Source organism: Mastigoproctus giganteus, chromosome 1 (genome assembly GCF_048544385.1).
Source record: "Mastigoproctus giganteus isolate SK-2022 chromosome 1, ASM4854438v1, whole genome shotgun sequence".
Lineage (NCBI taxonomy): Eukaryota > Metazoa > Arthropoda > Arachnida > Uropygi > Thelyphonidae > Mastigoproctus > Mastigoproctus giganteus.
In genome coordinates this window covers 164,720,004-165,214,754 of record NC_143575.1, presented here as the reverse complement: position 1 = coordinate 165,214,754, position 494,751 = coordinate 164,720,004, and the positions used below count along the sequence as shown (strand labels likewise).

General features: G+C 38.5%; 1 protein-coding gene across 2 annotated transcripts; it reads right to left on the bottom strand.

Moving 5' to 3' along the window:
• Positions 1-25,205: 25,205 nt before the first annotated feature.
• LOC150091238 (uncharacterized) lies at positions 25,206-407,949 on the bottom strand. Of its 2 annotated transcripts, none has more exons than XM_090374852.1 (9): positions 407,400-407,949; positions 323,607-323,830; positions 277,964-278,271; positions 235,367-235,422; positions 201,855-201,922; positions 145,853-145,989; positions 71,692-71,764; positions 31,986-32,253; positions 25,206-25,390 (listed from the first exon to the last, which is right to left on the bottom strand). In XM_090374852.1, the coding sequence occupies exons 1-8, from the start codon at positions 407,850-407,852 to the stop codon at positions 32,163-32,165; spliced, it is 1,410 nt and encodes a 469-aa protein (XP_090230978.1). In that variant the 5' UTR covers positions 407,853-407,949; the 3' UTR covers positions 25,206-25,390; positions 31,986-32,162. The 2 variants fall into 2 exon arrangements, with proteins under 2 accessions (XP_090230978.1, XP_090230972.1); XM_090374846.1 differs by lacking the exon at positions 25,206-25,390 and adding an exon at positions 25,468-25,492.
• Positions 407,950-494,751: the final 86,802 nt, after the last annotated feature.

The following is a 494,751-nucleotide window of genomic DNA, read 5'->3' as shown; positions in this document are numbered from 1 at the left end:
TGGGGTTTTTTTCAAAGATATACAGGAATTTTTTTTAGGAGGAATAAGGAGCCCATTTTCCCATTGTATAAAGCAATGGTTAGGCCACATCTTGAGTACTGCATACAGATCTGGAGGCCTCATTTTAGGAACAAGGTACAGCTGCTGAAAAGAGTTCAGAGAAGAGCAATGAGATTCGTGAGGAGAACGAAGGATGCTACTACAAAGAAAGATTTCAGTTCTGCAAATTACAGATTTGGAGACTAGACACCTGTGAGGTTTTGAATGGACTGAACACGCTCAATGCTGAAGGGATTCTTCCTCTTGCTCAGACTACACACAAGGGGACAAAAATTTAAACTAAGAAAGGATGTGTGTGGAAGTTTGCCTTTAGTCAGTGTGTGGTTGATTGCTAGAAGAAAGCTCCATCTGTTGTGGAAGTCGTTGGCTTAAGAAATTTAAAGGAGAACTAAATAAACTATTGGAGGGAAGAAAAAGTGAAATGGGAATTCTTTTTTGTTTTGTTTTTTTTTAGGATGGTGCTGTCTAAGCTTGCTTTCTTGCATCATTTGCCTCTACTAATGCTAATTTCCTCTTCAGAGATGGTAAGTAAGTCTCATTATGTGATGACATCTCAAAGTATCATGGGGAACATAGTGGCAACCCAAAGGTTGTTAATTTTAACAGCCACTCAGAATGTTTTGTAGTGGCTGTTAAATCAGGCATCCAAACTGAAGGTGCTTCACCATCTTTGGTGATTCAGTGACAAATTGCAAATATTTTTGAATCAAAAAGTGATGACTTTTTCCACAGGTTTGGTGGAAATCTATGAGGTTCCCGATAAAAACGTGGTAGCTCCTTTTTGCCCTGGAATTTCCTGAAGAATTTACCTTAACTACTTGCCAATACTGTGTTAAAATTTGGAGGGGGAGGTGCCCCTTTTATTGCCCAGGTTTCCAGCTCAGTTGGACAGTGGTTAGTACAATTAGCATAAAAAATTTTTCAAAAAATTTGTCGTCTTAGTGTTTTTAAGTAAGTAATTTTTCTGTTAAGTAGTGCTACTTAATACAAAAATGAATAACTGAGAGAAAATAAGGGAAACTCTGTCACAGGAGCAATAATGCTCTATAAGCACACAACAATTGCTTGGACATGGAAGTACCTGGGGCTAGGCAGAGTCAAAGTTGATGTAGTTCGGTACAGTGGTCAATATTTTCTTTTCAAACTGTTCACATAATCAGCAGATGTTGATAGCTGCATTTATCTCCAATACATATTCTATATATACTTCTGCTGTTCCAGGAAACTAATGTTCCTATCTTTCTAGATTTTTGAGAAGAAAATAACCATTATAAACAAGGCAGAAAAGTGAGAGAATTAATGTTAGCTAAAGGACCAAACTTAAATTTGACTCATTCCACATCGTAATGATGGGAAAATCATTCAGTTGTGCTAAAATTTATTTCTAATGAATGTCATTGAAATTTTTTAAAAAATATCCATTATTTGCATAAATAAATTTTGTTGCCCTTTTCTTATGTATATGAAAAGTAATTTCTATTAACTTAAGTATTGATTTCAAAATCAATAAAGAAGAAATGTGCACCACATCTTCAGAAATATGGTACAGTAGAGTACAATCTACCGTTAGTTCAATTGAAAATGTGGTCAGGAGTAACTGAATAGGATAATAACAGTAGGACATTTTAGGCATAGGGAGACTTTGAAGATCATTCATTATACTGAACTTTTCATTCAAACCACACTAACAAAAGCCCTAAATAATAAGGGAGATCAGCTGGAAAATATCTTCATATGATGAAATTATTTGTTAAAATACTTTTTAGCATAATGGGATTTTAGTGTAACTATGTTTCACTTTTAAAAACATAAATCACATAGGCCAGGCATTTAATTTACATTTTTAGTCATTTGTGATACAGTATAAAAAGATTGATGGATGAGGTGAAGCCCACTTTTGGTGCACTTTGTTTGACCTACAGTGCAGTTGCGATCTAATTAACACTATTGTGTACTTCTACTACAGAGCTACTGACATAGCATGACATGGCAGTGACTGCATTTAAGTAGGTTTAATTTCTTTAGACAGGTTGAATGTTGTAGAAAGACAGGCTTCTAGAACATTAAATATGTTCTAGAAAACAATTTTTTTTATTAAGTATTAGATCCATTATATTGTATTATCAACTTATATTTTTCTAATACTTTGTTAGTTGTAAATCTGGGTTGGGATGTATACTAAATTAATGGCAGAAATCAACTGCAGCCCTTTCATGCTTAGAGAGTTGATAGCCATTATTTTTGGTCAAAAAAAAAAGTGTTTGTGTGTGCTGAGCATGCATAGTGGAAGTTTAGTGTAACTTCTTTAGGCAAACATCTGTCACTTGACTGAGGATCCTGCATTGGCCATATGAAAGCCACAGGCAACAAATTTGCATGAATGGGAGCTTCTGAGACTGCTTTTTTTGGGATAGTATTGCGCACCTTTATTAACAGTGACGTGTTTGGATGCTGTTGTTGTTGTTATTTGGTTTTTAGGAGCATTAGCAACTAAGGCCATATTGCTCTGGGAATATGCCGTGGTCATTCCCTGACCTTTCCGCATCCTCCGTATTTGGTGGTGACGGGCTCAAACCCTGGGTTACACACTGCTGCTCCTTCCCACCTGGCTATGGAGGTACCGACATTTGGATGCAATGCACTTCAAAATTTGTAATATTCCGTAAATTTTTTTCACACGTTTACCCACTATTCAAATAAGCTTAAAATTATTTAACAAAATTTGCATATTTTACTAAGATATTTACTATATAAAACTGTATAACCATTTTTATAATTCTGAATTACTCAGTCGGACATCTGTTTAACGAAGTCATTTAATGTTGAATTATTTTGTTTCCCCTTGGAAGTTACATTTAAAATAGTTTCCGTTGAGCAAAGAAAATTTTCATATAGTGAAAGGATTAGAAGAGAATTAACTTGGTACACACCGTTTGCATTCATGCATCAGCACTAAAGGCCATTAGTGCTGCTGCATGAATTAAGAGAGCTAAAGGGATTACGATTCTACAACTTAGTGGTATCTGGTAAAACCTATCTGACCACCTGTCCCACATATGGGAGAAGTTGCGCTGGTCAAGGTGTATTTCCAATGGGCTCTGACCCACCTTCTACTGCAGTGGTGTCCAACCTTTTCCCATTCAGTGGCCATATGCAAAAAAGTCAAAGTTAGATTTCTTTAGTGTGTTACATTTTCCATATCTTGTTGCATGTAAAAGTAAAATTGAAAATATTCGAAACTTTTATTAAGTACAATACACAATTACATTTACTGAACAAACATTTATTGAGAAAATTTTTTTGATAATTAACAAAATTTAAAATGCTGTTTTAGTTCACTTTCCTCGTAGGCCATAGGTTGGACACCTGTGAATGAACTGTAAGTGCCTCGTTTGAGAATTAGAAAAGTGATTTTGTTTTGCAGACATGCATTATCCACATTTTTCCCTATCTCTGTTTACATGGTCACAGTACCTGAATGACAATCAGTTTGGTCAGTCTCAAAAAGAAAAAAAAAATCAAATTTAAGAACTAGTTACAATACCGATGACAACGAAGGTATTAATTCTAATAAACATGAATTGGTGGAATTTGGTGAAAATGAAGTTAGACAATTATCAGTTCGGGGATACCTAATTGATAAGGTTTTGGGAAGAATTGAAGCATTTAATGAATGCTCTGAGTACGATATAAATTTTGAGTGAATATGAACTAGGATTTTCACAAATCAATCTGATTGCCAACAAAACCAGCGCTTCGTTTGTTGGGTTGCGAAACACGAACAGTTTCTTAAAACTGTAGGCCCACCGCTAACCCGCTTCAATCCAGCAAAATATGCCGATTCATGGCTGCTTTGGAAATGTGACTCAGCAACTGACACACAAAGAGGAAGAAAAGAATCGGCATAGGGTGTCCAATGAGAACTTAATGAAAATTTGTAATATTCTAGAAAGATTTTATTATGAAATTATTTTTTACTTATTTTACTCGCATACTTGAATAATAAATTTATGGTTAATAAACGGTGTTAATATACTTAATTTGTTGTTTGTTGTTCTTATTCTAAAAACGTAACTATCAGGAAAAAAAAAATTACTGTACTCGTCAGAGTCATTAGGCCTATAACAAGCTCCTACTCTTAATTTTGCTTTGCTTTCCTTTATTTCGCTTATGTCACATCAAACTGACTCAAGGCTGCACTTCCTTAGATTTTGTGTGTTTCTTAACTTATAGCATAACCCCTCCTCCCTTCCCGTACACATTGTACTACCCAAATTCCAATTCGGCATTCTTTATATCCGTGTGACACCACCTCTCTGATATCCCCAGAATATTTGCCTTTGATGTTTTGACCAACACCTCAAATTCGTTTGAGCATTGGTCTACACTCAAGTATACATGCACCTATTCTTAGCTCCTTTAATGCAGCCTACACATTTACTTGTTCTGCAATACTCCCAGCAGAATCTTAAATCCCCTGCACCTTGTTTACCAGGCTCCTGCTCATTCCAATAGTAGCAGTGCAAGAATCATTTTCACCTCTGCCAGCAGCTACTGTTAATCTATTAGTCAGTGTTTCCCCCCCACCCCAAGGTAGCAGTTTTCCGACCCACCTGACACTGTTTCAATAGCATCAGCAAATACTCTTGCGTCCTTTCTATTTCAGTGTATCCAAGCTCTGCTGTTAACAAGTACAGACCAGGCTGAGAAAAATTTTGCCCCATGAGCCTCTCCAGGGCTGAATTGATTGACAAGGCTCTCATAATATACTGTCTCCTATTGTAGTTTTTCACCAACCTTATGTAGAAATAAAACACGACGAAAACTGGAATCCTGATAACTATGTATTTATAATAAATTATATTTAACTTTACAACTAAAATATATGAAATATACATATAAAATATACTAAATTAAAAGCGATAAAACCATAGCTTTCGAAGGCTCCTGCCTTCTTCAGCGGTATTTTCTTTGTTCTGCGGTGTGTCTTTAAATACCAGCAGGTTCACGGTACTATCACATGTCATATGGAACCGTTCATCCTTCTGAGGATAGTAGCCTCAAAGAGGGGATGGATCTGCGTTCCTCCATCTCTATTAATGTTCACTGTGGAACAGATCCGCAAACTCTCGAGCCACCGCAAGTGGCTCGAGAGTTTGCGGAGAGAATTATGCCTGATGACAATTAGATACCAAAATTATAAAAAGTAATATAAGTATATACACACAAGGCGCCTCCATAGCCAGGTGGGAAGGAGCAGCAGTGCGTAGCACACGCTTCTTGATTAGACCGGGGTTCGAGCCCGTCACCACCAAATACGGAGGATGCGGAAAGGTCAAGGGAATGACCACCGCATATCCCGGAGCAATATGGCCTTAGTTGCTAATGCTCCTAAAAACCAAATAACAAACATATACACACACACACACACACAGTAGGTTCTCGATTTAACAGACTTCAGATTTAACGGACAAAAAATTTGTCCTAAAGGAAAAAAAATAGAAAAAGTTAGAACCTTTTTGTATCTGATAGCACGCACATCTGTTTGATGTGCAACGCTATCAGACAGATATGCTGAAAATTCCTTTTCATGAAATAAAGCTACTGCTAGATAATGCACCTGCTCACCCTAATGCTGAGAGGTTAGCAGGGATGGGAGAATTAAATGTGTTTTTCTGTCTCCTAACACTACTTCACTGATACAGCCGATTATTATCTTGGCCAATGCTTGGAAGAAGTTTGTTATTTGGTTTTTAAGAGCATTGGCAACTAAGGTCATATTGCTGTGGGATGTGGTGGTCATTCCCTGACCTTTCCGTATTTGGTGGTCACGGGCTCGAACCCTGGTCTAATCAAGAAGCGTGTGCTACGCACTTGCTCCTGCCTACCTGGCTACGGAGGTGCCAGAAGTATGATGTAGAATCTGACAGGGAGTTGAGACGTCTAAGTTTTGGGGCACTCTTCTGAGGGCCGGCAACAAAAATGCAACTGAGAATGATGCGGAACAGTGGCTTGAAGATGATCCGGGTTATTAAATTTTTTCTGAGGGAGAGATTGTGGAAAATGTTCTGCGTGGAGAGCAAGAGGAGGACGACTATGATGACAAAGAATCAGTTGCACCTCATCCTAAATTGTCTGTTATAAGACAATGTGTGCACGACATCATACATTATTTATCATCATTAGACCCTGATGTCCTTCCTTATTATGAATATTTTAGAGAATTTCAATTTACAGTAATAAGGAAGCAGCACCAAGGTGAGGCAACTGAAGCTTGATTTCTTCAAGTCCATTTCATCAACTGGACCTGTTTCACCAGCAAGGAATTAACACCTCCATAATGACAGTTGAAAATTTCTGACTCTGAAAATTGTGATTCTTTCAATTAAGTAAATATTGAATATTATTATTATTTTTTTAATGTTTTTTTATTCAATGCAGTTTAAGAATTTTAAAGTAATTTTCTTCTCTAAAATGGATTTAAATGCAAAACTAATGTTCACATTGAAAACAACTTTGTGTGAGCTTTAAGGGGAAAAAAAAAAGTGGTGGAAACACTCCACTAGCTAGTTTCATTGAATTAAAGTTTGATTCCTGTCGTAAATTTATTTTTATATTTTTAACAATTTTAGTGGTGTGTATAAATTACTCAATGTACATTATAATGCATCCGGTGCATTTTAATATATGTTTTTAAAATACATTGGATTTAATGGACTTTTGGCAACTGTGGACATCCCACCCGTTACGTTATACGAATTTTGTATCTCCTATCAAGTTTAAATTGCATGTACTAAGTTACATTTGTAAAATCTAAGTAGTTATAACAGATAATGAATTTAACTGTCTATGGCCACCCAGATGGATCGAACTGTCACCCTAGCTATCTATGCCAAATCACCAATTCTAAAGCTCTACAAATATTACTGTTTTATGTTACAATCTACCTGACAAGATAAATTATTAAAACACATAAGTAGTGATATAAATAGCTTACTCAATGGAGGTGGTTTCAGTGTTGCACTGCACGTATACATGCTCCATATGCCTTAGCACTCGCTATTAGTCTTTGATATAAAATATAAATTTTTTTATTAAATACAGTGGAGAATGACGACAGAAATAAGATGCAATCAGTAGGGTACTGATTGGGTAATGGTGGAGGGTGGGATGAATCATTTCATGTCGCATTTTCTTGGCGATTTTTGTCAATCCATGAATGCATTTCACATGTACTATATGCCTTACAATGGTCACTACAGCTGATCCCCACTTTACAATGGATGCTGTGAAACAAAATATCATTCACTATACGATAAACGCTCGTCATTGTTATCATGGCTACGAATTTAATTTTAATTCTATTAATGGCAATTCTAATAAGCGAAAATAGGAGGAATATTATCCACAAGCTATAAAAGAATGCGTATACTTTATTTCCTTACCAATTAAAAAGAAAGGCAGGCAAGACTCAACTTCAATGGATATTACGCAGGTGGTCACCCTCCCAATTACTAACCAGTGATTCGACGATGACTGGTACGCTCAGCCTAGTATGATAGTTGGCTGTTCAGAGTGCCTGTAATGTGTTTATTTATGGCGTAGTTTGCTCTGTCAATTTTCGTTGTGTTTTTTGTCAATCCATGAACAGAAGTTGCTCCAATCTGAAAACTGCCAGGAGTGCACCTAAAGAAGTTTCACTTCTAAATATCACTTCTAAATACCGTTCACTATGCAATATGTAGTAAATGCCAATCATTGTGACGTTTATGAATTGAAATTTAATTCAGTTAATAGCGTTTCTAATAAGTTAAAATAGGAGTAAAGATAGCCTGTGGCTATCTTTACACTTTATTACCTTATCAATTAACAAAATTAAACAAAAATGGGAAGAATTTTTTCCACTGGTTAAAAGAAAGGAAGGCAAAAATTCAACTACACCATGTATTCCCAGGTGTTCACCCTCCCAATTACTAACAGGGCCTAACACTGCTTAAGTTTGATGATCGCACGAGAACTGGGGCATTTACCAGGGAGAACTGGGTACAAAAGTTGGCTGTTCAGAGTGCCTGTAATGCGTATACTTATGGCAACGGTTGCATTTTCATTGCATTTTTTGTCAATCTACAAACGCAAGTTACTCCCATCTTAAAACTGCCTGAAGAAGTTTCATTTCAAAATCTTTTTATGGCACCTTGAAGCTGTCTTTTCAGATGTACATTCCACAAATGGCAAGATTGTCAGCACAGGTATGTTTTAAATAGTCAATATACACTGAGTGGACAGAAATTATGGGATACCTACCTAGTACGGGTAGGCCCACCTTTCACCCAGATAAGGGCAGTCACACGGCAAGGCAGAGTCCACTAGTTCATGAAAGTGCTCCACAGGTGTTTCCATCCATGCTTGCTACACCACTGTCCATAATTCTGTAGAATTCCTGGGTGGTGGAACCAAAGCTCAAATTGACGTTTCCACAGCATCCAAAAGATGCTCCACAGGGTTCATGTCCATTGAATGAGGCGGCCATTCCATGGTGGTAAAACCTGCAGAATGCTCTTCGAACCATGTTCTAGTCACTATAGCTCTGTGGGGAGGTGCATTGTCCTGCTGGAAGAGTCCACTGCCATGTGGGTGCACAATGACCATGAAGGGTGCAGATGGTCTGCAAGGATGGACCCACCTGGTTCATTCAGAGGTCCCAATGTGTGCCAGTTGAACACTCGCCAGACCATTACTGACCGTTCACCTGCCCAAATAGTTCTTTGTTGACATGACAGGTGCATAGCTTCATGCAGTTTCTTTCAGATACGCACCCACCCACCCACCTGCTCGAAATAACTGGAAATGGGACTCATCAGACCAGGAGACTTATCTTCAGTCATCCAAGGTCCAGTGCTGTTCTTTTGCCCAGTTCAGGTGTAGTGTCATGGTGTTAGCAATGGGACTTTGGTGGGTCGGCGGCTCCCATAACCTACTGTGGCTAATGATCGCCTGATGGTCTTTGGTGGAGATGCTTCTTGCATCACCCTCATAGTCTGTGGTGATTTGTGCCACTGTCGCTCTCCAGTTGGGTGTAACAATGTGAGACAGATCGATGGCCATGTTCACCCACAGCACTGTCCACAATGAGATGTTATTCTGGAAATGACATTCCCAATACACTCTTGATATTTTCAAACAGGGATAGTGCAATTTCTGTACCACTTCTGTGATAGAGTGACCCATGTGTCAGGCACCCACTGTCATCCCTCTTTCAAAGTTGGTTAACTCACAATGTTTATCCATACTGACATCAAATTACTGTCTACGTGAATGCAGTGTACCTATATATATCTGCCAAGTGGTGGGTTCCTCTACTAGCAACAGGTGTAACAGCATTACATTGCCCAAGGAACCAGGTATCCCATGAATTCTGTCCTTTCATTGTACATTAATCACACAGCCCTAGTGTACTTTTCCTTCCTATACAAAGGGTACTAGGAAAGTTTTGCAATATGACGCAACAATGAATCACAGGAAGCTGCTTGTTGAGACATGTTCATACGTGCATAGTAGCCGCCGCGCCAAGTCGATGGGCTCGGTTATTCATTAGTAGTGAGAGTGTAAAGTGCTTGCGATGGCATCGCGGTCACGAAATGAGATAAGGACAGTTTTGCGATATAATTTCGTGCGTGGTTTAACCATAGACCAGTGCTTAGAAGAAATGACTCTTGCACTAGATGATGACTGTCCACGTCGTACAACGATATTCAGGTGGTATAGAGAATTCCAAAGGGGAAATTTCACTCTGGAGGATTCTGAGAGGCCGGGAAGGCCACGAACGTCAGTTACGGAGGAAAACATTACTGCTGTGAGGAAAATGCTTGACGAAAACAGGCGAGTGACCTACCAACAGATAGAGGATACTTTGGGCCTAAATGCACCAGCAATTCGTTCGATTCTGCAAGATCATTTGCACGTGAAGAAACTTTGTTCTCTCTGGGTGCCGCATCAACTGACTGAAGAGCAGATGACACGATATGTGACTTGGTGCCGGGAGATGTTAAAAAAGTTTGATAAGGGACAATCTCGGTATGTGAACAACATCGTGACAGGTGACGAGACTTGGCTGTACTATTACGATCTGCCGACCAAGGCTCAAAACAAAGTTTGGGTCTTTGATGATGACGACATACCCGTAATTGTCAGAAAATCCCGATCTGTAAAGAAGAAAATGATAGCTGTATTTTTCAAATCGAGTGGAATTGTGGAACGTGTCGTTTTGGACACGCAGAAGACAGTCACAGCTAAGTGGTATACTGAATAATGCCTGCCTAAAGTCATTGGATCTATGAAGAACCTGCGGCCAAAGTCAAGAATGGACACCTGGTACCTCCATCACGATAATGCTCCAGCTTACCGCGCCAAAGCCTGCACCGAATATTTGACCACGACAGGACTGAAACTTCTCGAGCACCCTCCCTACAGTTCAGACCTTGCTCCCTGCAACTTTGCACTGTTCCCGCATGTGAAAATGAAGCTAAAAGGGAGGCGGTTTTCCAGTGATGAGGACCTTCTACGGGCTTCGGACGAGTGTGCTTTACTCCCTAGTGAAACTTGGCAGAACTGGTTTAAAGATTGGTTTCGGAGGATGGAGAGGTGTATTGAATGTAGAGGAAATTACTTTGAAAAAATTAAATAAACAAAGCTGTATTGCAAAACATTCCTAGTACCCTTTGTACATATGTTTGGAAGAGGACAGAATGAAACATATTTGATGTATTATTCAGAAAGTTTCACCTGAATTCTGGAAAGAGGCTTCAAAGACAGGATTCATACAGATCTTGAAAATACCATGTTGCCAAGTTGTGTCAAAATCTTTTTTTGATATCAAGGTATATCTCAACTAAGTGTGCATTCCTAAGAAACACATTTCAAATGTTTGTTTCAGCTTTGCCCATTATACTTGTTGGCCTAGCTCTTTAAAAGCCAAAATGTTTTGGATTTGGAATGTTTTGAGTCTAGGAATCATGTCAGTTTGTCATCATTTTTTCAAGTGTTTTGCCCAAAAAAAAAAAAGAGTAATCATACTGACAAAACAGTAATTTGTCAGACCAGTGGCCTTTCCTTGGATTTGGGTTGACTAAAATAATAGAATGGGAGCAGTTAGCAGTCTTGGCAAAAATTCTGTTAAATAACTGCAAAAGAGAAATTAGGAAATCTTCATTCATTCAATTGTGGAATAATAAATTCTGTCAGGATATGCAGCACTATACCTTTGACTGTGTAAGTGCACTGCATAGCTCAGTCACAGTTTTCTGTTAGATATATTACATAGAAGTTGATATTGTATTTTATAATGAAGTATTAAAATTCATATTATGCTTTTCTACCTACACTTTATGTAACTGAAAGGCTGGCTTACACATGATCACAGCTGACAGTATTTCAACAATACAGCAAAAGCAATAGTTAGCACTAGAATTCCACTGTAAAAATTTGCATATCTAAATGTGCCATTACTTGGTATTTCCTCCACTTGGCTTTGTAAAATTTATAAATTGTCTTTGTGTATGTTCGATGTCAGGAGGGAAAGGATATTTGGCACCAACCCAGTGTTGTTATGGGGCCTTTATGACAGTGAAGAACAGAGTAGATGCCCTTCAAGGAATTAACTTGGGGCTCATCAAGCTCTCAGCTGCTCACACCAATGCCAGAATTGTATTTGATCATCAGGCAACACAGTGACAATCCCCAAAGCAGATTGCGCTAGTCCCACAGGAGCTAGTTGTCAGTGACTCTACTGTTAGGGAAACGGGAAATATATTGTGCAAAATGGATAGGCAGAATAGCACCGGATACATCTGTCAGGGAAAACAGTTAATGATGCTGTAGAGCAGATATCATCTTTTAAGGGCAGAAAAGGTTATATTGTTGTACACATTGGCACTAATAACAGGTCTGCAGACCTACTTAACAAGTACACGGAATGGAATCTATTATATTAGATTTAGGTAGGCAGCAAAGGAAGTAAGCAAAATCTTAACCAATAATTATGAGCATCCTTGGATTCAGGGGAAGTCTCTGCAGACTGGAGATTTGCAAATGTATCCTCAATTCACAAAGGGTGACACAAGTAATTACAGACCTATTAGTTTAACTTGTGTTCCAGAGAAAATGGAGACACTGGAAAAAGAAGTAATGTAGGATCATCTAGACCAGGCCACAATTATGTTTCAGACACAGCATGGGTTTTAAAGAAAAATCTTGTTTGACCAATTTGATTGGTTCCAATGATTTGGTCCAAGGGAACTGGATGCAAAAAATAATTTTTATATCACAGGAATAAGCAGCCTTTTCCTACTTTTCAAATTAAATAAAAGGCTGCTCATTCCAGTGATAAGAGCAGTCTTGAATTATTTTTTAAATATAATAAAAGACTGCTGTACAAATTGGAGCAGTGTTGCATTAAGGGCAAGTTGCTGCTATGGATAAAGGGATGGTTGAATGGGATAAGACAGAGAATAGTAATCAAAGGACATTGCTCCTCATGGACTAATGTTATTAGTGCAGTCCCCCAGGACTGCACAGATTAAATACATTTAAATTGAAAGGACGCAAGAATATTTGCTGATGCTCTCGAGGCAGTGTTTAGCATTTTGGAAAACTGATAGTTTGGGGGGGGTTACACAGACTAATACTTTAACTAGAGCTGCATGCAGAGGTGAAATACCAGGGAAAATCATGGAGACAATGATGAAGGATACTTAGCATGGTTTTGTAAAGGGAAAATCATGCTTAACTAATCTAATTGGTTATTTTGACAGGGTCACTCAAGAGCTGGACTTAGGGAATAATTTCAACATTGTTTATTTAGATTTCAGCAAAGCATTTGACTCAGTCCTACACAAGCAGTTACTTTATAAGCTGGAACAGGGTGGAATCACAGATAAAATCCTTAGATGGATAGCTGAATGGCTTCAGGGCGGATGGGTGTGACAAATGGGTATTCCTCAAATTGGGTTGATGTAAGAAGTGGGATTCTCCAAGGATCAGTATTAGAACCACTTGTTTTTGATTTTCATAAATGACATCAATGAAGGGATAGAGGGTTTGATGATTAAATTTGCAGATGATGTAAAGATTGGTAGAATAGTTAATGATCACCGCCAAGAAGAGCTTCTTCAGAATTATTGAGGTAGATTTGGATGGTCAGAAAAATGGCAGCTATGCTTTAATCCAGCACTTGGGAACAGTAATCCCAAAATAACTTAGACACTTGGTGAAGTTGACCTAAAGCCTGGTAGTGGAGGAAAGGGACTTTGGTATTAGGATACGGTCAGACACAAAGTTCTCTGAGCATCGTAGGCTAGTTGCAAGGAAGTCCCAGGGTGTCCTATCGATGATTTATCTAACAATTGCTAGTAGAGATAAGGACATCATAATCCCATTATATAAGGCTATGGTTAGACCACACTTTGAATACTGTGTTCAAGTATGGAGACTGCACCTAAAGAAAGACATTGTGCTTCTTGAAAGGGTCCAAAGACGGGTAGCTCACCCGGCGAGATTGGCAAAAGGGCATTTATATGAGGAAAGCTTGCAGAGCTTGGAAACTAGGGAGCTTAGAGGAGACTTGATTGAGGTGTTTAAGGCTCTAAGAGGCATAAGTAAAATGAATGAGGACAAAAATTTAACTTTTATGGTTCTAGAACAAGGGGCCATAATTTCGAGCTACAGGTGGGAGATGTTTAGACTGGATTGCAGGAAGTTTTATATTCGTCAGCAAGTTATAAATTACTGGAATAAGTTACCTACATGGGTGGTAGAGGCTGACAGTTTTGGGAAATTCTAAGGTCAGCTGGATCACCTTTCCTACGGGAAAGGTGATACATCACCTGACCTACGGGAGGAGGGAAATGCATAGGTAGTTTATTTCCTTTTCTCTTATTTTTTTTTTTTTTTCTTTTTCTTCTTGTTCTTCTTATTATTATTATTTATTTTCTTTTTGGCTGGTGCAGCATAAGCCATAGACTTCCTTGCACCATGTGGCCATTGCTAATACTAATTTGTTGTTGTGGGGGTTGATGTGTTAAATAAATTGAAGGAAGAATGAGACAAACTATTGGTGGGAATGGATAAGTGAAATAGGAAGTGTTTTTTTTTTTTTTTTTGCTGATGTTGTATAAGCTTGCTTTCTTGCATCATTTATCACTATATTATATTTATATTATATTTTATTGATAGTGATATATTACTTTTACTTTATAAAAGGAGCTGTATAGTTGACTAAATCATCAAATTCAACGAGATTGTGTGAATGATCAAGCAAGAGGTGTAAAGATACCTATTGCTATTTTTGTACTAACCATAACATGACGTTTGCAGATAGATGGTATAGAACAGGCATATCAAACTCATTTTATACCACAAGCCAAATAAAGAATTTTGCATTATATTGAGGGCCACATGTTTTCAACATTTAAAAAATAAATAACATAACACAATTTTTAGGATTGTTTAAAATACATAGTGCTGTCCAATACCCCATATGTTTACATAAGCAAACATACATAACATTCTTAAACTTAAAAATATTTCAAAACAAACATTTATTTATAAAAAGAAGTTAATCAAATCAAAATTAGAAAATATAAACAACAAACATAAGAAAATCATAATTTCTTTATGTATTATTTTTAGTGGACACTTAGCACCATTTTCCAGAATGGAAATCATCAAAATCTGGTGTAATGTCTTGAGCTGATGAAATCTTCGAAATTGAAGATAGATGCTGATTGGTTAATCTTGACCTTTCTGAAGTTTTGTTATTTTTCATTAAAGAAAACAATTGTTCACATAAATATGTGTCGCTGAACATTATTATTATTAATAGCCATAGGGTGCAAGGAAGCCTGAGGCTTATGCTGCACCAGGAAAAAAAAAGTTCCCGAATTACCCTGAGAGAGTCAACAGTAGAAGGGAATCACCAAGAAAGAGAAGAATTATGATATCCAGCTCAGGACCTTGGGTGTGCCAAGCCCATACTCACCATAGCTAGTATATGCTTGAAAGTAACGAAAGACAGCATTCTGGGAAACAAATCCAAATATAAATATGTGTAAAAAATCTGGAATACCAACTTCCATATATTTTTGCTTCAACAAAGAGTCATACTGGATTTCAATTAGTTACATTTGTAAGTTCTCATCAATAATTGTAATGTCAACAGATACAGGTGAAGTAAAGAGATGAAACTGAGATTCACAGTTTTTAAAATCAGAAAATCTTATTGAACTCTGTTTCTAACAATTTTATTTGATGGGTATAGTCTGCAAATTTCAATTCAAGTGATTTTAGCAACAGAGATTGGCAACTTTAAAAATGAGACAAGTTTTCCTTTTTTTTTTGTTTTTACCAAAGATATAACTTTTGTTTAAAAGCATTAATACTGTCAAACAATGTGGCAACAAAGTGATTTTTGTGTTCAAGTCTTGTCATGTCAACAGAGAAAGCCAGGTTTTTTATCCACTGTCCATCTTTTAATTCAGGACATTTATAATTTTTGTTCCTCAAAAAAAAAAACAACAAAAAAACCAATTTTCTCCAGCAATTTAAAAAATTGTTTTAAAAATGCATGACTCGAAAACCATCTAACTTCCGCATAATAAGGCAGATTGGTGTATTCACTTCTTAAATCTTGCAGCATTAAGCAAATTTGTGATAATTAAGTTCAAGTGCTCATATCAGTGACTTTTTTAGCATGTCTGATATTTAAAACTTTGGAACACAAAGCTTGCTGATGTGCTCCAAAGTGTGCCTGAATGCAATGAAAATGTTGAAATTATTACCCTGTTTGTGTGTTTCTTTTAATTTTGCAAAAACTCTTAGTAATACCCATCATGGCAGGGGCACCATCAGTTGCAAGATATATCAACTTTTTCAATGACAGGTCATATTTCTTTAGAAATTCCATAAGTGCACTGAAAATATCACCTCCAATGATTGTATCATGCATTGGAATTACTTCCAAAAGCTCTTCACTTACTTTCAGGTTCATATCACATCCACAAATAAAAACAGCCAGCTGAATGACATCTCAAATGTCTGCACTTTCATTGATTGCAATAGTAGGCCTCAAATTTTGATGTTGTTAAACTAATAAGGGTGTGTGTGTGTGTGAGAGTTTAATGGTGTACAAGCTACTGTGGCTATATTACACCTAAACATAGGAATGTTAAAAAAACAATTAATATGAAGCCAGTTCAATTTCATTTCAGCTCACACACTAATTATATTTATTCATACATTCCAATTTCTTTCAAAAAATAGAAAAGTTCATTGGTATTTGCTTCCTCTCCAATGATATGATTTAATGTTATTGGTTCTCAGAGATTAGCCAGAGAATGAAATATTGAAGTTTGATGTTGTTCATAATGTGGACAGTCAATCAAAATATGTTTGACTGTTAAATGTTCCAAGCAGTGTGAACACTGAGAGGGATCATTGCCTGTGAGTAGATGGAGGTGAGTCAGATGAGTATGCCCTATTCTAATCCATGCGAGTACTACTTCTTCTCGCCGAACTGTCTGAATTCTTGAGTGACAAAATTTTGGATCCTGTTTCAACTGGAAAAGTTAATATTTGTTTGGTTATGCCATAACTCTGTCCACCGCATGGTATGTTGCTTGAATTATAATATTACAGAGGCTGGGATAAAGACAGAGGTTGTCTAAATTTGATAGATTTTTAGCAGAAATATCAGCCAATTCATTTCCTTTAATGCCTGAGTGCTGGAATCCAGGAAAAGTTCACTAGTTGTTGATGATCTTCAATTTTCAACAGCAAATTCCTGATTTTATTTGAATAGGGTGATCCTTATGAGAGGGATTCTGCATTGCTCTAATTCAGTGTAAACTAAATTCAGTGTAAACTAAATAATTCAGTGTAAACTAAATATTTTGCACATGGGTGAAGAGCCAAATTTTCTAGAGCTAATAGGTATTGCATATAGTTCCACTGAAAAGTTGCTGTACTCAGGTGGAATAGAAGCTGATATGATAGCAGAGGGAAACACTGCTGCTCCAACAGTTGAAAGAGATTTGGAACCATCCGTATATATTGGTAAGAAGTCAACATAGTTCTGAATATGTTGCTGCATATACGCACAGAGTTGTTGCATATATAGTCGGTAGACAATTTTTTTTTTTTTATGAAAACCCCAAACACAAGAGGTATTAGAACTTTTAGTACTTAGTACCGTGCATGGGTTTGAGAAGACGAAAGAAGATATTTCTTGACATTAGACTTGAACTTCTGTAGTGGTAGATGACTTTCATCAACCGGTGAAATACCACCACTTTGCTTATTGGAGGCTTGAAGTGGTGAAACCCATGTTTAGTCTCTAGAGCAAAGTTTCCGCCCCCTGCCCCCCATACTTCTCCTTCAACCCATGCACGGTACTAAGTACTATAGGTTTTGATATGTTTCGTGTTTGGGGTTTTCATAAAAAAAAAAAAAAAAAAAAAGACTAATTTTCAGGAAATACATATGAAGGAAAGTTGTTCCAGAAAACGGCAGTTGAATGAATAAATGACGAAGATGAAAAGTTGGTTCTGTGAGTTTCAAGTGGGACAATAAATGGATGTTGGCAGCACGTGTTCGGACTGTTTTACAACAGAGAGCAGGAATTACATAAGTCAATTCAGAAGAAAGTGCCCATGGAAGTATCTGTAGAAAAGGCATGCAGCAGAAATAGTACATTTATGAGACAGCGAGTGGAGAGACTTTGTTAGAGAGGAGTCATTAATTAACCTAATTGCCCTCTTCTGAATGGAATCAAGAAGCCTGAAAGAGGTTTTGGGGACAACATCCCAGATGTGGGAACAATATTCCATGGTAGCGCGGATTTCCAATTTGTACAGAGTGAACAGCTGTTTGGAAGAAAAGTAATGCCGAGAGCAAAAGAGAAAACAGAGTTTTTTAGATGCAGAGGAAGCAATATTTGTAATGTGCTTGTGCCAAGAGAGAGATTAGAAGTCAGGGTAATCCCCAAAAGAGATATATCATTTTGCCTAGAAATCGGAGTGTCACCAAAGGTAAGCATAGAAGCAGAAGAATCCTTTTTCAGAGATATAAGACAAGACTGAGTTTTAGAAGGATTGAAATCAACTAAGTTGCCTTTCCCCCACTGGAGAATTACCTGAAGATCAGCATTTAAGGAATTGGTAGCAGATATTCGAGAAGTTGAAGCTGATTGAGCAGGGCAAGGTTTCTCAAATGGAAAGTGGAATGCAATGCACTATCCTCGGCAAAACTATGGATAGGATTTCCAGTCATGGAAGTAGGTCATTAATATACAAGCGGAAAAGAGTGGGGAAAGAACTGAACCTTGGAGACACCAGCATTATTGAAGAAGTTAGAAGACAGAGAGCCATCTACCATCACCCTCAGTGAACGATCAGAGAGAAAACTGGATAACCAATTACAAAAAACAGTTGGAAAACCATAAGATGGGAGCTTGTTTAAAAGACCTTTTTGCCAAACATGATTGAAAGCCTTTGAGATGTCAAGAGCAACTGCTTGCATTTCACCGAACTTTTTCATTGAATTTGTCCATAAATGGGTAACATAAGCCAGAATATCACCAGTGGATCGACACTGACGGAATCCATACTGGCGATCGTTGATCAGATGGAAAGGTTTCTAGGTAGTTTAAGAGTTGGCGGTTAATTGATTTCTCCATTACTTTAGAAAGAGTAGAAGTAATTGCAATAGGATGATAATTGGATGGGAGAGATTTGTCACCCTTTTTAGGAACTGGCTGGATATGAGCAAGTTTCCAAGCAGAGGAAAAAACACCTTTGGAATAAGAAAGTGAAAAAAAGGCAGCAAAGAACAGGAGTAAGTTCAGGAGCACAGGTTTTTAGAACAAGTGCAGAAATACCATCAGGACCTGGAGCTTTCTTAGCATCAAGATTCCTCAAAATCCTTCTGACATCCTTTTGATGGAAGACCACAAGAGGCATTAAATGAGGGTGTTGGGAATGGTCGGAGGTGTTTTACGAAGATCATTAATACACGAGTTGGAAGAAAAATGGGATGTTAGCAAGTCAGCTGAAGTGACAACAGAACCATCTGGTTTGGACAGAGGTGGGAGCAGAGATGGGCAAAAGTTGCGGCCAATAGCTTTGGCAAGAGACCAGAATGCTCGGCTACCATTAGGGCAAGAAGCAAGTTTTCTACTCTTAGCCTGTTCAAAATCTAGTTTGGACTAATTAATAACTGCTTAACAATTGTTGCAAGCTTTGGTGTAGGCAGAAAATGAAACGGAAGAATTGGAAACAAGCCAATTACAATATGCAATATTCTTCTCTTAAACACTCTGAGCACATTAGATAAAGATTTAAAAGTGGATTGAAGGATTCCATTCCTACAAGAATAATTTCACTGACACAATCTGAGAAAACGTCGACATCAGAAGTTTTGAAACAGTTATCAGACCAAGGAAAAGAAATCTCGCAGGTTATCCCATTTTGCATTCTTGTAATGCCAAACAATACGAGGTTGGGAATAGCCATAAGATAAAGGCTCCACTGAAGAAGAGACCATCACCAAGTTGTAATCTGAGATGTCTAAAGGACCACTCGCTTCGACCGTGTTCTTAGAAGGTTCGTGAGAAAAAGATCCAAGCGTGTTGGCTGTATGGTTAGGATTGTCCAGCATTCTTGTAGGTAAATGAACAATCTGTGCAAGGTCATTAGTAATTGCAAAAGCTCAGCATCTCGACCAGTTGGGTCGGTGTGACTAGAAAACGGAAGCCAGCTGGAGTTGTGAACAATAAAATCACCAAGGAAAATTACCTCACTGTTAAGAAAGTTGGACTGGAGAAAGGAAAGTTGCAGAGTGAGGAAGTCAAAGAGCTTCAAGTGATTAGTGGAGTTGGGAGAACGGTAGAGACAACAGATGAATTTGATACAATGAGGTAGAGAGATTTTAAGCCAGAGGATATTCCAAATTACCAAGTCTCTGACAAGGAATATCGGAACGGACATATGCACAAGTGCCACCTTTGAGGTGAAAGGAATCATACAGCGAATAGTTTGGGCAACTGAGATGAACAGTAGCCAAATCAACTGATAACTGAGTTTCTGTCAGAAAAGGTACATGGGGGTTTGGCAGACTGCAAGTGGAAATGGACAGCGTTGAGATTAGAATTGAGACCACATGTATTTGTGAAATGAACTAGGAAGTGTTTAGGAGGTTTAGATCTTTTTGCAGATAAGCTTACTCTATTAGTTTGACAATTCATGGTGTATTCAATAGTAAGAAAAAGTAGGGGGGAGACGTGTGAAGTAATTAAATTTTTGGTTATGGAGTACACATGGTAAGAATATACCCAGATCCTTGTCATAACGTGGCTTCGACAATGCCCCCCCCACATACAACTACTAGGACTCCCTCCAGTCACTATCTGGCAGAGTAGAGGTAGCAAGATTACACACTAGCTGATCCGGAAGCCTCATAGATTTACCAACACGTTCGGTCTGGTGTATTAACTATCGGCTGGCCTGCGAACACCGTTTTAGAGTTCGAAATGTAAGGAAGATTGGATCTCGCCACTATGTTCATTGTAACCTCAAAATGTAAAATGAACTAGGAAGTGTTTGGGAGGTTTAGATCTTTTTTGCAGATAGCTTACTCTATTAGTTTGATGACTGATGGTGTATTTAATAGTAAGAAAAAGTTGGGGGCAGACATGCTGTGTGAAGTAATGAAATTCTCCTCCATCATGCATTATGGCTGATGACTTTTGGGTCATCAGCCATAATGCATGATGGAAGAGATGGGGAAGGGTTGACCGGAACTTAGCTGTGGAGTCTAAACATGGGTCCCACCACTTCAAGCCTCCAATAAATAAAGTGCCAGTATTGCACCGGTTGATGAGAGTCATCTACCACGTAGTATTGTCTGGTAACACAGAGGGGTGCATTCCTCCATGTGGTGTAGGCACCAAACCTCAAACCCTGCTTACGTTTGTTCACACCTGGGTGGTCACCCACCGTGTACTTATGCATTGGGGTTAAACCCAGGATTACTAACAGTTCCACCATTGTGAAGGTGCAAGCAGAGGATTTGGCTGTCACAGAAAGGACTTCGCCGAAATTGGGTCCACTTGACTTGAATGTCACCCGAATTTCAGTTCCATCAGCGTTTTAGAGTCCCAGACAGCAAGTCTGGCATATCTGAAAGAATGTCTGTGACAACCTCAAGGACCAATTCTTTCCCCATTGGAGAAAGCAAGTATCACAGGTCGGCTGAGGATAATTCTTTATCTGCTGCCTATTGTGGAGAGGAACATTCCAATTCTGCGATATTTCATGGAATCATAGGCCTGCTGGTTGTATTTTTTTACTTGGTTTATTTCTACAGCAGGGGCTCTTGGGCTTCAATATATAGACTTGGAGATGTTCTATAAGCACCAAGAGCAATCTGCAGTGCATTGTGTTGTATAGGATCGAGCCAGCGTAATACACTCTTTGGGGCAGAATCATAAACTAGGGCACCCTAATCTAAATGGGATCTAATAATTGTTTTATATAAGAGCAGCAAAAGTAGGACGATCTGCTAAGACCTTTACTTAGCAGTCCAAGAATCTTTGTTGGCTTGCCTTTGAATGAAACGTGCTTTTGCCCTTAGCTTCTTGCAGCTAATTAGATTAGCTATGGTTAGGGCTCGACGGAATAAATGAAACGCTTTATTTTATTATTTTTTTTTCTTTTTCGCTTTTGTGCACTCTTCGTTCGACCAGTAGGTGAAGTGCCATCGGGTCAGGGAATTTGATAATGGAATTGAATATTTAGCTACAACTAAAAGACAGTATATGTGATATAATCAGTGACTTTTATCTATGGGCTGTAGTTGAATAGTTTTTTTATCCGGAGCAATTGCTGACTGAAATTTGGCCTAGTTGGCTTCAGAGAATTTCCATTTCCTGTAGGGTTGGTCTATTGGTGGTTGTGTAGTGAGCAGGTTACAAAGAATTGGAAAATGATCACTGCCCATGGGATCATTCAAAGCAAACCATTGAATGACTGGAAACAGTATCTAGGAGCAAATCAAGAGGTCCATTGCAGAAGTCTGTCCAGTAGGTAAGTGTATATTGGTGCACCACTATTAAGAATGGTGAGGTTTTGTTTAGCTAGTAGAGTTTCAATCAGTCGGCCATGTCTATCTAATTTAGAGAATCTCCAGAAAGGGTAGTGGGCATTCAAATCCCCTAGCAAGCACACAGGGGAGAGTAGCTGAATTAAAAGTTCAAGTTAAGAAGGTCTCTTAAATCATCAGCTAGTTTACTGATTCTGCTAGCTACAGTATTTCGATTTAAACTTATACTTTTAAAATTTTTTATTTGTTGTGGACACAATGCTTCTGCTGTTTCAATCAAGCATTTGCTAATAAATTCCCTTGAAATGGTTTTGATTTACTTGCAGTGAAGTGTGATATTATATAACTAGCTGTTACAGCAGCTGCATTATTTCTAACATGTTTAGTGAACACAGTTTTGATGAATTTGAGGTGCTGATCAAAACGTCAAAGGCAGATATTGTTGAGATATCAGAGACATGGCGTCTCACAGATATAAGGAATGCAGAATTGGAATTTGGGAAGCACAATGTATACAGGAAGGATAGACAGGGAGGAGGGGTTATGCTGTTAGTTAAGAAAACATTAAATCTAGGGAAGTGCATCCAGCTGACATGAGTGGACAGTGCAATATTGAGTCAGTCTGGTGTGACTAAACACTGGGAAAGTAGGAGTGTGTTATAGGCCTAATGACTCTGATGAGTATAATGAACACGTTTTGTTGTTTTTGAATTACTGATTTCAATTCTGACAACTTTTTTCATGAAGTTTTGCAACGTACTGGCCATAGTTCACTGTGTGATTTGTATCAGTACCGTTTAAGTTAATTTCTCTCCTTACAAATTGCAACAGAGTTGCTACATATCAGGCATAGCATTTTATTCTTCACTTGGATACAAAAATATTCTAGTTCCCATTTCTCTTGAAAGCTATGGCTTTCTTCTCAATGGATCTTTTTTTTATTCATACTGGTGCTCGGGTTTCACATAATGTTTAGCCAAACGGGCTAGTAAAGTGCCTGCCTGGCAACCCAAAGGTCGCGGGTTTGAATCCCGCCTCGGGGTGGGATTCAAATCAGAATCCAGGCGGGCTTGGATCAGAGTAGAAAATGCAAAAACCTTGGGAGGAGCAATATGGCCACAGAAGCCGATGTGCCAACAACTAACAAAAAAAAAAAAAAAAAAACCCATAACGTTTATTACATACCACTGTAACGAAAGATAAATAAAACACCAAATTCATGGCAGACCACTCCACACAGATAAAATCCTAACTTTAATGCCTAAAAATACAGTTTTCCAACGTATGACTGGGCAGATATCTACTTTGTTGCAGTAAGTAGCAAGACCGAACAAGATGGCTTTGCATGTACAAACGTGCTAAGTGAGTAATACAACACATAAAAGGCAACAATCTTCTCTGCCTTTTCGAGTGCTACATTTAAACAAATGTTAAATTCAGAGACTAAAGTGCATGCAAATAAAAAATTTATTTATTTAAAAATTACTAATTAATATTTATTATATAGAATAGGTAAAGTTTTATTTTATTTTTAAAGGTTGGCTGGCCACAGCCTTTTTGTTGGTGGGCTGCATGTGGCCCATGTGTTCGACATGCCTGATCTAAGAGTTCTGGAGTTTTCTAGAAATACTACTCCTCCAGAAGCTACACTAAGGCTGCTTCTATCCTTTCAATACATTAATTAGTGTTTTTGTTTTCTTGTCATTGATATTTGAGCAGTCAGGTTTGTTTTCTATGCACAAAGCAACAGATTTGTATTCATCGATTAGGTCCTATATCATCCAAGTTAAAATAAAAAAGGTTGTGAGAATTCCTTTCAACTAGTGTGTCTGTTCAAGTTTAGCAGGTGTGTCGCTCAGGAGCAATAATTTGTTTTTGTGTTTATTTTTGATTTTTACATTTTTGGAAAGTGGTCTGTCCAGCCTTCATGTCATCATATGCCATTTCATCAATATTCTGAATGTGATTATGGATACTGACAATGGATATTGTCTCCTTTAAAGCTTTTAGTCACAGGAATTTTTTGCCTAGAGGTTTGTTAGTGGTGTATTTACAGCATGAGTTACATGCTATTGGGTAGACTGTTCATTTAATAAGGAGAAGACTGATCTTGCCCAATCCTGAAGTATTTGGAGGAAGTGAACAGTCAGTCTATTGCTATGGAGCATTTCTTTTGGTTGTCTGACACACAAGTGTTTTTTGTAGATACGGTACACCGTTTCTCTGCTACCTGATATGACAACTTGTGCTCAACCTTGTATTTTTGAATTTTCTTTTCCCTCTTTCACTGGATGCATTCCTCTGAGTAAGCAGTATCATTTTCTTGATAGTCTGGACAGCACTGCATTTGGGTGGTACAGTCAGAATGAATGTTTCTTTCAAGCCACAGAAAGTCTGCAGGTGTAATTTCTGCAGACTGCCTATGAGTAACCAAACTTCTGGCACTTAAAGCTGAGAAATGTAAAGTTTAATTTGACATTTTAAGTAACTGACTTTCTCATTTGATAGTAGATTTGGTATCTTAAATGCGAAAATAATTGTATAAGTAGAATTAAGTACTCCATCATTCTTGATAACAATTCTACTGGTACATATCACACTTTGATTACTTAATTCTTGAATGATCTCTTCCCTGGTTATGTTAAAAAGATTCTACTCTACTATTACTCCTTTAGAGGAGTTCAAGGTGGCATGGAACTGTTCATTACCTTAATAAGAAAAGCTGTGAGAGGAAAGGAACATCAAGGAGTGCTAAAAACATCCAACTTCTTAAAAGTGCATACAACAATCAACAAGACAGTTCTCCAGAACATGGTCATAAGCATCTTAAATGGCATAAAAGTTCAAATTTTTCATATTTCAGCCATTGCATGCAGTTTAAGAAGTCAATCCTGATTGATGAGCACAATTTTTTTGAGTGGTAGTATGGTGAAGATGGTAATTTTCAGATATTATTATTGTCAAAGTGATTTTCAAATCAGCCAGGCCATTTGAACTGGCAAAAATGTGTTTATTCAGATGAGGGTGTTGTTCCTCGCCTAACTCTACAGAAAGATGCTAACCTGCCACAGATCAGTGGGTATACGGAATTCTCCTCTCGTGGGATAATTGGACTTCACAGATTCAATGATACTGTTAGTGGGCAGAGTTAACCTGAAATTTTTCATGAACGATGTAGTTCCTGCAAAAAGAAATGTTTATGACAATTTATATGTAAGTTGAAAACTTGCACACTTAATGTACTATACTTACTTTTTTGGCGCTTTCAACTTTTCTTTGCATGCTATTAAAAAGATTTTATAAAATTAAACTAAACATATCTTGAGTATTATAAACTTGATAAATGTAGTATCAAACATAATAATAATCATTAATGAAATTTATGACTATTACTGACACACACACACACACACACACTAATTATACGTATTCTAAAACTTTTCATTTAATAGTTCGTTACTTTTAAATTCCAAATAGAAAGAAATTGTAATTTAATTAAAATAAAAAATATGTTAATAAATGTATTATAATAAAGGTAATAAATGTTACCTTTATTATCCCTTTTCCAAAATTAGAAATAAAGAAGGAGGAGAACTATAATCAAATTTATTCATTCTTGGGACCTAATAAAAATAAAAATAAAAAAAAAAGGGAGTGACACTTCATAGGATTGAGCCAGAAGAGGAACAGGAATCTTATGAGTTTACTGTGTAAGTTGATCAGGCAATTAGAACACACACACACACACACACACACACACACATACACGCTCGCTTCAGTTAAAAGCTGAGGTCCGTTTTGCTTGTCTGGATTTTTTTTTGTCATGTTTGAAAATAAAATTTTTTGAATTCAATGTTAAAATTTAACTAAATATTACAGTTTAGATTTTACAATTTTTAAATTTTGCTAATCAATTTTTTTTTTTTTTTTTTAAATGGGATAGTTATTCCTCATCTTCAATTCAGTCTAAAAACATCATTGGTATACAGTGAGTTACACAACTCAATATTTAGATGTTTTCATTTTATCTGTGCATCTAATTTGTAGTTATCTTGGGCGAGAGCAAGCTGAGCAAGATAACTCATCCATCATGTGATATCTGCATAGGGTACTGTATTTTCCACTTTCAGAATCTTGATATTTTAGTTTGCTGAGTTTTGGTTTTGGTTTTTTTTTTTTTTTTTTTTAGGAGCATTAGCAACTAAGGCCATATTGCTCCGGGATATGCGGTGGTCATTCCTTGACCTTTCCGCATACTCCGTATTTGGTGGTGACGGGCTCGAACCCCGGTCTAATCAAGAAGCATGTGCTACGCACTGCTGCTCCTTCCCACCTGGCTACGGAGGCGCCCGAGTTTGCTGAGTAGACATAAATCAAAGCACTTTTTTCGTTTATTGTGACATTACTTTGCAAGTTTAATAAATTAATAATGCCTCTAAGCATGCAGCAAGTGATAATGCTTCTGGCAGTGCAGAAAAACGTGCAAGAATGTCTATACCATCAGATAAAAAACTGAATTGACAAAGTGCTATGAAAGCAATTGATCAATTGCCATGATAGCAAATGTGTTGAATATAAGTGAAAACCTTACGCACCATTAGAGGCAACATGAAAAAAAAAAAAAAAAAAAAAATCACAGAAAGCAATAAATCAGGCACATTAGCATTAGTAGAGGCATTTGATGCAAGAAAGCAAGCTTATGCAGCATCAGCCAAAAAAAAAAAAAAAAAACCACTTCCACTTCACCCCACTGTTCGTTCAAAATACCTGTCCAGCTGAGCCTTAAACTTATTTAGGCTATCAACTTCCACGACAAGGGATGGAAGTCTGTTCCACCACCCAACCACTCGCTGGCTAAAGGCAAATTTCCGCACGTCTATCCTACATCTGTCTTTCCTCAATTTGAATTTATGCCCTCTCAGGTGATTATTCTGAGCGAGAGGAAGAATCCCATCAGCATTGAGCATGCTCAAACCATTCAATGCTTTATACACCTCTATCAGATCACCTCACTGGTGCCTAGTCTCCAGACACTGTAATTTGCAAAACTTAAGCCTTTCTTTGTAAGAGCACCCCTTTGTTCCATTCACTAATCTTGTTGCCCTTCTCTGTACTCATTCCAGCAGCTCTACATCCTTCTTGAAATGAGGCCTCCAGACCTGTACACAGTACTCTAGGTGTGGCCTGACCATTGCCTTATACAAGGGAATAATCACCTCCTTATCCCTGCTAGAAAAATTCCTATATATCACTGACAATACACCATGAGCTACTCTTGCAGCCCGTCTGCACTGCTCAGAGAACTTCATATCTGTCTGCACAACCACCCCCCAGGTCCCTTTCATTCTCTACCACTGTCAGTGTAGTACCACAGAGTTGATACGTTGCTCTGGGGTTGATGTTTCCCATGTGTAGTACTTTACATTTGTCAATGTTAAACTTCATTTGCCACCTCTCAGCCCATCTGCTCAACCTTTCCAGATCCTGTTGCAGCAGCATAATGTCAGTAGTGTCCTTGACAACCCTGCCTACCTTTGTATCGTCTGCAACATCATTGTGTGTTGCTACTTCTTGCTTACACACAGAGAACATAATGGAAAAGCTGCTGGCAACATGACATACTGAGCCTTGGGCAATCAAGCAAAGACCAAAAGCTTCTATGAAAATTTAAGAAGAGAAGAAGGTGAAATAAAAGTTCTGAGTGGTTTAGGTTTTGATACGGCTTCAAGAATATGAAGCTTTCAAGAGAAGCTGCAGATAAATATTGAGAACTAAAAGCAACAACTAAAGAAAGCAGTTATGCAGCCAAAGAAATCTTCAATCTGGATGAAATTGGACTCTTTTGGAAATGAATGCCAAACCACAACTTACATTGCATTAGAAGAAACAAGCATGCTAGGTTTCAAAGCCTCTAGAGATTGCCTAACTCTACATTTGGTTGGCAATGCAAATTGATGTAAATTGAAGCCTTTGATGATTTACCACAGCAAAAATCCATGGGCACTCAAGGGCTACAGCAAAAGTTCCTTGCGAGTCTACTGGTATGCCGATAAAAAAGGGTGGAACGCAAGTGGCATCTTCAGTAAAGAGCATTCAGAATTGAAGTCCCATTGCCTGCATAAAGAAATTCCTTTTAAAATTCTCATCATCCTGGATAATGCTCTAAGTCATCCATCTACTATCAACATCAGTGGCAACATCAAAGCTGTTTTTCTGCCACCTAATACGACTTCACTCCTGTAAAAGAGTGAAGTCGTAATGTTCACTCCTTTTACAAGGTGTATTATGTGCGCTCTACAATGGCCAAAATTGTCAACCAGATGGACAATTTGAACATCTCTGTTAGAGAATTTTGGAAGGTGAATTTACGAATGGACATTTTTTATGATGAATATCATAAAAAATGTCCCTTCGTTAATCAAGTTTGCATGGATCGAAATTTCACAGCATCATCATAATCCTGGATGGCATGTGGAAGAAACCGTGCCCTCAATTCAGTCAAACTCTAAAAGTCTTCAATGTGGATGACATCATTAGCGCTGCTATTAACAATAGCACTAGGATGGCCTCAAGAGCTCACTTGGATGAAGTGGACAAAAATGAAATTGAAAATTTTCTTGAATCTCTGACAGTAGAACTGACTTCTGTCAATTGTTGTTGGAGGTGATAGCCACAAAAGAAGATGAAGCAGCAGCAGCATCAGCTTCCATTAGCCAGCAATAACCACCAGGCCACCTACTTATAGTGCAGTATTTCCAAAACTTTTTTAGTCATGGAACACTTTCCATCTCACAATATCTTTATGGAACACTTATGAAACACAAGTTTAGTGGGAGCCAAAGAACTATTTCCTAATATTTTATTATATATGACACATTGTGGATCAGGAACATTTTGATTTCCAACACATGTAAAGCCGAAATTCAAATAACTGTCATCATACTTTCATTTTGGTCTTTTATGAGTCGCTACTTGTTTTTTCACTTTGGATTTTTGGGAACAAAAGGCTGCAATTGTTCATCCTCACTTTGAAGTGTGACAATATTGTGTTTGTTTTCATCGACCACAAATCCATGGTAATGGATTTTAATAATAAATTTTAATAATATTTAATTATTTATTAATTTTTATTAAATTTTAATAGTAAATAATAAATGTTTAATAAATTTTAATAATAATATTTTGAAATGATAATTATCAAAAAAAATTTATACAAGGAAGTGTTTAGTTATGATATCAGTTTGCTTCCCCCTCTTCTTCAACCTGTGTACTCCAGGCTAAATCGCATACGAATGACATATTAGATCACTACATTGCTACTTTTTTGTAGATGTCATTATACCTTTACACATACTTCTCTATACAAATGCCCACTAAAATAAAGTGTTCTGCAGTCTATTTGGTTATTAATCTATGCCATTATATTAACTGAAAAAAAAATGATGTTAAAAATTTTAATGAAAGAAAAGTGGTGTACGTTACAAATATGCAAAATTTTTTTGTTTTATTATTTTTTTAAATTATTAATTACGATTTTTCTTGAAACACTTGTTCACATCTCATGGAACACAGTTTGGGAAATGCTGTTATAGTAAAACGCTTAAAGGAAGCCTTTCAATTTCTTAAGTAGACAATCTCAACATGGACAGGAGCTCTATGATTAGGAGAAAAATGTTGGAATGTACTGCTCCCTATCAGGAAATCCTCTCCAAGAAGAGAAAGTCATAAACTCAACCAACTCTGGAAACCTTGTCCAGGAAACCATTTTCTTCTGCACCTCCTGCTTCACCACACTAAACCTTCATCGAGTTCGAAGTTGAGGAAAGTGAAGAAGCTAATGATCGTGCCCCTGTGGAGAATCCCCAGCCCCAAACATTGAATAATTTGTATACGTTGTTTTTTGTACTTAATATTAATGGTATGTATTAATTGAATATGTTTATTACTTATTTTTTTATTGTTTTCAGCATTGTAGAATGTATCTTCCCTATTTTACACATATTTGAATGGGAATATCTTTTTGTTCAATTTACGTGATTTCTGTTTATTCAAAAGTCTTGGGAACACGTCTATCACGTGAACAGAGAACTCTTTGAAATGAACATAAACCGATCTTACTTGCAATAATAAACACAACAATTGTGTTTATTTCATTTTATTATTTTACATGTGATGCTCGCTCTTAGCTGTACAGGAGTAGTTATGCTGTGTCTCCTCACACTTACCATTGAATTTGTTTTTTCTTTTCTTGAAATAAAATCAGTTTACATTTCTTTCAGAAGTACACCGATGATGTTTTTAGACTAAACTGAGGATTGGGGGAACAACTTTTCCACTGGGGAAAATTTAGCAAATTTTAAATTTAGAAGCGTGTGTGTGCACACATTAACTATTACATTTTGTTATATTCAATATCATGAAGCAACCACAATCAACACCATAATGGCATATCCTCCATGATAGTATACTGGAGTCACAACTTGTTGCTCATTATGGTCCAGGCCTGAATCCTGTTGGATACTGGAGGAATTCTTAAATGCATCTTGAGTTAGGGCTTTACGCAAATGAAGAGAGAGTACAGCTCCTCCATGAGCTACTCCAAGTTTTTTAGACTGTACAATTTGCAAAATGGCCCATGACATACATCTGTACAGATACTAGCACAAATGGCCTAAGAATTTGATGCACTATGAAAATTGAGGAAAGACAGATGTAGGATAGACGTGCGGAAATTTGCCTTTAGCCAGCGGGTGGTTGGTTGGTGGAACAGACTTCCATCCCTTGTGGTGGAGGTTGATAGCCTAAATAAGTTTAAGGCTCAGCTGGACAGGTATTTTGAACGAACAGAGGGGTGAAGTGGAAGTGGTTTTTTTTTTTTTTTTTTTTTTTTTTTTTGGCTGATGCTGCATAAGCTTGCTTTCTTGCATCAAATGCCTCTACTAATGCTAATGCTAATGAAAACAATAACAATGAAACAAATTGCAGCTCATATAGAACAGCTTTTTATCACTATTTGTCTTGGCAGTAACTGAGACATTTACTATTGGATGAATGACCTGAAACAGGCTGTCATAACAATGGTCTCATTTTTTAAATAAATGGCAGACTAGCCTTTCAATGTTGTCACTTGTTTGAAAGTAGCATAATGACTAGGACTTGTGAAATTGGAGTTTACTATTCACGAGTACTTAAGACTATTGCAATATTTACTAGATTTTAAAATCTGCTGGCCAAAAAACATAAGTAGAGGAAGTAGATCAGGTATTTCCACAATACTGTATATTAACTAATCCACTATCTTTTGTCATAATTAATAATATAAAGTTAAACTTAAGGTTCATGAATTAATAAAAAAACATGTAAACCCATCTAAAATTGAGAACAATTACCACATTTTATGTATTTTAATCACATGTAATAATAATAATACCTCTCTTCATTTAAGATGAAATCAAACTCTGTGTAGAAAATGCACTTGTTTATTAAGAATTTTATTTAAACAATTTTATTCTTAAAATCACTGATAATTTACAAACTGAAACTGCAGGCCTTCAAACCTTGATTACAAAACTGGTATCTTTTATATATAAAACTATTTTTTTGGTTTAGATAATCTAGTAACATTTTGCCATAGTAATAAGAGTGGTGCATAAAGGCTTATGCAGTTTCACTAAAACTGTTCCCTGATTCTTAACCATAATTTTTAAACAAATGTTCACTTTTAACCAAATTTATCATCTCTAAATAATAGTCTCGTACTGTTAATAAGTACATACCACAATATAAGCTGCTAGAGACTTTACTTAACCACTTTGCAGGTACTTTTTTGCAGTAGCAGATTGAAACTGTACAATTAGGTTTTCTTCCCTAAAACTTTGTGTGTCTGTACAATGGGTTTTTAATTTTTTTCAGGCACTTCACAGAATTATTACTATCTCTAAAAAGACTGGCTATCAAGCTGGCTTGTCTTCAACATCAATTTCTTTCTCACTATCTTTTTCCTCTTTTCTGTCAGATGGATTAAACCACGGTAACTGAAAAGTACTGAAAGAAGACGAAAATTTAGAATGTTCCACAAGTTGTTATTTAATTATTTTAAAATCAAAGTCGTAATTATCATAAATCCAGTAATGTTTCTGCTGAAATTTTCTGACCACATCATGTTTTTTTAAACAGTTAAAAGATTTCTCTCCATAGGCATAAGTGCACAAGAATTTCAAAGTAGAAGAGTTAGAATTGAAGCACTACTTCGCAACATTGGTTAGATACAGGATATGGAAATTTCTTCTTTTAAAAATAATTTATTTTTTAGAAACAACTTTTGTATTCATTTTCCTCTCTCCCAATGCATCTCTTCATTTAGTTCAAAATACTCATTGTTAAAAAATAATAATAATAAATCCTATTATTTCTGCTTAACATTATGTTAAATATATTCTTTAAAAAAATATTTCATTTGCTTGGAGGCATTTTGAAGATACTAACAGAAGCTGAGCTTGTAATGGCAACTGATTTTGCTGTTGCATGCCACAGAAAGAAAGCTATCATTGATACACATTTACTATATGATGTCATCAACTATTTAGCATATAGGGTGATTATAAAGAAAGTCAACAGTTCAGATAAAAAAAAAATCTGATAGGATTTACACTGTACTTGACCCATGTTGCTGCAGTGAAGAAAAAAATTGGATTAAAATTCAGATCTTGGGTACCACTCCATACTTTGACTAAAAGTCAGAAAGAAGGCAGTGATTGGTAGGTACCACTCACACTTCCCTCCCCCCCTAGGATGATATGCCCAGCGTGTTTATCCTCCCACTTGCCACTGTTTTAAAATCGGGAACTCGCTTTCCTATTTTAAAACAGCAGGATGGGGAGATAAATACCCTACCTAAGCTAAGCATCCCCCCCTCCTCAATGACACAAAACAATGAGAAACAAAATGTCTTCACAATAATCACCCAATCACTCCATTCTACTACCACGGCCACTGCATAGAAACAACTGGTACCCGACGTAGTTGAGTGGCGAGTGGTCAGGAGCGAGAGTGCATAGCACGTGTTCCTTGAGTGGACTGGGTTTCAAGCCTGTGACTACTAAATACGATAAATATTTGTATTGACTATTTATTGTAAACTCTACTGACTTGGTTGTCGTGCCAGAGTATAAAAAGAAAATTTATTCATTTTAGCCAAAAATTGTCAAAGGGATGGTAAATGTTCGTACTGATTGCTGCGCATCGAAGCCAATGATTCTCAACATTTCTACTCAGATATTCTAATGCAAAACCAAAATTATATATGCCGACAGATCTGAAGAAGGTTCAATCACACATGAGAAACACATCAGGAATTATATAGGTTAATTATGAAACGATGCAAGTTTTAAAGCCTATAATTTTTTAATATTTCACTATGGCATTGGTGAGTTTCATAATTTTTTTCATGAAGCCTATAATTTTTTTATATATTCACTATAGCATTCGTGAGTTTCATAATTTTTTTCACGAAGCCTATAATTTTTTTATATTTCACTTTCCTTTAGGAGTTTTCCTTTAGTCGAAAGGACCACTCCTTTAGGAAAACTCTGCTCCCACCTATGTCCAGCGTCTCCGTAGCCAGGTGGGAAGGAGCAGCAGTGCGTAGCACACGCTTCTTGATTAGACCGGGGTTCGAGCCCGTCACCACCAAATACGGAGGATGCGGAAAGGTCAGGGAATGACCACCGCATATCCAGGAGCAATATGGCCTTAGTTGCTAATGCTCCTAAAAACCAAAAATAACAAATAACAAATAACCTATGTCCAAACCAGATGGTTCTGTTGCCACTTCAGCCAAGAACAAAGCTGACCTGTTAGCATCCCATTTTTCTTCCAACTCATGTATTAATGATCTTGGTAAAACACCTCCCACCATTCCCAACACGCTCCATTTAATGCCTACTGTGGTCTTCCATCAAAAAGATGTCAGAAGGATTTTGACGAATCTTGACGCTAAGAAAGCTCCGGGTCCTGATGGTATTTCTCCACTTGTTCTCAAAACCTGTACTCCTGTTCTCTGCCGCCTTATTTTCACTTTCTTATTCCAAAGGTGTTTTTCCTTCTGCTTGGAAACTTGCTCATATCCAGCCACTTCCTAAAAAGGGTGACAAATCCCTCCCATTCAATTATCATCCTATTGCAATACTTCTACTCTTTCTAAAGTAATGGAGAAATCAATTAACTGCCAACTCTTAAACTACCTGGAAACCTTCCATCTGATCAACAATCGATCACCAGTATGGATTCTGTCAGTGTTGATCCACTAGTGATATTCTGGCTTATGTTACCCATTTATGGACAAATTCAATGGAAAAGTTCGGTGAAACACAAGCAGTTCCTCTTGACATCTCAAAGGCTTTCAATCATGTTTGGCAAAAAGGTCTTTTAAACAAGCTCCCATCTTATGGTTTTCCAATTTTCTCTCTGATCGCTCACTGAGGGTGATGGTAGATGGCTCTCTGTCTTCTAATGCTGGTATCCTGCAAGGTTTCTCCACTAATGCTGGTATCCTGCAAGGTTTAGTTCTTTCCTCCCACTCTTTTTCTCTTGTATATTAATAACCTACTTCCATTGACTGGAAATCCCATCCATAGTTTTGCTGATGATAGCACATTGCATTCCACTTTCCATTTTGAGAAACCTTGCCCTGCTCAATCAGCTCCAACTTCTTGAATATCCGCTACCAATTCTTTAAATGCAGCAAAGACAACTTAGTTGATTTCAATCCTTCTAAAACTCAGTCTTGTCTTATATCTCGCATAAAAGGATTCTTCTGCTTCTATGCTTACCTTTGGTGACACTCCGATTTCTAGGCAAGATGATATATCTCTTTTGGGGATTACCCTGACTTCTAATCTCTCTTGGCACAAGCACATTACAAATATTGCTTCCTCTGCATCTAAAAAACTTGGTTTTCTCTTTCGCTTTCGGCATTACTTTTCTTCCAAACAGCTGTTCACTCTGTACAAATCGCAAATCCGCCTACAATGGAATAGTGTTCCATATATGGGGCAGTGCCCCCAAAACCCCCCTCTCAGGCTTCTAGATTCCATTCAGTAGAGGGCAGTTAGGTTAATTTAATGACTCATCTCTAACAGTCTCTCTACTTGCTGTTTCATAGATGTACTGTTTCTGCTGCATGTCTTTTCTACAGATACTTCCACAGGCACTGTTCTTCTGGCTTGGCTTCTATAATTCCCGCTCTCTCTTTCAAAACATTCTGAACACATGCCGCCAACATCCATTTACTGTCCAACTTCAAATTCACAGAACCAACTTTTCATCTTCCTCATTCATTCAACTACCATTGTCTAGAACAAACTTCCTTCATATGTATTTCCTGAAAATTACAGTCTACAGAAGTTCAAGTCCAATGTCAACAAATATCTTCTTTTGTCTTCTCAACCTCTAGCTTAAGGTGCTACCTCCACGGTACTAAGTACTATGGGTTTCATAAAAAAAAAAAATTAAAAAAATTAAAATATTCAGTTATGTGATCCCTGTGCATTTCAACATGTGACCATAAGCTTACCATAATAGCAGTCAGTATTTTAGTAATGCCCAACAATCGCTGTGATTTCACCATTTGATTCTTCAGCAGGAATTCCTTGGGATTATTTCCTACCGGGAATCTCAATAGGAAATAATCAGAAGAACTGAGGTCCATTTGTTTGATTTGTGGTGCATAACAGCAGTTAAGGTTGTAACATCTTTTGTATTTGACATGCTTGATGGTTCAGATAAGATATCTACTGATCAGTTTTAAAAAAAGGAAAAGATTGTAAATATCCTCTCCATCTCTTATATCTTAATTTTAGCTGATCACGACAAGAAGACAATGTTATTTGCCACTACTGTATACAATGGTTATTCTAAGACGATATGCTTTATTGTAGGTAGCGATTGACAGTTACTGCAGTGTGGAGAGTCTTTTTTTGTGACTAACTGGTGAATTAGATGAGTATGACCAGTGTATACTGGTCATTCTCATCTAATTCACCAGTTAGTCTGGAGAGTATGACTTTTTCCTTTCCATTTTTTTTTTTTTTTTCTCAGGCTTGATGATCATTGTCTGGGCTCAGTTTTGATCTCAAGTAGTTTACTATTTGTTTACTCTTGACAAAGAGGTAATGTTTTTTTACAGGTCCATTATATAATGAGTTTATAGTCAATGTAAGGTAATTTGAAATAAGATGAAGGTTGGAGGCACTGAAAGTTAGCAGCAGAGTTGGTCTGTTCATTTGCTGGGATTCAACAAAAAATTATGAGTTAATCACATGTGTAAGGCAGCAGTAACTAAGTAATTTTGTTCAAATTTACAGAGGATGACTGGGAGAAGATTTTCACTGAAGAGCACACACACACACACACACACACACACACACACACACACACACACACACACACACACACACACACACAGCAATTTAAAAGTCAGTATATATAACAGTTTGAGAATACAGTAACTGTTTAATAATTTCCAAGGCTAGTAAGATGGCATATAAATCCGCTGTGACAGCTGTATTTCAAAAGAAGAGCCCTGTGAGATGATTCTGTTTATTAGAACTATAAGCCACATCAAATTTGCTCAGAACCATGCATTACTAAAATGTGTTATAAAACACATCTTACAATCTTGAGTGAAACTGCTATGCTGAAAACAGTTAATTATGTCTAACTGCCTGATGAAAGAACCTGCAAGGAAATTCTTTCCCCAGCAATGGAGCAAGGAATTTCCTTGATTATCAATTACAGGGGCACTTTCCATGGCAGAGTTTAGAGATCATATGGCACAATTCAAGTTGTTCATTTTGCTGTGGTTTATTTTGATAGAAGTTATCTCATTTTGGTGTGTTTGTATGTTTGGTTTTTAGGGGCATTAGCAACTAAGGCCATATATTGCTCCGGGATATGCAGTGGTCATTTGTTAGACCGAGAGTTTCAGGATCTCTCAATAATCAGGCGGAATCTATTCTCTGATAAATAGCTAATGCAGTGTCTTGGGATATTTTAAACTTTATTAAAAACAACGCCTCTTTAAAACTCTTCGGTCTACCCAAAATAAACCATTCAATTGTTCCAAATTATATCTTGGGAATCTGTGGGATAAGATCATAAAACTATATTCATTCGAAGCCTATGTTGTACAAAGGAGAGTGAGTGTACAGACCAATAATGCTTTTCCCCATCGCCCTAGTTCAACAAAGCCAGAACATCTCCTCTTTCACGCCCACGATGGTACTAGAAGGGGATTTATTGCTACAGCGTAGGGGGGGGGGGATGTTCAATTGTCCCTGCGAAATGGACATTCCACGATGACTCTGTCACTGTGACGTAGAGCGAGATAATGTTAGTATATAAGAGATGGGAGGCACCAAGAAGGGGGAAGGAGACACCTTTTAGCTTTTCCAACAGAGAGACTGGCAGGGGAGTGGAACGTCTTGCCGTCGAAAGTCCAGGGTCCAAGCGATGTGAAGGGAAGGTTCTGCAGTCGTGTTTCGCTCCAGCTGAAAAGAACGGCCGAGGAGAAACAAAGACAAAAAGGAAGCATGGCGCAGAGGACCACACCCTAGTTTCTACCGGAGGAGAGGAGGTCCCACCGGCTGTCCTGAAGCAAGAGATTTAACTGGTAAGCCTTTATCTCATTTGTGCGAATGTAAGCTTAGAATATAACACAAACAGATACCATTTGAATGCTTCCTTCCTAAATATTTAACCTTTGCGAATTTGATAATAAAATGGGAATTTCTCCCAGAGTAGTTGGTACACAGAATCCTACAGCAAAGTGCTGGGGAGATAAGAACCAAGAGGGGATGAACCTGTTCACATTAGAACGGAAGTAAGACGGCCTAAAGGTGATGCACATCAAAAGTACTTTGCCCAAGGTTCTCCTGTTCCAACCGTTCTTGTTCTATGTTGAAGTGTTTTGTGAATTGAATTGTTGTAGCTTGTAAATCTAGAACCAAATAATAAGTCTATTGAAGGAATAGTTCCAGTGATACCAGAATCCAGTATGTTGTAAGCAAATACCAGATCCTTGTTCTGAACAGAAACCTAGAAGCTTATATACACACATAATTTTAACTTCTACACAAACCCACTAGATGGAATGTAAATCTGTATGCATGTTTTCTTTTGTGATAATAAATACTGTTATGTGTTACACAATGTCTCATTCTCTCTGCCGGTAATCAAATACACCAGTTCAAACCAGTTCGAACCCAGGAGGGGTCATTGCAGGAAGATCGAGTTTGACATCCTGTGTTCACTCGATCTTTTAAACACAACGCGAATTCGATGCTGCAGCGATTGGGTGCTAGAAAAGCATTTAATAGCCGAGAGCACGGATTTTGTCCTAACCCGACGATCATCTCATTTAGAACAATTATCATATGAAAAGTAATACGGCCGTAAGTCGAGGGGAATAAACACAGAAAGAGAGGAAGAAAGAGAGAGCCCCTGACACATTCACTGACATTTCCGCATCCTCCATATTTGGTGGTGACAGGCTCGAACCCCGGTCTAATCAAGAAGCGTGTGCTACGCACTGCTGCTCCTTCCCACCTGCCTACGGAGGCGCCTCATTCATTTTGGTGTGAAGATATATTATATGGCAATATCAAATGATCTGGCAAACTGCTGATTTTAGTTTCATCGTTCAGTAGCAGCTTCTTGCCATAGATGTAGTCGAGAGGCTTTGAGCAGATGCTGCACAAAAAACCTCTACGCATTCAGGGTGGTGTATGGAATCAAGATGCTTCAGTGTAGTTTGTCCAGATTCATATTGATCTTAAAGTATCCCACAATAAAGTATCAATGTTTAGATTGAAAAAGCTTTTAATGCAACATAGCAATATGGCAAGAATGATACATTATTCCTGCAGAAGGCATCTTGAATATTTAGCACTGCACTGATCATAAGATCAAGTGTTGATCTACTCTTTTGGCCACATTTCATTTGGACTTAATATATTTCAGTCACTAGGAACCATGTCAGTCTGGCATTGATTAGTTTTTCCAATATTTTCCTAAGCTAATTACGGCAATAATTTTTTGGATCATTGTGATCTTCAACTGGAAGGATAACACACAAGAATGGTACCAGCTGGTAGGATAATAATCCTCAAAAACATTCAATTATACAGTTGTAGAGATGAAGTTATAGGGAACCTCATTGAAATGTATAACGAAGGAATAAATTTCATCAGGGTTTGCAGCATTATTTTTCAAAGTGTACAAGCACATTGTGCAATTCAGCCATAGTAAGAGGAAGATTATATGGAATTTGGAAAGCAGTATCTTTCTATACATTAAAATAATTTTCTGTCTAGTGATATTTATTCTGCCAATGGGAGAAGAGAGATGAGGGTTACATGGTAATATGTAACAGAAGCTTTTGCTGTGGTAAAACAAGCTTCTGTTTAGTGTGATCATGCTAGATAAACCTTGTGCACGTGCTTTTTTATCTAGCCTGACTACGCAGTACCATTAATGATTTCCATATGTAATGTATTTATGTATTCATAGCTGAGGAACAGACACACACAGTGTCAAAACTAATTTAAGTAATTTATTTTATTTTATCCAAAGAAATGAGTGCAGCGAGTAGGGGGCAAAGCCCCCTATTTAACATTAAATTAAAACTTCTCTGCTTGGACTTTATGTAACTTAAAGGCTGGCTCAAAGCAGTCACTGCTGAAAATGATTCAAGTGATTTACCCAATGCACTGGTCGAGTATTACTCAACTTATGGAAATTTGACTTTGCATAAGTTTTTGCTGGCCGGTGCAAACTTAAAAAAATCGTGGAAACGTATTTTGCATCCCGTAGGAATAAATGGAGATATTGTGAAAATATCGTAATGTGAACCCAGTAACACATTGTTTTTTTTGGTTATTCGTTCCAAGGCCATTTTTATAATGGAAATTGCAATATACTTTCATTGTTATCATATGTTCCATTATAAGAATCAGTTTTGAATGCCTTTGTGATATTTTTCTAAAACATTTCTGGAGGTCGCAATAAAACAATTTGCACTTTCCAGTTTATTGGGCTTTTCTGTTAATGCAATCTATTATAAACAGGCAGTAAACTTGATCTTATTGCATTTGCAATGATACTGATAACTGGAATTCTGTGGGTTTTTACGTTACAGTATTATGGTGAAATGAGTTCCCCTTCACTGAAATCTTCAATCATAAAAGAAACATAAATAAATTTTCAGAATCTTCATTCCTAATTACTTATTACAATGAAGGGAAAGGGACCAATGGAAAGTGCAAGTGCTGGCAGTGCTAGGAAACAAAACAAAATTTATTTAGAAATGAAGATGAAAATGATTAAGAAGTAAGAAGCAGGACAAAGTTTGTCATCTATTACACGGAATTATGTCTCGCTGCTTCAACAGTGAATGCTATTTCAAAGGACAGTGTGAGTATAAAAGAACACATTAAAGGATCAATGCATTTAAGATCAACAGTAATCATCACAAAACAGCGTTCAGGTGCTATATTGAAGATGGAAAAGCTATTAATAATGTGGATGGAAAATCAGATTCAGAAGCGAGTGTCCCTGAGTCTAATGGCCATTCAAGCAAAAGCAAGAAGTATTTATGAAGATATTAAAGATAAGTACAGCGAACCCCAAGCAGTTTGTGGCAAGCAGCGGGTGGTTTAATAGGTTCAAGCATCGCGCTGGTTTCCACAATGTTAAAGTATGCGGTGAAGTCGCCAGTGTCTCCACAGCCCTCAACTTCCGCAACCATGTGCTTATCAGCTGGAGAGTTAATTCTGGCAATGATGCTCGAAAGGTAAAACTTGCTGACATTATGCCTGTCTCCTCTCTCTCTTTTTGTAATTTTTCCTGTGCATGAGATAAAAAAAATTGAATAAATAATTCTATTTACATGTTCATTGAACATTTATTTTTTGCTTCAATCAAATTCAGCATGCATAGGTGTAAGTGCTGCATAAGCATTTAGGGAAATTCTGACTTACGTAGAGTTCCGTGGAATGCAACCCTTACGTAAGTCGGGGAGTGGCTGTACTTATTAAGGTATTCTTTTATGTTGTTTTTTACATGGTATTTATGCCAACTGGGGTAGCCAGGTGGGTAAAGTGCCTGCCTGGCAACACAAAGGTTGTGGGTTCGAATCTCGCCTTGGACTTGAATCAGAGTAAAAAATGCAAAAACTTTGGGAGGTGCATTATGGCCACAGAAGCCGATGCGCCAACAGCAAACAAAAAAAAAAAATTAAATAAATAAACATTGTATTTATAATGCATGATAAAGATTAACCACCTTTGTAAAATTGAAGATATCCATCATATTATTTCTATCACCTAGTAGGGCTAAAACCAAGTTGATGTCTTCGGAACTGCAATTGCCACTGCCTGGAAAACATGGTCTGTAATGTACTTTACTGCATCATTAATTGGCTCCTTGTTGGCTGTGGTGGTATCAAATGATGCCAGATTGTTGAAGGCATTCTAGTCAGCGTGATCAATCTTCCACCGTAGTATCCTAGACAGGTAGCATGGTCTCCCATTGCAAAGGATGGACATCATGGAGAAGTGATCAGTACCATGTTTTCAACGTGGGAGGTTTTCTTCAACCTCCCAAGTTAAGATAACCTTTATGGTAGTAAAAACATGTTGTTATTTTTGGTTTTTAGGAGCATTAGCAACTAAGGCCATATTGCTCCAGGAATATGCCGTGGTCATTCCCTGACCTTTCTGCATCCTCCATATTTGGTGACGGGCTCGAACCCCAGTCTAATCAAGAAGCGTGTGCTACACACTGCTGCTCCTTTCCACCTGGCTACGGAGGAGCCCAGTAAAAACACGTACAAACAGGAAGGAGAGAAGGGGAGCATATAGAGAGATCAATTGCAGTAAATGTACGGTAGACATGTGGAAAATGCTGATATTAATGGAAAAGCATGCACTCTTCCATTAATATCAGCACTACCCCTACAGAGTATTGTGTCCATTGAAATCCTCTAGTAACAGAAAAGGGGTCGGAAATTGCCTAATGAGATCATCAAGGTCTGCCTTGAGGATGTCATTCCCAGGTGGCAAATAGAAGGAGCAAACAATTAAGAGGAACCCTACTGTAAAATGAACTGCTATAGCATCTAAGTGGTGGTCAGTGGTGTAGTTTGAAAAATTGGTTACCCACAAGGATGGCAACTTCTCCATGGGCAGATCCATCCCCAGCTCTGTCTTTCCGACAAATCGAACAGTTATGGGTCCTCATTTGCCTTTAAATACATTTCCTGTTAGCAAAAGCAAGATGGCTCAAGTAGGAGGGCCTTGATGTCATCACTATTTTGACGGAAACTACAGCAATTCCATTGCATGAATTTGAATGTGGCCATTATTAAGATTTGTTGGGTCTATCCGGTGGCTTCCGAAGGGCTGTGTTTTTTCAGTCCTCTCTCTCTCTCTCTCTCTCTCTCTCTCTCTCTCTCTCTCTCTCTGGAAAGAATGGGCATTGGCCTATATCCATTTCTTCTTCTTCTTTCACAAAGAGTTCCAGGGCAGATTCATCCAGCCTTTCTGGTTTTTTTGGAATTTCTTTACCATCTGTGTTTTTGTGAACTCAATAAATAGCATGCAATGGGAGTGAATGACTCTCTTGGTGAAATAGTCATATCAGTTTGATTGTTATGACTATTTTACCAAGAGAGTTTCTGGGAACAGAAACTCTCTTGGTGAAATAGAGTGAAATACAAAACATGCCGAAAAGTTTTTTCATAAAACTTTCATAAAAGTTTTATGAAAAAACTTTTCATAAAACTTTTATGAAAGTTTCTGCGAACAGTCCTGATGGCACTGTTCCCTGAAATTTTCTGGGTGTATGAGGGCTTGGCACTATTTATTGGTTGAATGCATTTTCTGGCCTCCTGAAAATAGATGCAACATACCAAACATATCTTCCAGAATGGTTACATGAATATGAACTGACATGCAAGACCTAACATCCTTCCAACTACAAATGTTCATGCATAGTTAAGAACAGATATGATATGCCCAAAACCATCTTGCAGAACATACTCCAAGTGTGGACTGTGACATACCAAAGTGAACTACAAAAGAATAAAACTGCCTTAAATATCATAAACTCTTAAGTTCCTCCTTTAAATAAAATAATCTTTGATAAGCTATGCATTAGTTATTATGCATTCATTAATAGGCGTAAATATATTCTTAATACAATGCATTTTATAAACCTTGTGCATTTAGTCTTTAAATATAATATAATGTATATATCTAAATGTGAAATATACATTTATTATAAATGTCTGTTATTTATTTTATTTTGGGATGAGCCTACGTGTGCAATATATGTAATCCATTGTCCCTGTACCTCATATCCTAAAATGCACATAACACCCTCCTGGTACTCGACTTTCAATGGGCAGTTCCTTTGTATAAATGAAAGGATATTAACAAAAATAATAATAAAAAATTGCTCATCATTTAGATATCCCAGGAATTCACAGACTATTTCAAGTACAACTGATCAAAAATCCTGCATCAGGTCACTGCACAATACATTCCAATCTTCAGAGGGTGTAAGGTTTTTTTTTTTTTTTTGAAGACTTTCATTCACTTCTTCCAGTAACCACTTGAGGCCATTAATCTTCATTAATGGCTTAATTTTCAACAGTGCATTGGCAAAAGTTGGTGCATGACATGCACTCTGTAGTGAAATAATTTTAATTTCATTGTCACTGCATGAACAGCTACCAGACATTTCGTAACTTGTGCTAAAAGTTCCTCAGTCATAACAGATGTGCAAACAGGATTCACAACATTCACATTCCCATTTAATGGAACATTATCACAAATTTTCATATCAAATATTTTGATAGTACCTTATAATACCATCAAAATCTGCAATATGATGGCATTCATCATAGAGGAGTGCATGTTCCCTAAACATACAAATAAGAGGTCTGGTTACCAGATCTTTACTGTGATTCACTTAGAAAACCAGAGTGATGTACATAACCATCTGCATGATCAACTATTGTTACTCTTTTGAAGATTTTTGGTACACTGATTAATCTGATCATCTGCATCAATATCTACGGTCTTTATTGTGTGTATTATGCCTGCATATCTGAATCAAGGTTTAGAGATGAATTATGAAACAGCAAACTTTCTGGCAGAATTTAGAAATTTCTGAATTTATAATCATGTAAATAACAGGATTCATAAATAACCTTTTACAAGGTTACATGACTATTTGCAAACAGCGGCAGCAAAATTATATTTTATTTTATTTATATAAGAAAAGAAGGTATGTATATAAAGTGCTTAGCATCATAATACACAGCCATTTCTGAATAAACAGAAAATTTTTAAGGTGGCATCGTTTTAGGTTATATCTCATATTGTGAATGCCTTCACAACGAGTTGCCATGATATTGCACTACTTCGAATAAGTAACACTTCACCTAAGGAGAAGACTAGTGTTACTTATTCTCAGATAGGTATCACCACCCAGACAGCACTGTTTCAGGGCTATTTGGCCCTTCGTCAGTGAGTGGGTAGGTACCCAAGTGATGCAATGATGGCAAAAACAGTTATGAAGTATAACTCCACAATATGAGAGATGCCTGATGGTGTATGATGTATTTAGACTAAGGCGCATTTAGGGCTAGAGCCTCAAGCTGCGAACAAATTTAGACTATGTATATAAAGTGCTTAGCATCATAATACACAGCCATTTCTGAATAAACAGAAAATTTTTAAGGTGGCATCGTTTTAGGTTATATCTCATATTGTGAATGCCTTCACAACGAGTTGCCATGATATTGCACTACTTCGAATAAGTAACGCTTCACCTAAGGAGAAGACTAGTGTTACTTATTCTCAGATAGGTACCACCACCCAGACAGCACTGTTTCAGGGCTATTTGGCCCTTCGTCAGTGAGTGGGTAGGTACCCAAGTGATGCAATGATGGCAAAAACAGTTATGAAGTATAACTCCACAATATGAGAGATGCAATCGAAGTAGTGCAATATCATGGCAACTCGTTGTGAAGGCATTCACAATATGAGATATAACCTAAAACGATGCCACCTTAAAAATTTTCTGTTTATTCAGAAATGGCTGTGTATTATGATGCTAAGCACTTTATATACATAGTCTAAATTTGTTCGCAGCTTGAGGCTCTAGCCCTAAATGCGCCTTAGTCTAAATACATCATACACCATCAGGCATCTCTCATATTGTGGAGTTATACTTCATAACTGTTTTTGCCATCATTGTATCACTTGGGTACCTACCCACTCACTGACGAAGGGCCAAATAGCCCTGAAACAGTGCTGTCTGGGTGGTGGTACCTATCTGAGAATAAGTAACACTAGTCTTCTCCTTAGGTGAAGCGTTACTTATTCGAAGTAGTGCAATATCATGGCAACTCGTTGTGAAGGCATTCACAATATGAGATATAACCTAAAACGATGCCACCTTAAAAATTTTCTGTTTATTCAGAAATGGCTGTGTATTATGATGCTAAGCACTTTATATACATAGTCTAAATTTGTTCGCAGCTTGAGGCTCTAGCCCTAAATGCGCCTTAGAAAAGAAGGTATATATGAGGAAGGGGAGGAAAAGTTGGTTCTGTGAAATTGTGGTTGGACAGTGAATGGATGCTGACTGGTTGTGGCACACGTTTGGACTGGTTTGGAGGAGAATAGGTAAATTACTGATGCTAATTCAGAAAGTAGAATAGTGTCCATCAGAGTATCTATAGAAAACCCTTGCAACAAAAACAAAACATCTATAAGACAGAAAGTGGAAAGACTGTAACTGATCTTTACATCACCACAAAGAACTAAACATCATAATTTTTAAAGTTTTCTACCCGATTACGTTTCTCAGGTGTGCACATACAAAATATTAATTTTAAAGTAAATATAATATATTTTATTATATCATATTCCTGACATATGCAAAAATGCTGTCCCAAATATAGGACTATATTGGTTCATGGTTCACTACATATGAATGGTCTAACTGTCTGTTGATGATCCTGCTCATACTGCAGACAAACTGAACAGGTATTTTGCATCTACATCCACACCTGAGGAATTTTTTAGGGATGGAGATGCCAAAACTCTATCAAGGAGCTAAATAATTTTGTGATAACAGAATGGTCAGGAGTGGGAGTGCAGCAGCATGCACTCTTTGAGTGGACTGGGAGTTCAAGCCTGTGACCACTAAATACAATTAATGTTTGTATGAATTGATTTATTGTAAACTCCACTGACCTGGTCGTCATGCCGGAGTTTAAAGAACAAGAGAGTGGAAGAGAAATTGTTGAAGCTAAACATAAAATTGGAACTTTGGTGAATGGGATCTATCCAATATATTAAGACAGGCAGCAAAAGAGGTAATAAAAGTAAACCTATAGCCATAATTATGAAAGAAGCCTTGGATTCAGAGCAGGTCCCTATGAACTGAGATCTGTAAATGTACTGCCGAGTCACAAAGGGGGATACAAGGAGTGACATGAGTAATTACAGACATGTTAGCATGACTTCTGTTCCAGGGAAAATAATGGAGTCATTGGTTAAAGTAATGCAGGACCACATGGTCAGGAAAGCAGTTATACTGCAGTCACAAAATGGATTTATTAAGCAATCTTGCCTGGTCAAACTGATTGGGTACTATGACACAAATAAAAAAAATAAAAAACGAAACTAAATACAAAAAATAATGTTGACATCATATACATAGATTTCAGAAAAGTTTTTGATACTGTTGTATAAATTGGTACAGTGTGTGCCATTGAGAGAAAGTTACTGCTATAGATAAAGGGACAGTTGAGTGGGAAAAGACAGAGTGGTTATCAATGGGCATGCCTCTTCTTAGATTAATCTTATTAGTGGATTCTCCCTTGGAGCCATTGCTCCAAGGCTCTGGGAGCAATGTTGTTTTCTATATTTATTAATGATAATGATGAAGGCATATCAGATTTAATGTCTAAGTTTTCAGTGACACGAAGATTGGCAGGATGGTTAATGAAACATTGACTTATTAGCATTAGTAGAGACATATGATGCAAGAAAGCAAGCTTATTCAGCATCAGCCAAAAAAGGGAAAAAAAACGCTCCCATTTCACCCCTCCGTTCATTCCAAATACTTGTCCAGCTCAGTCTTAAATTTATTTAGGCTATCAACTTCCACAACAAACGATGGAAGTCTGTTCCACCAACCAACTACTGCTGGCTAAAGGCAAACATCTATCCTACATCTGTCTTGCCTCAGTTTGAATTTATGCCCTCTCAGGTGATTATTCTGAGCAAGAGGAAGAATCCCATCAGCATTGAGCATGCTCAAACCATTCAAAGCTTTATACACCTCAATCAGATCACCTCACAGGTGTCTAGTCTCCAGACACTGTAATTTGCAAAATTTAAGCCTTTCTTTATAAGAGTAACCCTTTGTTCCATTCATTAATCTTGTTGCCCTTCACGGTACTCATTCCAACAGCTCTACATCCTTCTTAAAATGAGGCCTCCAGACCTGTATACAGTATTCAAGGTGTGGCCTGACCATTGCCTTATACAAGGGGATAATCACCTCCTTATCCCTGCTAGAAAAATTCCTGTATATCATTGACAAGACACTATGAACTACTCTTGCAGACCGTCTGCACTGCTCAGAAAACTTCATGTCTGCCTGCACAATTACACCCAGATCCTTTTCGTTCTCTACCACTGTTCAGTGTAGTACCACAGAGTTGATACGTCACTCTGTTTCCCATATGTAGTACTTTACTACATTTGTCAATGTTAATCTTCATTTGCCACCCTAGCCCATCTGCTCAACTTTTCGCGATCCTATTGCAGCAGCGTACTGTCATTAGTGTCCTTAACAACCCTGCCATCCTTCATATCGTCTGCAAACTTGGACATTAAGCTTGTTATACCATCATCAGTATAATTTATAAATACAGTAAACCCCCGCTATTCGCAGGGGTTACGTTCCTGTGAAATGTCGCGAATACCAAAAACGCGAATACTGAGTTATGGCTCCCATAGTAATAAAGGGGTTCCGTTCCAAGTATGAAATATATAAGAAAAACTAGTCTAAAATTTTGTCTATGTATGTACCTTCATAATATGACTATGTACATAAATAGTACATAGTGAAATGCAAGCATATAGCATCGAAATGAAAATAAGAAACAATTTAATATTAAATGTAATATTTATTAGAAATTTCAAACAAATCTTTCAAACCAGCACCATTGCTTGCTAGCAAAAAAAACTTATCCCGCCAGTGCTATCACCAGTTTCGCTAAAGTGTTGATAAAGGAGTTTTGCCTTTTCGCGAATGATGAGTGAACTTAACGGAATTTTATTTTGAGTTCAGTCTTCTATCCACAGATTTAAAGCCTTTTCCATTTTTTCTAATTTAACATCACGAGTTACAGAGCAAATTTTTGAAGCAATTAGCGCGTTTTCACGGACACTACGGCGGATTTTTTTCCGATTTCTTGATTGATTGTATCGTTGACTCATTGATTTTATAATGTTTTTCCACTGAGGAGACACTTTCACCATTAGAAATTTTGTCTAATAACTCAATTTTATTCGCCAATGTCATCACCTTCTTTGATCTTTTCACATTTCTCTTTTTATTCGTAGCCATATTTTTGTAGGGGTTAGAAAGAACTTGTCCACAATAAAGTCACTTTCTTCCGTTAACAAACTCGAAAAAGTCTGTTTTACACTGCAAAACGGTAGATTTATCATTTTTGTAAGCATATCAATTTATAAATTGATAAATTTATTCAATTTATAAACATATAAATTAAAAGCAAATGACGAAACCTTCCATGACAAACACATAACACATACTGAACAAGGATTAGCGAGAAACATCCACACTCGCAATTTTGTCACCCCTCTCCCCCCCACCCACTGAGCGCTGTTTTGACTGGGAAAGATAATTTTAGCCACGCCCATGTTTTTTATGGTGGAAAATATTCACGGCGTTTTAAAATTCACATTTTTTTAGGTTTCATTTTATATTAGATCGGCGATTGCGAATAGCGAGGGTTTACTGTACAGAAAACAACAATGGACCCAACACTCAAACCTGAGAGTCTCCACTAATAACATTAGTCCATGATGAACAGTGTCCATTGATTACCACTCTCTGTCTTCTCCCACTTTTTTTGGTAGTTGTGGGCGCTTCGGCTTCTGTGGGCATAATGCATCTCCCAAGGTTTTTTCGGTACTTTGATTCAAGCTTGAGGCGGGATTCGAACCCGCAACCTTTGGGTTGCCAGGCAGGCACTTTACAATTTGCCTCCAATGCTACACTGCTCCAATTTGTTTAGCAGTCTTCCATGTGCAACAGTATCAAAAGCCTTTCTAAGATCCAAATATATGATATCAAAGTAATTCCCTGCATCCAGTTCCTTTGTGACCACATCATAGTATCCAATCAAATTGGTCAGGCAAGACTTTCCCTTAACAAAACCATGCTGTGTCCGAGCTATAACTGAAGTCTTGTCTAGATGATCCTATAGTGCATCTTTAAGTTTCCTAGAACAGAAGTTAAACTAACAGGTCTATAATTACTTGTCGCCCTTTGATCCTCCTTTGTGAATTGGGGTCACATTTGCACATCTCCAGAGAGCTGTGCAAATGTGACCGAGTCCAAAGAAGCTCTCATAATTATGGCTAAGGATTTGCTTACTACCTTTGCTGCATTCTTTAATATAACTGGATAGATCCCATCCACCCCAGGTGCCTTTTTTATGTTTATCTTCAACAATTTCTCCTCCACTTTCCTCTCAGTTATTACAAAATCATCTAGCTCACTGCCAGAGTTTAATTCACCTCTGGCATTCCCCTCCCTGAATAACTCCTCATGTGTGAATGTAGATGCAAAATACTCATTTAGTTTGTTAGCCACTTGAGCAGGGTCATCAAAAGTTGAGCCATCAATATCCGGTGGACCAATCTGATTCTTCCCTTTCCTTCTAGAATTTACATAGGTAAAGAACTCTTTGCATCCTTTGTCAAAGATTTCTCATAATTTGCCTAATCTCCTTTGTGACTTGGTTACAGACCAGCTATGATATTATCTATCATAGGCTTCCATGTCACCCATTCATTTATATGTATCCCATGCATTTTTCTTCTCTGCCATATGTCTCATTAGTTCATCTGACATCCATTTAGGCCTAAACCTTGAACAACATTTCTTAGTTGGTATGTAAAGCCTAGTAGCTTCCAAGATAAATTCTTTGAATGCTTCCCATTTTGAATTTGCTGTTGGTAACATCATCAGTTGGTCCCACCATATAGAATTTAAATACTGTCTCAGACCACATTCCTTATGTCACCTTTACAAAAGCAAAAATCGTTCCATTTACCCCCGATGGTAGTTACCTCTTTGAGTAAATCCCACTTCAGCACACTGTGATCACTGCCGACTAGTGGTTCCTTTATCTGCAGATTCTTAATGCATGAAGAATCACTACTGATAATCAGATCAAGAGTATTACTCCCTCTAGTTGCCTCCCGAACATGCTGATGTAGAAACAATTATCCAATAAATCCACAAAAGTCTTGCTAGTGTGTAAGTGACGAACCCACAAATTCCAGTCAATATCTGAGAAATTAAAATCTCCCATTATAAGACTCTCTGATTTACTGGCCCACTCTATTTCCCTGTATAATTTCTTATTATACTCATCAGAGTCATTAGGCCTATAACACACTCCTACTCTCAATTTTGACCTCTCAATGCTTATGTCACACTAAACTGACTCAACACTGCACTGTCCAGCAATGTTGACTGGCTTTACTTCCTTGGATTTTATGTTTCTTAACTAATAGCATAACCCCTTCTCCCTTCCTATCCTGTCTATCTTTCCTGTACACATTGTACTCCCCAAATTCCAGTTCTGCATTCCTTATATCTGTGTGACACCACATCTCTGATATCCCAACAATATCTACCTTCGATGTTTTGAGCAATACCTCAAATTCATCAAATTTGTTTACCAAAACTCCTAGCATTGGTGTATACACAAGTATACATGCACCTGTTCCTATTCTTATTTACCCTAACACAACCCATGTGTTTACTTGTACCGCAATGACTCCCAGCAGTCTCTGAAACACCCTGATCTTGTTTTCAAGGCTGCTGCTCATTCCAATAGAAGCAGTGCAAGAATCACTTTGACTTCTGCCAGTGGCTACTGTTAATCTATTAGTCCTTGTATCACCCCAAGCTAGCAGTTTTCCGACTCACCTAACACTGCCTTGATAGCATCAGCAAATATTCTTGCATCCTTTCTATTTAAGTGTATCCCCTCCCTGTAAAAGCAGTCTCTCCTGTTAACAAGTACAGACCAAGCTGAAAAAAATTCTACCCCTTAAGCCCTTCACAATCTTTCCAGGGCTGAATTGATCGACAAGGCTCTCATTATATACTCCCTCCTATCGTGTCTGGGCAGAATTGCAGACACTTTCAAATTCAACCCTAATTCACGGCTTTTTTTCAATAGTGACCTGTACTTGTTAAGTAATTCCACCAGTCTCCTACTCTTAATATCATTAGTGCCAACATGTACAACAATATCACCTTTTGTGTCCTTAAAAGATGATATCCTACTTATCTACCATCGATGTGGGTACCACACATTCAGGGTAGTGGAGAATGAAAAAGACCTGGGGGTAATTGTGCAGTCAGATATGAAGTTCTCTGAGCAGTGCAGAAAGGCTGTCAGGATAGCTCACCTGTTTTTTTTCAGTGATATACAGGAATTTTGATAGCAGGGATAAGGAGGTGATTATACCATTGCATAAGGCAATGGTTAAGTCACATGTGAATGTACAACTATGGGAACAAAAGAGAGTGGTCTTTCCAAGTAGTTTGTCAGCTTTCAGCATCTGGAAACTAAGCACCTGCAAGGCGATTTGATTAAGGCGTTTAACGTTTGAGTGGATCAAGCAAGCTCAATGCTAATGACCTCTTGTTCAGACTATACACATGAGGGGACATAAATTCAAATTGAGGAAGGATGGTTGCAGGACAGATGTGTGGAAATTTGGCTTCTGCTAGCGGGTAGTTGATCATTGGAATAAACTTCCATCTGGTCAACAATAAAATTACAGTTGTCTTAAGTAATTTTTGTTTTTTTGTATAAAGCCAGTTTTTTACCATTAAAAACCTGCTTTACAACAATATTTTTATTAATATTTATTTTATCATAAACTAGTCAGTTATCTCAGGTAATTTTATTATTGATATGTTCTCTGACATGCAAGGCCTTTTCTCTACCTTCCCTTTGGTTGTAGAAGTGGTTACTTTGAATAAATTCAAGGATGAACAAGACAAGCTATCAGAAGGGATGGACAGGTGATATAGGAAGTGGGGGCTGTTTTTTTTTTTTTTCTCTGATGCTACTACTAATATGGGGTAAAGTGGTTTAAAGTAAACATTTATACAAATACCACTTTGTATCAATTAAAAAAATAACTCAAAAATGATAAATTTTTGAGATACTTCTCATCTTTGGGAAACACTTGGCCTATCTACCCTGTTTTCTTAAATGCAAGAGGACTAATGTGTGATTAACCACATACAGAGAGGAACAGTAACTGCTGTGCACCTTATAGTTGTTTTGTTTAATGCAATAAATGTGCATAAGCAAAAGATGGAAAGTGTATAAATACTGCAGATAGTTTCTGTAACATGTATGGCAAATTTACTACATAGCCATAATGGATGTTGATCTTCAAATTTATGAAAAGAGCTTACTCCTTGTACTTTGGTTACCTTATTGGAAACCAAGATAAAAGCCAACTTCCACATATATGCAGAAAACGTTTTGAAGTGAACCCTAGAACAAAAGCTCTATTCTCTGCCTTTTGCTTCCAATGGTATGGGAAAGCTAACAAACCATTATAAATACTACTTTTGTAAGATGAAAATTTGTCTTTTCAACCAAAAATGAGCAAGTATTGTATTATATCTTATTGTATTATATATCTTCATGTTCCCCCCTGCACTAAAATCAGTATTGCAAACAGAAGGATTTCCAGGTGCTTCTCCACAAGTGGGAGGAAGAAGAAGAAGAAGAAGAAAGCAATGAAGAAATAACTGCATCGATTTTAAATGATACCTTAGTCTTCTTTGAAAGAAATGATGAAAAAGCAGCTTATCTGATAGAAGATGAACTCAATGACCTGGTAAGAAATTTGAACTTGTTAGGGCATCATGCCCAACTCCTGGAATTGCAGTAGAAATGATGGAAGTTTCAAGATTGGAAAAAAAAAATAATTGTATTTAAGGCTCACAACCAAGTCCTTTCTGTGTTTTATGATATATGTGAGAATGTGCGTGTGGTTATCGATAGTTTTATCCAAAATTTGGGCTTTCAGCACTAGTCTGATGGGTGGCATTTACTCACAGGCACAGCTAAGGTTAGTTTAAAAGCAGCTTTATTGCACAATGGCAATAAAAAAACAAAAAGTCTACAATCCCAGTTGGCAGGTATGTGTGACTGAAATATTTAAGACCTTAAATAGACTGAGTAAATTAAATGCCAATGGCATCCTGACTCTTGCTCAAGTGACGTATATAAGGAGACAAATTTAAACTGAAAAAAGAATGGCAGCATGATAGAAGTGTAAAAAATTTGCTATCAGCAAGAAAGTAAATTATTGTTGTAAAAAAAAAAAACCTTCCATCTGATGCTGTGCATAGTTTCTATATAAATTCAAGAAATGACTAGGCAAATTATTAGAGGGGATGGATAGATGATGTGGGTACTTTTTTTTTTTTTTTTTGGTTGATGCTGCAGAAGCTAGCTTCCTTGGATCATTTGCCATTACTAATACTATAATAAAAAAGTGAATGGAGTGAAAAACTCTTGTGGGGGGGCTTAAGTAAAACCTACATATCTGACAAGGGTATAACTATTTAATTTTGCTTTAAAGTACATACTTTGCAAGCAAGTGACTTTTCACTTATTTCATTGCCATTTGCATGTAGTTTTTTTTTTTTTTTATGTAAACCCCAAACACGAGAGGTACTAGAACATATAGTACTTAATACCGTGCTTGGGTTGGAGGTTGAGAAGACAAAAGAAGATATTTGTTGACGTTGGACTTGAACTTCTGTAGACTGTAATTTTCAGGAAATACGCATGAAGGAAGGTTGCTCCAGAAAACGGCAGTTGAATGAATAAATGAGGAAGATGAAAATTTGGTTCTGTGAGTTTGAAGTTGGTCAGTAAATGAATGTTGGCTGGTGGCAGCACGTGTTCGGACTGTTTTTAAAGAGAGAGCGGGAATTATAGAAGCCAATTCAGAAGAACAGTGCCCATAGAAGTATCTGTAGAAGAGGCATGCAGCAGAAACAGTACGTCTATGAGACAGCGAGTGGAGAGACTCTGTTAGAGATGAATCATTAATTAACCTAACTGCCCTCTTCTGAATGGAATCAAGAAGCCTAAGAGAGGTTTTGGGGGCACCACCCCAGATGTGGAAACAATATTCCATGGCAGGGCAGATTTGCAATTTATACAGAGTGAGCAGCTGTTTGGAAGAAAAGTAACGCCGAGAGCGAAAGAGAAAACCAAGTTTTTTAGATGCAGAGGAAGCAATATTTGTAATGTGCTTGTGCCAAGAGAGATTAGAAGTCAGGGTAATCCCCAAAAGAGATATATCATTTTGCCTAGAAATCGGAGTGTCACTAAAGATAAGCATAGGAACAGAAGAATCCTTTTTGTGAGATAGAAGACAAGACTGAGTTTTAGAAGGGTTGAAATCAACTAAGTTGTCTTTGCCCCACTGGAGAATTACCTGAAAATCGGCATTTAAGGAATTGGTGGCAGATTTTCGAGAAGTTGAAGCTGATTGAGCAGGACAAGGTTTCTCAAAATGGAAACTGGAATGCAATGTGCTATAATCGGTAAAACTATGGATAGGATTTCCAGTCAATGGAAGAAGGTCATTAATATACAAGCGGAAAAGAGTGGAGAAAGAACTGAACCTTGGAGACACCAGCATTATTGAAGAAGTTAGAAGACAGAGAGCCATCTACCATCACCCTCAGTGAACGATCAGAGAGAAAACTGGATAACCAATTACTAAAAACAGTTGGCAAATCATAAGATGGAAGCTTGTTTAGAAGACCTTCATGCCAAACACGATCGAAAGCCTTTGAGATGTCAAGAGCAACTACTTGTGTTTCACCGAACCTTTCCATTGAATTTGTCCATAAATGGGTAACATAAGCCAGAATATCACTAGTGGATCGACACTGGCGGAATCCATACTGGTGATCGTTAATCAGACAGAAGGTTTCTAGGTAGTTTAAGAGTTGGCAGTTAATTGATTTCTCCATTACTTTAGAAAGAGTAGAAGTAATTGCAATAGGATGATAATTGAATGGGAGGGATTTGTCACCCTTTTTAGGAAGTGGCTGTATATGAGCAAGTTTCCAAGCAGAAGGAAAAACACCTTTGGAATAAGAAAGTGAAAAAAAAAAAAGGCGGCAAAGAACAGGAGTAAGTTCAGGAGCACAGGTGGAGAAATACCATCAGGACCTGGAGCTTTCTTAGCATCAAGATTCGTCAAAATCCTTCTGACATCCTTTTGATGGAAGACCACAGGAGGCATTGAATGGAGTGTGTTGACAATGGTGGGAGGTGTTTTACCAAGATCATCAATACAAGAGTTGGAAAAAAAATGGATGCTAGCAGGTCAGCTTTATCTTTGGCTGAAGTGACAACAGAACCATCTGGTTTGGACAGAGGTGGGAGCAGAGACTGGAAAAAGTTGTGGCCAATAGCTTTGACTAGAGACTGGGTTTGGGTTTGGGTTTTATTGGCGCATTAGCAACTTAGGCTATAATGCGCCAAGACCAGGTCATGTATAAAAGATTAAACTTTCAGTGACCTAATTAGTTAGGTCACTATGTCAAAAAATATAACAAATGTATAAAAGGTAAATCAAGAGAAAATCACAATAAAATATAAATTTTATATATAAGCAAAAACGTTTATTGATTTTAAAAAACTAAAAACAGCAGACACGTGGTCATTGTCAGATAAAATCTGGCTGAGTGTATATGGCTCAGCCAGATGACCAAAGGCGGTAAAATAAAAATCACGTTCAGGTCTAAAACGTGGACACACAGTTAAAATATGATGAATAGTTAAAATGGTGCCGCAGTTCTCGCACATAGGACAGTCATCTGCCCTCAGCAGAAAAGCATGTGTAAGATGACTGTGTCCTATGCGGAGACGAGCTAGAACAACTTCCTCCTTACGATTCCTGCGCAGACTAGACTGCCACGGTTCATTTACAGGCTTTATACGATATAATTTATTCACAGTCTGTCTATTCCACGAGTCCTGCCATTGGGAGTGTATGTTTTGATGTATTATTTGCGTGTAGTCTGTATAGGGGACTAACAGGCAACGGTTATTATTGGGAATTGCTGATTTGGCTGCGGCGTCAGCCAAATCATTTCCCCTAATCCCAATGTGGCTGGGAATCCAGCAGAAGCGGATGTCATATTCGCATTCATGGAGAACGTGAATCTTCTGCTGAATGCTAGACAGAACTGGATGAGGATTATATCTCACAGATATTAAAGCCTGTAACACACTGAGAGAGTCAGAATATAAAATGAACCGTTGGTATTGGCATTCACTAATGTGATCCAAGGCTAACTTTATAGCGTGCAGCTCTGCAGTAAATATGCTGCATTCAGAGGGAATCTGCTCCGATGTAGTGCTGTCTCTAAAGACAGCAGCAGATCCCACATATGATTCCGCCTTCGAGCCGTCTGTGTAGACTGGCGCGAAGTCAGAATGTTCAGCTCGGTGTGCTGAAAAAAGCTGCAGGTAGACAGAAGATGGAGTGTCCGACTTTCCCCAATTTCTAAGGGACAAGTCACATGCCGGGACACGAGCATGCCAGGGAGGAAGGGGTTGCTTGGGTGTTTGGGCAACCTTGTCTACCTTTATATTAAGTTCTTTGAGTAGCTCTTGGACACGAATACCAAAAGAACGATTGGCAGTCTTGCGGGTAGTACAAATTTTCCCATCTTGGCTTAAAAATGGTTAGCCACGTAGGGTCGTCTGGCAGGGATTTCAGTTTTAAAGCGTAGTTTAGAGACAACTGCTTACGTCGAAGCGATAACGGTGGTTCGTTTGCTTCGACGTATAAGCTCTGGACAGGAGATGTTTGAAATGCTCCAGTAGCCATACTAGAGCCTGATGATGGACAGGGTCCAGCCATCGAAGGGCACTGTCTCTGGCTGAAGAATATACTTGGGACCCATAATCTAATTTGGATCGCACAAGTGCACGGTAAAGCCGTAGAAGGGTGCATCGGTCTGCACCCCAAGATAAAGAGCAGAGCGAGTGGAGCATATTAAGGCCTCTTGTGCACTTTGTGCGGAGTTGACGAATATGATCCAAAAAGGTCAGTTTTTTATCAAATATGAGTCCCAAGAATTTTGTGTTCGCTGCTAATGGAATAGCATTAGGTCCGAGCCTTAATTCAGGTTCAGGATGAAGATTACGCTTGCGACAAAAGTGTACGCAAATGGTCTTCTCCAGCGAGAACCTGAAGCCATTAGCAAGTACCCAGGAATTCAGACTATCAATGGCTTTCTGCAGTTGTCCTTTCAATAACCCTCATGTTGCAGGACTGGCAAAAAATGCTAAAGTCATCAACATAGAGCGCACTGTGTACAGTTGGAGGAAGTTGTTCTGTGATGGAATTTATTTTGATGGCAAAAAGCGTGACACTTAATACTGATCCTTGTGGTACTCCCTCCTCTTGGCTAAAGGAGCAAGAGAGTGAGGATCCCACACGAACTTGGAACGATCGATTGGCTAAAAATTTTTGAATAAAAAAGGGAAGATGCCCTCTAAGGCCTAGGCTATGTAAATCTTTTAAAATGCCAAATCTCCAAGTTGTGTCATACGCTTTTTCCATGTCAAAGAACACCGACACCAAGTGTTCGCGTTTTAAGAAAGCATCCCGGATGGATGCTTCCAATCTAATAAGATGGTCCAAAGTGGACCGGTTCCTTCGGAAGCCGCACTGGATGTTGGAGAGAAGGTCATTTGATTCTAGATACCAAATTAAACGAGAATTAACCATTCTCTCCAGGATTTTGCACAGACAGCTAGTCAGAGCAATAGGACGATAATTGGTGGTGACTTTTGGATCCTTTCCTGGCTTAGGGAAGGCAAGAACGATTGCCTTTCGCCAGGAGTCCGGAAACTGCCCTTCAGTAAAGATTCTGTTATACAGAAGGAGCAGACAATCCATAGATTTTAGTGAAAGATGTTTAATCATTTCATAATGGATGCCATCTGGTCCAATGGCACTTGCTTTGGAAAGAGCAAGGGCTCTTTCCAGTTCCTGAATAGTGAAATCCCCGTTATAGGGATAAATGTTCTTAGATTTAAAGCTAAGTGCCTGTTTTTCGATTTTATATTTCAGGACCAGGAACTCTGGGGAGTACGAGGATGTTGCGGAGATGTTAGAGAATGTTTCCCCAAGAGCATTGGCTATTGCAGTTTGATCTGCAATAGCACATCCATTATAATCTAGGATTGAAGAAGGGTGGGATGTATATTTTCCCTTCATTTTCCGGATTTTATCCCAGACTACCTTAGAGTTGGTAGACTGGTTAATAGATGATGTAAAACGGATCCACGATTTCTTTTGACTCTGACGACGGATGTAGCGTGCTTTGGCTCGTGCACGTTTGAAGGCTATAAGGTTGTTTGTGGTAGGATATCGGCAAAATATCCCCCATGCTTTGTTTTGAGCCTTTTTGGCTGCTGTGCATTGTGAATTCCACCAAGGTTTGGGAAATGGTGGAAACCGGGCAGATGTTTTTGGAACAGCATTGGCAGCTGCTTGGACAATATTTTCTGTTATGTACTTAACTGCATCATTGATAGGTTCTTGACTGACCGTGCTAAGATCAAAAATTGCCTGATGTTGGAAGGCAGTCCAGTCAGCCTGATCAATCTTCCACTGTGGTAACCTGAAGGGAAGACATGGTCTCCCACTGTGTAACGAGGTTATCACAGGGAAGTGATCACTTCCGTATGGATTCTCCTCCACTTCCCAGGTGAATGAAGGGGAGCAGATAGAGAGATCAATGGCAGAAAAAGTACGGGTAGGCATGTGGAAGAAGGTGTTTGCATTTGCTTTTGTTATTTGTGGAGCGTTAGGAGGTACCGATATAGGAGTGGCAGCTGATTGGTCCTTCTGTGCAGGTTTTTGAGAACTTAAAAGATATCGCGCGATGGGAGTGAAAGACTCCTTTGGAGGAATGGTCATATCCGTCTGAGTTCCGACGGAACATCTCCCTGCTACCTTCTGGGCGTAGGTAGGTTTCTTGATATTCAGGGGTTTGACCGATTTCCTTGCCTCCTGGTACGATATATTTAGCTCTGCCTTCAGCCGTTGAATTTCTTTTTCTTCTTTCCACCTCTGGCATGCTCGTGAATAGGCCGGGTGTTCGCCTTCACAGTTAATACAGGTGGGTTTTGCGGCTGAACATGCTGTTGTTTCGTGGTCCTTTGCACCGCATCGAGCGCATGCAAGAACTCCACGGCAGGCCATTTGAGAATGTCCATACTTCTGGCATTTAAAACACCGTAAAGGGTTCGGAACGTATGGACACACTGAACAGTTGATGTATCCAGCTTTAATCTCGTCAGGAGGTTTAGGAGAGTTAAAAGTCAGGATAACGCTCCTGGTTTTAACAATTTTTCCATCCCTTCGCGCAGTAATTCTCTTGACGGCAATGACTCCCTGTGGTTTTAATTCGGAGCAGATTTCCTCCTTGGTTACGTCGAGAAGGTCCCACTCCGAAATGACACCTCTCGATGAATTGAGTGTTCTGTGTGGTGTCACTGTTATAGGGATTCCTCCGATTGATGTTGTTCAGAGGAGGTGTTCAGATTGCCTGTCATTTTTAGTTTCAATTAAGAGCCTCTTAACTGATTTGGGTGAACCTGCTAACCCATCTAACCCTTTTTGAATGAAAAAGGGCGACATTTTACCAATCGGTGTCTCATTGGTAGAATGCATGATTAAGAACCTTGGGACTGGCCCTGATGGTAATTCGGTTCGCTGCCTCTTTTTAGCAATAATGCTATCTGCTTCACTGTCTAAATTTTCAGATAGGGACCGGGTTGGGGCCCCTGAAGGAGTAAGTTTATCAGGATTCATAGAGGTTTTTTATTTGTTCAGTGCCCGGGATCCCCACCCACCACGGAGCCCAAAGGGACGCCCACTACCCAGCATGCAATAAATGCGCTCGGCAGTGGGATGCCAGGGCTACCCAGACATTATACCCGCACCGCCGCCAGCCTGAATCCTGTCCCTCGGACTATGAGGGTAGGGGCTGGCATTGACACGGTTGACCCTCGCAGGCGAGCCTAATAGCCAATTGATCCTAGCCGGGCCTTCCAGGACCACCCGTCTTGTCGAAGCAGGGGCCAAAGTGGTGTATTGAAGCTGGGCCCCTCAACCACCAGGATCCCCCTTTCCGAATTTCCACGGGTCGCAGCGCACGGCAAACACGCCGGATTCCATTGATGTAAGCCTGGAACCTGGGCTGTGGGCGTTGGATCCCAGTGATGCTAGTCTGGAAGTCCAGCAGCGTCACTGGGAGGTCCCCTCACCACGTACAGGTGCCCACATCAAGGGGTTTGACTAGAGACCAGAATGCTACCATTAGGGCAAGAAGCAAGTTTTCTACTCTTAGCCTGTTCAAACTCTAGTTTGGACTTATTAATAACTGCTTTACATTTGTTGCGAACTTTGGTGTAGGCAGAAAATGAAACTGAAGAATTAGAAACAAGCCAATTATGATATGCAACATTCTTCTCTTGAACAGCCTTAGCACATTTATTGGAAAACCAAGGTTTAGATAAAGGACGAGATTTTAAAGTGGAGTGTGGGATAAAGGATTCCATTCCTGTAAGAATAATTTCACTGACACAATCTGAGCAAACGTTGATATCAGAAGTTTTGAAACAGTAATCCGACCAAGGAAAAGAAATCTTGCAGGTCATCCCATTTTGCATTCTTGTAATGCCAAACAACACAAGGTTCAGAGTAGCCATGAGATAAAGGTTGCATTGGAGAAGAGACAATCTCCAAGTTGTGATCTGAAGTGCCTAAAGGACCTCTCACTTCAACCGTGTACTTAGAAGGGTTGTTTGTGAGAAAAAGATATCAAGCATATTGGTTGTATGATTAGGATTTTCCGGTATTCTTGTTGGTAAATGAACAATCTGTGCAAGGTCATTAGTAATTGCAAAAGTCTCAGCATCTCGACCAGCTGAGTCGGTGTGACTAGAAAACGGAAGCCAGCTGGAGTTGTGAACATTAAAATCACCAAGGAAAATTACCTCACTGGTTGGAAAGTTGGACTGGAGAAAGTCAGGTTGCAAAAAGAGGAAGTCAAAGAGCTCCAAGTGATTAGTGGAGTTGGGAGAACGGTAGAGACAACAGATGAATTTGACACAATGAGGTAGAGAGATTTTAAGCCAGAGAAGATCAAAAAGAGGAGATTCCAAATTGCCAAGTCTCTGACAGGGAATATCAAAATGGACATATGCACAAGTACCACCTTTGAGGCGAAAGGAATAAGATACAGCGAATAATTTGGGCATCTGAGATGAGCAGTAGTTGAATCAACCGATAACTGAGATTCTGTCAGAAAAAATACATGGGGTTTGGCAGACTGCAAGTGGAAATGGACATCGTTGAGATTAGAATTGAGACCACTTATATTTGTGAAATAAATTAGAAGGTGCTTGGGAGGTTTAGATCTTTTCGCAGATAAGCTTGCTCTATTAATTTGACAATTCATGGTGTATTCAACAGTATTATGAAGTAATGAAATTTTTGGATATGGCGAGATCTGGGTAAGAATATACCCAGATCCTTGACATAATGTGGCCTCGACAATGCTCCCCGCATACACACTACTCGGACTCCCTCCAGTCACTATCTGGCAGAGCAGAGGTAGCAAGATTATACACTAGCTGATCCGGAAGCCTCTTAGAGAGTTACCAATAGGTTTGGTCCGGTGTACTAACTAGCGGCCGGCCTGCGAACACCATTTTAGAGCTGTACCCTCGAAATGTAAGGAATACTGGATTTCGCCACGATGTTCATCATAACCTCATAAGTCATCAATCATACTGCATGATGGAAGAGATAGGGAAGGGTTGACCGGAACTTAGCTCTAGAGACTAAACATGGGTTCTACCACTTCAAGCCTCCAATAAGCAGAGTGGTAGTATTGCACCAGTTGATGAGAGTCATCTACCACCTAGTACTGCCTGGTAACATAGAGGGGCGGCGTTCCTCCATGTGGTGTGGTGTGGGCACCACACCTCGACCCCTGCTTATGTTGGTTCACACCTGGGTGGTCACCCACCATGTACTTGTGCATGGAGGTTATACCCAGGATTACTAACAGTCCCACCATCGTGAAGGTGCAAGCAGAGGATTTGGCTGTCACAGACTGTCCTTACTTTGCCGAAATTGGGTCCACTTGACTTGAGTGTTACCCGAATATCAGTTCCATCAGCGTTTTAGACTCTCAGGTAGCAAGTAGAGCTTGTCAGGCATATCTGAGAGAATGTCTGTGACAACCTCAAGGACCTCTCAGTAGTTCCACTGAGAAGCTGCTATACTCAGGCGGAAGGTATCTGAACTGACAATAGAGGGAAATACTGCCACTGCTCCAAAGGCTGATTGAGAATTGGAGCCATCAGTATATACTGGCAGGAAATCAGCACAGTTCTGAATATGGCTTGCATGGCATTGTCTCCCATTGAGTTTTTTCTTCATTTATGAAGATAAGTATCACAGGTTAGTTGAGGAGAGGAGTCCAAGGTGGTTGAGAATAATTCATTACTTGTTGCCTGTTGAAAATAGGTACATTCCAACTCTTGTTAGCTCAATAAGGCCTCCTTGAACTAACAAGAATTGGTCTTATTTTGTTGGGTTTATTTCTATAGAGATTTTGTGGTGGTGGATTAAAGAGGTATGGCTCAATAGGATGAGGGCAACAATATACAGACTATGGGTTGGGGATGTTCTGAAAGTACCAAATTTAATTCAGACTTCCACAATGCACTGTGCCATATAGGATCCAGCCAGCACAATATATTTCTTTGGGCAAAATCTTAGAGTAAAGCACCATAATCTAAATGGGATCTGATCAATGGCCTATACAAGAGCAGCAAAGATGTATGTATGGTCTGCTCCCCAAGAGGGGTCACAGTTAAGCCCTTAGTTTCATCTTTTTGACAGGGAGTATACCTAATTCTGTTTTTGCACTAACTTTTTTTACATGAATTTGAATTACCATGAATTCAAAATAAATATTTCATTCTCTTTTTACGCGAGTCATTTTGATTTAACACGATTTCTATGAATTTTTTTTTGCGTAAATTCTAAGAAAATTTTTTTTTTTATTTGTGGCATATTAGTATCATTTCTATATTACACACACCAACAGATTGGATAACAGCTAGTGTGTGTGCGTTTTGAAACGTGTACTTTTGTTTACCAATGTGTACGTCTAGGTATCTATGAATCATCAACATTTTTATTGAATTTGGTGCACATCTACGGTATTCGTGCATTGTATCTTCGAAAGGCATTTAGTAGTAAGCTCTATTTCAAAGTGAAAGAATCTTTAGTGAAATTTGTTCACATATAAATTTATAAATTTTGCTGATAGTCAATAAATTGTAAGTTTACAAATTTTTCATACTTTATTTATTAACTATAACTGAGATATTTTTCGGCAGCCCTTATATAATGTCGAATAATTCGCCTATTACCAAAATGAAAAGGAAAGCGAGTTCTTTGGAACTTCAAATTTTAGATCGTCTTGCAACTGGACAAGAGGCTACGTCTGTAGGAAAGCATTTTGGTGTACATGAAGCTACCGTAAGAACTATTAAGAAAAATGAAGCTGCAATTAGGAAGTCGGTATGTTCTGGAACAAAAGTAAGTGTTAATTCATCATCATATACAAGAGATATTGTCAAGGGAAAAATGGAAAAGGCTCTTGTAATATGGATAGAAGATCAGTCACAAAAAAAAGAGTACAAGTAGATGGAAATGCCATCAAGCAAACAGCACAAAGAATTTACAGACAGATTAAAGAAAAGGAGCCAAACACTTCATCTCAGTTAAACAGAAAGTATGAATTTTCTGCGAGTACAGGTTGGATGACAGGGTTTCTTAAAACGAATGCTCTTCGTAATATAAAAATTAAAGGTGAAACTGCATCTGCAGATGAATCGGCTGCTAAAGTATTCCCACAGGAACTTGCAAGAACTATTGAAGATGGAGGATACACTCCTGATCAAGTGTGGAATGCAGATTAAACTGGTTTCTTCTGGAAACGAATGCCAAACAGAACGTATGTAGCCAAATCACAGAAAACTGCTGGTGGCTTTAAGGTAGCTAAGGATCGTGTGACATTATTTTCCTCCAACGCCTCAGGAGATCGTATGTTGAAACTACTGCTGGTAAATCGAGCCCTAAACCCACGTTCAATGAAAGGTGTAGATATCAATAAACTGCCTGTTCACTGGATGGCAAACAAGAAGGCCTGTGTGACCACTGCTATCTTTACAGAATGGTTCAACAAATGTTTCGTCCCAGAAGTCAGACGTTATATGAATTTGAAAGGTCTCGAATTTAAAGTTCTTCTGATTCTTGACAATGCACCCGGCCATCCTGTCTTGGAACCCAAACGTACAAATTTTATTTCTGCCACCTAATACTACATCTTTGATACAACCGCTAGACCAAGGTATAATTGCGACAATTAAAACATACTATGTGAAACGAAGTATGTTTTAATTCCAACACGTTTTGGACAAACTGAATGATGAAACACTAACAGTCATTGATGTGTGGAAGAAATTCTCAATTATGGATTGTATCAATCAAGTTGGATTAGCGTTAACTGAATTAAAACCAGCAACTTTAAATGTGTGTTGGAAAGCGGTTTGGCCAAAATGTATAAAAAAGCAAAGATCCCATCATCCCTAATATGACCGAATTTCCCAACATCATTACAATGGCACACAAAATTGGTGGAGAAGGATTCGATGATCTATCATTTGAAGATATTGATGAGTTGTTAACCGACAAAGTCCTAAGCGAAGATGAAATATTAGAGGTTGTCCTTGGGACTCCTTATCCCACAGAACTTAGTGATAATGAAGAAAATGATCCTGTTCTAAATGCAGATTTAATAAAAGAAGGTCTGGAACTGGCCAGAAAATTAGGTAATCATTTTGTCAAACATGACCCTAATGAGGAACACGCTGGGAAGTTTCAACGTGAACTGAAGTTGTTGACAGCCTCTTACAGAGAATTATATAACGGCCTAACCAAAACACGAACACATCGATTAATAACTGAATTCGTTCGTAAAACCGGTGAAACATCAGCACCAGAGGAGACTCGTGCTGATTTTACTCAAGAGATCACAGAAAGAATTTCATTAATAGAGGAAGAAGACTATGTCCACAACATTTCTAGTGATAGCAGTGATATTCCAGTCATACGCAAACATATGCGCCGTTTATTACCAGAAAGTGAAAATGAATAAAATCTTGTTATGGGTAAAACAGATTTTTTTTGTTCATGATGAATTTTTTTCATTTCATATGCATACAAATTTACTTTAATACATTTTCATTACATATTATTATATGTGTATTTTGTTGAAATAAAATAATAAGCTTAAAACGAATATTTTTATGTGTTTTTTTTTAAATTATTTTTACTGATTTTTTTAGATCCGGAACCAATCTTCTTTTCTTCCATAAATACAATGTCTTTTTTTACACGTATTTTTCAGAAAAGTATCTATCGTGTAAAAACAGAATTAGGTGTATATACAAATTTAATGTGCTCACAGAAATTTAACTTGTTTTCAAGGATTAATCCCAAGAATCTGATGTTGTTAGTGATCGGAATGATAAAATTTGACATCTGACGTTCAGGATCAGTATGCAATTTATGTTAATTGCAAAAGTGGATTGCAACAGTTTTCTGCTGTGAAAGATGGTAGCCATTGGACACCGCCCACCTTTTGACTTTAATTCAGGGATATCTACAATTGCCATTGAATGAATCTCATGTCCTGAGAATGGCAAGAAATAGAGAGAGAGATTATCAGCATAAAGGTAGGTCTCAATAGTATTTGGAAGTTCTTTTGTTCAATTCTAAGGGCAAAAAAAAGGTTATGCTCATTAGAGATCCTTGTGGTACTCCTTCCTTCAAAAATGTTGTAGAAAGTGAGTTTTGATATCGAACTTGGAAAGAAAGATTCTGGAGGAAGTTCCCAATGAATACAGGCAGGGTGCCTTGTAGACCAAAACACAAAGATCACTGAGAATGCCATGATTCCAGGAAGTATCAAATGCCTTCTCTGTATCTATGGAAACCATAACAAGGTGTTCATTTTTAATAAAGGCATTGCAGACTCAGCCTTGATCATGAGATCTAAGGAGGATCTTCTGTTCTGGTGAAAGAAAAGGTGATTATTACTCATTAGATATTGTGTTTTAATGATCCAAACACATCAATTGTGTATCATTTTTTTCAAGTAATTTACTGAGGCATCTGGAAAGGGAGATTGGTCTGTAACTATAAGGACTGGTGGGATATTTTCCAAGTTTCAAAAAGGCCAGAACTGTGGCATGATGCCAAGAGGTGGGATAAATGTTTTTGAGAACAATTCAGTTATAAAAGACCAGCAGTAGTTGTAAATTTTTGTCATCAAAGTGTTGTAACACGATATAATATATTCTGTCTGGAATTGCTGCATGTTGTTTTAATGGTATGTAGAAGTTCAGAACATTGGAGAGGCTGGTTATATGGAAGGAATAGAGAGGTTCAAAAGTTGATGGATCGCTGTTCAGTGGTGGTCTTAATTATCTGGAATTCTGAAGAGTAAGTTAATGCCACTGAAACTTGGGCAAAGGTTTTGCCAAAGGCATTTGTTATGTCCTCAGAGCAGAGAGTTCTTGATTCTCAGAGAGATGCCTAATTTTCCTTCATATTAAACTGGAGTGACCAAGTGACAGTCAATGAGAATACACACTTCAAAACCTTTTTCATATCAGTGGCATGCTTTATTTGAAACTGTTTCAATTTTTCTTTCCTTTTTTGCACTTCCTTCTATATAGCAGTAAACATATATCCCCCCCCCCCCCAATATTCATTCACTTTGTGGCCTCCTTTTCAACACACAAATTAATTAGGCAACAAAGACAGCCTATTACTACTAAGCATTCAGTATCCTCTTAATATCCTTGCTACTCCAGTTTTTAAGCCTAGTTAATGGGAGCATTATCAACACTATGTGCCAGACAGTGTTTTAAAGGGATCAGCATGTTTTCAGGCTGTTCAGAAGATGTTCAACATTATACACTGTAGAATCACCTTCCAGTGACAGCACTGAAAGTAGAGCAAGCTGCTTTTGATTTGATGTTTTTTGTTGTTGTTGTTTTGGGAAAGGTTAGAACAATGGGATAGTTTGGAATCACTTTGCTTACTGCTCTGCAGCAATGTAAAATGGCACAGTTTTCAAAGCCACCACTACCTCTTCTTTCATTCTCTGTATAATTTCATTAACAATACCTGCTGGATTTGTACTTCCACACATGTTTTTTTTTTTTATTTCACTATCAGTAAAATTATTTCTCAAAACTCACTTGCACTGTTAGCACAACTCAGAGGGAGATACCTCCCATGATAAATTAGTACAGGTAAACCTCAATATATGCGTTTTCGATCAATGCAAGTTTCGGTTAATGCAGTCACAAACATTAATATCATTCCTCTTTATATGCTCTCTAAAACAGGGGTTCTCAACCAGGGGGGAATTGGGACCACAGATTGAGAGACTCAAACAGTTGGAATGTTGATCTTTCTACAAACTACAATTCTACAGATTGTACATAATCTACAGGACATCACACTTTATTGGATGTCACATATTAAATTAAAAATAAAGATAAATATTTAACTTTTTTATCTGTGGAAATATTCCATCTATAGTTATATTTGACCTTTCTTGTTTTTTATGCACAGATTTTGGAGCCTTTTGAGTCAGACAACCTTGTAAAGGGGGATGATATTCTGACATATGGTGAAAAGGGTGCATGGGACAAAAAAAGGTTGAGAACCACTGCTCTAAAATTTCGAATAGTGCAGCCGATTATGAAACAAAAATTTTTTAACACAAAAAAAAAAAAAAAAGAAAGAAAGCCCGAAAAATTGACACCATTATTGAAGAAATTAGCATCATTGGAAAGGACCTTGGCTTTGATGATGATTCCCCTAATGTCAGAGAATGCCTGAATTTGTATTCACAGCCACTCATTGACACAGATCTTATAGAATTGGAGCAACAGCATGCTTACAACGAGAAAAAAGAAATTGCGGCTGAAGGAGAGGCGTGTGTCTCTAAGGAAATTTCATTAAAGGAACTTGAGCAGATGTTTCGAAATTTGGAAACCGTTAAACAACAAATTATGGATTTAGATCTGAATTTGGAAAGAAGTATTCTAGTTCACCAAACCCTAGAAAATGGAATTAGCTGCTATCGTAAATTTTATGAAGAGAAAAAGAGAAAATATTTTTCTAGGAAGTACCATATCCATTTTTCACTCATTTTGTAGCTAATTTCTTTAATAAATGTTTTTTAGCTTACTTGATTTTCATTATTCTTTATATTTCTATGTACACAGTTAAAACGTATTTTAAAGGGCTAAATTAAGTCTTCTGACAAATGTTCCAAAACATCATGGATGAATTAGAATTTTTCCCATTGGTTTTTAACTTCGATATATGCAGTTTCGAGATTATGGTGCCCTCGTTGCACAAATTAACCGAATATATAGAGGTTTACCTGTATTCAAATAGGCTAAAAAAAAAAGGTGAATGCTACATGTAACACAGAAAACAAACAAGCTTTCACACATTCCATATATTTTTATTCAATGTAGAGTACAGAATATTAGCCAATTCAGTAACAAGAAAAAGCAGAAACTGGCAGAATTTTTTTAAATTAATTTTAAAGTTTTACAACTTTTTTTTCAAAATGCATGGGTAAGAACCGATATAACTGTTATGAGAGAGTGAGATGGGAGAGGGGGGGGTCAAAACAAGTCTTCATTGTAATCCAGAAGACATGCAATATTAGGCAAAATCACTTTTTTTTATTTTTTTTATTTTATTTCCTGGTGTGGTGCTATAAGGTGAGAATTTGGATGCCACAGAATGGCTGAACTTTGACAAAAATTCTTTTCTTTATGAGTTCAATAAACTGTTTGTTCATAGGTCTACAAGTTCAGGCATGATCCAAATATTAGCTCCATTGGAAACAGATGGTGTACTTGTAAACCAGCACAATGCAACCCCCCCCCCCCCTTCTGCAGGGGACATTTCACCAGTTTACAGTATGCCCCAAAATGTCATTCTTATATTTAACTAAAGAAAGTGTGAAGACAAAAGTGGAGCTGCCCATTATTCTGTTTGCTGGCCCAGCACTGTTTAAAAATGCCAATAAATGAGATTTCAGGAATTGCTTCAAACAGTTTTCCCAACATTATATTGCTATTTGTGTGCCCAAAAATCACTTTGAGAAATTCACTGTGACCATTTTTTTTTCCAAAGCTAAAAATTTTCCATTAGCAGCCCAACAAAGAATAATGAATTCTGGAGGCCACAAAATTAAATTTTACATCGAGGTCCCAGAAGTGTTTGTTATGCTACGGTGATTGAGGATTCACATTTATTTATTTCATTTATATACACCCATGAGCCAAAACATTATGACCACCTACCTAATATGATGTTGGTCCTCCACGTGCAGCCAAAACAGCTCGTACCTGGCAAGGCATGGATGCTACAAGATTTCTAAATGTGTCTTGTGGTATCTGGTACTAACTCCTGTAAGGTACGTGGTTGAGACGCCACAGATTGCAGTTGCTGTTCCAACACAAACTACAGATGCTCGATGGGATTGATGTCTGTGGAATTTGGATGCCAGGGCAATACCTGAAATGTCTTCCTCATGGTGACAAATGGGCCTGGAGTACTGGGGTCCATAGTTTAATAATTTCAAATAGATATTTACAGTATACCCAGTTATAAAATATAAGTACAAATTCAGTAGCTTTCGGAACACGTGTCCCTTTATCAACTGACAAATTTGAATACATTACAAATTTGAATACATTGTAATGTATTCAAATTTGTCAGTTGATAAAGGGACACGTGTTCCGAAAGCTACTGAATTTGTACTTATATTTTATAACTGGGTATACTGTAAATATCTATTTGAAGTCTTCCTCATGTTCTGTGAACCAGTCTTGAACAATCCAGGCGGTGTGGCATGGCGCATTATCTTGCTGAAAGACGGCACTTCCAGAGGGAAAGATCATTGCCATGAAAGGGTGTACCTTGTCAGCAATGATGTTTAGGTAGGTGGTAGACATCAGAGTGTACGGCACATGGATGACCGGACCCAGGGTATCCCAGCAGAACATCTCCCAAAAGCACGACACCACCACCATCGGTTTGTTTTTGTCCCACAGTGCATCCAGGCATCATCACTTCCCCAAGAAACAACGCACACTATCCAGCCGTCCACATGGTGCAACAGGAAACATGATTCATTGGACCAGACTACCATCTTCCAATCACTCAAGGTCCAGTTTTGATGCTTGCATGCCCATTGTAAGCACTGTCGCCGGTGATCCATGGTTAGCATGGGCACTCGGAGCAACCTGCGGCTATGCAGCCCCACTTTCAGAAGGGTTCGATGTACTGTGTGTTGTGACACATTACAATTTGGCCTTTGTCAAACTCGCTTAAGTCTGCTGCCTTTCCCATCTGAAGAACAAGAGTAACACTGATTAACGGAGCTCAGCATCAGGTGTTTTTTATACTGTCCCAACCCTGCACTTGCTTCGATTTGCATAACGATTCGCTGGTCATAATGTTTTGGCTCATCGGCGTGTGTGTGTTTTTTGCTTTTTATATATATATATATACACCGATGAGCCAAAACATTATGACCACCTACCTAATATGATGTTGGTCCTTCACGTGCAGTCAAAACAGCTCGTACCTGGCAAGGCATGGATGCTACAAGATGATTTGGCTCATCGGTGTGTGTGTGTGTGTGTGTGTGTGTGTGTGTGTGTGTGTGTGTGTGTGTGTGTGTGTGTGTGTGTGTTTTGCTTTTAAACAAAGACTAAAGAAAAATGTTTAAAACATCTTTTGCACATCAAAATTTTGTCCAACTACTTTTTGTAAACCTACTTACCATGGCTTTAGATAAGGTAGAGGATAACCAAAGGCAACAACGGGCAATGTATCCGAAACTTCTACACAGTGAACTAAAAAAAAAAAAAAAAAAAACAGGCAATTACATAAATAATCACAAAAATCATGCAAGTAAAAAAAATATATATATATATAAAAAATACCGTCTTAAACTGTAAGTGTCCCCACCTCTGAAGTTAAACCTGTGCTTTTACCTTTAACTACTATATCCAGTTATATTGAAGGAGGCAGTGAGGGAAGTTAGCAAAACCTTAGCCATAATTATGAGAGCATTCTTAGGGAGGTCCCCATGGGCTGGAGATGTGCAAATGTATCCCCAATTCACGAGAGGAAGTTCAAAGGGTGACACAAATAATTATAGATTCATTAGTTTAACTTCTGTTCCGGTGAAAATAATGGAGTCACTGGTTAAAGAGGTTATACAGGATCACATAGACAAGACTGCAGTAATAGTTCAGACACAGTATGGGTTTGTTAAGGGGAAGTCTTGTCTGACCAATTTTATTGGATACCATGATGTGGTCACAAAGGAACTGGATGCAAAAATAATTTTGATATCATATACTTGAATTTCAGGAAAGCTTTTGATAGTATTGCACATGGAACTCTGTTGTTCAAATTGGAGTGGTATGGCATTAAAGGCAAGTTGCTGCAATGGATAAAGGGATGGTTGAGTGGGTGATGGCAGAGAGTGGTAATAAATGGACATTCATGGACTAATGTTATTAGTGGAGTCCCCCAGGGTTCGGTGATGGACCCATTGTTATTTTGTGTATTTATCAAATGATATCGATGAAAGTATATCAGGTTTAATGTCAAAGTTTGCAGATGATACAAAGGTTGGTAGGGTTGTTAATGACACTAAAGACAGTATGCTACTGCAACAGGATCTAGAAAAGTTAGGCAGATGGTCTGAGAAGTGGAAACTGAAGTTTAACACTGACAAATGAAAAGTGACAAATGAACCGAAGGGAAACATACTAACTGTGTGGTATTACACTCAGGGAGGTGGAGAATGAAAAAAACCTGGGGGGAATTGTGCAGTCAGGCTGCCAGAGCAGGTCATGGAGTTTTGTCAATGATATATAGCAATTTTGCTAGCAGAGACAACGAGCGAGATGATTATCCCTTTGTATAAGGCAATGGTTAGGCCATACCTTGAGTACTGCATACAGGTCTGGAGGCCTCATTTTAGGAAGGATGTAGAGTTGCCAGAAAGAATACAGAGAAGGGCAACAAGATTGGTGAAAGGAGCAAAGGGTTGTGCTTACAAAGAAAGGCTTAAGTTCTGAAAGTTGCAGCATCTGGAGACTAGGCACCTGCGAGGTGATCTGATTGAGTTGTATAAGGGCTTGAAAGGTTTGAGTAGGCTCAATGTTGATGGGATACTTCCACTTGCTCAGATTAAGAACTTGAGGGGGCATATATTCAAATTGAGGAAAGACAGTTGTAGAATGGATGTGTGGAAGTTTGCATTTAGCCAGAGGGTATTTGATTGCTGGAACAGACTTCTATTTGTTATTGTGGAATTTGATAGCTTAAACAAATTTAAAGCCGAACTAGACAAACATTTGGAGTGACCGGATGGGCAAAATGGGAAGGTTTTTTTTTTTTTGGGTTAATATTTACGTTAAATTTATGATAAGTCTGTTTAGGCAGTTAGAGCATTCTTTGTTCTAACTGTCAATTCCAGCTGCCTATGCTTTAGCATAGCACTGGTATTTTAAAGTTTGAAGAGCTGTTTTTAAGTTGTACAAGTTATGGTTGCAGGGGGCTTTAATTAGGTGAGGGGTTTGTCACATTCATTAGTTATATCTAATTTTGGGACAAAATATCACCTTTTTGGAAAATATATAGATTTTCAAAGACTGAGTTTTAATTAGTAAAGGCCTATACAGCCATATAATAGCAACGCGGCTGGAGGAAGACATGGTGACCTACTTCAGTATTTTTCACCAGAAACTTTATGAATAAGCTTAAGAATAAATTGATAATGCTAGGAAAGGTCAGTGGAACAAGGAAAAGAGGTCGGCAAAGAACACGCTGGATCAACACCATCAAGAGCAACATTGGCGTGAGGGACTTGAAAGATGTGAAGGACTTGAAAGAAGCAGTTGAAGACAGGACAGCATAGAGGCAGCTCACTCGTAAAGTCTCCAAAAGTTGGCTGCAACTGAATGGATGAAAATAACAACAACAAAAAAATCAATTATTAAAAATTATAGTATCAACTTTTACTTATTTCTATGGCAGAATACACTGATCCCCTAGGAAGTAGCTATAGTTGCTCACCTTACTGTCCGGGAAATGGGAAATATATTTTGTAAAAAAGGTAGGTGGAATTGGACCAGCATATTATTTCTACCAGAGCCAAAAAGTGATGCCATTGTAGTGTAACTATTATCTTTTAGCACAAAAAGTGATACTGTTCTACATGTTAATATTACTGATATTAAGAGTAGGAGGGCTGGGGTATTACTTAACAAGTACAGGGCTTAACAGAGGGCATACATAATGAAAGCCTTGTCAATACACTTGACCCTGGTGAGACGTTTTCAGCATAGGCATAGTCTTGGTTGTTAACAGGAGAGAATGTTTTTACAGGGATTGTTTGTTATTTGGTTTTTAGGAGCATTAGCAACTAAGTGCATAGCACATGCTTCTTGATTAGACCGGGGTTTGAGCCCGTGACCACCAAATATGGAGGATGCAGAAAGGTCAGGGAATTACCACCGCATATCCCCAGAGCAATATGGCCTTAGTTGCTAATGCTCCTAAAAACCAAATAACAACAACAACAGGGTGCAGAGAAACTCTACCAATAAGCTTGAACAGGTGATAGACGGTACCAAACGAAACACTTTTTGTCAAGTCAACATAAGTCGTAAATGAGACGTTATAGCAGCAGAAGTATTAAAGAGCTGCAAAAATCAGAAAAACACATTCAGTAATTTAATGTTGTTTAATGCATACAAATCATTTGCTGCTGCACACGAAATAGAAAAAACAATCCATAACACAGTGCTCGAACGTACGACTACCATCAACACATGTATTGAGAGTTCCTCGGAGTGATACGTATCTGCCACTAATAGCATAAACATGTAATGTCATATTATGATCAGCACAGGTACAGACATGGGGCGTTTCACTGTTGCAGATATCCATTTAATGTACGGCACAGCAAATGGAAACAGAAGAGAGGCTCACAGGATTTATCAAGAACACTTCCCAAATTTTGTGTGGTTGCCTCACCACACAACATTTACTGTGATACTCCAAAGATTGAGGGATATTGGCTCTTTTGGTGTGAATATGCATGATACTGGACGTTGATGCACTGCTAGGACATTCCAGTTTGTGGAACAGGTTTTCACTAATACTCCTTCTACCAGCACAAGAGCCGTTGCACACCGATTGGGTGTGCAGCATCGTTTGGCATGGGATGTGGTGCACAAAGCGGGACTACATCCTTTCTGATGTATGCACTAGAACCTGCTGACTTTCTCCACCGTGTTGAGTACTCCCACTGGTTTTTAGAAGAAACCAACTTGCAGCCTGATTTTACAATAATGTGCTTTACACTGATGAGGAATGTTTCACCCAAGAGAGAGAGATTGTTCAACAGCCACAACAGTCATGTGTGGGCAGAAAATAATCCCCAAGCAATGATTGAACTACTAACACAGGTTTAGTGTCAATGTATGGGTTGACATTGTGGGAAACGTTTTAGTTGGACCATAAATGTTGCCTGCACGTTTAGATGGACAACTCTATTTGCGTTTTCCAGAGCAAACACTTCCCGAGTTGTTGGAGGATATTCCTCTGATTGTCCGAGCACAAATGTGATTCCAACATGATGGTGCACCACCACATTTTGACAGACGTGTACATTTACATACAGCCTTTCCAGGCAGATGGATTGGTCGAGGTGGACCTGTTGCCCAATCTGACTTGTTTGGACTTTTTCTTTTGGGGATACAGGAACTCTCTTGTGTATGAAACACCAGTTGACACAGTGGAGGAACTTTCAATGCCTACAACATTCAATGATGTGTCGGTGTGAGTTATGCACTGAACATCACGGTCACCAGTTCGAGCACTTCTTATGAATTGTTTTTTTCTGTTTTGTGTGCAACAGCAAATGATTTGTATGCATTAAACATTAAATTACTGAATGTGTTGTTCTGATTTTTACAACCCTTTAATAGCTTCTGTTGCTATAACAACTCATTTACGACTTATGTTTACTTGACAAAAAATGTTTCTTTTGGTACCATCTATCACCTGTTCAAGTTTGTCGATAGAGTTTCTCTGCAACCTGTGTAGCATCAGCAAAAAAAAATAGGGCCACCACTTCCCATTTCACTTTTCCATCCCATTTAACAGTTTATTTAGTTTTCCCTTGAATATTTTCAAACTGCCCACTTCCATAACACCAGATGGGAATTTGTTCCAAAAATCAACTGCCCTCTGGCTGAATGCAAATTTCCACATGTCTGACCTGCAAATATCCCTCCTCAATTTCTCAATCTGAATTTATGCCCCCTCTGAACAAGAAGAAGGATTCCATCATGACTGAGCTTACTCAATTCATTCAAAGCCTTAAACATCTCAAACAGATCTCCTAGGTACAGAGACACTGCAATTTGCAAAATTGAAGTCTTTCCTGGTAAGAGCACCCTTTTGCTCCCTCACCATTCTTGTTGCTCTTCTCTGCACCAGTTCCAATAGATCCACATCCTTTCTAAAATGAGGCTTCAAAACCTGTATGCAGTGTTCAAGATGTGTTCTATACAATGGGATAATCACCTCCTTATCCATGCTGGCAAAATTCCTGTATATCACTGAAAAAACCCCATGAGTTGTCCTGGCAGTTCGTCTGAATTGTTCAAAGAGCTTCTTATCTGACTGCACAATTACCTACATTTTATTTATTTATTTTTTTCATTCTCCAGTACCTTGAGTGTGATACCACACAGCTGGTACATTAATCTGGGATTTCTGCTCCCCCCTACAAAATACATAACTTCAACTGCCACTTCTCACCGCCCCTGCCTAATTTGTCTAGATCTTGTTGAAGTAGCATACCCTTATTACTGTGATTAACTACTCCCAATCTTTGTATCATCTGCATGCTTAGAAATTAAGCCTGATGCCTTTATTAATAAATATAGAAAACAATGGGCCCAGCAGTGACCCCTAGGGAATTCCCCTAATAACATTAGTCCAAGAAGAGCAGTGCCTGTTGATGCCCACTGTCTTCTCCCACTCAACCATCCCTTTATACATAGCAGCAATTTGCCCTTAAATGCCATACTGCTCCAATTTGTATAGCAGTCTTTTATGAAAAGCTTTTCTAAAATCTCACTATATGATGTCAAAATTATTTTTTGCATCCAGTTCCTTTGTTACTGTGTCAGCCTGACCAATATCCAATTATATTGGTCAGACAATATCACCCGTTAACAAATCTGTGCACTGACTGCAGTATAACTGCATGCCCATATAGCTGGCCCAGCATTACTTCTTTAACCAGTGATTCCATAATTTTCCCTGGAACAGAAATCAAACTAACTTGTCTCTACTTACCCATGTATTCCTTTATCCCCCTTTATGAATTGGGGATACATTTGCACATCTCTAGTCAATAGGGAGCTTACCATGAATCAACAAATGCTCTCATAATCATGATAAATGTTTGCTATGGTAAATGTTACCTCTTTTGCTGCCTCCCTTAATATAAGTGGATAGATCCCATCCACCCTGGATGCCACTTTTATGATCAGCTTCAACTTCTTGTCCACTTTGCTCTCAATTATCACAAAATCATTCAGCACTATGCTAGAATTTGACTCATTTGTGGCATCCACATCCCTAAAAAATTCTCATGTGTAAGTGTAGGTGCAAAATACTTATTTAGTTTCATTATTCAGGTTGTGTCAACAACCTGAGCAGAATCATCAACAGTTAATCCATTCATATCTAGTGAACCAAAGTGATTCAGCCCTTTCCTGCTACTGTTTACTTAAAAAAAAAGTCTTTGCTGCTTTTCTTTGAATTATTTGCAGTACTTATTATATGTACTTTAAGTTTATTTTTAAGTTCAATGAAAAATTTAAAATTTTAAAACATGCTGTGTTTTACAACTTTTATTTTATCAAAAAAACAGGCATAAAATAAAAACAACCTCTCACTATTTTCCATTTTTCAGTAAAGATTTTTGTGTGTGGAAAACTTCAGAAATGCACATGACCATATATTTCTGCATATTATGTATATACATATAAAAAAATTATATATATTTAATACTATTAGAGAGAGAGAGACAGAGAGAATATGGGTTTCATTTTCTCATCTTTACTATGTGTAAACAATAAAAAATCTTTCAAAAACTACTGGGACAAGATTATAAATGTGGGAAAATGTGAACTAGTGGGAGGAGAAAAACAAGTAACCTGAAACTATAAATAAACAGTGCTGGTGCTTGTTGGGTATCATGCCACCCTTCAATCAAAAAGCCAAATGGTTGCAAAGATGGCAGTGAGTCATCTGATTGGTTTTTATGTGCAATTCCTGCGTGAACGTTAAATAAAAAATTCACTCCAGAATCTATTGCAGTAGGATTTGGACTATATTTAGGAAGGCAAAAAAAATATTTAGATTTTTAATCAATTTGATTAATAGTTAATGAAGGAACATATTTTTGAGGGTCACCTGTCAAGTGACCTGTCATTACTGCTTGGTTAGGAAAAATTAGACAAATTAATAGAGGAGATGGAGAGGAGTGGAAAGGCGTGTGTTTTTTTTTTTTTTTTTGATAATAAAGTGCAAGCTTACTTCCTTGTATCACTTGTCAATACATACTTAACTACAATAAGAGAGTAATTATTTATTCACAGAAATAACACCATGCAGCAATTTAAAAATTGAGACTGGTGTTATGAGATGAGTGCTTCTGCTGCCATCTACTAGGAGTAAACATAAAATTAAAGAGTGATTGTTCCTTGAGCTGCAGTCAAGGTTAGCAGAAATTGCCACCGTTTCAGAACATAGTGTGAGCTGGACTGCATGTTTTTTTTTTTTTTTTTTTTGTAGTTGTTGGCGCATCGGCTTCTATGGCCATAATGCACCCCCCAAGGTTTTTGCAGTACTTTGATCCAAGCCCAAGGCGGGATTCAAACCCACAACCTTTGGGTTGCCAAACAGGCACTCTACTCACCCGGCTAGCCCGGTCAGCTACTGCATGTCTCTCCTGTGTTGTGTGGGGAGACAATGGAACAAAGAGTAAATATCAAGTTTCATGTTTGAGTGGGAAAAAGTGCCAGAGAAATGTTTCAAATAATGAAGCAAGTGTATGGAGAGAATTGTGTCTCGTGCACATGTGCTCAAGTGGCATAAACATTTTGCCCGTGGAAGAAAATCACTAGAAAGCAATAAACATCCAGGCCCAGCAAAAATGATTTGAATGTGCCAGAGCTGAATGGAAAGGTATGGGAAATCATTACCAATAACTGATGTGCATTGTTTCAAATGATTTCAGAAGATTTGTATGTTAATAAGGAAACCATTTGACAAATAATAACCCAGAATTTGAAGAAAATGGAGGTCTGTGTGCAGTTTGTTCCACATTTGTTAACCGATGGTCAATGAGAGGCGTGCGTTGAATACTTCAGAGAACTCACTGAAGCTGCTGACAGTAAACTCAACTTCCTGAATTCAATTGTTATGGGTGACGAGATGTGGTTTTTTTCAGTACAACCCCATAATGAAATGACAAAGAGCCGAGTGGAACGATCTCTTCAGAGTAGAGATCTTTACCCATGAAGACTGTGAAAAGCAATTAAGCTAGTATGGACCAATATACCTGTGGTATGCTTCATCACCACACTGAATCTAGGCTGTTCTGAGGGCTAAAGGGGGCCTATTCACTATTAGTTGGGTGTACCTAATGAAGTGTCTACTCAATACATATGAATGGTTGTACACATCTCATCAGCTTCATTATTCAGATTATTATTTGATATATTGAGCATTTAGTGTCAAAAAAAATTAACTACAAAATCATTTTGTAGTTAACGTTGTTTGACACTAAACCCTCAATATAATAATGGGAAGTTATATAACAGGAAAAAAAAAAAAAAAAAGAATAAGCCTTTGGTATCTGACTAACAGAATATAACTAAACTTAACAAGAAATAGATGTGAAAGATCACCAAAAGACAGTAATCTGCCTTGGAGATTGGATATAACCTTTTTTTTTGATTCATTTGTACATTGCTCTTTCACTAATGTACATACAATTGCATGCATATCATCATCATTATTCAGATTATCATCTGAGATAGATGAGATATATCTGATATATATATATATATATATATATATATATATATATATATATATATATATATATAAAATGGAACAAAGACATCCAAAACAGCAGTCTTCTCTAATACATTATTCACATTTTAATAGAATATAGTTTATTTAAGCAGAACTGATAGCAATTGAAATGGCATTAAAACAAATGCAGCTCATCTATACAGGTGAGCCATATTTATTTCTCTGCCATTAGTATAGTATTTCTCGACCTGTTTAGAATCATAAACCCCTTAGAAGAGTTGTTAATTTTGTGGATCCTTAGTAAAATTAAAAATTGGGAAGTGGGGTTATAAATCAATCCCTCCCATTTTATTTGAAATTTCCCTTAGATGCAATTTTATTTGAGAAAAATGAGCTTCCTCTTTTGGCAACTGACATACCAAAAGAGGAAACTTGTATACAAAAATAAAGCAATTAAATTTCCTTTATTGAAACAACAGTTCAATGCACAAATGGAAAAAAATACAAAAAAGTGAGAAACTAATGCTATTTATATCCTTAAATTTCTCTTGATAAGAAATCCAACTTGGGTTCAATGGAGTTTGCAGTTGTTTGCACATGAATTTAATTAATGAAACAAAATACAGGAAACCCTTGATTAGTGCGGTTAATGAATCCTTGAAATGTATTGCACATATTAAAACCACACTAATCAAACTTAAGAAACAATGGGAATAATTATAATGAATCCTTGAAAATTATAAATTTGTAAAAACATTTTTTCTTACTCAATACATACCTATAATAACGGCACCCCTAAGTAATTTATTTTGTTTTGCGCCCCCCCACTCAATTTTCTGCCTGTTTGATCCGATTCTCTCTCTGTGTATATATATATATATATATATATATATATATATATATACCACACACACACATGCAGGAAACCCTTGATTAGTGCGGTTAATGAACCCTTGAAATATACCTCACTAATCAAACTTAAGAAACAATGGGAATAATTATAATGAATCCTTGAAAATTATAAAATTGTAAAAGCATTTTTTCTTACTCAATATGTACCTATAATGCACTGCATAGTTCTTAAATTATTAAGGAATAAATTTTTAAAAAGCTAGTATGATTTAAATTTTATTTTTTGCAAAAAAACTTATCTAACTTCAAAAGAAAGTGGTAGCTTTCTTCCTTTCCTCCATGATTTTGCGATAACAATCAATTTGCTTATCTAACCCTCGACGAACGTTCATGCTTCTCTCTGCATCTGGATCAATCTCTAGTAAGAGTTGTTTTGCTTTTTCAAGTGTATTAAATAGTTCAAATTTTTTTAATGAAATTTCTTTGGGAGCAGTTCGCTTTTCTTCTGCTTAATTTTCGTCTTCTTCCTCGTATGCATGTTGATGCTCAATTTCAAGAAGATCGTCGTTTCTTAAAGTCTTTTGAATGAGATTCCAATAATTCTGTAACGTTTTCCAAATCTACTTCCTCAAAGCCGAGTTCTTTTCCAATTATAGTAATTTCATCGATAACTTTGTTGACAGGATTAATGAAACCACAAAAATCATTTGTGCATTCAGGCAAAAGATTCTGCCAGACTGCTCTCATGCAGCTGTTCGTCATTTCTTCCCACGATTTGTGTATGTTCTTTTCCAAAATTCATCGAGAGTGATTGCATCTTCTCCAGTTGTAGCTTGAATTGCCTGAGCAAAAGTTCATCTCAAATAATATGCTTTGAATGCAGAAATAACTCCTTGGTCCATTGGCTGGAGTAAAGAAGTCGTATTTGGTGGTAGAAATATAACCTTCACATTGTTATTTAAATCAGTGAGTGAGGTAGGATGCCCAGGGGCATTATCTAAAATTAAAAGAACTTTGAAATCTAAATTATTTACCTTGCAGTATTTTTCGACTGTGGAACAAAAATGCATAGTAAACCATTCTTTAAACAACTGCTTTGTCACCCAAGCCCTTTTACTTGATTTCCAAATTACTGGAAGGGATTGCTTGTTATAGTCTTTTAATGCTCTTGGGTTCATTGTACAATAAATTAGCATCAGTTTCAATTTGCAATCTCCTTCAGCGTTACCTCCAAGTAGAAGTGTTAATCTTTCTTGTGATGCTTTATGACCTGGTGCGGTTGCTTCTTTTCTTGCCAAAAATGTTCTAGTTGGCATTTTTTTCCATAAAAGGCCAGTTTCGTCGACACATTGAAAATCTGACGATAATCATGCCCATTTTCTTCAGTTCAACGGGATATTTGGCTGCTACATCTTTATCGGCACTGGCTGCTTCACCTATTAATTTAATATTTTTTATGCCAGATCGAGCTTTGAAATTTTCTAGCCAAGAATGTTGAAGTATCCCCTTGATATTTGTTTTCTTTTAATGAAGAAAAAAGGCTCAAAGCTTTAATCTTGATGTTATTTCCATCAATAGGAATGTGTTTCTGATTACACATTCCTATTGATGGAATGTGTTTCTGATTACAATCTTCTAACCAAATAAAAAGCAAATCTTCCAGTTCAATCATTAATGGACTTCTATTCTTAGTGCATTGCATACTTAAAGATGAAGATGCCATTTTGCCTTTTTCCTGGTACTCACCTGCTTTGTTCAAAACAGCATGTATGGTTGACTCACCAAAGACTAGTGTTTGTTTGCCTACCTACATTTGCTTTGCTTTCGCCATTATCAAATCTCTTAATGATGTCAAGTTTAGTATCCAAAGTGATAACTTTTCGTTTATTACCCTTTTTCCTGTCCATAGCTATGAAAGGTAATTTTAAAAAAAAATTGTTTTGTTAGCATGAGCGATAAGTTTGCTGCACTTCTACACTCGTCGAGGATTGCTGAGGAACTGCCCAGCGACTAGTGAGTAGTGAGAACTTTACGGAGCATTTTCATACAGCTTTCATACAAGATAAAATTAGCGCCAGATCCTCGCTAAACGCTACACAGGAATCACTAAAATTGAACAAATTGTGAAAAATCAGAGGGAAAATAATACAGAAGCAAACATACATCACGTACTTCTTAAACTACATTAATTCTACATTTAGCACGATGATGTAATATCTGCGTTAAGGCTAAAATTATACAAGAATATGAGTTACCAGAGCAAATTTCAATTTCAGAGTGGTATGGGGTGCTGCTGTTGAGTGTTCCGGAGTCGATTACCATGCATTTAAGTTGGAAGACCCTGGTGAGCGTGTCACGTATTTGACGCTTCAGGCGCCGTCGTGAGTTGCCAAGCACCGCAAGAAAAAAACAGCACACTAATCAAATTTTATAACGCATATATTAAGGGGATAGTATCAAAAAAATTTTGCGCACTAATTAAAACAACATTGTTCAAAACTGCACTAATCAAGGGTTTCCTGTAACCTGAACTGTCCTCAAAAATGGGATGAAAATGGAATGGCAAGCATAAATTGGAAGACAGGTTTCATGAGAAGACATTGTCAGTTATCAATGTGCTCAAGGGAAGCTATTAATTTTGGTTGAGATTTGAGCTTTATCTGAATAAATGTAGACAAATTTCTGAATTATTATGGAATGTCATAAATATGAGCCTCAAAACATACACATGAAGAAGACAAGAATCACTACTACAGCAAGCAAGTAAAATCATCAGTTTGAAGGGAAACAAAACAAGTTGGTAAAAGTAAAGTAAAGTAAATTGCAGGTATTATCAACCCACTGCAGGATGGAAGCCTCCTCAACAATTCATGCTGAGGGAAATGGACCATAATCTGCCATGCTGGTCCAGTGCGGGTTGGCAGATCGACCGTATTCAGCAGTCAGGGGCTTGAACCCCAGTCTACTCAAGGAGCGTGTACTACTGCACTCCCGCTCCTGACCACTTGGATGCATTAAATGATACTTTGTCTAAATTTTTATTAATTTACCCACATTAAAAATGAGAGAAATGCTTATTATAAAATAAATTCCAGTTGAATATCTATGTAAAATTAAATGTTAATAAAAAGTCTATTTACTAAAATCAGTATTTTTTTTTATATAAGATTACAGTACACATATGTCATTTATACAAATTCTATATCATAATACTGTATAAGGATTGTAAAATGTACATCTAAAAAATTTGTATGAATTTGAATATTGACCCATTAGCTGTAAATCCAGGATCAAATTGGCAAAAACAGATTAGCTATAAAAAAAGCACTGATGATCTCTGGTCTAGATAATCCCACGAAAGCTCTATTGGGTTCAAAATCAGGCAATTGGGTGGCTGCACCATAATTTGCAATACCCCTCTACTGTTGTTTAGTTGCTAGAAAGTCCCTACACAGCTTAGAGCTGTGTTTCGGTTCATTGCCTTGCTGTAACATAAAATTTCTTACACAGAGGATATTGCATTATGTTCAAGAATGTTTTTATAGCCTTCTTTTCTTAAAATTTCTTCAATTCTGACAATAGATTAAGATGGGATTCTTCCTCTTGCTCAGATTACGCACTTGAAGGGACATACTTCAAATTGAAGAAAGACAGTTGCAAAACAGATGTGCAGAAGTTTGCCTTTAGTCAGCGAGTGGTTGATTGCTGAAAAAAACTTCCATCTGTTGTAGTGGAAGTTGATAGCTTCAATAAATTTTAAGGAAGAACTGGACAGACTTCTGGAGTGAACTGATAGGTGAAATGGGATTTTTTTTTTTTTTTTTTTTTTTTTTTTTTTGCAGATACTGTATAAGCTTGCTTTCTTGCATCATATGCCACTACTAATGCTAACATGTCACCCACTCCAGAGAAACAGAAGCAACCCCAATCTTGATGGAATGACCGTAGCAATAAACAATGTGTACCATTTTTTTCTTCAGTTGATCATGCCACAGACTCTTGGCCTGGATAAAAATTTGAAATTTGGATTCAATCATCCAATGTGTTGATGACTTTTTGCCCAAGCCAACTACTGTATTTATTTCAATTTTCTAGTCTTAATAAGTTTTCAGACCATCACATAACCATGCGGTGGTTTGAAAACCCTGATTAAAGTTGCTTGTTTAAGATGAAGTTTTACAGTGGATGTAGACATGAGAGTTTCTTTGTTTCTACTGAACTCAGCTCAGATTTCGGGTGAAATAAGTTGTCAAATGCACTTAGAAATCAGTGTTATGGTCTTATGTTGTGTTTTTTTTGTTGTTACCTGCAGTTTTTCTGATTATGGTTTGTCCTTTAAACTGCCAGTCCCCTTGAATCATTACATGGTATGTTGTATTCCTTTAAATGAAGCATCATTTTTTGCAAATACTTCTCATGGAATAGCTTTCTTTATACATATTTAAAATAGCACCTCTCTACTCTTTCTGAATGAAGAGTGTACAATTTTATAAGTTACAGTTCTTACTCCTTAATTTTTATTATTGCAAAACACCCCAGAATCATCTACAACGTTCTAACCCATTCAGGAATCTTTTACACCTTTCCAGAATATTCTCAAATATTTTAGAAATTTCTTAAATATTATTTCAGTTTTTTTGATTTTTATACGTAATAGGAAATATTTTAATAAAAATTGGTAAACAAGTTCATAGGTAATTCCTAGGTAACATAGATGAGTGACAAAAGGATGCCTCAAGGGTTCAGCGTGGGTGCCTCTTTCTGGAACCTGGTACTGGATGAATTCCTGGGGATGAATGGCCCAACTGACAGGTCCATCTTTGCCGATGACCTTGTCTTGCTTGTAAAGGCCAACACCCAGGCTGTTTCAGAACAGCATGCCAATTTATCAATCAACACCCTCCAGCAATGGGCCGCTAAGTACTGTAACTAGAGTTTTTGCCGCCCCCTCTCAATACACACCAAAAATACTACAAAAAGTCAAAACAATATACAGGGAAATGAATTAAAACACTATGTTTATTTTTGAAGTAAAACTTTAATACCAACATTTTAAAATGTTATTTTTCTTGCTGTTCTGTTAGCAAAATCGTCGATGACATTGTCAAAGTCTATTTCATCACTCAGTTGCTGTTCTATAGACAGTATTGCAAGATTTCTTAAACTCAAGGTACTCATTGTAGATCTTAGGTAATTCTTACACAATTTTAATTTAGAAAAACTCCTCTCACAACTAGCAACACTTACAGCAATTGTGAGGAAAATTCGCAGTAGTATTACAATATTTTGAACTGAGTTCAAGAGACTGTATTTTAGAATAAACTGCAAAAGTTCAATGGCGCCATCATTCTACATCTGTTTCATCTTGCGTAGCAGCAACAGAAATAAAACTTTGAAGTCTTTTTCTCTCAATGAGGAACTCGTTGAGAGAAAAAGACATGGTTAGAGACATGGTGTCACACAGATATAAGCAGTGCAGAATTGGAATTTGGGGAGTACAATGTGTATACAAAGGATAGAAAGGGAGAAGGGGTAATGCTATTAGTTAACCAACACAAAATTTAAGGAAGTTCATCCAATTGACATGGGTGGACAGTGCAATGTTGAGTCAGTCTGGTGTGACAAGCAATAGGAAAGGGAAAATGAGAGTAGGAGTGTTATAGGCCTAATGACTCTGATGAGTACAAAGAACAATCGTGCAGAGAAATTGAGTGGGCCAGTAAATCAGAATGTCTTGTAATGTGAGATTTTAACTTTCCAGATATTGACTGGAACTTGTGGGTTGGTCACTCGCATGCTAGCAAGCCTTTTGTGGATTTATTGGAGGGTTGTTTTCTATAGCAACATGTTCGTGGGAGGCAACCAGAGGGAGTAATGGTAGTAGTAGAGGCATGTGATGGAAGAAAGCAAGCTTATGTAGAATCAGCCCAAAAAAAAAAAAAAAAAAAAATTCACACATCCATTCCATCTAAATGTTTGTCCAGTACCTCCTTGAATTTATTTAAGCTATCAACTTCCATAATAACAGACAGAAGTCTGTTCGAACAATCAACTACCCGCTGGCTAAAGGCAAATTTCCATACATCTATTCTATAACTGTCTTCCTCAATTTCAATTTATGCCCTTCAGCTTTGTAACCTGAGCAAGAGGAAGAATCCCATCAGAAATGAGCCTGCTCAATCAATCCATTCAAGGTCTTATACACCTCAATCAGATCACCTCAGAGGTGTCTAGTTTCCAGACACAGCAATTTGCAGAATTTAAGCATCTCTTCATAAGACCACCCTTTCGTACCCTCACCAACCTTATTGCCCATCCTCTGTAGTTGCTCAAGCAATTTTACATCCTTCCTAAAATGAGGCCTCCAGACCTGTACGCAGTACTCAAGACGTGACCTGACCATTGCTTTATACAAAGGGATAATCTCCTTTTCCCTACCAGCAAAATTCCTGTCAGAAAATTTCATATCTGACTGCACAATTACTCCCAGATCTTTTTCATTTTCTATCACCCTAAGTGTAGTACCACATAGTTCGTACATTTCTCTGGGGTTACTTCTACCCATTTGCAGTACTTTGCATTTGTCAATGTTAAACTTGAGTTGCTACTTCTCAGCCCATCTGCCCAAATTTTCTAGATCCTGTTGCAGTAACACACTGCCATTACTGTCATTAACAACCCTGCCAAACTTTGTATCATCTACAAAGTTCAACATTAAACCTGATATACCTTCATCAATATCATTGATAATTATACATTTGCAGTACTTCTACCCATTTGCAGTACTTTGCATTTGTCAATGTTAAACTTGAGTTGCTACTTCTCAGCCCATCTGCCCAAATTTTCTAGATCCTGTTGCAGTAACACACTGCCATTACTGTCATTAACAACCCTGCCAAACTTTGTATCATCTACAAAGTTCAACATTAAACCTGATATACCTTCATCAATATCATTGATAATTATACAAAACAACAACGGGCCAAGCACAAACCCTGGGGGACTCCACAAATAACATTAGTCCACGAAGAGCAGCATCCATTGAATATCACTCTCTCTTCTCCCACTCTTGATCTGATTATCAGCAGTGAATATTCATGCATTAAGAATTTTCAGATAAAGGAACCACTAGGTGACAGTGATCACAGTGTACTGATGTGGGATTTACTTAAAGAAGTAACTACCATGAAGAATAAAAGAAAGGCTTTCGTAACGGTGACTCCAGCAATCTCAGACAGTTTCTAAATTCTATACAATAGGATTAACTGATGAGGATAAAAACGGTAAATTCTAAATAGGAAGCCTCAAGGAATTAGTCAAAGGACTAGGCTTTTCATACTAACTAAGAAATACTGTTCAAGACTGAGACCTAAATGGATGTTATATGAATCAATGAGGCTCATGGCAGAGAAGAAAAATGCTTGGGATGCATATAAATTATCAAGTGACACAAAAGCTTATGGTACACATAAGCTGGCCTGTAATCAAGTCACAAAAGAGGTTAGGCAAGCGAAGGCTGATTACGAGAAATCCCTGGCAAAGGATGCAAAGAAAAACAAGACTTCTTTACTTATGTAAACTCTAGAAGGAAGGGGATGTATCAGATTGGTCCACTTGATATTGATGGTTCAACTGTTGATGATCCTGCTCAGATTTTGCATCGACATTCACACACAAGGAATTCTGTAAGGAAGGGGGAGGAAAGAAGTTTACTAAACTCTAACAGGAAGCTAAATGATTTTATAATAATGGATAGCAAAATGGAGGAGAAATTATCAAAGTTAAACATAAAAAGCATCTGTATATTGAATGAGGCAGTGAGGGAAGTAAACAAACCCTTAGCCATAATTATCAAAGCATCTTTAGATTCAGGGGAAGTTCCCATGGATTGGAGATGTGGAAATGTATCCCCAATGCACAAAGGGGGTTTAAAGGGTGACACAAATAATTATAGACCTGTTAGTTTAATTTCTGTTCCGAGAATAATAATGGAGTCACTGGTTTAAGAGGTGATACAGGATCACCTAGACAAGACTGCAGTAATAGTTCAGACACAGCATGGATTTGTTAACGGGAGGTCTTGTCTGACCCATTTCATTGGATACTACGATGTGTTCACAAAGGAACTGGATGCAAAAAATAATTTTGATATCATATACTTGGATTTCAGGAAAGCTTTTGATACTGTTGCACATGGAGGACTGCTTTACACATTCGAGCGGTATGGCATTAAGGGCAAGTTGCTGCAATGGATAAAGAATGGTTGAGTGGAAGACAACAGAGTGGTTATAAGTGGACACTGTTCTTCATGGACTAATGTTATTAGTAGTCCCCCAGGATTCGGTGGTAGGCCCATCGTTATTTTGTGTATTTATCAATAATATCAATTAAGTTCAGGCTTAGTGTCCAAGTTTGCAGATGATACAAAGGTTGATAGGGTTGTTAATGACAGTAAAGAGAGTGCTACTGCAACAGGATCTAGAAAAGTTAGGCAGATGGGACGAGAAGTGGCAACTGAAGTTTAACATTGAAAAATGCAAAGTACAGCATATCGGTAGCAGTAATCCAAGAGAAATGTAACTCTGTGTTAACACACTCGGGAAGTGGAGAATGAAAAAGACTTGGGGTAATTGCGCAGTTAGATATGAAGTTCTGTGAACAGTTCAGATGGGCTGCCAGAGAAAGTCATGGAGTCTTGTCAATGATATCTAGGAATTTTGCTAGCAGAGACAAGGAGGTGATTATCCCCTTATATAAGGTATTGGCCAGGCCTCACCTTGGGTATAGGCCTGGAGGCCTCATTTTAGGAAAGATGTAGAGTTGATAGAATGAGTACAAAGAAGGGCAACAAGATTGGTGAGAGGAACAAAATGGTGCTCTTACCAAGAAAGGCTAAAGTTCTGCAAGTTGCAACATTTGGAGACTAGGCACCTGTGAAGTGATCTGATTGAGGCATATAAGGCCTTGAATGGTTTGAGCAAGCTCAATGCTGATGGGATTCTTCCTTTTGCTTAGATTACGAACCTGAAGGGGCATATATTCAAATTAAGGAAAGAGTTTCGGAATAGATGTGTGGAAGTTTGCCATTAGCCAGGAGGTATTGATTGCTGGAATAGGCTTCTATCTATTGTTGTGGAAGTTGATAGCTTAAATAAATTTAAGGCTAAAATATGAAGGGTTTTTTTTTTTTTGGCTGATGCTGTATGAGCTTGCTTTCTTGCATCATATGCCTCAACTAATGCTAAGTCTTTTAAAGTCAATGAGAATACTAGGGAATTTGAATAAAATTCCTAACTATATTTTTCCTGTTTAGCATCTGTAAATTCCATCAATAATAGCTGTTTCACTTTTTGCATTTTCCTAACAAAGATTTTGATATTACAGTGATAGCATCTTGTAAAATCTGGTGTTTAATATGTTCAGTGATATTATCTATGAGCTTGGATGGGACTATATTACCATCATTTTATTATATGTGAGATATGTTGTAAACTTTTCTTTTTCAATAAATTAATAATAATTAGTTATGCCTTATTTTTGGGGCCACACATAGGGTCGCAGCAGCCCTGCCTACAGACTTTGGTGCTGGTCCTATTGTTGTTTTCTATATTTATTTAATGATATTGATGAAGATAAATCAGGCTTAATGTCTAAGTTGCAAATGATACAAAGCTTGGCCAAGTTAAGCCACTGTAACAGGATCTAGAAAAATTAGGCCAGTGGGCTGAGAATTGGCAGCTGAAGTTTAACACTGACAAATGCAAGGTACTGGATATGGGTAGCAGTAATCCCGGATTAACATACCAACTATGTGGTACTACACTCAGTTTAGTGGAAAATGAAAAAGACCTGGGGGTAATTAAGGTCAGATATGAAGTTCTCTGAAAAGTGCAGACAGGTTGCCGGAACACCTCATGAGTGTTCTGGCAGCCTGTGATGTATAGGAACTTTGCTTTCAGGGATATGGATGTGATTATCCCTTTGTACAAAGCCATGTGTAAACTGCATATCGAGGGTTTAGTGTCAGACAACATTAACTACAAAATCATTTTGTAGTAAACGTTTTTGTAGTTAACCAATAAAAAGTAATTTGACATTTTCTTGGTTTACCAGAAATGTGCTTATAGCCCAAGCTAACTTGTAAACTACTAGAGAAATACATTTCTGTGACATGATATGCATTATTATTTGTATAAAGTTAAACTAAAGTTCCCTGTTAGATCCGATTTTCTCCCTGTGTGTGTGTGTGTGTGTATATATATATATATATATATAATTGCCATATATAGATATGGCATATATGGCATCCATATATGGCCATTTGCCATATCCAGTTTATTTAACTCTCTGATGTTTTCTGTTTTTACTCTTTAATACAATATTTTATATATTATATATATATATATATATATATATACACAGTATAAAATATTAAAAAATATATGTTATATGATAGTTATTACATAATATAATTATAAAAATTACATTTCATAATAAAAAATAAATAAAAAAAAGTTTAAGTAACTTAAACCCAAATTACGTGGCACCCCAGTTAAAAACCACTGCACTAAGCCCTCGATATTGAGTACTGTATACAGGTGTGGAGGTCTCATTTTAGATAGGATGTCGATTTGCTGGAAGGCTTACATCTGATGAGTATGGGCTTAGCACACCCAGGGTCCCGAGCTGGATATCATCATTCTTCTCTTTCTTGGTGATTTCCTTCTACGTTTCTTTCTCTCTCTCTCTCTGGGTCCTAGGGTAAATCAATTTTTTTTTTTGGCTGGTGCAGCATAAGCCTCAGGCTTCCTTGCACCATATGGCTAATAATAATAATAATAATAATCAAACTGAATGCAGGAGATATATTCATTCCAATGTACCCTTCAAAATTTTTAAGTAGTGCTGCAATGCACTGGAGGCTAGTTTATTCATATTTGGGCTTGCAGATAATCAGTAAATGGACACTATTTAGCGGGTCATCATGAACTGACCACTCCTTATTTGTAAATATGGTAGGAGAAGAGATTGAAAGGATTGGCAGTCATGGATCCTACATTGATATGTATCAAGCAGTGGATTCTATTAGCTTACTTGTCCATTGTTGCAGATTGCCACAGTGGATGATGAGCATTGAAATCCTAAGTAATCAGAACAGAGGCTGAAGTTGATCTATTAGATTTTCTTGATTATCTGAGGAGAACAAGAAATTGTAAGAGTGACACTAATCACAGAGCACATTGCCATTACTTCTAAAGGAGTCTGAAGAGAAACATGTTTGGATGGAACAGTATTGGTTTGCCAGCCCTCTACGGGCTGGCGAACCAATACTGCCCACCTCATCTTAAGATAGTATAATTTTTAAATGGGGCACATTTGTAAATTTAAATAAGTTTCCTGCAAGGATATGACTGCTGTGGCACATCAATCAATAAGTTCATGTCAATCATCCTTTGCATTCTGAAAGTCTCTACAATTCCATTGAAGGATTATTTCCATTATGTGGTTTTATGAGTAGTTTTTGATTCTGATTGCTTTTTAGTTGAAGAGTGGTGCTTGTGCTGATCTATTTCTGTTTTGTCCTTTTTAGGAAACAAGGGACACAATTGTTATGTCCATCTCATCATTTGCATGAAGTTCTAAAATAATTCCATAATATGGATAATTCTGTTTGTCAAAATCCATTCCAATCTGTCATAACGTTCCTTTAAACTAACATACTAACTTTTATACTGCTTGGTCACTTTAGTGGCACTGCTCCTGCCTCCTGGGGCTAGAAACCTCAATTAGAAACCACCCTGTTGTCAAAAATTTCATACAAGAACTATAGGACAACTCTTGCCTTAACTCCTGACAACACTGCCAACCAAATCTCCAAACCTTTCTGTACAGAATAATGATGATGATGTTGGTACAAAAAACCTGAAGCATGCGAAACTGCAAAGAAAAGAAATAGTATGATGAATAAAAAAACACCCTCTATATGTGCATATTTGAAATGTCATTCACGTAACATTCCTTTAAACTGGAAAATGGAAGAGACTGATGTTTCTGTTTTATGTCTAAAACATTTTACTTTTTTTGTTAATTTTTACAGAACTTATATTTTGCAATAAAAGGTATGAAAAACATAGTGTATTAGAACCCATAAATTTGAATTACGTATGTAGTGTAAAAGGGATCGTTTTAATTGTATCTCATATTGTGGGTGTCTTCACAACGAGATAGCTGTATTGCTCTACTTCAAATAAATAACGCTTCTCTAGTAGAGAAGACTACTGTTATTTATTTTCAGAGGATACCACCACCCAGACAATCATTTCAAAGCTAGTGTGAATTTAATGTGGAAAAAAAAAAAAACTCATTGGACCAGATCTATTAAACCAAACAAATGAATTATAAAATCCAAACCTAAATCATGAAAAATCTTAATTCAGACAATCGTTTCAAAGCTATTTGTGAATTTAATGTGAAAAATAACCCATTGGACCAGATCTATTAAACCAAACAAATGAGTTATAAAATTCAAACCTATATCATGGAACTGGTTTGATGAGATAGGCTCTCATCAAAAGAGATCTAGATTTTTATCAAGAAAACTGAATTTTGTAATAAACGAAAAGAAAAAACCCAGGTGATTTCCCCCCCCCCTCCAAATAACTAAAACCAGTACTTAAGATGAACCTCATCTCCAACCAAACTGCACAGAAGAGGTGGCTCTCCCCACCTTTTCAGAAACTTATCAGACCCTAAACGCCATTTTTCCAACTGTAAAAACCTTTGCATGGAAGCAGACATTGTTTCAAGTCCCAAAGAGATCCCCTAAAGGTCCCAAACCTTTTCCGTTTTCAAAAAAAGCTTCCAAACATGATATTTTGCCTCTCTAATTAAAAATACCGTGAACATTTTTTTCTTGCCCAAGGGATGATCGAACTCCTCCTCCAGCGTGAACTGTCTTATCCTCAAAAATCTACAAATTCTCTTCCAAACTTCCTGCGTGAATCGACAGTAATAAAATAAATGGTACACTGTTTCAATTTCGGTACAAAATTCACATAATCTGTTGCCTGTCTGACTAAATCTATACGTGATATCGTTCACTGGTATGTTTCCGTAACCCCTTGAATGGAGTTTCCGTAACTCCATGAAAACTCAATACACGATGGGTAGTTTCCGCCAATTTTTAGATTTTTAAAAAACAACTGCACATTATGGTTTCCTAAATTTGTCTTTTCTGGATTTTCTGAGTTAAACAGTGCCCAGTAGAGTCGTTTTAAACCACCCTTAAAATGATCTATATCTTTCTCCCTTAACTGCGTGCACATATCCCGAATTTTTTTGTAATATATAGGAATTGTCTCTGCTTTTGGCCCTAGATAATTGCCGCCTTTAATTAAGGCTGTATTAAATCCCATAAAATATTTTATCGGTACCGCTACTAAATGGTTAGATTGCACCATATTAGCCAAGTCCAGCAGTCTCTTACAGCTACACCTCAAATTAATTTCTGGAATACTTATTCCCCATCTTCCCACGGTAAAAATAAAAATTTCTGCGCTATCTCTTGCCGTTTTCCTCCCCATAGAAACTGAAATGTTGGAATGTAAAATCATCTCATTGTCCTAGCTGTGATTCCTGTTATAACCGTGTATAAGATTTTAGGAACAATTATGGTTCTAACAATAATGGATTTGTTCTCAAAAGAAAATTGTCCCACTCTTTTAAACTTTCCCATATTTTAGTGGTGAGCCCTCCTACTTGTAGCATGGGACTCTCTCTAAACGGAACTCCCAATATTTGAATCGATTTATCCGACTCCACTTCTCGTTGTGGTAAAGGCCGATGTACCCATTCCCCTAACAATTTGATCCTAGTTTTATCTTCATTTAAGTTTAACCCCGACTTCTTACCAAAAGAAGTAATGAGTGACATAAATTCTTCCGCCGCATAACTCGTTGTGAGAGCGGCGGTAACATCATCCGCATAAACTAAACATTTACACTGCTCTGCCGGCTTTGGCAACGGTATCCCCTGAATGGCCTCAGTTCTGTCTATTCTTTCCAGTAGTGGTTCTAGTGCTAACGTAAATAACAAAGGACTAAGCGGTCATCCTTGTTTGACTCCCCTATCAATTTTAATGTTTTTCGAAATTTCTCCATTTATCAAAAGTCGTCTGCCACTACGTGTATATAGATTTCTCAGGACTGTAAACAACTGAGATCCTATGTTTGTATCTTTAATTATAGAGAAAAGGTAGTCGTGGTCGATTCTATCAAAAGCCTTTTCTAGGTCGATTGCCACTAATGCTAAATTGTACCTCTTTCGTTTCCGATATTCTAATATATCTTTTAATAGCCAAAGGTTATATTCTATCCGCCTCCCCGGTATACCGTAGCACTGTGTGTTTCTAACTACCTGGATTACGTTGCGTTTTAACTCAGCTGTCAAAATCTTTGCAAATATTTTGTAGTCACAATTAGCCAACGTTATAGGTCTCCAGTTACCAGTTTTCTTTAAATCCCGTCCATGCTTCAGAATGAAAGTAGTATAGGCATTTAAAAAGCCTTCAGGTACAACCCCTTCCTGGAAAAAATTTGTTAAAGACGGCCAGAAGAATAGGCGCTAACAAGTTCCAAAATTTCTTATAAAATTCAACGCTCAAACCATCCGGTCCCAGCACACGTCGTAATTTACATGATTTTAGAGCCACGGTTAGATCCCCCATAATTATTACCCTGTCCTGTAATGTTTTTTGCTCGGGTGTGAATTGTCCAATCGTCCAAATGGAGTTGTCTCTCTCACTTTTTTCTGCAAAGCAAGCTCTTTTTCATAGTAATTTACAAAACTATTTATAATAGTTAGCATTGTTGAATGTGTGTTATCATCGTCTTTAATTTCCTGAACCATTTTGGCTAAATTATTTAGCCTTAGTCTTCTTTGGTAAAACTCAGCTAAAATTATTTAGCCTTAGTCTTCTTTGGTAAAACTCAGCCTCCCTAAATTTCAGCTGTATTTTTCGTGCCTTTTCTTTCTCTTCTTCCAACATTATACCGTCAATAATCACTTGTACTTCTGCTGTTGCCCTTTCATCCTCACACCGCTGGTAAATTCTTTTTTCTTGTAAGAAATCTTTCAGTCTATTTCTGAATTGTTCGTTTCTTTCCTTAATTTTTGAGTAATAAAATGATTTAGCACTTTCTTTAATTTTCGTCCACATTTCCCACTCATTTCTACCTTGCTCTACTATCTTTTTAATAACTGTTGTAAAGTCCCAATCCTCTCTCTCCAGAACTGCTGGGTTGAGCTTCCAATAGCCTTTTCCCAGACTAATGATCGTAAATAAATCTCCCTTCCACATTACTGCCATGTGATCTGAAACTTGTCGACCTTCCGCAAATTTCACATGCTGTATCATTGTCATCGTATCCTTCAACTGACTTGTTGCATAAGTGCGATCTATCCTAGTTCCTATATTATTGGCTATTCTGGTGGCCGCTCGTTTCCCAGGATTTTTTTCCCTCCAGACGTCTGCCAAGTCCCATTTAGTACAAACCTCAATTAATTCACAAACTCCCCCTGTACCATGATGAGGGGTACCCCCCAGAATTTTGTCCATAATGGGGTCAGGAACGCAGTTCCAGTCCCCTGCCATTTCAACCCACTGCACCTTCCTCATATACTTGCCTAGTCCCTGAAACAGAGTTTTCCTTTCTAAAGTGGAATTTGGACTATAGACACAGATTAGTCTATAGTCCACTGCCACAACCCGACCTTCTGTATCCCTACCGCCAGTCATGCAGTCCCTAAAATTGGAGGAACCACTACTATTCCCACCCCTGCGCGGATCGATTTGTCCCAAAACTCCAAAATCCTAACAACCGGTATCTGTTTTGAAACTGCTGGATGTCTGCCATACTTGCGAAGTGGGTTTCTTGTAGAAACCAAATCTTCACCCCCATGTTCATCATAATTTGCCACATCATCCTTTGTTTGTTAACCGCTCTCAGACCCTGTACATTTAACGACATAAATGTTATTCTGGACATTATGAACAGAACTTTACTAGAACTTCTGCTAAGATATTCCTATGTTCAGCATTTAACTTAAATTTGTTATTGGTGAGCAACACAGTGAGATCTCCAACATTCTTGTTTCTAAAATTGGAAATAATGAAATCTCCCCAAGCGAACTATATATTTACTACTTCACCCTCCTCATTTTCATTCCAAAGAAAAATCGGTCGAGTTTTAACAATTTCCGCCAAGCTTCGCCTATATTCCCTGTATTCTTTTGTGTTTCCTACTACATTTAACCATTCTATTCCATCATATTCCCTCGTTTGTATGCCATCTGAATCCGAATCAGACCCCGAAAGTGTTTTGCAATCTTTCTTACCGCCTGACAAAATTGATACCTCTTTCCCCCACTATTTGTTTTGTTTCGGTCTCTTCTTGAATTTCCTCTGTTCCCCCATTGCTCTTTTAGTTTTACCGCTTATTTCTTCCTTCTCCCCCCCGCTTATGTACATTTTGTACTGTATTTTCCGCTTCCTCGGTTAGTTCCGCATGTTCCGATTGTGTTGCCGACATATCGTACGCTATTGTAAATGTTGGTGTGATTTCTTTAATCTGCGTCTCACCCCTCTGTGCTACTATAGTTTCCCTGCTCTCAGCGTTAGGCATATCTTTTGGCAGCTCGCTCACTTTCTGCTGTCCTCCCCCACCAGCAACTCTTTCGGCAAACGTGCGTTCCGGGCAATGAATGAATTTATGCGTGGAAGCTCCGCATTTTTTACAATTATTAAGGTAGTTGGCCGTAATATGACCTGTGCCATTACAATTAAAACGACGTGATTTTTGGCATTCTGCTCCCAAATGGCCTTTACCTCCACACCTCAAACAAACTTTCTGAACTCCTGGGTAATTTATTAATAACCTGTGACCCATCAAATCGATTATGTTTGGCACGGGCGTTTTCATGTCAATATGAATTTACACCGTACTTGTTGATACGCCTGGCCATTCCTCATATTCTTTCCTGTGAATCTTAACAACCTTACCAAACTTGTTAAAAAAAACTCTCGACAGGGCTATTAGGCATTTCTACCGGAAACCTGTCAATAGTAACCATTTTGCATATGTTACCAATTTGCACAGGTTTGATCATGACATTTCTAATAGAAAACCTTTCTCTTGCCTCTACTGTTTTCAAGACCAACTGATATTTCTGCCTCGGTAATGGAGTTAATCCTTTTATCTCGTGAACCGAAACAACCTGAGTCACTCCCTGCATTACCTCTCTAATTGGACAAACCTCTGTAGTCTGAAACTCCACTGTTCTTTCTCTAAAAAAGAACTGTGCCATAATTAATCTCTGTTCCTTAAAGAAAATGAATAGTTAAAAATCCCGTGTCGTGCCTGACACCAGAAAAACCTAACTTGGCAGAAATAAATTTCAAAGAAATGTAAAACAAAAGAAAATCAATCACTTACTACCCTCCTAAAGGAAGTTCCCCACAAGGGGGTTACCTCAGCTGAAAGGACCGCCGCCGCTAACCTCTTGATAAGATCGGACACTTTCCTCAACCTTCAGAACAAGTAGAACACATCTGAATGAAACAATTCACAAACTAACCTCTACACGATCATTTCAAAGCTAGTGGGCTTCATCATCAGTGGGCGGGCAGGTATCCTGGTAATGCAACATGCCATCACAGTTGTGAAGTTATTTCCACACTATGAGAGATGCCAAAGGGTGTTGGTAATAATATATTAGAAAACGAAATGCACAAGGCATAATTCCTTATGGGTTTAGGTAATTAACTATATAATATCGGTGTAGATACACCATAGTTAACCCATAAATTTGAACTAGGTATGTAGTGTAAAAGGCATCGTTTTAATTGTATCTCACATTGTGGGTGCCTTCACAACGAGATAGTTGGTATTGCACTACTTCAAATAAATAACGCTTCTCTAGTAGAGAAGACTATTATTATTTATTTTCAGAGCCATGTTGCATTACCAGGGTACCTGCCTGCCCACTGATGATGAAGCCCACTAGCTTCGAAACGATCGTCTGGGTGGTGGTGGTATCCTCTGAAAATAAATAACAGTAGTCTTCTCTACTAGAGAAGTGTTATTTATTTGAAGTAGTGCAATACCAGCTATATCATTGTGAAGGCACTCACAATATGAGATACAATTAAAACAATGCCTTTTACACTACATACATAGTTCAAATTTATAGGTTAACTATGATGTATCTACACCGATATTATATAGAAAAACATATTGCATGTTTTAAAATTTAATTTTTTTTTTTTAGTAAAACAAAAAGTTCATACAATAAGTATTGCAATCCATTAAGGAAAGATAAAATACTGGCACCACTGAGCAAGAATTCAAAATGCCCAAAACACTAAAAATTAAAAAGAAAGTTGGGCACCTGTCAGGTGACACGTCATCACCTTTTTTTTGTTACATTTTGGGATGCCACCACTCCTGGATTAATAAATTAACCTAATTTAAAGAAAGAATCTGATTTCATTTGCATACTTTGTAAGGATTCTTAACTACAGCACAGACAGGTCCTGGGTGCCAAGTGTTACAAGCAATTCTTTGAGGAATTTGTAGTTTTTCTCAAGGCTACAGTTCTTGTTCAGTTTTAAGTTTTTCTTATATTCACATTAATGAATAGTCAACTTAGTCTTATGAATGGCAAGTAAGTTTCAGAAAGGAAAACTACCTTTCCTTTTTCCCCTTTAAACTAACATACCAACTTTTATACTGCTTGATCACTCTAGTGGCACTGCTCCTGCCTCCCTCCCTCCCTACCTACCTGTGGTGGGGCTGGAAACCTGGGAGAAGAAATCCATTTTCTCAGGGCTGAAAGGACCAAAGATGGACAATAACATGTTTCCACCTTCAGAGCCATATTCAAGACCTGAGACAGGTGACACTGAAAATGCCTTTTCTCAAACGAAGAGGGTGAAAACAACCCCTCAAGTGATACCAGCATTATTAATTTTACACTTTCTTTCAGACCAGTTTCTGAATAAATTATCTCCCTTCCTTGTCAATTGTTGGGGATTGAGTCTACTGTGGGTTCATTGAAAACAGTAAGGCAACTCCAGTCTGGCAATCTCCTAGTAGAGACTACTACTTAATCCCAACATTCTGTAAAGCTATTAAAGCATAAACTTTTGATGTAAACCCAATAAAAGTTGAATGCTTATACACCATTAAAAAAACAATACTCCACGAGGAGGATTCCAAGTTGGATGAATAATGAAGCTGCCAAATTACTTGAGCAGAAAAAGATGGCATGGAAAAGTTACAGAGCAATAAAAAGTACTGAAGCCTATAACAGCTACAAATTGATCTGTAATAATGCCACTGAAAAGGTTAGGCTGAAAAAGGCAGATTATGAGAAATCACTGGCAAAGAGAGCAAAGAAGGGCAATAAGGAATTCTTCACATATATAAATGCAATGAAGATAAGGACAAACCAGATTGGACCCTTATGTAATGGATGTGGGATAGTATTAGATACCCCAGCTGAAGTTGGAGATGAACTCAACAGTTACTTTGCATCAATATTTACAGAAGAAAAACCCTTCATGTCAATGAGAAATTTTGGGAGTGAAGTTGAAAAAAATTTAATTAATGATGTTGAAATTTCACACATTTATTTAATGAAAAAAAACTTTCGAGCCTACAGGCCAGTAAGGCTCCTGGGGTTGATAGCATTTACCCTATAATCTTAAGGGAGGAGGCAAGTGAGTGCATTGAACCATTGAAGCTAATTATGAGAGCATCACTGGACTCGGGAGTGATTCCGTTGGATTGGAAAAGTGCCAATGTATTTCCAATACATAAGGGTGGTTCTAAGAGTGAAGTGGGAAAATACCAGTCAGTTAGTTAGTCTAACTTCAGTAGTAGGGAAAATCATGGAGACTATGATGAAGGGTGGAATTCAGGCTCACTTAGAAATGAAATTCTGAAGGATACTCAGCATGGTTTTGTAAAGGGAAAATCATGTTTAACTAATCTGGTTAGCTATTTTGACAGGGTCACTTAAGAGCTGGACTTAGGGAATAATTTCGACGTTGTTTATTTGGATTTCAGCAAAGCATTTGACTCCATCCCACATGAGCGGTTACTTTATAAGCTGGAACAGGTTGGAATCACAGGGAAAATCCTTAGATGGATAGCAGGGTGGTTTTGAGGGCAGGAGGCAGAGGGTTGTGATAAATGGTTATTCCTCAGATTGTGTTGAGGTAAGAAGTGGGATTCCCCAAGGATCAGTATTAGGACCATTGTTGTTTTTGATTTTCATAAATGATATCAATGAAGGGATAGAGGGTATGATGTCTAAATTTGCAGATGATGTAAAGATTGGTAGAGTAATTAATGATTTCTGCCAAGCAGAGCTTCTTCAGAATGACCTAGATATACTTCTGAGATGGTCAGAAAAATAGCAGCTATGCTTTAATCCAACAAAGTGTAAGGTATTGCACTTGGGAACAGTAACCCCAAAATAACTTAGACACTTCGGGGAGTTGAACTAAAGCCGATAGTGGAGGAAAGGGACTTGGGTATTATGATATTGGGTATACAGTCAGATATGAAGTTCTCCAAGCATTGTAGACTGGTTGCAAGGAGGGCCCATGGTGTCCTATCGATGATTTATTGAACAATTGCTAGTAGAGATAAGGATGTCATAATCCCATTATATTAGGCTATTGTTAGACCACACTTGGAATACTGTGTTCAAGTATGGAGACCGCACCTAAAGAAAGACATTGTTCTTCTTGAAAGGGTCCAAAGAGAGGGTAACTCACTTGGTGAGATCAGCAAAAGGGTGTCCATATGAGGAAACACTTCGAATATGTGGATTGCTTGGAAACTAGGCACCTTAGAGGCATAAGCAAAATGAATAAGGACGAAATTTTCACGGTTATAAATGATTCTAGAACTAAGGGGCCATAATTTCAAGTTACGGGGGAGTTGTTTAGACTGGATTGCAGGAAGTTATAAATTACTGGGATAAGTTACCTACATGGGTGGTAGAGGCTGACAGTCTGGGGAAATTCAAAAGCCAGCTGGATAATTACGATAATTAAGGGAGGAGGAAGATGCATAGGTTGTTTGTTTCCTTTTCTCTTATTATTATTATTTATTTATTTTTTTAATTTTCTTCTTATTATTATTAATTTGTTTTTATTCTTATTATTTTATTTTATGTATTTTTTGTTATTTTATTATTATTATTTTTTGGTTGGTGCAGCATAAGCCATAGGCTTCTTTGCAACATGTGGCAATTATTAATACTCTCTGTGCCACCCTAAACTCCTCAAAAGGAGTAATAACAGAATGGGATTTATTAACTATATCAGAAGAGGAAATTGTCTGTGAGCCATAGAAAAAAAGTCATAGAAGCAAGGAGAAGCATGACTCAAAAAGACAAGTCTTGTTCCAACAAGGAGCATTATCCTCACTTAGCTCTACAAACTTACCACCATCTATCTGTTAAAGCAGGCTATCTTCACTGCTGTGTGTGACCTTACATCCCAAACCCCATCGAATGCTGCAAGTGCTAAAAATACGGTCAGTCCAAACCTACATGTTGAGGTGAGGCAGGATTCTAATTGTGGATCCTAGGACTACGATCAATCTGATTGCACCATTACAACTCCTCCTTGCCCAAACTGTAAGGGTAAATACTTGGCATTGCCTAAAATGTGCATCCAAATATAAAGTGGAGAAGAAAGTCATATACTCAGAGGGAAAAGCCATAACCAAAACAGGGTCAAAGATGTATCAGTTCCTGCAGGGCACGTTCCTTATAACAAACAAGTTAACATGCCAGTAATACCCAAATTACTGGGGTATTATTGGACAAAGGACTAGCATGGCCTCTAACGTCACCTGATTTAGAGCTCTGTCACTTTTGTCTCTGCTTTATCTCAAAGATAGTGTTTCAGAGGAATTCATGAATCATTCCTGCACTACAGAAAGCGATTGAAGATGAAATTTTGGGACATATTCTTTGCAACTTTACATCCAATTGCAACACAGTATTAATAAACGAGGAGGATACACTAAACAAGTTGTGAGATGAATTTCCCAACATTGCTAAATATAGTTCAGGTGTTAATGTCTATTTCTAAACAATATTTTATGTTTTCAGATGAATAAAATGGTACGATGAATTAAAAATCATCCTGTATTTCAACTTATTATGTATGAATATACTAAAATATTTAAAAAAAAATTATATATTTAATTATTTAGTTCAATTTTCAGGTTTATTTAAAATTTGGTAATGTTTCACAAAGTTTGATACAGACAATACAAACTTTCAGGAAATTTGAAAAACACATATGTTGCTTCCCACAGAACAGTTATATCTTGAGAGTACTGAATTTTTTATTCTCATCTTTACTGCATGTAAACAATAACAAATATTTCAAAAACAGCTAGGGCTAAGACTGTAGTATTTACTCAATTAATGGAAGGAAAAAACAAGTAATACGAAACCATGAAAAAACACACAACTGGTGTTTGTCCAGTACATGCCATTCTTCAAAGTTAGCTTTTTTGACAGTTCCTTGAAATTTCTGTACAAAAATCATAAGAGAAATTACTACATAAACTACTGCAGTAAAAGTGTGACTACAATTTGAAGGAAAAAATAATCTCAAATTATTTTTAATCAATGATAAATGGTTAATGCTGGAATATTATTTCTGAAGTTTTTTTGACCCATTATTATCACTACTCACTTAAAGTTATAATGTTTGTATGTTTCTTCCTTTAATATTAAGATTGTAATTCTTCTTTTGTAATACAAATTACATATAAATATATACTATATTTTGATTTCAGTTATGTTGTTTCTTTTCTCAGTTTATTTTAGAAATAAAAGAAAATTTAAACAAAATGTGTATTATCACTTATTGCTGTTAATCAAGGCTTCTGTTATTTATTATTTTTTTAAAAATTTTTATTATTATTTTTTTTATTGTTATTTCTTTTTACTTTTATATATATATTTAGACTTAATAAAAGGTAAAAGTGGAAATGTTTGACTGTAATAGAAAGAAAAGTATGAAAAGAGTCCCAGATCAGATTAATGCCATCAAATTATTGATTAAACATTACATCAGTCTGTAAAATAATTACAATAGTATGTAAGATAAGGATTTAAGATAAAGGTTTTTGAACAGTATTAAAGTAAAATAATGTACAATAAAAGCTATACCATTGAGAGCCCTAAGGCCAAAAAGGAAGATAAAATTTGAGAATATACATTATAAAATGTATACTGGGAGAGCCATGTGACCAAAAGACTTGGATAGCCTGAGGTAGTTTATTTAGTTATAGCCTATATATACAAACAAATAATTAATATGCAAGTAAAGTAAAATAAAATAAAATGATGATAACGAGGCAAATTATTGATATTAGGATACATTGAATAGTATGTTTACGAGGGCTATCTGCCAATTTAGCTAGCTGAAATGATCCAAAATTATCCAAATGTTAAAATTTAGCAGCAAATTGGCAAAATAACAGCTAGCCCAACAGATAGCTTTGAAATAAATAATACAGAAAATGAGATCCAACAATGTATTTGATATATACCTGTGCAGAAGAAGGCTTAAGCTGATATAAGGGGAAAGGAAGTAAGAGTAAAGGAAGCCATAGTACCTCAATTTCCTTCAAATTACACTAATAGATCTTGAGGTATAAAATTTTGCTTTCTAACTCTAAATTTTATATCTCAAGATCTATTAGAGAAATTCGAGTGAAATTGAGGTACTATGGCTTTCTTTACTCTTCATTTCCCCTTATATCAACTTAAGCCTTCTTCTGCACAGGTATATATCAAATACAACACAACTCACATGAAATTTATTGTTGGCTCTCATTTTCTGTATTATTTAATTTCAAAGCTATCTGTCGGGCTAGCTGTTATTTTACCAGTTTGCTGCTAAATTTTAACATTTGGATAATTTTGGATCATTTGACAGAAACAGACAGCCTTCACCAATTATTGATTGGATGTATCGAATGATGCTAGCCCTCGAAAACATACCATTCAGTGTATCCTAATATCAATAATTTGCTTCAGTATCATCATTTAATTTTACTTTACTTGCATTTATTTTATTTTATTATTAATTATTTGTTTGTTTATAGGGTATAACTAAAACTAGCTTGGGATATCTAAGTCTTTTGGCCACATGGCTCTCTGGGTATACTTTTATAATGTATATTCTAAAATCTTATCTTCCTTTTTGGGCTTAGGGCTCTATGGTATAGCTTTTATTGTACATTATTGTACAATAAAAGCTATACCATAATGTTCAAATCCTTTATCTTAAATCCTTATCTTACATACTATTATATATATAGTGATATATTTAAAATGTAAAGGAGAAGGTTATTATATCACTATTTATACATCAGGGTCATTGGGTTTGTTTGCCTAAGCAGTGTCCATGGTTCATATTACCTAATATATATATATTTTTTTTCTTTATCACTCCAATCCTTTTCCATTCTTTATTTATTTATTTACAGTTATATATATATGTTATGTATCAAAAAAATAATTTTTTTTTATACTTCTAACAGACCTCATAACAAAATTGGAAAATTTTGATCCCTAAAATTTTATATATTAAAGAGATTCTACTACAGATGTGCAAAAATTTGCTTTTAGCCAGAGTAATTAAACAGTGTAATGATCTCCCAGATAGTCTCATAGTGTTGAGAAGTTAATGTAAATTTAAGGTGGGATAAATACTGAAGAAGTAGGTAAATAAAGTAATCGAAAGTGATGTTTGTTAATTGTTATTTATTTATTTTTTTTTTCACATGTGCTACCTAAGCTAAGGTCTTTGCAAATATCTTGCTAATATGTTGACTCCAGAAATGCACATGCCATTAGAGGATACAATAATTGCCATCATCGTCATCCAAAGAAGCTTTTAGATGATGACAACTGAGTATCTCTCAATGAAATAGAATGCATTCCCTTCTTTGTATGGAAGTTGCAAATCTACATTTGCACTGAATCCACAAGACCTTGATGGAATATCCAGTAACCCTCCACTTCTCTCTCAATTTTTTATTTTAATTTATCACTCAATTTCTGATATTTGACTAATATTTGCCTTATAGTATACTATGAATACCATTTTCCTCTCTTATACCACTTATTTTCATTTTAATGTTTCATTTTTATATAGTTTATCCTTATCAGTAAAATTTTTATTTTACCATTTTGGTTGTCTGTTTAATAATCAGATTTTTTCCCTGGTATTCATTTTTCAGTTTGTAATGAAAAATATTCAATAAAATATTTAACTCAATTATATTACTATTAGCAAAGGCAAATGAGACAAGAAAGCAAGCTTACATAGCATCAATAAAGAAAAAGAAAAGAAAAAAACCCACATCAACACATGAAAGTTTGTTCCAAGTATGAACTGCCCACTAGCTGAAGGAAAATTTCCATACAACTATCCTGCAACCATCTTTCCTTGATTAACAAGTCCCCTCATGTTTGTTGTCTGAGCCAGAGGAAGGATGCCATCAGCATTACTTACTCAATCCATTCAATGCCATAAACACCTCAATCAGACCGTCTTGCAGATGACTGGTTTACAGATGCTACAATTTGCAGAATTAAAGTCTTTCTTAGTCAGAGTACACTGCTGTTCTCCATCACCAATCTCACTGCACTTCTCTGCACCCATTGCAACAAATCCACATTCTACAATAAGACTCCTAGAGTACTCAAGGCAAGTACCTCTTTATCAAGATTGCTAAAATTCCTGATTATCATCGACAAACTCCTATGATTGTGTTAGCAACCTGTCTGCACTACTCAGAAAATAATGTCTGTCTGTCTTTACAGTTACTACCTGGTCATTTTCCTTCTTCACTATAGTGTGGTATAATATAGTTGGTATATTATTCTTGAATAACTGCTACCCATACGCAGCACATTGCATTTGACAATGTTGAACTTAACTGCTATTTCTCAGACCAATGACCCAATTTCCCTAAATCTTGTTGCAGTAGCTCATCCTGTTGTAAACCACCCTGACAAACTTTGTATCATCTGGAAACTTTGACATTAAGCCTGATCATTGATATTAATAAAAATTGAAAACAACAATGGGTCCAGCACTGAATCCTGGAGGATTCCACTGATAACATTGGCGCCTCCGTAGCCAGGAGCAGCAGCGTGTGCACACGCTTCTTGATTAGACCAGGATTCGAGCCCGTAACCACCAAATATGGAGGATGCGGAAAGGTCAGGGAATGACCACCGTATATCCCCAGAGCAATGTGGCCTTAGTTCCTAATACTCCTAAAAACCAAATAACAAACAAACTGATAACATTAGTCCACAAAGAGCAGTGCCCACCGATAACCACTCTCTGTCTTCTCCCACTTAAAAATCACTTTATCCAAAGCAGTATCTTGCCCCTAATGCCACATTGCTCCAGTTTATACAGCAGTCTTTTATTCGCAACAATATCAAAAGCCTGCCTCAAATCTAAGTGTATGATATGAAAATTATATTGTACATCTAGTTCCTTGGTCACTGCATCACAGTACCTATCAGATTGGTTAGACAAGATCGCCCCTTAACAAATCCATGCTGGACTGCAATATAATTGCATTCCTGTCCAGATGGTTATGTGTTACTTCTTTAACAAGTGGCTCCATTATTTTCCCTGGAACAGATGTTAAACTAACTGGTCTATAATTACTTGTGTCACCTTTTAAGATCCCTTTATGAACTGGGGATACAATCGCACATCTCCAGTCCACAGAGACCTCCCCTAAATCTAAGGATGCTCTTATAATTATGGCTAAAGGCTTTCTTATCTCCTGTGCTCCCTCTCTTAATATGAATGGATAGATCCCATATCCATGCCAGGTGCCTTTTTTATGTTCAGCTTCAATAATTTCTTTTCCACTCCCTATCAGTTATCACAAAGTCATTTAGCTCCTCATTGAACTTTGATACACATCTGGCATCCCCACCCCTAAAGAATTCCTCATGTGTGAATGTTGTTGTTGGTTTTTTTTTTAGGAGCATTAGCAACTAAGGCCATATTGCTCTGGGATATGCGGTGGTCATTCCTTGACCTTTCCGCATCCTCCGTATTTGGTGGTGACGGGCTCGAACCCCGGTCTAATCAAGAAGCATGTGCTGCGCACTGCTGCTCCTTCCCACCTGGCTACAGAGGCGCCTATGTGTGAATGTAGATGCAAAAAACCTATTCAATTTGTCGGCAACCTGAGCAGGGTCATCAAGAATTAACCCATTAACATCAAGTAGTCCAATGTGATCTAATCCTTTCCTTCCACTGTTAATATAAGCTTAGAAGTCTTTTGCTGCTTTTCTTTCCATTCTTTGCCAGAGATTTCTCATTATTATTACGTTATTATTAATAATATTATTATTTATCTGCTTTAGTTTACCAAAGCTCCTTTGTGACTTGATTACAGACTAATTTATAACTACTATAGGCTTCAGAATCACTTGATAATTTATATTCACCCCATGCACTTTTTTTTTCTCTGCCACTTGTCTCAATAGTTCGTCTGACATTCATTTAGATCTAAGACATGAACAGTATTTATTTGTTGGTATGAAAAGCCTGGTAGCTTCCCTGAATGCTTTCTATTTAGAATTTGCTGTTGGTAACATCATCAGTTGGACTCACTGTAGAGAATTTAAAAACTGGGTGGGACCACTGTAATTACCCTTATGAAAGCAAACGCCTTTACCTTGACAGTAGCTATATTGTTGTTATTGTTATTTGGTTTTCAGGAGCATTAGCAACTAAGGCCATATTGCTCCGGGGAGATATCAGGTGGTCATTCCCTGACCTTTCCGCATCCTCCGTATTTGGTGGTGACGGGCTCGAACCCCGGTCTAATCAAGAAGCGTGTGCTATGCACTGCTGCTCCTTCCCACCTGGAGTAGCTATATCTTTAATTAAATTCCACATTAGTACACTGTAATCACAGCTCACTCAGTGGGTCTTTTACTTGCAGAATCACTGCTGATAAGGTCCATAGTATTGTTTCCTCTTGACATGCTGCTGTATAAAACAGTCTCATCCAAGAAATCTACAAAAGTCTTGCTAGCATGTGTATGAGTGATCAACCTCAAATTCCAGTCAACATCTGAAAAGTTAACCTCCCATTATAACACATTCTGATTTACTGGTATTCTCATCACAGGCATTAGGCCAATAACATACTCTTACTCTCAATCTTGTTTTCCCAGTGTTATATTACACCAAACTGACTCAACATTGCACTGGTCACCAATTTTGACTGGATGCACTGCTTTAGACTTAATATGCTTCTTAACTAACAGCATAACCCCTCCACCCCTCTTGTCTTCTCTGTCCTTGTGTATACATTGTACTCTCCATATTCAAATTCAGAATCACTCCTCCACTATCCCTACATTGTCTGCATTTGATGACTTAATCAGTACTTCAGATTCATAAAGTTTATTTACAATGCTCCTGGCATTAGTGTACATGCAAGTATATATGAACATGTTCTTACTTTTAGTTACCCTTACACAGCCCATGTATTCACTTATTCCATGATGACCCACAGCAAGGCTTGAAATGCCTGACACCTCTTTTCCAAACTGCTGCATTTTCCAATAAAAGCAGTGCAAGGATCACCTTCACGTTGTCCGCCTATGGCTCTGGTTGTTTGTTTGTTATTTGGTTTTTAGGAGCATTAGCAACTAAGGCCATGTTGCTCCGGGAATATGCGGTGGTCATTCCCTTGACCTTTCCGCATCCTCCGTATTTGCTGGTGACGGGTTCGAACCCCGGTCTAATCAAGGAGCGTGTGCTACGCACTGCTGCTCCTTCCCACCTGGCTACGAAGGCGCCTGTGGCTCTGGTGAAACTATCAATCTGTGTATTACCCCGCCCCCAAGGTAGCCATTTTCCAACCCACCTATCACTGCCTCTATAGCATCAGCAAATATTCTTGCATCCCTTCTATTTAAGTGTATCCCATTCCTATAAAAACACCCATTCATTTTTCTTCTCCGCCACAGTCTCATCAGTTCATCTGACATCCATTTAGGCTTATACCTTGAAGAGTATTTCTTAGTTGGTATGAAAAGCCTAGTAGCTTCTATGATTAATTCCTTGACTGTTTCCCATTTAGAATGGGAAGTGGGAACATCATCAGTTGGTCCCACTAATAGAATTTAAAAACGGTCTGAGGCCACTGTAGTCAGCTTTACGAAAGCAAACACCCTTCCCTTTACCTGTAATGGTAGTTACATCCGAAATCAATGCACTGTGATCACTGCCACCTAGTGATTGTTTTATCTGCAGATTCTAAATGCATGGATAATCACCGTTCTGATAATTAGATCAAGACCCTCTTTTGCCTGTCTAACATGCTGCTATAGAAAACAGTCATCCAAAAAAATCCACAGAAGTCTTAATAGTCTGTGAGTGACAAACCCACAAGTTCCAGTCAGTATACGGAAAGTTAAAATCCCCCATTATATAACATTCTGATTTACTTGCCCACTGTATTTCTCTGTACAGTTGTTCTTTGTACTCATCAGAGTCATTAACACACACCTATCCTAATTTTTGTTTTCCCAGTCCTTATGTTACACCAAACTGGCTCATCATTGTGCTAGCCACTCATGTCAACTGAATGTACTACCTTAGATTTTATGTACCTCTTAACTAAGATCATAATCCCCCCCATAGCCTGTCTGTCCTTTTTTGCATTCATTATACTCCCCGTATTAAAATTCTGATTTGCTTAACATTGAGTTTTTCTTTTTTTTCCTACAGGGCAATGTTAAAGAAAAAGTCGCAAGTTAGGATTAAATTTGAAAATCTGCAATTCTGTCCAGACATGATAGAAGGAAGTACATGATCAGACTCTTTTCGATGAGTTTGGCACTGGAGAGACTGTGCAAGCTTCAGCATAGAATTTTTCTCAGAATGGTGGTGTGCTTGTTAACAGGAGAAATTGTTTATACAAGGATGGAATACACTGAAATAGGACTGGTGCAAGGATATTTGCTGATCCTATTGAAGCAGTGTTAGGTGGATCAAAAAACTGTTTGCACTGTTTCTATTGGCTGTGTTAGAATTGCTAAGAGTAAAAACAGGTGTATATATACTTGAGTTTACACTATTGCTAGGAAATATAGTAAAAAGATTTGAAATACTGGTTAAGTCATCAAATGCAGACATTGTAGGAATAATGGAGACTAGTGTCACTCAGACATAAGGGATGCAGAATTTGAATATTGGGAGTACAATGTGTACTGAAAGGTCACTGGGGGGAGAGAGGGAGAGGGGGAGTTCTTGGTTAAGAAGAATGAAGAAACTAAGGCAGTACACCCAGTTTACTTGGATGGCTAGTAGAATATTAAGTTGGTTTTCTGTGGCTTACGCACTGGGAAAACAAAAATGAGAGTAGGAGTGTGTTTAGGATAATAAGTATAATGAATGATTATACAAACAAATGAAGCGGGGCCAGCAGTTAGAATGTCTTAAAATTACTTAAAAAGTAACATCTTAAAACTGGAGGATTTTAACTTTCCGGGTATTGAATGGAATCATTGGTTGTTTAAGGCTGAATTGGATGTAAGATGAAGCGATGAGACTTGAAAGATAAGAAAAATGCATGGGCTGATTATAAATTATCAGGAAATATAAAAACATACAGAGGCTAAAAATTAGTCTGCAATCCAGTCACAAAAGAGATTAGACAAGCTAATGCAGATTATGAGAAATTTCTAGCAAAAAATACAAACAAGAGTAGCAAAGAATTTTTATTTATGTAAAACACTAGGATGAAGAGAATAACTTATATTGGCCCACTAGATATGAAGTGCATAACTTAATGATCCTGCTCAGGTTGCTGACAAACTGAATAAATATTTTGCATCTATATTCACACTTATGAATTTTTTAGTGAAAGCAGAAGTGTATCAAATTATAACAGGATGCTTCTCATTTATTTGCGATAAATGAGAAGAAAGTGGAAGAGAAACTGTTGAAACTTAATTTTGAACAAGGCAACTTGAGCTAAGGGGATCTACCCAGTTATAGTAATAGAAGCAGCAAAATAGATAAAGCCTTTGGCTATGATTATGATGAATGCATCCTTGGATTCTGGGAAGGCCCCAATAGATTGGAGATGTGCAAATGTCTCTCCTGTTCACAAAGAGAGGGGGGATCAAAGGATGAAGTGAGTAATTACAGATTAAGTTTCACTTTTGTTACAGGAAATAATGGAGTCACTGGTTAAAAAAGTAATGTAGGACCATCTAGACCAGTGGTGTCCAACCTACGGCCCCCGGGCTGTATCCAGCCCGTGAATAATTTTTATAAGGCCCACACGTGGAAAAGGAACTAAAACAGCATTTTAAAGAATTGGGCCACCACGTGTACAGAGGCATGCAAACATCAACCTCGACTGTACCAAACATGTACATGGAGTTCAGTGCAGTCATATGTACACTAAATACGTATCAATCTTTTTGCATTGTGAAATTCTACTATTTTGATATAACTTGTTCATTGTATTGAATTATTATTAATTTGCATTGAATTAAAAAATCATTTTTAAAAATGTTTGAAAGAGGGGGAGTCGATTTGGAGTGTCCTGTTTTTAATCAAAGTGGACTGAAGAAAAAGCAGTGTGTTTGGTGTGTAAGGACACTGTGTCAGTCTTTAAAGAATATAATTTAAAACGACACTATGATTTGAAGCATAAATCATGTCCTAAACTAGAGCAGCAAAGCAACAGGCACAAAGTGGCAGGAGTGCTGTGGCTCAGGGGGGGGGGACTGAAGGGGCAATTCTCCTATGAATCACGGCCTAAAGAAATGTGCAACATGTGAAATGCTTGCCGATCTTTCTGGAAACTGCCTTTGTGTGTTCGGTGCAGCATGTGTGAAGAAATTAGACATTAACTCACTGTTCTCATGAGCGTTTATGACAGTTTGAAGAGTAGGGTAAATGCCCTCAAAAGAATTAAAATGGAAGCCCTCATCAATCTGTTGGCTGCCAAACTCAAAGCTAGAGTTCACACTTGTGCATCAAGCAACGCAGTGGCAATCTCCAAGACAGAGAATGCCGGTCTCACAGCCAGTGGTAATTGTCAGTGACTCTATTGTCAGGGAAATGGGAAATATGTGCAAGAAGGTTAGTTGAAATGGGACCAGGTATGTCTTCCAGGGACAAAAGTGGATGTTGTTGTAGAGCAGATATCATCTTTTAAGGGCACAAAAGATGATATTGTTGTACACACTGGCACTAATGATATTAAGAGTAGATCTGAGGACTTACTTAACAAGTAATGTTAGAATTGAATTTGAAAGTGTCTGCAATTCTGCCCAGACCGATAGGAGGGTGTACATGTTGAGAGCCTTGTCAGCCAATTTGGCCATGAAGGGAATGTGCAAGGCTCATGGGATAGAATTTTTCTTGAGGTGGTTTATGCATATAAATTATCAGGTGATATTGAAGCCTATAGATATAAACTAGTCTGTAATCAAGTCACAAAGGAGGTTAGACAAGTAAAGGCAGATTACGAGAAATCTTTGGCAAAGAAGACAAAGAAAAAAAGCAAGACTTCTTTAATTATGTAAACGCTTAAAGGAAGAGGATGAATCACATTGGTCTATTTGCTGTCAATGATGCCGAAAAATCATGTCGATGACAAACTGAATGAATATTTTGCATCTACATTCTTATATGAGGAATTCTTTAAAGAAGGAGATGCCAGCAGTTTATCAAACTCTAACAGATTAAAGTTTATCATAACTTTAACATTGATAAATGCATGGTACAGCATGGGTAGCAGTAACCCCAGAGTAACTTATCAACTGTGTGGTACTACACTGCGGATAGCAGAAAATGAAAAACACTGGAAATATTTGCACAGATACAAAGTTCTCTGAGCAGTGCAGACAGGCTACTAGGCCAGCTAATGGGGTTTTGTCAATGATGTACAGAAACTTTGCTAGCAAGGATAAGGAGGTTATTAATCCATTGTACAAGACAATGGTGAAGCTACATCTTGAGTACTGCATACAGGTCTCTGGAGGCCTCACATAGATCTCAGGCATGAGTGTAGAAAAAGTCAGCAAGATTAATGAAAGGAACAAAAGGTGGTCTTACCTAGAAAGGTTTCAGATCATCTGATTGGTGTGTTTAAGACTTTGAATGGATTTTGCAAGCTTGATACTGATGGCATTCTTCCTCAGATTACCTACAGGGGACGAAGATGTGCTGAAGTTTGCCTTCAGCCAACGGGTGACTGATTGTTGGAACAAACTTCTATCTCTTGTTGTGGAAGTGGGTAGTGTGAATAAATTCAAGGGGAACTAGATAAATTATTAGAGAAGTTGGACAGGCAATGTGGGAATTTTTTTTATTATTTTTTTTGTCTGATTCTTTATAACCTTGCTTTCTTGCATCATTTGTTGCTACTAATATACTGTTTATTGTAACTGAAGTGCTGAATATTATGTATGTTGCCATAAACTGGTTGGAGGAATGAATGGGCAATTTGGCACACATGCAGAAATGAAATTTTCTCAGTTCACACATAAATGTCATTGCTTTTTGCTCTTTTTGTAATCACAATGAGTTATTACTATCAGTTAATGTGCCTGAAATATAATGCACTCTGTACATCATTTAATTTGTTAATATTGACACACAATAAATAATAAAACACTTGAATTAATCAGCACTGTAAAGACTACTAGCTGTTAATACATGTGACACTGAGCTAAGTGTTATGCACTTAACTCAATTTGTGATGTGTAAATAACTACTTCACACTTTCACTGCTGTCTTTTCCGAAGACATTTTTTGACCAGAAAGTGAAAACCACTAGATTGGAGAGAGAGAGAGAGAGAGAGAGAGAGAGAGAGAGAGAGAGAGAGAGAGAGAGAAGCGATTTTGAGCTTTCTTTTCACTATTACTGAATTAGTTAACCTCTGATGAAAGCAGCCTGAGAAAAATATCTGGTTTTATTTCTGTCAAATTGGAAGAAAAAGTTCTAAAAATAGGGTGGTTTCCCTTCTAGTGGATTAAAAAACTAATGCCACATATTTGTGTATTGAAACAGTGAATGTGTTAATCTTTGTAATTTACTCTTTATTAAATTAGTTTCCCTTTCTAAACTTATATCCCCTTTCAAGTGTGATAACAGTAATTGGAAAGAATATGAACTTGTTGATATTCTTTCCTTGTTAAAGAGATATAAGTATCAATAAAAACCTATTTTGTTTTTTCGATTTACGTAGTATAAGAATGTCTTAATAAATAAAAAATAAATACACCGTAGACCTGACATAATGCGAGCAATGTGGTCCAAAATTTTGGACAGCATCGTGAGTCTGCATTTTATCAAATTTACATATTTGGACGTAAACTTACCGATGTTTGACCATTAGAAACCACCAACCTAAAGGACGTAACTACAAATAACGATCATTACATGTGAATGAATGAAAATAGGTAAAAAAAAGATGATTCATTTTGACAATGAAAGAGTGTCTGATATGAGTACTTGATGGAGTTAACATAATACCTGATTACATTGTGGTTTTTAAATAAATATATCTAGAGTTAACTGCTTCATTGTCATCCATTTCTTCTTTTTTGCAATTTCAATAGTTGATTTAAAATGAAAGATATGAATTCTATCTATAGTCACTGATTCTAGCCATTGCAGTGCACTTTCCAGAGCATTTGTTGCAATCATCTGATCACATAAGCATTCATAAGTAGGACAATCATCATCAACAGATCTACTCATAAATGAAATGACTGCCAGACTGCATAACCAGTTCCTGATAGTTTACATTTGCCTTGCCAAAGTCTCTTGATTAAACCCCACAAACTCTTTCTCCGAGTCAGGGGCAATTGAAAATGCTTCATTCAAACCTCACTCCCAATGTTTCTCAATTGTAGATCGTGATATGGTTCCCCATGCCTTCTCTGCCAAGTCAAAAACACTAGCCAGTGTGAGCTTCTTCAGGCATTCAGTTATGGATACTTTCTCATCAATTATTGATTTGATTAAATTTTTCCTGTAGTGCATCTTGAAGATCGATATAATATCTTGATCCAAAAGTTGGATCTTTGAGGTTGTATTCTTTGGTAAATTGCTTGCCTTTATTTTACCATCCTGGCTTATGAGGTTTTCTGCAGGAGAGTGGGCAAGACAGTTGTCCAGCAGCAAAAATGCTTTAGCTTCCATATTTTTTCTTTCTTGAATGAGCACCCACAGATGGCACAAAAAGTTTATGGAACCATTTCTCGAAAATCTGCTGTCATCTGGCAATAGGAAAACACTAATGACTGCATGGTGCAAACATCTTGGCACTCTCAATTTTCCTACACACAGAAGACCACAGTCACCCTGTCCTTTGTCACTTTAAAGCCCTGTGCCTTTTGTTCATCGGATTTACAAGCTAGTGTCTTATCAGGAAGCATGCGATAAAGTCCTGTTTCATTGCAATTATAAATTTGTTCTGAAATATAGCCTCCTTCTTGTATGATAACTTTTAATTGTGATGGATAGTCATCAGCAGCCTTGGTGTCTGCTGATGACTATCTAAAAAGAGGCACAGAATTTGCAACTTGCCAAATTCCATGCCTCTCTTCCCACTTGTTGAAACTTGTTATTTGGTTTTTAGGACCATTAGCAACTAAGGTCATATTGCTCCGGGAATATGCGGTGGTCACTCCTTGACCTTCCCGCATCCTCCGTAATTTGGTGGTGATGGGCTCGAACCCCGGTCTAATCAAGAAGCATATGCTACGCACTGTTGCTCCTTCCCACCTGGCTACGGAGGCGCCTCTTTTCCCACTGGCTGAGCCCTTGTTCAATTTTAATTCTTTCTCATACGCTTTTACTCTATGCTGGTTATCTAAGTCTTTCTTCAGTTTTTCAGCTTGACCACGATAACTTCACCAATTATAAGCATTCCTTCTGCATGTTCCTGCATGAACCATTTGAACATGGCCTTATCCAGTCGGCTGTGGCTTGTTGTCATAAGTTGCTTTTTCCGAAGACCTTTACTAGCATCAAAGTGCCGTAGGCTATCTTAATTTTTTATTTCTCCCCTGAGAGTGGATCCCTCCCCCATACCTGTTTGTTGAGACACCTCTGGTTGAGTTTTTCCCCATTTTGATATGTCCAGGTGCAGCTAGCTTTTCTTGAACTAATCATGCCTTTCTATATTCTTTTGAGAACTTTCCATAGACATTAATTTTTTTTTTATTAAAAAGGAAAGAAGAGAAATCAAAAATTTGAAAACATGCACTAACGTTATGCAGAGTAAGCTTACATCCAATTTCCAAACAGCACATGCAAACTTTACCACTGTTGCCTCTCTCCAGGATAGCTTTGAGTTTATTTGCATCAGTGAACTTATCTTCTAAAGCCATAGTTCAATCAATAAAGTAAAATAAAATAAAGAAATCATTATTTTACCATCTTTGTAAATTATTCATGAGTGCCACTGACCTGAACTATATTTGCCTAATACAAAGCATTAAGATGACTAAAACAACAAAAGAAATTAAGTGGTATTATAAAGTTTATTCGTAGGACATCATGTTTAAAGATAGTAAATTTTTTTTTTTTTATGAAAACCACAAACACGAGAGGTATTAGAACCTATAGTACTTAAGTACGGAGCTTGGAGGTTGAGAAGATGAAAGAAGATATTTTCTGACATTAGACTTGAACTTCTTCTACCATCAGGAAATATGTATGAAGGAAGGTTGTTCCAGAAAGCGGCAGTTGAATGAATAAACAAGGAAGATGAAAAGTTGGTTCTGTGAGTTTGAAGTTGGACAGTAAATGGATGTTGGCTGGTGGTGGCACGTGTTCGGACTGTTTTACAACAGAGAGTGGGAATTATAGAAGCCAATTCAGAAGAACAGTGCCCATGGAAGTATCTGTAGAAAAGATATGCAGCAGAAACAGTACATCTATGAGACAGCGATTGGAGAGACTCTGTTAGAGAGGAGTCATTAATTAACCTAACTGCCTTCTTCTGAATGGAATCTAGAAGCCTGAGAGAGGTTTTGGGGGCACCCTAGATGTGGGAACAATATTCCATGGTAGGGCAGATTTGCGATTTATACAGAGTGAACAGCTGTTTGGAAGAAAAGTAACACCGAGAGCGAAAGAGAAAACCGAGTTTTTCAGATACAAAGCAAGCAATATTTGGAATGTGCTTGTGCCAAGAGAGATTAGAAGTCAGGGTAATCCCCAAAAGAGATATATAATTTTGCCTAGAAATTGGAGTGTCACCAAAGTTATTGTTTGTTTGTTATTTGGTGTTTAGGAGCATTAGCAACTTTGGTGTTTAGGAGCATTAGCAACATCTTGCTCCGAGGACATGCGGTGGTCAGGGTTCAAACCCTGGTCTAATCAAGAAGCATGTGCTACGCACTGCTGCTTCTGCCCACCTGGCTACGGAGGCAGCGTGTCATGCCGTGTCCCAGTGTCACAAAGATAAGCACAGAAGAATCCTTTTTACGAGATATAAGACAAGACTGAGTTTTAGAAGGGTTGAAATCAACTAAGCTGTCTTTGCCCCATTGGAGAATTACCTGAAAATCGGCATTTAAGGAACTGGTGGCAGATTTTCGAGAAATTGAAGCTGATTGAGCAGGACAAGGTTTCTCAAAATGGAAAGTGGAATGCAATGTGTATAATTGGTAAAACTATGGATAGGATTTCCAGTCAATGGAAGGTCATTAATATACAAGAGGAAAGGAGTGGGGGGAAAGAACTGAACCTTGGGGGACACCAACATTAGTGGAAAAGTTATAAGACAGAGAGCCATCTACCATCACTCTCAGTGAGCGATCAGAGAGAAAACTGGATAAGCAATTACAAAAAACAGTTGGCAAACCATAAGATGGAAGTTTGTTTAGGAGATCTTTATGCAAAACATGATCGAAAGCCTTTGAGATGTCAAGAGCAACTGCTTGTGTTTCACCGAACTTTTCCATTGAATTTGTCCATAAATGGGTAACATAAGCCAGAATATCACCAGTGGATCGACACTGGCGGAATCCATACTGGCGATCGTTGATCAGACGGAAGGTTTCTAGGTAGTTTAAGGGTTGGCGGTTAATTGATTTCTCCATTATTTTAGAAAGAGTAGAAGTAATTGCAATGGGATTATAATTGGACGGGAGGGATTTGTCACCCTTTTAAGGAACTGGCTGGATATGAGAAAATTTCCAAGCGGAAGGAAAAACACCTTTCGAATAAGAAAGTGAAAAAGGTGGCAAAGAACAGGAGTAAGTTCAGGAGTACAGGTTTTGAGAACAAGTGGAGAAATACCATCAGGACCTGGAGCTTTCTTAGCATCAAGATTCGTCAAAATTCTTCTCACATCATTTTAGCATTAGTGTAGAGGCATATGATGCAAGAAAGCAAGCTTATGCAGAATCAGCAAAAAAAAAAAAGAAAAAAAAAAAAAAACACACAACCCACTCCCATTTCACCCTTCCGTTCGTTTGAAATACCAGTCCAGCCGAGCCTTAAAATTTATTTAGGCTATCAACTTCCACAACAAGGGATGGAAGCCTGTTCCACCAACTAACTACCTGCTGGCTAAAGGCAAATTTCCGCACATCACTCCTACATCTGTTTCCTCAATTTGAATTTATGCCCTCTCAGGTGATTAGTCTGAGCAAGAGGAAGAATTCCATCAGCATTGAGCATGCTCAAACCATACAAGGCTTTATACACCTCTATCAGATCACCTCACTGGTGCCTACTCTCCAGACACTGTAATTTGCATAACTTAAGCCTTTCTTCATAAGAGCAACCCTTTGTTCCATTCACTAATCTTGTTGCCCTTCTCTGTATTCGTTCCAGCAGCTCTACATCCTTCTTGAAATGAGGCCTCCAGACCTGTATTCAGTACTCAAGGTGTGGCTTGACCATTGCCTTATACAAGGGAATAATCACCTGCTTATCCCTGCTAGAAAAATTCCTGTATATCATTGATAAGACACCATAAGCTACTTGCAGACTGTCTGCACTACTCAGAAAACTTCATATCTGCCTGCACAATTACCCCAAGGTCCTTTTCATTCTCTACCACTGTCAATGTAGTACCACAGAGTTGATATGTTTCTCTGGGGTTACTGTTTCCCATATGTAGTACTTTACATTTGTTAATGTTAAACTTCATTTGCCACCTCTCAGGCCATCTTCTCAATATTTCCAGATCCTGCTGCAGCAGCATACTGTCAGTAGTGTCCTTAACAACCCTGCCAACCTTTGTATCATCTGCAAACTTGGACATTAAGCTTGATATACCATCATCAATATCATTTATAAATACAGAAAACAACAATGGACCCAACACTGAATCCTGAGGGACTCCACTAATAACATTAGTCCACGATGAGCAGTGTCCATTGATTACCACTCTTTGTCTTCTCCCCCTCAACCATCACTTTATCCATAGCAGCAATTTGCCTCCTTTTGACGTAAGACCACAGAAGGCATTGAATGGAGTGTGTTGAGAATGGTGAGAGATGTTTTACCAAGATCATTAATATATGAGTTGGAAGAAAAATGGGATGCTAGCAGGTCAGCTTTATCCTTGGCTGAAGTGACAACAGAACCAACTGGTTCTGACAGAGGTGGAAGCAGAGATGGGAAAAAGTTGCGGCCAATAGCTTTGGCAAAAGACCAGAATGCTCGGCTACCATTAGGACAAGAAGCAAATTTTCTACCCTTATCCTGTTCGAAATCTAGTTTGGACTGATTAATAATTGCTTTACAATTGTTGTGAGCTTTGGTGTAGATTTGGAAACAAGCCAATTACAATATGCAATGTTCTTTTCTTGAATAACCTTAGCACATTTATTGGAAAACCAAGGTTTAGAGATTATGGAATAAAGGATTCCATTCCTACAAGAATAATTTCACTGACATGATCTGAGCAAACCTTGACATCAGCAGTTTGGAAACAGCAATCCGACCAAGAAAAAGAAATCTCGCTAGTCATCCCATTTTGCATTGTTGTAATGCCAAACAATATGAGGTTGGGAACAACCATGAGATAAAGGCTCCACTGGAGAAGAGACAATCGCCCAAGTTGTCACCTGAGGTGCCTAAAGGACCACTCACTTCGACCATGTACTTAGAAGGGCTGTTTGTGATAAAAAGACCAAGCGTGTTGGCTGTATGGTTAGGATTGTTCAGTATTCTTGTAGGTAAATGAACAATCTGTGCAAGGTCATCAATAATTGCAAAAGCCTCAGCATCTCAACCAGTTGGGTCGGTGTGACTAGAAAACGGAAGCCAGCTGGAGTTGTGAACATTAAAATCACCAAGGAAAATTACCTCACTGTTAGGAAAGTTGAACTGGGTCAAGTTGCAAAGAGAAGAAGTCAATAGCTCCAAGTGATTAGTGGATTTGGGAGAACAGTAGAGACAACAATTGAATTTTACAAAATGAGGCAGATTTTAAGCCAGAGAAGATCGAAAAAGAGGAGATTCCAAATTACAAAGTCTCTGACAGGGAATATTGGAATGGACATATGCACAAGCAGAGGTATAGCTAGGTTTTCGGCATCCTTGGCAAATTTGTGGCTATGCGCCTTTTTTCGATAATTGGTAAAATCATAATAAATAATAAGTACAGTAGGACCTCTGTTTAACAAACTTCTTTTATTGCAAATTTTTCTATTTAGAGATAAATGTTTTCTTTTTACCGATTTTTTTTTAGAATTCACTAAGTAGAATTTTATTCTTATTTGAATTTTTAAAAAATTTTTTTATTTCTTCATTTTATGGAAACGAAAATTTTCCATATAACAACTGCATTACGAGACTTAACTGGGTATACATCGTTCACACCCATGGCTTTCAAGCAAGCAATAGTGCTGTTGTTACCCCCAAATTAAAAGATAAAGAGATTACCATCTGCAACTCAGTGGAACCCATAACAAGAAGTCGAGCTAGTCAACTACTTTCTGTGTATCCATAGCCAGTGGGCAGACCAAGGTGTATTAACCATTCGGACAATGGTCTCTGGTCAACCTTCTGTTGTAAGCACCCTGTTAGAGATTTAGAAGAGAGTGATTTTCCTTTATCACGACAAGCGGTCATCTGTTGTTTTGTGAAAGTGAAACGGCACCGTTTCAAAGCTATTGGCCTATCATCGAGCACAATATGAGATACAGAGGAAATGAAGCCTTCCATGCTACTATAGTCGTTTGTTCTAAAGAGTTATCTATAGTGTATTCACACCGATATTATATAGATATGAAACTCTTACTCTTAACATATTATGCCTTGTTGCATTTAGTTATTTTAAATTATTTCACTTTGTACTTTTGTTGTTAACAAATTAATAAATTTGTTAATAAATTTATGTTAATGAATTAATAAATTCATTCTGAATTTCTGGAGATAAATAATTAGCATGATGTTTAATATGCGATTCTCGAACATTTCTCATACCAACGTCAAATTGGCTGACAAATTTTATCAAGTTTAAAAATACACCACAATTTTTTTTCTTTGGTATCGATATTACTAGCATGTCCATGAAATGCCAAATTATTTTCAGCACAGAACAATATACATTTCAATATTAGTTTCAATATATGACACCATTTCAAAATTTCACTTCTTAATGCTGCTTGTGCAGCGTCGTCAATTAGTCCACCTTTTTGAAAACCCTTTTCTAATAATTTCCATTTTGTGAAATTGTTTGTGTGTTGTAATGAATTCTCATGAAAAAGAACGTTTGAATTTAGATGTTACCAATCCTTAAATCCATCTGAGCTGCAAAATGGAACATTATTTGTGCCAGATACAAATAAGAGGCATGGAAAAACAATATATTGCATCTTTGTTTTTGGAATAAAATAACTATTTCCTCTTTTTTTTTTTTTCAAAACCTTCATTTTTGTATTTCCATGAATTATTGAAACATCAGCCATTAGTGACAGGATACGTATTTAAGACTATGTTCGGAACCATGTTGTTCCATGTTAATATTATTGCTGCCATCATTTTCTTCTGCCAACTGTTGTTGGTTTTTGTCCACACTTTCTAATTCTTTTAAAGTAACTTCAACTGTTTGGGCTTTTTCTTGGACTTCCATTTCAGTGGCATCATCATTTGTTTCATCTTCATTCGAATCATTTGTTTTCTTTGTTACTTTCAGGTTTGGAGTTGCTTATTGTAAGCCAGTTTTGTAAACTAGCGGAATGTTTTTTTCTCATTTTCTCTTTATGCAGTCTTTCTACGTGGTACTGATGTCCACTTTTTTCCTTTGATGGCATGTCTAAAATTAATTTGGCCTTTATTGTTTTATTTAAATTATAAATCACAATATTCACGATTACTTGTTTATATAGCAATCACAAAAACACTATAACTTAGAACTTATTCAGTCTGTATACAGTGCGTGAATTGCGAACTATTATGCATATGAGCATGCGCTGATGAAGCAATTGCCTGATTGGTCCCTTCAAAGTTACATTCAGGACAGCAAATAGATCTATGATGCTATGCAGTATGTACTCAGATGTAAGGATGCATGCAGGCTTGAATCACCGTGTGAAAATTAATTTTCACCCTCCCTGTGCTGTCATCTTGATTTGACATCGTCAAGGGGCACCATTTCAGCAGCTATCCTCGGGTGTCGAAATAGCTTGACACTGTACTGATGTGGTCTGTCAGTGGTGCCCTTCTCCTGCCGGCTACTGCCCCAATGTCAAGGCGTTCCTAGGCCACTGTGCACAAGTACCACCGAGGCAAAAGTAATCATGCAGCGAATAATTTGGGCAACTGAGATGAGCAGTTGTTGAATCAACCGATAACTGGGATTCTGTCAGAAAAAGTACTTTGTCAGACTGCAAGTGGAAATGGATATTGCTGAGATTAGAATTTAGACTACGTATATTTGTGAAATGAACTAGGAAGTGTTTGGGAGGTTGAGATCTTTTTGCAGATAAGCTTACTGTATTAGTTTGACAATTCATGGTGTATTCAATAGTAGGAAATTTCATTACTGTAGGAAGTAATCAAATTTTTGGATATGGCGTACAGATGGTAAGAATACACCCAGATCCTTGACATAACGTGGCCTCGAAAATGACCCCCTGCATACACACTACTCGGACACCCCCCCCCCCAGTCACTATCTTGCAGAGTAGAGGTAGCAAGATTATACACTAGCTGATCCGGAATCCTCCTAAAGAGTTAAAACGCAGCATATCTGAGAGAATGTATGTGACAATCTCAAGGACTCAATTGCACCAACTGCCTCAATAGGTTCAGTCCAGTGTACTAACTAGCGGCTGGTCTGCGAATACCATTTTAGAGCTGTGCCCTCAAAATGTAAGGAAGATTGGATCTCACCAAGATGTTCATCATAACCTCAAAAGTCATCAGTCATACTGCATGATGGAAGAGATGGGGAAGGGTTCACTGGAACTTAGCTATGGAGACTAAACATAGGTTCCACAACTTCAAGCCTCCAATAAGCAAAGTGGTGGTATTGCACCGGTTGATGAGAGTCACTACCACCTAGTATTGCCTCGTAACACAGAGGTGTGGCATTCCTCTATGTGGTGTGGGCACCACACCTCGACCACTGCTTACGTTTGTTCACACCTGGGTGGTAACCCACAGTGTGCATGTACATGGAGGTTATATTCAGGGTTACTAACAGTCCCACCATCCTGAAGGTGCAAGCAGAGGATTTGGCTGTCACAGACCGTCCGGACTTTGCCGAAATTGGGTTCACATGACTTGAATGTCACCCAAATATCAGTTCCATCAGCATTTTAGACTCCCAGGTAGAAAGTAGCTTGTCTGGCATATCTGAGAGAATGTCTGTGCCAATCTCAAGGACTCAATTGCACTAACTGCCTCAACCTCAATTGTACTAATTGCTTCATGAGGGCTGAAAAAAAAATCAGCAACTATAAATGTTCACTGAACCAATAAATATGCTGGAACAAATCACGAATCTATCAAATTTGAAGCACGTAAAAAAGAGGGGGAGGATAATGGAATAGGGGTCCAACCTTTGATGCATTATAAGCGATTCTGTGTTATATCGGGTCTACAGTGTATATACAGTGGCAGCCACATAAATTGCATTCACTTTCAATTTTCTCCTAAAACAAGCATTATGGTTGAAATAACTGCCCCTATGGTTCCCAATTTGTTATACACTTATGTAATATTATTATGCATTTTACTGATTTAGGCATATTTATTTACAAATAATCAGAGAAATACACTGCAGGCCATATGAATACCTTTTCATTGTTACCAATATTTGAAAGTAACATTAGCATTAGTAGAGACATATGATGCAAGAAAGCAAGCTTATACAGCATCAGCCAAAAAAAAAAAAATCAAATCTTCATTTCACCCATCTATTTTCTCCAAAAGTTTGTCCACTTCTGCCTTGAATTTATTTAAGCTATCAACTTCCACGACAGATGGAAGTTTGTTCCAGCAATCAACTACATGCTGGCTAAAAGCAAATTTCCACAAATCTATTCAACAACTGTCTTTCCTCAATTTCGGTTTATGCCCCTCAAGGTTTGTAATCTGAGCAAGAGGAAGAATCCCATCAGCACTGAGCCTGCTAGATCCATTCATGGTCTTATACACCTCAATAAGATCACCTGACAGGTGCCTAGTCTCCAGATGCTGCAATTTGCAACACTTAAGCCTTTGTAAGAGCACCCCTTTGTTCCCCTTCTCTGTACTTGTTCTAGCAACTCTACATCCTTCCCAAAATCAGGCTTCCAGACCTGTACGCAGTACTCAAGGTATGGCCTGACCATTGCCTTATACAAGGGGGATAATCACCTCCTTGTCCCTGCTAGCAAAATTCCTGTATATCATTGACAAGACCCCCATGACCTACTCTGGCAGCCTGCCTGCACCGCTCAGAAAATGTCATATCTAACTGCACAATTACCCTCAAGGTCCTTTTCATTCTCCACTATCCTGAGTGCAGCACAATCCAGTTGGTACATTTATCTGGGGTCATTGACAAATGCAGTACCTTGCATTTGTCAATGTTAAACTTCACCTGCACTTTTCAGCCCATCTGCCCAACTTTTCCAGATCCTGTTGCAGAAGCATACTGTCATTACTGTTATCAACAATGCTGCCAGCCTTTGTATCATCTGCAAACTTTGACATTAAGCTTGATATACCTTCATTAATATCATTGATAAATATACAAAACAACAATGGGCCCAACAACGAACCCTGGGGGACACTACTAATAACATTAGTCCATTGATAACCACTCTGTCTCAGTGTCCATTGATAACCACTCTCAGTCTTTTCCCACTCAATGATCCTTTTAGACATTATGTAATAAGATGGAAAGAATATACCAGCAGCAAGCAAAATATGGCCATTATACCTTTAGTTCTTCTATAACAGATATCAGTATTTTTTTAGCCCAAAAAGCTTTGATAATTGCTGCTGTTGTTGTTGTTGTTGGGATTGACTATATAAGGGCTACCTGGGATTTGCCTGGGATTAACGACATAAGGGCTACCGAGGCCAAATTATGTCTGTTCACAGTTTATTTACAGGCAACATATCATTACAGATGTTAAATTATATGCTCCTGTACAGGCCAATATGTTTTAAATACATGAAAAGTTCTTTTATATCAGCTTCATTTCCTAAGAAATGAGATAAAATATATAAGATGGTCAACATCAAAAGTGACCGGAAAGTGTTTGATCGGATGGTTGAATGTAAGGGACAATCAACAAGAAAATGATGGGCGGAAAGTAAGTTGTGTCTGACAGGATAAGAACTGAGGTAGGTTTCTCCCAATAATAGGAAAAGATGAGTATGATGAGTGTGTCCAATTTGGAGTCTTGCCAGTACCACTTCCTCTCATCTGTTTCGTCGGAAACCAGACAGCCATAGCTTTGGATCTTCTTTTATCTGATAAAGTTTATTGTTGGTGTTACTTTTCCAGATTTGAGCTGATATATCTAGCAATCTTTGCACATGACAGACAGCCATGTGCACAGACAATCATTATAGTCAGTGTAAGGAACTTGAGGATGTTGTGTGTGAGAGTGGGTTGAGGATGTTTAGTGGCAAATTCAGTACTTTCATTTTCCAGAATGGCCAGGGATCCAGCAAAAGCTGATTGACTGATTGGACATGGTGCAGAAGATTAGCTGGGAATGAATGTACTTTAATGTAGGATGAGAAGAGGAGAAATTCTTCCTTGTGGCAGAAACAGCACTGATGGGGGTCGGTGTAAATTATGGCGGGTGAGATGGAAAGCTTAATAATCTTACTAAGAGCTAACTTTATAGCGTATAATTCAGCAATGAAAATGCTGCATGCTACAGGGTAGTGTTGCTGTGATTTTAAATGATGGAAAAACTGGGGCAGCCCCTACCATATTGACAGTTTTCAATCCATCAGTATAGATTTGACAGGCACAAGAGTTCAGAGTAGCGAGAGCTGAATGCAACTGCCTGATATTGCAAGGTGGTATGACATTCTTCCCCCATTGAAGAAAGTGAACATCATAAGAGGTAGAAATGTACGTCCAAGGTGGAACAGGTGCAGTTGTGCCCTGAAAAATATCATTTAAATCAGTATTCCAACTCTGAAAAAGCTCTTTAATCCCGAGTGAAGCAGGTCTATTTTCATTTGGCTTGCTTTCATAGAACAAATCCCACCGAGTGTTATAAATATACTCCCAACTAGGGTGCAATGGAAGACTCTGGATCTTAGCAGCGTAGTGGAGCAGTAATATTTTCCTATGGAGATGTAATGGAGGATCATGTGCTTCAATATAAAGACTTTGGACTGGAGAAGTCCTGAAAGCCCCAATGCAGTTCTCAGTGCATTGTGCTAGATCACATTTAGTCATTGTAAAGCAGTGCTCCTGGCAGAGTCATATAATGGACAACTATAATCTAGACATGAATGGATTAAAGTTTTGTAAAGGTGCAGTAGAGTACAGCGATCAGCTCCCGATGACATGGACGAGACTGATTGAAGTACATTCAAATGCTTTACACAAGTAGTTCTTAAATGAGAGATATAAGCTTGGGAATTTAGCTTGCTGTCTAATAACAGTCCAAGAAATCGAATGGTATTAACAAGTGGGATTTGAGTTTTGTTTATTTCTAGTTCAGGTTCAGGATAGAGAGCTCGTAACTTGTAGAAGTGAGTGGCAGCGCATTTCTTTTCTGGTAGATGATAACCATTGCATGTAGTCCAGGATTCTATTTTGGTTATGGCTAGTTGGAACTGCTGTTTGATGGTGTTCATACTTTTGGACTGACATGAAATGGTAAGGTTGTCCGCATACATGTAAGCTCCAACGGTTTTGTGGATGTCCCGTGTCATGTTGATAACCCGAATTGCGAATAGTGTTGAACTAAGAATCGAACCCTGAGGCACGCCTTCCTGCTGAATGTGAGATGTAGAGAGTATGTTTTTATAACGGACCTGAAATGAACGTAGGTGCAAGAAATTTTGAATTATTTCTGGCAACTGTCCCCTAAGCCCCAGATGATGCCAGGTAGTGTCAAATGCCTTTTCAACATCTAAGTTGACCATGAATAGATGTTGTTTCATGACAAAGGCATTTTTCCTACACAGCTCGTGAGCGATATGGGACTATAATTTTGAACCAGGAAGGGTCTTTTTGTTTTTGGTAAGGCGATAATGAAAGAATGGCACCAGGAAGGACAGGCATTTTCAGAAAAGATCAGATTATACAAAATCAACAAGGTACAAAGGTCTTATTGAAGTAAGTGCTTCAACATAATGCAATGAACACCATCTGGGCCTGCAGCACTACTGGAAGATCTATTTAAAGATTCTTTAAGTTCTATTCATGTAAAAGGTTGATTGACAGAAAGGAACAGTATGTGGAGAATTTGATTTTATACCATTCTGCACCTGCTTTGATGTTTTGGAAGGAGGATGCATAAGAGGCAGAAGCTGAGATTGTGGCAAACGACTCTGCAAGTGCATTAGCAATTTCTTTAGAAGTAGACACGTCTTTCCCTTTCCAATGACATATCGGAGATGGCAGCCGAACAAATTTGCCATTTAGTGGCTGTATCCTTCTCCAGACGATCCACGTGTCAGTGTCTTTTGTGATGGTTGAGGCAAAAGTAATCCAAGAATCATGTTTCGCTTTTCATCTAATTTTTCGGGCTTTAGCTTTAAGTCTTTTACAAGCAATTAAGTTACTGGTGGTAGGATACTTGCAGAAATTATTCCAAGCACGATTTTTTCTCCTGTTTGGCCTGAAGGCATTCTGTATTCCACCAGAGATTTCGGTGAATGCGATTTTTCTTGGATTTTGGAATAGAAATTTCAGCTGCAGTCAGAATTTGATTGGTTATATATGTAGTTACCTCATCAATTGGTGGATTTTGAACATAAAGTCTGTCTAGACATATCTGAGCAGAATAGCAATCCCAGTTCACCTTTTTAAACTTCCAAGTGGATCTTTGATCAGGATTTGGAGTTATCCCTGTTTGAAAGAGCAAATAATCGGAAAATGATCACTATTAAAGGGATCGGTTAATACCGATAGTGTCATGATTGGAAAGATGGATGGAGAACAAATGGACATGTCAATTACAGAAGTAGATCATGTAGATAGGTGAATATAGGTGAGAGAGATCCAGAGTTTAACAAATTAAGATTATTACTGTTCAAAAATTCTTCAATCAATCTGCCTCTTGCGTCCATTGCAGTAGATCCCCACAATGGATGGTGGCCATTACAGTCACCCCAGAAGACAAATTGGTGTTGGGAATTAAGTAATGAGGTTGTCCAATTCTGAATGGGGAAATGGTATTGAAGGTGGAATATAAATAGAAACAAGAGTAACTGAAATACCCACTGCAATATGAACTGCCACTGCTTCTAGGCTGGTTCATAATTGGATGTGCTTGGATGGTGTGTTAGAATTGATAAGAATAGCTACCCCTCCATGGGCAGGATACTCTGAGCTTCCATCTCATCTGTACACAGTATAATTTGATAATTTTGGTGAGACTTTGGTTGACAAGAACGTTTCCTGCAAGCATATACCTATGGGATTGAATTGAGCAATTAAATCCCTTAAATCATCAAAATGACTGCTTAGTCCTCTGCAGTTCCACTGTATAATGTTAGGCATTATCTGGATTTAGCTGAGAATGATTCATCTGACTGTTTTTTTTGTGAGCGGGTCATTTTTTACGGTATTTTTTTTGGGAATGTGGGATGTCCAGTATCAATACAATCATCGGCTGTTGTTGTTGTTTTGGTGTTTATTGGCGCATCGACAACGGAGATCATAGTGCGCCAGTTCATTTGTTATACAATGTTCTCTTTATATAAATCTTGTTCAAATGTACAAGGTTAACTGTTTCTGTGGTATTATACTATAATTTACAGCAGATGGTATATGTTGATTGTTTGTATGAATCTAAAAATATCTGACACGTGTTCCTTGTCACCTAAAAGATCTTTAAGGGTGATGTTTTGGTTTCCTTTATATAATGATGAAAAAATTGGGTGTCGATCACTTTCATATGTTGGGCATTCTATAAGTATATGTTTAACTGTTTGGATAGTATTACATATTTGGCATCTTGGGGGTTCTTCTGCACGTAATAGATAACCATTTGTGTAATGTGTATGGCCTATCCTCAATCTGGTCAGAACAACTTCTTCTCTCCTTGATTTCCTTATGCTCGTTTTCCAGTGCTCAACTTTTGGTTTTATTTCATATAATTTATTCCATGTTTGTTTTTGCCAGTGTTCTTGCCATTGGGTTAGACAGCGATTTTTAATGATTGGCTTGTAGTCCTTATGTGGAACTGTGAAATATTGTTCTTGAAGGTTAGTGGTTGATTTTGCAATTCTATCCGCTTCTTCATTTCCTTTTATCCCTTTATGTCCTGGTATCCAGCAGAAAAGTATCTCTCGTTTTTTATTTGTGAAGCATGCTAGTATCTGTTTAATTTTCCAGAGTACTGGATGGGTTATATTGCTTGTGTTTTGTATGGCTTGGATTACACTTAATGAATCACAGTATATTACTGTTCTCAGGTGGTAGGTGGTTCTGAAATGCTCCAGGGCTATCTGAACTGCTACTAATTCTGCAGTGTAGACACTGCATTCTTTTGGGAGTTGGCATGACAATGTAACATCTGGGAATACTGCTGCTGCTCCTACATGGTTCTCTGATTTTGATCCGTCTGTATATATTGGTATGTGATTGGGATATTGCATTCTATGTGCTGCATGCAGTTGTTGAAAGTTGCTGTCTGATAAAGTATTTTTATTCCAGTTTGGTGTGAGGAGTTCATAAGCTGTGGTATGGTTTATCCATGGTGGATCTATATGTCCTTCTTGGTTTGCAACGTTATCTATTTTGAGATCATGTGTTATCAGTAGCTCCTATAGTCTGATGCCTAGGGGCTGGTTTGCTCTTTTGCGGTTCCTATCAGGGCTCCCACTCCTGGGTTTTTCCACCCAGATCTGGGTTTTTTGATTGTCATCTGGGTTGATAGGTTTTTTTCACAAAAATATCTCATTATCTGGGTTTTTTCGGTAATTTTTAATTTTAACTCAAAATTTATTTTTATTTCTTGTAAATACAATAAAATTTAATACATTTAATAACAGTTTACAATTTTCTTAATTTTATATTCTAACAATACTGATCATAATTTGTAATATCTCGAGTACTTGTACAAAATACTACAAATGTAAAAGGATTTCAAAGTTTTCGCAGGGTTCTACACTATGAAATTACGCTTACATGTTCATACATGTTCGTGTTACTAATGTATGCACAGCCTATTGAGTAGGCGGAAGGCGGTCTTTACTGCACAGTCTTTCGTGATCGTTTGTGGTATTATTGCATTATTTGGTGTGATTTTTATATTTATGCGTGTACTACATACAGTGACATAATAAATTTAAATTGTAGTGACTATTTCTATTTTATGTTAATGGATTAGTGATTTATTTTTTATTTTATAGAACATTTTAAATAAGATAATTGCTAATTAGGCATGCCCACAATGTCTGAAACTTTCTCTGTGTTCCCCACAGAGAAAGATGAGTAAACGGTGGTATACTCAAAATTTTAGAAATGAATGGTTAGAAGATCCGGAATTAAAGGATTGGTTGAAAGAAGACAGTAATGAAAAAGGTGCGTCTTACTGTATTTGTTGTGAAATGAAATTAAAGAATGCCAATAAATCGATGCTACTAGTGCATAAAAATACAGTTAAAAAAAAAAAGTGCAGATATTGCTAAGACAAGTTCAACGTTAGACACGTCTTCACAAAACGTAAACCTACGGAGAATGAAGAAGTAGCAAAGGCAGAGTTAACAATTGCTGCTCTCATTTCTGAGCATAATATTCCATTTGCGCAATGTGATCACCTTATAGAAGCATGTGAGAAAGCATTTCATGATAGCAATATTGCAAAACAAGTTCAGATGAAGGCGACTAAAGTCTTATCTTATACAAGATGGCATAGCCTATCATGAAAATATATACATTTCTAACATATGCAGAAACAATAAGTTTTCAATGATAATAGATGAAAGTACAGATTTATCTTTATCGCAAGTTCTAGCCGTTGTTTGTTAGATATTTAGATATTCAAAAACTTGATGTTGTAGATGTGTTACTTGACACTGTTTGTGTCGAAAATGGTACTTCAGAAGGGCTTTATCAAGCTGTAAAAGATCTTTTCATAGAAAAAAACATTCAAATAAGTAATCTCGTTGGCTCTGGAAGTGATAATTGTGCCACTATGATGGGTAATAAGAGTGGGTTCCAGTCATTGCTAAAAAAGCATGTACCATCAGTATTTATAATGGCATGTGTTTGCCATTCTTTTGCATTATGTGCTAGTCATTCAGTCAAGGTACTGCCATCATATCTAGAAATATTTATAAAAGATATCTCTTGTTATTTTTCCCGTAGTAGTAAATGATTAAACGAGTTCAAAATGATTCAAGATGTTGTAGATACTGCTAAGCATAAAATCCCTAAATTAGCACAAACACGTTGGTTATCCCGTGGCAATGTAATAAAAATTATTATTGAGCAGTGGGATGCGTTAGTTCTTTATTTTCAGTCTCAATCAAAAATTGACAAAATCGATGGTGCAGGAAATATTTACAATACTATGATCACCAAAGGAACTAAGCATATGTTGTTGTTTTTAGGATATGTACTGGAGAAAATAAACTGCCTGAATATTGAATTTCAATCTGAGCATTTCAGATTGTACTTACTTCATTCAATGGTTTCAATTGAGTATAAAAATATTCTTAGTTTTTTCATAAAAGAAGAAGTCATTACTTCGTGCAAGCTGGTTGAAACTGATCCAAGCAATGCAATAAATCATAAGCCTCTGAATAAAATATATTTGGGAGGCTGTTGTGTGGCCTTATTAAATTCAACACCACTTGGTGACAGTGAAAGCAGGTTTAAAAATGATTATTTAAAATTTCTTGTTGAACTTTGTATGGAAATCAGAAAAAGATTTCCTCTAAATGATGATGGAATTATCGCCAGTCTCAATATTCTTGACCCACCAGTGATACATTATCGTGCCAATTCGCCATCCTCAATTTTCCATTTAGCAATGCAGTTCCCTCACCTTGTTTCTGAAGACAAACTAGATCTTCTAGATGATGAATGGAGATCATTTCGTTTAAATCAAGATTTAGATTTCTCTTACAAAACCATCCCTGAGTTATGGTATCTGTTACATAATGTAAAAGATGGCTTTAATAATTCTAAATATGAGATTTTATCCAACTTTATGACCAGTCTAGCTATTTTACCTCACTCTTCGGCAAGAGTAGAAAGAATCTTCTCCCAAGTAAACCATATAAAAACAAAAGCCACAAATTCCCTTAAACCAGAAACTGTGAAAAATCGACTAATGGCAAAACAGGCTATAAATAGATCTAATCAAAATTGCTATACATGGAAACCTAAATCAGAATTGGTAAAAGAAGTCATACAAGGAACTTGTCATAAAAGATACGAAGAACGTTTGAAAAAAATGAAAGAACTTCAAAAAATAAATGTGGAGGGAACTGAATGGGATGAAAATTCTGATTACAATTAAATAAAAGATATTTTTGCATGGTAAGTTTTATCTTATTTGTGTTGCTATACTATATGATGAAAACTAGGTTTTTTTTGGGTTTATTTAAGTTGCAATCTAAGTTTTTTTAAAATTTGTGAGTGGGAGCCCTGGTTCCTATATATGTTTTCCCATTTTGGCAAGAATAAAGTTGTCCAAGTCGGATGGTCTCTTATGGGTCTTATCCTGTAAGCATACAGCAGTGACAACTGTTCTCTCCTGAGGAACAGTGGTGATTCATTAGCCTCTGTATAGAGACTGTATATAGGTGATGTGCGGAAAGCTCCTGTTGCTATTCGTATTGCACTATGGTGAATCGGATCTAGCCATTTGAGGGTGCTCTTTCTTGCTGATGCATAAACCGGTGCTCCATAATCTATTTTTGACCTTACTAGTGCTTTATACAAGTTGAGTAGGGTATAACGGTCTGCCCCCCCCAAGATGTTGTTGTTAAGACTTTAAGAATATTGAGTTGTTTCATACATTTTATTCGTAGTTCTTTTATATGTTCTACAAAGGTCACCTTGTTGTCTAGAATAAGTCCAAGAAATTTTACACTTTGTTTAACTGGTATTGTGTTTCCTTGCAATATTAGTTCAGGTTCAGGGTGTAAATTTCGTTTTCTACAGAAATGTACGCAGACTGTTTTTTCTTTTGATATTCTAAACCCGTTTTTCTGGGCCCAATGACTGACGTTGTTAATTGCACATTGTAGTTGTCTTTCTATTGTTCCCATGTTCTGTGCTTGATACGAAACACTGAAGTCATCTACATATAGTGCATATGACACTGTGGGTGGTAGTTGTTTTGTGATGCTATTTATTTTTATGGAGAATAGTATGGCACTCAGGACAGACCCTTGGGGAACTCCTTCTTCTTGTTTATATGATTTTGACATGGTGTTTTGTACTCTAACTTGAAATGTTCTATTTTTCATGAAATTTTGAATGAATAGTGGTAAATGTCCTCTGAGTCCTGCATCGTGAATATCTTGTAATATACCATGTCTCCATGCTGTGTCATAGGCCTTTTCTATGTCAAAAAATACAGTAACCATATGCTTTGAGGTTATAAATGCATCTCTTATATCTGCTTCTATTCGTACAAGGTGATCTAATGTGGATCGATTGTGTCTAAACCCACACTGCATATTGGTGAACCACTTAGTTGTCTCAAAAAAAAAAAGACTAATCTTTTGTTGATGATCTTCTCTAGTACTTTGCTTAAGCAGCTTGTGAGGGCTATCGGACGATAGTTGTTTGGGTCCTTCTGATCTTTATTGGGTTTTTGGAAAGCTAATACTATTGCATGATGCCACACTTCGGGATATTGGTTTTCTAGAAATATGCGGTTGTACAGTTGAAGGAGGTTTTCTATCTCTTTCTGCTTTAGGTGTTTAAGCATATCATAGTGTATGTTGTCTGGTCCAACTGCACTTGGTTTTGTTTGTGATACTGCTTGACATAATTCATGTATTGTAATTGGTTGGTTGTAGGGTTCAATCCTTTTAGTATTAAAATTAATTCTGTTTTTTTCCGTTTTCTCCTTATAGGTCAAAAATTCAGTAGTGTAGGATTGTTTTGACGATACTTTAGCAAACGTTTCACCTAATATATTAGCTATCTCTGATGGTTCGGTAATGCTTTCTCCATTCCAATGTAATACTAGGGATGGTTGGTTTTTATACTTCCCATTCATTTTTCCTATTTTATTCCATATTATTTTTGTGTTTGTTGTTCTATTTATAGAAGAAGTAAACTGGATCCAGGAAGTTTTTCTGGCTTGTTTCCGTGTATACCTAGCTAGTGCTCATGCTTGCTTAAATTTTATCAGATTATCGGTTGTAGGATATCTCCGGAACTTATTCCAAGCTTTGTTTTGTTGTCTTCTTGTTTTCATGCAATCTTCGTCCCACCAGGATTTTTGGTGCAACGGAAAACGGGTTGAGGTTGTGGGTATTGTTTGTTCGGCTGCTTGTATTAAGGTATCTGTGACGTGCTTCAGAGCGTCATCGACAGATGTTTCTTGGATGATTTGTGGATTAAATATTGCCTGTTCTCTAAATTTTTCCCAGTTACCTTTTTCTATTTTCCAGCGGGGTGGTCTGTTTGGATGGCAAGGAGGGTTTCTGGTCAGTATGGTGATTACTGGATAGTGGTCACTGCTGTATGGATTTTCTATTACCTCCCACTTTAATTCTGGTAGAAGGGAAGGCGTGCATATAGTTAGATCTACTGCTGAGGTTATACGACTAGGAAAGTGAAAATACGTATGTTTGCCATTATTGAGTAGAGAAAGGTTATGATGGTCTATTATTCTTTCTATTATCCGTCCTCGTCTGTTGATATCAGTGTTTCCCCACAGTTGACTATGCCCATTCATGTCTCCCATTATACAGAAAGGTGATGGGAGTTGGGAGATTAGTTGGTCTATTTCCTCAAATGGTATATCTGGTCTTGGTGGAAGGTACACTGAACAGATGGTTACCCTAAATTTCAGTGTTATTCTTACCGCTATCGCTTCTATATTGCTATTTAAAGGTATGTGTTCGGTTGGGATGTGGTTATGGACTAAGATGGCTACTCCTCCATGTGTTGACCTTTCTCTTAATCCATCTTTCCTATACATTCTATAATTTTTCACTGAAAGGGTGTCTTGTTGTCTAAGGTATGTCTCTTGTAGACAAAAGCATATTGGCGTATGTTGTGTTATTAAATACTGGACATCGTCATAATTGGCACGTAGTCCTCTACAGTTCCACTGGATGAACTGATCCATTATTTGGTTTTTCTAGGGCTTCCGAAAGGGAGCATTCTTCTGCTTTGTCTTATCTTTTTTAGGATAGTTTGGCCGGTCCATGTCCATATCTTCTTCTGTGAAAATTTCTAATACTGGTTCTTCCGTTGTGTTTATTTTTCCTATTTCCATCTGTTCGGTTTCTTTGGTGTTTATAAGTTTAGGTCTGTTTTCGTTGTGATGCTGATTTGTGGATATCTTTTCTGTGTGAAGAGAAATTGAGATATTCACTGTTTTCTCCTGTTTCTGAGCCTTCAATCCAGTAGATGATTCTTTTGGCATCATGGAAATTTCGGTTTGAACTTCTACTGATTTATATTGGATTACTGCTTGTGCATATGTTGGCTTGTTTGTAGGTTGTGGCTGTATTATTCTCCTTGCTTCTTGGTACGTTGTGTTGTGTTCTGTTTTATATTTCTGAATTAGTTTCTCTTGTTTCCATTTTTCACACATTTTTGAGTAGGCTGGGTGTTTCCCCTTTACAGTTTGTACATTTCAAGATGTTGGCAGAGCAAACTGTAGTCTCATGTTCTTTAGAATCACATTTTGCACAGGTTGCTGAGTTTCTGCATGCCATTTGTGAATGTCCAAATTTCTGACATTTGTAACAACGCAGTGGATTTGGTATATATTGTCGTAATTGGCAGTTCAGATATCCTGCTTTGATTGTTGCTGGAGGTTTTGGAGTATTAAATGTTATGATAAGGGTTCTTGTTGGAATTATATTTCCATCCCTTCGGATATTAATTCTCTTCACTCCTGTAACTCCTTGGCTTCTTAATTCTTCTGTGAGCTCTTCCTCTGACACATTTAAGAGGTCCCACTCTGAGATCACCCCTCTGGAAGAATTCAGTGTGTTGTGTGGTGTTACAACTACTGGCATTCTTCCAAAATTTGTTGTTGAAAGTAACTTCTGGGAGTGTTTGGGATTTTCTGTTTCCACTAGTATGTCTCCAGATCTCAGCCGTCGAACTGACTTGGGAGATCCTACTAGACCCTCTAATGTTTTCGGAGACATACGTCCTAATGTCTGATGTTAATGACATACGTCCTAAACGGAGACATACGTCCTAATGTCTGATCTCCTGTCGCATGTATGACAATGAATGTTGGTATTTTTGGTGGGTCCATATCTGTCTTCTGTCTCTTTGATTTGGTGTTTTCTGTTTCACTACTTGGTAGAGCTTTCTCTTGAAGCCCTATAGTACTAGTAGTTATTTACTACTCATGTTTGCTCTTTTGGCCCTGGGAGTGTTACTTTCCTCTCCCAGGTTACCAGCCCCGCCACGTGGAGGCAAGAGCAGTGCCTCTTAGTGACCAAGCGGCTGTGTAAGTTAGATTAGTAAAAGTGAGTATAAGAGAAAAAATAAGAAAGGTGAGTTTCCTTTCTGTGTCTTCACTTACTGATTGTAAGATAAAGAGCTGTTTCACAAAAAATAAAGGGAATTTAACGATGAAAATTAAAGAAACTTGTTTATTTTTTAGAACGCTCTATATATCGCTGGGAATCGCTTAGTCACTAATAAATCGCTTGGCATCTGGGGCCACAATCATTGGCATGAAGTTCTATGAAGGACTCCTCATAATCTGGGCATTCATCTACTTCCATACTGTTGGTGGGTTGTTCACTTTTTTTGCATTCCTTAGTAGTTGAAGTATCAGTTGGTATACTAATTGGGGTGTTAGTGCTTTGATGATTTTAGTTTTGGCAGTATCTTTTCCAGTGGTTGATTTAACCCAGTTAGTTGTTTTAACCTAGTTAGCTGGAGAGGTGTTGAGCAGTGACACATCTATTTGAACTGCAATTGAATGATAACTTGGGATGCGAGAGGCATAAGATGGACTAGGCATGGTCAACATAATTTGTCTGTGTGCCTCGGGATATGTGACTTTATGTTCAATTTTGTACTTTTGGATTTTTTCCCAGTTTTCCACATTTCACAAGATTTAGAGAAGGCAGGGTGGCTTCCTTTGCAGTTGGGAGTTTGAGGCTGAACAACCCTGGGGGCTCATATCTGGTGAGTATGGGCTGGCGCACCCAGGGTCCTGAGCTGGATATCATCATTCTTCTTGGTGATTCCTTTCTACTCTTTCTCTCTCTCTCTCTCTGAGGGTGACTTGGGAATTTATTTTGGCTGGTGCAGCATAAGCCTCAGGCTTCCTTGCACCATATGGCTGCTAATAATAATAAAATAATAATAATAATAATAATCTGCATGTGTACGATCCTTTGATCCACAAATAGGACAGATGGCATCACCTCTGCATGCCACCCCACTTTCTCCTCTGGTGGGGCATGGGCATGCCCCACTATTTCAACAGGGGTCATCTTCCCTATAGACCCCTTACTTCCAATTTCCAACCCCCTAGTCTTCCACCTCCCCTCCCATCTCTTTCTCTTTACAACAGCGCCTGCCCCACACGTCCAAATTTAAAACACCAAAATTCATGCCCGACCTATTAGGAAATATTATTACCTCCAGCGCTTATCCCTTATAGCCCTTCTAAGTTGCGTGTAATGTACCATCTATCTGTGCCCAAAAGAAAAGAATTTTTATTTTAATGATTTTTTTTTTTTAATTTATTTATTTATTTTACTTTATTATATCTATATCTATATATATATATATATATATATATATATATCTGATAATTAAAATAAATATGATATTTAAATAAAATCATCAGCCAGTAGTACGGCAATAATGCAGAGCGAAATGAAACGCAAAATAATATAAAATAAACAAACAGGGAAGGGAAAGTAGAGATAATAGGACAAAAAGGTAGTCGATAATCCCCTGTATAATTTAGTCAATTAAGTCATTAAACCCAATTAATAAAAAACGATATAAATTTAAATAATGCCAATTGTAAATAATTTAGCGGTACCGCCCTTGAAGGTACCAGTTCCAAAAGACATGAAATATCACCAAAAAAGGGTTAAAGAAACTACCAAAAAACTAAAATATCAAAATAATAGATAAATAATTCTAAATAAATAAATAATAGATAAATAATAGATAAATAAAAAATAATTCTTTTCCTTTCTATTATATAAGCTGGTTAAGCTTGCATTATGTCAGTGGTGTGGCTCTGATCAAGAGTGCTTTCTGTTCTATAGATTATTTTTCGCTGCATAAGGACCACCGCCATGCAAATCCTCTGCATTGGTTGATCTATCGGAGAATGGAGGGGAGGTTTGGTTCTTCGATATTTCTGCCTTTGCGATGATTTGTATGACGATTGAAATGCAGCGATTCCATGACCATTATTGGCCTCGTGGTCCTCTGTCGATATGGGGCATGATGGTCAGTCTATTATTTTGATATTTTAGTTTTTTGGTAGTTTCTTTAACCCTTTTTTGGTGATATTTCACGTCTTTTGGAACTGGTACCTTCAAGGGCGGTACCGCTAAATTATTTACAATTGGCATTATTTAAATTTATATCGTTTTTTATTAATTGGGTTTAATGACTTAATTGACTAAATTATACAGGGGATTATCGACTACCTTTTTGTCCTATTATCTCTACTTTCCCTTCCCTGTTTGTTTATTTTATATTATTTTGCGTTTCATTTCGCTCTGCATTATTGCCGTACTACTGGCTGATGATTTTATTTAAATATCATATTTATTTTAATTATCAGATATAATTAGGCATCATGTGGAGGATGTGCATTTGCTGCCTCTAATGATAGCTACATAGCCATATTTATTTATTTTTATTACTTTTACCTAACTTTTACCTCACATAATATAAATTAGTGGTAGTAGTGGGTTGATATGCTAAATAAGCAGCACCTGTGCCGCCATCTATTCTTTTCCTTTCTATTATATAAGCTGGTTAAGCTTGCATTATGTCAGTGGTGTGGCTCTGATCAAGAGTGCTTTCTGTTCTATAGATTATTTTTCGCTGCATAAGGACCACCGCCATGCAAATCCTCTGCATTGGTTGATCTATCGGAGAATGGAGGGGAGGTTTGGTTCTTCGATATTTCTGCCTTTGCGATGATTTGTATGACGATTGAAATGCAGCGATTCCATGACCATTATTGGCCTCGTGGTCCTCTGTCGATATGGGGCATGATGGTCAGTCTATTATTTTGATATTTTAGTTTTTTGGTAGTTTCTTTAACCCTTTTTTGGTGATATTTCACGTCTTTTGGAACTGGTACCTTCAAGGGCGGTACCGCTAAATTATTTACAATTGGCATTATTTAAATTTATATCGTTTTTTATTAATTGGGTTTAATGACTTAATTGACTAAATTATACAGGGGATTATCGACTACCTTTTTGTCCTATTATCTCTACTTTCCCTTCCCTGTTTGTTTATTTTATATTATTTTGCGTTTCATTTCGCTCTGCATTATTGCCGTACTACTGGCTGATGATTTTATTTAAATATCATATTTATTTTAATTATCAGATATAATTAGGCATCATGTGGAGGATGTGCATTTGCTGCCTCTAATGATAGCTACATAGCCATATTTATTTATTTTTATTACTTTTACCTAACTTTTACCTCACATAATATATATATATATATATATATATTTTTTTTTTTTTTTAAGGTCCTAGCCACTGAAATCTCAGGAAAATAGGTGGTAGGACCTGCCAGAGCAAACTTTAAGGGAACACCTGGCTGGCCTCCACGTGGCGGAGTACGTAAACGACAGGTCCCATCTGGGGCCTGGCGGCTAACAAGCCAGAGGAACAAGGGGCACAACATATTACACAATACATGATCCACACACTTTTAAACCTCTGGCCTTGACAGCGTACTGTCCTCGATACAAAGAATATACGCGGAGATGGGGTAAATTCCTGGTGCCGTTAGACCCAAAAAATACTCTGTACCTCTGCATGCCTGCTTTGAGTGGCCATATTTCTGGCATTTAAAACAGCGAAGAGGATTTGGGATGTATGGGCGAATTCAGCAGTTTAAATAGCCAGCTTTTACTGCGGATGGCAAATCAGGAGTGCTGAAAGTTAAAATGATGGATTGTGTTGGTGTAAGATTTCCATCTTTTTTAGTCATTATTCATCTCGCACTAATTACCTTTTGATTCCTAAGTTCTTTAACTAATTCATCCTCAGAGACTGTAAGAAGGTCCTATTCTGTGATGATGCCTTTTTACAAATTTAAGGTGGGGAGTAACAGATACTGGCAATCCACCAAATGTCGTTGTCTTTAATAGCCACTCAGAATGCTTGGAGGTGGCTGTTTCAATGAGGTCGTCTCCGGATTGCATTTTCTTCAGCATTTTTGGTGACTCAGCAATAGTTTCCAAATGTTTTTGGATCATAAATGACAATAACTTGCCTACAGGCTGGGTGGAGAGTGTAGAACCAGAAAGTTAGGTATGTCAGAAGACTGTGCTTCTCTTTGAAGCCTTTTAGGGTGACTGGATTCATTATCATGAGATTCTGGTCTTAAGCTTGAAGGCTCTAAGGGTGGAAAAATGTTAAAATCCATGATGGCCCCTTTTGGCTCTGGGGGTCTGTCTTTACCACACAGGTTACTGGCCCTGCCACGTGGAGGCAGGATTGATAACTGTCTTTCACCTATCTGACAGAGTGTATCAGACAGGTGCAAGAGTGTATCAGAAGTGTTTCTTACAATGTTATCTTTCTTCTTTTACCAATAGTTTTCAACATTGAAAACTATTGGTAAAAGAAGGATATCGCAGTTTTGCATGAAATCCTCCACCTAGAGGTTTAAAAAAAAAAAAGTCAGTGTCTGAAAAAGCTAAAATTAGAATACTATAAATTATATTAAATCATTGTTTAATGTAACCTTACGTGGAATGTGGAAAGGCACTGAGTAATGTTGGAAAACAATTTTCTGTTTCTTGAAAGAGGTCTCTGATTGTTTGTGTTTTATTGGCGCATCAGCAACTGAGGCTATAATGCGCGAGAGGTCTCTGATAATAGGCATAAAAGTCATCTTTAAAATTTTTGTGTAGTAGTCACCATTAATAATACCATTTAAAAAATGTATTCTTCTCATTCCTTTGCTTGTTACGCGTTGTCAAACCATCTGGCCCAATGGAAACTTTACTGTTGATTGAATACAGTCAGGGTGATATGTTTCATTAGACCTACACCAAATGTAGCATTTACCATCCTATCCGTGGAGGTTATATTTATATTCATCAGAATATATTATAAATTCCTTTGATCCAATTAGCATGCTCTTTAGCTAAGGTTAGTTGTTTTTCCCTCATAGATTTCATGTCAGTAAGGGCTTTTTACAAGATTTATGCTTTCAGGCCACTCATTACAGTTCTATCACTTGCAGTTATCCCAGTATGTTCCTTCTATATGGATTTTAAGTTTGTGGAACTCATATAGTAATCATGGAAGTATATAATTAAAACTCTGTCCTATGTTGCAGTACTTTTCCATTTCAAGTCAGTTACAGATTTTCTTTTGACATTCCTGGTCTCATGTTTCTTTTTAAGTAACTGCGAGTTATGTATATGTTGAGCAGAAAAGTCCTCCCTGCCAAGAGCAATAATTACACTTTTTTCCCCTTGAAATTAACTAAGTGTATGCCAACTGCTGCTGAAAAGGAAGTTATGATAGACAGCAGGTGGATGCTTTTATAAACAAAGATAATGCAATTCATACTAGTTTTACAGGATGATGTAATAGTGTTTGAGATGACATAATATCACCTATAGAAGAAGTTATTAAGGAAATATTAAACTTTAAGAGGGCGATGCAATTTATGTGTCCACCACTGTTTGTGCGTTCCTAATGAATAGTAACCATGTACTGTCGTGCCTTTCCTGTTCAGCTGTCTTTATAGTCACTGAAATGGCACAGAAAGTATAACAAAAAGTCCGAAAATTATCTATGAGCCTTTTAAAAAATTTAAAGAAAAATTTTAGTCTATACAGTCTCAAATGTCTCCAATTTATTCAGCTGCATGCTGTGCCACCAAAAGAACATCCTAGCAATGCATATACTCCACTGACTATCAATTATGATTCAGCTTATTGTGTAACAATGGTAGCCATTCTACAAAATTATTTTCTGATGGTTGTTGATGGTTTTTATTTTATTTATTTATTATTTTTTATGTTCTGTTTATACTCTGCCATGAGAAATAGGTCAGAGGAGTTTACAGATAATCATTTTGCCAATGAATACAATCATTGGGCCATTTTTAGCAGTCATATGGACTTCAACCATCATCAACTCAAATACATGTACTATGGCACTCCTATGATTAACCACTCAATTATGTTGATTTATTAGTTTTATCAAATGTCTCTCACACTGACTCATTAAAGCTGCATTTGTGACTCCCTCTCACTACTCATTTCAACTGCTAACATGCTCTAGGTCATTAATGGTGGTATTTCTGGACTGGGACAAATGATTATATTACCACCTGTCTACCACTGGCATATGACGTTTCCAACAACTGATTTGGGTGTGTCAGTTTTTCTGCTATCTGAAAAAAAAAACCTAGGTCCCTTTCTTGTCCTATTCTGTTGTGTCTATTTTCATGAGTGTGCGAGACATTTGATACAACTACTACCTATATACACTGAGTGATCACTGAATTATGACCACCTACTTAATACTTCATAGGTCCTCCTTTTGCCCTCAGTACAGCAGCTGTCTGATGTGGCATTGATTCAACAAGATGTCGGAATCATTCGGGAGGTATGGCCAACCAAGCTGTGTGTAATGCGGTTAGCAATGCAGGTATGGAGGTGATTGGTGTATTCAAACGCGTGATATGCCTTTCCATAGTGTCCCACAAGTGCTCTGTGAGATTGATATCGGGGAGTTCGGAGGCCAATCAATATGCTGGAAGTCAGAACTGTGTTCCTCAAACCATTCCTGCACAACAAGTGTCCAATGGCTCGGCACATTGTCATCTTGGAAGACACCATCGCCATTTGGGAAAAGGCGTAACATACCGGGGTACACAGTCAGCAAGCAGTTGACAATAGCGGAGACCACTGATACATTGTTCCACATGCACCAGGGGTCCAAGTTCCTGCCAGTACAACATGCCCCACACCATACAACTGCCTCCACCGGCCTGCACTTTTGATACCATGCATGATGGATCAAGAGCCCCATGCTGTTGACGCCAAATCTGTACATGACTATCCACGGTGTGGAGTAAATAACGTGACTAATCCAACCAGTACACCTTCTAACGTCCAACTTGCATGCTCTTTACACCAGGCGAGTCTTTTAGCTAATGAACCTTGGATAGGAGAGGATGCCTTAGGGGTTGTCTGCGGGTATAGCCCATGCGTGCAACGCATGGTCATGCACAATATTGTTCCGGGTTGGCCCATGTTGTATTTGGGTAGTCCACTTTTCAACAGTGCTGTGCCTGTTTACCTGTACGAGTTGTCGGACCCAGCGCTCACCTCTAACATCAACCTTTCGCTGACCTTTGCAGTTTTGCAATGGGGCCATTGTTTGACCATTGTGACGCCAGTCCTGGTACACTTTAACTACGGCGGCTCTCGAACACCCCACTAGTTCAGCCATTTGTGAAATTGAGACACCAACTCGAAGAGCACCCACAATCTGTCCTTTATCAAAGTCCGATAAATCCTTCCTTTTACCCATCACGCTCGGAATTTTACTACCTACTGAACTACTGACATTTTATCTATGCTACGTAGGTCAACTAATTCCGCACTCTCGTACTTCATGTGGTCAACAGATTGCATTCAGTTTTCATAGGGTTGGTCATAATTCAGTGATCACTTTGTATATAAACAGTACTGATTTAATGTCCGTTCATGAGAGAGAGAGAGAGAGAGAGAGAGAGAGAAAGGAATTCTTAATTATAGTTACCATCTTCTATGTTAGGAAAAAAACTTGACAACTTATTCTTCTGGCCTCTTCTTTTTCCTTTAAGTTCCTCACCATCTTCATATCGCTTTCGTAATTTTTCTGTCATTCGAAGTTCACGAATTCGCTGTATATCCCACCTATTAAAATTAAATGAATTGTTGGGAATCCTGAATGAAAAATTTACTGAACACTTTTCATTCTCTAAATTATTAAAAGAGCATAAATTATTATTATTATGCAAATCTTTAAAAGTTGAAATATTATTTTATCTATACTATTTAATCTTACAATACCATTTCCTGTAGTCAGTTTTTGAATTTGACAACAGGAAATTCTCACTGATTTCAATTTCAAGGAACCTTAAATTGTCACCTCCAAATTAAGTGAATCTGAATTATATGTACTTTCCAAAATTATACTCACAAAGTTAATATTCTTACAGAATATTAACTTTGTGAGTTGGAAATTATATATCGTTCATTGTAAAGATAAAAATGGAACAAAATTTTGTACTGATAATTATAATGATAATAATGGAAATAATAACAATACATAATCTGTAAATAGCAAAAATTATAATATTTTATATTCTAAATATGTCAAAAAGTAACATAAATAAACATAGAAACGCTACAAATAAAGGTCATTCAAATGAAACTGCAAAAGTTAAATAAGAGATATATTTCACAAAACACAAGGAAACTATAAATGTCAATCTTCGGTATAGTAGCCATTACATTTGACACACTTCTTCCAACATTGCACTTAAGAATTTGCAGATATAGGAACCACTAGGTGGCAGTGATCACAGTATACCGATGTGGGATTTACTCAAAGATGTAACTACCATCAGGGGTTAAGGGAAGGATTTTTGCTTTCATAAAAGGTGACTACAGTGGTCTCAGACAGTTTTTAAATTCTATAAAGTGGGACCAAGTGATAATGTTACCAACAAAAAATTCTAAATAGGAAGCATTCAAGGAATTAATCTTGAAAGCTACTAAGCTTTTCATACCAACTAAGAAATACTGTTCAAGATTTAGGCCTAAATGAGTATCAGATGAACAAATTAGACTCGTGGTACATAAGAAAAGTGCATGGGATGCATATAAACACAGAAGCCTATGATAGATATCACAAGTCACAAAGGAGGTTTGTCAGGCAAGCAAAGGCAGATTATGAGAAATCATTGGCAGAGAATGCAAAGAGGAACAGCAAAGAAACCAAAGTGGAGGAGAAATTGTTAAAGTTAAATGTAAGAAAGGCATCTGGGATGGATGGGATCTTTCCGGTTATATTAGAGGAGGCAGCAAAGGAAGTAAGCAAACTCTTAGCCATAATTAAGAGAGCATCCTTGGACTCGGGGGAAGTCCCTACAGACTGCAGATGTGCAAATGTATCTCCAATTCATAAAGGAGGATCAAAGGGTGACACAAGTAATTACATACTATGTTAGTTTGACTTCTGTTCCAGGGAAAATATTGGAGTTACTGGTTAAAGAAGCATTGCAGGATCATTTAGACAATACAGTAGTAATAATTCAGACACGGCATGGGTTTGTCAAGGGGAAGCCTTGTCTGACCAATTTGATTGGATACTATTATGTGGTCACAAAGGAACTGGAAGCAAAAAATAATTTTGATATCATATACTTGGATTTCAGGAAAACTTTTGATACTGTTGCACATGGAAGACTGCTGTACAAATTGGAGAGCTATGGCATTAAGGGTAGGTTGCTACAATGGATAAAGGGATGGTTGAGTGGGAGACAACAACAGAGAATGGTAATCAATGGACACTGCTCTAGTGGACTAATGTTATCAGTGGTGTCCCTCAAGGTTCAGTGTTGGACCCATTGTTGTTTGGTATATTTATCAGTGATACTGATGAAGGTATATCAAGCTTAATGTCAAAGTTTGCAGATGATACAAAGGTTGGTAGGGTTGTTAATAACAGTAATGACAGTATGCAGCTGCAACAGGATCTGAAAAAGTTGGGTAGATGGACTGAGAAGTGGCAACTGAAGTTTAACATTGACAATTGTTATTTGGTTTTTTTTTAGGAGCATTATTAACTAAGGCCATATTGCTCTGGAGATATGCGGTGGTCATTCCCCGACCTTTCCATATCCTTCGCATTTGGGGGTCACGGGCTCGAACTCCAGTCTAATCAAGAAGCGCGTGCTGCACACTGCTGCTCCTGCCCACCTGGCTACAGAGGCATCATTGACAATTGCAAAGTACTGCATATGGGGAGCAGTAACCCCAGAGAAAGGTACCAACTATGTGGTGTTACACTCAGGGTAGTGGAGAATGAAAGAAACCTGGTGTTAATTGTGCAGTCAGATATGAAGTTTTCTGAACAGTGCAGACAGGCTGCCAGAGTAGATCATAGGACCTTGTCAATGATATACAGGAATTTTGCGAGCAGGGATAAGGAGATAATTATCCCCTTGTATAAGGCAATGGTCAGGCCACACCTCGAGTACGAGTACAGATCTGGAAGCCTCATTTTAGGAAGGATGTAGAGTTGCTAGGGGCAACAAGACTGGTGAAGGAAACAAAGGGGGTACTCTTATGAAGAAGGGCTGAAGTTGTGCAAATTGAAGTTTCAGGAGACTAGGCACCTGCAAAGTGATCTGATCGAGGTGTATAAGGCCTTGAATGGATTGAGCAGGCTCAAGGCTGATGGGATTCTTCCCCTTGCTCAGATTACAAACCTGAGGGGGCATAGAGGAAAGACAGTTGTAGAATATATGTGCAGAATATTGTTTTAACCAGCGGGTAGTTGATTGCTGGAACAAACTTCCATCTGTTGTTGTGGAAGTTGAGAGCTTAAATAAATTCAAGGCAGAACTAGACAAACATTTGGAATGAATGGATCAGTGAAGTGGGAAAGTTTTTTTTTTTTTTTTTTTTTTCTTGGCTAATGCTATAAGCATTAACCAATTTTTTCTTGGCAAGCTATAAGCTTGCTTTCTTGCATCATGTGCCTCTACTAATGCTAATGCTGAACTTCTTTAATTATGTAAAATCTAGAAAGGGGATGAATCAGATTGGTCTGCTTGATATCGATGGTTGAACCGCTGATGATCCTGCTAAGGTAGCTGACAAATTGAACGAGTATTATGCATATAGATTCACACATGAGGAATTATTTAGGACGGAGAATGTCAGAAGTTTATCAAACTGTAACAGGGAGCTCAAGGATTTTGTAATAACTGAGAGTAATAGTTAGAAGTAATCGCTTCCCTATAATATCCACAAAGGGTGGATATTATGGGGTAGCGATTACTTCAACCTCCAATGTACAAACAGAGAAGAAGAGTAGATACAGATATCAATGGCAGTAAATGAATGAGAAGGCATGTGGCAAAATGTATTAGTATATTTAAAATGACGAGATCGTTATTTTTGAGCATATGCTTTATAACACTACATTTCCCATTGACATCCACTATCCCACAGAGTATGATTTCCATTAAGATTCTTAAGATGAAGGAAGGGGTGAGGCAACTGCTTAAGAGATCAAGATCTGCTTGGTGGACATCTGGTGGTAATAGCTTTATATTCCCAGTTACGATACTTAGTTTAATTTGAACTTCGATAGAGATTTTGTAGGTTATTACTTAGTATCGGTAAGGATATCCAATCCACATGTTTTACAAGTTTTTGCAGCTCTAGTGAATGCTAAGTTTTTATTTATATTCAGCCGTTTTATTGACTTAATTGTTATATTAAATTATTTTCTGTAAGTAGCTTATAGACTTAGTCAAACTCCTTGGTTTATTTTGAATTTAGATAGCACGATTTTGAAAGTTAATTAATACTTTGTGTCCATAGATTTACTGATCATAACTTTCCGCCATTGTTATACAATACAACGTATATCCCAAACTAGATAGCATAAGGTTTAAGGTAAAACTAGATAGCAAAACACATATGTTTGGTAGTTTGTTATTTGGTTTTTAGGAGCATTGGCAACTAAGGCCATATTGCTCTGGGAATATGGGGTGGTCATTCCCTGACCTTTCCGCATGCTCCGTTTTTGGTGGTCACAAGCTGAAACCCCAGTCTAATCAAGAAGCGTGTGTTACGCACTGCTGCTCCTGCCCCGCCTGGCTACAGAGGTGCCGCAAAACACATAGCATGGTATTAGAAATCTGTTAGCTTAAGTATAGTATTATCAATTAATCAGTAAATTTATTAATCTTGTTAAATTTCATTTTCAATTAAATTGTACTTTTTTAACTAAATACATATGACTTAGATTGTACAAATCTAACATTATTAATTAATACATATAATTTGAAACGAGATACGGAGGTTATACAATGAAATTCCGAGATAATACTTGATACTGAAAAAAAACATAATAAATAACAATATATATATATATATATAGTGTTATAGCTGCACTGGGATATAAGTTCAGGTTTGTAATTTTGTATTAAAATCTTATTTGAAATTGAATCGAAATCATGACAGACCAGAGCAGCAAAGCAAAAGGCTAAAGTTAATGGGAGTGCTGTGGCTCGGGAAAACTGAGGGGGGAACAGTTGTCCTCTGAATCACAGCCTTTTAAAATGTACTGCCTGTTTGATGTTTGTGGAGTAAACAGGAACGGGACATGATATTGCCAAAAGGAATGTCTTTGTGTCAGCCTTTGATCCTCCTTTGTGAATTGGGGTCACATTTGCACATCTCCAGTCTATGGGTACCTCCCCTGAGTCCAAAGAAGCTCTCATAATTATGGCTAAGGGTTTGCTTACTTCCTTTGCTGCCTCCTTTAATATAACTAGATAGATTCCATTCACCCCAGGTGCCTTTTTTATGTTTATCTTCAACAATTTCTCCTCCACATTCCTTTCAGTTATTACAAATTCATCTAGCTCACTGCCAGAGCTTACTTCACCTCTGGCATTCCCCTTCCTGAATAACTCCATGTGTGAATGTAGATGCAAATACTCGTTTAGTTTGTTAGCCACCTGAGCAGGATCATCAATATCCAGTGGACCAATCTGATTCATCCCCTTCCTTCTAGAGTTTATATAGGTAAAGAACTTTTTCTGTTTTTCTTTGTATCCTTTGCCAAGGATTTTTCATAATATGCCTTTGCCTGCCTAATCTCCTTTGTGACTTGGTTACAGACCAGCTTATATCTATCATAGGCTTCCATGTCACCCATTAATTTATATGTATCCCATGAATTTTTCTTCTCTGCCATATGTCTCATTACTTCATCTGACATCCATTTAGGCCTAAACCTTGAACAATATTTCTTAATTGGTATGTAAAGCCTAGTAGTTTCCAAGATAAATTCTTGCTCAATATAAAGAGTGTGAAGAAATCAGGTGACAACTGAGTGTTGTTATGGGCCTATATGAGAGCTTGATGGACAGGGTGGATGCCCTTGAAGGATCTAAATTGAGGGGCTCATCAAGCTCCTACCTGCCCACAACAACGCAAGAGCTTGCACTTGAACATCATGCATGGCATGATGTTGAAGTGCAAGGTCCCACAGTCACCGATAGCTACTAGGTCCCACAGGAACTAGTAGTTATCGGTGACTCTACTGTCAGAGAAACAGGGAACACATTGTGCAAAAAGGATAGGTGGAACAGGACCAAGGTATGTCTGCCAGGGACAAAGATTGATGATGTTGTGGAGCAGATATCATCTTTTAAGGGCACAAAAGGTTATATTGTGTTACATGTTGGAACTAATGATATTAAGAGTAGGAGACCGGCAGAATTACTTAACAAGTACAGGTCAATGATGAAAAAAGGCCATGAATTAGGGTTGAATTTGAAAGTGTCTACAATTTTGGCCAGACACCATAGGAGGGAGTATATGGTGAGAGCCTTGTTGATCAATTCGGCCCTGGGGAGATAGTACAAGGCTCAAGGATGTAGAATTTTTTTTTCAGCCTGGACTGTGCTTGTTTAAAGGAGAGACTGCTTCTACAGGAATACACTTAAATAGAAAGGGTGCAAGAATATTTGCTGATGCTATCGAGGCAGTGTTAGGTGGGTCGGAAAACTGCTAGCTTGGGGGGGGGGATACACAGACTAATAGATTAACAGTAACCACTGGCAGAGGTGAAAGTGATTCTTGTACTGCTTCTACTGGAATGAGCAGCAGCCTGGAAAACAAGGTGCGGGGATTTCAGAGACTGCTGAGGGTCATTGCGGTACAAGTAAACACATGGGCTGTGTTAGGGAAGCTAAGAATAGAATCAGGTGTATGTACACCAATGCTAGGAGTTTGATAAATAAATTTGTCAATTTGAGGTGTTGGTGAAAACATCAAAGGCAAATATTTCAGATATCAGATACATATGCATCTGTATCTGATATCAAAGACATGGTGTCACACAGATATATATCTGTGTGATACACAGATAGGAATGCAGAAATGGAATTTGGGAGTACAATGTGTACAGGAAAGATAGACAGGGTAGGAAGGGAGAAGAGGTTATGCTATTAGTTAATAAACACATAAAATACAAGGAAGTGAAGCCAGTCGACATTGCTGGACAGTGCAGTGTTGAGTCAGTTTGGTGTGACATAAGCACTGGGAGATCAAAATTGAGAGTAGGAGTGTGCTATAGGCCAAATGGCTCTGATGAGTATAATAAGAAACTGTACAGGGAAATAGAGTGGTTCGGTAAATCAGAGAGTCTTATAATGGGGGATTTTAATTTTCCAGATATTGACTGGAATTTGTGGGTTGGTCACTCACACACTAGCAAGGGTTTTGTGGATTTATTGGATGATTGTTTTCTACATCAGCATGTTCAGGAGGCAACTAGAGGCAGTAATACTCTTGATCTGATTATCAGTAGTGATTCTTCATGCATTAAGAATCTGCAGATAAAGGAACCACTACGTGGCAGTGATCACAGTGTGCTGAATTGGGATTCACTCAGAGAGGTAACTACCATTGGGGGTAAAGGGAAGGGTTTTTGCTTTCACAAAGGCGACTGCGGTGGTCTGAGACAGTATTTAAATTCTATATGGTGGGACCAAATGATGATGTTACCAACAGCAAATTCAAAAAGGGAAGCATTCAAAGAATTTATCTTGTAAGCTACTAGGCTTTACATACCAACTAAGAAATATTGTTCAAGGTTTAGGCCTAAATGGATGTCAGATGAAGTAATGAGACATATGGCAGAGAAGAAAAATTCATGGGATACATATAAATTAATGGGTGACATGGAAGCCTATGATAGATATAAGCTGGTCTGTAACCATGTCACAAAGGAGATTAGGCAGGCAAAGGTATATTATGAAAAATCCTTGGCAAAGGATACAAAGAAAAACAGAAAAAGTTCTTTACCTATATTAAGAGTAGGAGACCGGCAGAATTACTTAACAAGTAGAGGTCAATGATGAAAAAAGGCCATGAAGCTTACCTGAAGTTTACCTGTGTAAACTCTAGAAGGAAAGGGATGAATCAGATTGGTCCACTGGATATTGATGATCCTGCTCAGGTGGCTAACAAACTAAACGAGTATTTTGCATCTATGTTCACACATGAGGAGTTATTCAGGAAGGGGAATGCCAGAGGTGAAGTAAACTCTGGCAGTGAGCTAGATGAATTTGTAATAACTTAGAGGAAAGTGGAGGAGAAATTGTTGAGGATAAATATAAAAAAGGCACTCAGGGTGAATGGGATCTATCCAGTTATATTAAAGGAGGCAGCAAAGGAAGTAAACAAACCCTTAGCCATAATTATGAGAGCTTCTTTGGTCTCAGGAGAGGTACGCATAGACTGGCGATGTGCAAATGTGACCACACTTCACAAAGGAGGATCAAAGGCTAAAACAAGTAATTATAGATCTGTGTGTTTAACTTCTGTTTCAGGAAAATTAATGGAGGCACTGGTTATAGAAGCACTGAAGGATCATCTAGACAAGACTTCAGTTATAGCTCAGACACAGCATGGTTTTGTTAAGGGAAAGTCTTGCCTGACCAATTTGATTGGATATTATGATGCAGTCACAAAAGAACTGGATGCAGGGAATAACTTTGATATTATATATTTGGATCTTAGAAAGGCTTTTGATACTGTTGCACATGGAAGACTGCTGCACAAATTGGAGCAGAGTGGCATTTGAGGCAAATTGCTGCTATTGATAAAGGGGGTGGTTGAGGGGAAGAAGACAGAGAGTGGTAATCAATGGACACTGCTCATCATGGACTAATGTTATTAGTGGAGTCCCTCAGGGTTCAGTGTTGGGTCCATTGTTCTATTCTGTATTTATAAATGATACTGATGATGGTATATCAGGCTTAATGTCCAAGTTTGCAGATGATACAAAGGTTGGCAGGGTTGTTAATGACACTAACGACAGTACACTGCTGCAACAGGATCTAGAAAAGATGAGCAGATGGGCTGAGAGATGGCAAATGAAATTTAACATTGACAAATATAAAGTACTATACATGGGAAACAGTAACCCCAGAGTAATGTATTAACTCTGTGGTACTACACTGACAGTGGTAGAGAATGAAAAGGACCTGGGGGTAATTGTGCAAGCAGTTTGAAATTTTGAAGTTTTCTGAGCCGTGCAGACAGACTGCAAGAGTAGTAGTTGATGGTGTCTTGTCAATGATATACAGGAATTTTTCTAGCAGGGATAAGGAGGTGATTATTCCCTTGTATAAGGCAATGGTCAGGCCACGCCTTGAGTACTGTATACAGATCTGGAGGCCACATTTCAAGAAGGATGTAGAGATGCTGGAATGAGTACAGAGAAGGGCAACAAGATTAGTGAATGGAACAAAGGGTTGCTCTTATGAAGAAAGGCTTAAGTTTTGCAAATTACAGTGTCTGGAGAGTAGGCACCAGCAAGGTAATCTGAAAGAGGTGTATAAAGCATTGAATGGGAGCATGCTCAATCCTCTTGCTCAGAATAATCGCCTGAGATGGCATAAATTCAAAATGAGGAAAGACAAATGTAGGATAGGTGTGCAGAAATTTGTCTTTAGCCAGCGGGTAGTTGGTTTGTGGAACAGCCTTCATTCCTTGTTATGGATGTTGATAGTCTAAATAAATTTTAGGCTCAGCTGGACAGATATTTCGAATGAACGGAGGGGTGAAATTTGAGTGGTTTTTTTTTTTTTTTTTTTCCCCTTCTTGCTGATGCTGCATAAGCTTGCTTTCTTGCATCAGATGCCTCTACTAATGCTAATGTCTGTGATAACCTCAAGGAACACTTGATCATTTCCATGTCTAATATTCTATCATCATTAAAAACCTGCAAACCATTGGCAGAACACAACACACAATGAAAAATAATTTGTTTGGAAGGCTTGTTGTTGTTATTTGGTTTTTAGGAGCATTAGCAACTAAAGCCATATTGCTCCGAGAATATGCGTTGGTCATTCCTTGACCTTTCCGCATCTTCCATATTTGGTGGTGACGGGCTCGAACCCCGGTCTAATCAAGAAGTGTGTGCTACGCACTGCTGCTCCTTCCCACCTGGCTACGGAAGCGCCTTTTGGAAGGCTAGAACCTGCTGTAGATGAGCACATAGGTGTTGCCTGTGAAGACTCCTCTAACTATTGCTTATGAAATGCTAATCTCAGCTGTGAACTTTCTTGTGATCATTGCAGGAATCTCTTAAGTAAAAATGATTACTTGTCCCCATTCATTGGCGCCTCCGTAGCCAGGTGGGCAGGAGCAGCAGTGCATAGCACACACTTCTTGATTTAGACCGGGGTTTGAGCCCGTGACCACCAAATATGGAGGATGCGGAAAGGTCAGGGAATGACCACTGCATATCCCGGAGCAATATGGCCTTAGTTGCTAATGCTTCTAAAAACCAAAACAACAACAATAACCAGACATTAACTACATGTCTGCTACTTTGGCATTTGAACAATAATTCATATTCATACAGATCTGTAATGAGATGAAATAAAAATCATTAACAATGCCTGTATTATTTATAAATATACTAGGTGTTTCAATATTCATTATCATTATAAAAGTTTAAATATAAAGATTAAACAATGAATATACAAGATTACTAATGCTCAATTAAATTCCAGGAAGGAATACATTTCATACATGTCAAAGAACTCTGGTGAATATGGGCTTGGGACACCCAGGGTCCTGAGCTGGATATCATCATTCTTCTCTTTCTTGGTGATTCCATTCATTCTCTCTCTCTCTCTCTCTCTCTCTCTCTCTCTCTCTCTCTCTCTCTCTCTCTCTCTCTCTCTCAGGGTAACTTGGGAATTTTTTTTTTTTGGTGGTGCAGCATAAGCCTCAGGCTTCCCTGCGCCATATGGTTAATAATAATAATAAAATATCATATCACCATGTTGTAGAAACAAATCATGGAAGCGATCTGCATGATTGCTTCCCTCTACAAGGTAATTTGCATATAATAAGAGTTTCACATACTGTCATGATAGAGATGTTTTGTTCAAGGCATTGTCATTGTGTTAAGTGACAGAGCAAAGAGTGAAAAATACATTTTATTTCAAGTTTTGAAAAGTGCAACTGAGATAATACTTTATCTTGTTCATATAGTTTCCTTTTACCCCAAATAAATTTGTTGATTTGGCATCCTGTACTTTAAGACCATACCCCATTGGCAGAACACAACATGTGATAGAAAATCATTTGGTCAAGGGGATAATACTTGCTGTAGATGGCAGAAGTAGGTGCTGTTCTTGAAGAATCCTCCACATTATTGCCTGTGAAACAGTAAACTCAGCTGCTAATGAAAAACTAACCTTAACTAATAACAGTCAAGGTTATCCTGAAACCTTCACAAGATTTCTGGATAGACATGACTACAATTTGAAAGACAGGGGGTGTGGATGCCCCAAAACACTTCAAACTAGGTTTTACCTGGCAGTAGTGACACTAACCATCCGATGCACTAGTGACACACTGCTTATTGGAGGCTACAAGTGGTGAAACCCATGTTTAGTCTCCAGGGCAACCCCCCCCCCCCCCCCAACCCATCTCTTCCATCATGCAGTATGAGTTATATCTTTTGAAGTTATGCTAAATAGTCCATAAAACATCTTGTTCAGTTAGTATATAATCTTATGCCTCGATCCTGCTAACTAGTGAGTGGAAGGAGTCTGAGTGGCATATATGCAGGAAGCATTGTTGAGGTTATATTACATTAAGGAGTTGGGCATATTCTTGCTGTGTGTATGCCATATCTAAAATTTCATTAATTCATACCTGTCACCCCGTACTTTTACTTCACTACCAAATGCATGTCGAATAGAAAGTAATCAGACTTCAACCTGCCAAGCCCCACTTACTTTTTATGACAGAATACCAATTACCAGTTGCCTCAGCAACTTACTTGTCTCAGTTATCCTAATTATTCATTCTATGATTCCTTTTTTTTCAAAAGGTGGTACTTTCCATATGTTCACTCTGATATTCCCTGTCAAATACTAAGTAAGTTGGAATTCCCTATTTTCAAGCTTCTCTGGCTTAAAATCAATTTATCCCATTCTCTGAATTCATTTGTTGCCTCTATCATTTTCTCAACTTCACTAATCACTTGGAGCTCTCTGACTTCCTTTCTTTGAAACTGAACCTTCTGCAGTCTGACTTTCCTGACAGTGAGGTAATTTTCACTGGTGATTTTAATATTTACAACTGCAACTGGCTTCAGTTTTCTAGTTACACAGACTTAGCTGGTTGAGACGCTGCGGCTTTTGCAATTACTAATGACCTTACACAGTCATTAGTAATTGCAATTATTGTCTGGTATTCTGGTAGTTCTTTAACTACCAGAATACCAGACAATAAAAATCACACACCCTTGATCTTTTTTTCTCATCAAAAATCCCTCAATGTACATTCTCAATGTTAGTAGTCCTGTAGGCACTATTCATCACAACTTGGTGAAAGTCTCTTCTCCAATGGAGGATCTCTCTTTCTTATGGCCAATCTCAGCCTCGTGTCATTTGGCATTACAGGAATGAGAAATGGGATGACATGCATGATTTATATTCTAGTTTTCCTTGGTGGAATACTGTTTTCAATCTCCTAGTCCAAATTTTTGTTTGGATTATGTCAGTGATATCATTCTTGTAGGGATGGAATCCTATATTCTACACTCTCACCCTAAAATCTTGCCCTTCATCTAAACCATTTGCCAATAAATGTGCTAACGCAGTCCAAGATGAGGATGTAGCGTATCACAATTTATCCAGGCGCCTCTGTAGCCAGGTGGGAAGGAGCAGCAGTGCGTAGCACACGCTTCTTGATTAGACCGGGGTTCGAGCGCGGTCTAATCAAAAAGTCACCACCAAATACGGAGGATGTGGAAAGGTCAGGGAATGACCACCGCATATTCCCGGAGCAATATGGCCTTAGCTGCTAATGCTCCTAAAAACCAAAAATAACTAACTAACTAACAATTTATCCAAATCTTAGCATCATTTCCTGGCTACAATAAAGCTCACAACATTTGTAAAATTATATCTAGGAAATTAACTCATACACCGACCATTGAACAAAATTTACTGTAACTAAAATTTTTACAAATAGTATAAAAATATAAAACAAATTATTTACAATAAACTAATGACTGTACATTACGGAATACTAAAAACTGTAATAAAAGATCGTTTACAATAAAATAAGCTAAAATATAAAATTAAAAGCACTAAAAACCTGGAGCTTTCGAGAGCGTCAGCTTCTTCTGTTGAAGAAGAGAGCTGATGCTCTCGAAAGCTCCAGGTTTTTAGCGCTTTTATATTTTATATTTTAGCTTATTTTATTGTAAACGATCTTTTATTACAATTTTTAGTATTCCGTAATGTACAGTCATTAGTTTATTGTAAATAATTTGTTTTATATTTTTATACTATTTGTAAAAATTTTAGTTACAGTAAATTTTGTTCAATGGTTGGTGTATGAGTTAATTTCCTAGATATGAGTTTTCCCGACCTCAGAGGCCTCTTTCAGGATATTTGTAAAATTGTTATTAATCAATGAAGCAATCTACAAAAAAAAAAAAAAAAAAATACAGTAATATTTGAGTAGTGTCATATAAGATAAATTCCTATGATTTGATGTGGCCATTCCCGAGTACAAAAATCCCTGTTCAAAGAAAATTATTTTATTTATGCAGCCCTTAAAATTCTTGCACAATTAAAAGTTAATTTAATGTGTGATTTTTCATACACTGAACAAGATATTCTTTAGATAAATTTCAGACAATGTACCTTTTTTTTGTGGTCTTATCAGAAGCTGGACCAACAAAAATTTTTTTACTTATAACAATTTAGCCAAAATACATCATAGCTAACTGTTTAGGTATGCCAGATTCAATTACATTAAATAACAAAAAAAAAAAGTTTATATTGAACTGTTTCTTATATGTACTTTGCTTGCTGAATATGATGGCATCTGTTTTTTTCCCCCAGCAATACAGTAGACTGTCAAAATAACGGTACCCCAAATAAGGGAACATTCGAGCTAACGACACATTGAGATTGGATGTTTACATATAGCACAGATGTCTTGCAGTGCCGAAAAAAGAAAATTGCAAGTCACATGATTACTGAATTTATTTACGTTTGCCATTTTAAAAGTGAATTCTGTACTGATATCAAGGATTTACAATAACTGAGAGGAAAGTGAAAGACAAATTGCTAAAGTTAAACATAAGAAAGGCATTCAGGGTGGACTAATGTTATCAGTGAAGTCCCCCAGGGTTTGGTGCTAGGCCCATTATTGTATTCTGGATTTATTAATGATAATGATGAAGGTATATCAGGCTTAATGTCTAAGGTTGGTAGGGTTGTTACCGTCAGTAATAATGGTATGCTACTGTATCAGGATCTATAAAAATTAGGCAGCTGGACTGAGAAATGGCAATTCAGGTTTAACATTAACATATGCAAAGTACTGCATATAGGTAGCATTAGCCCCTAGATTATCATACCAACTGTGTGATACTACACTCATGGTAGAGGAGAGGAAAATGAAGAAAGATCTGGGGTAATTGTGCAGTCAAATATGAAATTCACTGAGCAATGCAGACAGGCTACCAGGACTGCTAATGGGGTTTTGTCAATGATCTACGGGAATTTTGCTAGCAGGGATAAGGAACAAGGAGGTAATTATGACATTCTTTAAGGCAGTCACTGATATCTTAGGAAACTAGGTGGCAGGGCCTGCCAGGGTACTATTAAAAATCACTGGGTGCCTGACCTGTCTCGCCGTGGCAAAGTGGGGACAATGCTGAGTCCCACTAGGGGCTAAATGGTCAGAGATACAAAGGTACACAACACTACACCATATTCCACTCCCCATACACTTTAAATCTCTAGCGTTCACAGAGTTCTCTGTCACATGTACAAAGAATATAATGTGGAGATGGGGGAACCCCTGGTGTTGTCAGACAACTAACACACTTTACACTTGTATAAGGCAATGGTGTCCAATCTATGTCCGGCGGGTATGGATATGGCCTGCACGGAATAAGGCAATCGGCAGGCCTCACCTTGAATATTGCAGACAAGTCTGTTGTTCTCATTTTACGATGTAGAGCTGCTGGAGTGGGTACTGATAAGAGCAACGAGATTGCTGAGGGGGAACAAAGGGGGGCTCTTACAAAGAAAGGCTTTAGTTCTGCAAATTGCTGTATCTAGACACTAGGCAACCATGAGGCGATCTGATTGTGGTATTTAAGCTTTGAATGGATAGAGCAAGCTCAATTCTGACAAGCTCAATTCTGATAAGATTCTTCCTCTTGCCAGGATTACACACACAAGGGGACATAAATTCAAATTGTGGAAGAATGGTTACAGAACAGATGTGCAGAAGTTTGCTTTTAGTCAAAGGGGGTGCATGATTGCTGGAACAAACTTCCACCTGATGTTTTGGTAGTGGATAGCTTGAATAAATTCAAGGAAGAACTAGATAAACTGGTAGAGAGGATGGATAGGTGAAATGGGATTTTTTTTTTTTGGCTGATGCAGTATAAGCTTGCTTTTTTGCAGCATTTTCCACTATTAATACAGTCAGTCCTCGTATAGCGCGATAGTTGTGTTCCTAGAAACCCCCGTGCAATATAAACATGCAATCATGCAATATAAACAACAGGCCCTATGGGAAAAATAGGGTTGCCAGCCACCCAAGATTGAACACACATTTGTAACCAAAACATTACCAAACACAATAAATAATCGTAATAAAATATTTACGTATTTTATTACGACTATTATGTAATAAAATATTGCTAATGCTTTTGGTTCTATAGTAAGCAAACTTGTACTTTGTTTGATTTTCTATCCAAACAGGTGACAGCCGTTCCATCTCTTCCAATTCTTTGTGTCTTAATCTAATGGATTTTAATTACACTTTGAGTTGTTCCTGCTATGAAAGTTGTTTTTATTTTCTCTGCATTCTTTGTAATTCTCGGCATTGCCTCATTTAGGTCTGTAGCACGTGCAATATCACATGCTCTTTCATTTCGCTCAAAGCGTTTCACTTCATATTTTTTCTCTATTGACAGAGGCAGACTGGCCATAAGCCTTACCGGGAAAACCCCTGTGGGCCGGAGGCCAGTATGATTTTGGCCATAAACACTAGTATGAGGCCACTACAGATTTTCCCGGGTAAGAATTTTTGACCCAGTCCGCCTCTGTTTATCAATATTGCTTTTCTTTTTCTCTCTGAATCTGCAGTGCCCAGGACGCTTCCTTTTCACACCTTTCAAGTATTTTACTCATTTTTAGGGAATAAAGCACAATTACAAAACGAGGAGGCACGCTTGATACACATAAACAAAGCTGCGCGCGCGTGTAGCAACTGAATAAACAACACAGTGATACACTATTAACACCTCACATTTTACTAAAGCACATTTCTAGGGGTTACTACCATAAAATAATAAAAACAATTTTCAATTGCGTTTCTGCTAGTGGAATCTGTTATAAACTGGTAGTAAACTCGATCTAATTGCATTTGCGATTATACCGATAGCTGGAATTGTGTTGGTTTTTACGTTATTATGGTGAAATGTGTTTCCCCTTCACTGAAATAAAAAACAAATACATTTTCAGAATCTTCTCTTCATTCCTATCGTGTTGCATTCAATTGGGGTGATTCTGCGTTCGACTGGCATTTCTTGTAAACACAAAGGCGAATCATGTATAAACGAATTCGGTTCGTGTTATATAAGATATCGTTCCCCTATTTATAAATCGTGTATGATCGAATTCGTGTAGTGTAAACACGTGTTATACGAGGACTGACTGTACTCCTCTCGTGCTACACAATGAAGATCTGCCAATTTCAAGTTCACCCTTCAGAGAATAGCCTTCAAAACTAGATGATGAATCTGGTGAACAGGATAACTGAGATTATATTTCCAAAGCCTGTCTAAGTAAAGTGGTACATTTCTCTAATTTTCAAATAATTGGATGACTTAGTGATAGAATTGGATTTGGCCTAACCAAATCATTGGGTTTGGTTAGACCAAATGCAGAGCTGCTGACATCTTATTAAAAGATGTGAAATCTAATGGATCGCAGTGCAAGACTTCCACATACATTAAAACACATCACTTATGTGATTTTTATGCTGCAGCAGAATTCCCAACTAATGTTTTGATTTGTTTTCTCTTCATGAAGAAACTGGTATTAGTTACAATCCAGATGAGTGTGCAAGTTGGTTTCATTAAATCTGCTGCCTTTCTTTACCACCATGACAGCAGGCCAGTACTTGAGAACCACAGGAGAAGAGGATGGGTTGCCAGAATTGAGTGGCAACCTGTTGCACACAATATAATGAATAATCCCTTGCCAACAAGAAACAAGTCTTGCTTTAAAAATTACACATCAGGTTGAGACTGGCCAAACAATTTGTTAAAGCACTGTATCCTCAAGATGACACTTTGAAGCATATACAATCTATGTTTCCAAAATATGAATTTGATGTTATAAACCACAGCTTTGGTGCTCAATACATTCTACGTAAAATTCAATATTTGTAAAAGAATAAGAGAAATTTACCTCAATATGATACATAACAGAAGTGTTCTACGTATCATATTGAGGTAAATTTCTCTTATTCTTCTACAAATCTGTTTCCAAATTATCTCATGCAAAAGCGAAAAGTGGCACATTTATTGGTTCACAAGTTAAAAATGTTGGCTGTACAAGAACTGGAAGAAAAATGACTGATTCTAGGTGAAATTAGTATTAGTAGTGGCAAATGATGCAAGGAAGCAAGCTTATAAAGCATCAGACAAAAAAAAAATCCCCCATCACCTGTCTATACCCTACAAATTATTGTAGGGTATTAAATTGTGCAAGCTTGATGCTGAGCTTGCTCAATCCATTCAAATTGCAGTGGTCTCACGTTGTAGCAAGTTAGTTGACAATTACAGAGAAATGTCAATAGAGCTGTTATTTTTACTCTCATCAGGGTTTCTTTCAGAAAGAGAGAGAAATTCCATCTAGACAAAGTCAATGAAGAAGAGGTATCAAGGAAGATTCCTGGGTCAATAAGTACTCTGCTTTTACTTTGTCAGCAACCTTGCCATATCTTTCCCTGTAGTGTTTAGCGAATTTTGGGTACAATGCCGTCGAAAAATATGCAACCCTGCTCGAGCTGCAAAAAACTTTCTGACTGCCTAATAAAATGTTCTTCATTATCATGCCAACTTCTTTTTTGCAATTTTTATAGTGGCATTAAAGATCTAAAACGGACAGCACAACTTAGGAAATCAAAATGGAGATGTGTACTCTGCCACAAGCAAAATAGGGATTCATCAGATACAGGTGACATATTGGCTGCTCACTTAGTGCATCTGCCTCCCTCCCCCACAGTCTCTCCCTCTAGAATGCTGAATGTTCTTAATGACGTCACCACACATATCAATTCCACTCTCAGTGAACCGGCTATGAATAGCATCTTTTTGCCTGGGGTTACTGATAATTATTCTCAAACGGAATCACAGGCTCAAGTCAGCTGCGCTTTTTGCGGGTGCATTCTAAGAAAACTGTACTCAGAAAATAGCTCGCTAAGAGAACGTCTGAGCCAGCTTGAAGATTATCAACGAAAGTCTTTGAGCGTACTACAAGGTCTCTTGCCCGTGAACACTAGACTCCCTTGTCCTGGCCCACTGGAACGCCCATCTCCCACACCTGAGTCATCGCTACTACCCGAAACGGATACAGTTACACTTTCTAAAGACAGCGCCTATAGCGCCATGCTAATATCAACGAAACGGAACTCTGACATTGCAGGCATGAATGGAGCACAGCAAAGCCAGATGCCTGGACCTCAACCGACTCAAGCATCCCCACGCCAACGGTATTCCAGAAACAGCAAAACCACCTTGATTGGCACAAGAGTAGTTAACACTAGAATCAGAATACGAGATCGCCAAGCCACCAGCAATGCTCATGCCAATATCTTCATTAGCAGGCTGGATCCATTGACAAAAGTTGAAGAAATTCAGGCACTATTGATGGAACTAGGCATACCCGGTAAGCCTTTCAAAATCAATACCAAGCATCCGTCTTATGCTTCCTTTAGGATTCAGATTGATGGGCCTAATTACCAACAATACCTCAATGCAGAATACTGGCCCAGAGGTCTGTTGGTAATGCCATACTATGGGACACCAAAGAACAAGAACTTATCAAGCCCGAACCCCATTCCACAACAATGTATAACTACACCAGCATAGCTACCTGGCCTCTCCAGCGGAGTCTCCCAAATTATATCTGAGAGCGGGTGCAACTTATGGATGTCTATCGTGGAGATGACGAGCGAACATCGGACCGATCGCATTCCAGTTAGAATATCCAGAATGAGAGCACATCGAAGCAACATCGATCCCGGGACGAGATTTCAGATCATTATGTGAAAAGCAAATACTGTTCCAAGAGTAATCTCATCATAGTACAACCTTCTGTCGAAGTAAAAATTCGATGTTTCCTACAAAACATCAGGAGTGTCAAAAACAAGCTAGATGGTCTACTTGATTTGCTTTCCTGCTCAGAGTACGACTTCGTCATTCTGATTGAAACCTGGCTCAGAGATGAAATGGAAATTGCTGCCTTCACCTCAAATCTTGGCTATCACACGCTGGCTGCTAATAGAATTGGGAGACGAGGTGGCGGTGTAGCAATCTGTCAAAGGAGTTCACTACTGCTGATTAAGGCATCCACTTATCCAGGAGGTGACATAGAAGCTGTTCTTGGAATCTACCGAATTGCTGGTTTGTCGATCTCTGTGTGTGCCATTTATTTACCTCCACCAGTTTCTGAGGATTCTGTCCTTAATCTGACAGCATGGCTGTCATCCACAATCAATCATCGGCAAAAGCTCATCATCCTCGGAGACTTTAACCTTCCACTGCCAGCCACAAAGAAGCTCCTAGATACCCTGTCATTGAACATGTCGGAAATGGGCATTGGTCTTATTCATGTTCCTCCCTCACACAGCGATGCCACCCTGCAGAGCATCTTCACAAACTGTTTAGTAGAGGAAACCCTGACCATAACTGAGAACTTCCTCCCATCCGATGATGTTCCGATTGCTGCGATGATATCTCTGCAGGCACCTAAGGAGAAACGTACACAAGTACAAACTACGAACACTGTCAGGAGAGTATACAATCCAAAATACATCAACATTGGAAAAGTTACTATCCTCTTCCAACTTTACCCATGGAACATACTGGCTGAGCTTAACATAAATGAGGCTGCCTACTGGCTTTTGAGATGGATGGAATTCATTGCAAGGTCTGCAATGTCCAAAACTTGCATCCTTAGTCCCCACTCAAAGCCACGGAGGAATGACCTCCTGACCAAGGTCTTTAGGAAAAAACAAGCAGCCCATGCCTCTTACAAGAAGTCGCCTTCACAAGAGTCATATGCCAGATTTTCCAAAGCAAGGATGGATTTTCAGAAGAGGAAACAATTTTCTATTGACAATTTCATGAACCGCCGTCTATCCAGGGGAAAACGTGTGTGGTCCACAAGTCATACTTGCACCCCTCTGTCTTTAGATGTCCAGGAATGGTGCCAGCATGTGCTGCGTTTTAAGCGAGATCACTGTGTGTCCGAAGCATATCCTTGGAACGAAGCGTTTAACATGTCTTCATCTACTAGTAATACAGAAATTTCCGAAGGACAACTAATAAAAATAATAAATTCACTACCTGACAAGTCCACCATAGGAACTGACGCAATACCTCTGTTTAGTCTAAAAATTGCTTCTCATTTCATCAGCAAAGAGCTCACTCAACTCTACAACAAAGTACTCAAATTTGCACAGGTGCCTTCAAGCTGGTTATCATACAGAGTCGTGGCAGTTCCTAAAAAGCCTCATGCGAAAAGACCGGCTGACTTCAGACCAATATCAATTGCCTCTCCCTTCCTCAAATGCCTCGAGAAGTGCATCTATAATGATGTAGCACTCGCAATCTTTGCGCATAGGCCAGAACACACCCATTATGCCATGCCTAATAGATCTACGGTAACCTGCCTACAGTCATTATCACAGAAAATACTTCAGGCCTGGAATGACAACGAAGATCTTCAGACCATTTTTCTCGACATGAAATCTGCTTTCGACTCAGTCCAAATAACACCCCTTCTTGCCTTACTTGAGAGATTCTACGGGATATCCGGAAAGATGCTCGAGATCCTCAATAGTTTGCTATCTAGGAGAATGCTTCACTTCGAAGGCGATGGCGTTAAAGTCACTAAAAGCGTCGAAGTAGGGATCCCACAAGGTGGTTGTCTCTCAGCCTTGTTATTTGCAGCAATATTCGTTCCACTAATGGATCAAATTCCAGCGTTCCTATCGTATGCTGATGATATTGTTTGCTACTTGCCATGCAAACGCCATGTTGGTCCTTCACAAGAAAGACAAACCGCCTCTGAATCTGTAAACAGCTACCTAAATGCATTCTATAAGTATGCTAAATTTTTTGGCCTATCAGTCAATCCAGAGAAGTCAAACTATCTCATCTTTACGCCAAGTCGGATGACTTCTACTGATGCTGCATCTTCTCTACTTCCGGTATTGGCAGGAAATGTCCTGACTCCCACAGATAGTGTCAATTTCCTAGGAGTAATCCTTGATGCCAATCTCACCTATAAAAAACAAATCCAAGCTCAGTATTCCAAAGCCCTGAGAGCATTCTGGGGAATGAAAATTGATCTGTGCAAAACGCACAATAAGAAAATAATCAAGAAGTACCTCACAATTTACTTCTGTAGTGTACTCTCCTATGCCGTGGAAATTTGGTCGGCGGCACCACCCACCAGCCTCAGGAAACTATGGGGCCTCGAATTCTGGGTGCTGAAGTGGGCCAACTTGTGGTCGCACCAGATCTACACAACATCTAAATCTACTCTCTGCTGCAACCTGCAATATACCCATAGTCCACAGAGCCCATGTGCTAAAAATAAAGTCATTCCTTCAACGGTGCTTAGCTAAGCAGGATCACATCAACATCTGGAACACGGTTGGTTGGCATTTGCCAGGCAGACATCTCCGTAGTACCCCCTCCTTATGCTCAAGGCTCCAGCGGTTACAGAATTTCAAAAGACACTTCCCAAATGTGACTCTGGACACTCTCAACTCGCTCAACATCGACATCGACCTGTGGAATATAGACAAGGCATATCGAGATGGCATCTTGTCCCATCTTGCGGTTTGTAAAGGACATTTATTAGCATTAGCATTAGAAGAGGCATATATTGCAAGAAAGCAAGCTTATTCAGCATCAGCCAAAAAAAAAAAAAAAAACACACACACCACTCCCATTTCACCCCTCCGTTCGTTCGAAATACCTGTCCAGTTGAGCTTTAAATTTGTTTAGGCTATCAACTTCAACAACAAGTGATGGAAGTCGGTTCCACCAACCAACCACCCGCTGGCCAAAGGCAAATTTCCGCACATCTATCCGACATCCGTCCTTCCTCAATTTGAATTTATGCCCTCTCAGGTGATTATTCTGAGCAAGATGAAGAATCCCATTGGCATTGAGCATGCTCAAACCATTCAAAGCCTTATACACCTCTATCAGATCACCTCGCCGGTGCCTAGTCTCCAGACTCTGTAATTTGCAAAACTTAAGCCTTTCTTCGTAAGAGCAACCCTTTGTTCCATTCACTAATCTTGTTGCCCTTCTCTGTACCCGTTCCAGCAGCTCTACATCCTTCTTGAAATGAGGCCTCCAGACCTGTATACAGTACTCAAGATGTGGCCTAACCATTGCCTTATACAAGGGAATAATCACCTCCTTATCCCTGCTAGGAAAATTCCTGTATATCATTGACAAGACACATGAGCTACTCTTGCAGCTCGTCTGCACTGCTCAGAGAACTACATATCTGCCTGCACAATTACCCCCAGGTCCTTTTCATTCTCTACCACTGTCAGTGTAGTACCGCAGAGTTGATACGTTGCTCTGGGGTTACTGTTTCCCATATGTAGTACTTTACATTTGTCAATGTTAAACTTCATTTGCCACCTCTCAGCCCATCTGTTCAACCTTTCCAGATCCTGTTGCAGCAGCATAGCGTCAGTAGTGTCCTTAACAACCCTGCCAACCTTTGTATCATCTGCAAACTTGGACATTAAACTTGATATCCCATCATCAATATCATTCATAAACACCGAAAACAACAACGGACCCAACACTGAACCCTGAGGAACTCCACTAATAACATTAGTCCACGTTGAGCAGTGTCCATTGATTACCACTCTCTGTCTTCTGCCACTCAACCATCCCCTTATCCATAGCAGCAATTTGCCTCCAATGCCACACTGCTCCAATTTGTGCAGCAGTCTTCCATGTGCAACAGTATCAAAAGCCTTTCTAAGATCCAAATATATAATATCAAAGTTATTCCCTGCATCCAGTTCTTTTGTGACTACATCATAGTATCCAATCAAATTGGTCAGGCAAGACCTGCCCTTAACAAAACCATGCTGCGTCTGAGCTATAACTGAATTCTTGTCTAGATGATCCTGCAGTGCTTCTTTAACCAGTGCCTCCATTAATTTACCTGGAACAGAATTAAACTAACAGGTCTATAATTACTTGTGTCAGCCTTTGATCCTCCTTTGTGAATTGGGGTTACATTTGCACATCTCCAGTCTATGGGTACCTCCCCTGAGTCCAAAGAAGCTCTCATAATTATGGCTAAGGGTTTGCTTACTTCCTTTGCTGCCTCCTTTAATATAACTGGATAGATCCCATCCACCCCGGGTGCCTTTCTTGTGTTTATCTTCAACAGTTTCTCCTCCACTTTACTCCCAGTTATTTCAAGATTCTGTAGCTTACTGCTAGAGTTGAATACACCTCTGGCATTCCCCTCGCTGAATAACTCCTCATGTGTGAATGTCGATGCAAAATATTCATTTAGTTTGTTAGCTACCTGAGCAGGATCATCAACACTTGACCCATCAATATCAAGTGGACCAATCTGATTCATCCCCTTCCTTCTAGAGTTTACATAAGTAAAGAACTCTTTGCTGTTTTTTTTTTGCATCCCTTGCCAAGGATTTCTCGTAATCTGCCTTCGCCTGCCTAACCTCCTTTGTAACTTGGTTGCATATCAACTTGTATCTATCATAGGCTTCTGTGTCATGTGTTAATTTGTATGTATCCCATGCATTTTTCTTCTCTGCCATATGCCTCATTAGTTCATCTGACATCCACTTTGGCCTAAACCTTGAACAATATTTCTTAGTTGGTATGTAAAGCCTAGTAGCTTCCAAGATAAGTTCTTTCAATGCTTCCCATTTTGAATTTGCTGTTGGTAACATCATCAGTTGGTCCCACTAATTTAAATACTGTCTCAGTCCATCGTAGTTGCCTTTACGGAAGCAATAACCCTTCCCTTTACCCCTAATGGTAGTTACCTCTTTGAGTAAATCCCACTTCAGCACACTGTGATCACTGCCACCTAGTGGTTCATTTATCTGCAGATTCTTAATGCATGAAGAATCACTGCTGATAATCAAATCAAGAGTATTACTCCCTCTAGTTGCCTCCCGAACATGCTGATGTAGAAAACAATCATCCAATAAATCCACAAAAGCCCTGCTAGTGTGTGAGTAACCAGCCCCCAAATTCCAGTCAATATCTGGGAAATTAAAATCTCCCATTATAAGACACTCTGATTTACTGGCCCACTCTATTTCCCTGTACAGTTCCTTATTATACTCATCAGAGTCATTAGGCCTATAGCACACTCCTACTCTCAATTTTGATCTCCCAATGTTTATGTCACACCAAACTGACTCAACACTGCACTGTCCAGCGATGTCGACTGGCTTCACTTCCTTGGTTTTTATGTGTTTCTTAACTAATAGCATAACCCCTCCCCCCTTCCTATCCTGTCTATCCTTTCTGTAGACGTTGTACTCCCCAAATTGCAGTTCTGCATCCCTTATATCTGTGTGACACCACGTCTCTGATATCCCAACAATATCTGCCTTCGATGTTTTGAGCAATACCTCAAATTCATCAAATTTATTTACTAAACTCAGTTCAATGGATTTCCTCTTCAGTAAATGCAATTAGAAAACAAACTGTCGTGAACTGTTTTGTAAAGTCTGGCTTCTCAAACCCAAAAATTGAAGTTGTGAACAGCAATGTGGAGCAACAAGAAGAACAAGAACTTCAACATCTATTGATAATGTACGATACTTCAGCTACAAGTGACCCTGCCTACAAAGATATAGACTCGAACCTCACTACAGAAGATGGTACTCTAGATATCAACGACATTATCATCGATATTATTCAAGAAGTTCCTCATGAGGATGAAGAAATGGAAGGTCATTCTGTCGAAGAACATATTAATGACGAACCAAATCAATCGTTTAAAAATGTTTTTTGCCGCTGAAGAAGATACTGAAGGATCTTCGATGGTTTCTTCACTCCAAACAAATGTTGAAAACAAAATTATCAGCCGGAAGAAGGTGCAGAAGAAAATAAGTGATTACTGTATGTATTTTTCTTAAGATAAAGTCATAATATGCATAGCACAATTGTATGTATATTATTTACAAAAATATTGTGCAAAATCTGTATATAATTTAATTTTACATTAAACGTTTGACGATTTTTCTTTATCTCTTGTGTATGTAATTGTATATTATTTACAAAAATATTGTTCAAAATCTGTATATATTTTAATTTAATTTTACATTAAACGTTTAACGATTTTTCTTTCTTTCTTTTTTTTTTTCTCTCTCAGACTTCTTGTTAGCGGACACTTCTCTCTAACGGGCAAATTCTTTTCCGTTAAAGGGAAGTTTCAATGTACTTCTTGTAAATGAAATTCAAATTCATTTTGAAGTAATTCATATGAAGTTGTTGGAAATGGTTTCAAATCTAATTGAAAATATAAATGATCACAAACATTACAACTAAATCCAAATGGGTTTTTGTACACTAGTTTTTCAAACTCACTGTCAGCTTGTGTAGACACTATAGGGATGTAATCAGGAATCTCATTATTAGCCATTTCTAATTTCGCTTTTTTTCGTGCACGACATTCCTTCATTCATTCTGCTGGAGTTTTAGATTATCAGGCATAGTAGAACTCTGTGGTTGACAAGTAATGAACCACAGTTCAGGCATATCATGGTGCCTAGGGATATTACTTGGGAGTGTCCATATTTCTGGCATTTCTAGCATCTAATATGATTCATTATATTTGGATGTATACAATAATTTTAATATCCACAATCCAGCTTTCACTGTTGATGGCAGATTTGGGATACTGAAATTAATTATTATGTTTCATGTAGGCCAATGGGGGATGTCTTTCCAAATTAGGACTTTTTTTGCATGTAAAATTTTTTGACTTGTCAGCTCTTTAACTATTTATTCCTCTGAGACGTTCCTGAGGTCCCACTCTGCTAAAACTCCTCTGGAGATATTCATCAGAGGGGCATGACATTTTGCTTTGACAGGAATTCCATCGAAAGTGGTTAGATTCATTAATAATTCTGAGTTTTTGATTTAATATTTTTGATCAGCAGCTCTCCAAACTGTGGCCAGCTTGGATGATTCTGCAGCATTTTTCTAACATTACTGAATAAGTAATGAGAATAACTTTCCAACAGGAATATCTGACAATGAATGGAAGACAAGAAATGCTGGATGATACTGTTGACCCAGATCACTTTGACTTTTGGCTTGAGAACAGTTATGATCAGGTTGGTCCGTGTCAGTAAATTTGATTTCACTGGCTCATGGAGAGGAAAGAGACATTGATTTTGTACTCCTTTTGGCCCTGGGGGTTGATTTCTCTCCCACTCAAGTTACTGGCTGCCATGAGGAGGCAGGAATAATGCTGTGAGTGGCCAAGCAGTATGTGGATTAAGGTTGGGGTCCTTTAAAGGCCAATGAAGTATTTGCATACTCATGTTTTCAAATAAAGTCACTAGAGTCTGCATGCAAGGTATAACATGGTGCACCGTCATGCTGAAAGGGAAAAAATATCTCTTCCCATTTGGTGCCACAGTGCAGGAAGGGTAGAATTATCCGGAATATCATGACCCATTTTCACTTATATTTCTTTCTGGCATCCATTGTTCCAGGAAAGATGACAATGACTCTCTGTCAAACAAACTTTATGTTGGGAACACAGACAGACAGACAGACAGACAGACAGACAGACAGACAGACAGAGAGAGAGAGAGAGAGAGAGGGGGTAAATAATAATCTATGGGCACCAGCTGAACTTGAGCATGGCCATCCATCAAGTAGGAAAACCAGGCAACATGATGATCCATCACTCTGTAACATACCTTTCCAACATTCCATCAGAGACTAATTACGAGTTGTGTACCAGGCAAACTGATGCTGTGCATTGTATGCTATGCTGCAGTTCTTACTCCACATGTTTGTGTTGGGGGGGGGATGTCTTGCATGTTACAGACTGGTAGGCTTTACAGTAAGGTGACAATTCGTCTCCAATTTTCGGGGACAGTCTCTGAAACAAGACCTGTGTCCCGGCTTATTTTTGTCCCGGAATTTGTCCCCAATTCTGTATTTCTTCCTTAAAGTCATAAAATAATGAATATGAGACTGGAGCCATGATCTTGCTATTAAAATAAAAACCATTAAAATTCTTCTAATCTGGCAACAGTGTAACCGTACTGGGAATCCCCGAGGTATCAACTTGAACATTCAGCCCTGGGCTGTGATCAGTGATAAACGAGACATCAAAGTGCTTTGATGACAGGTTTCTCGTAGGCGTATTTTGGTAGCGTTGAACACTTGTCTTTCTATTTACTATGTGTGTTTATTGTGTTATTAAATAAAAAAGTTATACAAGATTAAAACTAAGTTTCTTTGTATGTTTAAATTAATTATGTACTTGTTATTTTAGAATTATGAGTTCAAAAAGGAGAAAGGCTCACTTCAGCGAATCATTACAAGCCCAGTTTTCATTTATTTGTGCAGTTAACAATGAAAGCACTTCAGTACAGTGCACTGTGTGCAATTCGACATTTTCTATAGCCAAAATCTTCCATAACAGACCACATGAAAACACAGAAGCACAAAACTGCATTAGAAGCAAAATATCAGTCTGGAAGTATTAGTAACTATTATCGCAAACTTGAGCCATCAAAATCTGAATACGATTTAGCTATTCGTGAAAGTACTTACACCTGTCATACCATTCTACACACTCAAAGTTTTTGGAGTATGGACTGCACAAGTTTACAAAAGAAATTTTCAGACGAAAAGTTTTCACGCTCAAGAACAAAGTGCGAGACAATTGTAAAAAATGTATTTTACCTTTGGTCGCTGGAAGAAATGAAAAACGAACTTCATGCTGATTTTGTCACCTTTTCTTGCAATACTTCAAATCACATATACTTAAAGTTACTACCAATTACTGTACATTATTTTGATGGATACAACATGCATGCTCCGATCAATAATAAAGTCTTAACTTTTGTTGAAATATCAGGTGAAACAGCTCACATTATTTCTTCAGAAATCATGAAAACAATTGCATCTTATGAGTTGATTAATAAGGTAATTGGAATTTCGGCTGATAAGACAAACACAAACTTTGAAGGTTTACTAAGAAGAGGCAAAGAAAATGTTATAACTAAACTTAAAACCCAATTAAACAGAAACATAACTGGTCTTGGCCGTAATGCACATATTGTACATAATTGTACTAAGGCAGCTTTTGATTCAATGCCCATTGATATTGAAGTACTTGTTATGAAAATATTTTGGTATTTCCATATATATACACGGTTCGTGTAGAACCCTTAAAAGATTTTTGTGATTTTGTTGGACAGGAATACAAACAAATATTGGGTTATGATAATGTGAGGTGGTTGTCATTACTTCCAGCCTTAGAAAGGATACTTAAACTTTACCCGGCACTGAAGTCCTTTTTTATGTCAGAAAACCAATGTCCAAAAGTGCTGAAACAATTTTTTAATAAAAGCGACACAGAACTGTGGATCAGCTTTGCTCATTCCCAAGCTTCTCCTTTTCATGATACAATCAAGATGCTTGAAGGCAATGATAAGTGCAATACGGAATCGGCATTAGTTGTAAAAAAATCTATGGTCAAAACTGGATGATGAGATGAAAATTTTATTCCACACATGGTGAAGAAACAATTAATAGATTTAGTGGATGATGGCAAAATGACAATGGAATCTTATTTTGAAACATCAAAATAATTTTATGATACGGCTTAATCTTATTTAAAAGCTTGGAACAAAAAGAATGAAGATTTATCAGATTTAATTTAAGCTGCTTTCTTCAGAATCAGGTTCCTCTGAGAGAAAATTTTGATATGGCAATTGATCTATTGTCGTCAGAGTGTCAAATACTAATTATCAACCGCGATGAGCTTTTTGATGAATTTACTTACTTGAGAACATATTTATCGGGAAGAGGCAATGAATGGTTCAATTCTACGGCCTTTGGTAAGAAATGGTGTGAAGCTCTTCTTCATGTGAAAGAAAATAATGTGTGGCATGTTAACATGAAGAAAGTTGTTAGTCTTGTGTTGAAAGAGTGTTTTCTTACATGAACTACATTTGGAGCGATGAAAAATCAAGCTAGAAGTGGAAACAATGCGAGCTATCATAGCTGTTAAAATAAACATGGGTTTATCATGCAAGGCCTTTAGTGTAAAAATATCAGCAAATCCTGCTATATTGAAAATTGAATCGAATTCATTCTTCGGACAAATATACAGCAGTTAATTAGTGCAATGCAAACATTTATGTGAAACAGGTTTTCAAATGTTCAAATAAAATGATTATTATTTAAATTAAATTATTATTACTACAGAATGAGTATTATTTAAGGTCCAGCATCAGGCCATGCGATGGCTGCTCACGTTACAGTTCACCACTCTGATTGCTGGGGTTAAGCACTGTCGGGCGTGGTCAGTAGTTAGAGGGGTGACCATTCTGTGGCAGTCAGTGCCAATCAGTGCCATAATGGGCTGAGATCCTGCCGAAGGATTATATAGCCCATTAAAGGACTCATCCTATTACGAGATGGGCCCTTAAAAAAAAAAAAAAAAAAAAAAAAGGTCCCATGTCCCTGAAAACCCCCAAGGAAAAAAATGGTCACCTTACTTTACAGGCTTCAATATAACAGTTCAATTATATAATGCATATAAAAAATGTGTTGGGGGGGGGGTGAATTTGAAATATTCATCTCGAAATTTTACGGTGTATTTCTTTCTTTTACTAAAGGAGATTACAAATTAGCTTCACATCTCTCTCTCTCTCTCTCCTCTCTCTCTCGCACAACCCTGGAGCTATATCAAAAATCACTTATCTGCACTTTGTCACTGATACTAGACAGTTTCTGTCTCCTTGTTAAACAATTTAGCAGCAATTAATTGCATTGTAAAAGAATATCTCTCACCTATGTCAACACTTATATAGTCGTATACTTCCTGCGCTTTAATCATGAGTGTTTTTGAAGGATTTTCACAGTACATTGCATTTCTGATCTTTAGAATGGCATTCTTAAAGTTTCCTATATATTCGTGTATTTTAACTGCCTCAATTTCTCGAGATTGCATTTGATTATAAATAACTTCCACGTGAGGCATTATCTGATGGAACAATTCTAACCAGAACTCGAATTTTTCATTACTCAAGATGTGCAAAATTCCAGTTGCTTCTGAAATCGTCTTAACTGCATTTGCTGTCGCTTGTAGTTCCTCCATGCACTTTTTTAAGGATTAAAAATTTTCATAAATGATGTTCTTGGTGCATATATTGAAGTTCCATCTTGTAGGGGAAGGTCAGGCAACATGGCTGTCCATATGCTTTCTGGGAACAGAGAGACGCTGTGGTGCACTTCGATATTCCATCTGCTGTTTGGTTTTCCGGAGTGAAAAAACCAAAAAAATGCTCAAAAATGTCTCCATTCAGTTCATATCTCCGAACAATTACCATTTGTACATGTTCTAACATCTGTTGTGTCATCAGCCACAATAGCTACAAAGGAAGCTTCTTTAATTTCTTTTTTTATTTCACCCCGGCATATTTGCAGCAAACAGTCAAGAATATCATTCTGAATAGTTTTTGAAATGCCTTTAAATGCTGCATTACTTTCTAAATGGTTCTTTAAACCGGAATCTAATGTACAGGCAAAATTTATTAATCCTCTGAATACTCCTGGATTTTTAGAATTGTCTTTTTTGTTATGGTCGCGTAAAGGAATTTCAAACTGTCCACAAAATTTAATGCAGTCTATTATTTTAGATAATATCTCACAATTCTTATTAACTTTTCTGTTATGTTTGCAGATCAAAAGTCTGTAGCCCTCACTAAGCTGTTCTTTAATATTTACACTTCCTAAATGTGATAGTGAAATCACATTATCAATATGTTTCTTTGAGCTCTCATGTTTTAGGTTTTTTCTTTTGTTCTGTTTATGTTTGTAAAGTGGCTTTTTGTCCACTTTAAGTCACCTCCAAACAGTAAACATGGAAAACAAAATAATGCATTTAACTTCACAACCACAAAACCAACTTTTCCTTTGGTACCATTCAGTTTTAAAACTGCGAATATATTTTTATTATTAATTATTCCCTGCTGAGAAATTTGAATCTTTGGTGTGGGCGGCCTTCTTTTTTAATCACATTTTTTTCTTGGAGAGATAATTGTGAAAACCTAAGTTGCTGAAGTTTATTCACTGTCATGCGATTTACTTCACGGGAAAGCATGGAGGCCATGATCGAATCAAATTTCACAAAATCGTGTGTCGTAGAAATAATGTTTTACTTACACATCACTTCATAATATAACTTCAACTTACCAAGTTCAAGTTCAGTTTGCAATTAAGCTGTAATCACATAATTACACTACTGAATGTTGAGTATTGACTTAACACTGATATTATTTAGTTATTTAATGGGAATTCAAGTGAATAACAAAAAAACACTGACATTTCTGCTTTTTTATTTTAATTTATTTATTCCTGTTTTTTTTTTTTTTTTTTTAATTGACTTAGAAAGTGTGTGATCTTATTCTCTTGTTCTATTTTACTAGTTGAATGTGGTGTGAGTCCATATGCAACTGACCCTTCTGGGCAGGATGCTTGCATTTTGGGCTGTGTGTCATTCTCTTTGGTGGTTCCTGATGGCACAGGATTTATTATTATTATTATCATCATCATTAGCTGTAGGTGCAAGGAAGCCTGAGGCTTTTTCTGCACCAGCCAAAAAAAAATTTCTAAGTTAACTTGAGAGAGAGTTTGTTATTTGGTTTTTAGGAGCATTAGCAACTAAGGCCATATTGCTCCGGGGGATATGTGGTGGTCATTCCCTGACCTTTTCGCATCCTCTGTATTTGGTGGTCATGGACTCGAACCTCGGTCTAATCAAGAAGTGTGTGCTACACACTGCTGCTCCTGCCCACCTGGCTATGGAGGAGCCACAGAGAGAGAGAGAGAGAGACAGAGAGAGAGAGAGAGAGAGAGAGAGAGAGAGAGAGAGAGGGGGGAGAGAGAGAGAGAGAGAGGGGGAGAGAAAGATATTTTCATCATTTCATTTTAGATAATTTGCTTTAATAAAGAGAGAAAAAAATAAAAATAAATAAATATGTATATATATATATATATATATATATATATATAATTCCAAAGACCAAACCCTCCAGCATATGACAGCACGACAAAAGAAATGGCCCTCAGTCCCCAGCAGCTTTCACTCTCCCTCTTACGGCAGCGAGAGGATCAGAGTGGAAGCAGAGGGTGCTAAGAATCTCTGGGTACAACCAGGCTGCCATGCACGGAAACTGAACTTGGCCTGTTATAACATAAGATCACTCATCGGTGAAGACAGGATATTAGAGCTGGAAAAGGAATTAGAAAATGTGAATTGGAATATCATTGGTTTGTCTGAAACAAGAAGAAGAAATGAATCACTTATAAGTTTATCAAGTGGAAAACTGCTGTACACCAAGGGAAACAGTGAAAGGAGTGAAGGTGGAGTTGGGTTTCTGGTCCATAAAGATTTTAAAAACATTTTGGAATTCAAAACTACATCACCAAGGGTGTCAAGACTAATACTCAAGATTTCTAAGAGGTACAAGGTAAAGGTTATAATGATTTATGCACCAACATCGAGCCATGATGATGAAGAGGCTGAAGAAATGTACACCGAAATTGAGTCTTCTAGATGAGCAGAAAACCCACTACACTATTATTATGGGGGACTTCAATGCTAAGGTTGGAAAAAGGCAAAACAGCGCAGAAAGAGGAACTATAGGAAATTTTGGAATTGGTGAAAGAAATAAAAGAGGTGAAAGACTTGTGGAATTTGCAGAATCTCAAGGACTGTCAGTAATGAACACTTTTTTCAAGAAAAGGGTGAACAGAAAGTGGACATGGAAGAGTCCAAATGGATTAACAACTAATGAAATTGACTTCATCCTCACTAACAGAAGATATATTGTGAATGATGTTACAGTCCTGAATAAGGTAAATGTTGGAAGTGATCACAGAATGGCAAGATGTACACTTGATATAGATGTAGGAAAGGAAAAAACTGACTCGAGTAAATAATACAAAGGTCTTTGAGATAACAGAGGAGCAGAAAAAGCAGTACGTACTGGAACTTAACAAGTTTGAGCTTCTGCAGATTACTCAGGACCAAGATATCAACGAGGAATACTACAACTTTCTGAAAGTGATAAAGCCCAAGAAACCTATAGGGGAAACGAAATCCAAAGAAGAAAAAATTAGTCAAGAAACACTTGTCATGATGAACCGAAGACGACAAATGAAGAGCAAGAAAAACACTGACAGGGAGAAAATTGAGTATAATGAGTTATGCAAAGCCATTAGAAAGAGACTCAGAGAGGACATAAGAATATTTAACACAAGTAAAGTAGAACAGAAAACAGGGGATTTAAATCAGCAGCCATGAGCAGTAATACAGAAAGACAAATGATACCGAAACTGAAGAATAGCGATGGCGTACTTATAAAGTACGCCAGCAGAGAAGGCATAATTCAAATAGCAGAAGACTACTATAGAGAATTATACAAGGAATGAGGGAATGATTCCAGCAGTGGGGAAGATGGATTGCAAATTAGCAACACATATGACATACCCGATATTCTTCCTGATGAGGTAGAACATGCATTGAAGAAAATGAAGAATCAGAAAGCCCAAGGGGAAGATGAAGTTACTGTAGAGTTATTAAAATTGGGAGGAAGAGACATAACACAAAAACTGGCAAGGCTCTTCACAAAGTGCATTAGAAAAGGTGTAACACCTAAGCAGTGGAATAATGCAATCATAGTTTTGCTGCATAAGAAAGGAGATAAATCAGAAATTGGAAATTATAGACCAATTAGCTTGTTATCCCACATCTACAAGTTGTTCACAAGGGTCATTACTAACAGATTAAGGGCTCACATCTGGTGAGTATGGGCTTGGCACACCCAGGGTCCTGAGCTGGATATCATCATTCTTCTCTTTCTTGGTGATTCCTTTCTACTACTTCTCTCTCTCTCACTCACAGGGTAACTCAGGAATTTTTTTTGGCTGGTGCAGCATAAGCCTCAGGCTTCCTTGCACAATATGGCTAATAATAAATAAAATAAAAATTAGAAAGAATACTTGATGAGAATCAACCGAAAGAGCAAGCTGGCTTTAGGACAGGATTCTCAACTATGGATCACCTTCACGTAATATCACAGCTAATGGAGAAAGCAAATGAATATAAAACACCATTATGCTTGGCATTTGTGGATTATGAAAAGGCATTTGACTCCATACAGCATAAGGCAATGTTTCGGACACTGGAAAGACAAGCCATAGATACCCCATATATTATGATTTTGAAGAAAATATATGAGTGCTACCTCCTTTATTAGACTAGACAAAGACAGCAGGAAATTTAAAATCGAGTTCGACAAGGAGACCCAATATCTCCGAAGCGGTTTACTGCTGCCCTTGAGGAAGTTTTCAGAAGATTAGACAGGTCGCAGAAAGGAGTCAATGTGAACGGAGAGTACCTAAACCATTTATGATTTGCAGATGACATTGTGGTCATAAGCCACGATCCCAAAGAATTAGAAGAAAATCTTAATCAGTTATGCACAGTTAGTAAGGATTTTGGACTAAAGATGAATATGGCTAAAACAAAAGTAATGATGAACAAGAAAGGGAAATAATGATTGAAGGAGCAGTAATTGAAAAGGTGGAGTCGTATACTTATCTGGGACAAGTTATTACCTGTAATAATGATAAATGGCTGGAAGTCAAGAGAAGAATAAATTTTGGTTGGATAGCATTCAGGAAATATAGTCACATACTGAAGAGCAATATTCCAGTTTGTCTGAAACGTAAAATAATGAACCAATGTATACTCCCCACCATGACTTATGGAAGTGAAACTTGGGCACTCACCAAAAGAATGGAAGAGAAGCTGAGAACTACACAGGGAAGAATGGAACGAATTATATTGGGAATCAGACTGTTAGATAAGAAGAGAAACACATGGATTAGGCAGCAAATTCAAGTAAAGGACATTCTTATCAAAACTAAAGAACTAAAATAGTCTTGGCCAGGACACATAGCTCGAAGACATGATGACAGACGGACTAAGAAAATAACAGAATGGTACCCAAGAGGAGCTAGAAGAAAACCTGGAAGACAAAGGCGGAGATGGATAGATGAAATTCATGAGTTTTTGGGTAGTAAATGGATGGCCAGTGCTCAAAACAGAAGGAACTGGAAAGTTGCTGGAGAGACCTTCATCCTGCAGTGGATTGAAAATGGCTGATGATGATATATAATTCCACCCTTGTTGTTATCTTCACTTTTGTAAAGGTTCAGAATCTTCTGCTGGTACCATTGGTTGGTGGGTTGATGTGGGATTGCTGGCATCCATAGGACTTGCCCTTCTTCCTATGGGTGCAGTGTTTTTAGTCCACATAGGAACAGGGGCATATTCAGGGGTGGGAAGAGAGGGCATATGCCCCCCTAACCAAAAATTTGATATTAAAGAAACAGAACGCAGGAGGCATTCTAAAAAAAAACTCGAAAGCCTGGTCACCATGCTCCCCCCTCCACCTTATGATGTTACCTGGACCTGGTTGCCATGCCCCCTCTTATGATGATAATTGGATACGCCATTGCCTAGGAAAGTATATATATATATATATATAGCTGTGGCCTTCCTCTTTGTGGCATGGGCAGGTAGTGAGAAGCGGCCTTTCTGGTGGCAAAGTGGCTAGATTAACTAAACAACACACACACCCACATGCACACATGCACCCACAGTACAAACAATACTACACTCATTTCTGGCCAGGGTACCATGCCCTACATAAGGACCGCCAATATGGCCGCCGTTGTGTTCGGACGTACGATATATCGCTCCGTGATTTTTGTGTAAAAAATGTGTTTAAACTACAGATTATGTTCTACAGTGTGTTCTCTCAAGAAGATATACAGTACAGGAGTCCCTTGGTGAGAAACTTTTTGCATTCTACCCGGTATTAAGTTAGATCCCAGCGTAATTTATCTATTTCCTTTGTTGCCAGACTGCACTGGTCACCATGTGGCTGACGGCAGGGAAATAGAGAGCCGACCAATAAGACGTGGCTGGCACGCTGGTATCCGGCCATTAACTGGGGAGGTTGCCTTCATAGTGATTGTGTCCTATGTTAATTTGTACAGAAACAACGTTCCAATATTTCTGGACTATGTTTAAAGCAATATTATAGAGAAAATCATGACTTTTGTGCTTCCCCCCCCCTCCCATAAACTTTCCATGATGACGCGTGAACTTCTTACTCGTGCGACACATTGAAATCGTGATGTCACCATCGTCTTTGGCGTTCCCCCGAAAACAACACAGGGAACTAATCCCATCGCTCTGGTTGCACTTTAGCACTTGGCTGTTCCCTCCCCACCACGTGACCAACGGAAGAACTTAAATTTGCGATTAACAGTTGTAAGACACGTAATAAACTGACGGACTTGTGGTTAGTGTCCATCGACAGCTCTTGGAGCCCTACTTTCAACTAGCACGCTCAAAACCCGATAATCCGGAAAACCTCTTAAATCCGAAATACCAACAAAATGGAGAGAAAATCGGACAGAACTACCGTCGCTGGGGAACAAGATCAAAATAATGATTCGATATTGATAGAAAACCAAGAAGAGGCGGAGAACCCCCGCTCAGGAGCCCCCCCCCGACCAAAGGAAAAAATTGGAAAATGACAGCTCCGAAATCAGAAAGGAAAACACGCTCGCAATCCAAGCAAAAAGAGACAAATGAAGTAGCTGCCACACAGAATGACATTACAGAGGACAAACGGGATGCCAATGACGCACCAAAAAATGCGGAATCCCCCCCATGGACCCTACGCTGCCCGAAGGTTCTGTTCTGGACCAGATGCTGGTCCTCCGGGTGCAGCTCGAAAACAAGTTGAAGGAATCCTCTAGCAGAATAACCACTGCCCTCAGAGGAGAAATTGTGACCATCTGGACCAAGCTGGAAACGGTTCTACAGAAGGTCCACGTAGAAGCAATAACAAATAAGGCCAAATTGGAGGCCTACATGGAATGTGGGGCAAAACAAATGCCACAGCAGGCACCCACTTACGCAGAAACGCTGAGGAAACCTACAAATGTACAGACCAAAAGTCAATCGGTCAAAAGAAAAACCCTTCTGCCCACACCCAACATTGTGGTTGTACGACCAGTAGGGAATGAAAAATCCACCAGTGAGGAAATAAAGAAGAAAGTCACAGAGAACTTGAAAGAGGACTTCGGCGCTACTAGAATCAAAGCTATCCGAAAAACCAGGAACCCCGGAATAGTTATTGAAACAGCAACCAGAGAAGAAGCACAGCAGATAATAACAAACCCCAAGATCTTCACCCTAGGCCTTACCGCGGAGGCCCCCAAAAGAAAAGGGCCATCTGTAATCATTTTTGATATTGACCAGGATATGACATCTGAAAGTGTAAGGGAAGAGATATACAGGAAAAACCTCCTAAACCAATTACCTGACAAGGATGAAAAACAGCTAATCATACCCAAGTATAGAACAAAATCTAGAAATAGTGGAAACTGCAACACTGGGTGGTAGAGCTGGCCCCCGAAGCATGGCAGATCCTACGAATGCAAAACACAATATACATAGAGTAGAGCAGTCATAGATTTAGAAAACGTGTGGATGTACCAAGGTGCTTCCGATGCTGCAAGTACGGCCACACAACACACACCTGCGCCCAAAAAGAAGCAACATGTGGCCACTGCTCTGAAATGGGCCACAATTACAGCAGCTGCCCAAAGAAAGAAAAAGATCCCATCTGCACCAACTGCAAATCCCTGAGGTTAGATCATGCCCATTCCACACGCGACACAAACTGCCCCACTTACCAGAAAGCTAAGAGTTCGTACCAGTCACGAATCAATTATGGGGATACACCATAAGAAATTTAATAACGGAATCCTTGTGGTGCACCAAATAAACGCGCAGCGGGCCAGAGCAGTGGCCGACCAAGTACGGCAAAGCGCTGATGAGGCAAACGCAGATGTTATCCTGATACAGGAACCCTACACTCACACAGGGCAAGTCAGGGGCTATCCGCTCCGATATAAAATTGTACAATGCAATGAAGACACTCCGAGGGCGGCGGTGATAGTACGGAACCCGGAGATAACCACAACAAAAATACCACAACTGTGCACGCCATGGGCAGCATGTGCCCATATTATTAGCTCTGTTGGCAGCCTGTATATGATCTCGCTGTACTGCAGACCCGAAATAGAAATAGATTTCGCTATCACTTACCTACAAACAGTGCAAGAAACCCTAGCAGGACAAAGAGTCGTAATCAGCGCCGATGTAAACTGCCGCTCCCCTGTCTGGCACAGCACTACACCAGACCGACGAGGTACCAGGAATGGACAGAGGCTTGAGGAGTTCCTAGCAAATTCTATCTTCACTGTAAAGAATCCACCCTTCAATCTACCGACATACTCCAACGCCTTATGGGAATCAACCATAGACATCATGCTAACCACAAGAAACATAGCAGCTCATGTGACCGATTGGACTGTGCAAAACGCCTGGACCACATCGGATCACCGCACAATCACCTTCAATATCAAGAGAACGATGCCAAGACTAACAAATGGCAAATACATGGCGAGCAGGTTCGCCATCAAAAAGGCAAACTGGGAGCTCTTTCGAGAACAATTGATCCGCAAAGCACAAGAGGAAGTGACCGGATGGGAGAGTGACAGGATGGAAAACGTAGACAGGATGCAGGAGAAAGTCACCCACATTATAACCACTGCAGCGGAAATGGCGATGAAAAGGAAGACACCCTCCGTAGGAGCCATGCCGTGGTGGACCCCGGAGTTACAAAGACTACGAAAGCAAGTTCAAATAAAGAGAAAAGAATACCAGAGGGCGCGGAGAGAACCTGGCTACCCGCAGAGGTAGCCTATCTAAGACATCAATACCAACAGCTACGCAATGCATACACTGAAAAAATAAAGAAAAATAAGAAAGCCTCCTGGGAGCGACTAGTCTCTGCGACCGGAAATGAGGACCCCTGGAGGGTTGTAAACAAAATAACCACAAATAAGCTCCCCAGGGGGGAAATAACGACGGCAACAAAAACGCCTCAAGGATCCCTCACTAAAACATGGGATGATTCAATTAATAATATTCTAAATACAATCATTCTAGAACCCCCAGACAACCTCAGTGACAAGCAAGAAGAAATCTCCCAAGCGAACGAGGCATACGCATCGCAACAAATGGAGCCGCCCTTCACCATGGAGGAGCTACAAAATGCTGCGGCACAGATGCAAAATAGGAAATGCCCGGGACCAGACCTCCTGGAGCCGGAGCTGATCAAAAAGGCTGTGGAACACATACCTGGCCTCCTGCTCAAACTTCTAAACTGCTGCCTGCAAGCGGGGAAATTTCCGACGTCCTGGAAAACCGCAAATCTGAAACTCATCCTGAAGAACCCTAACAAGCCACCAGAACAACCGGATTCCTACCGACCGATAGCTTTACTGACTACCCTGAGTAAACTATACGAAAGGCTGTTGCATAAAAGAATTATGAACCACTACAAAGCTGCAAACCTAGAATCACCAAAACAATATGGATTCAAACCGGGATTATCAACCATAGAAGCAGTCAAAAACGTTATATTCAAAGCAACCCAATGCGACAGGAAGTACTTCCTAGTCATTGCAGTGGACTTCGCAGGGGCGTTCGACACCCTATGGTGGCTGAGCGTCCTCGGCCGGCTCCAGGAGGCAGCGCTCCCAACAAACCTCTACAAGTGTATAAAGGATTACCTAACTGACCGAAGAATTGAGGTGGTAACACCTTTTCGAAAAGTGGCTCGATGGGTCCGCAGGGGCTGCCCCCAGGGCTCGGTCTTGGGGCCACTCATGTGGAACATTGTCTTTGACGACTTCCTGGCTCAGGACTTGGGCGAAGTGAGCTGCCAGGCCTTTGCTGACGATTTGGTCCTGGAGACTCATGCAAACCAGGCAATACAGGTGTTACAGGATTGGGCAAAGCTACACATGTTGAAGATCTCCCCCACGAAGACGAACTCTGTTCTACTGAAAGGAGTGCTTGACATCCACAGACCACCGCAAATAAAGATAGCAGGAGCAACCATCAAACTTGCAAAACAAATACGATATTTGTTTTGCAAGTTTGATGGAATTACAATCGACAGTAATTTATCCTTCACCCCTCACATCATCCACCTGAAAGGAAAAACTAAGGAATTATGCAGCATTAATAGCAAGAGTCTCACACAGGGACTGGGGATTAAACAGAAAAACCCTGTCCCTGTATTACAAAGCAATTTTCATCCCAGCCATTACCTACGGATCCCCGATATGGTACAAAAAAGCAGGAACAGTAGTAAATAGAAGACACCTGGACACAATCCAGCGTAGCATTATGCTCATCATCTCTCGTGCATGCAGAACAGTGAGCACGCACACCCTCCAGGTCTTGACAGGAGTCCTCCCACTGGACCTGTAGGTGACTCGCTGCAGGCTTATGTACCACCTGTCTAAGGGAACACCCACTACCATCTATGGACTCACCCTAGAACCAAACAACAAACGCAAAGCAGAAAAGCATAGAATCGTGGCTCACCTGCTACAGCTGTGGCAGGACAGATGGACAGCATCAAACAAAGGCGAAGTGACGAAGAAATTCATACCACTGGTTGCCAAGACGTATCCAAAAGCCGCCCCGTGGTTTAACCCGGGGTTAAATGCAACGTACTTACTAACGGGCCATGGCCCATTCAAGGCAAAATTGAACATGCTGGGCATAACGAAGGAGCTAACTTTCACTGGTGAGCCTGAAACATGGCATCATATAATGCACGACTGTGAGTGCTATGAGGAACACAGAAGCCTGCTAATAACTAAAATACAGTACATACCAAAAAATAAAGAACACCATCTCTTGGACACAGAAGACGACTACGCGGCTTTCAGCCAATTTGCATGAGAAGTCTTCGACCGAAGAAGAACGGAAATTGCCATCCACAATGAATGAAAGTAAATTACATGCTCGAAGAAAATCGACCACCCCACAAGACTGCAAAGAGTAAGAGGAAATCAAAATGAGCGTGGAAGAAGACAACCCCGACCAAAGTGAGGCCATAAATGGATCAAAGGACCCAATAGGACCCTACAAAGATCAAGAAAATAGCAAAGTGACAAGGAACCTGGTCAGACACTGCCATAGGAACTAACCGACGAAGATGATTACATGCAAACAAACCAAGTGACAAAAAGCTCGGACTGGACATAAATGCAGGAACTACTTGCATTACGGCATATGGCAGTCTGAATAGGACTCCCTAGTCCTATTCACCTTTAATTCCCAATCCCCAGGCAGGGGGGAGATGGTTTCCTGTTTCCCCCCTGCCACTCCCCGCTTCTCTACCTCTGGTGGGGCATGGGCCTGCCCCACTGCTTTTGGGGACACCTACTCTATTGTCCCCATACTTCTGGCTTTTCCCTCCAGTCTTTAATCTCCCTCCCCTACTCTGTCTATACACCAGCGAACGTCCCACACAATGTTAAAAATTAAAATATGTCCAAATTCAAACCGCGCACGCAAAACTCTTTCGGCTTAAACCTTTTTCAGCGATTATTTATTATATATTTTTTTTTTAAGGCCCTAGCCACTGAAATCTCAGGAAACTAGGTGGCAGGGCCTGCCAGAGTAAAATATCAATTACTGGGTACCTGGTCTGCCTCCACGAGGCTAAGTGTGGACAACGTTGGGCCCCAGCAGGGGTCTAGCGGCTAAATGGCCAGAAGAACAACGAAACACAACACTACACTTACAAAATCCATACACTTTTAAATCTCTGGCCTTTACAGCGAACTGTTACACCTACAATGAAAGCAACGCGGAGTTGGGGGAAACCACTGGTGCTGCTAGACACGAATACACTTTACACTTTGCCCTACATAAGGCACATAGCCATATAAAATTCAAAGTAAAAAGGAAAACTTTTATTTATCTAAATTACAGCATGTAAATTTTAAGTATGCAAATTATAGCATGTCTGCATCTTGAAACTGCATCCTGTATATTTTTAAATTCTCATCTCTAATACAGGTAGTTCTTGACTTTACGAGTTAATTCGTTCCTAGCGCGCACTTGTAAAGTGGGAATTTATTTCCCATAGACAATGTTAAAAATAGCGGCGTTATCAACAATGAAAATGTAGCCTGTAAAATCAAGCAAATTATAATAATAGAGAAATTATTTATGACTTACAAATGTTAAAGAATGTTTATTCTTCTTCATCATCATCGACCAAAATGCACACTCGTTATTCACTCATTATTTGCTCGGCACTTGCTGGTTTGTTGCACAAGGAGTCATCTTCTTTAGAAATGCTTCAAGAGGCATTTATTTCCAAGATAATCTTCTCTTTTCTTTATAAATTTCAATAGCATGCATAAGCATTTTAAACGGAATGCATAAATTGAAACTAACACGATTTGCGTGGAGTAACAAGTTTACGTAGTTAAAAAAAAAAAGGAATGAAGAGAAGATTCTGAAAATTTATTTATTTTTTTATATGATTGAAGATTTCGGTAAAGGGCAAACACATTTCACCATAAAATAACATAAAAACCCAGACAATTCCAGCTATCTGTATTTTCACAAATGCAATAACATCGAGTTTACTACCCGTTTATAATTGCTTGCAGTAACAAAAAAGCCCAATAAACCGGAAGAGCAAATTGTTTTTATTGTTTTATGGTTGTGACTTCCAGAAATATGCTTTAGAAAAATATCACAAAGCCATTCAAAATTGGTTCTTATAACATATGATAACAATGAAAGTGTAGTGCATTGAATGATTTGAATTGGTAACTAATACAATTTACACTATAAAAATGACCTTTTAGGGAGTTATATAGCGAAAATTTGAACTTCCGAGGTCGTAGAATGAATCACCAAAAAACAATGTGTTATTGGGTTCATATTACGATATTTTCGCGATACGATGGTAACGGATTAATATCGTAAAGCGGGGTGCACTGTATTCTATAGCTATGCATGTGGTTTGAAATGTGGTATTTATGAATGTTTAACATTCATTTTTTTGCAATTAATGTTCATATTTTCTATTTTGTTGATACTTGAAAAAAAAACAAAAAAAAACTCGTAAACCCGGGAACTCGTAAAGTGAGAACTGCCTGTATTTATTTGCTACTTGTTTATTCATTTCATTGTGTGCTAAATATAAGAAAGGACTGTGGTTTAGAATGATTGAAATTAACTAAGCTACCTTTGCCTCATTGTAAAATTACATGGAGATCAGTATTTAAGGAATTGGAAGTGGATATTCGAGAAGTTTAAGCTATTTGTGCATGGCAAGGTTTTTCAAACTGGAAGGTGGAATGCAATGTGCTATCACCATCAAAACTATGGATAGGATTTCCAGTAAGTGGAAGAAAGTCATTAATACACAAAAGTAAAAGCACAGGAGAAAGAACTGAACTTTAGAGAATATCAGCATTAGCGGAGAAGTTAGAAGATAGAGAACCATCAACAACCACCAGCAGTGAGTGGTCAGAGAGAAATCTGAATATCAATTTGCAAAAATCCATAAGATGGAAGCTTGTTTAGAAGGCCTTTAGGCCAAACATGATCAGAAGTGTCAGAAATGTAGAGCAAATATTTGAGTTTCACAAACTTTTCCATTGAATTTGACCTTAGATGGGTAATATAAACCAATATATCACAAGTGGATCAACATTGACAGAATCCATACTGGCAATCATTGATCAGATGGAAGGTTTCAAATAGTTTAAGAGTTGATAATTAAATGGATTTATCGATTACTTTGGAAAGAGTGGAGGTAAGTGCAATGGGACAATAACTGGATGGGAGGGATTTGTCACTCTTTTTTAAATTTCCAAGCAGAAGAAAAAATACAAGTGGAATAAGAAAGAATTAAAAGGCAACAAAGAACATAAATAAGCTCAAGAGCACAGGTTTTGAGAACAAGTGAAAATATGCCATCAGGACTCAGTGCTTCCTTGGCATCAAGATTGCTCAAAATTCTTCTTCCATCTTTTGATGGATGACCAGAGGAGGCAGTGACTGGAGGTGGTTACCAGTAATGGTAGGAGGTGATTTATTGAGATTATCAATACAAGAGTTAGAAGAAAAGTAGGATGCTAGTCAGCTTTATCTTTAGTTGAGGAGGCAACCACAAGCAAATTTCACGTCCAGAAAAATGTGAAGATCTTCGTTGTGATTCCAGGCATGAAGTATTTTCTGTGATAAAGACTGTAGGCAGGTTACAGTAGATCTATTAGACATGGCATAATGGGTATGATCAGGCCTCCGTGCAAAGATCGTGAATGCAGCCTTGTTATAGATGTACTTCTCGAGGCATTTCAGGAAGGAAGAGGCAATTGATATTTGCCTGAAATCCGCAGGTGACTTTGCATGAGGCTTTTTTTCTTTTTTTTTTTACTGCTACAACTCTGTGTCAACCAGCTTGAAGTAATCTGTGCATGTTTGAGTACTTTGTTGTAGAGATGGGTGTGCTCTCTGCTGATGAAATAAGAAGCAATTTTGAGACTAAACAGAGGTATTGCATCAATTCCTATGGTGGACTTCAGGTAGTGAATTTATTACTTTTATTAGCTGTTTTTCTGAAATTTCAATATTACTGGTAGGTGATGAAATGTTAAGTGCTTCATTCCAGGGATAATCTTCGGACACGCAGTTATCTCTCTTAAAACATAGCCCATGCTCACAATATTCCCAGACATCTAAAGACAGTAGGGTGCAAGTATGACTTGTGGATCACGCACGTTTTCCCATAGACAGCAGACCGTTCATGACATTGTCAATAATTGATCGTTGTCCTCTGGAAATTCATCCTTGCTTTGGAAAATTTGGCATATGAGAGTTCGGAAGGCAACTTCTTGTAGGAGGCATGGGCTGCCTGTTTTTCCTTGAAGGCCTTTGTCAGGAGGTCATTCCACCATGGCTTTGAGTGAGGACTAAGGGTGCATATTTTGGATACTGAAGACATTGTGATGAATTCCGTCCACCTCGAAAGTCAATAGGTAGCCTCATTGATGTTCAGCTCAGCAAGTATGTTTCATGAGAAAGTTGGAAAAAGGTAGTAACTTTTTCAATGTTGACGTATTTGGGATTGTAGATTCTCCTGACAGTGTTTGTAGCTTACACTGGCGAACATTCATACTTAGGTGCATGCAATGATATTATGGTAACAATTGGATCATGATTGGACAAGAGGAAATGATCAGTTATGGTTTCTTTTACCATACAGTTTGAGAAGATTTGCCGTAGGGTAGCATTGCCATGTGAGGAAGGAACATCAATAAGACCAATGCCCATATCCTACATGCTCGAGGTCAGTGTATCTAGGAGCTTCATTGTGGCTGGCAGTGGAAGGTTAAAGTCACCGAGGAAGATGAGCTTTTGACGGTGTTTGATTGTAGACAAGAGCCATGCCATCAGATTGAGTATACAATCCTCAGAAACTGGTGGAAGGAAATAAACGGCACACACAGAGATTGAAATTCCAGCAACTCAGTAAATTCTGAGAACTGCTTCTACATCTTGATTACAAAATCACTTAGCTCCCTGTTAGCGTTTGATAAACTTCTGGCACTACCCCTCATTGAATAACTCCTCATGTGTGAATGTAGATGCAAAATACTCATTCAGTTTATCAGCTACCTGAGCATGATCATCAATAGTCAATCCATCTATGTTAAGTGGTCCAATCTGATTCATCCCTTTCCTTCTAGAGTTTGCAAACAGCAAGGAGTTCTTTACTTATGTAAACTCTAGAAGGAAAAATCAGATTGGACCACTTAACATAGATGGGTTGACTATTGATGATCATACTCAGATAGCTGATAAACTGAATGAGTATTTTGCATCTACATTCACACATGAGACAATAAGGGGAGTCCCAGAAGTTTATCAAATGCTAACAGGGAGCTAAGTGATTTTGTAATAACTGAGAGCAAAGTGGAGAAGAAATTGTTGAAGTTAAACATAAGGAAGGCACCTGGGGTGGACGGGATCTATCCAGTTATACTAAAGGAGGCAGCAAAGGAAGTAAGCAAACCCTTACCACAATTATGAGAGCTTCCTTGGACTCAGGGGAGGTCCCCATGGACTGGAGATGTGCAAATGTATCACCAATTCACAAAGAAGGTTCAAAAGGTGACACAAGTGACTACAGACCTGTTAATTTAACTTGTGTTGTGAGGAAAATACTGGAATCAATGGTTAAAGAAGCATTGCACGATCATCTAGAAAAGACTGCAATAACAGTTAAGACACAGCATGGGTTTGTCAAAGGGAGGTCTTGTCTGACCAATTTGATTGGTTACTATGATGTGGTCACAAAGGAACTGAATGCCAAAAATAATTTTGATATCATATACTTGGATTTAGGAAAGCTCTTGATATTGTTACATATGGAAGACTGCTGTACAAATTGGAGAGGTATGGCATCAAGTGTAAGCTGCTACAATAGATAAAGGGATGGTTGAGTGGGAGACAACAGAGAGTGGTAATCAATAGACACTGCCCTTCGTGGACAAATATTATTAGTGGAGTTCCCCAGGATTCGGTGTTGGGCCCATTGTTGTATTGCATATTTATCAATGATATTGATGAAGTTATATCAGGTTTAATGTCAAAGTTTGCAGATGTAATGACAGTATGCTACTCCAACTTGATCTAGATAAGTTGGGAAAATGGGCTGAGAATGGCAACTGGAGTTTAATATTGACAAATGCAAAGTACTGCATGTGGGTAGCAATAACCGAAGAGAAACATACCAACTGGGTGGTACTACACTCAGGAAAGTGGAAAGTGAAAATTACCTGGGGGTAATTGTGCAGTCAAATATGAATTTCACTGAGAGTGTAGACGGGCTGCCAGGGCAGGTCATGGAGTCTTGTCAATGATATATAGGAATTTTGCTAGCAGGGACAGGGAGGTGATAATTGTTTTGTTTTGTTGTTTTGGTTTTTAGGAGCATTAACAACTAAGGCCGTATTGCTCCGGGATATGCAATGGCACATCCTCCATATTTGGTGGTGACGGACTCGAACCCCGGTTTAATCAAGAAGCGTGTGCTATGCACTGCTGCTCCTTCCCACCTGGCTACGGAGCGGCAGGTGATAATCGCATTGTACAAGGCAATGGTTAGGCCACACCTAGAGTACTGTGTACAGGTCTGGAGGCCTCATTTTAGAAAGGATGTAGAGTTGCTAGAACAAGTACAAAGAAGGGCAACAAGATTGGTGAGGGGAACAAAGGGGGTGCTCTTACCAAGAAAGGCTTAAGTTCTGCAAATTACAGTACCTGGAGAGTAGGCACCTGCGAGGTGATCTGATTGTGGTGTATAAGGCCTTGAATGGGTTGAGCAAGCTGAATGCTGATGGTATTCTTCTTCTTGCTCAGACTAAGAACCTGAGAGGGCACAGTTTCAAATTGAGGAAAGATAGTTGTAGAATATATGTGCAGAAATTTGCCTTTAGCCAGCGGGTGTTTGATTGGTGGGGGACAGGCTTCCATCTTTTGTTGTGGAAGCTATTAGCCTAAATAAATTTAAGGCTGAGCTGGACAGGCATTTGAAATGAATGGAGGGATGAAATAGGAGGTTTTTTTTTTTTTTTTGGTTAATGCTGCATAAGCTTGCTTTCTTGCATCGTATGCCTCTACTAATTACTAATGCTAATCTTCTTCTGGATAACTGGATACCTTAATTAGAGGAAGTGAGCTCCTCTGACAGATTACTAGACAGCCACCTCATCTCCCAATTCTAATCACAACCAACATGTGATAACCAAGATTTGAGGTAAAGGTAGCAATTTCCATTTCATCTCTCAGCCAGGTTTCAATAAGAATTAAGAAGTCATACTCCACACAGGAAAGTAGATCGAGTAGGCCATCTAGTTTGTTTTTGACACTCCTGATGTCTTGTAGAAAGAATCGGATGTTTACATCCGCAACGGGTTGTACCCAGATGAGATTTCTCTTCAAACGGTATCTGCTGGACATCTGATAATCAGCAATCTTGTCCAGGGACTGGTGTTGCATTCGCTGCACCCTGTTTCTGGATGTTCTAATTGGAATTTTACCAGTCTGATGTCCGATTGTCATCACCATGCAAGACATCCACAAATGGCACCCTGCTTCCAATTGTAATTTGAGATGATCCTCTGGAGAAATCATGTAGCCACACTGTCACTATTGTGCATTGTTGTGGTATGAGATTCAGGCTTGATGAGTTCTGGGCCTCTAGCCTTCCATAGTATGACATCACCAACAGGTCTTTGGACCAGTATTCAGCATTGAGGTATTGTTGGTAATTGGGCCCTTCAATCTGAATCCTGAAGGAGGCATAAGAGGGATGCTTAATATTGGTTTAAAAGGCCTCCCAGATATGCCTAGTTCCTTCAATAGTGCCTCCATTTGTTCAACTTTTCTCGAGGGATCCAGCCTGCTAATGAAAATATTCAAGTAGATATTGCTGGTCACATGTCAATTTCGTATTACAACGCTTGTTATGTTATGTTATTTTGGTTTTTAGGAGCATTAGCAACTAAGGCCATATTGCTCCTGGAATATGCGGTGGTTATTCCCTTGACTTTTCCGCATCCTCCGTATTTGGTGGTGACGGGCTCGAACCCCAGTCTAATCAAGAAGCGTGTGCTACGCACTGCTGCTCCTTCCCACCTGGCTACGGAGACGCCTACAATGCTTGTATTAACCACTCTCGTGCCAATGAAGGTGGTCCTGCTATTTCTGGAATGCAACTGGAGAGGGGGTGCTTTCATCAGTGTCAGTCTGGGCATCTGGTTATCCTGGGCTTCATTTGAATTGACAAGCTTGGGACTCACATTTCGCAGATTGGTGCTATAAGCATTGTAAACACTGTCTTTAGAGGGGGCAAATGATGTGCTCAATGGTACTCATGATGTGCTCAATAACAAAGTAGAGGGGGGAAATGTTGTATGAAGTAATGAAATTTTTGGACATAGCATACACAAAATAAGACTATACCCAATAATGTAACCTCAACAATGCCTTTTGCATATGCACTGACATTAGCAAGGGCACATGGTGCAAGAAAGCAAGCTTATATACCATCAGTCAAAAAAAAAAAAAAAAAAACACCCCCCCCCCTCTCATTAGCATTAGTAGAGGCATTTGATGCAAGAAAGCAAGCTTATGCAGCATCAGCCAAAAAAAAAAAAAAAACCCACTTCCACTTCACCCCTCAAATACCTGTCCAGCTGAGCCTTAAACTTATTTAGGCTATCAACCTCCACCACAAGGGATGGAAGTCTGTTCCACCAACCAACCACCCGCTGGCTAAAGGCAAATTTCCTCACATCTATCCTACATCTGTCTTTCCTCAATTTGAATTTATGCCCTCTCAGAGGATTATTCTGAGCAAGAGGAAGAATCCCATCAGCATTAAGCATGCTCAAACCATTCAAGGCTTTATGCATCTCAATCAGATCACCTCGCAGGTGCCTAGTCTCCAGACACTGTAATTTGCAAAACTTAAGCCTTTCTTCGTAGGAGAACACGTTCTCTGTACTCGTTCCAACACCTCTACATCCTTTTAAAACGAGGCCTCCAGACCTGTATACAGTACTCAAGGTGTGGCCTGACCATTGCCTTATACAAGGAGATAATCATTTAATTATATCCCTGCTAGAAAAATTCCTGTATATCATTGACAAGACACCATTAGCTACTCTTGCAGACCATTTGCACTGCTCAGAAAACTTAATATCTGACTGCACAATTACCCCCAGGTCATTTTCACTCTCTATCACTGTCAGTGTAGTAACAACTACACTGTACAACCAACGTCTAAATTCTACCGGTTTTGTGCAAATCTCTAAGATATCTAACACTATCAGCTTTTATCTAGCGTTACATGTCTAAATTTAATAACATGAAAATTTTGCCCGACCTATTTGGCCTTTAACACATCTCTTTAGTGTTCAACCCTAACCAGCGATTTCCTAACAGCAATCCCATTAAGCATTAATGTCAAATGCATAAACTTTTATTTTATTTTATTTTATTTATTTCTTTTTTTTTTAAATAGGCCCTAGCCACTGAAATCCCAGGAAACTAGGTGGCAGGACCTGCCAGAGCAAATTGTTGTGATACTGGATACACCCGGCTAGCCTCCACGTGGCAGGGTATGGGCAACGTCGGGCCCCACTAGGGGCCTGGCGGCCAATAAGCCGGATAAACAATGGGCACAACATATCACACTGCACAGACACGACCCACACACTTTCAAGTCTCTGGCTTGACAGTGTACTGTCCTCGATACAGCGAAACACACGCGGAGATGGGAGAAATCCCAGGTGCCGTCTGACACGAACATACCTTATATCTTATACCTTGTCAGTGTAGTACCACACAGTTGATACATTACTCTGGGGTTACTCCTTCCCATATGCAGTACTTGACATTTGTCAATGTTAAACTTCAGTTGCCACTCAACTTTTCAAGATCCTGTTGATAGATCGTCTGCAAACTTGGACATTAAGCCTGATATACCATCATCAATATCATTAATGAATACAGAAAACAACAATGGACCCAACACTGAAACCTGGCAGACTCCACTAATAACATCAGTCCACGAAGAGCAGTATCCATTGATTACCACTCTCTGTCTGCTCCCACTCAACCATCCCTTTATCCATAGCAGCAATTAGCCTCCAATGCCACATTGCTCCAATTTACAGCAGTCTTCCATGTGCAACAGTATCAAAAGCCTTTTTAAAATCCAAATATATGACATCAAAATTATTGTTTGCATCCAGTTCGTTTGTGACTACACCAGAGTATCCAATCAAATTGGTTAGAAAAGACTTCCCCTTAACAAACCCATGCTGTGTCTGAGCATTAACTGAAGTCTTGTCTAGATGATCATGCAATGCTTCTTTAACCAATGCCCACATTAATTTCCCTGGAACAGAAGTTAAACTAACAAGTCTGTAATTACCTGTGTCTCCCTTTGATCCTCCTTTGTGGATTGGGGTCACATTTGCACATTTACAGTCCACGGGTACTTCCCCTGAGTCCAAGGAAGTTCTCATAATTATGGCTCAGGGTTTGCTTACTTCCTTTGCTGCCTCTTTTAATATAACTGGAGAGATTCCATCCACCCCCAGGTGCCTTTCTTATGTTTATCTTCAACAATTTCTTCTCCACTTAGCCTAAGGCGCATTTAGGGCTAAAGCCTCAAGCTGCGAACAAATTTAGACTATGTATATAAAGTGCTTAGCATCATAATACACAGCCATTTCTGAATAAACAGAAAATTTTTTAAGGTGGCATCGTTTTAGGTTATATCTCATATTGTGAATACCTTCACAACGAGTTGCCATGATATTGCACTACTTCGAGTAAGTAACGCTTCACCTAAGGAGAAGACTAATGTTACTTATTCTCATTTGTTCGCAGCTTGAGGCTTTAGCCCTAAATGCGCCTTAGTCTAAATACATCATACACCATCAGGCATCTCTCATATTGTGGAGTTATACTTCATAACTGTTTTTGCCATCATTGCATCACTTGGGTACCTACCCACTCACTGAAGAAGGGCCAAATAGCCCTGAAACGGTGCTGTCTGGGTGGTGGTACCTATCTGAGAATAAGTAACATTAGTCTTCTCCTTAGGTGAAGCGTTACTTATTCGAAGTAGTGCAATATCATGGCAACTCGTTGTGAAGGTATTCACAATATGAGATATAACCTAAAACGATGCCACCTTAAAAATTTTATGTTTATTCAGAAATGGCTGTGTATTATGATGCTAAGCACTTTATATACAAGATTATCTAGCTTATTGCCAGACTTTAATACACCTCTGGCATTACCCTCCCTCAATAACTCCTCATGTTTGAATGTAGATGCAAAATATTCATTTATTCGTTAGCTAACTGAGCAGGATCATCAACAGTTGAACCATCGATATCAAGTGGACCAATCTGATTCATCCCCTTCCTAGAGTTTACATAAGTAAAGAATTCTTTGCTGTTTTTCTTTGCATCATTTGCCAAAAATTTCAAGCTCATCAAATTTATTAACTATACTCCTAGCATTGGTGAACATGTAAGTATACATGCACTTGTTTCTACACTTAGTTACCCAAACACAGCCCATGTATTTACTTGTTCCACTATGACTCCCAGCAGTCCTCGAAATCCCAATTACCTTGCTTTCCAGGCTGCTGCTCAATTGCATTTCAATAGAAGCAGTGCAAGAATCATTTTCACCTCTGCCAGTGGCTACTGTTAATCTATTAGTCAGTGTATCCCCCCAAGCTAGCAGTTTTCCGACCCATCTAACACTGCCTCAATAGCATCAGCAAATATTCTTGCACCCTTTCTATTTAAGTGTATCCCATCTCTGTAGAAGCAGTCTCTCCTCTTAACAAGCACAGACCAGGCTGAGAAAAATTCTATCTCTTGAGCCTTGCACAATCTCTGCACGGCCGAATTTATTGACAAGGCTCGCATCATATACTCCCTCCTATCACATCTCAGCAGAATTGCAGACGCTTTCAAATCCAACCGTAATTCACCACTTTTTTTCGATATTGACCTGTACTTTTTAAGTAATTCCGCCGGTCTCCTACTCTTAATACCATTAGTGCCAACGTGTACAACAATATCACCCTTATGCTCTTAAAAGATGACATCTGCTCTACAACATCATCAACCTTTGCCCCTGGCAGACATACCCTGATCCTGTTCCACTTATTCTTTTCGTAAAATATAATCCCCGTTTCGCTGACAATAGAGTCACCAACAACAACTAGTTCCTTTGGGACCAGCACATTCTGTCTTGGGGGTTGCTGCTGTGTTGCATGATGTTCAAGTGCAAGCTGTCATTTATGTGGGCAGCTGAGAGCTTGATGGGCCCCTCAATTTAAATCCTTCAAGGGCATCCAGTCTGTCCTTCAAGCTCTCATATAGGCCCATAACAACACTGAGTCGGCACTTGATTTCCTCACACTCCTTACATCAAGTGCACACACAAAGACATTCCCCTTGGCAATATCATGTTCTGTTCCTGATTGCTCCACAAACATACAAAGCAGTGCATTTTAAAAGACTGTGATTCAGAGTTCTCCCCCTCAGTTCTCCCCTGAGCCACAGCACTCCCATTAGTTTGAGCCTTTTGCTTTGCTGCTCTGGTCTGAGTCATGATTTCTATTCAATTTAAATAAAATTCCAATACAAAATATAATCCTAAACTTATATCCCAATGTAGTTATAACACTATATATATGTATTTAGGCACCTCCATAGCCAGGTGGGCAGGAGCAGCAGTGCGTAGCACACACTTCTTAATTAGGCTGGGGTTAGAGCCCGTGAGCACCAAATACGGAGGATGCGGAAAGGTCAGGAAATGACCACCGCACATCCCGGAGCAATATGGCCTTAGTTGCTAATGCTCCTAAAAACCAAAATAACAATAACAACAATAACAATATGTATTTCAGTATTGAATATTATCTCCGAGTTACATTATATGCACTTTTTTATCTCCTGTCAAGTTATATGTATTAATTTATAATATTACATTTGTAAAAACTAGGTCGTTATATGTATTTAGTTAAAAAAGTACAATTTAATTGACAATGAAATTTAATAAGATTAGTAAATTTTTCTGATTAATTGATACTACTATACTCGCTATCTAGTTTTCTGTTACACCTTATGCTATCTAGTTCGGGGTACACATATCATATAACAATGGCGGCAAGTTACGAATGGTAAATCTACGGACATGAGGTATTAATCACTTTCAAAATTGCGCTATCTAAATTCAAAATAAACCAAGGAGCTTGACTAGGTCTATAAGCTACTTACAGAAAATAATTTAATCTAACAATTAAGTCAATAAACCAGCGAAATATAATTAAAAACTTAGTGTTCATGGGAGCTGCAAAACTGGTCCAACACGTGGACAAGTTTTTGGACACCATTCGGATTCCCTCCAGTTACTACCTGGCAGAGTAGAGGCAGTGAGATTATACATTAGCCGATCCAGATGCCTCCTAGTCACCAACAAGCTCACACTGGCAGACTATCTAGTGGCTGCCATGCAAGCCATTTTAGAGGTGTATCCTCAAAATGCAAGGAAGACTGGATCTCTCCATGATGCCCTCCTAACCTCAAAAGCTGTCAATCATATTGCATGTTGGAAGAGATGGAGGAACATATGCCATCAGATCAAAAACTGACATTTGTGATTTAGTGGATGACATGGACTATTGTGATGAAAAAATTCACAACTCTAGACCACAGTGGTTTATACAAAGTGAACTCTATGATCTTGTGAGAGATTTAAATCTATCCTTTGGGGAGATTTAGATTTAAATCTCTCTCTCTCATGAGATTTAAACTTACCTTAAAAGTCCTGTAGTCTGTAGCCGTTTTAGGATAAATATTGAAAAGTAAAAATCTGCTGGCTCCATAAACTGCGTTTTCATGATACAAAAATCGTAAAAAAGAATTGCTTCTCTGTATCATTGAGCAATTTTTACGAAAATTGCTCAATGATATATTGCAACAACATTCATGCAGTTAGGAACTTTTTTGAATTTTCTACTTATCAACAGAGGGAGCCTATTTATTAACTCATCAAAGTAAAGCCCCAAAGAAGTTTTCTTTCATAATGGAAAGAAGAATGCACCCATTCCTGTAGCCCATTCAGCACACTTAAAAGGAAACCATGAAACTATTAAGCTTCTTTTGGAAAAAATGCAGTCCAAGGGTCATGGCTCACTAGTGTGTGGAAATTTTAAAGTTATTGGTCTGCTATTTGGCTAACAACTTGATTACACAAAAATGCTTTGCTTTCTATGCAAGTGGGATAATCAAGGAAGGAAGGAAACATTGGGAAAGGAAAGTGTGTCTGTTGAGCCAGTCGTTGACATCAAGTTCAAAGAACCATTAAAGACAAACCCTATGAGATCGAAACAAAGTACTGTTATCTTCTTTGCATATAAAGCTAGGATTAATCAAACAGTTCCAAACCCTGACTAAAGAAGGAAATTGTATCAATTATGTTTGTGCTAACACTTAGGAAAAAATTAAAGCAGGAATTTTTGTTGGACTTCAAATCTGTAAGCTGCTGATAGCCTTCTGTATTTGAAGAATCCACAAATTGATATATTTATATCAGTTATTAACTGATATAAATATACTGTACAAAGACCTATCAATTTCATCTTTGGTCTTCGATGTAGCTATGTATTCGGCACACTCAGCTAATTTCACCGCTAATTTCTGGTCTAAGCATACAGCAAGTTGTCAGTAACCTGACTTTATTCTTTCATCTTAAGTTGCTTTGTTTAAATTTCATACTGGACTTTTTGCCTTCATTTTTTAATTCAAAATTTCATTTAATTTTCCTTTAACAGGATTTAATCAGCATTATTTTAGCTTTTTAACTTTATTTTTATTTATGTTTGAATTTTATTCCTTTCTTTTTGGTCTATGTCGAGTTGGCTATGATGTATGTTGGTCTGTTATGATGTATATGTTTTTTACGTATACATCATAACAGAAACACAGACCCTGCTTATTGCGGTGGCTCCTACGGTTTTGGCTGCAGACACTCTGATGAAGTAGTTAAAGTCCTAGGACCCACTGCATTAGGTACCATTTTTGTTATCATTATTATTTTTATGTTAATCTTAATTTCAGGTAATCTGCTTTTACCTTGCTGGCATTCTCAATTTTTTCCATTGTAATTACACTTGACAGATCAGCACCCCTACCCAATACAATGATAAAATACATTTGTCTATATCTGCATATATATGTACTGCAGAATTAATTATGTGAACCTTACCGTTTTCTTCTCCTTTCTTCCACTTCAAGTTTAAAATGTCTCTTTGAGAATACAAAATCATCAATGTTCTGATTGAGGAAAAAAAAAAAAAAAAAAAGAAAAAAAAAGATCATGGAGAAATACATTTAAATAAAATAAAATACTTATTAATTTTTATTTATATGAAGAAAACTGAAGTTTAATTAAGGATCCATATTCACTTACTAAATGAAGGAGGAAATTTTATAGAATAAAGCATAAATACAGATTATATACCTGCAGTTAGTGTGTGTGTGTGTGTGTGTGTGTGTGTGTGTGTGTGTGTGTGTGTGTGTGTGTGTGTGTGTGTGTGTGTGTGTGTGTGTGTGTGTGTGTGTGTTCTGGCTAATTTATTAGTAACGACACTAATCACAGGAAAACAATATCCTGCTAAGGGTCATCTCCACAGCTGTGTACACAAGACTAATAGCGGACAATTTCCAATAGTCATTAAAAAGAGGCAGTTGACCTGGACAGACGGTAAAGACGCTGGTCCAAATTGTATGGACACATAGATGAGATAGTACAACTCAGGACTACTTACAACATTTCCATTCCACGATATGCTGAGCACTGTCTGTTATGGGCTACAACAACAACAGGACAACCTAATGCATACCACTATTGCCTGCGTAAAACAAAAAGAAACACCTAAAGGGATTATAGGAGTCAAGGATTGCCAAATGAACACCACAGAAAGATCACTTAGTCAAATTCTTACAAATCCTGGTTCCAGTTGCAGCATTGAGATTGGTAGAAACCAGTGTGTATGGAAAAATAAAAATATGAAGCCATGGATTTGAAGCTATCTGAATAGTGTAAACAGGTAGTCAAGAAAGCCCATGGTGCCCTATCAATGATTTATCAAATGCTATTCTGTAGAGATAGGGAGGTCATAATCCCACTATATAAGACAATTGTAAGACCACATTTGGAATACTGTTCAAGTATGGAGACCTCATCTGAAAAAAAGACAGAGCTTCTTGAAAGGGTCCAAAGACAGGCAACTTGAATGGTGATATCGACAGAACAGCTGTATGGGGAAAGACTCTGATTATGTGGACTACAGAGTTTGGCAACCAGACACCTCAGAGGTGACCTGATTGAGGTTTACAAGGCTCTGAGAGGGATTAGTAAAATGCATGAAGGTGGAATTCTCACTGTTAAAAAGAATTCCAGAACTAGGGGACAAATTCAAATTATAGGTCTTGAGGTTAAGATTAGATTATAGGAAGTTTTCTTTTAGCCAGCAAGTCATCGATCGGTAGCTGGAACAAATTACCCTCGCAGGTGGTTTGGGTTGACAGTTTGAATAAATTCAAAGGTCAACTGGATAGTTACCCGTGGGAGAGTGGAAGCATATAATTTGTATTTTCTCGTATTGCATAACCTAGGCCAGTTATCCCACTCACAGAGAAAGCAACAATACTTAGTGTAACCTTTTTATAGCCCTAACAAAATGGCGATTACCTTTAAATCACTACATACATATCTGCCACTCATATTTCTCACAGTGTATACCTAAGAGGATGTTCTCCATGTTTGTGTATGTTTCTTTTTTGTGGACGGAATATACAAGAGGTATTGAAGGCAGCATATTTTCAGCATAGGGGAACATGCTTACCCCCTCTAGACCTTTCTGTATGAAGAATGGTGATATTTTTCCAATAGGTTTTTCACTGTTGGAATAAATGATTAAAAACCTTGGGATGTGCCCTGATGTTATTTCAGTTTGTTGTTTCTTAGACACTATACCATTTTCTGTTTCCTCATTGTTACTTGCAGACAGGAAGCGGATTGGGGACCCTGAAGAAATATATTTATCAGGATTCATATTAGTTTTTATTGTGGTTCAGTGCCCAGGCTCCCCACCCCACAATGGAACCCAAAGGGATGCCCACAACCTGGCAAGCAATAAATGTGCTCAAGAGTGGGATGCCAGGGTTACCTAGATACCATACCCGCACCGCCATCAGCCTGAATCCTGTCCCTTGGACCATGCGGATAGGGGCATGGCATTGACACAGTTTACCCTTGCAGGCAAACCCACTAGCCAATTGATTGTAGAGGCCATCCAGAACCACCCATCTTGTTGAAGCAGGGGCCAAAGTGGTGTATTGAAGCCAGGCCCCTCAACGACTAGGATCCCCCCCCTTTCCGAGTTTCCACAAGTCGTAGTGCACGGCAAACATGCCGGATTCCATTGATGTGCAATCCACTGCAGAATGAAAGCCTCTCCAGCAACTTTCCTGTTCCTTCTGTTTTGTGAAAGGGCCATCTATTTACTACCCATGAACTCTTGAACTTCATCTGTCTATCTCAGTTGTCTTTCAGGTCTTTTAGCTCCTCTTGGGTACCATTCTGTTATTTTTTTAGTACATCTGTCATCATGTCTTCAAGTAATGTATCCTGCCCAAGTCCATTTCAGTTCAGTTTTGATAAGAATGTCCTTTACTTGAGAATCCTGTCCTAAAGCCAGCTTGTTCTTGAGGTTGATTCTCATCAAGTATTCTTTTTATTCTGTTAGTGATGACCCTTGTGAACAACTTGTAGATGTGTGACAACAAGCTAAATGGTCTATAATTTGCAATTTCTAATTTATCTCATTCTTGTGCAGCAAAATTGTGTTTGCATTATTCCACTCCTTAGTAGTCACACCTTTCCTAATGTATTTTGTGAAGAGCCTTGCCAGTTCCTGTGTCATGTCTCTTCCTCCCAATTTTAACAACTCTACAGTAACATTATCTTCACCTAGGGATTTCTGATTCTTCATTTTCTTCAATGCATGTTCTATCTCACCAGGAAGGATATCAGGTATGTCATATGTGTTGCAAATTTGTGATCCACCTTCCCCACTGCTGGCATCATTCCCTTGCTCCTTATATAATATTTTATATTAAAATGAAACTAAATGCTACTAGGCATAATATTTTAAGATCATCTATATAACATTGGTATATAGATCATCTATATAACATTGGTATATAGATCATCTATATAACATTGGTATAGATACACCATAGACAACACTTAAAGAAAAAACAATGATAGTAGTGCAAAGGGCATCAGACATTGTGAAGGATGAACACAATATGAGATACAGATGAAATGATGCCCTTTGTACTACTATCATAGTTTTCTTCTTTAAGTGTTGTCTATGGTGTATCTACACCGATATTATATAGATAATATTTTATAGTAGTCTTCTGCTATTTGAATTATGCCTTCATTGCTATTTATAAGTACATTATCACCATTCTTCAGATTCAGTATCATTTGTCTTTCTGCTTATGCCTGCTGATTTAAGCCCTTTGTTTTCTCTTAATGCTTGTTCTAATTTTCTTGTGTTAAATCTTCTTAGGTCCTCTCTGAGTTTCTTTTTAATGGCTTTGCATAACTTGGTATACTGAATTTTGTCCTTGTTGGTGTTTATCTTGCTCTTCATTTGTCGCCTTTGGTTCATCATGACAAGTGTTCTTGAATAATTTTTTCTTCTTTGGATTTCCTTTTAGCTATAGGTTTCTTGGTGTTTATCACTTTCAGAAAGTTGTTGTATTCCTCATCGATATCTTGATCCAGAAAGGTCTGCAGAAGCTCAAACTTGTACTTAAGTTACAGTACACACTGTTTTTTCTCCTCTTCTGTTATCTCAAAGACCTTTGTATTCTTTACTCGAGTCAGTTTTTTCCTTCCTTTGCCTACATCTATATCAAGTGTGCATCTTACCATTCTGTGATCACTTCCAACATTTACCTTGTTCAGGACAGTAACATCATTCACAATATATCTTCTGTTAGTGAAGATGAAGTCAATGTCATTAGTTGTTAATCCATTTTAGCTTTTCCATATCCACTTTCTGTTCACCCTTTTCTTGAAAAATTGTTCATTACTGGTATTCTTCAAGATTCTGCAAATTCCATGACTTTCACCAATTCCAAAATTTCCTATAGTTTCCCTTTCTGTGCTTGTCTTCTCTCTTTCCAACCTTAGCTACAGGTGGTAGATGACTTTCATCGACCGGTGAAATACCACCACTTTGCTTATTGGAGGCTTGAAGTGGTGAAACCCATGTTTAGTCTCTAGAGCAAAGTTTCCGGTATCCCCCCCCCATATTTCTCCTTCAACCCATGCACGGTACTAAGTACTTTGGTTTTGATACCTTTCGTGTTTGGGGTTTTCATAAAGCATTGAAGTCCCCCATAATGATGGCATAGTGAGTTTTCTGTTCATTTAGAAGTCTCTCAATTTCAGTGTACGTTTCTTCAACCTCTTCATCATTATGGCTCGATGTTGGTGCATATATCATTATAAATTTAGTTTGTATCTCTTAGAAATCCTGAGTGGTAAACTTGACACTCTTGGTGATGTACTTTTGAATTCCGGAATGTTGTTTTTTATATATTTATGGACCAAAAACTTCATCTTCACTCTTTTCACTGTTTCCATTGATGTACAGCAGATTTCCACTGGATAAACATATAAGTGATTCACATCTTATTTCAGCCAAGCCAATGATATTTCAATTCATATTTTCTAATTCTTTTTCCAGCTCTAATATCCTCTCTTCAGTTGGGGTGTATCCATCTGCAAATGAATTCTTCCAAAGGGATAAATATTCTGCCTGAAGACATCCCACATGAAAACGGTAGTTTCAAAGATGGAAGGAATGTTTGCTGGTAGCCTTCCAGCCATAGTTACAGTAACAATGTGTTGCTACTGCAGTAAACCATGTCATGCCATGAAAATTTGAGGTATTGCTAAAAACATCAAAGGCAGATACTGTTGGGATATCAGAGACGTGGTGCACACAGATATAAGAAATGCAGAACTAGAATTTTGTGTACAGAAAGGATGGACAGGATAGGAAGGGAGGAGGGATTATGCTATTAGTTAAGAAATACAAAATCCAAGGAAGTGCAGCTAGTCATCATCACTGAAGAGTGCAGTGTCGAGTCGGTTTGGTGGGACGTAGGCACTGGGGGATAAAAATTGAGAGTAGAAGTGTGTTATAGGCCTAATGACTTTGATGAGTATAATAAAACACTGTACAAGGAAATAAAGTAGGCCGGTAAACCAGAGATTGTTATAATGGGGGATTTTAATTTCCCAGATATTGACTGGAATTCATGGTTTGGTCACTCACACACTAGCAAGGGTTTTGTGGATTTATTGGATGATTGTTTTCTACATCAGTATGTTCGGGAGGGAAATAGAGGGAGTAATACTCTTGATCTGATTATCAGTAGTGATTCTTCATGCATTAAGAATCTGCAGATAAAGGAACCACTAGGTGGCAGTGATCACACTGTGCTGAAGTGGGATTTACTCAAAGAGGTAACTACCATCAGGGGTAAAGGGAAGGGTTTTTGCTTTTTGTAAAGGTGACTACAGTGGTCTGAGACAGTTTCTAAATTCTAGACAGTGGGACCAACTGATGATATTACCAACAGCAAATTCAAAATGGGAAGCATTCAAAGAATTTATCTTGGAAGCTACTAGGCATTATATACCAACTAAGAAATATTGTTCAAGGTTTAGGCCTAAATGGATGTCAGATGAAGTAATGAGACATATGGCAGAGAAGAAAAATGCATTGGACACATAGAAACAAATGGGTGACGTGTAAGCTTATGATAGATATAAGCTGGTCTGTTACCAAGTCACAAAGGAGATTAGGCAAGCAAAAGCAGATTATGAGAAATCCTTGGCAAAGGATGCAAAGAAAACAGAAAAAAGTTCTTTACCTGTGTAAACTCTAGAAGGAAAGGGATGAATCAGATTGGTCCACTGGATATTGATGGTTCAACTGTTGATGATCCTGCTCAGGTGGCTAACAAACTAAACGAGTATTTTGCATCTACATTCACACACGAGGAGTTATTCAGGAAACGAAATGCCAGAGATGAAGTAAACTCTGGCAGTGAGCAAGATGAATTTGTAATAACTGAGAGGAAAGTGGAGGAGAAATTGTTGAGGATAAATATAAAAAAGGCACTCAGGGCGAATGGGATCTATCCAGTTATATTAAAGGAGGCAGCAAAGGAAGTAAACAAACCCTTAGCCATAATTATGAGAGCTTCTTTGGTCTCAGGAGAGGTACGCATAGACTGGCGATGTGCAAATGTGACCACAATTCACAAAGGAGGATCAAAGGCTAAAACAAGTAATTATAGATCTGTGTGTTTAACTTCTGTTTCAGGAAAATTAATGGAGGCACTGGTTACAGAAACACTGAAGGATCATCTAGACAAGACTTCAATTATAGCTCAGACACAGCATGGATTTGTTAAGGGAAAGTCTTGCCTGACCAATTTGATTGGATATTATGATGCAGTCACAAAAGAACTGGATACAGGGAATAACTTTGATATTATATATTTGGATCTTATAAAGGCTTTTGATACTGTTGCACATGGAAGACTGCTGCACAAATTGGAGCAGAGTGGCATTTGAGGCAAATTGCTGCTATGGATAAAGGGGGTGGTTGAGGGGAAGAAGACAGAGAGTGGTAATCAATGGACACTGCTCATCATGGACTAATGTTATTAGTGGAGTCCCTCAAGGTTCAGTGTTGGGTCCATTGTTCTATTCTGTATTTATAAATGATACTGATGATGGTATATCAGGCTTAATGTCCAAGTTTGCAGATGATACAAAGGTTGGCAGGGTTGTTAATGACACTGACGACAGTACACTGCTGCAACAGGATCTAGAAAAGTTGAGCAGATTGGCTGAGAGGTGGCAAATGAAGTTTAACATTGACAAATGTAAAGTACTACATATGGAAAACAGTAACCCCAGAGTAATGTATCAACTCTGTGGTACTACACTGACAGTGGTAGAGAATGAAAAGGACCTGGGGGTAATTGTGCAGGCAGATATGAAATTTTCTGAGAAGTGCAGACGGACTGCAAGAGTAGCTCATGGTGTCTTGTCAATGATATATACAGGAATTTTTCTGGCAGGGATAAGGAGGTGATTATTCCCTTGTATAAGGCAATGGTCAGGCCACACCTTGAGTACTGTATACAGTTCTGGAGGCCTCATTTCAAGAAGGATGTAGAGCTGCTGGAACGAATACAGAGAAGGGCAACAAGATTAGTGAATGGAACAAAGGGTTGTTCTCAAGAAGAAAGACTTAAGTTTTGCAAATTACAGTGTCTGGAGACTAGGCACCGGCAAGTTGATCTGATAGAGGTGTATAAAGCTTTGAATGGTTTGAGCATGCTCAATGCTGATGGGAATCTTCCTCTTGCTCAGAATAATCACCTTAAAGGGCATAAATTCAAATTGAGGAAAGACAAATATAAGATAGATGCGTGGAAATTTGCCTTTAGCCAGCGGGTAGTTGGTTGGTGGAACAGACTTCCATCCCTTGTTGTGGAAGTTGATAGCCTAAATAAATTTAAGGCTCAGCTGGACAGGTATTTCGAACAAACAGAGGGGTGAAATGGGAGTGTTTGTTTTTTGTTTTTTTTTATTTTGGCTGATGCTGCATAAGCTTGATTTCTTGCATCACATGCCTATGCTAATCTGCTCATGTAGCATACTTAATATGTTGTAATAAGAATAATTTGTCTACTGATAAAGAAAGAAGAAAGTTTGGGTTTAAGAATGCCTCAAAGTTGTAACTGTATATATTTATTTATTTATTTTACACAGCAACTTCTCTTTCCCGGGGGAAAGAGAAGTTGCTTGTGGAGTTGTCAAAATTGGGAGGAAAAGACTCTTCAAAATTTGCATTAGAAAAAGTGTGATGCCTAAGGTTTTGGTTTTTGGTTTTTTTTTTAGGAGCATTAGCAACTATGGCCATATTGCTCCGGAATATGTGGCGGTCACTCCCTGACCTTTCCGCATCCTCCGTATTTGGTGGTGACGGGGTCGAACCCCGGTCTAATCAAGAAGCATGTGCTACGCACTGCTGCTCCTTCCCACCTAGCTACGGAGGCGCCTATGCCTAAGGAGCGGAATAATGTAATCACAGTTTTGCTGCATAAGAAAGGAGATAAATCAGAAATTATAGACAATTAACATGTTATCCCACATCTACAAGTTGTTCACAAGGGTCATTACTAACAGATTAGAAAGAATACTTGATGAGAATCAACCGAAAGAGCAAGCTGGCTTTAGGACAGGATTCTCAACTATGGATCACCTTCACATAATATCACAGCTAATAGAGAAAGCAAATGAACATAAAACACCATTATGCCTTGCATTTGTGGATTATGAAAAGGCATTTGACTCTATTCAGCCTAAGGCAATGTTTCGAGCACTGGAAAGACAAGGCATAGATACCCCATATATTATGATTTTGAAGAAAATATATGAGAATGCTTCCTCCTTTATTAGACTAGACAAAGACAGTAGTAAATTTAAAATTGAGAAAGGAGTTTGACAAGGAGACACACTATCCCCAAAATTGTTTACTGCTGCCCTTGAGGAAGTTTTCAGAAGATTAGACTGGTCGAAGAAAGGAGTCAATGTGAATGGAGAGTACCTAAACCGATTTGCAGATGACATTGTGGTCATAAGCCACGATCCCAAAGAATTAGAGGAAAATCTTAATCAGTTATGCAGAGTTAGTAAGGATTTTGGACTAAAGATGAATATGGCTAAAACAAAAGTAATGATGAACAAGTATGCCACAGAAAGGGATAAATGATTGAAGGAGTAGTAATTGAAAAGCGGGAGTCATCTACTTATATGGGACAAGTCATTAGCTGTAATAATGAAAAATATCTGGAAGTCAAGAGAAGAATAAATTTTGGATGGATATCATTCAGGAAATATTGTCACATACTGAGGAGCAATATCCCAATTTGTCTGAAACGTAAAATAATTAACCAATGTATACTCCCCACCATGACTAATGGAAGTAAAACTTGGGCACTCACCAAAATAATGGAAAAGAGAAGCTGAGAACTACACAGTGAAGAATGGAACAAATTATATTGGGAATCAGACTGTTAGATAAGAAGAGAAACACATGGATTAGGTAGCAAACTCAAGTAAAGGACATTCTTATCAAAACTAAAGAACTTTTTTTTTTATGAGAACCCCAAACACGAGAGGTATTAGAACCTATAGTACTTAGTACCGTGCTTGGGTTGGAGGTTGAGAAGACAAAAGAAGATATTTGTTGATATTGGACTTGAACTTCTGTAGATTGTAATTTTCAGGAAATACGTATGAAGGAAGGTTGTTCCAGAAAACGGCAGTTGAATGAATAAATGAGGAAGATGAAAAGTTGGTTCTGTGGGTTTGAAGTTGGACAGTAAATGGATGTTGGCTGGTGGCGGCACGTGTTCGGACTGTTTTACAACAGAGAGCAGGAATTATAGAAGCCAATTCAGAAGAACAGTACCCATAGAAGTATCTGTAGAAGAGGCATGCAGCAGAAACAGTGCGTCTATGAGAAAGCGAGTGGAGAGACTCTGTTAGAGATGAATCATTAATTAACCTAACTGCCCTCTTCTGAATGGAATCAAGAAGCCTGAGAGAGGTTTTGGGGGCACCACCCCAGTTGTGGGAACAATATTCCATAGCAGGGCGGATTTGCGATTTATACAGAGTGAGCAGCTGTTTGGAAGAAAAGTAACGCCGAGAGCGAAAGAGAAAACCAAGTTTTTTAGATGCAGAGGAAGCAATATTTGTAATGTGCTTGTGCTAAGAGAGATTAGAAGTCAGGGTAATACCCAAAAGAGATATATCATTTTGCCTAGAAATCGGAGTGTCACTAAAGATAAGCATAGGAGCAGAAGAATCCTTTTTGCGAGATATAAGACAAGATTGAGTTTTAGAAGGGTTGAAATCAACTAAGTTGTCTTTGCCCCACTGGAGAATTACCTGAAGATCGGCATTTAAGGAATTGGCAGCAAAATTTCGAGAACTTGAAGCTGATTGAGCTGGACAAGGTTTCTCAAAATGGAAAGTTGAATGCAATGTGTTATCATCGGCAAAACTATGGATAGGATTTCCAGTCAATGGAAAAGGTCATTGATATACAAGAGGAAAGAACTGAACCTTGGGGAACACCGGCATTAGTGGAGAAGTTAGAAGACAGAGAGCCATCTACCATCACCCTCAGTGAGCGATCAGAGAGAAAACTGGATAACCAATTACTAAAAACAGTTGGCAAACCATAAGATGGAAGCTTGTTTAGAAGACCTTTATGCCAAACACGATCAAAAGCCTTTGAGATGTCAAGAGCAACTACTTGTGTTTCACCGAACCTTTCCATTGAATTAGTCTATAAATGGGTAACATAAGCCAGAATATCACCAGTGGATCGACACGGACGGAATCCATACTGGCAATCGTTGATCAGACGGAAGGTTTCTAGGTAGTTTAAAATTTGGCGGTTAATTGATTTATCCATTACTTTAGAAAGAGTAGAAGTAATTGCAATGGGACGATAATTGGATGGGAGGGATTTGTCACCCTTTTAGGAACTGGCTGGATATGAGCAAATTTCCAAGCAGAAGGAAAAACACCTTTGCAATAAGAAAGTGAAAAAAGGCGGCAAAGAATAGGAGTAAGTTCAGGAGCACAGGTTTTGAAAACAAATGGAGAAATACCATCAGGACCTGGAGCTTTCTTAGCATCAAGATTCATCAAAATCCTTCTGATATCCTTTTGACGGAAGACCACAGGAGGCATTGAATGGAGCGTGTTAGGAATGGTGGGAGGTGTTTTACCAAGATCATTAATACATGAACTCGAAGAAAAATGGGATGCTAGCAGGTCAGCTTTATCCTTGGCTGAAGTGACAACAGAACCATCTGGTTTGGACAGAGGTGGGAGCAGAGATGGGCAAAAGTTGCGGCCAATAGCTTTGGCAAGAGACCAGAATGCTCGGCTACCATTAGGGCAAGAAGCAAGTTTTCTACTCTTAGCCTGTTCAAACTCTAGTTTGGACTGATTAATAACTGCTTTACAATTGTTGCGAGCTTTGGTGTAGGCAGAAAATAAAACTGAAGAATTAGAAACAAGCCAATCACGATATGCAACATTCTTCTCTTGGACAGCCTTAGCACATTTATTGGAAAACCAAGGTTTAGATAAAGGACGAGATTTTAAAGTGGAGTGTGGGATAAAGGATTCCATTCCTGCAAGAATAATTTCACTGACACGATCTGAGCAAACTTTGGCATCAGAAGTTTTGAAACAGTAATCAGACCAAGGAAAAGAAGAAAAGAAGTCTCGCAGGTCATCCCATTTTGCATTCTTGTAATGCCAAACAATACGAGGTTGGGAATAGCCATGAGATAAAGGTTCCATTGGAGAAGAGACAATCACCAAGTTGGGATCTGAAGTGCCTAAAGGACCTCTCACTTCAACCTTGTACTTAGAAGAGTTGTTTGTGAGAAAAAGATCAAGCGTATTGGCTGTATGATTAGGATTGTCCGGTATTCTTGTAGGTAAATGAACAATCTGTGCTAGGTCATTAGTAATTGCAAAAGCCTCAGCATCTCGACCTGCTGGGTCGGTGTGACTAGAAAACAGAAGCCAGCGGGAGTTGTGAACATTAAAATCACCAAGGAAAATTACCTCACTGTTAGGAAAGCTGGACTGGAGAAAGTCAAGTTGCAAAGAGAGGAAGTCAATGAGCTCTAAGTGCTTAGTGGAGTTGGGAGAACGGTAGAGACAACAGATGAATTTTACACAATGAGGTAGAGAGATTTTAAGCCAGAGAAGATCAAAGAGAGGTGATTCCAAATTGCCAAGTCTCTGACAGGGAATATCAGAATGGACATATGCACAAGTACCCCCTTTGAGCCGAAAGGAATCATACAGCAAATAATTTGGACATCTGAGATGAGCAGTAGTTGAATCAACTGATAACTGAGATTCAGTCAGAAAAAGTAAATGGGGTTTGGAAGACTGCAAATGGAAATGGACATCGTTGAGATTGGAATTGAGACCACGTATATTTGTGAAATTAATTAGGAAGTCCTTGGGAGGTTTAGATCTTTTCGCAGATAAGCTGGCTCTATTATTTTGACAATTCATGGTGTATTCAATAGTAAGAAAAAGTGGGTGAGACATGCTGTATGAAGTAATGAAATTTTTGGATATGGCGTACATGTGGTAAGAATATACCCAGATCCTTGAGATAACGTGGCCTCGACAATGCTCCCCGCATACACACTACTCGGACTCCCTCCAGTCACTATCTGGCAGAGTAGAGGTAGCAAGATTATACACTAGCTGATCCGGAAGCCTCCTAGAGAGTTACCAATAGGTTTGGTCCGGTGTACTATCTAGTGGCCGGCCTGCGAACACCGTTTTAGAGCTGTACTCTCGAAATGTAAGGAATATTGGATCTTGCCACTACATTCATCATAACCTCAAAAATCATCAATCATACTGCATGATGGAAGAGATAGGGAAGGGTTGGCCGGAACTTAGCTCTAGAGACTAAACATGGGTTCCACCACTTCAAGCCTCCAATAAGCAAAGTGGTGGTATTTCATCGGTTGATGAGAGTCATCTACCACCTAGTGGTAGACAACTAAAATGGTCTTGGGTAGGACACATAGCTTGAAGACATGATGACAGAATGAATCAAGAAGACATGATGACAGAATGATACCCAAGAGGAGCTAGAAGAAAACCTGGAAGACACCAACAGAGATGGATAGATGAATTTCATAAGTTTGTGGGTAGTAAATGGATGGCCATTGCACAAAACAGAAGGAACTGGAAAGTTGCTGGAGAGGCCTTCATCCAGCAGTGGATTGAAAATGGCTGATAATGATTTTTATTTATATATTCATCACTTTTATGATTTTAAATTAAACAATTTATTAAAATACGAGTTTAATTTTATATTATATAGATACTTATTTATTTGATTAGTTGAGTAGCACTGGAGTATATACAAGAAAGTAATATAACAGGATAATGCACTATGCCACAAGGACAGAACTGTACAGAACTGGTTCCAAGAACACAAGAGTAAATTCAGTAACTTGATCCCAATCCAATTGGGAACTTGTGGAATAAGCTCTTCAGATTACAGATCAACACCCATCCAATTTGCAAAAACAATGTGAGAAGCAATTGTCAACACGGACAAGAATTCCCATGGCACACTTTGGATATGTCATTGAATCCATGAAATGATGAATCCAAGCTGTTCCAAGGGCTAAAGGAAAGGGAACCTGCTTGCTATTTAGGTAGATGTACCTAACAAAGTAGCCACTTTATAACAAATGGACACACCAACAGTGGGATCAAGGATCATCAGGGTTCACCAGAAATAAATATAGGAGAAAAAATATTGATTTCTTCCTACTTTCCTGGTTGTTGTGTGGCGATGAAGTTCGGTAACTGGACTAATATTTGGGAAATGAAAAATTCTGGCTTGATCTCTGATATATTATTCTTAACACTGTATACACCAATTCTTTTGTAACTACTGGAAGCATTCCTGGTAGGCTTCTTTTGGAATTGCAATAGTTCCTGCTTCATGTTCTGAATCATCAGTCACTGTAAATGTTTAACCTTGGGAAACAAAAAAAAAAAAAAAAAAAAAAAAATTACAGACAGTTAAATCTGGTGGGTATGGAAGGTGGGGACACATTAGTGATAGAGTGCTTTGTAAGAAATTCCTGAATGGAAAGCACTGAATTCACATGTGCAAGTGTCAATTCCCTGAAGACAGACACATTTACAGTCTTCTTCTCTGAACAGCATTGTGCAACCACCACTGACCTGCTTTGTACTGTTTTGACCATGCAGAACAAATTCATAATGAGCAATGCATTTTGAGAAAAATTACGATAAGTATATTCTTCATATTTGAACAAGATTGTCTTGCTTTTCTATACCTTCAAGAAGACAGTCTTCCAGTGTGAGGGGTTAGGCTTTGGTTTCTGGATCATACACATAGTCTGTCACTCATATGTGTATGGAAGCAACAAACTGTCGGTCAGCAACAGCAAGTTGATGAAGATCCTGATATGTTATGAGAACTCACTGCTCTCTGTGATTATCAGAGGATGCAAAACAAACTTTGTTCAAAAAATGAACATTCTCAAGTCTTGTGATAAAATTGAATGATGTGTTGCAAAAGAAATACCAATTTCACTAGAAACTTCATGGATCGTTAAACATTTGATCAATTCACAACCATGAGTGAGTGAGTGAGTGGATCACTGGTTTTTGACAGTGAAGGGCAGTCAGAGTGAGGATCATCTTTAACAAACAAGAGTCCTCTTTAACATTGAAAACCTCAGAAAAGTCTTTGAATGACAGAAACACCTTCTCCAAAAGCTGTTTTTATTTCCATTGCACATTTCCCTAATTTGAAATAAAATTTGATGCAAATTCATTGCTCAATAAAATTACTCATTTTAAAATGCAACTAAACACAAAAAATGTGTTCTAATCAATATACATTAATTCAGACTGAATGCAGATAATTATGGCATTTATGCATTACTATGTCTAGGAGAGTCATCAAACACGTTGCAACAAGTTGCAATTTGTTATGATGATGCAGCAAATTCAATATCAAGTAAGTCCCTAAACTTTTTTTTATCATGCCTTGTAGTCATAGAATCTCAATCAAACTGAGAATTTTCAAATGAGTTGAAATTGTAATCAAGCATATAGACTTGTTTCAGTTTAACACTCAAGTCTGCATGGTTGAATACATGAGGTTTATCCCAAAAGTAATGTACAAAAGACTAATTTAAAATGAATTTATTTCATAATAATTTATATAAAAAACTTTCAATGTAGTCTCCTTCATGCCGTATGACTGCTTCCCAATGTTTGGATAATTTCTGAATGACATTTAATTCTCTGTTGAAGTTAAGCTGTCTAACATATTGGATCATGGCTGCACTCAATGCTTCTAAAGACAGAAATCTTTGTCCACAATGGTTCCTTGAGCTTAGGATATAAATTGTAATTGCAAGGACTCACATCAGAACTATCAGTGGAGTGAGGTAATGCTTCACATTTGTAATCAGCAAACACAAGCTGTACAGACTGTGTGATGAGGCCTTGAGTTGTTTTGGAGTACGAGCACATGAGCTTCCAACATCTATGGCCACTTCTGATGAATTTTCATGTGTAATTTCTGATGAATTTTCATGTGTAATTTCTGATGAAGAAATTTTGCATAGTAGTCCCTAATTACTGATCTTCCATGTGGTACACGATCACAGGCAATAGCAATCATCCTTCATGATCGTAGGCCCCAATGACCATTTGTTCCACCTTTGATTGTTTTCTTCAACTGTGAAGATGGATGCTTCCACTAAGCTGACTGTGACCTCGGTTCAGATTCAAAGTTGTAAGTCTCATCAATTGCGGGAATGCATTTTAAAAACTCTTCACTTCACATTCTTGTCAGTAAAATGTGAGTAATTGTGTTGCAATTTCTTTACATTTTGCTCATTATTCATCACACATAAAATGTGGGATCCATTGGGTGACAAAGGGTGTAATGCCTCAATTAAAATTTGATAAACAAATTATTTCAGTATTCCAGATTCACTGTCTGTCTTCCTCCAAAATGGTGGTAATAATGACTGCTGATGTGCTGCCCATATACATTCTCAGTCTACCTAAGCATTGCTTGTCTTCAACAGTGGTCTGACCTTGATGAAACCTCTGAGACTACTGTGAAATTGTGTGCTATAATCTACTGTTGACTCACCACACATTTCCTGCAACAATTCATAAATTTATGTCAGCATTTGAAAGTTTCAATTTTGATAAAAGATCTATGAAATGAAACTGTAATCTGACCTGAAACAATATTACCATCCATTTTTAAAAACCTCTACACAAACATTCAATGCAAGAACTCTGTTTAAGCACACTAATCAAATTTATCAATTATAAAATTATTAGTTTTGGGATAACTCTTTTTTTTTTTTTCTTTTTTTTTTTTTTTTTTGCAATTTACAAATAATCAGGTAATGTGATCACTACTGAGTGGGTTATTGGAAACTGCCACTGAATGACTGGGAACAGACTGAAAGATCTATAGTGGTAAATGTCCCTGTGGGAGAGTAGCATCTGCACCAGCGTAGCATTTATAATGAGAGATTCTACTTGTCAAAAATTGACTCAATTCTACTTGTAAAAGATTGATTCAGTGAGGGCTGAAGGAAAGATCCTCCAGCTCTTTGTGGAGATGAGAGTATAGACTGAGACCAATCAGCAACTGACATGGATTGGGGGTACAGTAATAGCCATTTGTGTTGCTATCAACTGGTTTTTCTAGGGGTTGCTGCAGCACTGGTGAGTCAACATACCAAATGTAAGAATGTTTCTAATGAGAAGAAAAATTCACCATCTCTTCTGATCATTATTTGGTTTACTTGAATGACTATCTTTTTTTTAATTCCTGAATTAGCTCATCTTCAGTAACATTTATCAGATCTTACTCTGCAATAACCTCTACAGTACTATTTAATGTAGCACAAGGACTCATATAAGAACCATCAGCTTCTGATAGTTCCTGATAGCACAAGGAATAACCTGTATTGGTATTGTCCCAAGTCAAAATCTTAAGTAGTGCCTGAGAATTCTGGTAACTTGCTGTTTCAATGATTAAATCTCTAGTATGAGTCTTTTGATCATTTTTTGTAAACCAGCTATATTTTCTAAACAATTCTGAATTAGAAACAGTGAAAGAGTACTCATAGATATGGATGACAGGCAGTTTAAAATAAGGAATGCTGAATATTCTTGCTAATGTTCATTTTTAATATCTTTTGGATTGAGATGAGTTATGATCTGTCACTCAGGTCAAAACAAGATAAAGTTATCCTCCAGGACTAAAAGAGCCAATGATGGTTTATGACAACTCCCCTGCCTGGAGAATATCTAGGCTCAAGTACAGGGGAGTAGTCATAAACCATCATTGGTTCTTTTAGTCCAGGAGGAAAACTTTTCCTCCAGGTTACTAACCCTGCCACGTGGTGATAGAAGAAGTGCCACCAGTGACCAAGCAATAAGAAGTTAGTGACTAGTGTGTTAGGAAGGCTAGTTCTATATACAAAGGGCACTAGGAAAGTTTTGCAATATGACGCAACAATGAATCACAGGAAGCTGCTTGTTGCTGCATGTTGAGACATGTTCATACGTGCATAGTAGCCGCCGCGCCAAGTCGATGGGCTCAGTTATTCATTAGTAGTGAGAGTGTAAAGTGCTTGCGACGGCATCGTGGTCACGAAATGAGATAAGGACAGTTTTGCGGTATAATTTCGTGCGTGGTTTAACCATAGACCAGTGCTTAGAAGAAATGACTCTTGCACTAGATGATGATTGTCCACATCGTACAACGATATTCAGGTGGTATAGAGAATTCCAAAGGGGAAATTTCACTCTGGAGGATTCTGAGAGGCCGGGAAGGCCACGAACGTCAGTTACGGAGGAAAACGTTACTGCTGTGAGGAAAATGCTTGACGAAAACAGGCGAGTGACCTACCGACAGGTAGAGGATACTTTGGGCCTAAATGCACCAGCAATTCGTTCGATTCTGCAAGATCATTTGCACGTGAAGAAACTTTGTTCTCTCTGGGTGCCGCATCAACTGACTGAAGAGCAGATGACACGACGTGTGACTTGGTGCCGGGAGATGTTAAAAAAGTTTGATAAGGGACAATCTCGGTATGTGAACAACATCGTGACAGGTGACGAGACTTGGCTGTACTATTACGATCTGCCGACCAAGGCTCAAAACAAAGTTTGGGTCTTTGATGATGACGACACACCCGTAATTGTCAGAAAATCCCGATCTGTAAAGAAGAAAATGATAGCTGTATTTTTCAAATCGAGTGGAATTGTGGAATGTGTCGTTTTGGACACGCAGAAGACAGTCACAGCTAAGTGGTATACTGAACAATGCCTGCCTAAAGTCATTGGATCTACGAAGAACCTGCGGCCAAAGTCAAGAATGGACACCTGGTACCTCCATCCCGATAATGCTCCAGCTCACCGCGCCAAAGCCTGCACCGAATATTTGACCACGACAGGACTGAAACTTCTCGAGCACCCTCCCTACAGTCCAGACCTTGCTCCCTGCGACTTTGCACTGTTCCCGCATGTGAAAATGAAGCTAAAAGGGAGGCGGTTTTCCAGTGATGAGGACCTTCTACGGGCTTGGGACAACGAGTGTGCTTTACTCCCTAGTGAAACTTGGCAGAACTGGTTTAAAGATTGGTTTCGGAGGATGGAGAGGTGTATTGAATGTAGAGGAAATTACTTTGAAAAAATTAAATAAACAAAGCTGTATTGCAAAACTTTCCTAGTACCCTTTGTACAAGAAGAAAGGTGCCTTTCATTTCTTTTTAGAAGAAATGAAATCTTTATTTGGAAGAGCAGAAATTAAATAACCGTGTAAATTAAGACTGCAATATTCTCTAATTGGAAAGAAAATGCTTTAAAAATAATCAACTAACTGGAAAGAACACGCTTTAAAAATCAATTTGATGACTCAGAGGGGCCTTTTTTTTGGGGGGGGTAGTTGGCGCATCAGCTTCTGTGACCATAATGCACCTCCCAAGGTTTTTGCAGTACTTTGATCCAAGCCCGAGGCGGGATTCGAACGCGCGACCTTTGGGTTGTCAGGCAGGCACTTTACCCGGTCGGCCAGAGGGGCCATGCTCTAAGAGAAATGAAGAACCACACTGTCCAACAGCATTGTTTTCCTGAGTAAAGAATTTTGGAAAAAAGGTTCTGTTTCCTCAGCAAAACAATAAGAAATTTATAATCTCCACAAAGAAGACTTTGTAACAACATAAGGGACTGTGCACATCTGATTAACTCATCAGTCACATTGCCCAAAATGTAGAAAATGGCTGCAGGTTACTTGAGAAATGCCCAACTTTCTCTTTAATTTTTTGAAATGTTTTGGATTTTTGAATTTTGTTTAAAAAGTGCCAATATTTCATATTTTCTTAATAATCTGGTACTTATTGTATGTACTTAAGTTAGAATAAAAAATTAAAAATTTTATAACAAGTTATGTGTTTTACATCTTTTATTTTCAAAACAACAAAAAAAAAAAAATTCTGATGAAACTTGCAAAAAAAAATGTTTTAGATATTAAATAGAAACATCAGTCTCTCATTTGCTTTCATTTTCCAGTTTGAAAGACTGTTAAGTGCACAAAATTTCAAACTTGCACATGAGCATATATTTCTGCTTATTATGCACATAAATATCCTTAAAATTTTTTTTAAAAATATACAATTAGCTACTTCGATTTTCAGGTTTATTTCAAAATTGGCACACTTCACAGCATGTAAAGTGTGCCAAACTTGCTTCTTGCAGTATGGGAGCCATCTGAGAAAATATCAAGTTTCATATAATTGTCTTTACTCTGTGAAAACAATAATATATCTTTGAAAAACAACTAGTGTAAGACTGTAGATGTTTATTGAATTAGATGGAGAAGAAAAACAGGTAACCTGAAACTTTAAACAAACACAGAATCGGTGCGTGTCAAGTATCACGCTATTCTTCAAGAAAAAAGCAAAATAGTTGCAAGGATGGTGGCAGGTAGCTTCACAGGTTCTTGTGCGCAATTTCTGTACAAAAACCATAAAAAAAAAAATAAAAAAAAAAAAAAAAGATCACTTCAGAAACTATTGCAGTAAAAGTTTGACTATATTTAGGAAGGTAAAAAAAATTTTCAGATTTTTTATCATTGATTAACAGTTGACTCAAAAATGTTATTTTAAAGTGTTATGTATCAGGTTATCTGCCACTACTGCTAGATTAAATTTATTCTTTAAAAAATCATATCATTCATGTTTTATATGATCTCCATATTTGTTTGGTTATTCACAAGTTTATTCTCTTTACACATATCTTTAGTATCATCTAAATCATCATATGTTGCTGGATTGTGAACAAATTTTAGGAACTGAATTGAAAATATTTACATATAATTATATTCTAAAATTCAGACTTCCCCCACTCAAATCTGAAAGTGAAGTAATGTCAAAACCACTAACTCCTGTATGACCATATCTTAGTTGCTTCTCTGGTTGTTCAAGTAAGATTTTTCCTTTTACAAATCCAGTAATGATCCATTTAGAATATTATACCTCTGAAGATGATCCTGTAATGATCATAGACCCCCATGATTTTCCCTGTCACTGATGTCAATCTGACAGGTCCATAGTTACCTATCTCATCCTAAGATTTCCCTTTGTGGACTGGCAAGATATTGGCACTCTCCAATCCAAGAGGATTATCCCCTAGTCCAATGATCACCTCATAATGTTTGTTTAATAAAAACAAAGATTATGGCATCATAACCAAGCAAGCTAAATGAGTGAGCAAATTTATTTCAGTGTAACTTGCATTTGAGTGTTTTCTTCAAATCATCAAAGAAATGTACCTGTAATTAATTTGTAATGTGAACAATAATCTATTAATCAAGGTGAGTATTTAGGAATAAACACCGAATATATAATACAGGTAACCCTCGTATAACACGGTAGTTATACGAGTACAACTCATATACACGGTAGTTCCTGTAAAATCTCGCAGAGTGCAAAATCATGTAATACGGGCCAATTGATGTGGGTGGACAATGCAATGTTGAGTCTGTTTGGTGTGACATCATCACTGAGAAAGAAAAAATGAGAATAGGTGTGTATTATAGGCTTAATGAATCTGATGAGTATAATGAGCAGTTGTGCAGAGAAATAGAGTGGGCCAGTAAATCAGAATGTCTTATAATGGGGAATTTTAATTTCCCAAATATTGACTGCAATTTGTGGGTTGGTCACTCACACACTAGCAAGGCTTTTGTAGATTTATTGGATGATTGTTTTCTACAGCACCACGTTCAGGAGGCAACGAGAGGGAGTAATACTCTTGATCTGATTATCAGTAGTGATTCTTCATTCATTAAGAATTTGCAAATAAAGGAACCACTAGGTGGCAGTGATCACAGTATACTGAAGTGGGATTTACTCAAAGAGATAACTACAATCAGGGGTAAAGGGAAGGGTTTTTGCTTTCTTAAAGGTGACTACAGTGGTCTGAGACAGTATTTAAATTCTATACGGTGGAACCAACTGATGATGTTACCAACAGCAAATTCAAAATGGGAAGAATTCAAAGAATTAACCTTGGAAGCTACTAGGCTTTTCATACCAACTAAGAAATATTGTTCAAGATTTAGGCCTAAATGGATGTCAATGAACTAATTAGACATGTGACACAGAAGCCTATGATAGATATAAGCTGGTCTGTAACCAAGTTACAAAGGAGGTTAGGCAGGCAAAGGTAGGTTATCTTTGGCAAAGGATGCAACGAAAAACGGCAAAGAGTTCTTTACTTATGTAAACTCTAGAAGGGAATGAATCAGATTGGTCCACTTGATATCGATGGTTCAACTGTTGATGATCCTGCTCAGGTAGCTAACAAACTAAATGAATATTTTGCATCAACATTCACACATGAGGAGTTATTCAGGGAGGGGAATACTAGAAGTGTATTCAACTCTGGCAGTAAGCTTGATAATCTTGTAATAACAGAGAGGAGAAATTGTTAAAGATAAACACAAGAAAGGCACCTGGGGTGGATGGAATCTATCCAGTTATATTAAAGGAAGTAAGCAAACCCTTAGCCATAATTATGAGAACTTCCCTGGACTCAGCATAGGTACCCATGGACTGGAGATGTGCTAATGTGACCCCAATCCACAAAGGAGGATCAAAGGCTGACACAAGTAATTATAGACCTGTTAGTTTAACTTCTGTTCCAGGGAAATTAATGGAGACACTGGTTAAATAAGCATTACAGGATCATTAGACAAGGCTTCAGTTATAGCTCGGACACAGAATGGGTTTTGTTAAGGGGAAGTCTTGTCTGACTAATTGATTGGATACTATGATGTAGTCACAAAGGAACTGGATGCAAAGAATACCTTTGATATCATATATTTGGATCTTAGAAAAGCCTTTGATACTGTTGCACATGGAAGACTGCTGCACAAATTGGAGCAGTGTGGCATTGGAGGCAAATTGCTGCTATGGATAAAGGGATGGTTGAGTGGGAGAAGACAGAGAGTAGTAATCAATGGACACTGCTCTTCGTGGACTAATGTTATTAGTGGAGTCCCTCAGGGTTCAGTGTTGGGTCCATTGTTGTTTTCAGTATTTATAAATGATATTGATGATGGTATATCAGACTTAATGTCTAAGTTTGCAGAAGATACGAAGGTTGGCAGAGTTGTTAATGACACTAATGACAGTACACTGCAGCAACAGGATCTAGAAAAGTTGAGCAGATGGGCTGAGAGGTGGCAAATGAAGTTTAACATTGACAAATGTAAAGTACTACATATGGGAAGCAGTAATCCAGGAGTAACGTATCAACTCTGTGGTACTACAGTAACAGTGGTAGAGAATGAAAAGGAGGTAACTGTGCAGGCAGATATGAAGTTTTCTGAGCAGAGCAAACGGTCTGCAAGAGTAGCTCATGGTGTCTTTTCAATGATATACAGGAATTTTTCTATAAGGGATAAGGAGGTGATTATCCCCTTGTATAAGGGAATAGTCAGGCCACACCTTGAGTACTGTATACAGGTCTGGAGGCCTCATTTTAAGAAGGATGTAGAGATGTAGAAGGGCAACAAGATTAGTGAATGTAACAAAGGGTTTCTTTTACGAAGAAAGGCTTAAGTTCTGCAAATTACAGTGTCTGGAGACTAAGCACCTGCGAGGTGATCTTATTGAGGTGTATAAGGCCTTGAATGATTTGAGCATGCTCAATGCAGATGAGATTCTTCCTCTTGCTCAGAATAATCACCCAAGAGGGCATAAATTCAAATTGAAGAAAGATGGTTGTAGGATAGCTGTGCAGAAGTTTGCCTTTAGCCAGTGGGTTGTTGATTGGTGGAACAAACTTCCATCTGTCGTTGTAGAAGTTGATAGCTTAAATCGATTCAAGGCAGAACTTGACAAACATTTGGAGCAAGCGGATGGGTGAAATAGGGGTTTTTTTTTTTTTAATTTTGGCTGATTCTATATAAGCTTGCTTTCTTGCATAATGTGCCTTTGCTAATGCTAAGAACTAGTAAAAAAAAAAGGGGGAATTATATTCCAAAATCTAACAAAATACATAATTTTTTTTATAGCTATTGGAAACTTCATTTAGATTAAAATAGTGAATAAACCGTGATACATATATGTCAGATAATGTACATTCATTTAATTTTCTTCCTCTTCATTGCTGCTAAGCACAATCAAACGAGAATGTTTTCTCTGTTGCAGAATATCTTCACCAGCATATAGATTTTGTATATCTTTTGATCTCTTTAAAAAATCAGTAAGATAAATCTTGTAAATTGCATGGTATGGAGCATAGCATTTTTGAAGCTCCCTTTTAAACTTTTTGTACCTTTTAGTCGAAGGATGTGCATTCAAAAAATAAGTTTCTAAGTTCAATAGCACAAAACTTAGCATGGGCATTTCCTAATAATTTTTTTTGCATAACAACTAACAAGTTAACAGCAGGGATTCACAAAAAAGAATGGAAATGTTGAAAAATGACATTGAACATAATAGCAGGGTTTTCTCCACAAAAAAGCTCAAAAATACCATGTCATGCGAAGTCTGCCGCAATTCTCTAACCGTGTTATATAAGTACCGTGTTGTGCGAGGATTGCCACAATTTATCAATCGTGTTAGAGTGAAAGCGTGTTGTAGAAGTACCATGTTATATGGGGGTTGTCTGAAGTGTCTTGTCAATTTCAATGAACAGATTCCACTCTGCCACACTGTGATTAATCTATCAGCATTGGTAGCCCAGGATATGACAAAGATGGTTCTACTACCCATTTTCTTTTTTATTTCAAAAAATAAGTTCTTGATTTTTTTAAATTCATGAATACATACCAATGCTAGCACTTTTATTAATGTATCACAGTACTTAAGTGTAATTTTTTAGTTGTTATTTTAATGAAAAATTTAAACTTAAAAATGTTTTTTAATACACGGTATTTCCAAGAAAAATTTTATTAATTATACCAAAAATAAAAAATATATGATTATAGACATAGAATATAAATTTATCATAAATAATCTAATGTATAGTTTTCTGCTATAGCACCTTGTTTATACATAGCCAACTACTAAGTAGTTACAAAATTGACGCCATTTAAGTACATCTCATATTGTGAATGCCTTTCACAACGAGTTGCCATGGCATTGCACTACCTCGAATAAGTAATGCTTCTCTATTAGAGAAGCGTTACTTATTCGAGGTAGTGCAATGCCATGGCAACTCATGAAGGCATCCACAATATCAGATTACTAATTCAAATCAAAGGGGATTATAAAGCCCAATAAGTCCTATTATTATTATAATAATCTTAAATTATAGGTAAAAACCTCATACCTTCGAGTAGGACTGTTAATCTCTCAACACTCAATCGCGATTGATTATAATATGAATTTACCCCCCCATGTATTGTCATAAATGAATCAAGTTAAAATAACTATTAATTAAAATAAGCAGGTATTCAACTCTCATATATCACGTCAAGGGAATCGGAAAGAATCGCGGCCACCAACCTCCAAACACCAACCAACACAAGCCATTATGAGAATTGAAAAACAATTGTCGCGAAATTCTAAAAACAATGACACTAATAAATTGTCTTTCACCGTCTTTCCATGATTCCGATTCCCTTGACGTGATATGAGAGTTGAATACATGCTTATTTTAATTAATAGTTATTTTAACTTGATTCATTTATGACAATACAAAGGGGGTAAATTCATATTATAATCATTCACGATTGAGTGTTGAGAGATTAACAGTCCTACTCAAAAGTATAAGGTTTTCACCTATAATTTAAGATTATTACAATATGAGATATACTTAAATTATGCCAATTTTGTAACTACTTAGTTGTTGGCTATGTATAAACATGATGCTATGGCACAAACCTATACGTTAGTTAACTTCTTCGTACCCTGAGGCTATTGCCCTAAACAAATTATAAATAACATAAAACTATTAGTTATTTTCATATTCAAGTTTACAAATCTGTAAAGTGCACAATATTTAAAATTACACACGTGTGCATGTAATTTTGAATTTTGCACACTTTTTATAAACAAATAAATAATAATCAAGCGACAAGAAAGCTTTTTATGTAAATAATTATAAAAATCATTGTATACATCATGCAAAACCTCTGTAAACAGCTGCAAGCAAACTGAGTTTTTTAGCTCTCGTACTGTGAGGGCCACTAACAGTATGAGCTAACAGACCTTACATTGATTAAATAAAAAGCACTCTTCCAATGGAGAGGCATATTGCTCTTTATTTCTATTAGTACAATACCAAGGCAATTCATAGTGAAATGCCTCTACAATAAGAAATCAAGGCACTAAAGTAGCAAAACCAGTTTTAGCATTAGAATGTAAAGGCATATGATGCAAGAAAGCAAGCTTATATAGCTTCAGCCAAAAAAAAAAAAAAAACCCTTCTCATTTTACCCATCCACTTGCTCCAAATGTTTGTCTAGTTTTGCCTTGAATCTATTAAAGCTATCAATTTCTACGACAAATGGAAGTTTGTTCCAGCAATCAACCACCCGCTGGCTAAAGACAAAATTCTGCACATCTATCCTGTAAATGCCTTTCCTAAATTCGAATTTATGCCCTTTCAGTTGATTATTCTGAGCAAGAGGAAGAATCCCATCAGCATTCAGCATGCTCAAACCATTCAAGGCTTTATACACCTCAATCAGATCACCTGACAAATGCCTAGTCTCCAGATACTAATTTGCAAAACTTAAGCCTTTCTTCGTAAGAGCAACCATTTGTTCCATTCACTAATCTTGTTGCCCATATCTGTACTCATTCCAGCAGCTCTATATCCCTCTTAAATGAGGCCTCCAGACCTGTATATAGTACTCAAGGAAATAATCACATCCTTTTCCCTGCTAGAAAAATTCCTGTATATCATTGACAAGATTTCTACTCTTGCAGACCGTCTGCACTACTCAGAAAACTTCATATCTGACTGCACAATTACCACCAGATCCTTTTCATTTTCTACCACTGTCAGTGCAGTACCACACAGTTAATACATTACTCTGGGGTTACTGCTTCCCATATGTAGTACTTTACATTTGTCCATTTATTTTTATTTTTTATTTATTAACACACAACTGTATATACATTCTCAAGATATATTAATCAATTTATATACAATATTTATATACAGATTTTATATACATACTCTTATATATACTGTAGTCTTTCTGTACATTTGATTGTGTGTGTCCTAATATGAAGGGTGGCTCCTAGACATAAGCCCATCTCCACCTTTTACTCCTGTGAAAGCTCAGAACGTCTGCAAAACAGGCCTGAAAAAAGAGCATTATGTCAGGCCATTTCCCACCAGGGATTAACCAACACCTGGATCAACCATTCTCTGTGTGTGCTGTAATGCACAAATCCCGCACCTTCCGGAAGTACTGCTATACTGGTAGGTGCCAGCAATCCCACCCCCAAGGCTGCCCAAACTTGGAGGCCAGCGAAAAAAAAAAAAATCCAGGTTAAACTTCAGTTGCCACTTCTTAGCCCATCTCTTCAACTTTTCTAGATCCTGTTGCAGCAATGTACTGTCATTAACAACCCAGCCAATTTTCGTATCATCTGCAAACTTGGAAATTAAGCCTGATATACTATCATCAATATCATTAATAAATACAGAAAACAACAATGGACCCAACACTGAACCCTGATGGACTCCACTAATAACATTAGTTCACGAATAGCAGTGTCCACTGATTACCCCTCTCTGTCTTCTCCCACTCAACCATCCCTTTTATCAGCAATTTGCCTCCAATGCCACACTGTTCCAATTTGAGCAACAGTCTTCCATGTGCAACAGTATCAAAAGCCTTTCTAAGATCCAAACATATGATATCAAAATTATTCTTTGCATCCAGTTCCTTTGTGAGCATGGGTTTGTTCCTCTTAACAAACCCATGCTGTGTCCGAGTTATAACTGAAGTCTTGTCTAGATGATCCTGCAGTGCTTCTTTAACCAGGGATCCCATTAATCTCCCTGGAACAGAAATTAAACTAACAGGTCTATAATTACTTGTCACCCTTTGATCCTCCTTTGTGAATTGGGGTCACATTTTCACATCTCCAGTCCATGGGTACCTCCCCTGAGTCCAAGGAAGCTCTCATAATTATGGCTAAGGGTTTGCTTATTTCCTTTACTGCTTCCTTTAATATAACTGGATAGATCCCATCCTCTACAGGTGCCTTTCTTATGTTTATCTTCAACAATTTCTCCTCCACTTTGTTCTCAGTTATTACAAAATAATCTAGCTCACTGCCAGAGTTTAATTCAGCTCTGGAATTCCCCTCCCTGAATAACTCCTCACGTGTGAATGTAGATGCAAAGTACTCATTTAGTTTTTTAGCTACCTGAGCAGGATCATCAACAATTAAATCATCACTATCAAGTGGGCCAATCTGATTCATCCCCTTCCTTCTAGAGTTTACATAAGTAAAGAACTCTTTGCTGTTTTTCTTTGCGTCCTTTGCCAAAGATTTCTCGTAATCTACCTTTGCCTGCCTAACCTCCTTTGTGACTTTGTTACAGACCAGCTTATTTCTAGCACCTGCGAGGTGATTTGATTGAGGTGTATAAAGCCTTGAATGGTTTGAGCATGCTCAATGCTGATGGGATTCTTCCTCTTGCTCAGAATAATCACCTGAGAGGGCATAAATTCAAATTGAGGAAAGACAGTTGTAGGATAGATGTGCAGAATTTTGCCTTTAGGCAGCATGTGGTTTTTATTGCTGGAGCAAACTTCCATTTGTCGTTGTAGAAGTTGATAGCTTAAACAGATTCAAGGCAGAACTAGACAAACATTTGGAGCAGGTGGATGAGTGAAATGAGAAGGGTGTGTGTGTGTGTGTGTGTGTGTGTGTGTGTGTGTGTGTGTGTGTGTGTGTGTGTGTGTGTGTGTGTGTGTGTGTGTGTGTTTTGGCTGATGCTATATAAGCTTTCTTTCTTTCATTATGTGCCCTTACTAATGCTAATATCTATCACTGGCTTCCGTATCATCTGTTAATTTATATGTATCCCATACATTTTTCTTCTCTGCCACATGTCTCATTAGTTCATCTGACATCCATTCAGGCCTAAACCCTGAACAATATTTCTTAGTTGGTATGAAAAGCCTAGTAGCTTCCAAAATTAATTCTTTGAATATACTCCCGTTTTTGAATTTGCTCTTGGTAACATCATCATTTGGTCCCACCGTATAGAATTTAAATACTTCCCTTTACCACTAATGGTAGTTACCTCTTTGAGTAAATCGGCACACTGTGATCACTTTTTACTTGCAGCTATGTACAGAAAATAGCTATGCCTGACATCTATATATCCAGTCACTATATGATGACTTTTAATAGCTTTTGTAGCTTGACGGGCTTTGCCCTGAACTTAACTATAAATAATTATAGTAGTAATCAAGACATCAAACTATTTTATATAAGATACTCATGAGCCAATGATGTCCCAGAGTTTGGCAATGGAGTGAGGCACTGGTGTGGAATGGAAAATGACATGTTCCACCACATCCCACAAATGTTCCATGGGATTGATGTCTTAGTAATTTGGAAACTAGGGGAACACACAAAATGCTTGGACATTATCCTCAAACCATTCCTGCACATGGGCCTTGTGATATGGGGCATAGTCTGGTTGAAAGGGTCCAGTGCCATTTGGATACACAGTCACCACATATGGAAAAACTTGGTCTGAAACAACATCAATGTTGGATCTGGCAGTGAGGGTGTGTTCAATGGAGATGGGGAAACATCCCCCAAACAATGATACAACTACTGCTGGCCTGTTTTTGTTCAAGCATGCAGTCTGGTTGTAGCAATTAACTTGCTTGCTGTCAAACAGACACCCATCCATCAGTATGATGGAGATGGAACCTTTGATTCATCGGACTAGGCAACTCTTTTCCCCTCATCCAATATCCATGAACAGTGCTCCTGTGCCCACTGACGGTACAGGTGTCTATGCTGTTGGTAAACATAGTACATGAACAAATCGCCTACTTTGCAGGCCTCTCCACAAGAGCATCCTTTGGATGGTGTGCTCTGAAATGTTTCTCTGTGTGCCCTGATTGCAGTCTGTCATTGATTGAGGGATCATAAGCCATCTGTTATCTTGGACAGCATGTACCAACCACTGTTCATTTCGAATATCAAACCAGTGGCAGTCTCTCCATTCCGGCATGTTGGGTGGGTGTGCATCCCTCTTTGGACCATTCCTGTCACATCTTCACTGAAGGACCATTAAAAAACCAACAATGCCAGCAGTTGCTGATATACTAGCTTGCCTTCCCAGACACAATCATTTCCTATTCAAATTCCATCACATCTTTCCATTTCACTATTGCACAGGCTTCTTACAAGCTAACAGGCACTACCCCATGCTGTCACTATACACATGCTGCACCAGTCAGTGCCATCACCTCTATGTGCCGCAGGATGCATCAACTCATGGAGATGGATGATCATAATGTTTTGGCTCATAAGTGTAATTAAACATAAAACAGAAACAGTGGGGCCTACCTACCTATCATCAGCATATTTTATGTGATTTCTCTGCATAACAATAACTTGCAATTTCAAAAACTACTTGAGTAAGAATGCCTGTAAATTGAGAGTGAATGAGTGAGAGAGAGAGTGAGAGAGACATTCATTAATCCTGCACCAGTGAATAGTTCCTGAAAGAATAGTTTTTTCTCCTCCAAAACTATTACGAAAGATGTACAGCTTAATTTCAGAATTGGAACTTAACTTTCGTGTCATCAGATAGTTGAATTATATTAAGTGTGATATTGATCAGCTCAATCTATTTTCAATAGTTAGCTAAGTTTACACATTGTCAATTCCACTGTGCATTTCGTGATGTGATTTATTCACAAGTTGAAGTATAATTTTTACTATAGTAACTGATGCTCACATTTATAACAGCAACCACAAAAACTCTGACAAAAAAAAAAAAAACCTTAAGAATTTACTACAAGTTTTAATCGTCTTTAAATGAGACTTTTCCCCAAGATGTTATCCATCAAGAAACAAACTATTCACACACTATCCCATGACACTTATCTTGGTGTACAAAGTGTGTGAATAGTTTACAGTAAACCCCCGCTATTCGCAGGGGTTACGTTCCTGAGAAATGTCGCGAATACCGAAAACGCGAATACTGAGTTATGGCTCCCATAGTAATAAAAGGGTTCCGTTCCAAAGTATGAAATATATAAGAAAAACTAGTCTAAAATTTTGTCTATGTATGTATTATATGTACCTTCATAATATGACTATGTACATAGACAGTACATTGTGAAATGCAAGCATATGGCATCGAAATGAAAATAAGAAACAATTTAATATTAAATGTAATATTTATTAGAAATTTCAAACAAATCTTTCAAACCAGCGCCTTTGCTTGCTAGCAAAAAAAAACATCACGCCAGTACTATCACTAGTTTCGCTAAAGTGTTGATAAAGGAGTTTTGCCTTTTCACGAATGATGAGTGAACTTAACGGAATTTTATTTTGAGTTCGGTCTTCTATCCACAGATTTAAAGCCTTTTCCATTTTTTATAATTTAACATCGCGAGTTACAGAGCAAATTTTTTTAAGCAATTAGCGCGTTTTCACGGACACTACGGCGGATTTTTTCTTCCGATTTCTTGATTGATCGTACCGTTGACTCATTGATTTTATAATGTTTTGCCACTGAGGAGACAATTTCACCATTAGAAATTTTGTCTAATAACTCAATTTTATTCGCATGTCATCACCTTCTTTGATATTTTCACATTTCTCTTTTTATTCGTAGCCATATTTTTGTAGGGGTTAGAAAGAACTTGTCCACAATAAAGTCACTTTCTTCCGTTAATACACTCGAAAAAGTCTGTTTTACACTGCAAAACGGTAGATATATCATTTTATAAATTGATAAATTTATTCAATTTATAAACATATAAATTAAAAGCAAACGACGAAACCTTCCATGACAAACGCATAACACATACTGAACAAGGATTAGCGAGAAACATCCACGCTCGCGTTTTTGTTAACCTCTCCCCCCCACCTACTGAGCGCTGTTTTTACCGGGAAAGATAATTTTAGCCACGCCCATGTTTTTTATGGCGGAAAATATTCACGGCGCTTTAAAATTCACATTTTTTTAGGTTTCATTTTATATTAAATCGGCGATCGCGAATACAGATACCGCGAATAGCGGGGGTTTACTGTATTTCTTGATGACTATAAGGTACTCCTTAATTAACAGAATGGTAAGAAAAATATAAAATGAAAAAACAGGGTTGCAATGACATTAGGTGACCAAGAAGTTAAGGAGAAAAAGATACTCTTGGGTTCATAAAACTGTTTTCTTCATTCCTAAAGCTTAATAAAACATTGACTACCTTGTTATTTCAACAAAATATATACAGGCAGTTCCCGCTTTACGAGTTTTTTTTTCTTAAGTATTAACTATCATCAAAATTGAAAATATGAACATTAATTGCAAAAAATGAATGTTAAACATTCATAAATACTGCAATTCAAACCACGCTCATTCATAGCTATACCATAAAGTGTACTCCCGCTTTACAATATTAATCTGTTCCAGAGGCACCATTGTATCATGAAAATATCATAACACGAACCCAATAATACATTGTTTTTTGGCTATTCATTCCAAAACCTCGGAAGTTGAAATTTTTGTTATATAACTAAGCTATTTATCTTTCTAAAAGGTCATTTTTGTAATGAAAATTGTGTTAGTTACCAATTCAAATCATTAAAATGCACTACACTTTCATCTTTATCATATGTTCTATTATAAGAATCAATTTTGAATGACTTTGTGAAATTTTTCTAAAACATATGTCTGGATTTCATCACCATAAAACAATAAAAACAAATTGCACTTTCCGGTTTATTGGGCTTTTCTGTTAGTGCAATCAATTATAAATAGGTAGTAAACTCAATGTTATTGCATTTGCGAAAATACCGATAGCTGAAATTGTGTGGGTTTTTACGTTAATATGGCGAAATGTTTTCCCCTTCACCGAAATCTTCAATCATATAAAAAAACATAAACAAATTTTCAGAATTTTCTCTTCATTCCAAGATTGGTTTTCGCATTACTTTGTGCCTGAAGTAAAACAATATTGTAAAGATAAAAATATTCCTTTTCGTGTGATTCTGAATTTAGATAATGCACCTGGCCACCCACCATTTCTGCAACATCACCACCCTAATGTTAAAATAAATTTTTTGCCACCAAATACGACACCACTTTTGCAGCCAATAGAACAGAGTGTTATTCAAATGTTTAAAGCACATTATCTTCAGGAAACATTTGACATGCTAATTAATGCAAAGGATAAGGAGGGAGGTCCAACTGTTAAAGAATTTTGGAAAGAATTCCATATTTTTGAAGCAATTAAAATAATACAACAAACCTGGGACAAAATTACAGAGAACTTGAAGGGTGTTTGGACTCATAAATGAAGACCTCTTTGAAATAGCAAAATGTGAAGAAGAAGATTTAACAGCTGAAACTCCTGTTCGTTCCTTCACTCTCAAGGGGCTAGATGAAGCTTTTCAACACACAGAAAAAGCAATTAAGATTTATGAGTCACAAGATTCAAATTTGGAGCGTACTAGGAAAGTTGCTACAGATTTAAAAAATGTTCGTGCATGCTATTGTGAAATTTATAAATCTTTGAAACAAACGCCTCTTGATGCATTTCTGAAGAAGACGACTCCTTGTACCTCCAACAAACCAACAATGAGTGCCGAGACAACAGGCCAACGAGTGCCGAGCCAACAATGAGTGATCAATGAGTGTGCATTTAGTTGATGATGAAGAATAAACATTCTTTAACATTTGTAAGTCATAAATAATTTCTTTATTATTATAATTTGCTTGATTTTAAAGGCTATGTTTTTATTTCTTTGAATAAATTAATCATTGTTTAAGCATAAACTAATTAACTAACTAATTGAGAACGTAACCCGATTTTAACATTATGTCTATGGGAAAAAAATTCCCACTTTACAAGTCTTCGCTTTACAAGCGCGTGCTAGGAACGAATCAACTCGTAAAGTTGAGAACTACCTGTATTGGCTTTCCTGTAATTTAACCTTGCTAGATCAGGTAAGGAAAAAAGAAATGAGGATACATGCTCATTCCAAAAAAGCTAAAAGCTTTGTTCACATTCCCATTCTTTGTTCAATTCAAATGGCTATAGATGGAGACATGAGTAAAATAAAAACTTATGCTGAGAAAGAAAAAAAAACCTGAAGTTTGTAATGAATAATAAACTGTTTTATCCAATTTAGGAGCTGTTCCAGGACTTCAGTGACATTGTACATACACAGCATAAAATATAAAATTTCTCCAATTACCTCTGTTCCTTCCATTGAATATCGGCTGGTTACAGGATTATACCTCCATGATGGCACTAATAATGGAAAAATAATGTGTAAAGTTTATAGCAATTGTGTCTGTTTAAAATTTCAATTAAAATTAAAATTTTAACTACTGAAATAATTACATATAAGCAAATATATTATTTTATTTATTTTTTTTTAGTATTGAGAAAACTGAATTTTCAGTTCTAAACAGTGCAATAATTTTAAAGAGAAGTAATACAGTGGATTCCGGTTATTTGGGCCACCGGTTAATCGGGGCATCTGTTTATTTGGGGCAAATCTTAAAAAACAGAACCCAATTGAGAAAATATCCAGGATTTACTTTGCTTAATTGGGACAGCATGCCGTTTAATCGGGGCAGGAGACCGCAGCACTGGAGATTACCCTACGATTGTCTCCGACGGTACCACGTGGTTCAGTCGAAATTCTGGAGGTCACAACCATAAAAAAATAAAAACAATTAGCAGTCATCTGTTTATTGGGCTTTTCTGTTAGTGAAATCTATCATAAACGGACAGCAAACTCGATCTTATTGAATTTGCGATAATACCGACAGCTGGAATTCTGTGGATTATTATGGTGAAATGTGTTTACACTTCCATGAAATCTTCAATCATATAAAAAAATTAATTTTCAGATCTTCTCTTCATTCCTATTTTTAAAGCTTGGTAACTCGTTACTCCGTTCTCACTTGCGCGTATTGTGTTACTTGCAATTTGTGTGTGCCATGTTCTTTGTTATTGATTGCTTATCTTTTTACTGTTTTAAATTTTAATCCCCACCTACAAATGTCAGTGAACAGAAATGTCAACTAGTTCATATGTACATATTACAGTACATATTAATTATTCCGATTATCACGTATATTCTTCCGATTTTTACGTATCATTTAATTTTTTAATTGGTAAGGTAATAAAGGTTATATTTGTGCTTAATATATCTTTACTTTTATAGCCTGTGGATAATTAGAATCGCTGTTTAATAGTATTAAAATTCAATTCACAAACGTGATCACAATGACCAGCGCTTACTACACACCATACAGTGAACGGTACTTTACTATGGTGAGTTCGTCGTAACGTGATTTGATTGTACAGTGAACCAATTGTAAAGGGGGAGGGTTACATTGTATTTTTAACTATTTACGTGAAACTTCGGATAATTGGGGCAGCCACTTAATCGGGCCAAAATGCACTAGTCCCGATGTGTCCCAAATAACCGGAATGGACTGTAATACCAAAAATATTCTGGAACTTGGTATAACAAACAGAAATGCTTTCAATTCCACAATAATTAAGGCTGATTGCTATTTTATGAGGAAGTGGGAAAAGGATTCAGCAATCAGTTCTCTTTTCTCTTCTTTCACCTCTATTTTTTGCTATTGCCATTTTGAAAAACACAACATGCAATTCCAAAAATGCATTACAAGATCATCTCAATAAGTGTAATATCCTAAATTGATCAACATGGATTTGAAAATGAAATATTTTGACTAACCAGATAAATTACTATGAGGTCACACAGGAGTTCAATGCCAGTTTAACATTATATACAGTAAAATTTTGGTATAATGAATGCCAGAGTAACAAAATATTCTGGTTCAAATGTTTGAAGAAAAATGCTTAATTTTAATGAATATCACTGTAACAAAAATATCCATCTAGTGCAATTAAAATTCATACCATAATGAGAAAAATATAATCATCATACTGAAATTTGTAAAAAAAAAAAAAAAAAAAAACCCTTACACAATACAATGTACACTTTTGACCTTTGGTCTTCAATGATGCAATTAATAAATGATTGCATCATTGCTGCTATCTAGCAATGATACAATTTTATTTATTAACTGGGTATTAAATTGCTTGTTTGAGATTAAGTGGCATTACTACTAGTGGCAAATGATGTGAGAAAGCAAGATTACAGAGCATCAGTTAAAAAAAAAAAAAAAACTCACCTGTCTATCCCCTCCCAGACTTTGTCTAGTTCAACCTTCAATTTATTCAAACTACCCATTTCCACAAAAAAAAGATGGAAGTTTGTTTCAACAGTCAACCACCTGCTGGCTGAAGGCAAACTTCCGCAGACCTATCCTGCAACCATCCTTCCTCAATTTGAATTTATGCCCTAATGTGTGCAGTTTTAGCAAAGGGAAAGAATGCCATCAACAGTGAGCTTACTTAATCCATTCAAGGACTTAAACACCTCAATGAGATCTCCTCGGAGATACCTAGTCTCAAGATCCTGCAATCTGCAGAAGTGAAGCCTATCTTTGTAAAACCACCCTTCATTCTCTTCAAGAATCTCATTGCCCTACTCTGCGCCTGTTTCAGATCTACATCCTTCCTAAAATGAGGCCTACATACCTGTATGCAGTATTCAAGATGCGACTTAACCATTGCCTCATAAATGGGATAATTACTTTCTTGTTGCTGCAGGCAAAGTTCCAGCATATCATAAACAAAATTCCATGAGTGGTCCTAGCAGTCTGTCTACAATGCTCAGAGAACATCACATCTGACTGACTGCACAATTACCCACAAGTCTTTTTCATTTTTTCAAAAAAAAACCTGAAGTTTGTAATGAATAATAAACTGTTTTGCCTCTCTCTATAAAAACCTTCCAGCAGCTCTACATCCTTCCTAAAATGAGGCCTCCAGACCAGCATGCAGTACTCAAGTTGTGGCCTGACCACTGCTTTATACAAAGGGATAATCACCTCCTCATCCTTTATTAACAAAATTCCTGTATATCATTGACAAGACCCCATGTCCTGCCCTGGCAGCCTGTCTGCACTGTCAGAAAACTTCATATCTGACTGCACAATAGCCCCCAAGTATTTTTCATTCTCTATCATCTTAAGTGTAGTACCACACAGTTGGTATGTTTCTCTGGGGTTACTGCTACCCATATGCAGTACTTTGCATCTATCAATGTTAAACTTCAGTTGGCACTTCTTAGCCGATCTGCCCAACTTTTCCCAATCCTTTTGCAGTAACATACTGTCATTAACAACTCTGCCAATCATCTGCAAACTTGGATATTAAGCCTGATATACCTTCACCAATATCAGTGATAAATATATAAAACAGCAATGTGCCCAATACTGAACTCCGGGGTACAAACTAATAACATTAGTCTATGAAGAGCAGTGTTCTTTGATTACCAATCTCTGCCTTCTCTCATCCAACCATCCTTTTATCTATTGTTGTAACTTGCCCTTAATGCCATACTGCTCCAGTTTGTTCAGTAGTCTTCCATGTGCAACAGTATCAAAGCTTTCCTGAAATCCAAGTATATGATATCAAAATTATATTTTTCATCCAGTTCCTTTGTGACCACATCACAGTATCCAGTCAAACGGTTAGACAAGACTTCCCTTTAACAAGCCCATGCTCATATCACAAATTTAAATAAATACAACAACCGTTTTGATTAAAATAGCTTAATACTGTAAAAATATAAAATATAAATATAATAAAATGTACCAAGTGATACAGTGGATACTGTAAAATAATATTTACAAAACTGATTTACTATAAAATAAAATAAAATTTATTATGAAAATGTTAAAATACAATAAAATACAAAAATTAAAAGCGATAAAACAATGATTGTAGCTTTCGGGGGCATCTGCCTCCTTTCTCAACAACAATGCTGCTTGGGCAACACATCCCCTTTAGTATCAGGTTCAGTTCAGGTTGCTAGTAATGAACTATTCTCCCAACCTCAGAGGCCTTTTTGAGGATCAAGTCCATGCTGTCTGAATTATTACAGTAGTGTTGCCTGGATGATTCTGCAATGTTTCTTTAACCAGTGACTTTACGCGTGCATGAACTCGGAATAGTCATTGTTAAAAGTGCTCCTAATAATCAGTTGTGTTTTTTAATATCAATTAATGAGAAGAGTCTTACATGTGTACTAGGGCAACGGCCAAGTGTTTTTATGTTTCCCAAGGTCAAGATCTTCAAGTTCTGTATCTTCTAACTCTTCCAACTATCCCGTAAGTTAAATTGAATCAGGTACCTTTCTGCTGCGGAAGTTTGCCATTCCTACAGCTTGGAAGAATTTGCTTACTTCATTGCTGTCTTTACCATCTGCGACCACTGTCAAGGTTATAATCCCCCCGTAGGGTGAAGCGTCTCGCAGCACACATCATAAAGTAAGTACTGTATTCTAAACTTTTATTCTTCCCACGAAGTTAAGTCTTGCTATACCAGTGGCAACATGGCACAGAAGCAATCTAAAATGTGCAGTGGCCCCTATAGGCTTGTTTTTTGTGAGACCTGTTGTCTTTTAAAAAACAGCTCGCACCTCAGCCCAGAGGCGATCACTATGGCAATGTGCTGCATGCTGTGGGCACAAAGTGAATGCCACAGAATCAAAGGCAAGGGACAGCATCTCCCCCTCCCCACCACTGTTGGCTAGCAGGCTACTCCGGCAAAGTTGACTGCAGGTCACTGAATGCAAGCATGTCTGACTCCACCACGGCTCTCCTACACCAAGATGCTCAGGCACAAGCTGATCAGGCCCTAGGCCAGCATGATGGGCTCCTGTGCCAGAATTGTAGTAAAATGGGCAAGAAGCTTACCTTACTTGAGAATATTCTGAGAAAGCTCTGCACGGAGAATACAACCCTAAGAGAGTCACTACAACGGCTGGAAGACCTACAACATTCCACGCACCATTCTGTGTCCTTTTTGCTGGAATCCATCAGTAAGCCCATCTAGGATACAGACGCCTTACCTATGCAAATTGTTCAACACTCAAAACAAATGGTTTCTGACTCCTGCATCGTGCGGCCCCAACAGAGCCGTTACCTGCAATCCTGTCGCCTTCATCCCCTGCCCTGGAAGTCGTGAAAGCATGAGGGAAGAAATCAGCACTAAGCAGAAGTAATGTGCCTCCCAAGCAAGGCAAGACCAATCTTAGTAAAGAGTAAGGATGGTTAAGTGGGAGAAGACAGAGGGTGGTAATCAATGGGTGCTGCTCTTCGTGGACTAATGTTATTAGTGGAGTCCCACAGGGTTCGGTGTTAGGTCCACTGTTGTTTTGTATATTTATCAATGATATTGATGAAGGTATATCAGGCTTAATGTCGAAGTTTGCAGATGATACAAAGGTTGGCAGGGTTGTTAATGACAGTAATGGCAGTGTGCTACTGCAACAGGATCTAGATAATTTGGCCAGATGGGCTAAGAAGTGGCAACTGAAGTTTAACCTTGACAAATGCAAAGTACTGCATATGGGTAGAAGTAACCCCAGAGAAACATACCAACTGTGTGGTACTACACTTAAGGTGGTAGAAAATGAAAAAGACCTGGGAGTAATTGTGCAGTCAGATATGAAGTTTTCTGAACAATGCAGACAGCCTGCCAGGGCAGATCATGGGGTTTTGTCAATGATATATAGGAATTTTGCTAGCAGGGAGAAGGAGGTGATTGTCCTTCTGTATAAGGCAATGGTCAGGCCACGCCTTGAGTACTGCATACAGGTCTGGAGGCCTCATTTTAGGAAAGATGTAGATTTACTTGAGCGTGTACAGAGAAGGGCAACAAGATTGGTGAGGGGAATGAAGGGATCCTCTTACCAAGAGAGGCTTAAGTTCTGCAAATTGCAGTGGCTGGAGACTAGGCACCTGCGCGGTGATCTGATTGAGGTATATAAGGCCTTGAATGGGTTGAGCACGATGAATTCTGATGGGATCCTTCCACTTGTTCAGACTACGAACCTAAGGGGGCATAAATTCAAATTAAGAAAAGACAGATGTAGAATAGATGTGTGGAAATTTGCCTTTAGCCAGCGGGTGGTTAATTGCTGGAACAAACTTCCATCTGTCGTTGTGGAAGTTAATAGGTTAAATAAATTTAAGGAGGAACTGGACAGGCATTTGGAGTGAATGGTGTGATTTTTTTTTTTTTTTGGCTGATGCTGCATAAGCTCATACACTTGCTTTCTTGCATCACATGCCACTACTACTATTACTATTACATTTGTCAGCCGAGCAGATCAGAATCGTGATGCAGTTATTGGCTCTAATCCTAATCCACTAGGTATTAAAATCATGCAACAGAGAGGAAGGAGGTCTAAACCATCCAGCATATTTATAAGTCAACTATAACTGGAAACAATAGTTGAACAAATTGAAACCCTTCTGAAGCAGCTAGACATACCCGGTACCCCCCATCAGAGTTCCCACCAGACATCCAAGCTATGCATCTTTCCGGATCAAGATCAAAGATGATAATATAGAAAGGTATCTAAACACAGATATCTGTCCTGCAGGTCTCCTAGTGATGCCATCTGTCGGTGACTATAATGCGCAACCAGTAGTACATGTGATCTCAAGACCAGAGGTGGGCACGATGCATCGTTCTGCATAGCTAGGCAGCAAACCTGACTGTACCTTTCAACCTGATAAAAGAAGAGCAGACTAAATCTGGCAATCATCTCATTAAATCTGACAACCAGATACAAGTGCACATTACTAGTAGGGTGGGTCATAGTGCCACACCCTGCTCAAGAGGAATCCACCTCCAATCAGCCATCATCCTCAGGGATGGTGGCTGATTCTAGAAACTTAATCCAGATCAAGCCCGTCAATGAGAAACATGTGAAATGCTTCATGCAGAACATCAGGAGCCTGAAGAACAAGCTCAGTGCCCCGATTGACATACTCCTAAGTGCGGATTACAACTTTATTATCCTTACTGAAACTTGGCTTTGTGATGACATGGACATATCGCCTTTAACCACCGACATCGGTTATCAGTCTATTCTGGCGAACAGGAAAGACAGGAAAGGAGGGGGAGTCTTACTCTGCCAAAGGCAACAGCTCCCTTTGATCAAATCTTGGGCATACCATGGTAGCGATTTTGAGGCTGTTCTGGGCTGCTATCTAGTCGATAGACTACAGTTGCTAGTAAGTGCAGTTTACTTACCCCCCACCCGTTGCAGATCAATGCATTACGAATTTTTCTGCTTGGCTCCTGACCTCTATAAAGTGCAATCAGAAAGTAATAATTCTCAGAGACCTAAACCTGCCCCTGTCAGCGGCATCGAAGCTCCTCGATCAGCTACTTTCGAATTTGTCGAGTCTCAGCATCCATTGCATCTGTGTCCCCCCCTCTCGCGGAGAAGCTACGTTACAGAGAATCTTTTCCAGCCATGAGAGCGTTGAAGTGGCAATCGGCTCTAATTCGGCATTTCCCTCCGACCACAGGCCAACTGAAGCTTCTCTCATCCTGTTGAAAGAATGCCATAACCAACTAAAACAATCGAACTCGACTGAAAAGATCAGGAAGGCTGTATATGATCGAAAATACCTAAAAATTGAAACAGCAATGAATCTCTTTCGGCTCCACCCCTGGCAAACTCTCAGTGAAATCGATATAGAGGAAGCTGCGTTTTGGCTTCAGAAATGGTTATCTTTCATTGCTAGAGTGGCCATGTCAAGAGTTTGAGTCATCTGCCCACACTCGAAGCCGTGGTGGTCCAGCATCCTTATACACCAGTTTAAAGAAAAACAATGACTACATGCCCAATTCAAGAGATCATCCACAGAAAGATCATACTCAGAGTACTCAACAGCCAGATGCAGTTTCCAGAAATCCAAGAAGCAAGCTATCAACTCGTTCATGGAAAAGAGGATAGCTTGTGGACAGCAATCCTGGTCGGCCAATCACATCCAGTCAGCAGAATCGTTAGACCTGGCCGAATGGTGCGATCATGTTACCCGGTTTGTCAAAACAGACAGTGCAGCTGCTGATTTCCCTTGAGCAGTGCCCACTACAACATAACTAATCTCACTAACATGACGACTGGCAAAGAGGAGCTAATCAAGGCCATAAACGCCCTGTCCAATTAGAAAACAATGAGAAGTGACTCTATTCCCACCTTTTGTATAAAAGTTGCTTCCTACCATCAGCGATGAGCTGACGAAGTTGTTTAACAGAATTTTACAACAGGGAGTTGTCCCAAAACTTGGCTAAATTATATTCATACCAGTTCCAAAGGTGCAGAATTCGGCCTCAACTGCTGACTATAGGCCTATTTCAATCTCCTCCCCTTTTCTCAAATGCCTGGAGAAATGCATTTTTAAAGTGGTTGCCAATCAGATCCTTTCCCAGAGACCTCAGCATACACATTACACGCTCTCACAAAGATTGCCCATAACATGCATACAGGCCCTGAATTTAAAAACCCTTCAAGCCTGGGAGAAAGGCTATGTTATCATGCTGTTTTTCTGGATCTGAAAGTGGCCTTTGACTCAGTGCAAGTTAAGCCACTTATGTGCCTCCTGGAGAACTACTACAGTTTCACGGGTAATGTCTCGAAGCTCCTCAGGAATCTGCTAGCCAAGAGGTGCCTTACCTTTCAGCAAGGGAATAACTGCATCACAAAACAGGTGGAAGTCGGTATACCCCAAGGTGGATCATTGCCGGCACTGCTTTTTTCAGCGAATATTTATTCTGCTAATGAATGAGATACCTGCATTTATGGCCTACACCGATGATATTTTATGTTACCTCTCAAGCCTGGCTAATACCTCACCAGACCAGAGCCAATATGGCCGTCTTACCGTGCGGACGTGTTTTAGTCAGCTCCGTAATTTTTGATTTTAAATATGTGTTTTAAGTGTTATTTAACCCAAGAAAAGTATGCACACAGGATTATAAAGAACAGAGGATCACGCTGGTGAGATATTTTTGTTATTTACTTGGGAACATCGTCTGGTTGAAGCATTATTTATCTGTATCCTTTGTTGTCAGACCGCATGGTCACCATGTGGCTGACGGAAGGGCTATAGAGAGGCTGCCGACAGAACGCGGCGGCCACGTCTCAACCTGACACCTTGACTAGGGAGGTGCTATAGCAACTGTAACCTTGGACAGTGACTGGGTCCCAACCTTTCAACAAACTGAGTGATTTTATGAAGAAAGCTAATATGGGATATCGTGTATCCCCTCCCCTGCCATAACCTTTCCCCACTGTAAGGAGCGAACTATCTTCTCAGCTACACTACTGTATTTTGAATGCCACCATTGTACTCGCCGCCCCCTACAAATCCTCTAGAGAAGTAGTTCCACTCTTCTAGGGTATTTTTGCATTCGGCTGTTGTCCCCCCCTCCAAAGTTGTTTGTTTGTTATTTGGTTTTTAGAAGCATTAGCAACTAAGGCCATATTGCTCCGGGAATATGCGGTGGTCATTCCCTGACCTTTCCGCATCCTCCGTATTTGGTGGTAAAGGGCTCGAACACTGGTATAATCAAGAAGCGTGTGCTACGCACTGCTGCTCCTTCCCACCTGGCTACGGAGGCGTCGCCCCCCTCCAAAGTGAAGTGGGGGATAGTCAATATCTTTGAAAACTGTTTGTGCAGCAACAGATAAACCTACGAACTTGTGTTGGGTAACAACTGCCATCTTTTTAAAAGAGCTACCAGAATATACTGAAGCATTCCCGATTATCCGAACTCTCCCAATTATTCGGAATACGTAACAATGGAAGGGAGACACGTAAAAATTAAGGACTCCCGGACGCAGAAACAAAGCGATGAACTGGCCATAATAGATCAACCAGACAAGACGAAGGAGGCCCGTTTCGGGGCCACCTTAACCAAGAGAAAAAACCGAAAGGAAGTGGACCCTAAATTCGAAAGGGAGACCCGCTCGCAGGCCGAAACAAGCGAACAACCTGAACCAACAGCATCACAAAGAGATGCAAACAATGAAAGACAGCAGGGCCACAGCTGCACCATGCACTGCTGGAGGGCTCAGTCTATGAACAATCCCTCAGACTGAAAACGGCCCTAGAGAATATTTTTAAAGAAAACCCAAATAGGATATCTACGGGTCTGAGGTCCCAAATAGTGAACATATTTTACAAAATGGAGACAATCCTCCATGACACATACCTAGAAAGCCAAAAAGCTACTACAAGGCTACAAGCCTATAAGGAATGCGGGGCCAAACAAATGCCACAGCGCGCCCCGACATACTCGGAAGCGCTGAGGGCTCCATTAACAAATGAAGCTCAATCGACCGCAGAGGGGCACCAGAGGAAGAGAGCCCTATTACCCACACCAAACCTAGTGATCCTTAAACCTAAGGAGGAAAGTAAAATCTCCACAAGCGAGGAGCTTAAAACAAAGATAATCAACAACATGCGGGAGGACCTCAGGCACACGAGAATTAAAGGAATACGAAAAATGAGAGATGTAGGGCTGGTGATAGAAACAGAAACCAGACAAGAAGCACAGAGCATAATAGAAAACCCTAAAATAGACTCCCTTGGTCTTACGGCCCAGCCACCCAAAAGGAAAGGACCATCAATATTAATCTTTGATGTAAACCCGGAAGTTATGGCGGCACAGCTCGTGGAAGAACTATACTACAAAAACATACAAAAGGAAATACCAGATAAGGAACCGCATGATGTAATAACTCCAAAATTCCACGTAAAGGCAAGAGGCGGAATCAATAATAGTTGGAGCATTGAACTCAGCCCAGAGGCATGGCAAGTCCTAAAAGATAGGACAAGAGTATACATAGAATGGGGCAGCTATCGCTTTCGGGAACGAGTGGCAGTTCCCAAATGTTTTAGATGCTGCAAGTTCGGCCACTCCTCCCATGTATGCTCCCAAACGGTCCCAACGTGCGGACATTGCACCGAGAAGGGACACAGATTTAAGGATTGTCCGCACAAAGACAAAGAAGCTGCCTGCGCAAACTGCAAGTCCATGAAGCTGGATCATACCCACTCAATCAGGGACCCCAGTTGCCCGACCTATCTCAAAGCCAAGAGCAACTACCAAAATAGAATCAACTATGGGGACAAGAACTAAAGAATATAATAAAACAATGATCAAAATAATACAAATAAATGCACAGCGAGCCAAAGCAGTGGCAGACCAAATCAGGGTCAAGGCTGACGAGGAAAATATAGACGTAATTATTCTGCAAGAGCCGTACGTCCACGCAGGGCGGGTAGCGAGGTACCCACTCCGATATAAGGTAATCCGTACTGAAGAGGACACCCCATGGGCAGCGGTTCTAATCAGAAATGCAAACATAACCGCAACCAAAATAACCCAACTCTGTACGGCCTGGGCTGCTTGTGCCCAGATTATCACAGCACTGGGCTCCCTTTATGTTGTGGCCCTCTACAGCAGGCCGGGACAGGAAATGGAGACCACAATTAGCTACTTACGTCACCTCCAGAACACCCTACCAAACGAAAAAATAATTATAGGAGCAGACGTCAACTGTCGCTCCCCGCTATGGCATAGTGCCACTGCTGACCGAAGGGGAACTGCAAACGGGCAACAGCTCGAGGATTTCATACTGGGTTCGCAGTTCACAGTATTGAACCAGGCGCACCAGTTACCAACATACTGCAACACCCTCTGGGAGGCCACTATAGATATCTCCCTGGCATCTAGAAACCTGGCAAACCACGTGGCCGACTGGAGGGTGGAGGAAGCGTGGACCACCTCGGACCACCGAGTCATCACCTGCAAAATAACTAGAGCACTGACAAGGGAAAAAATAGTAAAGCAGATACGCTGTCGCCAAGGCAGACTGGCCGAAATACAAGGAGCTTTTAACTACAGCGATTCATAACAAACCGCCGTCCTTGGACCCACGAAACAACCCACATGACCTACAGAAGGCAACCACGGAACTGACAATTGATATAAGCAGTCAAACCATCAGGAAAAAACACCCTCAAATGGGAGCGGTCCCTTGGTGGACTCGAGAGATTGCAGCCCTCCGACGGAGAATGATGAAAGAAAGAAAAGACTTTCAAAGAGCCCGAAGAACATGGCCAGCAAATGAAGTTGAAGCATTAAGACAGAGATATAAACAAGTCAGAAACCAATACACCGAAGCCATCAAGAAAAGCAAAAGACAAGCTTGGGAGCGCCTAGTCTCCACAACCAGAAACACTGACCCCTGGGGAGTAGTCTATAAGGTAACTACCAATAAGCTTCCCAGGGGGGAGGTGATTGCTACCACCAGGACCCAGCATGGAAATCTTACCACCACTTCGGAGCAGTCGATAAATAACATCCTAGATGCAATATTCCTAAAACTAGAAATGCCAATTTTACCAGCACAGCAACACATATGTGAAAACAACAACAACTACAACGGTCAAGAGACAGAACCCCCCTTTACCCTGGATGAACTCGGCGAGGCCACACGTCGAATCAGAAACAAGAAATGCCCAGGCCTTGATCTCATTGAGCCCGAAATATTGAAGAAAACAGTGGAATTTCAGCCACAATTACTCCTCACATTATACAATAGATGCTTAGAAACCGGTCTATTCCCAACTACATGGAAAATAGCTAACCTAAAATTAATACTAAAAAATCCTACAAAGAATCCAGAAAACCCCGAGGCCTATCAACCGATCGCACTGCTCCCAGTGGCCAGCAAGCTGTTTGAAAGATTGCTCCATAAAAGAATAACAAATCACTATGAAACAGCAGGCCTCCAATCCGCAAACCAGAATGGCTTCAGACCGGGGACCTCAACTGTGGATGCACTGGGGAACCTGCTCAAGATAGTTCAAGACTGCAGACAAAAGTACTTGCTGCTCATCTCCGTTGATTTTGCCGGGGCGTTTAACTCACTTTGGTGGCCAAGCGTCCTGGCGAGGCTGAGGAAGGCCCGAGTGCCCATACACTTGTATAAAGTCATCGAAAGTTATCTAACCCAAAGAATAGTGGAGATAAACGTGCAGTACCAGAAACTTACGAGAGAGGTGCACAGAGGATGTCCGCAGGGGTTGGTTCTGGGGCCACTCCTGTGGAACATTGTCCTCGATGAGTTCCTAGAAATGGACCTGGGACCCGTGGGAGCGCATGCGTTCGCAGATGACCTTACCTTGACAGTGGAGGCAGACTCCAGGGCCCAACTGGAGGTGTTGGCAAACCGGGCACTACAGCAGCTACAACAATGGGCTTCCAAAAACCAATTAAGAATTTCACCAGAAAAAACCTCATCAATCCTCCTCAGAGGGAAACTACAATTGAGGCGGCCCCCGCAAATAAAAATTGAAAATGTCACCATAAAATTCGCGAGCGAGCTAAAGTACTTAGGCGTAATCCTGGATAATAACTTGTCTTTCCAGCAGCACCTGAAATACATCCGGAGAAAAATCAGGGGCTACTCTGGGATGGTAGCCAGGATCACAAAGAAAGACTGGGGTCTCAAAAAGAGAACCCTGTCAATATACTACAAAACAACTTTCCTACCAGCAATCACCTATGCAGCAGCGGTGTGGTTTCCCAAAGCGGCACTGGTTGTGAACAGAAGAACACTTGAAACGATCCAAAGGACCATATTACTCACAACAACGCGAGCTTGCAGCCCAGTAAGCACCCCAGCACTGCAGGTGCTTGCTGGAGTGCTCCCCATGGATCTAGAGGTTATCCAGGCAGGGTTGCTGTTCCTGCTGTCCAGGGGAGTGGCTGCCACCCATCAGGGCTACACGACTGATCCGGCGAACAGCCTAAAGAATGAAAAAGTCAGGTTACAGACCCACCTCCTAAACCTTTGGCAGAGAAGGTGGACTGAGACCACCAAGGGAGAAGTGACAAAAAAATTCCTACCGGACATCCGCAAGATATATCTAAAACAACCGGTGTGGTACTTCCCAGGGTACCACATGACAACACCGTTAACAGGACATGGCCCTTACAATGAAAAGCTTTTCGGGCTGGGTCTCACCGACGATCCCAGCTGTACATGTGGAGAGAGTGAAAGCTGGAGCCACATAGCTTATGAATGTCCACAATATGAGGACCTCAGAGGGATTCTCATAACAAAAATCAGATACCTTCCGAAGGGATTGGAGTCCCACTTCCTGGACTCAGAGGAAGAATACAGGGCGCTCTCCCTCTTCGCGCAGGATCTATTCCCCAGGAGGAAAATGCTAATTGCAATCTACAGCAATCAACACAGAGACTGACAATAAACGCTACCAGATGAAACAGAAAATCGAAATTCTTGGGACACCAGACTCGACCAAATGGAACGCTGACGACTGGAAGAGAAGTTAGGACGGGGATTACCCCATGAGTGACATTGAAAACAGAGAAGAGACAAAAAGCAGCATAACTGCCAACAGACTGATGGCGACCTGAAGAGGGCACTCTAGCTCCCTTCACCTTTTATTCCCACATCCTTGGGGAGGGGGGAGGGGACGACCTTTGCTCCCTCCCCTTCTCGCCACCCTACATCTTCTACTCTGGTGGGGCATGGGCATGCCTCACTGAAAATTGGGGCTACCCACTCTATTGGTCCCATATTTCTGTCTCTCACCCCCCCAGTCTTCTGTCTCCTCCCCACTTCTGTCTTTACGCTAACGAAAGCCCCACACAACAAAAATTAACGTGCCAAAAATACTTTGAGCCTAAATTCGGCATAACAACCTTAGCGATCATACCCCCATGCCAACGTATATGTGTATGTATACACGTGTATGTAATTGTACATGTGTATATATATGTGTGTGCATCGTCACTAACCTAATGGATTTTTTTTTTTTTTTTTTTTTTTTTAGGTCCTAGCCGCCGAAATCTCAGGAAATTAAGCGGCAGGACCTGCCAGAGTAAATCTTAGTCTACTGGTGTTTCCTGGTCTGCCTCCACGGGGCGAAAGTGGGGCAACGTTGGGCCTCAGTAGGGGTCCAGCGGCTAAACGACCAGATGAACAACGGTACATGACACTACACATATACAATATCCATACACTTTTAAATCTCTGGCATTTCCCAGCGAACTGGTTCACCCACAATGAAAGCAACGCGGAGATGGGGGGAAACCCCTGGTGCTGTTTGACCCTAAACACACTTGACACTTTACCTCACCAGACCAGGCAGAGGAATTATCGAAGTCTGTCTTCCTGAACAAATATCTGTCCTCTTTCTGTGAATATGCTACCTATTTTGGGCTTAAAAAAAAACCCTGAAAAATACAGATATATCATCTTCTCACCTAGAGCACAAGCAGACCTCAATCCTGCAGCCCTCCATTGCGGGGGCATGTTCTCGTCGCCATTCATTCTGTAAAATTCCTAAGAGTGGTAATCGACAAAAACCTAACGTATAAGGAACAAATCCAACAACTGCGTTCAAGAGCATTACGGGCTTTCTGGGGTATGAAACTTGATCTCTGTAGAGCGCACAACAAGGAAACAGTCAGAAAATTTCTCCTCTACTATTTTAGTTCTGTCATCAGTTATGGTATTGAAGTTTGGTCGGCTGCTCCCATGTCCAGTCTGAAGATACTCCAGAGTCTGGAATTCTGAGGCCTAAAGTGGGCCAACAATTGGGCTCACCTAGGTTATACAACATCAAAATCACAGCTCTGCATAAATCTGAGATATAGCCCAGCCCAGCATCTAGCATAGGCTAGGAAGCTCACAATGGCACTTAATCTGTGCTCCGCTGCTCTCGACTTTGTTAATATCTGGGAAATCGTAGGCTGGAAAACGCTCTGTTCTAACCTGCAGAAGCTCTCGACCTTCAAGTGGCACTTTCCGAACAGCATCATCGGCATGCTGAACTCCACAAACATTGATTTGGATGTGTGGTACAGAGAAGAAAAGCACAAATCTATAGTGAAGTGCAGTCAGCATTCCTGCAATCGTCAGCGAAATAACTCCCAGTGAAAGTGTCCAGACTACACTGTCCTAATGTGTTGCAGCTTGTATATAATAACTGTAAAATATATATAATGCAATATAAACTCTGTACTTTATGAATTTGTGGACGCACATAGCTTTTTATGTACTGAATGTAATGTGTACAGTTAATTGTGAGATTCCTCTGGTTGCCTGTAGTGGGAATTGTGTCATACATTTTTATGAATAAAGATTTTTATTATTATTTACCCCAGAACAGAAGTTAAACTCACAGGTCTGTAATTACTCGTGTCACCCTTTGTGAATTGGGAATACATTTTCACATCTCCAGTCTGTGGGGGTCTCCCCTGGGTGCACGGATGCTCTCATAATTATGGCTAAGGGTTTGCTTACTTCCTTTGCTGCCTCCTTTAATATAACTGGATAGATCCCATCCATCACAGGTGCCTTTCTTATGTTCAACTTCAACAATTTCTCCTCCACTTTTCTCTCATTTATAACATAATAATTTGACTCCTTGTTAGTTTACTAAGCTTCTCTCCTCCACTCCCCCTACAGAATTCCTTACATGTGAATGTAAATGCAAAATACTCATTCAGTTTGACAGCTATCTGAGCAGGATCATCAACAGTCGAACCATCGATATCAAGAGGACCAATCTGATTCATCTCCTTCCTTCTAAAGTTTATATAAGTAATAATGAAGTTTTTGCCATTTTTCTTTGCATCCTTTGCAAAGATTTCTCATAATCTGCCTTTGCTTGCCTAACCTTCTTTGTGACTTGATTAGACTAGCTTATATCTACCATTCACTTCTATGTCGCCTGATGATTTTATATGCATTGCATGCATTTTTGTTCTCTGCCACAAGTCTAATAGTTCATGTGGCATCCATTTAGGCCTAAACCTAGAACAGTATTTTAATTAGCATAAAAGCCTAGTAGCTTCTACAATTAATTCCTCAAATGCTTCCCATTTAGAATTTGCTGTTGGTAACATCATCAGTTGGTCCCACTGTATAGAATTTAAAAACTGTCCGAGTCCAGTGTAGTCACCTTTACGAAAGCAAAAACCCTTACCTTTTTTCTTGATGGTAGTTACATCTTTAAGTAAATCTCACATCAGTACACAGTGATCACTGCCACCTAGTGATTCCTTTATCTGCAAATTCTTAATGCATGAATAATCACTGCTGATAATCTTACTCCCTCTGGTTGTGTCTTGAACATGCATCCATCTGTAGAAAACAATCATCTAATAAATCCACAAAAGTCTTGCTAGTGCGCGCGGGACCAACCCACAAGTTCCAGTCATTATCTGGGAAGTTAAAAATCCCTCGTTATAAGACATTGTGATTTTATGGCCCACTCTATTTCTCTGTACAATTGTTTGTTGTACTCATTAGGCCTATAACACAATCCTACTCTCAGTTTTGCTTTAGCATTAGTAGAGGCATATGATGCAAGAATGCAAGCTTATTCAGCATCAGCCAAAAAAAAAAAAAACACACACCACTCCCATTTCACCCCTCCGTTCGCTCGAAATACTTGTCCAGTTGAGCCTTAAATTTGTTTAGGCTATCAACTTCAACAACAAGTGATGGAAGTCGGTTCCACCAACCAACCACCCGCTGGCCAAAGGCAAATTTCCGCACATCTATCCGACATCCGTCCTTCTCAATTTGAATTTATGCCCTCTGAGCTGATTATTCTGAGCAAGATGAAGAATCCCATTGGCATTGAGCATGCTCAAACCATTCAAAGCCTTATACACTTCTATCAGATCACCTCGCCGGTGCCTAGTCTCCAGACTCTGTAATTTGCAAAACTTAAGCCTTTCTTCGTAAGAGCAACCCTTTGTTCCATTCACTAATCTTGTTGCCCTTCTCTGTACCCGTTCCAGCAGCTCTACATCCTTTTTGAAATGAGGCCTCCAGACCTGTATACAGTACTCAAGACGTGGCCTAACCATTGCCTTATACAAGGGAATAATCACCTCCTTATCCCTGCTAGAAAAATTCCTGTATATCATTGACAAGACACCATGAGCTACTCTTGCAGCTCGTCTGCACTGCTCAGAGAACTTCATATCTGCCTGCACAATTACCCCCAGGTCCTTTTCATTCTCCACCACTGTCAGTGTAGTACCGCAGAGTTGATACGTTGCTCTGGGGTTACTGTTTCCCATATGTAGTACTTTACATTTGTCAATGTTAAACTTCATTTGCCACCTCTCAGACCATCTGCTCAACCTTTCCAGATCCTGTTGCAGCAGGATAACGTCAGTGGTGTCCTTAACAACCCTGCCAACCTTTGTATCATCTGCAAACTTGGACATTAAACTTGATATCCCATCATCAATATCATTCATAAACACCGAAAACAACGGACCCAACACTGAACCCTGAGGAACTCCACTAATAACATTAGTCCACATTGAGCAGTGTCCATTGATTACCACTCTCTGTCTTCTGCCACTCAACCATCCCCTTATCCATAGCAGCAATTTGCCTCCAATGCCACACTGCTCCAATTTGTGCAGCAGTCTTCCATGTGCAACAGTATCAAAAGCCTTTCTAAGATCCAAATATATAATATCAAAGTTATTCCCTGCATCCAGTTCTTTTGTGACTACATCATAGTATCCAATCAAATTGGTCAGGCAAGACTTGCCCTTAACAAAACCATGCTGCGTCTGAGCTATAACTGAATTCTTGTCTAGATGATCCTGCAGTGCTTCTTTAACCAGTGCCTCCATTAATTTACCTGGAACAGAAGTTAAACTAACAGATCTATAATTACTTGTGTCAGCCTTTGATCCTCCTTTGTGAATTGGGGTTACATTTGCACATCTCCAGTCTATGGGTACCTCCCGAGTCCAAAGAAGCTCTCATAATTATGGCTAGGGGTTTGCTTACTTCCTTTGCTGCCTCCTTTAATATAACTGGATAGATCCCATCCACCCCAGGTGCCTTTTTTATGTTTATCCTCAACAATCTCTCCTCCACTTTCGTCTCAGTTATTACAAAATCATCCAGCTCACTGCCAATGTTTACTTTACCTTTCTCAGTGATTATATCACACCAAACTGACTGAACATTGCACTGTCCACCTATGTCAACTCGATGCAGTTCCTTAGATTTTGTGTTCCTTCAACTAACAGCATAGCCCCCTCCTTCCTTCTTATCCTGTCTATCCTTTCTGCACACATTGTACTCCCCAAATTCCAATTCTGACTGCTTATATCTGTGTGACACCACATCTCTGATAACCCAACAATATCTACCTTTGATTTCTTGACCTTCAAAATCATCAAATTTATTTACTATACTCCTAATGTACAAGCAAGTATACATGCACCTGTTCTTGCTCATAGTTTCCCTAACACAGCCCATATATTTACTTGTTCCACGATGACTCCCATCAGTCCTTGAAATCCTCAGAACCTTGCTTTCCAGGCTGCTGCTCATTCTAATAGTAGTGATGCAAGAATCATTTTCATCTCTGCCTGTGGCTACTGTTAATGTTTTATTCTGTGTATCCACCCAAGCTAGCAGTTTTCCGACCCACCTAATACTGTCTCGATAGCATGAGCAAATATTCTTGCACCCTTTCTATTTAAATGTATCTATTCCCTATAGAAGCAGTCTTTCCTGTAAACAAGTACAGACCATGCTGAAAAAAAAATTTCCCTTTTGAATATTTCTCATTTGGAATAGTTCTCGGTATAGAATATTTCCCATTTGGAATTTGCTGTTAGTAACATCATCAGTTATTCCCACTGCACAGAATTTAAAAACTATCTGAGACCACTGTAGCCATCTTTACAAAAGCAAAAACCTTTCTCTCTACCCTTTAGATTAGTTATATGTTTAAGTTAATGCCACATCAATGCACTACCAACCAGTGGGTCATTTACCTGTAGATTCTTAATGCACAATGAACACTGCTGATAACCAGATCAAGAGTACTGCTTCCTCTTGCTGCCTCTCTAATATGCCGCTTTACAAAAGTCATCCAATTAATCTACAAAAGTCTTGCTAGCGAGAGAATGACCAACACAAGTTCCAGTTAATGTTGGTATTGAAGATAGTTGGAGACAATTTTTCATTATATCTATGTACTGTCAGCCTGATGCAGACCTTCATTGCTCTCTTAGCTATTTGGAAGAGGTGTTATTCAGATTGAAAGGCAGAAAAGTGATTATCTGTCTGGATTCAAATGCTAAAAATCTTTTATGGCATTCTAGATATACGGATGCCAGAGGCAGATTATTGGAAGAGCTGATATCCTTATCTAAACTTGATATCATTAATAAGCCTGGTAATGAACCGACGTTTTGGACTATTAATGGTGAGTCTAACATAGATGTAACATTAGCCAATAGTATGGCCTTCAATTTCATATCTAATTGGCAAGTTAAACCAGATTAGATTAACTGTGATCACAGAGCGATTACTTTCAACTTATGCTGTGCTAGAAGTAGATTTATTGAGCCTTATTTGTTACAACTTTGAAGATTTGTGATTACGCATGCTGACTGGGGCAAGTTTGACAGATTTGTTAGGACAATTTTTGGTGAAATGTCATTAGCTGAGTTGGATAGGATTAATGCATTTGATTTGGTTAAACTATTACAACGGAAGTTATTTGATGCCTCGAGGTCAGAAATAGTGTTAATGTCAGAAATTGTAAGATAATAAAGAATCTACTGCTAGGCTGAAACTGAGTATCAATTGAGCAAAATAAAATATACCCATTTAATAACTAAAAGGAATTTTGATGCATGGAAAAACTTGGTGCAAAACAGCTGGTAATGAGGATCCATGGAGTATTGTTTATAAGTTGTGTCTGAAAAAATTAAGGCCATCTGGGGGGTGTCATAAGTTCTATGTGTTGTGGAGACTCTGAAACTGTAGATTGGCTCGGCAGTATTAATGTTATACTTGATCACCTAGTCAATGGATCTCATCATCATATGCTTGAGGTGGCATTCTGATAGTACTGTGTAAGCTTAAGCTTATTTATAAAAAAAAAAAAAAAAAAAAAAAAAGAAGACATTTTTTTTTTATTAATAAATAAATTAAAATTAACATAATAATAATGTATAAGGGCAAAATTAACATTGGAACATTCTGTATAATTAGAAAATTTCAGTGAACAATAATTATACATGCAACAAACAGTTGTAATGGGATAAGGAATAGTCATTAGGAAAATATCTAAGGGCAAGACCATATTTCTCAGAAGTATGGTGAACATTCGACTTACTGAGGGGAGGTTGGGTCGAAATTCAGGGATATTTAGGTAAAGTTTGGATATATAAGGACTGGTTCGGTGGCAAGTTAGCGGAGTTTTTCGGAGTCAGCAAGTTGGGAAGCAGTGAGTAAGTTAGTAGTTGAGAGAAGTCGTGGTGGGGAGTTGTAGTTAGGTGCAGATATGTAACTAGTAGTTCAAAGAGAGCAGATAAATTTAAAGTAAGTGGGCCGTTTAGTATGAATAGGCCACATTAAAATGAGTTTGGTTGAGGAGAATCTTGGATAATAACAAGGAATCTGATGTGGAAGCTATTAAAGAAGGTGCTGGAAGATCAAGGAGCTGGTCCAAAAACTTGGAGAAATGAAAGTTATTGTAAGTACTGTTCCGTATTATTATTCCTAGTCAAGGAAATAATCCAAAAAAAAAGGGAGAAAGGCATTCTGAAATCCTAACTGTGATAAATTTGACTAGCCTAGGAGGTAGCTGGATAATCAAATTGGATGTCGTAAATAACTATATGTAATTCAATTTATAATGAGATATAGAACAGACCTGTTGAAATTGTCTATCCCAGTGGGGGAACATCTGTAATATGGAAAAGTTTTCTTGTGATAAATTTTGTATGTATTTAAGTCAGTTTCTATAATTAAACATACTAAATTTTTCATGTGTATTGTCAATTGCCTCACTAAATTTTCTAGCTAAATAAATAAATAAATTTTGTTAACGCAGTCAGAGGCCCCAGGATAACTTGTAGTTACCAGATAAAATTAATGTAGGTGAAAAAAATTGTGTATATAAATAAGTAACTAATTATTTATATATAATAGTGCACGGAAGAAGGAGTGTACGCCTACAATTGACATGCCTATTAAGACAGGAAGTCATACAACTGATTGGTTAGATTGTGGTTGTGTTAGAGATATTCAAGAGGAACCATTTTCAATGGAAGATCTTAATTCAAGTTAACAAAATTCATAATAATGGGTGTTCTGGTATGGACCTCTTTGAAGGGGAAGTTATTAAGCGTTTCTTCAAACTGTTTCCTGAGCATCTCCTTGTTTTCAACAAATGCCTGCTTGAAGGAATTTTTTCCTCGTCCTGGAAGGATGCTCTTCTTAAGATCATTTTGAAGTCACCTGAAAAACCTAAAATTGAGCCCTCTTCTTATTGTCCAATTGCACTTCTGGATTTGGGCAATGTCTATGAAAGCATGCTTTCACAGCAAATATTGCAATATACACAAGAAAATTTGGGATTCTCAAATAAACAATATGGCTTTACTCCTGGTCGTGGTACAGAGGATGCTTTAAAATTTTTGGTTAAATTGATTAGAGATTCAAATGCAAAATATGTTCTTGGCATTTTCGTTGATTTGAAGGGGCTTTTGATAATATCTCTTGGGACAGTGTGTTATTGATGCTACACCTCGAAAAATGCTCTCATTTATAGCATCATAATGGATTATTTTAAGGAAAGATCTTTTATGGTTAATTCTAGTTGGAATAACGGTAACTAGATCTGCTATTTGAGGATGACCGCAGGAATCTGTTTTTGGGCCACTAATGTGGAAATTGGTATTACAGAATTCATTACGGAAGGAATATAGTCATGGTCATATGATTGCATATGCAGATGACCTAGTAATATTGGTTGAAGGCTCTTCATGGCTAAAAACTGAACAACAATCTAATGAAATAATAAAGGAGCTGAATGCTTGGTGTGACTTTCATAAATTAACAATATCCAGGTCAAAAACAAAAATATTATTGCTAATAGGGATCATATCTGTTCGTAGAGAACCTCATGCGCTGATTGGTTGTGAAAGTTTAAAGTCTGTTAAGAATATTAAATATCTTGGAGTCTTCATTGACAGAGATCTTAAATTTGACACCCATATGAATTTTACATTTGAAACGGTTGCAGAATTTGTTAACATGCTAACAAGAATTACTAAGAAGGCATTGGGGTATTAGAGGTAGGGCACTATCTCTTCTTTATGACTGTGTTTTCCTTCCTATTGTTTCTTATGGTATCTCAGCTTGGATAGACTGTGTTAATTTAAAAAAAAAAAACATATAAGAAAAAACTATATTCCATTCAGAGGATGATGCTCCTGAAGATGGCTCTAGTTTGTAGAACTGTCCCCACTGATGTGCTACAGATTGTCACAAGAAAATGCCAATTGACCAACACAGATAGCTTTAACTTCTTGAATACCTGCTACCAATTTCTTAAATGCTGATCTCTAGGTAATCCTTCTGTGGGGCAAATATAGCTTGATTGATTTTATTCCTTCTGAAACTCAGACTTGTCTTACATCTCGCAAAAGGATTCTTCTGCTCCTATGCTCATCTTTGACAACACTCAGATTTCTAGACAAGATCACATATCTCTATTAGGGATTACTTTGACTTCTAATTTTTCTTGGCATATACACATCACAAATATTGCTTCCTCTGCATCTAATAAACTGGGTTTCGTCTTTCTCTCTCGGTGTTAGTTTTCTTCCAAACAGCCGTTCATTCTATACAAATTCTAAATCCACCCTACCATGGAATATTATACCCACATAGCATGGTGCCCTATAACCTTTCTCAGGTTTCAGGACTCCATTCAAAAGAGGGTAGTTATGTTAATTAATGACCCATCTCTTAAAAAGTCTCTCCATTCTCTGAGAAACAGACATTCTGTTTCTGCTGCATGCCTTTTCTATGGATACTTCCACAAGGACTGTCCTTCTAAATTGGCTTCTATAATCCCACCCCCTCTCTCTCTCTCTCTCTCTCCTCCAAATCAGTCAGAACACATGCACAACCAGCCAGCATCCTTTTACCATCCAACTTTGACCTCATAGAGCCAACTTTTCTTCTTTCTCATTTATTCCTTTAATTTCCATTTTCTGCAATCTCCCTTCACACATTTCCTGAAAAGTACAATCTACAGAAATTTAAGTCTAATGCCAATAAGTATCTTCTTTCTTCTAAATTATATGCATGGTAATAAGGATGTAATACTTTTCGTGTTTGGGGTTTTCATATATATATATATACATATATATATATGAAATGCCAAATATAGAACTGAGTTTAAACAAAAAGTGTCAGTTGATAGTTGACAGATTAAAATAAGGATGATATGACATATACACCTGAATGCCAAAGCAACAGTAAAGTGTGTGTGTGGATATGTGTTTTTGTAAAGGGTGGCTCCTAGAACGTTAGTTCAACTCTTCCTCGTATCTCTGTGAAGAACAGTATCACTAGAAATGGGGAAAATATGTGCGTGATATAGGTTTGTGTGTATTACGTGTGTGTTCTGTTGTGTGTGTGTGGCCGCTTGGCTACCCAGAAGCACCAATCACCTGGAGAGGTGATTGGTGCGAAAAGGAAGAAAGAATGGGTTCCCGCGGTGTTAAAAAAATAATAATAATAAATAAATAAATAAAAAGAAATAAATGTGTATATATATATTTTTTTTTTTATGTGTACCCCAAACACGAGAGGTATTAGAACCTATAGTACTTGGGTTGGAGGTTGAGAAGACGAAAGAAGATATTTGTTGACATTGGACTTGAACTTCTGTAGATTGTAATTTTCAGGAAATACGTATGAAGGAAGGTTGTTCCAGAAAACAGCAGTTGAATGAATAAATGAGGAAGATGAAAAGTTGGTTCTGTGGGTTTAAAGTTGGACAGTAAATGGATGTTCGCTGGTGGCAGCACGTGTTCGGACTGTTTTGAAAGAGAGAACGGGAATTATAGAAGCCAATTCAGAAGAACAGTGCCCATGGAAGTATCTGTAGAAGAGGCATGCAGCAGAAACAGTACGTCTATGAGAAAGCGAGTGGAGAGACTCTGTTAGAGATGAATCATTAATTATCCTAACTGCCCTCTTCTGAATGGATCAAGAAGCCTGAGAGAGGTTTTGGGGGCACCACCCCAGATGTGGGAACAATATTCCATGGCAGGGCGGATTTGCGATTTATACAGAGTGAGCAGCTGTTTGGAAGAAAAGTAACATCGAGAGCAAAAGAGAAAACCAAGTTTTTTAGATGCAGAGGAAGCAATATTTGTAATGTGCTTGTGCCAAGAGAGATTAGAAGTCAGGGTAATACCCAAAAGAGATATATCATTTTGCCTAGAAATCAGAGTGTCACTAAAGATAAGCATAGGAGCAGAAGAATCCTTTTTGTGAGATATAAGACAAGACTGAGTTTTAGAAGGGTTGAAATCAACTAAGTTGTCTTTGCCCCACTGGACAATTACCTGAAGATCGGCATTTAAGGAATTGGCAGCAGATTTTCGAGAAGTTGAAGCTGATTGAGCAGGACAAGGTTTCTCAAAATGGAAAGTGGAATGCAATGTGCTATCATCGGCAAAACTATGGATAGGATTTCCAGTCAATGGAAGAAGGTCATTAATATACAAGAGGAAAAGAGTGGGGGAAAGAACTGAACCTTGGGGAACACCGGCATTAGTGGAGAAGTTAGAAGACAGAGAGCCATCTACCATCACCCTCAGTGAGCGATCAGAGAGAAAACTGGATAACCAATTACTAAAAACAGTTGGCAAACCATAAGATGGAAACTTGTTTAGAAGACCTTTATGCCAAACACCATTCAAAGCCTTTGAGATGTCAAGAGCAACTACTTGTGTTTCACCGAACCTTTCCATTGAATTAGTCTATAAATGGGTAACATAAGCCAGAATATCACCAGTGGATCGACACGGACGGAATCCATACTGGCAATCGTTGATCAGACGGAAGGTTTCTAGGTAGTTTAAAATTTGGCGGTTAATTGATTTATCCATTACTTTAGAAAGAGTAGAAGTAATTGCAATGGGACGATAATTGGATGGGAGGGATTTGTCACCCTTTTTAGGAACTGGCTGGATATGAGCAAATTTCCAAGCAGAAGGAAAAACACCTTTGGAATAAGAAAGTGAAAAAAGGCGGCAAAGAATAGGAGTAAGTTCAGGAGCACAGGTTTTGAAAACAAATGGAGAAATACCATCAGGACCTGGAGCTTTCTTAGCATCAAGATTCATCAAAATCCTTCTGATATCCTTTTGACGGAAGACCACAGGAGGCATTGAATGGAGCGTGTTAGGAATGGTGCGAGGTGTTTTACCAAGATCATTAATACATGAACTCGAAGAAAAATGGGATGCTAGCAGGTCAGCTTTATCCTTGGCTGAAGTGACAACAGAACCATCTGGTTTGGACAGAGGTGGGAGCAGAGATGGGCAAAAGTTGCGGCCAATAGCAATGGCAAGAGACCAGAATGCTCGGCTACCATTAGGGAAAGAAGCAAGTTTTCTACTCTTAGCCTGTTCAAACTCTAGTTTGGACTGATTAATAACTGCTTTACAATTGTTGCGAGCTTTGGTGTAGGCAGAAAATGAAACTGAAGAATTAGAAACAAGCCAATTACAATATGCAACATTCTTCTCTTGAACAGCCTTAGCACATTTATTGGAAAACCAAGGTTTAGATAAAGGGTGAAATTTTAAAGTGGAGTGTGGGATAAAGGATTCCATTCCTGCAAGAATAATTTCACTGACACGATCTGAGCAAATGTTAACATCAGAAGTTTTGAAACAGTAATCCGACCAAGGAAAAGAAGAAAAAGAAGTCTTGCAGGTCATCCCATTTTGCATTCTTGTAATGCAAAACAACACGAGGTTGGGAATAGCCAGAGATAAAGGTTCCATTGGAGAAGAGACAATCACCAAGTTGTGATCTGAAGTGCCTAAAGGACCTCTCACTTCAACCTTGTACTTAGAAGGGTTGTTTGTGAGAAAAAGATCAAGCGTATTGGCTGTATGATTAGGATTGTCCAGTATTCTTGTAGGTAAATGAACAATCTGTGCTAGGTCATTAGTAATTGCAAAAGCCTCAGCTTCTCGACCTGCTGGGTCGGTGTGACTAGAAAACGGAAGCCAGCTGGAGTTGTGAACATTAAAATCACCAAGGAAAATTACCTCACTGTTAGGAAAGCTGGTCTGGAGAAAGTCAAGTTGCAAAGAGAGGAAGTCAAAGAGCTCTAAGTGATTAGTGGAGTTGGGAGAACGGTAGAGACAACAGATGAATTTGACACAATGAGGTAGAGAGATTTTAAGCCAGAGAAGATCAAAGAGAGGAGATTCCAAATTGCCAAGTTTCTGACAGGGAATATCAGAATGGACATATGCACAAGTACCACCTTTAAGGTGAAAGGAATTATACAACAAATAATTTGGGCATCTGAGATGGGTAGTAGTTGAATCAACCGATAAATGAGATTCTGTCAGAAAAATTACATGGGTTTTGGCAGACTGCAAGTGGAAATGGACATTGTTGAGATTAAAATTGAGACCACGTATATTTGTGAAATGAATTAGGAAGTGCTTGGGAGGTTTAGATCTTTTCACAGATAAGCTTGCTCTATTAGTTTGACAATTCATGGTGTATTCAATAGTAAGAAAAAGTGAGTGGAACATGCTGTACGAAGAAATGAAATTTTTGGATATGGCGTACACGTGGTAAGAATATACCCAGATCCTTGACATAACGTGGCCTCGACAATGCTATCCGCATACACACTACTCGGACTCCCTCCAGTCACTATCTGGCAGAGTAGAGGTAGCAAGATTATACACTAGCTGATCCAGAAGCCTCTTAAAGAGTTATTAATAGGTTCGGTCCGGTGTACTAACTAGCGGCCGGCCTGCGAACACTGTTTTAGAGCTGTACCCTCGAAATGTAAGGAATATTGGATCTCGCCACGACATTCATCATAACCTCATAAGTCATCAATCATACTGCATGATGGAAGAGATAGGGAAGGGTTGACCGGAACTTAGCTCTAAAGACTAAACATGGGTTCCACTACTTCAAGCCTCCAATAAGCAATGTGGTGGTATTTCACCAGTTGAGAGTCATCTACCACCTAGTACTGCCTGGTAATATAGAGGGGCGGCGTTCCCCCCATGTGGTGTGGGTGCCACACCTCGACCCCTGCTTACGTTGGTTCACACCTGGGTGGTCACCCACCATGTACTTGTGCACGGAGATTATACCCAGGATTACTAACAGTCACACCATCGTGAAGGTGCAAGCAGAGGATTTGGCTGTCACAGACCGTCCGGACTTCGCCGAAATTGGGTCCACTTGATTTGAGTGTCACCCGAATATCAGTTCCATCAGCGTTTTAGACTCCCAGGTAGCAAGTACAGCTTCTCTGGCATATCTGAGAGAATGTCTGTGACAACTTCAAGGACCAAAAAAAAATATATATATATATATATATATATATGTATACACACACACACACACACATATATTACCAAAATTACGTATGAAATTTAATATAAAATTAAAATCAGAAATTAAAACATATGCCAGTAGTATGTCAAAACTGTAGAGCAAAAATTTAAGCTAAAAATTAAACCTTAACAGGGAGGGAAAGTAAAGGTAACAAGACAAACTGTTGCTGAAAGCCTCCAAATAATTTAGAAATTAAATTTAAATCCAATTCAAAGTCAATCCATATTAAAATTTAAAATACAAAGCCAATTATATAGAAATTTAGCGGCATCCCCCAGTAAGATACCAGTTCCGAGAAATGTGAAATATCACCGAGAGAGACTAAACAAACTATTAAATAAAACAAAGTAACAAAATAATAATAGACTGACCATTATGCCCCATATCGACAGAGGACCATGAGGCCAATAATGGTCATGGAATTGCGGCATTTCAATTGCTAGACAAATCGTCAGAGAGGCAAACCGATCGAAGGACAAAACCTCCCCTCCATCCTCTGATCGAACCACAAATGCAGAGGATTTGCATAACGGTGGTCCTTATGCAGTGGAAAATAAACTACAGAACAGCCTAGCACTTCAGAACCAAGCCACACCACTGACATAATGTAAGCTTAACCAGCTTACATAGACAAAAATTAAAAATATTTTTATTTTTAGTCTATATAAGCTGGTTAAAGCTTACATTATGTCGGTGGTGTTAGTAATTCAGATGAAGAAAAGCAGTTTCATTCATGTAAGTAGCTAGAATGGGGTTAAGCATACAATTGATGATTAAATGAATACTTATGTGTGGTGAATTAGAATACATATGTGTTGAATACAGCAGAAATAGTATGTCTATGAGACAATGAGTGGGGAGACTGTGTTAGAGAGATGAGTCATTAATTAACCTAACTGCCCTCTTCTGAATGAAATGAAGAAGCCTGAGAGAGGTTTTGGGGGCACCGCCCCAGATGTGAGAACAATATTACATGGCAGGGCAGATTTGCGATTTGTAAAGAGTGAACAGCTATTTGGAAGAAAAGTAATGCCGAGAGCTAAAGAGAAAACCAAGTTTTTAGATGCAGAGGTTGCAATATTTGTAATATGCTTGTGCCAAGTCAGGGTAATCCCCAAAAGATGGTCCTTGAGGTTAATTTTCCATGGTGGTCACAACGGAGATGGTACTTAGAGAAGTTAAAAAGAAGGGAATTGTGTATCAAAGTTATTGCTCTGCCTACAACTATATTCTGCACTGGAGAAAAGCAGCAAATGATTCAAATGACAAACTTGCAAGTCACCTATGCAATGAACATTGTTCTGTATTTTGAGTGCTTTAAAATTTTTGATAGCCTTACATTTTGAATTTCCCTATTTATTACAGCATATCTAGAAAGTAGTTTGTAGGGAATAATTTACCAATTTTTGGATGAAAACTTTATATTTAAAGTACCTTTTGGCATATTATAAATATAATGTTAGGGTTGCTGTGGAATACTGGCCAAATTTGTTTAATTAACATATGATGTTATATGCCCCCAAGGGGGCATAAAACATCATATGTTAATTAAACTGGTGAGTTAATTATCTGATGAGTATGGGTAGGCATACCCAGGGTCCTGAGCTGCTCTGTAACTCATGGCTTTGGCTGGTGCAGCAAAAGCCTCAGGCTTCCTTGCACCATATAGCATAATGATAATAATAGGATAATAATATATATTAGAATACATATGTGTTGTGAATTATATTCTTAATTTTTGCCCTTAGAAATATATGCAAATGTATTTGTTTTAGACTGTAATCCTAATTTTGAATTATAATGTTAATTTTTTTTATTATTAAAGTAGGGTGTAAGGACTCCAGAAAAAGTTTTGCCTTGGGATCCAAATACTCCAAAGCTAGGCTCTGCAACCAGGCTGTCTGACCATTTGCACAGTATCGGGGATATAAAATGCCACTGTTACCAGTTAAAAAAGGCAGTACTAAGATTAATCCTGAAGAACCCAGAGAAACCTCCCACTGATCTAAAATCATACAGACCAATACAGAGCTCTACTCCTGGTACTATGGAAAATATACGAAAAACTAATTTACAATAGGATATCTGCGCATTATACAGAAGCAGGCTTTCACTCAAATAATCAGTACGATTTTAAGCAGGGCAACTCTATGAAGGATGCCATGCACCACCTACTGACAACAGTAAAAAATACAGAGGAAAAGGAACATGTTGGCAGTTTCCATTTTTTTTTTTTTTTTTTTTATGAAAACCCCAAACACGAAAGGTATCAAAACCTATAGTACTTAGTACCGTGCATGGGTTTGAAGGAGAAGTATGGGGGAAGGGGGATGCCGGAAACTTTGCTCTAGAGACTAAACATGGGTTTCACCACTTCAAGCCTCCAATAAGCAAAGTGGTGGTATTTCACCGGTTGATGAAAGTCATCTACCAACCTAGATAGACTTTGCTGGGGAATTTGATTCACTCTGGTGGCATAGTGTCCTTAGGAGACTCCACCAGACAAATGTCCCACAAAACCTCTATAATGTAATAAACAGCTACCTTAAGGACAGAATGTCTCAGTTAGCACAAGGTTCCAGGAATTGAGATACCCTGTGATGCAGGGCTCAATCCCTTTCTTCTGGACAATTGTTCTAGATGAATTTCTGGCCTTGGATCTGGGCCCAGTGAAAACCAAGCCTTTGTGGATAATTTGATCCTCATTGTAAAGAGAAACTGTGCAAGCATGATTGCCAGGATCAGTTGGGCTGACTGGGGTCTCAAATGAAGGACCCTGACAATCACATACTGAGCAGCGTTCTTGCCTGTCATTACTTATGGAGTTGGTGCATGGTTTACCCACATGGTCATAGTCAGAAAAGAGGAACAAATTAGAGACAATTCAGAGAACAATACTTTTCACTATTACCAGAGCAGGTTGTACTGTAAGCACACCTGCACTGCAGGTGCTGACTGGCACTCTCCCACTTTACGTGGAAGTGGCCAAAAGAGGCTTATACTATAGACTCAAAAAGGGCATACCTGCAGAATTTCTGGGGATAACCCTTGACACAGCCAGAAAGCTCCATAAACTATGACAAACAAATTGGGAGCAGGAAACAAGAAGTATGGTTACCAAAAGGTTTCTGCCAGAGGTGGCAATGGTTAGCATTAGTAGAGGCATATAATGCAAGAAAGCAAGCTTATATAACAGAATTTAATATAACTTAACAGAAAAAAAGCGCAAATCAGATGATTAAAAAAAAAAAAAAAACCCTAGAATGAGAGCAGAGAGCGAATGACTACTGAATAGGAAAAATTTGCCTGTCACCACCTATCCCACCCCCGGACTGAATGGTGGGCAGATGGACCAGCATGACCCCTGCCTACCCAAGCACACACCACACCATACCTATTTAGCCACTGTGGTGTGGGATGCAGACACTGGTCAGCAGGACTTATCCCAATGTGGGAATGAGCAGAAAACAGGTGCTATAACATAGGGATCCCTTTCCCAATGAACTTTCTCTCCTACCACCTGGATTAGTTGTTCTCTCACCCCCCCAACTCCTTCCCTCAACCTGGGTGGCCCTCCCTTTTTTGCCAGGTGGGTAATCCCCTACTACGTGTCAACTCCCACACCAAGGGTAGTATGGACATCCAGTCCACGGAGCTCTATACTGTCCCCCACTTTCAAACAGGTGGGTGCACGGCCTGCCTCCTCTGGCCCCCGGAGCCACATTAAAAATAAAACTATACACTACAGCCTCTACTCTGCCAGACTGTGAGGGAGTCCGAGTAGTGTATATGTGAGGGGCATTGTCTAAGAAACATTACATCATGGAGTTGGATATATTCTTGACCATGTGTATGCCATATGTAAAAATTTCATTACTTCATACAGCATGTCCTCCTCACCTTTTCTTAAAGGTGCCTCCGTAGCCAGGTGGGCAGGAGCAGCAGTGTGTAGCACACGCTTCTGATTAGACCGGGGTTCGAGCCCGTGACCACCAAAATACAGAGGATGCGGAAAGGCCAGTGAATCACCGCCGCATATCCCCGGAGCAATATGGCCTTAGTTGCTAATGCTTCTAAAAACCAAATAACAACAACAACCTTTTCTTACTACTGAATACATCGTGAATTGACAAAATAATAGAACAAACTTATGTGCAAAAGATCTAAACCTCCCTAACACTTCTTCATTAAATTTCATAAATATAAGTGGTCTCAGTTCCAATTTCAATGATGTCCATTTCCACTTACAGTCTGCCAAACCATAAGTACTTTTTCTGACAGAATCCCAATTATGAGTTCATTCAACCACTGCTCATCTCAGTTGTCTGAATTATTCACTGCATGATTCCTTTCACTTCAAGGGTGGTAGTTGTGCATATATACATTCTGATATTTCCTGTCAGAGATTTAGTAATTTGAAATCTCTTTTCAACCTTCTCTAACTTTAAGTCTCTCTACCACGTTCTGTCAAATTAATCTGTTGCCTCTCCACTAATCACTTGGAACTCTTTGACTTACTCCCGTTCAATTTCCTAACTGTAAGGAAATTTTCCTTGGTGATTTTGATGTTCAGAACTCTAGCTGGCTTCCATTTTCTAGTTACACTTATCCAGCTAGTTGAGATGCCAATTTGCAATTACTAATGACTTCAGACAGATTGTTCATTTACCTACCAGAATACCAAACAATCCTAACCACACAACCAACACACTTGGTATTTTTCTTATAAGCAACCATTCTAAGTTCAAGGTGAGTGTCCCTCTAAGCACTTCAGATCATGGTGATAGTCTCTTCTCCAACAGAGCCTTTCTGTCATGGCCATTCTCAACCTTGTGTTGTTTGGCATTACAAGATTGCAAAATGGGATGATCTACGAGATTTCTTTTCTTTTTTTCCTTGGTCAGATTACTGTTTCAAATCTTTTAATGTCAATGTTTGTCAGATCGTGTCAGTGAAATTATTCTTGTAGAGATGGAATCCTTTATTCCACACTCCACCTTAAAATCTTGTCCTTTATCTAAACCTTTGTTTCCAATAAATGTGCTGAGGCAGTTCAAGAGAAGAATGTTGCATATTGTAATTGGCTTGCTATCCAGGTTTAATTCTGCCTACACCAAAACTCACAACAATTGTAAAGCAGTTATTGATCAGTCCAAACTAAATTTCGAAAAGGCTAAGAGTAGAAAACTTGCTTCTTGTTAAAATGGTAGCCAAGCATTCTGGCCTTTTGCCAAAGCAACTGGTCACAACTTTTACCCTTCTCTGTTCCCACCTCTGTCAAAACCCCAGGGTCCTGAGCTTGTGATATTCATTCTTTTACTTCTGACTCTTGTTCTCTCTCTCTCTCTCTCTCTCTCTCTCTCTCTCTCAGGGTAATTCAGAAATTTTATTTTTTGGCTGGCGCAGCAAAAGCCTCAGGCTTCCTTGCACAGTATGGCTAATAATAATAAAACCAGATGGTTCTATTGCCACTTCAATCAAAAACAAAGGTGACCTGCTAGCATTTTATTTTTTATTCAAACTTGTGTGTTGATGAACATGGTAAAAAATCCCCCACCATTCACAGTAAACAGATATAAGAAATGCAGAACTGGAATTTGGGGAGTACAATGTCTACAGAAAGGATAGACAGGATAGGAAGGGAGGAGGGGTTATGCTATTAGTTAAAAAACACATAAAATCCAAGGAAGTGAAGACAGTCGACATCGCTGGACAGTGCAGTGTCGAGTCAGTTTGGTGTGACATAAGCATTGGGAGATCAAAATTGAGAGTAGGAGTGTGCTATAGGCCTAATGACTCTGATGAGTATAATAAGAAACTGTTCGGAGAAATAGAGTGGGCCAGTAAATCAGAGAGTCTTATAATGGGGGATTTTAATTTCCCAGATATTGACTGGAATTTGGGGGCTGGTCACTCACACAGTAGCAAGGCTTTTGTGGATTTATTGGATGATTGTTTTCTACATCAGCATGTTCGGGAGGCAACTAGAGGGAGTAATACTCTTGATTTGATTATCAGTAGTGATTCTTCATGCATTAAGAATCTGCAGATAAATGAACCACTTGGTGGCAGTGATCACAGTGTGCTGAAGTGGGAGTTACTCAAAGAGGTAACTACCATTAGGGGTAAAGGGAAGGTGTATTGCTTTCGTAAAGGCGACTACAATGGACTGAGACAGTATTTAAATTCTATACAGTGGGATCAACTGATGATATTGCCAACAGCAAATTCAAAATGGGAAGCATTCAAAGAACTTATCGTGGAAGCTACTAGGCTTTACATACCAACTAAGAAATATTGTTCAAGGTTTAGGCCTAAATGGTTGTCAGATGAACTAATGAGGCATATGGCAGAGAAGAAAAATGCATGGGATACATACAAATTAACACGTGACACGGACGCCTATGATAGATACAAGTTGATCTGTAACCAAGTTACAAAGGAGGTTAGGCAGGCGAAGGCAGATTACGAGAGATCCTTGGCAAGGGATGCAAAGAAAAACAGCAAAGAGTTCTTTACTTATGTAAACTCTAGAAGGAAGGGGATGAATCAGATTGGTCCACTTGAGATCGATGGGTCAACTGTTGATGACCCTGCTCGGGTAGCTAACAAACTAAATGAATATTTTGCATCGACATTCACACATGAGGAGTTATTCAGCGAGGGGAATGCCAGAGGTGTATTCAACTCTAGCAGTAAGCTAGAGAATCTTGTAATAACTGAGAGCAAAGTGGAGGAGAAATTGTTGAAGATAAACACAAGAAAGGCACCTGGGGTGGATGGGATCTATCCAGTTATATTAAAGGAGGTAAGCAAACCCTTAGCCATAATTATGAGAGCTTCCTTGGACTCAGGGGAGGTACCCATTGACTGGAGATGTGCAAATGTGACCCCAATTCACAAAGGGGGATCAAAGGCTGACACAAGTAATTATAGACCTGTGAGTTTAACTTCTGTTCCCGGAAAATTAATGGAGGCACTGGTGAAAGAAGCACTGCAGGATCATCTAGACAAGACTTCAGTTATAGCTAGGACACAGCATGGTTTTGTTAAGGGGAAGTCTTGCCTGACCAATTTGATTGGATACTATGATGCAGTCACAAAAGAACTGGATGCAGGGAATAACTTTGATATTATATACTTGGATCTTAGAAAGGCTTTTGATACTGTTGCACATGGAAGACTGCTGCACAAATTGGAGCACTGTGGCATTGGAGGCAAGTTGCTGCTATGGATAAAGGGGTGGTTGAGGGGGAGAAGACAGAGAGTGGTAATCAATGGACACTGCTCATCGTGGACTAATGTTATTAGTGGAGTCCCTCAGGGTTCAGTATTGGGGCCTTTATTGTTTTCTGTATTTATAAATGATATTGATGATGGTATATCAGGCTTAATGTCCAAGTTTGCAGACGATACGAAGGTTGGCAGGGTTGTCAAGGACACTACTGACACTATGCTGCTGCAACAGGATTTGGAAAGGTTGAGCAGATGGGCTTCGAGGTGGCAAATGAAGTTTAACATTGACAAATGTAAAGTACTACATATGGGAAACAGCAACCCCAGAGCAACGTATCAACTCTGTGGTACTACACTGACAGTGGTAGAGAATGAAAGGGACCTGGGGGTGGTGGTGCAGGCAGATATGAAGTTCTCTGAGCAGTGCAGACGAGCTGCAAGAGTAGCTCATGGTGTATTGTCAATGATATATAGGAATTTTTCTAGCAGGGATAAGGAGGTGATTATTCCCTTGTATAAGGCAATGGTCAGGCCACACCTAGAGTACTGTATACAGGCCTGGAGGCCTCATTTCAGGAAGGATGTAGAGCTGCTGGAACGAGTACAGAGAAGGGCAACTAGATTGGTGAATGGGACAAAGGGGTTCTCTTACGAAGAAAGGCTTAAGTTTTGCAAATTACAGTGTCTGGAAACTAGGCACCAGCGGGGTGATCTGATAGAGGTGTACAAAGCCTTGAATGGTTTGAGCATGCTCAATGCTGATGGGATTCTTCCTCTAGCTCAGAAAAATCACCTGAGAGGGCATAAATTCAAATTGAGGAAAGACAGATGTAGGATAGATGTGCGGAAATTTGCCTTTAGCCAGCGGGTGGTTGGTGGGTGGAACAGACTTCCATCCCTTGTCGTGGAAGTTGATAGCCTAAATAAGTTTAAGGCTCAGCTGGACAGGTATTTCGAACGAACAGAGGGGTGAAGTGGAAGTGGTTATTTTTATTTATTTATGTTACTTTTTTTTTTTTTTTTTTTTTTTTTGGCTGATGCTGCATAAGCTTGCTTTCTTGCATCAAATGCCTCTACTAATGCTAATGCTAATGCTAATGCTAACTCCATTCAATGCCTCTTGTGGTCTTTCAGCAAAAGGATCTCAAAAGGATTTTAATCAATCTCAATGCTAAGAAAGCTCCAAGTCTTGTTGGTATTTCTCCATTTGTTCTCAAAACCTGTGCTCCTGAACTTTGTTCCATATCACATTTTTTTACTTTCTTTTTATACTCGTATAAGTTACCGTTGTTAAAAAGGATGACAAATTGCTCCCATCCAATTATTGTCCCATTGCACTTATTTCTACGCTTTCTAAAGTTATGAAGAAATCAATTAACTGCCAACTCTTAAACTACCTAGAAATTTTCCATCTGATTTATGACTGGGAGTATGGCTTCCGATATACTTCTGATATACTTGCTAATGTTACCCATCTGAGGGCAAATTCAACGGAAAAGTTTGGCATAACTCAAGCAGTTGCTGTTGATATTTCAAAGCCATTTGATTGTGTATGGCATAAAGAGCTTCTAAATAAGCTTCCATCTAATGGATTGCCAACTCTGTTTTGTAACTGGTTATCCAGTTTTCTCTCTAGCCGTTCACTGCAGTGATTGTAGATGGGGTTTCTGCTTTTTAACTCCTCCACTAATGCAAGCGTTCTCCAAAGTTCAATTCTTTCTCCCACTCTTTTCTTTTCTTTTGTATATTAATGACCTTCTTCCAGTGACAGAAAATCCTATCCACAGTTTTGCTGATGATAGCACATTGCATTCAGCCTTCCAGTTTGAGAAACCTTGCTCTGCTGCGACAGCTTCAACTTCTCGAACATCCACTACCAGTTTCTTAAATGCTGATCTTCAGATAATTCTCCAGGGGGCAAAGATAATTTAGTTGATTTCAATCCTTCTTAAACCCAATCTTGTCTTATATCTCTCAGAAAAAAAAAAAAAAAAAGAATTCTTCTTCTCCTATGTTCGATGACACTCAGATTTCAGGAAAGATTACATATCTCTATTAGGGATTACATCTAAAAAACTGGGTTTTCTCTTTCACTCTCTGTGTCACTTTTCTTCCAAACAAATCTTCAATCTGTATAAATCTCAAACCTGCTTTACTGTGGAATATTGTTCCCATATCTTGGAAGGTGCATCCAAAACCTCTCTCAGGCTTCTAGATTGGATTTGATTTTTCTGGTGCATTATCAGAAGTGGCTATTATATGCCAAGACAAAGGTAAAGATAGATTCTGGTAACTTTGAAAGAGGTTACCTGGTCAAAGGATTAGGTATAAGTTTAAAAGGCAATATATATTCTAAAAATATGAAGCTTATTTTATATACATGTGTATAAATAAATCAGTAAGCTGTAAAAAAACTAAAAAGAACTGACACCTTGTCATTGTCGGATAAAATCTTTCTATATATGAGTGTATAAGGCTCAGTCAGACGGTTAAAAGTGGTAAAGCACATATTATTAAAATCTGGGCACTCGATTAAAATATGTTTCAGGGATAGAACTGTATCACAGGACTCACACATAGGAGGGTCATCAGCCCTCAGGCTTCTAGATTCCATACAAGAAGGCAGTTAGGTTAATTAATGAACCATCTCTAACAAAGTGTCTCTACTCTCTCTCATGGATGTTCTGTTTCTGCTGCATTCATTTTCTATAGATACTTCTACGGCCACTGTTTTTCTGAACTGGCTTCTATAATTCCTGCTCTCTCTTCTAAACCAGTCTAAGCATGTGCTGTAACCAGTCAGCATCCTTTTACTGTCCAACTTTATACTCACAGAATGAACTTTTATTCTTCCTCATTTATTCCTTCAACTTCTGTTTTATGGAACAACCTCTCTTCACATGTACTTCCTGAAAATTACAAATTACAATCTACAGAAATTCAAGTCTAAGGTCACCAAGTATTTTCTCTCATTTTATCAAACTTCAACCCATGCATGGCATTAAGTACCATAAGTTCCAATACCTCTCAAGCTTGAGGTTTTCATAAAAAAAAAAAAAAAAAATCAATCACAAACCACTTGGCACATGGAGCCCATAATTATGGATTCCAGTATGTAAATGTTAAATTCTGATTATCAAGGAGCCTTTCTATTAGTTGGTCTCGCTTATCCTGTTGTTCCAGGCCCCATAGTGGATGATGCCTATTAAGGTCTCCTAGAATACAGAAAGGTGGAGGGAGCTCCTAAAAAAATTATTTAGTTCAAAGAAAGCCTACGTATAATTTGGTGGAAGATAAAGTGAAACAATCATTAAAATGATGGAAAACATTACAAGTGTTGCAACAGCTTCTAATGAAGTCTAAGTGGAAAAGATTTGGAAGGAATTTTAAAGTAAATGAGAAGTGCCACTCTTCCATGTGCTTCACTGGATGCTTTGTTTTTTCTGTACATAGTATAACGTTTTGTAAAAACAGAATTTAAGGAGTGAAATTTCTTTTCTTTAGGCAGATGCCTACAGAAACAAATACTCAAGAAGGTATTTGACATCATCAAGATTGCCATATTGGCCTCAGAAATTCCAGTGAATTACTGTGTGCATTGTTTAAATTTGTAGGAGCTTCTCTGTTTTCAAGATACAGCTGATTTCTTTGACAGATAAGGGCAAATTTGCAGTACCAAAAGACTGAAATACGGCATATATGGCTATATGCCGTATATCCTCTGGAATTCAATTAACATGCACAGTATACTCTCTGCTTTTCGTAATATTCATAGAGTATACCTTCTTCTAATTTTATGACAACAGCACAGGTTATGGGTCTGCCCACAGCATTTTACATGACCATCTGCACGTGTCTAAGGTCTCCACACAATGGGTTCCAAGACTGCTGATGCCTTTGCAGAAGCAAGGTCAAATGCCATGTTTTCGCCAACTGTTGGTGTCAAGGACTTTTCTGATCGGTTGGTGACGAATGCTGGGTGTACTAGTAAGAGTGTACTCAGGTGTACATCCTTATTGGTACTCCGGGTGTACTCAGGAAGTCATCAATGAAGTGGAATCGTGGTTTCAGGCAAAAAAGTGCGGACTTCTATGATGAAACATTAAACAAATGATCCATATATGGGAGAAATGTGTTATTATACATGAAGGGTACATAGAAAAGGATTAAAGTTCCTGTGAAGTTTCACCTTTCTAGGGCTATTATTTCTAGGTAAGGGTATGAATTTTTTGATACCTATTTGTAGGTCTCCTGATTGTAGTTTACAGACTATTTGAGTCTGCAATACTCTCTAAACAATACTCAATAAAGTCAGCAATACTCTCTAAACATTTCTGCACTATGTAGAGTGATAATCTGCACAGGGGATTTTCATTTAATGAGTGTAAAATGAGGAACCAAGTTGGTAGGATCAGTAAAAGTAAATCCATTATAGAAAATACTATAATGGATGTTATAGTATTTTCTCTGTCCCTTTCATCAAGATCATGAGATCCATATGCTACTGAACTAGTACAGTCTATATTTGCTGCTTTTGGCCATGGATGTTAATTAAAATTTCCTCTCATTTCACTATGGGAAGGCAGTAACAGTGCCATAAGTTGACCAAGTGGTTGGTTAGTTTGGTTAATACTATCAGAAAAAGGAACAGAAAAGTGAATTTCCTTTCTGGACCCTTCTGCCAATTTCTTGTAGTGCAGAACAATTCTAGGTTATGAAATAAGGAAAATGGTATTTAGGAATAGAAAGAAAATGCTTTTACAAATACATGAATATCACTTGCCATGGAATGCTTGGCATCTGAGGCCAAAACTGCAAATGGCAGAAGATGGAAAAACAAGGTATCTTTGCTCCAAATATTCTGAATGAACCAATCATAGATTTTGTATGAAATCATCCATTGACTTCAAAAGGCATGTCAGCACATGATTACTAGAGCTTTGGCACAGAAGCATTCTATTCTACATCATGAAATTGTGTGGCAAGAACAATCTTATGCTGCAGAAGCAAATTATTCTCATGTTCTTCTGTCTCTTTCAATATCAAAAGAACACTTCTGAATACACATGAATAAAACTCTTCATCACCGAAGGGAAATTTTTAAACTTCCTCCTCTAATGTCAATGATGTGACCAAACAATGGCAATTACTCTTTAATATCCATTGTTTGGTCATGGGGTGTCCATTTCAGTTGCTTCTAGTTGACTGATAGACATACAAACACTTGTTTTCTGTTGATTGGAGTTCAATGGTCATTTATTCCTGTAAATTACAAACTGGGCCTCTGGATGGGTTAGGAAAAACTGGAGGAATGGTTATCCTGCCAATATTCCTATTGATTTCTACCACTGTTTGGTGCATAATGGCCTGTAGCTGCCACTGCACTGTAAAACCTCCAATAACAACAACAACAACTCCTACTGATGGTTTTACTGTAATATTTTTGTATGAGTAAGGCTTCCATCAAGTCATGCTATTTTAGTAATTAGTTACATTTAATATCTTGGTATCTTTCATCTTAAATTTAAGGTTCTCATTGAGACAAAAATTCAAGAAAAAAGACCCCAAGACATAAAATATAACTGAGCACCACAAATGGCACAACTTTACAGAGGCTTTCCATATATAAAAAGATCACAGCAAAACTATGAATAATCAATAAGAATATTAACTGGGTAAGTTTTCCTTTCTTCCTGCATGACTCACCCTGTTCAACTTAAGAGGAAACCATCCCACAATAGTTTTTTCTAACCACAGAGAGCCAGTTAGAATTTACAGGAAGAAGCAAACAGCCTTCTCTAATCAACAATATCAGTTAACTATGTGCAACCTGAGCAGATATTCATGAATCCCCCCCCCCCCCAATACATACAGATGCTTGGCAAGGCACCTGTCACAAACAGAAGAGAACACCAGGTCACTCGATCACATGACATATCATTCAGGATCCCCTTTAACCTTTTCACAGAGTTTTGTGTTCTGTAAAAGATGCAGTGCCTTTGTACTGGAAACTTACTAATTTTTAATATTAAATTTATATATACATTTTTTAATACAGAAGGGGGAAAAGACCTTCAAAACTTATGGTTGCTTTATGTATAGTTAAATCAGATTTATTGAATTAATCTAACCTAACCTATGACACAGAACACTGTAGCACTGTTTATTTACCATGTTTATTCCTGCATTCACCACTATGTCCATATGCCTTCATTTTAAACTGTTTGCATTATTATTAAAAAAAATTTAGGATAAACTCACCAGTGAAAAGTAAATGAGTCTATAATACTCTTAGCTGTAAAACAGCAGAGATTTGAGAAAATCAAAGGAACTTTTTATCATTAAATTTAAAGATCTATTTAGCAAATTAAGTAAGGAAATTAGGAAAGGAAAGCAAATTTCATTTTTAAAAAATTAAAAGCAATAGGCATAACATGTGATAAGTTTTACTGAAAAAAAATCATGTATCTGCTGTGACACCATCAATTTGTCACTTGCTACCAATTTTGAAGAAGAAGAAGAAGGGGGGAAAATCTATGTTTTAATCCTGTCACTGATAGAAGTACGTTTTCTAGATCTTTTTTAAGTGGGGAGAAGAGATTGAAATAGTCTGTTTGAGAGGTCTTCCCCCACCCCAAGTAGTTTCCTCATGAATTTTATATTCACAGACAAGCAAATCTATCAAACAATTGTTTGTTTGTTATTTGGTTTTAGGAGCATTAGCAACGAAGGCCATAATGCTCTGGGGATATGCGGTGGTCATTCCCTGACCTTTCCGCACCTCCATATTTGGTGGTCACGGGCTTGAACCCCGGTCTAATCAAGAAGCGTGTGCTAAGCACTGCTGCTCCTGCCCACCTGGCTATGGAGGCGCCCTATCTAACAATTCACCACTGTATAAATTGTACATTATACACTATGAACCACTGTTTTGGGCAGAATACTCTTGTATAACTCCTCCAGCTGTAGGTTTATCAAAAAGCAATAAAATGAAATAATAACTAATTTCAAAAATGCAAAAAAAAAAAAACTGGTATAGGTTGTGTGAACACACAATTCAATTTCATTTATAAGAAATTCATTTATAGTTATAAGAAATAAATTTCTTACCTTTTATTGTATCTTCTTCTATTTTATCAATATTACATTCCTGCCTAACAGGCAAATAATAAATTTCATTTGTTCGCAAAATGTTTTCCTTCTTTCTGTTCCTTCTCCTCCTCCTCCTCCTTCGTTTCTCCTTATATAATTTGTGTTGTGTACCTTCTATGCTTTTCACATTTTGCATTATTTCTTTTGCATTTCCTTCATGTTCATCTGCTTGTATCTGTAGCTGTTGTTGTTGTAAAAGAGATGTTTCATACAGTGTATGAAACTTTTCTTTTTTCAAATACTTAAAACCATAAATTGGAAGCTTCCTACATAAAAAAAAAAAAAAATTGTTATATACCAACCATTTTATTTTCAGTTGCAAGATCTTCATAAATAAAAATGCAAATTTAAATTACACATAATTAAAAATCAAACAAAAGGAGAAGCAGAAATTCAATCCACTCTTTGAATTTACCTTACAGTATATTTTTTAAAATTCAATCTAGTTAGCAACTTTACGTTCAAAAAAATTTATCCTAAATTTTTTTAAACTAAACTTTAAATCCTTAGCTAGATCCATAGTCCTTAGACTATGTATCTAGCTAAGGATTTGGAATAAATTTACATCAAGGGACAATAATTATTATTATTTTTTTTTTCTAACACAAAGTGGGTTTTAGGAAACTGCTACCTTCACTTCATTGCAGGTGCCAGAGAAACTTTTTTTTAACAACATTCAATACCCAAATAAAAAAATTATTAGTAACCATATTCAGATAGACAGACAACTTAAATGCTTTAAGTACACTTACTTTAACCCCATGTAAAAAACATGTTCAAAACAAAAAAATAATTGCTAAGTATTCTGTCTGTCTAATTTAACTAGTAATTTATTCTTTAGCAATGGACATAATTCATTCCATGTGGGTGAAAAACACAATAACATTCACACCTGATTTTCAGGAAATTAAGAAATTTTGTGAAAATATTTAGAATCACTCTTATAACCACTCAATTTTTTACTCTTTCATATATATTTGTATATATATAATATATATACAAATATGCATTCATAATGCAAAATTTGCACCTGATTACACTTCTGTGCTTTTAAGACTACAGAACAAATTTCATTTTCAGTCTGTGTTCCCCTTGTGGGAAGACACAGACTGAAAATGGTGGATCATCTCCTGTGAGTAAATGAAGGTGGGTCAGATGGGTATGACCTATTCTTGCTCTTAAAAGGACTACTACTTCTTGTCTTGATGTATGGACACTGGAGCACAAAATTTTCAGATCTTGTTTAAACCGAAAGAGTTTATTATTAGTCTGAGAATGCCAGAGTGTTGTCCATTCTGATAGGAAGTGGCATGAATGGTTAGTGCATAATCTTATACTGGAACAGAGATATTGGTTAAATCTAAGGCAGTTGAATTTTTTGCAGCTTTATCGGCCAGTTCACTGGCTAAATTACCATATGCTAGAATCCAACAAAAAATGACCATTTGGTGGCATTCTTCAATTTGTAGTAATAAGCTTCTGATTTCATCTAGAACAGGGTGAACGTTATCTGAAGAATTACATAACGCCATGATTGAGCTGAAAGAATCAATGTAAATAACAGATTTTAAGAAACAGTCAGAACTACTACTGCTAGCATTGCAGAAGGATATTGATCTTTAGCAAGGACATTGGTGGGAAGAAGACAATGAAAAGCAACACACACAAAGAGTGTTCTTACCTAAGACTAGGGTTCTGTAAATTACAGTGTCTGGAAACTAGGAATCTGCATGGTGACTTAATGGAAGTGCTCGATGCTTTAAAAGGGCTGAGTAAATTTGAATGCCAATAGCATCTTTACCCTTTTTAGATTGACACACATGAGAGAACAAATTTAAATTGATATTGGATAGTTGCAATTTGAAACTGGATGGTTTTAAAGATAAGCAGAAATTTGCCTTTAGCCAGAAAGCAGCTGACCACTGAATAAAATTTCACCTAGTGCTGCAGAAATAGGTTGTTTGAATAATTTTAAAGGACAGGGCATGTGAAGTGTTTAAAATCCCCTCCTTTTTTTTAGCTGATACCATATGAGAATGCCTCCTTGCATCATTCTGCCAATATGAACTTGAATATTGCAATTGGGTGGCTTCCAGTATATTTCATGACTGGAGTCTTTACACCAGTTACGTATTCCAGCAGCAGAATTTTCTATACAACAAAGGGAAACAGTAAGCTCACAAGTTCATTTGTCAAAGGGTATTTGATATAATGGATAGTCCTATTTATGTGCCTTTTCTTAATCTATTAGTATGTATTAAGTTATAATCATTATGAGATGTATCCACATGAAAAATTCAGTTCTGCTCACAGACAACCATCATTTTGTTTCCTTCTTTCCTGCTATGAACACTTAACTTCCAACATTTTATATCACTTTCACTATCTATATGACATGAGTGTGAATGTCAGTTTGCAGAATTGTAGCAGAGAAGCAAGTTGAATTTTGTTTCTTCTCTGCCACATAATGATTCTAAACAGACAGACTAAACAAAAGTCCACATTTTACTCCTTTTGGTCAAGGGAGGATTGGCTTTTCTCCTAAGCTACAGACCTCATTAAAGGAGACAGGAAAGGTAATTAAATAAGAAAGGAAAAAAGATGATTGTCCTTTCTGGTCACAAGTTTTAAGGTAAACATCTGTTTACGTAATGGCAAATCTAGAACAAACTGGATTTGTAACCAAACAGAGCTATACTGCCATTATTAAGACTGTGGAGATTTTGGCTACATGCAACAATCTATGCAAAAATAGGTAAATCAAAGAAAGCCCATGGTAACATGTACAAGAATGTGCTATAAAACCAGTTTGGAATCATCTCTTCAGAAATGAGCAACCGACAGGATCTCGTGAACTTCTACTGCTGGTGTGCATTTAGCGAGTTGTAGCAGAAAAGACAACTGCATCTGTTGAGTTTTCAAAGACTGATATTGATTGTTAATGAATGGAAAAATGCCCAGAAAACATTATGGACGAAAATGAGGTGATAAAGCAAGGAGATGATGTCTGGAATGGATTATCAAATGTAACTATCACCAAACAATTGTTTGTTTGTTATTTGGTTTTTAGGAGCATTAGCAACTAAGGCCATATTGCTCCGGGGATATGTGGTGGTCATTCCCTGACCTTTCCGCATCCTCCGTATTTGGTAGTGACGGGCTCGAACCCCGGTCTAAATCAAGAAGCGTGTGCTACGCACTGCTGCTCCTTCCCACCTGGCTACGGAGGCGCCACCAACCAAACAATTAACCTTTACATTTAATGCAGGAGCATTAAATGTAAAGACACAAGACACCAGTACCTGCACCATGTGAAGAACCTTAAAAAAAAAGGAACTACAGGAATAGGAGACCTTCATGAAAGTAACTAAAAATTATGGTTGTATTTGTGCTAGTAATAAATTTAAATCCAAATAAATTTAATACAAAGGATCAGGAGAACTAGAAACAAGTCAAACTACAATTTATGCTCTTTAACACCAATGAAGAGTGCGCACATGGAAGAAATTTCAAGAGGTACTAGAACCATCTTGTTTTACCTAGTCTGCAGGAGGAGCAGTAATGGTGTGGAGCATGTTTTCATAGCATACCCTTTGTCCCCTGATCTTACTGTCCAGAGAATATCTGAAGGTTGTGGTGGATCACACATACCTGTCTATTTGGTAGTTTACCCATACAGATCAACATTTTTGGCTGATGCTGCATAAGCTTGCTTTCTTGCATCAAATGCCTCTGCTAATGCTAATGCTAAACACATCAAATTTGTAAAAAATAGTTTTAGGAGCACAAGAAAGAGCTCAAGCATCTTCCCTGGCCAGTACAATCCCAATGAGCATTAGTGGAATGAACTGTAAAGGATTATTTGTCAACACAATCCACCCACATCACTGCAGGAACTGAAGACAGTTTTATTACAAGAATGTTTCAATACTCCTTATCTCTTTTTCAACACCTTTTTGACTGCAGGCAATGACATGTCAGATCCAATATTCAGACCAAAGATGAGTCAATTTACTTAGTATTAAAATGACATAATAATGAAAGGAAGTGAACTTATTCTGAATCTGGGAAAAAAAAAACATTCTAATGATGAAAAGTGCCTTGTTCAATTCCTCCTTGAACTTTACCTCAACCACCTTTGAAGGTAAATTATTTCAATTTATCCACAGCATGCTCCTCACAGGAATAATCCTTAGTTTCTTCACCAATCGACTTGCCCTTCTTCGCACCTTCTCGAGAAGTCCTATATCTTTCTTTAGATGGTGTCCCCCACACCTGAATACAATATTCCAAATGTAGTCACACTATCATCTTATAGAGAAGGATAATAACTCCTTTCTATTTTCAAAATTCCAATAAATCATAGATAATGCCAGTGCCCTTCTTGCCACCTGCTTACACTACACATTGAACTTCATGTCTTTCTCATCCCGAGTATCCATTAATTTCTCTTCATCTAATTTATAAACTACTCCTCAGTTTTCATTCCCCACAATACTTTTCATTTGGGAATATTAAACTCTTCAATTTTTCAGACCATGCTTTCAATCAGTCCAAATCTTTTTGGAGTAGCATAAACCTGGTTCTGATTGTAAACTGCCCTCCCAACCTTCCAGTCATCAGAAACTTTGACAGTTCCCCTGTATTCCCTTATCAATATTATATAGGAAATTAAGAAACAAGAGAGAGGTCCAAGTTCTAATCATCAGGGGATACCAGCTGCTATTTCAGTACACTCTGAAGAATATCCATTGGTTGGTTGAAGGACAATTCAATCCTTCAAGCAACTAATAATATGCTGATGGATCTTCCCTGTAATCCTGACCTGTATGCTTTATAAAATAACCTCTAATGAGGAATTATATCAAAAGCCTTACTAAAATCCATATATAATGTCAAAGTTGTTTCTTGAATCTAGCTTCTTCATAACCTCATTATACAATCAAACTCATATATTATTGCCCATCCCTTCTTTAGACCTCCCTAACAGACTGAGGAAATGGTGCAATTCATGAGAATAACTGATGAATCTAACAGTTAGGTCTTAAAACTCACTTTCTACCTTTTTCTGTATAAATGGATGTACATGATCCATCCCTCTATGCTCCTTCAGCCTTAGCAGTTTTTCATATAGGTATTGTATTGTATTGGTACTGTTATTTCTGACGCAAGGACTACTAGGGCCATATTGCGCCTATCAAGGGTATGGAGCTCAAACATAGTGATTACAGAATCATGTCAGAGGCAATCATATAGTTGTATCCCTTTTAGGAAACAGAAAAATTGTAGAAGATTTGCAACATTGCCTATAATATGACTAAAAGTTCTTGAAGTTTTCGTAGAATACTGAATGAGGCTTTTCGGGCATCAGTGTATAGTGTACAATCAACGAGAATGTGTTTGATTGTGAGAAAAGAGTTGTAGTGAATACACATCAGAGGATTGTCTCTTGTGAGGAGATAAAGATGGGTGAGGTGACTGTGACCAATTTGTGCTCTGGATAGGAGGACTTCTTCCTTTCTGTTTACATGGAAACTGGAAGCCCATAGCTGTGGTTCAGATTTTATTTGAAGGAGCTTGTTCTGCAGTTGAGCTTGCCATAAAAGTGTCCACTGTTCCGTACATACATGTCTTATATAGGATCTGTAGTAAATATATGGAATGTAGTAATTTGTCGATGCTATGTTGGATGATTGTTTTGCTGCATAATCTGCTTTTTCATTCCCTGATATCCCAGTGTGGCCTGGGATCCAACAAAAGATAACTACCTGCTGGTGTTCATGGATATGCATCAGCTGAGTTTTTATTGTTGTTATTACAGGATGTGTTGGGGAGGAGGAATTTTGCAAGGCTAAAAGTGCACTCTGTGAGTCTGTATATATTACTTTTTTGGATGGACAGATGGAGGATATTTTCTAAGGCAAGCTTGATGGCACATAATTCTGCTGTATAACTACTGCATTCAGTGGGCAGGAAACAAGAGATGATGTTATAGGGAAAGACAGCTGCAGCCCCGACTCCACTTTCAGACTTTGATCCATCAGTGTATACTTTTGTAAAACATGGATAACTTTGTGTGTGAGCAGTATGGAGTTGCTGTATATTAATATTTGTAAGCGAGTGTTTTCCCCAGTTTAGGAAATAGCTGTCACAGGATGCTTTGATAGAAGACCATGGAGGATCTAAACTGTTTGAATCTTGGAGGACTTTGTCAAGATGTATATTCCAGGTTTGTGATAATGCCTGCAATCTGATGCCAGTAGGTTGAACTGCTCTAGGTTTATTTCTAGAGTGCATTGAGAACTGTGGATCATTAAGTATTGGCCTAATGGGGTGAGTAGTTAGACTTTCAATTTTGGCCACATAATTCAGGAGTAACATCTTTCTTCTGAGTCTGAGGGGAGGTTCATGGGCTTCAATATAAAGACTTTGTACTGGCGATGTTCTATAAGCACCTACAGATCCTGAGGGCAGAATGTTGAATAGGGGCAAGCCACACTAGTATGCTTTCCCTGACAGAATCATACACCGAGGCACCATAATCACGGCAAGATCTGATTAGGGCTCTATACAAGTGAAGTAAGGTGTAACAATCTGTACCCCATGATGTAGAAGAGATAACTGTTAGTAAGTTCATTTTTTTCTGGCAAACAGTCCGTAGATGTTTGATGTGTTCTGAAAAGTTCAATTTATTATCAAAAATCACACCAAGAAGATGAACGCAGTTCACAACAGTAACAGGTTGATTTCTTAAGTGTATTTCCGGATCTAGGTGCATCTTTCATTTGTTACAAAAATGAATGGCACTTGATTTCTGATAAGACAGTCGATAACCATTCTGTGCCATCCATAGTTCGACATTATTAATTGATGTTTGCAGTTGTCTCTCAATAAAGTTCATGTTTTGCAAACTGCAAGAGGTCAGATCATTAGCATAAAGGTATGAATTCACTGTAATGGGAATAATTTTGATCATATGATTTATTCTTATTGCAAACAAGGTTGCACTAAGAACAGAACACTGAGGGACTCTTTCTTCTTGTATATATGTTTTGGAAAGGATTTGCCGATAGTGAACTTGAAAGGTCCTCTGTTGCAGGAAATTCTGTATGAAGTAAGTAAGTGACCTCTCAGTTACAGGGAATGAAGATCTTTCAGGATACCAAAACACCAAGTGGTGTCAAAGGCTTCCTCTATATCGAGACATGCATTAGCATAGTAGAGGCATTTGATGCAAGAAAGCAAGCTTATGCAGCATCAGCCAAAAAAAAAAAAAAAAAAACCACTTCCACTTCACCCCTCTGTTCGTTCAAAATACCTGTCCAGCTGAGCCTTAAACTTATTTAGGCTATTAACTTCCACGACAAGGGATAGAAGTCTGTTCCACCAACCAACCACTCGCTGGCTAAAGGCAAATTTCCGCACGTCTATCCTACATCTGTCTTTCCTCAATTTGAATTTATGCCCTCTCAGGTGATTATTCTGAGCGAGAGGAAGAATCCCATCAGCATTGAGCATGCTCAAACCATTCAATGCTTTATACACCTCTATCAGATCACCTCGCTGGTGCCTAGTCTCCAGACACTGTAACTTGCAAAACTTAAGCCTTTCTTCGTAAGAGCACCCCTTTGTTCCATTCACTAATCTTGTTGCCCTTCTCTGTACTCGTTCCAGCAGCTCTACATCCTTCTTGAAATGAGGCCTCCAGACCTGTATACAGTATTCTAGGTGTGGCCTGACCACTGCCTTATACAAGGGAATAATCACCTCCTTATCCCTGCTAGAAAAATTGCTATATATCATTGACAATACACCATGAGCTACTCTTGCAGCCCTTCTGTATTGCTCAGAGAACTTCATATCTGCCTGCACAACCACCCCCAGGCCCTTTCATTCTCTACCACTGTCAGTGTAGTACCACAGAGTTGATACGTTGCTCTGGGGTTGCTGTTTCCCATGTGTAGTACTTTACATTTGTCAATGTTAAACTTCATTTGCCACCTCTCAGCCCATCTGCTCAACCTTTCCAGATCCTGTTGCAGCAGCATAGTGTCAATAGTGTCCTTGACAACCCTGCCTACCTTTGTATCGTCTGCAAACTTCGACATTAAACTTGATATACCATCATCAATATCATTTATGAATACAGAAAACAATAATGGACCCAACACTGAGCCCTGAGGGACTCCACTAATAACATTAGTCCACGATGAGCAGTTTCCATTGATTACCACTCCCTGTCTTCTCCCCCTCAGCCACCCCTTTATCCACAGCAGCAATTTGCCTCCAATGTCACACTGCTCCAATTTGTGCAGCAGTCTTCCATGTGCAACAGTATCAAAAACCTTTCTAAGATCCAAGTATATAATATCAAAGTTATTCCCTGCATCCAGTTCCTTTGTGACTGCATCATAGTATCCAATCAAATTGGTCAGGCAAGACTTCCCCTTAACAAAACCATGCTGTGTCCGAGCTATAACTGAAGTCTTGTCTAAATGATCCTGCAGTGCTTCTTTAACTAGTGCCTCCATTAATTTTCCTGGAACAGAAGTTCAGCTCACAGGTCTATAATTGCTTGTGTCAGCCTTTGATCCTCCTTTGTGAATTGGGGTCACATTTGCACATCTCCAGTCTGCGGGTACCTTCCCTGAGTCCAAGGAAGTTCTCATAATTATGGCTAAGGGTTTGCTTACTTACTCCGCTGCCTCCTTTAATATAACTGGATAGATCCCATCCACCCCAGGTGCCTTTCTTGTGTTAATCTTCAACAGTTTCTTCTCCACTTTACTCTCAGCTATTACAAGATTCTCTAGCTTACTGCTAGAGTTGAATACACCCCTGGCTTTCCCCTCGCTAAATAACTCCTCATGTGTGAATGTCGATGCAAAATATTCATTTAGTTTGTTAGCTACCTGAGCAGGATCATCAACAGCTGACCTATCGATATCAAGTGGACCAATCTGATTCATCCCCTTCTTTCTAGAGTTTACATAAGTAAAGAACTCTTTGCTGTTTTTCTTTGCATCCCTTGCCAAAGATTTCTCGTACTCTGCCTTCGCCTGCCTAACCTCCTTTGTAACTTGGTTACAGATCAACTTGTATCTATCATAGGCTTCTGTGTCATGTGTTAATTTGTATGTATCCCATGCATGTTTCTTCTCTGCCATATGCCTCATCAGTTCATCTGACATCCATTTAGGCCTAAACCTTGAACAATATTTCTTAGTTGGTATGTAAAGCCTAGTAGCTTCCAAGATAAGTTCTTTGAATGGTTCCCATTTTGCATTTGCTGTTGGTAATATCATCAGTTGGTCCCACTGTATAGAATTTAAATACTGTCTCAGTCCATCGTAGTCGCCTTTACGAAAGCAATAACCCTTCCCTTTACCCCTAATGGTAGTTACCTCTTTGAGTAAATCCCACTTTAGCACACTGTGATCACTGCCACCTAGTGGTTCGTTTATCTACAGTTTCTTAATGCATGAAGAATCACTGCTGATAACCAAACCAAGAGTATTCCTCCCTCTAGTTGCCTCCTGAACATGCTGATGTAGAAAACAATCATCCAATAAATCCACAAAAGCCTTGCTAGTGTGTGAGTGACCAGCCCCCAAACTCCAGTCAATATCTGGGAAATTAAAATCTCCCATTATAAGACTCTCTGATTTACTGGCCCACTCTATTTCCCTGTACAGTTTCTTATTATACTCATCAGAGTCATTAGGCCTATAGCACACTCCTACTCTCAATTTTGATCTCGCAATGCTTATGTCACACCAAACTGACTCGACACTGCACTGTCCAGCGATGTCCACTGGCTTCACTTCCTTGGATTTTATGTATTTCTTAACTAATAGCATAACCCCTCCTCCCTTCCTATCCAGTCTATCTTTTCTGTAGACGTTGTACTCCCCAAATTCCAGTTCTGCATTCCTTATATCTGTGTGACACCAAGTCTCTGATATTCCAACAATATCTGCCTTTGAAGTTTTGAGCAATACCTCAAAGTCATCAAATTTATTTACTAAACTCCTAGCATTGGTGTACACGCAAGTATACATGCACCTATTTCTATTGCCATGATGAGATGTTTATTTTGAATAAATGCATTCCTAATATTTGTTTCTGCTTTGATCATGAGATCCAGGGTTGATTGGTTTTTCCTGAAACCAAATTGATTATCGGATATCATATTTTGGGAATCAAGGTACCATGTTAATCGACAGTGTATTATTTTTTCTAGGGTTTTATTTAAGCAGCTGGTGAGAGAAATGGGTCTGTAATTATTAGGAATAGAGAGATCTTTCTCTGGTTTGGGTACTGCCAGTACAAAAGAGTGACACCAAGAACTGGGAAATTAATGTTCCATGAAGATGCAATCATAGAAAGTCAGTAGCGAAGATAGTGATTTATTATCTACGTGTCATTGCATTATGTAGTATATTCCATCAGGACCAGCAGCGCTGTTCTTTGCAGTGGATAGAGCCTCTTTAAGTTCTAGCATACTGAGTGGTTGATTGTATGGTAGAAAGGATTTGGTTCTGAAATTAAGATGAGATTTTTCGGCTGAAGTCTTAAATCTTCTGAAATGATGGTTCGTATACCGTCGATTCAGATAAGTGTGAAAATAGTGTGCCTAAGGCATCTGCAATCTCTGCAGGAGTAGACAGTTCCAGCCTGTTCCAGGTGATAAGTGGCGAGGACAATGCGAGGAATTTTCCATTTAATTGTCCAATTTTTCTCCATATAATTCTTACGTCAGTATTTTTATTAATTTCAGTTGCAAATCAAATCCAAGAGTCTTTTTTTTTACTTTCTTCCTAATATTACAGGCCTTAGCTCTAAGTTTCTTGCAGTTTATAAGGTTAGCAGTGATAGGATATTTGCAGAATAAATTCCACGCATGGTTTTTTCATTTTTTGCATTCCTACAGCCCTCATTCCACCAATAGTTTCTGCTTCTATGGAAGCTTTACTGTGATTGTGGGATGGCAATAGATGCAGCTACTAGGATCTGTTTTGTAATATGGTTCACAGCTTTGTCAATTGGATGATATTCAATGGCCTGATTGTTGAAGGACACATGCGAAGCATACTTTGTCCAATCTGCCTTGGAAAATTTCCATTTTGTGCTGGTTTCTGAAGTTATGCAGAGTGAAGTTTGTATTTTACAGATTATTGGGTAGTGGTCACTGTTGAGCGGATAGTCCAGAGCAGTCCACTCAATAGAATCGGAGAACAGATGGACAGGTCTATTGCAGAGACTGTTCCTGTTGAGAGGTGGAAATAAGTTGGTGAGCCAGTATTTAATATGGTTAGATTTTGTCTGTTGACAAGCATTTCAACGTTGTCCTCGTGCATCTGCATTGGGAGATCCCCACAATGAATTGTGTCCATTGAAGTCGCCCAATAAACAGAAAGGGATTGGCAACTGCAGAATGAGATCTTCAAGTTCTTAACAAATTAGTTCTTAAGTTCTTACCTTAACAGGGATAACTGGGTGGCAGGAACCAGTGTTAGACTAATGCCAATCGCTATTCGCATGGCAACAGCTTCAATGTCAGTTTGTAGCAGAATGCATTTACAAGGAACTCATGAGTCTACGAGTATGGCTACCCCTCCATGAGCATTAGTGGTAACAGGTTTGTCTTGCCGGAAGAGAGTATAATTTTTTATTGAGGGAGATAATTGAGTTGTTAAATATGTCTCTTGTAAGCAGACTCCAATTGGATTATGGTTCATAATTATTTCGTGAATGTCGTCAATATTGCTGTGAAAGCCTCTGCAATTCCACTGAACAATGTTTTTCATTGTTTGAGTTTAAATGGAGAAGCTGTGTCTGTCTGCTTTTTCGAAGTCTGTTTTAAGGGGTCAACTTTCATTTTGTCTCTCTTTGAAAAAACAGGTCTGGTAACTATTTCGTCTTCTGGATGGATTTCCAGAATAGTTTCATTTTCTTCTTGATTGCAAGTCTCATTTGTGTCCATAGCGGAAGAAGATTCAGCATGCAGTTTGTTAATGGGATCAGAATTTTCTTTTTGAGCAGGTCTTATGGAAGTTGCATGAGCAACAGGTGGTATCGTGACTGGCGTGTTACTAGATCTGTTTGAAGTCTGTTGCTTTGAGGACTGAGGTATGGAAGAGAGTATAGCTCAAGCCCATTCAGAAATAGAGATGTTTGGTGGTATTGATGTATCAGTCTGAACGGATATTGTATGAAATCTTTTAACAGCTTCAGCATATGTATGTTTAGGCATCAGTTGCTGTATTTCTTTTCTTGCTTCTGAAAAGGACTTTATTTTTCTATCTTGTATATCTGGATTTTCTTTTCATATTTCCACTGGTCACATATTTTATAGAAGGCTGGGTGGTTGCCTTTACAATTAGGGCAGAATGAGGACTGTGATTTACAATCAGCTTGGGCATGCTCCTTCGAGCCACAGTTAGGGCATACAGCATCACCTCGACAGACCATTTGGGAGTGTCCGAATTTCTGACATTTATAACATCTTAATGGATTTGAAATATATGGGCAAATGCGGCAGTTCAGATACCCGGCTTTCACCGATGAAGGGAGGTTTGGTGAACTAAATGTCAGTATGATGCTGCGAGTTGGGATAAGTTCGCCATCTTTCTTCAGCATAATTCTTCTTGCTTGTGTGACCTTCTGATCTTGCAATTCATATACAATTTCATCCTCTGAGACATTCATTAGGTCCCATTCTGAGATGACACCTTTGGAAGTATTGAGCGTAGCATGTGGTGACACCTTGACTGGAGTTCCACCGAATGTGGTGAGTTTAAGAAGGATCTCAGAGTGTTTGGAACCGGTGGTTTCAACCATAAGTCGCCTGATTTAAAATATCTCACCATTTTCAGGGAACCTGCTACACTTTCCAGACACTTCTGTATGAGAAATGGCGATAGATTTCCTAAGGCCTGATTCATTAAAGAATGCAAGATCAGGAAACTTGGATGTTCTTCTCTGGAAGCATCCGTCTTCAGTCTCTTTCTGTTGGTTGCATCACCATCAGGTTGGTGCAAATCCATTAAATTTCGATTTGCTGTCTGAATCGGTGGAAAATTGTAATCCATATTTTGCTCCTTTTGGCCATGGGGTTTGCTTTACCACCCAGGTTTCCAGCCCTGCCACAGGGAGACAGGAGCAGTACCACAAGGTGACCAAGCGGCTGAGTTAGTAAGTTAGTACTAATAGAAAAGGAAACAGAAAGGTAGTTTTCCTTTCTGGGCTCCTGCCTACTTCTTGTAGTGCGAGAGAGCTACTCTTATATAGAAATCAAGAAAACGGTGTTTGAAACTAAAAATAGAAACTGCTTAAATGCTCTTTTTAGACAACACTTTCAGAGACGCACTAGAATCACCTGGCCACGGAACAGTTGGCACCTGGGGCCATTCATATAGGTAGTGATATGAAATTTATATTTCATTTATAAACTATTTTACACTGATTTAACTTGACTTCACTATTCCTCCTTGGTACCTTATGTAGTTTCAATAGTAAAGATTGTTACAGAACACTCATTCAACTCAGCTGCCATTTAGGCTGGACTGTCAATTATACCGGTGCTGATTTTGTAAAGGGGCCTATTGAATTTACTCTCATTCATATAAAGGGTAAAAATCACATATGATTTTTTGCATTCATGTACAATTACTTATCCCCCCATTATTAGCTTTTTTTTTTTTTTTTCACCAAGGATTTTTCATACTCAGATTACGAAATCTTACCTTGTCAGTGGTTTTATCATATATTTATGATAGTAAGTTAGTACTAATAGAAAAGGAAACAGAAAGGTAGTTTTCCTTTCTGGGCTCCTGCCTACTTCTTGTAGTGTGAGAGAGCTACTCTTATATAGAAATCAAGAAAACGGTGTTTGAAACTAAAAATAGAAACTGCTTAAATGCTCTTTTTAGACAACACTTTCAGAGACGCACTAGAATCACCTGGCCACGGAACAGTTGGCACCTGGGGCCATTCATATAGGTAGTAATATGAAATTTATATTTCATTTATAAACTATTTTACACTGATTTAACTTGACTTCACTATTCCTCCTTGGTACCTTATGTAGTTTCAATAGTAAAGATTGTTACAGAACACTCATTCAACTCAGCTGCCATTTAGACTGGACTGTCAATTATACCGGTGCTGATTTTGTAAAGGGGCCTATTGAATTTACTCTCATTCATATAAAGGGTAAAAATCACATATGATTTTTTGCATTCATGTACAATTACTTATCCCCCCATTATTAGCTTTTTTTTTTTTTTTTTTCACCAAGGATTTTTCATACTCAGATTACGAAATCTTACCTTGTCAGTGGTTTTATCATATATTTGCTTACAGTTACCATATTAAGCAGAACCACGTGATAGTGTGCAACTGTTCTTCCACGTTTTTTTTTTTTGTTTGGCACAATTAAATCTTTCAACTCTTGCCATCCATTCTGTCAACTTTTTTTGCAGTGCTTTTCAATGAAGGGTAGTGGGGCTCCAGATAACAGACCTCAAGAAGTGCCCTGTCATAGACCTCCACCACCACTATTCTTGTATTAAAGTCCTGAAAGTTTCCCTTGAAGGCCCAAATTTCTTTAGACACTCCACTTTATGTAATTGATTATTCCCACTATCAGATACTGAATTGTATTTTTTTGACACTGGTTGGATGTGTGTTGATGATAACCAGGTCAATTTGCATGTAGACAAAATGGCAAGAATTTTATCAATATCCCACAACACCTGGGCCTCGTAAGCAGTGTGCAAAACTAATAAGCTGCAAAGAATAATCTGCACCAGTGTTTTCCAACCTACAGTTTGGAACCTGAAATGGACATGTCTGAATATTATATACATATTAAAATGTTCACACTAGAAAGCCTACCAGTAGTGTCTTCCTAGTGTGAACCAGGAACAGCTACTACTTAGCATATGATGCAAGAAAGCAAGCTTATGCAGCATTAGCAAAAAAAAAACATAAAACTTCCACTTCACCCCCTCCATTCGTTCGAAATACCTGTCCAGCTGAGCCTTAAATTTATTTAGGCTATCAACATCCATAACAAGGGATGGAAGTCTGTTCCATCAACCAACTACCCGCTGGCTAAAGGCAAATTTCCGCACATCTATCCTACATCTGTCTTTCCTCAATTTGACTTTATGCCCTCTCAGGTGATTATTCTGAGCAAGAGGAAGATTCCCATCAGCACAGAGCATGCTCAAACCATTCAAAGCTTTATACACCTCTATCAAATCACCTCGCCGGTGCCTTGTCTCCAGACACTGTAATTAGCAAAACTTAAGCCTTTCTTCATAAGAGCAACCCTTTGTACCATTCACTAATCTTGTTGCCCTTCTCAGTACTCATTCCAGCAGCTCTACGTCCTTCTTGAAATGAGGCCTCCAGACCTGTATACAGTACTCAAGGTGTGGCCCTGACCATTGCCTTATACAAGGGAATAATCACCTCCTTATTCCTGCTAGAAAAATTCCTGTATATCATTGACAAGACACCGTGAGCTATTCTAGCAGCCCATCTGCACTGCCCAGAGAACTTCATATCTCCCTGCACAATTACCCCCAGGTCCTTTTCATTCTCTACCACTGTCAGGTAGTACCACAGAGTTGATACGTTGCTCTGGGGTTGCTGTTTCCCATATGTAGTACTTTACATTTGTCAATGTTAAACTTTATTTGCCACCTCTCAGACCATATGCTCAACCTTTCCAGATCCTGTTGCAGCAGGATAACGTCAGTAGTGTCCTTAACAACCCTGCCAACCTTTGTATCTTCTGCAAACTTGGACATTAACCTTGATATACCATCATCAATATTATTTATAAATATAGAAAACAATAATGGACCCAACACTGAACCCTGAGGGACCCCACTAATAACATTAGTCCACGATGAGCAGTGTCCATTGATTACCACTCTCTGTCTTCTCCCCCTCAACCACCCCCTTTATCCATAGAAGCAATTTGCCTCCAATGCCACACTGCTCCAATTTATGCAGCAGTCTTCCATGTGCAACAGTATCAAAAGCCTTTCTAAGATCCAAGTATATAATATCAAAGTTATTCCCTGCATCCAGCTCTTTTGTGACTGCATCATAGTATCCAATCAAATTGGTCAGGCAAGACTCCCCTTAACAAAACCATGACTGTGTCCGAGATATAACTGAAGTCTTGTCTAGATGATTCTGCAGTCCTTCTTTAACCAGTGCCTCCATTAATTTTCCTGGAACAGAAGTTAAACTCACAAATGTGAATTGGGGTCACATTTGCACATTTCCAGTCTATGGGTACCTCCCGAGTCCAAGGAAGCTCTCATAATTATGGTTAAGGGTTTGCTTACTTCCTTTGCTGCATCCTTTAACATAACTGGATAGATCCCTTCCACCCCAGGTGCCTGTCTTGTGTTTATCTTCAACAATTTCTCCTCCACTTTACTCTCAGTTATTACAAGATTATCTAGCTTACTGCCAGAGTTGAATACACCTCTGGCATTCCCCTCACTGAATAACTCCTCATGTGTGAATGTCGATGCAAAATATTCATTTAGTTTGTTAGCAGGATCATCAACAGTTGAACCATCGATATCAAGTGGACCAATCTGATTCATCCCCTTCCTTCTAGAGTTTACACAAGTAAAGAACTCCTTGCTGTTTTTCTTTGCATCCTTTGCCAAAGATTTCTCCTAATCTGCCTTTGCCTGCCTAACCTCCTTTGTGACTTGGTTACAGACCAGTTTATATCTATCATAGGCTTCTGTGTCACGTGTTAATTTATATGTATCCCATGCATTTTTCTTCTCTGCCATATGCCTCATTAGTTCATCTGACATCCACTTTGGCCTAAACCTTGAACAATATTTCTTAGTTGATATGTAAAGCCTAGTAGCTTCCAAGATAAGTTCTTTGAATGCTTCCCATTTTGAATTTGCTGTTGGTAACATCATCAGTTGGTTCCACAATATAGACTTTAAATACTGTCTCAGACCATTGTAGTCGCCTTTACGAAAGCAAAAACCCTTCCCTTTTCCCCTGATGGTAGTTACCTCTTTGAGTAAATCCTACTTCAGCACACTGTGATTACTGCCACCTAGTGGTTCCTTTATCTGCAAATTCTTAATGCATGAAGAATCACTACTGATAATCAAATCGGGAGTATTACTCCCTCTAGTCACCTTCCGAACATGCTGATGTAGAAAACAATCATCCAATAAATCCACACAAAAGCCTTGCTAGTGTGTGAGTGACCAACCCACAAATTCCAGTCAATATCTGGGAAATTAAAATCCCCCATTATAAGACATTCTGATTTACTAGCCCACTCTATTTCTCTGTACAATTGTTCATTGTACTCATTCGAGTCATTAGGCCTATAACACACTTCTACTCTTATTTTTGCTTTCGCAGTGCTTATGTCACACCAAACTGACTCGACACTGCACTGTCCAGTGATGTTGACTGGCTTCACTTCCTTGGATTTTATGTGTTTCTTAACTAATAACATAACCCCTCCTCCCTTCCTATCCTGTCTATCCTTTCTGTAGACGTTGTACCCCCCAAATTCCAGTTCTGCATTCCTTATATCTGTGTGACACCACGTCTCTGATATCCCAACAATATCCGCCTTTGATGCTTTGAGCAATACCTCAAATTCATCAAATTTATTTACCTAACTCCTAGCATTGGTGTACACGCAAGTATACATGCACCTGTTCCTATTCTTAGCTACTCTAACACAACCCATGTGTTTACTTGTACCGCAATGACACCTAGCAGTCTCTGAAATATCCTGCATCTTGTTTTCCAGGCTTCTGCTCATTCCAATAGAAGCAGTGCAAGAATCACTTTCACATCTGCCAGTGGCTACTGTTAATCTATTAGTCCTTGTATCCCCCCCAAGCTAGGTTTTCCGACCCACCTAACACTGCCTCGATACTACAGTGGACCCCCACTTTATGATTGGTTCACTTACGATCAAATCACTCTACAATAGACTCTATGTTCTCTATAAGATATATGGTAAACGCCGGTCATTGTGGTCACATTTGCAAATTGAAGTTTAATTCTATTAAATGGCGATTCTGATAAGTGAAAATAGGAGGAATATTATCCACAGGCTATAAAAGTAAAGATATAAAGCACAAATTTACACTTCAACAAAAACAAAATTAAAGCAAATTAACAAAATGAAATGATACATGAAAATTGGAAGAATATTTTCCACAGGCTAGGAAAATAAAAATAAATTTACATTTACATAAAGAGCTTAATTACTATTGTAATATATACATGCTAACTAACTGATATTTCTGTTCAATAACATTTTTTTTTTTGTTGAAAAATTTAAAGCAGTAAAAAAGATAAGCAATTTAATGAAGAACATGGCATGCATAAAATTGCAACTAACAGAATAAATGCAAGTGAGATATGGAGTGACAAATTTACAAAAATTAAAAAATAAGAATGAAGAGAAGATTCTACAAATTTATTTACGTTTTTTATATGATTGAAGATTCCATGGAAGGGAAACACATTTCACCATAATAATGTAAAAACCCACAGAATTCCAGCTATCAGTACTATCACAAATGCAATAAGATTGAGTTTCCTACCCATTTATAACAGATTGCACTAACAGAAAAGCCCAATAAACCGGAAACTGCAAATCGTTTTTATTGCTTTATGATTGCGACCTCCAGAAATATCACAAAGGCGTTCAAAATTGATTCTTATAACCGAACATATAATAACAATGAAAGTGTAGTGCATTTTAATGATTTGAATTGGTTTTCTGAAATTTGATTCTATAAAGCGGCTGAATCCACTAACCGGTGATCACGTTAAGAGGTCCTTACTTATTTCACTTTACAATGGGGTTGGCTTACAATTTTCTCCAACAGGATCACATGGTCCTTCCTCTCAGCCAATAGCAGCCTTTGTAAAAGTGTTGGCCATGTGTTTTGTTTGTGCATCCTTTAGTTGAAGTGACTTTTTGTGTTGCGCTTTAATCAATATATGTAATTTTTTTAATCAATATGCATAATTTTCATTATAAAAATCAACTTTTACAGAGATAAATAACTTAGTTATATAGCAAAAATTTCCAACTTCCGAGGTCTTAGCATGAATTACCAAAAAAGCAATGGGTTATTGGGTTCACATTACATTATTTTCATGATAAGATGGTGGTGTGGGAACAGGTTAATATCATAAAGTGGGGGTTTTTTAAGTGATTTTTTTAACAATCCCCACCTTACAGACAAGATGTAGTTTATGTAAGAAGCAGAGTAAAACTAATCAGACTCGTGACAGAGAAGAAAAATGCATGGGATGCATATAAATTATCAAGCAGCAGATATAAGCTAGTCTGTAATCAGTTCACAGAGGTTAGGCAGGCGAAGGCAGATTACAAGAAATCCTTGGCAAAGATGCTAAGAAAAATAGCAAGGATTTCTTTACTTATATAAACTCTAAAAGGAAGGGGATGAATCTGATTGGTCCACTTGACATTGATGGTTCAACTGTTGATAATCCTGCTCAGATAGCAAACAAACTGAATGAGTATTTTGCATCTACATTCACACATGAGGAATTATTAAGGTTTGAAAATGGCAGAAGGATATCAAATTGTAGCAGGATACTTAATGATTTTGTAATAACTGAGAGCAAAGTGGAGGAGAAATTGTTGAAGTTAAACATAAGAAAAGCACCTGGGGTGGATGGGATCTATCCAGTTATATTAAAGGAGGCGGCAAAGCAACTAAGCAAACCCTCAGCCATAATTATGAGAGCATCCTTGGATTCAGGGGAGGTTCCCATGGGCTGGAGATGTGTAAATGTATCCCAAATTCACAAAGGGTGATCGAAGGGTGACACTAGTAATTACAGACCAGTTAGTTTAACTTCTGTTCCAGGTAAAATAATGGAGTCACTGGTTAAAGATGCATTGCAGGGTCATCTAGACAAGACTGCAGCAATAATTCAGACACAGCATGGGTTTGTTAAGGGAAAGTCTTGTCTGACAAATTTGATGGGATATTATGATGTGGTTACAAAGGAACTGGATGCAAAAAATAATTTTGATACCATATATTTGGATTTCAGGAAAGCTTTTGACACTGTTGCGCATGAAAGACTACTGTACAAATTGGAGCAGAATGATATTAAGGGTAAGTTGCTACAATGGATAAAAGCATGGTTAAGTGGGAGAAGACAGAGGGTGGTAATCAATGGGTGCTGCTCTTCGTGGACTAATGTTATTAGTGGAGTCCCACAGGGTTCGGTGTTAGGTCCACTGTTGTTTTGTATATTTATCAATGATATTGATGAAGGTATATCAGGCTTAATGTCGAAGTTTGCAGATGATACAAAGGTTGGCAGGGTTGTTAATGACAGTAATGGCAGTGTGCTACTGCAACAGGATCTAGATAATTTGGGCAGATGGGCTAAGAAGTGGCAACTGAAGTTTAACCTTGACAAATGCAAAGTACTGCATATGGGTGGAAGTAACCCCAGAGAAACGTACCAACTGTGTGGTACTACACTTAAGGTGATAGAAAATGAAAAAGACCTGGGAGTAATTGTGCAGTCAGATATGAAGTTTTCTGAGCAATGCAGACAGGCTGCCAGGGCAGGTCATGGGGTTTTGTCAATGATATATAGGAATTTTGCTAGAAGGGAGAAGGAGGTGATTGTCCCTCTGTATAAGGCAATGGTCAGGCCACGCCCTGAGTACTGCGTACAGGCCTCCAGACCTGTACTGCGTACAGGGCTGGAGGCCTCATTTTAGGAAGGATGTAGCTTTACTTGAGCGTGTACAGAGAAGGGCAACAAGATTGGTGAGGGGAATGAAGGGATCCTCTTACCAAGAGAGGCTTAAGTTCTGCAAATTGCAGTGGCTGGAGACTAGGCACCTGTGCGGTGATCTGACTGAGGTATATAAGGCCTTGAATGGGTTGAGCACACTGAATTCTGATGGGATCCTTCCACTTGTTCAGACTACGAACCTAAGGGGGCATAAATTCAAATTAAGAAAAGACAGATGTAGAATAGATGTGTGGAAATTTGCCCTTAGCTAGCGGGTGGTTAATTGCTGGAACAAACTTCCATCTGTCGTTGTGGAAGTTGACAGGTTAAATAAATTTAAGGAGGAACTGGACAGACATTTGGAGGGAATGGTGTGATTTTTTTTTTTTTTTTTTTGGCTGATGCTGCATAAGCATCAGCCAAAAAACAGCCATACACATGCTTTCTTGCATCACATGCCACTACTACTACTACTAAAGTTTGATTCATATGCATTTAAAATTTTTAAAATTTTTTATTTATATACATGCTTTCTTGCATCACATGCCACTACTACTACTTAAGTTTGATTCATATGTATTTAAAATTTTTTAAATTTTTTATTACAAAACCAGCATGCCTTATTTAGTCACTGCCTATCAGGTAGGGCAACCCACCAGTGGGTAGCTAGAAGCTTTAAGCTATAGAAATTTATATGAATATGACTGATAATATTCGCTCCTGCACTTCAGAGTTCAATTACAGTATATTTAATAATAAACTAACAAACTTTACTTTATAAACCGAAGTATATTTCAAAATATATTATTGTAAAAAAAAAAAAAAAATGTTTACAATGAAAATCAGAAATTTTTGAAATATTTCATTTATCTAAAGAAATGAAGTATTTCATTTTTTTTTTTTTTCTTTCTATACAGCCATCTGCCCTGATTGAACAACTTTAATAGACTACCAAAGGGTTTCATTATTTATTTATTTTTACTAAATCACTTTTCATATTTTCTTATTACACAAAAAAGCAACTTGAGACTTTTTTTTTAACACTGATGTGCTTTCCAAACAACAGTCACACACAAATCATTTTCTGTAGCAAACTTCGTTCATATGTATTTCCTGAAAATTATAATCTACAGAAGTTCAAGCTAATGTCGACAAATATCTTATTTCATTCTCAACCTTCAAAACACATACACGCTACATTCAACACATATTCACTATTCAACATACAGAAAACGGAAGTTGAATGAATAAATGAGTAAGAAAAAAAGATGGTTCTGTGAGTTTGAAGTTGGACAGTAAAAGGATATTGACTTGTAGGTGTTTTGGAAGAGAGAGGGCAGAAATTATAGAAGCCAATTCAGAAGAACAGTGACCATGGAAGTATCTATAGAAAAGGCATGCAGCAGAAACAGATGTCTATGAGACAGAGATTGGAGAGACTGCTAGAGATGAGTCATTAATTAACTAACTGCCCTTTTTAATGATGGCATCTAGAATCCTGAGAAAGGTTTTGGGGGCACCGCCACAGATGTGGACACAATATTCCACTGTATGGGGGATTTGTGATTTGTACAGAGTGAACAGCTGTTTGGAAGAAAAGCAATATTTGCAATGTGCTTATGCCAAGGGAGACCAGAAGTCAGGGTAATCCCCAATAGAAATATACGATCTTGCCTAGAAATTGGAGTGTCATCAAAGATAACTATCAGAAGAATCCTTTTTGCAAGTATTATACAGGTTTGAGTTCCAGAAGGATTGAAATCAACTAAGTTATCTTTGCCCCACTGGAAAATTACCTGGAGATCAGCATTTAAGGAATTGATAGTGGATCGAGAAGTTGAAGCTGTTTGTGCAGGGCAAGGTTTCTCAAAGTGGAAAGTGGAATGCAATGTGCTATGAAAAGCGAAACTATAGATAGGATTTCCAGTCAATGGAAGAGGGTCATTATTATACAAGAGGAAAAGAATTGAACCTCAAGGAACACCAACATTAGTGAAGAAGTTAGAAGACAGAGAGCTATCTACCATTAAAAGAAGCGAGCAGTCAGAGAGAAAACTGGATACCCAATTACAAAAAACAGTTGGCAACCAATAAGAAGGAAGCTTATTTAGAAGATCTTTATGCTAAACACAATCAATGGCTTTGAAATATCAACAGCAACTGCTTGAGTTACACCAAACTTTTCCATTGAATTTGTCCACAGATGGGTAACATAAGCCAGTATATCAGCAGTGGGTAGACACTGACAGAAGCCATATTGGCAATCATAGATCAGATGAAACGTTTCTAGATAGTTTAAGAGTTTGCAGTTTAATTGATTTCTCCATAACTTTAGAAAGCATAGAAGTAAGTACAATGGGACGATAATTGGATGGAAGGGATTTGTTACCCTTTTTAGGAACTGGCTGGATATAAGCAAATTTCCAAGCAGAAGGTAAAACACCAGTATAATAAGAAATGGTAAAAAGAATGGTGACACAGAACAAAGTTCAGGAGCACAGGTTTTGATAACAAGTGGAGAAATACCATCAGAACTTGGAGCTTTCTTAGCATTAAGATTGATCAAAATCCTTCTGACATCTTCCTAATGGAAGACCGCAGGAGGCACTGAATGGAGTGTACTGGAAATGGTGGGAGGTGGTTTAGCAAGATCATCAATACACAAGTTTGAAGAAAAATAGGATGCTAGCAGGTTAGCTTTGTCTTTGGCTGAAATGGCAATAGAACCATCTGGTTTTGATAAGAGGTGGGAACAGAGAAGGGTAAAAGCTGTGACCAATAGCTTTGGCAAGAGACCAAAATGCTCGGCTACCATTTGGACAAGAAGCAAGTTTTCTACTCTTAGCCTATTCGAAATTTAGTTTGGACTCATCAATAACTGCTTTACAATTGTTGAGTTTTGGTGTAGGCAGAAAATAATCATGGATAGTAAGCCAATTACAATATGCAACATTCTTCTCTTCTTCTCTTGAACAGCCTTAGCACATTTATTGGAAAACAAAGGTTTAGATAAAGGATGCAATTTTAATGTGGAGTGTGGAATAAAGGATTCCACCTCTACAAGAATAATTTCACTCACACGATCTGAGCAAGCATTGTAAAAAAGTGGAAACAGTAATTTGACCAAGGAAAAGAAATCTCACAGATCATCCCATTTTACATTCTTGTAATGGCAAACAACACAAAGTTGAGAATAGCCATGAGAGAAAGGCTCCATTAGAGAAGAGACCATCACCTTGACTGTGAAGTTAGAATAGTTGCTTGTAAGAAAAGTATCAAGCATGTTAACTGTGTCATTAGGATTGTCTGGTATTCTGGTAGAAAAATTAAAAAAAAAAACCAATCTGTACAAGGTCATCAGTAATTGCAACAGCCTCAGCATCTCGACCAGCTGGGTCTGTGTGACTAGAAAACGAAAGCCAGGCTGAAGTTCCAAACATCAAAATTACCTCACTGTTAGGAAGTTTAACTGGAGAAAGACTAGTTTCAAAGAGAGAAAGTCAAAGAGGTCCAAGTGATTAGTTGAGATGGAAGAATGATAGAGGCAACAGATGAATTTGACAGAATGCTGTAGCAAGATTTTAAGCCAGAGAAGATGAAAGAGAGGAGATTCCAAATTATTAAGTGTCTGACAGGGAATATCAAAACAGACATATGCACAGGTACCACCTTTGAAGTGAAAGGAATCGTTCAGCAAATAGTTCAGACAACTCAGATGACCAGTGGTAAAATCAACCAAGAACTGCGATTCTGTTAGTAAAAGTACATGCAGTTTGGCAGACTGTAAGTGGAAATGTGCATCATTGAGATTACAACTGAGACCACGTATATTTGTGAAATTTAATGAAGAAGTGTTTGGGAGGTTTAGATCTTTTTTGCAGATAAGTTTGTTTTGTTGTGTTAACAATTTGTGGTGTATTCAGTAGTAAGAAAATATGAGGGGGGGGACATGCTGTATGACGTAATGAAATTTTTGGATAGGGCATACACATGGCAAGAATATACCCAGCTCCTTAACATGTGGTCTCGACAATGACCCCACCCCAAAAAAAAAGAAGAAAAACACACTAATTATATTCCCTCCAGTCACTATCAGGCAGAGTAGAAGCAGCAAGATTATACACTAGCTGATCCGAAGCTTCCTAGAGAGTTACTAATAGGTTCAGTCTGTTGTGAAATACAGCACTTAGTATACTAAAGGTGATGTGAAAACCCAGGTGTGAACCAATGAAAACAGGAACAAGGTGGTGCCCACATCACACGGAGGAATTCCGCCCCTCTGTGTTACCACACTATGTTAGATGACTCTCATCAAACAGTGCAATACTGCCACTTTGCATATTGGACACCTGAAGTGGCAAAACATATGTTTATTCTTCAGAGCAAAGCTCCAGCAACTCCTCCGTCTCTTCCATCATGCAGTATGATTGATGTGTTTTGAGGTTATGATGGATATCATGGTGAGCTTTAATCTTCCTTACATTTAGACTAAAATGGTATTATTACGCAGGCTGCTAGACAGTCCACTGGACTGAACCTATTGGTAACACTCTAAGAGGCTTCCAGATCAGCTAGTGTATAACCTTGTTGCTTCTACTCTGCTAGATAGTAACTTGAAGGAATCCAATGTAGTGTGTATGCAGGAAACATTGCTGAAGCCATGTTATGTCAGGTAGCTGAGCATATTCTTGCTGGGTGTATGCCGTATCCAAAAACTTCATTACTTCACACGTGCTCTCCCCATCCTTTATAACTACAGAATACACCATGAATTGCCAACCTAACAGAACAAACTTATCTGCAAAAATATCAAATCTTCCTCATTCATTTCACGAATATATGTTGTCTCAGCTCCAATCTCAATGACCTCCATTTCCACTTAGTCTGCCAAACACTACATAGTTTTTTCGGAAGGCAACTAGAGGGAGTAATACTCTTGATCTGATTATCAGTAGTGATTCTTCATGCATTAAGAATCTGCAGATAAAGGAACCACTAGGTGGCAGTGATCACAGTGTGCTGAAGTGGGATTTACTCAAAGAGGTAACTACCATCAGGGGTAAAGGGAAGAGTTTTTGCTTTCGTAAAGGCGACTATGGAGGTCTGAGACTGTATTAAATTCTATACAGTGGGACCAACTGATGATGTTACCAACAGCAAATTCAAAAAGAGGCATTCAAAGAATTAATCTTGGAAGCTACTAGGTTTTACATACCAACTAAGAAATATTGTTCAGGGTTTAGGCCTAAATGGATGTCAAAGGAACTAATGAAACATGTGGCAGAAAACAAAAATGCATGGGATAAATATAAATTAATGAGTGACATGGAAGCCTATGATAGATATAAGCTGGTCTGTAACCAAGTCACAAAGGAGATTAGGCAGGCAAAGGCAGATTATGAGAAATCTTTGGCAAAGGATGCAAATAAAAACAGCAAAGAGTTCTTTACCTATGTAAACTCTAGAAGGAAAGGGATGAATCAGGTTGATCCACTGGATATTGATGGTTCAACTGTTGATGATCCTGCTCAGGTGGCTAACAAACTAAATGAGTATTTTGCATCTACATTCAAACATGAGGAGTTATTCAGGGAGGTGAATGGCAGAGGTGAATTAAACACTAGCAGTGAGGTAGATGATTTTGCAATAACTGAGAACAAAGTGGAGGAGAAATTGTTGAAGATAAACATAAAAAAGGCACCCGGATGGATGGGATCTATCCAGCTATATTAAAGGAGGCAGCAAAGTAAGTAAGCAAACCCTTAACCATAATTATGAGAGCTTCCTTGGACTGGAGAAGTGCAAATGTGACCTCAATTCACAAAGGAGGATCAAAGGGCGACACAAGTAATTATAGACCTGTTAGTTTAACTTCTGTTCCAGGAAATTAATGGAGGCACTGGTTAAAGAAGCACTGCAGGATCATCTAGACAAGACTTCAGTTATAGCTCGGACACAGCAATAGTTATGTGAAGGGAAGTCTTGTCTGACCAATCTGATTGGATACTATGATGTGATCACAAAGGAACTGGATGCAGGGAATAACTTTGATATCATTTATTTGGATCTTAGAAAGGCTTTTGATACTGTTGTACATGGAAGACTGCTGCAGAAATTGGAGCAGTGTGGCATTGGAGGCAAATTGCTGCTATGGATAAAGGGATACTTGAGTGGGAGAAGCCAGAAAAGTGGTAATCAATGGACCCTGCTCTTCATGGACTAATGTTATTAGTGGAGTCCCTCAGGGTTCAGTGTTGGGTCCATTGTTGTTTTCTGTATTTATAAATGATATTGATGATGGTATATCAGGCTTAATGTCCAAGTTTGCAGACGATACGAAGGTTGGCAGGGTTGTTAAGAATACTAATGACAGTACGCTGCTGCAACAGGATCTAGAAAAGTTGAGCAGATGGGCTGAGAGGTGGCAAATGAAGTTTAACATTGACAAATGTAAAGTACTACATATGGGAAGCAGTAATCCCAGAGTAACGTATCAACTCTGTGGTACTATCAACTATCAACACTGTCGGTGGTAGAGAAGAAAAGGACTTGGGGGTATTTGTGCAGGCAGATATGAAGTTTTCTGAGCAGTTCAGACGGTCTGCAAGAGTAGCTCATGGTGTCTTGTCAATGATACACAGGAATTTTTCTAGCAGGGATAAGGAGGCGAGTATCCCCTTGTATAAGGCAATGGTCAGGCCACATCTTGAGTACTGTATACAGGTCTGAGGTCTCATTTTAAGAAGGATGTAGAGCTGTTGGAACGAGAAGGGCAACAAGATCAGAGTGGAAGAAAGGCTTAAGTTTTGCAGATTACAGTGTCTGAAGACTAGGTCACCTGTGAGGCGATCTGATTGAGGTGGATAGAGTCTTGAATGGTTTGAGCATGCTCAGTGCTGATGCGATTCTTCCTCTTGCTCAGAATAATCACCTGAGAGGGCATAAATTCAAATCGAGGAAAGACAGTTGATTGGTGGAACAGACTTCCATCTTTTGTTGTGGAAGTTGATAGCCTAAATAAACTTAAGGCTGAGCTGGACAGGTATTTGGAATGAACGGAGGGATGAAATGGGAGCAGTTTTTTTTTTTAACTGATGCTGCATAAGCTTGCTTTGTTGCATTATATGCCTCTAGTAATGCTAATACTTCTCTCAACAAAATCCCAATCATCAGTTCATTCAAGCACTGCTCATCTCAGTTGTTCTAATTATTCACTGTGTGATTTTTCAAGACGCCAAGTACCACCTTTCACTCCAAAGGGGGTTGTGCATATGTCCCCTCTGATATTCCCTGTCAAAGACTCGGGAACTTGGAATCTCCCTTGCTTAAAATCTCTCTGCAATATTCTGTTGCCTTTATCATTCTCTCAACTCCACTAATCACTTGGAACTCTTTGACTTCCTCTCTTTGAAATCTGACTTTCTCCAGTCCAACTTTCCTAACAGTGAGGCAATTTGCCCTGGTGATTTAATTGTTCACAACTCCAGCCACTTGAAAGGCTGAGGCATTTGTAATTACTAATGACCATACACAGATTGTTCAATTACTTACCAGACTACCAGAGAATCCTAATCATCAGCCAACACGCTTGATCTTTTTCTCAGAAACAACACTTCTAAGTACACAGCTGAGGTGACTGGTCCTCTAGGCACCTCAGATCACAACTTAATGATCATCTCTTCTCCAATGGAGCCTTTCTCTTGTGGGCATTCTCAACTTCGTGTTGACTGGCATTACAAGAATGAAAAATGGGATGATTTGCAAGATTTCTTTTTTTTTTTTTTTTCTTTTTTTTTTCTCCTTGGTCAGATTACTGTTTCAAATCGTCTGATGTCAAGATATGCTCAAATCATGTCAGTGAAATTATTCTTGTAGGGATGAAATCCTTTATTACACACTCCACCTTAAAATCTCATTCTCTAACTAAACTGTGGTTTTTCAATAAATGTGGCAATGCTATTAATAAGAATGTTGCTTATCACAATTGGTTGCATCCAAATCTCCAAGTAGATTTTCTGCCTACACCACAGCTTGCAACAATTGTAAAGAATTTATTAATCAGTCCAAACTACATTTCTTCATGTAGTTTGGACTTCATGTAGTTTTCTTCTTGTTCACATGGTAGTCGAGAAATCTTTTCTTCTGCCAGTTATTGGTAGCAATTTTTGCTCATCTCTATTCCCACCTCTGTCAAAACTGGATGGTTCTATTGCCACTTCAGCCAAAGATAAAGCTAAAGTGGCAATAGAGCCTACTAGCATTCTACTTTTATTCTAACTCATAAATTTATGAACTTGGTAAACCACTTTGTACCATTCCCATACACCCATTTAATGTCTCTGTGGTTTTCGTCAAAAGGACATCAGAAGAATTTTGAAAAGTCTTGATGTCCTGATTGTATCTCTCCACTTGTTCTCAGAACATATGCTTCCAAACATACTCATCTTTTGTGTTTATGTTGTTTTCCCCCACCTTTCTTATTCCACAGGTATTTTCCCTTCTATTCAAAAATCTGCTCACATCCAGCCAGTTTCCTAAGAAGGGTGAGAAATCTCTCCCATCCAATTATTATCTCATTGCACTTCTACTCTTTCTAAAGTAATGGAGAAATCTATTACCTGCCAACTCTTAAATATCTAGAAACCTTCCATGTGATCAATGATCACCATTATGGATTCCATCAGTGTCAATCAACTGGTGATGTACTGGCTTATGTTACTCATCAATGGACAATGGAAAAGTTTGGTGAAACTCTAGCAGTTGCTCTTGACATTTAAAATGCTTTTTATCATGCTTGTCATAAAGGTCTTCTAAATAAGCTTCCACCTCATGGATTGCCAACTCTGTTTTACAATTGGGTATCCCACTTTCTCACTGACTGTTCACTGCAGATGATGGTAGATGGCCTTCTGTGCTTTAACCTTGCCACTAATGCAGGTGTTCCCCAAGGTTCAGTTCTTTTTCCTACTCTGTTCGAACCTCTTGTATATTAATGACTTTTTTCCATTGACTGAAAATCCTATCCATAATTTTGCTGATGATAGCACATTGCATTTCACCTTCCAGTTTGAGAAATCTTGCTCTGATCAAACAGATTCAACTTCTCGAATCTCCACTACCAGTTTCTTAATGCGCATCTCCAGGTAATTCTCCAGAGAGGCAAAGATAACTTAGTTGATATCAATCCTTCTAAAACTCAGTGTTGTCTTATATATCAAAAAAAAAAAAAAGAAAGATTCTTCTGCTCCTATTCTTATCTTCAATGACACTCAGATTTCTAGATAACAGCACATATCTCTTCTGCGGATTATCCTAACTTCTATTCTCTCTTGGCATAAGTACATCACAAATACAGCTTCCTCTCCATATAAAAAAGTAGGTTTTCTCTTTGCTCTCGACATTACTGTTCTTTCACAGCTGTTCACTCTGTACAAATCACAAATACCTCCTACCAAAGAATATTGCTTCCACACCTGGGAGAGTGCCTCCAAAACCTCTCTCAGGCTTCTAGATACCATTCAAAAGAGGGCAGCTAGCTCATCTCTGTAACAGTCTCTCCACTCTCTGTCTCATAGCCTTTCTATTTCTACTAAGTACAGTAGCTCCAATACCTCTCGTGTTTGGGGTTTTCATTAAAAAGAAAAAAACTTTCCAAATGGTGTGAGAACTGATCATGATAGAAACAACAAACTTTCATGAAACAACAGCGAAGTGCAGAATCCAGTACATTGGCAGCAGTTTATTTGGTCCAGTATTCTACCTGGGTTACCATGGCTGCTTATCTGGCAGGGTGACTCACTAGTTAGTCACTGTAATTAACACTTATTTAGCATGGTAATTAGCACTAAGTGCAAAATCGCACAAACTTTCATTTTTACATAAAATACGTCAGAAAATAAAAGAAAAAATTTCCCACCAGAATGGACAAATTTTGTCAATATACAGCCCACAGAGCTATACAAGTGATTTGTAACCTAGCATGAATGTATTAGTGAAATACTTACAAACCACAAACCATTATTGGTATATATAAATTACTAGTAACATAATCAACCAAATAAGTTGCACTCGCTATTGGAAAAGTCAAAAAAATGGTTAGGATTCACTCAGAAGGTATCAAAAAAAAAAAAAAAAAGTCAAATTTTTCACACCTGGTTAAAAAAAAAAAAAAAAAAAAAAACACTCCCATCAAATATCCAAATGACTTCAATCAATATGGAATCCACCAAAAAATAATTTCATGCAGTAAACAAAGAGATGCCAAAAGTGAAGAAATCACTTAAGGTGATAGAAAAAGATAAATTTCAATGGTAGTGTTGAGTTTTTAAAAAACGTTGGGGTTCAGAAAAACAACTAAAGTGCATTAATTGAACAGGGTACACAAATAACTCAATCACCTCACAGTGTTGCTTGGTGATCAAGGTATTTGGTATTAGTAGTGGCAAACGATTCAAAGTAATGGTCGAAGTAATGCTTGCACTCACCTCATGAATTCTTGTTTGTTGCCACAACAGCCGATGTTGATAAGATGTTCTGAGGGTAGCAATGTTTTAAATGAGAGGGAAGATATAGCTTGGGATACAAACCTAAATAATTTCAAGGAGTGTGTCAGGGTAGTAAACTATAGAAGATTACTTAGTCTCAACCGTGTGTAAGACATTCTGATTTACTGACACACTTTCTCTATACAGTTGTACTCATCAGAGTCATTTAGGGCTATAACAAACACACTCCTACTCCTACAACAAATGCAACACTGCACTGTCCACCCATATCAACTGGACGCACTTCCTTAGATTTTGTGCATTTCTTAAACAACAGCATAACCCAGGAGGGTTGTCAATAAAATGGCAGAATTTGAACTCCTGGTTAGGACAACTAATGCTGATATCATAGGACAGGAAAGATAGAAGGGTATCAAAAGCAGCCTGAGCATGAAAAGAGCTTCTGTTGAGTCTGAAGTTACGTCTGTTGCATAGAATCTGTGCAGTGTGAGTTAGTCGGAAGCAAAGGAACAATGACAGTAGAGATAATCTACAGACCAGAAGATTTTAAAGAATATGACAAGAGTTTTTACATGCAGATGGAATGGGCAGGCAAGTAAGCAGGAATGTCTTATTATGGGTGACTTTAATCTTCACCAGATTAATTGGAATAAATGACAGGGAAAACTCACCATGGGAAAAAAACTTTTTTATTTAAACTAGATTTATTATACAAGAGCATGTTAGAGAAAGTACTAGAGGCAAGAATATTCTTGACCTGATCATTTCTAATGAATCAGATGACATCACAGAGCTAAAGTACAGGAACCACTGTCAGGAAGTGATCATGCAATCATCAGCTGGAAGATGAAGAAAGATGTTGCCATAGTTAAAAGTAAAGGCATGGGTTTTAACTTCAGAAGAGGAGACTATGACAGTTTAAGGAAGATTATTAGCAGAGCTATGAAAAGTACTGAAGCCTACAACAGGTATAAGTTAATCTGTAATAGTTAGAATTAGAAACAAGTTATATTCTTTGCAGAGAACAATTTTATTATCCACAGTTAGAGCATGTCGTACAGTGTCGACCCCTGCCTTACAAGTCTTAGCTGGAGTTTTGTCCTTAGACCTACATTTGATCTTTAAAGGATTGTCTTACAGGTTAAAGGAGCAAATCCTGACAGAGTTTATGGGAATCACCATTGACTGTCAGCAGGATATCTAGCATGAAAAAAACAGAATCTGGAATGAATTGTTGAATGAGTGGCAGACCTACTGGGACACAATCTCTTTGGGATTGGTGACAAGATGCTTCTTCCCGGAAGTGACTTTTCTTCACAATAAAAAAGTATAGTCATGGCTTTCCATTTATCTATACATGTCTCACTTGACCACAGGACATGGATCATTAAATCAGAGAATCAGAGAGTTGGGATCACGTACCATATTCATGTACTAACTATAAGAATCAGAGAAGAACGCTCACAAATTGTGTTCTACAGCCTGGCCAGGAATCTTTGCTTATCCAGAATGCTGAGATTTTTCGGGAATTTCAAACTTTTTGCCAGAAAAGGTTTTGAGAAAAGATGGCAGCTGTTATCTACAGTTTCATCTTCTGGATCATCTGGGATCAGGATCACTACCTCATAATTGTTCTCAGGGTCTTGAAATGGGACCTCAATTAAGACCTCATTTGTCTTAATTTTGTATATAATGTATAACTGAACAAAAAAAAAAAATAGTTTTCCTCCCCCTCTAGAGTGTGCCTCCTGAGGGATCTGGCCCACCTTTTGGCTACATCGGGTGGGTCAGCATCTCGAATTGGGACAGTACGAGCACTACTGGAACTGGTCCACCTTCCCGTGGTGTGGACGAGTACCCAGAATCATCTCTCCAGGTGATTGATGCTTCTGGGTAGCCAAGGGCCAGAAGAGAACAACAGAATGCACACAAACTTACATCATTCACATATCTGGCCCACTTGTAGTGATACTGTTCTTCACAGAGATACAAGGTGGAGTTGAACTGACATTCTAGGAGCTGCCCTTTACATATACACGTCTACATTTCCATGTATAGTACCACAAATAAGTTCCAGGAGGCCAAGGCTGCATATGAGAAAGCAGTGGGAAGAGCAAAGAATGTTTCATGTATGTGAATACAAGGAACTGTGAAGCATTATCACACAGGCATTGGAAAATGGTAGGAAAAATCTTAGAGGCAGTGATTAAGAGGGCAATACAGGGACATTTAGATAGATATAGCATTCTGAAAGACATACAACATGGCTTTGTTAAGGGTAAATCATGCTTAACTAACTTAGGCTATTTTGACACAGTTACTCATGAGCTTGTGTTAAGGAATAATTTGACACAGCTAATTTGGATTTTTGCAAAACATTTGACTTTGTCCCTCATGCGAGAATTACTGTATAAGCCTGAACAGGTTGAGATTACTGATAAGATTCTAAGATGGACTGCTGGGTGGCTACAGGGCAGTGGGCAAAGGGTTGTGACTAATGGATATTCTTTAAATTGGTGTAATGTCAGGGGGTTGGGTCCCTCAAGGATGGGTTCTTGGACAACTGTTGTTTATCATTTTTATAAATGACATCAATGAAGAGATAGAAGGTGTGATGTTAAAATTTGCAGATGATGTTGTTGTTGTTGTTTGATTTTTAGGAGCATTAGCAACTAAGGCCATATTGCTCCAGGATATGCAGTGGTCATTCCTTGACCTTTCCGCATCCTCCGTATTTGGTGGTGACAGGCTCGAACCCCGGTCTAATCAAGAAGCGCGTGCTACGCACTGCTGCTCCTTCCCACCTGGCTACAGAGGCGCCTGCAGATGATGTAAAGATTGGCAGAGTCATTAATGACAAATGCCAAGCAGCGCTCCTTCAGGAAGACTGGACACAGTGACATAACTAGAAAAGTGGATCCAATTGCAAAGTTTAGTGTAGGCCACCTTAAAATATTTGTTTTGGTAAAAATAAAAAATCCTTAAAAATTTGCCCTGGAAGCAGCAGCTATGAAAAAAATTATTGCGAACAAAATTATCGTTTGTAGACATAGTAAATTTTATCATGAACATAACTAAAACACTTAAATTTTTACTCAATTAACTTTTTTTCTGTTTTTTTTTTTTGGCAGGAGGGCAGTGGGCCCTCCCTTTGGTCGTGGGCCCAATGCACTGAATTGGCTTAGCTATGCCACTGACTGGAACAGACTTCAAAAGATGATCAGAGAAGTGGCAGTATATTTTCATGCTGCTAAATGCAAGGTCTTGCACTTGGGGAATAGCAATACACAAATAAATTATACACTTGGTAGGGATGAATCAAAAACAGTGGAGGAGGAAAGGGATCTGGGAGTTATAATAAGGGCAGATATGAAGTTTTCTGAACGGTGTAAACAGGCAGCCAGGAAAGCCCATGGTGTACTATCGATGATTTATTGAAAGCTATCCTGTAGAGATAGGGAGGTCATAATCCCACTGTATAAGACAATCGTAAGACCACATTTGGAATACTGTGTTCAAGTATAGAGACCTCATCTGAAAAAAGAGTGAGCTTCTTGAAAGGATCCAAAGACAGTAAACTCAAATGGTGAGATCAGCAGAGGACAACCATAAGAGGAAAGACTCTGATTATGTGGGCTACAGAGCTTGGCAACCAGGCACCTCAGAGGTGACATGATTGAGGTTTATAAAGCTCTGAGTGAGATTAGTAAAATGAATGACGGTGGAATTCTCATGGTTCTAAAGGAAGATCGCCAGTATGGCCGCCGTCCAGTGTGGATGCATGTTTTCTGCGCTCCTGGTTTTTGTCTATGAATATTTGGTTACAGTGTCTACTAGTCAATGAAAAGTGTACTAATTAGAACTACTATAGTGGATCTCAGGGTGAGAAACTTTTACTTATTTACTGGGAACTTTGCAGGTTATTTACGTTTTCTATCTATATTCTTTGTTGCCAGACTGTACTGGTCACCATGTGGCTGACAGCAGGGCTATAGAGAGGCAATTATACTGTGGATGCCATGCAAATAATCTGCACTTGACTTGGGAGGCTTGTGTGACAATGGAATGTGTAGCATTCCCCTCCGGCGCAGGGATTAGTGAGTAAAGACATCTACTCCTTCAGCTGTGATCTTGACTGCTGCATTTCACCATTTATGAACGGCTAATTTTGTCCCACAATTTCAGCAGAAATCAAAATTGTGCCACCACCACCACAAAGAAATGGAAAATTAGAACTACCCTTCTAAGTGCATTTTTCACTCTGGTGATATGAAATTCTCTGAGCAGTGCAGATGGGCTGCCAGAGCAGATCATGGAGTTTTGTCAATGATATACAGCAGGCCCCCGTTATAACGCGGTTCGCTTTACGCGGATTCGCTATAACGCTGTTCTTATATTATAACCCGTATCTGACTATAACGCTGTCACAGATCACTATAACGCTCTTTTACAGATTGCATTTTTTGCATATTTAATGAAATCGTTTCATTTGAGGGAGTCGATAGCTTGAAAATCAATAGCAAAACAGCATTAAAACGTTTCCCATGCCAACTTGAGAAATTTTCCCACGCTCAGTGAAATTTTCTCACACGCTAATTTAATTGCAGTACAGTGACTTGTTACGTAGTTCCGAGATCAACATTTTAAAAAAAGATCAAGTATATTGCTTGTAATATTTGCGTTATATGCATTTAGCCCAAGTCTAGTCATAACTCAGTACAGTATTAGACATCGTGCATAAAGGACAGTTTACTCGAACATTGTATCGTAATTAATGCAACCAACGCAGTTACATTTTTGAAGAGTTAATAATGGCCGATAAGAATGAAAAAGCAACAAACCGTCTGGGCGCAGTACGAAGACTATAAATGTAAGAAAAAGACTGAATTTGAAAATTAAATTAGACGTTTTGAAGCAAATCGATTCCGGTCAAAGACAAGCGGATGTGTGCCATAATTTATGACTTGCAAGTTTAACTGTAAGAACAATTATAAACAAAAAAATAAAGAAATAATTTTAGCGGCGGGAAAGATAGCTGTTCCACTGCAAGCAACTAGGGCTAGGCCGGCTATTAGGATTGAAATGGAAAGACTAACTAATTTTGTTGAAGATAATATCCAATGCAGAATTCAGTTAAGTTAAATATTAAAAAAAAAAAAAAAAAAAAAAATAGAGAGAGAGAGAGAGAGAGAAAGAGATTAGCCAATATGATGATCTGAAGAAAACTCGCCTAAAAAAAAAAAAAAAAAAAATGTGGAACCATTTAAATCTGGTAAGGGCTGGTAGAATAAATTTAAAATCCAGGGAGAAGCTTAGTGCAGATCAAGGAGCCGAAACTTTCAAAAAAGAACTTGTTAAAATTATTGAAGGGGGGTATTATGTGTCATACTTCTCAACAAGTTTTTAACATAGATGAAGCAGGACTTCTGTGGAAACGAATGCCTAAAAGAAGTTTCATATTGAAAGAACAAAAAACATGCCAGGTTTCAAAACGGCGAAGGATCAGTTGACTTTATTGTTGGGTGGTAATGCTGCGGGCCATTTAAAATTAATACCCCTTTTAGTTTATTTGGAAGAGGGCCAAAGTTCAACTCAAAATCCACACATTTTTCATGATTAAATTCATCCATTAAATTAAATCAATTAAATTCATTATTTTAATTGGAATTTTAAGTTTACTTTTGATACGCAAGTAGTTACCACATAATTATACGTATGTAATGCAGAATATTTTATATGTGCAAATATTTGAATATTAAATATTTTGACCGACATTTGTGCATCTTTTCATTACTGTTTATTATTGATTAGGAAATATACTATGGCACCGACCGCAGCTCATAAATACATATGTTACCTTATGGGAAAGCGGCGCTCACTTAGCGCGGATTCACTTAGCGCTCTGTTTTTCAGGAACGAATGATCAGCGTTAAGCGGGGGTCACCTGTATAGGAATTTTGCTAGCAGAGACAAGGAGGTGATTATCCCTTTGTATAAGGTAATGGTCAGGCCACACCTTGAGTACTGTATACAGGTCTGGAGGTCTCATTTTAGGAAGGATGTAGAGTTGCTAGAACGAGTACAGGGAAGGGCAACAACATTGGTGAGAGGAACAAAGGGTACGCTCACAAATAAAGGCTTAATTTCTGCAAGTTGCGGCATCTGGAGACTAGGCACCTGCGAGGTGATCTGATCAAGGTGTATAAGGCCTTGAATGGTTTGAGCAGGCTCAATGCTCAATTGAGGAAAGACAGTAGAATAGATGTGTGGAAGTTTGCCTTTAGCCAGCAGGTAGATGATTGCTGGAACAGACTTCTATCTGTTTTTGTGGAAGTAGACAGCTTAAATAAATTTAATGCTGAACTAGACAAACATTTGGAGTGACCAGATGGGTGAAATGGGAAGGGGTTTTTTTTTTTTTTTTTTTTGACTGATGGTGTATAAACTTGTTTTCTTGCATCATATGCCCCAACTAATCGTATTTTTGATTAGTTTTGTTAACTAATCAAAAATACAATAAAATACAAAAGATATATGCCCAAAAAGTGATTCAAAACTTCAAAATACTTATTTATTACAATTTAAACCCCACTATTCTTCTGAGCTACTGGTTACGCTTCGATATTCCAGCCAAAACACTGGCACGTAGCAGTATGAGTAGAGAGTTGTAACTTACAAAATCACTAGCTAAATTTTCTTAAAGTTAGCCTGAAGTCACCAAAGTGGTATGCCTCTGGACTTTTCAAAACATTTATATTGACAGGTCACAACTCCCTAAAGGCTAAATTAATTTCCTTAGGGCTAACTGATGACCCAAACTGTACCTGTGGCAAGAGTGAAGACTGGACTTTACGAATGTATAATTTATGACATCACCAAAACTCAGTTAATAGCAAAAATTGCCCCACCCCTTCCCCAGAGGACAAGAACATTTATTCATAATAGAAGAGGACAAATATAAAGCTTTCACAAATTTCACACAAAAGATATTCAAAATGCGAAGAAATATCCAAAGAATGGCAATTCAGCCCCCCATCATCCAAACAATAATCAATAGCTAAAATGCCCAAGTCCCCCACCACGCTCAGACAATGAGATTTAAAAACTGACAGGGTGGCTGTATCCAGCACCCCGACAGACACCAGATTTTGACTAAACCGGACTGACCAGGGTCCCCCCCCAGACTTATCCTGCCTTGTGTAGGAACCTGGGTGGGGCTCCCATACCTCTTAAGACAACATAAGGGGGAGGGAGATGTACAGACAGCCAGGGCAACAACTTAGCTAAAAGACATTAATAAGCTAGTAGCAAGGGGATGCAATGCAGAAAGAAAGCAGAGTGAATGAAATGAATAAATGAAAGAATGTGAGAGAGTGAGTGAATGTGCGAAACTGATATTTTGGAGAAAGGCAAAAAAAATGTGAAGTTATGGTAAAAAAGAGTGACCCAGCAGGTAAGCAAGAGAGAATGAAAGTAATTTTGGTAAAAGAGAGTGAATGAAGGTATGTATAAGACTGATAACATGAATTACACGTTAGTATATATGATTAGAGAATAATACTAATGCATTAAGTTAACTACTAACAACATCAACACACCCACATACACCCCCCCCCCATGGCATGCAAGATATATAGCTGGGACTGCACCTCAACTGAAAAATAATAGTAAGCTGTGTGGACCTGAGGTAGCAGTGTGCAGTGAGAATGAAATAGAATAAGTGAAAAGAATGCTAGTAAGAATGAAGTACGGTGTGAGTGAGAAAGAACATTAAAATCTTTAATAAGTTACATAAATACTAACCCTTATTTTAACTGTCCTTATGCTTTAACTAAAATTAATTTCATTATGTTAAATTACACTACACACCATTGCATCCCCCTGGTGTGAGATAGAAAATGATGGATATGTGAAAAAAAAAAATGAAAACCTAACAGAAAATTCAAGAAAAAAGCATAAAATAGTATAAAATGTGAGAAAAAAATAGCTGATATGGTGTTGGATGCTGACATTGGTCAGAAGGACTAAACCCTGACCAGTGTGGGATAGAACACCACACAGGCACTCCAACAAAGGGATCCCTTTCCCTATGACCTTTCATTCCTACAATCTATGTTTGTTGTTAAATCATTCTCCCCCTCCTCAAACCTGGGTGGCACCTCCCTCCCCCCTTTGCCTGATGGGTAACTTCACTGCCATTGGTCAACTGCCACCCCAGGGCAGGATGGGCATTCTGTCCTAGAGGGGGCCCTTATACTGTTCCCCCTTCAAGCAGGAAGGCAGGCACCTTACTACTTCCCCCCATCTATCCACTTTAAGCCCCTCCCACTACTACCTTCAATCTTTCACTTTTTTCTTCTTTTTTTACTGTAGCTATGGCTGCCATAGGGTTTGCCCCACCAGTGCTTTACACTCCCTACTGCCCAGCCCACCTCCTCATGGCACTGAACAGTAAACTACAGGTTTTTGAGTGAAAACAAAAGCCCCTAGGCTAAGAGGCCAGATGAACAACACAACTCATACTAACACTACATGAACACTCACTAACCTACATAAATATGGACTTTACAGTTTTGTATTAGTCACATTGCCTAACATGGAGTTGGGGGAACCCCTGGAGCTGCATTACAATTAACACTATACACTACGTTCTAAAGAATTCCAAGACTATGGGTCATAAATTCAAATTACAGGGCTTGAGGTTTAGATTACATTGTAGAAAGTTTTATTTTAGCTAGTGAGGCATTGATTGCCGGAACAAGTTGCACTCGCAGGTAGTTGAGACCGACAGTTTGAATAAATTCAAAGGTCAATTGGATATTTACTGTATGAGGAAGGAGGCATATAATTTGTGTTTTCTTATCTACTTGGTTTGTTTTTTTTTTCCAGTGCAGCAAAAGCCTGTGGCTTCCTTGTACTATACAGCGAATACTATTACATCATCTATCCATTCCCTCCAATAATTTGACTAGTTCTTCCCTGAATTTATTCAAATTACACACTTCCACAAAGACAGATGGAAGTTCGTTCCAGCAATCAATCGCCCTACAACCATACTTCCTTAATTTGAATTTATGCTCCCGTATGTATAGAATGGGTACAAAGGATAATACCATCAGCATTGAACTTGCTCAATCCATTCAAAGTTGAAGTAAACAATTCAATCATATCATCTTGCATATTCCTAGTTTCTAGACACTGTAAATATACACAACTAATACCTTTCTTGCTAAGAGCACTCATTTGTTCCCCTCACCAATCTCAATGCCCTACTTTGCACCCATTCCAGTAATTTACATCATTCCTAAAATGAAGCCTTCAGGCTTCATTTTAGGAATGATGAAATCTTGAATGCTGCATTTTAGGAATGCAGCATTCAAGATTTAGCCTAACCATTGCTTACACAATGGGATAATCACCTTATTCCTGTTGGCAAATTTCATGCATATCACTGATAAAACCCCATTAGCTGTCCTCACAGCCAGAAAACTTCATACCTGACTGCACAATTACTCCAAAATCTCTTTATTCTCCACTACCCTGAGTGTGATACCACATAATTGGTATATTAAAATATCAACTATGTGGAATTAATTCTACCTATACTGGGATTAATGCTACCTATATGAGGAGCTTGCATCTGTCAGTGTTAAACCTCACTGCCATTTCTCGGCCCATCTGCCTGATTTTTTAGGTCTTGTTGCAGCAGCTTAATTTGATAAGTATCATTAACCACCATGACAACCTTTGTATCTCCAACAAACTTAAACATTAATCTTGATATATCTTCACAATATCATTTAATGAATACAGAGTATAACAATGGGCCAGCACTGAAACCTGGGGGACTAGACTAATGACATTAGTCCACAAAGAACAGTGTCACTTAATAATCACTCTCAGTCTTCTCCCACTCAACCATTCCTTTTATCAACAGCAGTAAATTGCCCTTAATACCACACACTGCTCCAATATCCACAGAAGTCTTTTATGTACAACAGTATCAAAAGCTTTACTGAAATTCATGTATATGATATCAAAATTAATTTTTGCATCCAGTTGCTTTTTCACTGCATCATATTATCCAATCAAATTGGTCAGACAAGATAATTCCCTTAACGAACCCATGATGTGACTGAAATATAACTGCACACCTATCTAGATGTTCCGTATTGCTTCTTTAATCAGTGAATCCATTATTTTCCCTGGAACAGAAGCTAAGTTAACAAGTCTGCAATTATTCATTTCACCTTTTGTAAAGAGGAAACACATTTGCACATCTTCTGTCAAAAATGAACCTCCCTGAATCCAAAAATGGCTCTCAAGATTATGGTAAAGATTTGCTTACCTCCTTTGCTGCCTCTCCACTTCAGATGCCTGTTTTATTTTAGCTTTAACTAGTCCTCTTCCAATTTCCTCTCAGTTATCACAAAATCATTTAGTTCCCTGTTATAATTATATACTGCTGATATCTCCAACCTAAAAAATTCCTCATGTGTGGATATAGATGCAAACTATCTATTCAGTTTGTCACTGAATACTTAAACCATTCATATCAAGTGGAGCTATATGATTCATCTCCTTCCTTCTACTGTTCTATAACTAAGAAATCTTTGCTGTTTGTCTTTATAACTTTTGCCAATGACTTCTTATAATCTGCCTTAGCTTGCCTAATCTTCTTTGTGACTTGATTGCAGAGTAGCTTACATATACCATTGACTTCTTTTGACTTCATTGACTTCATGTTATATGCATCCCATGCATTTTTCTTCTCAAACATAAGTCTCATTAGTTCATCTGATATCCAATTATGTATAACAATAATGCTGAACAATGTTGGTTGAAAAGTATTTCTTATTGGTACAGTTTTACAATTACTTCCCTGAATGCTTCCCATTTAGATCTGCTGTTGGTAACATCAGACAGTCCCACTGTATGTAATTTAAAAACTGTGTGAAACTAGTGTATTTACCCTTGAGAAAGCAAGGGACCTTCCTTATACTTTTGACATTAGTTATTCTCTAGTTACATACCATATCAGCATACTGTGATCACTACCATCCCAGAGGGTGTTTTACCTCTAAGTTCTTAATGCGTGAAGAATCGCTGCTGATAATCAGATCAAGAGTACTGCTTCCTGTTTCTGCCTCTATATCATGCTGCCACAGAAAACAGCCATCCAATAAATCAAAAGTCTCCTGCTTGTGTATGATTGATCAACCCACAAGGGAACAAAACGATACTCTTACCTAGAAAGGTTTCAGCTCTGCAAATTGCAGCATCTTGATACTAGGCACCTGTGGAGATCTGACTGAGGTGTTTAAAGCCTTGAATGGATTAAGTACGCCGAATGTTAATGGTATTCTTTCACTTGCTGAGACTACACAGATGAAGGGGCATAAATTCAAGGGGGAACTAGAAAATTCTTTCTTGAAGGGTATGGATGGATGAACTGTGGGGGGGGGGGGTTTGGCTTAGGCTGTATAAGCTTGCTTTCTGGCATCATTTGCCACTACTACTACTAGAAAGTCAAAATCCCCCATTATAGGACATTCTGCTTTACTGGTAAACTATTTTTGTGTACAGTGCTTATATCACACAAAACTGAATCACATTGCACTGGCCACCCATGTCGAATGAATGCATCGCTTTAGATTTAATATGTTTCTGAACTAAAAGCATAACCCCACCCTGCTCCCCCTCCTGTTCCTTCTGTACACACCGTACTCCCCATATGCATCTGCATCCCTTATGTCTCTGTGACACCATGTCTCTGATATCACCATAATGTCAACATTTGATAACTTAATGAGTATTTCACCAGTATTTTAAACAGTATTAAAGTTATCAAAGCATCTGTGGTTAATAGACAAAGTGAGTCTACAGATTGAATTGAATAAGAGTGAATTATTAGGAGGAATGGTGATTTCTTTTGGAATACTTCTGTTCTGTTATGTCTCTTAGGACGGGATGTGTCAGAGTCAGTTTGATGAATTTCTGAAGAAAATGAGGCTATATGATAAATAGCCTCAATTATTTATCAGATGAGTGATAAATAACTGAGAAAGTTATTTATCACTCATGTCGCTGTTGTGGGTATAATTGCATCAGGCAGTCATGTATCCAATCACTGCCTGCAATAAAGATATTAACTTTCTTTGTGATCCATGTTATCTTTTCCACTCTGGCCCAGCCATGGGGAGGCAGGAGCAGTACCACTTGGTAATCAAGTGTTAAGGTTAGTACAATTAGCTTAACTAATTTAAATAAAAGAAAAAAGCACTTTCCTTTTTCTGGACTCTCTTCTTAATACTTTTAAAACAGTGGAGCTACTTAAAAGAAAGATTTCTAACTGGAAGAGAACAAGGAAAGTTTTCCTGTAGAAAATTGCTTCATAAAAAACACAGTGATCACCTGACTACAGCCTGGTACACACCTGAAAAGCCTGGTACATAGGTCTGGAAGCAGAGTAGGAAAATGCTTGAGACTGCCAAAAGGATAGCAAAAGGTAAATGAAAACATCTGTTTTGGTTTCACTTTTGGATTTATAAGGTTTAGTAACTTCTAATCTCAATAAATGAATAAATTTTCTGCTCATACTCGGGGACAGTCATAGGAATCAGAGGCATACCATCATTATTTACAAGGCATAATTATTTTTAATTATGCCTTGTTAATAATTTAATAATTTATAAAGCAATTAATAAATTAATTTATCAATTACATTAATAACTTACAAGCCATAATTATTTTCATAATTATTTACTGTGATGTTTGCCAAGAGATACCTAATGGTACATAACTACAGGTATATGAATATATATTGGACAAACAGTATCAATACAATAATGAACAGGTAGGTGTAAAATATCCTAAACTTAAATCACATGTCTACGGTTAAAAATAAATTAATACCAATATTATTTACAATTTATTACATATATATTTCTATACAAATATACATTGTTGCTAAGCTTTTCAAACCCAAGAATTGGTTCTTCTTCAGACAAAAACAGGCATGGAATTCATTAGGAGTTACATTTATAGGTTTACTTTTCACGTTCTCAAAAGGTAAACTTTACAGATCGTCAATTTCTTTTAGCATATGCACTTCCATGTTATATACACTTCCACTGCTTACAGCAAAATATTGAAAGTAATCTGCAGTACATTATCAGACAGGCAACAAGGAATGGCTTGGTTACGGAAAAATTTTTTTTGTATATGCAGATATATATCAGGAGTATGTACGTAAATGACAACTGTAACAGAGGTCCGCAGCAAAAAGAGCCACACAACCAATTGCATATAAAAAAATATTCAAGAAATGCCAAATGACTTCACTGTTATTTTAGCACTTCAGTACAAATGATTAGTAGCTTGCTGCACGGTAGACTGTACGAAACCGACTATACGCACTGGCCATGCCTACACATTCCTTCCCAGAACACGTTTTATAAATACCTTAAGATATTGTTTAATGAGCTTTCTATGTTTGTATGAGATGGCGATTGAGATGAATCACTCTCCTAAAGTTTACTGTTTTCCTTATTTTTTAGTGTTTTCAGAGATGAATTTGAATTTTGAATTTTAATGGCTGTTTTATTTTCATTCTTTATTCACCTGCGTGATGATATATATATATATTTATTTATTTTTTTAATGTGGAGAGAGTCCTGACCAAACTATGACAACCCTACCATTTTTTTTTTTTTTTTTTTTGGCTGGTGCAGCATAAGCCTCAGGCTTCCTTGTACCATATGGCTAATAATAATAATAATAATAATAATAATACACTGTGTGCAAGTACCATGCCAATAAAGGCCAGTCAGTCGAGTAAATATGTCCTGAAGTGTGGTGTTAGATTATTCTGTTCATGTTGTATTGCTAGCACCAATAAAAGTGATGTTATGTCATCACCGTTACAAGTTTTTGTTTCATGATCCTCTACACAAGGGCTCTGTACATTCTTACAGTTTATGGTACAGTTTACTATATACAGTATAATAAAATGGCACAATGTAAACTTAAAAGGGTGGACAATATTGAATTAAAATTCTCAATGCAGATTTAATAGTAACACACTCTTATGTAAGATCCAAAGGATGGCCATAAAAACAAGGGGGTTTCAATTTATATGATATGGCATATGATATTAAGCACAAATATAACTTTAAGCATAACTTTTCAAGGCAAAAAATATAAATTGGAGATCTAAATGACCTAGAATACACATAAGAATTTAATAACTGCCTACTTACCCTTTAAACCTCTGAAAGGATTCTTTCTGTACTGGTGATCCAGAATGGACAAATGATACATTTTCAGATGACTGTGAATTGGAGTCATCATCCATTAGTACTGCATCTACTTCTGATAAATTAGCTGAAGATCTAACAGGAACTATTTTATTACCTTCAGCTTTAGCATTCTGATCTGGTAGTACTGAAGCCTGCCTTCCTACTTGGTCAAGATGTTGTCTCAACTATTGCAAAAATGAAAACAGTGGCAGATTATTATGTTTCATTCTTTTAAGTTCACTTCTGTAGTGATTTTAAAAGTGCAAGTAATAGCTTTATATGTCAATAAAAATATTAAATACCTCTAATCTGAATTCAATGGAAATAAAAGAAATATAAACTCAAAGAGTTTAGAGCAGTGTTTCCCAATGGGCTGTCTGTGGACCACCGTGGCCAATATAACTAATGAAAGTAGTACATGAGACTTGACAATAAAACAAGAGCTTTTTTTTTTTTTTTTTTTTTTTTTGCAGTAGGCAACAATCACATTAACAGTGATGGGCCTATAACAACCTAACATACCACATATGATAATTATGAGTACACATCAGTGTATTTAAATATATATATTAATTAATATTTTTTCATGTATAGTTTAATATTTTTGTGGATCGTGGTGTCCATCTTAAATATAAAAGCAGCCTATCTGAAAAAAGATTGGGTAATACTGGGCATGTTGGGTATCCAACAGATAGAAACTTATTTCTTGCTTTTTGGAAATCTCCGAGTTGATTTTGAGATGTTGAATCAAGTTGTTTGAGGTATAATTGCTATTTTGTAGCACTACTATTGCACTAAGGGAGTCAGTACATATTAGAGCAGGAAGAAGCTGGTACTCAATGATACCATCCAATGCTAGTTTAATAGCATAGAGTTCTGCTGTGAAAATACTGCAAACATAAGGCAAGAAGATAGATGTAGTGTACTCCGGAAAAACGACTGCCACACCTACTGAATTGTTTGATTTTGATCTATCCATATAAATCTGATGACTTTGTTCTGTTTTCAAAACTGTGCAGCGCATAGAGCTTCTGCAGAACAGGAGATATGTCCTTTTTCTTCCAGTTTGTAAGATACAATATGGACAAAGGTATAGTCGGCAGTCAAGGAGGTTCTAAATTGGTATCTACTGTAGAAATGTGATGGAAATGTATTTCCCAAACTCGAATTAAGTGTCTGAAACGCAGTCCTACTGGTTTATTTTCATTTGGTTCACAATCATAATTAATTTTTGTCCGTAGTGGATCATGAATAATTGCCCAGTTTGGATGTGATGGTTGACTGTATATTTTTGCCGAATACATGCAGAGTAAGTAATCTCGTCGAAGATGCAGTGCATATAAGCTGTAAATTGGAAAAGTTCTAAATACTCCTAGTGCTATGCAGAGAGCACTGTGGTGAATGGTGTCTAGGTGCTGTAACATGCTTTGTCTTGTTGAAGCATATACAGGAGATCCATAATCCAATCAAACTTTTATATAATTGTAGTAATGTGTAATTGTAGGCTCCCCAGGCCATTGAAGATACAATGTGCAAGATGTTAAGTTTTGAGAGGGTGCTAGTTCGAAGTCTCAATATATGTTCATGAAAATTTAGTTTCCTATCTAATGTCAAGCCTAAAAAAGGGAAAATTTGAACAAGCAGAGAGAAGTTATTTAAATATAAAACTGGTACCGGGTGAAGACATTAGCATAGGCATATGTTACAAGAATGCAAGCTCATACCGCATCAGTAAAAAAAAAAAAAAAAATTCCCATTTCACCCATCCATTCACTCCAAATGTTTCTCTAGTTCAGCCTTAAATTTATTTACACTATCAACTTCTACAAAGACATGAAAGTTTGTTCCAGCAATTAACCACCCGCTAAAGCCAAATTTCTGCACATCTATTCTACAAGTGTCTTTCCTCAATTTGAATTTATGTTCCCACAAGTAAATAATCTGGGCAAGAGGAAGAATCCCATCAGCATTGAGCTTGCTCAAACCATTCAAGGCCTTACACACCTCAATCAAATCACCTTGGAGGTGCCTAGAATTACATTGACACTATAATTTGCAAAACTTAAGCCTTTCTTTGTAAGAGCAACCCTTTGTTCCATTCACTAATCTTGTTGCCCTTCTCTGTACTTGTTTCAGAAACTCTACATCCTTTCTAAAATGTGGCCTCCAGACCACATTCCTGTATATCATTGACAAGACACCATTAGCTACTCTTGCAGACTGTCTGCACTCTCAGAAAACTTCATATCTGACTGCACAATTACCCCCAGGTCCTTTTCATTCTCTACCACTGTCAATTCAATTTTCCACCAATGCACGGACTCGCGGTCGACTTAATTGGGTTATAGAAGTGTCCCCCAGGATAAGGAGATTCCTACACAGCCAGGATAGAATTTTTCTGGGCTGGTCATCCCACAGATTCAGAGATTTTGTACCAGTCCTGAAATGCTACAAATGTCTTGGTTATGGACACACCTCTGCTAAGTGTCTTAAAAAACAACCAATATGTGGGCATTGTGCTGAGGCAGGGCATCTCTACAAGGACTGTCCCAACAAAGCCTCACCTCCTAAATGCTCAAATTGCAAAGCAATTAACAAACCCTACGATCACTCTGTGCGGGATGGAGCGTGCCTTGTATATAGAAGCAGCAGCAGATATAGTATGCAATAAGACTAACTATGGAAAATAGGATGCTCAACCCCCCCCTCTCCCAGACTTCGTATAGCTCAAATCAATGGCCAAAAATCCATCTCAGTGGCAACACAGCTTCATCCCCTAATGGACGAGTTGAATTTAGACATTCTTCTCCTTCAGGAACCATACTGCGTCCGTGGAAGGGTCTCTAGTTACCCCCTGGCTTTCAGGAAAATCCAGACGACAAACCAATTGTGCCTCGCTGCTATCATCGTCCGCAATCCAGACTTAGTAGTAACACAGATAGAATCACTCTGCACTCCCCACCTAGCGGGGGCTACAATAGAAGGCAGCTTCGGCCATATTGGGGTCCTAACAGCATACTTCCAATTTGGTACAGATATCATCCCGCACATAGCTCGACTAGAACAAGCTCTTGCCCTCCTGGAGAACACTGATGTCATCATAGCCGCAGATTCGAATGCTCGGTCAACACAATGGTTCAACACCTCTACCGATGCAAGAGGAGATATGTTAGATGAATTCATTGCCTCACGCAGACTTGAAATCATCAACAGACCAGGACAACCAACCACCTACTCTTCGGGAACTGGAGAGTCTAACCTGGACATCACACTAACTACTACTTCTCTTCGCAATAGACTCCTCCACTGGCAGGTGCATGACACAGCCACTACTAGCAACCATCGCCTCATCACTTACAGTGTCACCGATTCTGTCCTCCCTAGTCAAGTGCCTATCCAGGATATTGTAAGATTCTCTACTAAAACAGCGAACTGGGACCAGTTTGACAATGTAATTCAAGATGCTCTTCATGACCCAGCTAGCAACTTCTACCAATCAATGAACAGTGCGCAGAAAACAGACTTTGTGCAGAGTCTGCTCCTCAAAGCTTCAGAGGCTTCCATGAAAAAATGTTCCAGGAAACCAAGATCTGTTCCATGGTGGTCGCAGGAACTCACTAACCTGCGCAATTCTCTGAAGCACACTTGGAAAGAATACCAATGCAAGAGAAGGACTGAACCTGCTCACATTGTAGAACAGTATAGAGACCGATTCAAAGCAGTCCGCCGTGAATATACTAACAAAATTTACCATGCCAAGCAAAGCTCCTGGCGTTCCCTTGTCGAGACTGAGGGGAACCAGAATCCGTGGGGTTTAGTCCACAAACTCGTGAGGAATAAGCTGGGATCCACAGATGTCATACACTCTGTCCGCTCTGATGACTCATCTGAGACTACACACTGGGAAGATACAATCAACCGGATTCTGGATGAACTAATATATCAGGACAACACCAACTCTGACACTGGCATCCACAGGAAGATAGCAGTACAAAATTCCAGCTTCCAGCCAGACAATATGGAGGAACCATTCACAGAGGAAGAAGTTGATGCAGCAATTAAAAAAATCAAAAAAGGTAAGGCTCCTGGTCTGGATTTTATTGAAGGCGAGACTGTGCAACGTCTCTGGACCATAGCTCCAATGATACTTCTTCAGCTCTTCAACACCTGTCTGAATGAGGGTAACTTTCCATCACGTTGGAAGCATGCTAACCTGAGGCTCTTACCTAAGGATCCCACAGGTACCTCCAAGGCATATCGCCCGATTGCGCTGCTTCCCATTCTCGGCAAGGTTTTTGAGAGACTGCTGCTCTCCTGCTTCCAACCCCGATATGAAGCCAGTGGTTTGGCATCCTCGCTTCAATTTGGATTCAAACAAGGGTGCTCCACAATTGATGCTCTATCTAAAACCCTCAAAGTTGCAGAACAGTCGGATGCAACTTATGTACTGGCAATCTTCATTGACTTCAAAGGAGCTTTTGACACAGTGTGGTGGCCGGGCATTCTTCAGGGGGCCAGAGTCTCTAACTGTACTTGGAATTTCTACCACTGCCTCAAAAGCTACTTCTCTAACCACAAGGTCAGCATCAAAACAAAATATCACTGCATCACCCGACATCTAACCCGAGGCTGTCCCCAGGGCTCCATCCTGGGGCCAGCTGTCTGGAATATGATACTCGACGACTGGCTCCTGAGGGACTACCCACACACTACTCAGCTTTCTTATGCCGACGACATGGTTATTATCATTGAGGGCCCGACTCGCGCCACCATAGAAACCCAGGCTACGGTTGTTCTCGCTGCTCTGTCCGTATGGGCCACGGAAAATAAACTCTCAGTCTCCACTGAGAAGAGCAAAACCCTCCTTTAAAAGGCAAACTGGACTTCTCCAGACCTCCTACCATACGTTTTAATGGCCGCCCACTCAAAAACTACCGATCGGTGAAGTACCTAGGAGTAATTTTGGACGACAGGAGAACTTTCATTCCTCATATCCAAGCTATCAAAGAAAAGATAAAAAATTACATCACTATGTTAGCACGCTTTACCCACAAGGACTGGGGTCTTAAAGGACCAACTCAACGCCTTTTATACTCAGCAGTATTTATACCAATTGTCACATATGGAGCTGCAGTATGGTACCACCGAATGACCAACTCAACGTAAAATTCAGCAAATTCAATGACTTATGCTACTACAAATGACCGGGCATGTAAAACGACATCAACTGCCACCCTACAGCTACTAACAGGCCGCCTCCCTTTGGACCTCCACGTCGCTTTTATCGGACTTTCTCATGCCATCAAGAAGAATAAGGAAGCTGAATTCCTCACTATTCAAACCCGTACCGATACCGACATCAAACAGGAACATAAACGTGTGTGGCTACAATTCATAAACTTATGGCAAACCCGCTGGAATAACTCCACAACTGGTGCAACTACTAAACTTTTCCTTCCTGTGGTAACCTACATCAACAAGCAACGTTCCACTTGGTTCTTCTCTAACGTCTATGCTTCCTTCCTATTAACTGGCCATGGGTCCTTCAAGAGACGCCTTCTAGAGTTCGGCCTAGTCGAGGATGCCCTCTGTACCTGCGGAGAACCTGAAGACTGGGATCACGTGATGCACTCATGCAACGTATACTTAGATCTAAGAAACCAACTACTCCTAGACCTCCACACTACATCACTTCGACCAGAAACCAAGTTATTGGAATCTAATGATGCCTTCCGTGCACTGACCAGTTATGCCAACGAGGTCTTTCATCGTCGCTGGCATCACCTGCAACTCCCAAACACTACTCCTGGATAACCTCCTCTAGACAGCAACTGATACCCAGCACCGGAAATTTCCAGACATGAAACTGCAAATGGCGGACAGCCCTGTCGTCACCGCTCCGTGATTCTCCATTGTGACGACCCTCGACTCTTTAATTTGAACTTTACATATTCTCTTCTTCCTACCCACAGTCTTTCTCCAGGACTCCCACAACTGCACCTAGCACTCTTCCTGCTCCGTTTCGCCTGGGAGGATGCCTACGCTCTGTCATCCTCGCTATCTTGTCTGTCTTCCACTTTCCTGTCTCTTCTCCGCTCTTTCCTTGGCCCTCCCCACTCTTGCTCCTGCAAGAGTGGGGAGGGCCCGTCAGATGTCTTTTACTCCCTGGTCCGGCTCCTCGTGCCAGTGGACGGATGCTGGGAGGCTCTTTCCTGATGATTGCACCTCCCAGTAACGAAGAGGCCAGTCAAACAACACAAACAACACACTACTCACACATAACCCACACTGACTGGCTTTGCTATGTTAACAGAGTATTTAACGCGGATTTGTGGGAAACCACGGGAACCGCATAACAAAAAACACTATGTCCACTATGTCAGTGTGGTACCACACAGTTGATATGTTACTCTGGGGTTACTGCTTCCCATATGCAGTACTTTACATTTGTCAATATTAAACTTCAGTTGCCACCTCTCAGCTCATCTGCTCAACTTTTCTAGATCCTGTTGCAGCAGTGTACTGTCATTAGTGTCATTAACAACCCTGCCAACCTTCGTATAGTCTGCAAACATTAAGCCTGATATACCATCATCAATATTATTAATAAATACAGAAAACAACAATGGATCCAACACTGAACCCTGAGGGACTCCACTAATAACATTAGTCCACGAAAAGCAGTACTCACTGATGATCATCCTCTGTCTTCTCCCACTCAACCATCCCTTTATCCATAGCAACAACTTGCCCTTAATGCCAAACTGCTCCAATTTGTGCAGCAGTCTTCCATGTGCAACAGAATCAAAAGCCTTCCTAAGATTCAAATATATAATATCAAAATTATTCTTTACATCCAATTCCTTTGTGACCACATCATAGTATCCAATCAAAGTGGTCAGACAAGACTTTCCCTTAACAAACCCATGCTGTGTCCAAACTATAACTGAAATCTTGTCTAGATGATCCTGCTTCTTTAACCAGTGTCCCCATTAATTTCTCTGCAACAGAAGTTAAACTAACAGATCTGTAATTACTTGTGTCACCCTTTTATACTCCTTTGTGAATTGGGGTCACATTTGCACATCTCCAGTCGATGGGTGCCTCCCCTGAGTCCAAGGAAGTTCTCATAATTATGGCTAGGGATGACAGGTTTTAGAGAAATGTATAACATCTGATTTTTTTTTTTTTTTTTCAGATATTCTGTAACCCTTATTTTTTGTCCATGCCTCTATTTTATTTATGGATAATTGGAGCTGTCTTTCAATCGTGTTCATGCTTTGTGATTGAAATGAAATGGAAAGATCATCTCTGTACATATAGAGTTCCAGCGAAGATGGTATAACTTTTGTGATATTGTTCACACCAAGGGCAAACAGGGTTGCACTAAATATCGAGCCTTGGGGAACTCCTTCCTGTTGTATGTGTCTTAGATAGACAGCCTTTATATCGAACCTGAAATGTTCTGGCAGTAAGAAATTTCTCTATAAATTGGGGAAGATGTCCTTCTGTATCCTAACTGAAATAGATCTCATAGGATTCCAAACCTCAATATTGTGTCAAAAGTTTTTTCAAGATCTAGATTTACCATCCTAACACGCTGCTTTATTATGAGTTTCAACTTTGACATGTAGATCAAGCGTTGATCTATTTTTCCTGAATCCAAATCGGTGGGGTGACAAAACATTCTTTTTCCAGTAACCACGTGAGTCTATTATGCACCATTCATTTGAGGATTTTTCCTAAGCAGCTGGTCAATGAGATAGGATGATAGTTATATGTATAGGAAGCATCTTTTCCGGGTTTGGGAAATGCAAGGACAGTTGCATGCTGCAATATGGATGATTATAGGTTGTTTAGAAAAATTCTATTATATAGAGCTAGTAGGATATCCAGACAATCAGAGTTTAGGTGTTGTATCATAGAATAATAAACACCATCAGAACCTGGTGCACTATTAGGCAATTTTGTAATGGTTGAAAGTAATTCCTCTTTTGGAAATAGTAGATTATAGGAATGAGATGTCTTGGTACAGAAATTTAACTAACTCTGTTCAGCTTGTTCTTTATATTTTTGAAAATCAGTGCTGTAGCTTGTAACTGCTCATGTAGAAGCAAAAAATTCAGCCAGAATTTCTGATATCTCATCTCTTCTAGAAACCTCCTGCCCTTTCCAATGAAAGATTGGAGATTGTATGCTTAGATGTCTTCCACTCAAAATCCAAATTTTTTCCACACCAAACCAGGACTCGAGTTCCTAGTAGGTGTGGAAGCAAACATGATCCAGGAATTTTTCTTTGCCTTTCTCTGAATTCTCCTCGCTTGAGCTTTGGCTTTTTATATGCAATCAAATTGACTGTAGTTGGATATTTCCAAAATTCATTCCATACATGATTTTGTTTTGTTTTGTTTTGTTTTTTCTGTCACACATTCTGTATTCCACCAAGAGTTGTACAGTGCCTGTTTTGCCTCACTCGTTTGAGGTATTGTTGCTTTTGAAGCTTCTAACAGTTGGTCACTGATATATATGACAGCATCATGTATTGGCAGGGTTTCTATTAATTGCATATATTTATTCCAATTAGCGCTTTTTTTAAAATTCCATACTGTTCTGGTTTCTTTTGTAAGAGTCAATTCTGTCTGTACGGAACATACTATCGGAAAATGCTGTTGTAAGGATCCTTTAATACATACCATTCTACATTGGGATAAATTGATAGAGAACAGATCGTTAAATCTATTGCAGAAGTGATGCCTGTAGCCAAACTGATATAAGTGTGAGATCCAGTGTTCAGTAAATTCAGGTGCTGATCTTCTAAGAAAGATTCAATTAAGTTACCTCTACTGTCCGTGTAAGAAGATCCTCACAAATGATGATGGGCATTCATATCTCCCATGAGGCAATAGGGAGGTTGAAGCTGCATAATAAGATTGTTTAATTCCGATCTTGAGAGAGGAACATTTGGTGCAAGATAAAGGAATGAGATTGTGATAGCAATTCCAATGATTGTTCTCACTGCAACTGCTTCTTAATTGGTTTTTAATGTTATTTGCGTAACTTGTATATTTGAATTCACCAAAATTGCCGCACCCCCTTTGGCAGCTGTATTATCATTTCTGTCTCTCCGGAAAAGTGTATAGTTTTAAAATGGAGGTGAAGGTTGAAGTGTTAGATGGGTCTCCTGAAGGCAAATGCAGACTGCTTTATATTGCTGAATAATATCTTTAATTTCATCTGATTTTCCATGTAAACCACGACAGTTCCACTGTATAATAATACGCTGCATTATTTAGGTCTCACAACTATTTGTTGAATCTGACTGCGCTTTTGAGTTTTTTCATTTATCATATTTGTATCTGTCTTTCTTCGGAAAAATTGAGCGGAGTGCATCAATATCTTCTGCAGGGTGAAGTTCTAGTACATTTTTTTTTTTTTTTTGGTTTTTTTTTCAGGAGCATTAGCAACTAAGGCCATATTGCTCCGGAGATATGCGGTGGTCATTCCCTGACCTTTCCGCATCCTCCGTATTTGGTGTTCACGGGCTCGAACCCTCGTCTAATCAAGAAGCGTGTGCTACGCACTGCTGCTCCTACCCACCTGGCTATGGAGGCGCCTTCTAGTACATTCTCTGTCTGTTCATTAGTATCCATTTCATTTAAGTTTACATGTTTCTGATTACACTGTTTACCAGATGCTGTCTGCTTTGTTTTTGAAGAAGTTAATTCTGATTTCTGCTTTCCAAGCACAGAAATATCCTGCTTTTTAGCACTGGATGTTTCATGTGAAGTTGTTTTTGTAATTAACAGTATTTTATTCCAGTCTATCATTTGATTTGGAGGTACTGCATCTCCATTTGAGTGGTTACAGTTCGCTGTCATTTCAATACTGAAGCATAGGAGCATAAAGGTTTGATTGCAAGTATTTGTTTTCTTGCTTCCGGATAAGACACTTTGTTTTCTATCTTGTATTTCCTTATTTGTTTTCCTAATATCCACATTTCGCATGTCTTTGAAAGAAAAAAAGGGCGATTTCCATGACAGTTTAGACAGAGTGGTGAATTTGAGGTACAATTTTCTTGTGTTCTTTTGATCCACAGAATGGAAAGATGGGATCACTCTGACATGCTGTCTGAGAGTGCTTGTATCGCTGACAGTTGTAACACCTTATTGGATTCGGTATATATAGACAGCTTTTGCAGTTTAAATAGAATTGTTAAAAGAATAATTATAGAATTGTTAAAGTAAGAATAACAGATTGGATGAAGTGAGAATGCCATCTTTCTTCATCATAATCCTTCTAATAAAATGTATTACTTGTTGATCTGTTAGCTCATATAGCAGCTCTTTCTGTGACACCATTAAAAGATTTCATTCTGTAATTACACCTTTCGATGTATTCAGGGAATTGTGTGGGGTAATTTCAACTGGTAGTCCTGAGAGGATTTTTGTTATAAGCAATTTCTCAGACTGATGACGACTGATGACTTAGTGAGGTTTCTACTAAGAGATCACCTGATCGTAGTTGTTTTATCATTTTTGGTGGGCCAATCATGGACTCTATTGTCTTGGTTAAGTGGACTATGCTGCTAATTTATGCAGCAAAAAAAACCCCTTCCCATTTCACACATCCATTCACTCCAAAAAATGTTTCTCAAGTTCGGCCTTGAATTTATTTAAGTTCTCCAGATAGAAGTTTGTTCCAGCAGTCAACCACCCACTGGCTAAAGGCAAATATCTGCACATCTATTCTACAACTGTCTTTCCTCAATTTGAATTTATGTCCCCTCGGGCGATTAATCTGGTCAAGAGGAAGAATTCCACCGGTATGCTCAAACCATTCAAGGGCTTATACACTTCAGTCAGATCACATCGCAGGTGCCTACTCTCCAGGTGCTGCCATCTGCAGAACTTAAGCCTTTCTTTTTTTTTTTTTTTTTTTTTTTATGAGAACCCCAAACATGAGAGGTATTAGAACCTATAGTACTTAGTACCGTGCTTGGGTTTGAGGTTAAGAAGACGAAAGAAGATATTTGTTGACATTGGACTTGAACTTCTGTAGATTGTAATTTTCAGGAAATACGTATGAAGGAAGGTTGTTCCAGAAAACGGCAGTTGAATGAATAAATGAGGAAGATGAAAAGTTGGTTCTGTGGGTTTGAAGTTGGACAGTAAATGGATGTTGGCTGGTGGCAGCACGTGTTTGGACTGTTTTGAAAGAGAGAGCAGGAATTATAGAAGCCAATTCAGAAGAACAGTGCCCATGGAAGTATCTGTAGAAGAGGGATGCAGCAGAAACAGTGCGTCTATGAGAAAGCGAGTGGAGAGACTCTGTTAGAGATGAATCATTAATTAACCTAACTGCCCTCTTCTGAATGGAATCAAGAAGCCGGAGAGAGGTTTTGGGGGCACCACCCCAGATATGGGAACAATATTCCATGGCAGGGCGAATTTGCGATTTATACAGAGTGAGAAGCTGTTTGGAAGAAAAGTAACGCCGAGAGCGAAAGAGAAAACCAAGTTTTTTAGATGCAGAGGAAGCAATATTTGTAATGTGCTTGTGCCAAGAGAGATTAGAAGTCAGGGTAATCCCCAAAAGAGATATATCATTTTGCCTAGAAATCGGAGTGTCACTAAAGATAAGCATAGGAGTAGAAGAATCCTTTTTGCGAGATATAAGACAAGACTGAGTTTTAGAAGGGTTGAAATCAACTAAGTTGTCTTTGCCCCACTGGAGAATTACCTGAAGATCGACATTTAAGGAATTGGTAGCATATTTTCGAGAAGTTGAAGCTGATTGAGCAGGACAAGGTTTCTTAAAATGGAAAGTTGAATGCAATGTGCTATCATCGGCAAAACTATGGATAGGATTTCCAGTCAATGGAAGAAGGTCACTGATATACAAGAGGAAAAGAGTGGGGGAAAGAACTGAACCTTGGGGGACACCAGCATTAGTGGAGAAGTTAGAAGACAGAGAGCCATCTACCATCACCCTCAGTGAGCGATCAGAGAGAAAACTGGATAACCAATTACTAAAAACAGTTGGCAAACCATAAGATGGAAGCTTGTTTAGAAGACCTTTATGCCAAACACGATCAAAAGCCTTTGAGATGTCAAGAGCAACTACTTGTGTTTCACCGAACCTTTCCATTGAATTAGTCCATAAATGGGTAACATAAGCCAGAATATCTCCAGTGGATCGACACTGACGGAATCCATACTGGTGATCGTTGATCAGACGGAAGGTTTCTAGGTAGTTTAAGAGTTGGCGGTTAATTGATTTCTCCATTACTTTAGAAAGAGTACAAGTAATAGCAATGGGACGATAATTAGATGGGAGGGATTTGTCACCCTTTTTAGGAACTGGCTGGATATGAGCAAATTTCCAAGCAGAAGGAAAAACACCTTTGGAATAAGAAAGTGAAAAAAGGCGGCAAAGAATAGGAGTAAGTTCAGGAGCACAGGTTTTGAGAACAAGTGGAGAAATACCATCAGGACCTGGAGCTTTCTTAGCATCAAGATTCATCAAAATCCTTCTGATATCCTTTTGACGGAAGACCACAGGAGGCATTGAATGGAGCGTGTTGGGAATGGTGGGAGGTGTTTTACCAAGATCATTAATACATGAGCTGGAAGAAAAATGGGATGCTAGCAGGTCAGCTTTATCCTTGGCTGAAGTGACAACAGAACCATCTGGTTTGGACAGAGGTGGAAGCAAAGATGGGCAAAAGTTGCGGCCAATAGCTTTGGCAAGAGACCAGAATGCTCGGCTACCATTAGGGCAAGAAGCAAGTTTTCTACTCTTAGCCTGTTCAAACTCTAGTTTGGACTGGTTAATAACTGCTTTGCAACTGTTGCGAGCTTTGGTGTAGGCAGAAAATGAAACTGAAGAATTAGAAACAAGCCAATTACGATATGCAACATTCTTCTCTTGGACAGCCTTAGCACATTTATTGGAAAACCAAGGTTTAGATAAAGGACGAGATTTTAAAGTGGAGTGTGGGATAAAGGATTCCACTCCTGCAAGAATAATTTCACTGACACGATCTGAGCAAACGTTGACATCAGAAGTTTTGAAACAGTAATCCGACCAAGGAAAAGAAGAAAAGAAGTCTCGCAGGTCATCCCATTTTGCATTCTTGTAATGCCAAACAACATGTGGTTGGGAATAGCCATGAGATAAAGGTTCCATTGGAGAAGAGACAATCACCAAGTTGTGATCTGAAGTGCCTAAAGGACCTCTCACTTCGACCGCGTTCTTAGAAGGGTCGTTTGTGAGAAAAAGATCAAGCGTATTGGCTGTATGATTAGGATTGTCCGGTATTCTTGTAGGTAAATGAACAATCTGTGCTAGGTCATTAGTAATTGCAAAAGCCTCAGCATCTCGACCTGCTGGGTCGGTGTGACTAGAAAACGGAAGCCAGCTGGAGTTGTGAACATTAAAATCACCAAGGAAAATTACTTCACTGTTAGGAAAGTTGGACTGGAGAAAGTCAAGTTTCAAAGAGAGGAAGTCAAAGAGCTCCAAGTGATTAGTGGAGTTGGGAGAACGGTAGAGACAACAGATGAATTTGACACAATGAGGTAGAGAGATTTTAAGCCAGAAAAGATCAAAGAGAGGAGATTCCAAATTGCCAAGTCTCTGACAGGGAATATCAGAACGGACATATGCACAAGTACCACCTTTGAGGCGAAAGGAATCATACAGCGAATAATTTGGGCATCTGAGATGAGCAGTAGATGAATCAACCGATATCTGAGATTCTGTCAGAAAAAGTACACTGGGTTTGGCAGACTGCAAGTGGAAATGGACATCATTGAGATTAGAATTGAGACCACGTATATTTGTGAAATGAATTAGGAAGTCCTTGGGAGGTTTAGATCTTTTCGCAGATAAGCTTGCTCTATTGGTTTGACAATTCATGGTGTATTCAATAGTAAGAAAAAGTAGTGGACATGCTGTATGAAGTAATGAAATTTTTGGATATGGCATACATGTGGTAAGAATATACCCAGATCCTTGACATAACGTGGCCTCGACAATGCTCCCCGCATACACACTACTCGGACTCCCTCCAGTCACTATCTGGCAGAGTAGAGGTAGCAAGATTATACACTAGCTGATCCGGAAGCTTCCTAGAGAGTTACCAATAGGTTCAGTCCGGTGTACTAACTAGCGGCCGGCCTGCGAACACCGTTTTAGAGCTGTACCCTCGAAATGTAAGGAATATTGGATCTCGCCACGACGTTCATCATAACCTCAAAAGTCATCAATCATACTGCATGATGGAAGAGATAGGGAAAGGTTGACCGGAACTTAGCTCTAGAGACTAAACATGGGTTCCACCATTTCAAGCCTCCAATAAGCAAAGTGGTGGTATTTCACTGGTTGATGAGAGTCATCTACCACCTAGTACTGCCTGGTAACATAGAGGGGCGGCGTTCCTCCATGTGGTGTGGGCGCCACACCTCGACCCCTGCATACGTTGGTTCACACCTGGGTGGTCACCCACCATGTACTTGCGCATGGAGGTTATACCCAGGATTACTAACAGTCCCACCATCGTGAAGGTGCAAGTAGAGGATTTGGCTGTCACAGACCGTCCGGACTTCGCCAAAATTGGGTCCACTTGACTTGAGTGTCACCCGAATATCAGTTCCATCAGCGTTTTAGACTCCCAGATAGCAAGTACAGCTTGTCTGGCATATCTGAGAGAATGTCTGTGACAACCTCAAGGACCAAAAAATTGCTCTTGGTAAGAGCAATCCTGTGTTCCCCTCACCAATCTTAATGCCCTTCTCTGCACTCGTTCCAGCAACTCTACATCCTAAAATGTGGCCTCCAGACCTGTATACAGTACTCAAGGTGTGGCTTGAACACTGCCTTATACAAGGGGATAACCAACTCCATATCCCTGCTAGAAAAATTCCTGTATATCATTGACAAGACACCATGAGTTGCTCTTGTAGACTGTCTGCACTGCTCAGAAAACTTCATATCTGACTGCATAATGACCCCCAGGTCCTTTTCATTCTCTACCACCATACATTTGATATGTTACTCTGGGGTTACTGCTAGCCATATGCAGTACTTTACATTTGTCAATGTTAAACTTCAGTTGCCACTTCCCAGCCCAACTGCTCAACTTTTCTAGATCCTGTTGCAGTAGCGTGCTGTCATTAACAACCCTGCCAACCTTCATATCGTCTGCAAACTTAGACATTAAGCCTGATATTCCCTCATCAATATCATTAATAAATACAGAAAACAACAATGGACCCAACACTGAACCCTGTAGGATTCCACTAATAACATTAGTCCACGAAGAGCAGTGACTATTGATTACCAGTCTCTGTCTTCCCACTCAATCATCCCTTTATGAATAGCGGCAATTTTCCTCCAATGCCACCACACTGCTCCAATTTGTGCAGCAGCCTTCCAGGTGCAACAGAATCAAAAGCCTTCCTAAGATTCAAGTATATAACATCAAAATTATTCTTTACATCCTGTTCCTCTGTGACCACATCATAGTATCCAATCAAATTTGTCAGACAAGATGTCCCCTTAACAAACCCATACTGTGTGAACTATAATTGAAGTCTTGTCTAGATGGTCCTGCAGTGCTTCTTTAACCAGCACCTCCATTAAATTCACCAGAACAGAAGTTAAACTAACAGATCTATAATTACTTGTGTCACCCTTTGATCCTTGTTTATATATTCGGGTTACATTTGCACATCTCCAGTCCATGGGTACTCTCCCCCCCGAGTCCAAGGAAGTGCTCATAATTATGACTAAGGGTTTGCATAATTCCTTTGCTGCCTCTTTTAATATAACTGGATAGATCCCATTCACCCAAGGTTTCGTATGCTTATCTGCATTATGACAAAATCATTTAGCTCACTGTCAAAGTTTAATACACCTGCGGCAACCCCACACGCCGGCCCAAATAAATCCTCATGTGTAAATGTAGATGCAAAATAATCATTTAGTTTGTTAGCTATCTGAGCAGGATCATCAACAGTTGAACCATCGATATCAAGTGGGCCAATCTGATTCATCCCTTTCCTTCCAGACTTTGCTTCTTTGCTGTTTTCCTTTGCATCGTTTGCCAAAGAATTCTCGAAATCTGCCTTTGACCGCCTAACCTCCTTTGTGACTTCATTATATCTACCATAGACTTCTGTGTCACCTTTTAATTTTTATGTATCCCATGCATTTTTCTTCTCTGCCACATATCTCATTAGTTCATCTGATATCCATTTAGGCCTATAAACTTTGAACAATATTTTTTAGTTGGTATGAAAAGCCTAGTAGCTTACAAGATTAATTCTTTGAATACCACCCATTTAGAATTTTCTGTTGGTAATATCATCAGTTGGTCCCACTGTCTAGAATTTAGAAACTGTCTCAGACCACTGTAGTCACCTTTACAAAAGCAAAAACTCTTCCCTTTACCCCTGATGGTAGTTACCTCTTTGAGTAAATCCCACTTCAGCACAAGGTGATCACTGCCACCTATTGGTTCCTTTATCTGCAGATTCTTAGTGCCTGAAGATTCACTACTCATAATCAGATCAAGAGTGTTACTTTCTCTAGTTGCCTCCCGGACATGCTGCTGTAGAAAACAATCATCGAATAAATCCACAAAAGCCTTGCTAGTGTGTGAGTGGCCAACCCACAAGTTCCAGTCAATATCTGAGAAATTAAAATCACCCATTATAAGGCTTTCTAATTTACTGGCCCACTCTATTTCTCTGTTCAGTTCTCCATTATACTCAACATAGTCATTTCGCCTATAACACACTCCTACTCTCAATTTTGCTTTCCCAGTGCTTATGTCACACCAAATGGACTCGACACTGCACTGTCCAGCGATGTCGACTAGCTGCACTTCCTTGGATTTTATGTGTTTCTTAACTAATAGCATAACCCTTCCTATCCTGTCTATCCTTTCTGTACACATTGTACTCCCCAAATTCCAGTTCTGCATTCCTTATATCTGTGTGATACCACATATCTGATATTCTAACAATATCTGCCTTTGATGTTCTGACCAACACCTCAAATTCATCAAATTTATTTACTAAACTCCTAGCATTGGTGTACATGCAAATATACATGCACCTGTTCTTATTCTTAGTTACCCTAACACAGCACATGTATTTACTTGTTCCACAATGACTTCCAGCAGTCTCTGAAATCCCATGCACCTTGTTTTCCAGCCTGCTGCTCATTCCAATAGAAGCAGTGCAAGAATCATTTTCACCTCTGCTAGTGGCTTCTATTAATCTATTAGTCCGTGTATCCTCCACAAGCTAGCAGTTTTCTGACCCACCTAACACTGCCTAGATGATATCAGCAAATATTCTTGCAATCTTTCTATTTAAGTGTATCCCATCCCTGTACAAGCAGTCTCTCCTGTTAACAAGCACTGACCAGGCTAAGAAAAATTCTACTCCTTGAGCTTTGCACAATCTCTCCAGAGCCAAATTGATTGACAAGGCTCTCATCATACACTCCCTCCTATTGTGTCTGGGCAGAATTGCAAACACTTTCAAATTTAACCCTAACTCATAGCGTTTTTTTAACATTGACCTGTACTTGTAAGTAATTCCACTGGTCTCCTACTCTTAATATCATTTGTGCCGACGTGTACAACAATCAGGATTGGCCTGAGGTATATTGGTGCCCCAGGCAGGAAGACATTCCTGCACTCCCTTCCAGATAGGAAAAATTTAAGGTTTTTTTATTTGGTTAATATTTTTATTTTTGCTAGAGAAAAGTTAAAAAGACAAATAGAATATTTATAATATTTTAATTGTCATATCAAATCACTTTCTCCCTTTCACAAAGCATATGAGCCCTCTCAAACCTTCGCCACCCCAATGTCATGCACTCCCAAAGCTTCGGCAGCCTGGGCGAACACCCGGCCTGCCTGTAGCTCGGGTCGGCCCTGACAACAATATCACCTTTTGTGCCCTTATAAGATGATACTGCTCCATAACGTCATCAACCTTTGCCCCGGCAGTCATACCCTTACCCTGTTCCAGCTATCCATCTTGCACAATATATTCCGCATTTCCCTGACAATAGCCACCGACAACAACTAGTTCCTGTGGGACCAGACCATTCTATCTTGGGGGTTGTCGCTGTGTTGCATGATGTTCAAGTGCAAGCTCTAGCGTTGATGTGGGTAGCTGAGAGTTTGATGGGTCCCTCAATTTAAAACCTTCAAGGGCCTCTACCCTATTTTTCAAGCTCTCATATAGGCCCATGACAAAGCTGAGTTGGCACCTGATTTCCTCACCTGTGTCTTATTTAAACATTGGAATTAGCACATTATGGCCTTAGTTGCCCATGCACCATAAAAACCAAACCAAACATGATTTCCTGACACTCCCTTACATTGAGCACACACAAAGACATTCCCCTTGGCAGTAATGTTATGGTCATTTGGGAACGGGACATGAGGAATGTCCCATTCCCGAATGATCCATAAACATCAAACAAGCAGTGCATTTCAAAAGGTTGTTATTCAGAGAAAAACTACCCCCCTCAGTTCTCCCCTGAGCCACAGCACACCCACTAACATGAGCCTTTTGTTTTGCTGCTCTGGTTTGAGGCATGATTTCGATTAAAATTTCAAATTCAATACAATTAAAAATATAACATTAACGTATATCCCAATGCAGTTATTATTATTATTGTTGTTGCTCTTATATTATTTCTACCTGATTGGGGGATTCCACTCCGTGACAGGTACTGCTACCAGGTACACAGGGTGGGTGAATGTCTGGTGTTACTGTTGGTCGAGGAAATCTCTGACTATCCTACAGGTCTTCAGGATTGCAACTTTCTGTAGTTCCTTGTAGGTGTTCTCTGGGAGACCTATTGCTGCTAGGCTGCTATTTAGAGTCTTAGGTACCATACCAGTGGTTGACACGATGATTGGAATGGTTGATACTTCTTCCATATGTCACATCTCCTCTCATCTCATGTCCCAGGTTCGTGTACTTCCTAATTTTTTCCTCATGGGTTTTCTGGACATTGCTAATGTTGGGCACTGCTATGTCAATCGGGTAGGTAGCCTTTTCCATCTTGTCCACAAGGGGGGACAAGATGGAAAAGGCTACCTACCTTTATGTCCAGTCTGTTGTGCAGGATGGTCTTATCCGTTATTATGGCACGGTCTCAATACAGCTTGTGGGTTTGGGTCTCTAGTACTGCCTTTGGTTGGTACTTGTAGTATGGTATACTTTCTTTGGTCACCTTGTATTTCCTCGCTAGCTTCTGATGTATTATCCTGGCTACCTGGTCGTGTCAATGAGTGTACGCAGTCTGGGTGATCACCTTGCACCCCAAGGTGATGTGTTGGATCATTTCTGAGGCCAGGTGGCATCGTTGACATGTGTCATCTGATATTCCAGGCTCCTCTGCTATGTATTTTCTATAGTTTCTGGTGATGATTATCTGGTCTTGGATGGCCAGCATGAATCCTTCAGTCTTGGGGAAAAGCATCCCACTTGTGAGCCATGCATTGGAAGCAATGTTATCGATGTGATCTTGGTGGAGGTCATTGTAGTGTCTGCCATGGAGTGTCTTCTTTACCCATCTTTCTAACTTTGTTTCTTGTACCGTCTGGGCCGGAGGGGGTTTTCTCACTTAGGTTGAGTGGGGTATACCACTTATCTCTTTCTTATGGCCTGGTGAAGTGGTGCTGTGTTGTTCTCAAAGTAATCCTTCAGGTTCACTATCGCTGTTTGCTGTTGTTCTATCAGGCCTCTTCCTCCCTCTTTCAGAGGTGTTGTTATTCTCTCCACTGCTGACTTCGGGTGGTGTTGGCGACTCTTGGTCATCATTGTCCTTGTCTTTTGCATGATATTTTCTAACTCAGTATTAGTCCAATCTATGACCCCGAATGTGCATGTTATTACTGGAGATGCATAGGTGTTTATGGCTTTAATTGTGTTCCCTCCATTCAATTTTGCTTTCAGCAGGCTTCTAAGTCTCTGATGATATTTTTCAGTCAGGCACTTCTTGATTTCCTTGTGTTCTAACTGCTCAGCCTGCATCATCCCTAGGTATTTGTAGGTCTCTCCTTCTGTCATAGCTTCGATCTCTTTACCAGTCAGCAGCTGGTAGTTTCGACCAACAAATTTTCCCTGGTGCAGTGTGTGTGTGGGTCTTGCATTTTTCTAGACCAAATTCCATCATGATGTCCTTGCTGAATTCTTCGGTGATCCGGAGTAGTTGCTGGAGTCGCTTCTCAGCTGGCACGTAGAGCTTGATGTCATCCATGTACATCAGGTGAGTGAGGGTGTACAGGTTCTTTCTTCCTTCTTTGAGGTTATATCCATACTTGCTGCCATTGAGCATGGTGGATAGCAGGTTGAGTGCTAGGCAGAACCATAGTGGGCTCAGAGCATCTCCCTGAAAGATTCCTCTTCTAATGGGGATTGGCCTGGTTGTGATGTTCTCAACCTTAATGGTGGTACACCATTTCGCCATTGTTGCTCCTAGGAAGTTTGTCACTATCGGATTGACCTTGTAGATCTTCAGGGTCTCTATTAGCCAGCTATGAGGTATGGAGTCAAAGGCCTTGCGGTAATCGATGTAGACCATATATAGGTTGCGGTGTTTCTTGAAGGCTTGCTCCATAACTGCAGCATCTATGGTTAATTGCTCCTTGCATCCTTTGCTCCTCCGCTTGCATCCTTTCTGTTGTTTGGCCATTATGTTCTGACTCTCTAAGTGGTCTGATATCTTCTTAGTTATGCAGCTGGTCAGGATCTTGTACATCGTTGGGAGGCATGTGATTAGCCTGTATTTCGCCGGGTTTCTTGTATCTTCATCTTTAGGGTTCAGATATGTACTCCTTCAGTGTGAAACTTCGGGATTGTCTCTGGGTGCCTTATCATTCGAGTGAACTGCTCTGCTAGGTGTTTGTGTGCAGTTCAGCTTCTTGTACCAGTAGTTGTGAATGTTACCAATTCGGGGTTTGCCAGTTTTGGGTGTTCCTGATCGACTGTTTTACTTCTTCTTCTCGAATCTCCCACTCTCTCATCTCTTGTATATCCTTCGTTTTCTTCCGTTCTACTTCTTTCCAGTGTGATCTGCTGTTATGTCTTACTTCACTGCTCCAGATATTTCCCCAGAATTCTTCAATCATCTTCTTCTCGGGTGGTCTGTTTCCTTTCTCATCTTCACGCAGTTTCCTGTAGAAGGCTCTTTGGTCCTCATCGAAAATTCAGTTGTTTATTTTCCTCTGGGAGCTCTCTTCGTATCGGTGTAGTCTCTTGCTGAGTGTAAGGAGGTTCTGCTTCAGTGTGTCCAAGTATTATTATTATTATTAGCCATATGGTGGCAAAGAAGCCTAAGGTTTATGCAGTTCTAGCACTATATAAATATATATTTCAGTGTAGAGTTTTATCTCAACCGAGTTATGTTATATGAATTTCATATATCCTATCAACTAATATGTATTAAGTTGTAACATTAAGTTTGTAAAATCTAAGTGGTTATATGTATTGAGTTAAAAAATTATGTTTGCAAAATCTAAGTAGTTATAACAGATAATAAATTTAACTATATATTGCCACCCACATGGTTCGAACTCTGACGCTAGCTATCTATGCCAAATCACCTATTCTAAAAGCTCTACAAATATTACTGTCATATGTTACGATCTACGTGACAAATTAAGTTATTAAATCACATAAGTAGTGCTATAATTTATAATTTGTAATCCTCTGCTGTTAGTGATTACACTGCTACATCGATAACAATGGCGGCAGGAGAGCTGGCACTGTTATTATGAAGTCAAAATGACCACCAACATCTCCATCCCCTGAACACCAAATGAAAAGAAAAAGGAGCTCCTTAATATTTGAAACAAAGTTGGAAATATACCACATCAATGCTGGTGAAGGATCCTCAGCCCTAGGGTAGGCTTTCAACCTGGCAAGTCTACTGCTGTACGAAATATAAAGAAGAATGCTGATAAAATTTGTAGTGCTTTAATGCATTCTAACCCTCTGTCTGCCAAGGTAACCATATAGATTAGAAAACCACTTATGGAAAAAATAGAAATTGGGATTGTTATTTCTGGGGCAAGGGCTACTTTGCTATATTGTGCCTATCAATAAGATGGAAGTTACACATGGTGACTGTAAGAACAGTCAGAAATGATCATACAGTTGTATCCATTTTAGGAAGCAGAATTCCAGGAGATTTGCTGTTGTTGTTGTTGTTTGGTTTTTAGGAGCATTAGCAACTAAGGCCATATTGCTCCGGGGATATGTGGTGGTCATTCCCTGACCTTTCCGCATCCTCCGTATTTGGTGGTCACAGGCTCGAACCCTGGTCTAATCAAGAAGCGTGTGCTACACACTGCCACTCCTGCCCACCTGGCTACGGAGGCACTCAGGAGATTTGCATCAATGCCTATGATACGATGAAGCATCAGAGATTCTTAAAGATTTAGTAGAAAACTAAATGAGACTTTTTGGGCATGAGTGTATAACATACATTTGACAAGAATATGATTCATTGTGAGCAGAGAGTCGCAGTGCATACACTGCGGAGAGAGGCGCCTCCGTGGCCAGGAGGGCAGGAGCAGCAGTGCGTAGCACACGCTTCTTGGTTAGACCGGGGTTCGAGCCCATGACCACCAAATACGGAGGATGCGGAAAAGTCAGGGAATGACCGCCACATATCCCCGAAGCAATATGGCCTTAGTTGCTAATGCTCCTAAAAACCAAATAACAAACAAACACTGTGGAGGTTCATTTCCTGTGAAAAGAAAAAAGATGGGTGAGCTGACTGTGACCAATTTGTGCTCTGGCCAGGATGACTTCGTCCTTTCTGTTTACATGGAAACTGGAAGCCCATAACTATGGTTCAAGTTTTATTTGAAGGAGCCGGCTATGCATTTGAGCTTGCCAGAAGCATACACTGTTCGTTACATATACTTCTTATATTTGATTTGTAGTCAATATATGTAATGCAATAACATGATGATGTTTTGTTGAATGAATGTTTGGGTGCATAATCCGTGCTTTCATTCCCTGATATCCCAGTGTGGCCTAGGATCCAGCAAAAGATGACTACTTGCTGGTGTTACTGGATATGCATCAGCTTAATTTTTATGGTTTTTATGAAGTTTATTTTTTTATTTAGGAGTGGCAAATAATGCAAGAATGCAAGCTTATACATTAGCAAAAAAAAAAAAAAAAACAACTTCTACATCACTTCTCCATCCCCTCCAAGAATTTGTTCAGTTCTTCCTTGAATTTATTCAAACTCACCACCCCTACAACACCAGATGGAAGTATGGTCCAACAATCACCTCTCCACATTCTGAAGGCAAATTCCATACCTAAAACTGGCAACCATCCTTCTAGATTTGAATTAATGGCACCTCATGTGTGTAGTCTGAGCAGGAGGAAGGATTTCAGCTTACTCAATCATATCTTCTTACAGAAGCCTAGTCTCCAGGCACTGAAATTTGAACTGAAGCCTTTTCTGGTAAGAACAGTCTTTTATTCCCTTCACTGAGCTTGATGTTCTTCTACACATCTGTTCCAGCAGATCCACAGCTTTTTGCAAATGAGGCTTCCAAATCTGTGTACAGTACTCTAGATGCAGCCAAACCACTACCTTATACAATGGGATAATCTCCTCCTTATGACTACTGGTGAAATTCCTATATATCATTACAAAACTCTGTGAGCTGTCCTGGTAGACTGTCTCCACTGCTCAGAGATGATCACACATGACTGTACCATTATACCTAAGTCTTTTTAATTCTCCACTACCCTGAATGCAGTACTACATATTTGGTACATTAATCTGGGATTACTGATACTTATACGAAGTATCTTGCCACTTCTTAGCCCATCTACAAACCTTTGTATCATCTGTAAACTTTAGACCTTAAGCCTGATATGCTTTCATCAAAAACATTAATAAGTAACGAAAAAATTAACAGGTGCAGCACTAAACTCTGGGGGGATTCCACTAATAACATTTGTCCAAAAAGAGTAGTGACAGTCGATAAGAACTCTATCTTCTCCCAAATCAATCATCCCTTTATCCATAGCAGTAACTTGCCCTTAATGCCATGCTGCTCCAATTGGTATAGCCATCTTTTATGTGCAACAATATCAAAAGCTTCCTGAAATTTAAGTATATGATGTCAAAATTATTTTTTGCATCCAGCTCCTTTGTTATTGCTTCATAATAATTTTGATTATGAAGCAATAACAGAATATCAGTTTGGTCAGGCAAGACTACCTCTTAACAAATCCATGTGACTACAGTATAACCACATTCCTATCTAGATGGTCCTGCATTACTTCTTTAACTGATGACTCCATTATTTTCCCTGCAACTGAAGTCAAGTTAGCAGGTCTGTAATTACTCATGTCACCTTTTAATTCCCCTTTGTGAACTGGGGATACAATTACACATCTGCAGTACATAGAAGCCTCCCTTGAATCCAAGGATGCTCTCATAATCATGGCTAAAGGCTTGCTTACCTATTAAATATATCATATCCTTTAAAAAAACAGCATGACCTGTACCTTGTTAATTAACAAGGTACAGGTCATGCTGAGGAAAAAATGTACCTCATGAGCCTTGCACACTTTCCAGGGATAAATTGATTGATAAGGCTCTCATTGTGTACTTCATATCCAAACTCATGATTTTTTTCTTAACACTGCTTTGTATTTGTAAAGTAAGTCCTCCTCAGATAACCACAGTGGCTCAAACCTGGTCAGCATGGGCTTGGCACACCCAGGGTCCTGAGTTCGATATCATCATTCTTCTCTTTCTTGGTGATTCCCTTCTACTTCTGACTGTTGTTTTCTCTCTCTCTCTCTCTCTCTCTCTCTCTCTCTCTCTCTCTCTCTCTCTCTCTCTCTCAGGGTAACTCAGAAATTTTTTTTTGGCTAGTGCATCAAAAGCCTCAGGCTTCCTTACACCATATGGCTAATGATGATAATAATAAACTTCTACTCTTAATATCATTAGTACTGACATGCACAACAATATCACCTTTTGTGTCCTTAAAAGATTATAGCTCATCTACAATCTTAGCAATTTTTTTAAGCTGGCAGGCATCCCAAGGTCCAAATATACCTATCCTTTCTATAAAATATACTTTTTGTTTCCCTCATAATAGTCACCAACAACAGCTATATTCTGTGAGTCTAGTGCAGTCTACCAGGTAGGATGTTATTATGCCATGTGAGGTATAAGTGTAGTGTCTAGCATTTTGCTGGGTGGCTGAATGCTTGATGGATTCCCTCTCTTTTATTCCTTTGAGAGCATCAACACTGTTCTTCAAGCAGTAATATAAGCCTATCAGAATGCTGAATTAGTGCTTAATTTTTTCATACTCTCTGACTTCATTTCCTCACTCAATGAACCCACAAAAAGACGTCCCCTTCAGTTATATCATGTCTCCCCAGAGAAAACTCTGCAAAAAGCAGCAAGAAGCAATCTATATAGCTGATTCACAAGAGAAGTGCCATCAGCAGTTCTCTCCTGCACCAAAGGTTTCCTGCTACTTTGAGTTTTTTGATTTCCTGCTCTTGTTTGAGGCATAATTGATTTTAGTCTAATTTTAATTTAAAAATATTAAATGCACTAAGAAATAAAAATATAATACTACACTATTCCAGCAATGGTACTACCTAGCATGCTATTACTTTTCTATATAACATTTTCTAAATGCTTAGCTCAAATAGGCTAACTTATGTGATAAAGAATCTCCGAACTATTTATTTGCTATAATTTAAAACACTGCAATCAACTGAAGTGTCATAAATCATTGCAGTGCTATGATTTATGATACTATAATTCTGGCAGAGGTAGGTTTTTATGCTATCCAAGACTAACTTTATAGAATGCAACCCTGTACTGTATATGCTTCACTCAGGTGGAATCTGCATGGGTATTGTAATGTCTAGAAAAACAGCAGCAGAAAGATCATGCAGATAGCATTAGCATTAGTAGAGGCATTCGATGCAAGAAAGCAAGCTTATGCAGCATCAGCCAAAAAAAAAAACCTCCCATTTCACCCCTCATTCATTCCAAATGGCTGTCCAGCTCAGCCTTAAATTTATTTAGGCTATCAACTTCCACAACAAAAGATGGAAGTTTGTTCCACCAATCAACTACCCGCTGGTTAAAGGCAAATTTCCGCACATCTTTTACAGCTGTCTTTCCTCAATTTGAATCTGAGCAGAGGAAGAATTCCATCAGCATTCAGCTTGCTCAACCCATTCAAGACCTTATACACCTCAATCAGATCACCTCGCAAGTGCCTATACTCTGGGCACTGCAATTTGCAGAACTCAAGCCTTTCTTGGTAAGAGCAACACTTTGTTCCCCTCACCAGTCTTGTTGCCCTTCTTTGTACTTATTCTAGCAACTCCACATCTTTCCTAAAATGAGGTCTCTAGACCTGTACACAAAATTCCTAACTTCCTATATACTGTATATATCATTGATAAGACTCCATGACCTGCCCTGGCAGCTCCTCTGCAATGCTCAGAAAATTTCATATTTGACTGCACAATTACCCCCAGGTCTTTTTCACTTTCCACTTCCCTGAGTGCAGTACCACACACAGTTGGTACATTACTCTTGGATTATTATTACCCATAAGCAATACTTTGTAATGTTAAATTACAATACTTTGTAATGTTTGCATTTGTCAATGTTAAACTTCAGTTGCCACTTTTCAGCCCATTTGCCAAACTTATCTAGATTCAGTTGGAGTAGCATATTTTCTTTACTGTCATTAACAACCCTGCCAACCTTTGTATCATCTGCAAACTTGGACATTAAACCTGATATACCTTCACCAATATCACTGATAAATATACAAAACAAAAATGGGCCCAACACCGAATCCTGGGGAACTAGACTAATAACATTTTTCCACGAAGAGCAGTGACCATTGATTATCACTCTCTGTCGTCTCTCACTCAACCATCCATTTATCCATTGTAGCAACTTACCCTTAATGTCATACCTCTCCAATTTGTACAGCAGTCTTCCATGTTCAACAGCACCAAATACTTTCCTGAAATCCAAGTACATGATATCAAAATTATTTTTGGCATTCAGTTGCTTTGTGACCACATCATGGTTTGTTTGTTTGTTATTTGGTTTTTAGGAGCATTAGCAACTAAGGCCATATTGCTCCGGGATATGCGGTGGTCATTCCTTGACCTTTCCGCATACTCCGTATTTGGTGGTGACGGGCTCGAACCCCGGTCTAATCAAGAAGCCACATCATGGTATTCAATCAAATTGGTCAGACAACACCTCTCTTTAACAAACTCATGCTGTGTCTTAACTATTACTGCAGTCTTATCTAGATGATCCTGCAATGCTTTTTTTAACCAGTGATTCCATTATTTTCCCTGGAACACAAGTTAAACTAACAGGTCTATAGTTACCTGTGTCACCTTTTGAACCACCTTTGTGAATTGAGGATACATTTTCACACCTCCAGTACATGGGGACTTCCCCTGAATCCAAGGAAGCTGTCATAATTATGGCTAAGGGTTTGCTTACTTTCATTGCTGCCTCCTTTAATATAACTGGATAGATCCTGTCCACCTTTTTGATGTGCCTTTTTTATGTTTAACTTCAACTTTGAGCCATTTGTACAAACTGGCAAACAGAATGTTCAGCTTAGCATGCTGAATACAGCTGAAGATACACCATGATGAAGGGTTTTTTTTTTTTTTTTAGGAGCATTAGCAACTAAGGCCATATTGCTCTGAGATATGCAGTGGTCATTCCCTGACCTTTCCGCATCCTCCGTATTTGGTGGTGACGGGCTCGAACCCCGATCTAATCAAGAAGCGTGTGCTACGCACTGCTGCTCCTTCCCACCTGGCTACGGAGGCGCCCCATGAAGAAGTAACAGGATTTCCCCAGTTCTGAAGAAATTGCAGTGCTGGTATGTGAGCATGTCAAAGTGGAAGGCACTGCCTTGCTAATAGGGAAGGAATGTCAACGTTGCATATGGATCTCTGGGTAGCCCTTGGATAAAAATAACAAATGCAGTGTGGCAGATATTATAAAGATTTTCCCAGCATGGCCTGAAAATGGATTTCATGTGGGATGGTCTAGCAGGGATTTCAGTTTAACAAAAATTATTTATTTTTGGGCTATACACAGCCAATATAAAAAGCAGCATGGTAAAGCATTTTAAAAACTGTTTAGACATTTTAAATGTTAATTATTTGCATGATTTTAGTGTGTGGTATTTCTTGAAACATACACCAGTGTGCAAACCTAGTTTTCTAGACCATGTCCCACAATTTAACCCCAGGGGGCTCACATCTGGTGAGTATGGGCTTGGCACACCCAAGGTTCTGAGCTGGATATTATCATTCTTCCCTTTCTTGATGATTCCCTTCTCTCTCTCTCTCTCTCTCCCTCTCTCTCTCTCTCTCTCTCTCTCTCTCTCAGGGTAACTTGGGAAATCGTTTTGGCTGGTGCAGCATAGGCTTCCTTGAGCCTATGGCTAATAATAACAATTACAAATTATTTATTTTCTCTAACGGTTAATACTTTTATCACTACATACTGCACACACACAATCACTCTTCTCATTTAGATTTTTATCTTTCATCACAAAATGATTATGACTATTCAATCTGTCTTCTACTTCAAAACTCTATAGCCTGTTCCTAGAAAGATCAGTCTTATTTCAAACACCTACTACCTGAGCAACAAACTTCTTGTGACAAAGATTCTTTTAAGGTGGAGCTGCTGCCTTAAATAAGGTGGTTTTTTTTTTTTTTTTTTATGAAAACCTGCAACATGAAAAATATTAGAAACTATGTAGTGCAGTATGTAGTGATAAAAGAATTAGTACTATTTATAGGTTACTAGGTTGAGAAGACAGAAAATATTTATTGACATTACACTTGAATTTCTGGAGATTGTAATTTTCAAGAAATACATGTCAGGCAAGGTTGTTCCATAAAACAGAAGCAAAAGTGATAAAAGAGGAGGAAGAAGTTTGGTGTCAGACAGTAAATGAATGCCAACTAGTTGTGACACTTGTTCACATGGTCTGGAAGGGAGGCGGGCAGATTGCAGATACTGATTCAGGAGAACAGTGTCCATAGAAGTATCTATAGGAAACAAATGAAGCAGAAACTGAACATGTGAGAGTGAGAGTGAGAGAGAGAGAGAGGCAAGTCATTAATTCATCTGACCATCTTCTTTTGAATGGAGTTCAGAAGCTTTAGAGAGGGTTTGAGATAATCAACTCACCACAGTTGTAGAAACAATATTCCATAGTTGGGCAGGTTTCAAATTTGCATAGAGTAAGTAGTTTAAAATAAAAGTGATGACAAGAGCAAGAAAAGAAATTATGCAGAGGAAGCTATATTTGTCATGTGCTTATGCACAAGAGAAATTAGAAGTCAGACTAATCCCTAATACAGAGATGTGATCTTGTCTAGAAATCTGTTATCAAAGATCAACAAAAGCAATAGGCACTTTTCTGTGAAAAATTAGAGGGCAGAATTTTAGAATAATTATAGTTTAAAATTTCTTTACTCCACTGAAGAATTCCCAAGAGATAAGTATTTTAACCACTCGGTAGAAGATAATCAAGAAGTTGAAGCTGTTTGTGCAGGGCAAGGTGCTGCAAACTGAAAGGTAAATTGTATAGTGTGCTATCATCAACAAAACTATGAATAGGATTTACAGTCAGTTTTAGGGTCACTAATATACAGGAGGAAAAGAGTTGGGAGAAAGAAATAAACCTTGGGAAATATAAGCATTAATTGGGATGAAAAAGAGGACATCTACTATCACTCATAAGAAGTAGACAGAGAAAACATGTACACCCAATTGCAAATAACAGTCAACAATCCATAAGATGAGAGTTTGTTTAGAAGACCTTTAGGCCAAACACAATCAAAAGTCTTAGAAATGTCAAGAGCAACTGCATGAGTTTCATCAAACGTTTCCACTGAATATGTCAAAAGACAAGTATCAAATGCCAATATGTTATATTATAATGGCAGTGACAGAATCCACATTGGAAATCATTGATCAGATGGAAGGTTTCAGGGTAGTTTAGGAGATGGCAGTTAATGGATTTCTCTATTGCTTTGGAAAGAGCAGAAGTAAGTGAAACAGGACAATAACCAGATGAGAGAGCTTTATCACACATTTTTTTTAAGGGACTGGTTAAATACGAGCAAATTTCCAGACAGAATAAAAAACATCAACGGAATAAGAGTCTAATAATGCAACACAGAACAAGAGCATGATGAGAAGCACCAGTTTTGAGAACCAGTGAGAAATACCATCAGGACCTATATCAGGCACATGATGAAAGCAAGCTAATACAGCATCAGCCAAAAAAAAAACCTTCCCATTTCACTGATTCATTCATTCCAAATGTTAGTCTAGTTCTGCCTTGAATTTATTTAAGCTATCAACTTCCACAGCAACAGATGGAAGTTTGTTCCAGCAAACTACCCACTGGCTAAAGGCAAACTTCCGCACAACTATTCTACAACTGCCTTTCCTCAGTTTGAATTTATGCCCCGTCAGGTTTGTAATCTCAGCAAGAATCCCATCAGCATTGAGCCTGCTCAATCCATTCAAGGCCTTAACACCTCAATCAGATCGCTTCACAGGTGCCTAGTCTCCAGAAGCTGCAATTTGCAGAACTTAAGCTTTCTTCATAAGAGCACCCCTTGGTTCCCTTCACCAGTCTTGTTGCCCTTCTCTGTACTTGTTCTAGCAACTCTACATCCTTCCTAAAATGAGGCTTCCTGGAGATAAAAAAGTCTGGTATTCAAGCTGATAAGTAAAGTGTAAAGTGTGTTTAGTGTCAAGCAGCACCAGGGGTTCCCCCCCATCTCTGCATTGCTTGCATTGTGATGGGTGTGCCAGTTTACTGGAAATGCCAGAGATTCAAAAGTATATGGATATTGTACATGTGTAGGGTCATGTACCGTTGTTCATCTGGTCATAAGCTGATAAGTAATAGACTTATTATTATTGTTATTTTTAGTATTATTACTATTATTATCTATATGGTGCAAGGAAGCTTGAGGCTTTAGCTGCACCAGCCAAAAAAAAAAAAAAAATTCTGAGTAACCCCTGAGTGAGTGAGTGAGTGAGTGAGTGAGTGAGTGAGTGAGTGAGAGAGAGAGAGAGAGAGAGAGAGAGAGAGAGAGAGAGAGAGAGAGAGAGAGAGAGAGAGAGAGAGTCAGAAATAGAAGGGAATCACCAAGAAAGAGAAGATGTTGTTAATGAAAAGTTTTAGAATAAGAATAATTTTATAACTTAAAGTAGAAAACCTTTGTTGCAGTAAACAATAAAAAAATTTTCAGTGTGGTCCATTGTCAATCTGTGGCATATACTGTACAAAAATCAATTGAAAAAGCAAGGAACACTCTAGCCACATAGACAAAAAAAAAGCTACACCAAATTTAAAAATATGAGCCTTTGACGTGTTGAAATGAAAGCTCGAGTTCATTTCCATAACAAAGTCATCCATTTTCCTTAAAAATATTAAATCCAAAGATTTTTTTAAAAATATAAAATTTATTTTGAACTGTGCCTATGTCTCCAGGCACAGTTCAAATTTCTGCCTGAACTTTCTCTACCCCTTCAATTGCACTGCTCAAAGAAGTTCCCACATTTCAAGTTGTGTTATGTTATTGTTGTTGTTATTTGGTTTTTAGGAGCATTAGCAACTAAGGCCATATTGCTCCGGGATATGCGGTGGTCATTCTCTGACCTTTCCGCATTTTCCATATTTGGTGGTGACGGGCTCGAACCCCGGTCTAATCAAGAAGCGCGTGCTACGCACTGCTGCTCCTTCCCACCTGGCTACGGAGACGCAAGTTGTGTTATAGAATTAGGTAACCAAGCAAAATAAGTCTTGAAGAAAATCAAATATTATCTAACCAAAGAACTAGAAAGGATTACCTTAGCAAAGACAACAGCTTCAGTATTCAAAGCATTAACTTTTTTCATATAATCAAAATTTATCATAAATCAATGCTACACTTAGCCCTGGTCCTACTGTCAAAAGAGAAAAGCCATGTCTCAGTAAATTGTCCCATATTTTTCTACGAGCTTATGTAAGAAATGAGCCAAGCAAGTAATGTGGATCAGGTTTGGATAGAAAACCTGAATGTAGATGTTGCTTTTATCATATACAGGTCAGCATCACCAAAAAAAATGCAGACTTTTCCATCATGGGGCAATTCTTGGTCTGGCTATAATAACCAACGAATCAATTACAAATATTACAATTGTGGAGTGATTCACATTTTCAAGAACTTTATAGGCAAGCAAATGTAGATGAGAGGGCCTGCATCTAATTTCCTATATACCAAATGGGCAAATATAACAACATATGACCACATTCAGATCCACTTTTCTCCAATATCTTTATGAATTTCATGAACAAGGCCAACATAAATAGCAATAAAATAATTCTTCCTCAGATGGATTCATCTGGAATGGTTTGGTTCATTCATTTGGATTTTTTCAAAAATCATTTGAAAACTTAACTTCATGACTTGTGGAAAGGGATACTGCTAGAGCAAAGCATAGATCCTTCGAAGAGCCACTTTTATCTTCTCCTGAGATTAGTGACTTGGTTAAAAGTAACTGATTAGTAGTTTTAACTTTTTTTTTTTTTTTTTTTTTTTTTTTGTCACAAGATGCAATATTCTTTTCATGTGTTGATCAGGTCAGGTTTGGGATTTTTTTTTTTTTTTCTGCACAGAACATTTTTTTCATAAACAACACAAGGATAATAAAGCCATCCACAGTCAAAGAATGCTATACAAACTGATGCAATGTGGCATTAAAAGCAAGGCACTTCTACAGATAAAGGGATGATTGCGTGGGAGAAGACAGACTGGTTATCAATGGATACTGATCTTTGTGGACTAATGATATTAGTTCATTTCCCCCCCCCCCAAGGATTCAGTGCTGGGTCCATGGTTCTTTTCTATATTTATCAATGATACTGATAGAGACATGTCAGTGTCAATGGCTAAGTCTGCAATGATAAAAGGGTTGGCAGGGTCATTAATGACAGCAATCAAGGTTAGGCTACTGCAAAAAGATCTAGAAAACTCAGGCAGATGGGCTGAAAAATGGCAATTGAAATTTAACATTGACAAGTGCAACATACTGTATATGGGTAGCAGCAATCCCAGATTAACATACCAACTGTGTGGAATGTTAATCTGTGAATTATATATCAATGGTTAAGCTATATCTTAAGTACTACATATAGGTCTAGAGATGTCATTTTAGGAAGGATGTGGATCTGTTGGAAAGGGTGCAGAGAAAAGCAACAAGGTTGGTGAAGGATACAAAAGGGTGCTCTGCCAAAGGAAGGCTTCAGTTCTGAAAACTTCAACATCTGGAAGCTAGGCACCTGTGAGGGGATCTCATTGATATTTTTAAGGTTTTGAATGGATTGAGGAAGGAAGGTTGCAGGATAGATGTGTGGAAATTTGCCTTCAGCCAGCAGGTAGTTGATAGTTGGAAAAAATTTCCATCTGTTCTTGCCGAAGTAGGTAATTTGAATAAATTATAAGAACTATACAAACTACTGGTGGGGAGAGACAGGTGATGTGGCATTTTTTTTTTTTTTTTTTTTAAATGACTGATGCTGTATTAGATTTCCTTTCTTGCACCATTTTCCAATACTGATACTAACACAAAATCTTTCCATGGTTGAGAGTCCAGAATCCCATAGATCTGATTTTGGCATTCTGTCTGAAAGCACCAACCACATATTCTGTTAAGTTTTTATACCAAAACTAAACTGTTATGATACACATACAAAGAATGTACTAAAAAGAGATTTAGGGCTGAAAGCCTCAGACTATGAAAAATTTACTAACAAACAGTTAGTGCAAAGCATCATTTTAGTTCATAGTAAATCAAAAAAGTAGGTGAAATGGAATGGCATCGTTTTTGTTACATCTCATATTGTGAACACCTTCACAATGAGCTGCCCTAATATTGCACTACCTCAAATAAGCAATGCTTCATCAGTAGAGAAGACTAATATTACTAATTCTCAGCAGATACCACCATCAACCAATACAGGTTTTGAAGCTTGTTGGCCTCTCATCTTTGGGCAGGTAGGTACACTGATTATACGATGAATGACAACCAATGGCGGATTTCCGCACAGGTGCACGATGCGCGCGCCTGGCCTCTTAAATAGAGGGGGCCTCAAATCTCAGGTCACAAAAAAATAATAAAATTGTTTCATTTTTAATTTTTACACTCATCATTATTACCGTTACTGAATAAAACTATAATTTAATATGAGAAGTTAGTAAACTCTTATGCGAATATCCCTACATATTATATGAAATATCTATGCGAACTAAGTGAATCTGAAGTAGAATACGTATTATCATTAATGCTTAGTTGTGCCATTTTTTCATTTAAACATTAGTTAAAATATGTATGAAAGAATTGCACAACCAAAATGATTAAAACCGCAACACCAAATCTAGTGCGTGCTATAGTAAAAACGTGCGCGTAGAATGCACACTCTAGTGGTACCGAAAATATTTAGAGGGGGGCCTCCAAATTGAATTGCGCCTGGGGCCTCTCAAGTGCTAAATCTGCCACTGGTGACAACCCAGTTATGAAGAATAACTCCATAATATGAGAGATGCCAGTGAATGTGACAGTGAAGACTGCAAGGAGATTTAGGGTTGAAAATCTCAGACTACGAGAAATTTAGTAATGAACAAGTTGGTGCAAAGCATCTTTTTAGTTCGTAGTAAATCACCAAAGGAGGTGAAATGCATCATTTTTGTTACATCTCATGCTGTGCACTACCTTGAATAAGCAATAAATTGCTTATTCAAGTGTGTGCACTACCTTGAATAAGCAATAAAAACCTTGAATATTGCACTACCTTGAATAAGCAATGCTTCGTCAGGTTTCCAAATTTAATCATTGTACTGGCACCATCTGCAACACAAGCAACAATGTGCTTCTGAATAATGAGATCAAATTCGTCTAATTTAGCCTCTACTGCTCCTACAGCACTTTCTGCAGAAAATGATCCAATAATTAATACCGTTCCTAAGCTCCATAATTTGCATTCATCCACAGGAATGTTTACATTTAAAAATCTTCTATTTTTCAAAGACGAATATTCATCAAGGGATATACTAAACCTTGATCCTGCTTTATTTCTTTGCAGAAATTTCATTTTTAACTTTGGCTTTAATGATATCATATTGTTTATATGTGACATTCATTACATCAGGGTTTGCAGGAAGCGAATACCCATTGTCTCGTATTGCCTGTCTTATAAAATTACTTATTGAAATTGCATTTGCAGAGAATCCATCGACAGCAACAAGTTTGCTACCAATTTTTTCTAGGGTATCTTTTTCCACCTTAGCAAAATATTCTAATAATGTTTGCTTTTGCGTACCAGTAGAAGCAATTTATTCACTGTACTCAAGTGCTTTGAGCTTACAAATTACCCTGCATGTTGACTCAGTCAATTTATCTATTGAGTGCCTCTATTGTAAATAACAAATTAACCCACCTGTGGACCAACCTCAGCATAGTAATGTGGAACTATACTTTTTTTACATTTTGCACTTTCTTCATTGGAATTCTTAAAAAAATACTGCGTAACAAATGATTTTAGATTGGATATTGAGAGGTTAAAAATAAAAAAAATAACAAGACAGTAAATATGTATGTTTGTTTGTTTGTTTATGTGGTTTTTAGGAGCATTAGCAACTAAAGCCATATTGCTCTGGGGATATGCAGTGGTCATCCCCTGACCTTTCCGCATCCTCTGTATTTGGTGGTCACGGGCTCGAACCCCGGTCTAATCAAGAAGCGTGTGCTATGCACTGCTGCTTCTGCCCACCTGGCTACGGAGCAGTAAATATACCTCACAATATGGATGACAGGCGGCAAATGAGAACTGAATTTTTGGGCAGCATTGCTAGAACAGTGGGATTGCTAGGGCAGCATTGCTTAAATATTGTACCATGAGAATAAAAATTATTATTCTTTATTCAAAAATATCTTACTCAGAAAATAAGTATAATTTCATGTATTATAATGATTTGGTGAATAATATTAGCATGCCTTGTGATTTTGGATATAAAAAACATTAAATTTCTGGGATTTCCCAGAATATTTATTTAATTCCTGGGATTTCGAATCCAATAAAATTGTTGGGATTCCAGTTTATCGCGATCCAGAGAAAGAAACCCTAATTCACACAAGAAATTCTTTAGGGAGGGAGATGCCAAAAGTTTATTAAATTCTAATAGGAAGCTGAATGATTTGGTAATAACCGAGAGGAAAGTGGAAAAGAAATTGAAGTTAAACAGACAAAAAGGCATATAGACAGGATCTATCCAATTATATTAAAGGAAGCAGCAAAGGAGATAAGCAAACCATTAGCCATAAATATGAGAGCATCTATGGATTCAGGGTGATCCCTGTGGACTGGAGATGTGCAAATGTATCCCCAATTCACAAAGTTGAATCAAAGGGTGACATGAATAATTACAGATCTGTTAGCTTAACTTCTATTGCAGGGAAAATAATGGAGTCACTGGTTAAGGAAGTAATGTAACCCCATCTAGACAGGAGTGCAGTTATACTACAGTCACAGTATGGGTTTGTTAAAGGGAGATCTCTTTCTAACCAATTTCACTGGATGGTATGGCACAGTGACAAAGGAGCTGGGTACAAAAAATAATTTTTATATCAAATACTTTGATTTTGGAAAAGCTTTTCATACTGTTGCACATAAAAGCCTGCCATAGAAATTAGAGCAGTGTGGCATTAATGGTAAGCTGCTGCTGCTGCTATGGATAAAGGGATGGTTGAGTGGCAGAAGACAGAGTGGTAATCAATGGACACTGCCCTTCTTGGACTGATGTTATTAGTGAATCCCACAGCGTTCGGTGCTAGGCCCACTTTTGTTTTCAGTCTCCTCCTGCTATAAAGTGATTTCCTCCCTGCTACCCCTAGCCTTTTGTTTCCAATCCTCGGGAGACACAGCGAAAGCAAAAGCTGATGTTTTTCGCCCAGGAGAAAACAATAAAACAATATTTCTTGACCTGAATTTAACTCACACAAAATGCACTACCTAAATCTTAAGAACGACAAGTGTGCACGTCATTTTGCTTCTTGCAGTTGGTAAAAAGAAAAACTGAAATCTGCCCACTTATCCGAAGTGCCTGTAAATCCGTACTTGTCCATCTATCAAAACTGACAATCTCCACCATGTCACACAGCAAACCGGAAAATGAGGAAAGAACATTGACTGTCCCCCTAACAAGATCCTGGAGTGACTTTGCATTAAATGAATCTGTGGAAGATCAAGGAGAAAATAGGCCTGACCTTGCCTGCAAGAAATGCAATAGGGAAACTGCAGCCAAAGCGGATAACGTTCCCACAATGCCATTAGAGAATAGTGATTCCACAGATATGACAGCCATATCAAATACCGATCAAACTGACCAATACAATCGTGAATCTGAACACCTGTATACAGAAACTCTAACTGACGAAGTCTTTTCCCTTAGATCTGGCTTGGAAGCTCTCATGGCCAAGCCAACCAACTGGATTATGTCTGTGACTCGCGGAGATATAATAAAGATATGGAGCCAGATGGAACGCATCCTTTTTGACCTTCACGTCAACAACAAGCGGCTCAAAGCCAAAGTGGAAACCTATCAGGAAAAGCGTGGAAATGAAATGGTACAGTGCACCTGGCTTATGCAGATGCGCTGAGGAATCCTTCAAAAAAAAGATTACTTAAGCACACAAGCCCACCCAGATAAAGAAAACACTAATAAAGGAGCAACATCTGGTTTTATTAAAACCAACAGAAGACAGCCCCATGGAATCGAGTGAAGCTGTCATGATGGCTGTTGTAAAAAAATTAGCAAGTGACTTAAGGAACACCCATATCAAATCAATAAGAAAAACCAGGAACATCGGAGTAATAATTGAGACTGCAACGCGACACGAAGCCCAGACAATACTGGACAACCCAAAAATTTCCACCATGGGACTCAACAGCTGAGACACCCAAAAAGGAAGGTCCAGCAATTATTGTTTTCGGTATCAATAAAAACCTCAAACCGGAACAAGTGACTGAAGAGATCTATTGTAGAAATCTTCAAGGTGAAAGTGAATTTACCAGCATCGAAGATGCGGTACAACCAAAGGAAAATCCTCCCAGAATGTAAACTGGGTTATTGACCTCTTGGCACAAGCTTGGCAAGTAATTAAGCAGCAGGACAGGGTGTATCTCGAGTGGACCAGCCATAGGTTCAAAGAACACATAGTCATCCCAAAGTGCTTTTGCTGTTGCAGGTTCAGCCATACTACACACACACACAAGTACACATGTCAATTCCACGTGTGGGCACTGTACCCAGAAAGGGTATAACTTTAACACCTGTCCTAACAAAACTGAAGAACCGGTTTGCAGCAACTGTAAACTAGCAAAAATGGATTACAAGCATTCGATAAGGGATAACTAGTGCCCAGTTTATCTGAAAGCAAGAAGCACACAACAACAAAGAATCAACTGACCCCATATAAGACATATAACTGTACAATCATGAAATTTATGCAACTAAATCCTCAGCGAGCACGTGCTGTCGTGGGCAAAATAAGAATGTTGTTTTCAGACAGCATCCACCAGTATTGCACTACCTCTGGTGAATGCGGGATCTGTGGAAAAAAAAGCACATACAAATGATAACAGAATACACGCTACTCATAACACCAAATACTAACTTTTTCAGGCTCACTATACTGAGTTTCTGTATAATCACAGAGGACAAAGGTGGAGATGGGCATTTGCCTACGAGAGAACACACACACCAGGGAATGACCCCTGCATATCCCTGGAGCAATATGGCCTTAGTTGCTAATGCTCCTAAAAACCAAATAACACACGCACACCCCCCCCCTTTAGGATAGATATATTTGAGAATGTATATAAAACTGTATATAAATTAATTGTATATAAATCATGTATATAAATTAATTGTATACATCTGTTCCTCAGAAAGTTGCTTGAGGAAGAGTCCTTTACTTCTTTTTCATCTCCCAAGTAGATCACTTGTGCATTTATTCCGCTAATCTGATCAGTTGCGCACATCTGATCCATGATATCTATTCCAGACTTGGTTGCATTATAAAATGTTACAATTTCTGGTTAAAGCTAATCACTTTTTTCATGGTCAACGGCATCATCAAAATGCAAGGAGGAAATCAAGATTACATTCTTTGATTTCTTTGGTACATAAGAAACAATTGTTGCTTCTTCCCTGAAGCCAAACAAACTGGATTTTTCAGGTCAGCTCTTGGCTGACACAAATTAAATTTATGTTGGAATGATATAAAAGAATTTTATATCATTCCAACATAAGTTTCCCTTTTCCAAAACCAAACTGACGTCTGAAAACCAATTAACAGCCATAATGTACCGTCCAGTCCCATGGATAGGTTCTGCCAGTCTTTTGACATCATCAGCTAGTCTATTGTTGATTTTGTACAGACCTTTAGGTTGCTTCCTCCTCATACATTTTCAAGAACGTAAGAGTACAGCATCCTAGCATCTACTAAGGCATATATTTTGAGTCGATATTTGTTGGGCTTTGAAGGTATATACCGTTTGAAACTGCTTTTTCCTCTAAAGGCCTCTAATTTCTCATCAATAGTTAGATTCTGACCCGGAGAATAATACATCTTGCAGTTTTTCACAAATTCAGTGAAAATCTCCCTTATGGGAGTGAAGCAATCATGTTTTCTTCTCTCATCCCTGATTGCTCAATCATCAAATCTCATACACCAATGGATTTCTATTTTTGGGATTTTATCCAAGATGATATCTATCGACCACCATAACCAAGGGATGTGGTTAAATTGTGGGCCATAATCTACATTGTTCCAGAGTGATTGTTCCAGAATGACCCAGAGTGATTATTGGTAGCAGCAATAGTAACCCCTGAAATACTGTATCATGTGGAAGGAGCTTGATTTTTGATGGGGTGTTTGTCAAATAATCACTGGTGCCAATATCAAACATCTGAAGCTTAGCTCATCAAAACTTTAGATATTCCTTTTTAATTTGAAGTATTTATCTCCCTAAAATGATGACACTTACAAACGTTCAAAGTTCTTAAGCTGCTTTATAGTAGTTAATGAAAAGGACTTGGGAGTAACTAAACAATCTGATATGAAATTTGCAGAACAATGTAAATAGGCTGCTAGGATAGCTCATGGGATTTTGTCAATAACAGATAGGAACCTTGCTAGCAGAGATAAAGATGTGATTATTCCATTATATAAACCAATGGTAAGGCAGCAGCATCTTGAATACTGCATACAGGCTTGGAGCTTCCATTATAAGAAAGATATGGACCTGCTGGAAAGTGTACAACATGTGACAAGATTGGTTAAGGGAACAAGGAGTATTCTTATGAGGAGAGACTTGAGTTGTGCAAACTACAATGTCTGGAAACAGAGAATTTGCAAGTTGAGCCAATCAAGGTGTTTAAGGTCTTAAAAGGACTGAGTAAACTAAAATGCCAAAGTAAATATTTAAGTTGTCACAAATTGAGAGGGGATAATTGTAGATAATTTATGGATATTCAAATATTTTCTTTTCATTAAAGAGTAACTGACTGTTGGAATAAACTTCTACCTACCACTGAGATTGGAGGTTTATCTAAATTTAAGGCGGGACTAGATAAAGAAAAAAAGACTTGGAAAAAAAAAAAAAAAAAAGTAAATGAAGGGGGGGAGAGACTTTTATTTTATTAATTTAAATTTGATTTATTTTATTTTATTAATTTAAATTTGATTTATTTTATTTAATTTTTCACTGGTGCTACATAAGCTTCCTTCCTTGCACTTATTTTGCTGATACTAATACTGTAACATGAGGCAGTTAAATAATCTCAAAAGAGCGATTCATGAGTATTATAAGCACAATAATTGAAAACAAAAAAAAAAAAAAAAAACTGATGGGTAGGACAAGTGAAAGTTGAGAATGAAAAATCATTATCAATGAAAACTAAGAATAAGAACAAAGAATTGTACTTGTACATGAGTACAAAAAAAGGACACAGTAAATCAGAATGGTCCCCTTTCTGATTTACTTGACTTAACTAAAGTAAAGGAATCAGAAAATAAGTACAAATACCAGATGAGTTGAGGTACTTTAAATGAGAATCTTTTAACAGGAGGGGGGGGTAATACGGAGTCAGAATGCTGATAAATAAGTGATATAATGATCTCAGAGAAGAGTCTACCAGAAAGGCTAGTGAGGCTGAGGAAAGTTAAGGATTGGCAGAGGTACACATTCTGTTATAAAAAGGCTGCATGTGTGAATATCAGCCCGATGAGAATATTAATGAGATTATTATTAGATTCCACTAACATTGGATTCATTAAAATCCACCCCCCACCCCGAAAACTGGAGAAGTGCTAATACCTTCCCAGTCAACAAAGGAAGTAAGACAGACATGACTGGCAACTATAGATTGAGAGTATGACTCCAATATTTAGTGTACCAAACAAATCACAGTCTAAATAAGGATTCAACAGAAGTCCATATGAATAGGAATGGTATTCTTAATGGATCACAGCACAGGTTCATGAGAGAGAAGCATTGCCTAATCATTTATTTAATAATTATTATGACTGGTTAATAATTAGTCAAACATTATTTACTGTATATTCCAGCATACAAGTCGACTGTCTCCCCCCCCCCCTTTATGGCCATCTTTCATGTGAATCTTACATAATGATACATTCCAGTAAAACCTTCATTGACAACCACTGTCTACTTTTTAATTCAACTATTTATGTTCTTTCTTTTAAAATTTTGGTAAAACTTAAAAACAGGATGCACATTCCAGACTATCATTAACTGCTTGAATCTGTCCCGAATTAGTGATGTAACCTAACCTTTTTTTTTTACTAATTATTGTTTTATTAATAATTAATCATTAATGATCATTACTAATCATTAATTGCTTGAATTTGTCCCGAATTAGTGGCATAACATAACCTAACCTTTTTTTACTGGATTACTAATCATTATCCATCATTTACTAATCATTAATTGCTTGAATCCATCCCAAATTAGTGGCAGAACATAACCTAACCTTTTTTCACTGGAGTGCTCAACCTGTTCTGAATTTAACCAAAAGTTTAAATTGCAACATTTTATTACCTTGCACAGTAAACTGTTAAAAAAGCAGCATGTACAATACTCCCCCTTATCTAGTAGAAGGTACACACACACACACACACACACATAGGTAATGACATAACATCCCTCTTATTGATGCTATACGTGTATATGGAAGAATTTTATTATGCTGTTGTGCCATTTCTTGTTCCCTATTTAGTACTGTACTGTAAATTAGTTTCTTTGTAACCAGTGTCTCAATGTGGAAGTTCATTTTTTTTCACAAGAAATTGACAATCTTGAAAGTTTATTTTTCAAGAACTTGAAAAGTAAACTCAAAAATATAATTCTCGATGAATTCTGCGAACTGTTTTTGTCTGATGAAGAAGATGAACACATTCTCACCCTCAGCAGTGGTGATGTGGTAATTTCACCATTACTTCTAACTCTAAGCACATGCCTTTAATTAAAGTTTAGAATTGTAAAGTCAGATGTGTCAACCTTAAAATTTTAAACAATTTTATAATGCTTCAAAGGTAGACATGAATGTATGTTGCCAGAATATACCTTGACCTTATTAAAGCTTTTAATACTGTTCAACACAATTGGACAGTATTTTAATACTGTTCAACACAACATCATTGGGATTATTGGTAAGATTCTTTGTGGAATCAGGGGCTAGATAAAAATAGGAGACAGTGAGTAGTCATAAATGGACATTCTGCAGGGTTGATCAATGTAGTAAATGGATCCCTTAGGATCAGTGATGGGGAGGGGAATCTCTCCTGATAAATATCTGCTGTGTGTCTTTATTCCTCTGCCTAGCACCTCGTGTTGTTGGTATTGTTTTAGAGTTATTGGCACAAGAACAACTTTGGCTATCATGCACCCATCTTAGGTTAGGAGAGTTTTGTATGAGGTGGTTGTTGTTGTATTTGGGGGTTTTGGCACAAGGGCTTCTTGGGCCATATTGTGCCTGTTCATGATTTACTTATGGCTAATTCTACATGTTATTATAATCAGAAACAATTATACAAATTTATACATTTCAAATAGTTACACAGATCTTCGAAATTTGCATCAATGTGAAGAATATGTGATAAACTTAAGGGTTGCTGCAAGTTGGGTAGGGAGCTAAAGCTGGATTTTCTGAGTTCATTGTTGGGGACATTCAATGAGAATATGCTTCACTCTTGGCTGCGACTGGCAAAAGAAACAGTGAGGAAAGTTCTCTCCCATAAGCAAATACAGAGAGTTGGATGGGAATGACTGCTGCAGAGTCTTGTCAAAATCACTTCTTTTCGCCTGCTTCTGCTGAAACTTGACGTCCACAGCTGTATCTCTTTTTTTTTTCTTCTGCAGCAGTTTATTATTCATTTGAGTTTAACAGAATTGAGACCATTGTTTCCTTTATGTTGTTTTAATAATGGATTCTTAGTCAGTGCAGGAACTTTTAGTTGACAGAAATATCCAGTGTTGAGATGTTTAGCAGAGTCATCCATACATTCATTACCTGAGATACCAACATGACCAGGGATCCAGCAGAAGGTAACCTTCTGGTTGGCTGTTTGATAGTGAGATAATTTAGATTGGATCTCTTTAAGAATGGAATGAGAGGAAGAAAAAATAGATTGAATGGCAGTGATTACACTTAAGGAGTCTGTACATATCAGATATTGCTTGATATGGTGACTGTTTATGTTATTTAGAGCTAGTTTTATTACAAATGATTCTGTGGTGTAGATATTGCATATAATTGTTTGTTTGTTTGTTTGTTATTTGGTTTTTAGGAGCATTAGCAACTAAGGCCATATTGCTCTGGGGATATGCGGTGGTCATTCCCTGACCTTTCCACATCCTCCATATTTGGTGGTCACGGGCTCGAACCCCGGTCTAATCAAGAAGTACTGCTGCTCCTGCACACCTGGCTACGGAGCCGCTGCATACAATAGGAAGAGACAGCTAAATCTGTTTTGGAGCCATCAGTATAGACATGTACTTTCTGTGAGTGTTTAACATGTAGTAGGTCCCATATCTAGGAAATAAGTGAACTCATACACCAACCATTAGATGAATTTTACTGTAACTAAAATTTTACAAATAACCAAGAATATATAAAAACATATAATTTACTATAATTTAAAATAAACTGATGGCTGTATATTACGGAATGCTAAAACTATAATAAAATCATTTACTATAAAATAAGCTAAAATATAAAGATTAAAAGCGCTAAAAAACCTGAAGCTTTCGAGAGCATCAGCTCTCTTCCTCAACAGTGATAAGACTTCCTGCAACCTCTCCTATATAACAGGCTCATGGTACCTCCACACATGGTATTCCTTCACGTGGTTCCCTCAGCGCATGGGCAGAACCGGAAGCAGAAATGGCTCAGGTACGCGGCAAACAAAATCATTCATCCATGCTGCGGACAACTGCTTCAAAAATAGGATGTATGCATACACCTCTGTCTCTATTCGTGGTATTCTTACTGGATGAGCCAATCCGTAAACCCTCTAGCCACTTACATTCCCAGTACCCATGCGCGTGGTCCACGATATATTGGCCTCTACACATGTGTAGAGGCCAATACACCCACTACAACTCAGCACAAACTGGACAAAATAAGAACAGTGTAGTGAAAGCTCTATTTGATAGAGCAGGATCACACTGCACCACCTCTGAGGAAAAAGAAAAGGAAATTGATCGTGTCACGGCAGACAGAAAATGCGGATACCCTCAGAGGATCCTGGACAGATATAGTAGAGGAGTGTTTGAACGTAGGGAGCCGTTTGTTCCGGTAGCCACTGCATACACCCCCTACTATCTGAGCCTTACCGAGCATTTAGTGAGAATTTTGTGGGGATATAAGACACGCTGGGTACAGCTTCCCGGGCGGAGGCTGTGCACAGCTGTATCCCTGGTGAAAGACCGTATACCAAAAGATTTCAGTAGCGGAGTTGTATAGAGAATAGAATGCCCAGATTGTGAGGAGTGTTATGTGGGGGAAACAAAACGATGGCTCAGGGATCATTTGGGGAAACATTTAAATGCTATAAGAACCGCCGATTATAAGTCTGCTGTGGCCGAACATTTTTGGGAGAAGCAGCATCAGATCTCCCCAGAGGACGCGATCATCGTGGACCGCGCACATGGGTACTGGGAGCGTAAATGGCTAAAGGGTTTACGGATTGGCTCATCCAGTAAGAATACCATGAATAGAGACAGAGGTATATGCATACATCCTATTTTTGAAGCAGTTGTCCGCAGTACAGATGAACAATTTTGTTTGCCACGTACCCGAGCTATTTCCGCTTCTGTTCTGCCCATGCACCGAGGGAACCACGTGAAGGAATACCATGTGTGGAGGTACCATGAGCCTGTTATATAGGAGAGGTTGCAGGAAGTCTTATCACTGTTGAGGAAGAGAGCTGACTCTCTCGAAAGCTTCAAGTTTTTTAGCTTATTTTATAGAAAATGATTTTATTATAGATTTAGCATTCCGTAATATACAGCCATCAGTTTATTTTAAATTATAGTAAATTATATAATGTTTTTATATAGTCTTGGTTATTTGTAAAAAAAAAAAATTTTTGTTACAGTAAAATTCATCTAATGGTTGGGGTATGAGTTCACTTATTTCCTAGATATGAATTTTCCCAACCTCAGAGGCCTCTTTCAGAATATAGTAGAGAAAAATTATCTTATGCTATTCTGCAGATTCCTTATTTGCTGAAAGATATGGTTATAGGTCAGTAACAAAGACAGAAACCTGAAAAGCATTCCAGGTCGGTCTCTCTCTCTCTCTCCTTGTTTAGCCTGTACGTATTCTTCATTCCACCATGACCTGGGATGGGCTAAGAAAGTGTGTTGATGTTTTTCGTATATTATGCTCAGCACCTCAAATTAATTTATTTGTTACATATTGTACTGCTATGTTTAACGGTTTTTGCTTCATAAAACCTGTATTTTAATTTTTCAATAGCCTTATATGTTTCCCAATCTGTTTCGTTCATTTCCCATCTAAGACTTCTATGTGACTGACATGCATCCTAAAGCCCAAGTAATGGTTATCGGATAGTGACCACCACTGAGGGGATCACTGTGTACTGACTAATCAAGTATTGGAAATAATGTTGGAGAACTTAGAGAAAGGTCAACTGCTATGGTATTTCTTGATGAAAGATGTGCATATATATGTATGGCATTGTTCAATAAGGTTTAACCATACTCTTCTATCCATTTATCAATTTGTCCTCTCGGATCTATTGTGTTACTCCATGAAGGGATGTGTCCATTGAGATCTCCTAGTATATAGAATGAGGGAAGGGGTATTTGAATTACTAGGTCTTCTAATCTTGTTGCAGTAATTCATTTGGTAGAATGTAAACAGTTACAACTGTTATGAGGGATTCAGTGGCTATGCATACTGTAACTGCATAAAGGATTATGTTTAGTGAGTTTCAGAAGGAATATGAGAATTCACTATTATTAACCAATGCCACCATGGGCCATGCCATCTGTTATTCTGTCTTTACAGTATGCAATATAATTCTTTATTGAGAGAGATAGAGGAGAGTGTCTTGAGGTCTGAGATAAGTTCCAGTAAGCAACGAATAAGACAGCAAGTTGTGCAATGAGATCGTATATATCATTTATGTTAGTGCAGAATCCTCTGCAGTTCCAATGGATTATGGTTTTTTCTTATTTGGTTTTGGAGGAGCATTCAGACTATAACCTCAAAACTGTTTTAGGTTTTTCAATTTTAGATTTTTCCCTTTTTGCAGAAATATGGTTTACCCATATCCATCTCTTCATCTATGAAAATCTATGGTATATCTGCTGGTTTGTTGATTCTCTCTCCATTTGTTTGGTTGGCTTTTAACCTATGATGTTACATTTTTCTTGATGTGTTATCTTTTTTGAGCGTTCTGCATTAGGAGGAGTGGATAGTGGTGTGCTGGTAAGTTGCTCATGGAAATGTGGCTGGGAGGTTATAAGTAATTCTTGTGTCCAGTCTGAAACGGGACTTCTGTGGAGTGATTGTGAAATCGGTTTGGGTTTCTAGAGTAAACTGATTTCTTATGATTTGTGCATAGGAGAGTCTGTTTACAGTAGTTGGGAATATCGTTCTCTTGGTTTCATGGTATGTATAACAGAATAAAGCAGAACATTGTATCCAATGTTCTGCTTTATATCATTGTCTCTTTTTTTCTCTTTTCCAATATTCACATTGTTTTGATTAGACAGAATAGTTCCCCTTATAGTTTGGATTTTGGTTTCTTGGCATGTCCCTGAAATTCACAGCTAGAACAAACAAACAACAACTCCACAGCATGCCAATTTTGAATAACCATATTTTGGGCATTTGTAGCAATGGACATGATTCAGAATGTATGCTCTAATGTTATAAATTAAATATACAACCATGACTAATGCAGGTGATTTGGATCCAGCAATCAACTACCTGCTAGCTAAAGGCAAATTTCCAAACATTAATTCTACAAATATCCTTCCTCAATTTGAATTTATGCACCCTCAGGTGCGAAATCTCAGCAAGAGGAAGAATCCCAACAGTATTGAGCTTGCTCAAATCATTCAAGGCCTTATACACCTCGATCAGATCACCTCGCAGGTGCCTAGTCTCCAGACTCTGCAATTTGGAGAACTTAAACCTTTCTTGGTAACTGCAACCCTTTGTTCCACTCACTAATCTCGTTGCCATTCTCTATACTCATTCCAGCAGCTCTATATCTTTCCTAAAATGAGGCCTCCAGACCTGTATGCAATACTCAAGGTGTGGCCTGACCATTGCCTTATACAAAGGGATAATCTCCTTATTGCTGATAGCAAAATTCCTGTATATCATTGACAAGACCCCATGAGCTACTCTTGCAGCTTGTTTGCACTACTCAGAAAACTTCATATCTGAGTGCACGATGACCCCCTAGGTCTTTTTCATTCTCCACTACCATGAGTGTGGTACCCCACAGTTGGTATGTGGTATATTACTCTGGGGTTACTGCTCCCCATATATGCAGCACTTTGCATTTGTCAATGTTAAACTTCAGTTGCCACCTCTCCAGCACACCTGCTCAACTTTTCCAGATCTTGTTGTAGTAGCGTACTGTCATTAGTGTCATTCACAACCCTACCAACCTTCATATCATCTGCAAACTTGGACAATAAAGACTTATTGTCCAAGCATCAAATATAGCTTCATCAATATCATTGATAAATACAGAAAACAACAAGGCGCCCTACATGGACCCCTGGGGAGACCACTAATAACATTAATCAACGAAGAGCAGTGTCCATTAATTATCACTCTCTGTCTTCTCCCACTCAACCATCCCTTTATCCATAGCAACAATTTACCTCCAATGCCATACTGTTCCAATTTGTGCAGCAGTCTTCCATGGGCAACAGTATCAAAAGCTTTCCTGAAATCCACGTATATAATATCAAAATAATTTTTTGCATCCAGTTCCTTTGTGACCACATCACAGTATCCAATCAAATTGGTCTGACAACATTTCCCCTTAACAAACCCATGCTGTGTCTGAACTATAACTCTGAACTCCTGTCTGGATGGTGCTGCATTACTTCTTTAACCAATTACTTCTTTATCCTGCAGTGCTTCTTTAACCAGCGACACCATTATTTTCCCTGGAACAGAAGCTCAACTAACAGGTGTGTAATTCCTCGTGTCACCTTTTAATCTCCCTTTGTGAATTGGGTTATTTACACATCTCCAGGCCATGGGGACCTCCCCTGAGTTCAAGGATGCCCTCATAATCATGGCTAAGGGTCTGCTTACTTCCTTTGCTGCCTCCTTTAATATAACTGAATAGATCCCATCCACCCCAAGTACTTTTCTTATGTTTAGCTTCAACAATTTCTCCTCCACTTTGCTCTCAGTTATTACAAAATCATGTAACTCCCTGTTGGAGTTTGATAAGATATGGTTCCCTATAGATATGGTCTGAAAAATTATAACTGAGGTGTAATATTCTAAATGTAAATTTTTGCACCCGTGAAACAGGAATCCAGGAGTTACTTATAAACTAGGGTGAGAGGAGTTAAAATTAGTGCTGGATAAAAAAAAAGAGTTATGGGTTATGATACCATCAGATATGAAATTTACCTGGCAGTCTAAACAGGCGGCTAGGAAGGTAAATGGCATCCTGTTTATGATTTATACAACCTTTGCAACCAGAAAGAAGGATGACATTGTCCCTCTGTATAAGATGATGGTGAGACTGTATTTGGAATATTGTAACCTGATCTGGAGTCTGCACCTAAATAAAGACATACAACTTCTACAGAGGGTTCAAAGAAAAGTAGGCAAGACAAGAAATTGGGGAGGGCACAAATATAAAAACTTAAGGATTAAAAGAGCACTGGATCTCATGAAGTTTACCTTTGGGTGGCAAGTTCTACATCAGTGAAATAATTACCTGCTAAGGTGGCAGAATAAGAGAGGTTGGAAAGTTAAAAGAGGAACTGGATAGTTATTTTTTTTGTAAAGTGAGTGGGTGAGGACTTATTTTATTGGTAGACAAAGAAAATATCTGCTTCCCTGCACCATTTAGCCATTCTAATGCTAATACTAAATAATATTACCAATATTCCAAATCAAGAGTATCCCACATGACTAACAAGAGTATAATAGGTGATCATTATAGTTTAAAGAAACAATGTAACAAAAATTATGAGAGCTTAAGAGTTACACAAAAACTTCCCAAGCATCCAGATCACTGATTTCTTTTAAACTACAAATCTATCTTGAGTTAACATACCACAGTCAGTCCTCCCTAAATTACATGTCCCCTGCTTCTTAACTAAGCAACAGCTCAAAACACTTCTGCACATCTGAGTAAGAGCTGTTTCCCCTCTAAGGGCATTGGAAAGCACCTCCAGCTCACAGAATTCCGGATATTAATATTACCTTGCTGACCACGTAATGTAAGAAAATTACAAACTTGTTTACACTGGAACATAGGACTGAAACATAGGATAATGGACTGAAATTTCTATATGATTTCGGATTTAGATCCAGTAAAATTGCATTGCTTCACTATATTGCATCAACAAAGAATTCAGTATTCCACAACAAAAAGTAGTTAGAAGGTGGATTTTTGTAAATACCAGAAGAGCAACAGGACACAATGGAGCAGATATAGAAGGTGAAGTACTTCAAAGGTACATTTGTTTTTAATAAATGCAAGATAAATTTTAAGTAATCAAAACACACAAATTTTTCAACTGATCACAATGGTTTTTGACACATCTTTTAATATCAAAAGATTAATTCCACAGAATTTGACTTTATTTAATTAGCATTAAGATTCAAGCAAAATAAGGGACATATACACCAATTCTAACTGACCCCCCCTTTTTTTTGGTGATCCACAAATGCAAAAATAAATTTAAAAGTTACACTTTATATATCAATTAATGAAACAAATATGATGGAAATTAAAGAATGCCTATAAATACCTCCCTTTTTTTATAGTTTAATCTGTTTATATTTCTTGTCAATTTTTTTTTTTTTTTTTTATAACCAACAACTGCCCCACAGAAGTGTAGAAGTTTCCAATTTCATTGTAACAACTTTCCTTGCAGGTAAAAAAAAAATAATAAAAAAGCAGCACCGTGTGCAGCAGTGCTGGACACATTATAAGTATTAACAGTGAGAAATGATGCAATAAAACAAGCTTATACATCATCAGCGAAAAAAACAATCCCATTTCATATTTATTCAAACTATCTACTTCCACAGCAACAAATGAACACTTGTTCCAGCAGTCAACCACCCATTTCCTAAAGGCCAACTTCCACACATCTATTCTGCAACCATCCTTCCTAAATTTGAATTTATGGCACCTTGTGTGTACTCAGAATCACCACACATACGCCTAGTCTCCAGATGTTGCAATCTACAGAACCGAAGCCTTTCTTCATAAGAATACCCCTTTGTTCCAATCTCGTTGCCCTTCTCTGTACCTGTTCCACCAGCTCTCAATCTTTCCTAAAATCAGGTTTTATCTCAAATGCAGTACTCAAGATGTAGCCTGACTATTCATTGCCTTATACAGTGGAATGATTATGTCCTTATCCCTGCTAGCAAAATTCCTGTATATCATTCACAAAACCTCATGCGCTGTTCTGGCAGCCTGTCTGCACTGTTCACAGAGCTTCATATCTGACTGCACAATTACCCCCAGGTCCTTTCACTTTCCACTACGATGCCTCCATAGCCAAGTGGACAGAAGCAGCAGTGCGTAGCACATGCTTCTTGATTAGACCAGGGTTCGAGCCCGTGACCACCAAATACGAAGGATGCAGAAAGGTCAGGAAATGACCACCACATATCCCCAGAGCAATATGGCCTTAGTTGCTAATGCTGCTAAAAAAAAAATAACAAACAAACAAAACTTTCCATTACCATGAGTGTAGTACCACACAGATGATATGTAACTCTCGGATTACCATTATCCATATGCAGTACCTTGCATTTGTCAATGTTAAACTTCAATTTCCATCTTTCAGCCCATCCACATAATTTTTCTATATGTTGTTGCAGTAGCATACCTTCATTACTGTTATTAACCACCTGCTCAACCTTTATATCATCTGCAAACATTAAGCCTAATTTAGCCTTATGACTATCATTTAATAAATACAGAAAACAACAATGGGCCGAGCACCAAACCCTGTGGGACTGCTCTTCGTGGACTAATGTTATTAATCCACAAAGAGCAGTATCCATGTATATACATTCTCTCTTCTCACGCTCATCAACCATCCTTTTATCCATAGCAGTAATTCTCCCTTAATGTCACACTGCTCCAATTTGTACAGCAGTCTTTGCAACAGTATCAAAAGTGGTCCTGAAATCCAAATATATGATATAAAAATTATTTTTTGGATCTACTTCCTCTGTCACTGCATCATAGTATACAATCAAATTGGTCAGACAAGATCTCCCCTTAACAAACCTTAACATGCTGTGACTGAAGTATAACTGCACTCTTGTCTAGACGGTGCTGCATTACTTCTTTAACCAGTGACTCCATTATTTACCCTGGAACAGAAGTTAAGCTTACAGATCTGTAATTACTCATGTCATCCTTTGATCCTTCCCCTTTGTGAATTGGGGATACATTTGCATATCTCCAGTCCACATGGGCTCCCCTAAATCCAAAGATGTCTTATAATTATGGATAAGGGTTTGCTTACCTTTGCTGCCTTCCTTAAAAACAATTGGATATATCTCATCCATCCCAGATTTTTTTTTTTTTTTTTTTTTAATGTTTAATGTCAACAGTTTCTCTTCCATTTTGTTCTCGGTTATCAAAAAATTAATCAGCTTCCTGTTTGAGTCTGATAAACTTCTGGCATCCCCATCCCTAAAGAATTCCTCATTACCCCAGGACTTTCTTCTTTTTTTTTTTGAAGAGATATAGTGAACTAAACTCTTAATCATAAGTAATAAATTTAGTCTTTCGATCTCTACTGCACAAAAATTACTTTTCACTTCCTTGGAAAATTATTAACAAATATGGCTATGATTCAGTGCTCTTGATGGAAGACTCCATCTTCAATTGGCCCCTTAAAAAAAATAAAAATAAATAAAAAAACATTCAATCAAATGTTAAGATTATGCATGCATATCGTATTTTTTGACTCACAGAGCACTATACATTATAAATTTGTCTCGCATGGTCAAACAGTGACCTGGAATACCACAAAATAGTAGTAGCAAATGACATAAGTAAGAAAACTTATACAGCATAAACAAAAAACAACTAGCCAGTTCATCGGTCCATCCTTCTAATAATTTGTCTAAACCTAAAAATTTATTCAAAATACCCACTTCAACAACAACAAATAGAAGTTTCTTCCAAAAAATCAATTACGCTGACAACACAAATTTCCAAACATCTATCATACAATCCTTTATTTAAATTAATGTCCCCACGTGTGTTATCTGAGCAAAAGGGAGGATTTCACTGGCATTTTCAATGAGGCTTGCAGATCTATATGCAGTGCTCAAGGACTGGCCTAACCCATTCACTTATACAATGGGATAATCGGGTCACAAAGAAGGTTAGAGAAGCGAAGGCTGGTTATGAGAAATCCTTGGAAAAGGATGCAAAGAAAAAACAACAAAGACTTCTTTACTTATGTAAACTCTAGATGGAAGGAAATTAATCAGATTGGTCCATTGATGGTGGTAGTTCAACTGTTGATGATCCAGCTCAGATAGCTGACAAAATGAATGAGCATTTTGCATCTACATTCACACATCAGCAATTCTGTAAGGAAAGGGAGCACAGATGTTTAGAAAACTCTAACAGGGAGCTAAATGCTTTTGTAATAATGGAGAACAAAGTGCAGGAGAAATTGTTGAAGTTAAACATAAAAAAGGCACCTAGGGCAGATGGAATCTTTCCTTGTTGCCTCCATCAATATTTATATTGAAGGAGGCAGCAAGGAAAGTAAGAAACCCTTAGCCATAATTATGAGAGCATCCTTAGATTCAGGGGAGGTCCCCATGGACTTCAGATCTGAAAATGTATCCCCAATTCACAAAGGGGGGTTCAAAGGGTGACGCAAATAATTATAGACCTGTTAGTTTAACTTCTGTTCCAGGGAAGATAATGGAGTCACTGTTAAAGCGGTGATACAGGATCACCTAGACAAGACTGCAGTAATAGTTAAGACACAGCATGGGTTTGTTAAAGGAAGGTCTTGTTTGACCAATTTGATTGGATACTACAATGTGGTCACAAAAGAGCTGGACGCAAAAATTAATTTTGTTATCACATACTTGGATTTCAGGAAAGCCTTTGATACTGATGCACATGGAAGACTGCTGTACAAATTGGAACTGTATGGCATTAATGGCAAGTTGTTGCAATGGATAAAGGGATGGTTGAGTGGGAGACGGCAGAGAGTGGTAATAAATGGACACTGCTCTACACGGACTAATGTTATTAGTAGGGTACCCCAGGGTTCGGTGCTGGCCCCATTGTTGTTTTGTGTATTTATCAATGATATCGATGAAGGTATATCAGGCTCAATGTCCAAGTTTGCAGATGAAAGAAAAGTTGGCAGGGTTGTTAATCACAGTATGCTACTGCAAAGGGATCTAGAAAAGTTATGTACATGGGCTGAGAAGAGGCATTTGAAGTTTGACAAATGCAAAGTACCAACTGTGTGGTACTACACTTAGGGAGGTGGAGAATTAAAGAGACCTGGGGGTAATTGTGCAGTCAGATATGAAGTTCTCTGAGTAGGGCAGACAGGCTGCCAGAGCAGGTCATGGAGCATTGTCAATGATATATAGGAATTTTGCTAGCAGAGACAAGGAAGTGATTATTCCTTTGTAAAAGGTAATGGTTAGGCCACACCTTGAGTACTGCATACAGGTCTGTAGGCCTCATAGGAGAGGCTTAAGTTCTGCAAATTGCAGCATCTGGAGACTAGACACCTGCGAGGTGATCTGATTGAGGTGTATAAGGCCTTGAATGGTTTTAGTGGGCTTGCTCAGATTAAGAACCTGAGGAGGCATGGATTCAAACTGAGGAAAGTTGTAGAATAGATGTACGGAAGTCTGCTTAAGCCAGCAGGGAGTTGATTGTTAGAACACACTTCCATCTGTTGTGGAAGTTGATGGATTATAAACATACTTTTTTTTTTTTTTTTTTTTTTTTATGAAAACCTCAATCATGAGAGGTATTAGAACCTATATTACTTAGTACCATGCTTGGGTTGGAAGTTGAGAACAAGAAAGAAGATATTTGTTGACATTACTCTTGAACTTCTATAGACTGTAATTTTCAGAAAATACGTATAAAGGAAGGTTGTTCCAGAAAACGGCAGTTGAATAAATAAATGAGGAAGATGAAAAGTTGGTTCTGTGAGTTTGAAGCTGGACAGTAAATGGATGTTGGCTGGTGGCGGCACGTGTTTAGACAGTTTTCAAAGAGAGAGAGAGAGAGAGAGAGAGAGCGGGAATTACAGAAGCCAATTCAGAAGAACAGTGCCCATGGAAGTATCTCTAGAAAAGGCATGCGGCAGAAACAGTACATCTATGAGACAGAGTGTGGAGAAATTCTGTTAGAGATGAGTCATTAATTCACCTAACTGCCCTCTTCTGAATGGAATCTAGAAGCCTGAGAGAGGTCTTGGGGGCACTACCCCAGATGTGGGCACAATATTCCGTTGTTGGGCAGATTTGCAATTTGTACAAAGTGAACAGCTGTTTGAAAGTAAAGTAACACAGAGGGCGAAAAAGAAAACCAAGTTTTTTAGATGCGGAGGAAGCAATATTTGTAATGTGCTTCTGCCAAGAGAGATTAGAAGTCAGGATAATCCCCAAAAAACATATATCATCTTGTGTAGAAATCGGAGTGTCACCAAAGATAAGCATAGGAGCAGAAGAATTCTTTTTGCGAGATATAAGACAAGACTGAGTTTTAGAAGGATTGAAATCAACTAAGTTGTCTTTGCCCCATTAGAGAATTAACTGGACATCGGCATTTAAAGAATTGGTAGCGGATATTCAAGAAGTTGGAGCTGATTGAGCAAGACAAGGTTTCTCAAAATGGAAAGTGGAATGCAATGTGCTATCATCGGCAAAACTATGGATAGGATTTCCAGTCAATGGAAGTAGGTCATTAATATACAAGAGAAAAAGAGTGGGGGGGGGGGAAGAACTAAACCTTGGGAGACACCAGTATTAGTGGAGAAGTTAGAAGACAGAGAGCAATCTAACATCATCCTCAATGAGCGATCAGAAAGAAAACTGGATAACCAATTACTAAAAATAGTTGGCAAACCATAAGATGGAAGCTTGTTTAGAAGACCTTTATGCGAAACATGATCGAAATCCTTTGAGATGTCAAGAGCAACTGCTTATGTTTCACCAACTTTTCCATTGAATTTGTCCATAAATGGGTAATATAGGAATCCAAATTGCGATCATTAATCAGACGGAAGGTTTTTAGATAGTTTAAGAGTTGGCAGTCTCCATTACTTTAGAAAGAGTAGAAGTAATTGCAATGGGACGATAACTGAATGGGAGGGATTTGTCACTGTTTTTAGGAACTGGCTGGATATGGGCAAATTTCCATGCAGAAGGAAAAACACCTTTGGAATAAGAAAATGAAAAAAGGCAGCAAAGAACAGGAGTAAGTTCAAGAGCACAGGTTTTGGGAACAAGTGGAGAAATAATTCAAGAAAACTTTGAGCTGGAGGAGCTTTCTTAGCATCAAAGTTCGTCAAAAATCCTTCTGACATCCTTTTGACAGAAGACTACAGGAGGCATTGAATGGAGCGTGTTAGGAATGGTGGGAGGTGTTTTACCAAGATCATTAATACATGAGCTGGAAGAAAAATGGGATCCTAGCAGGTCAGCTTTATCCTTGGCTGAAGTGACAACAGAACCATCTGGTTTGAACAGAAGTGGGAGCAGAGATGGGAAAAAGTTGCAGCCAATAGCTTTGGCAAGAGACCAGAATGCTCGGCTACCATTAGGACAAGAAGCAAGTTTTCTATTCTTAGCCTGTTCAAACTCTAGTTTGGACTGATTAATAACTGCTTTACAATTGTTGCGAGCTTTGGTGTAAGCAGAAAATGAAACTGAAGAATTGGAAACAAGCCAATTGCGATATGCAACATTCTTCTCTTGAACAGCCTTAGCACATTTATTGGAAAACCAATAAATGTGCAACAAGGTTTAGATAAAGGATGAAATTTTAAAGTGGAGTGTGGGATAAAGGATTCCATTCCTACAAGAATAATTTCAATGACACGTCTGAGCAAACGTCGACATCAGAAGTTTTGAAACAGTAATCCAATCAAGGAAAAGAAGAAAAGAAATCTCGCAGGTCATTCCATTTTGCATTCTTGTAATGTCAAACAACACGAGGTTGGGAGTAGCTGTGAGATAAAGGCTCCATTGGAGAAGAGACAATCACCAAGTTGTGATCTGAGGTGCCTAAAGGACCACTCACTTCGATTGTGTACTTTGAAGGGTTGTTTGTTAGAAAAAGATCAAGCATGTTGGCTGTATGGTTACGATTTATGGTGGGACTGTTAGTAATGCTGGGTATAACCTTCATGCACAAGTACATGGTGGGTGACCACCCAGGTGTGAAGCAACGTAAGCAGGGGTCGAGGTGTGGCGCCCACACCACATGGAGGAACGCCACCCCTCTATGTTACCAGGCAGTACTAGGTGGTAGATGACTCTCATCAACCGGTGAAATACCACCACTTTGCTTATTGGAGGCTTGAAGTGGTGGAACCCATGTTTAGTCTCTAGAGCTAAGTTCCGGCCAACCCTTCCCTATCTCTTCCATCATGCAGTATGATTGATGATTTTTGAGGTTATGATGAATGTCGTGGCGAGATCCAATATTCCTTACATTTCGAGGGTACAGCTCTAAAACGGTGTTTGCAGGCCGGCCGCTAGTTAGTACACCGGACTGAACCTATTGGTAACTCTCTAGGAAGCTTCCGGATCAGCTAGTGTATAATCTTGCTACCTCTACTCTGCCAGATAGTGACTGGAGGGAGTCCGAGTAGTGTGTATGCGGATAGCATTGTCGAGGCCACGTTATGTCAAGGAACTGGGTATATTCTTACCACATGTACGCCATATCCAAAAATTTCATTACTTCATACAACATGTCCCACCCACTTTTTCTTACTATTGAATAGACCATGAATTGTCAAAATAATAGAGCAAGCTTATCTGCAAAAAGATCTAAACCTCCCAAGGACTTCCTAATTCATTTCACAAATATACGTGGTCTCAATTCTAATCTCAACGATGTCCATTTCCATTTGCAGTCTTCCAAACCCCATGTACTTTTTCTGATTGAATCTCAGTTATCAGTTGATTCAACTACTGCTCATCTCAGATGTCCAAATTATTTGCTGTATGATTCCTTTCGCCTCAAAGGTGGTACTTGTGCATATGTCCGTTCTGATATTCCCTGTCAAAGACTTGGCAATTTGGAATCTCCTCTCTTTGATCTTCTCTGGCTTAAAATCTCTCTACCTCATTGTGTCAAATTCATCTGTTGTCTCTACCGTTCTCCCAACTCCACTAATCACTTGGAGCTCTTTGACTTCCTCTCTTTGCAACTTGACTTTCTCCAGTCCAACTTTCCTAACAGTGAGGTAATTTTCCTTGATGATTTTAACGTTCACAACTCCAGCTGGCTTCCATTTTCTAGTCACACCAACCCAGCAGGTCGAGATTCTGAGGCTTTTGCAATTACTAATGACCTAGCACAGATTGTTCATTTACCTACAAGAATACCGGAAAATCCTAATCATACAGCCAATATGCTTGATCTTTTTCTCACAAACAACCCTTCTAAGTACAAGGTTGAAGTGAGAGGTCCTTTAGGCACTTCAGATCACAACTTGGTGATTGTCTCTTCTCCAATGGAACCTTTATCTCATGCCTATTCCCAACCTCGTATTGTTTGGCATTACAAGAATGCAAAATGGGATGACCTGCGAGACTTCTTTTCTTCTTTCCCTTGGTCTGATTACTGTTTCAAAACTTCTGATGTCAACGTTTGCTCAGATCGTGTCAGTGAAAATATTCTTGCAGGAATGGAATCCTTTATCCCACACTCCACTTTAAAATCTCGTCCTTTATCTAAACCTTGGTTTTCCAATAAATGTGCTAAGGCTGTCCAAGAGAAGAATGTTGCATATCGTAATTGGCTTGTTTCTAATTCTTCAGTTTCATTTTCTGCCTACACCAAAGCTCGCAACAGTTGCAAAGCAGTTATTAACCAGTCCAAACTAGAGTTTGAACAGGCTAAGAGTAGAAAACTTGCTTCTTGTCCTAATGGTAGCCGAGCATTCTGGTCTCTTGCCAAAGCTATTGGCCGCAACTTTTGCCCATCTCTGCTCCCACCTCTGTCCAAACCAGATGGTTCTGTTGTCACTTCAGCCAGGGATAAAGCTGACCTGCTAGCATCCCATTTTTCTTCCAGCTCATGTATTAATGATCTTGGTAAAACACCTCCCACCATTCCTAACACGCTCCATTCAATGCCTCCTGTGGTCTTCCGTCAAAAGGATATCAGAAGGATTTTGATGAATCTTGATGCTAAGAAAGCTCCAGGTCCTGATGGTATTTCTCCACTTGTTCTCAAAACCTGTGCTCCTGAACTTACTCCTATTCTTTGCCGCCTTTTTTCACTTTCTTATTCCAAAGGTGTTTTTCCTTCTGCTTGGAAATTTGCTCATATCCAGCCAGTTCCTAAAAAGGGTGACAAATCCCTCCCATCCAATTATTGTCCCATTGCAATTACTTCTACTCTTTCTAAAGTAATGGAGAAATCAATTAACTGCCAACTCTTAAACTACCTAGAAACCTTCCGTCTGATCAACGATCACCAGTATGGATTCCGTCAGTGTCAATCCACTGGTGATATTCTGGCTTATGTTACCCATTTATGGACTAATTCAATGGAAAGGTTCGGTGAAACACAAGTAGTTGCTCTTGACATCTCAAAGGCTTTTGATCGTGTTTGGCATAAAGGTCTTCTAAACAAGCTTCCATCTTATGGTTTGCCAACTGTTTTTAGTAATTGGTTATCCAGTTTTCTCTCTGATCGCTCACTGAGGGTGTGGTAGATGGCTCTCTGTCTTCTAACTTCTCCACTAATGCCGGTGTCCACCAAGGTTCAGTTCTTTCCCCCACTCTTTTCCTCTTGTATATCAATGACCTTTTCCATTGACTGGAAATCCTATCCATAGTTTTGCCGATGATAGCACATTGCATTCAACTTTCCATTTTGAGAAACCTTGTCCAGCTCAATCAGCTTCAAGTTCTCGAAATTTTGCTGCCAATTCCTTAAATGCCGATCTTCAGGTAATTCTCCAGTGGGGCAAAGACAACTTAGTTGATTTCAACCCTTCTAAAACTCAATCTTGTCTTATATCTCGCAAAAAGGATTCTTCTGCTGTTATGCTTATCTTTAGTGACACTCCGATTTCTAGGCAAAATGATATATCTCTTTTGGGGATTACCCTGACTTCTAATCTCTCTTGGCACAAGCACATTACAAATATTGCTTCCTCTGCATCTAAAAAACTTGGTTTTCTCTTTCGCTCTCGGCGTTACTTTTCTCCCAAACAGCTGCTCATGCTGTATAAATCTGCCCTGCCATGGAATATTGTTCCCATATCTGGGGTGGTGCCCCCAAAACCTCTCTCAGGCTTCTTGAGTCCATTCAGAAGAGGGCAGTTAGGTTAATTAATGATTCATCTCTAACAGAGTCTCTCCACTCGCTTTCTCATAGACGCACTGTTTCTGCTGCATCCCTCTTCTACAGATACTTCCATGGGCACTGTTCTTCTGAATTGGCTTCTATAATTCCCGCTCTCTCTTTCAAAACAGTCCGAACACGTGCCGCCACCAGCCAACATCCATTTACTGTCCAACTTCAAACCCACAGAACCAACTTTTCATCTTCCTCATTTATTCATTCAACTGCCGTTTTCTGGAACAACCTTCCTTCATACGTATTTCCTGAAAATTACAATCTACAGAAGTTCAAGTCCAATGTCAACAAATATCTTCTTTCGTCTTCTTAACCTCAAACCCAAGCACGGTACTAAGTACTATAGGTTCTAATACCTCTCGTGTTTGTGGTTCTCATAAAAAAAAAAAAAAAAAAAAAGGATTGTCTGGTATTCTGGTAGGTAAATGAACAATCTGTGTGAGGTCATTGGTAATTGCAAAAGCCTCAGCATCTCGACCATCTGGGTCTGTGTGACTAGAAAACGGAAGCCAGCTAGAGTTATGAACGTTAAAATCACCGAGGAAAATTACCTCACTGTTAGGAAAGTTGGACTGGAGAACATCGAGTTGCACAGAGAGGAAGTCAAAGAGCTCCAAGTTATTAGTGCAGAACGGTAGAGACAGCAGATGAATTTGACAGAATGAGGTAGAGACGTTTTAAGCCTGATAAGACCGAAAAGAGGAGATTCCAAATTACCAAGTCTCTGACAGTGAATATCGGAATGGACATATACACAAGTACTACCTTTGAGGTAAAAGGAACCATACAAAGAATAATTTGGGCAACTGAAATGAGCAGTGGTTGAATCAACCGATAACTGAGATGAAAAAGTACATGGGGTTTGGCAGTGGAAATGAACATCGTTGAGATTAGAACTGAGACCACGTACATTTGTGAAATGAACTAGGAAGCGTTTGGGAGGTTTAGATCTTTTCACAGATAAGCTTGCTCTATTACTTTGACAATTCATGGTGTATTCAATAGTAAGAAAAAGTGGGCGGGGGGGGGGGATATGCTGTATGAAGTAATGAAATTTTTGGATATGGCATACACATGGTAAGAATATACCCAGATCCTTGAAATAATGTGGACTCGACATTATTTCATATACACTACTTGGACTCCCTGCAGTCACTATCTGGCACAGTAGAGGTAGCAAGATTATACACTAGCTGATCTGGAAGCCTCCTAGAGACAGTTTGCAATAGGTTCGGTCTGGTGTACTAACTAGCGGACGGCCTGCGAACACCGTTTTAGAGCTGTATCCTCGAAATGTAAGAAGTTTGGATCTCGCCATGATGTCCATGATAACCTCAAAAGACATCAGTCATACTGCATGAATGGAAGATATATGAAAGGGTTAACCAGAACTCAGCTCTGGAGACTAAACATGGGTTTCACCGCTTCAAGCCTCCAATAAGCAAAGTGGTGGTAATGCATCGGTTGATGAGAGTCATCTACCACCTAGTATTGCCTAGTAACAGAGGGTTGGTATTCCTCCATGTGTTGTGGGTGCCACACCTCAACCCCTGCTTATGTTGGTTCACACCTGGGTGGTTACCCACAGTATGCTTGTGCATGGGGGTTATACCCAGGATTACTAACAGTCCCACCATGGTGAAGATGCAAGCAGGGGATTTGGCTGTCACAGACCGTCCGTACTTCACCAAAATTGGGTCCACTTGACTTAAGCGTCGCCAGAATATCAGTTCCATCAGCGTTTTAGACTTCTAGGTAGCAAGTACAGCTTGTCTGGCATATCTGAGAGAATATTTGCATCAACCTCTTGCATCATATGCCTCAACTAATGCTGACATCCTTGTCCCTGATGGTAAAATTCCTGTATATATCACTGACAGAATCCCATGAGCTATCATACCAGTCTCACTCACACTGCTACAAAAACTTCACGTCAAACTGTACAATCACTAATTCTCTTTTGTTATTCACCACACTTAAGTGTGGTATTATTCAACAGGTATGTTATTTAGGGTTTACTGCTGCCCATATGCAGTACATCGCATTTCCCAATGTTAACCCTCACCTGCAAATTCTCAGCCTATCTGTCTATATTTCCTTAGTCTTGTTGTAGTAGAATGGTTTATTTCCTGTCATTTACCACCCCAGCATCCTTTATATGATCTCTAAACTTAGACAATAAGCTTGATATTCCCTTGTGAATCTTGTTAATATGTACTGTAAACAATAAGGGGTCTGTCTCTGACCCTGAGGGATGCCACTAATAACATTAATCTAAGAAATGTGGTGCCAATTTCTAACCACCTTCCATCTTCTGCCACTCAACCATCCCTTTATCAACAGCAACAACTTGCCCCTAATACCAATGCTCCAGTTTGTACAGCAGTCTTACATCTGGAACAGTTAAACAATTGGCCACAAAAAATTACTTTTTTTTAATCAGTTCCTTTGTTACTGCAAAAGATGGAAATCAGATTGTTCAGACAAGATCTCCATTTGTGCAAATCCATAATATGATTTCCATGTAACTGCTTTTCTGCCAAGATAAGCTTGCAATACTTCTTTAACCACTGACACCATTTTTATTGGAACAGAAGTCAAGTTCACAGGTTTGTAATTACTCACTTACCTCTTTTACCCCCTTTACAAATACCAATGAGATTTTCACATCTCCAATCTACAGGAACATCCCTGAATCCACAGATGTCTTCAACATTACAGCAAACATTTTCTGCTTCTTTTAATGTAGTTGAATAGATTCCATCAGTCCCAGTTTCCTTATTTACTTTTAGCTACAACAATTTCTCTTCTAGTTTCTTCTCAGTTATCACAAAATTACTTATTTCCCAGTCAAAAATTGATATGCCTATGGTATTCCCTTCCATAAAAACTTCTTCATATGAGAATTTAATGCTTGTTTGTTATTTGATTTTTAGGAGCATTAGCAACTAAGGCCATATTGCTCCGGGGATATGCGGTGATCATTCCCTGACCTTTCCGCATCCTCCATATTTGGTGGTGATGGGCTCGAACCCCAGTCTAATCAAGAAGTGTGTGCTACGCACTACTGCTCCTTCCCACCTGGCTACGGAGGCACCAGAATTTAATGCAAAATATTTAATCAGTTTGTCAGCAACCCAAAAGAAGATAATGAATAGTTCAGCCATTCATATTTAGTGGGCCAATACAGTTCATCCCTTTTCTTCTATTGATATCATAAGCAAAGAATTCTTGGCAAAATTTCTCACAGTCTACCTAAGCTTGCCCAAACCCCAATTAGTGACATGATTAGTTTAGTTTGTACTTACTGTAGGCTTTGGTATCTCCTGACATTTTATAATCATCCCATGCTTTTTTCTTCTCTGTACTTATCTCCTCTGCTCATTTGACATCTATTTATGCCTAAACTTTGAACAATAACAAACTCTTACTCAGTATAAAAAGCTTGATAGTTTCTATGATTACTTCCCAGAAAGCTTTCCACAGGGCCTGCAACTACAATTTGAAGTTTGTAACATCATAGGTTGGTTGCATTGGAAAGAACTGAAAACTGTTTAAGACCATTGTGGTCATCTTTACAAAAGGAAAATCCCATTCTTTTACGCTTGAAGGTAGTTATATCTTTAATCAAATTCCACATCAATATATTATTATCACTATCACCTAGTGGCCCTTTATGTGAAGAATCTTAATCCATCAAAAGACACTGCTGATAATGAAATCGAGGGTATTGCTCTCTCTCGTTGCCTCTAACATGCTGGTGTAGAACAACAGTCATACAATATATCCTGAAAGTCTGTGCTACTGTGTGCATGACCAGCCCACAAGTTCTAGACAATATCAGGAAAGTTAAAATAACCAATCATAAGACATTCTGATTTATTGGATCATTCTATGTCAGTATAGTTGTTCATTACAGTCATTTGGCCTATAACATACTCCTGCTCTCATTTTTGTTTTCCCAATGCTTATGCCCTACCAAATTGACTCAACTTTAACTGACCGCTCACTTCAACTAGGTATACTAATTTAAATTCCACTTACTTCTTACCAAAGAGCATAATCCACCCCTTCCTGCCTTGTTTGCAATTCTGCATTCCTTGTCTAAGTGGCACCATGTTTCTGATATTCCTACAAATGTCCACATTTGTTGACTTAACATAGATGTGATCCCCCTCTTAGTAACCCAAATAAAATGCATGTATTTGTATTTGACTGTCCCACGAAGACTGCCAGCAGGTCCTGTAATCTCCAATACCTTGCTTCCCAGGCAGCTGCATATCCAAATATGGAGGGTTGATTCAGCCTTTTGATAATGATTTTGACATTAATCCTGCTTATGATGTATGGCAGCAATGTAAATTATTTTTGTGCAGGCACAGTCCCAAACTTTATGAACAGGTGCATTAGTTATAGAAGTTGTTTTAATGTCATCATGCCTCGGAAATTGGACTCATGGTTGGAAGGTTACATAACCACACTTTCCAAAGAATGTTACAGTTAGGCAAAAATTACTGATAGGTGCAAGTTTAAAAATTTTAGTGTATCGAAATTTGGTATCCATAAGGTTTTGAATGGTAAAGGAAAATTCCGCAAAGCTACTGCAAGTGGGCAGAAAACACAGAAGAAACTACAATCTTCTCCAAGTCAAATGAGGGAGGTAGTACAAAAATTGGAGTCGCTCGTTGTCGGTGAAAATCCAAAAACCGAAAGAGCTATAGCATCACGTGTGGTAACCTCCCAGTCAACCATTTGTCACATAATCAACAAAAATTTGCAACTGGAGAAGAAGCAAAGGGCACCACCTATGAGCAAGGCACATTGCAGAGTGGCAGTTCAATGCTGGAAAATGCTACGAAAAATATCTGGCAGCTGAAAGGTGGAAATTCATAGCAACAATGCACAAAGCGTGGGTATACCTCTCCAATTGCAACAAAATTCAGGCAATTTATTACCATTATAATTTATTACCAGAAAAGGTCTGGGTGCACCAGGATAAGGCGTCCAGCCACACACCACGTTCCACCCGCGCTCGCTTTTTTGCAGGGAATGGAAGTGGCGAAAGGTATTTGTTCGATCCTGTTTGAAGCTGTTTGCGCCACTTAGACAAGGAATGCAGAATTGCAAACAAGACAGGAAAGGGTGGATTATGCTCTTTGGTAAGAAGTAAGTGGAATTTAAATCACCTGACACCGCACCCATGGATTTTTTGCATTCAGACTTTTGAAAAGAGCTCTCGGAAACCACCGCCCCAGAACTGTTGAAGGTTTGTGGAAAGTCTGGCAGCAGGAATGGGACAAGATCGACTTGGCAGATTTGCAGCATGCTTTACTTCAATGGAAATTGTGATGCCATGCGATAGTCCACGAGCAGGGAAAACAAACAGAACACAACCAGTGAAGGAATTTTGTAATTTTAAAGGAGTGTCAAAATTGTTATAAAAAGACTGAATCAACCCTTGTTCGCAGCAAAATAAGGACTTTTAACTCTACTTGCAGCTGCTTGATCTATTAATTCGTGTATTGTTGATAACATCAGCAAATATTCTTGCAAACAATAGTGCTATGGATACAATGCATGGGCTGAAGGATTATGGGATGTTAATCTAAAAAGTACTTGTGAAGAATTCAATAACTTACCCCAGGGGGTCACATCTGGCAAGTATGGGCTTAGCACATCCAAGGTCCTGAGCTGGATATCATCATTCTTCTCTCTTTTGGTGATTCTCTCTCTCTCTCTCTCTCTCTCTCAGGGTACTCAATGTTTTTTTTTTTTTTGGTTGGTGCAGCATAAGCCTCAGGCTTCCTTGCACCATATGGCTAATAATAATAATAATAAATAACTCAGAATTTTTGGTAGATAAGGATATATCTGCATGCTGTTTTCTCTGACAGTCATCCTGCAGTTAGTTTTTTTTGCTTTATCTTCGGTTATCATCTTGGTGCCAGTAGCGATAAAAATAATATTTACGCCCTTTTAAAAATTAATAAAAAACGAAAAATTCAACAAGGGCATTGTGTCTTCAATAAAGAGTGGAACACAAAATATTTTTTTTGCTAACATAAATAACGAGACTATTTTCTCATCTGCCAGGAGAGTGTCTCAATGTTGAAACAGTACAATATTAAAAGACATTTCACTACTAAACATTCCGAATATGGTGCCAATTTAACTCCGGAAGCGAGGAAAAAAACTGCTTATGGATTGATTCAAAATTTATCTATACAACAGAATGTATTTACATGGGTAACTAAGGAACAAGAAGCTACTGTAGGGGCAAGTTTTGTTATTTCTCATATAATTGCAAAAAGCAACAAACCTTTTTCTGATGGAGACTATATTAAAGAATGTCCGACTGAAGCTTGTGGAATTATATGTCCTGACATTAAACACAAATTTGAGTATATAAGTTTATCTCGGCAAACCGTAGTAAGAAGAATTGAATGTATCGATACAAATTTGAATGAATAATTATTATCAGTATTAGAATCCATAACATGGTACTCGATAGCTCTCGACGAAAGTAACGACCAAAAGAATACTGCGCAGTTATTAATTTTCATACGTGGATGTACCTCTAATTTTGAAATTATTGAAGAGCTTTCAATGGAATCTCTTAAAGACCAAACAACGGGAGCTGATATATTTGAAAAAGTTGAAAAATACTTAACAAGATATAATTTACAATGGAACAAAATGGTAAGCGTAACAACTGACGGAGCACCAAGTTTGACGGGTAAAAATGTTGGAGCGTTAAAGAAAATTCAGGATAAAATTTGTGAAAATTATCAAGATTATAATTTAATTACAATTCATTGTATTATACATCAACAAGTATTATGTAAAAATGTGTTAAAAGTTGAACATGTCAACATCTTGTATTATTAAACTAGTAAATTTAATACGATCGAGGGGCCTGAAACACAGACAATTCGTTAATATTTTCTTCAAGATATTGAATCCGAGTACACAGATATTCCTTATCATAGACAAATTCGATGGCTTAGCTTAGGAAAAGTTCTTCGGCGAGTATGGGATCTTCAAGATGACATCATTCTATTTTTAAAACTGAAAAATATTACGGACTTTCCCAAATTAACTGATAATAACTGGATTTGTGATTTTGCGTTTACCCTGAACATCATGACACACTTAAATACTTTCAACACCATGTTACAAGGGAAAAATTTATACGCCCATGATATGGTAAAAAGTTTGAATGGATTTAAATTAAAACTCCAGTTGTTCCTTCGATATTTATTGATTAACAAGGTAGACCACTTTCCAACCATGAAGTTGCTGAAGATTCCATAAAATAAATTTGAAAAATATTGTGAAATTATCAACGCTTTGAATGACGACTTTTCACGAAGATTTGGCGACTTCCGAAAAATTGAGACAAGTTTGGCAATAGTGCATGACCAATTTTCAATAGAAATTGATAGTGCACCGAGTGAACTACAGCTTCAGATTATAGATCTGCAGTGTGATACTGATTTAAGGGAATTGCACCGTGAGGAAATCTACAAATTTTACAATACTCTCAATTCGAGCAAATTCGACGAACTTAAAGATTTTGCCTGAAAAATGTTGGTTATTTTTAGATCAAAATACATACATGTGAACAAACATTTTCCATCATGAATCTAAATAAAAATTCTTTACGATCAAGCATCACCGATGAACATTTACAAGCAGTTTTAAGAAACTCAACTACAAAATTAACACCCGAAATTAAAAAAATGGTAAAAGATGTAAAACAGTTACATTTATCTCATTAAATTCTTAGTTGTTAGAGAATAATTTTAATGTTATATTTCTTCTTCATGATAACAAATAAAATATATCTAAAAATAGTATTTTACGTGCGGCCCGCCTTCTTTTTGAATTCCTAATGTGGCCCTTCAGCCAAAATGTTTGCCCAGGCCTGTTCTAGAGTTTACATAAGTAAAAAACTCTTCGCTGTTTTTCTTTGCATCCCTTGCCAAAGATTTCTCGTAATCTGCTTTCGCCTGCCTAACCTCCTTTGTAACTTGGTTACAGATCAACTTGTATCTATCATAGGCTTCTGTGTCACGTCTTAATTTGTATGTATTCCATGCATTTTTCTTCTCTGCCATATGTCTCATTAGTTCATCTGACATCCATTTAGGGCTAAACCTTGAACAATATTTCTTAGTTGGTATGTAAAGCCTAGTAGCTTCCAAGATAAGTTCTTTGAATGCTTCCCATTTTGAATTTGCTGTTGGTAACATCATCAGTTGGTCCCACTGTATAGAATTTAAATACTGTCTCAGTCCATCATAGTTGCCTTTACGAAAGCAATAACCCTTCCCTTTACCCCTAATGGTAGTTACCTCTTTCAGTAAATCCCACTTCAGCACACTGTGATCACTGCTACCTAGTGGTTCATTTATCTGCAGATTTTTAATGTACGAAGAATCACTACTGATAATCAAATCAAGAGTATTACTCCCTCTAGTTGCCTCCCGAACATGTTGATGCAGAAAACAATCATCCAATAAATCCACAAAAGCCTTGCTAGTGTGTGAGTGACCAGCCCCCAAATTCCAATTAATATCTGGAAAATTAAAATCCCCCATTATAAGACTCTGATTTACTGGCCCACTTTATTTCCCTGTACAGTTTCTTATTATACTCATCAGAGTTATTAGGCCTATAGTACACTCCTACTCTCAATTTTGATCTCCCAATGCTTATGTCACACCAAACTGACTCGACACTGCACTGTCCAGTGATGTCGACTGGCTTCACTTCTTTGTATTTTATGTGTTTCTTAACTAATAGCATAACCCCTCCTCCCTTCCTATCCTGTCTATCCTTTCTGTAGACGTTGTACTCCCCAAATTCCAGTTCTGCATTCCTTATATCTGTGTGACACCACGTCCCTAAAATCCCAACAATATCTACCTTTGATGTTTTGACCAATACCTCAAATTCATCAAATTTATTTACTAAACTCCTAGCATTGGTGTACACGCAAGTATACATGCACCTGTTTCTATTCTTAGCTACCCTAACACAACCCATGTGTTTACATGTACCGCAATGACTCCCAGCAGTCTCTGAAATATCCTGCATCTTGTTTTTCAGGCTTCTGCTCATTCCAAGAGAAGCAGTGCAAGAATCTCTTTCACATCTGCCAGTGGCTACTGTTAATCTATTAGTCTTTATCTCCCCCCAAGCTAGCAGTTTTCCGAACCACCTAACACTGCCTCAATAGCATCAGCAAACATTCTTGCACCCTTTCTATTTAAGTGTATCCCATCCCTGTAAAAGCAGTCTCTCCTGTTAACAAGTACAGTCCAGGCTGAAAAAAATTCTACCCCTTGAGCCTTGAAAAATCTTTCCAGGGCCGAATTGATCGACAAGGCTCTCATCATATACTCCCTCCTATTATGTCTGGGCAGAATTGCAGACACTTTCAAATTCAACCCTAATTCACAGCTTTTTTTCAACAGTGTTACTTGTTAAGTAATTCTGCCGGTCTCCTATCCTTGATATCATTAGTGCCAACGTGTACAACTATATCACCTTTTGTGGCCTTAAAAGATGATATCTGCTCTACAACATCATCAACCTTTGCCCCTGGCAGACATACCCTGGTCCTGTTCCACCTATCGTTTTTACAAAGCATGTTCCCTCTTTCCCTGACATTAGTCACCAACAACTACTAGTTCCTGTGGGACCAGCGCATTCTGCCTTGGGGGTTGCCACTGTGTTGCATGATGACCAAGTGCAAGCTCGGGCGTTGATGTGGGCAGCTGAGAGTTTGATGGGCCTCTCAATTTAGTTCCTTCGAGGGCATCCACCCTGTCCTTCAAGTTCTCACATAGGCCCATAACAATGCTGAGTTGTTGCCTGATTTCGATACACTCCTTGCATCGTGTACACACAAAGACCCCATGGCAATATCATGTCCCGAACCTGAATGCTCCACAAACATCATGCAAGCAGTGCATTTTAAAAAGCTGTGATTCAGAAGGCAACTACCCCCCCCCCCCTTAGCTTGAGCCTTTTGCTTTGCTGCTCTGGTCTGAGTCATCATTTCTATTAATTTCAATAAAATTTCAATTTCAGTTCAAAATTATAACCCTAAACTTGTATCCCAACACAGTTATAACGGTATATATATTTTTCAGTGTCAAGTATTAATTATCTATGAGTTCCCTTTATATAATTTAAGTATCAGTTATGTATTAATTAATTATGTTACGTTTGTAATCTAAGTCGGTATATGTATTTAGTTAAAAGTACAATTTAAGTGACAATGAAGTTCAACAAGTTTAATAGATTCTACCGATCAACTGACAATATTATAACCTATACTATACTAACGCTATCTATGACAAAGGCAACAAGTTACGAACGGTAAATCTACGGACACTTAAGTATTAATTAACTTTCAAATCTCGCTGTCTCAATTCAGAATAAAATAACGATCCTTACTAGGTCTATAAGCTACTTACAGAAAATAATTTGATGTAAAAAATATTCAATAAAGCGGCTAAATATGACTAAAACACGTCTCGTTCAGCGGAGTTGCAACTTGTAACACGTGGATTTGATACCCTTATCGATACTTTTATGCAATTACAAGGCCGAGTAAAGAATAAATACACCAGATTAATCAGAAAAATCCCAAAATAATGCTATACTACTAAATTTAAATCAAAAGTTTTTGAAAAACAATAATTTCAAATCAATAAATAAGAAAAATCCACTTAGCGGCTTTGAACACGTCTGGCTCCTACTAGCCTCATCAGCAGACTCACAATTCCAGAGAAAGCTACTAGCTACCATTCAAAGGGCCATTCTACTCACCTTTAACAGAGCCTGCTGTGTGGTGAGCACCCCCGCTCTCCACATTCTTGCTAGATAGTCTTCAACTCGACCTTGAGATCATAAGATTCAGAATGCTTCTTATGATCTATCAAAGGGACTATCCAGAACTACAGTTTGATTCACCACAAACCCAGAAAATAATCCAAAGATGGAGAAAAGGCATCTCCTCACTCACCTGCAGCAGGTCTGGCAGGACCGATGGAGAAATGTTGAGATCACAAGGAAATTCGTGTCGGTCACTTTCACCTTCCCGAAAGCCCCATCCTGGTTTTCTCCCAGATTGTAAACCACATTCTTTCTCACGGGACATGGATCAATACAGGAAAAATTAACATCTATGGGCATTGCAGATGACCCGCACTGCCATTGTGGCCAGGAGGAAATCCCACATCGTGTTCGACTGCCCGGAGTATGAAGATCTGAGGTCCATCCTGATTATACAACCCAAGGGGCTCACATCTGGTGAGTATGGGTTTGGCACACTTAGGGTCCTCAGCTGGATATCATCATACTTCTCTTTCTTGGTGATTCCTTTATCTCTCTCTCTCTCTCTCTCTCTCTCTCTCTCTCTCTCTCTCTCTCTCTCTCTCTCTCTCTCGGTAACTGAGGAAATTGTTTTTTGCCTGGTGCAGAATAAGCCTTGGGCTTCCTTGCACCATATGGCTAATAATAATAATAATAAATAATACACAGATCACCAATCTTCCAAAGGACCAAGAGCATATATTGATCTGAACCAAAGACAACTATACATTTTTCTTAAATTTTGCACAGAAACTCTTCAACAAAAGAAAAACAGTAAGAAGAATCCCGAATCATCAACTTTAAGACCAAAACCCACCAAACAGTGGACACCCCTCCCTAGGATGCACCACACCCACAAACCTCAATTCCAGCTGCATTGCTGCAGCCTACTATGCTTTCTCAAGAAATGACCCTGACAACCAAAACAAGAGAATTCTAATCGGACTGCGACTCTACCTGAAAAATGGCTGAATATGGATGCTGACCTACCTGATTTTGACACTGATCGCCAATGGACTAGGCATTACCTACTCCAGGACCTGACACACCAGTGACCACTGGCGATCTCCACTGGGTTCCTTTACCCAGTGCACTTTCACTCCCATCCCCCTACCCCAGCAAACCTAATGGAATTTCTTCATTCATCCTTGGGGATGCCTTCACTCTACATCCCCAATATCTCTAACTTTACTCTCCCACTTACTGTTTCCCCATACTGTTTCTATACTTTTCTCTGTTTTTTTTTTTTTAGGCCCTGCCATTGAAAGCTCAGGCAATTAGGTGGCAGGACCTGCCAGAGAATAATGGGAAATCTGGCTTACCTCCTAACGGTGTGTACAGGCAATGTGGGATCCCATTAGGGGCCCTGCAGCCAAAAGCCAGAACACAACAACAGAACCCAACATAATACTATTCAATAAGGAGGTAAGAATTGCAAGTAAAATCAAAGTAAGTTATATTAAAATTTAAATAACTGGGCAACATTATACAATAGAGAGTTAACCAGGAAATCACTATACAAATTACTCACAGTTTTAACATGAATATTTGTAACTCACTTTGCAATGGAAAGGTCCCTTTAAAATGCAAACAGTTACTAAAGACATATTTTGGACTCCGACACATTATTTAAACTTAAACTCCTGGACATGGATAAGAAGGATAAAAGATCAAAATGAAATGCCTCAGACACATATTAGCAAAATCAAGAGAAGATAGTATCAAAATTACAGGATTTGATAATGATTAGCGAAGGGATGGAGACTGCTTTACACAAAAACAGCCATTTTTTTCTGTGTGAAACAGTTTGGAACAGTGCTGTAGTTGTAAAATTAGCAGAAGATATACGAAAAGCAGAGAATACTGTGCATATCAGGCTTATTAATCGAATGTATATATATATATGTACACAGTGCTTTTTCTGGGACGGTATGCAACGGTACGGTGTACCGGCACCTTTATTAACAATGAAGTGTGACATTTGGATGTAGTGACTTCGAAATTTGTAATATTCCATAAATTTTTTTCACACGTTTACCTACTATTCAAATAAACTTAAAATTATTTAACTAAATTTGTAAAAAACATTTTTTACTGTCTATTTTTAAGATATTTTCTATATAAAACTGTATAACCAATTTTATAATTCTAAATTACTCAGTCGAGCCTCTGTTTAATGAAGTCCTTTTATAGCGAATTATTTTGAATTCCCCTTGGAAGTTACATTTAAAATAGTTTCCGTTCAGTGAAGAAAATTTTCACATTACTGGCCTTCAGTGCTGCTGTGCAAATTAAGAGAGCTAAAGCATTCTACAACTTAGTGGTACCTGGTAAAACCTATCCGACCACCCCACATACGGAGGTGTCGCGCTAGTCAAGAGTGAGCAGATCAAGGGGTATTTCCAATAGGCTCTGGCCCACCTTTTACTGCAGTGGTGTCCAACCTTTTCCCATATAGGGGCCATATTCAAAAAAATTCAAAGTTAGATTTCTTTAGTGTGTTACATTTTCCATATCTTGTTGCATGTAAAAGTAAAATTGAAAATATTCGAAAATTTTATTAAATACAATACACAATTATATTTACTGAACAAAACATTTAATGAGAAAATTTTTTTGATAATTAACAAAATTTAAAATGCTGTTTTAGTTCACTTTCCTTGTGGCCTATAAGTTAGACACCTTTGTGAATCAACCATAAGCGCCCGGTTCGAGAATTAGAAAAGTGATTTTCTTTCTTTAACCCGACAAATAATCATCTGTTGTTTCCCGGAAGTGCATCATCCACATTTTTCTGTAAATTTCCCCTATCTCTGTTTACATGGTCACAATACCTGAATATCCGAATGACACCGACATTTTGGACAGTTTCAAAAATAAAGAAAAGAAAAAATTCAAATTTAAAAACTACTGACAATACCGATGATGAGAGAAGGAAAACGAGGACAATGAAGGTATTAATCCTTCTAAACATGAATTGTTGACATTTGGTAAAAATGAAGTTAGAAAATTGTCAATTAGGTTACAGTTAAATGAAAGAGATGCAATTCATGGACACCTAATTGATAAGAAGGTTTCAGAAGAATTGAAGCATTTGATGAACGCTCTGAGTACGATACCAATTTCATCGAGTGAACGTGAACGAGAATTTTCACAAATGAATCTGATCACCAGCCCAACCAGTGCTTTGTTGATGACAAAAACAGTTTCTTCACAAGTGTTTCTTAAAATTGTAGGCCCACCGCTGACCCGCTTCAATCCAGAAAAATATGTCAATTCGTGGCTGCTTTGGAATCGTCATTCAGCAACCGACACACAAAGAGGAAGAAAAAAAAGTAGGCAGAGGACAGGGGTCGGCAACCTGCAGCTCATGAGCCGCATGCAGCTCTTTTAACATGTAACTATGGCTCTCTAACTTTACAGCTCACATGAAGCACAATTTGAAATGGAGTTAGAGGACTTAAAAATCAAGGACATGTGAAGTGCAAGACTAAAATGCCTTAAAACTGAAATTGAGGATTTGGAGAGGCAAAAGGCTGCCCTTGCAATTCTACACAAATGGACGGTGATGGTTGACTTTAAAATGCGGACCAAATTGTGTTCGATGCGTGGAGTAGCTTACCGGATATATAAATTTGAAAATATTTGCATTTGGACTACTCTTAGTTTTTGGTTCGACATATTTCTGCGAGCAAGTATTTTTGAACATGAACTATATTAAAAATAAATCAAGAAATCGTTGTCTGAACGATGCAAGCATGTTTAATTATGACATACTCGCATGATATTGAGAGACACTTGCTCAAGAAGTTCATCAGCAAAAGTCACATTAATTTGTACCTAATTGGATGTTTGTTATGTTTCTTCAGCATTAATAAATAATATTTCAAAAAATATATATTTTTTAATAAACACCTTCCCACTATTCTATTTCTTAAAAAAACTCTCGCCCCCCGCCCCAGCTTGAGCTGAGGTGCGGCTCTTCGGATTCTATTTTTTTTCTTTTTTTCTTTTTTTTATTAGATCAAAAATGGCTCTTCACTCAAAAAAGGTTGCCGACCCCTGGCATAGGGTGTCGGATGAGAACTTAATAAAAATTTGGAATATTCTACAAAACTTTATTATGAAATTATTTTTACTTATGTATTATTTTTTACTTATTTTACTCACATTTTACTTATTTTTTTATATACTTGAATAATAAATTTATGCTTAATAAACTGTATGTTAATGCACTAAATTTGTTGTTCTTATTCTAAAAACATTACTACTAAAGTAACAATATCAGGAAAAAAAAAATTTTCAGAGTGCTTTTCATCCTTTTAATTTTCAATTTTTCCTGATAGCAAAGAATGAGTACCGGCACCTATTACACGGCATATTTACTTACATATATATGGCATATACATTAAAAATAATAAAACCATAAATACTGCCTAAGAATTAAATTCTAATAAATGTATTTTTTTAATTTTCAGTAAATATTTCAATAATCTTTGTTTTTTTAAGTCTTTCAAAAACCAGAACATATATGTTATTCACCTAAAAAAATCAAAAGGGCATACCATCCACTACAGCCCTGGTTTGGAAACCCATAAAAGTAGCAGAAAAAAGAAAAACTACCAAGCCAGCAATTTAAAAATCTGCTATAAAAGATGGAGAGAGCAGGCGAAGAAATATGTGGAAAGAGGGAGTGTGAACTGGTCAACTATTAAGACCAAACAACCCAGAATATACTCGAAATGAAAAAAATCAACACACATGCTATGATGTTGCAACAGTGGATGGCCAATTATGACAATGAAATGGCAGAAAAATGCAAGGACGCAAAGCTTGAACAGCATCTACCATCATAAAACAAAAATAAATAAATCAAACAGCAATAATAAAATTAAAATTGATTTAAAACATCTCCAAGTTTTATACTTCACTTATGTAAACACTAGAAGGAAGGAAATGAATCACATAGGTCTGCTGACATCGATGGTTCAACTGTTAATGATCCTGTTCAGGAAGCTGATAAGCTGAATAAGTATTTTCCATCTATTTTCACACATGGAGAATTCTTTAGGGGATTGGTTGCCAGAAGATTATCAAACTCTACCAGGAAGCTAAATGATTTTTTAATAACTGAGAGAAAAGTAGAAGAGAAATTGCTGAAGTTAGCATTAGTAGAGGCAGATGATGCAAGAAAGCAAGCTTATGCAGCATCAGCCAAAAAAAAAAAAAAAAACTCCCATTTCATCCCTCCATTTGTTCGAAATACCTGTCCAGCTGAGCCTTAAATTTATTTAGGCTATCAACTTCCACAACAAGGGATGTAAGTCTGTTCCACCAATCAACTACCCGCTGGCTAAAGGCAAATTTCCGCACATCTATCTTACATCTGTCTTTCCTCAATTTGAATTTATGCCCTCTCAGGTGATTATCTGAGCAAGAGGAAGAATCCCATCGGCATTGAGCATACTCAAACCATTCAAGGCTTTATACACCTCTATCAGATCACCTCACCGGTGCCTAGTCTCCAAACACTGTAATTTGCAAAACTTAAGCCTTTCTTCGTAACAGCAACCCTTTGTTCCATTCACTAATCTTGTTGTCCTTCTCTATACTCATTCCAGCAGCTCTACATCCTTCTTGAAATGAGGCCTCCAGACCTGTATACAGTACTCAAGGTGTGGCCTGACCATTGCCTTATACGAGAGAATAATCACCTCCTTATCCCTGCTAGAAAAATTCCTGTATATCATTGCCAAGACACCATGGGCTACTCTTGCAGCCCGTCTGCACTGTTCAGAGAACTTTATATCTGCCTGCACAATTACCCCCAGGTCCTTTTCATTCTCTACCACTGTCAGTTTAGTACCACAGAGTTGATATGTTGCTCTGGGGTTACTGTTTCCCATATGTAGTACTTTACATTTGTCAATGTTAAACTTCATTTGCTACCTCTCAGCCCATCTGCTCAACCTTTCCAGATATTGTTGCAGCAGCAGCATAGTGTCAGTAGTGTCCTTAACAACCTGGCAACCTTTGCATCGTCTGCAAATTTGAACATTAAGCTTGATATACCATCATCAATATCATTTATAAATTCAGAAAACAACAATGGACCCAACACTGAACCCTGAGGGACTCCACTAATAACATTAGTCCACGATGAGCAGTGTCCATTGATTACCACTCTCTGTCTTCTCCCCCTCAACCATCCCTTTATCCATAGCAGCAATTTGCCTCCAATGCCACACTGCTCCAATTTGTGCAGCAGTCTTCCATGTGCAACAGTATCAAAAGCCTTTGTTCCATTCACTAATCTTGTTGCCCTTCTCTGCACTCGTTCCAGCAGCTCTACATCCTTCTTGAAATGAGAAGGATGTAGAGCTGCTGGAACGAGTACAGAGAAGGGCAACAAGATTAGTGAATGGAACAAAGGGGTGCTCTTACGAAGAAAGGCTTAAGTTTTGCAAATTACAGTGTCTGGAGACTAGGCACCAGCGAGGTGATCTGATAGAGGTGTATAAAGCCTTGAATGGTTTAAGCATGCTCAATGCTGATGGGATTCTTCCTCTAGCTCAGAAAAATCACCTGAGAGGGCATAAATTCAAATTGAGGAAAGACAGATGTAGGATAGACGTGCGGAAATTTGCCTTTAGCCAGCGGGTGGTTGGTTGGTGGAACAGACTTCCATCCCTTGTGGTGGAGGTTGATAGCCTAAATAAGTTTAAGGCTCAGCTGGACAGGTATTTTGAACGAACAGAGGGGTGAAGTGGAAGTGGGTTTTTTTTTTTTTTTTTTTGGCTGATGCTGCATAAGCTTGCTTTCTTGCATCAAATGCCTCTACTAATGCTAATGCTAGTCCATGATGAGCAGTGTCCATTGATTACCACTCTCTGTCTTCTCCCCCTCAACCATCCCTTTATCCATAGCAGCAATTTGCCTCCAATGCCACACTGCTCCAATTTGTGCAGCAGTCTTCCATGTGCAACAGTATCAAAAGCCTTTCTAAGATCCAAATATATAATATCAAAGTTATTCCCTGCATCCAATTCTTTTGTGACTGCATCATAATATCCAATCAAATTGGTCAGGCAAGACTTTCCCTTAACAAAATCATGCTGTGTCCGAGCTATACCTGAAGTCTTGTCTAGATGATCCTGCAGTGCTTCTTTAACCAGTGCCTCCATTAATTTTCCTGGAACAGAAGTTAAACTCACAGGTCTATAATTACTTGTGTCAGCCTTTGATCCTTTTTTGTGAATTGGGGGTCACATTTGCACATCTCCAGTCTATGGATACCTCCCCTGAGTCCAAAGAAGCTCTCATAATTATGACTATGGATTTGCTTATTTCCTTTGCTGCCTCCTTTAATATAACTGGATAGATCCCTTCCACCCCCAGGTGCCTTTTTTATGATTATCCTCAACACTTTCTCCTCCACTTTCCTCTCAGTTATTACAAAATCATCTAGCTCAGCCAGAGTTTACTTCACCTCTGGCATTCCCCTCGCTGAATAACTCCTCATGTGTGAATGTAGATGCAAAATACTCGTTTAGTTTGTTAGCCACCTCAACTGTTGAATGTAAAAAAGGCAGCTGGGATGGATGGAATCTATCCAATTATATTAAGGGAGGCAGCAAAAGAAGTAAACAAACCTCTAGCCATAACTATGAGAGCATTCTTGGATACTGAGAAAGTCCCTATGGACTGGAGATATCCAAATGTATCCCCAAATCACAAAGGCAGATCAAAGGTAACATGAATAATTTCAGATCTGTTAGCTTAACTTCAGTTCCCGGGAAAATAATGAAGTCACTGGTTAAAGAAGTAATGCAGAACCATACAGACACAAGATAAAGTTATACTTTAGTCACAGCATAGGTTTATCAGGGGGCAATCTTGACTGACCAATTTGATTGGATCCTATGATGTAGTAACAAAGGAAGTGGATGCAAAAAAGTAATTTTGATATCATATACTTGGATTTCAGGAAAGTTTCTAACACGGTTACACATAAGATTGCTGTAGAAGGAGCAGCATGGCATTAAGGACAAGTCATTGCTATGGATAGAAGGATGGTTGAGTGGAAGAAAACAGAGAGTTGTTATTAATGGACACTTGTGGGTTAATGTTATTGGTGGAGGCCCTCAGGTTCAGTGCTGGGCCCAATGCTGTTTTCCATATTTATAAATGATACTGATGAAGGTATATTAGGCTTAATGTCTAAGTTTGCAGATGACACGAAGATTGGCAGGGTGCCCATCTTCGTGTCATCTGCAAATGAAATAACACAAGACACAGCAGGGCTGTGTCTTGTGTTATTTCATTTCATAAAAGTATTTTTATTTGTTCGTGTCTGGTGTATTTCATCTCATAAAAGTGCTTTGAAGTGTTTAATAATGCCTGGAAAATGTTGTGTTCCTGGATGCCATGGAAATTATAAAGGTGGTCCGAAAGTATACGTCTTAGGATTTCCATTGGAGCATACTGTTTTAACTAAGAAATGGTTGAAAGCTATACCAAGAAAAGACTTTATGCCATCTGAAAATTCAAAGGTAAGTTTGTGGTAGGTTAATAGCAGTTAATAATAGCCTTTATCTAACAGCTGAATGAAAGAAGTTGTATTAACCCAGTACAGCTGTGGCGTAGGAACATAACTTCAACGTTTGGATGACTTAAATCTTTTGGATGGCCTGGTGGGCTATCCAATAGTAATAAAACTTTGAAATCTAGATTTTTCCACGAGTTCAACAAGCACAAGTTCAATAGCACAGAACGCAACAAAATAAAATACAGAGATTTCTCATAATTTTTTTTTTTTTTTTTTTTGACTAGTGGGTCAACAGCAGGGATTCAAAAAGAGTGGAAATGTTGAAAAATTACATCCAACATAATAGCAGGGTTTTCCCTGCACAAAGGCTCAAAAATACACTGTTATGCGAGGTTTACCAAAATTCTCTAACCATGTTAGAGCGAAAACGTGTTATATAAGTACTTGTGCGAGGATTGCTGCAATTTATCAATCATGTTAGAGTGAAACTGTGTTGTAGAAGTACCGTGTTATACAGGGGTTGCCTGTATAAGAATTTTGCTAGCAATGATAAGGAGGTGATCATTCCATTGTATAATGCAATGGTCAGGCCACATCTGGAGTACTTCATACAGGTCTGGAGGCCTCATCTTAGGAAGGATGTAGAGCTACTGGGGCAGGTACAGAGAAGGGCAATGAGACTTGTGAGAGGAATAAATGGGTGCTCTTACCAAAAAAGGCTTTAGTTCTGTAAATTGCAGCATCTCGAAACTGGGCACCTGCGAGGCAATCTACTGAAGTGTCTGAGACTTGGAATGGAAGAGGAAGAATCTCATCAGTATTGAGAAAGCTCAATACTGATGAGATTCTTCCTCTTGCTCAGACTATGCACGTGACAGGAGCACAAATTAAAATTAAGAAAGGATGGTTGCAGAATAGATGTGTAGAAGTTGCCTTTAGCCAACAAGGGTTGATTATTAGCAAACTTCTGTCTGATGTTGTGGAAATGGATAGCTTGAATAAATTCAAGGAAGAACTAGACAAACTGTTGGAGGGAATGGATAGGTGAAATGGGAAGGGTGTTTTTTTTTTTTTTTTTTTTTTTGGCTTATATTGTATAAGCTTGCTTTCTTACATCATTTGGCACTACTAATACTATTTATCTAATCCCTCAATAAATGTGGATAAGCTTTCTGCCTCTACATGATGGGTGCTAACTTCTCTCAACAACTTGTTACTCTTTGATATATCCTCTCTCTCACATGAATGCTGGAGTGGAGGCTTATATGTGCTTTCCACTATGCAGCAGATCACTGGGGAAGGTGAGCAGATGCTAGTGATCTACTGTAGGTGCCAGTGATCTTTTGTAAGGCAAGACATAAAATCATGGTGGTTTTGTACTTTTTGAGGTAGTGAAATACTTAACTTTGTTATCAACGAAGTATAATTTTCCATTTTGTTAAAGAAGGTTGTTTGTGTACTACAGGTTTAATTTGAATGTTACTGTTCTAGGAAAGTGATTAAAAGAGTGAGAAAATATATTTATAAAAAATAAAATAATGAATATACAAATCGTGCATAAGGTAACCATAACATTAAGGACTAAAAAAAATTAATTTTTCAATGAGATTATCACATGCCCATGTGATAATCAGTTTAAGATAGGGCAGAACATCTACCCCATGTCAACACCGGTGTTTCACTGATAGGTTAATTGAATCTGTCCCCTTTATTTTTGTCATCCTAGAACAATTTTCAGGAAACATAGCTGTACAGTGAGTAAAATAAAAAAATATTATGAAATATATTCTTTGAGTCACTGATATAATTGTGAGCCACAACATTATAATAATGTTGTGGCTCCCAAAAATTTTTTTCATTTTTTTTGTTCATTTTTTTTTAATGAATTAGCTCTGGCACAAAAAGATTTCCCTGTCAAAGGAAGAGAACATATGTCTTCATGATTATGGCTGCTCAAACTCAGTTCTAAACACCTTGCCTACTTCCCATCCTTTTCAGCTTATAGTATTGGAGTCTCTTTTTGTACGATTATTTCTGCATTACCAACCAGTTTTATTAACATTCTTTGTATATTTTTAAACAAGGTGACATCTTTCCTGAAATTAAGTCTCTAGACCCATATAATACAATATTCAACTTTTTCTACTTATTGATCTGTTCTCAAATTAATTGGAAACTGAGTATGAGGAACTGTTAGCAAAAAGAACTTAGAACAGGGTAAAGCAGCTTTTCTGATATGTTGATTAAAAACAAAGAAGTCAGTAAATCATATGAAACTAGAGCTTATTGTCACTTGCATCATAAGTACTGCTACAACAATCCCCTACAGTCAGCCATGTAAATCATATAGAAAACTCCTATAACATAAATGTTATTTGAAAACATGCTCATGATGTACTGCAAAGCATGCATCATTTATCTTGCTACTGCTACTAATTTCATCTTCATGTAGTTAAATTAATTAATTACAGAAAGTTTTAAAGATATCTCACAGCAAATATAAGAAACTTTATACTTCCTCCTCCTCCAATTTTGCTTTTCTTTCAGCTTATCCTAATTTTGCAATTTTGGCTTCAACAATAGTGATCTGTGCACTAGTTAATATGCAATTTACCTAAACAAAGTTACAATTCAATAACAAATTGTTTCGTTACTCCTATTTCAATTTTTCTAATTTTTTTTTTAAACTTGAAAATATTCCAAAAAAGGAGAGGTGAAATGTTGCCATAATAGAGCAGAAAGTTGTCTCTTATAATAACTTACATTAATTATATTATTTCTCATCTATTTTATGTAATTCCTCATCTATTTAGTGAATAAAGGAGGCAATCTCAACTGCATTTTGGAGGCATGTTGGTAAAGTGAATCAACACATGTAGATGCCTGCAGAGACAAATAAACTGAAAGATATAAATAATTACCAGAAACTGACAGTAGTCATGAAATCCATGCACATCCGATTCAGGTAATTATTTATACCTTTCAGTGTGTCAGCACAAGCACCTGCATGCGGATAGGATTTCTGTTCCAGCATAGCTTCCCACTTCTACAAAAAATATCCCACACTTAATTTGGCACACTTCCTTTATCTAAATTCCAAACCATAAGTGATGTTCAGATCACGTATCAAATTGATGGTTAAACCTTGATAAACTTGGACACCTGTGAGGTTTTCTGATCGAGAAGTTTAAAAGTCTCTAAATGGATTGAGCCAGCTCGCTGCTCATGGCATCCCTGCTTATGCTCAGACTACACACATGGAGAGCTTAAATTCAAATTGAGGGAGAATGGTTGCAGGACAAATGTACAGAAGTTTGAATTCGACCAGTGGGTGTTCGACTGATGGCACAAACTTTCATCTGTTTTTGTGGAAGTGGGCCATTTGAATAAATTCGGGGAAGAACTAGACAGATTACTGGAGGGGGATGAACAGGTTTTAATTTCATTTTTTATTTATTTTATTTTATTTATTTATTTTTTGGCTGATACTTTATAAGCTTGCTGTTTTGCATCTTTCACTACTAATACTAATTCGCAATTTTGGTCGCATTCACATGGATCCTCAGCGTCTCTTCCTACTCAATATTTAACAGTTAATTTATGTCAAGTACATCTTTAACAGAATTCTTGTGGGCACTCATAGATTGCCATACTGTTTTTAAACGAATGAAAAAACATGTTAAAATGACCTATAAAAAAGATATAGCCTTACTTACTGAGTCTCTTTCCTGTTTTAAGGACTGTAACTGTTTATCCTTTTTTCTAAGTTGCTCTCGCTGGTGCTGAATTAAGTCTAACTGTAATAACAACATATCTTTTAAGTGTTGGATTTGCTCAGCACTAGACACGTTACTTTTCACTTCGGTGTAATTTGCATACATATGATCAGAGATGCAGGGTAATACCACTGCTTCTTTATGAACAGAAACCTTACATAATTCATTTACTTTTGTACATGAAATATGGTCGTGAATTGCTGCTACTAAGCTTGCCTCCCGAACTGTATCTTCATCACTGGTATCTTTCCGGTCAATTCCATTGACAGCAAGATTTTTTGCCATTTTCATGAATGAGGCCAAAAGATGAGCTTCTTCAGTTGCTTCGTTTTCCAGATGTCTTGGTTTCATATTATATATAGTTAGAAAACATTGTATATAAACAGTTCGCATCCATAAATATTAGCTTAGTTTCTTACGGTTGAGGGAACAACACTTTAATCTCATTGTTGTTGTTTTTACTAACGTCCATAACAGTCATGGCCCACCATATGTGTGGAAGTGACGTCATAATGCGTTATTTCCGATTATACCTACAACTGTAAATGTATAACCCTTTTCCATTAAATAATTAGAAATTAAACAAAACAGATATTCCTTTATTTGGCAATATCACGTACAGCAAACATTTCGACAAACAACAACGTCAAAAACCATAATAACCAGCTTTGGCAAAAGGACTTTACAAAATTAACACAGTCATTGGAAAGACCATATGAACTACGCTGCTTGACAAAATTAAGTTATTAAGTTATAAATATAAAATGTTTTTCTTAAAATTTTACCGCGAAAAGTATCGCGGAAGGGGCATATTTGATATAATAGGCATCCTGACATTCAAATTCCAAGTATCCTTACAAAGGCGCACATTATGCAAATTATTCATGCCCATAAAAACAAGGGTTGCGACCATATCACTTCATTCCCGTGTTATGATTTGGTCAGTAGAACAGCCACATCTCCAGTACTCTGGACGGCGTCATCGTCGTTTTAATAATCCTTTGAGGTTGCGAGCCGTTGGACGACTTCAAGCCGGGCAGGCGGAGGCGCCACATTAGCTTAAGTGCCGTCTCGGCAGAATGAAAGAAGCTTCAGAAGACAGGAACCCTATGTCAACCAGAACCGAATCTGGTTCTAACAGCAAGAATGAATCCTACGATGTCCTGTCATCAAGTGTCATTGAGGTTGCTGCGGTCACAGATGAAAACATTTCCAACCGGACTATGTTAAGAACGCTCAATTCAAATGATTTCTAAGCAAGGAAGCTAGTGGTCCGTATCCTATTAAACCGTCTGCGCGGTAGCACAGTGGTATCGTCACCGTCATCCGCACACCGGGTGGAAAAGGCCCGGGTTCGAATCCCGTCCATGACGCGAGGAACTTTAATTGGCTTTTTTTTCACTCCGTGGCTGAGTTAGTCGGTCTCAGGCATAAATAGCAAGGTTTTCCCCCAGAAACTGGGGTTTTTTTTGTCCAGCAAAACAGGCAAATCAAACACGCGCAATTTACAGATTAAATACATATAGGAGTATATATTAGAAATAAAGGGTGACCCTAATATAATAATTTGATTTGATTTTATCCCATTAAACCAAACTACTGCCGAGCTCATCAAAACTGTTGCCATACGGTTCTATTCTGTGATGAGTCCTGTTTTAGCCTACAAACAGATTCTATATATCATTTCTTAACCTCAGGGGATCAAATCTGCTGAGTATACGCTTGGCACACCAAGGGTCCTGAGCTGGATGTAATCATTCTTCTCTTTCTTGGTGATTCCCCCCCTCTCTCTCTCTCTCTCTCTCTCTCTCTCTCTCTCTCTCTCTCTCTCTCTTTTTCAAGGTAAATCAAATTTTTTTTTTTTTTTGCTGATGCAGCATAAGTCTCAGGTTTCCTTCCACCATACAGCTAATAATAATAACCTGCAGACAACGAAGAATGCAGTACCCTCCCTCCCTCCAACATCAGAGAAAAGGACACATGGTAGAGATGGTGTTCTTGTGCGGGGGGAATAATGATCAACAGCTACACCCCTTATCATGTTTTTGTAGGGGTAACATAACTGCGCAGAGATGCCGAGATCAGATCCTGGAACCCTATTTGCGACTTTTTTGAAGTGCGGTTGACTCAAATTTTCTTTTCGTGCACGACAACGCCATTGTACATAGAGCTCAAGAGAAGGAGGAATATCTTTAAACTGAAGAAATTCCAACACTGCCGTGGTCAGTACAATAACCAGACTTCAATCCGACCGAAAGTGTGTGTGTGTGTGTGTGTGTGTGTGTGTGTGTGTGTGTGTGTGTGTGTGTGTGTGTGTGTGTGTGTGTGTGTGTGTGTGTGTGTGTGTGTGTGTGTGTGACGCCCTTGAGCGTCGCATTCCACACCAACAGCAAACTCCTGTCATTTGGTGAAAGGCTCCAGGGGCTCACATCTAATGAGTATAGGCTGGCAAACCCTGGGTGCTGAGCTGGATATTATCATTCTTCTTTCTTTCTTTCTTTCTTGGTGATTCTCTCTCTCAGGGTAAGCGGGATTTTTTTTTTTTTTTTTTTGTGCAGAATAGGCCTCAGGCTTCCTTGCACCTTACGGCTAATAATAATAATAATAGAAACGAGAGACCAGCAGCACAAGAACCAAAAACAGAAGGAAACGCCAACTTGGGAAAGAAGACTTCAGCAGAAGATAGAAGAATTAAGAGTCAAGATGTGCCAATTGACCCAGTACCAACAGGGCAGTAGGAGTAAGAAATTAATTGGAAAAGTGAAGACCATCCTCAAGAGAGACAGTGTCCACTACAAACATGAGACAAAAAATCAGAGAATAGGAAGGTACTTGGACACATTAAAGCAGAACCTCTTTGCACTCAGCAAGAGACTACGCCGATACAAAGAGAGCTCTCAAAGGAAAATAAAAACCCGAATCTTCGATGAGGATCAAAGAGGCTTCTACAGGAGAAGACGGGAAAGAAGGAACAGACCACCCCGATTAGAAGGCAATTGTGAAGTTCTGTCTTCCGATTAGAAGGCAATTGTGAAGACATTACAGCCGAGCCCCCTGGATAAAACTAGAACGCAAGAAAACCAAGGACCTACAAGAAATGAGAGGATGGGAGAGGCAGGAAGAAGTAAAACAGATGATCAAGAAAGCTCACAACTGGCGAACTCCAGGAATAGATAACGTCCACAACTACAGGAACAAGAAGCTCACTTCCACACACACACACACATGCACCTAGCAGAGCAGTTCACCCGAATGATAAGGCACCCAGAGACAATCCCGAAGTTTCTCATTCAAGAAATCACACATCTGAAGCCTAAAGACGAAGATACAAGAAACACGGTGAAATATAGGCCAATCACCTGCCTCCAAACAATGTACAAGATCCTGACCAGCTGCATAACCAGGAAGATATTAGAACACTTGGAAAGCCAGAACATAATGGCCAAATAGCAGAAAGGATGCAAGCAGCTGAACAAAGGATGCAAGGAGCAATTAACCATAGATGCCGTGGTTATGGAGCAAGCCTACAAGAAGCGCCGCAACGTGTACACAGCCTACATCGATTACCGCAAGGCCTTCGACTCCATGATTCATAGCTGGCTAATAGAGGGGCTGAACATCTACAAAGTCAATCCGATAGTAACAAACTTCCTAAGAGAAACGATGGCGAAATGGAGTACCATCATTAAGGTCGAAAACATCACAAACAGGCTAATCCCCATCAGAAGAGAAATTTTTCAAGGAGATGCCCTGAGCTTTTGTGGTTCTGTCCAGAACTTAACCCACTATCCACCATGCTCAACAGTAGCAAGGATGGATATAACCTCAAAGAAGGAAGGAAGAACTGTACACCCACCTGATGTATATGGATGACAACAAACTCTACGCGGGAACCGAGAATCACCCCCAGCAGCTACTCCAGATCACCGAACAATTCAGCAATGGTATTAGGAAGGAATTTGGTCTAGACAAATGATGCATTGTTTCCCTGGTTCAAACCGTGGGTCCAGACCCACGGATTGCACCAGGGAAAATTATTCAACCGAAACCACCACCTGCAGACTGGTAAAGAGATCGAAGCCAAAGCAGAGGGAGAAGCCTACAAATACTTGGGGATGATGCAGGCTCAGCAGTTACAGCACAAGGAAATTAAGACCTGCCTGACCGAAAAATACCATCAGAGACACAGAAGCCTGCTGAAAGCAAAGCTGAACGGAGGGATCACAGTTAAAGCCATAAACACCTATGCAGTCACAGTGCTAACATACTCCTTTGGGGCCATAGATTGGACAAACACCGAGCTGGAGGATATCATGAGAAAAACAAGGACAATGATGACCAAGAGCCACCAACATCACCCGAAATCTGCCGTGGAGAGACTGACAATTGCCCGGAAAGAAGGAGGAAGGGGCCTGATAGACCTCACTGAGCAACAGAAGAGAACGATAGTTAACAGGAAGAATTACTTTTTATTATTATTATTATTATTAGCCATATGGTGCAAGGAAGCCTCAGGCTTATGCTGCACCAGCCAAAAAAACTAAAAAAAGTTTAGAACTACCCAGAGAGAGAGAGAGAGAGAGAGAGAGAGAGAGAGAGAGAGAGAGAGAGAGAGAGAGAGAGAGAGAGAGAGAGAGATAAAAGGGAATCACCAAGGAAGAGAAGAATCATGATATCCAGCTCAGGACCCTGGGTGTGCCAAGCCCACACCCACCAGATGTGAGCCCCTGGGGTGATTTTCAGAAACACACACAGCAGCACTCCACCAGGCCGTAAGGAAAATAGACAAGCGGTATACCCCACTCACCCTAAGCGAGGAGTTCCCCCCCCCCCAAAATCAGGAGGCAGAAATGAAGCTAGAAAAATGGGCAGAGAAGACATTCCAAAGCAGACACTACAATAATCTCCATCAAGATCACATAGATAAAATTGCTTCCAATGCATGGCTCACGAGCAGACAACGAGGAATGGAGGATTCATGCTCGCCATCCAAGACCAGGTAATGAACACAAGAAACTATAGAAAATACATCGCTAAGGTGCCCGGAGTGTCCGACGACACATGTCGACGATACCACCCGGCCTCAGAAATGATTCAACACATCACCGCAGGGTGCAAAGTGATCATCCAGACTGAGTACCCTCCCAGTTGATCAAAGAAAGTGTACCGTACTACAAGTACCAACCACAGGCGGTACTAGAGAGACCCCAACCCACAAGCTGTACTGGGACCGCGCCATACTAAGGCATAGGGCAATCCCGCACAACAGACCGGACATAACCCTTGTGATAAAAAGGAAAATGCTACCTATCTGATTGACATAGCGGTACCCAACACCGGCAACCTACTGAAAACCTATAGGAAAAAATCAGGAAGTACACGAACTTAAGACAGGAGATCAAAGAGATGTGGCATATGAAACAAGTAACGACCATTCCGATGATCGTGTCAACCACAGGTATGGTGCCAAAGACCCTACATAACAGCCTAGCAGCAATAGATCTCCCAGCGAACATCTACAAGGAACTCTAGAAAATCGCAATCCTGAACAACTGTAGGATAGTAAGAGTTCCTCGACCAACAGTAACACCAGACATAACAACAACAACCTGTGTACTTGATAGCAATACCCGTCACGTGGTGGAACCCCCAATCAGGGAGAAATAATATAAGATCAATAATAATAATACTAATAAGTAAGGTCAATACTGTTGGAACATTGGAATTTCTTGCCACAGAATCTTATAGGTACCCTTATATCGAGTATGGTTAGCATTAGCATTAGCATTAGTAGAGGCATTTGATGCAAGAAAGCAAGCTTATGCAGCATCAGCCAAAAAAAAAAAAAAAACCCACTTCCACTTCACCCCTCTGTTCGTTCAAAATACCTGTCCAGCTGAGCCTTAAACTTATTTAGGCTATCAACCTCCACCACAAGGGATGGCAGTCTGTTCCACCAACCAACCACCCGCTGGCTAAAGGCAAATTTCCGCACGTCTATCCTACATCTGTCTTTCTTCAATCTGAATTTATGCCCTCTCAGGTGATTTTTCTGAGCTAGAGGAAGAATCCCATCAGCATTGAGCATGCTTAAACCATTCAAGGCTTTATACACCTCTATCAGATCACCTCGCTGGTGCCTAGTCTCCAGACACTGTAATTTTCAAAACTTAAGCCTTTCTTCGTAAGAGCACCCCTTTGTTCCATTCACTAATCTTGTTGCCCTTCTCTGTACTCGTTCCAGCAGCTCTACATCCTTCTTGAAATGAGGCCTCCAGACCTGTATACAGTACTCTAGGTGTGGCCTGACCATTGCCTTATACAATGGAATAATCACCTCCTTATTCCTGCTGGAAAAATTCCTGTATAACATTGATAATACTCCATGAGCTACTCTTGCAGCCCGTCTGCACTGCTCAGAGAACTTCATATCTGCCTGCACAATCACCCCCAAGTCCCTTTCATTCTCTACCACTGTCAGTGTAGTACCACAGAGTTGATACGTTGCTCTGGGGTTGCTGTTTCCCATGTGTAGTACTTTACATTTGTCAATGTTAAACTTCATTTGCCACCTCTCAGCCCATCTGCTCAACCTTTCCAGATCCTGTTGCAGCAGCATAGTGTCAGTAGTGTCCTTGACAACCCTGCCAACCTTTGTATCATCTGCAAACTTGGACATTAGGCTTGATATACCATCATCAATATCATTTATAAATACAGAAAACAACAATGGACCCAACACTGAGCCCTGAGGGACTCCACTAATAACATCAGTCCACGATGAGCAGTGTCCATTGATTACCACTCTCTGTCTTCTCCCCCTCAACCACCCCTTTATCCATAGCAGCAATTTGCCTCCAATGTCACACTGCTCCAATTTGTGTAGCAGTCTTCCATGTGCAATAGTATCAAAAGCCTTTCTAAGATCCAAGTATATAATATCAAAGTTATTCCCTGCATCCAGTTCTTTTGTGACTGCATCATAGTATCCAATCAAGTTGGTCAGGCAAGACTTCCCCTTAACAAAACCATGCTGTGTCTGAGCTATAACTGAAGTCTTGTCTACATGATCCTGCAGTGCTTCTTTAACCAGTGCCTCCATTAATTTTCCTGGAACAGAAGTTAAGCTCACAGGTCTATAATTACTTGTTTCAGCCTTTGATCCTCCTTTGTGAATTGGGGTCACATTTGCACATTTCCAGTCCATGGGTACCTCCCCTGAGTCCAAGGAAGCTCTCATAACTATGGCTAAGGGTTTGCTTACTTCCTTTGCTGCCTCCTTTAATATAACTGGATAGATCCCATCCACCCCGGTGCCTTTCTTGTGTTTATCTTCAACAGTTTCTCCTCCACTTTACTCCCAGTTATTTCAAGATTCTGTAGCTTACTGCTAGAGTTGAATACACCTCTGGCATTCCCCTTGCTGAATAACTCCTCATGTGTGAATGTCGATGCAAAATATTCATTTAGTTTGTTAGCTACCTGAGCAGGATCATCAACAGTTGACCCATCAATATCAAGTGGACCAATCTGATTCATCCCCTTCCTTCTAGAGTTTACATAAGTAAAGAACTCTTTGCTGTTTTTCTTTGCATCCCTTGCCAAGGATTTCTCGTAATCTGCCTTCGCCTGCCTAACCTCCTTTGTAACTTGGTTGAATATCAACTTGTATCTATCATAGGCTTCTGTGTCATGTGTTAATTTGTAAGTATCCCATGCATTTTTCTTCTCTGCCATATGCCTCATTAGTTCATCTGACATCCATTTTGGCCTAAACCTTGAACAATATTTCTTAGTTGGTATGTAAAGCCTAGTAGCTTCCAAGATAAGTTCTTTGAATGCTTCCCATTTTGAATTTGCTGTTGGTAACATCATCAGTTGGTCCCACTGTATAGAATTTAAATACTGTCTCAGTCCATCGTAGTCGCCTTTACGGAAGCAATAACCCTTCCCTTTACCCCTAATGGTGTTACCTCTTTCAGTAAATCCCACTTCAGCACACTGTGATCACTGCCACCTAGTGGTTCATTTATCTGCAGATTCTTAATGCATGAAGAATCACTGCTGATAATCAAATCAAGAGTATTACTCCCTCTATTTGCCTCCCGAACATGCTGATGTAGAAAACAATCATCCAATAAATCCACAAAAGCCCTGCTAGTGTGTGAGTAACCAGCCCCCAAATTCCAGTCAATATCTGGGATTTGGGGGCTGGTTCATCAAGGTCAGGCCTGTTTAGCTGTTGGAGGGGATCAAACGCCGTATTGATGTCATTTGACCATATTTTAGATCATCTTGTATCGACATCTCTAAGGGGACCTTTTTGGTAATTCTTATACAACCCTTATACCAGTCCGCAGTCTCTCGCTCTCTCTCCTCTTCTATGGTACACTACGATAACAAATTTTGACCAGATTCACAAGTTACACAAGTAAAACAATGTTTTCTACGCGTTTTGTAGTTTTTTTGAGCACTGTATTATAAGCCAGTAAAAACACAGCTGAAACAGTATCTGAGACAACCGTAGAAAACAGCAACAGGGACTTATAATACTAGATAAACAGAATCAGAATATTAGTTGATTATTAAACTGGTTTAAACCAGAGAGATAAAACAATAAGCTTCAACAAGTAAAACATAACAACCAACAACCTAAAATTCAAGCAAAAAAGATAAAACCTCAGGACTGATAATTCTTAATGAACTGATAAGGTGACTGTAGTTTCCCCCTCAACATTATTTTCACTTCTTTCTTAAAGTGCTCCATAGGTGGAAGTCCGGAGCTTTAGAGGCGTTCTTTATCATTGAAAACTAATAACTTACTTATCGGTTTAAAATATCTCCACTTATGCATTCAACTAGTAAGGTACATGTATAACCGGAGATAATTAAAAATTTCCCGCACATTCTCTCTCTCGCTTACTCTTTTCACACGCTTTTCGCCCGAAACAAAGGAAATTTAACGGTACTTAAGTTAAAACGGAAATTACAGGAAGTTTACCATTGACAAATGCAAAGTGCTGCATATGGGTAGCAGTGACCCCTGAGTAACATACCAACTCTGCGGTACAAAATTCAGGGTAGCGGAGAATGAAAAAGACTGGGTGGTAATTGCATAGTCAGATATGAAAATTTTGAACGGTCCGGACAGGCTGCCAGAGCAACTCATGAGGTCTTAGGAATGATAAACATGAATTTTTTTGCAGGGATAATGAGGTGATTATCCCTTTATATAAGGCAAGGGTAAATTCACACCTTGAGTACCGAATACAAACCTGGAGGCCTCATCTTAGGAGGGATATAGAGCTTCTGGAACCAGTACAGAGAAGGGCAACGAGATTGGTGAGGGGAACAAAGGGTTGCCCTTGCCAAGAAGGTAAAGTTCTGCAGATTTCAGCGTCTGGAGCAGAGGCACCTGCGAGGTGATTTGATTGTGGTGTATGACGCCTTCAATGGTTTTGATGATGAGATTCTTCTGCTCGCTCAGATTACGCACCTGAGGGGGGGGGCCAAAATTTCAAATTGAGGAAAGAGAGTGGAAGAATAGATGTGCGGAAATTTGCCTTTAGCGAGGGGGTGGTTGATTGTTGGAACAAACTTCCATCTGTAGTTGTAGAATTTTTAGGGTAAATAAATTAAATAAAGATCTGGACAAACTTTTGGACTAAATGAATGGATTGATGAAATGGGAAGATTTTTTTTGGGGAATGCTGTATAAAGTTGCTTTCTTGCATCATTTGCCTTTAACATTATAATACTATTGCTAAAATTGTGTGCCATTTAACATATACACACTGGTGTACAAAACTTAAGGACCAGTCAGGTTTTCACCTATAGCTTCTCATAGGAATCGCCTCGATATGGGAAAAGCATACCAAAGATGATGAGGAAAATAACACCGACCCAACACAACAACGGAAACAAAACGGTAGAGGGACTTTATTCAAAATTGGCAACATAGCACTGGCTGCCATGATATAGATGCATCACTAGCAAAGATGGAACAAAGGCAAGAGGTGGTCCTCAGTAGGAGATATGGCCACCCCTAATGTCGATTCAGGCTTTGCACCGCCTGTCCATACTTAGAACAATGTTGTTGATAAGATCTTGCGGTAACATCGTCCATTCCTCTGTGAGCGCCATCTTCAGATGGTGACCATTTTCTGTTGGGTGTGGACATGCTGCTAGGCATCTCCCCAGAGCACACCATATGTGTTCGATGGGATTTAGATCAGTGGTACGGGCAGGCCAATCCATACGAACAATGTCCACACTTTCCAAAAGCATATCAACAGCTGCAGTGCGATGGGGTGTGGCGTTATGTTCAATAAACACGAAGTCGTGAACAATGGCACCTCGGAACAGACGCATATGGGGAAGGATTACTTCAGTACAGTAGCGTGCACCGGTTACAGTACCGCGTTCCAGTATCTGGAGTTGTGTACGTCCATCCAAAATAACGCCTCCCCAGTCGAGAACACCTCGACCGTCATATCGATTCCTTTCAGTGATGTTTGCGGGTTAATACCGTGTGCCAACCTCTCGCCAGAATCGCTGTTGAGACTGAATCTACTCTCATCAGTAAAGAGTACCTTGCCTCATTGCGCTGCTGTCCAGTACTTGTGTTTGACACACCACTGTAAACGGTGTCTCCGAAGGTGTTAAAGTGACACAGTGTACTGGCCGTCGGGCAAACAGTCCACCTTTGTGGAGTCGCCTGGCAACAGTAAACCGCGATATCCTACGTCCTGTACTCCGGTGCAGCTGGTTTGCAATGGATCCCGCTGTCTGGTGTCGGTCCCTCTTCGCCTATAGGAGTATATAGCAGTCATCACTGAGAGTTTTTTTTCGTGGACGACCACCATTGGTCCTTCGAACAGCTGTACCTGTCGTTCTGAAGGCCGACCACACACGTGAGACGATGCTATGGGCGATAGCATCGTCTCACGTGTGTGGTCGGTAGATTTGAACTCTGCAGCCACATTCCTCGCACTTCGACCTTCGTCGAGCTTCCCATTTATTCGACCCCTGGTAAAGTCATCCAGATGTTGTCTGCTGGCCATTTCGTTGTCTGTAGCACTGTATGAAACCAATCGAACGTCTGTAACAATCGTGTTCACTATTCGGTAATTTTCACATAACTGCTGAAATGCTGCTTTCATCTGTTTATGTGAGCCCTCTCATCACGATTCAAATGTTTGCATGTGCACCAGCTTTCTACTGAACCGGCCACAGGCTGTTTTATTTTGTGGTTATAACCACAAAATAAAACGAAAGAAATTTAAAATTAAAAGAAATAAAGAGCTTTAGAAATAGTGTTTTACAATAAGTTTTACGAATCAGTCTTAAGTTAGTCTTAAGTTTTACAATCAGTGTACTAAATAATGATAGGGAACAAAGACACGTGTAGGCAGTATCAGAGGCATGTGATGCAAGAAAACATGATTATGTAACATCAGCTAAAAAAAAAACAAAAAAAAAAATTCACACATACATTCTCTCTAAACATTTGTCCAGATTTGTCCAGTTCCTCCTTGAATTTATTCAACCTATCAACTTCCACAACGACAGATGGAAGTTTGTTCCAGCAATCAACTACCCGCTGGATAAAGGCAAATTTCCGGACATCTCTCCTACAACTGTCCTGCCTCAATTTCAATTCATTCCCCCCCCAAGGTTGGTGGGGTTGGTTGGTGGTTCATTCCCCCCCCCCAAGGAGCGAGTGGAAGAATCGAATCAGAATTGAGCCTGCTCAACCCATTCAAGTCCTCATAAACTTCAAATTAATTTTTTATCAAATTATTATATTAGGGCTACCCGTAATTTCTTACATATACCCGTCTATGTATTACGCCTGTAAATTGTATGTGTTCTCTGGTCGATTTGCCCGTTTTGTTGGACGAAAAAACCCGTTTCTGGGGAGAAAAACCGTGCCTGAGACCGACTAACTCAGCCACGGTCTTTAAACCTCAATCAGGTCACCTCTTAGATGCCTGGTCTTCAGCCACTGCAATTTGCAGAACTTAAGTCTTTCTTGGTAAGGAGGCCTCTTCGTTCGCCTCACCAACTTGTTGCCCTTCTCTGTATTCGCTCAAGCAATTTTGTGTCCTTCCTAAAATTATGCCTCCAGACTTGTACGCAGTACTCAAGGTGTCAAATAATTACAAAATTCTGGGCGGAATGTTGAATTATTTTTGTCACATTGGTGTCTGATTGCAAACAAAAAGTTTGGAAAGCATTGTGTTTGAAAATATAACTTTAGTTATTAGATTCAAGAATTAGTGTTAGTTAATGGATGAAAAGGTATGAATATTAGAAAGAGCTTCAGGATGTAGATTTAAAAAAAAGGTGGCAATATTAAAACGGAGGAAAAACTATGTATTAGGAGCCCAGAGAGAGTTGAGAGCAGCCATGGTCAACCAGACGTCGTGTACACCTGGTGGTATGACAGTTAGTATTAACAATGGAAAATGATACAAGAAAGAAAGATGATCAAATCATTTCGCTAAACGCGAAATTACATCAATTTAACCTAATCTCTACTGATGATTGTGTCTATGTTTCCACCCGGTAACATGTCTTATTTTACTGCGCTTTTTACAAATATCATCTACAGGAAACATCAAGATTAACATGTAATTTTTTTCAGGACATGAATACAAACGTATTTCATACCTACAAAATGTAACTGTCTTTCAAATTAAGGTTATTACTATATTTAATATCCCTCTTATACCACGTGAAATAAATAATATAGTTTATTAAGCTATTCGCCTAAACTACTATACATTAAGGTGACGTTTCAGATACCTCAGCGGTACCCATTATCAGACTATGCTTCTGACATAATCCTCTTGCCGATGCTCCCAGATGTCTTTCAAAATCTGTCAATGAAGCATGTGACATATGCTATCATCTTCATGGCTTGCCTAATCCTATGAGGACAATTGTATAACCCTACCGTTAAGATCCTTTCATGGAACTGTTAAATGTACAAAATCCAAGCATACAGTGCTTTGGATTCTCAATAGAGTGAAGGTCCATTAATTCCCTCCTTTCAGAACCATACTTTCAGGACTTAACAGTAACATTAGTAGAGGCGTATGATGCAAGAAATCAAGGTTATTCAGCATCAGCCAAAAAAAAAAAAAAAAAAAAAATTCCCCATTTCACCCATCCATTCACACCAAAAGTTTGTCTAGTTCTGCCTCGAATTTCTTTAACCTGTCAACTACCACAATGACAAACAGCAATCAACTACATGCTGGCTTATAGACAAATTTCAGCACATCTATTCTACAACAAAAAAAATCATTAAATTAGGGTCACCAGTAATTGATTACATTAACCCGTCTTTGTGTCTATAAATTGTGTGTTCTCTGATCGCTTTTCTGTTTTGCTGGACGAAAACCCCGGTTTCTGGGTGGAAAACCTTGCTATCTACGCCTGAGACCGACTAACCCAGCCACGGAGTGAAAAAAGAAAAGCCCATTAGAGTTCCTCGCGTCATTGACGGGATTCGAACCAGGGCCTTTTCCACCCGGAGTGGGGATAACAGTGATGACATCACTGTGCTATCAGCGCAGACTCCATTCTACAACAGACTTTCCTCAATTTGAGTTTATGTCCCCTCAGGATCGTAATCTGAGCAAGAGAAAGAATCTCATCAATGCCTAGTATCCAGAAGCTGCAATCTGCAGAACTTACACTTTTCTTGGTAAGAGCACCCCTTTGTTCCCCTAACCAAAGTTGTTACCCTTTTCTGTACTCGTTCTAGCTACTCTGCATCCTTCCTAAAGGCGCCTCCGTAGCCAGGTGGGAAGGAGCAGCAGTGCGTAGCACACGCTTCTTGATTAGACCGGAGTTCGAGCCCGTCACCACCAAATACGGAGGATGCGGAAAGGTCAGGGAATGGCCACCGCATATCCTGGAGCAATATGGCCTTAGTTGCTAATGCTCCTAAAAACGAAATAACAAACAAACAAACAAACTCCTTCCTAAAATGAGGCCTCCACATCTAAACGCAATACTTAAGTATGTGCCAAGGTCAAAGAACTCTACTTTCCAGAGTAGAGTTCATCGCCACTGCTCTCTGGTACTTTACAAAAGTACCAGAGAGCAGTGGCGCATTATTCTATAGACAAAAAAGAAATCTACCTAGGGCCCGATCAGAGGAGACCCGAAAATCACTGTTTCAAAAACTAATTGCTGTTTTTTTTTAACTAATATTTTTAAGTGTTTTTTTTTTTTTATTGGAAACTGAAGTTTCTACGTGCCAAGGTCAATGAACTCTACTTGATGATTAATTTGGAAGTTACGTTTTTTTTTTTTTTTTCAAATATGGTTTTACCAATTTGAATGAAATTTTATATTCAGTTCTTCTTTAAATAGTTGAATTAATTGAAAAAATAAAGACTGCCTTGTATTTAACCGACGCCCTAATACTTAAGCAGTACAGTAGCAGGGAGAAGGTAGCCACGATCTTATCAACCAGTCTTGAGTGAATGTCCAAGCAGAACTGAGGTGCAGTGGAATAATTCGGCAGTTTTTGATTTTAATGAGTGTAGGAAACCGAAATTTTAATGAGTGTAAGAAACCAGAAGAAAACAATGAGCTGAACTAAGTTCAGCTCTCAGTGTTCTTCTGTGAAAGTTGATGGGGTCCCCTTTTCTTTAGATAGGATCCCCAAATTACATTTTGCCTTGGGCCCCATGAAGGTATAACACGCCACTTCAAGAGAGATACAGCTGTGTGGCATGATATGCATTATTTGTATAAAGTAAAATTTGTTTCAGAAAAAAATGCAATTTTGTAGTTAACGTTGTTTGACACTAAACCCCCGAAATGTATACATTAGTTGAATTACAAATTACATGTAAAATAACTTTAACTATAAAATGTGTTGTTTTCATTTTTCGAGAATGCTATGATTAAAAAAATTTATCACACTTAAGTATCAAAATTATAATTTCTTATTTATTTTATTTCTTATTTATTTATTTTATTTTTCTTATTGTCCCTTGAACATAATTTAGCTTTCCATTATGCAAAGAAAATAAAGTGGATTTACATTCAACTCTTCCTTTCGCTTTTCTCAATTCTGTGCAGCGATGTAGCTTTGTGTACTTATTAGCATTAGCATTAGTAGAGGCATATGATGCAAGAAAGCAAGCTTATGCAGCATCAGACAAAAAAAAAAAAAAAAAAAACACTTCCACTTCACCTATCCGTTAGTTCGAAATACCTGTCCAGCTGAGATTTAAATTTATTTAGGCTATCAACTACAACAAGGGATGTAAGTCTGTTCCACCAACCAACTACCCGCTGGCTAAAGGCAAATTTCCGCACATCCAAGAGGAAGATTCCCATCAGCACTGAGCATGCTCGAACCATTCAAGGCTTTATACACCTCTATCAGATCACCTCGCCGGTGCCTAATCTCCAGACACTGTAATTTGCAAAACTTAAGCCTTTCTTCGTAAGAGCAACCCTTTGTTCCTTCACTAATCTTGTTGCCCTTCTCTGTACTCGTTCCAGCAGTTCTACATCATTCTTGAAATGAAGCCTCCAGACCTGTATGCAGTACTCAAAGTGTTGCCTGACCATTGCCTTATACAAGGGAATAATCACCTCCTTATCCCTGTTAGAAAAATTCCTGTATATCATTTACAAGACACCATGAGCTACTCTTACAGCCCGTCTGCACTGCTCAGAAAACTTCATATCTGCCTGCACAATTACCCCCAGGTCCTTTTCATTCTCTACCACTGTCAGTTTAGTACCACAGAGTTGATACGTTGCTCTGGGATTGCTGTTTTCCATATGTAGTACTTTTCATTTGTCGATGTTAAACTTCCCTTGCCACTTCTTAGCCCATCTGCTCAACCTTTCCAGATCCTGTTGCAGCAGCATAGCGTCAGCAGTGTCCTTAACAACCCAGACAACCTTTGTGTCGTCTGCAAACTTGGACATTCAGCTTGATATACCATCATCAATATTATTTATAATTACAGAAAACAATAATGGATCCAACACTGAACCCTGAGGGACTCCACTAATAACATTAGTCCACGATGAGCAGTGTCCATTGATTACCACTCTCTGTCTTCTCCCCCTCAACCACCCCTTTATCCATAGCAGCAATTTTCCTCCAATGCCACACTGCTCCAATTTGTGCAGCAGTCTTCCATGTGCAACAGTATCAAAAACCTTTCTAAGATCCAAGTATATAATATCAAAGTTATTCCCTGCATCCAGTTCCTTTGTGACTGCATCATAGTATCCAATCAAACTGGTCAGGCAAGACTTCCCCTTAACAAAACCATGCTGTGTCCGAGCTATAACTGAAGTCTGGTCTAGATGATCCTGCAGTGCTTCTTTACCCAGTGCCTCCATTAATTTTCCTGGAACAGAAGTTAAACTCACAGGTCTACAATTACCTTGTCAGCCCTTGATCCTCCTTTGTGAATTGGGGTCACATTTGCACATCTCCAGTCTATGGGTACCTAACCCGAGTCCAAGGAAGCTCTCATGATTATGGCTAAGGGTTTGCTTACTTCCTTTGCTGCCTCCTTTAATATAACTGGATAGATCCCATCCACCCCAGGTGCCTTTCTTGTGTTTATCTTCAACAATTTCTCCTCCACTTTACTCTCAGTTATTACAAGATTCTCTAGCTTAATGCCAGAGTTGAATACACCTCTGGCATTCCCCTCGCTGATTAACTCCTCATGTGTGAATGTCAATGCAAAATATATATTTAGTTTGTTAGCTACCTGAGCAGAATCATCAACAGTTGATCCATCGATATCAAGTGGACCAATCTGATTAATCCCCTTCCTTCTAGAGTTTACATAGGTAAAGAACTCTTTGCTGTTTTTCTTTGCATCCCTTTCCAAAGAATTCTCGTAATCTGCTTTCGCCTGCCTAACCTCCTTTGTCACTTGGTTACAGATCAACTTATATCTATCATAGGGCGTCTGTGTCACGTGTTAATTTATATGTATCCCATGCATTTTTCTTCTCTGCCATATGTCTCATTAGTTCATCTGACATCCATTAAGGCCTAAACACTGAACAATATTTCTTAGTTGGTATGTAAAGCCTAGTAGTTTCGAAGATAAGTTCTTTGAATGCTTCCCATTTTGAATTTACTGTTGCTTGAATTTGTTTACGATGGTCTGAGACAGTTTAAATACTGTCTCAGACCATCGTAGTCGCCTTTACGAAAGCAATAACCCTTCCCTTTACTCCTGATGGTAGTTACCTCTTTGAATAAATCCCACTTCAGCACACTGTGATCACTACCACCTAGTGGTTCCTTTATCTGCAGATTCTTAATGCATGAAGAATCACTACTGATAATCAAATCAATCAAAGCATGTTCCCCATTCCCCTGACAATAGAGTCACCACCAACTACTAGTTCCTGTGGGACCAGCGCATTCTGCCTTGGGGGTTGTGGCTGTGTTGAGTGATGATCAAGTGGAAGCTCTAGCGTTGATGTGAGCAGCTGAGAGCTTGATGGGACCCTCAATTTAAATCCTTCGAGGGCATCCACCCTGTCCTTCAAGCTCTCATATAGGCCCATAACAACGCTGAATTGTCGCCAGATTTCGTTACATTCCTTGCATCGCGCACACACAAAGACATCCGCCATGGCAATATCATATCCTGTACCTGAATGTTCCACAAACATCATGCAAGCAGCGCATTTTAAAAGGCTATGATTCAGAGGGCAATTGGCCCCCTCAGTTCTCCTCTGAGCCACAGCACTCCCATTAGCTTGAGCGTTTTGTTTTGCTGCTCTGGTCTGAGTCATGAATTCGATTTAATTTCAATAAAATTTCAATTCCAGTACAAAATTATAACCCTAAACTTGTATCCCAACACAGTTATAACGCTATATATATTTTTCAGTATCAAGTATTATCTACGTGTTTCGTTTATATAACTTCCGTATCAAGTTATGTATTAATTAATTATGTTATGTTTGTAATATAATTCGTTATATGTATTTAGTTAAAAGTAGAATTTATATTGCCAACGAAGTTTAACAAAATTAATAGATTTTACTGATTAATTGACAATATTATATTATATACTATAACTATACTATACTAACGCTATTTCGTTCGGGATATAACGTTGTATTGTAGAACAATCGCGGCAATTTACTAACGGTAAATCTACAGACACTTAAGTATTAATTAACTTCCAAATCTCGCTGTCTCAATTCAGAATAAACTAAGGATCCTGGCAAGGTCTATAAGCTACTTATAGAAAATATTTTTGATGTAACAATTGGTCAATAAAGCGGCTAAATATGGCTAAAAACTTCTCGTTCAGCGGAGCTGCAACTTGCAACACTTATGGCCGACTTATATCAGTAGCATCGGGGATCGGAATGAGAAAAACGCCAGTATGGTAGGTTTGCTACTCAGAGGATGGGGGGGGGGGGAATCGGTTTATATTTTCTGGTGGGTGTTTTTATCTTTCCTCAATACATGGCGTTAGTTGTAATTTCAGAATTTAATAATTTTCAATTTATTTTTACCTTAGGGCTGGGGTATGAACCGGGATCATTATGTCCAGTGGGATTTGACGTTTCCTCACGACTGTGCGGGTTCCCCGTTAGCTTCGGGTTAGATGTAGTCTTTGAATGTATCGGTTGTAATGTCATAGTGAATTTTTGCGAATGGCAATGTATTGCAGGTCTTAAATGGGAAGGTCTATTTTGGGGATGGTTATGGTGTGGGGGAGGGCCGTTCCCGTCTTCTGGGATGTTTATTTTAAGGTGGTTATCCTGTGGGCCGCAAGTCTGCGTTGCAGACCCGGCATTTTGTCTATGTGTGGGAGGGAAAACATTGCGGGATGAAAACCTTTTTTTCTCCTGAAAGATAAAAAATTCCTTGCTGTTTCCATCTGTTGTTGAGACCTGAAAATAAAATCTGTATTCTTAAAAAAAAGTTTTTTCCTTCCAAAGTTCCATCTGTTCTTGAAAAGCTGAAAATTCAAACTGTGTGTTTCCCCTAAAGTCTTTTGAAGTTTATATGCAATGATTATGATATTTTTCTCAAAATCTGTAATTTGTGAATATCGAGAACTAGACAATTCGATGTTATTCTGTTTGTATTAATTACTCTTCTTTGGAATTAAAATGGATATTTTCCCCTTGAAAAAACTATACAGAATATATATATATAGGGTGTCTCAAAAATATTGATAAAAACGTTTAGGGGAGGCAGGTAACATCTAAAGAAATGTGAATCGCATAGTGAACCCAAACCAGAGAAAGTAATACTCTTGATCTGGTTATCAGCAGTGATAACCAGATCTGGTTATCGGCACAAATAACTTATTCTCTAAAGGACAGCCCAACAACGTTGGAGCCTGTGCTTAACGGCTCCTCAGTTCCAAGTGTTCAAACACACAAAGATCTGGGGGTCGTCTTCGACTCCAAACTATCTTTCAACGATCACATAAACCTCATACAGTCGAGGCTGAATTCACTACGCTGGGTCGCCAAACAACACACCACCGACCCACAACTGGTACGCTGCTCCACACCACCGACCCACAACTGGTAAAAAGATACATCGTATCAATCCTTTACCCGACAATACTGTATGCTTCAGAGATATGGGCAACTGCCGAATCCAACATTAAAAGAATATTCTCTGCCGAATTCTGGCTTCTAAAATGGGCCAACAGCAAACTCCACCTTCCCCCAGCTCTCAGATCAACGCAGTTAGCAGAAGCTCTTCACCTACGCAGGCTCCGGTCCTACATCGGAGAAAGAAGGCTGCTGTTCACCATCAAGATGGCCACCGGTAAAATTACAGAGCCGAAGTTCTGGGAACACTGATCTTGGCGCATTCCTCCCCCTTATCTCCGGTCTTCAGCACAGCTGCTATCAAACCGTAACCGGCTAGTACTAACCGACATATTCCTGCCAAAGCAAATGCTGCCCTCACTGCAAGCCATCGACGGGGACCTCCAAGAAGTGGTCAATATAAAAAATACAGGAAGGGTATCCTCGTCGAACTGAAAATGTAAAACTGTGCTTTGTTAATAATCTGATTTATCTTTTTTTCTCATGTGTATCTCTTTTGTAAATATGTTTTGTTAATCCCTGGCACCACCATGCCGTGACGGGACGGGACTAATTGTTTGTCTATCATTGTTGCAATTAAAGATTCTATTCTAGTCTATTCGAGTCTGAGGTCGAGGGTTTCCTGTGCGGACGTGCCTTTCTGCCGCTCTTGGAATAGAGAAGTTTTTTCTGATTTATTTTCTGCTTTATTAGTTTAAATTGACATATTAACTTATTTCTAGAGTAGCTTTATATTCCTATTTAAGGTACTTAAAGTTAAAATAACTTAGATAGAGATTTTGTAGGTATTACTTAGTATCGGAAAGGGTATCAAATCCACGTGTTTACCGTTCATAAACGGCCGCCATTGCTACGTGAAAATTAATCAGTAAAATCTATTAATCTTGTCGAACTTCATTGGCAATTAAATTGTAATTTTAACTATACATATAACCACTTAGGTTACGGAACATAAATAATTAGTAAAAATAAATAATTAATACATAACTTGATACAGAAGTTATATAAAGGGATTTCGTAGATAACACTCGTTACTGAAGCGCGATACAGCATATCCGGAATTCGATAGCATTAGCTTTGTATAGTATAGTGCATAATATAATATTGTCAATTAATCAGTACATCTATTAATCTTGTTAAACTTCATTGTCAATTAAATTGTACTTTTAACTATATATATATAACGACTTAGAGTACAAACGTAACAAATAATTAATACATACTTGATACGGAAGTTATATAAAGGGAACTCGTAGATAACACTCGATACCGAAAAATAAATATAGCGTTATAACTGTGTTAAGATACAAGTTTAAGGTTTTAATTTTGTTCTGAAATTGTAATTTTATTGACATTTAAATCGAAATCATGACTCTGACCAGAGCAGCAAAGCAAAAGGCTCAAGCTAATGGGAGTGCTGTGACTCAGGGGAGAACTGAGGGGGGCGGTTGCCCCCTGAATCACGGCCTTTTAAGATGCACTGTTTGCTTGATGTTTGCGGAGCAATCGGGTACGGGACATGATACTGCCATGGGGGATGTCTTTGTGTGTGCACGATGCAAGGAGTGCAAGGAAATTAGGCGACAACTCGGCGTTGTTATGGGCCTATATGAGACCTTGAAGGACAGGGTGGATGCCCTCGAAGGAAATAAATTGAGGGGCCCATCAAGCTCTCAGCTGCCCACATCAACACCAGAGCTTGGACTTGGTCATCTTGCAACACAGAGGCAGCCCCCAAGGCAGAATGCGCTGGTCCAACAGGAACTAGTAGTTGTTGGTGACTCAATTGTCAGGAAAACGGGGAACATGCTTTGTAAAAAGGATAGGTGGAACAGGACCAGGGTATGTCTGCCAGGGGCAAAGGTTGATGACGTTGTAGAGCAGATATCATCTTTTAAGGGCACAAAAGGTGATATAGTTGTACACGTTGGCACTAATGATATTAAGAGTAGGAGACCAGCGGAATTACTTAACAAGTACAGGTCACTGTTGAAAAAAAGCCGTGAAGTAGGGTTGAATTTAAAAGTGTCTGCAATTCTGCCCAGACACGATAGGAGGGAGTATATGATGAGAGCCTTGTCGATCAATTCGGCCCTGGAAAGATTGTGCAAGGCTGAAGGGGTAGAATTTTTTTCAGCCTGGACTGTACTTGTTAACAGGAGAGATTGCTTCTACAGGGATGGGATACACTTAAATAGAAAGGGTGCAAGAATATTTGCTGATGCTATCGAGGCAGTGTTAGGTGGGTCGGAAAACTGCTAGCTTGGGGGGAGACAAAGACTAATGGATTAACAGTAGCCACGGGCAGAGGTGAAAGAGATTCTTGCACTGCTTCTATTGGAATGAGCAGAAGCCTGAAAAACAAGATGCAGGATATTTCAGAGACTGCTGGAAGTCATTGCGGTACAAGTAAACACATGGGTTGTGTTAGGGTAGCTAAGAATAGAAACAGGTGCATGTATACTTGCGTGTACACTAATGCTAGGAGTTTAGTAAATAAATTTGATGAATTTGAGGTATTACTCAAAACATCAAAGGCAGATATTGTTGGGATATCAGAGACGTGGTGTCACACAGATATAAGGAATGCAGAACTGGAATTTGGGGAGTACAACGTCTACAGAAAGGATAGACAGGATAGGAAGGGAGGAGGGGTTATGCTATTAGTTAAAAAACACATAAAATCCAAGGAAGTGAAGACAGTCGACATCGCTGGACAGTGCAGTGTTGAGTCAGTTTGGTGTGACATAAGCATAGGTAAATCAAAATTGAGAGTAGGAGTGTGCTATAGGCCTAATGACTCTGATGAGTATAATAAGATACTGTACAGGGAAATAGAATGGGCCAGTAAATCAGAGAGTCTTATAATGGGGGATTTTAATTTCCCAGATATTGACTGGAATTTGTGGGTTGGTCACTCACACACTAGCAAGGCTTTTGTGGATTTATTGGATGATTGTTTTCTACACCAGCATGTTCGGGAGGCAACTAGAGGGAGTAATACTCTTGATCTGATTATCAGCAGTGATTCTTCATGCATTAGGAAACTGCAGATAAATGAACCACTGGGTGGCAGTGATCACAGTGTGCTGAAGTGGGATTTACTCAAGGAGGTAACTACCATCAGAGGTAAAGGGAAGGGTTTTTGCTTTCGTAAAGGCGACTATGCTGGTCTGAGACAGTATTTAAATTCTATACAGTGGGACCAACTGATGATGTTACCAACAGCAAATTCAAAATGGGAAGCATTCAAGGAACTAATCTTGGAAGCTACCAGGCTTTACATACCAACCAAGAAATATTGTTCAAGGTTCAGGCCTAAATGGTTGTCAGATGAACTAATGAGACATATGGCAGAGAAGAAAAATGCATGGGATACATACAAATTAATGGGTGACGTGGAAGCCTATGATAGATATAAGTTGGTCTGTAACCAAGTCACAAAGGAGATTAGGCAGGCAAAGGCAGATTATGAGAAATCCTTGGCAAAGGATGCAAAGAAAAACAGAAAAGAGTTCTTTACCTATTTAAACTCAAGAAGGAAAGGGATGAATCAGATTGGTCCACTGGATGTTGATGGTTCAACAGTTGAGAATCCAGCTCAGGTGGCTAACAATCTAAACGAGTATTTTGCATCTACATTCACACATGAGGAGTTATTCAGGAAGGGGAATGTCCTAGGTGAAGTAAACATTGGCAGTGAGCTAGATGATTTTCTAATAACTGAGAGGAAAGTGGAGGAGAAATTGTTGAGGATAAACATAAAAAAGGCACCCGGGGTGGATGGGATCTATCCAGTTATATTAAAGGAGGCAGCAAAGGAAGTAAGCAAACCCTTAGCCATAATTATGAGAGCTTCTTTGGACCCAGGGGAGGTACCCATGGACTGGAGATGTGCAAATGTAACCCCAATTCACAAAGGAGGATCAAAGTCTGACACAAGTAATTATAGACCTGTTAGTTTAACTTCGGTTCCAGGAAAATTAATGGAGGCACTGGTTAAAGAAGCACTGCAGGATCATCTGGACAAGAATTCAGTTATAGCTCAGACACAGCATGGGTTTGTTAAGGGCAGGTCTTGTCTGACCAATTTGATTGGATACTATGATGTAGTCACAAAAGAACTGGATGCAGGGAATAACTTTGATATTATATATTTGGATCTTAGAAAGGCTTTTGATACTGTTGCGCATGGAAGACTGCTGCACAAATTGGAGAAGTGTGGCATTCGAGGCAAATTGCTGCTATGGATAAAGGGATGGTTGAGTGGCAGAAGACAGAGAGTGGTAATCAATGGACACTGCTCAACGTGGACTAATGTTATTAGTGGAGTTCCCCAGGGTTCAGTGTTGGGTCCATTGTTGTTTTCTGTATTTATAAATGATATTGATGATGATGTATCAGGCTTAATGTCCAAGTTTGCAGACGATACAAAGGTTGGCAGGGTTGTTAAGGACACTACTGATACTATGCTGCTGCAACAGGATCTGGAAAGGTTGAGCAGATGGGCTGAGAGGTGGCAAATGAAGTTTAACATTGACAAATGTAAAGTACTACATATGGGAAACAGTAACCCCAGATCAACGTATCAACTCTGTGGTACTACGCTGACAGTAGTAGAGAATGAAAAGGACCTGGGGGTAATTGTGCAGGCAGATATGAAGTTCTCTGAGCAGTGCAGACGAGCTGCAAGAGTAGCTCATGGTGTCTTGTCAATGATATACAGGAATTTTTCTAGCAGGGACAGGGATGTGATTATTCCCTTGTATAAGGCATTGGTCAGGCCACACCTTGAGTACTGTATACAGGTCTGGAGGCCTCATTTCAAGAAGGATGTAGAGCTGCTGGAACGAGTACAGAGAAGGGCAACAAGATTAGTGAATGGAACAAAGGGTTGCTCTTACGAAGAAAGGCTTAAGTTTTGCAAATTACAGAGCCTGGAGACTAGGCATCGCCGAGGTGATCTGATAGAGGTGTACAAGGCTTTGAATGGCTTGAGCATGCTCAATGCCGATGGAATTCTTCCTCTTGCTCAGAATAATCACCTGAGAGGGCATAAATTCAAATTGAGGAAGGACGGATGTCGGATAGATGTGCGGAAATTCGCCTTTAGCCAGCGGGCAGTTGGTTTGTGGAATAGACTTCCATCGCTTGTTGTTGAAGTTGATAGCCTAAACAAATTTAAGGCTCAGCTGGACAGGTATTTCGAACGAATTGAGGGGTGAAATGGGAGTAGTGGTTGTTTTTTTTTTTTTTTTTTTTGGCTGATGCTGAATAAGCTTGCTTTCTTGCATCATATGCCTCTACTAATGCTAATGCTAATGCTATTCTATCATTCATGTATTGGAATTTGCAGATAAAAGAACCACTAGGTGGCAGTGATCACAGTGTACTAACGTGGAATTTAATTAAAGATTTAATTACCATCAGGGGTAAAGGAAAGGGTTTTTGCTTCCGTAAAGGCGAGTACAGTGGTCTCCGACAGTTTTTAAATTCTGTACAGTGGAATCAACTGATGATGTTATCAACAGCGAATTCTAAGTGGGAAGCATTGAAGGGATTAATCTGTGGAAGCTACTAAAAGTTTCATACCTATTAAGAAATATTGTTCAAGGTTTAGGCCTAACTGGTTATCAAATGAACTAATGAGACTCATAACAGAGAAGCAAAATGCATGGGATGCATATAAATTATCAGGCGACACAGAAGCCAATGGCAGATATAAGCTAGTCTGTAATCAAGTCACAAAGGAGGTTAGGCAGACGAAGGCAGATTACGAGAAATCCTTGGCGAAAGATGCTAAGAAAAACAGCAAGGATTTCTTTACTTATATAAACTCTAAAAGGAAGGGGATGAATCTGATTGGTCCACTTGACATCGATGGTTCGACTGTTGATGATCCTGATCAGATAGCAAACAAACTGAATGAGTATTTTGCATCTACATCCACACGTGAGGAATTATTAAGGTTTGAAAATGGCAGAAGGTTATCAAATTGTAGCAGGATACTTAATGATTTTGTAATAACTGAGAGCAAAGTGGAAGAGAAACTGTTGAAGTTAAACGTAAGAAAAGCACCTGGGGTGGAAGGGATCTATCCAGTTATATTAAAGGAGGCGGCAAACCAACTAAGCAAACCCTTAGCCATAATTATGAGAGCATCCTTGGACTCAGGGGAGGTTCCCACGGACTGGAGATGTGCAAATGTATCTCCAATTCACAAAGGGGGATCGAAGGGTGACACGAGTAATTACAGACCAGTTAGTTTAACTTCTGTTCCGGGTAAAATAATGGAGTCGCTGGTTAAAGATGCATTGCAGGATCATCTAGACAAGACTGCAGCAATAATTCGGACACAGCATGGGTTTGTTAAGGGAAAGTCTTCTCTGACAAATTTGATAGGATATTATGATGTGGTTACAAAGGAACTGGAGCAAAAAATAATTTTGATATCATATATTTGGATTTCAGGAAAGCTTTTGACACTGTTGCGCATGGAAGACTATTGTACAAATTGGAGCCGAATGGTATTAAGGGTAAGTTGCTACAATGGATAAAAGGATGGTTAAGTGGGAGAAGACAGCGGGTGCTAATCAATGGGTGCTGCTCTTCGTGGACTAATGTTATTAGTGGAGTCCCACAGGGTTCGGTGTTGGGTCCACTGTTGTTTTGTATATTTATCAATGATATTGATGAAGGTATATCAGGCTTAGTGTCGAAGTTTGCAGATGATACAAAGGTTGGCACGGTTGTTAATGACAGTAATGGCAGTGTGCTACTGCAACAGGATCTAGATAATTTGGGCAGATGGGCTAAGAAGTGGCAACTGAAGTTTAACTTTGACAAATGCAAAGTACTACATATGGGTAGAAGTAACCCCAGAGAAACGTACCAACTGTGTGGTACTACACTTAACGTGGTAGATAATGAAAAATACCTGGGAGTAATTGTGCAGGCAGATATCAAGTTTTCTGAGCAATGCAGACAGGCTGCCAGGGCAGGTCATGGGGTTTTGTCAATGATATATAGGAATTTTGCTAGCAGGGAAAAGGAGGTGATTATCCCTCTGTATAAGGCAATGGTCAGGCCACGCCTTGAGTACTGTGTACAGGTCTGGAGGCCTCATTTTAGGAAGGATGTAGATTTGCTTGATTGTGTACAGAGAAGGGAATGTTTGCAAATGTATCTCCCATACATAAGGGTGGCTCTAAAAGTGAAGTGGGAAATTATCGACCTGTCAGTCTGACTTCAGTAGTAGGGAAAATCATGGAGGCAATGATCAAGGGTGGAATTCAGGATCATTTGGATCGAATTGAAATTCTCAAGGATACTCAGCATGGTTTTGTAAAGGGAAAATCATGTTTAACAAATCTGGTTCGCTATTTCGAAAGGGTCACTCACGAGCTGGATTTAGGGAATAATTTCGACATTGTTTATTTAGATTTCAGCAAAGCTTTTGACTCAGTCCCACATGAGCGGTTGCTTTATAAGCTGGAACAGGTTGGAATCACTGGGAAAATCCTTAGATAGATAGAAGGATGGCTTCAGGGCAGGAGGCAGAGGGTTGTGATAAATGGCTATTCCTCAGATTGGGTTGATGTAAGAAGTGGGGTTCCCCAAGGATCAGTATTAGGACCACTGTTGTTTTTAATTTTCATAAACGACATTGATGAAGGGATAGAGGGCGTGATGTCTAAATTTGCAGATGATGTTAAAATTGGTAGAGTAGTTAATGATCACTGTCAAGCTGAGCTTCTTCAGAGAGACCTAGATAGACTTCAAGAATGGTCAGAAAAATGGCAGCTGTGCTTTAATCCAACAAAGTGTAAGGTATTACACCTGGGAAACAGTAATCCCAAAAAAACTTATTCACTTGGTGGAGTTCAACTAAACCCAGTACTGGAGGAAAGGGACTTGGGTGTTACGATACGGTCAGACATGAAATTCTCTGAGCATTGTAAACAGGTTGCAAGGAAGGCCCATGGTGTCCTATCTATGATCTATCGAACTTTTGCAAGTAGAGATAGGGACGTGATAATCCCATTATATAAGGCTTATGTTAGACCACACTTGGAATACTGTGTTCAAGTATGGAGACCGCACCTAAAGAAAGACATCGAGCTTCTTGAAAGGGTGCAAAGAAGGGTAACTCGCCTGGTGAGATCGGCAAAAGGGCGTCCTTATGAAGAAAGACTTCGAATATGTGGGTTGCAGAGTTTGGAAACTAGACACCTTAGAGGAGATTTGATTGAGGTGTTTAAGGCTCTGAGAGGCATCAGTAAAATGAATGAGGACAAAATTTTCAAGATTATAAATGATGCTAGAACTAGAGGACATAAATTCAAGTTACGGGGGGAAATGTTTAGATTGGACTGCAGGAAGTTTTATTTTAGCCAGCGAGTTATAAATTACTGGAATAAGTTGCCTTCATGGGTGGTAGAGGCCGACAGTTTGGGGAAATTCAAAGGTCATCTGGATAGTACTTTCGGGTAAGGGAAGCGCATAGGATGATAGGATTAATTTCCTTTTTATTTATTTTTTATTTCATTTTATTATTATTGTTTTATTTATTAATTATTATTATTTATTTATTTATTTTATTTATTTATTTAATTTTTGTTTTTATCATTGTTTTTTTCGGATTTTTTTTTTTTTTTTTTTTTTTTTTTTTAGGCTGGTGCAGCATAAGCCATAGGCTTTCTTGCACCATACGGCCGTTACTAATACTAATACTAATACTAAGGGCAACAAGATTGGTGCAGGGAATGAAGGGATCCTCTTATCAAGAGAGGCTTAAGTTCTGCAAATTGCAGTGGCTGGGGACTAGGCACCTGCGCGGTGATCTGATTGAGGTGTATACCTCAATCAGATCACCGCGCAGGTGCGGTGATCTGATTGAGGTGATATCATAATTCAGCACGCTGAATTATGATGGGATCCTTCCACTTGTTCAGATTACGAACCTAAGGGGACATAAATTCAAATTAAGACAGATGTAGATTAGATGTGCGGAAATTTGCCTTTAGCCAGCGGGTGGTTAATTGCTGGAACAAACTTCCATCTGTCGTTGTGGAAGTTGATAGGTTGAATAAATTTAAGGAGGAACTGGACAGGCATTTGGAGGGAATAGTGTTATTTTTTATTTTTTTTTTTTTTGGCTGATGCTGCATAAGCTCATACATTTGCTTTCTTGCATCACATGCCACTACTACTACGTCACCGTAAGTCGGTAGACGGCGCTTTTCATCAGATCGCGAGAGGGAAAATTTCTGGTTTACTCATTCAAGCAATAGTCGCCGCACGAAGAGCATGCATCGATATACGAACTGTGAGCTGGCAGACATGCACCTAGTGTATGGATCAGCAGAGGGCAATGGACGAGCCGCTCAACGAATTTATGGAGAACACTTCCCAGACAGACATGTACCGGCTCACCGTTTGTTTGCACGTGTGCATCAAAATTTGTGCGATTATAGGCCATTTAGAGGTAACAGGAATAATGCGGACAGACCACGTTCGACGCAAACTTCCGCCATGGAAGAAATTGTGTTGAATGCCGTCCAGAATAATCCTACTTCCAGCATACGTGCCGTTGCCTCTGCCTTGGGAGTGTCTCGTTGCAGTGCACAGCGTGTCTGGCACGACGATTCCTTACACCTCTTTCATCTCCAATGGGTTCAATTACTCCTCCCCCAACATCATCCTGAAAGTGTGGCTTTCGCGCAGTGGTTTCTACAAGAAACTGTTCAAGACTTGAATTTTCCAGCCTATGTTTTGTTCATGGATGAGGCTTATTTCACTCAGGAAGGCTTATTCAATCAGCACAATGCTCATGTGTGAGCTCACGACAACCCACACGGTGTGCGCCCCCATGCGGCACAACATCGCTTCGCAATAAATGTGTGGGCAGGTATGATCGGTGACTGCTTAGTCGGCCCATACCTGTTACCATCCCTCATGAACTCTGCTAAATATGGATCTTTCTTGAACAAGTTAACCCGGGGGCTCACATCTGGTGAGTATGGGCTGGCACACCCAGGGTCCTGAGCTGGATATCATCATTCTTCTCTTTCTTGGTGATTCCCTTCTACTTTTGACTCTCTCTCTCAGGGTTACTCAGGAACTTTTTTTTTTTCCTGGTGCAGCATAAGCCTCAGGCTTCCTTGCATCATATGGATATTAATAATAATAATAATAATAATAATAAATAAGTTCTACCAGGGTTACTTGACGAAGTTCCAGCAAATGTGAGACGCAACATTTGGTTTCAACATGACGGGGCGCCTGCCAATTATGGAAAGTGTGTTCGTGACCATTTGAACAGGCGTCTTGGGCGTCGATGGATTGGTCGTGGTGAACCCATTGCCTGGCCCCCACGCTCACCTGAATCATCGAGCCTTGATTTCTTTCTGTGGGGGCCCTCAAACCTATCATGTATGAATCGCCTGTGGAGACGGAAATGGATCTCGTGGCGAGACTCGTCTGCGCTGCTGCTACTGTCAAAGAAACTCCAGGTGTGTTGTTGTTGTTGTTGTTGTTGTTTGAGAGCTATTGGCGCAAGAGCAGCTTAGGCTATAATGCGCCTAATCTAGGTTAGAGTTTCATATTTCGACATTTTTTATTATGTTGTTCAGATGGGAAGCCAAGATTTTATTTTATAATTACGTAACTTTTTGGTAAATGTTATACTATTTATTTTTATATGTATTGGTAGTATCCGATTAACTTAAGGAAAAAGAAAACGTCGGTAATATTTGGCCGGTTATCTAAAATTGTTTTGAGCGTTAGGTTGTTTTGTGCGTTCGTGGTTATTTGAAAGGCTTTTATACGTTCTGAAGTAAATCTTGGACAGTTCACCATGAAGTGATGTACAGTGAGTGGAACTTGACAGTTTTGGCACTGAGGAGGGTCTTCACCTCTGAGTAGGTAAGAATGGGTCATATGGGTATGCCCAATTCGCAATCGAGCAAGGATCACTTCTTCGTGTCTGTTGGATCGGCAACTGGTAGTCCATGGTCGGAGTGTTTGTTTAATTACACGAAGTTTGTTGTTACTTTGATCTTTCCAATGTTGTTGCCATTGTTTTAAACTGCTTTGGTGGATTAACGACTTGTAATCGGTATATGGTATTGAGCGGAATGCATAGTAAGAGGTAGCAGCTTCTCTTGCCGCTTTATCTGCTTTTTCATTCCCAGTTATTCCTGTGTGGCCTGGAATCCAACAGAAACTGATCTTGTGATTATTTTGCAATAGCTTAGATACTGTATATTGTACCTGTTGTAAAACTGGGTGTGCTTTAGTATTGGCATTCTGTAAAGCAATGACAGAGCTAAGCGAGTCCGTGAAAATTATGCTGTCTGCTATCTGTTCATGTTTAATTTTGTTTACGGCCATCAAAATGGCTTGTAATTCTGCTGTAAAGATGCTGCATTCTTTTGGAAGTTGTTGGATGAGAGTACAGTCTTCAGAGTGAATCGCAGCTCCTACACAAGTTTCTGTTTTTGAGCCATCTGTGTATATGAAAGTTGAATGTTCATATTTTTCTTTGTATCCAGGTGTGTTCGACCGTGTCCGCCAATCCATGCTGCGTCGGTGTCACGCATGCATCGCGTCTCAGGGTGGAACCTTCGAGCATCTGTTGTAACATCATGAAATGCATCCATCTCATACTCCATTGTTAATATTATGTCATATAAATGTTTGCCACTAATTACTGTGTTGTGTCATTTCTGCTTCTTGTGCCTCTGCTACTACTTTTCCGTGACGTTTCCGGTTATGGGTTCCTATGCGATTCACATTCCTTTAGATGTTACCTACCTCCCCTAAACGTTTGTACCAATATTTTTGAGACACCCGGTATACATGTATATGTAAAAAAAAACTTTGTCAAATGGAGTCAGATTCACAAAGGGGTGGTCTCACGTGTGACGAAATTTATGGTGTGGGACCAGAGGATGTTGCAGATTTTGTGGATTTAAAAAAAAAGGATTCAGATTTTATTAGAGACCACTAAGTCGGAAAATTTCTCACACGTAAATTGAGTAAATATAGGAATTTTGGGCATAAGCTGAAGTTTCAGGATTAAAATATGTCATAACGAAAATTGGCAAAGGGATTAAGCAGAGAATTTACTGATGCCAGAGGTGTGGGTGAAAAATTGATGAAATAGGAGGTTCTCTCAGGTTCTCTCATGTCAAATGATTGGCTTCTCCTCAATAATGACCTGACTAATATAAATACAATAGCTTACGCCGATGACTTATCCATTCTTGTCCACGGAAATTTCAGAAGGGATCTAGAAACTTCTGCAAATAATATTCTCTCCAGACTATCCGACTGGGCCACAACAAGTTCACCGTTTCAGTGACAAAAACAAAAATGATGATCTTTAAGGGAAGTCTAAATTATGGTACGCCTACAGTAATAAAATATCAAGGAAATTCACTTCCTCTAGTCTCCACACACAAGCGCCTTGGTGTTCTCCTAGATGACCGTCTGGCCTTCTCATCATACTTACAGCATCTCTCTAAAAACATTAAGAACTTTACATCAATGCTCTTCAGAATTTCTAGGAAAGAATGGGAGAACTAAAAAACAATACTCTCCGTATCTTGTATTGTACCGTCTTTATCCCAGTTCTATCATATGCATCCTGTATTTGGTTTCAAAGGGCCAGGGTTCTTACCATAAAATCTCAAGTGGATACTATATAAAGTTCTTTTCTCTTGGAGCTGCACCGAACATGCCGTACAGTCTCCACACCAGCCCTACAAGCCCCCCCCCCCCCAATATTAATGAAATTCTCCAATTAAAGTCTTTATTAAAAAAAACTTCATTCACCTCCTTCCCTCATACTCTTAACGCATAGTAGCATTTTATACAACCTGCCCCTTCTTACGTTACGTATTTTCTGAAAGACTCCTTTTCAGTTTTTACCCAAGAGCAAAGGTGGATGTGTATATGTACAGTATATTCTGATTGATAATGGACTCTCTCCACTCCCTGAAGAGGAAAGATGCCGTACAGTCTCCACACCAACCCTACAGGCTATTGCAGGCCTTCCCATCGGAGACACCATTTACAGTGGCGCATCGAACACAAGGACTGGATAGCAGCGCAATGAGGTAAGGTACTCTTTATTGATGAGAGTAGATTCAGTCTCAGCAGCGATTCTGGACGTCAGCTAATCTGGCGAGAGGTTGGCACACGGCATCACCCGCAAACATCACTGAAAGGGATCAATATGGCGGTCCAGGTGTTCTGGTCTGGGAAGGCGTTATCTTGGATGGACGTACACAACTCCCGATACTGGAAGGCGGTACTGTAACCGGTGCACGCTACCGTGACATTGGCCCTGAGTTCGTGTTTATGGATGATAACGCCACACCCCATCGCGCTGCAGCTGTTGATCTGTTTTTGGAAAGTGAGGACATTGTTCGTATGGATTGGCGTGTCCGTTCCACCGATCTAAATCCCATCGAACACATATGGGACGCTCTTGGGAAAGATCTAGCGGCACATCCACACCCACCAGAAAATGTTCACCTGCTGAAGATGGAGCTGACAGAGGAATGGACGATGTTACCGCAAGAACTTATCAACAACATTGTTCTAAGTATGGACAGACAGTGCAAAGCCTGCATCGACATTAGGGGTGGCCATATCTCCTACTGTGGACCACCGCTCTCCTTTGTTCCGTCTTTGGCAGTGATGCATTTGTATCATGGTAGCCAGTGCCATGTTTGAATAAAGTCCCTCTGTACCGTTTTGTTTCCGTTGTTGTGTCGGTGTTGTTTCCTTCATCATTTCTGTGCCTCACGTCGTTCCTTTGGTATGCTTTTGCTTTTCTCATATCTAGGCCACTCCTATGAGAAACTACGAGTGAAAACCTGACTGGCCCTTAAGTTTTGCACACCAATGTTATTATTAGTAGAAGTACACTTTGCTGACGAAAACCTGAAAGTGAGGGTTATTTTATTTTATTTTATTTTTTATATTCCATAAATGACCACCGCATATCCCCGGAGCAATATGGCCTTAGTTGCTAATGCTCCTAAAAACCAAACAACAACAATTACATTCCATTAGTTTCGTGATACTAAAATATATTTTTTTCCCCAATAAGCTAGTCAAGGTTGTGGCTCCATCTGTCGGTCCTCTTTACAAGCTGAAAATGATTTTTTTTTTTTTTTCCTTATTGCTAGAATATATAAAGTTTTTTGAATTTGTTTTTTTTTCTCTTTTTCTCTATATTGAAATATGGTGAATATTCCTTTTTAAAAGTAATTTCCTAAAGTTGTTTAAGATTTTTAAAAAACGTTGATTAGTTGTAAATTTTTTTAAAGTTATTTTCTCCAGTAGCTGAGAAATGACAGTCAGAATATTTACAGAAAATTTTTCTTATCGATACAAATCAAAAAGAAAAAAATATATACAAAAAATTACAGTGAGGGGTCATGGATATGTTTACTCCCCTAGCTATTGCTTCATTTGCATAATTTTCTATTCTTTCCAGTTCCAGCCTCACCACTTCATAAAGCCCCTCAAGAACTAACATTATAAATACAGCCAGAAGTCCTGTACATTTTGTTCACAAAATTCTGGTATCTGGAAAAGAACAAGATGTTACAAGATTACAACAATCGACGTGTAGTAGGGAGTTTCAGTGGTGTTAATGAATTACAAAAACATACAAAGTTACCTAGGCGTGTCGTGAAAGAGTACTTGGCATCTCAACCTGCTTGTGTGAGACACTAGCCGCAAAGAGTTAATTTTTCTAGGAACCAGATAATTGTTCGCGTAGTCCACCATACATTTCAATGCGACTTAGCAGACGTTCCAATCTGTCTAAAGATAATGGAGGAATGTGCTACTTTCTCGTTTGTATAGATACATGTTCAAGATACGTATGGGTGAGAAACTTAGAAATAAAATATCACAGCAAACGGTAAAGGCTTTTAAATCTATTTTCAAGGAAGAAACACCTTTCCATCTTAACACTGATCAGGGTAAAGAATTTACAAATAAAGATGTAAGAGCATTATTTAAATCTCTTAACATTAATTTATTTAATCTCTTAACATTAATTTCTATACTACTACTAGGTCAGAAAAAAAGGCAGCCATAGCTGAGCGTGTCAGCCGGACTCTGAACGAAAAAATATTTAAATGGATGACTTATTCTAAAAGTAAGAAATATGTTCACGTTCTTCCAGACATTGTAGGCACTTATAATCGAACATCACATCAAACCAAAGGGATGCCACTTGCCGATGCCACATTGCATAATGAAGAAGTTGTCTACAGGAAATTGTACTTAAAAAATCCCAAAGAACAGATTTCTAAATTTAAACTAGGGGATCGTGTCGTTCTAAGCAGCGGCTTTCATCCTTTTCACAAAGGATTCACTGAAACACAGAACACTCATCGGTGTTCGGTGTTTCAGTACTATCTGGAGACGACACACCGAACACTCATCTCCAGTGACAATACAGTCGTGAAATTTTAGGATTGTCTTGCCAAGTCTGAATGAAGTCTTCGCATGATGACACTTCATGGTTTCTGCTCATCCATGAAGCTGTGCGGCACAAATTTTGCACAGACCTTCCTTTTCCCTAAATCTTTAAGCAGAATTTGACGAATCATCTCCTTATTCATTCGTATCTCATTATTCATAGAAGCAAGTAAAGCTGAAAATGAAAAAAAAGTGTATAAAATCTTTACAAAAAGGAATTATCAGTATTTAAACCCAAATTTCATATTAGTCATAAGGTTAGAATCAGTAAATACAAAAGTGTGTTATTAACTATATAATATCGGTGTAGATACACCATAGTTTACCCATAAAATTGAACTACGTATGTTAGTTTAAAAGACATCGTTTTAAATAAATATTTTTTTATGTTTATAGTCCAGCACGACAACCAAGTCAGTAGAGTTTACAATAAATCGTCAATACAAATATTTATCGTATTTAGTAGTCACGGGCTTGAACCCCGTCCACTCAAGGAACGTGCGCTATGCACTCTCGCCCCTGACCACTCGGGTACGTCAGGCCTTCAATAGTATCTTATATTGTGGGTGCCTTCACAACGGGATAGCTGGTATTGCACCACTTCAAATAAATAACGCTTCTATAGTAGAGAAGACTACAGTTATTTATTTTCAGTGTATACCACCAGCCAGGCGATCGTTTCAAAGCTTCATCATCGGTGAGTGGGAAGGTACTCTGGTAATGCAACATGCCATCACAGTTGCGAAGTTATTTCCACAATATGAAGATGATTCCTTTTACACTACATACGTAGTTCAATTTTATGGGTAAACTATGGTGTATCTACACCGATAGTATATAGTTAATTACCTAAACCATAAGAAATTATGCCTTGTGAATTTCATCTTCTAAAAAGTGTGTTATTTACCTAATTTTACTGAGGAAATATTTGTTATTTCTGAAATTTTGAAGGCTAAGCAATGTAAGAAGTCAATATAAGTCATATTTGAAGACATAAAATGCCATTCAAGAGACTTGAATAATGAAGAAATAAAAGATTCATTTTATGAACAAGAGTTAGTGAAATATAATAAGATGATAGAGAGAGATAATCTTTAATGCCCTTCACGGCCAAAAAGCCAGGGGTTTACATTTTTACAACCTCCCGAAACTTCCGGGAAAATAGAACAATTAATTTACAAAAACAGGTAATTTTACAAAGGAAAACATATTTACAAAGGTTTATCAAATAGAAAAAAATTATTATAAAAAAAAGGAAATAAATATTTAGTTAAATGGAAAGGTTATTCAGATTCATTTAATTCATGGATAGATAAAGAAGATTTATCTATCATTATTCAATTTAAATTGAATAATGATCCCACGCTAATGTATGAATTTTATCTTCTAATCTTTTATCATCAAAAGGAGTAAGAACTTTTTTGTTTACTTCTACTGAATAAACCATGTTTTTTTTTGTTTTTTTTTTTTTGCTTTTATTACATTCATAGTTCTTAGTTTTTTTTTTTTTTTTTTTTTCTCAAACAAGCACTCTTTATAGCCATCAAATGTTATTCTTTTTTTAATTGCACATTTTTAATTCCTTTGATTTTTTCCCCACTTTCTCGTCAATTTCATATGCGTGCATTTTGTATCTTAAACCTATGAATTCTTCACGGATTAATGTTACGAGTGGACTCCTTTACGTTCAGTGTTTGGATATTTACTGTTTCTGATATTTAATTATTGATTCTGATATAGTTATTTCAAGTTAAATTTAATGTCTAATTTTAATGATGATAACAAAGGTGAACATAAAAGTCAGTCACAATAACCAGGGTATGCTACTTCATCAAGACGTAGATAAATTATTCGCTTGAACTAAAAAACTCGCGTGTGTACCATATTTTATGTGTAAACATCTTTGACGACACCTACTAAATTTCGAACAGCTGGAATCTAAATCATGAACGATGTAATTTATGCTCACGCCCGCTACTTACTCTACCGAATCAACGCTATTTACCTTACCAAATCAAGTATGATTGCAACAATACAAGTACTGTATGTGCTCGGAGCTCGTTTATGTCAACTCTGAGCACATCCAGAATCACTGCCCTCAAGATATCCATTTCTCTGGTTACCAAAAGGTTTCTGCCACGGGTGGCAATGGCTAGCCCAGAGCTACCTAAGTGGTATGCCCCGAATCATAAACGTTTCTCCGCAAACAGCTGGTTTATGCCAGCTCTGAACATATCCAAGATCACCACCATGATCCTTTGCGGGATCTCCTCTCCCGACTCGGTTTTTTTTTATGAAACTTTTTTTTTTTTTTTTTTATTTTCATTTATTTACACACTCAAATATTATGTACAATCTCAAGAAACTTAGTAAAATAATAAGAGGAGTTAACTCAATATAGTGCGTAGAACACTTCCGTATGATACCCTCCAGAAATTAAAACGGAAAAAACGAAAAAATCGACAACTTACCGGTACATTAGAGTAAAATATAAATAATTAAAAAATCAATTTAACACAATTCAAAACAATTAAAAATCAAATTAACGCAATAAAAGAATCTAACGAAAATATTCAAAACGATTTTCCTTCCTGAAGTTGCAACGCTTTTCGACCGTATGTCGTGATCACAGGAATGAAAAATTACCGAATCGGGTTAAACCTGATACTTAAATAGAGATTATTTGTCTTCGCGCATGCGCGTAAAGGTCCACGAATCGGAGATCAAATATGGCCGCCGAACATTAACAGAATTCTCGTGTAATTTAATTTCAACGGTTTCTGCAATTAATAGTCGCGTATAATTACGTTGAACGTTAAGTATTTTGGCTTCGTTAAATAAAAAAGTATGTTTTTCGTTAATGGCATGAAAGGCTAATTCTGACGCTGCTGAACGAGAAGCACGAACTGAGGCTTCATGTTGATTTACACGAATATTAAGAGAAAATCGGGTCGAACCCTGATAAGACGAGTCGCAATCACCGCAAGAAATGTTGTCCAGATCATTAATTTGTGTTGCGAACGCTGAAAGAACCGAGCGATTGTTCAGTATAGTGTGTAACTTCCGTATTGGCCTAGCTACAATTTTAAATTGTGAATCTGCTTTGGACTCAGAAATACAAATATTAACTAGCAGATTCTTAAACAGGGGTTATTCCATTACCACAATAAACCGAATTAGGGTACAAGCTAAGGATAGGATACAAAATACTACACCAATCAACAATAGTAATATCAAAAAATACTTTATTTCTGTCCCATATGTTGAACAGTGGCACAAACAGCTTAACAGATTCTTTAAAGATACCGAATTTAAAATTGTAGCTAAGCCAATACGGAAGTTACACACTATACTGAACAATCGCTCGGTTTTTTCAGCGTTCGCAACACAAATTAATGATCTGGTATACATTTCTTGCGGTGATTGCGACTCGTCTTATCAGGGTTCGACCCGATTTTCTCTTAATATTCGTGTAAATCAACATGAAGCCTCAGTTCGTGTTTCTCGTTCAGCAGCGTCAGAATTAGCCTTTCATGCCATTAACGAAAAACATACTTTTTTATTTAACGAAGCCAAAATACTTAACGTTCAACGTAATTATACGCGACTATTAATTGCAGAAACCGTTGAAATTAAATTACACGAGAATTCTGTTAATGTTCGGCGGCCATATTTGATCTCCGATTCGTGGACCTTTACGCGCATGCGCGAAGACAAATAATCTCTATTTAAATATCAGGTTTAACCCGCCGATTCGGTAATTTTTCATTCCTGTGATCACGACATACGGTCGAAAAGCGTTGCAGCTTCAGGAAGGAAAATCGTTTTGAATATTTTCGTTAGATTCTTTTATTGCGTTAATTTGATTTTTAATTGTTTTGAATTGTGTTAAATTGATTGTTTAATTATTTATATTTTACTCTAATGTACCGGTAAGTTGTCGATTTTTTCGTTTTTTCCGTTTTAATTTCTGGAGGGTATCATACAGAAGTGTTCTACGCACTATAGTGAGTTAACTCCTCTTATTATTTTACTAATATTATTATCAACGTAGAACATATTGAGTAGTACAGCTCTGATTCATACTATCTAATCTCAAGAAACATATACAATAATTTATATACAATTTTATGTACATTTTCATTCTCATATAATTATCCTAGCATATATATTTTTGTTCAGAATACAGTTGAGGAAACACAGTACAAAACACATGTTTGTTTGTTATTTGGTTTTTAGCAGCATTAGCAACTAAGGCCATATTGCTCCGGGGATATGCGGTGGTCATTCCCTGACCTTTTCGCATCCTCCGTATTTGGTGGTCACGGGCTCGAACCCCGGTCTAATCAAAAAGCGTGTGCTACGCACTGCTGCTCCTGCCCATCTGGCTACGGAGGCGCCACAAAACACGTGTGTGTCCTGGTATCAAGGGTGGCCCCTAGGCATAGCCCAACTCCACCTAGTGGATCTGTACTGAATGTAGGACTTCTGCAGAGGAGCAGCCAACACCTGGGCAGCTGCTGCCTGGGGACCAGGCACCAGGCACGAGTAGCCGGGCCTAGGTTTTTTTTTTTTTTTTATCCTCTTACATGCCAAAGTGCATAAAATCCCGCACCCACTGGAGGTAGTGCAATACCAGTGGGTGCCAGCTATCCCGCAAAAAAAAAAAAAAAAAAAAACGAGGCTGCAGCTCCAAAACCCCATTGAAGTCACACAGACATTTTTAGAGAACCCTGCAGTTTTCAATGGCATTATATATCAGTTATCCTATTAACTTTAGCATTAACAAGGAAATATACTGATCACATTAACATTGATCACACTATTTATATTCTACTGAGGTTTACCAGTCTCTCTGATCAGTTATATCAACAGAATTTGAAAATTATTTACACTCGTTTTTACAGCAATATTAGTTATTACTTAACAATAGTTACATGTATTTCTGTTTTATACAATTGTAAAGACTGTCCAGTAGTCTAACTGTTCAGGAAATATATAGTCTAATTTAATTTCTTCCCTAGTAAAATCTGAGCTTGTAGAGTAGAGCTATAGAAGTTCCTCAAGGCGATTGATACCTATAAAGGTATCAATGCCAATCTACCAAAATTTATACATCGGGGAACTTACAAGGAAAGGAAGTTCCAAGAATGCACTAAAGCACTCGCAGTAGCTCTGAGCGTTCTTGCAGAAGGTTTTCCTATAAGCGTAGTTATAAATATTCAGTCAGAAAGCAGAAATTGGAGTTTTTTGTGTTCAATAGGCTTGATGGCATTTCAGATTATTGCAGGATTCATCTTATGGGGTGAAGATCTTATTTTATTTATTTATTTATTTATTTTAAATAAGATTTCATAAGAGAGAAGCGTGTTGGGGTGCACAGAAGTATGGATGTTCTTAACTGTATGGTTAAGCAATTATTTACAATTCTTCAAGGTTAGCTTCCTAATAATTTAAGCGCGTTTATACACAAAACTTCTTGGTGAGCCGTCCAGCATCACTTAGAGGAGAAAGGGGTATACTTATCATTTCCTGTTGCGTTGATGACTATCTTCAGATATGTTCTTCCCAAAAGTAAGTTAATCGGGATCATTATGACTCCGCAGTAGAGTTTCTAGTCGCAAGTCTTTTCTTGAAAACTGCTGTAGAGAACTGTTGAAATGTAGTGAAGACATCAGAATTTTCAATGAGCAAATGTACATTATTTTCTGAGAGATTATTTATTTTACTCAGCAGTACCTATCTTTCATTCAGATATTCATTGCATTCAAAGTGCTGCCATGTCTCAGTTGCACCGCAGTGACAGAAAGGGTCAGGCTCAAAGTCCCTTTCAAAAAGTTTAGCCCTGAGCGACCCGTGGCCAGTCATTAAATATGATGTGGTCATGCTAGGTACAAACTCATTTTGAGACTGTGGGTAATGATGCGAATTCAACATTTGAAATGTATCTTCGTGTAACCTCACCATGTTCACTTTGAGCCCATCTTTGCTGCCAAAAAAACAGTGAGTTCCTTCCAGAGTCTTCGTTTTTATTCTTTTATTTTGTTCGCAGGGTCTGTTACAATGTTAAGAATATTTACAGAAATTCCTTTTTTGAGATTGTAGATCATACCCCTGTAGGAGATATAAAGATCCAGAGGCAGGGTTCCTGCTAAAACGTGCAGAGCATTATTCGACACCGTCCTAGGAGCTTGAAGAAGAGTGAGCAACACCGAACGCTGTAACGAAAGAAGTTTAGTCCTAATCTTAGTTTTTGAGACCTCCAAAACTAAACACCTGCTGCGTACGCAGCAATCGGTAGGAAGATAGTCTTATAGCATAAAGACACCCTTTTCTGGGAATCCTTGCAATTCCAGCTGTGAAGTTTTTATTTTTGTCAGAAATTTTGGATACGTGAGTATGACAGTTTAGTTTGTCATCGATTGTAAGTCCAAAGTACTTGGTGCTGGATAGGTAGGGGATTTGTGAACCATTTAGGATAATTCTGGGAGGTCTGCCATAATTTAATTGCTTTCGAAAAACCATGAAATTAGTTTTTGTAGGGGAAATTTTGAGCTTATTTAGATTGTTATTTAGTTAGATTGCCCAGTTGGATAAATCATCCAATATTGTTTGGATCTTTTGTTCCAAAATTGATGTCGACCTTCTAGTAACGCCGACCGCAAAGTCGTCTGCATATGCAATTTTTAGGCAATTCCCATTTTCCTTTGTCAGCCATTGGTCTAAGACTGCATTCCAGAGGAGAGTCCCCAGGACTGAACCCTACGGGCACCCTCTGGAAGCAGTCGTGCTGTAAGTCAGATGTTTGGCACAAACCTTGATCTGTCTGTCTTGAAAGTATGATCTCATAGTGTGGCAGATATGATTATCACACATGGCTGAACGTAGCGACCCGAGGGCGATCTCCCACCAGAGGGAGTCGAAAGCGCCCTCGAAGTCCACGAACACCATCAAGACGTACTTGCTGTGAGAATCCTAGATGTATTTTAAAAGAGAGATTATAGCGTCTTCGGTCGGTCGAGGGACTCTTTTTTGAATCCGTGTTGATGGTCTGAGCACAATTGTTGGTCCGATAACATGCTTGCAATTCTGGAAGAAATTAATCTCTCAAAAAGTTTCCCTAAATTGGCCAGGAGGGATATTGGTCTGTACGCCCTTGGGTTTGTTTTGACTTTTCCAGGTTTATATAAAATTTTCAGTACAGCTAGTTTCCAGGGTTTGGGAAAAAGTCCTTCGAGGTAACATTTATTGTACATATTCAGTAGGATATTGAGAAACAATTTAAAAAATTTCACAATTACCAAATTCTCTAGCAAGTCAATGCCAGGGCATTTTTTCTTATTGAGTTTAGCAGTAGCAGCTCCTAGTTCCACTAGAGTTAAAAGGCAAACATCGGTAGATCCAACATAATTCTGGTTTTTCCTCCTGATCTCTGCCTGTTTTGGAGTATCATAGTGAGGTAGATCCTTTGGAAACAAATTAGCAACGATAATTCCAACAGTAGAGCGCCAGTCTGTTGTTTCTAGGTTAGATATATATATATATATATATATATATTTTTTTTTTTTTTACTTTTAATAACAGTTTTAATGTGGACATGGAAATAGTACATGAATACAACTGTATGCATTTTATTATATATTTCAGAGCTAGTCACTGCGCTATATAATACTTTTGTAAGACTTCTTTACAATCACACAACCTATATCAGAAAAACTGAATGTTTTTTAACATTTTTGAAGAAAGAATTCTATTAAGTAAAGAACAAATAAAATTGTGACAGCATACATCCTAGAGATGAAAAAGAATAAAACCTACCTAAAGTTCTCACAGCCACTCAAAATACATCTACAAAAGGTGCAGATAATGCATAGTAATATTCTTGAAACTAATTTTATATAACTTTTCATTTAGAATTTTTGTTAATTTAAGCATAAAAAATATAAGATTGTACTGTTGCTGCAAACATTGATGTGCAATCCATTTTTGATTCTATCAGCAAGTTTAAGTATATAATTTAATCAGAAAATCCAATTTAATTTTTAAGAGAAATTAATCAGTATTTAAATAGAAGTATGACAGTAAATACATCATGAATAATGTATTTTTTTTACACCAGGACTAGAGTAACAATTGAATTGCATGCTAATCATGTATATATACAGTGGATTAAGAAGGAAAAAGAAATATATATGGATTGAAATGTTTCATATAAAACATGTACCCTTGTGAGCAATACAGCAAATATAAAAATCAACTTTCCACATGGTCTGAAATGCAGACACTTTTCACTGATACAAGTAAAAAGCTCTTAACCCTAGGAATTGGCACATGTTAACATTTAGCTAATACTGTGTTTTATTTTAATATGCTCAAAGTTGTTAAAACATTACCACATTAAAATGAACATTTTTATACAAGTCAGTGTACTAAACTATTATTTTTTCCTAAAAGTGCAAAATCAACAGCAGAGCCTAATCATATGAAAATTTTCACCATTACACATCAAATGTTATCTAACAGAAGTAGCAAATACGAAACATCTTTGATCAAAGAAGAAAGAGAACACTAAGAAAAATCTTTGATAAAACTAAACTATATATGAACAAAAGATTGCTTACAAAAGCAAAAATGTCATTAAACCATAATTAAAGCATAATTTACAGTCTGTACAATGATAACCGCTGTATTATTGGTAGAAACTTCCAAGGTGTTGATTATATATGAGTTCACTGGTTGGTGAATTTTTAAAACCATATGAAAGTAAAAATTAAAAAAGATTTATCCACAATATTAAAAAGTCAGTCACAGTATGTAACTTGTAGCAAAGAGCTCAGCTGGAGTATAAAGACCAACCATTCAAGTTGTTTTGCATTTTTCTTTCTGATATAAAGGTTCTTATAAAGACCAAACATCCTAGCAGTTTCTATACATTAAAACTGAAGCAGAACTTTGTGATAAACTTGTAAAGAAAAAGGAAGTATTTATCTTCACTTTTATGCTGAAAAAACTAAAGAAAATATGAAATTACTATTCAAACTCTGTAGAAATATAATCAAATTATCTATAGGTTATATAAACTGTTTTTAAATTAAAACAATTATGAAACATTAAAAATTAATTTTTGATTTTTTTTTTGCCATAAAACAAACAGAAAAAAATTATAGTAACTACATATCAATAAATATTATCTGTAAAAGAATACATGTATATGGCAATGATAACGTTTCAAGCACTATCTCACAATAAACAAAAGGTATGTATATTTAACATCTTGGCATGTAATATAAATTATACCGTGTATATTAAAATATATTACACCGGTGAAAAATACACAGCTTAAACTGTAATTTAAATCGGTTTAATATAATATTTTACTTAAATAGTATTACTCTTTGGTGCATCATTAACTTGTGAAAATAATGCCATAAAATATAAATAATAATTTACTTTTATTTTAAACCACACAAGAACTTTAATTGTGATTAATATCATAAGATATATCCACAAGCATAACTTTATACACAACTAACAGGGAACTAAAATGTAATGCAAAATACAGTAAATGATGAAGACCTGCAATATATTATATTTCCCCACTACAATGTTCATTACTTTAACCAATATGTGAACAGATTCTACTAGAACATTTAAGTAGATATGAAATGCTAATTTTAATGAGAAAAAGATATTTGCTTGGCTTTCAGAAACGTCAATAAATAGAAGATAGTATCGCTTTATAAGAATTAAATAAAAGTATGGGACTTAAAAACTAGTTAAAATATTTTAAAAGAGTTCAAACTTTTACATAATTAGTAATAAAATCCTAAATAAAAACAACTGCCAAATTAAAAAAAAAAGTACAATGGATACATACAAAGAATTATTGGTGAAATAATTTCTAATCAGAACATTCACTGATTTGCAGAGCTCTGACCATTTACACTCTGAGATCCTTGTTCAAACTGAGATTTGTTCTTCAGGAGATAATTAGCCAAATATTAAATAGGATCTGGTGGCCTTTCTTTTGCCAATGTAGATAAAGCTTGCAGAAGAATAGGAACCGCTGTCTGATCAAGGTACTGCAGAGTAGGGAAGACTGAAGATCAACTCTGGGTTTCTTTGCAACAGACTCAGCAGTCGGCTCTTTATCTGATGGTGTTACACGCTGAACATTCTCAGTAACAACAGCTGCTGCAGCACAACAGCTGCTGCAGCACTATTCTTTTCTCCTTCTGATGTTTCTGAAGAAGCTTCAACCTGATTTGGTATAACTAGTTCAGTAGTTGGCTTCCGCCATCTTGAACACTAGATTTTTGGTCCTTGAGGTTGTCACAGACATTCTCTCAGATATGCCAGACAAGCTGTACTTGCTACCTGGGAGTCTAAAACGCTGATGGAACTGCTATTCGGGTGACACTCAAGTCAAGTGGACCCAATTTCGGCGAAGTCCGCACGGTCTGTGACAGCCAAATCCTCTGCTTGCACCTTCACGAGGGTGGGACTGTTAGTAATCCTGGGTATAACCTCCATGCACAAGTACATGTTGGGTGACCACCCAGGTGTGAACCAACGTAAGCAGGGGTCGAGGTGTGGCGCCCACACCACATGGAGGAACGCCGCCCCTCTATGTTACCAGGCAGTACTAGGTGGTAGATGACTCTCATCAACCGGTGAAATACCACCACTTTGTTTATTGGAAGCTTGAAGTGGTGGAACCCATGTTTAGTCTCTAGAGCTAAGTTCCGGTCAACCCTTTCCTATCTTTCCATCATGCAGTATGATTGATGACTTTTGAGGTTAGGATGAACGTCGTGGCGAGATCCAATATTCCTTACATTTCGAGGGTACAGCTCTAAAACGGTGTTCGCAGACCGGCGTTAGTACACCGGACCGAACCTATTGTTAGTAGGTTCGGTCCGGTAGTTAGTACACCGGACCGAACCTATTGGTAACTCTCTAGGAGGCTTCCGGATCAGCTAGTGTATAATCTTGCTACCTCTACTCTGCCAGATAGTGACTGGAGTGAGTCCGAGTAGTGTGTATGCGGGGAGCATTGTCGAGGCCACGTTATGTCAAGGATCTGGGTATATTCTTACCACGTGTACGCCCTATCAAAAAATTTCATTACTTCATACAGCATGTCCCACCCACTTTTTCTTACTATTGAATACACCATGAATTGTGAAACTAATAGAGCAAGCTTATCTGCGAAAAGATCTAAACCTCCCAAGCACTTCCTAATTCATTTCACAAATATACGTGGTCTCAATTCTAATCTCAACGATGTCCATTTCCACTTGCAGTCTGCCAAACCCCATGTACTTTTTCTGACAGAATCTCAGTTATCGGTTGATTCAGCTACTGCTCATCTCAGATGCCCAAATTATTCGCTGTATGATTCCTTTCGCCTCAAAGATGGTACTTGTGCATATGTCCGTTCTGATATTCCCTGTCAGAGACTTGGAAATTTGGAATCTCCTCTCTTTGATATTCTCTGGCTTAAAATCTCTCTACCTCATTGTGTCAAATTCATCTGTTGTCTCTACCGTTCCCCCAACTCCCCTAATCACTTAGAGCTCTTTGACTTCCTCTCTTTGCAACTTGACTTTCTCCAGTCCAACTTTCCTAACAGTGAGGTAATTTTCCTTGGTGATTTTAATGTTCACAACTCCAGCTGGCTTCCGTTTTCTAGTCACACCGACCCAGCAGGTCGAGATGCTGAGGCTTTTGCAATTACTAATGACCTAGCACAGCTTGTTCATTTACCTACAAGAATTCCGGACAAACGTAATCATACAGCCAATACGCTTGATCTTTTTCTCACAAACAACCCTTCTAAGTACATGGTTGAAGTGAGAGGTCCTTTAGGCACTTCAGATCACAACTTGGTGATTGTCTCTTCTCCAATGGAACCTTTATCTCATGGCTATTCCCAACCCTGTGTTATTTGGCATTACAAGAATGCAAAATGGGATAACCTGCAAGACTTCTTTTCTTCTTTTCCTTGGTCGGATTACTGTTTCAAAACTTCTGATGTCAACGTTTGTTCAGATCGTGTCAGTGAAATTATTCTTGCAGGAATGGAATTATTTATCCCACACTACACTTTAAAATCTCGTCCTTTATCTAAACCTTAGTTTTCCAATAAATGTGCTAAGGCCCAAATTATTCGCTGTATGATTCCTTTCGCCTCAAAGATGGTACTTGTGCATATGTCCGTTCTGATATTCCCTGTCAGAGACTTGGAAATTTGGAATCTCCTCTCTTTGATATTCTCTGGCTTAAAATCTCTCTACCTCATTGTGTCAAATTCATCTGTTGTCTCTACCGTTCCCCCAACTCCCCTAATCACTTAGAGCTCTTTGACTTCCTCTCTTTGCAACTTGACTTTCTCCAGTCCAACTTTCCTAACAGTGAGGTAATTTTCCTTGGTGATTTTAATGTTCACAACTCCAGCTGGCTTCCGTTTTCTAGTCACACCGACCCAGCAGGTCGAGATGCTGAGGCTTTTGCAATTACTAATGACCTAGCACAGCTTGTTCATTTACCTACAAGAATTCCGGACAAACGTAATCATACAGCCAATACGCTTGATCTTTTTCTCACAAACAACCCTTCTAAGTACATGGTTGAAGTGAGAGGTCCTTTAGGCACTTCAGATCACAACTTGGTGATTGTCTCTTCTCCAATGGAACCTTTATCTCATGGCTATTCCCAACCCTGTGTTATTTGGCATTACAAGAATGCAAAATGGGATAACCTGCAAGACTTCTTTTCTTCTTTTCCTTGGTCGGATTACTGTTTCAAAACTTCTGATGTCAACGTTTGTTCAGATCGTGTCAGTGAAATTATTCTTGCAGGAATGGAATTATTTATCCCACACTACACTTTAAAATCTCGTCCTTTATCTAAACCTTAGTTTTCCAATAAATGTGCTAAGGCTGTTCAAGAGAAGAATGTGCATATCGTTATTGGCTTGTTTCTAATTCTTCGGTTTCATTTTCTGCCTACACCAAAGCTCGCAATAATTGTAAAGCAGTTATTAATCAGTCCAAACTAGAGTTTGAACAGGCTAAGAGTAGAAAACTTGCTTCTTGCCCTAATGGTAGCCGAGCATTCTGGTCTCTTGCCAAAGCTATTGGCCGTAACTTTTGCCCATCTCTGCTCCCACCTCTGTCCAAACCAGATGGTTCTGTTGTCACTTCAGCCAAGGATAAAGCTGACCTGCTAGCATCCCATTTTTCTTCCAGCTCATGTATTAATGATCCTAGTAAAACACCTCCTACTATTCCCAACACGCTCCATTCAAAGCCTCCTGTGGTCTTCCGTCAAAAGGATATCAGAAGGATTTTGATGAATCTTGATGCTAAGAAAGCTCCAGATCCTGGTGGTATTTCTCCACTTGTTCTCAAAACCTGTGCTCCTGAACTTACTCCTATTCTTTGCCGGCTTTTTTCATTTTCTTATTCCCAAGGTGTGTTTCCTTCTGCTTGGAAATTTGCTCATATCCAGCCAGTTCCTAAAAAGGGTGACAAATCCCTCCCATCCAATTATCGTCCCATTGCAATTACTTCTACTCTTTCTAAAGTAATAGAGAAATCAATTACCCGCCAACTCTTAAACTACCTAGAAACCTTCTGTCTGATCAACGATCGCCAGTATGGATTCCGTCAGTGTCGATCCACTGGTGATATTCTGGCTTATGTTACCCATTTATGGACTAATTCAATGAAAAGGTTCGGGGAAACACAGGTAGTTGCTCTTGACATCTCAAAGGCTTTTGATCGTGTTTGGCATAAAGGTCTTCTAAACAAGCTTCCATCTTATGGTTTGCCAACTGTTTTTAGTAATTGGTTATCCAGTTTTCTCTCTGATCGCTCACTGAGGGTGATGGTAGATGGCTCTCTGTCTTCTAACTTCTCCACTAATGCCGGTGACCCCCAAGGTTCAGTTCTTTCCCCCCACTCTTTTCCTCTTGTATATTAATGACCTTCTTCCACTGACTGGAAATCCTATCCATAGTTTTGCCGATGATAGCACATTGCATTCCACTTTCCATTTTGAGAAACCTTGTCCTGCTGAATCAGCTTCAACTTCTCGAAAATCTGCTACCAATTCCTTAAATGCCGATCTTCAGGTAATTCTCCAGTGGGGCAAAGACAACTTAGTTGATTTCAACCCTTCTAAAATTCAGTCTTGTCTTATATCTCGCCAAAAGGATTCTTCTGCTCCTATGCTTATCTTTAGTGACACTACGATTTCTAGGCAAAATGATATATCTCTTTTGGGGATTACCCTGACTTCTAATCTCTCTTGGCACAAGCACATTACAAATATTGCTTCCTCTGCATCTAAAAAACTTGGTTTTCTCTTTCGCTCTCGGCGTTACGTTTCTTCCAAACAGCTGCTCACTCTGTATAAATCGCAAATCCGCGCTGCCATGGAATATTGTTCCCACAACTGGGGTGGTGCCCCCAAAACCTCTCTCAAGCTTCTTGATTCCATTCAGAAGAGGGCAGTTAATGATTAATTAATGATTCATCTCTAACAGAGTCTCTCCACTCGCTTTCTCATAGACGTACGTTTTCTGCTGCATGCCTCTTCTACAGATACTTCCATGGGCACTGTTCTTCTGAATTGGCTTCTATAATTCCTGCTCTCTCTTTCAAAACAGTCCGAACACGTGCCGCCACCAGCCAACATCCATTTACTGTCCAACTTCAAAACCACAGAACCAACTTTTCATCTTCCTCATTTATTCATTCAACTGCCGTTTTCTGGAACAACCTTCCTTCATACGTATTTCCTGAAAATTACAATCTACAGAAGTTCAAGTCCAATGTCAACAAATATCTTCTTCCGTCTTCTCAACCTCCAACCCCAGCACGGTACTAAGTACTATAGGTTCTAATACCTCTCGTGTTTGGGGTTCACATTAAAAAAAAAAAAAAAAAAAAAAAAAAAAAAGGATTTCTGCTGCATCTCCACTTATAGATATCTATTAGTATGTCTGATATATCACTTATCACTCCACTTATCTCCACTTATATATCTCCATATCTCCACTTATCACTTTATTCCTCATTAGTTTATATATGATGCCCCAGGGGTTGGTATTCCCAACATCCTTGACCAAATTTTGCCAGCAGGTCCTCTTACTTTCAGATATGGCTCGATGGAATAATGTTCTTTTCTCTCTATAACTGTTTTTCAGCCTTTAAACGTCCTCGTTAGAAAGATGTCTACTACGCTGATATAAGCGTCTGGCTTGTTGAGTTTGGAGCCTCGAGTCAGAAAGCTGAGCGTTCCACCATGGCACTGAAGGCTTTCTTATATGTTTTCTTTTAGTTGAGTTTGACATATAGATGTTGTTGAACAGTGTCTACATATTCTGAAGCCAATAGTTGGTTTAATGCTTCAGCATTCTCCCCATTAAATACCGTACCAAGATAATCCTCGAATTTTTTCCAGTTGGCTTTATCCATACGGCATCTCCTTAAGCCATGGACAGTCAATTCATTGTGTTGGGAGTTCTTTGATATGTTGAACGTGATAGCCCTGTCATCGCTGTTCACCAAGGAGGGTTTCACGTCCCAGTTTCCAATTTTGTCTTCCATCCTTATTGGAAATAAGTGTGACGTCAATGTTTGATTTTCCGTTGGTAGTGGAGAAAGTAAATGGTTTATTTTGTATATTTTTAATACAAAGGCGGTGAGCCATAATTAAATCTTCAAATTGAGCTCCCCAAGGATTAGTGAAGCCACTGTTCCAGAACAGTCGATTTGGCGTTCAGATCCGCCGCCACCACCAAGTTATTATTTGCAAATTTATCAAAGATTTTGTCCAGTAGGTGCAATGCTATATGCACATCTTCTGAGGGGAAACAGTATAGTGAAGTTAGGTAGAAAGAGATGGAACTAGAGGATGCGAAGATACAGGTAGCATTCGCTGAGCAGTCTCCTGTAGATAACAAGTTCGTTATTAAACACAAAAACAATTGCACTTTTGGGTGGAGGATCACAAGTTGCTATGATTCTAGTGGAATTGGAGTAGCCCATGATTTTATCCGCTGTTCCACCTATTTGGGATGAATAATATGTTCCTGTAGACAGACGATGTCATAATTATGTTCTATGGCTACGTTTCTGATCTCGTCAGCTGCGGATCGAGAGCGCTGTGCGTTTATCTGTAAAATTCTAATTGTGTCTGTGTTTTGAGAGTACCCAAAATTATTTCTACTTGTAGTTGTATTATCCATCAAGGATACGCTTATTTACTAATTCCATCGCTTTTAAAAACTCGGGGCACTTCCCATCCCTGACTGAGTGATTGAAGTCCTTGTTCTTGCGTTTACAGTTTATGCATTTTGGTGATTCTTCTCTGTCGGGGCATTCTGCGAAGATGTAATCCCCATTGGCACAGTGACTACATGACACGGTTTTATGAGAGTAATTTTGTGCAGAGTGCCCGTAGGCCAGGCACCTGAAACATTTGTTAACTACGGTGAGTTTTCTGAACTTACGCGATGTAAAGCCTAAGTATATTCGATCATTTTGAAGTAAACAGTGGAGAAGTTGAGGATTGAATCCAATCACCCAGTTAGTAATACTGTTGCTGGAATCAGAGTTGAACCTGAACGTTGTACCCTCGTTTACCTCCTGTTGTGAGAAGGAATAATCTTTTAAATTTTTATGATACAGGTCGTCCAAGATATCTGCCTTATTATAATCTTTTGGAACTCCATAGACTAAAATTGTTGGGTTTGACATTTTGGGCTTTTCTATTAAAAGTCCTGCATTCTTGAGTGCAGGAAAGGTACAGATTTTGGTGGCATCAGATGAGTTTGTAGTTTCTACTAACATACCCTTGTTCCGAAGTAGTCTGATGTTCTTAACTTTCATTTCTTTATACTCGGTTTTCAGTGTGTTTGTCACCGCTTCCTAATGTCTTGACTGGACTGTATTACTGAGTCAGCAGTGTGTCTTATATTGCGGATTAGTATATTGCGTGGATCACCAGGTCGACAAATCCAGGGGGTTTTGGCAGGCTCTGGATGGGACACCATCCGTGGTTCATTTGACATTTCTGTTGTTTCTCTCGGCTTTTCGCCCGATCTTCCGGAATTACCTTTCTCCAATGGATGGGATCGCTCAGGATCAAGTCGGCCCTAATTTGATTTTGCAGCCTCTGCAAAAGTCTTTTTCATCAACGATTGATTTCCTCCATGGGAACCTCCTGAGGAGAGTATATGTTGATCAAAAAGATCTGCCCGACTTTCCATGCCGGTCATCTTGACCTTTAGCCTTTCATTGTCTATTACAGGGGTGGGCACGCATGAGGTCAATGAGAGCCGCATTCCGGTTTTTCATATATTATAAAGAGCCACACCATAGTTACATAGTATTAAATACACAAATTCAAATTTAATTTAATTAATATGATTACATATTATACACGTCTTAAGTGTATACCTATATAAGAAAATATAATTAAGAGAAAGAAAATACAAAATAATTATTTCAAAATTTTAATAATAAAAATGCATTAATTAAAAGTATAACATTTATCGAAGACCTTTGGTCAAATTTTTGAAATTTGGCGTTGTTGTTGTTATTATTTAGGAGCATTAGCAACTAAGGCCATATTGCTCCGGGGATTTGCGGTGGTTATTCCCTGACCTTTCCGCATCCTCAGTATTTGGTGGTGACGGGCTCGAACCCCGGTCTAATCAAGAAGCGTGTATTACGCACTGCTGCTCCTGCCCTCTTGGCGTAAAATTTGTTAAAGCTGTTCGCAACAATTCAGTGAGATGATGATTGGTCAACTGTGAACGATATTTCGACTTCACGAACTTCATTGTGGAATACAAAGATTCACAGCAATATGTTGTACCAAAAATTGAAATTAGACCGCTGCAGTTTTCTTTAAATGTGGATATTTTGATTCTGGCAAGAGTTTCCAAAATTCAATTACAGAAGTAGATTTGTGCTGCATTTGCAATGCCTGATCCTCTTTCATCTCTAATAACTCCAATTCCCCAGCCACTTTTTCAACAAGTATTATTTCAGAAATTGGAAATCCATCTTCAATAATATCACAAATAAATGGGTTCACAAAATATGCAAATGTGATTTCAAATCTTCAAACCTATGTTTGAAATCTCCTTGCAATTCTTCCAATTTTTCTTTGTATTCGTCTAACTTTTCTTCTTTGATATTAATTATATTTGCTTTTACTTGTGGAAAATGATTAAATATTTTGTTCTTAAGACACAAAAAGCCGAAGTTTAACTTCAAAACTAAATACAGTTTGTGACAAATCAATAATAATTTTTTCCTTTCCTTGTAAAGCCAAATTAAGTGTTTGCAAATATTATATAATGTCTGTAAGGAACATTAAGTCAGAAAGCCAAGTTTCATTTTCTAATTCTGGGTATGTTTTTTTTTTTTTTGTAAATGTTATGATGGGATTTAGGAGTTCCACAAAACGGCCCAAAACATTGTAAGTTGACAGCCACCTTACAACACACCATAGGGATAAATCATTGGGCAATTCATCTGTTTCGTCATTCACTCGCAACGCTTCTAAAAAGTTCTTAAATTGACAATGTGTTTTGGCATTTTTTCTAACTAAATTCACAATTTGCAAAACAATGTTCCACACAATTCCGTATTTGAAGTACTTCGCTATGAGATGCTCGCGGTGAATTATGCAGTGAAGAGGTAAGAAACGTGGAAGAGGTAAGAAACGTGGAATTTTAGGATCGTTGTTTAAAAGACCAATGAGACCTTGGTTTTACCCTATAATTGCAGGCGCTCCGTCAGTCGCAACACTTACAAGTTTATCACGAGGCAATTCAAACCTGTTCATCACTTCATCAAGCGCATTTCTAACATCTATACCACGAGTTGTTTCGATAAGAGCTACTAGGTCTAACATTTACGTCTGCAGATACATAGCGGACAAAAACGGCCAATTGTGGAACGTCCTGAATGTCTGTAGACTCGTCGAGAGCTAAACTAAATGCTGTACAATTTTTCAAATCACACATCAAACTATTTTCAACATTTTTATTAATTGCACCAATACGACGCTCAGTTGTACGGCGTGACATAGGAACCTGTGCGATCAATTTATGCAGTTTTGTATTATCTGGATCCAAAACTTTAACCACTTCTTCCAAGTTTCTTTCAATAAATTCTCCTTCTCCATATGGACGTTTGGCACGAGCAATATTCCAAGCTATCAAAAAACTAGCTTCGTTTGCTCTGTCATCTTCGCGACTAAAAGAAGACAAGAGTCCTTGTTGCTTATGAAGACCAGATTGCAAGGACTTAAGTTTCTCTGTTCGCAATTTTGAATTGAGTGGATATTGAGTTGAAAAGTGGGGATGACTTCCTTCGTAATGTCGACGTAAATTACTTACTTTGTAGTTTGCAATTGTAACTTTACAAATAAGACACAATGACTTTCCATTATTGTCAATAAAAGCAAAATTTTCTACCCATTCTTCTTGAAAGTTTCTATTTTCTTGTTCGTATTTTCGTTTTTTGATATTTTCTGAGGTCATGTTATCAAAAAATTTAAATAAATTTAATTCCAAAGTTTGAAATTGAAACTCTTATGGGAGGTTTGGTCACATTTTCTACCCACTCCCGGTGTAGTGTTACACAAGTCCGCTGATGGTGCCAGCAGTGTAAATGAGCGCAGATTTATTTATAATCAAAATAAAAATAGCAAAATATCTAGACATAAAAAAAAAATAAACATAACATAAAATCCGTATAACAAAATATTAGTTACTTAGTTAATTTAACAAGATTCATTGAAAAAAAGTTCTGAAATAATAATAAAAGAAAAACGGATTTAAATTTTCAATGGGAGCCGCACTTAACTCAACGAAGAGCCGCATGCGGCTCTGAGAGCCGCATTTGCCCACTGTTGGTCTATTATTAGAGACGTTGTTAGTGCCTCCATGTCAGCCCAGACGCTGTGAATGAAGTTTGATGCAGTTTTCGTAACCATACTGGTATCTGCTGACATAAAATCACCGAGCGACTTCTTTATTTTTATAACTGTGGCGTGTACAATAGTTGGATCCAAAGTATCGGTGAAAGACGTGCTTTGAACCCCTGTTGTCTGGGAGGGGCTAATGTTTTCAGTATTTTCTGGATTTGTTGGTTCAATTTTATCACTGCCAAGTACCTTGTTGTACTGTATTTTTAGACTTTGAATCTTCCAGATTAGTGTGGACTTACATTTTCGTGGCCTGTTCGCTCGCCTTGAACAGAAACAACTCCAGCGCGGCTGTTTAATCCAGTTGGGTGAAATACACCTAGCTATCACTGGCGTGCCGCCTTATACTATGCTGCAGTGGGCAAGGCGACGCCATGTGGGAGTCGAACAGCAATTTGGGGGGGGGGGGATCTGGTACTGAGTGGAAGGGCTCCCTTGTCCATTCGTCGGCTTTTTGCGACAACAGTAAGCAATGAATTTCGGGCGGGCTGCGCTTGATAATTTTTTCAGGCTTATCTGGGACAGACCTGAGCAGCTCTGGCAAATTTGGCAGTTGCACTTCGAACATTTGACGTAAACTACTTTGCAGTCTTTGTTAACCTCTTTTTTTTTGCATAATTTGCAGTTGTCTGCATTTTTCGATCGAGTCTCCCCTTCCATAGAGAACGGTATGAATGAGAGTGGGAACTACGTACAGTATATGGAGCGCGCATATAATCATATGCGCGCGCCATATACTCTCAACATAATCCCGTTAGTCACTGCTGCAAAAACAAGTCTCTCCCCAAATGTAAAAGGGACATCCTGCTGTACAGTGATTGCAGCAGGTAGGGAGGTGACACGGAGAGAGCGAGGGAAAACACTGTTGGTCAGTTGTGCTAGCGTCCACTAACTGCCATTGTGCTATACAAGATATCGTCCTTCTTGGAAAAATTCATTGTCGCAGGCCAAAAAGCCAAAATTATAAAATACTTATCTTTGGCTATCTACGCCTGAGAAATTTCAGCAAAGCAACTGAAATTTCATGCACCAGTAGACCGGCACTCACTGATGACCTCTGTATCTCTTGAACGGTCGAGCATTCACTGTAATTCACATAAATCACCTTTAATAAGGAGCACGAAATGCACAAGGTATATTACTAGACGCCACCTAGCGGACGATCGGAAATGATCTGCAATTACGTCATTTCCGCGTCGCAAAATCGTGATAAATTGATTTTACTACCGTCCGAAATTTAGTAGGTGCCGCCAAAGATATTTACACATAAAAATGAAAGTTGAGGCAAAGTGCTGTTAAATGCTCAGACTCATTTATGTAGAAAGTACATTATTATTATTATATTAACTTTCTCCGTAATTGATTACATAAACCCGTTTGTGTCTGTAAATTGCGTATGTCCTCTAGTCGATTTGCCTGTTTTTCTGGACGAAAAAAACCCCAGTTTCTTGGGGGGGCGGAGGGAACCTTGCTATCAATTCTAGCCAGAGAATTATGGACAGCCTGGCTACCTCCTAGTGGTGTGTGCGGGCAACGTGGGGTCCCATCAGGAGCCCTGCGGCCAAAAGCCAGGACACCCAACAGAACCCAGCATAATACTTCATTTACAACACAAAAAATTTTTCTGGCTTTCACAGTGATACTGTTTGTCTCCACAGAGTATATATGGTGCAGATGTGGGAAACCACCGGAGGCGCCTTTCCCCCAACACTATGTATATGTAAGAAATAATAGAAAGGGATTGATATTTGTTATTAATGGTTTTAAATGAAGCAGGATTGAATATAGGCAGAAGGGAATTGAACGGGATTGGTATTTGTTATTAATGGTTTTAAATGAAGCAGGATTGAATATAGGCAGAAGGGAATTGAACGGGATTGGTATTTGTTATTGATGGTTTTAACTGATGCATGATTAAGATATATATATATATATATATATATTAAGTATATATATAAGAAGATGAGACTAGATCATGTTGTCATGTGTTTGAGTTCAATCATTTTGGTTTTGATGTATTTATGTAAATATGTATAATAAACTGAATTTTATATATAACCTTTGTGTGTTTTTTGTTGTTCCGAGTACCAGCCTATCCGAAGGGAATTAAATACATCTAAGAGCTTTTCCCTTTGAACCTAAAATTTTCTGTGAAGTTAATAGTCAGATGCGCAAGTGGGGAGTTTATTTTAAAGGGGAACTAATCACAAGGGGATAGATAAAGATAATAAGTAAAAGGATATACAAATATAAATAAATAAATAAATAAATAAATAAAATCCCCACCCCCACAAAGCCTCAGAAGATTCTTTGCTTCAGTGATAATTTACCTTGAGATATACTTGGATCCTGAAATTCTAGCTTACGCGAAGAATTCCAATTCTTCCTTAATCTGCGTTTGAAATTTGCAGACTTAGTAGTCTCTGTACTGAGATTAAACTCCTTAGCACCACTTTCAAGATTCGTAGAACCTGCAACCTCTTTCAATTCAACGCCACAATTTTTTTCACATGTGAGATCAACCTTGTATGTATCTGACTCCATTTGATAAATATTTTTTATGTTTTTTTTATTATGAGATGACACTAATAACCGTATAGGGGGCACTACAATTCTTCTTCCTTCGTGAACAATGGCTATATAGCCCTCTACTATATAAATCTAAAATTCTTTAAAATTATATATTTTCCGCTAAGAAGATATTTTGTTCCAAACTTAGATGAAACTAATCAGCCAGATATACCTATATTTGAAGTGCCGTTCATCCATACCTTGTAGATTTTAAAAAGTAGCTCTTCAAATTTTGAAGTACCAGCGCTATGCTAAGCATAGGCAGCTGGAACTGACAGTTCCAGCTGGCTATGCCTTCCAGTTAGAACAGAGAATGCTCTAACTGCCAAAACAAACTTATCGTAAATCGTTAGCTTGAATATTACCTTTCCTTGATTATAAATCGTCAAACCTGATAGTCCTTATCAGAATATATCCGTGTATCACAAGAGTATTTAAATTAAGCACTTTAGAACCATATTAATAAACACTTTTAACAAGAGCACATATAATAGCAACTATCACAGCTATTACCGCCATACCCACCTGTAGGATAATAAAAGAGTTCCTCGAGCAACAGTAACAATAATAATAATAATAGTAACCGGACACAATCAACCACCCCATGCACTTGGTATTAGCAGCCGTCACGGAGGAAAAAAAAATCTCATAAAAAAATGAGAAAAGGTTATAATAATAAGTGAAGTAGGTTTCACTTGATATAGTGAAAACTTACGTAGCCATGTTTTTTTTTTTTTTTTTTTTTTTAATTAACAATGATATTGGTCATAAAATGTAACCATTAATTTTTCATAGGGTGTGATATGAAACAATATCATTGACGAATGATGTTACTCGCTACCAAAACAGAGTTCGAATGCTCTCCTCCCACACAGTGTGAAAAGGATAGTCGAATTCCGTCAAGAGAGGAATTTTTGTGGATCTTTCCAAACCATGCATAAGTTAGTCCGCTCCAGCGGGCGTTACATGGTTTTTCATTCAGCAAAACAAGCAAACCACTGAACCGACACAATTCTGACGCTTCCTAGCCTTAGTTTCTTTGGAGCACAAATATAGCAAAACAGAAATAAAAAGTATTTGTTTGCATGGAGTTTTTTTTTTTTTTATTTATTTATCTGGTGTCAATAATTGTCAATGCTTAAGAAATCCGAAAAAATTCAGAACAGTCGAAGCGGGAGAGGAGCAAGAACGATAGGGTGGGAACGAAATCCAACTGCGGTCTCACCACCGAAAGGATAGTCAGTCCAGTGAGACCTGTTTATTCTAATGCCAGCGCTGACTCTCAACTCTCCTTTAAAACTTAATAATTCAGACTAACAGGAGAAAACAGTAGTCCGAATTTTAAAAAAATGTAATGATCTGAACTAGTGTATGTTAGAATCGTAGTTCATAAAACAACTGAAAATAAATTTGTCTTTGCTCTTTATGCCTCAGTTTATTAAAGTCTATTCACAATCCAGAAACATATGTTAATTCAGATTGTATTAGGACACAAATATGAGAAAAGAGAAATGCGTAACATTAAAGAAAATGTTTACATTCAAAACAAAATGGAATATAAAAGTTAAAAATACAAATAATACGATTTTAAAACATGTTAATTAATGTGTGAAACCCACTGATATCCACTCTGTCTTCTTCCACTTCACCATCGCTTTATCGCGTTACCATAGCAGTAACTTGCCCTTAATGCCACATTGCTCCAGTGTGTACAGAAGTCTTTTATGTGCAACAATATCAAAAGCATTCCTGAAATCAAAGTACATATATGATATAAAAATTATTTTTTGCACCCATTTTCCTGTCACTGCATCACAGTAACCTATCAGATTGGTTAGACAAGACCGACCCCTTGACAAATCCGCGCTATGATTGTAGTATAACTGCATATATGTCCAAATGGTTCTGCATTACTTCTTTAACCAGTGATACCATTATATTCCCTGGAACAGACGTTAAGGCTAACAGATCTGGAATTACTCGTCTCCTTTTGATCCAGTATGAATTAGAGATATATTTGCACTTCTCCAGTCCACAGGGACCTCCCCCTGAATTCAAAGATTGACTAATAATCATGGCTAAGAGTTTACTTATCTCCTTTGTTGCCTCCCTTAATATAATTGGATAGATTCCATTCTCCCCAGATGCCTTTTTATGTCCATCCTCAACAGTTTCTCCTTTAGTCATTTAGCTCCTTGTTACAGTTTGTTAAACTTTTGGCATTCCCTTCCCCAAAGAACTCCTCATATGTGAATGTAAATGCAAAATACCCATTCAATTTGTCCGCAACCTGAGCAGTCATCAACGGTTAACCCATAGACATCAAGTTACCCAATGTGATGCAATCCCTTCCTTTTACTGTTAATATACGCAGGGCCGCCACAAGTGAGTAGGCGAAGTAAGAGTCGCTTACGGGCGGCAGTACAGGAGGGCGCCAAACATTTTTTTTGACATATACAAGTCGGACCTCTGTTTAACGAACTTCTTTATAGAGAAATTTGATATTTAGCGATTTTTTAAATTCCCCTGGGTAATTACATTTATAAGTTTCAGTAGAACGAAGAATTGTTCTAAAGTAATACCCCGAAGTTACGCGATAGGTGGGTCCGACGAAAATCGCGTAAGTCGAATTCGAGTAAGTCGGGGTACAACTTTGCATATAAATACATATAAATTTTGCTTAATTGGGACCAAGGACTAACAAAAACACTAGTTTAGAAGAAAAATATTAATAAAATTGCAGTTCTTTATACATATTAATACAAAATATGCATTAAAAAACAAATGACTAACGTTAAAAAGTTATTTCGATGTCGATGGCTTCATAAAAATCTAACAAATTCGTCTGACGACACAGAGACTTCTTTTTTTCACACAGAATTTCTTCGTAGCAAGCTAATAATTTTTTTATTCCTTGCTTTGTAGTTATAACGCGTTCTTCGTTGGAGTCTATGTTTTCTAAAATTTTTAAGCCCTTTTCAATTTTCAACCTGTCAAGTTTGCAATTGTCATGTACTTTTCGCCGTTGCTTCGTTTAGGCCTGTAGCACGTGCAATATCACATGGTCTTTCATTTCGCTCAAAGCGTTTCACAATTTTATATTTTTTCTCTATCGACAGAGGCGGACTGGCCATAAGCCTTACCGGGGAAACCTGGGTGGGCCGGTGTGATTTTGGCCATAAACCATAGTATGAGGCCACTATAAATTTTCCCGGGTAAGAATTTTTGACCCAGTCCGCCTCTGTTTATCGATATTGCTTTTCTTTTTCGTTCTGAATCTGCAGTGTCTTCACCAGGACGCTTCCTTTTCACACCTTTTAATTAAGTATTTTACTCATTTTTAGGGAATAAAGCACAATTACAAAACGAGGAGGCACGCTGGATACGCATAAACAAAGCTGCGCGCATGTAGCAACTGAATAAACAACACCATAAAGGCAGAGATACACTATTAACACCTCACATTTCTAGGGGTTACTACCATTTTATTTTATTTTATTTTATTTTATTTTTATTTTATTTTATTAATAAAAAGATACACAACAGGTAACCATTAACAGTGTATCTGAGATCAGATCAATAAACATAATAACAATAATGTGAAATCCTACAGGACGATAAACATTGATACAAATTCAAACAATAAAGCATATGTACAAAAGAGGATTGTATTAAGTTAAGTTACCGGTAAAACAAGTAATAATTAATCCGTTAGAGAATAGAAAAATAATATAACAAATAATAAGCTACAATAATTAGATGTGAGCTAGTCACTTTGCAGTTTAAGTGAAGAGGCAAACTTGTGGATGGAGTTCATCAGTGATTGGGAGTTGTCAAAGAAGTCAATGCGAGAGTCATTTGCTGATTTGCTGATTCTGTTCAGTGGACTGAACTTCATTAAGTCCGTGTTGGCAGAGTCAAGGCGAAACGGTGTAAGGTTCCTGACCTGTCTACAGGGAGCATTGAAGTTTATTTTACTCAGGATATCAGATGCTTCATAAATTCCAGTGATTAATTTGGCTAGGAGGGCGATGTCAGCAGTAACTCTTCTAGTGCACAGAGGCCTTAGATGATAATCACACAGCGATTCATAATACACTGAGTGATAGAATAGAGGATTGCGGTACGTAAGGTAACGGATAAAGTTTTTTTGGACTGCTTCAATTTTGTTAGTTAAAGTCTTTGTGTGAGGATTCCAGATGGGTGAACTGAATTCAAGGATTGGCAGTACAATAGTTTTATAAAGGATAACCGCATATCTGTAGTTTTTGAACTTGTATGTGTTCCGTTTGATGAATCCCAGTGTTTTGAATGCTTTGCTGGTGATTTTAAGGACATGGGCATCGAATTTAGCACTGCTGTAAAAGAGAATCCCTAAGTCGTTAACTTGGTCACACCTTTCGATGATCACAGAGTTAATACTATACTCCGTATTCATTAGTTGTGGAGATCTGCAAGATGAGAAAGAGATAACTTTGCACTTCGAGGGGTTAGCAGACAAGCCATTCAGAGATAGCCACAGAGAGAATTTATTGAGAGCACATTGAAGTTGTTGAGAATCGGTAGTCTCCTTCACTGCTGAGTAGATCTTAAGATCATCTGCATAGAGAGCAACTTGAACATTGGAGGTGTAGATGAAAGAAGGAAGATCATTTACGAAAACAATGAAGAGAAGAGGACCTAAGGGAGAGCCTTGTGGTACTCCGCTTAGTGGTATAAAACAGTCTGAGTTCACTTGATCGATGATAACGCTCAAGGAACGATGCGTAATATAGCTGCGTAGCCATGAGAGCAAAGGGTCACGGATGCCATACAGCTTAAGTTTTTCCAGAAGTTGTTCGTGCGGGACTTTATCAAATGCCTTAGATATGTCTGTGTAGACTGCATCAACTTGTAGGTGGTTATCAAGAGCTTCAGAGGTGTATTGCCAGAAAGGAAGTAAATTTGTGACTACTGACTTGCCGCTGCAGAAACCATGTTGATTCTGATCGATAAAAGGCTTGAAGAATTCGAAGAGATGTTTGTGCACTGCTGTGTCGAAGAGTTTAGCCAGGCTGTTTTGCAAGGTTATGGGTCTGTAATCGCATACGTCATTTTTATCACCTTTTTTGAAAATAGGAACTATATTGACCTGCTTAAAGTGATTAGGATACTTCCCCAGCCTGAGAGACAGGTTGAAGATCCGCAGTATGAGGGGTTTCAATGTAGTGACAGTCCTTTTCCAAAATAGGCCTGGAATGTCATCTGGGCCTCTAGTATAGTCATTTTTCATGCTTTTTAATGCCGAGTTTAAATCTTCATCAGTGATAAAGAGATTAATGAGGATATCATCTTTAACAGGTGTGAAGTCAGGAAATGAGGCAGGTCTCAATGTATCATTTGTTTGAATTCTAGAAAAGTGTTTGGCAAACTCTTGAGCAATACTGAATTCGTCAGATAAGAGAATTCCATCTGCGTTTCGGAGTTGTAACTTTCTACTGGTTATGTTCTTATGCTTCATGAAATTCCAGAATGGTTTGATATCTCTGTGAGTAAGCAGACTATCCTGAACTGACTCTGTATACATGTTGTAGGAGTTTAATATGAGAGTTTTCACTTCTTTGCGGAGTTGGCTGAATATTTCATAGTATTGACTGTCACCTGTTTGCTTATATTTGTTTCTGTAGAATTCTTTGGATTTAATTTTACGTATTAGTTCACTATTATACCAGTGCGGGTAGGTAGAGCGTGCGGTAAGATGGGATTGAGGAACAATGTCAGATATAACTGAATGGACACAGTTAATCATGTTGTTGGTGAGCACATCGATGTCATCCATAGCGTCAGCGAGCTGCTTGTCTACGTTTCTTAGAGCTAGGTTGAGCAGAGGCCAGTCAGCCTTTCTGAAATTGAATCGAGGAGTACGGGAGCTGCATTTGAAGTTATGAGAAGTCACTGTGATGTCAAAAGTAATTGGTGAATGATCCGAGCGAAATATGGGGTTGTCGGTGTGAACATCTATATGAGTAGAGGAAAATATTAGGTCGAGGTAGGCATTTTCTCTGGTTGGAAAGTTGCAAATTTGTTCCAGACCATAGCTGTGAAGCATATTAAAGAGAGCCCTAGTCTGCAGTGATGGAGAAGAAGATTCTAAATTGGCCATTTGACAGTTAAAGTCACCCAAAACCATTGCTATGTCGGCAGATTGAATTAGTGGGAAGATTGATTCCAGCGAGCTTTCTAAGTACTGGAGGTCTATATTAGTTAAGGGAGGTGGAAAATAAAGCAATACTATTAAAACCTTTAACTTGCCAAGATGAAGAAGGCAGTATACTGATTCAATATTTGTGAAATTTGATGCAGTTTCACAGAGTATATGGTTAGAATGTATAATAGCTACTCCGCCTCCACGAGATCCTCTGTCCTTTCTATGGATTGTATATTGTCCATCTATAATTTCCTGATCATCAATATTTATGGAGAGCCAGGTTTCAGTGAGCAGGTAAATGTCGTAAATATGTGAGCCTTGGATTGCTCTGAAGTGGTTTAGGTTGCTAATTATACTCCTGCAATTCTGAAGGTAAACACTGAACAGTTGGGATCTGGGGATTCTATGACGAGAGGAGAACGTAGTATGTGTAGATAGCAGGGTATCTGATTGCTATGCCGGTGGAGAGGAGATTTTGGACTCCCTTGATGGTCTGTCCGTGAAGCGTTTTACTAGAGCCCCTGATAAAAGGGATCTTAGATTCAACACTTTTTCTGTTTGTGATGGAAGGCATGTTATTATAAAAGATGAGTAGGCGGGACATCGTGTCTTCAGAGAACGGACATCTACTCCGAAACCATATTCTTCTTTAATTAGGTTGATAAGATCTTCAGATTTAGTGGAGGGTCCAAGTCTAGAAAGAAAAATTCGGTCTTTTGTGGGAATAATTGTGATATTATACTTGTGTTTGAGTAACTGAGATTTTTCTGCAGTAGTTACATTCTGTGTTTGATGAGTTATGGCTGGAAGCTTGGAGAAAGTACCTTGAGATATAGATGCTTTAATATTTTCTGACGGTTTGTTCTGTTTTGATCTTTGGTGCGATATTTGAGACTGGCAATCAGAAACAGGTTTACTCACTGTGGCGGCAGATCTACAGACAGGTTTGCAGACCTCATTAGATGTGGCAGCAGTTATTTTTGCATATGTTGCCTTAACTGATGTTGAAGAGGATTCCGCTTGGTGACTCTGAGCTTGTGAAATAGAAGTACAGACAGAACTGTTCCGCAGAGGAGAGTAGGTGGGAGGAGTGGTTCTATTTACATCAGAAGAATCATCTAACAGAGTCTGTTTGGCAATAAATTGCTCAGTTGAATGACTTGAATCATGAATGTTAGCAGGCTTGAGCAAGTTAATATTTGCAGCAGTAGAACTATTGAGGCCGGTGGAAGGTGAAGATCTGGTCTCAGTACTGAGGGCATCGTCAGTTAATGAAGAATTCGTATTCACTTTGAGCCCATTGGTGTCGAGAGTAGGTTCAGAATTCTTCCTAGCTTCCCTTAAGTGGCAAGACATAACTGATGTGAGATTTTTAATTTGGGCGTTAATGTCAGAAATTTCAGCCTGTTGATTAGCTAATATTGTTTTTATACCACAAATCTCCGTGTATAGCTCGCTGTTTCCTTCATTGAGTGTATTAGAATCCAGGAGAATTTCAGAGTTTGTAGTATGAGGTGCACTGATTAGATGAGTTTGAATGAGGATTTTCTGCATAGTGTTAAAGAGTAGTTCCTGGAATTCAGTTGATTGCAGAATACCAAAGGTTGGATTCAGAGTTTCCGTAGGGAAGGAGTTAGCGCTGAGATCTTCTGACAGCACAGATGTTTGAGTTGATGCATCTGAGATTTGATGCGACAACAAAGAAGGATTAGAGGCTTCATCCATGTACGATTCAGAGTCGGTATTTCTAGTTATTGGCATGATATTTGTCTCAAATGTACTAGAGTACGGCATTTCAACTTTGTTAGCCGAAGAGGAGGAAAGTGACTCAGGTTCCGTGCTGTTTGGCGTTGCAACAGTTATAGGGCTTTTCTGAGAATTTCTGAGTCGACATCTATCACAACAGAATGATTTCCGCCGACTTTTATTTAATTTTTTCAGGTCAGAATGTGTACAGTCATTGCATATTAATTGTTTGCACTCAATACATTGGACAATGGGGTCAGAGCTGGTCCCACAGATGGTGCAGACGTTAGAATTTTGACAGGAGGTAGTATTTGTCATATTGAATTCAGTTACTGTAGTTTTACTAGATAATTTAATATCACCACAGTTGTGGTTTAGCAAGCAATAGGCACTGTGACCAGCCGGTCGCCTTAGTTGCCCTGCAGTGAAATCCACAGGGAGCAAGGGACTAAGTAGGGAGGGAAGAACAGAGCGGCTAGGCAAAACTCTAATGCCTGGTCAAGGTCAAGTGTCTGTTGGACACATGTATAAGTTGAACTACAAGATAATGGCTGAAAGCGCTTGTATGGAGTAGCGGAATGAACATGCAGAAATTCATTTAATACTTATCTGTTGTCCGTTCAAATAATACAGTACTTGCACCTGGCAGTCCAAGGGCCTATCCTTATGTGGTGGCACTAATAGGAACTTAATACTTTAAATAAAAAACACACAAAACAAGAAAAGTTTACGGAGCATATCATACAGACAGCCGGACACAATCATCCCCCTAGCGGAAAAAAAAAGCCATAAAACAATAAAAATCCAGTTGCGTTTCTGCTAGTGAAATCTGTTATAAACTGGTAGTAAACTCGATCTAATTGCATTTGCGATTATACCGATAGCTGGAATTGTGTTGGTTTTTACGTTATTATTATTATTATTATCCATATGATGCAAGGAAGCCTGAGGCTTATGCTGCACCAGGAAAAAAAAAAGTTCCCGAGTAGCCCTGAGAGAGAGAGAGAGAGAGAGAGAGAGAGAGAGAGAGAGAGAGTCAAAAGTAGAAGGGAATCACCAAGAAAGGGAAGAATGATGATATCCAGCTCAGGACCCTGGGTGTGCCAAGCCCATACTCACCAGATGTGAGCCCCCGGGGTTATGTGTAAGGTGTAAGGTGTAAGGTATATTGTTGTCATGCGGCCCCAGGGGTTTCCCCCATCTCCGCGTTGCTTTCTTTGTGGGTGTACCAGTTTCCTGGGAATGCCAGAGGTTTAAAAGTGTGTGGGTACTGTACCTGTGTAATGTCGTGTACCGTTGTTCATCTGGTCATTTAGCCGCTGGACCCCTGCTGGAGCCCAGCGTTGCCCCACCTTCGCCCCGTGGAGGCAGACCAGGAAACACCAGTAGACTAAGATTTACTCTGGCAGGTCCTGCCGCTTAATTTCCTGAGATTTCGGCAGCTAGGACCTAAAAAAAAAAAAAAAAAAAAAAAAACTTATGTACACATACACATATATGCACATATACACAACAGTGATACATAATATATACGCATCCATGCAATCGTAATTACTTTGGATGTTTGCATACAGCACGTGTGCATGCATTCATATGGCAGGAGTAGGGCATTGCGTAGGATAATTAGGCCGAGACTGGGCGAAGATTATTTTTTTGCTAGATTAAATTTAGTGTGTAGGGCGCTCGCGTTGTGTATAGATAGAGTGGGGGAGGGGAGGAAGAAGGTTGGGGGGAAAAGGCAGAAGTATGGGGGACACAGAAGAGATTCCCCCAGGTGGTCAGTGAGGCATGCCCATGCCTCACCAGAAGGAAAGGTGGGGTAGCAGGGGGCGAGGCGACTGGTCATCTCGTCCTCCTGCCAGGAAGGGATATTAAAGGAGAGCCAGGCTAGTGCTTGGCTCAGGCCGCCAGAACAGCTGCTATTCGTCCTTCATTCAGATTTTTTGTCTATCTTCATGGTTGCTTAGTAGTCCATCTTTGGTGTTATGCACATTTTGGCTTCTAGCCATTATGTGGCTAATGTGCATTCAGGTCCCGTCTTCTTCTGTACAGGGCTTCAGCGAACTTTGAGAAGGCAATATATTCCTGTCTCCCATCCAGGAGGTGTTGTTCTCTATCTCTGGGCAAAAAAGTGATCCGAGTGATGAGTTGGCAGCGGAGGTCATCATAAAGCTGGCATTCATGCATGAGGTGGTGCCAGCTCTCCAGCTCTCCACAGCAGCAAGTAGGGTCATCTGTAATGGCCAGGGCTGTAAGTTTAGCCTTAAAGGCACCATGTCCTGTTAGCAGGAAGGTCGAGTGGAGTCCCGGCGTGAACCATGCTGGAGCCATTGGATAGAGTTTTCCAACGTTGGGGAAGAATCGTTTGGTGACTTCTCCCTTTGGGGAATTCTCCCATCTGGTTTGCCAGGTTTGCATGAGATGATTTGCAAGTCTCTTTTTCTCAGTCAAACGATTTGTGGTAGGATCTGCGTCGAAGCCGGCGAAGGTGCAGGCTCTTCCCTTGGAGAGTTCATATAATACTCCACATTTAGCTACTTCGAGGTCTAAAGGTAGGGTTCCTGCCAGCACCTGCAGCGCGTGGGTGCTAACTGTTCTGCAGGCCCGGGTTATAGCGAGCAGCATGGCTCTATGGATAGAGTCGAGGATTCTGCGATTTACAGCCATGGTGACTTTGGGGTACCAAGCTCCGGAAGCATAGGTAGCTATCGGCAGGAAGGCGGCTTTGTAAAACAGCTTGAGGGTCTTCTTTTTCAATCCCCAATCCCTTTTTGCGAGTCTGGTAACAAGGGCTGTATAGCCCCGTATCTTCTTACGGATGTATTTCAAGTGTGCCTGGAAGCAGAGAGTGGGGTCCAGTATTACTCCCAGGTATCTAAGTTCCTTGGACAGTCGTAATGTGATACCATCAATCTTAATCTGTGGGGGTCTCCTGTAATCTAGGGCACCCTTGAGGAGAATGGAGTCCGTTTTGGTTGCAGAGATCCTAAGGAAGTGGATATTGGTCCATTCTTGTAGGATTTTAAGGGCATGATTTGCCTTTCTTTCCAGCTGAATTCTGCTGTTTCCCTCTATCATCAGGATGAGGTCGTCTGCAAAGGCTTGTGAAGACGCCTCTCCAATATCGGTATTTAGGAATTCATCCAAAACGATGTTCCATAACGTAGGTCCTAAAACGGAGCCTTGTGGACAGCCTCTGTTGATTTTTCTGGTGAGTATTTTATATGGAGCATTCACCATGATGAGTCTACTGGAGAGGTAGCTTTGGATTACTCGATAGAGGTTGCCTGGCATCCCACTCCCCCGGAGCCGGGCCAGGATGCTCGGCCACCAAAGGGTGTCAAACGCCCCAGCAAAGTCGATAGAGATAGCCAGGAAATATTTGTTTTCTGTGGCAGCTGCACGTGCAAGGACGTTCTTCAGGGCATCTACAGTCGACGTTCCCGGTCTAAAGCCGTACTGGTTTGGGGACATTAGGTTTGCCTGTAGGTAGTGAGCCTGTATTCCGGTTAACAGAAGTCGTTCCAAGAGTTTACTGCAGACTGTTAGTAGGGCTATTGGTCTGTAGGAAGTTGGTTGGTCTGGTGGTTTTGTCGGGTTTTTAATTATGAGTTTAATATTTGCTTTTTTCCAGTCCTTCGGATAGGTTCCAGTTTGGAGACATAGATTGAAGAGGTTCAGTAGCATGTCAGGGGCTATCTCCACCACCTTCCTGATGATTTCGGGCTCCAAGAGGTCCGGACCCGGACATTTCTTACTTTTAATAAGGTGCGCAGCCGCTTGTAGTTCCTCTATTGTGAAATCCGGTTCCCTGTCTTCTGTTCGGTAGTCGTCATTCTCTGTGCACATCTTGATTTGTTGGGGTGTCTGTGGGTCTACATGAGGGTGGAAGGTTGCATCCAAAATATTGTTAACAGATGCCTCCCAAGAATTGGTAGCATCTCCCTGTGGTGTTATGGTGGTTGAAATTACCTCTCCCCTGGGAAGTTTATTAGTGGTTACTTTGTAGACCACCCCCCAGGGGTCAGTGTTGCCAGTGGTTGCGACCAGATTTTCCCACGAGAGTTGTTTACTTCTGCGTATGAGCGAGGTGTACTGGTTTCTGGCCTCTTTGTAGATTTCCCGTAGTGCATCCACTTCAGGGGCAGGCCAGGAGCGTCTGGCTCTCTGGAATGCTTTTCGTTTGTCCTGGACTTCTCTTCGGAGCCTCTGGAGCTCCGGACTCCACCATGGTACAGCACCTGAGGCAGGTTTTCTTCGTTTTATGGCAGCATTCGCTGCTTTAGTAATGATCGCTGTGACTATTTTTTGGAGTTGGTCAGGGTCTTGGATTGTTTGAATTGCAGCTTGCTGTGTATCTTTTTCTGCTATTAGGGTGTCTCTGAATTGGTTCCAGTTTGCAGTGTTCACCGCATATCTCTGCAGCATTTTTCTCTCAGGATATTGTCTCTGATGGTCTCTGTTGAGTTGGAAGGTCAGGACCCTGTGGTCGGACGTTGTCCAGGCATCCTGAACCGTCCAGTCTGTTATATTGCCAGCAATGTTTCTAGTGGCTAGGGAGACATCGATGGTTGATTCCCATCGTAGGTTGCAGTAAGTCGGTAGTTGATTAGGTTGGTTTAGCACTGTTATCGTTGATGTTGCTAGGAATTCCTCCAGGCGCTGCCCATTCCTTGTCCCCTGCCTGACCGGGGTATGGCTGTACCAAGCTGGTGACCTGCAGTTCACGTCCGCTCCTATTATTAGTTTCTGGTCAAGGAGGATATTTGTTACATGTTCTAGGTACCTTGTAGCCATCGTTATGTCCTCTCCAGGGCGGCAATAAAGGGCTACGACGTAGAAGGCTCCCAGTGCTGAGATAAGATGCGCACAGACTGCCCAGGCCGTGCAGAGGTGAGTGATCCTGGTAGCTGTTATATCTGGGTTTCTGACCACAATAGCGGCCGAGGGGATTTCATTTTCAGGTTGTATGATTTTGTATTGTAGAGGGTATCCCCTTACTTGATTGGCGGCTGCGTATGGTTCTTGGAGTATGATGATATCTATATTTTCGTCGTCGGCTTTCATCCTGACCTGGTCGGCCACTGCCCTGGTTCTATGAGCGTTTAGCTGGAAGAATTTGATTACTTTAGTGTTGAATTGTTTATGGTGTGGTGCCATAATCTGTTCTGGATTGGGTCAAGCTCTTGTATTTTTGGTATATGGGACACATGCTGTCTCTGAGGGAATAGGAGGCATCCATTTTCTGACTTTTGCAGTTTGCACAGACGGCGTCTGTGCTCTTATTTGGGCAGTCGGTGAAGTTGTGGCCCTTGCCAGCGCAGTGGCCGCAGGTTCGCACAGCCTGGGAGCATGTGTGCGATGTGTGTCCGAACTTGCAGCAGTTGTAGCATTTGATGATAGCCACATGTTCGCGGAATCGGTGGCCGCTCCAATATATATAAACTCTAGTCTGATTTATAAGTATTTGCCAAGCCAGCGGGCTCAGTTCTACCGACCAGTTGACTGTGCTCGAGGACTTGGTCTTGATGGTGTGCTTGGGTATCACATGATCATTTAGATTTTGATCTGGCAAATGTTTGGACAGATTTCTATCAAACAATTCTCTTGCGACCTCCTCAGGTTTGATATCCTTATCAAGGTCGTATATAAGGATGGAGGGCCCCTTCCTTCTTGGGGGTTCCGCTCTGAGTCCCAGGGTTGCTATCTTGGGGTTGGCTATTATTTCGTTTATTTCCTCTGTGGTCTCTGTTTCGATGACTACACCTGGATTCCTTGTCTTTCGTACCGATTTTATTTTCGTGGTCCTTAGGTCATCGGAGAGTTTATTAATTATTGCCTGCTTAATGCCTTCACTAGAATGTTTGTCCACTTTATTAAGGGGTCTCAACACTACAATGTTAGGTCGCCGAGTGGTGGATTTCTCCTTGGCTTGTATTGGTTGGGTGGCTGTGTGGTCACACTGAGCCGGTATCCTCAGCGCATCTGCATAGGAGGGAGTGCGCTGTGGCATATTTTTTGCTTCTCCTTCCTTATAAGCCTGCAGTTTAGCTGTGGCTATTTCAGATTCTAAGTATGTTTGGAATAAAACGGACTCCATTTTATTCCATAAAGTAGCAATTTGGCCTCTGAGACCTGCTGAGATTCTGTTGCTCTGGTCCCTAAATAGGTCTTCTAGGGCTGTCTTGAGAGTGCGTGCTTGATCCAAGGGGGATACCTCTGGGAGTGCAGAGTCCAGGGGGGAATCCTTCGGCTTGGTTTCAACTTGTTTTCCTGGTTGTAGGGAGCCAGGATCATCATGAGCGTCCTTTGGTTGGCTCTGGCTTCTAGTTGCTCTGTCCGAATTAGAGACTATTTGATTTTTATTTTTTCTTTTAGCCAAAGGTGTCGGTTTAACTTCTTCAGTATGGAATTGGTGTTCAGGGTTAACTTGTTCACAGTCAGAGTCACAATCTTTTTCGTGTGGTTCTCCCATCATGTTTGTATCCATTTCGGATTTTCGAAGTTATCCGGATTAGTGAGGTCTAGACGCGTTATTTTGTATGAGGGCTCTGAGAGCTGTTGGAGGATATAAACCACTAGTCCGTGGGTATATTTGTTGCCGTGTGATCTGCAGGCGAAGATTCGGGCTCTCCCCCACTAGTATAGGGGGGGGGGGGAAACAGCCTAGTATATAAGTGGCCCTAGGAAAACGGGGTTAATTTCTCTGGGGGTTTTTCTTGGCGCCGATAACAGTGGTGACATCAGTTTTTGCACTACACGTATATTTGCTAAGATCCATTCTGTTCACGGTATGTCTATTGCAGAGGGGGGGGGGAAGACAAAAATACATGTTTCACTAGCACAGTAACGGTAATTCAGCACAGATGATGGAACGCTCTTGCAGCTCGGGTTTAGCACAAGTTGGGGCACCTCCCCAGTCAAATGCAGGGTATTTACGTGGCCGCCGCTTTATATATTAGCGCCTCTCTATATCCTTGCTGCCAGCCACATGGTGACCACTGCGGTCTCGCAAACAAAGGATATAGATGAAAACGCAAATAGCCTGCTAAATTCCCAGTTGAAATTTAAAAAATTTCTTACCGTGAGAGTCCACTAGTTGACTTCTTTAGTTGAGAACACTTTTTATGGCAATAACTATAATTAAAACGCATATTTAAGCATATTTTTCTTTAGCGTTGATCAGCACGTCCGACTAGTAAGGCAGCCCTCTGGCGGTCTTTCGCCCCCGGGGTTATGGTGAAATGTGTTTCCCCTTCACTGATATAAAAAAACATAAAAGCAGCAAAGTTGAATTTTGTTCATCTTTCGCTCTCATTCTCCGCCGTCGCACCGTATATCGATAACATATGAAAAACGACCTTGAAGATAGTGGGCGGCAGCGTTGCCAAACGAAAAAATCAAGAACCGCGTAACTCCGAGTTCGCATAAGTCGGGGTAGTGTAAGTCGGGGTATTACTGTACTAAAATTGAGCTGTTAATCTTCATATTTTACTCCTTTATTGTGCTGTTCAAGACGTCTAAGGAGCTCTGTAATTCTTCATTATTAGCAATCAATATCTAGTCATCTGCAAATATTATTGTCTTTATCTTTCCCCTTCCTACTTTTACACCTCCTTTCTGCTCTTCTTTGAACTCTTTCATCAGTGCTTCTGCGTATAAATCAAATAGTAGGGGGACATGGAACATCCTTGCCTTACATCACTGACAATGGGAAATCACGGAATATTTTCAAGAAAATAGAACAGAGGAAGCATTCCAAAAAATTCTTGATTCGGCTAATAATATGGCTACTATCACTGGCATTGCCGCTTCGTTTCCAGAAGTAAGCAATGTAAGGAAAAGATTGAAACGACGTCATTTCGATTATGAACGTAGAGAGAGCTACTCAGGACCCGCAACGAAACTTCAAAATTAATTTTTTATTTCAAATTATGGACACAACAAATTTCTCGTTACTGAAAGGTTTAGAAATATGAAAGAACATGTAGAAATATTAAAAATATTTTATAATATTTCTGAATTAAAACAAATGGTAATATAACGATTTCTTAAATCTTTGCAAAGATTTACGTAATAAATTAAGTGACATTGATCATAACGAGTCTGATATTGATGGTTTAGCATCATTTAAAGAACTTAGTGTACTTCAAATTTATATTAAAGACAATACAGATACTACAGACAATACAGATACAATTTTACAGATACTTTTTCAAATAACGACATTAAGAGTAAGAGATCTGCAGATTTACTCAACAAGTACAGGTCAATGTTGAAAAAAGTGGCGAGTTAGGGTTGAATGTGAAAGTGTCTGCAATTCAGCCCAGACACGATAGGAGGGAGTTTATGATGACAGCCTTATCGATCAATTCGGCTCTGGAGAGGTTGTGCAAGGCTCAAGGGTAGAATTTTTTTCAGCCTGGTCTGTGCTTGTTGACAGGAAAGACTGCTTCTACAGGGATGGGATACACTTAAATAGAAAGGGTACACGAATATTTGCTGATGCTATGGAGGCAGTGTTAGGTGGGTCAGAAAACTGCAAGCTTGGGGGGGGGGACACAGACTAAAAGGTTAACAGTGGCTGCAGACAGAGGCGAAAGTGATTCTTGCACTGCTTCTATTAGAATGAGCAGCAGCCTGGAAAGCAAGTTAATGGAGATTTCCAGGACTGCTGGGAGTCATAGTGGAACACGTAAATACATGGGCTGTGTTAGGGTAACTAAGATTAGGAACAGGTGCATGTATGCTTGCATGTACATCAATGCTAGGAGTATTGTTAATAAATTTGATGAGCTTGAAGTGCTAGTCAAGACATCAAAGGCAGATATTGTTGGGGTTATCAGAGACGTGGTATCACACAGTGCAGAATTGGAATTTGGGGAGTACAATGTGTACAGGAAGGATAGACAGGACAGGAAGGGAGGAGGGGTTATGCTGTTAGTTAAGAAACACATAAAATCTAAGGAAGTGCATCCAATTGATGTTGATGGACAATGCAGTGTTGAGTCTGTTTGGTGTGAAATAAGTATTGAGAAAGGAAAAATAAGAGTAGGTGTGTGTTATAGGCCTAATCAGGAGCGGATTCGGGTCGGTTGAGGCCCCGGGCGCAGAAGAAAATATTGGGCCCCTTAAAAAAAGAGAGAGACAGGGAAAATAAAAATACATGTTAACCATTTTTTAAAATAAAAAATATTATGTACTATTAATGTTTTATTTCCAATAAAATTTGAATATAATATATGTATAATATTAATAATATTATTAATAAATTAATAATAGCATAATAATAATCACAAAGTTTTGAACTAATATGTTCAACTAATTTGTTGGGGTTTTGTGTGGGCCCTTCAGAAGTTGGGGACCAGGGCGTGCGCCCGATGCGCCCACCGTTAAATCCGCCTCTGGGCCTAATGAATCTGATGAGTATAATGAGCAATTGTGCAGAGAAACAGAGTGAGCCAGTAAATCAGAATGTCTTATAATGGGGGATTTTAATTTTCCAGATATTGGACTGGAACTTGTGGGTTGGTCACTCGCACACTAGCAAGACTTTTGTGGATTTATTGGATGACTGTTTTCTACAGCAACGTGTTCGAGAGGCAACCAGAGGGAGTAATACTCTTGATCTGATTATGAGCAGTGAATATTCATGCATTACGAATTTGCAGATAAAGGAACCACTGGGTGACAGTGATCACAATGTACTGATGTGGAAATTACTTAAAGATGTAACTACCATCAAGGCTAAAGGGAAGGGCTTTTGCTTTCGTAAAGGTGATTACAGAGGTCTCGGGCACTATAGCCATAGCAGCTAATGCGCCAATAAACAACCATACCAGGTCTGAGACAGTTTTTAAAATCTGTACAGTGGGATCAACTGATGATGTTACCAACGTTGAATTCTAATTGGGAAGCCTTCAGGGACTTAATTTTGGAGGCTACTAGGCTTTTCATTCCAACTAAGAAATATTGTTCAAGGTTTAGGCCTAAATGGATGTCAGACGAATTAATGAGGCTGCGAAGGCAGATTACGAGAAATTTTTGGCAAAGGATGCAAAAAAAAACAGCAAAGAGTTCTTTTATTATGTAAAGGAAAGGGATGAATCAGATTGATCAGGAAAGGGTGAATTAGAATCAGGGATGAATAAGAAAGGGATGAATTAGAATCAGGGATGAATCAGAAAGGGACTCTAGAAGGAAAGGGATGAATCAGATTGGACCACTTAACATAAATGGGTTGACTATTGATGATTATGCTCAGGTAGCTCATAAACTGAATGAGTATTTTGCATCTACATTCACACATCAGGAGTTATTCAATGAAGGGAGTGCCAGAAGTTTATCAAACGCTAACCGGGAGCTAAGTGATTTTGTAATAACTGAGAGCAAAGTGGAGAAGAAATTGAAGTTAAACGTAAGGAGGGCACGTGGGGTGGACAGAATCTATCCAGTTATATTAAAGGAGGCAGAAAAGAAAGTAAGCAAACCCTTCACCATAATTATGAGTGCTTCCTCGGACTCAGGGAAGATCCCCATGGACTGGAGGTGTGCAAATGTATCACCAATTCACAAAGGGAGTTCAAAAGGTGACACAAGTAACTATAGACCTGTTAGTTTAACTTGTGTTCAGGGAAAATAATGAAATCACTAGTTAAAGAAGCATTGCAGGATCATCTAAACAAGACTGCAGTAATATTTAATACACAACAAGGTCTGACCAATTTGATTGGATACTGTGATGTGGTCACAAAGGAACTGAATGCCAAAATTAATTTTGATATCATACACTTGGATTTCAGGAAAGCTTTTGATACTGTTGCACATGGAAGACTGCTGTACAAATTGGAGAGGTATGGCATTTAGGGTAAGTTGCTATAATGGATAAAGGGATGGTTGAGTGGAAGACGACAGAGAGTAGTAATCAATGGACACTGCTATTCATGGAAAAATGTTATTAGTGTAGTTCCCCAGTGTTCGGTTTTGGACCCATTGTTGTTTTGTATATTTATCAATGATATTGATGAAGGTATATCAGGTTTAATGTCCAAGTTTGCAGATGATACAAAGGTTGGCAGCAGGGTTGTTAACGACGGTAAAGACAGTATGCTACTCCAACTAGATCTAGATAAGTTGGGAAAATGGGCTGAGAAGTGGCAACTGAAGTTTAACATTGACAAATGCCAAGTACTGCATATGGGTAGCAGTAACCGAAGAGAAACGTACCAACTGTGTGGCACTACTCTCAGGGAAGTGAAAGTGAAAAAGAATTGAGGGTAATTGTACAGTCAAATATGAATATCATCAAAGTTTCTTGCGACGACCAACTAACTGGATAAAATAAATTTATTAAAATAAAAATGATACATACATAAGATAAAGCAGAAATAAAATAAGATAAAAGCGTTAAAATACAAGAAGATAAAAGCGTTAAAATACATAGCTTTCGAAGCGGAGTGCCTCTTCATCAGCTTTATACCATACATGATGAAGAGGCACTCAGCTTCGAAAGCTACTATCTATGTATTTTAAAGCTTTTATTATATATATTTTAACTCTTTTATCTTGTTGTATTTTAACGCTTTTATCCTATTTTATTTCTGTTTTATCTTATGTATATATCATTTTTATTTTAATAAATTTATTTTAACCAGTTGGTCGGTCGTCCCAAGAAACTTGGATAATATAATGCAACCCGACGCACAAGGCCTGTTTTCTAAAATCAAATATGAAGTTCGCTGAGCAGTGCAGACGGGCTGCCAGGGCGGGTCATGGAGTCTCGTCAATGATATATAGGAATTTTGCTAGCAGGGACAGGGAGGTGATTATCCATTTTACAATGCAATGATCAGGCCACACCTAGAGTACTGTGTACAGTCTGGAGGCCTCATTTTAGGAAGGATGTAGAGTTGCTAGAACGAGTACAAAGAAGGGCAACAAGATTGGTGAAGGGAACAAAGGGGTACAGTACTCTTACCAAGAAAGGCTTAAGTTCTGCAAATTGCAGCGCCTGGAGAGTAGGCACCTGCGAGGTGATCTGATTGAGGTGTATAAAATTTGCCTTTAGTCAGCGGGTAGTTGATTGGTGGAACAGGCTTCCATCTTTTTTTGTGGAAGCTAATAGACCAAATAAATTTAAGGCTGAGCTGGACAGGCATTTAGAACGAATGGAGGGGTGAAATGGGAGGGTTTTTTTTTTTTTGGCTGATGCTGCATAAGCTTGCTTTCTTGCATCGTATGCCTCTACTAATGCTAAATTGTAGCAGTTGGCAATGAGGGGAACAAAGGGGTGCTCTTACCAAGAAAGGTTTAAGTTGTGCAAACTGCAGCTTCTGGAGACTAAGCTCCTGCGAGGTGATCTGATTGAGGTGTATAAGGCCTTGAATGGGTTGACTAGGCTCAATTCTGATGGGATTCTTCATCTTGCTCAGATTACGCACTTGCGAGAGCATAAATTCAAATTGAGGAAAGACGGTTGTAGAACAGTTGATCGGAAATTTGCATTTAGCCAGCGAGTGGTGAATGTGGAACAAAGTTCCATCTGTTGCTGTGGAAGTTGATAGCTTAAATAAATTCAAGCAAGAACTGGACAAACTTTTGGAGCGGATGGGGAGTTGAATGGGTAATGGGTTTTTTCTTCTCTTTTTTTTTTGGGCTGATGCTGTTGTATAAGCTTGCTTTTTTGCATCATAAGCCACTACTAATGCTAATGTCAATTTTCACTCCGTTCACCTGAGCCAACTCAAGTGAACGGAGTTTTTCAAAATTAAAATTAAATCCTTCCTAAACACAGCATGGTTTACGATCGCAGAATGGTTTCAATGCAGCGATTCCATGGCCATTATTGGCCTCGTGGTGCTGTAAGGACCCAGCCTTACAATAAATTATAAAGTTTGTTAAATATTGGAAGAATTAATTGTGGCGTATATAGTTAGTTTCAGTCAAGTATCATTTGTTAAGAAACACTGAAATTCGAAGGTTATTCCAGACACTCCCAGTTAGTTATATCTCGGTTGTAAAGAATTCCTTAAGTGAGTCAGTAAAAGTAATTATAATGGACCGAAACAAATCCCACTTAAGACAGGAGCATATACTCTATAGAAAGGGCACTGAGTGCGGAAGTGGCCCTATTAATAAATTTCACGGTTCGACCTCTAACAGGCGTGTGCGACGTAGTAATGGGGGTGAGGTCACAAAGAAAGCCTGAAACTCTCTTAGCTGACCGGAACTTACGTTTAATTTCTAGAATGTGCCAGTAATTTCCAGACTAACGGAAGTTCGGTCACACTAGGAAAAAGAAAACACGCCCATGGAAATGAAGGGAGACGAATAGGATCACGAAGGAAAGGATGGGGAAGTCAACGATTGGCCAGGAAGAAAGCGGTGGGAATTTTGAGAGAAAGGAGAGAAGGAAAGAAAAAATTGATACTGGGTTCTTTCGGAGAGGAGTTTTGTGGTGGAGAGAGTGTCTAGAGGAGTCGTGATCTAAGTTGGGTGGTGGAAGCAGTCCTGGGGAGATGGAAGCTGTAGTGGGAGAATTTATTATAAGAATTTATTTTGTGAAAGTCTAGAGTCGGAAGTATCGTTCCCTTGAAGAAGTTAATGCAGTCTATGGAGGAAGAATGGTGAAACGCCCTAGAGGCAAATTTCTCGATTGAGCAGTTGAGTGACTAGTCGACCCGGAAGGTATCCCAGTCCTCGGACGGCAACGCAGATGGAGGAAGAAAGGAGATAAGATCCGGTATTATCTTCAGCTGTGCAGTACCCGGTAGAGAAACCCAGGATAGATTACTGTGTTCCCCGGATGAGCAACCTTTCGCTTTCCAGTCCTCACCCCGAGCAGATAGGAAGAGAGACCGAGCAGGGAGGAATACCAGTCCATTGTCCAGAGAATATAAGTACTGAGAATATAATTTGTAAAAAGGGGAACTAATTTAATAATGAAAAGGACTCTAGGAGGACGCTATAATTTTTAAGAGAGAATGTCAAAGTACTAACTATATATATATTTGAACGAGTGTAATACTTAAGGAGTGATAATTCAATTTAGTATAGAGATCAGAGTAATGCAATCTAAGAGTAAGTTAATCTGTAGTAGGAAGTAAAAATTTTGTCCTTGAATTATTGTGAATGTTAAATTGCTGTGAGTATGACTTATTTGGGGAAAAAAATGATTAAACAGGTAAACAATTAAATGAGCATCTAGCCCTAATTATGAAATAGTGGATTAATTGAACGGAAAGGTAACTAAGTAAATTGGTTGGATATTGTTGACTGTTGACATGTTTGCAAGGAAGGATTCTTGAATGAATATATATGTATTTCCTAATAAGTTGGGAAACGAGCATTTATGAAATTATAATTTTGTCTGTTCATTGGCTGATGGTAGTTTATGGACTTACATGGACTGTTAAGGAGCAAAGAGACAGATTGTGCGTTGTGAGGGGTAATAAATGGCCGGACCTACAGAAATCTTTGTGGAGCAACATGAAGAGACACAATGATATAGATATATATAAGTATTAGGATTTAGTAGTTCTTTTGATAACAAGGTTGACTGTAAATTACAAGATATATACACATTTAAAAAATTAGTAAAATAACAAGTGTCAAACTAAATACTGTATTCTGTTAAAGGTTATTGTAATTTTCTTATATATGATATGACAATAAAAAAAAATTTTATATTCTACATTCTTGTGTGTGTGTGTCTGTCATTTCTAAACTCAGCCAGTCCAGTGGAAGAATACCTTAATATATTTGGGGTCCCCGTGAGTCTGGGAATTTTCTGAAATCAATCAAGTCAGGTGTTAAAGTGGGAGGGGTTAAAATAAGGGGATATAAAAAAATATAACTTTTTATAATATAATTGTAGGCCCCTTTGAGCAATAGGATTTTCAGTGTAATAAAAATAAAACTAATTTACCCACTCCCCACAGTCCTCTGTCGATATGGGGCATAATGGTCAGTCTATTATTTTTGTTACTTTCTTTTATTTTCGTAGTTTGTTTAGTCTCTAATGATGATATTTCACGTATCTTGGAACTGGTACATTACAGGGGGAGGCGCCGCTAAATTTTATATAATTGGCTTTAATTTTAAATGGTATTATTTTTAATTGAATTTCTAAATTATTCGGAGACTTTCGGCTACAATTTTAGTCTTGTTACCTTTACTTTCCCTTCCCTGTTGATTTAACCTTTATGTTAATTTAACTATTATGTTTAAATTTTCGCTCAACAATTTTGCTATACTACTGGCATACGTTTTGATTTGAATTTTTAACTTAATATCGGTTATGCATCATGTGGAGGATTGTGTATTTTGCTGCCTCTAATGATAGCTTTATATTTATTTTCTTTATTTTTCTAATTATGTCATTATTCAAATATATATATATAATATTAAAAAATATGCTAATAATAGTATATGATATAAATTATATACAAAAGTTAACCGTAACGTAATACTGTGTATAATGAAACTGTTATCTTTTATAATGTGACTTTTTTTTTTTTTTTTTTGAATTTTTTATTTTAGAATTGTAAATAGAATGATCAGTTGACATATGTAAATAAGTATTATCATTGTGATTCATAGGGAGGAACGGCTTCCTCCCTATGAAGAGGGAGGAACGGCTTCCTTCTTCATAGGAGTTATCCTCGCCGTCTAGGCATTAGAGCAGAAGGTCCCAAACTGTGCGCCGCGGGATATTTTAAAATTTCGAGGGAAACAGAGATACTCGACATCAGTCGGACACCACGCGAACTACTAGCTCGAGGTAGTTCACAGTTTCAACTTTACTTATTACGTTGTTTGGCCCTAACTACTTAATAAACGGAAGTGGTATTTCTTTGGTATTTCTTTTGACCTAGGGGCGCCGTAAAAAATTACTGAGACACTAAGGGCGCCGTGAGCCGAAAAAGTTTGGGAACCTCTGCATTAAAGAATTCCAGTGCAGTTAAGAATATTTCCTTTTTTTTATTCCACCATCGTATCCGCCAACCATCCTTTCTGAAGGCATTAGTTCCTTAGTAATTATATTTGCGAAATATAATTTTGGTTTTGAAAATATAAATGCAGCCATGCACTATTACCAGTAAAACTGATCTTACTTTCTAAACGAGAAAGCCGAACAAAAAAATATTTGTTTTTTAAAGTGGTATACAGTTTCTCTTGATTTTCCAGGCAGAAATCAGAGTCCATTTCATTTGTAATGCTATATTTGCATTCACAATGCAGTTTTGGTTATATTTTACTGTTTAAAGCAGTAAAATAAATAAAAAAAAAAAAAAAAGGAAACAAGAAACAATATACTGTAGTTTCATCAGAAAAGTAATATTAGAAAAGTTATCAAACTCTCTGTGTACATACATTTTAAATTATGGCATTTTACAATCATGAAACGTTATCCCTTTATCCAAATCACCTTTAGATAAAGGGCCTTCTGTAAAGCATTGAATATAATTAATTATTTTATTCAATGCTTTACAGAAGGCCCTTTATCCAAAGGTGCTTTCCCATTTTAGAAAATACATCGAGCTGATATAATTATGAAAACCAGTTTTCCTAGAAACAAAAATTGCCAGATTAATGCTGTCTCATAGCTATAGTGATTTGGGTTGTTGCGTTGTTTCACTTAACTACACAGTAAAATTATGTCCTTGCTGCCAGTTTTATTTATTTTTATCTATTCGTTTTTATTTGACAGACATGCTCTACTGTTTCTTTCGAAATTACGTTGATATCGGAATGAGAAGAGCGACAAAAATGTGTCGTTCAAAAATTAGTTTTCTAGAAGTTGTGATCGCTGAAGGCTACCGGAGCTAAATATAGCGAATAAAGCACTAGATGCCCGATAATAATAATAATAATAATAATAAAAAAAAAAAAAAAAACTCGGACAAAAAAATGGAAATTCTCGTTACGGTTAACTTGAGGAAAATTTTTGTTTACCTGGTGTGCTGTTTTCCCCTCTCCCCCATTCCGTGTCCCATTATTATCTGAACGTTCTCCTCGTTTCTAAGGGCATCTGACAAGAGACTAATAATGCTTCCAATAGTGTGCTCAATGTCTTTTCGAATTAAAAAAAAGTAAATCATTATTTTAGGTTTTATTGCCTTTGCCGTGTCTGTCTGTCTGCCCGTCCGTCTGCATATAACAAACTCGACTCCCACTAGACAGATTTTCGTGAAATTTTATATTTGGCTCTGTTATAAAGATTTCTTTATTTATCAGCACACTACAAGTCGGACACCAGGTTAAAATGTGCAACAATTGATGTCAAGCCAATCCTAAATTTCATTTAAATTTTGCACACAGAAATCCGGCAATTATTATTATTTATTTATTTTTTTTTTTTTTTGTACGCATTTCGTTGATTATTCATAATTACTTCGTTCTTTGAGACCTAGATTGACATTTTCCATTTAGTTGCGAAAACTGTCATTTAATATTTACTCGTAGTTGCGAAACTGACGTTCTTCTGTTTTCTTTGCATTTTGGTGCTGATTCGGAGGCAGAACTTGAAGTTCAGGTTAGCTGAACTTCAATTTTACGTACAAATCAGCATTTGCACTCTTCATCGTTTTTCTTTCTTTGCATTTTAAATTGTGTAAAATTTAATTTTCGGTATGATAATTATTACGGATAGGAAAGGCATAATAAAGCTGAAAATGATAAAAAAAAAAAAAAAAAACAAAGAACTAGTCCTAGAGTAAGCAACCAAAGAAGGTACAGAAGATGGAGCTAGATAAAGAACAATGACGAAAGAAAATTAATGGGATCTTGGATTTCTCTCTCGTTTCGAATTGCACAATGCTTAGTTCGGGTAGCAGCTGAGGGGCAACTTTTTAGGCCGTGGGAAATACCTGAAAACAATACAAATGAGATTAAAATTCGATAAAGCTAGTGTTTGCATTGAAACGGAAAGGAGTAAAGGAAAATGCATCTGGTGAAAAAAAAAACAAAGGTCTCAATGTAAAAATAACAAGAGAGCTAGGGGGAAAAAATGTCTGATTTCGATAATTTCTTCAAAAAAGAGTACAGTAACTGTGAGCATGCTACACATACTAGTTTATTGAATAAATCATGAATACGAAAACGCATTTTGCAGCTCAACGTTTTTGCTTATTTTCAGAACTTCCCAATGTATTTATCTAAATATACAATACAATAAATATAATGGATCTGTACTCAGATTTTGTCCTCTTAAGATTTTGTCTGGTTTACTGTGTTCGTATGAGTGTGTGGGGAGGTGAAAAGGAGGCGCAGTTCAGGTTGGTTTTTGACTCCAGAGTGAATATTTATGCAGAGCTGAACTCTGCGGTTGCTATAGATGAAACCTCAGGTCGGTTATGGGCGCCTTCCCTGATGGTCCCCAATAACGCAAGTTCTATTTAGAAGAACCAAAAATTTCCAATTGATTGGAATCAATCAATTTAAAAAACTGTGCTGATTATTTTCGTTGATGCTAACTGACGTGATGTGTCACGTCAGTTATCGTATAAAACATTATGGGAATCCTATTGTCTCGAAACTTGATACTACACATGTTGGACAGACAACTTGTGTAATTAACGAATATTAAGCGGGTTTCGCATACAAGTTGTCTGTCCAACATATCACGTCAGTTATTCATAATGTTCGACACACAAAGTTGAAGATCTGTAAAATGTTTAGTAACATATTCTAAAAAAGGCTCTAAAGTTCAAAATACATTTTTTTCCATATTATTAATTTCTTTTTATTTACTTAACTCGGTGTAGTTACATAACTCTCCCCCTCCCACACACCTCCGCCGTACAGCCATAATGGTATGAGAGCGGGGATTGTGGGTTATTTTAAAAAATTCCTATTTCAAAAGGATAGTACAAATTTTAAGTTGAATTTCATTAAATGTTTCAAAAAAAAAAATTGTGTATGGTCCTTTCAAAAGCAGATTAATTTTAACCCTATCAATATCAGTCGTCATAATGCGAAAATTCTCATGTTTTCTGAGCTTCAGACAACTTTCATCTTGCGTTATATGAATTCTAGCTATTTGCAACCTCATATCAAATGTTTTGATATGAAGAACTTGTAAAAAAAAAAAAAAAAGGAAGGATTGATGGAGAATACAGTAAATTCTCTCTCTCTCTCTCTCTCAACTGTACGGGTCGGATTAACCAGGACCTCTACGTCCTACAGAAGTCTAAAACAGTTTAAGTCGGATAACAAACAAAAATAAGTGAAATCCTCTACTTGTTGTTTATTTATATTTTATGACGTTACTGCAGACAGAAACCTTGAATTTCTTAAAATTTGGTTCGCTATCTGCCCAATAACTTACACGAGACATTTTTCCCTAACGCCCTCCACTTTGACTATTGTAAAGAGGAAGAATGTAAATTTTAACATTCTTCTCCAAGTTTTTGTTTTGATTTGAGTTCATATTCGACCATCATGATAAAACGGAAAACACTTGTTTCTACTGAACATAAACTTCAGCTCATCAATAAACATGAAAATGGCGCTCTTCTGACAAGATGATGTTGTTGTTGTTTGGTTTTTAGGAGCATTAGCAACTAAGGCCATCTTGCTCTGGGGATATGCGGTGGTCATTCCCTTGACCTTTCCGCATCCTCCGTATTTGTTGGTTACGGCTCGAACCCCGGTCTAATCAAGAAGCGTGTGCTATGCACTGCTGCTCCTTCCCACCTGGCTACGGAGGCGCCGACAAGATGATGCTTCGTAATTTACGTAGTACGTTCATAGGAAGAAAAACCAAGGAAAAAATGAAAAAAGAAAATAAAAAAAAAGGTTTTCCTTTTTAAAAGAAAATACATATTTTTGTAGTAAATTTTATGTCAAGTCTTCTCACTCTGTAATACAATTTTATAAATACGAACGGTACGTATTTAAATAAATTTACATGTTTGTCACAGTGAGTGTCGTTTTTTTTTTTTTTTTTCCATTTTGCAGGATCTGAAGGAAATTTTATTTCCCAACCTTCCCGGATTTCGAGGAGAGCACTCGCAATACAAGAAAGGGAGGTTTTTAGTCATTGATCCAGAGTTCTCTAATCTAACGTATTCCTTTTTGTCATTTATTCAATAAATGACAAAAAAAGAATATGTTATTAAAAATTAATCTCAAATTTTATTCAGTGTTAAATGTATACAGTATATATATATATATTTTTTTTTTTTACAATTAGATCTGGTTACATCGAAAAATGTTTTATTTTACCCAACTTCTTAAACAGAGGAGAGGGAGGGGATTATATGAGATTTTCCACTGAACAGATACACTCAACTAGACTAACTTCCAACGGATTAACTGAAGCAAAAAAAAAAAATAAATAAATAATAATAATAATAATAAATAAATAAAACAACCATTAACAACGGCAATTTCCTTACCATGCATGCAAGCAAGCAAGCAAGCAGAACGCGCCCTTGGGGACATTTGAGCTGATAGGTTTGTGTGTCTCGGGCGTTTTAGCATACGCTTTATCTTTCATGTCGTTAAAATAGGACAGGATGGTCTCACATACCATCCGGATCTACATAACATTCGATATCTAACTCGTCAGAACCACAGTTCTCCCTATCTTTAACTGCTTTAATAACTTGTTTTCGCTTCCTCCCTCCTTCTTTTCCCATCTCTCAACCATATTTCTCTTTCTGCGTAGTAGTATAATCACCTCTCTCTCTCTCTCTCTGACAGCATAATAATACTGATTTTTCAGGTCTTTACAGAAATTCAGATTATAAAGATGCCATAAATTGTAATCCCGATGCATAAGTCAATCGAAAGATAGTCATACCAACAATACTAAAAATACAAAGAAACGCATACTGCGATCGCTAGACATGCGTATTAAATGCTGAAAACCTTTAATAATAATAAACCGAAAATAGCGTAAATTCATTCAATGCCGGAGGTCACCATATCAATTCTCTATAGAATAATGCAAGAGTGCAATGAACATCGTTAGGCCTACCCAACATTTATATTAAAATAATTTATGGAAATACTGCATTACGAAGTCATGCTTATAAGATAAAGTATAATTTATGCTAAGAATTACACAAATTAAAGCCAGTTTCATGCAGTATCCAGAAACACATCAATGCAACAGCTCCATTTTCTATTATGTACATAATAAATATAGTACGACTGAGATTTCGTTATTGTGTATAAGATCAATCCTTTTCTCTTACTGAAATCTACACGAGGACAAGCAGTATATTTTCTGCACTATGAAATGTTAACTGAACTAATTACAGTATTCTGAACTGTTGCAAGTTATTTATACAAATGAATGGTCCTTTTTAAGCAACTAGAACTGGCTTAAAAAAAGTCAGAAAATAAATACCTTTTACCAAGTGTATAATTTTTCTTGGAGTTTTCTCCAATACATTTATAGGTCCCAGTAATGCCGGGTATATATATAAAGAAACAGCGAAATAGAATATAAGAAAGAAATCATGTAATGCAGAAAGAAATTGAGAATGATGAAATGAAGAGAATTAAGTGGGCCTTTGGATAGAAAACCCTCCAAAGTACTAAAACAATGTTAAATAGACTTAGGACGTAACAATCAGTCTTCTTGATTCGTCAAGTTCTGTGAAACAGCTTCTCTTCCACGTTGCTCAT

Coding starts and splice junctions, on each gene's coding strand:
- LOC150091238 (XM_090374852.1), bottom strand. CDS start 407,852: ATGCGAACTGTTTATATACAATGTTTTCTAACTATATATAATATGAAA. Junction 323,831..407,399: donor TAAAACAGGAAAGAGACTCA/GTAAGTAAGGCT, acceptor TTTTTGCAATAG/TTGAGACAACATCTTGACCA. Junction 145,990..201,854: donor GAAGAAAGGAGAAGAAAACG/GTAAGGTTCACA, acceptor TAATTTTAATAG/GTGGGATATACAGCGAATTC.